General features: G+C 47.8%; 5 protein-coding genes across 5 annotated transcripts; 3 read left to right on the forward strand and 2 right to left on the reverse strand.

Annotated features, from left to right (window-relative positions):
- Positions 1-2,000: 2,000 nt before the first annotated feature.
- On the reverse strand, positions 2,001-36,009 carry UROC1 (urocanate hydratase 1; the record flags this gene model as incomplete). Its single annotated transcript, XM_081097611.1, has 20 exons — positions 2,001-2,141; positions 3,338-3,437; positions 10,284-10,365; positions 13,585-13,684; positions 15,576-15,674; positions 16,284-16,354; positions 18,404-18,525; positions 20,015-20,087; positions 20,767-20,864; positions 21,151-21,330; positions 21,692-21,754; positions 23,485-23,573; positions 24,216-24,359; positions 24,445-24,511; positions 25,320-25,381; positions 25,516-25,644; positions 25,959-26,018; positions 26,832-26,925; positions 27,920-28,050; positions 35,884-36,009. The coding sequence occupies 20 exons, from the start codon at positions 36,007-36,009 to the stop codon at positions 2,001-2,003; spliced, it is 2,031 nt and encodes a 676-aa protein (XP_080953737.1).
- Positions 36,010-50,730: 14,721 nt separating this feature from the next.
- Positions 50,731-55,292, forward strand: CHST13 (carbohydrate sulfotransferase 13; the record flags this gene model as incomplete). The annotated part of the gene is made up of 2 exons (XM_081097742.1): positions 50,731-50,832; positions 54,447-55,292. The coding sequence occupies exons 1-2, from the start codon at positions 50,812-50,814 to the stop codon at positions 55,290-55,292; spliced, it is 867 nt and encodes a 288-aa protein (XP_080953868.1). The 5' UTR covers positions 50,731-50,811.
- A 3,713-nt stretch (positions 55,293-59,005) lies between these two features.
- On the reverse strand, positions 59,006-100,813 carry TXNRD3 (thioredoxin reductase 3). Its single transcript, XM_081096921.1, has 17 exons — positions 100,397-100,813; positions 95,289-95,349; positions 93,722-93,831; positions 90,206-90,310; positions 89,894-89,966; positions 86,574-86,693; positions 85,023-85,165; positions 82,813-82,928; positions 81,585-81,810; positions 81,020-81,112; positions 76,039-76,115; positions 75,310-75,466; positions 69,383-69,490; positions 64,960-65,055; positions 62,370-62,504; positions 62,104-62,168; positions 59,006-59,249 (listed from the first exon to the last, which is right to left on the reverse strand). Exons 1-16 carry the CDS (start codon positions 100,553-100,555, stop codon positions 62,106-62,108), a joined length of 1,842 nt encoding a protein of 613 aa, XP_080953047.1. The 5' UTR covers positions 100,556-100,813; the 3' UTR covers positions 59,006-59,249; positions 62,104-62,105.
- Positions 100,814-109,755: 8,942 nt separating this feature from the next.
- On the forward strand, positions 109,756-334,270 carry CHCHD6 (coiled-coil-helix-coiled-coil-helix domain containing 6). Its single transcript, XM_081097138.1, has 8 exons — positions 109,756-109,922; positions 125,260-125,380; positions 129,929-130,001; positions 132,647-132,791; positions 219,954-220,037; positions 290,887-290,957; positions 331,646-331,781; positions 334,082-334,270. The coding sequence occupies exons 1-8, from the start codon at positions 109,836-109,838 to the stop codon at positions 334,085-334,087; spliced, it is 723 nt and encodes a 240-aa protein (XP_080953264.1). The 5' UTR covers positions 109,756-109,835; the 3' UTR covers positions 334,088-334,270.
- A 26,811-nt stretch (positions 334,271-361,081) lies between these two features.
- On the forward strand, positions 361,082-409,542 carry PLXNA1 (plexin A1). Its single transcript, XM_081097139.1, has 31 exons — positions 361,082-362,281; positions 364,119-364,301; positions 374,515-374,655; positions 376,003-376,103; positions 376,407-376,530; positions 376,625-376,778; positions 377,114-377,213; positions 378,600-378,714; positions 381,828-382,028; positions 383,871-383,967; positions 384,038-384,231; positions 384,344-384,495; positions 384,568-384,688; positions 385,047-385,183; positions 386,381-386,548; positions 386,979-387,072; positions 387,277-387,516; positions 387,601-387,744; positions 388,063-388,297; positions 390,866-391,008; positions 392,341-392,597; positions 392,928-392,994; positions 400,133-400,279; positions 400,382-400,541; positions 401,309-401,412; positions 401,900-401,996; positions 402,358-402,548; positions 402,665-402,834; positions 404,006-404,218; positions 404,294-404,444; positions 406,238-409,542. Exons 1-31 carry the CDS (start codon positions 361,097-361,099, stop codon positions 406,331-406,333), a joined length of 5,682 nt encoding a protein of 1,893 aa, XP_080953265.1. The 5' UTR covers positions 361,082-361,096; the 3' UTR covers positions 406,334-409,542.
- Positions 409,543-576,716: the final 167,174 nt, after the last annotated feature.

Raw genomic sequence — 576,716 nt, forward strand, 5'->3', positions numbered from 1 at the left:
ATTTCTATGAGAAAAAAACAGCTTTCCCAGAAGTCCTACCCGGCATCCTCCTACCTCATTTCATGGGCCAGAATGAGGCCAGAGGTCACTCACTCCCAGTTGCAAGAAAGACTGGAAAATCAACTATTTTTACTGGATATATTGCTGCCCAGACAATATTGGGATTCTGTAAAACTGAAAACTCAGAATCCAGCCAGACTGGCTCCCTCTCTGCAGACATGGAAGGGGAGGGGTGAAAAGTTTTCTGTGGCTCTTTGGAAACCCATCCCCCAATCTCTTTCTTAATTCTTGGTTTAGGATGAGCCATTTTTAAGTCTGTAATGGGCCCTATACGGGGCTAAGCTAAGGCCAGAAACTAATGAGAATAAGGTATGTGGTCAAAGCTGCTCTGCTTAGCATAGCAAGGTCACAGGGGTCTCCTAGTACAGAGAGCCAGCAAGCGCGGTGCCACCGAGGGGGCCTGCTCTGGGGCAGTGTCTCCCTGATTCCCGGCATGGCCCTGGATCAGTGGTTCTCAACCTTCTGGCCCTTTAAGTGCAGTTCCTCATGTTGTGACCCAACCATAAAATTATTTTCGTTGCTACTTCATCACTGTAATGTTGCTACTGTTATGAATCGTCATGTAAATATCTGATATGCAGGATGGTCTTAGGCGACCCCTGTGAAAGGGTCATTCGACCGCCAAAGGGGTCGCGACCCACAGGTTGAGAACCGCTGCCCTGGATGTTTACAGGAAAGGGAATAAGTCCCGATTACCAGTCTGTGGGGCAGGAAGGATGAAAGAGGAGGAGCAGGGAGCTCATCTCTCCACTTTGCTTCTTTTTTTCATTGGGGAAAGAATAAAGCAGAACCACCACCCCTTTAAAGAAAAAAAAAAAAGCACCTGCTTCAAAATGAAGGCCTGAAGAAGCACGGTCACATGATCCCCTCTGCCTGGGTCATCTTCATTGAGGCTGGGCTCTGGGGTCTGGCAGGGGTGGGGGAAGCCAGCCTCAGATCCCACACTGCTCCTACAGGGCATCTGGTCCCAAACCAGCTTCCTGAGCAGACTTCTGTCATAAGTGATCGGCCATGGGTAGTGCCCCTGCTCTCTCCTTTTTTCCCCAACAAAGTATCACTAATGTTTAGGGCAGAGCTCTGCTGGCCCCCATCCCACCACCCTGCATCCGCCCCGCCCACACCATGGTGCACAGCTCTCCAGGCAATCCTTTCTTTTCCTACCTTCCTCCCTGGACCCCTTCAAGCCCGGGGCCTGGTGAATGTTCCTTTGTGCCCAAAGCTGGGGCGTGGAGGTACAGAAAGTACCTGCACAGACAAATGAACAGGCACCGTGGTCGGCAAACTGCGGCTCGCGAGCCACATGCGGCTCTTTGGCCTCTTGAGTGTGGCTCTTCCTAAGCCTTAGGAGTACCCTAATTAAGTTAATAACAATGTACCTACCTATATAGTTTAAGTTTAAAAAATTTGGCTCTCAAAAGAAATTTCAATCGTTGTACTGTTGATATTTGGCGCTGTTGACTAATGAGTTTGCCGACCACTGGGCTAGCAGATGGAAAGAGAGCTGCATGGATGGCTGGAAGGTGGGCAAGAGACGGTGATTGATTAAAAACCTGCCCATAGGAAAGCCCGCCCCTTGGTAGGAAATGAATGACAGGAGGCTGAGAAGGGACTTAGCTGATGCCCAGCTCAGCCAGTATTCACGACACGCCTACCTCCAAAGCTCCTATAGCCCCAAACAAGACTTTCATTGCCCTCCAAGGTTCTCAGGGGAGCGACCTGGTCTTGGAGAAATGGCCCCACCTCTGTGGGCCTCAGCTGGCTCATCTGTGGAATGGGGACAGCAACAGCCCACTCTCTAGGGTGCTGAGAGGCCCCATGAGGGCATGGGTGTGGACCTGCTGACCCAGGAGAGGGAGGTGTGCAGCGAAAGATGTGGTGTGGCTGTGAGGATGAGGACAGGGGCCAAGGGGGATGAGGGGACCATGGCAGGCTCTCGGTGCTCATGGCCGCAAGGCCTGCTGGAGCATGTGCTCGTCTGCCACCTGGTGTGGCAGTGTCACCACCAAGCCCTTGTTCTCCCGCATCGTCTCACAGATGATCTCATAGGCCTTCTGGTTCCCGGACCAACAGCGGCGGGCCACCTGTCAACGGGTGCGGAGAGCTGTGCTGTCGCTGGTGCCAACATGACCGGGCTCCCAACAAGGCATTCTGGATACCCTGGGGCTGGGCTCAAACCCCCTGGTGGACGCTCTGTACTATCTGTGGAGTCAGTCTGTCCCGGCCCCACCCGAGGCTCAGACCTCCTCCTCTCTTGGCCCAGTTACTACTTACCTGCCTCTCTGATCTGAAACCAGCTAGCCTTCTGCCCAGCCTCCCCACCACCACCACCCCCCAACCCCCGCCACTCCATGTAGGGGCACAGGCCAGGAACCCAGGAGTCATCCTCAGCACCCCTCCCCTCTGGCCTCATAGATGGACACCAACCTTGGATAAGCCTTAAAATCTCTTTCCATCCACTTCCTTCTCCCATCTCCATCATCAGGGCTCCCTGGATGACTGTCATGGCACCTCTCCCCCACCCCCTCCTCGCCTCCCTGCAGCCATTCTTGCCAAGCCCCGCCCACTGGTCCTCCCACACCTCCCCCACTCATCCTCTCACTGCTTCACTGCCTTCAGGATGAAGACTCTCCTCTGCTGGGGGCTCCCAGGGAGTTGGGCCTCCAAGCACCCCTTCACCCCTACTCTCACATTTGTGCTCCAGGCCAGCCAATGTCAAACTCTCTGGGCTCTTGTGCTCCCTATTTCACTCATGACTGCACATACCCTTCCTCACCACCTGACTCCCCGTTTGTTCCCCCTTCCCGACTGCCTGTGATGTGGTCCAAGAGAGGAAGGAGCCCCCACCACACACACACACACACACACACACACCCCCATCCTGGATCACAGCAAAGCTGATCGGGTAGCCGCAGAGCCAGAGGCTGTTCTAGTGAAGGTCCTGTACTCTCTGACCCGCCTCAGAGATGGTGGAAAGATAAGGCTTTAAAAGGAGGCCTCTCCTACCAGCAGTGGGGGAGAGGGTGCTCTCACTGGGCAGGCAGGGTCAGATGCCTATGTGGGCAGAGGCTGGACTGGAGGGTAAGGCCAGAGGCCGGGAGATACAAAGAAGCCTCTGGAAACAACCCAGAAGAGATGCGGTAGGTGATGAAGAGAAACATGAAGGGCCAGGAAGGGCCATTTCTGGGATAAAAGGGACAGAACTCAGTCTCAGGTCGGCAGTCGGAAGGGGCGAAAGCACCAATGGAGAGAAGGCAGGGGAGAGACCGGGGTAACTTACTCCATTGGAGACGTCCCAACCCAGCATCATCTTGGCCCTCTGCTCAGCCTCCTGGGTCCCATCTAGCACAAGGCCAAACCCACCATTCATCACCTCACCCCTGGCAAGAGACAAAAGAGTTTCCAGGTCACCTCTGGGTCCTGACCCTCACAGAGCAGGCAGAAATGCATGGGAGTTTGGGATGTTCTGAAAGCCCTGTTTGAGGATGTGTTGTGATCAGCCCCTGGGGCCAAAGCCTGTGCCCTCTTGACAGCCTAAGATGCAGGAGCCTCACAGTGCTGTGCTGTCCACTCATGCCTCTGTGCTTCCCCCAGGGACCCGGAGCCCACCTCCAGGACCCACTCGTGTGCCCCATCGTGCTTGAAGCCTGGCCTCCCGAGTGAGACGTGACGCCCTTCTCCTGTGCTCCTCAGAGTGCTTCCTGTGCAGGGGTGCTTCCTCGGGGGTCTCTTGTATCGCTCAACTCAATTGTCATTCTTCCTGATTTCCTCTTTATCTCCTTATCTTTCTTGTCTCTTTCTACTTCCTTTAGGTCAGCGGTTCTCAACCTGTGGGTCGCGACCCCTTTGGCGGTCTAACGACCCTTTCACAGGGGTCGCCTAAGACCATCCTGCATATCAGATATTTACATGACGATTCATAACAGTAGCAACATTACAGTCATGAAGTAGCAACGAAAATAATTTTATGGTTGGGTCACAACATGAGGAACTGTATTTAAAGGGCCAGAAGGTTGAGAACCACTGCTTAGGTGTATTTTGGGGTCCTGATTACTTGATTTGAAAGCCGAGTTCCTTTATTTTTAGCATTTCTTGTTTCCTAATTAACACATTTCTCTGAATTCTGTTCTGACCACCTCTCACAGGTGTGATATGTTCGTATGTTCATTTGTTTCTTAATAGATGTCATTGGAGCTTACTTGAGTATGTTAGTGCTATTCTCCTGTCCGCATATTTGCCCTGTGGTTTTTCTCCATCAGCCATGAGGACCCCCTCCTTCCTGGCACCCCTGGACTTCTGTCCTCACCCTCGATGTCATTATCAATGGCTGCTGGGCCCAGCCGAAGTTCCCACTCAGCTCGAATCCCTATACTCACGTGCCCCCTCCAGTTACTCACTGGAAATGCCCTGGATCATGTCAGTACCTTCCAGGGCTCTTCTGCCAAACATGGACACCTGGGACCACAACATATGGCCTTTCAGGACCCAGTGCCAATGAGTTTGCTCTTTCTCCTTCCCACGCCCGGAAGGTGCCTCTAGTTACTCTAGTCTCAGATCCTTCAGGACTGTCAGGCCTTATCTGCTTCTCTGCCCAGCTGGGACCCTACTGATAATTTCAATCAGTTCCCACCAAGAAGGGGAGGAGCCCTCTGCCCCAGGAGCCACCAGTGCTCCCACTCTGGGCACAAAAGCTGCCCCTGCCTGGCCCTCAGCCTGGTGTTGATGCCAGCCCCGTGCATGTCTTGCAGCTGGGAGCCTGTTCACAGGCATGGGGCTGGCCAGGTATGGGCTGGCTGATGCTGGTTATCAGAGAAGAAGGCAGATGGCAGCAAAAGTCACTAAGTGAGGACTCACGTGTGCCCTTCAGCCCAAGAGGTCTTTTTGAGATTAGAACTACGTCTTTCATTTTTGGATCCATAAGCCCAGATGGTCAGAGACCAAAGTTGCTCAGCTCTAGGTGTCCTCCGCAAACCTCGCCCAAGGAGGAGCCCTGAGCACGCTAAGCCCAGGAAAACGGGGTGCTAAAGGCAGCATTGCTCTCAGTGCAGCATTTGGGGACAACTAGCCCTTTGAGAAAAACATAAAAGTAGAACCTAACATCACACATAAAGGAAAACAAAATGTTTAAAATTGTAAGACGAATAAATAAAATTTAGGACAGTGTTTTGTTTTTAAGTCAGGAGAGGGATAGGTGTTTTAAAGCAACATTTAAAAAAAAACAGAGCCAGAATAGAAAAGCCCCTGTGAGGAGGGGGGATCTGCCCTGGTACCCATGCCAAAAAAGCCCAGCTGTGGGGAGGGTGGTTTATTCTCAAACCCCAACAATAACTCCTTAGGTCCTGCTTGGGGCAGAGACTGAGCAATACCATGGCATGGGGCCTGCCCATTTCTGCCCGAAGCGGCTCCTATTACAGCTACCTGGGCTCTAGAGCTCCCTGCTAGCAGCAAGGCTGTCAGGCCTGCATGGGAACTGAGGGCTCCCTGACCAATCACTCTGCCTCGTATTCACCTTCCCCAACTCGTCCTTGCCCAGGTGGGCTTCCCCAATAACCCTTTTGTACACTCCCAACCCGAACTCAGCCCCTGCCTCCTGGAGAACCCAACCAGCACAGATGCTTTAAACAAAGTTCAAAGACTATTGACACAAACCCAACACATCCATCTTGTATCTAGAATAGATGAAGAATGCCTGCAAATAAGAAAAAGCACACAACTCGAAAGCAAAAACCTCGGAGTAATCCAATTCAAAATAAGAATTTGTTACTTCTTGCCTACCAGGCTGGTAAACCCCATGTTAACATCCAGTGAGTGATCACATTTAGTGTTGAGGAGGTTATATGCAAACAAGAATTTTTATATCAGGAAATTTGTTGGCAGCTATCATTTAGGTTTAAAATGCCCACCTTTTTTGAACCTGAGATTACAACTAGCATCTCGTGACAGAGGTTAACATTTACAGGAGGCATGCCATGTGTCAGACTCTGTTCTGGCACCTTTACAAGAAATTGGTGGTGGGTTGGCACAAGCATTTGCGCTAGGCCAACCCAGCGCAACCCAACTCAAAGTTATTTATCTCTGCTGGGTAGTATTTATGTCTTCGATGGGTCTGTTGTAGCAATTACATGGGCTTTCACACATTTCTTTTTTTAAAAATATATTTTTTTTTATTTCAGAGAGGAATGGAAGGGAGAAAGAGATAGAAACATCAATGATGAGAGAGAACCAGCCGAAACCGGTTTGGCTCAGTGGATAGAGCGTCGGCCTGCGGACTGAGAGGTCCCAGGTTCGATTCCGGTCAAGGGCATGTACCTGGGTTGTGGGCATATCCCCAGTAGGAGATGTGCAGGAGGCAGCTGATCGATGATTCTCTCTCATCAATGTTTCTAACTCTATCTCTCTCCCTTCCTCTCTGTAAAAAATCAATAAAATATATATATAAAAAAAAAAGAGAGAGAGAGAGAGAACCATTGATAGGCTGCCTCCTGCATGCCCCCCACTGGGGATTAAGCCTGCAACCCGGGCATGTGCCCTTGACTGGAATTGAACTCTGGGACCCTTCAGTCCACAGGCCCACGCTCTATCCACTGAGCCAAACCGGCTAGGGATAGCACACATTTCTTAAAAGGCCTTACGCCTGTTATGCACTGCATAAGCCTTAGCTATTATTAACTCATTTCATCTTCACCAGTAACTACAAAGCCGTTGCTATTATTATGACCATTTTGTCAATGAGAAACAAAGCTCAACAGCTTAACTTGTGCCATCAAACTGACTTCAGAATCCATGATGTTAATTAAGCAACAAAATTGTACATACAAAGATGCTCCCTGCTGCACTGGGGATAGGCAGGGCGAAGGAGGTGTCTGTGCACAGATGGCCGGAGCCCTTGATGCCCTGGCTACTCAGAGTCCGTGGGCAGCAGAAGCAGCATCACCAGAGCTGGTTAGAAACGCTGAATCCCAGCCCCTCCAGACCTGCCTAGTCAGAATCTCCATTTAGCAAGCTCCCCAGGGAATCCCGTGCACGTTCAAGTTTGAGTTGCCCGTTAAGTGGGGAAAATGTCAGTATCTGGATAAAGATGGTTGATCAGATACATCAATTTATTCCTCAAAGACATGGGCCCCGGGACTGGTTCTGGGTGTAAGGACAGAGGCACATTAGAAGGTGAGAGAGCGAACATGAAACACAAAGATGCAGGACAAGTCTCAACACCCAGTAGTGAGGCCCTGTCCCTACCACCCAGCTCCCAGAACTGACCGAGACTTCCCTACAAGGGCAGGAGAACCAACTAGCCCTCTCTAAACAAGCAGACAGTCCAGCCAGCGTGGCTCAGTGGTTGAGCATCGACCTGTGAACCAGGAGGTCATGGTTCGATTCCTGGCCAGGGTATATGTCCGGTTGGTGGGCTCAATCCCCAGTAAGGATATGCAGGAAGCAGACAATGATTCGCTCTCATCATTGATATTTCTATCTCTTTCTCCTTCTCCCTTCCTCTCTGAAATCAATAAAAATATATTTTAAAATAAAAAATAAACAAACAGACAGATATCAAGGACAGCTGGACAGACACCACAAGGACAGACACTAAGTGAACAATCAGAAGGAGGAGCTCCGAGGAGACAGAAGCAACAGAGAAAGCAGAAAACAACACACAGCTGATATTGCTCATCAAGAAACATAAAATGCAAAAACAAAACTAAAAGCAAATCCAGTGATAGCCGGATAAGTTTATAACTTAGAAACATGGATTTCCATACAACAACAACACAAAACAAAGCTAGAGTTGGATGTGATTTCCTCTTGGAATAGGAATGGTCATGGGACAGATTTTTTTCCTGCTGATATTTGCAGCAAGCTTTGCAGGAGTATCTGATGCATTAAATTACGTACTTACGTATGAGTGAGTCTAATGAATTCCAACATGAATTGGAGGTGTCCCAAAAGAGCCCTCAAGAACAGCCAGAATGCAGAGCTGGGGGCAGCTCAGGGGTTGGGAGCACCGTGGGAATTTACATTCGCTGTCCTGAAAACCCTAGTGCAGTGGGTTAGAGCAAGCAGTGTCCTGCCTGAATTCTGGCCCTGCTGTCCCCTGCTCAGAGGCCCTCGTGTTGTTGACCCTCAGCTGCTTTGCTCCGTCCCTTCTTGCCCTCTGTTGTCCCATTGGCAATGATGAATTGGTGGATCTGGGAGGCAACAGATCTGGGTCCAGATTCCAGCTCTCCCACCAACTCTGTGGCCTTGGGCAAGTTACTCCCCTTCAAAGTCACTCTTCGACTAGAGAACCCTCTCATTAAACCCAGCGACAACAGGCCAGGTATCCATTACCAGGCACTCTTCTCGTCCCTGTTTTCTCTAGACTTTGTATCAAAAAGGACATGCATTCCGGTTACATTCTCCATTAACTAGAGCCACCTGACTGAGCTGCAGCTGGAAATTTCAGCCAAGCCGGCCCATCGGAATGCCCTGGGAAGCACAAGTGCTGAAAGACTTGGCTCTGGAGGGCAAGGCCAAGCTTGATCCGGCCAGAGCGGGCTCAGAGGTCAGTTCAGAGGTGGCCAGGCCCAGGAAGCTGTCCTCCTCTCTGGAGCCGCAGCACCCCCTGCTGCTCTTGTCTGGGAGCGTCCCCAGGTGACCCCACAGAGACAGACCCTGCGCAGGTGCAGCTTAGCCTCTGGTGCCTCCGTTTCCTCATCTGTAAAATGTATTTTCCTTCTAAGATTAGGCGAAAGAATGGCTTCAAGCAGCCTACAAAATGCTTGCCATGAGGCCCATGTGCAATAAGTGTTAGTTATTCATTATTCTTCACAGCAGATGTGATATTATGACTTAGAATAAGAAATATATAGGGTGTCCCAAAAAATGTATACATACACTTTGAAATACATTTCATTTTCAAAACTGAGCTATCAGCTGTCAAAGTGTGTATACATTTTTTGGGACACCCTGTATCTATGGTCTTTATCCCATTTCTGGCACAGAACTGAAACCTTTGGAATACCTAAGTGTTGAGAACAATAAAGATGTCTTTATGTTAATGAGGTGACTTGTCCCTGCCCCCGCCCCCACCCCACCTACTGATAGGGGTTGGTTGCCAGGGGAACCAACCAGGAATAGAGGGTTGGAACTTACAGTCCCACCCCCAGACCTCCAGGGAAAGTGGAGAAGCTGAAGGTTGAATTGATCACCAATGGTTAGTGATTTCATCAATCATGCCTATGTAATGAAGCCTCCATGAAAAACAAAAAGGATGGGGTTCGGATAGCTTCAGGCTGGGGGGTCAGAATGCTGCCACACACCACTGTGTGGGTCCCCAAACTCCATAAAGACAGAAATTTCTTTGTTGGGACCTCATCCTACGTATCTGTTCACCTGACTGTTGATTTGTATCCTTAAATCTCCTTTGTAATAAATCGGTAATCTAGTGAGTAAAGGGGCTTCCTGAGTTCTGTGAGCCACTCTAACAAATTAATAAACTCAAGGAGAGGGTTGTAGGAACCTCCAATCGGTAGCAGTTCAGTCAGAAGTAGGCAACAACCTGGGCTTGTGATTTGAAGTGAGGTGAGGACAGTCTTGTGGGACTGGGCCCCTAACCTATGGGATCTGAGCTTTCTCCAGGTAGACAGTGTCAGAATTGAGTTGAATTGTAGGTGTTGGAGAAGACTGGTGAGTGGAGTGAGAAAACCTGTACATGTTGGTAGTAGAATTGTAGTGAACATCTTCATGACGGAGCTGTGACTGTCAGCCAGATTGAGATCCTCCCAGAAACTCCCATTTCCTACCAGTGAAGACTGGAAACAGTACTGGCCAGGGCAGAGTCCTGAGCCAGGGACCCAGGAGAGCAGAGAGCCCAGGCCTCCTGCCTCCCTGCCTGTCGCCTGGGAATCTGAGGTGGACTGAAAAGACAGCACTGTGAGAATTCCTGAGGAAATAGATCTGTGAACGCCAAGTGAAAACTGGCATCAAAGGGGCAGTCATGGTTCTTAACAGCCTTCCTGTGCCGTGTGGCAGGTGAGACCCCAAAGGAGGAGTGGTTTGTGCCAGACACTCCCCCACACTTTACCCCCAATGTTCTGTCCCTCCAACATCCGGCTCACGGGAGGAAAACATCACAGTAAAGCCTTCAGCAGAAGGAGCTTGGGAGAGGCAGGGCCCAGGACCCTCAAAGAAATCCCTGTGCCTTCCAGGGAGCCTGCACCCCCACCACCTGTTCTCCAAAACGTTCTTACCAGCCCACGCCCCCACCGTTGTGAAGAGCGACCCAGGTGGCTCCTCGAAAGGCATCGCCCACGAAGTTCTGCACGGCCATGTCTGTGGAAACAAAGCCACCACCCGTTATTCCCTGAAGGAGGTTGGCCGGGTCCAGGCCAGGCTCTGGCCAGTATACAAGTGGACATCTACAGACTCCACTGGCTGAGCCAATACCATTCAGGCCTGGAGGACAGATGGGGAACTAGGCACAGATGACCCTAGAAACAGTAACAATTTATGTTTGCAAAGCTAAGCCAAGGCAGGAGAAATGGACAAATTCCCACTGGTACCTGTCCCTATAATTATGCTCACTAGCACTGAATGCCAGATAAAGTGCCCAGAAGCAGAAAGAAAACAGAATTAACAGGGAGGTGGTAGTGGTTTTAGTTCAGAGATGTAGAAAGCCAAAGAACATACATCACTCCCACCCTTAAAACAAACAAAAGAATAGGGCGGGGGGGGGGGTCACAAATTAATGACTTTTCTCGACTCCTCCAGGGAACTGATGTCCCAGAGCAACTAATTTGAAATCTGGAGAGAGATAGGCACTTGCACAGAAAAACTGAACCCAACCTGGTCACCTTACAAACTATCTAAACTGATAAAGGACAAGCATGAGCCTTGGGACTCTGAGGTCCATGGGACATGAATATATGGGGGCTTGAACCCTTTGACAGGCTCTTATTCCAAAAACTCCACCAGGTGCTCACAGAGAAGACCAGGGAGAATCCTGAGCATGCTTTTTCTTGGTGCTGGGCGGTGAAGATTGGGAAGCGCCACGAGTTAAGAAATCCAAGAAATGCAGCTCTAGACACTGGAGAAGGCCAGGAAACATTCTCCCCTAGAGCCTCCTAAGATGTCATGGCCTGGCCAACACCTTGACTTTGGCCTTTGAAACTGACTTCAGGCTTCTGACTTCAGAACTGTGGGAGAATACATTTGTGTTGTTTTAAGCCACTAAGTTTATGGTGGTTTATTACAATGGCAACAGGATACAAATATAAACTACTAGAGGCCTGGTGCACGATATTCGTGCACTGGGGGTGCGGGTCCCCTCAGCCCGGCTTGCACCCTCTCACAGTCTGGCAGCCCTCGGGGGTTGTCTACCTGCAGCTTAGGCCCGCTCCCAGGGGAGCGGGCCTAAGCCACAGTCAGACATCCCTAGAGCTGCCGAGGAGGTGGGAGAGGCTCCTGCCACTGCCGCTGCTGTGCTCACAGCCGTGAGCCTGGCTTCTGGCTGAGTGGCACTCCCCCTGTGGGAGCGCACTGACCACCAGGGGAAAGCTCCTGTGTTGAGCGTCTGCCCCCTGGTGGTCAAGTGCACATTTTAGCGACCAGTTGTTCCTGGTAGTTCCGCCTTTAGAGTCAATTTGCATATTACCCTTTTATTATATAGGATATTAATATCAGAGAATTAATTTCAGAACCAGGAATATTATAAAAAATAAAAAGGGATGTTATATAATGATAAAGAGGTCAACTCTCAAAAAAGATATAATAAACCTAAACGAATGTGCACCTAACAACATAGCTGCAATACAAGGCAAGCCGGGCTGGAATGGCTCAGTTGGTTAGGGGTTGTCCTTACACTAGCAGTGGTTCTCAACCTTCCTAATGCTGCGATCCTTTAATACAGTTCCTCATGCTGTGGTGAACCCCAACCATAAAATTATTTTCGTTGCTACTTCATAACTATAATTTTGCTACTGTTATGAATCATAATGTAAAGATCTGATATGCAGGATGTATTTTCATTGTTCGCAACCCACAGGTTCGATTCCCAATCAGGGAGCATGCAGAGGGCAGCTCTTCCTCTCTCTAAGCATGTCCTCAGGTGAGGATTCAAGTGGGAAAAGTACCTCTATCAACACAATCTAAATTTTTTAAAAAATGAACTGAAAGAAGAAATAAACAAATTCACAAATAGATTTGGAAATGTCACCACCCCTCCCTCGGTAATTTATAGAATAGGCAGAATCAGTAAAGATAGGCGAACTGAACAGCATTATCAACCAATGTGACCTACTTGACATTTTAAGAAAAATTCACCAAATAACAGCAAAATACACATTTTCAAGTGCTCTAACATAGACCACATTCTGGACCATGAAATCCTTAACAAATTAAAAAGAAATAATACACAGTAAGTTCTCATACCATAATGGAATTAAACCAGAAGTTAGTAGCAAAAAGATATCTGAAAAATCCCCCCCAAAATTAAAAATTAAAAATCTTTTAAATAACCCATGGTTCAAAGAAGAAGTCTCAAAAAAAACTTAAAAATATTTTGAACTAGGTGAAAATAAAAATACATCATATAAAAATCTGTAGGATATAGCTAAAGCAGTGTTTAGAGAAATTTATAGCATTAAATACTTATACTAGAAAAGAAAAAGGTCTCAAATCAGTAACCTCAGCTTCTCCCTTGCAGAAAGAAGAGTAAATTAAACCCAAAGCAAGGAGGAGGATGGACATACTAAAGATTAGAGCAGAAATCAATTCATTTGGAAGCAGGGAAGCAATTGAAAGAAAATCAAATGAACTAAAATCATCTTTGAGAATATCAATAAAATTGATAAACTTCTAGCCAAACTGACCAATAAAAAAGAAAGACACAAATGACCAATATCAGGAATGACAGAAAGGATATCCAGCTGACCCCATAGACATTAAAAAGATAATAAAGGAATACAACTCTATCTCCATAAATTTGATAACTTTGATGAAATGGACCAATTCCTTGTAAAAAGAATAGTGTTCCTGATAGTCCACCTCCTTCCCTTGGGATCCTATCCATAATAGAAGGACCCCCCAGTAGCTGGGAATGAGCAAGCCACCAAGGAACAGATCTCATCAGCAGCTCACCTTCCCTGAACACTGGCTCTGGGTCCCTGATGTGATGCTGGATGTGTAGTCATTCAGCTTATTTTTCACAGCAGCCCTCTGAGGTAGATACTACTGTTATTTCCATTTTACAGATGGGGACATTAAGGTTGAGACTTTAAGTACCTTGCTGAAGATCACCCAGCAAGTGATGGGGCCAGAAGCACACCCAAGCCTAGGGCATCCAACGGTCCCAATTTGCCTAGCACTGGCCCAATTTAAGAACCTGAGGTCCCATGTCCCAGAACACCCACTGTCCAAGGTTGGTCACCCTATGTCCCGCCTCTCAAATGCCAGCACATTTTTTGTAACATTATGACAAACTAAATGAATCGATCAATTTTTAAATCAAATCCAACATTAAAAAAATTCTTTTTGATGTTTTATCTTTCTCACCTGCACAGAAGGCAGAGCCGTCATAGATGTTGGAGGTCTCCCTAAAGGGACTGTCTGTGCCACTCACATCATGGTGGTCTCGGCTCAGGACCACCGGGGCCTGCAGTGTGCAGATATGCAATGTCAGCCAACAGTGCCCACCACAGCTGCCCAGTGGAGGGCAAAGTTGGACCAGGCCATACCAGAAGCCCTTCAGATACCGCCCCCTGGAAAACAGACCGTTAGCAAGAGGAACCACAGATGTTTATGTCCTTGGGTAGCTACTAATAGATTCTGCTTATTTTGACACTTACTATGTTCTTAGAAGCCCGCATTTAATATGTCACCGAGTTTTCCCAATAACCCTCTCCAGGTAGGCACAGCTGTTATCATGCCCATTTTGTAGAAAGAAAAACTGGGGCCCAGAGAGGGTAAGAAACTTTCCCGACATCACAGAGCTGGTAAGTGGGCAGGCTGGGATTTAAACCCACACACAGTATACTAGGGTCTGGGCTCTCTCTTCAGGCAGCCTGGCCCCTGAGCGTGTGGCACCACTGGAGGTCGGCTTTCCCAGCCCTCCCCAGGGGACACGGAAGTTCACAGGCTCCCCACGTAGGAGGAGGTAGCCTGCCAAGAGGGTAACTCCCACCGCTCTGAACCAAGAGGCACTCCTCTCCTTCCCTTGAACAGGCCCAGTGTCCTTCCATCTCCCCACCTTTGTCCTGGAATCACCTGCCCCCAGGTATTCTGGCATCTTCTTGATACTCAGGCCTCAGTTCTATGCCAGCAACTCAGAAAGGCCTGTCTTGACCACCACATCTAAAGACACCGCTCATCCCCACCCCATAACCCCGACCTTGTCACCTCAACTCATTTTCTTCATACTGTTCGTCACCATCTAAAATTCTCCCTGAATGTATACCTTTAGTTGCATATTGTTAGTTTCTCTTCACTAGTAAGTAGAGCAAGGTGGGGACCCTGTTTATCTTGTTCTTTGCCACATCACACACACACACACACACACACACACACACACACACACACACACACACACCAGTGCTTAGAATAAGCCTGGCACAGAGGAAGCTGTCAATCAATTGTCAGATGAAGGAAGGAAGGAAGGAAGGAAGGAAGGAAGGGGGGAAGGAGGGAAGGAGGGAAGGAAGGAAAGAAGGAAGGAAAGAAGGAAGGAAGGGAGGGAGGGAGGGAGGGAGGGAGGAAGGAAGGGAAGCAGGAAGGGAAACATCCAGCTCTCAGAAGGAAGGAAAGAGGGAAGGAAAGAAGGAAGGAAGGGAGGAAAAACCCAGCTCTCAGTGCTGACCTCTGACCCCAACTGGGTTGAGTGTGCCCTGCGGGAAGTTTGGTGAGCTGTGCCAGCCTTCCTCGTGAGCACCCTGGGCTTCCAGGAAGCACGCAACAGTAGTGTGTTCTGGGGGTGCTCCTGAGAAAGGCCAAGGCTGCTGCCCTGCTGCCAGTGCCCCCCAGAACCGCCCACAGGGACAGCCTTCACATTCATCCATTTCAACCTCCTCTTCATGTCTGCTCATTAATATTCCTGGTGCTTCTAAACAGGTCTGTCACGTGAGCCTACAAACGGAGGGGCCAGAGGTCCCTCTGAACAGTGTGCCCAGGGCTCCATTTCCTCCAAGGTGAGTCCGGCTGATTCAGAGGAAAATAGGAAGTTTGTCATGGTTTGAAAAAGAGAAGTCGACAAAGATATATCTAATACTCATGTGGAAGCCAACTCATTTCATCCTTACTCCCATGCTTGGAGGCTAATAGGATTCTCCTTTAACAGGAGGGAAACTGAGGCTCAGAGAGGGCACTTGACTTGCCCACAGTCACACAGGGACCAGTGTCAGAGCCTGGGTGTGAGGACAGATCATCACTCCCTGCCCTCAGCTATCTGACCCTCAGCTGACACCTACACAGAGCAGGGGGCAGTGCTGGCACTGACAGGAAAGAGCCAAGGGGAGACCCTCCCCCGACCCCAGCAGCACAGGAAATGTCACCTTGATCTTCCCATGGGCGATGGCTTGGTTAAAGGCCACAGCTATGGCCACACGGCCTTTTTGGTCTGAGTACAGGATCCTTGCCTGGGAGCCCACCACCTGCAGAGAGAAAGGTGAAAGGAGGCACCTCGGTGACCTGAACTCACAAGTCAGCTCCTCAGAGATACCTTTCTGATCCATCATTATGGAGCAGTCCCCACCGGCGTAACATTTGTTTTCACACTCCCCAGAGCATAATCACAGACACGGAAATGAGGCCCAGGCAACCCTGGCCCTATCAGTGCCTCACCTATCAGGGCCCCATGAGTTGCCACCGAGAGCCCGCCCCAAGCACCCCACCACAGCCAGGGGTGTTCTCTGTACAGACGAGACGGGGGGCTCAGGGAGGCTGAGCCACTCGCCCATTCACACAGCTGAGAAACCAGGGGGCCTGCCTCTCGGGACCCAGCGGCCACCTCCCAAGAGAACTATTTGAGTGACTGGGTGAAGAGCTACTTGACCGGCCTTGGTCACTGTCCCAGGCCACCTTTGGAAAGGTCCCTGGCTTCTCTGTCCAGCAGTCCCCTGGGTGAGGTAGCTACTGGCTCTAGTGGGTCTGCTACCTAAGTAGTCTCCCAGGTATGTTGGCACCCTCTCAGCTCGCTCATCTACTGGCCAGGTGGGCAGTCCCATGGCCCGCCCCTGCCCCCCACCAGGCCAAGCCCTCACCAGCCGGTGCTTGGCAGCCTCCCGAATCCAGCGAATATTGTCCATATATTGCAGCTTCACAGCTGGGTTCACTGCAGGGAGAGGAGGGGAGGCGTGTCACATGCACCGGGAGTCCCGGGCCCTCCTTGTGGTCGAAGGCTGCTCAGCACAGGCACTTATTCTTCACCCAGCACGGGAGCCCCGACGCAGGGTCAGGGGGACTCTCCATCCGCCCCCCACTCCCACCCCCACCCCCGCAGCACCACACTAGGCCATCTGATTCTCAGAACCAGCAGTAAATAGTCCTGTGAATTAATGCACAGAAGTGTGCAGCCCACTGTCCAATATATTCATTCCTTCAACAAACATCTATTGAGTGCCAGGCCAGGCACTGGGAACCAAGACTGCTGCAGACTGTGAGAAAATGAGAGTGTGATGAGGTCGTCACTAGGTGGGTGTCAGGAGGAGATAGTTGAACTATATCCTAAATGCTAAGGAGGAACCAGCGACATAGAGATCTGAGGAAGCAGCATTCTAGGCAGAGGGAATAGCAAGTGCAAAGGCCCTGAGATGAGAGGAAGCTTGCTTATCCAAGTAAGACAGGCCATCGGCTAAGTATGAAGGGCATGCAGAGGGGGGCAGCAGCCAGGGAGCCTGGGAGCTGCTCCTCCCAGCTCCTCAAAGCAGACTGCTAAATCTGCAGGAATTCTGTGAGCCAGTGGAAACACAGACATCGTTAAATTTCAATGAAATAAACTTACACTTTAAAAAAATGTATTAAAAATTAAGATAATGGCCCAGACTGCATGGCTCAGTGGCTGAGCTTAAGCCTATGAACCAGGAGGTCACGACACATGCCCGGGTTGCAGGCTTGATCCCCAGTTGGGGGTGTGCAGGGGGCAGCCAATCAATGATTCTCTCTCATCATTGATGTTTCTCTCCCTCTCCCTTCCTCTCTGAAATCCATAAAAAATCTGTTTGGTTAAAAATTAAGATAATGTTCATAAGTCACCATTTCTTAATTTACTACCTTTTAGGAGGATCTATGTTCTCAAGGTTACCTGCCTGGTGGAAATACTACTACTGTTCCAAGTGAAGCCCCACTTGAAATAGCCACCTGGGAGTATCTAGACCAGTGAAGGCGAACCTATGACACGCCTGTCAGAGATGACACACGAACTCATTTTTTTGGTTGATTTTTCTTTGTTAAATGGCATTTAAATATATAAAATAAATATCAAAAATATAAATCTTTGTTTTACTATGGTTGCAAATATCAAAAAATTTCTATATGTGACACGGCACCAGAGTTAAGTTAGGGTTTTTTAAAATGCTGACACGCCGAGCTCAAAAGGTTCGCCATCACTGGTCTAGACCTTGGCCATCAACAGATGCAACAGTGCAGCTTCCTCCTGAAGGGCTAGTTGTTGAACACCCACCTATGAGGAGGCTCTGACATGATTCCCAAGAGAAGGCCCCCCCACTTCCTCTTCCTACCTCAGTAGACCTCCCCCTGCCTAGCTCCTCCCACATAGGTGGCCCCACCCACCCTCACCCCAGTTCTCCAGCCCTGGATCCTTGTATCCCAGGTCCCCTCCACCCCGCTGAACTCAGATGTGGACAGCAGGGTGAAAATGGTCCCTGGAGATTTAAAACCATCAACAAAGGCTGAACTGAACCCCAAAGGAACCTCACTGGAGAGAAGGCCACCCCCGGACCTTAGAAAAGCTGCAGAGAAATGAGGGCAGGAGCTCTGACAGCTGAGTATGTTTGACAACATAACTGCCTTCTCTTCTCCAGGTGACGAACAGCAGGTCAAATCAGCTACACAAGAAGGGACTGTGGTTAAACAACCTCCCCATCCATGAGAAAATGGAGAACCAAGGCTCAGGATCAGAAAAACCACAGATCCACCAGGGGCCCTGCCATGACATGAGCAGGGGCCTGTGGATGTGGAAGGCCAAAGGCTCAGAGGGGCACCGGCAGCTACAAGGAAGCAGAAGCACTGCTGACAGGCATGGGCTGGAAGCCTTGTGCCCCTTGCCCACAAGGGCCTGGAAGGGAATGAGGAGAGGGGGCTGGGGGTGGCTGCCCGGCACTGCCAGGCGGACCCTCCGGCATCTCCAACCTGACAGCCTTACCTCCGCCGGCAATGACCTTCTCCAGCACAGATGTGGCCAGCTGATCGGTGACCGCCAGGTCCTGAGGGTCCCCGGATGTGCACACCCAGCGGAAAGGCCCGAAGCCCTGGGAGAATATATCCCTGCAAGGACACAACGCCCGAAGGCCTTCCCAAACTGGCCGCACCCACTGGCTGGGCCGGGATCGCCGTGGTCCAAGGAGGGGGGCTGGCATGTGTTCCAGGACTGAGAGGGGGTGAAGGCCATGTGTGAGTTGGGGTGTGTGTTGGGGGGCATTGTGCGTGGGCATGTGTAGTAAAGTGGGGGAGGGGCTCCAACGTCCAGAATTATTGCTGGAAGCCCCTAAGTCGCTAGTTGGACAGGAGGTTTCAGAGGCCCTGCCTCCTCCAGCCCCCTCCAGCCTTTCAGTCCCCTTTCCCCTCAGTCCCCCTCCTCTCCTCTTTCCCTTTAGCGCCTCCCCCTCATTCCTTCTCCCTCCCGCTCAGTTCCTCTCCCTCCTCCTCCACCTTCCTCCCCTTCAGCCCCTCCCCTCAGCACCCTCTTTCCTCCTCTACCTGAATTCCCCCAGTACCCCCTCCGTCTCCTTTCACCCCTCCCCCTGAGTCACCCCTTCCTTCCCCTCCCCACTACTTCTTCCTCCTGCACCCCCTCCCTGCCCCTCAGCCCCCTCCCCCGCTCAGTGCTCTCCCTCCCTCTGGCTCTATCTCCCCCTCACAGCTGCACCACCTCCAGCTGCAGGAGCAGGGAGCTAGGACCCAGCCAGGCAGGAATTCCCTAGATTGCTGTGATAGACAACCTGACAACCCCTCAAGGAAAACTAAATAGTTAGGAGAAATAGTAAAGGCAGGGACTTGGCCAGATCTGCCTGAGGTGATCTGACCTTGCTGTGTGAGCTCCAGGCAGAGGGAGGCAGCGGCCTAGCCCTCCCTGGGGTCCCACACCCCACAGCCCCTCGTGGGCCACCCACTGCTCTCCTCCCCAGAGAGGCCCCCCCCCCCCATGCCCCTGCAGGGTGGCCACTCTGGCTCTGCCCCGCCCACAGGGAACCTGAGAAGGAGAGGTTTGCCTTCTTGCCTCCCTCCCTCCCTGACCCATTTTGCCACACTGAGGGCCAGGAATCTTCCAAAAGTATCCCAAGCCCTTCCTTCTCCCCCCCGTGGTGCCCCTGGCCCTGGCCTCCAAGCTCACCCTCAGCCAAGCCCACTCTCCCTCCGGGTACCTCCCACTCCTCCCTGCTTGTCCTGGGCCACTGGCCTCTCCAGACCTGCCCGCACAGCCAGATAGACACAGTGGCTCACGGGACAGCAGTCCTCGGCCTCCATGGATCAAGCCATCAGAGCCCTCTTGGGCCCACTGCCATGGCCACGGGATGGGCAGCATTTAGGGCCCTGGGTACTGGAGGTTGGAGGTTCTAGGCCCCTGCAGCCTCCTTGTCCTGTCACTGAGGCCCTGTCCACGGCCTCTCACGGTTCCAGTTTCTCTACCTGCATTTTGTGGTGGAACCCCATGACCTGGTGTGGCGGCCACTGGGGGCCACAGCAGTGGTCAGAGGAGGGGCTTTTCTGATCTGAAGGTCCAGGACCCAGACACTGAAGGGGTCTCGTCACTCACCCCATAATATGCTGGACGTAGGAGGGGTAGCGGAACTCAGTCCTTTCGGCGCCTTTTTTCTCCACGTCAGCTCCTGTGGACAGAGCATCCGCACAGTCCCCTGGAGGAGCCGAGGGCTGGCAGGCCCCACCCCAGGGTGAGGACAGACGCCACCACCAGATGACAGTTTGCACAGAGCCCGGGAAAGACTGCAAAGGCTCTGTCCTGACAGCGCAGCACCGCCAGGCCTCTCAGGAAAGAGAGAGACAGCAAGTGCCGCCCCGGCTGGAGCCCATGGGCTCATGGTGTGGGGCACATGCCAGTGTCCGCCTCACGGGTGTCCAGACAGGCACCCCGAGCCTACAGACTCCAGGGTGTGGGGGAGAGCTGGTGCCAGAGATGGGCTGGGAGGGAGACTTTCCACTGAATATCTTTTGTACCTTCTGAACTTTACAATCTATAAAGGTAAGAAGTTTCCTTTATGAAAAAATAAAGCTGATATATATATTGCAATGGAGCTCATACTGGAGCATTGTACCCACTCTCTTTATGGTGCTTTATATTTTTAAGGAAAATGGAGAAACTGAGGCCAGAGAGGTCAAGCTGGCAGGACCAACTTCCAGAAGGCCGGGCAAGGGCACAGTAAAACCTGCATGCCATGACCCCTGACTCTCCCAGGCGCCTGCCAGGCCACCCCTGGCTGGAAGGAAGGGAGTGTCCCCAGTGCAGCCCAGGAGGATGGGGCCCCCCTCACCAAGCCTCCCTTCTCTCACCTGCTCTCTGGGCCTCCAAGAGGAAGGCGTTGCCATAGTCCCAAAAGAAGAAGTTCTCCTTGGCCAGCCTGTTGATGGCTGAGACCTGCCTCCTCAGGCTGCAACAAGCCAGCAGTCAGCTGTCAGTTCTGCCCGCCCTGCCCCATCACTGTCACCCCCCAGCCTCATCCCATGGAGCTGAGCCAGCTCTGCCGATTCCACCCAGTCTGACAGAGGAGGAGACAGAGGCTCAGAGAGGTTAAGGGTCTTACCCAAGGCCACACAGCTGACCCCTGGGAGAACCAAGCAGAGGCCACAGCTACTCAGTCCAACAGCTCCTTCCAGGGTGCAGCCTCCCACCCCCACCCCTGCCCCACACCCAAGCAGCCCTGGGACCAGCATCACCTTTCCTGGACCAGTTTCTTGAATGTGGCAGGATCGGAGGCCATGAGGCTCTGCGCCTCTGCAAAGCCAAGCTGCACAGGGTAATACCCTCCATTGAATGGGTTGTGGCAGGATGTCTGGTCTGACCCCAGGTCTACCAAGAGCTCCCCTGTCTTGTCTAATTCCTGGACCAGGCGCTCCCTGGGGAAGATGTGGGATAGTCAGTGTAGGGCGGGCAGCACCTGCCCAGGGCAGCATCTGGGACCTGAGTTTAGGGCCCAGCCAGGAGGGCATTGTAGCACATTTTCCAGCCATGTGTTCAGTAATCAGGGACTGGGGCTAACCCTACACCCCCCACAACCCCACTCCCCCTAAAGAACACTCGTGGGAAGGCTGCTGTGAGCTCAGGCCAAGATCCAGGCGATGAAAGCTGGGAGCAGAGCCTCAAACCAGTGCTTGAAGCTGTGTGTTCCGGGAGTACCTGGCCGCCACTGGGACCTTGGCTGGAGGGAGAGGTTCACGTAGGGTCCCCAAGGCTGCCGACTCCCACTCCTGCACTTACCACAGGTCCACCACATTCCCATGGTAACCAAGGCTGAGCACCTCCTTTGTTTTCCTTGCTTCCCTAGAGGGCACAAGAGCAGAGCAGATGGCCCCATCACGCCTGCCCACAGCTGTCCGCCCCGACCGACACACAGGGCCACCCAGATAGCTAGAATGCAGAAGACGCAAGAGGCCACCAAAAGTATGTGTGCGTGTGCAGGGCCTGAGACACAGGGACCTGTGAGGGATGTACTTTGAGGACCCAGACCATAAGGGAAACAGCAGACTGACTACCCCAGACAGTAAAACTGAGGCAATGCTTAGAATTAGGGCTCCTGCTGTTAGAATTCTAATAAGGACCTTCCGAGAATTCACTCAAGATGATCCTCAAATAATAAAAGTCACTAACGTTGATTCCAAACATTACTTGGAAAAATAAAAGTACAAAAAAATGAAAGTATATTTTGGGGAACAGAAGATTTGAATGCATAAAAGCTCTCACAGGTATGAGAGCTATCACAGAGCACCAGTAAGTGGGACAGTGGGCAGTGTGGCACCCACTCAAAGATGTAGATCGACCGAAGGCCTTGCTTGGCAGAGAGATGCCAGCGGAGGCCAGACATGCTCCTCTCCCCCAGGTGCACAGGATAACCAAGTGGAAAAGGGCATATGGTCCCAGAGCAGTGAGGGGCGCTGGAGGAGGACTGCATCTCAGCCTCGGGGCCAGGTCGGGTACCGTGAGCCCCATCACTCCATTCCCAACTGTGCCTTCTGCAGCTCAGGGAGCAGAAATGTGATGAGACAGGCTGCTTAAGGCAGTTTGTTCAACTGATGTGAAATGGCTGTGTGTGTGGCAGTAGGAATTAAGGAATTAAGCTGGCCCAAACTTTGTGTGAGTGACAAGAGGGAGAAGGCAGATGCAAGAGGTACATTTAGAGCTGACAAGAATACCAGAGTGGTTGGAAGTGTGTGTGAGTTCTGTGTGCGTGAGTGTGTGCGCACGTGCAAGTGGGCATGTTACTAAGAAAGTAAACTAGTATTTTAGAAAGATGTATGTCAAATAGTAGCCCATCTTGAAAATGGGAATATTTCTCAAATTCTGTGTGCTCTCGGACATTTTCATTCAAGCGCCCTTGGGTCAGAATAGACTAGCCAGGGTGGAGGGCCATGGCACCCATGCGTCTTCCCCACACAGGCTCAGTGCTGCAAAGCAGTCAGTGGAGAGGGTTTTTCTAAAATGGCATCTGATCAGCAGGCCCAGGACAGTCCCCTCACACACACACACATTCCCACTAAAACACCTCTGAAGTTCTCAGGCAGGAGGAGAAATGCTGCCCGCCCCCGGACTCTGCACAGGCAGTCACAGCGCCATTGGGAAGGAATATCGAGTATTGAACCTGAAGGAGTCCCATGAGGGAAAAGCTCCATCTTTCCAAGTTCATGTTTCCCCAACAAATTCAATGAGCAGCTACTATGCGCCAGGCTCTGGGCTAAGCACTGAGGTCACAACAGTGAGAAAAACATACATTCTTTGCAAAACTATGGGAAATGAGAAGATGATTGAAAATCTTGTAGAACCAAGTGTCTGGCCACCAAAGTATGCAAACCCAGGGTTTCCTACACACCAGCAATAATGATCAGTGAGAAACAGGATTTAGAAGGTCCTACTGTGCCACCTCTGGGTGGCCACTTGATGTGGTGGCCACCTGTGGCCAGATGTCAGGCATTGAACAGGTCTATGCAGAGCAACCCAGCCCGTGGGCCCTTTCCCACGGCCCCCCACTTTCGGTGCTCACTTGTCGGGAGTTGTACCTGAGTCTTTTAATGCACTGGTCCAAGCTGTCGGTCACTTCCATCAGCCAACCCTGCTGATGGCGTTTCATGAGGGCTGTTTTATCCACCTGTGACCATGACACACAAAGCCACCCAGTCACAAGTCATCCTAGGGTATGTCCCCTTCACGAGTGGGTGTCACCCTCCCAGGAAGATCACCCACTTTTATAACACAGTGCAAGGGCAAACTGGGGCAGCTATTTTATACCCACAAGGGAAGCCCAAGAGAATCTAGAATTCTAGATACATTGGCCCTGACATCTCTGGGTTGCGGGACCAATGTCGACACTGTTGGTTACATGAGGAAAATAAAACCCTATTATGTGAGCTGGTGTAGCTCGGTTTTCTGTTACCTGCAGCCAAATGGGCTCCTAACAAGTACAGCTGTGTATGTCACGGGTTTAATATCAACTAAGTGCAAAGCACACAGGTGGATATCACCAAGGCTTTCCTTAGAGCCAGTCACCTCCTCTTCCCACTTCCCTTCCTGTCCTCGGCACTACCAACGAAAGCTGGGACAGCCACTGAGAAAAAGCGGCTGCCCCCCTCCCCCCCACTGATGGGCAACGCATTTGCTTCCCCCGCTGACTGTGAGCTGTCTGCGTTGGGGGAATCTATGTTCATGTATTCGCAGACATTTGTTATGTCCCCGCTACAGTCCAGGCCTTCAGTGGGGAAGGGGAGCTGTTCATGGGACAACTTCCGCTCACCTCTGCGATCACACCAATGCACCCCACGATGACAGAGGCTTTGGCCTGAGCCCCACTCATTCCACCCAGTCCAGAGGTGACAAAGACTTTCCCAGCCAGGTCCTCGACGCCCAGGTACCGCCGTCCAGCATTCAGTACAGTGAGCTGCAGGGAAGGGGGTGGGAGCTCACTGTCCACTCCCAGCATGTCCACCTCCCACCCCGATGCCAGGCATGACCCTGTCTCTCACCACTGTGCCGTGGACGATTCCCTGGGGACCGATGTAGCAATAACTGCCTGCTGTCATCTGGCCATACCTGACCACAGAGAGGGCAAGCAGGGCAGTGAGCCCGGTGTCAGCCACCCACTTTGGATGGTTTAAAATTCATTTTTAAATTTATTTACTTTTTAAAGAAATTCTCACTCGAGGATTTTTTTCCATTGATTTTTTTAGAGAGAGTAGAAAGAAGGGGGGGAGGGAGCGAGGGAGGGAGGGAGAGGGAGAGAGAGAGAGAGAGAGAGAGAGAGAGAGAGAGAGAGAGAGAAATGTAAGAGAGACACATCCATTGGTTGTCTCCCACACATGCCCCCACAGAGGCCAGGGATTGAACCTGCAACTCAGGTATAAGCCCTTGAACAGGAATCAAACCCACGACCTTTCAGTGTGCAGGCCAGTGCTCTAACCACTGAACCCCTCTGGCCAGGGCTTTTCTTTTTTTATAAGAGAACATTTATTTAGAAAATGACGGAAGTATAAGAAGTAATTTGTAGAAGAAATGGGCTTAGGAAGTGAGTTATAGAGTCAAAAGAAGGGCCCTTAGAGCTGGGGAGTGAGGAAGGTAATGATAAGAGTATAGGAGAAAGCCAGGGTGGGGGCTGGGGGGAGAAGGCACAGCATCAGGGAGAGCGCCTAAAATTTATTTTTTAATTACCCCAAAATGCATTAATACAGTCTCCCTTAAAAAAAAAAAAAACTACTAGGGAATATGTAAATATGAAACTGCTATAGTGCTGTGATTGTATTTTTCAAAATAGTATTTAATATTGCTATACCATTCTATAATACAAGTGGAAATGTATGATATTTACTGGAATGATACAATAGCAACTGAAATAGAGACTTACATGGTAACCCCCATGGCAAAGAGCTTCTCATACTCTTCTCTGGAGGAGTAGTTGGGAATGACCTGGAAGAGAGGGCGGAGCCAAGGCTAGGACAACACCGACCCTTGGAAGCGACGGCTAAGTGGGTGTCAGGGACACCTGGCTCTCCCTGCGGCCCCCGGCCCGGCTGGCACCGTGCGGGCTGCCCAGGACCCACCATCCCGTTGGTGATGACCAGCCTTGGGGCTCCAGGGCTGCTCGGAAAGAGGCCCAGTGGGTGTCCACTGTACATGACCAGGGTCTGCTCCTCTGTCATCTGTGACAAGTAGGACATCGTCAGCCAGAACTGCAGGAGAGAACACAGCATGGAGGGCTCTGTAAGTGGGGGTCCCACGGCGTTCCCAAGCCACCGTCCAGGCTCTGAGGGCTCCCCAGGCTCAGCGGCTCTGCCCAGCGCCCCATCCCTCCAGGCCCCCTTGGTGCCTGCAATAATGCCACTCCTGCCCTCGGACCTTCAACATCCCCACAGTGTCTCCAGCTGTGATCTCAGGCATCAGGCAGGTGGAGACCTGAGTCCTGAGCCCTGGGTTTGAAGCCTCCTTCCAACCAGAGGGTGTGGTTGGGGGCAGGCCTGGGGGCCAGGCTCATCGTCCAGCATACCTGAGCCCAGTTGCTGAACACCTGTCCGTTTCCTCCGTAGGTCACGAGCTCCTGGGGAAACTGGAGAAGACATGGTGTCACCTGAGATGGTGGCCTGGGAAGGGAGGGCCCCCACCCTGCACTGGGCTCTACGGGCAAGGTGGCTGATGGCCCTTTAAGAAAGAGTGGTGGGGGCCAGGGGAGATGCCGGAGGGGAAGCCCAGGGAACATTGGTCCATCTGTGACTGGGTGAGGGGAGAGCTGGGTCTGGGGTTGCTTTGGGAACTCATCCTGGAGTCAACGCCAGGGGTCCATCTGTGATCAGGTTTTTTAAAAAAATATTTTTTATTGATTTCAGAGAGGAAGGGAGAGGGAGAGAGAGATAGAAACATCAATGATGAGAGAGAATCATTGACCGGCTGCCTCCTGCATGCCCCCTACTAGGGACCAAGCCCACATCCCGAGCATGTGCCCTTGACCGGAATCGGCCTTCAGTCTGCAGGCCGATGCTCTATCCACTGAGCCAAACCAGCTAGGGCTCAGTAATGTTTTTACTAAGTACATGTTAAAATGATATTTCAGGTATATCAGGATAAACAAAATTCAGTCTTAAATCTGTTTCTTTTTATTTTTTCGTGTGGCTATTAGAAAACGTAAAATTACACGTTTCTATGACACCAGTATTGATGTCCCAGTGGTGGTGCTGTGGGCGGGGGTGGGGGGTGGGGGGGAAGACAGTGGGAGAAGGATACGAGGTCCTCTCAGCACTATTTTTACAACTTCTGGGAACTCCATCATTATTTCTAAATAAAGAGCTTAAATGTATTGCATGCGTGTCTCAGGTTACAGTTCGACTGGACAGCGCTGCCCCCGCTTCGGCGCCCCTGGGGTTACCTGGGCCACGGCAGGGTCCAGGTTGTTCATGATCATGTGCATGATGGCTGCTGCAGCTTTCGTCCGGCAGGGGTACTGCTGCACTGGGTAGGCCCTGCAAGGGAGTCCAGGTGCTAAGGGTGACGGTGGGAGGGCACACAGGTGTGCACAGCAAGACCCCACATCCTGCTGCAGAAGTTGGCTGGGTTCCCAACAGGAACCAAGGCCAGCTGGCTCTGGTGCCCGCCTCCTGCTTTGCACCCCCCAGCCTTCCAGGTGTGGGGAATTTGGCCCCCACCCACCCTAGGCTGCCCTTCCTCCCTTCTCGCAGGCTCCAACCGGGAGAATGCTAACTTGGAAGCAAAGCTGATGTCTACTTTCCAGAAGCCGCTCCTCTGGGTGCCGTTTATTCTTTCCTTCTTTCCTGGGCACCACCTGTGCTCCTGGGCACCAATTCAAGAGCAGGTGTCAGGCAGCGGGCCACAGCAGGAATGAAGAGGCGTGGCTCCTGCTTTTTGGGGTTCATGCCATTCCCTGGGGTGGTCCCAGACAAGTCTGGGTTTGGGGCCTATCCAAGAACAAGGATGCTCAGTGGGATACCAGGGCGGGCAGCAGCACCTGGGAGCTGTGATAGGCAGGTCCTCCCTGCTATGCAATGTGGGGTGAGGCCCAGCACCCGTGGCTTCACCAGGCCTCCAGTGCCAGGGACAATTCAGCTTGCAAGCCCTATGGGAAGCTTGAGCTGTCAGAAGACACTGGCAGAGCCACCCTCTACGCCTCTCCATGCCTCTGGCAAGACAACAAAACATGGGGCTTAAAAGAGCATTTTGTATACAGTTTGGGTCCAGACTTACCTAGGACTGACTGCCCAGGACAGTGGACCAGAGGGACCCACCTTCTGGTCAGTCTTGGGGGCTTCAGCCAGCTCTAGGCTGCAGACCCCCACAGATGCCAACACTGCCACCCCCTCTCTCTGTGTGAGGGGCATCGGCTCAGCACGCCAAGCCATGGGCCTCCTAGTGTGGACAGCCTCCATTTCCCCTTCCCTGCTGACTCTCTGGGGTTCCTGACCTCCAGCACGATCCCTCTTTCCACCCGCCAGCACTCACCTCATTTCTATGTGGGGGGAGAACCGGTACATATAGATGTGCCCATAGAGTCGCAGCTCCTGGGCAAACTCGGGGGCCAGCAGCTTCTGGACGTCTGGGGGGAAGTAGCGCAGGGCATTCCTTAGTGCCAGCTAGAGGAGGAGAGTGGTGAGGGGCATCAGGGTTAGGGGCTACGGGCCGAGCACCCTGAGGCTCCCATGATGAGCCACCCCCCCACTAACCTGGATTTGTCCCTGATCCACTCAGAAAACTAAGTGGACTTAGTTTCTTAGCCACCCCAAGACTGCCTAGGTGTCACCCTGGGCCCATCTACAATGTCACCTCCCACATGAAGCCTTTCCAAGAAGAGTCTTGCTCACTGGGGACCAGGCTGCTAATTCCATGCAAGGACCAGACAGGGTCCTGCCCTTGTGGTCACAGTGGGAGATGCAGAATCAAGGGGAGTGAGAATAGACCTGACAGGAGCACATAGGTTCCTGGTTGAGCCTCGCCAGCATGGCCAAGGGTGAGCCTGAGTGGGGGCGGTGAAGGATTGAGGAAAGACGGACAAGAGAAGAAAAGCTGGGTCTCGGTGGGACACTGTTTCTCTGATGGAGAGAGAGCGCCACGCACTAGAAGCCGTGTCTTTATTTTATAGCCAGATTCCACGAGGCAAAGGAAGGTCGTGGTCAAGATGTTTACAACATTCTCGTGGGTTTCGATCCTACTCAACTACATGCACCTGAACTCTATCAAGCCCACATCACTCAGGCATGTGTGGCCACGTGTTCGGACCATAGGTTCAAGCTCACAACTACAGCTGTTGGCTATAATTGTGCTGGGAGGGCTCTGCCCTCCAAGCTGGGACTTGCACGTGGCCATGAGAGGACTGTGCCCTCTCATTAGTCGGAGGCTTGAACCTGTCCAAACACTATAGCCGCTCTCCACACCTGGTGTGAGTGCAGAGAAGCACTCTCCACGAGTGCAGCTTCCAGGTAGCCTTAGGCTACACCTGCCCTCTGGGACGGAGATCCTGCCAGATCGGGGAGGCCCAGGACAGAGCCTAGAGCCAGAAACAGGAGAAACCTTCTCAGGGCTCCTTATCCAACAAGGGCAAGCAGCCCAAACTCCCCTGCTCCCACCAGCCCTATCACTCTTCTCCAGAGAGCCCTGCTGCTGCTGGTTCTGCCCCAGGGCCTTTGCACCTATCCTCCTCTGCCTGAACCCCGTCACCACTCTGCTTTCTCTTGGAGGGTCCCTTCCTTCATTCCGGTTTCAGTTCAGAAGCCCCTACTCAGAGGCTTCTTGATTCCCAGCCTCTCTTCCCGCCTTTGTTTCCTTCTGCAGCTTTGCACTGTCGGACACTCGACGATGTGTTTGTTTCTTTCCTTGCTTACAATCTGTCTTGCTAAGCTCACGGAGGGCCAGGGTCCTGGCAGACCCATTTCACAGCTCTCTTCCTTAGAACACCCAGACTGGAGCCTGAATGTGGAGGCAGGCGAAGTAGGGGGGGCGCTAGGTGACATCCGGTGTCTGGCTGGACACTGAGGCCATTTATTCCCCCGATTGTTACAGGGCAGTGGAACGCTGGGAAAATTCTAGGCAAGTGGAATAGGGAAACTGAGACAGGAAAGTTAAAACAAGCCCGGTGTGGGCAATTTGCAGCTGGCCTGTACTTAACAAGCCATTATCTTCCCCCAACCAAGGACGCTTGAGAGCAATGGTTAAAAGCCACCCTCAGGGCCAGCCAGGGGAGGAGAGCCGCAGGGGGCGCAGAGAATGCAGGAAAGGAGATGGGGAGAGGAAAGGGAAAGGGCAGTTTTACTCCCTAGGCAGAAAAGCCAGCAGTCTCAAGGCTTGGCAAGATCAAGTTGGCAGTTTGCTTGCCTTGCTTCGTAAATAAAGGTGCTTGCTTTAATTGCTTTAATAAAATTGGCTTCATCACACTGCAGTCACCTGGAGTTCTCTCATTTAAATCCATTTATATGAGAAGACAAGAATTGAGGTTGTGGACAGCCCTCTCCCTCCGACTCGGGGCTGGGGGGCTGTCGATAACACCTCTCTGGTGTCTGAGAGGTGCCTCTAACACAAACACTGGAGATCTAACACTTGGAGGTGAAAGGAGATGAGGAGCTGCATGTGGTAAATTTCTTTACGCATTCATTCAACACATGTCTATTGAGGGCAGCGGTGGTAGGGACTCAGAGAAGACAGGGGCTTTGACACCGGAAGGCAGAGGAGACCGGAGAAGAAGCAAGGGCCGGGAACTGGGAGGACACCGGCATTTGGGCAGGGGCAGAACTACCAGCCAGGAAGACAGGGAGCTGGGAACCCAGCCAGGAACACAGATGCCCTGGAGGCCGAGGGCAGAGGCCTGGGAAAGGAAGGACAGCATGTCCAGTGTGCCCTGGGCAGTGAATCACACGGGGCCAGAGGGGCGGGTGGGGTGGGAGGGAGAGAAGGAGAGGGCAAGAGCAGGCAGGGAAGAAAATGCCAACTTAGGGAGTCTGGGAATCTGGAAAGGGGTTGCAGAGACATTCCCTCATTTAATTTTCACATCGAATAAAAGCACGCAATCCCTTCTCTCTTGGAAAACAAAAGCTGATCAGAAATATGAGTCTCTCCCTTCAGAACCGTGGCTAAGAAGGGGCTCCCCCAGGAGTCTCTCAAGGCCTGCAGGCTTCAGGTCACTCAGTGCGCTGGGCCCATCCCCAAAGGCTCTGTTTGCACTTCTGGCAAGTTGCCAGATGCTGCTGCTGGTCAGGGGACCCCACTTTGGGAACCACTACAGGACAGCAAGGAGGATGAACAATGAACGCACAAGCACATGCAGCCGCCGGGATGAATCTCCCGCTGTGTTGATGTTGAGACACAAAAGGGATGTACAGGACTGCCTAACAGTTAGGCCCTAACTCCTCGCACACAGTTCAAGAGCAGGTGTGGCTAAGGAATGCTGCGAGGAGTCAGGACAGCGGCTACCCTTGCAGGTCAGGCCTGTGCCCTCACCTGTGCATGTGGGGCTTGGGCTACTTTCTGAGTGTTTTCCACATCGGCACAAAGGTTGTTTGTTTGCTTCTAATCATAGCTTTCCAGGGAACATGGGCATTAAGAAAAAAGTTTCAAAAGCAAGTTATATTACACACACACACACACACACACACACACACACCCAAATACTCCACATACCACACATACTCCAAACAAGACTTAACCTTACTACAAGGGTCCTACTATTCTATCCTATTCTAACTTCTTTTACTTCATTCTATAATGAATATTGGTTGCAACGCCCTTCCCTGACTTCATAACCTGCTAAGGGGCAGCTGCAGCCTGAAACCCTGTGGTCACTGTCCTCACAGAGATGCAGGCTTCATTACTGGGGCTAAATGCGGTATTTTTACTAAGGCGCTAGGTAACGAAGGCCCCGTTTCACTGCGCCACATGCTTCTGCAACGTTGTCCAGATAACCACATCACTCAAAACACAGCAAAGGTTCCTGTCAAAAGGAATGACTTTTAAATTGTGTCCGTTGACAGAAATGACTCAGCCATTCTATGATACGTATTTAAGGACGGTGCGAAATTCAATCTGTTCTGAGATGGAGTGTTCGTGCACGCGTACCACTAACACAAAGGGGATTCTGGCAGTTTCCCGAATCCTAAATGCAGCACAAAAATTACTTGCCTATTTCCCCCTTGTATAAGATTTCCATTTTATCACCATTGAATTTTTTGTTATTCTGTAATTTAGCCTAGACTTGTCTTCATGTCAACTATTCTAAATCAGTTTTTTACTTCCAAGGATAACCTATGTCTTTTTATCTGCAATTTCATGTTTGTACTTAGTTTAGGAAAGTTGTCTTCTATTCCATTTTTGTTTAATAACTTTATCCCCTGCGTCTAGAGTTACATAACAAGCAGGTGATAATTATTTGTTGAGTGAAAATTTTTAAAAAGCAGCTGTTTGCTGGTCCAGATCCAATACTCCACGTGTCTGACGGGGAGCAGTTCTCAGCATGAAGATGACAGAATGGTGTTCAGAAAGGTTGTATGAGTTGTCCGAGGTCTTGCCACAGGCCTGGGCTGCTCTCCATGCCTCAGGCGGCACCAGGGCATCTGTTATACAGCACGTGCATATGTCCCCTTTCTGACCTTCCAATCCCTCTCTGCAAAATGAGTGCAATGACCGCATACACCTCATCGGGCTCTGTTGGGGACTAACTGAACGGACACGCCTAGCACCGTGTCTGATACACATGTGTGCTGTGTGAGTCCCAGCTATCGGAATGCTCATCTCCCACACTCATGGCCCTCCATGCTGCCAATGTGTCCTCAGCCCACCTGCCCCTCTGGGCACTCTGTAGAAACGCTATACTCTCTAGAAGAGTATTGCTAAGCAGCAGGCCATTTCCCCACTCAGGAACCTTCATGGGCTCCCCATTACTCATCTGATGAGATCCACACTATTCTTGGCATTCAGGGTCCTCTGTAATCAGGCTGGGCCTGGCTCTCCAAGCTCTGCACCCAGCTCAGGCTTACACCGGCCTCCTCCGCCCCTAATATGCCCTAGGAAGGCCAGTCCTGGCATCTTCACTCACTGCCTCCCTTTGTCTCCAAACGGTCACCTCAGATTTTCCAGTCTAAGAACCTTGCCTACGTTGCCAAGACCACCTCCTCCAAGAGGTCCTACTATGTTTCTCCTGCCTGCAGGACCCGTGTATGATGTTGGTTTGGGCACTAGGTACATACTCTTATCCACACATTCAACAAGCATTTGGTGTCACCGAAGATGCAGAAATGAGTCCAACAAAGCCCCACACCCAAGAAGCTCAGGATAGTGATGGGAACCCGGATGCAAGTGTGAGGTCTTCGGAACTGGTGTCTGATTCCCAGCAGAGCCCATTCAGGGAGGGCAGAATGCGGGGATAAGGTCAGTAAGAGAAATCACATATGGCAAAGGGGGGGGGGGGCGCTGGAGACATTTCAAACGGAGGGACTGGTCCTAGTCTATGACTACCTTTGCCTCTGCGCTGAAGAAGTTGTCCTGTGCTCACGCAGAGAGTACGGTGGCTAAAGTGTCATACACAGAGCAACACTCTGTATTTAAATAGAGAAATCTACTTAAAGGGGAGCAAAGAGTAAATCATCCAAATGAAATATTACTAAACAGTTTTAAAAATGGGGACTTTAAATACACCAATAGCCAAAACCGGTTTGGCTCAGTGGAATAGAGCGTCGGCCTGCGGACTGAAAGGTCCCAGGTTCGATTCCGGTCAAGGGCATGTACCTGAGATGCGGGCACATCCCCAGTAGGAGATGTGCAGGAGGCAGCTGATCGATGTTCCTCTCTCATCGATGTTTCTAACTTTCTATCTCTCTCCCTTCCTCTCTGTAAAAAATCAATAAAATATATTTAAAAAATAAATAAATAAATACACCAATAACGAACAATCAAAAAAAAAAAAAACCCCACCACCAACAACCAGCATATATAGAATGCTTCCACTGTATTTTTAAGGGCCCACACCTCCATATATGTACATAACATGTGGCTGAAAAGATACACCAAAAAAAGGGGTGACTGAGGGAGGTGAAGTGGGGAACTTATACTTTTATAATATTTCACTTGCTTATCTCACAAAATCACCGTTCAAAGTTAATGTCAAACGTCAAAGAAACACATTTAAATAAAAATATAGAAAATAAGCCAAAGGGAAGGCATAGCGTGAGCTGCTGACGAAGCTGGTACTGGGCTTGGGAACCGGCAGAACATTGCCGGCTTCTCCCCCGCCCCCGCCCCCACGGCCCCCCTCCCCCCTCCCCGGAGTCACACAGCCTCGCTGCGACCAACCGATGGGCCGGTTTCCGCACTGACAAAGTCTCTGACACCTGCAGGTGCCCTCCGATTCAGCTCAGCTCTGACACTGTCTACCTGGAGTCCGCACAGACCCCACAGGTTGAGGACTGAAGCCCACATGACTGTCACCACCCCCCCACACCCCCCCCCGCCCCCGCCCCCCCCCCCCCCACACACACTTCAGGTGCCAATCGCACGTCCAGGCTGTCACCCTCCTTCTGAGCGACCAGCCACAGATCAGGGTTCCCACCACCCCTCCAAGGGTTTGATAATTTGCTAGAGTGGCTCACAGAACTCAGGAAAACACTGCTTACTGATTTGCTATGTAATAAAGGAGGTGATAATGGATACGGATGATGGAACCATACAAAGGATAAGGTCTGGGGAAGGGTTTCAGAGCTCCTGAGCCCTCTCCAAACCCCACCCACTCCCCACGGAGGGGGTTCTTATGGAGGCTCCAGCCTGAGTAGTGATTAATTCATTCTCCAGGCCCTCTCCTCGCTGGAGTATGTGGGGTAAGCCTGAAGTTCCAAGCCTTTCTCATCATGGATTGGTCTTTCTGGTGACCTGCCCGCATCCAGGAGCCCACCTCCTTAGAACAAAAGACGCTCCCAGCTTCTATCCCTAGGAAATCCCAACTGCGTTAGGAGCTCTGTGTCAGGAACTGGGATCTAAAATCAAACATTAGCAGTGGGGGTGAGGGACAGAGGTAAATACACATGATTTCTTATTGTTTCACAGGCACCAGCTGAAGGCTGGCTCACCCTGGCTCACCCTGGCAACCGGACCAGAGATGTAGCCCCTTCAACAGCTCAAACTGCCAGGACCAGCAAGTCGCCCCACTCCAAGGGCTTTGTGACCTTCAAGCAAATGGCAAGGGACACTGGCAAAGCTGAGTTGACCTCTGCTCCTCAGCATCCAGGTGCCCTCCTCAAGGCAGAGACCCTGGAAGCTGACTGCCAGCACATAACCACGGTGTCGCCTGAGATGCAGGTGGTGGCGCCCTCGGGCCCTCTTGGTCAAAGGTGAAGGCCCTGGCGGCCAGCAGGGAGGTGACTGAGTGGGAGAAAACATGAACCCTTGCTTTGACCTCACTGAGCTAGGCCAGATAGGCCAAGGATGAGACTGATGGGGGTGGGGTTGGGGGTGGGGGTGGAGGTGGGGAGGGGCGGAGCTCCCCACCCCCACCCTTCCCCAACACCTGTCCGCCCAGCCTGGCCCTCAGTGCCCAGCCCCAGTCCACCCCCACCTTCCTCACCGCCCTGTTTCCTCCTCTGTGGGGGCACTTGGCAGGAAGTGTAGGGGCAGCCGCCCTAAGCATAGCAGTCCTTATCCCCGATGGGGTGGTGCGATTCCTCTCTTTATCTTCGTGCTTAATATTTTCTACTTTCCCCCCAGTGTTCCTAAAGTTCTTGAGTAAAGAAAACATAGGAAAAACTATTTACACAGCCGTGTATTTGATGTCAGTTGGCCTCCTCCACCCCCTGTGGTGTAATTATTTTCACCCTCAGCTTACAGAGGAGACAAGCAGGCTCCCAGACACTCAGTGACTTGCCTGACGTGCTGGCTGGAGGGACTGTGGGAGGCCTAGCAGGGGTGCCTGGCCTCCCCACCTGCTCGCACCAGTACCCCCCCAGCCATCCCCCGACTCCCACGCGCCCTCACTAGGGTTCCAGCCAGGAAGCTGAAAACTCATCTGAAGATTTGGGGGGAGGGAGTCCCCACATGAAACAAGAGCTGACCTACTACAGAGGAGAACGTCGAAGTTCCGTGTGTGTCTGGGTCGGGAAGGTACATAGTCAGCTGCCGTGCGTTTGGGACACTGCACACTGGCCCCGTCCTCCTTGGAAGGAGGCAGGCACAGCACCATCCCTTACTGGCTGGCTGACCTTGAGCCTCGGGGTCCTTGTAAATGAGGAGCATAATCCCACACCCAAGGGTGGCCATTGGGGAGAGAATGAGGGATATAGTGTTTTGGAGCCGACCACGCATGGGTCCCCCACCCCACTGCCACCCCCACTGGAAGCTCCTGGAGACCCCAGGCAGAGAGAGGAGGAAGTAGGGGATACCCCCTCCAAACCCCCCCAGAGGGAAAAGAGTCCCAGCAGGAATGGGGCTCAACTTCTTACCTGCTCCTCGGCAGGGCTGAGGCCAGGGGTCCTGACTGGGGCATGGGGTACCCCAGCCCAACGTCCCCGGTTCTCTGGGAGGGGCCGCAGGGGCAGGCCAGAGCACAGCTCCTGGAGGCTAGACATGTCTGCTGAGACTGGGGAGGAGGCTGGCTCTGTGGAGAGGCCAGGGAGAGACTGGGCAGTCAAGGTCCAGCTGGGAGGGAACCTCCAGCCCCAGAGCCACCTCCTCCAGCCCCTCATTGGGCCCTGGGCCTATGGAAGGAGCCATGGGTAGGTAGGTCATAGAGTCACCGGCCACGAGGCTGACTTGAGGGGGGAGCGGCAGTGGTCTGGGGAGAGGCAGGCTTCATACAGGGAGATGGCTGAGGGAGGGGGGGTTCAGTCAGTGGGGCTTGAGTGGGTTGTGATTTTAGGATATGACTTTGAGGGCTGGTGGGACCCTAATGAGAGTCACACCAGGGAGGCGATGTTGGGGTTTGTGTCTTGATGATGGGGAGCCACCTGATATTGAACCTGGCACCAAGTGAGGGGTCTGTGTAGAAAGTAGTGTCCTTTTTACCCCTTCTCCCTGCCGTGTGTGTGTGTGTGGGGGGGGGGGGGGTGACAAACCTGGCAGGAGCCCTCCCAACAGCAGGTGCACCCTCCTCGGCTTCCGTTCCAGTGCACGCTGCTTCCCCCCTTCTCAAAGCTCTGTGTGAAGGGCCTGCCAGGGAATGGCCCTCATCCCCAGTCGCATTGACGACTGCGAGAAAGTGCTCCTCCTTAGCGCTGTGCTATGGGTGGGAAACGGAAGCCCGTCTCACTCACACAGCCAGGAAGTGACTGCCGTCTAATCCTGGTGGTCCTGTGAATCCAGCTCAGCGCCTGGCCAGCCCCGTGGCCTTGGGACGTGTCCCAATCTACGCAAGTGGGTGGTAATTAACCACTCAGGCCGCAGGAGTCACCGATGGTTATGCAAGCACCCAGCGCAGAGCCTACACTGGAAGGTGGAAAGAACAACAGCTCTCTGAGCACACAGGTGAGCCAGCTCACAGCCAGTTCACTTCGCACTCTCAGGGCCTGTGGGCTTCGCTGTCCCATTTAACGGATGCTGAAACTGAGGTCTAGAGAGGTGGTAGGACTTGCCCAAGGCCACCCAGCTAGTCCTGGGTGGAGCGAGGACTTAAACCCTCGGAACTCAAAGATCTGGCTCTGGCTCAGGGTGAGCAGGCTGTTGTTGGGGTCCTCAGGCTGCTTGGAAGAGCCAGCAAGCAGAAATGCGCTTTCGTTTGCTTTCCAGCATTCATCCGTTCGCTCTGTCTTTGGAGCAGCACTGACTGAGCAGGACTGACTGAGCACCAGGCACTGTTGCTGTCCTGGAAGCAGCAGTTCTTTTGTAGACACTGCCTCCCACCCCTCCACCCCTCAGGGCATGCACGGCACACAACGTGACAGCCAGCGGCCAGCGCCTGCCTCTCTCAGCTGGAGGGCTGCTTCTGGTGGCTTAGGGCATGTTCATCCAGCTCAGAGGTGGGCTGGAAGGGCTAGAGAAGCGACAGGAAAGAGGGGACATTACTGGATAAATACCCCAGCTCCCTCCGCTCTCTCTCCCCGAGGTGTGTAAGTGGGTAGAAAATAAATCTGGGGAGTGTTCTGCACTGTCCCCAGTCTCCCAGCAGGACTGGGCTGAGTTGCATCCCCCCTCCCAGTACCACACCCTTGGATGGTAGCTTTTTCTTCCCCACCCCACACCCCACTCCCTGACCAGACTAACGAGCTGTCCTGAAACCTCCCATCAGGACTTGCTTCTGGAAGAGGCTTCTTCGTCTGATGGCTCAAGAGAAGCCAAAAATCTAACCGTTTTTGTGAAATCTCCTGACTTTTAAATGTTTGCAACCAATTTTAAAAATTTAAGCATTGTATTGAATAAGATGAGTGGGTTATGTCAATGCCAATGACCTGGCTGTGACACTGCACTATATGGTCTGCAAGAGGTTATCACTGGGGGAAGAGGGCACATGGGATCTCTCTGTTTTCTTTCTAACAACTTCATGTTAAACTATGTGTCCCCAAATGAAGAGTTTATTTTTTTTTTAATTGTAGAAGCTATTTCAAAGAATGAGGATCTCACAGATGTTAAGTATGGCCAACAAGGAAGTTCAAACCCTGGCTATACCACTTCCTAGCTTGTGCGTACTTGGGTAAGTTACTTAGCCTGTCTGTGCCTCGGATTCCTCACCTGTAAACCAAAAGCAGTAACAATTCCTGCTTCATGAGATGCATCTGAGGATTAAATGAGATAATACATGTGAAGATCTTGGAATAGTGCCTGGCACAGAATAAGCACCAGATAAGAATAAAATATTGTTATTTTTCTCATTGTTGCCACTATCAAAAAAGCAAGGAACACAGTAATGTATGTAGGACTAAATGTAAAGGAAAGAAATTTTAAGGAAATTAAAATCTCTGAGGGATACACAGGAACTGGCGAGGATGGGAGGGAAAGACTCTTTGGTGTTTTCCAACATTGTCAGTGTACTAAATGCCACTGAATTGCACACTTTAAAGTGATTCATTTTGTTATGTGAATAGCCCCTCAATTTAAAAACAAAAAAGAAAACCTCTGGTGTTCTTAAAGTTTAATCCTTGGATAAACCAAATAAAAAAAAAACTTAAAACTAGTAAGGAGTAAAGAGAGGCAGGCAGGCACTGCAAGCCAGCCCCAGGCACTCGGGACCCCAGGCTACTCAGGTCCCCCGCCCACTGAGCTCCATGTGAAAGGGAGCCTCAAGGAAAGCCAGCGGGGCCAGCAGGAGACCCCTCGTGGGAAGCACCCACTGAGCCCCTTCCCCAATTCCTGACCCACAAAATTGTGAGCAAAATGTAAATGGTTTGGTTAAGCTGCTAAGTTGTAGGGCAGTTTGTTACTTAGCAACAGCAACTGGATCACTGCATCAGGATCCCCATTAGGGCCTTTACTCTGCCGGGAAAGCTTCTCCTCCCTGCCGCCATGCCTGCGCGGTCCTCCCCACCTGATTCACATCCCTGCTCAATGTCATGTCTTCCTGAGGTCTGCCACTACCACCCTTGTGGCACACACTTCCCATCCCTTTATTCTGCGTTTGTTCTTCACAGCACCATCTACCACCTGCCATAATTTATTTTTTTTAAATATATTATATTGATTTTTTACAGAGAAGAAGGGAGAGGAATAGAGAGTTTAGAAACATTGATGAGAGAGAAACATCGATCAGCTGCCTCCTGCACACCCCCTACTGGGAATGTGCCCGCAACCAGGGTACATGCCCTTGACTGGAATCGAACCTGGGACCCTTCAGTCTGCAGGCCAACGCTCCTATTCACCGAACCAAACTGGTCAGGACACCAACTGCCATAATTTAGATATTTACTCCTATTTCTATGCTCTCCCCATCTCTATTGAAAACTCCACAAGGTCAGAGAGTGTTCTTGCCACTGGTGCCTTAGCATAGAGTGGGCAATCAGTATCTGTTGAATGAATGAATGAATGAGTGAATATGAGCCCTTGTGAGAGGACAGAGGCTGCAGAGGGCGCTTTCCCAGGCAAGCTGTGGAGGGCATATTCACCCTCCCACCCAAAGACCCAACATTGGGACTCTGCCGAGTGCCTGCACAGATTTTTCTGAACAGAAATGGGCTGAGATGTTGTTCTCAGCTATGGCCACCAGGTGGCAGTTCAGGAGGCAAAGATTCGCCCTAAGGACCCAGGGGCTAGGACTCCTTACAGAGAATGCAGGTGTAGATTATTAGATCTGGGGGCTGCTGGGGGTGTGGGTGATCCAGAATCTCTGGGTTCTGGGTCCAGAGTAACAGCAGCCTTGACTTCGGGCGAGCCCAAGGGTGAGTTAGATGCTCCCTAAGGCTCTCTGTCCAAGTTGTCTGGAAAACCATAATAAAAAGCTTCTGGTTTTATCAGAGAGCTGGTTTTCCGACCCCTCTATTTGACACCTATCATCATCCTTGGGAGCTCTATCTTTAAGCTAAAATAACTATTATTTACTTGATATGCTTCCTTAAATAGATCTTTAAAACTTAAATATATGTAATAAGAAGGAATTTCTTAAAATTTCTTGGGGGGGGGGGGCGGCGGAGGCGGGGGGGAGGGAGATTTGGGAGCAAACAGGCAACTCAGGTATGTGCCCCTAACCAGGAATCGAACCTGAGACCCTTCCATGTGCGGGCCACTGAGCCATACCGGCCAGGGCTTTTTGATGTTGTCATGAGCCAAGGAATTTTTATATCATCACTGTAACTTGGTAGAAACAGGCAGTAACAGTTAATAATCGCTAAGATATTGTATTTAGATGGCAGTCACTGAGCGCCAGATGCTGTTTCAAACATGCCCTGTATCTCATTTAGTCCTCAAAAGACGATGATCTGTGTCCTAGCACTATCCCATCGTACAGGGAGTGGGACACAGAGAGGGTGGGCGACTTTCCTGATCTCACACAGCCAATAAGTGGTACCAGCAGGCTTTAGAGTCACCAGAGTTCTCAAGAGCTGTTAAAAAACTGGAGTTTACTGCAGTATCCGCCCCCCCCCCCCCCACACACACACACACAGACACACACACACAGTTACTGCTAGGTATTAGCTCAAGGGAATACACCAGTGCACATAGCTGCCTCCTCCGGTCCCCTGCTAGCCTGCCCTCTGGGCGGCAAGACCCAGGGGACAGTCCTGGGCTCCTCACTCCACAGGGCTAGCTGGATTGGTTTATTTTTCCGGACTTTACTCTCATTCCCTCACACCCAGGAGTCTTCGGCAAGTTTTTGTTTGTTTTTGTATTGATTTCTGAGAGGAAGGGAGAGGGAGAGATAGAAACATCAATGATGAGAAAAAAAATCATGGATTGGCTGCCTCCTGCACACCCCCCACCTGGGACCAAGCCCAAAACCTGCCGGGACCAGAATGGAACCGTGACCTCCTGCTTCACAGGTGGACGCTCAACCACTGAGCCTCCCCGCTGGCCTCAGCAAGTGCTGAGTGCTCGCTGGAGTCTGGAGCAGCTGTGGAGGCACAGGGGTCCTCCTGCCCCTGGGGATGTGAACCCAGACCTTCACCTCTCCTGCCTCAGTCCAGCTGGGACCTGCATGAGCCAGAACTCAGGTAGGACCTGGAGACACCCGAGGAAAGCCGGCTACAGCGTGGCCTGGGGGAAGGAAGGGACTGATCCTGGGAAGCAGGACTCCTGGAGAGTCCCGGACATCCCTGGCTTGCACAGCAAAAGGAGAAGGGGCCACAGGGCTCCCTCCACCTAGGATCCACCCTCCCGTGGACAGCGATTATGTGTCTATGTGGTGGGCGGGGTGGGGGGAAGGGGAAGGCATGGAGACTGGACGAGGCCGGCCGACCTGCCCTTGCCCACCTCTGCGGTCCTCCGGGCCAGCGCCGCGCTCCCGGTGGCCCCGCGACCCGCGCGAGAAAGCCCTCGCACCCCCGTGCCGCGCGCTTTGGTATGGGCCGCGGGGCAGCCGGGGCGGGTCCAGGGCGCGCCGCCGCCCCGCGGGACACCCGGACTGCAGCGCTGGCACAGGATGGGGAGGCGCTGCTGGCGGCGGCGCGCCCTGGCGGCCGCGTGTCTGAGCGCTGCGCTCCTGCTCCTGGGCGCCGCGACCCGCGCCCTACTCTCGGGTGAGTGCCAGCTGGGCCGGGGGCACCTGCTGTCTGTCTGCTCCTGGGCTAGGGGCTAGGGGCGAGTGGGCCCAGAAAGGTTCTAGATGCCCCGCCTGTGGCCCCAGCTCCCCGCAAGGTGTTCCTTCCTTGGAGAAGTGGTCTCCAAGCGCCCGGGATGCGGACCGCTAGGGCCTGCCAGCCTGTGCCTAGCGACCCGGGTCAGTGGCGGGTGGGGGGCTGCCTTTGGCCCACCTGGGAAGGCAGCTTCCTTTACTTCGCCCCACCCCCTTAGCGCCTGGCGTGGGAGGGAGTTTGATGCCCCTCCATCCCCAGCTGGTTCCTCTGTGTGACTGGCAGGGTGCTGCCTGGGGTGCCCTGCTCCACCTGAAGTTCACACTGACAAGGACTTGGGGCTCCTTTGCATCTGCCTCATGGTCTGGTTGGTGGAAATGAGGCAGCCAGCCAGGACCCCGCAGTGTGGAGTCCCTGCTCCAGGCCGGCTTGTGCCAGACTTCACTTGTATGAACTCCTCAAACCCTCTCACCCACCCATTCACAGGACCAACATGCCAGAGAAGTGAGTGGAGGGATGGGTGTGGATGGCTCACTTGCTGGCTGCACAGTCTGTCCTGGGCTTGAGGGGCCCAGCCATTGGCTTGTTCTCCTGACCTCTGGCTCTGATTGCCTTTCCTGACGTGAGTGTGAGTGTGTGAATGTGTGTGTGTGGGGGGGTGGATTGTGAAAATCCTTGGAGTCCCCTTTTGGAGCCTCTCAGACAGGGTCTCCACACCCCAGGGTGGGCAGGGGCCGCTGGGCAGTGGGGTTAGGGTGGCCTAAGTGATGAGGCTGAGGAGACTGTTCGGGGGGCAGCACTTACCCATGGGGGACCCCGGCTGGGTCTAGGTTGGTATAGGATAGGTCATCCACAGTCTTATCTGCTGGGCGACCTATTCCCCCCTCTGAGGGCTTCAGGGCTCCCATCTGTAATGGAGTGCCCGAGTTCTTCCTACCCGGCTTCTGCTGAGGGGAATGAGGGCACACAGGAAGTGCCTGGCCTCGGGCCTCCTTACCATGGCCCTGTCCTGGTTCGGCCTGGCATGTGCTCCTTCCCTCCCGAGGTGAGGGGCTTCTTCCCCCACCCCCACTCCCTGCCACCTCACCCTTCCCTGACTGCCTCTGGACTGGAGGCCAGGGTTTGGAGAGGCCTCCTCAGTGCTCAGCAGCTCACCCTGCCACTCACACCATTCCCTCTGTGGCTGGACACCGCTGTCCAGACCTGGGCCCCTCCACAAGCCACGCTGGGAGCTGCAGGCCTGTACACCAAAATGGTTGCGGGTTTGATTCCCGGTCAGGGCACAGCCCTAGGTTTCGGGTTCGATCCCCAGTTGGGGCTCATATGGGAGGCAGATGGATGTTTCTCTCTCACATCGATCTTTCTCTCTCTCTCTAAAAATCAATAAACATATCTTCAGGTGAGAATTTAAAAAAAAAAAAAAAAAGGAGAGACTGAAATATCCTGATGTGGGTGAGACATTTGAGTTGAGATCTGAACAGCAAGCAGTATCTCCCCTAAAATGTTCCCTGGAGGAGCTTCCCAGGTCGAAGGAAAAGTTAGTGCAAAGGTGGGGACGCACCTGCTATGTTCAGTGTGGCTGCAGCGGAGGAGAGAGCTGGGGAGGGTGGGAGACGCGCCTAGAGGGCCTTGGGAAGGAATGGAATTTACTGATAGCCATGGGAAGCCACGTAGGTTTTAAGATCACCAAGATGGAACAAGAAGAAATAGGAAGCCAGTTGAAGAGACTGGTGATTTTCCTGAGCAGAGTGGACGGGGCTTGCCCTGGGCTGATACTGTGGAGGAAGCAGAAATGGGGGGCTTCCTGATGGTTCTGGAGACAGAGCTGATGTGACTGGTGCCCAAGAATGATCTGATCAGATAGGTTTCCATTCCACGTGGTTGGTGGAGTTCAGCGTGCAGTCTGAATTTTAAATTGGAGTGGAGAGATCACTATTTCTCTCCAAAAAAAAAAAAAAAAAAAAGCAGAATTGCTTTTTACTTATGAAGGGTTTGTCAACGTGTTCATTGCTTAGCCTGATCACCAGAGGGAATGTCCCTGACCCAGGGGCACATAGGTCACCCCAGAAGGCCTAAGTCATCAGGGGGAGTGAATGGGTTAGGGGAGACTCGCAGCGAGGCCTGTGGCTCCTGCTTATCTGATCTTGCAACACTAGCCAGCTAGAACTTATTAACCAGAAGCCTTGTGTCATAATCTATGCTTACCAGACTGGGACCACCATTGTTTCCCCAAAATGGTGAAGCCTCAAGTCCCCCATGCAACAACTTGCCCCCAGTCTCCCGCCCCCCCTTCCCCTGTAAAGCGGGGGACTGAGGCTTTCCTTGGGGGTGAGCATGCATGGACAATTTGTCTGGTTTCTTGGTGTGGCATTTCAGCCATCAGCCTGTGGATGCTGTGAATCGAGTTTTGTGCAGGGTGGAGGGGGTGCCTGAGGGCAGGATGGCGTGGCTTGCTTAAGGTCACACATATGCTGTGGCCTGGGGTAAAATCCTGTTTCTGGCCCTTACTTGCTGTGAGGCCGTAGGCTTGTTTCCTTGCCTCTCTGATCCTATTTCCCCATCTGTCAGGTGGGGATATGATAGGTACCACCCAATAGGAGAAAGCTTCAATGTTCACAAATCGCTGAGCACAGCGCGTGGTGCCGGCCGGATTTCCGGAATTCTCCCAGTCTGTCTCTGTCGTTGTGTGTAGTTTCTTCTCTCTCCATCTCTGTCCTTGGCACCCAGTTCCTCTTTCTCTCCTCCCTCCTATTGCCCTCTCCCTCTTCTCTCCATAACCTCCTGCTATTTTTGTTTCCTTTTTTCAAAGCAGAACCCCGTGTGGTTTGCCTGTGGTTGCTCTGGATGGCAGAGTTCTTTGGCTTAGGTCCAGGACCCTCCCTGACCACGAGACTGGGGCCTGCCCACCTAGCTCTCCCTGGCCTGTCTGCTCCACAGTGCCCTGGGGAGGGGCCCTGGGACATGGAGCCAGTTGAAGTGCTGGGAGGAAATAAATAGGTGTGTGGGGGGAAGGGGGGTTAGGTGATGGCAGTGGAGGTTGGGGGAGGCCTCAGGGTGGCCCTGTTTGAGGCTAGTCCCTACGCTAGACCCCCAGCCTCTAGCTGTCCAGAGTGGGGGCTGGACCCTGGGATCTTCAAGCATTCCCCTCTGAGCCCCTGCCTAGACCCATCTGTTCCCCCCTCCATGGCCAGCCTGCCCTCCTGGTGGACCTGGGTTCCTCTGATCTGTGTGGTGGGCCCGGGTGGGGATGGCCCAGCCCTGTAATCACTGGCCACAGCTACTCTGGGCCTCTCTCTGGTGCCCACTTCCTCTTGCACTCCACCCACTGGCCACCAGAGTCTGGTATGGGACCCACACTCCTGCAGGCTGTGGTCTGCCTAGGAAATGACAGGTCTTTCTCAAGGGCTAGTGTTTCTGGAATGTTCTGAGTTAAGGGGCCTTAGAATAAGACAGGCCTAGGTTTCTTCTCTGTTACTTGGAGTTCCTTTTCCCACAACCCCTGGTGGGCACCAATTCCTCCTCAGTCCCAGCTGTGGTCCCAAGAGGAGCTGGTCACTGGGTGACCTCGTGCCAGAGGTAACACCTCTCTGAGCCTCCACTTTACCATCTGCAAAATGGTAAGAAAGGTGAACCATAACCTCCTGGTTCATAGGTGAAGCTCAATCACTGAGCCATACTGGCTGGGCTGTACCACAGCTTTTTTATTCACTCATCTACTAATGGACACTTGGGCTGTTTACAGACCTTGCGATCCTATATAATAAAAGCCTAATATGCTAAATGTCCGGTTGTCCAGTTGGCCGTTCAACCAATCAAAGTGTAATATGCTAATGAAATTCTAAGGCAGCTCAACAGCTCGCTATGATGTGCACTGACCACCAGGGGGCAGACGCTCCAACTGGTAGGTTAGCTTGCTGCTGGGGTCCAGCTGATTGGACTGAGTGAGACAGGTCAGACACGCCCTGGAAGCCTCCTGCGGTCCCTCTCCAGCTGCCCAACCTCCCGCATCCTTCCCCAGCCCTGATCGTGCATCAGTGGGGTCCCTCGGCCTGGCCTGTGCCCTCTGGCAATCTGGGACCCCTTGAGGGATGTTGGAGAGATGGTTTCGCCCAATCCCACAGGCCAGGCCGAAGGACCCCACTGGTGCATGAATTCATGCACCAGCCTCTAGTTGTAAATAATTCTGCTATGAACATAGGAGTGCACATATTCTTTCTGATTGGTTGGTGTTTGGGGATTCTTAGGATATACTAGTATTCCTAGAAGTGGGATTACTGAGTCAAATGGCAGTTCCATTTTTAATTTTTTGAGGAAACTCCATATTAATTTCTACAGTAGCTGTACCAGTCTGCATTCCCACCAACAGCACACTGGGGTTCCCTTTTCTCCACATCGTGCGTGACCAACACTTGTTATTTATTTATTGATGATAGCCATTCCGGCAGGTATGAGGTGATACCTCATTGTAGTTTTAATTTACTTCTCTCTGATGATTAGTGATGTTGAGCATTTTTTTTTTTTTATATGTGTACTGGCCATCTGTATGTCCTCTTTGGAGGAGTGTCTGTTTTTTTCTTTAAGTTTACTTTTTATTGTTGACAGTATGACAGATGTCCCCTATTTCCTCCACTTCCTCTTATCCACCCAGCCCCCACCTCCCTCCAGGCCTTTACCACACTATTGTCCGTGTCCACTGGACATGCTTTGGTTAATCTCTTCCCATCCCCCACACCTTCTTTCCCTCTAAGATCTCTCAGTCTGTTTCATACATCCATTTCTCTGAACATTTTTAAAATATATTTTTATTGATTTCAGAGAGAAATGAAGAGGGAGAGAGAAAAGCATCAATGATGAGAGAGAATCATTGATCAGCTGCCTCCTGCACGTCCTACACTTCCTACACTGGGGATTGAGCCCACAAACCAAGGCATGTGCCCTGACCGGGAATCGAACCCTGACCTCCTGGTTCATAGGTCAACGTTCAACCACTACGCCACAATGGCCAGGCACGTCTCTGACCTTAATGAGCCTCTGGGTGTAGTCAGAGCTGAACTCCACAAGGCTGGGCGAGAGGCATTCCAAAGGGTCGGGCTATTCCTTCCCCCCAGGCTACTGCTGCATGAATGGGAAAGGTCTGCCTGAGAAAGATGGCTTTTGCAGTATGGGGGAATAACTCAGTACAGGGATCCAGGTAGCTATCCTCTCAGCTCTCTCCCCAGTGCCACCAAGCCTGAACTCTCCTCAAACAGCTCGAGTCCACTCTGCCCTCCCTCTGCCAGAGCCCATGGTGAGTGGCTGCAAATGAAATAGTGTGCATTGGCCCTTTAAGAAGGTGCCTGCGCTTCTAGCTTCCTTATAGATAACTGCTTTTCTCTTGCAGCTTTTAAGATCCTCTTTGTCTTAACTTTGGCATTTCCATTATGATGTGTCTTGATGTCAGCCTCTTTGGATTCATATTATTTGAGATTCTCTGCGCTTCCTGCATTTGTACGTATATTTCTTTCAGTTATTATTTATTCAAATAGGTTTTCAATATTTGTTCTCTCTCTTCTCCTTCTGCTACCCCTATGATTAAATATTATTACACTTGATGTTGCCCCAGAAGTCCCTTAAACTATCCTCATTTTAAAAATTCATTTTTCTTTTGCTGTTCTGATTGGGTGTTTTCTGCTACCTTACCTTTCAAATTGCTGATTTGGTACTCTGCCTCATCTAATCTGCTGTTGTTCTTTCTAATGTCAGTTATTGTTTTCATTTCTGACTGGTTCTTTTTAGTGTTTTGTCTATCTCCATTTTTATGTTTCCTTTTTGTTGAAGCTCTCACTGAGATCATTGAGCATCCTTATAACCAGTGTTTTGAACTCTGCATCTGGTATATTGGTTGTCTCCATTTTGTTTAGTTATTTTTCTGGAGTTTTGTTCTGTTCTTTCATTTAGGACATATTTCTTTGTCTCTTCATTATGACTGCTTCCCTATGTTTGTTTCTATGTATTAGGTAGATCTGCTACATCTCCTGGTCTTTTTTATTTTTAATTCTTTTTTTTTAAAAATATATTTTATTGATTTTTTACAGAGAGGAAGGGAGAGAGATAGAGAGTTAGAAACATCGATGAGAGAGAAACATCGATCAGCTGCCTCCTGCACATCTCCTACTGGGGATGTGCCCACAACCCAGGTACATGCCCTTGACCGGAATCGAACCTGGGACCCTTCAGTCCGCAGGCCGACGCTCTATCCACTGAGCCAAACCGGTTTCGGCTATTTTTAATTCTTTATTGTTGAAAGTATTACATATGTCCCCCTTCCCCCCGCCATTGACCCCTTCCAGGCCCCCCCCCCCACTCCAGGCCTTCAGCACCCTATTGTCTATGCCCTTGGGTTATGCATATATGCTTACAAGGTCTTTGATTACCTCCCACCCACCCTTCCCTGCCTTCCCTCCGAGATTCCACACTCTGTTCCATGCTCCATGTGTCTGGATCTACTTCCTTCATTAGTTTATTTTGTTACTTGGATTCCACATATGAGTGCGATCATGTAATACTTGTCTTCCTCTGACTGGCTTATTTCACTTAGCATGATACTCTCCAGCTCCCTCCATGCTGTCTCAAAGGGTAAGAGATTCTTCTTTTTTACTGCTGCATAGTATTCCATGGTAAACATACCACAGCTTTTTTATCCACTCATCTACTGGGCTGTTTCCAGATCTTAGCTATTGTAAATTGTGCTGCTATGAACATAGGAGTGCATACATTCTTTCTGATCGGTGCTTCAATCTTCTTAGGATATATTCCTAGAAGTGGATCACTGGGTCAAATGGCAGTTCCATATTTAATTTTTTGAGGAAACTCCATACATCTCCCGTCTTGGTGGAGTGGCCTTATATAGTAGGTGTCCTGTGGGGCCGAGAGGTGCAATCTTTCTGGTCATCTGAGCCAGGTGCTCCAGTTGTGTCCCTGTGTGAGTTGTGTGTGCCTTCCTGTTGTAGTTGAGCCTGGATTGCTGTTGGCCTGTCAGTGGGAGGGATTGACCCTCAGGCTGACTGGCTGTAAGGACTGGCCTTCATTGCAGTTGAGCGGTTGTATGCTGTTTGACTGCATGGAGCAGGATTCGCTTTCGCGGGGCTCTGGTGCCTGCCGAGTGGCTCTTTGAGTGTGCCATTTATGGAGCTAACTGGGTGGTGCTCAGTGCAGTGTGGTCTGAATTCACAAGGTGTGTTGGCTCTAGAGCCTTTGGGAGGGAATCCCGCACATGCCCAGATCAGCTGCTGCCGATGCCTTGATGCAGGGCCACCTGCTAGGAGGTACAAAATAATCTTCGGTTGGGGCTGCTTAGCAAGAGGTACAGGGAATGTCAAGAACAGCCACTGCTGTTTCAGGTTTGTGGTCCTTTGAGAAAGTTTAGGAAAGTGCATAGGCCAAGGCCAGCAGCTAGTGAAGAACAGCAGCTGAAAGAGGCAGATGCCCACGTTGGGTGGGGTGGGATCTTGGGATCACCAAGTGGGGTGAGTGGCGTTAGGCAGGTTGTTGGAAACTCAGACGTGGCACCAGCCTGGTCCTGTAGACTGGTGGAGCAGGGGGCTAGGGCTCCACAGAGGGAAAGCAGCGCCTGCCAGCACTTGCCAGCTGCGGGGGTGGGAGGAGGGCTCAACAAATTAACAATGTCACCTGCCCATTGAGCTGCCCCTCCAGCCTTCACCCTGAATCTGGACAAGTCAGTTCTTTCCCATATGTCCCTGGTGCTTTTCTAGCTGTTGTCCCTTCGCTGGAGCTTAGGGCCATGTTTGTGAGTGAGTCTGTGCTCGGGCCTTTTAGGAGGACACTGGGGTCTACAGCAGCCCTCTACCCAGACAGAGGCCCCGCTGATTTTCACAGCCAGATGTTGTGGGCTGGGCCGCCTGATGTGGGGCTAGGACCCCCTTGCTCTTCACTGGGGACCTCACAGCTGAGATATCCCTCCCGAGTATTAACTTCCACACATGGTTGTGGGACCAGCCCATTGCAGGTCTCTGCCCCTCCTACCAGTCTCAACATGGCTTCCTTTTAAAAATTACTAATTCAATCTTTTCACTTGTTATAAGTCTGTTGAGGTTTTTGTATTTCTTCTTGAGTCAATTTTAGGAATTTGTGCCTTCTAGGAATTTTCTGTTTCATTTAGGTTATATAATTTACTCTTGTATAGTTGTTCATATTATACTCTAATAATCCTTTCCTATTTCTATAACGTCTAGTACTAATGTCACCTCTTCCATTCCTGCTTTTAGTAATTTGAGTCTTTATTTTTTCCTTCTTGGTCAATCCAGTTAAAGATTTGCAATTTTGGTGATGTTGTAAAGATTGTGTTATACTTTATTATTGTATTAATAAATATAATCATATTTAAGAAAAATATGATCCAGAAGGTCTTGAACCTTTCCTCACCTATATTGATTATAGTACTAAAAATATATCCATATTAATTGAATATGTTTAAGAAGATAGTCCTTAAGACACATTTTGAGTCAAGAATAAACTTAGCAAGCTGAGTTTATGGTAGTTTTAGGAAGATTGAAAAATCTGGCACTGAGACAGAAAGATAGTATCTGTCCTCAGGGGCATCCATTCTGGGAGACAGCTAAAGCTGTGTTTACCATGAAGAAGCATGCACACTGCTTGGGGAATTACAGGCTGCTGGAGGAATTCACAGTAGATTGGTGGAGAGCCTGCAGTCTGGCTGTGCCACTCCACTACTGCCCATCCCTCTCTGGACAGACAGGTAGCTTCTTGAGTCCCTGACGGCTCCTCGGTCATGGGGCTGGCTAGGGCAGGGCATGAGATGAGGGCAGATTCAGGTGGGTGAGGTTGAGTGGTCAGGCCTTTCCCAGAGGGCTATGGGCTGGGTACCATCTTTCCTCTCATCTCTTCCTGTCTGGCATCCTCCAACTCTAGAGGGCAGGGCACAGGAGTAGGAGTGACACCAAGCAACCTGCCTGTTGGATTAGGGGCCCTGTCAGTGCTTCCCCACACTTCCCCAACCTCCCTCCCCATCCCAAGGCAGGTGGGACAGGAGGGAAACTGAGTCTCAGAGATGGGTTAGTTGTGCCCTAGGTGAGTTGACCAAGCATCAAAGCCATTTCTTCTGATGCAGCAATGACACCTCTCTCTTTATGCTCCACAGAATCTGGAAACAAGGCCCTGGGCTCTGGCTGGCTTGGTGGGAAGAAGAGGAGTCCCCTGCAGATGCTCTATGACCTGGACCAGGTAAGTGGACAGACCCCCATTCTGGGACCCCTCCCTCTGCCTCCAGACATGGGAACCTGAGAGCCTCAATGTAAACCTACAGCAAGCATGTCAAACTCACGGGCCACTTGTGACCCACAACGAATATTTTTGTGGCCCAGCCAATATAACGGTAGGTAAGAAACTTTTAAATAAAAATTTCATAACTTAATTTTTACAATATCCTGTTACACATAATCTATCTATCATCTATCTATCTATCTATATATATATATAAAAGGCTAATATGCAAATTGTCCACTTGGGAGTTTGACCGGGAGAATGGGAGTTTGATCGTTCACTATGATGTGTGCTGACCACCAGGGGGCGGCGTGGAACATGTCTGGCGACTAGTGGAGGTGGGGCCCTGAGGGAGCGAGGGAAGGAGGAGGTGAGGAGGCGGGGAGGCGGGGAGGCCAGGCCTAGGGACCCTACCCTGCACGAATTTTGTACACCAGGCCTCTAGTTATTAATAACTACGTTTGCTAATGACTGATTACTATAATCATGTTGCATTCATTTCCCTTATGTGCCTTATGCGCAGGCGCACCATTTCTCTCCACTAATACTAGCAGCGAATATTTTAGCAGCCAACTGCCATGTCATTAGTCTTGTACTGACTTGTTTGGTGTGTGCAACAGGAAATATTTAGCTTTCAGACAAGAAAATAGGTTTATATGCGTTACACTCATTAATTTATGCAGTTGTCCAGTGTCTGATAAGTTAATGTTCAGGAAATAATATTAATTTTTATTAAAATGTTCTATCATTTTATGTTAACAATTACTCATTTATTTCAGCCCTTTGTATTCAGCATGTCTCTATCGAAATAAATCTACAGTTCTATGAAAATTGAAGCTTTTATTTTTTTTTTGCGGCCCACATATACTTAAACCTTGTTTATTTGGCCTGTGTTAGCCTTTGAGTTTGACATGCTTGACCTACAGTCATGGGACTGGAACCCACATTGGGCAGAGAGAGGCATCCTCTGCAAATCCAGGCTCTGGGAATGTGACGAGGGCAAATCTTGGGGGCAAGCTGAGAGAGCTGGTGTCCCCACCTACCCCCTACTGTCCATCACCTACTCAAAAATACACTGGGCCCACTCTGTGCCAGGCACTGTTGTATGTGCTGTGGATATGAAAGAGAGTGAAACAGACACTGAGTCTTCCCTCGGGGAGTTGACAGTCTAGTGGGGAGACAATAATTAAGTGAAACCCAAATCAGCTGCAATAGGGAAACACGAAGGAGCCCCTGCCTCACTTCTTCTCAGGCAATGGACCAGAGGGCTTGCTGGTCCATGAACCTCACTTCTGTTGTTGGCCCCACTAGGACCACACACACACACACACACACACACACGGTTGTACCCCACTGAGAGTCACACCCCCTGCCTCACACCCAAACAGCCACACTCAGGGGCACCCACTCAGGTAGCATGTGTTGAGCACCTACGGTATGAAGACTGTGCTCAGGAAGCTATGGATCCTGCCACAACCAGGTAGGCTGGTTCCCTGCCCTTGTGCTGCTGACAGTCTAATGGGGGGAAAGATGATCTGATCACTGCCTCCACTAACCTGTGACTGATTTGTGTCTAAAGGGGAAGTACGAGGCACATGGAGAGCTCTACCAGGAGGGTCCTAGTTTAGATGGGGGAGAGGGACCCTGTATGAGAACATTTTCATCACTCCAAAAAAACATCTAGTACCCATTAGCAGTCACTCCCCATTTTCTCCACCCCCAGCCCCTGACAACCACCAATTTACTTTCTCTATGAATCTATTCTAGACACTTTAAAAATATATTTTATTGATTTTTTACAGAGAGGAAGGGAGAGGGATAGAGAGTTAGAAACATCGATGGGAGAGAAACATCAATCAGCTGCCTCCTGCACACCCCCCACTGGGGATGTGCCCGCAACCAAGGCACATGCCCTTGACTGGAATTGAACCTGGGACCTTTCAGTCTGCAGGCCGACACTCTATCCCAGCCGTGGGCAAACTACGGCCCGTGGGCCGGATCCGACCCGTTTGAAATGAATAAAACTAAAAAAAAAAAGACCGTACCCTTTTATGTAATGATGTTTACTTTGAATTTATATTAGTTCACACAAACACTCCATCCATGCTTTTGTTCCGGCCCTCCGGTCCAGTTTAAGAACCCATTGTGGCCCTCGAGTCAAAAAGTTTGCCCACCCCTGCTCTCTCCACTGAACCAAACCAGTCAGGGCTCTAGACCAGGGGTCCTCAAACTTTTTAAACAGGGGGCCAGTTCACTGACCCTCAGACCGTTGGCTTAGATTACAAAGTACCATTATTTTTCCTGTGTCTGTCTTCCGCTGCCTGCCTCCCTTGGCAGATTTGGTTTTGCCTCAAAAAGAAATTGATTCGGGGTCTGCAAACTGGCTGACTTCTGCATTTGCTCTGTGAGACGTAGTTCTGTCCGGGTGCCGCCTGGTACGAGATCCTGATGCCACCCCACCTCCGTGGCAGCATCTCTCATCCCCTGGAGACCCCATTCAGCACACAGCACCCTCCATGCTCCCCTGCAGCTCCGATCCGCTGAGCCCGGGTGCCAGCCTGTCACTAGTCCCCCAGGTCCTGCCTGTAGCCCCAGGGTGCTCAAATCAGTCTGGGAGGGGCTGGTGGGTTGACCCCTTAGACAGAGGGGTACAGACCAAAGCTATCGTTCTTTTCTTTTTTCCATATCACATCATGAGTTTTTTGTTATTTTTCTTTTTTTTTAGTTTTATTGCTTAAAGTATTACAAAGAGTATTACATATGTCTCCTTTTTTTCCCGCCCTTGACAATCCCCTGGCCTCCCCTACCCCCCTATTTTTCTTATTAAAAATGTTAATGTTGACATTATTGCAGGTGTCCCCCTGCAAAAGGGGGGCCTTTGCCCACCTCCACCCATCCTCTCCTCCCCTCCCTTGGCCTTCATCGAAGTATTGTCTGTGTCCATGGGGTCTGCATATGTGTTCTTTAGCTAATCCCTTCATCTTCTTTATCCAGTCACCCCTCCTCAAAAAATTAAAGATGGAACTGCCTTTTACTTGACCCTAAATATTCTGGGAATATAGCCTAAGAATTCCAAAACACCAATCAGAAAGAATATATGCTCCCACTATGCTCATAGCAGCATTATTTGCAATAGCTAAGATCTGAAAACAGCCCAAGTCCCACCAGCAGATGAGCGGATAAACAAAAAAAGCTATGGTACATCTACACAATGGAATACTACAGGGCTGTAAAAAGCTACCATTGTTATACACTATGCTACTTCTATTAATTCAATTTGCTCCCATGGTGAGGATTCTGAAGCCATACTTCCTTACCAGTCTTACCCTGATCACATTCGTTACCAGGACCTCCTCAGTCCTGCGTGTCCAACAACTGACTAATCACTTCGTTCTACATGCCTCTGCAAGGTTAGATTCGGTTCCCCCAATCCAGGTCCAGGACAAATGCCTAGGCCCCCCAACTCATACAGTGATCGGTGGCAGCGCTGGGTTTCCGGTCCAGGCCCCCATCCTGCTGCCCGGCCCTGGGCGTCACTGGGCAGCTGCCCTGACACCGACCCCTGTCCTCCACAGGGTTCGAGCTCGGCCCTGGCGGAGGTGCACCGGCAGCGGCGCAATCTGCTGCGCCGCGCCTGCAGCCGCCACACCCGCCGGCAGCGCCTGCTGCAGCCCGAGGACCTGCGGCACGTGCTGGTGGACGACGCCCACGGCCTGCTCTACTGCTACGTCCCCAAGGTGGCCTGCACCAACTGGAAGCGCGTGCTGCTGGCGCTGCGCGGCCCGGGGGGCGCCGACCCGCAGGCCATCCCCGCGCACCAGGCGCACGCGCCGGGCCGCCTGCCCTCTCTGGCCGACTTCAGCCCCGCCGAGATCAACCGGCGCCTGCGCGCCTACCTGACCTTCCTCTTCGTGCGCGAGCCCTTCGAGCGCCTGGCGTCGGCCTACCGCAACAAGTTCGCGCGGCCCTACAGCGCCGCCTTCCAGCGGCTCTACGGCACGCGCATTGTGCGGCGCCTGCGCCCGCGCCCGCACCCCGACGCGCTGGCCCGCGGCCATGACGTGCGCTTCGCCGAGTTCCTGGCCTACCTGCTGGACCCGCGCACGCGCCGCGACGAGCCCTTCAATGAGCACTGGGAGCGCGCCCACGCGCTCTGCCACCCGTGCCGCCTGCGCTACGACGTCGTGGGCAAGTTCGAGACCCTGGCGGAGGACGCGGCCTTCGTGCTGAGCCTGGTGGGCGCGCCAGGCCTGCGCTTCCCCGCGCCACCGCCCCGGGCCAAGGCAGCCGCGGCCCAGGACCAGGCCAGGCGCCTCTTTCAGGACATCAGCCCCTTCTATCAGCGGCGCCTCTTTGACCTCTACAAGATGGACTTCCTGCTCTTCAACTACTCCGCCCCCGCCTACCTGCGGCTGCACTAGCCGGCAGTGGGCCCCACGGGGCCTGGTGCACTGCAGAGGCTCCGAGCCCAGGGATGGGGGCCGGAGAAAGGGAGTTTTTGACAACCACTGCACTGGGCCGACATCACACCGGGCCGGTTTGGGGTGCAGCCCGCCTCAGCTGCTGTACAACTGTGTGCCTGTCCCCTGTCGTGCCTGTCGCTTGATGTTGCTTCAGTTAGTAACTGCTCTAGCTGGCGTGGGTGAGGATTGGATAATAGCGTTTTAAGTTGCAAAGAGGCCGTTTTTGTCAGCTCTGTCCCTGACCCTGTCCATGGTGTAACAGAGCAGAACGCTGGCTCAAGGCAGCCTGTGCCATCCTAATTCCCTCCCCACTTCGCCTGCTCTGGCAAGGACCGCCCTGGCCAAGGAGAGAAGCCCTCCCCTGCAGGACTCGGGCTGGGGCCATCCTTGTCCACGGGCATGGCACAGGAGTCAGCTGTGAGCCGCCTTCACTCTGCCTGTCACAGGGCAGGGCCACCTTTCCTGTTGCTGGCCCTGCCCTCCCCCCACCCTTGGTCTTAGTCTGGCCAGATGCTAGGTTGCCTCTGTGTGCCCACAGAGTCCAGGGTGCAATATGATGGCAGGTTTTATAGGACTTTGGTGATCTGGGGAGTTCATGTTATTGAAATAAACGAGTTTTGTTACTTTCTGACAGTTTAGAGTTTCTCCACTTCATTTTGCCATTTGCTCTGCATTGTGGGGCTGATCGTGGAATCTCACTGAGTCTCTGAGCCTGTTTCCACTGCTGCCAAATGGCCTTAGAATGCCAGGTGGTTATGAATGAGAGATGGAGAGCCTGGCTTACCTTCATAGCAGCACACAGCGTGAGGGACTACATGGGGAGTAGGGTATGGAGGGAGGGCATCGTGTGGAGGGATCCTAAATTGTAGGGTTGGAGAAAACAGTCACAACTTGAAGGAAAGGTGATCTTTGCCTGGGCCAACGATTAAAGCCCAAACCAGCTCAGCGAAGCCCTGCTCGGTGGGCACCTCACACCTGTGTGAGTCTGCAGGAAGAGCACAGATCTTGCCTGGAGCCCGTGGCAGCGAAGCCTTGCCTAATCCGTCCCTACAGCGGTGGAGCTGGCTCCCTGCTGCCATCATGTGGCAGCTAGGGGGAAGAGCAGCAGCGGGCTCCCAGGAGACTTACAGGCTCCTTTTGGGATTTCACAGCCCTTGGAGGTTTTGAACATCCAGAGATGAATCCCAGCAGCCCAGGAAGCCCATGCTTTCTGGTAAGGCATGTTTGGGCTGGAGTGATGAACTGGGTATGTAGGTGCTGAAACCACATGTGCCCTCAGAGTTTGGGGAGCTTCATATTCAGCACAGGTGCAACGAGTTTCCAAATGTTTACATCTCCAGTGTGGACAAAACCCTCTGTCCTGTTCAATATTTCTTCATCCCCCTACTCCCACCCCCGACATTATGATTGTGAGCCAAGTCTTTGGGTAATGGGTTTGTTTTGACAAGAACAAATGATAACTCAACCCTCCGTCCTCTCCCCACCTAAAAGGCTGCCAGAAAGGCAGTCACACTCAGATCTTGGGACCGTGAATCCTGCCCAAAATTCTAATCTGTAGCCCAGGAGTCCATTAAAGAGTCAACTCGCACTGCATATTGTTAAACACAGAAACCCAAGCTCAGCTGTGTTTGCAGTGGAGAAGACCACACAGGCAGCAGCTGGGGCCAGTGAGAGAACCTCTCCCAAGCTGGAGACTGGCTTGTGACTGCAGGAGCAGGGACACGATATTATTGACATTTTCCTTGTTTGAAGTCCTCTTGGGGCCTCAACACTTGGGTTTGTGTTCACAGTGCTTGGTGAGGCCCTGGGCTCAGGCTGCCTCCTCTGGGGAGCATGGGGTTCCCAGACCTGCCTCCTCACAGGGTGCTGATGAGACGAGGGCCACAGCTGCAGGCAGCCAACTGTGGGAGAAGGCAGGAGTCCCACCTCTTTCCCCCACACACCAGTTAGATGGCCCTTGAAAGGGTTGGGATATGCGGCACTGTTTCCCGATGGCCCTTGAAAGGGTTGGGATATGCGGCACTGTTTCCCGATGGCCCTTGAAAGGGTTGGGATATGCGGCACTGTTTCCCGAGGCCAGCAGGAACAGGTGGGTAATCTTTTCACTTGGCCGCTCTGTCCTTGTGTGGTGGTGATCCAAGAAGCTAAGCCAGCAGGAGCGGATGCGGGGAGCCAGGGATGGCTGAACAGACGGTGGCAGCTAAGGCAATTGTTCAGCTTTTACTCCCTGTCATTTTCTGCCTTTCTAGAATTTTACTATGAAGATATGTGGCTTAGAATTCAGCACTCAGGGGATCCTGTGCAGATTTCTGGACCTCTTCTCTGCATAGCTCTCACCTATGCCTCCCTCACAATGTACAGCTGCCTCAACCTCCTCCAACTCCAATTTCTGTCTCAATTTAGCAAGTTTGTCAAGCTCTGTTTGGATTCTCCCTTGAGTTTATAGTCTGAAAATGACTTCCATGCAGAAAGTTGGGGCAACTGTAAGGAATCACCTCATTTGTTTCCTTTCTCTCAGGAATCTGTTCTGCGCTGTCTTACTGTTCCATGCCTGAAAGCAGGTCCACATTTCGTTTGTTTAGAGAGAAATGTAAAGTCTAATACTTGTTATTCCAGCATGGGTGGGAGCATATGTCTCAATAAATATTTGATTATCTCTTGCAATAAAGTCCTAATAGGTCTCCTTGTCAGATAGTTCTCCACTGGGAAATAAAACCACAATTTGAAAAACTGCACTATTACTAAAAACCTATAAAGTGTACTAAAGCTCATCATACACAAATTACCAAAGCTTGAGCTGTTTTTTGTTAATCCTCTCCCAAGGATATTTTCCCATTGATTATTAGAGAGAGTGGGGGAGAGAGGGAAAGACAGAGAGAAACACATTGATTGGTTGCCTCCTGCATGCACCCTAAACAGGGCCCAGGCTGGGGAGGAGCCTGCAGCCAAGGTACATGCTCTTGACCAGAATCAAACCCGTGACCCTTCAGTCTGCAGGCCAACACTCTAACCTCTGAGCAACCGGCCAGGGTGTTTGAGCTATTTTAACACTAGCTCATTCAGACCTGTATATTCCAAGAGAAGACTACATTAACAGGAACTCAATATGGTCTCATATGTCTCAAATTGTAAGGAACACTGACACTGCTCCAGCAGCGTTTACAAATTCTGACCAACTACTGCCCAGACCCACTCACCTACCTCTGCCATACAACCACCCCTTGACTAGCCCCAGCCCCTCCCCTCCAATACTCTTAAGTTCCCTTCCCTAACTCCTATTTCAGATGAGACTACGAAGGTATTGCTCTCCCTTGCTCATGTGAATGGCTTCCCAAGCAATCTTTCATGAGCTTTGACAATCAGGGGTGCTCCAAGGAAGTTCAGCAGGGGACCACCACAGCCAAGGTCCAAGCCCATGGACTTAGAAGGTTCTCCACTAAGGCCCCATAAGCTTCCCTGCGTAGGGTTTCCTTGTCTGCAAGTATGAAAAAAAATTCAGTGCTAAATCTGAGATCCAATCCCTTTTTGATGAAATCCCAAATCTATGTGAGGTTTATTTTGTCTGCCCTAGGAAAAGAATCTAAGACCTTTTAGGTATCTGATGACATTTGTACTAATTTTAATTTTCCATGAACTTATCTATTACTGTGTAACAAATTACTCCAAATCGTAGTGGCTAGAAAAATATTTATTATCCCAGTTTCTGATAGTCAGGAATCTGGGGGTGGCCTAACTGGATTGTTCTGGCCCACAGTCTCTGGAGATTGCAGTCAAGCTGCTGGCTAGGGGAAGGCTTGCCTGGGGAAATACTCACTTTCGAGCTCATTCACATGGATGCTGACAGACCTCAATTTCTTGTTGTTGGCAGGAGACTTCAGTTCTTCAGCATCTGGGCCTTCATGATATGGCAGCTGCCTTCTCCCAGAACAAGCGATCCAAGAGAGTGCTTGTGAGCAAAACTTAAGCTGCAGTCCTTGATGACCTAATCTTAGAAGTGACAAACCACTTCTGCCATATGTTACGTGTCACACAGGCCAGCCTTGGCACATTATAGGAGGGGATCACACAAGGAAGTGACTACCCATAGTTGGAGAATCCAATCTGAGCCCAATTCAGAGGCTGCCAAAGCACAGATTTGTCAGTAGGTCTCTTACCTATTGGGTACACTGTTGTGTGTCTGTAAGAGCTTTCCTTAAATAAGGCCCCTGCCCATCACTGTGGAAGCTAAGACACTCTACACCAATATGCTATATATTGAAAACTTTATAAATGTACTCAATTGTTATAACTCTGTGAAACATCCAATACAGTCAACACTTAATAAATCAAGAATAGGAAAAGTTAATTTATTTTTTCATGCATTTAGTAAGTAGTGGGGCTAGGCATTCGCAAGTCTACTATTCTTCAAAGTTTAGGATCTTCCCATAATTCCCTGCTTCTTGTGACTGGTTCCTGGCTCTATCCTGGCTCTTTCTAGCTTGATCTCCCATTAACCTCTTACTCACCTCCCAATACCTCCATACTCCACTTTCCATAATACTGTATGGATGTTAAGGTCTCTGGGTTCTCAATGTTAGTCTCATGGCTAAAATCTCTATATGATACCAGTCTTTTGAAATTTTTTGAGCTACTGGTACATGGCAAATTTCATAAATATTCCATGTGCACTTGAAATGAATAAGTATTCATATTAGACAGTCTTCTTCATAAGTTCATTAAACCGAGTTTGTAAATTGTGCTATTCAAAATTATCTTTGCTGGTATTTTTTGTTTGATCTAATAAATTAGTGAGGTATGTTAAAATCTCTACTATAATGGAGGATGTTCATTTCCTTGTAGATGGATCTGTAAGCACCTGTTATTAGGTGCATACAAGGTGTATCTTCCAGGAAAAATGGATTTCTCACCATTATATAGAGCCCACCTTTACTCCAGGAGAGGAGGAAAGATAAAGGATGAGAAGAGATACAGTAAGGGGGGTGGGGTGTGGAGAGACAGGTAGCATGGAAGAAGGGAATGGGAGCCAGTTACAGAGGTTTATATCCAAGCCTTCTCTCCTCCTTACTAAGGGAAGATAACTAGCCTTTCCAATGGTCTGTAACCTGCACAGTGGTTAGAGACTCTTGGGGTGGAATATTTTCTCCCACCCATGCCAGTGAGAAGACAGGCACATTTCTTTGCTGCTTCCTTCTGTGAGGAAAAGTGCATTTCAATCATCCTCCCACTGGGGTTATAGCCCACTGGGAGCCCAGCTTTACACAGAGGTCTTATTAGAAAGTCCACCTGGGGCAAGCCTGGGCTTTACGTTTACTATCCTACGCCCAGTGCAAAGCAGAACTCAAGACTTCTATGCTTCCTGGTTTCATTTCAGTTGGGGTTCTGGAAACCCGTGGCTGTGTATGTGCATGTGGCTCTAAAATACATGAACAACATTTAAAAAATGATTTTATCTAGTATTTTAGTTGAATTTATTGAAAGTGTCCTTCAGAGCCTTCTCCATGTATTTGAAATCCTATTCATCCCTCACGATTCAGTTCTCATATCGCTGCTTCCAGTAAACTCTTCAGTGATCCACCCCTGCCTCACATCGAGTAAAAATTCATCTTCCTGTTTCCCACTACGCTGTTTCTACCTCAGTTCTGGCAATTACTACACACTGCCTCACTTTTTTGACAGTTACATTTTACTCTACCCAATGAAAAAGCAACTCTGTCATGGGATCCTATGTCAGTTATCTTGGGTCCTTATTCCCACTCCACTCTCTGCTTCTGGGGAGGGTAGCAAAATGTCCTGTCTACAGAATGAGTTCCCTAATTGTTTATTGGCTTCAATTTTTTCTCTTAAAACATATTCTTAGAAATTCCGACCATAGAAGTATCCAATCCTAAGGCAAGTGCTATCTAAAAGAGCCTTGAGTTGGGCTGCTGTGTGCTATGTTCCTCAAGAAAACATGATTTTTCAAGGACCTTGGATAGGCCTCCCACTGCAAGGGCCTTCCAGATGCTGACAGGTATATACATTCAAATGGAATCTTCTCATATCACCTGGCCAATTACTGAACTTGACTATAATTAAACAGATTGTAGATGGAATCATTTTAAAGCTTTAAATAAAGTTCAAATAACACAGTGAAACTTTTTAATATTACTCTTAAGATCAACATGAAAAAGAATCACAAGCCTCTCTGTCATGAGATACTCTGCTTGGTCTAGAGACACTAAGGGAAGAATGGCTCCCAGGTGGTTGCCATCAGGGAACCAGGGAGGGGGAAGCAGCCAGCGACCTGAGGGCACTTCCACAGACACCACGCACCAGTGACCCCATGTGAATTCCACGCCCACACGATGGAAGATCACCATTTTATAGTTTCATAACTGAAAAAATATTTTCTTAGAAACAACAAAGCAAAAAGATAAAAACTTTCAACCAGAAAGGTTGACTTAGATTAGTTATGTCATTAAAAGGTCTAGAGAAGAAAGCTCAGTTCTGACTTGGAAGAGTATTGGTCTTAGCTCACTTCACATGAGTTCCGAGCTAAGACGTCAAGGAAGCAGTGCAACTGCCTCTCCCGTCAGCTGAGACCACTGAGCAGATGCCTGCTGCTGCCTGTCTCCTTGTCTACATTCTCATCTACGTGCTGTGAAGAAAGCCCTGCACTGGGCCCTGTAACAGAGCAGGTGCCCCGGTCACAGATTCGCTGGGTCTGAGAGTGTTCTTATCTTTGAAAGGAATGAGAATAGACAGGGAGACCAGATAGCAGCAGGCCTACCCTCAGCAGCCTTTCTGGGTGATGTCCAGTCCCGATGACTTTGTTATCTCCAAAGTGGTGAATACCTGTTGGAAAGGAAGAAAACAAATTTGTGTTTAGCCAACAATATTTCAGTACTGCTTTATGAAACACATTCTGAATATATCTATTCTCCTTAAAATAGGCAAAGTAGTTACTAATACAAAAACTTTCTGACAATGTGCTTTATAATAGTTTTCAAACTGCAACAACTGAAGTCAACTTAAAAAAACCTCCCGTTTCTGTACCTCACCACATGTGGGGTGAATTCCAATAGTGCCATCAAGTAGCTGTTTCGTGAGCCCACATTTCATTGCAGCTGCAAATCCTTGGGTAACCTCACCGGCATTTGGTCCAAGAATATGAAATCCTATCACCCGATTCTTTAATAGAAAAACAAAACAAAGGGAAGCCCAGTAGGTTAATGATCTGAATAGGAACCTAATCACTGCAAGGTCATAGTTCAAACTGACAGAATCTATACAGAAAAAGAACCAATGTTGAACTCAGCATAGAACATTGCCATGAAATTGAGCCACTGTAACAATCTGTTAAATGAACCAGTAAATGCACATCCAGAGTAATCTCCACTCAATTTACTAGAAACGAGCAATTTACCCTCTGCATGAAAGAGCTCATTAATATGTATGGTAGAAATTTCTGAATTATGCTGAGATAGTGCTAAATAACAACATACAAACACATTTAATTCAAATCTGAATTAAAGTCCAACACTGGAATCATTCTAAGACAGTAGGTTTCACTGGCATTGCAGAAGCCAGGAGCCAGGAAGCAAGTAGCCTGGCTCCTTAAATAACTAAGGGAAGATCAAGGAGCAGTGGGGATGGGGGCTTTTCCCCAGGACTGCATGTTATAAGCTGCAAGGCACATGTGATGAGCAGGCCACTGAGACAGAAAGCAGATTCAGTGTAGCCCTGGCAAGTGTGGCTCCGTTGTTTGGGTATCATCCCGGTTCGATGCCCAGTCAGGGCACATGCCTGGGTTGCAGGCTTGATCCCTGGAAGGGGCTGTGCAGGAGGCAGCCAAAGGATATCTCGCTCTCTCTCTAAAGTAAATTCATTAAAAATATATTTTTTAAAAAGAGTCACAGTGTATTTCCAAGGTACACTGCATTTAGGATGTCCTTTTGTCCATGTTTTTCATCAGATTCTAGTCCAGCCGTGGGCAAACTACGGCCCGCGGGCCGGATCCGGCCCGCTTGAAATGAATAAAACTATGGAAAAAAAAGACCGTACCCTTTTATGTAATGATGTTTACTTTGAATTTATATTAGTTCACACAGACACTCCATCCATGCTTTTGTTCTGGCCCTCTGGTCCAGTTTAAGAGCCCATTGTGGCCCTCGAGTCAAAAAGTTTGCCCACCCCTGTTCTAGTCTTTGTTTCGATCTTCAATAGTAAAAGTGTACAAGAGACAGAAAGAGCTTCAGAGGTTTTAAGGCTGGCAAAAAGTCTTGCCTCCTCATATTCTTCTAGAGAAAGAACAATAGCTCAAAGCAGCCAACTCATACACATCTACTGGTGTTGCTGAAATGGAGAGCTCCAGGAGCCGTGTTTCTAGAAGGGCAGTCACAGGCCACAGGGGACCTGGGTAAAAAGTGGAGTTCCCAGGGCCTCACAGAAGACTGAATTGGTATCTCTGAGGTGGTGCATTGTACACACAGAAAACTGGGAAAAGACAGGCAGCCAGACAGAGTAAAAACATCTGATGACCCCCTCCCCCACCACCACCATTTGAAAATGAAAATGAAGGCAGATTCTGTGAGAGTGAAGACCTAATTCCAAATTTTTAGCTATAGTAAAATAGTAAAATTCATAGGATGGTCCTCTAGAAACAGAAATATGGACAGTAGTAACAGAAATTAACACGCTCTCCTGACGGCGGTGAGCACGTGTGTGGGAGGGGGGCAAACAGGGATCGTGGGCACAGCTGAAGGAGAGCAGAGGAGTGGCAAAGCACAGAGACGGGGGTCAAAAAGAGCGGTAAACAGACCTGGAAATTCTGCCTCAGGTCCGACAGCCACAGTCAACAACTCTGTCAAGAGGTCAGAAATAACTGAACCCCATTCCTGCTCACCTTAGGGGGCCTCAGTGCATAGTCTCTGCCTGCTCCCTTTGGAAATGCACCCACAACTTCATGACAGCAACCTCAGATTACTCTGTAAACTTTATGTCAGCTATTGCTGTCCACATGCATCTAATTTTGTGTTTGCTCTCTCCAGATAAATTATAAACTCTTAAAAAGGGAGGAACCAAGTGCTAATGCTGCTTTCTACCCTGTGTTCTGTATACAACCAGTCCTAAATAAACCGTGCTTTAAACTCCGATAATCAGGCACCTGTTGTCAGTTTCACATTCACCTCAATAACAGGGAAGGCAGAGAGGGCTGGAACAACCGGCTCTCCACTCCACTGATTCTTCTTTAATGAATTGCTTCATTAGGAATTAGTTAATTTACTAGAGTTTTCACTTTGTGTAAGCATCTCCTTGTAAAGGCTTTGTGACACACATTCACTTCACATATACCTTACATTTTGTTAGCTGATGATCAAAATTTTCACAGATGATCTGGTTCTAAACTGCCCAGTTAGGTCTGGGAAGAGCCAACTTTCAATGATTATTTTGAGAAGGTATTGGTAAGCCTCAGTCACAATCTGTCACTTGTTCAACCAGTGCAAACACATTAACTGGGTAATAATTTGAAGGATTTATGCCTTTCCCTGAAAACTACCTTTAAAGAGATCATAAAAACCCACATACTAGAATAAAAGCTACATTTCAAAATTACAGCATTTCAGCTTCCGATCACATTACGCACATTATCGACTTTATTGCAAATTATCTTTGCATAACATGTATTGTTGTCTCTGCCGGCTACTGTCCATTCAAGAGGCCAGAACAAAGTATGATATACCTGGAAGACAAAAAAGAGAGAGAAAGAGGCCAAGATTAGCATATATAAAAATCACTCTTCGATATGCTCTTCAATTATATAAACACTAGAGGCCAGATGCACAAAATTCATGTAAGAGTAGGCCTTCCTTCCCCCGGCTGCGGGCACCAGCTTCCCTCTGGCACCCATGACCCGGGCTTCCCTCGGCCCCAGCTTCATCCAGAAGGACATCCAGTCTAATTAGCATATTACCCTTTTATTATCATAGGTAATAATCTCTATAATAGCTTTCAAAAATTTAGAGTTCTATGATTCCAACTTTATATAGCTGATTGGAGTACCTAGGCCAGAGCTCCTAAAATGCCAGCTGCACAAGTGTGTTGATCTTTGTTTTGCTCTACTGTTAGTCCATAAAATCTATTAACTAAATTCAATTCTCAAACATTTATAGAGTACTGCCATCCAAGGCAATGCACTAGGCTGTGTGTGGATTGAAAAGATAAATAAAGACTTAGATCCTGACTTTGACAAGTTTACAGCCTTCTCACAAGGTTCATTGTTAAACCAAATGTAGGAAGAGCAGAAACAATTCATTAAAAGATATTAAGAACATTACCTATGCTACTTGAAAGCCCTTACTCTAGCACCCCGAATACACTACTCAGGCTTCTCAATCTGGCTCAATCATCTAAGACCCAGAGCAAAACACAATGTGACCTCCATCCTGCTTGGGGAAGCTTTACATTTTCCCAGAATTGTTCCTCCTAATCTACCCATATAGAAAGCAATGGATTAATGTTTGGAACCAGGATTTAAAAAAAAAAAAAAAAAGGATTCTAAACTACAGATGGTCCTCGACTTACAATGGTTAACTTACGATTTCCTGACTTTACAATGGTGCATAAGTGATATGCTTTCAGTAGAAACAGTACTTCAAAATTTGAATTTTGATCTTTCCTGGGCTAGCAATAAGAGGTAAGATACTCTCTTGTGATGCTGGGAAACAGCAGCGAGATGATTTTGCTCAACTGTACAGGCATACCTAGTGTTACTGTGCTTCACTTCATTGTGCTTCGCGGATATTGCATGATTTTACTTGAAGGTTTATGGCAACCCTGGGTAGTACAAGTCTATCAGTGTCATTTTTCCAATAGCATTTGCTTTTTGTCTCTATGTTACATTTTGGTATTTCTCACAATATATCAAACTTTTTCATTATTATTATGTTTGTTATGGTGATGTGTAAACAGTGATCTCTAAAGTTACTATTATAATTGTTTTGGAGCGCCATGAACCATACCCATGTAAGATGGCAAAGTTAACCAATAAATGTGTGTGTTCTTACTGCTCCACCAAACTGGTGTTTTCCCATCTCTCTCCCTTTCCTTGGGCCTCCCTATTCCCTAAAATACAACAATATAAAGTTTTAATCAGAAATTTCCCGAGAACCAAGATGGCGGCATAGGTTAACGCCGGAGTTTGCTGCTTTGAACAACTACTTCAAAAGTAAAACTAAAAGACTGAACGGACATCACCCAGAACCACTGGAACGCTGGCTGAGTGGAAGTCCTACAACTAGGAGGACAGAGAAACGCATACGGACACTCAGAGGAGGCGCAGTGCTGAAGTCAAATTCTGAGGTGCGGAGTGCGCGCGCGGAGCGGGCTGGCGGCGGAGGACGCGGTTGGCGTTTTCAATCGGGAGGGAGTCGCAGACTCTGAGCTCCAGATCCAGGCGAGTCTTTAGGGACCCAGACTCAAACGGGAGAAGCGGGACTGTCTGGCCTCGGTCAGAGCGAGTGCAGCTTTCTCTCCGAGGTGTGCAGCGGGGCTGGGACTCAGAGAGGCAGAGCCCCTGGGGACAGGACTGAGAGCCACCATAACTGCTCTCTCCGGCCCACCCCATTGATCCTGTGCGACCCACCCCGCCCAAGCCCTGCACAGAGGCATTTGCCGGATAGCCTCAGGCAAAGGCTAGATTAGCACCTCCCTAGAGGACAGAAGTTCAGACCACTAGGGGGTGCACCAAGGAAGCATAACAAAATGCGGAGACAAAGAAACAGGACAAAATTGTCAATGGAAGATCTAGAGTTCAGAACCACACTTTTAAGGTCTCTCAAGAACTGTTTAGAAGCCGCCGATAAACTTAATGAGATCTACAAGAAAACTAATGAGACCCTCGATGTTATATTGGGGAACCAACTAGAAATTAAGCATACACTGACTGAAATAAAGAATATTATACAGACTCCCGACAGCAGAACAGAGGAGCGCAAGAATCAAGTCAATGATTTGAAATGCGAGGAATCAAAAAACACCCAACCGGAAAAGCAAAATGAAAAAAGAATCCAAAAATGCGAGGATAGTGTAAGGAGCCTCTGGGACAGCTTCAGGCGTACCAACATCAGAATTATAGGGGTGCCAGAAGATGAGAGAGAGCAAGATATTGAAAACCTATTTGAAGAAATAATGACAGAAAACTTCCCCCACCTGGTGAAAGAAATGGACTTACAGGTCCAAGAAGCGCGGAGAACCCCAAACAAAAGGAATCCAAAGAGGACCACACCAAGACACATCATAATTAAAATGCCAAGAGCAAAAGATAAAGAGAGAATCTTAAAAACAGCAAGAGAAAGAAACTCAGTTACCTACAAGGGAATACCCATACGACTGTCAGCTGATTTCTCAACAGAAACTTTGCAGGCCAGAAGGGAGTGGCAAGAAGTATTCAAAGTGATGAATACCAAGAACCTACAACCAAGATTACTTTATCCAGCAAAGCTATCGTTCAGAATTGAAGGTCAGATAAAGAGCTTCACAGATAAGGAAAAGCTAAAGGAGTTCATCACCACCAAACCAGGATTATATGAAATGCTGAAAGGTATCCTTTAAGAAGAGGAAGAGGAAGAAAAAGGTAAAGATACAAATTATGAACAACAAATATGCATCTATCAACAAGTGAATCTAAGAATCAAGTGAATAAATAATCCGATGAACAGAATGAACTGGTGATTATAATAGAATCAGGGACATAGAAAGGGAATGGACTGACTATTCTTGGGAGGGAAAGTGGTGTGGGAGATGCGGGAAGAGACTGGACAAAAATCGTGCACCTATGGATGAGGACAGTGGGTGGGGAGTGAGGGCGGAGGGTGGGGTGGGAACTGGGAGGAGGGGAGTTATGGGGGGAAAAAAGAGGAACAAATGTAATAATCTGAACAATAAAGATTTAATTAATAAAAAAAAAATTAAAAAAAAAAAAAAAAAAAAAAAAAAAAAAAGAAATTTCCCAATACCAGAAGTGTAAGTAAGAGTTTCAATAAGCCATTAGGCCATTTAACTAGGAAATATCAGTGCTATAGTTTAAGGAAATTCCCAGTAATAAATTAAAATGTCTTTAAGGGAGAGAACTGAAATTTCAACACTCTTTTGCTGAAAACCTCAAGTAGTAATAATCCTCTAACTCTTTTCTTTTCCTCTCTATACTTCCTATGTTGGGAGAGTGTGCAGAAAAAAGATACTCAAGCCACCCACCAAAATGTAGAAAAATATTTATAAGGTTGTTGTGTGTAAATGAAGCAGTGGTGAAGGAGAGATGGAAATAAATGTATGGAGGACATCTTTGTCAGAGTCTAAATGGCCCACAGCCCACGAAAACCTTGGGAACTGCCCATCGCTCCCACCTAGAGTCCACTGGTAGTGTAGGTTCCAAGAGCCATGTTTACACTCCATGAGTCTGGCTACCATCATACCAAATGGAAGTGGTTGGATGGCAGACCCGACTCGGACCAATTTTGAATTAAGACTGAGAAACAGTGAGTTGATCAGTTCCTCTTACATCCAGAATTATCAGATAAACTTGGGAGCAAAAGAATGGCCATAGTTTGGCTGCTATGTGCATTCTAGGAGCAAATAAAGTCTACCTGCAGGAAGAGAGGAATGAACTACATGCACACACACAAACATACACATAAACCCCAAGCAAGTAAAAGAAAGAGGTGAGACGGTCTTACAATTCCTGGTTCTTAGTCCTTCCTAAGGTCTTGATACATTCCCAAAAAAATCTCATAATAACTTATGCTTCCTTGTGTAAGCTTACTCAAGTAGATATTTGTTACCTGTAATTCAAAAGTCCTAATGCATACAGTATACATCTTTCTTTCCCCAACCGTATTATTAGTTTGCAAGAGAGATATGGTTTAAATTATTTAATTTTTAATTTTTCTAAAATAGGCTGGTTTCCTATAATATAGCCATTATAATCACTTGCAAAATGACAAAATAAAGTGACTGAGAAGACAGTTGATTAAAAGAGAGATTCTTAAAAAGTAAACAAAACATAATCTTACTTCTAGATTCTCTTTTTTATGTATTTCAATAGCTTTCTCTTCAGATAATCCACAGCAGCCGTATTCCAGAGGAGTAAACACCGTAGTTGGAACATTAATATAACTGCACTGAAAGATAAACAAATTACACGCTCTTATTTTGTGACACTCTTCTTAAATAACAAAAATCTCTATCACATACATTTATAAAAGGAAACTAAGTAAGTCCAGTTCAATGTAGCCGGTTCTGACACATCACCAGATCAGGAATTCTAAGTTACACTAAAGGAGATGAGGTGATCCCTGACTACAGGGCAGAGACCACAAGCTGGCCAGTGACCAATGAATAGGACTGGCTCTCCCAGTGCCCCAACCTCAGACTTCTGGTCTGAAAGCCACAGTAGAGGAGAAGATAGTGCACTTTGTTGCCCCTACAGACATTTTCTACAATTTTTCATTCCATCCCCCACAATTCTGGAGCATCTCTACCAGGTGACAGAGAATGACACTATTTCACCTGAAGCTCAGACCACCCTTGCCATTTCATTTAATGGTGTCACTGACATGATGTGCAAAAAAGCTGCTCAATAGTGTGGGACTGAGTGAACACCCTGGATCATCAAGTGGAGATGGCACGTGTGTACTTAGGGGCCAGAGTTGCATGAGTCCCATGGTTACAATGGCGCCCCTCCCAGCCCTTCTCTGACCAAGACACAGCACAAGTGGACAGCACAAGAAGAGTGCAGGCCATGAACCCTACATGCAGTCTTCCAGCAGCTTTAGGCTTCTGTCCGTGGGAAAACGGATGCGAGTGTAAGTGCCTGGAGAAGACAGTGTGTTTGTGACTGTGTGGAGGAGATTTAGAACACATTGGCAGAAGCATCATTAAGACTGTGTGTGGCGAGAAAACAGTGTGTAGGAACAGAGAAAGAAAGGAGGGTATAACCAGGATGAACGTCTCTGCACCTGCCCATCCATAGTCCTCAAGGGGTGACACTGCCCAGAGCACTACATGTCGACCAAACCCCAGCCAACAAGTTACAGTTTATTAGGTCGGGTGACATCTAACCCCAAAGAAAGGTAATCCATAAGCTGGCCAAAAACTTATGCAAAAAACGGTGAACTGCATCAAATGGTTTATTTTGCAGGAAAATGACTAGGAGCAAAGAGAGGATCCTCCAGGTGGACAGAAAAAAAAAAAAGAGTTGTGACCAAGTGAGGCTACAGAAGGGCACCCTGCGAAGCACCCCTTCATATTACTAGGGCCCCGGAGAAGCTGTGACCCCCATACTCAGCCCTGCTCCAACTGCAGTGAGGCCCTGCACTAGCACAATCCTTGTTGTAAGTCACTGTGCAATCTGACTTACTCATCATCAACTTATAAGAAACTCCCCCAATTTGCCTAGTTTGAGTGACTTCTATTTTACCCAAAAAGAAAAACACATCAAAACACCACCAGGTGCACTTGCTTCAATGAGGTGGTTTGTGTACAATATACATCAGCCTAGAGTCTTTAGCTTAAAATATGTTTTCGTCCCATTTTATGTTTGCTAACCTGTGAATCATGAAGCATTTGTGTTCTTTTTGCCAACATGGCTAGAGAAAATCACATAACCATGTGGACTGCCTGGTTTTCTGACTTCTCTTAGGCCATCAAATGCTCATCAATCCATTTATTGACCAGCAGCTGATCCCATATCCCATGGCTTACAGTGGAAGTCTCATCCTCAATGGATGCCTCTGTCTCCTGTTTCGTATCAATTGAGAAAAAGCAACAGGTAATTCCTCAACTTTCCTCCCTTTCATCTGAAACACTTTCTCCACATCTTATACTACCTCCTCCACTTGAGCTGGACTTCCTCTTACCCTATCTGTAGCCTTCCTTTTAGTCCTGTACCTTTAACCTCTCTCTTTTTACACACACACACACACACACACACACACACACAATCTTTAGAAAAGGAGAGAACAAAAAATGGCAAAACATTAATAACTGGAAAATCTAAATGAAAGGGTAATATGGGTGACGGTTACTATTCTTTCTGTGGTTTGACATCTTACCAAGTGAAAAGTTGGGGATAAATAAAATTAAGATCTTCAACAGCTGCCACTGCCTACAGAAAGCCCTACTGATTCTTTTTTTTAAAAATATATTTTTATTGATTTCAGAGAGGAAGAAAAGGGAGAGAGAGATAGAAACATCCATGATGAGAGAGAATCATGGATCGGCTGTCTCTTGCAAGTCCCCCACTGGGGATCAAGCCCACAAATGAGAATGTGCCCTTGCCCAGAATCGAACCTGGGACCTTTCAGCTCGCAGGCCGATGCTCTATCCACTGAGCCAAACCAGCTATGGCGGCCCTACTGATTCTTTACTGTGGCATCACAGAGTTCTGATGATCTGACACCAAATCAATTTTCCAGCCTCATTTCCAACTGTACTCCTCTATCACCAATCGCTCTGCCTACATGAGTGACAGAATGGTTAGCATTCCTGACGCCCAGTAATACCACTTCCCCAGTCATTCTTTATCCACCAACAGCTCTGCACATCCACAGTGCTCCTGATGGAGCAGAGCATGACCCACCCCAGCTGGGAACTCCTGAGAAACTGCTCATAGTCCTAGAAAAAACCAAGCATTGCAGAGCTCTGGGCTTTTCTACTTACCATAAGAGCCCTTTGCTTCCTCAATTTTAAATTGCTCACCCTGCTAGCCCTAGCTGGCTTGGTTCAGTGGATAGAGCATCGGCCTGTGGCCTGAAGGGTTCCGGGTTCAATTCCCACATGCTCAGGTTGCGGACTCGATCCCCAGTAGGGGGCATGCAGGAGGCGGCCAATCAACGATTCTCTCATCATTGATGTGTCTATCTCTCTCTCCCTTCTCCCTTCCTCTCTGAAATCAATGAAAATGTATTATAAATAAATAAATAAATAAATAAATAAATAAATAAATAAATAAATAGCTCATCCTTAAAACCCATCCCAAATCTTTGATCAAAGACTACGAAAGGGAAAATTTAAGTGAGGAGAGAAACCAAGATGGCAGCATAGGCAAACACCTGAAATTGCTGCCTCACACAACCACTTCAAAAATACAACTAAAAGAAAAAACGGACATCATCCAGAACCACAGGAAGGCTGGCTGAGTGGAAATACTACAACTAGAAGGAAAGAGAAAAGCACACTGACACTCAGAGGAGGTGCAAAAGTAAAGTGCAGAGGTACGGAGGCGCACGCGGAAATGGCTGGCAACTGAGGACGCGGTTGTCTTTTTCAATCGGAAGGGAGACACACGATTCCGCTCTAAACTCCAGTTCCGGGCAAGTCACTGGGGACCCAGACTCATATGGGGAGAAACTGGACTGTCTGACATCGGGCGGAACTCGAGGGCGGCTTTCTCGCAGAGGTGCTTGCAGCGATTACCGCGGGACACTGAGACCCAGGGCCTCTTAGGGCAGGGCTGAGGATCAGCCATAGCTGTTTGCTCTGCCCTATTGATTCCCTGAGACCCCGCCCCACCCAAGCTGTGCGCAGAGGCTTTTGCATATGAATGGCCTGGCCCTTTGCAATCTAAACTTACCTAACAAACTGCAGCTGGGTCAGAGAGACCCAGAACATCCAAAAGAAGGCCCAAGGCCCCACAGCAGATTGCATTGCTTCACAGCTGGGCCTCATCTGGGCATCTCCAAATCCCAAACAAAGAAGAGGAATCTGCAGATCTCTCCTTAGCTCCTGCTGGGTAGCCTCAGGCAGAGGCTAAATTAGCACCTCCTTAGAGATCCAAGTGCCAGTGTACCCAGTGGTCAGAGTGGGACCATCCAGATTACAAATCCTCAGATCCATAAGGAACACACTCAGGGGGCAGATTCAGTGAGCACCAAAGCCCCACTGAAGCAAGTCTTGCCCCATAAGGGTGTCTCCAGCAGAGAAGTTCTCCCACCATAGACACAGCTGATTCTCACAGCCAGTTGGCCTGGAGGTCAATTCCTGCCAGTGATACCAACTACAATCAAGTCTTAACTACAACAAGACTGTGCACACAGCCCACAAAGGGGTGCACGAAGAGTGTCCACCTCAGGTAATTGGGGAGGCTGAGCTACTGGGCCCTATAGGACACCCAGCACAGAAAGCCACCCTAACAACACAGGGAAGCAGCCAAAATTCGGAGACAAAGAAAAAGGTCACAAATGACAGAAATGGAGGAAAGCAAACTACTGGATATAGAGTTCAAAACCTCGGTTATAAGGTTTTTCAAGAATTTTCTAGAAACCACTGATAAATTTAGTGAGACCCTCAATAAATCTAGTGAGACCCTCGAGGATATGAAAAAGGACCAAATAGAAATTATGCATACACTGACTGAAATAAAGAATTTTATACAGAGATCCAACAGCAGACTAGAGGATCACAAGAATCAAGTCAAAGATTTGAAATACGAAGAAGTGAAAAACACCCAACTGGAAAAGCAAAAAGCAAAAAGAATCCAAAAATACGAAGATGGTGTAAGGACCCTCTGGGACAACTTCAAGCGAACCAACATCAGAATTATAGGGGTGCCAGAAGTAGAGAGAGAGCAAGATATTGAAAACCTATTTGAAGAAATAATGACAGAAAACTTCCCCTACCTGGTACAAGAATTAGACTTATAAGTCCAGGAAGCACAGAGAACCCCAAACAAAAGGCATCCAAAGAGCACCACACCAAGACACATCATAATTAAAATGCCAAGAGCAAAAGACAAAGAGAGAATATTAAAAGCAGCAAGAGAAAAACAGTCAGTTACCTACAAGGGAGTACCCATAAAATTGTCAGCTGATTTCTCAACAGAAACCATGCAGGCCAGAAGGGAGTGGCAAGACATATTCAAAGTGATGAATAGCAAGAACCTACAACCAAGATTACTTTACCCAGCACAGCTATCATTCAGAATTGAAGGTCAGATAAAGAGCTTCACAGATAAGAAAAAGCTAAAGGAGTTCATCACCACCAAACCAGTATTATATGAAATGCTGAAAGGTATTCTTTAAGAAGAGGAAGAAGAAAAAGGTAAAGATAAAAATTATGAACAACAAGTACATATCTATCAACAAGTGAATCTAAAAATCACGTGAATAAAAAATCTGATGAACAGAATAAACTGGTGAATATAATAGAATCAGGGGCATAGAAAGGGAGAGGCTAAATTAGCACCTCCTTAGAGATCCAAGTGCCAGTGTACCCAGTGGTCAGAGTGGACTGACAATTCTCAGGGGGAAAGGGGTGTGGGGGGTGCAGGAAGAGACTGGACAAAAATCGCACCCCTATGGATGAGGACAGTGGGGGGGAGGTGGGTAAGGGCAGAGGCTGGGGTGGGAATCGGGTGGAGGGGAGTTATGGGGGAAATAAAGAGGAACAATTGTAATAATCTGAACAATAAAGATTTAATTTAGAAAAAAAAAAAAGACTGTGAAAGGTAGAGGAGACTGTAGTAATCACCTAATTCAAACCATCAGCTTTGCAGATGGTGAAACTGAGGTTAAGAGAAGTGAAACAACTTGACCAGGTTCACACACTAAGCAGGCAATGAAGCCAGGGCCAGTATCCCAATCCACTCTGAGTGTCCCTCCTACTCTGTGACAGTGCAACCATCCACCTGGGAGGCCTCTTTAGATCTCTTCAGTCAGAATTAACTGCTCCTCTCTCTTCTTACTCAGGACCCCCACCTACCTATAAGCCCTTGGTATTGGAACCATACCAATCCTTTGTATATCACCCAGCACAACATCTTGCACATACAGATATTTAAAAAAATATTTTTGAAAACCATTAGTAAATAATAAGTTAACTGCAAATGATTTGTGAGGAACCCTTTACTTGCAAAACAAGCACACAAATTTTATTTGTACTGATTTTTTAAGTCAAAATTTTTATTTAGATATTATCTCAAAAACAACAATAAGAAACGTACCTTTTCTGAATGACCCCCAAAAAGTCTTCGAGCCAACAGCTTGCCTGCCTGTATAGCGACGGGAGTGAGCTCAAGTTTACCTTCCAGGACATCTCCGACAGCATAAACATAGGGCACGTTGGTCTGTTCTATGTCGTTGACTGGTATTTTGCCACTCCTATTCAATTTTGAAAGTAAATATATGACTAGCTCTATGCTGCTGGATGACTAGCACTATTCCAAGAGAACTAAGTACATAAAGAAAAGACCTCTCTCTCAGAACTCATGCACCTCAGTCATCACCTGTCTGTAAGACCAATGACTTATAATAATAAAGGTATCTGTAGTTCCAAAAGAAAACACCTTGCTGATTGATGAAACTATGCTCATTTTTTGGATGTCGAGGATATTCCCAGATTTCCCCCAGAACTTCACGCAGAGCTTTAAAATTTTTCTCCTTGCCTGACCAAGGATATAAAATTTACTTTAATTCAGATAGTAGGTGAAAAAATAATTGTTTTAATTTTATTTTTTAAAATCATGCATGAGCTCTTTAAGGCACACAATAAAGAGTTACTAATTGATTAATGAAAAAAATTGATAATAGAGCTGGGACAGTATTTACTATAAAATAACATTAAAGCATTTAAAAATGTTGCAACTTAGTAATTAAAAGAGAATTTTAAGAGGTGATCTGTAGAAGCATTTTGTTTTGTGCATTAATAGTGCAATGATCCCACAGGTACATACTTCTCACTGACTTTGACACCAATCTTCTCCAAGCCTATTTTCCTTGTAGAGGGCTCACGGCCAACTGCTAATAAAACCTATATTTAGAGAGAGATAAATTATCAATATCAGGAATGAAAGCAGGAACATCACTATAGATCAGCGGTTCTCAATCTGTGGGTCGTGACCCCTTTGAGGGTTGAACGACCATTTCACAGGGGTTGCCTAAGACCATCGGAAAACACATATATAATTACATATTGTTTTTGTGATTAAACACTATGCTTTAATTATGTTCCATTTGTAACAATGAAATTGGGGGTCACCACAACATGAGGAACTGTATTAAAGGGTCATGGCATTAGGAAGATTGAGAACCACTGCTATAGATCCTCCAGACATTAAAATACTAATAACTATTATGAATGCCCTATGCCAATAAATTTGACAAATTAAGTAGATTCCTTTATTTGAGGTCAAAGTGCAGTTTTAATTGAGGTATAATTGATATATAACATATTAGCTTCGGGTGTATAACATAATTTGATGTTTGTATATATTGTGAAATGATCACCACAGTAAGTCTAGTTAACATCCATCACCACGCAGTTATACAAATTTTTTTCTTATGATGGGAACTTTTAAGATCTCTCTTAGCAACTTTCAAATATACAATAGAGTATTATTAGCTACAGTCACCATGCTGTACATTACATCCCCCAAAGAGACTCCTTGACACAATTTATCAAACTTACACACAAATCTGAATAAGGCTTTGTTACATGCTGAATTATGCCTCCACCCAAATTTATGTGTTGAAGACCTAACTCCCAATACCTAATCCCTAATACTTATCAAAATGTGACTGATTAAAATGAGACAGTACCTTTAAAGAGGTAAGTAACATAAAATGAGGCCATTAAGGCAGGGCTTAATCCAACATGACTAGAGTCCTTATTAGAACACACACATACAGAGTCCGGAACAATCACGTAAAGACAGAGAGAAGGCAACCAACCACCTGCTAGCCAAGAAGAGAGGCCTAGAAGAAACCAATTCTACTGACACCTTGGTCTCATGCTTCTGGCCTCCAGAACTGTGAGAAATTAAATTTCCTTTGCCTAAGCCACTCTATCTGTAGTATTTTGTTCTGCTAGCCCTAGCTAATATACCCTATTTTCATTAAGGAAACTGAATGCACAATTTATAAACTTCCTATTAATTAACTCCAGACCCAAATGACTTCACTTGTAAAGTCGATTGAACACACAAGTAAACAATAACACTAGTGGTACACAAACTCTTCCAGAAAAAAGAGAAAGTAGTCTTCCCAACTCCTTTTTATGAAGCCAGCATAAACATCTGACACCAAAATCAAACAAGGATAGTTAAATAAAATTATAAGCCAATATCTCCATGAACATAAGATATAAAATCGTTAACAAAATCTTAGCAAATCAAATATAACAGTATTTAAAAAGGATAATTGATCATGACCAAATGAGGTTTGTTCCAAAAATACAAATTTGATTTAACATGCAAAAATCAATGTAATTCATCATTTTAACAGAATAAAGGAGAAAACAAATTAATCATCCCAACAGATGTGGGAAAAGCATTTGACAGAACTTTACACCCTTGAGGATTCTAATTAAATCCTCAGCACACTAAGAATAAAAGAAAACTTCCCAAACTGATAAAAGGCATCTGTAAACAAAAGAACAGCTTTATATCCTAGCAATCATAAAAGACCGAATGCTTAGGATCACCCCTAAGATTGGTGTCAGATGAGGATATGCACTCACAATGTCTACTTAGCACTATACTGGAGTTCTTAACCAGTGCAACAAAGCAAAAAAAAGAAACAAAAAGCATGTAGATTGGAAAGAAGAAACCAAACTGATTTTTATACAGAGACATAAATCCTAAGACTCTACACAACGTCAATATACAGAAATCATTTGTATTTCTATATACTATCAACTAATACTAAAGTTAAAAAATTTAAATACCATTTATAATAGCTTAAAAAACATAAAATACTAAAGATAAATTAGCAAAATATAAAAAAGACCTCTAGAGAAAAATGATGATATATTGCTGAGAGAAACTAAAGAATATGTAACTTTATACCCATATATTTGGTAACTTAGATGAAATGGACTAATTCTTAGAAAAATGTAATTAATCAAAAGTAACTCAAGAAAAAAATAGCCTTAAACAGCTTTTGATTGTTTAAAAAAAAAATGAATCAGTGGTTATAAAATATATATATTCACAGAAAATTCTACATTCAGATGGTTGCATCAGTGAATTCTAGCAAACAAAGAATGTTCTAGTATCACATAAATTCTTCCAGAGAACAGAAAAGAGGAAACATACTCCAAACTTCTTTCATGAGTTAGAATATCATAAGTTAGAAAATCTGAACATTTCAATATGTGTAAGGAAATTATAAGCCAATGATTCATGAATATAATGCAAAAATTCTAAATAAACAAATCAAACAACATATAAATAGCAGGAATAAAAGGTTGATTGAAGATTAGAAAATCAATATAATTCAACACATTAACAAATTTAAAAAAAACTTGATTATCAACAGCTACAAAAGGAACTATTACAACTGAACTCATACACTTATGATTTAAAAAAACATCAAAAATAACCAAAAACCCTTAGCATCAGGAAACAGAAAAGAATTTTTTAAAAAAATATTTTTATTTCAGAGAGGAAGGGAGAGGGGGAGAGAGAGAGAGAAACATCAATGATGAGAAAGAATCATTGATCGCTGCCTCCTGCACGCCCCCTACTGGGGATTGAGCCTGCAACCCGGGTGGGCATGTGCCCTTCACCAGAATAGAACCAGGGACCCTTCAGTCCTCAGGCTGAGGCTCTATCCACTGAGCCAAACCAGCTAGGGCCAGAAAAGAATTTCTTTAACTTGATTAAGAATCTATATCAAAACCCTACCAAAAACATTATTCTTAAATAAGGAAAAACAGAATACATTCCTTCGATATTGAGAACAAGACAAGCATGGCTGCTATGGCCATTTCTGGTTAGCACTGTACTGGAGGTCCGAGCTAGCAGGGTACTTATACAAGATAAAGAAGTAATGAGGAAGACAGTGGAAAAGAGAAATAAACTGTGGTTATTCACAAATAATATGAATAGATACAAAGAAAACTCAAAATAATCTAAGAATAAATGATCAAATAAGAGCTTTTATTTTCTAATATATTTTTTACTTTGACTCTCTACATTTCCTTTTTTAACTAAAAAAAAGTGTATAAGAGTATATAAAACATACATGTACAGTTTGTACTAAAACTATAAACTTTACACAAGAAATGTTGTCATCCAAACACCAGCAATTTAAATTAGAATTGTTGTCATCCAAAATAATCCATGGAATGTTCACCTTTTTGGATATTTCATATTATTTGTTTTTTGAAAATATATTTATTATTGTCTTTATTATAAAACTAGAGGCTCGGTGCATGATTTCATGCACTCGGGGTGGGGGTGGGGTGAACACTTAGCCTGGCCTGCACCCTCTTGCAGCCTGGAACCCCTTGCTCCTTACCGCCTGCCTGAAGCGGAGGCGGGAGAGGCTCCTGCCACCACCTCTGCGCTCACCAGCCTTGAACCTGGCTTCTGGCTGAGTGGCGCTCCTCCTGTGGGAGTGCACTGACCACCAGGGGGCAGCTCCTGCATTGAGTGTTTGTGCCGAGAGCCGGTCCATCCTTGCTGTTTCAAGGGACCTGGCATATATGGCATACTGTTCTTAATATGTTTGCTCACCTTCTTGGCACTATGTGTTTTAACCAAGGTCTCCTCTCTGAGAAAGGTTGTTTCCCCAGGTAGGGATTTTCCTCTGAAGTTAGGGAGGGAATAAAACCCCTTAACTAAGTGCCAGGCGGGTAATTAATCACTTTAACTACGAACAATCATGCTTAAGCTACATAATCTGTACTCCCTGGAATGGAGATAAGAAACTCCCTAACCTTTGGAATAGAGATTGATAGGATTGGAATCAACTGGTATAAATACAGATGTAACAAGACAACTGGACACAGAACCTACACAGAACCTAGAGACAGAAGAACTTCGTTGGAGAGAACATGGCAAAAGATCCTGGACAGAAACTGGCCACAGAACCTAGAGACAGAACCTAGCGAGAGAACATGGCAAAAGATCCTGGACAGAAACTGGCCACAGAACCTAGAGACAGAACCTAGCGAGAGAACATGGCTGAAGAACCTAGAGACAGAACCTGGTTACAGAACCTGGATAGAACATGGCAAGAGAACCTGACTAGAACCTGGTGACTGAACCTGGCTGGAGAACCTAGTGAGGGAACATGGCTACAGAACCTGGCTGGAGAACCTGGAGAACCTAGCAAGAGAACATGGACACAGAACCTGGCTGGAGATCCTAACCAGAACTTCGCTGGAGATCCTGACCAGAATTTGGCTGGAGATCCTGGCTAGGCTCCTGATCAACTGAACGCTGTCTCCATGTCATTCCTTCTTCGCCGACTCCGTCCACACCTTTGGGGACCCCTGGACCTACTGGGGTTGGACCCCAGCATGTTTGCTCCCTGGTCATAAGTGCATGTCATAGCGACTGGTCGTTCTGCTGTTTGGTCAATTTGCATATTAGGGTTTTATTATATAGGATAGATTCATTTTTTTATTGCAAAAATATTCAAATGCAGAAATGTGTAAGATATCTAATGCCCCTGAACAAAGTACTAATAACAGTCAGGTATATCTGCTTCCATATTTTGTTCTATGTACAGTTACACATACACATGTATTTTAGCATGGTATTCTTCATATACCATTATCAAATGCCAACAAACTACCTTCCATATTTATTAAACTCTAACAAAGAATCCAAAAAATGTTAAGCTGTTATAATGTTCCCATAAGCTTCTTCTGTGCTAATTTATGAGTGTGTTCAGCCACTTCCTGCTTATAAAATAAAAACTTACTGTGTTATATACTCCTTCAATAGTTTCTGGTCCTTCAGTGGATTTAGCCACTATTTTCAGCTTCCCAGGTGAACCTTTCTCCAACTGTTGAACCTAGTAAGGATAAACAATGTAATGATCCTATCTAAGGGGGACAAAAAAAAAATGGTCCTAGGGTATACATGTGAGTGTGGGTATATAGGGACCCAGCCAGAAAGGCAGAGAGGGAAGGGAAGGCTTATTTGTTTAAAGATGAGAAAAACTGCAGGCCATCATGATAGAGGAAAAAAAGAAGACAATTAGCTGAAGAGGAGATGTCCCTGAAAAGGTGAGAGAAGGTGAGGGGAACAGTGAGAGAAGAGAAATCCGAGCTGAGAGGAGGAAGGACACCACTGTATCAGAGGAGGAGGGGACTGGGACCAAAGGGGGCAGTGTTGTAGGTCCAGGGTGGGAACATTGTCTGCAAGGTTTGCTACTGAGTACAGACCAATTTATTTAATAAAGTGGAGGAGGAGTAAAATAAAAAGCTAAAGAGAGAGAGAATAAAAAGAAAATAAAAGGAATTCCAAATGTCATTCAGACTCACCATCACAGGTATAAATTTTCTTAAGAACTTAACACCATGTTGCTCCATGTAGGAACCCACTTTCTCTGCCATTTCTTGATCAAAGCCACGAAGAAGGACTGAACGCACCATAACTGTGACATCTAAGCCAATACCAGCCAGAAATCCTGCACATTCCAGAGCCACATAAGATGCACCAACTACTAATGTTTTGCCAGGGCAATAAGGCAGAGAAAAAAGGTCATCACTGAAAAATAAAAATAAGAAAAAGAACACCTAGGCAATAAAAATTACATGAGTTACTTAAGTTTCAATGTCTTTTGTTGGCTGAATTGCAATTTGGGGCTTGAATGAAGGAACACTAGAAGAATTTAGAGGTTTGTAATAGTTTCTCCTGTGGACGAGGAAGTACACCTCCATTTTTTCAAAATCAAATTAGTGGATCACAAGCAAAGTTTTTTAAAAAACAGAACAGAAAATGTTAGACTACATTATATGTGATAAGAGGAAATACTATTTTGTTAGTTTTGGATATGTGCGTGTGTTCACCCGAGTACTAACAGCACAATAAAAAATGTATTTCTTGCCCTAACCGGTTTGGCTCAGTGGATAGAGCATCAGCCTGCAGACTGAAGGGTCCCAGGTTCAATTCCGATCAAGGGCATGTACCTTGGTTGTGGGCATATCCCCAGTGGGGAGTGTGCAGGAGGCAGCTGATCGATGTTTCTCTCTCATTGATGTTTCTAACTCTCTATCCTTCTCCCTTCCTCTCTGTAAAAAATCAATAATATATATATATTTTAAATGTACTTCTTAATGTGCATCTGGTCAAAAAAGCTTTGAAAGTCATTGTACTACATTATACACTGTCCTCTGTAGAACTATCCAGGGTAGATTCCTATTAAACCGCAGTATTAGGAATAGCCACGATTCTCCTGATCAGCCAGTTCATTATTATATTAGACACTAAAACTTAAAGCTAATTGTATTCGTTGACCTCCAGGAAGTTTAGGGCAAATTCTCAGAGCAATTAAATAGAAACATATAGCATATTTTTGTAAGTAAATTCGATCTTATTATTTACCTAACCTTATTTTCTCTTTGCTCCATTATGTTAACTACATAGCTTTTTGCATTGTATATACGTACCTTTATTCATCATTTCAAATCTTTGTGAAATAAAACAGGGAATAATCTGGAAACTCATAAACATAATATAATTTAATTAAAATGGCCAATTTACTCTTACCTAGTAATACAGTATTCTTTATCTCCTTGGATTCCCAAATACCGTGGCCTTGCACCTGTTGCTATGACAAATTTTGCAGCAGTATAATAAGTCTCTTGTCCTTTTCTATTGGTTGCCTTTAAAAAAGAAAAGTAAACTTCACTTCTCAACCAATACTACAAAGTACCAGACACCATGACAAACTAGTTACCACCCTTATGGAGCTTCCCATCAACAGGAACAGACATGCAAAAATAGCAATGCAGTATGACAAGCACCACCATAGAAAATAGAAGTCTTTACAAAACATTAACCAAAAGGCCACAGTGGGAGTGGAGTAGGGGTCTGGAACGCTAGGCAAGAAAGGCTCCATAGTTAGTAACATTTTAAGTAGGGATGAGAAAAGTGAAAAGATTTTAGAGAAATTGACATCTAAAGAGAGAATAGTACATAAAAATGCACACAGGCCTGAAAGCAGCTGGCATATGGAGAACAGGGCATGTACCTTGGTTGCGTGCACATACCCAGTAGGGATTGTACAGGAGGCAGCTGATTGATGTTTCTAACTCTCTATCCCAACTCCTTCCTCTCTGTGAAAAATCAATAAAATATATTTTAAAAAAAATTCAAAAAGCAATGAAAGTTTTTAAACTAGGAGGTGGTTTCAGTGGGAGAGAGGGAGGGCAGCCTGGAGACAAGGACCTGCTACAAACAAACGGTGCAAGCTGTGAAGATGAAGTGGGAGGAACCTGAAGTTTCCTGCTGGAGTAACTGGAGAGACACTGGTATCACTAAGTGAGCAAGCATAGAAGAGGCAGTCTGGCTGAGAATGATGGGTTTATTCAACCAACAATACCAGGCAAATGACAGTGTGAATACGGATACTGACTGGAGTATACCAGGTATTTCTAGTTATGTTCCATGTGAATGATGCCATTTAAATTAGCCCATGTATAGTTCTAAAGGGGTAGCTTTAATTGGACCACCTCACACCTTTCTAGAGACAAGAAATGACTACAAAATACCCGCAAATTCTGTCAAGATCACTGCACACTGTGCTACAAAAGCAGAGTATAAAAATAAATGGGTGCTGAGGATGATATTTGGCCATCTTTCATAACTCCAATTTAAAAGTTTTTTTGTTTGTTTGTTTGTTTTTAAATATATTTTATTGATTTTTTACAGAGAGGAAGGGAGAGAGATAGAGAGCTAGAAACATCGATGAGAGAGAAACATCGATCAGCTGCCTCCTGCACATCTCCCACTGGGGATGTGCCCGCAACCCAGGTACATGCCCTTGACCGGAATCGAACCTGGGACCCTTCAGTCCGCAGGCCGACGCTCTATCCTCTGAGCCAAACCGGTTTTGGCTAAAAGTTTTGTGTTCATTAAAATGGTTTCATTTTCCTTACATATTGATCATATAACACATAAACATTACATATATAAATTTATAAAAATATACTAATTCTTATGCTACCTTTAATACTTTTATGAATATACATTAACGTTTTAATTAAGATTTCTTTTTTTAATTAACACTATTAAAATTTTGATTGTTTAAAATTGTTTAAACTTTTTCTTTTAAGATGGCAATGAGCCTGACCAGTGTGCTCAGTGGTTGAGCATGACCTATGAGCCTGCACCCCGTCAGGCACATGCTGGGGTGCAGGCTCGAGCCTCAGTAGGAGGTGTGCAGGAGGCAACCAAACCATGTATCTCTTTCATCATTTTTTTTTTTTTTTAATATATATTTTATTGATTTTTTACAGAGAGGAAGGGAGAGAGATAGAGAGTTAGAAACATCGATGAGAGAGAATCATCGATCAGCCACCTCCTGCACATCTCCCACTGGGGATGTGCCCGCAACCAACGTACATGCCCTTGACCGGAATCGAACCTGGGACCCCTCAGTCCGCAGGCCGACGCTCTATCCACTGAGCCAAACCGGTTTCGGCTATCTCTTTCATCATTGATGTTTCTATCTCTTGCCTTCTCCCTTCCTCTCTGAAATTAATTAAAATTTTTTTTAAAGATGGCAAATAAGTTTAAATCAAGAGTTTTCTTTAAAAGGCAATTTCTTTAATTTAGCCAGACTTGTGAAATGCACTGACAATGGAGGAGCATGCACTAGCTATAGTCCTTAACATAAACATGGAATCTTAGTTCAAGGCACGTACAAGCAGTAATAAAGGGAAAGCAATGAACAAGATAAAATATTCAGAGAGTACCTTTATTTTATGGCGTTCGACAAATTCTCCATAGGAATTTACATAGGCCACAGACTTCTCCCTCAAAGACAGCCCATAGCTCCAATTTAGAGAGCCAATGTGGTTTTGAATAGCTTCTGTCATGATCTCCCAATTGTGCTTTACTGGAAATAAGTAACCAGGATGAAGTTATCAAGTGGCTCTTACTATAAATGGTAAATTATATACAACTGCACAAGCTACATGACATATTGCTTTAAAAAATCAAGAAATGAACAGAAAATAAATAGCAACTTAAACCGTTTTTATACCAGTTATGGTTTATACTTCTTCCTCTTTTATATTATAAAACATGCAAAAAAGCATAATTCTGAAAAGAATAAAACAGGAAAAAATATCCATGGGGAACAGAATGGAGAAAACTAGCTCTCCCATGACTGTGCATGCAGTTATGAGGCAAGAAGATCACTACTCAGGAGCACGCAAGGACATTTTCACATGGTTGGCTTGTTGCACGTGGCCTTCTGCATGTGAAGGGAAGCAGGTCTCAGGTCAGTGAGCACTGCATATTCGCCTCCCCAGACAGGCCCAGGCTAGTCCCATCTGGTTCACCCACTGGTGGTTTTATGATAGTGCATATCCTATATTTCTTTGTGATAAATGTGGTTAGTACTCACCATTGCATAGCATTTTTATTAAAATGTACACGCACTTCCTTTTGAAGTTGCAATGGGAGTTGATGGAATCAGATTTCTCATCAACCCTGTACCTTTTAGGTGAAGTTTATTTCCAAGCATTCACCTTATCTGCTGCTGCTGGTTCCCAAAGGAGACACCGTCTCCGTGCACCACCATATTTATAAGACACAGAAGCCAGCCGGCGGCTCCCATCAAACTAGATGAGACCCATGAAGACAAACCCAACCAACTAAGGGTTCACCTCTGGTCACATTAGGAGACTCACCGCCTCTAGCACTCTCAAGAAAGGCTCCACCACTAATCATCAGGAACATGGGACATTACAGTGTAGGCAAGGGGAAGAGGTCACAGTACAGAAAGGCTTGGCCAATGTAAACATTTATAATAAAGTCAACTAAGATTTTGCAATCCAGAGAGTCATTCCGTTACTACATTACCCAACTCCCACCCCATGACCCCAGGAGGTTACGACCCAGCAGTGGCACATACCCTCATATCCTAAGATAACTGCCTCGCTTCCCCAATAGTTGGAAAAGCTATTTTTCCAACCCTTAAAGTATCATTTATCCCAAGGACCTTGTCAGTTAAATTCACACTTCATATCTTTGTTTCTGGTTATTGTTGTAAAAGACATTCTATATTAGAGGTTCCCACACATGGCTGCACATCAGGACCCCTGGGAATCATGTTAAAATATACAGATTCTAGGACCCACCTCAAACCTATGCAATCATGAGCAGGACCACAGGAGGCTCCTAAAGAATGTTAATTAAACAAATTTTAAACTAGCTATAGAAATATAAATAGCAAGTCTTTCTCTAAGAAACTCATTCTTTCTTTTCTCTCAATCTACATTTTTTATACCAGTACCCACCTTGTTGATTATACTCCCAGCCAAATTTCCTTGAGTCTTTTAATGCCTGCCCCAAAAGGGCAGCTTGATGCATCAGTTTCTTAGGAATACAACCTACATTTACACAAGTACCACCAAGACCTGAAAAAGAAAATAATTTTAATGTTTGTTTTTGGGTGTGTGTGTGTGTGTGTGTGTAGTTTTACACATGTGCGGAGTCAGTGTTATTAAAATATGGAAATGGCCTGCCCAGTGTGGTTCAGTGGTTGAGATTTGACCTATGAACCAGGAGGTCATAGTACAATTCCCGGAGAGGGCACATGCCTGGGTTGTGAGCTCGATCCCCACTGTAGGGTGTGCAGGAAGCAGCCAATCAATGATTCTCATCAGTGATGTTTCTACTTTTCTCTCCCTCTCCCATCCTCTCTGAAATCAATAAAAATATATGTATTTTTTAAATTAAAATATGGAGATGACAAATTTGAATGGTTGGGGGTCAACATCATACTCCACAATAACATGCAAATGATTACCCAGACTTTTTAAGCACAGGTCTGTGAAGGAGGCCCAAAGATGAGCAAAAATGTGGATGTGCATTTTAACAGTTTTCTGGAGATGCTGTCCAAAACTTTCATTTGAGTCTAACCTACGAAGGAATCAGAACTGTGTTAATTACCAGGTGTACCGGTTAATAACGCAGATTTTGTAATCAAAGAAAACACAGTAATTTCAAGAGAAACATCAAAAGTGCTTTATTTATAGTAATGTCCATCACTAGCTACACATTTTCCCCATCTTTCTGGTATTTTGTGGATATTGTCCCAACAGAACTTTTCTTGTTTTGAGGCAAACCATTCAGAGACCCAATTTTCCATTTCTCTGTACGTTTTGAAGTGCTGCTCAGAAAGTGCGTGTGCCATTGATTGGAACAAGTGGTAATCTGAAGGAGCAAGGTCTGGTGAATACAGTAGGTGGGTTAATACTTCCCAGGCTAGATCTTTTAACGGGTCTTTAACTGGTTTTGAAGTGTATGATGGTGCATTATCATGAAGCAAAATTACTTTGCCGTATCTTCTGGCACATTCTGGTCGTTTCATGATCAAAGCGTGGTTCAAATTGATTATTTGTTGTCGGCAGTGGTCAGTATTAACGGTTTCACCTGGTTTTAGAAACTCATAATACACCACACCTGATCCCACCAAACGCAGAGCATTGTCTTCTTTCCGAAGCGATTTGGCCTTGCAGTCGATGTTGATGGTTGACCTGGATCAACCCATGATTTTGTGCGCTTGGGATTCTCAAAATAAATGCACTTTTCATTGCCAGTCACAATTCGATGCAAAAAAGACTTTCTTTCGTGCCAGTGAAGCAACATTTTACTGATGACTTTTCAGTTTTCCATTTATTTTTCATTCAGTTGATGTGGCACCCATTTTCCTTCCTTTAAAATCTTTCCCTTTGCTTGTAAACGATCAGAAATTGTTTGCTGAGCAACGTTTAATCTTTCTGCAAGTTGTTTTTGAGTTTGACACACATCTTCACCCAGTAATGCTTGTCATTGTTGGTCTTCAAACTTTTTCAGTTGACCTGGACGTTCTTTGTCTTTCACATTGAAATCATCACTTTTAAAGTGTTTAAACCAGCGCTCATAAGGATCTTGAGATGGAGCATGTTCACCATAAGCTTCCGGAAGTATACGATAACTTTCAGCAGCACTTTTCTTCAAAATAATGAATTAAAACTTCCCACAAATGCTCTTTTTTTGGCATGAAATTCAACATTTTTAAGCATAAAAATATCTATGATGTTAACACCTTCAGAAAATTTGACATATGAAGTTTTTGTTAAATTTTTAAAAAATATATTTTATTGATTTTTTCAGAGAGGAAGGGAGAAGGATAGAGAGTTAGAAACATCAATGAGAGAGAAACATCGATCAGCTGCCTCCTGCACAGCCCCTACTGGGGATATGCCCGCAACCAAGGTATATTTCCTTGATCGGAATCGAACCTGGGACCCTTCAGGCCGCAGGCCGATGCTCTATCCACTGAGCCAAACTGGTCAGGGTTGACATATGAAGTTTTGAAGCTTATTGTCAATACAATAAAAGAGCATACATATCAAATCGCATATATATATATATATATATATATATATATATATAAAATCAACATATGTGTAATTCTATCTATTGAAAAAAATCCGCATTATTATCCAGTACACCTGGTATATACTAAACCAGTGGCCAGAACCCCAGATTCCAGACTTTTCTCTTTGTAACTCTGACTCCTCTGAGCCAATAGTAGGTCCACTGCAATGCAAATTAGCTTTACTAATATAAAATTCTTGGCTATAATTTTTTTAGTAAGGTTGAATTTTTAAAAATAATTTTCATATTTTGTCAGGGCTCTGGCAGCAAATAGATGACAACTTCAAGCTGGGTAATTAAGTTTATAGAGAAATTATTACTGGGGTATGGGCAAGAAAAGCAAGGAGGGATAGAACAATAGTAGCAACTACTAACAGTGGGCTCATCACCAACCCTACATGAGGGACTAAGCACACCGAGTAGGTGCCACAGACCAAAGAGGGGCTGTGGCTTTCCGTAGGGGATGGAGCCAGCTTGCAGCAACCTAGGGAGGGAACCAAGAAAATGAAGACCCCCACTCCATCCTCCTCCCTCCTTCTGTACTCCTCCCATTTCCCCAAATGGCCAAGCCCAACCAGAAGCCAGAGGGAAAGATACCAATTCATCAGCCTTCTGGGATATACAACAGGGTAGAGACCATAAAGAATGGAATTAAAGCATAAACAGAAAATATCCAGCACAAAATCTATGTGTTCTATTTTATAGTGGAAAGAATGTGGAAAGGCAAGCACTCTCGTCTACAGCAAAGTCAAAGGCCTTAAGCTCACTGTGCACTTCAAACTGACTTGGAACAATCACACACACACTATTCAACTGACCATCATACAGCCATGAAAGTCAGTTATTAAATCAATGCAGAAACACAAAAAAATGTTACAGCAAACTTAAGTGAGCAAGACACAGTTTACACTGCAATCACAACTATGTGAAAGTATTAAATGCATGCGTGTAAAAATTATTATGGCAAAAGTGTTGGAATACTAGGTCAAGGAATTTTTTTTTTAAATCTTCCCTAAGCACTTGTTAACGATGTGATGGTCTTAGGACAATTACTTTACCTCATTAAGACCCAGTTTCCTCACCAATGGAACAGGCTAGTCATACCTCCTGAGATTGTTGTGACGATTAAATGAGATTAAACAAAGCAAAAATGTATGTAAAGAGCAAAGAACAACAAAGAAAAACAGCTTACCCCAGGATGTACCCTGAGGTGACGGGACCACAAAATCTAGCACCATTACTTTCTTTCCCAAAATGGCAGCTTCCTAGGGAAAACAGTGACATATAAAGAACTTGTCATTTTCCTCCCCCCAATTTTTCTATTCCCTAAATAAAAAGGCTGTGTTTGTGTCATAACATAGTCTTTTCTCTTTATTAAACCAGCTATTACAATAAAAGCTTGGACTGTAACATTAAAATTGGCTTTTTTTTTTTTTAAGTAGCAGAAGAAAAGTCTTATGACAATCACCAGGGAAATTATCTTCAAGTTTGACTTTTTTCATACCTGAGCACATGCAAGGCCACCAGAACCACCGCCAATGACAATGAGGTCATAATCATATGTTGACTCTTTTTGAAGAAGCTTCTGTAATAAACCACTCTGATGTGCCTATGGTTTAATGAGAGAATATGGTATGACTTGTTTTAAAACTGTTTCTTTTTACCCTATGTTTAATCAGCATGGATTTCTCTTATAAAAATACTAGAGGACCGGTGCATGAAAATTCATACACTCAAGGGGGCCCTCTCACATTCCAGGACCCCTCAGGGGATGTCCAACTGATGGCTTAGGCCCACTCCCTGGGGAACTGGGCCTAAGCTAGCAGTCAGACATTCCTCTGGTAACCTGGGAGCCCTCGGGGGATGTCTGACTAACGGCTTAGCGCTGCCATGGAGGCTGGCTTCTGGCTGAGTGGTGCTCCCCCTGTGGAAGTGCACTGACCATCAGGGGGAAGCTCCTGCATTGAGTGTCTACCCCCTGGTGGTCAGTGAACATCATAGTGACCGGTCGTCCCCCTGTTATGGTCAATTTGCATATTACCCTTTTATTATATAGGATTAGAAACAATCTACAATTCATGTAAACTGGAATTTAAATTTATCTGAATGGTATTCAAATAAAGTCCAACTGGTTAGAGTATATGCCAAAGTACATGTTTGTTATCTCCTGATAGGTAGGCATGTGTCAAATGACCCAGAGGTCATGGCTTTATATCTGTTATATGAGGTCCTTTTCTTTGGCCTAATCATTAACACGTTAAGCACCCAGTCACCGGTGACTGACACTATACTTTCCTTCCGGAAGACAAAACAGACTGGGTGCTTAACGTATTAAAATATTATACCCAAGCACAATAAAATAGCCAAATACCACTCTCCTCTACATTTTGTTCACCTGTGCTAGGATTCCTTTTGAAAAAAATTCTTGCCCTGACCAGTTTGGCTCAGTGCATAGAGTGTCGGCCTGTGGACTCAAGGGTCCCAGGTTCGATTCTGGTTAAGGGCATGTACCTTGGTTGTGGTCACATACCCAGTAGGGAGTGTGCAGGAGGCAGCTGATCGATGTTTCTCTCTCATTGATGTTTGTAACTCTCTATCTCTCTCCCTTCCTCTCTGTAAAAAAATCAATATGTTTTTTAAAAAAATGATTATGCATCCTCAGTAGGACACGGACTTCAAATTTCTCATGGTTTCTCATAAATTGATCTAAAATTTGCAGCTTATTGATAAATTTCCTATATAAAATATACATTTTGTTTTTTCTTTCAACAATGATCATGAGCCTGGCTCTTCACTATATTCTCTTGTTCATTTGGCCCTTCTTGTGATCAGAAGTAGCTTAAATGAGCTTAGAGGATCAAATATGATTTAGCAATAGTTTTCTTTATATGAAGTTAGTTGCTCAATCCTATTATGTGGGCTTTAGAAATACCATGCTAGAACCAGCTCATCCTGGGAAGCACAACAGAAGTGCTATGAAACTACAGGACTCAATGGACGTAATGTGGCCCACTGAAGGATGGATGCCAATAGAGGCTTCCAGCACATTCTAAAAAGAACTCCTTTGGCCTCCTTACTTTTAGGTGCCATGAGAGAAATCTGTCTCCTAGGCCTTTTAATCTTGAAATAGAGTGACTATCTCTGCATCTCCAGATTCATCCTCTGTCATCATTTTCTACATTAGGATCGGCAGGACCAGCATTCCTGAAGGTGTTTATGGTCTATGATTACAGTACTTACCACCATCTGAATTGAGTTATAGTTTCTAGGACTAATACAACAGACTGTTACTAGATTAACAATACTAATCATAAGAGTAAGATACAATGTAGATCATCTTTTTCCCCCAAGAAAAATATAATTTTAATTATAATTTCAGATATAGCACAGTGTGGCTCAGCAGTTGAACATCAACCCATACACTAAGAGGTAGGTCACTGGCTCAATTCCCAGTCAGGGCACATGCCCGGGTTGCAGGCTTGATCCCCAGTAAGGGGTGTTGCAGGAGGCAGACGATCAATATTTCTCTCTTAGTAATGTTTCTATCTCTCTCTCTCCCTTCTCCCTCTCTAAAAATTAATCAAAGTATATTTTTAAAAAATTTCAGATGTAAGTAGTTAATCAATCACTGATTACTATCATTTGCATACATACATAAAGAATATAAGAGAGCAGAATTTTAATAAAAGTAAATAACTAGTTATAAAATAAGAACCTTATTTAATAAACATCAGTTTTTATCTATGAAAGGGCGAGTCGTCGCGGGGCCTGACCACGCTGCTGGCGGCCTCGGGCACCGACTCCCCAGCCCACGGCGGGAGCCCGGCGCAGGCTGCCACCCGCCCGCCGCCCCCCGGCAGCAGCAGCGGCGGCAGCGGCGGCAGCAGCGGCAGCGGCGGCAGCGGCGGCAGCAGCAGCAGCAGCAGCAGCAGCAGCAGCAGCAGCAGCGGCGGCAGGGCGGGGCGTGTGCCCTCGCCCGAGGAGATGGAGGAGGAGGCGATCGCTGGCGCCCCCGGGAACGAGATGGAGGACATGGACTTCCTGTCTGGGCTGGAACTGGTCGATCTGCTGGACCCCCAGCAACTGGACTGGCCCCTGGAGCCCGGGCTCAGCTCGCCCTGGGGGGGGGCTAGGACTGCGCCCTCCATCTTGCCCTGGGTCCTCCAGTTTTGGGGCGGCCGCCATGTGCTCAGGAGAGTGCCTTCTTCCCGGAAGCCCAGGCCCCTGCTGGCCACGCCCAGGATTTCTTTAAACTAACCAATGACAATCAAGGGACGTGCGCGCCAGAGAGATGACCACATCCTGTGTAACAAGACCCAACTCGCGCCTGGCCAATCGGCAGGGCCCACAGTCCCCTCCCCTGCCCATACTATAAAACCCACAATCCCATCAGGCCTCGCTCTCTCTCTGCCACCTGCTGCTGTGGCAGTAAGCGGGGAGGCAGGGGAGCCAAACCTAGGTTTGAAATGGAGGACTCTTTGCTTTTGCATCGGACTCGCTGGCTCCCTGATGGGCTTTTTGGGAACCTTGAAATCTGGGCACAACAATCTACTACTGTTTAACTAAATGATTCCTGCTTATTTCTGCATTCTAGGTATCAAAAATTCAAAGGCATGGACCTTTGCAAAGCTCCCAGGGTTAGCAGCCTTGACAGAAATTCTACTTACCCTAGCCAAGAACATTAGCATTGACCTCATTTTAATAAACCTTAAAAAAGAACAGACCTTGTTTTTCCCCCCATCAGGAAGAAGAGATCAAGGTCTCCAGGGTGGTCCACCTGGTTGTCTGACAACCTTACTCAAAGCCTTCTCTTTATTAGTTTCTGAAATCTGAGTTGGTAGGAAAGCTAATTTCTGTCAAAGTAATAATCAAAGTTATCTGATAAGCATCCTATACACTTTTCATCTTACAACTTCCAAAAGACTAATAGACTCCTAAAAATCATTTTATCCCCTTTTAAATATTTTTAAAAACAAAATTTGAACAAACAGCATTCAAAAACACATAATACCATTATTACCTGGAAAGTTCGGTCACATCCACCCATATGTACTTTATTCACAAAAATATTGGGCACCGTTTTCTGATTAGTGATCTCTGACAGCACTTCTTGAACACTGGCCCCATCATCTAAAGAATAAAAAATTAAATATATAAAAACACTGAAAGGGTTCCAAACCTTTGTGAGTCAAAATGAAGTGTTACAATACTTAAATGCTCCCACATACACATCCATACAGGGTCAGCGTATTATATTACTTTATGAAATAATGACTCAAAAGGGGGAAACATCCAGGTTTTCAAGAGACACCTGTGAGAATACAGATGAAGTAACTGATTCCTTTGAAAATAAACCCTTCTAAGTTAGATTCTGATATATAATTTCTTGGTTAAGAAAAGAAACCTCCAAACAGCTAATATCAAGATAAAATCCTCTTTAAATAGCAAATAGCAAATATCAACAGTAATAACTTCGAAAATCTTTCCTACATTTATATTTGAAAAATCTTTATGATCATAGTCCAAAATCTGTCCTCGATCCCTAAAAATAAGACCAGGCCACAACTACCTAAAGCTATTGGGTATGCTCTTTAGAAAAGTCTCACAGACTTAAGAACATTTCACTAATTAAGGTGCCTGTTTAAAAGGAGTGGGTGAAGTCCCATGAAGGCAGACATCAATTTTTTGTGTGTTCACCATGTCTCCCACCTATACAAAACACATGCATATGTAAAGTGCTCAATTAAGCGTCGGCCTTCGGACTGAAAGGTCCCAGGTTCGATTCCGGTCAAGGGCATGTACCTGGGTTGCGGGCACATCCCCAGTAGGAGATGTGCAGGAGGCGGCTGATCGATGTTTCTCTCTCATCGATGTTTCTAACTCTCTATCTCTCTCCCTTCCTCTCTGTAAAAAATCAATAAAGTATATTTAAAAAAAAAAAGAAAAAAAAAGTGCTCAATTAATATTAGATAATTAATGCACGTCTGACAAGAATTCAAAAGTGAAAGCTAAAAGATTAATGCGTTCTCCCTCATAGGTACTTCAATCAGGAAACAGGAGCAGATTCTTTTCATTTATTACAGCTTAATCTATTTTGCTAGAAAGTTACCAGATACATCTGAAATGCCTGAAGTGCTTCAAGGTTAGCAGCTTATAGATCTTTCTCCTCCCCTCAAATACCAAAAATCTATAATAATAAAAGCATAATATGTTAATTAGACCAGACGACCTTCTGGACGAAGCTGGGGCTATGAGGGAAGCCCGGGTCCCAGGTCCCGGATGCCAGCAGCCGGAGGGAAGCCCAGGTCCTGGGTGCTAGAGGGAAGCTGGTGCCGGCAACTGGGGGAAGGAAGGCCTAGTCTTGCACGAATTCCATGCATTGGGCCTCTAGTATATAAATGAAAAAACTACACCAAAGTATCTGTCCTCTATAGAGAGGTTCATTTTCTACATGGTTGAATGCAGATAAAAACAGATCATGTAACCCAAAGAGACAAGAATAAACTGAATTGAACAAAGCAAATGCAAAGAAGTCAATCTTGTTGACATTTACTGAAACAACAGTATGTACTAACCATTCCACTTACCAACTTGATCAAGTTCCAAGATATTATATTCAACTCCCAAAGAAGAAAAGAGTTCTTTAACCTGTAACAAAAATTTGCTTTTACTCTCAGAGTCAACAGAGTTAGAAATATGGACACAGTAATGAAGATGTCCAAAATAAATGTTCTTCAGAAATATGAGCTCTAGACTCTGGTTGTTTGTTGTTTTTAATCCTCACCTGAGAATATGTTTTTATTGATATATTTTAGAGAGAGAGGAAGGGGAAGAAAGAGAGAAACATCTATGTGAGAAACACTGATCAACTGCCTCCCATATGTGCCCCAACAAGGGATTGAACCCACACCCTAGGTACGTCCCCTGATTGGGAATTGAACCCTCCACCTTTGGTGTGTGGGATGATGCTCCAGCCAACTGTGCCACTCAACCAGGGTGGTTTATTTTTTTTTTTTATTCCCTTCCTCTATACATCTTCCCAGAATAATCTCAGCCCATCTCTTCCCTTATTTTACCATTTGAAACCTCAACTTTCAACTTTTGCCCAAATCCCTTTTCGGAACTCAAGGCTGGCAGAAAATATTTCTTCACCTGAATGTCCCCAGGCATCTCTCATGCAATATTCCCAAAATAAAACTCACCATTTCCTACATACATTTTCCTCTTTTTGTGTTTCCTTTCTATAGTCATTAAAGCAGTCAACAAAAACTCATCCATCAAATACTTATTATGTAGTCAAGCTATAACAATGAATAAGACACAATCCCTGCCCCCAGGAGGGGAAACAGACAAATAAATTGACAATTCACACTGCCACTATTCACCAGCTGCCTGAACAAGACAAAATCCTAGGGCCTTGCTATGTAAACAGGAGACAGAGGAGCAGCAGCACAGGCATCACCTAGCAGCTTATGAGACATGGAATCAGGTCCTGGATCAAAACCTGCATTTTAACAACTTTGTGAAGCACTACCTATGAGTCATTTTAATGCCTCCCTCTTTTGCAACATCTTCCTACCCTACACTAACTCCCCATCCATCCAATTAATTACTAAATCGTATCAATCCTCTGCTGAGCTACTTCACCTTTCTAGCTCCCAACAGTTGCTATCTTAATTTGAGCAGTTTCTCAGTAACATCCTTGGAGTTCTCTCTGCAACCAGCTTTGTCCCTTCCAGTTCTCTAAATTGCAACCAAAAGTAGACTCTAAAGCAGCCGTGGGCAAACTACGGGCCGCAGGCCGGATCCGGCCAGTTTGAAATGAATAAAACTATTGAAATAAAAGACCGTACCCTTTTATGTAATGATGTTAACTTTGAATTTATATTAGTTCACACAAACACTCCATCCATGCTTTTGTTCCGGCCCTCCGGTCCAGTTTAAGAACCCATTGTGGCCCTCGAGTCAAAAAGTTTGCCCACCCCTGCTCTAAAGTCTACTTTTCACCATTCCTTAAACCCTTCAAGGTCCTCTAAAGCCCAGAGAGGTTCTGATTCCAGGATGGAGACAAGGAGCCTGGCAGATTCACTCCCTAACAAAACATCCACAACTGGTGAAATTATATTAAAAATAACCACTGACCTAAGGGCACACAACAAATGAAGAAACACATATTCAAGAAAATCTACTAGATGCCAACATCAACAGGGAGAGTCTGAGGCACTTAACCCTTCCTCCTCTGTCCTGGGTCAGCTTGTTAGAAGCTCCACTGCAAGTGAGTAGCAAAGTCCCTGACATCTACTCATCAAAAGGGGTGGACCACCAGCATTTCCCAGTCTCCCCACAGCTCTGAGTGGCAAAGGCTACATTCCTGACGAGTGTGGCCAAAAACATGGGGGCCCCCTTCCTTCACCCAGCCACACTCAGGCTGAAAATACCAAGGACCTGATCACCCTGGCCTCAGCCCACTTGTAAGGTGAAGTTCCAGGCTGGGAGCAAGGTCTCAGAGGTTTTGCTCAGGGAAAGAAGTAAACCATAAGATCAGAGAGTTCAGAAGCTCTACCCAAAGGAAATTACTTTATTTTAAATAGTGTGGAAGTTCAAGTCCAAATGTGGTCTTGAAAATAATGGGAATTTTAATGATAAGCAATGAAGAGGAGGCTGGTAGTTCCAGGAGAACAATAAGCTAATCTGTAAGACAGTTAGTTTACCAGAAAGAAAATAATAATAATAATAATAATAATAATAATAATAATAAAAAGAAACAGAGAAAGAGAGAGCTAAGAATAATATATTTCTAGGATAAGAATAGTCTTAAACTTGCCATGAAAACTATCTCTGCAAAGGGGCCTAGATTTAATTAGATAAGAGTGTGGAACAATTTACCCCCCAGGACATTGTAAGAAATAATAGCACAACCAGCCTGAAATTAATGCTGCATAATATCTGGGTCTGATACCAGTAGAGAGAAAAAAAATATAACACAGACAAGAGCGCTGCTAAAATCCCTGTCATCCCAGGGTGACTGTACATACTCAAGGCTGTACTCTCTGAGGAGTGACATCAAAGGCTTCATCTCTGGATGGAAATAAACATCCCTAAATCAAACCAGCCAACTCACAATAAGGAAATAAACAAGCAAACAAAGGAGCTACAGAGAAAGAGGGGTCCAGTACCTAAACTTGCTACAATATATTACCTAAAATGTCCAGATTTCAACAAAAAATTACCAGTCATACTAAGAAACAGGTAAGTGGATCCCTTCACATGAAAAAAATCAGGCAAGAGAAACTATCTGTGAGAGGCTCAGATGTCACACCAAATAGTCAAAGTAGCCACTGTAACTATGTTCAAAGAATTGAAGAACACCATTTCAAGAGATGGAGGGAAGTATAATGATAATGCCTAATCCAACAGAAAATATCAATATACAGATAGAAATGATGAAAAAGCAACCAAAGGAACATTATAAAGTTAACAATTACAAAAATAACATGAAAAGGTGATTGGAATATCTCAACAGTTGATTCAAATTGGCAGGAGAATTAGTAAACTTGAGGACGGATCAATAGAGATTATGCAACCTGAACAGGCAGAGAAAAAAGAATGAATAAAAACAGACAGTCTCAGAGAAACACGGGACACCATTAAGCACATTAACATACACATAGTGTGCATACCAGAAAAATGAGAAAGCAGCAGAAACTGATTTCTTAAATAAGACACATAACCCACAAACCATAAAAGGAAAAAGGAGATAGATGCAACTACATTAAACTCGCAAACTTCAGTTAACCAAAAGATCTCATAAAGAGTGTAAGAGGAAAAAACAAATCTGGGAGGTTTTCCAATACATATAATCAAAGGATTATTTCCAAAACATACAAAGAACACCTACAAATCAGTACAAAGACAAAACCACCTGATAGAGGAAAAAGCAAAAGGACTGGAAGTTCCATAGAAGAGGAAACTCAAATGGCCCAGAAACACATGAAAAGACGTTCAACTTCATCCAGAAATGTATAATTAAAGCCACAGTGAAATACCATTTCATAATTGCCAGAATGGCAATAATTAAATATATCAACTTTTGTCAAGGACATGAAGCAAAGGAGAACTGTTACCCAGTGCCAGTGGGAGAATAAATTGGTATAACCACTTGGAAACACAGTTTGGCTACACCCAGTTAAGGCAGTCATGCATCCTCTATGGTTCAGCAATTCAGCTTCAAGATGTCTACTGTAAAGTAAGTCTTACATATGCACTGGGAGATATGTGCAAGAATAGGCATATTGCTTTTAATAGCAAAAAAAGTAGCAACGGCAGAATCAATAAACTGAGGTATGATTTATCCTAGGAAATGTTACAGTAATGAAAATTAACAAACTGCAGCTACAGAAACTAACATGCACCAATCTGTAAAACTTAACTGGTAGCCGAAACCGGTTTGGCTCAGTGGGTAGAGCGTCGGCTTGCGGACTGAAGGGTCCCAGGTTCGATTCCGGTCAAGGGCATAAACCTGGGTTGCGGGCACATCCCCAGTAGGAGATGTGCAGGAGGCAGCTGATCGATGTTTCTCTCTCATCGATGTTTCTGACTCTCTATCTCTCTCCCTTCCTCTCTGTGAAGAATCAATAAAATATATTTAAAAAAAAAAACTTAACTGGTGAGAGAAAAAAACAGCAAAGGAATACATATGTATGATTCTACTTACATACAGTACCAAAACAGGCCAAAGGAACAAAACATTTTCAGGATTATATGTGAGTTTGGTGAAACTGCAAAGAAAAGCAAGAAATTTTGGAGAGTGGTTCACTCTGAGGGGAGAGGAGAATGTAATCAGGGAGAGACATCCGAGGAGGCTTCCCGAGTACTAGTCTGTTTCTTTATTCTTTAAGCTGTATTTCATGATATGCATACTTTATGAAACAACATATAAGGCAATGTAAACTTGAAAACAAATGTGAAGAGACAGCGTAAAATTTCACCAACCTACCCAATAATTTGTGCTTCTGCACATTCCACTTCAACTTTCTGATAATGTGAAGCATAGTTGAAAATATTAAAAGTCCCTAACATTCGATGGGTTTACCTTCCAAAGGTTCATTTCTAAGTGAGTTATTTTAAAACCCAGAACAATTTTGCCTATAAAAATGCTGGATTCCCAGTTAGTCCCCGAAGGTAAGGTAGTGTGAAATCGGCTGAAATTACCCATCACCTCCTACCATCCTCACACCCTTCCCCGCGGAGCTCCGCAACCGGCTCAAGGTCACGCGGTGGGTTAGATGGGTCTGACTCCAGCTCTAGTCTACTCCTCCCAAGTCCTGGCCATTCCTTGCACTACTCTGATCAGGCCAAAAGGTTTCTGATACATCTTTTATTCTTTCGAATAAACACTTGATAAATAAGCCAACATCAGACTAACAACCAGGAGGGAGAGGACGAGCGTTAACCACACAGGCCACAGTCCCAGAACAAGTCCGCGATCGCCTCTCCCCCGGAGCCAAAGGGGCCGAGCAGAGGTCCCCGTCCTGGCTTCGGGTAACACCCCAGAAAGCGGGTCCCAAGCCCCGGCCCACCGGGAAGTCGTGGGGCCTCGCGGGTGTGCATCCGAGGGCGGAACAGGCAACGCTCCGCCCGAGTCCTGAGGTCCCAGGGCGCAAGAGGAAGGACAGGCCCGCCCCGCCCCGCCTACCCGCGTGCTATGCGGACAGTAGCTCTTGCTGAAGATCATCACTCGGTTGTCTTCGATGAGGCCCTGGAGACGGCGCCGTAGTTCTTCACGGGCCTCGGAGGACAAGCGGCTGGTCCCGGGGGATGACAGGCGAGCCCGGCGCCCAGGCAGCGTCGCCATGGGCTCGCTGTGGACGCCGCCCAGGCGGCGGTTGGGGACGGCGCCCACCTTAACCGGCCCCGCCGACTTCGGCGCCCGCGACGGCGGCGGTGGTGGCGGCGGATGCGCCAGAGCCTCGGTGTCGCTCCTGGCCCGGCCAGGCCAGGCCTGCTCGGAAAGACCGATCGGCGGGCGGCAGCGCCCGGCCCGAGGTTGGAAGGAGGAACCGCAAACGCCACCCACGCCCCACACCTGCCGCAAATCCCAGACACTGCCGCTCGCCCCGCCCCCGCGCCGCCCCGCCCCCGCGCCGCCCCGCCCCCGCGCCGCCCCGCCCCCGCGCCGCCCCGCCCCCGCGCCGCCCCGCCCCCGCGCCGCCCCGCCCCCGCGCCGCCCCGCCCCCGCGCCGCCCCGCCCCCGCGCCGCCCCGCCCCCGCGCCGCCCCGCCCCCGCGCCGCCCCGCCCCCGCGCCGCCCCGCCCCCGCGCATGCGCGCATGCGAATTAGGCCAATGTGAGGGCGTCACCTACACTTGGAAAGTGGGTGGGGCTATGGCCCATGGGGCTCTGAGTAGAGGTTACCCTTAGAGGGTGCCCCGGTTCGATTCCCAAGGAAAGGCACGCACCTGCCTTGTAGGTTGGGCCCAGTCCTGTAGGCCCGATCTCCCATCCGTGTTTGTGTGTGTGTGTGTGTGTGTGTGTGTGTGTGTGTGTGTGTATGTCTCCCTCTCTTCCTCTCTCCCTTCTCTCTCTCAAATCAAATTTTTTAAAATCAATAAAAATATTAAAAATGTAAAAAATGGATGGGTGCTCCGTATACCCTCATTATCCCTGTCATCATCCCAAGGCTGTCCATGGATGTCCTTTGCATCTGCCCACGGGTGCCCTCTGTGGAGGACTTTCCACGCCTTGTAATCTCCACCAGCCTTAAAAATAGTCTTCAACGAGGATGTCTGAATCTTACGTAAAATTGTGAATAATGATATTTTTAAAAGTGTATTTCTCACAAACTAAATAAAAATACTATGCTCCCTATCACAAAATTAGTTTCCTAGATTGCTATCTCTAAGTCCCTACCCAATACATAGAATTCTGGAGGCTTCTCTAAGACACGGACCCCGAAATCATCTGTGCCAGACAGGAATCCTGTATCCATTATTTGGGTGGATGGGTGGGTAGAGGATCTCAGAGTTCATCTTGGTCATGGTGATTTACAGCCCCCTGCTCTGCAATGAATGAATGAAATCCCACTACAGAGAAGGGCTCAACCACAGGACCAGCAGGAATGGCCTGGCCTGGTCCTTCTAAGGGTGTCATCTCGTGATCTGATCCCTCTGAATCATTGTTAAACCCATTACTGCCTTTTCTGCTTTTTCAGCTAAGGATGTTCCCCCTCCAGCAAGAAACCTATAAAGAGGTCCATATAATGAGGAACTACTTTTGCCTTTGCTTTTTCCTAGAGTTCATTTTTCACTTTTTCCTATTCCTTAAGTGTACATTTAATTCATTTATCTCTTCATTGTTTTTTAAAATAAATATTAATTTAGCAAAAATAAAATATGCTCACTACTTTTCTGCATAGAAATTCAAGCAACACATAAAAGTAGAAAAGATAACACTATAATAATCACCCCAAAATCTAGTAAAAATATTATTTTTAATGTATCATGACCATCATTCAAACAGCTGTCAACCTCAAGCCCAGGTGGGAGCCACTGTCTCTGCATAGCCCTTGGGGTTCTTGAATAATTTGGGCAGCAAGATTCCAAGCCTGAGGTGCAGAATCTCTGTCAACTGGAGCAAGTGGGAGACTAAAGCAGAAAGTGTTGCACTATCTGGGTGGACTGGCTGAGCTCTTGTGTTCAGACTCCAGCACTCAGTGCAGTGGGCTTTCACATGCAGACTCTCCATCACTGTCTTCCCAGTTCCCTGGGATCCCCTAGAGCTAAGGTGGCGGGGTTCTTCCGCTGCCACAAGGCCCCAGTTGCCTCTCTGCCTCTCCCACAGCAGGGCCCAGGCCTGGCATTGATAAAGGATTCTGGTGTGAATTCAGTGTGTTCCAAGCACGCCCCAGAGCCCAAACCCACTTGCGGAGGAGCAGTGGGGACAGACTGCGTTCTGCTGGTTGAGTCAGGCAGCTGCGGCCTCCCACGCAGGTGTGTCCTGGTTGCCTGAAGCCCCGCACACCTGGGTGTCTCTTGCCCACTGAGAGGCTGCACCCACAGAGCATCTGCCGACTCAGTGACTCCGACACTCTAGGCCTTATTTTCCAATTAAACTATATGGGGAGCCTGACCTGGATCCACTGAGGTAACACATACAAGCACATGGCAATGAACTGTAAAGGCCAGGCCAGGAAAGCCTGGTGTGGATACACTGATAAAAAGGAAGTGGAGAGGCACCCTTATCTAAGGAATGTCCTGGGCCAACTACTGAGAGCCCCGTCCTGGGAAGGAAGGCATATTGATAGTTGTGAAGAGCAGAAAGGGCTAAAGGCATTGTTCTACGGAGGGGAGGATAAAAGCTGCGCTGTCTGCTTTGGAGATGCCGACTCACTGAAACCTCACAGGAGGCCTCTGATCTCTCTGAGCTACTGTGATTATCCCCATTTCACAGAAAAGCTCTGACTCGCTGGATCCCACGTCTTAGTGAGTGGCCAAGGGGGATGCAGAATGGAAGTAATCAAAGGGTGGTGTGCAGGGGGAGACACTGGAGGGAGGCAAGTGAGAGGGGGCTGGGAGGCAAGGAGAAGGATGCCTTCTGGAGGTAGTTTGGGACCACTTCCACAGCCCACAAACAGAGGCCACCAGCATTGGATGGCCCCTCTTCCTGGAGGTCTGGGCAAGGAGGCATCGTGACCTCCAAGAGCCAGGTCCAGGACCTGTTGGCCTTTCCCTTTGCAGACAGCTTGGGAACATGTGCTCCTACCAGCCCAGACCGTTATACTTCCCAGAGCCTTTACACTTACCAGTTTGTAGTGCTACATTTGTGTGATTTTCTGATTAATGTCTGGCACCTTCCCCCGAAAACTGGAAGCTCTGCAAGGGCAGGGGGCACCCAGGTGTTCACCACTGTGTCATCAGTGCGGAGTGCGTGCCAGCGCATGGTTGACACTCATGAGTAGTAGGAATGAAATGAAACAGCAGAAACTCAACCATGGTAAGGGTGCGGGATGAGGGACTCTGGGGTGTGATTTGCACAGCCATCTCTTTGGTCTCAGCTCCTCCTATCTCAGGCCCTGACTCTCTCCTTGAATGCATGTGTGTCCTTCCAGCATGTAGGAGCTGCAGTGATGCTCCCTGGTTGTAGAAAGTGTTCAGAGGAAAAGAGGGAACAAAATTGATGATTTTTTTGAGGCTACACCTTTTCTGCTGCAGCTTTAGCTGTTTCCCAGCTGTGAAATATCTAAGTACAGCCATCCCATTTCACTGGAATGACTGTTTCAGGGACGTGACCAGGAGGTGACAGAGCTGGCAGTGCTCCTGGGATGGGAGGAATCACCCAGGATTCCATCTCGGAGGCTCTGATGTATCTCTTCTCCAAGGAACTGGCCTCATAAAACTGGAACCAGCACATTGGCCTCTCTGATTTGGTTGCTGTTCACTTGCAGGAATCATTTCACCTACAAGAATGTATTTATTCCTCAACCATAGAAGTGTCGTCTCTTGGTAAAAGATGTAGAGTAATAGTTATTCAAGATGCGACTGGTTTCTGCAAGTTCCAGTATCTAATTTGGGAGAATAATAATTGTTGATTATTAGAAGCTTCATGGGGTTTTATTTCTATATTTATTTATCTTGCACATTATGTGTGCTTCTTGTCCTTTAACTGTGATGAGTGAGTATTTTCTAAGGGTTCTCCTCTCCGCCTTTGCCTTTCTTCCTTTTTTAACAGCTACAAGAATTAGTGTCTAAATAAAATCAACCAACAGGAATGAGTACATACTACTGCTTTATGAATCTGACAGATGATTGTAATGGGCAACAAACCTGTAGACAGAAAACGTTTAAAACACCTCAAAGCACCTCTCTTCTGTCAAATTGTGATGAAGAATATCTATAGACTCAGGGAAGAAAGCTCAACCAGCCAGGGAATATGTGAATTGCTTAGGTCTGGCAGTCAAGATGTTTATAACACTCTCAAGACTGAAATTCTAAGTGCGAAGATATCAAGGCTGGGCTTGTAGGAAGATCTTAAGTTTCTCCATTTACAAAGTGTATAAAATTGGGATTATTCTGTATTTATCCGTCACAGAGAAACAAAAGACACAAAGCCTGTTTCTTATAAAAAGCAGCAAGGGGAAATTTGGGAGTTCAACAAGGGGGATTCCAGGAACCATCCTGTAGCAGCGTGGCTGGGGCTGGAAGTTTCATCCATCCCACAGAAACCTTTGGGTCAACAAAACCCATCCGCTCTCAGTCCCCCAATGGCCCATCAAGGGCAGACATGAACACTCAACAGCAGCCACAGGAACCACCTGTGGAAAACTTCCTTACCTCCCTGCCACATTCATGCTTACTCATCACCCACACTCTGTTTTCCCTTTTTGGCTACTTTTGCATATTGGATCGGTCAACTGATCTTATTGTCTTGGGTCAACCCTTGGCACTTTGGAAGGATTTTCACACTTCCTGGCTTTCTCCTCCACTACCGCCCCAAAATAGGAAGATACCTCAATCTACCTTTGCCTCCCAAGGATCCAACAACTAATTCCCTAGTGGGGGCTACCAAATCAACTCTAAGGGAATGACTATTTTGGAGCAACGGGGAGGTGTGCTGGGAAGGAGAAGAGAAAGGAGGAGCAAGGAAGAGCTATGTGGGGAGTTCCATTTTTAATTTTTTTAGGAAATTCCACAGTTTTCCATAGTGGCTGCGCCAGTCTGCATTCCCACCAGCAGTGTACATGTGTTCCCTTTTTTCCACATCCTCACCAGCACTTGTTGATTTATTGATGGGTTTTGTTCATTTCTGATGGGTTTTGTTGACCCAAAGGCTTTGTGTCTTTTGTTTCTCTGTAGCCATTCTGGCAGGTGTGACATGATACCCCATTGTCATTTTAATTTGCATCTCTCTGATGATTAGTGATTTTGAACATTTTTTTTCATATGTCTCTTGGCTATCTGTATGTCCTCTTTGGAGAAGTGTCTGTTCAGGTCCTCTGTCCATTTTTTAATTGTCTACCTTTTGTTGAGTTGTATGAGTTCTTTATATATTTTGGAAGTTAACCCCTTATCAGATGTATCATTAGCAAAAATGTTCTCCCATCCAGTAGGTTCCATTTTCATTTGATGCTGGTTTCTTTTGCTTTAAGGCCTCTTCTCTCTTCCCTCTTCCTCCTTCCTCTCTCCCTCAAACTATCTCTCTCCCCCGCTCTCTGTGATCGGATATGCATCTATTTTTCATCTTTTCTGGATGTCTCTTTTCTGAATATGTTTATCTGTGAGTCTCCTTTCTTTTAGAATCCGTTCTTTTTCTTTAGTTTTAGATTTTCGTTTCTTCCGCTCACCCACGCCCCATCTTCTCCCGTCTCCTCTTGGAGCTCCCAGCGGGAGAATTTCAAATCAGCTATTTTTCAGCTGGTTTTCCAAGTCAAATACTCTTTAGGTTAGCCACAAGTCCTGTGTGCAACTCAGTTTTCTTGTCTGTGAAATAGGAACACAGAACTTGTCCAGTGCTGGGAGCGAGTGGACGAAACTTCCTTAGACTGCAGCCATCTTGCATCTTCCAAAATGGCAATTTTTAAATCTCACATTGATTTGCTGGCATTCTTCTGTAAAGAACTTTCTCCCGTTTTTTCTATTTTCTCTCCCTCTCTACATGGTCCATTGAATTAAAAAACGTAATTGTTATAAACTCACATTGTCAAAGTGTTATTAAAGTTCAAAGTGTCCCAAGTTTGGCCAGTGGGAGCCTAAGAGGCCAATTTAAAAAAAAAATACATATTTTATTGATTTTTTACAGAGAGGAAGGGAGAGAGAGATAGAGAGTTAGAAACATCGATGAGAGAGAAACATCGATCAGCTGCCTCCTGCACATCTCCTAGTGGGGATGTGCCCGCAACCCAGGTACATGTCCTTGACCGGAATCGAACCTGGGACCTTTCAGTCCACAAGCCGATGCTCTATCCACTAAGCCAAACCGGTTTCGGCGAAAGAGGCCAATTTTTTAACGAAGTACCTTGTTTCACCAAAGGAAAGTTGGGTTCTGTTGTATGAAAGGAGCAAATGGTTATTGGCCAGCAACTAGTTGGCCTGCCACACTTATCTCCCCAAAGCCTCAGTTTCCTGGACTTTAGAATGGGGTGATAACTCTCTCCGGATGATTTCCAAGACTAAATGAATTGGTCATGAATTGACTGCCTGAAAAACAATGTGTGCCTGTGTCATAGAGCCTGACACAGAGAAGGTGCTAAAAAATTAATAATTTCCCTTCCCTTCCTTTCTATGCCACTACCTTTATTTAATCCTCAATCTTACTTTGTTTGCATGTATGTCACATTATCTTCGCCTGTTTGCAACTCGGTTTTCCTATCTGTGAAATAGGAACACAGAATTTGTTGTGTTTTCATGAGACTTAGCTATGCTGTTGTCATTGCAACCCCCATGCTAAGTCTTGTGGAATTCCAATTTTGTCCCAGGATTTTGCAGATGGTGGTGGTGGTGGGGCACACAGTCTCACGGCCACTATGGCTCTGATTCTTGTTTTCCTGAATTAGCTGTGTGTTAATAATTTTACCATCTGGCCCAGAAGTGAAGTCTATTTTTTCCTTCAAGTTTTACAACCCCTCATTTGTTATCAGTAGAAGTGGAGTTCTTAGAGTGTTGTGAGGAAAATAATTGCCTGAGGTCCCTATGGGAGGATGGGGTTTTGTGGAAAGCTTTATTGTAAAATTAAGGGTGTTCTCCTCCAAGGCCCCATCTTGTCTTCAGTAGGGCCAGAATAAGGCCACTGCCCAGAATTTTTGTCCATATTAAAGTATAGTACAGTCCAGCGTCTGGCAAATTTAGCTTCCGTTCCCACTTGCACTCCATTGTGTGTGCGGTCTGCATGGCCGTGGACCATGCTGCTGCTTAAGGCCACATGGCTATGGAGAGAGAATAAGTGAGCACACAGGCAAATTCGGTCACCGAGACAGAGAGATCAAGCGTGAGCAAGCAAGAACAAGAGTGAGGGAACTCTTTGTCTGGAAATTTTTAACCAGGAGCTTCTCCAAACTAATCAATTAACTCTTTAAGATTTCTCCACACTCCTAGCCAATGACCTTTTCCCAGGCTAGACTGACAGACAAGAACCTTCCCTACATCACCCTGACTTTACTGCACATGTGCCCATCTCCCCCTTTACTCAATCTTTTTCCCCAGTGATCTGCAGGGAATGGACCAGTGGTTCCCTGGGAGTGTGAAGCTGTAGCTTCCTGGTAAAGCTGCCAAGATGACGATGCTAGTAATGTCTGGCATCTCCTTTGCTCTCATTCCTTTATTAATATTAATTAGCTAATTAAGATGATAATACCTTCACAGTCATAGATGATGCTTGGGTATTCAGAAGGCCTTGAAAAATATGGGGAACATGTAGAGGGTGCCTAAAGTGCCCCACTCATAATTTTTATTGGCTGGTGAAGCCATACCCTAACTGGTATGGATGTTGGCCACTCTCTGGGCGAATTGTCCTGGGCTGCCAATGACTGACATGTGGGAGATAAGGCTGGTCCGCTTGCCTCACAGTGAGACTATTTAAGGCCATAATTTGTGCTCCTGAACACCCTGTGGGATCAAGCTAAAGCCAGTCTCTAGCTTTGACTCCATGTTTACTTAGCTTATTCTGTTCCCTCACTTTTTTCTCCTGAGGCACTCCCCCAATAAACTACTTGGTCCAGGATCCCCTACTCAGTCTCTGCTTATAGAAAAGAAATGGAGGGCAGAAGGGATGGAGGGAGATTTGCAAATCAAAGTATTTTGAATAAAACTAGCATATGTCCTTGTCCATAAAAATCCTCCCCAGCTGCACATATGGAATGTTCACTGTCTCCTTCACCCAAGCTATTCTCATGTCAGAGTGTCTCACTGGCCTCTCTCATTTATTCTCTCCTCCTCACTCCTTTCTTTCCTGGTTGCCAAACGGAGCTCCAAATTACCATTGCTATTCCACGTAGCAATCCAGTCTTCCCTAGTTCTAGATTCCAAACTTAACTCCAGGCCCACTTTGGCAAATCAAAGCTATTCAGCAATTCAGATGAACAAGAGGGGGCTTCATTCATGGTTGCTGTGGCTGTGAATAGCAATCAATTCTGTTCCTTCCTTACACATATGGCCTGTGTGAGAAGCAAACACACTGTGTTCGATGCATGGTATGTATGCTCCTTGGATAATGTCTCCTAAATGCTTACGACCATTCACTGCCCTCCTAAGAATACAACTCTGACCTTGGACCATAAGGCCCTCCTGGTCTGACCTCCTTATCTCTGGCTCTCCTCTGCTTGCTTCTCACTTTCCGCTCATGCAGTGAGACCCTCTTACTTTCTTGAATGTGGCAAGGTCTTTCCTTTGCACTAGTTGGCCCCCAGCAAAGCTCTTTCCCCATCTTCTCCTGGCTAACTCCCTACTAGACCTTAGGTCTCAATTCAAATGCTTCTTCCTCAGAGAGGTTGCTCTGGCCTCTCAAATTAAAGGAGGAGGACTCCTTTTAATTTCTTTCGTGGCATTTATTACAGTGGTTAGCAAGTTTATTTACACGCTTGTCTGTCTTTTAATTTGTTTCTTCTACTAGTATTATATGTAAAAAGCTGGAAGGCAGGACCCGTCTGTTAGTCACTGTATTCCCCGCGCCTGGGTCAATGCTGGCCTGGTGTTCAATATCAGTTTGCTGAATGAACCAAGCCGAGAACCGTAACAAATTCCTTCTCAAGTTTAGTTCAGGCCCCTCGGTGGTCTCCTGGCCTCTGAACATCACTCTCAGCTCTTCTTCAAGGGCGACCTTTCCAAAGCGAGCATTGTCCACTTACCGTGCCATTGGAGGCTCTCCTCGCGTAGGCACCCGTGGCTTCACTTTCAAAGCGTTTTCCATGCCCCACGCCTCCCCGTACACCCGGGTTACAGGACAGCACAGGCCACAGGACTACAATTCCCACAATACGGCGCGGGCCCACGCCATATGATTGGCCGAGCTTCCAGCAGCGTCCAATAAAACGCAATTTTGTTGACTTGCGCCAAAGCAGCCCGAGTCCCGGAAGCGACAGTTCGGCGTCTGACTGGTTGCTCTGGAGCCGGGTCGCGTGCCCGCCTGCCTGCCCGCCCGCCTCCTGCTATGGGGGGCACCGAGAGCAGCGAGGGCCGCAGGGTGTCCTTCGGAATGGACGAGGAGGAGCGGGTCCGGGTGCTACAGGGCATCCGGGTGAGCGGGTCGCCGGTGGGCGCGAGGAGCGAGCGCGGCCGGGGCAGGGCGGGTGGGGAGGGCGTCCGAGGGTGCGGAGGCCGGGCCGAACTAAGGGGAGGTGCGCAACGAGAGCGAGCGCGCGCGCCCCGCTTGTGGAGCACTGCCTACTCCGGTGGTGAGCATCTTTTTCTCCGCCCAGTAAACCGGGAAGGTGAGGCTAGGAAAATGCTCAGGGTCCCCGCTCAGGGAGTGGCTACCACTGCGGGAGGAAATTGGAGAGCGAGAGAGAAAGGGTGAGGCCACATTCCAGCCCAGGTGACTTAACTGTCACGGACCTGAATCTTCCACCGCACACCAAGCGTGGGCGTCCTGTGTGTACAGGAGATGCTGCTGCCAACCCTGGACAACTGCAACAGCCCCTCAGCGTTGCAGCCAAAGGCGCACTTTAGAAGTTGTGATTCAAATCATATACCCTTCCCTTGCTTAAAATTCCAAGCAAGGGTTTCCCCTCCCCCCCACTCCCATTTTTAAAAATCCTCACTGGAGGACATGCTTATTGATTTTTAAAGAGAGAGAGGTGTGTGTGCAGGGGAGACCTCGGTGTGAAGTGTGAGAAAGAAACATGATCGGCTGCCTCTTTCCTATGCGGGAACCCGCAACCTTCTGACGTACTGGACGACACTCCAACCAACTGAACCGCCAGGCCAGGCCTTAAGCAAGGGCTTTAATGAATGCCTAGCGCAGTGAAAAGGAATGACCTTACCGTATTTTACAAAGCTGTGCTGCTGATTTCAATGACCTGTCTGACCTCCCACCCCCCATCTAGTCACTAGCCTTAGGACCTCCTTGTCCCAGCAAGATGCCAGCTTGCTCCAAGCACAGGACCTCTGCATTTGCTGTTTGTCTTTTTTTTTTTTTTTTTTAACATAATTTATTAATTTGTTTTCAGGTAATAAGCATATACATATGTTTCTAAAATTATATAATGTCCTCTAATTCTGTTGTAATAATGATTGTATATTAGCAAACACCTAAATGTCTTACCAATTGAATTTATAGGCAACAATATAGGATCATAAAAACATTCATTTCTAATTTCTTCATTTGAAACCACAATGTAAAGCACTAATTTATTAATGTACCTTGCTGAGAGAACAGGTTTTAAGATTCTAAATCTAGATTTTGATGATTTTTAAATGAATCCTTGGTTTTCCCTATTTTCCCGCAAATCAGTTACAATTTTGAGTATAGTCATATAGCAACCATAATTCAGTTGACTGCTGAGGGTCTTTTTCAAATTGTGTCCTTTCCAACATTTTTCTGAAGTCGGTTTCTGGTTGGTTCCATCAATACCAAGGGTTCTTGGACGATGATTGCAGGGCAGTGTTTGCCTAATAGTTCAACTTCCACTTGTCCTACCTTACTGAGCTCCATAGGGATGTTTGCAAAAGCCAGACTCTTCTGGATGCTGTGACTGTAGCTTCCAGACATGGTGTTGTCAACCACCTTGCCATTGTACCAGATGCTTTCATTTCCCTCCAGATCTACATCGTCTGTTGCCAAGGTGAGGCAGTCCAGTCTCTGTTTCAGCCCCTTGGATTTAACGTGTTTCACTGCTTGCTTTCCTATGAAGTCTGATGGCTACATCATGGTTCTGGTTAATGCTTCCTTTATAGGTCCTATCCCAGCCCCACTCCTTCCCCCCCACCCAGCTTTTCTTATGTCCCGCTCTTATCACCCTTGTTATAGTTAAAATATCTGAGTATCCTTCCCTCACCACTTAATCTAAGTCCCTTCCCACCCACACTGTCACACATCTAGTTTTTTTCATAGTGCTTATCACCATTTGAAACTTCTATTAATAATTTACTTGTTTATTGTGTTTCCCAGTACAGGATAAGCTCTTTGAGGCTAAGGCTTTTGTCTGATTAATAAAAGTAGCTCATATTTGAATGCTTATTGGGGGCATGGGATACATAGGTGTCCTCTCATGTAATTTTCAACAGCCCTGTGAGAGATGTGGAATTCTATATGCCCATTTTATAGTCTAAAGACGATTGAGGCACTGAGAGACGAAGTAACTTATCCAGGATCACCTAGGTGACAAGCGGTAGAACTGGATTGAAGTAGGCAACTCGGGCCTGTTCATTGAATGCTATATACTTCCTCCTACACCTGTGTCTGGCAAAAAGTGGGTGCTTTGTAAATGCTGAGTGATTGAATGGATGAACTCAGTGAAACAAAGACCGGGTTTAAACGGAAGGCACAGAGCTGGGTGCAGGCGAGTTAGTTAGGGAGGTGGTTCAGAAAAAGACATCAGGAGGCCTTGCTTGCTGGGCAGATGCTCATTTGCAGTGTGACCTTGGGTGAACAACTTATCTTTTGAGTCTTAATCGCCACATTAAAAAAAAAAAACGGGCGGCTGGAGGGTGTGAAATCCTAGGTGCTGCCTATGGTGAAATGAAGATGTGTGTTGAAGCGTTTAGAGAAAGTACAGAGGTACAGAGTGTTTTTATAGGAGAGTGGGGGCCTCTACTCTGCCTGGCATAGTACTTAGCAAACACATTTGGTGCCTGCTGGTGTTATCCAACCTTAACGTGGCTCCTGCCAAAGGCAAAAGGAGGTTGGTGTTGGAAGATGGAGAGGCAGGAGCCTGAACTGAAATTTAGAAAGATACCCTTGGCCTTGGCTCTGCTGGATGCTCTCCCACCTTTGGCACCTGGTATCCTGGTTTGGGGAATGTTGGAAAGTTAGGTCAGTGGGAGTTTTCTAAGGTTCAGGGGACTCCCTTAAGAAGTGATTTCCTTTAAGTTGACAGGAACATCAACTTTTTGGGCGTCATAGCAGACAGGTACATTTTATTTCTAGTTTTCTTGACATATCTGCAAGGTATAAATTCTCTTTAAAGATGGAGAATCAGGCTTAGAGAGGTTAAGGAATTTGTCCAAGGCGTTACGTGAGTAACTTCTGGGACTTTTATTCAGATCTTTTGGGTGCAGAAAACAGCCTTTTCTCACTGCTCCAGCTCCTTCCCCACCACTGATATGCAAGACAGCAAGAAAATTCTGAGACGAAGCCTCCGCCTGTCCCCCTAGGTCAGCGTTTCTCAACCTGTGGGTCGCGACCCCTCTGGAGGTCGAACGACCCTTTCACAGGGGTCGCCAAGACCCTCGGAAAACACATATAATTACATATTGTTTTTGTGATTAATCACTATGCTTTAATTATGTTCAATTTGTAACAATGAAATTGGGGTCACCACAACATGAGGAACTGTATTAAAGGATCGCGGCATTGGGAAGGTTGAGAACCACTGCCCTAGGGGCTGGGGCCTCACTTAATTCCACCAGAGGCTAAAATGAGAGGAAGCTCTGGGGACAGGTTGCCTGCTGGGCAAACTCATTAGGGAGAATAAATGACTAGTCCTGAGTCATACTGTGGGGTGCATGCCATGACAGCCCCCTCCCCTCCTTCCTCCCTCTTCCTTATGTTCCTGGAGATCAGAGAAAAGGAGGTGACAGCAATGAAGTGTTTTTGTGTAGTGACTGTTCGCAGAGTTACTTGAGGATAGGGGAGTTCACTTTGTCTTTAGGCAGGCGAGTAAAAATCCGTAGACAAGATTGTTGGATATAAAATAAGTTAATTTAATAGAGGGTAGATGCCAAAGAAGAATATCTGATCCAGCTCCTTCAGAGAAAGTTAAATATTCATAAAGACCACTTGTATTTAATCCCCTGGGCCTGGGCCTGGAAAGTGCTCTAGTTCCCTTCAAATGAAATGCTAGGGCCTTACTAGTTTGCACACTTATTTGCATAAATTTACATAGTGAGTTCAAGCCCTATTTTTTTGGAAGGTAAAAGAAATTTAATTAATACAAAATGCCGCAATTATATGCAACTTGTTTTCAGAGCAAGCATGTGTGAAATACATAAGATTTCATTTCAACAAGTATTACTTGACCTATCCTCCAATAAGAAAAGAAGGCACACATGTGGCAATCATGTCCTATATGTGTCCTTTTCTCTGCCCAGTGTGAGCAGCCATCTTTGGTGATTCGACTGAAATTGGTTGCTCCTCAATTTCCAGACTCCTCACTGTCTTCAGCCTTTTCCCTTCCAACCACTAGGTGGCTCTCCCCTAGTCGCTTCCCCAGCCTGCGGCTTCAGGTGTGTTCCCAGGCTCATTTACACCCTTCATCATCTTGACCATCATTTACTGCTCCTGTGAGGTCAGTCTGGGCCGCTGCTGAGGGGAAGATCAAGGAGGATGTAGTAAGGTACACAAGAAACAGTTCCCGAACATGCCAACACCAGAGAAGCCACATGCTGAGCATTGTACTCATGGCTATCATTTATCCATCACCTCAGAAAAATGCTTACTGTGAATGTGTGATTGTCAGACATAGGGCCTGGGTTTGCAGAGACAAAGGGACAAAGCATAAGGTCCCTGCCTTCATGGAGACCTCAGCCCAGTAGGGAGGACAGACCAAAAGAAAGAAAGAAAAAAGGCAAAGGAATAAAAGAACTGCAGGTGCTATAAAGGAAACAGAGTAATGGGGCCACCCACTAATAGGGATAGTCAGCTTATGCTGCTCTGAGGAGGTGGCTTTGAAGATGTGCCTGAGCCAGCCAGGCAATGTGCACATATTTACTCTTTGCTGAGTGTTTTGAGAGCACTATCTCAGATATTCCCCTTGCTGACCTTGTGAGATATCATCTCCATCTCAGAGGCGAGGAAACGGGTTCAAGAGGGGAAGTATCCCAAGGTCACAGTGAGTTAGTGGTAGAGCTGGACGCTCAGACGTTCCGACTCCATAACTTGTGTGCATGGCAGCCACATGGGCTGGGATGTGGGAGAACAGTTGACCAGGTGATGAGGCCAGACCGATAACGGGACCTGAATGCCAGAGAAGGCTGTTTACATGTTACCCTGGAGGCAACACTGCAGTTCTCTAATCAGGAGTGGAGCTTTGCAAAGATTGTATCTGATAATGGTGATTTTTCTTTTCTTTTTTTTTTAAACAGCTTCATTGAGATGTATTTTATGTATAAAATTCACCCATCTCAATGATTTTTTTTTTTTTTTTTTTTTAGCAAACTTACAAAGTTGAGCAACTGTAATCACAGTCGGAATTTAGAATATTTGCAAGACCTAAAAAGATCCCTTGTGCCTATTTCCCCATTCCCACTTCCAGCCTCAGGTCATCATTGCTCCTGCTTCCATGCATTTATGTTTTCTGGACATTTTATGTAAATGCACTCATATATCTTTTACCGCTGGCTTTCACTGAGCACAATATTTTTGGTCTTGCTTCATTGATGTTGAAGCATGTATCAGTAGTTCCTTTTGGTTGCTGGCCATGTCCCCTGACATGTTGCATGGGCGCTTGTAACTCACTACTTCCAGTGGAACTCACCCACGTCCCCTCTTCTGCCACCTAGAAATCACCCTGTTTGCTAGGTTGTGAGTGGCTCCATCCAGAAAGCTGGATCCTGCATTCCTCTTTTTCTACAGTTAATGACAAATCTTGAGTTCTCCTTTCCAACTGTTTATCTCCTCCTTATCCTTTGCTTAATCCTCCTCTCTTTACCCTTCTCTTTACCTCAGTTTAGATCCATTCCATCTTCCTCTTGGCCATCTGATAAATTGTTCTTTCTCCCCGTAGGCTTGCCTCCTATAAATCTATACCTCCTGGTGCTAGCAGGGTAATTTTTTTTAAAGGTAAATTTTACTTTTTAAGATGTTTCAGCCAAATGGTAAAATTCATACAGTTGGAAACGAGGCACATAGGGAAAAGAACAACTCTCTCTTCCACCTTGTCAGGCCTGCTCTGAGGCAGTCTTGTTATCAGCTTCTTTTTTAAAAAAAATATATTTTTATTGATTTCAGAGAGGAAGAGAGGGATAGAAACATCAATGATGAGAGGGAATCATTGATTGGCTGCCTTCTGCACACCCCCTACTGGAGACCGAGCCCACAATCCAGGCATGTGCCCTTGACCGGAATTGAACGGGGAGCCCTTGAGCCCGCATACTGATGCTCTATCCACTGAGCCATATCGGCTAGGGCAACCAGCTTCTTGTTTCAGTGATGCTTCAGAGTTACTAGTATAACCCTTCCTTCCCATCCTTACAAGCTCCCCATTGCCTCTAGGTCAAAGGCAGATTCCTCCCTTCACAAAGCCCTCTGCGTATTGGCGCCACTTTCTACCTCTTACTACACATCCTGGCAGGGAAGACGCTTGCTCTTGCTGTACTCTTAACTATTTCATGCTTCTGTGCCTGTGTTCTGTTCGCAGCCTGCAGTACTTTCTCTCCCTTTGACTGGCTAAATTCCTCTTCATCCATAGGATCAATTCAGGTGTTACCTTCTGAAGGATGCCTTTCGTGATGTCACTGCCCCACCTCTCAGTGGTCACCATCCTCGGTCCTGCAGGTCCTGTGTTCACCTCCCAGTGCTTATTACTCTGGGCAGAGATGATCTCTTTCTTGCTTACTCCTTTACTACCACTGACAGACCTGACTCCTGCCAGCTTGTTTTTCTGGAAACTGCCCTGGGTACTCAGCCTGACAGGAGGAGCCCTAGGCCCTGCTAGGAGGGAGCAGTGAGCTGCAGTTTATCTCCTGGTGCCCAGTGGGTCCTTAGAAAGTGGTGCCCTGAGAGGCTATGGGTATGGCCGTGCAGACCTAGCTAACTGCTGACTCACCACAGACCTTGGGCAAGCTGCCTCTCTGCACCACACCTTCTCTATTCCTTACATGAGGAGGACGCCTCTCCTGCCCACGGGGGAGCTGATGCATTAGTTAATGCGAAGGATAATGCTTAGGAAGCTGCCTCCACATTGTTACTTCTCAGATGTGTCTAGATGAGTAACATTTTAGGACTAACAAGTGCTAATTTCATATTGACATTTTCCTAATTTAAGTAGGCTTTCTGTTTTATAAGTACATACATATTCCCCTTCCACTCCTTACCCTGGGGCTCAATAAAGCACCATAGACTGGGAAATGTGACTTTCAGAAATATATCTATATATCTCTAGCTCTATATCTATAATCTATATTTTATTATTATTTTTTAAATTTTGAATTGGCCCTTCTATGCACATGGTTACTTGTCACCTCAGAGTGGCTCTTTTACTGCCTGCCTTCACTGGTACAAGTATCACTGTTAGGTGCTCCAGCTTTGGATGGGAGTCTTGGTCCCAGCACTTAGGACTTCCTGTAATCTTGGGTGAATTGTTTCACCTCCCTGACTCCAACTTCTTCATCTGTAAAATGGGAATGCACCTAGCCTGGGGCCTGGCATGTGGGGCATGCTCAACGAATATTAAGTAATGGCTGTTTTTATCATTATCTTTAAACTAGAGACCCGATCATGAGATTTGTGCAAGGGTAGGGCTTTGCAACCCCAGCTGCCTCATGGCCCTGCCCCCCTGCCCGCACCTGCCTTAGCCTGGCGCTGCCCACGTCTGCTACCACCCCCCCATTCCCTGGTTCTGTGGAGCCCCCCAATCGATTGCCCCGCAGAGGGTGGCCTGGGCCTCTCTCTTTGGGGCGATCGTGGCCCCCCCACCCCCCCGATTGATCGCTCTGCTGGCCAGTGGCCTGGGCCTGCCTCTGTGGGGCGATCATGGGATGTGGCAGGCTGCCCAACCAATCGCATTGCACCTGCCTTGGCTGGCCTGGTGCCAGTACGTGTCATAGCGTGGTCATCCAGAAGGCCATCAGGACAGTTGTCTGGACGGTCGTTCTGCTGTTCGGTCGTTGGTCGATTTGCATATTATGCTTTTATTATTGTAGATAGGAAGCCCTGTCATCACTCTAGAGTTGAGTGCTTTTGCAGCTATGAGCTTTGTTGCCCCCTTCTGGAGTTTGGGGACATCACCTCCTCTCTGGTCTGCACCTCGGCACTTTGTTGCCAAGGATTCCCTATTTCTCTACATGCAGCCTCTTGCAGCTTCCTGTGTAGTCTGTCTATTTGCCTCTGAAACAGAGCTGCTTGGATAGACTTAGATCCCCCCGCACACACACAAGAACTGTTCTTGGCTCATTGTAGACACCCCATTTCCAGTTAGCCAAGTATGGTTTTTTCTGTCGTCTTTCCCTCATTTAGTCCTTTAAGACTTTTTCTTCTTTCAAGATGCATCTTATTTTTGAATACACCTGCTTATAATTTTTCACGAATCCTTTCAGGCTTTTTCAAGCCTCCATATAAAAGCATACTCTTTCCCTTTTTATAGTATACATGAGATCATACTGTAAAATGCTTCTTTCACTTGTCCTGTGCACCGGTCAGCTGCCAGGTCTTCAATCATTTTACTTCCTTGGTGTCTCTTGCATCCATTTCCTCCCTGTACTTCTGTGATTGCATTTCTGTCCTTTTAGTCCTGATGTGCACTGTTGGTGCCAGACTATTCTGTGCAAGGTGAAGCTCAAGTTCCTCTTCAGAAACCATTGGCAGCTCCCAGTTGACTGCAGAATAAATTGCAGCCTCCTTACCTTGTCATTCAAGGCCCTCACCAAGGGTAGCCCACCAGCCTCCCATCTGGTTTTCTTCATGGACCTGTGCTATGTCAGGCGGAACGCTGGACTTCTCTGAGTGTCGTTCCCCTTTACTCTCACCCCTTCTCTGCAGTCATGTTTTTAGCCCAAGTCAGGCCATCTGCCTTCCAGCTGGAACTTAGGGTTCCTTAATTAGAACTCTCAGGCACCTTAGTTGAGCTTCATATACCTGACAACTTAGCAGCTTGTGTCATCTGTATGAGTTTATTTTGCCCACCCTATTGGACCATAAGCTCTTTGAATGTAAAGCTCTTGGCTGTTACATCTTTACATGCTCCATTGCACTAATGTGTTATGAGCATATGCCTTTAGTAAATATTTATTTAGCTCATATCTTTAACAAATGCTGAGCATCTCCAGTGTGCTGTGCAAAACAGAATCCTGCTCCCATGGAGCTTATATTCTGGTGGGAGTAATGGCAAGCAAGTGTCAAATGTGAGTTAGGGCTCCTCAGCAATCCTGACTCCTCCTTTGCTTTAGATTTGCAGTAGTTGTCCCTTCCAGGGGCCCTTCCTGCCTGTGAGTGTTACTTTGCAAGTGCAATTCCCCTTGCTCTTGTCGTTGGGGGTCACATCCTTTTACCCCACAGCAGACTGGCTATGGAGTCAAGCAGCCTGGCTTGCACTCTGAGCTTCATGGCCTTGGCAAGTGCTTTACCCTTTCTGTGCCTTGGTTTCCTCTACTGGGAGGTGGGTGTTGCTTGTAGTTATTATGACTCTGACCTTCTCCATTATAATGGGTCAGCAGGACACTGCTCACTCCTGTCATGGTTCTTCCATTCAGTGCTAGATAAGACCCACTTGTGATTTTTCTGGCAGCACCTTTCTCCTCTAGCCTTTTAGTCGTGGGGTAGCCACATGACTTTCTGATAGACCTCTGTGGTTTAGTAAAGAAACCTCTAGTCCCCTCTTTGGGAACTTGCCTCTAAAGTAAGTGAGGAAAACGTTTGGTTGCAGTCATGTAATGGTAATCGTTAGGATGTGGGCTCTGGGTTCCCAAGCGCATTTGTTAGGACAGATGTGGTGAGGTCTTGCATGTGTGTGACTTAGATTGAGGCCTGATTTTGGCTGTTGATGGCCTGCCAACCTGTGGCCATGGAAGCCCTGGGCTAGGGCTGTGGGCTGGAGAGGGGAGGAGAGAGAGTCCCTTCTTGGGCTCTATGTTGTTGGTGGAGACCTGTGGAGCTGCCAGCCAACCGCACCATAGTGGTGGCACAGAAAGGCCCCTCTTCTTGAAATCCTGTTACTCCACACTGAGGGCAGGAGGTCGGAGCTGGAGGGTGCTTTAAAACAGTCTTCCTAATTTAATTTTGAACAGATAACGCATGAGAACACTTAGAACAGTGTTCAGTTTATAGTATACTAGAGGCTTAGTTCACAAATTCGTGCATGGGTGGGGTCCAGCTGGCCTGCCCTGATGGGTGCCCATTGGGCTGGGCTGGCAGGGGGGGGAGGGGCCATGGGTGGTTAGCTAGCTGTCCCGACCCCCGGATCAGGCTGGTTGGTTGCCTTAGTGCACGTCATAGCCACCGGTCATTCTGGTTGTCCTGGTCGTTCCTCTGTTCCTGTCGCTGGGCTTTTATATGTATATAGATGGTGAATATTACCTATTGTTATTACCATAGACCCTTTATCCACAGTTTTGTTTTCATCAGTTTGAGTTACCTGTGGCCAATCAACTGTGGTTAGAAAATATTAAATGGAAAATTCCACAAATAAAAAATTCATGTTTTAAATTGTGCCCTGTTCTGAGTAGTGTGATGAAATTTCACACTGTCCCACCCAGGATGTGAAAGATCCCTTTGTCCAGTATATCCATGCTGTATGTACAGTACAATACGCTAATTTGAGAGAGAGAGACCACATTCACATTACTTTTATGACAGTATATTATTATAATTGTTATATTTTATTTTTAGTTTTTGTTATTAATTTCTTGCTGTGCATAATTTATAAATTAAATTTTATTGTAGGTATGTATGTATAGGAAAAACCAGTATACACAGGGTTTGGTACTATCATGGTTTCAGGCACCCACTGGGAGGTCTTAGAACATATCCCCTGTGGATACAGGGGACTACTGTATTATTAATTCTGGTATTTTTACATCCAGTATGTGCCTGGTATGGATTGTAATTAGTATTTGTATAGAATTTGCAGTTCCCCATTATAGCCAATATTGGTTTTTACTTGGTGCCAACTGCTTTATGTAGATTGCTTCATTTAATCCTCACAACAACTCAACAGTCTATGCCATTAATTATTTCCATCTCACAGATGAAGAAACTGACTTAGAGATAAGAAGTCCCTTGTCCAAGGCCATGCAGCTACCAAATAGGTTAGTTGGAATTCAAACTCAGGCCCCTCTGAGCCCAAAGCACTTAATTCCTGAGATGTATCACAGGGATTCCCATTTCATAAGTGAGAGAGGTGATGCCCAGAGAAGCTAAAGAATTGGGTGAAGGCCACACAGCTCGAGTATAGGTGGCACTCCTCTTTCCTTGCACTGCTCTGGATTTGGCCTTCCATCTCCTGACCACATAGGACCGTATCTGGCCAGCTATGATGGCACAGTGACCAGTGGGCCTTTAGCACCGAGTTCCAGACCCGTCTGGCTCTGGAAGCCTCCATTCTGGTTCTGTTGGTACAGGGAGCACTGTCCAGATGGTGTTTATTCTCACATGACTACTGTGTGTATATGTATATTTGTTGATTAAAAATATTACTTGCTCTATTTTGTAGCAACATTTAAAAATATTACAAATCTCCTACTGCCAATAAGAAGTGTGCCAATGTTTTCCTTAACCCCTCACTGACCTAGTAATAAGGTTTGGATGATACCACCTGGGCTGGAACTAGGAGATCAGAGCCTGTGACTCACCTGTGTAGAACCCCACTGTAGCTGTTCTGGCCCTTGGATCAAATGTGATCTTTTGCCAGGGCGTATGGTCTTGCCTTTGCCCAACTCTTTGTGGCCTGATCATCTGGTCCTACTCTCCTTCTTACACACTGGCCTTCTGTCAGGCCTTTGGACATGCCAGCTTCAGTTCTTCTTTGAGACTTTGCACTTATCCTCTCCTCTGCTTGGAACTAGATCATTTTCTCCTGGCTCTACAGATGTAAATGTGGAGGCAGAAGTCTTGGCATTAGTGTCATCTCCTCTAAGAGGTCTCTCCCAGTGCCTGTGGCGTCCCATAACTACAATATTGTGTTTTATTTTTTTCTAGCACTTATCACTAACATGTGACTGATTTTTAAGACACATTTTAACATCTCTGAACTAGAGATGTCATAAAACATGTGGAATGGTAACTTCATTGGTGTTTTTTGTCTTCAGGTTATGTAAAAATAATGGTATGATTTATAGCTGTTTTAGATTATCTTAGGTTGGATGAAATAAGATTTATAAGATTGTTTACTTATTTATTGTCTCACCTCCCATTAGAATGTAAGCTCCATGAAAGCAGGGGTCATGTCTTTCATTGCTGTTTCTTTCACCTTCTGTTTCTAGAACATTGCTGTCACACAGTTGGTACTTAATAAACAAATACTTGCTGAGGGAAAATGGGTTGGAGTTACCTTGTCCTTGGCCAGGCTGCTTCCTCTGGTCCCCAGGCCTCCTTTCTGAGTGTGCCAGCACCTGTTCTTCCTGGTCACATGACCCTTTATAGCGTGACCATTACCAAGGTGACTGCCTGTTTCATGCACATCACACATCATTGATTACCCACACCCACATGGATTTCAGTGCTCTCCCTCCGGATACATGTCTCAGAGGACTGGTGCATCTCAGAGAGTCCACTGGGAAAATTGGGGCTTAGGGGTTGGGGGAGGAGGTACATGTTTAACAACTGACTTTTCTTCCAAGAAAGTGCCCTCAGTTGTAGCATTTGCTAATTTCTGTGGCTTTTAGGCTAAGTGTCTGATACGATATGTATATGTTTGATCCTTAATTTATGCTATGCTGTAGAACAATTGTTTTGAATTTAAAAAAATTTATCAGGTCTCAAAAAAATGTCTGTGGCCAATTTCAAGCTGGTTATGAAGTCATCCAGCTTGCAAAATTTCTGAAAATTTAAAAATTAGCCTTCGCAAGCCAATTCCAGCACACAGTTGGGACAGCAAATCTTCTTTCCATGCAAATTCACTTTGAGTACCAACTCCATGTCCCTACCTGCCTGGAAAAATATCCCATCTCAGCCTTGCTGTCACTTCACACCCAAGCAGGGGGTCCCACTCTGACCCCCTGGGTAGCTGATTTGAGCAAGAAATGGGTACTTGACTGTGTGTAGAGTTTACTCTTGACTTTCCAAAACTGACTCATTACAGGCTTTAGTTGCTATGCTGTAAAAATGAGCGAGGGAGCCAGTGGGTTGTAAGGTCTCTTTCCCTTTTATAATCTGGGATTTAATATCTACAATTAAGCTAATTTACTATTTTCCAAAAATAGTCTCTCTTTTCTGTCATTCTCACTCAGAGTCTTCCACTAACTTAAGATCAAAACTCCTTTTTCTTTACCTCTACACTCTCCTTTGTTCTTCACTACCGAGGTAACACTAGACAAAGCCTGTTATTGCACGTTACTGCTGCTGCTGCAGGCCCTTGTCACTTCATGACTGAGTGCATGCCCCATACTCCAGTATACTCCCTATGACACTCTGATTCACCTTCCAAAAACACCGCATATATTCTTTCCCGATTCAGAAACTTTCAGCAGTGCCCACAATTGTTTGGGTCCTTTGTGTAACTTTGAAGTTCCTTTTAGTACCAGCTCCATCCAGGTTTTTAACCACACCTGACTGTCGGTGTCTCTCTCCCACATGCCCAGCCCATCACTGTGCGAGATTACCTCTTCTTCCCCTCCACACTCTGTAGCTTCTCTTCTGTCCAAATTCTGCTCCTGCCCTCAGGAACACACACAGGTGTACATTCCTTAGGATATGTTTCTTCTACTGAGTGATATCCTGTCTGGACTGCTCACTTTTGTTTTGGGGTCTCTTTTTATAACTTTATTGAGAGGTGATTTACATACTGTACAATTCACACATTTGAAGTGTACAATTCTGTGGTTTAGGTCACAGATATGTGCAACCGTCATCATAATCATTCCCACCCCCAGAATAACCTTCTTACCCTTTAGGTATCAGTCCCCAGTCTTCTCAAAGTCCAAAGTAACCACTAATTTACCAGCACCATTTGTTGAAGAGACTATTCATTTTCCATTAAATTGTCATGGCACCTCTGTCAATCAGTTGACCATATATAGGTTTATTTATAGATTCTCAATTTTCTTCCACTGCTGTATGGGCTTGGTCTTCTCTTGTCCTGTATTATTAATTAGCTATTGATTTCCATCAATCTTAAATATTAGAGGGACTCAATTATCATCATCATTATTATTAATTCTTTTAGTTGTTAAAAAAGGTTCATGCTAAAAAATTAAAACTCAGAAGTATCCGAAGTGAGAATCCTACGCCAGCCGCTCCGGCCCCCACTTGCAGGACTCTGTGTTTTTTATGTGTCCTTTTAGACTTTCATATCTGAACAGATACTGGTACGTGTATTTGTGTGTCTGCATATATGTGAAAGTTCAGATGCATTTTCACATTTGTGAATATGTGTATGCATATATTGTCATATATATAATTGTATGTCTATCTTTTTTATAATTGTATATCTCTTTTTATAAAATTGAGATATACAAAGTGTTCTATGACTTCACAAAATCACCAGTATATCTCATACATCCTTTTGTGACAGTTACATGTCTTACTTCATTCTTTCCTAACGGTTCCATATTATTTCCTAGAAGGTATACACCATTATTTCTTTAATCAGTTCTCTGTTGTTGCATATTTATATTGTTTTCTTTCCTTTTTTTCTATTTCAATGCTGCTGTGTACATGTGGGAGCATTTTTCTCGGCTGGATACCTGGAAGTGGAGTTACTGATCCTGACTTTTTGTCATTTTTATATTTTTATATTTTCCCCTCAGCTGTGCTTTATGATGCTTTGCACATATTAGGCACTTAGTAAATATTTACTGAAGTGAACACTTAGGGTTTTCATTCTTGATTTATCCTTAGCTACTATTTCATTTCGGTAAGCTGTTTTATGACACCCTCATGCCTATTTCACTTCCTCTAAAATGAATGAATGTTTTGGTTATTCAGTCTTTATTACAGGGAACTAAGGTGAAATGAGTATGTGTGGCACTGGGGGGTGGGGGTGGGGTGGTACACAGAGGTGAATAATTGAAGGTATTTACAACCATTAGGATGAAGCAGGTAGGATGTGTGCTATGTACCTAAGAGGCACATATGCGCTCTAATGGGAGTGTTAAGGAAGGGGAGAATGCTACTCCACTTAAGTGCTATCAGGGAAGATCTCACAGAGGAGGGAACACTGAGCTGCCCTTAAGGGAAAGGTAAGATTTGGGCAGGTGGAGGTGTACCGGGGGTGGGGGGGGGTCCTGGTGGATCTTGGCAGAGGAGCAGTGTCATGAATTGAGAGGCGGTGAGAAAAGTGAGAACTCAGGTTCCATTGAGTGCAGGGTGCGGGCAGGGAACAGCAACAGATGAAGCTAGAGAGCCCGCAGGGACCAGACAGGATGTTGACACTCATCTAGTAGGTGCTGGGCCATTGCAAGAGGTTTTGGAATGGAATTATATTATTGGAGTTGGTCTTAAGGAAGTGGTGTCAATGGTCAGTCTGGGGTATGGCTAAAGAGTAGTCTTCATTCTAGAGGTTCTTGTGATATAACTTTTTCCCATCCCTCAATTCTTCCCTTAGCTTTCTGAAAATGTGGTTAATCGCATGAAGGATTCCAGCCAGCCTTCTCAAGTGGGCCAGCTGACTTTGCCTCCTGCTCCTCCACGTTCCACATTGGACACCTCTAAAGGCCCAGAGAAAGGTAGGGCAGGTTGTAGTGATTCTGGGAAGCTGGAGTAGAGTGTGGAAGGAATGGAAAACCATGCTCCTGTCAGAACATATGTGACAGCTACTGTGGCCCCGGGTGTTTCTGGGTGATGTCAGCAACTCCTTTCTGATAGCTGCTTTGGAGGAGAGTGTGGCTTCCGTGCATGACATGCTGTCTGGTATAATGAGAGCAGCACAAGTCAGTCCGAGCTTCTGTGAAGGGGGCCAAACTATTTCAGTTTCTCTGTATGTAAAAAGTAAGGCTGAAGGGCTTGGATTGACAACCCCTGTAAGAAGTTGCTTTTAAGGATTCGTAAGTGAAGCATAATCATTAGTGTTGGTATGGTCCAAAGAATGATAGATTTATGTGAATTGGGACCATTCGGGGAATTGAGTTGATGACTTTGGCCTCATCTTCAGCAACTCTAACCTAGCCCACAGGTCCTGGTGCTCCCAGGAGGGCCTTCCACTCTGCACCTCCTAGGAGTTCTTTTTGTACCCATGCAGGGCTCAAAGCTGATTTGTTCTCTACTCTTTTATGCCCATCACAAATGAGGAAACTTGTGCTTTTCTCTAAATAACTATTTTCAGCAAACACAAAGGAAGAAAAAGTTTAAGGAAACAAGTGTAAAGGACAAAAATATAAAGATATTAGCAACCAAAAAAGTCTTGGGGCAATTGCTGTTCTATTCAATAAATACGTGCTTATGAGAAATTGGGTCTTAGCTATCACTTATAACTTGAAGTGTATTTTTTAACTGATTGGAGGAGCCAAGGCACTGTAGAGCATAAACTCTGTCTTACAGTGGATAACTGTTCATTGCATTGTATGTGGCCTTGCATTAGAGTTGTCTTTTCTGCTAATCCTCCCTATAAGGTCATTAGTTTATAGAAGGCAGGAACGACAGCCTGTCCACTCAGCATTTATTGAAAGCTAAACAGGGATCAGGACATGTGCTTCATACTGGGACACAGTGGCAGGTGGACAGGGACACCACTCTTATGGCACCCAAAGCTCTAGTTAAGAAGCCATATATACAAATAACCCTGTAGATCACATGTACCATGTGATGTTGCAGCACTAGATGCATGGCTAAAGTCTAAGGTAGCACAGAGCAGCGAGTGACTCATAATTTAGGGCGGGGCTCCAAGGGGAGCTGACTTTTAAACTGGATTTTGAAAGAGCAGTGGTAGGTAGGCAGTTTAGGCATGGTGAGCAGCAGAGGCCCAGAGGTGGCACAGCCTGGCCTGTTTGGGGACCTAGCGATGGTTTGCTATCTCTGGAGTACAAAGTAGAAGGAAAGGGGAGGTGTCCTGGAGACCTCCGCACATTGGCCAGAAAGCTCCGGCTTCATCCTTATGGCTGTGGTGCCGGCCAGGCTGTCAACACCTCTGCCTCTGTATTGTCTGTCTCAGGGCTTCCTAAGCTTTAGAGCAAATCAGTACCTCCTTTTGGACCCATCCCAAGATCTTTTTGAATATTCTGTTAGTGAAGGGGCTGAGTGAGGTTTTCAAAACCTGCATACGATGCCCCTGTCCTTTATTAAAAGGGCTAGCTCCCATGATCTCTCTAGCTGACTGATTCGTTGAAGTGAGTCTAACTTAACCCAGGGCATTTTAATAAACTGCCTTAACTGGTGAGAGGGAGAAGTGATGAAAAAAGCAAAAATTGCTAAAATATATTATGCACACATCAATTTCAGCTTTGGATGATAAAAGAAGCACTTATTTCAGTTTTGGTAAGTTTCAGTAGTTTAAGAAGCAAGAATTGTGGCTCATTTGTCATTTGGTTTTAGTTATAACAAAGTGTTTTGCTGTTTAAATGATGAGTGTGAGTTTGGAGTTTCTGAATGCTGAAGAATAGTTAACATAAATAAACTGTCTTGAAGTTGCTAATTTTAAAATATTTTTACTTTAAAAAGTCAGTGTTTGCTTTTATTTTAGTGATAGAATAAGTTATAAAAAGAAGTTAAAATTAAATCCTTATGTTACCTCATACCTGAAAATAAATGTCAGAGGCAATACAAGATTTAAATATAAGAATTGAAGCCATAAAAATACAATGATACATAGAAGTACAATAAGTAGACTTTAGAGAAAGAAGAACAAAGTAGGTAGAATCTCAATACCAGATATCAAGCTGTATTACAAAGCCACTGTTCTTAAAACAGCATGGTACTGGCACAAGAACAGACATATAGATCAATGGAATAGAATAGAGAACCCAGAAATGGACCCAAACCACTATGCCTAATTAATATTTGACAGAGGAGGCAAGAGCATCCAATGGAGTCAAGACAGTCTCTTCAATAAATGGTGTTGGGAAAACTGGACAGATACATGCAAAAAGATGAAACTAGATCACCAACTCACACCATACACAAAAATAAACTCAAAATGGATAAAAGACTTAAACGTAAGATGGGAAACCATAAAAATACTAGAGGAATCCACAGGCAGCGAATCGCAAACATATGCCAAAGGAATTTCTTCTCTGATACTGCTCCTAGGGCAATGGAAACTAAAGAGAAAATAAACAAATGGGACTACATCAAAATAAAAAGCTTTTGCACAGCATAGGAAACCATTAACAAAACAACAAGAAGGCCCACTGCATGGGAGAACATATTTGCCAACGATATCACCGATAAGGGTTTAATCTCCAACATTTACAGGGAACTCATGCAACTTAACAATAGGAAGATAAACAATCCAATCAAAAAGGATATATGCACCCCTATGTTCATAGTAGCACAATTCACCATAGCTAAGATTTGGAAACAGCCTAAGTGCCCATCAGCAGATGAGTGGATTAAAAAACTGTGGTACATCTACACAATGGAATACTATGCTGCTGTAAAAAAGAAGGAACTCTTGCCATTTGCAACAGTATGGATGGGACTGGAGAGCATTATGCTAAGTGAAATTAGCCAGTCAGAGAAAGGTAAATACCACATGATCTCACTCATTTGTGGAATATAGAGAACTACATAGACTGATGAACAGGGCCAGATCCAAAGACAGAGAAACAGCGATCAGACTATCAATCCCCAGAGGGAAAGTAGGGGAGGGTGGGGGTAAGGGGAAGAGATCAACCAAAGGACTTGTATGCATGCGTATAAGCCAAACCAATGGACATGGACAACAGGGGGATGAGAACATGAGTGGAGGAGGGAGGTTGGGGGTTGGTGGGGGGATGAGGACACATTTGTAATACCTTAACCAATGAAGAAATTAAAAAAAAAAAGAACGGGTCAGCAGTATACTATTTTCTATTTCCATTTGAGAACCTGTTTTTTTTTTTTTTTTTTAAATATATTTTATTGATTTTTTACAGAGAGGAAGGGAGAGGGATAGAGAGTTAGAAACATCGATGAGAGAGAAACATCGATCAGCTGCCTCCTGCACATCTCCCACTGGGGATGTGCCTGCAACCCAGGTACATGCCCTTGACCAGAATCGAACCTGGGACCTTTCAGTCCGCAGGCCAACGCTCTATCCACTGAGCCAAACCGGTTTCGGCCATTTGAGAACCTGTTATGTTACTATGGAGCATTTAGGAGTGCCCCCCGGCCCCCCCCCCCCCCCCCCCAGCGCCAGCAGGCTGGAGCACCGCTGTGCCCATCCTTCTGTAGGGAGTCTGAAAGTGCAAATCATAGGATGATTACTTTTGGAAATTACTCTCTGAAGGGTTGAGTGCTTCAGTCTGTGAGTTCAGCATGCTTTAAAAGGTCTTGGGAGTGAAATAGCAAATCCTCACATATTCTTTCACAAAGCCTGATTCTTCTAAAATGCAGTCCTAGTCACTGCCGCTTCAGGAACCTATGATGGAGGTGTAGGACATTTGGCCAAGGCCACAGAAAAGTGTCAAAATTTGACTGAGAGATGGTTTGAGAAGGATAAAGGCTGGGGGAGGAGAACAAAACCTTCAGTATCACCAAGTGGTGAAGAGAGTAGAGTGAATTGGAAATGCTCAGAAATCTCCAAGTTCAAGGCCATCAAAAGAAAGACTTAATATAACAACTTAAAGAACCCAATAATTCTAGAGGTGATCCAGATTAAATGATATATAAAATACAACGAATAGGGGATGCTTGCCATTCAGGATGAGAAATTTTTAGAATGGGGTACTAAAGGAAGCAAGATTTAAGGAACCTCCTCTCCCCTCCCTTCCTCTATGTCAAACCCAGACCCTGGAGGCTGTCCTTTCAGCATTAAGTGATTCCTTATCTGTTCCTTGCCTGTGTTTAATAGATGACCTAGATTCCAAGTAATTGTAGAGTGAGTAGGGATGGATTTGAAACACTGCATTCAAATAGTTCTGCTTCCTTCCAGTCCCGTGCAGTAAGAGGTCCTGGTGTAGAAGGAGGGAGTGGAAGGCCTTTGGGCCATCGCTCTCCAGAACAGCTGGATCGAGGATGTGTCCATCCTGGGGCATGCCCTTCTATAGGAGCACATTCCTAAGCCCATTTCCTAGATGACTACTATGCTGTCATTTATGTGGGGGTGCTACTTACAGGCCTTTTCTTCTTGTCCCTTGCAGACTCCAAGCTGCCCAAGTCGGAGAATGGTGGTGCCCAGCAGCCCTTGGGGGCGGAGGAGGATCTCCTTAAGAAGTGAGTGTGAGTGCCTACTCACCGCTGGCTCTGAGCTCTGGCTGACCACTCTTTCCTGACTGGGGACCTTTCTCTGGTCTGAAGGCTCTAGGTCAGGGGTGGGCAACCTTTTTGTGAGTGCGTGCCAAAACCAGCAAAATCTCTGACTCAAAATTCTTCTGCATGCCAACCCTAATTTTTTGACAACATGTTACGCCTACTTGATATCTCTTAAGGCGTATGTATGTGAAGAGCCTTGAAGAAATAATAAAATTCATTCGAGCGACAAAAACAGTTTATGATGATGAAAAATAGATTTATTTTTTAATGTATACATGTACGCTGATAGTCCGACAGAAAACTTTATGACTCTGTTTGATATTATCAGTGGCACTTTTGCTGCTGCATCACTGATGACAGAGATTTTATATCAGGTTTATATTTTGTGACCTTCAGAGATATGCACGAGCTACTACTTTCATCCGTCAGGCTACTCCTATTACGAGACTTAACAAAATTCATCACTGAGAACAAAGATTCACAAGTGTATGTGGATGAAAACTAAACACTGGTCGGATCTAGGAAGGCAGGGAGAGTTAAGGCAGAGGCATAGAAATTGCTCTTCCCCTCTCTCGTCAATCCATGTCTATGGTCTTTAAGATAACTTGTTATGTAAAATTATTTATTTATCTAAGATGCACCTACACTGAATTTATCTTAAAAATAAAAAAGTCGATATTAAGAAAAAAATTGTAAATGGAAGATTATAAGAGAGGGTTTTGCGTGCCAGCAAAAGTTACTGGTGTGCCATGTTTGGCACGCGTGCCAGGGGTTGCCCACCCCTGCTCTAGGGTTTGTCTCACATACTTTATCTTATTTAGATTGTACGACAACCCTATGGTATAGGTGGTACTGGTCCTAGTTTAAAGGTGAAGAAACACCAAATGAGGCATGTGGACATTGATTGTTAATGTTTTCAAAAAATTCACTTGAAAAAGCCAGGACTAAATAGTTGAGTGTCTGTGCCTTCTGTGCTTGTGTGCATGTGCAGGCATATTTTTAGAGGTATGAAGGAGAAGGTGGACCCTTACAATTCTAGCTGTAATTGGTGAGATGGACTTGGCTCTAGGATGCTGGTGACACTTCCCATCAGCATAGGCCAAACCCTGGAGAGCTGGCCATACCTCTGAACTGGAACCTGCTTCTCCTCCTGCGGCTTGTAGAATAGTGGTTAAGGCACAGAGGCCCTCCTGGAGTGCAGGTTTGCATTCTGATTTTACCACTTACTTGAAATGTGACCCTGGAAAATCATTGCATCTCTCTAGGCCTCTGAGAAGGACATAATTTCAGTACCCCTTTCATGGAGTATTGTCATGATTAAATATGTTAATGTATAAAAAGTACACACAGTGCCTGGCACACAGAGTTCTCAATGAATGCTAGCTGTAGTTGTTATTGATCACCTTCTTTAACACCCTTGAGGACAGATAAAGGACCAAGTGAATTTGTTTAAGGGGTGAAGTGTCAATCACAGTTGTTTTTTTCCCTTCAGTAAGTCAGCCTTGCAGGTCTGTTCCATAGTCATGGGTTAAGATTGACAGCCTAAGAATTTTACCTCACTAATCCTAAGAGGCCTCTCCAAGAATAACTAACTTGAACCCCTTTTTGGGTACTTTTAAACAGTGAAAAAAAATGATCAAGTGATACATGCTAATGAAAGACTTAGAAAATATTTAAAATGAACAAATTGATCCATAGGTTCACCATTTCAAGACAACCACTGTTGGTATTTTGGAATGTTTCTTTCAAATGTGTTCTTTTCCTTAGTTTAGGCTTATTTTTTCAGTCATATATAATTTTATATTTTGCTGTTTTCACTTAGCATTATAATTTTTTTCCATTTGTTACACCTGCTTTTTCAACATTTTTATTGCTAAAAGTAGTTTATTGATACTCAATATTTAGATTCAACCTATAGACAAATCAAATAATGTATTTTATAATGATGATATAATATACCATTATGTGATTATAGCAGATGTCCAACAATCAAGGTCAAGTTAAAAGACATTTCAGTTGTTTGCATGTTTTACATTATAATAAATAATACAGCATCTTAGTACTAGTAACTTTTTTCTCTCTTTAGGATTATTTTACTGGGCAAAAAACCCATAAACAGTTCAAAGGTTAGGGACAGATTCAGAATGAAGAGTTTCATGTTCAAAACAGAGGGCTGCTGCTATCTAAAAACCTTCAAGCACTCAAGTGGAGGCAGGGAAGGTGGGTTTTCCACCCTTCCAATCCACTTTGAAAGAGTGGCTAGCGAGGGATTGAAATCTTGCCCCAAGAATTTATCATTTGGGGTATGACTGCCTGATTCCTCACTTGGTAGTCAGCTCTCCTTCTGTTCTTAATCCATATTGTTCTGGCTGAGAGAGTCACTGTATCCCCTTGCCTCGGGCACTGTCACTGATGCCTGACTTCTGAGGGGTCAGAGGGTATGAGCTTTCACAGTACTCTCTCTGGCTAGTGTTAGATTTAAGTTCCATTGGCCCACAGATCCCAGTTCCCTGGTCAGCTGAAGTGAGTGCACAAATTTTTTCTTGGCTACCTTCTGCCAAGTCATTATATCTGCACCTGCTTCTTTCATGTCTCTCCTGGCACAGGTATAAACAGAAGCAGGCTATAGTCCAGGATGAGCTGTTTCAGGCGGCAATGAGGGAAAAAGAGGCAGCCACGAAGTACCGGAATGCATCCCTGCACCGCGGGGAGGACAGCCTTGACCAGGAGAAGCAGAAGTCAGCCCTGCTGGTGAGTGCTGATCTTCCTGAGCTGGCCTTTTATGCTCTCACAATGCAGGGAAGCAGAGGTCAGGCCTATGACCTGATTTGTCTGAAGCCCGGGGCCCAGGCTATCCTCTGAGTCACCTTGTGGAAAGGGTGTATTTTTAGGAACCAGGAACCTGAGTTCTTATAACCCTTGCTCTGGTGCTGATACGCGTTGCTACCTCTGGTCTGTGTTTTCAGTCTCTGGGGACCTCAGGTCTATAGTTTAAGGACTGGATCATTTCATGGCTTGGTTCTGATCTGAAACTTAACAGGTGTAAGTGCTGCAGTGGTATGTGTGAAGGGAGAAGACTGGGTCTTGGGCCATGCAGTAAATGAGATGTTAAGTTTGTTGAGGTAGGCAGCCTGGGTGTGAATCCTAGCTCCTTACTTGTTAGCATGAACACATCCTCCAGTGTCCATGAGCCTTGTTTGAGGATCAGGCTGTTTGCACACAGTATCAGTGGAGGTGATAAGTAACTGTGCAGGGCTTAGTGCTCCCTGGCAGATCATGAATGTGTGCTGTTGTTATTAATACACTTAACTGATGGGAGTCTATTCTGCTGTGAGTGCACAGATGGTCAAAGTGTACAGTAATCACTTAAGAAATGTTGGCTGAACTAGACCCTCTCTGAGAAATACAAACAAGGTAGGGTCCTGTCCCTTGGGAAATGTTCAGTCTAGTGGGGAAGGCAGACTTATACAAAAACTTTGAAAAAGGCCAAATCGGTTACATTAAGTGTGTAATGAAGGTGAAGATAATATGCTTGGGAATGCAGAGGCAGTGGTGTCAACTGCAGGTGGAAGAGATGGCATTGATCTCAGCCTTGAGCAATGTGGATCCCCCAGGCTGAGGGAGCAGCTGGGCTGAGATAGGTGGATATCTCTGGAGAAGGAGTGAGTGAGGTATGAAGACAGTTTAGAGAAGGCCTTGGACATTATGAGTAGTTAACCCACGATATAGCTCACAGTGACTCTGAAACTGCGGAAGATTCCCAGAAGTTCGTAAGGATAGGGATGATGTGATTTGACTTGTGTTTTTAGAATCCCGTGGCATCCTGGTGAAGAATCAATTATGTAATGTAGAGAAACTGGGGTGAGAACACAGTTTTAGAGGCTCTTGCAGTTAGTGTCTGAGGGGCATGCAGGTTGTCACCCCTTTGCAGGCAGTTTGAAAACCAAGTCAAAAGGACCCTGGTCCTGGAGATGAAGGGTTAATCAATTGGTTGGCCACCTAGCACAGTCATCTAGCATGAAAAATTGCAGCTTCCAGGTGTGCTATCTGTTCTCACCTGGAATGTGTTAATTATAGTGAACGGGAATTCACAGCTTCCCTTCTCTACCTGCAAAGAAGAGAGCTGGGCCCTTCTTCCTGCAAGAGAACCTGTACAAGTGGGAAGCAACGTAAATGACCTCCAGTACAGGTGGGTAGTTTTTAAATGGAGGGAAACTTTACAGGATAGGAGATAACATCCTTAATTGAGTCCCACCCCAAAATCTCTGGACGGCTAATGCCCTTCTGAACCAGAGTTCCTAGGGAATAGTGAAGCAAGTGACTTCCTTTGTTTTGAAGATGTTTAGTAACTACTTTTCTTCATGCATTTAGTGGCCCTGTTTTCTTTTGGAAACTTACCTGTTTCTTGATGTTGTGTCATCTTGCAGGGATTGCAATTCTAATGTCTGACTTCCTCTATGGAAGCTAGATCTCTTCTCTCCCCCTGTCATGGGTACTGGGAGGATCAGAGCACAGGGCCCAAGGCCAGCAGTCAGATCCTCTCTTCAGGGACTTTCAGTTTTGAGTGAATGAGGAGGCCAAGGTGGGGGGCCACAGTGGGGTTATTTGTTGAATGGCTGACTAGGACTGTCATCCTGAGGCTGTCATCCTGTGAGGTGGCATATCCTCCTTGTGAGGAGGCCAGGTTGAACCCCGAGGCAAAACAGGCATGGCCTCTGGCATGAGCTGGCTGCCCACTTGTTCTCGGTGGCTACTCTGACTAGTGTCCACAAGCCCTGCACCCTTGAATCTGTAGCCTTGCCTGAGGATTTCCTGTCTGGTCCTCCTACCTTCTTGAGGATTAGATCATCTGCTGGTAACCTGCCATCAGCTCTCCTTAGCTTCAGTTAGCTGCAGTTAGTTTCTGTTGCTCAGTGTTATAGCAGATGCGGAGCCCAGTTTTAAAGGCTGACAATCACGTTCAATACTCGGTATGAACAGAGGAGAAGGGAAGTTAGTCCCAGGCCCTGTTCTACAAATCAATAGGGGCACGAGGTACTCACCTGAGCAAAGCTGTAACCATCACTTCCATTTAGGTTGGTGTGGTTAGCATGTACTTTTAGTGGAGATCATTTCAAAACTGTACTTTGAAGGATTTAAGTAAGAGGAGAAAGATGGAGAGAAGAACCTGACCAGCAGCATAGAGAATTTTCTTTCTTCATCTGTGTCTTCCAGATGCAAGGATTGAAGGAGCCCACTAGGCAGAGCACATAAGGGTGCTGGGATCACAGCACATCCTCCTTGCGAGGAGGCCAGGTTGAACCCCGAGGCAAAGCAGGCATGGCCCCTGGCATGAGCTGGCTGCCCACTTGTTCTCGGTGGCTACTCTGACTAGTGTTTGCAAGCCCTGCATTCTTGAACCTGTAGCCTTGCCTGAAGGATTTCCTTTTGAGTTGGCTGAGTGCAGTTTGACATTTAATGTGTACTTCTGCCCTGTCTTTTTGCCTCTGACTTTTACAATATTGATTTTTAAATCCCTTTCTACATAAGGAATGATTCAGCTCATTATTGGGAAAAGTTCATAAAACTAATGACAAGGAAAGGCAATCATTTGTATAACCCACTCCTGGTAACAAAAATGTTATCATTTCCCATCTAGTGCATCAGTGATGAACTGTTTTTGAGTATGTTTATGCCTGATTCTTGCCACTTGCTGACTGATAAAGCCCAGTTATAATTGGGGCAATGGCCCTGGGTATCAATTGAGCCTATGTGAGGTGTGCTTCTCTCTGAATTGGGTGGGGGAGGAAGTTGGTATCCAATCAATGTTTTGGAGTCCAGAACATTCCAGAGAGAAATAAGAAAGAACAAAGTGATTTCTTGGGCTGATTTTTCTGATGGGAAGAGCTTTAAAAATCCAGTGGATGGAACAATACAGGCTTGGCAGTGGTTTTACTTTAGGGAAGAATGAAATTTCTAACCTTGCCTGTTAGAGTCTTGATACATATGATTAGGTATACATGATTGCATTATATGTGATAGGGAATAAAAACTTTAATTTCCTTTCTTTTTTGGTGAGCAACTTATATAAAATTTTCTCTGTATCCCTGTTATATGTTAGGTATTGGGTTAATTTCTTGGTAAATGGAATTAAGTAAGATATAGCCTGATTTCCTAAAATCTAGCTGAACAGAAGTCTTACAACTAAGGATATAAAGAAGAAGCCATATTGAGACTGGTAGGAGGAGAGGAGACTTGGAGTTGGCTGGTCCCTTACCCTCATGTGATGGTTAAAATTGGGAGGGGAAAAAAATCACTTCTGGGTATTTATGCAAAGAAACTCAAACACTAAGTTGAAAAGACAGCTATACATATAAAAGCCTAAGCAACCAGCTGACCGGCCAGCAGCTATGACATGCACTGACCACCAGGGGGCAGACGCTCAACACAGGAGCTGCGGTGACTTGGGAGCTGCAGTTCTTGGGTGACACACCTGGAACCAGAGAGGAGGGAGCCCGATTCCAGGGTGCATCACCTGAGAACTGCCCTCTCGCAATCCGGGATCCCTCAGGGGATGTCAGAGAGCCAGTTTCAGCCCAATCCCCACAGGCCAGGTCAAGGGACCCCACCGGTGCACGAATCCTTGCTCCAGGCCTCTAGTATATTTATATGTTCATTACAGTATTATTTACAATAGCCAAGATATAGAAGCAACCTAAGTGTCATTACAGTATTATTTACAATTGCCAAGATATAGAAGCAACCAATAGATGGATGGGTAACAAAGAAGTGATATGTATATGCAAGGGAATATGACTCAGCCAAAAAAAAGAATGAAATCTTGCCATCTGCAACAACATGGATGGACCTAGAGGCTATTGTGTTGAGTGAAGTCAGACAGAGGAAGACAAATGCCATATGATTTTATTTATATGTGGTACCTAATAAAACAAAATAAATGAATAAGCAGAACAGAAACAGACTAATAGATACAGAGAATATTTTGACAGTTGCTAAATGGGAGGAAGGTTGGGGGGATGGATGAAAATGGTGAAGGGATTAAGTAGTACAAATTGGTAGTTACAGAATAGTCATGGGGATATAAAGTGCAGCACAGGGAATATAGTTTACCATAATCTATCTATCTATCTATCTATCTATCTATCTATCATCTATCATCTATCTATCTATTAGAGACCTGGTGCACGAAATTCATGCACGGGGGAGGGGGATGGCCCTCAGCCCAGCCTGCACCCTCTCCAATCTGGGACCCCCCAAGGGATGTCTGACTGCCAAGAGGGCAGTTGGACATCCCTCTCACAATCCGGGACTGCTGACTCCCAATCGCTCGCCTGCCTGCTTGATTGCCCCTCACTGCTTCTGCCTGCCAGCCTGATCACCCCCTAACCACTCCCCTACCAGCCTGATCGATGCCTAACTGCTCCCCTGCCAGCTTGGTTGCCCCCAACTGCCCTCCCCTGCTGGCCTGGTCACTCCTAACTGCCCTCCCTTGCTGGCTTGGTTGCCCCTAACTGCCATCCCCTGCAGGGCTGGTCCCCCCACAACTGCCCTCCCTCCCCTGCAGGCCTGGTCACTCCCAACTGCCATCTTCTGCAGGTCTGGTTTCCCCCAACTGCCCTCCCCTACCGGCCAGATTGCCCCCAACTTCCCTCTCCTGCTGGCCCAATTGCCCCCAACTGCCCTTTTCTGCTGGCCCGATTGCCCACAACTGCCCTCCCCTGTTGACCATCTTGTGGTGGCCATCTTGTGCCCAAATGGGGGCAGCAATTTTACACGAGGGCATGATGGTCAATTTGCATATTACCTCTTTATTATATAGGATAAAAGGCTAATATGCAAAATGTCCCCTTGGGAGTTCGACTGGGAGACTGGGAGTTCGCTTGCTTGCTATGATGTGTGCTGACTACCATGGCGAGGTGTAGAACAAAGAAAGGCCCCAGCTGGCAGCCAGAAGGCCCCGATTGGCCCTGATTGCCTGCCAGGCCTAGGGACCCTACCTGTGCATGAATTTTGTGCACTGGGCCTCTAGTCTTATAATAACTGTGTATGGTATCAGATGGGTACTATATTTATTGACATGATGATCACTTAGTAAGTTATATAATGTCTAATCACTATGTTGTACACCTGAAACTAATATGATATTGCATGTCAACTGTAATTGAAAAATAAAAAATTATTACAGAAAAATAAGCTACAGTCCCTCTCTTTGAGAAGATCTATTCATTAGGAGATTTACATGTTCTCAGAAGTGACCATAGAGTGTTGCAATATCCAGAGGGGGAAGGAGGCAGCAACACTAATCTCTTCCTGGTGGGGTGGGAAAGTCTTGTAAGAAGAGGTGACCTGTGAGCAGATCTTAAAGACTGAAGAGAAGTTTGCCAAGTGAAGAAGAGTAAGAAAGGGTGTTGCAGATGAAGGATACTGCAGGAGCAAAGGCCAGTGGCTGGGAGAAGACCAGGCATTTGGCTGGAGGCTAGGAGAGTGGTGGGTATGGCAGATAGGTCAGTTTAGGGCTGGGCCCGGAGTGAAATTCTGCAAGTGTGACAGGGATCTCTAGGAGAAGGTTTTCTTCATCCTCAAAAGAGACTCAAGAACAGAGAGCCTCTCTTCTACTGAATGCTGAACACAGGGCAGTAACTGAGTGCTTCTCTACCTGAATGTGCCCATCAGGACTTGCACAGGAAAAGTGGCTGTCCTGTTTTGCTTTCCAGTTTGCAGGGAGTTTTATCTATTGCATTCTTTTCATTGTTCAGACATCTGAGAAGCTGCTACCTTAACTCTATGAAGTCTATAACCAGAATTTTAAGAAAATACCAGATTCAAGAGTTTTTGAATTGCAGTTTTTTGAAATCATGAGTGAGATGAAAGATTTATTTTGGTTTTACTACAGCTATAGCCTTTTATTCTTAATTCTCCCCTCCTACATCTTTGTAAGTCTTGTTCCTCAGATTATAGGCTCCTCGAAGATAGAATCTGTGCCCTCTCTCTAGGTGAGATCACTTTGATCTTCTTTGTAATGCTCAGCAAATTGTAAATGCACAGCAGATGGTTATGGAATGGCAGATCTCAAGTGACTGAGAATGTGAGGAGGTATTTTTGATTCAGAGACTTTGCATAGAGTCCTTTGTCAGCTCCTTGAGGCCTCATTGCAGTACCCTGTTGCAAATACTAGTAGGTGGAAGCAAGTACTCATTTTAGCCTTTCCTAGAATGGATAGCAACTCATAGATCTGACCTTTTCATACAATCAAACAAAGCACAACAAAGAAACACCTTTCAGTATGATATCTTGGAGTCAGGAGAGCAGTTTATATGACTACTCATCAGAAATTTAACTTGTGTGGAACAGGCAGAGAGTAGGACTTTGGTGACTCAGGTCTGGGGACTTTGGTGGCTTTGTCCATAAGCTTCCTCCAGTTTGAGCCACAGACAGATCTTGAATCCCTATGGAGATCTACTTGTCAGCTGGTAGAGGGCTGGTAAAAGGCATAATCTAGAAAAAAAGAGAGCATGATATCAATAGCCCTTTCTTTGTTTCCTTAAGTCTTGCTGAGTTGTTGTTTTTTTCTAGATTAGGTCAGGATTGACACACTTTCTCTGTAAAGAGAGCCAGGTAGTAAATATTTCAGGTTTATGAGACACATATGGTCTCTGTCATGTGTTCTTTGTTGTTTCTATAGTACTAAAGAAATGTAAAGACCATTCTTAGCTCAGAGGCCATACTGAAAGAGGCTGTAGATTGGAGCCTGCTGGTGGGTTGTAGTTTGCTGACCCCTAGACTGGGCAGTGCAGTTCTGGAGATTTTAATTTTTTAGGTTTCTGACGAAATAGATGCTTCAAGGAGCTGGGGGGTGGGGGTGGGGCAGCGGCACTGATAGTTTTCTCAGTTCCTCTGTGGTTTCCATTACTGTGAGAAGCTTCATGGCATGGTGGTACCTGTCAGTTTCAGTCTTCTGATCTGTAAAATGAGGATTTTTTTTCCCCTCTGGAGACAGCCTGGTGGGCTCTTTGCGAAGAGTCATGAATTTCTACTTTAACTGATTATTTTTGCATTAAGCATTTTTTTTCACTTGTAGCAAGAATTACTATCAAACTCCACTCATTGGGCCAGAGACCCTTGTGGTGTTTGCCAAGTCTTGCCTCTCATGTAGCACACTACCTACACTTGGAAGTCAATGGGCCACCAGGGGCTGCAACTCCAAGCTCTAACAATGTGCAGCATTAAGCATTTTTTTATGGTTTCCATTTTTCTGCTGAAATTCCCTATTGTTTACATATGTTATCCATTTTTTCCATATTTATTATAGTTATTCTAAAATCTCTACCTGGTAATTCCAACATCTGGGTCATCTCTGGGTTTGGTTCAATAGACTGTTTTCTCTCTTGATAATGGGTCCTATTTTCCTGTAGCCTTATGTGCCTTGTAATTTTTGATTTGCACTGGACATCATGTGCAGAACAGTAGAGACTGCAGTAAATAGTGTTTATGCCCAGAAATGCCACTCTTCTTCTTTTGACAGGCTATTAGTGTGGGTAGATGAGTAAAGCTAGTCTGTAGTTGAGCAAGGTGAGGGCTTTGTAGTTGCTTTGGCTTCAGACACTTTTAGGGTAGAACCAAAACCTTCTGTTTAGCAGGCTGTGAATCTGATCACTGCAGGGTTAAGCTGTGCTCTCCTGCTTTCCAAGCAGACTTTTTGGAGACATTGCTTATCTGTCTCAGGGTGCTTCCTTGTACCTGCTGCCGCTATAGACAGTACCTGCATGGTGCTTGGTGTAGGTCCTGGACTACCATGGGGCTTCTCTCCATCTCCTGTCTGACTCTCAGGTGTCAGCAGGCCCTGTACATCTGCTACACGGGGGTGTGCATGGAGGGTGCTCATTCAGTTCTGCCTCACATCGAAGTCTTTTAAATAATACTAGTGGCTTGGTGCACAAAATTCGTGCACAGGGGTGTCCCTCAGCCTCGCCTGCACCCTCTCCAATCTGGGACCCCTTGTGCGTCCCAAAGGGATTGGGCCTAAACTGGCAGTTGGACATCCCTCTCGCAATCCGGGACCGCTGGCTCCTAACCACTCACCTGCCTGCCTGCCTGATCGCCCCTAACCATTCTGCCTGCCAGCCTGCTCACCCCCAACTACCCCCCCAACCCCGCCAGCCTTCTTTCCCCCACCTGCCACCCCCCCCACCAGCCTGCTCACCCCCAACTGCCCCCACCTGCTGGCCTGCTCGCCCCCAAGTGCCCCCCCTCACACCCCGCTGGCCTGTTTGTACCCAACTGCCCCCCCACTGCCAGCCAGCTTGCCCCCAACTGCCCTCCCCCATGCTGGTCTGCTCACCCCCAACTGCCCCCTCCCCCTGCCGGCATGGTTGCCCCCAACTGTCACCCCCCCCCCCCCCCGCCAGCCTGATCACCCCTAAGTGCTTCTGCCTCAGCCCCACCACCATGGCTTTGTCCGGAAGGATGTCTGGAAGGTCTCCCAGTCTAATTAGCATATTACTCTTTTATTAGTATAGATAAAGAAGATTCTTATAACCAGTACCAGATTTATTTCACTCTTCCCTTTAATTGACATCACTTTGAAGCACTCTTCACTACCCAAGGAAAATGAAAAGGCACAGTAATATGACTTATCTCACTCCCTTTCTGAATGTTTAGGCTCATATGACTACTAATGTATAGGGTCAGTCCTTCCACATGGCGGGTAGAGTTTCTCAGAGCCAGGTATTAAAGGGACATACCACACAGCTGACCATCTCTATGCCCCTGCAGCCACATTTGCTCAAAGAGCAATGCAGTGGTGTGTACATTTCATTATTTTAGAGGAGTGGATAATTAGTTGGAAGGAGCATAGTGAGGCCTCCTGGGTTCCTCTTTATTAAGGTCAGAGTTAAAATAGTCTGGTTTTGGAGAAAAGAAAAGTACAGATAAGCTTGCATGAAAACTGGTTCAACCGTATTTTTAGCCGATTACACACCAGAAAAAGAACTTCGATTTTATTTCTCAAATAGTTTCGACAAATTGGTGAGGAGGGAGGGCATAAAAACCAGATATGGCATCCAGGCACAGACTAAGTCTGGCACTAAGCCTAGGGATGGCTCTTAGTTTGTGAGGGCAGGATTGTGGTGCCTGCCTTGTGGGTGGTTGTGAGGATTGACCAGGAAAGCAGGTAACCCAGGTGCTCGAGGAAGTGGACATACTGTTCTGGGATAGTGAGACGGACAGCGCACAGTGTCAAACGCCTGCTACTGGGATCCTTTAGCTCTGCTACATTGTTTCCTTCCCCGTGGAATGGGGGTAGACAGGGCTCCACATTGTTGGCAATGTTATAATTTATTCTTCTTCACCTCCACTTGTGGACCCAGGGCACAGAGTTGATGTGAACTGATTCTTAGAACACAGCAGCCATGTAGGCTTCCGACCAGTTGTCTGAAAAGAGAGGCAGAGCCTCACAGAAACACATTCCTTATGAGCGTTGTTCCTGAAAAGCCTAGGGCTTCCCAGATGTGTGTTATAGGTGTAGAATGAGGCTGTGGTGGCTTTGCTGCTGCCAGCTGTCTTACCTACTTCACTTTGCTCTTTGTCCATCTCTGCCTAGCATTTCAACCGGCTATGCATCAGAATCACCTGGAAATTTGGTAGAAGTACATACAATTGGATCTCGCTCTGGAAACAACTGGATTAGATTCTTCACCCTGACCCTGGAATCTGTGTTTTTAACAGCTCCTCTGTGCTGCTGGTACAACAGGCCCAGAGCTGGCTCCTGGGCTGACAGTGGGAGCTATGGACACCAGAGGGAGGGACTCGTGGCCCGTTTTGCTGCCTGGATCACTAAGGGATATGGAGTGTTCCCACTGATGCTGTGGCTCCCCGGGCAGGGACTCTGCTATTTGAAACATTCACCAGGTAACTAATGGCCCTGTTCCTGACACAGCTTGCTGACCACCTGGATGCCTTTGTCAGACTTCTCACCCTCAAAGGAGAGCAGGAGCTCTTTTCTTTGCTGAGGATAGCTAGGGAAGAGAATCAACTGTCTGCTGGTACCATGCTCTGAGAGAGGCCTGGTTAAGCTAGACTCAGCATTTTAGAGGACTGGGCATAAGAAAATATTGCTAGAGGCCCGGGGGTTATTGCCATGGGAATTGGGGGAGGCCAGGTTGGTACCCATCAGACCCCCAGCCTAACCTGGCTTGTGTGAGAGCCCAGACTCTCTGTTCCTTGCAGCAGCAGCCCCTGTAAGGGGCATGTGGCAGAAACAGAAAGAGCCTTCACAAGGCATGTGGGACCTCTGAGCCAGCCAGAGCACAAGAGGGCTGCTGTGGCCTAGTTGCTTCTCTGGTCACGGGGATGTGGCCCCAGGTGGGCCCAACAGAACTGAGGGTTGTACTCCTGCGTTGTTCCTGAAAAGCCTGTTAAGTTCTTGTTTTTTTTCCATACCTGGTGATGATATCCTTGGGGTGAAAAAGTGCTGCCTGTCAGCTGTTTTATGCACCATTAGGAAGGTGGTCATGAGGAGGAGAAGGACTAGGGTGAGGGGATGAGTAGAGGGATGGGTTTGAGAGGGGCCCAGAGTTCGTCTGGACAGGGTCACCTGGATGGTTCCAGTGGAGCCAAAAGAAGGTGAATAGTGGCCCTAACTGGTTTGGCTCAGTGGATAGAGCGTTGGCCTGCGGACTCAGGGGTCCTAGGTTTGATTCCGGCCAAGGGCATGTACCGTGGTTGTGGGCACATCCCCAGTAGGGGGTGTGCAGGAGGCAGCTGGTCGATGTTTCTCTCTCATTGATGTTTCTAACTCTCTGTCCCTCTCCCTTCCTCTCTGTAAGAAATCAATAAAATATATTAAAAAAAAAAGAAGGTGAATAGTGGTCTCCAGCTGTTTGAATCCTAGTAGAAAATGGAAAACTTGTAGACTCCTCTTTAATCATTTGTTTGCCATAAGCGTCTATAGATGCAAGCAGCGGACCTTTTTAAATTTAAATTCAAAATATCATGGCAGTTAACTGGTTAAAGAAAGCTATTGCTCTGTGGTCTTCTCAGATTAAAATGCAGGAATTTCAGAATCTGACTGTTCCAGAATGGACCTGAGGTGGGAAGGGAGATCACAACACTTTGGTCATAGTGCTAGATGTGCTTAAGTACTCTTAAAGAAAAAAGAAATATATACACACACACACTAGTGTGTGTATATATGTGTGTGTGTGTAAAATTGATTTTGGAGAGGAAAAGAGAGGGAGAGAGAGGTAGAAACATCAATGATGAGAGAGAGAATCATTGATTGGGGGGATTGAGCCTGCAACTTGGGCATATGCCCTGACTGGGAACTGAACCGTGACCTCCTGGTTCACATGTTGACACTAAACCACTGCACAACACTGGCTGGGCGTTCCTGAGTACTCTTTTAGTTAAGCCGGAATTCCAAGGAGGTTCACAGCCTGGGCTGATTAGGATCTGTGCAGCCTCCTTCCCTTTGCCACCTCACAGATCTGCAGATGCCTTTCGGTTTCCCCTCTGATGCTAGCTCAGGTGACCTCTGCTGTGTGCTGACAGAAGCTAGAAATCCTCATTAGCTGCTAACTTTGTTAGGCAAATGGATGATTGCGGTTCCATTCCTGGCGTCATTGCTTCTAATTAGCAGATCGCATTTCTACCAAAATGTCTGTTAGCACCAGGCATGAGCTAAAGAGACAGCTAGGGCTGGGAACTGGAGAGAACTGTGAAAGAAGCTTTTTCTCTTAAGCCTCTAGGGACTCAGCTGCTGACCCCAGCCAGGCTCCTTGACCTCATGTGCCTGACAGGTTCCAAGGGATCTGAGCTGCAGACTGCCTTGCAGACACCCACCAGCAGAAGGGGTGACCTGAGCCAGCTGCCAGAGGCATCCAAGCAGCAGGTGGCACTGACTGACCTACTGAGAGTTTGGGGCTTTTGTGTTTTGAGTAGCTCTTGTGCAGCTGTGTATAAGCCCAACATTGCAGGGAAACCCAACTCAGAACTGGGGCCATCCTCATAGCTGGAGTCAGAAGGTGTGTGCTGGCTGTCCTGGCCTCGGAGAAGATGCAGGCCTTCCGAGGCAGTGCCCGCTTTGTGCCTGCTCTGCACCCATTCCATTCCTCCTCTTTGGGATAGTATTGCTCACCACCCTGCCACTCTCTTCATGCCCGTGGATCAAGTGGGGCTGATCCTCCAGCCCAAATGACCTTGGCAACAGTCTGTTCTCCTTTTCTGTCCTGCTTGAGTGAAATTAGGCTGGTGCCTGCCTTCTCCCATGTGCCTCTAGGATGTTAGCAGGACTGGGTAGAGGGGAGGGTCATGGTTTATTTTAAGTCTATTTGTGTGGTCTGTTCACATAGTCTTTGGGGAACTATCATTCTGCCTTTTAATTTTTTTTTTTTTGGTGAAAAAATGTTTTAGATTTGTCAGTTAAGCAGAATGTGTTTGCCCTCTTGGGTAGATGCCATTGTTGGCTATCAGCACAGTAAAGAATTGAAAAGGGATTATTTGTCTGGCAAACACTCATAAGTGGGACAGGAGAAAAATTTCAAATTTTTTCCTTTTGCTTGTGTGTCCACTCAAGATCTGAGCTAGGTCCCCATCTCCCCTGTCTGGGTGCCAAGATGATTCCTCTCAGAGCAAAATGTGTGCCAATCAGAAGCAGTTTGGGCTGTAATGGCAGCCCAGGTGGGTGTGGCTGAAACAGTGGGGGTTGTTCATCATCGGAAAACAGAAGTCTGGGACAGATAGCCCCAGTCTGGGAGCTCAGCCCATCAGGAGGGGTCCATTGTCGTCCTCCTTTCCTTGTGACCAGACATCCTTAATGCGGCTCTTCTCAGGGCTGCAGGATGGCTCCTGTGCCTCCAGGCAGCATGGCAGTTTTCTAGTCTGGAAGAAGGAAGGGCCAAAAGCCTTTTCCTAGTCAATTTTTGTTGCTTTCTGTGGGAGGGACACCTTTCCCAGGGACTCTCATTATCAGAACTGTGTCACAGGGTCACCTCTGGCTGAGAGAGGATAGTGAGTAATTTCAGCTGGGCACTTGACCGCCCCTGCCCCGAAACAATTAGGTTATGTTCTTAATGAAGACGGGGCTGGAGGCTGGTCAGGTGGTGAGCTGCACCTTCTGTAGCATGGCAGCGTGGAAGGAGATTCACCAATTCCATCTCTGTGACACTGGCCGTGTTACTTACCTTCTGGGGCCTCAGTGTCCTCACGTGTCAAATGGCAAGCATCTAGACATGATGTAAGCAGAAATTCCAGCGTGCTGTACGGCACGTGGAAGACTGCCAGTTCGTTATTTTCTTTGCATTGTGCCAACCCACCTCAAATGCAGGGGAAGTGAAGCTGAACAGGTGACTAATCCATGTCCAAAATACAGAAGAGGGGCTGTTGTTTTTGTTTTTGTTTTTACCACGGCAGAGAAGGGACAAGATGCGGAGGGCAGGAATGAGTCCGGCTTCCTTCACCTGAGCTGGTGTCATTCTCAGCAGCAGGTGCGGCACATCCCCCTCTGCCTTGTGCTTCTTAATCCTGAAGCAGATCACCCAGCTCCTACTGGGCATGATCTCCTGCTCCCAAGGCTCAGGTCAGCTGGGAGAAGGGGTGCTGCTGTCCTGGTGCCTGCACGGTCCTGGTTTGTTTTTTCCTCGAAGCCCAGATTGGAGTGTTTTTGTGAGGCTCAGGGGAGAGCCCACTTGCACACATTCTAGTGGAGCCAGGGCACCCCAACTCTTGGCAGCACTTCCTCGCACCTTGCCTTGCTGAGTCCAGCAGGATTTCTCTGCAGGATTCTGATGCTTTGCTCTTTGCTGGGACCGGGTGGGGGTGCGGGAGCAGCCAAGGAGGAGAGCCCAGCAGAGCAGCTCTGTGTACAAGGCCTTTGTGTGATTCAAACCTGAGCAGCAGAGCTCTGATGCCACTGGGAGGAGCCACTGGGACGGAGTCTCCAGGGAGCGAGGGAGAGGTTCTCTGGAGCTCTGTGGCTCCCCCCTACCCACCTCCACCTCCACTTCCACCCCCACATTAGCCCCAGCTGCAGGGCAGTGAGTCACCCACTCTCCTGTTACTATGCTGACTGCCCTCTCTCGTACCCTTTCCCAACACACAGCCCTACCTGGACTTTCCCCCAGCCCCAGCCCTCTGCCCTGCGTGCCTCCCACCCCTTCTCCTCTGCACCTCCACCCTTGCTGGCCACCGCAGTAGGTGTGCCAGTGAGCGCAGGGCAGGCTCTGCAGAAGAGCCTCTGTTCTCGGGGTCCCCGAGTGTCAGACAATGTGGAGCATGGGGCCCATTCTCTAGTTGACTAGTCGGACATGATGTCGGCACCTTATCTTCATGCTGACACACACTGGACATTAATAGAAATACATAGCCAGGGAACACGTGTGGAATTTCAAGCAGCCGTGCCGCCTGGCGCTTTTGATAGCCTATTGTGTGCTTAACCTCTTCTGGAGAGGTTTTTGAGGAGAAATGAGTAAGACTGTTAACTCTAGGAAGCTGGGTATGTGGCAGGTTTCCTTTCTTCCTGTTTTAAATTTCTTTCCCCTTCTTGAGTCTCTGCAATGCTTCCTTAATCTTGGCTCCTGAGCAGTGGGTTTTGCCGCCTCAGGATTTCTTATTTAAACCGTTGCTGTGTGAGCAGGGCTCTGCTGGCTCTGACAGGAGGACCTGGGGCCAAGGGGGAGTCTGTGGGGTCTCAAGGTGGCCCCGGGGGCCTAGGAGAGTCTTCATCTCAGTCCTGGTTGCCTCTCCCTGAGTGTCTCAGCCCAAGGGGAAGCCCCTTTTGACTGCGTAGGGCGTCTGGGACCACTGGCTTCTCTTCTGAGACTTTTGACGCTTTGGGGCCGTTTCCTTTCTTCCCCTTTATCTCATCTCCTTATTTCTTCAAGAGCTGCCTCAGTTTTTCTGATGGGAGTCTAAGACCCAGTAGAGCAATGACTTAGGATATTTGGGCCTTAATATGGTCGAGGATGGTTCTGTAGGTGTTGTAGAGAGGCTTGTGTTGGCCACTGATATCTTCGTGCAGCTGCAGTTTCCCAGCCGTAAACGAGAAGTAAAAATGCACACAGACCACAGGTTTAGTATGGCTTTTAAATCATACAGTAAAACAGCTAGGAAAATGTCTGCACTGTAGTAGGTCCTCAACGAAAATCATAAACATTTTCTTTGTGAAGCCTAAAGCTGATTATATTTCTATCTTCCCTCTAGTATGGCTGCTGCTCTGTTTCTGTTCAGAAGCCTCTTTTTAAAACTCTTCTCCTCCCTCCCCCTGAACCCTTATCTTCACTCTCTTTGTATCCCCTGGCCTCTGGCCCCTGCCTGCCCTGCAGGAACTGTACTGACAGCTAGTTATAGCCGGCACCCTCTTCCCTTTCCTCCATCCCTTCCTTCTCGTGTCCTTCCTCCACTCCTACTTTGTCAGATTTCAGCCATGGGTAAACCCTACCGTTTGCTTTCTCTGCACCTGGGCCTAGGCTCCTGAGGGGCACAGGAGGAAGTTACACACTAGGCTGAAGGGTCATGGGTTCTGACTTCCCTGCTTCTGGCTCATCCCTCCTGTCATTCCTCTTCAGCCAGCTTCTGTGGCATTCATTACTCACTGCATCCATCTACACCATCTCTACACAGTCTTGTTCAGCTCCAACTCGGCTTGCCTCCACCCTCTCTTCTCCATCTTCTCTAGAGGTGCCTTATCTGCTGCCGGTGTGGCTCTAGCCCTTCCTGGGCTCTTGGAGCTTGCCCTCTTTACATCCCCTCCTACACTCAGTTCCTCCCTGTCTGAAACCAGTGCACATTTTCCAGCAGCTTCTCTAGTTGCAAATTGGGTCTTTCCTTTATTGTAGTGTTTTGACACCATAATGGTGATATCATAATTTCACTTCTCAAACTTATTACTATTTGGCCTTCGCTTCCATTAATACTTTGTTTCCAGAAACCACCACCTTCTTGTTTCCAATTTTCCTTCTTCACGTTTCCTCCATGGGGTATTTGACCCTAAGGGGCTACCATGTCTTTAAACTTCCACTTTTGTCAACCTCTGCACCTCCCTTTCTGCATGCTTTAGCCATTTAACACATGTTTACCAAGGGGCACAATCACCGGTACACAGAAATGACATGTCCTGGCCCAGTTGGAAAGACAGACATTAAGCAAATAAATATTCATTGAATTATAAACTGAGATAAGTAGAATGCTATTAAAGAACAAAGTATTGAGAGAGAGAGAGAGAGAGAGAGAGAGAGAGAGAGAGAGAGACAGTAGGGACTTAATTTAGATGAAGGTTAGTAAAGGCTTCTCTGAAGAACAGATGTGAGCTAAGACCTAGAGGAAGAGTGGAATTAAAGAACTGGGAGGACGACCCTGCAGTCAGAAGGAAGAGCATGGCCACAGGAAGGAGGGAGCTCAGTGAGTTAGAGGAACTTTTAGGCATGGGGGAGGTTTGGTTCAGATTAAGGAAGGAGCCTGTGAAAGGTTTTCACAAAGGTTTTCTGGACAGGGTAGCTTAGAGTGGACGAGAGCAGAGACGGGAGGTCAACAGGAAGCCACGCAGGAGTCCTGGTGAGGTGTCACAGTGACCCAGACAAAGAACAGTGACCAAGTGGGTGGGGAGGATTGCACAGAGGAAGAATGGACAAGTGTGGGTATGTGGGATGAGGAGGAAGGAAGTGTTGTGCATGATTTGGGGACTTCTGGCTGGAGCCGGATGCTCTTTGCTGACAATGGGATTCCTAGGGGAATGAACCATCTCTGCTCTTCTGGCCTCTACCTACTCAAATGGATGTGCAGTCCACACATGGTCCTATCAGTTAGGGCAGAGACTGAGCTGGTATAACCAAGAGGCCCCCCGATATAGCTATTCCTCTTTCATGTAACAGTCTAGAGGTGGGTGGGTAGTTCAGGGCAGGTAGGGCCTTGCCAGCTTCAGCACCTATGGGTTCAAGGTGGTTGCTTCAGTTCTCTTGTTTTCCAGCCTGTGTGAAAGGGAAGAGGCCAAGTGGGCTCACACCTACTCAGTCATTTAAGGGCAAGACCTCGACACCACTTCTGGTCATAGCTTATTGCCAGAAGACAGTCAGTCACATGACCACACCTAACTATAGGTTGCTTAAGAAATGTAGTCTAGTTGGGTGCCCTGGCGAAACACTATTACATGGAGAAAGGGAAGAATGTGTGTTAGGGATAGTTGGAAACTTGCCACTATTGTCTGCCTCCTTGTTCTTGCTCAGAGACTCCCCCAACATCTACCTTTGGTCGGAGCTCCGTTCAGGGCTTTGCATTTCTAGGTGCTGCTTGGACACGTCTCTCCCGATGCCTTTATGGACCTCCAACTAAGAATGTCCAGAACAGAGCTTGTCTTCTTCCTAAACATGTGCTTCAGTCATTTATAAACTATTTTTGCTATTGTGATAACTGCTCAGTTCTATACATTTAGCAGTAAAGGGCCCTAGAGAAGATACTATGCTGTTGGCTCTACCCATTCATGAAGGTAGTTCTGAGTAGCAAAGGGGCATGTTCCTGTAGAGTTGAGTTGTTCTTGACTTTTCCTTCCTAGTGGTCAACAGGCCTTCCAGGCAGCTGACCTTGAGGCCTTTCACTGACATCTCAGATAGGTGTCTCTGTTGTTTTGAAGATGACCTATCAGGATGCTGAATGTGGCAAGGCACATGGCTCTTCCCTGCCCATCTGTCCACAGTTGGGCCCTGGCCAGACCTCACAGAGGGACGTTGTTTTCCAGCAAATCTGATGGAATGAGAGAGAAGTTCTCCAGGATTGGAGACTGATGCCCTCCTGGAAGTTGTATCAGGGGGAAGAGTTGGACTGGTGGTCCAAGCTGGCCTGGCCACTGGCTCACGGGAAGGTCTGGCCCTGTTGAACATTGCCGCCTCTGGAGTGTGAGGTCCTGGGTCAGTTTCCCCAGCTTCCTACCAAGCCCCCTCCTGAATGAGCAGACCCACCCTGCTAATTCCCTTTGCAACTTCCTGCGTTTCAGTTAAAGGCAACCCATTAGCACTGCCCCATCTGTCACCATAAACAAAACGTTCTTCTAACAGGTGGGCAGGCAATTCTCCCAGGCTGATGAAGAATCTGTGCAATTCCTCCAGGGACTGGGGGCGCTGTCAGGGGCTTAGCGTTGGCCTTCTCCCTGGGAAAAGGCATCTGACAGAGGGCAGGCGGTTGGTGCTTGTGCTGACCCCAGTACGACCCCCTTGACCTCCCGAGGCTCTGGAAGCGTGGGAGAGAGACTGTGGAGGAGGGCATTCTTACTTATCTTGCCTGCAGGTTTTCCCTAGAGTCACCACCAGGACTGGAGAAAGGGAATGTGTGTTTTATCTTTGGTGCAGCCTGACCGGTCTCTGGGGCCTGGTGTTTTCCTCTTGGTCTCTGATAGCACTTTGAACATAGTTGGTTTTTCTCCCTAAGAGGAATTTGCCTGCGTTGCCTAACTTGATTCTTGTCTCTGCTCCCCTAGAGTAAAAGAGTTCTGCTCCTTTGCGGAACCCTCTGTTCAGAACAGACCTGGGTTTTTATAATTTTAAGGTAGAGAGTTTTTTGTTATGTCCAGGAGCTGGAATTTGAGGCATTGGCATAGCCTGGCCTCAAGGGCTGGCATCAAATCTTGCTCGAGCTGTGCTCCTTCGGTAAGTCCCTTCACATCTCAGTTGTCCCTTCTGTTAAACGGGGATGGCCGTTTGCCTGTTTCCTAGATTGCCATGAGGACTTCTTGTGATAATGTGTGTAGTGCTTGACACATAGTAGGCCTCAGTAAATATCCTCATGGTTGTTCACAGTTGAAGGGGCTACACAGGCTTTCCCCCACCAAGGCTCCTTACTCTGCCCGACTCGCTCATTTGATCCCCGTGTAAAGGATTTTCTGTTCTAAGGACTGTACATCAGGTTTTGGACCAGAATGTTAGGGTTAAAGGTCAGAGCTCCGATCCTATGTTTTGGGGCCAGGGGCTTCGCATGCTGCTTTGTACTTGCCCATTGCATTATTTGTGCTCGCTAGGGGAAGACTCTGGGGCAGGTGCTGCTTGTCCAGGTTTAGGAATGGTGGGAAGGAATCAGCTGACTCCTTCCCGCTTTTCTTCCTGTGACTGGTCCCCGGGACCTGTGTGGTAATGATTTTGGTTATTGCCCAGCCAGAAAACAGTGCTTTCTGAACGAAGTCTGAGGCCCTGTTGTCCTGGAGCATCTTCCTGTACTGCGTTTTGGACCCTCTAGGTGGCAGTCCTGGGCCAGCCTTTGGCTGGGAGGATGTGAGTCCCGGGAGCTGGCCTCCAGCAAGCAGGGACGGCAGGCCCCTCCCCCTGTTGTGCTCCATTTGAGGGCTTGGATCTAGCTGAGAATGCTGGAAAGGCCCATTATTCTGGGCTGGATCTCCCACTGCCCCCTTCACCTTTTGTTGGGAGACCTAGGGTTTTGTCTTTGTCTGTCTCTTGAGGCTCCCCTTTGTTGTGGCTGCCCTGGAAACTGGTGCAGATTACTGGATGAGGCTGCCCAGTGGGGAGGCATCCTGCCCTCCAGCCCCTTCTGTGGGCTGTGTGGGGGTGTGTGTAGGGGGGGTGAAGATGGGGGGAGGGGCCCCCCTCCTCTCCTGAGGTATTCTCCTCATCCAGAAAGGTGCTGATGGCTTGGCTTGGGTGCTGAGAATGTAGAGGAGAAACAGTTGGGAGTAGATGAGGAATGAGAAATGTTGGGGTTTTAGGATGGGCTGGGCTGGGCGGACTGGGCATTCACTCTTCAACTGCAGGTTGCTTTCTTCCCAGAGCTGGTAAGTCACGTTGCTTCTCTTTGACAAATAACTGAGGTTAAGGCCAAATTAAGAGCCCAGTCTGTGGTCTTCTTCACATGGGAGGAAAGATACGAAGATTCCTGCTGGAACTGGTGCCTCCCCCATCCCGTATCCCCCATGTGCCTTTTCTTTGGCTCTCTTTTGCAAAACAAGCAGATTCTGACTTTGCTGTGGGTGGATGGACTGCCACAGTTTTGGCAGCCAAAGAGATTTTTCAAGGCCCAGAGAAGGGACATGGAGAAATCAACTAACAGTGGTGACTTGAACTTCCCCTGGCGAATAGCTGTTGAGTTTAAGGAGCCTGAAGTAAGCAATCAAACACGGACTTTCTTGCTTATTTCTGCTGAGAAGCCAAGGTCCTGCCTGTTGGAGCCTTGCTGGAGGTGGAGGAGAGGAGGGTTGTGCAGGGGCGCATGGCCTGGTGCAAATCATCCTAGAGATATTCCGGTGAGCATGCTGCAGCCTGCCCGAATGCCTGCCTTAGCTCCATGCCTGCCCTAGCTCCGCTGGCCGGGGTAGCCTGAGTAATGACTGGACAGGGAAACAGCTTCTAAGAGGGCTTGCTGAGTTTTGTCACCCTTATCAGGCCCTTGGCATTCTCTCAGATAGACACCAGCACACTCCTACCTCTCTTTTCTGTCTTCATCTTCTCCCAACCACCCCTGCCCGTCCCACCTTCTTTCTGGCCTGCAGGCACACGGCCCAGAGCCTTCGTGAGCTGCCTTTCCGCAGCAGTGGGCTAAGAGAGTGCCTACAGGCTTTGTTCTTTCTGCTCTGTGGCTGTGACACTCTAGCAGGAGTCTTTTGGTGCCATCCAAGAAGCTCACTAGGGGCCACTTTCCTGAAGGGAGGACAGGGATTGCCTGCCTGGAGCCTTTGCTGGGAAAATACTGCTTTGAAGGTGGTGTACAAATTCTATGTGTAGTGGGGGATCCTATTAGAATGATCCACATACTTCTTTAAAGAGTTCACAGCAACACAGAAATCCCTATGGCCTTTGTCTTTAATCTATTCCCTTAGTCCATAAAATAGTCTCAGCAGATAGAGTTCCAGTTCTTCCAACCATAGTCTGAACTGTCATAAGAGGGAGGTAGTGAATGGAAGAAACATCCAAACAAACAAATTTGTGTGGCCTGGGCATTAGTTTCTCCATCTGTAAAATGGGACAGTAACATCTACTTTACAGGGTTGTTGCGAGGACAGAGTATAAATATACTCAAAGTGCCTTGCTCAGTGCTTTGCATGCTGTAGGTCCTCAGTAACCATTCATTCCCTCTTGGAGGTGATGCTGGCACCTGGCTTCTGGTCAGCACATCCTTTCCACCAGCTCCTAAGCCAGGTATGCAGCCCATGGGGAGTGTTCAAACTGCCCTGTGCACATCTGTGCCAGGGCACCTAGGGGCACTCGTCTTGGGGGAGCTCTTTCTAAGGTGCTGGCTGTTGGCAGAGGAAGGAGCTGGGGCAAGGGGCTCAGCCTGTAGGAACATTCTTCCTGATGTTTCCAAAGCAGGCTGCTTCGAGCAGCTCAACTGCCAATGTGAAAATCCTGCGTGCTCATCCTAATTGGTTTTCAGGGGAGATTGATTTTTGCTTGTAACTCCTGCTAGGAACCCTGATGTCTGTCCTCCTTAGGGATCTCCAGATGAATTTTGTTTGTAGCCACTACAGAGTCCATCCTTTACCTTTTTTAGAAGGACTTGCTTAGGAGCCCTGAAGGTGAAGGTAGGTACCTCCAGTCTTTTGGCTTTGGAGGCTGTCCCTTAGAAGCATCCCCAGGTTAAGAGACAGATAAAGAGATGGCCACAAGGAGGAAATGAGGCTGCTGTCAGTCTTCCTGGGTCTGGCATCTTCCCAGTGGAGGTAATGAGTGGTCATATTCTCAAATCCTGGGGAAAGGGAAACTGCAGAGAGGGTCAGAGCTCCTCAGGTATATGAGGAATGATAGGCTGCAGAAAACCAGTGTTCTGGTTCCAGAGCAAGCAGAAGAAGGCGCGCCAGACATAAATGGTACCCAGAGAGAATGTGAGGAGGGGGAAGGGTTAACAGGAATTAGAGATGAGTAAAACGCTTCTCTCTGAGCAGGATCTGTCCTGGCTGGCATACAGCAGAACTGTCTTCAGTAGGGAAGGAGATGTATAATTATAAATGCTCAGAGCTGGGAACAGGTTCTGAGTTTGCCTCGCTCAGCTCTGTCCCTGTACAGGGGAACTGAAGGCTAGATGAACTTAGGTGACCTGTCCAAGGACCTGAACTAGTGCCCATGTCTGAAAGGCCCTGGGCATCTCTCTTAAGCTCTGGGTTGGTAATATTGGCTGGAGAGTCATCTCTGAGGCTGTGCTGCACAGCATAGCATCAGGAAGTGTCTTTCACACTATTCCTTGAAATCTTGTAGTTTCACTAAGCTCCCCAGGGATACCGCAATATATCTGTATTTGAGTCACTGTAGCTCTTTTTTTGGCAGCCCGATTATTTAGACCTGACAGGTAGGCACAACTGTCTCATTAAAGGCAGATATACTTGTGTGGCTTCGGAAAAAAAAAAAAAAAAGGAACATTCCGTTAGTCTAAAAAAAGAATACCAGTCATTCCTTTTATTTGTAAATTCAATGTATTAAAATTTGTTGTCATTAAATTTATGAAATGGGAACAGTTGTATCTTACTATTGTGAAATGCTCGAAGTTCAAGGTACTGTATACAGTGTGTGTGTGTGCCTGTGCACACCCACACCTGTGTGTGTAGACATAGCCACTCCTTATGTCTGGTCCTGGCTTAGGTGCTTTGCGTATAATTTCTCAGTTATCCTCACAATTAACCTGTTAGGTAGGGACAGTCTCAGCCTGTTTTGCAAATGACTGAGGCTCAGGAAGGTGAACCCAAGTCCCAGCACCTGGTCTCTAGGTATTGATGCTGGAGGACCAGATGAAAGTTGCAGCTGCAATGCAAGGCAGGCCTTTAGGCTTGTCTGGCTGCGGCCAGGATTCTCAGTCACCCTCTGCCTTACCCACAACCCCACTGTGCATTAGAATCTGGGGCGGAGGCAGGTGGAGAAAGGAAATAGAGATTGCAGAGGCCTCTTGGGTGATTCTGTTAAATGTGCCCACTATTGAGAATCGATAGTTTTGTAGAAGGAGAAAGATGAACATTATTAAAATTCTCCTCCTTAGTCTCCAAAAAAACTGCTAGGGGAGCCCTAGGCTGCTGGAGAATTGGCACCCTGAATGAGGCAGCATCTGCTTTAACCGCTTTCTCACTACCTGGATCGGGGAGGGGACTCCACCCTGACTTGTACACTCTAGGTAATTGGGGATATGGAATTTGTGTCTCATCAGTTTTGGTGTTTTTTGTTTTTTTGGGGGGTTAATCCTCACCCGAGGATATTTTTCCATTGATTTTTCACAGAGAGTGGAAGGGAGAGGGAGAGACAGACAGAAACATCAATGTCAGAGAGACACATCGATTGGTTGCTTCCTGCACGCACTCCTACCAGGGCCCGGGAACCTGCAACCAAGGTACGTGCCCTTGACTGGAATCGTACCTGGGACCCTTCAGTCCATGGGCCTACGCTCTATCTACTGAGCCAAACTGGCTAGGGCTTTCACCAGTTTTTTTTTGTTGTGTTTTTTTTTTCAGGATTGCATCTCCCTCCATTCTGTCATACCCACACTGCGGGCTGGAAGGGCTAGAAGGCCTCAGTTTACTCATTTGTAACAGCCAGCAGCCTCACAGAGTATGAGGACTAAATGAGAAATCATTAATTTACTTGTTCACTCAACAAATTAGAGCATGAGTACACCATGCTCCGTTCTTGGCATTGGGATACGAGGTGGGCAGAATAAATTCTTATCCCTTGTGCTTATATTTGAGTTATATGGAGGGAACATAAGTATAAGGAGAGACACAGTAAAAAAATAGATAATAGGTCAAATGGTAAGTATCATGAAGAAAAACAAGGTTTGTTTTAAGAGGGATGGAGAGTGAAGGGTAGGTTTGCTTTTTTTGCTTTTTTACTGAGGTGAAATAAATATAATATGTTAGTGTTAATCCAGTGGCATTTTGTACATTCACATTCTTATGCAACCATTACCTCTACCTAATTCCAAACATCTTTGTCATCCCCAAAGGGGGTGTCACCTTTATATAGAAAGATGACATTTGAGCAGAGATGTGAAAGAAATGAGAGGTGACCCATGAAAGTATCCACGGCAGGACCTTTACAGGTGGAGGGGACAGCAGGTGGGGAGACCTTGAGGCAAAAAGCTGCTTTGGTGAACTTGAGGACTAACAAGGAGGCCAGAAGGCTCCTCGGTGTGAGTGGGGGCAAGCTGTGAGAAGTGAGGTGGGAGGACCTTCGGAAGCCCCAGCAATCAGATCCAGGAGACCAAGGGAGCCATGAAGGGGTGGAGTGTCTCAGTGGCATATTGGGCCTGCAGCAGGCGCTCGCTAGGTGCTCAGCATCATTTCTGGCTTCCTTCCTGGTTCTCTACAAATCATAAATTCTTGGTTTCATCTTAGTCTGGTTATCTGCATGTATCTTGTTAATGAAGGTAAGAATCATGTTACATGTGTTTGGTTGGCCCACCTTGAATACCTGTGAATTGACTAGTACTATTACAGACTTCTCCCTCTTCCTCCTGTGTGTTTCTGTTTGGAAAAAAGCTTTAACAAATCAAACATTTATATTTTCCTTGATAAAATTTCAGGTTCTTGGGGATATTGCCTTCAGAAAAAAAGGTATAATCTGTCTGAGCAGGTCGAAGGAAAGATACTTTAGTAACACAGGGATGAGATGGTAGTAGAAAGGAGTAAAAGGGAAGTTGGAATGCATTACTGTGAAAAAGCGATCTAAAAAAATAAAAGGTTTCTGCCCCTTGTGAGGGCAGGGCTGCATTGTTTACCATGTGTAGATCGCTGGGAAGTAGGGAGAGTGCAGACTCCTTCACCAAATGGAAACCAGAGCCAGGAGTTATTTTTAAAAGATTAAATAGGAAATGCTACTCTTACACAGCACATATCTTGGAGTAAACAGGATGAGGTGGCACAGCCTAGAAACCCGAGCCAACTTTAAGTAATGTTTAGATCAAAAGTTATACATGTAAATGCCTTCCAGGGCCATCCAGGCCACAGGAGCAGGTGAGAATTGGCAATGGAAGACAACAGGGAGTGGTGAGGACAGGGGCATTGTGCGGCTCACACAGCCCCTCCACCGGCAGCCTGCTGTTGGCCTAGAGCAGTGGTCGGCAAACTCATTAGTCAACAGAGCCAAATATCAACAGTGCAACGATTGAAATTTTTTTTGAGAGCCAAATTTTTTAAACTTAAACTATATAGGTAGGTACATTGTTATTAACCTAATTAGGGTACTCCTAAGGCTTAGGAAGAGCCACACTCAAGGGGCCAAAGGGCCACATGTGGCTTGCGAGCCACAGTTTGCTGACCATGGGCCTAGAGTATGTTCCTATCAGTGCTCAGCTGGAGATACAAGGTCTTATGGGAATTTTTAAATGTCAGCAGATATTCAGACTTAAAAAAAAAAGAAGGAATTAGAGGAGTGCAAAGAAATTGTGTGGTACAAACAAAGCAAATCTTAAGGCTAAATATGGTCCAAACACCCACCAGGTTTCAAACTTCCATTCAGATGAAGCTACCCTCAAGTCTTTTGGAGAATGCAGGTTGTTGGTTAGTTTTTGGGCTGGGATTCGGGACTGGGTTAGCTCTCCTGCAAACCCTCTGTGGCCCTGTTGATAACCTTAAGTTTGTAATCTGTAAAACAGGCCACCACCAGCTGTTCCATGTCCATGGGGAGCTTTAAAATCTTAATTAAAAGGCCCCAGCTAAATAGAAAGGACACCCTTGGTGTCTTCCCATGGCCCTCAGTGCCCATCAGCAGGTGCTGTCCTCAGGGCCCCTCCAGCCTGTAGCTGTTTGCTATTTTTAGCTCTACTGTAACTCCATTAACCAAATCCACCTCCTCGTGTCACTAGTCTGTATTTTTAATTATGTAAATAGCTTTACAAATCATAGTGGTGTTGAACTGCATCTCATTTCCCAGAGCAAATCAAAGCCTGTTAAACTGTATCTTCTTGACCATCCATTCAGTCTGAAAGTAGGCACATAGAGGATGATTGTTTTCTTCTTGTGAGGAAATGAGTTGGGAAAATGGAGGTCTCTGTAAGAGGGTCTCATGGGATGGATGTGGGATTGCTTTAGCAGCTGACTTTTTTCTTTTAGGTTAAGATGTGGGTTTTGTGTCTCTATTAAGCCAGTTTATTGCTGAATCATTTTTAGCAATTAACTTTAATTCTCAGGCCAGTACTCGGGTTTGTATTTGAGCAAGGGGGTATGTGCAGCCTTTGAAGTGTTGGAGGAGGATGGATGGGGCCAGCAAGACTGTCCCCTAGCAGGTACCCTGTAGGAAGGGCTGCTTTGAAACTGGCCATAACCTCCCCTTCTAAGGCCAATGATGAATGTGTTCTTTCAGAAAGTCTTTCCTTCTGTCTTAACCTGCATCACATGGAATTTAAGCACCTTATTTTTTGATTGATCTTCAGTAAAGAATAAGTGGTAAGCACCCTTCCTGAGTAAACCTTCCTTTTTGTGCTTTTGATTCTAGTGTCTTCTTACATGCTCTGTTGAATTGTTCGTTCTCTGCTGCCTCTCACTCTTGGCTCTCCAACATGGTTAGATCTCCCTGTTCTCTCCAGTCCCACATTATACTGACCCTCCAGCATTCCTTCTACCAATGGCTTGAAGCTTTGATTGCCTGCTCATTTGTGGAGTTTTTGTAATCTTATGGTCAACCTTATTACAACTCTTCTGCAATGATTCTCTCAGGGATGCCATCGATTCGTCCTGCCTGCCAAATCCAGAATGTTCTTCAGGTCTGACAGTGTTATTATTGTTGAGTCATTTGAGTTGCAGGCATTGTCATTTCATCCCTAAATACTTTACCTCGTAAAAACAAGAACATTTCTATCTAACTACAATAAAATGATCATACTCTATATGTAATATAGTTGTTTGTATGGAAAAGAATACAATAATTAATACATAATAATATAAGAATAAACTCTGTTTCATAACTGTAAACCTACTTTTGCCCCACCCTGTATAGGCCATATTCAGTTTTTCTGGGTATCCCAGTCTTGTCCTTGATACCTGTCTTTTAAAAATCCAGGATTCAATTAAGGATCATGCATTGTATCCCTACAGTGTCCTTTAATCTAGTAGAAGAGTAGTCTAGGCATTGTGTAGACTTTTATGACATTGATATTATTGAAGATTCCATTGTTGAAGAGTTTTGTAAAATGTCTCTGAACTTGTATATATCGGATCATTTCATCATGATTACATTCAGATTAATCACTTCTCGGCCTTTTGGCTAAGATCAAGTGCACATTCAGGTAAAGACATTTTGGTGGAGAAGAGGAGAGGAGGTGGGGTACTGCTCAGCTACTCCACTCTTCTCCCATCCTTGGCTCTCTGTCTTTTTTAATCCGCTCTCCCCCCTAAGTTACGAACTCCTTCGGGCAGAAAAAGTCATGTCTCATTTATTCCCTTCAGCATCCAGCTCAGTGTCTAATATATACTGGACTCCTGAGTAAACCAGAGTGAGCAATAGATGCCTGATCAATAAGAGTGTGAGAAAAGATTTCTCCTGTTGATTCTCAAGTGTGTCCCAGACACTGCCAGTGTCTCCATCACTAATACTGTAATAAGCAAATCATACAGGGGCGATTGAAAAGAAGATTCCTTTTCAATTTTATTTTAACTTCTGATTGTTTAAAAACAAAGGCCAAGTATGATGCCTTTATGTTTGCAGCGGGTCCTCTCACCGGTGTCACTCCTAGTCACAGGGCATCCAGTCCTTCTTAGTGGAGTGCACATGTCAGGCTCAAAAGGTTTGGAGTTCTAGCTATCAAAAATTCAAGAATGCTTTATTTTAATTGTATCTGCTTTAACATGTAGCTTCTATTAATGGCAAGTGATATGATTTTCCATTTTTGCTAGTTAAAGTTTTAAAACCAATTTAAGTAAAAAAAGCAAAGATAGATCTTTAAAAAAAATAAAATAAGGTGATGAGCAGATATTGCAAAATTCACTAGGGAGTCCTTGAATAATGAAAGTTAAGGAAACACCTAAAGAAGAGTTTACACCTTCTTTTTCTATTTATTTTTTTCACTTATATTTTTATTTTTGAATAGATAATGCATTGACATGACTCACACTCATGGGCATCCAGTCCTCAAAGCATGCCTCTCATAGCCACCAGCATCCCTCACAGTCATGGGGTATCCAGTCCTCACACCAGCGTCCCCCTCAATCCATGGCATTTAATGCTCACACCAGTGTCTGTCACCATCATGGGACATCCAATCCTCACACTAGCGTCTTAAGCAGGAAGGGGTAGGGTCATGGAAATGTTTCTTCATTTAGGCAAGACTGTTGTCCAGCGACTTACACACTTCTTTTTCGCTGGCTAGCATGTATGGCCATTTCAGACCAATCACTACAATGGAGGCCTGGATTACCATGGTTGGTTTGGGTCTGTTACAATTTTTCCCCAAGGCTTGCAAAGGGGCTTGCCTTTCCTACAATCAGAGGCTTCCACCTCGCACAAAACTGGGGAATTAGCAGCCTTGTGGGAATGGCCATGAGTGGCTAGTGCAGTGTCTGCTGAAGGACTTTCTAGGGATGCCAGTGCAAAAGCTGAGACCGAGATCTTGCTCAGAGAAGTCTCAGGTTAGCACGGCCATTTCTGAGCTCAGAACTGGAAGCAGTAACTGATCTGGCCTGATGCATTGGTGGCAGGGAGACACAAATACTCATTCCTGCCCCAAGTTTTATACAGTGGAATTAGATCCCTGAGGTTGTCTTCTTTTAACGTCCCCGCCCCCCCAACCCCCCCCCCCCCAAACAGGACTTACATCCTTTGGGAGAACTCTTTGTTCCAGTCTTCCTGTTAGAAGAAACCCGAAATGCATCTGCTCCCTCCTAGCCTAGGCTTGGATTCTTGGAGTCTGATTGAGCACCTGGTTGTCAGCGAAGGGGTCAGAACCAGAGAGGGGGTACTGAGTAGACAGAAGTCTCTGGTCCTGAGAAGGTGCTGGCCTGCCCTGCTTTCAGAGCCTGACATTGGCGTGGTGCCCATACTGAGAACCCATCTTTCCAGTCTGCCCCCTCCATCTGCCTCTCTGTTGCTCTTTTCTCCTTCCTGTGCTTTTCTCACTCAACTCTTTTTTGTTACTTTTACCCCTTTCTAGCCCTGTAGAGCTGAGAGCTGGAGGCCCAAGGTCTTTTTCTGTCCTTGGAGTGCACAACTTTAGGAAGCCCTGTTGTTTACATCAGCCGTGAAGGGGAAGGGCACTGTTCAGAAGGTGGAGACTCGGGGAAGGTTGGAGGAATGTCACAGGAATGAGAAACAGATGTAGCGATCCAGTGTGGCTTAGCCTAGTCAAGGGAGTTGCAAGGAGAGGGGGCCAGAAAAGGCTGGAATTTGGTGGTCATACTCATTTATGTGTTTAATCCTTTTGTAGCTTTACTGGTGTTCATGGAGCAAGAGACTCCCGGCAAGGCAGTGAACAACAAGCCGATGATTAATTGCCCCTTTTAAATTGTAATTATGTCACTCACCAGAACCCGTGAACATTAATTCTCAATTTACAGAGTGAGTAATTGAATAATGAAGGGGCTGCCTGTTTGTTGTGCTCTGTTCTCGCCCTTGCATTTCTGCAATGCCAGGCCCTTCTGTCTCTTAGTCCTTGAGTAAAGCGCACTTCCCTGGTGATGTTAGTGCCTCTTCTGGCCTCTGATAGTGAGTTGTCTGGCATCACTTTCCATTGATGGTGGGTGAGGCATAGGCTGATGTCATGTTCTCTAGAGAGAAAGGAGACTTAGCCATTTCTGACTCCAATCCGATGCTGCTTTTTAAGTTCTCTTCCAGAAACAAAAGCCTGCTCTGGCTAACTCAAGCAGAAGAACACGAGCTTATTGGAAGGATGTTGGCAGGATATCGGGAAGCTAGAGGCCAAGGGAAAGCTGGACAAACAGGCCTTGAAAGGAGAGAGCTAAAACCAGGATCCAGGTGGAGGCACTTAGCCCTTGCAGGACCCTGGGACAGGACTCAGCTCAGAGTGTCTAGTGTGTCATTTCACACTGGATTGATTCAAATTCTTGAGCTGGTCCCACCCTTGGCAATGGAGGATGGGTCACCTTGACTGTGCCACTTCACTAGAAGCTGGAATGTTTGGTGGGCACCCTCCACAACCCCATCCTCAACCTTTGGATGTTCACACTCTTTTTTTTTTTTTACTCCTTTCTAGCTCTGTAGAGCTGAGAGTGTGCCCACTGTGGGAGGGAGTCCACAGGGAGGAAAAGTTAGCACCCCCTGGGGCCACAGGTCTGCATCCGCAAGGTTCTGGCCTTCTGTCCTCAAAGTTCTCGTGGACGCCGTTCTGCATTTTCCTTTTCGAATCTGCAGTCTTCTTTTCTGGCCTTGGGCTCCAGGAACCATGCTCTTCAGGTGGCTGCTCCTGGGCGTCCCAGTAACATCATGTTGTGTATGGCACTGGGAACTCCTGAGCAGACTCACTGTCATTTTGAACGAGGTATGTAAGAAAGACTTGTGTTTTTAAGAAACCCTGTGGATGTCCTTGTGCTGGATGTCCCACCCCCTGCTACTTCCTGCCTCTCAAAACAGTCACATACCCTGTTTGGTATGGTTTTTTCAGTCATGAAGATACTCGGTGTGGAGCTACACACACCTTTTTTGATCAGCAACCATCATTTGTAAGCTAGCAGGCTGTGTGAGGGGTGTAGGCTGTGGCAGTGGTCCAGTGTGCTGGCCCCCAGTGTTGGTGGGGAGCCTCTGTGGTACACACTGCAATCAAATATACCATCTTGGCCTCTTTGTTGAGGAACTGAATCAGAAAAAGTAATTCAGTGCTTTTCAGAGAGAGAGAGTAACAGGGCACTTTTAGGAGTAGGTGAGTGCTATAGACGAAATGTTTGTATCTTCCCCAAAATTCACATATGGAAACTGTATCTCCAGTGTGGTGACATTGGAGGTGGGGACTTACAGAGGTGACTCTGTCATGAGGGTGAAGCCTATGGCCCCTTGGCCCTTCTGCCATGTGAGGAGAGTGCCGTTTACGAACCAGGAAGCAGACACATCTGCAGGTGCCTCGTTGGCACTGGACTTCTAAGCCCCTGGATGTATTTTTTCTGAGACTTCGATATTTATTTATTTCAGAAATAAATATCTGTTGTTTATAAGTTACCCAGTCTATTTTTTTCATTTTTGTTTTAGTAGTCCAAACAGACTAAGAGTCTAATTGAACTTCTTCAGATCCCTATAGATTCATTTTTCTCTTGATCTTCCTTGGGAGGCACCATGCTTCGTACAAAAGAGTCTTGAAAGCTGCCTGCAGGTTTTGGAATTGCCAGTGGATGTGTTAACCACAAACAGGATGGGTAAGAATCCACTTTACAGCCCCTGGCCTCATGGTTTTCTTCTCATCAGTGATTCTTATCTTCATTTGACATAAGAAACCCTGCTCAGCTTCACCCTCGTCTCCTGGATTATTCTGCCTTTAAGTTCTTGAACAACAATCTCCCAGACCACAGATCCACCATCCGTCTTTCTCTTTTTGCTCTCTCTTTCCTCTGGAACTTTCTCATTGCTTTCATTGCATTCTCAAACTTCCCTGTTCTCCCAGTTCATCATCTCTCTGGTATCATTTGTTTTCTTACCCAGGGAGCATGTCAGGTTTCACCTCTCCTCTCTCCAGCACTCCCTGGGGGTCTGCCCGCAGCTGGAGTGCTGCTGGAGAAAACTCAGGCGCCACTGCGTCCAGTGCAGGAGCCTCTACCTGATCTTCCCTGACTCCCCACTGCAGCTTCTCACAGCCCTCCCCACCCAGGTATCCCTCATTCTCAGCAAACACCTCTGCTCTGCAGCTCACTGAGGAAGGAGGCCGTCTAATCTGAACTCTTGCCGCTTCTCCCTTTCATGTTGGCGTCTCTGATTCTTCACTCTGTATGGCACTCTTGGACCTGTCATCTTGATTGGATTCTGAGGAAAGTCTTATCTGGGACTTCCTTCTGCCATTGTTCTTCCTCTTGCTTAGTGTTTACATTTTTTCCTACCTACTTACTCGTCTTCTTAGCTTATCTATTTGCCCAAGATTCCCCAAAGCACCTTATAATTTTTTTAACCTACTTTTAATGTTGTAGAAGCTGTGCATCCTCTGTTGTTCTTTAGATTATACTTAAATGTTTTTTTTTAATCCTCATCCAGGGATATATATTTGTAATTGACTTTAAGAGAGAGAGAGACATTGATGTGAGAGAGAAACATTGATCGGCTGCTTCCCATACGTGCCCAATGGGGAATCAAATCCGCAACCTACATGGGAGCCCTGAGCGGGAATTGAACCTGCAACCTTTTGGTGTACGGAATGTTATTCCAACCAACTGAGCTCCCAGCTGAGCTTATATAGTTTTTAAAAATTTAAATTTTGGAGCGGTTGTAGGCTCACATAGAAGTTTCAAAAATAGTATAGAGATTCCCATGTGCTCTTCCCCGAGTGATGTCATCTTGCATAACCATAGTATGGGTTTCTCAATCTCAGCTCTATTGACATTTTGGGTTGGATATGTCTTTGTTGGGGGGGCGGGGTCTTCTGGATTATATGATGTTTAACAGCATCCCTGACCTCTACCCACTAAATGCCAGTGGCACTTCCCCAGGTGTGACACACAAAAGTGTCTCCAGATATTATCAAATGTCTCCAAGTCACCCAGTTGAAAACTACTCTGTATTAGTTTTTTTATTACAGCTGTAACAAATTATCACTCACTTCATACCTTGAAACAACATAAATTTACCCTCTTGTAACTCCTTAGGTCTGAAGTCTGACATGGTGTAGCTGGATTCTCTGCTCAGAGTCTCACTGGACTAACATCAACGTGTTAGCCAGGCTGCGGTTCTCCTTGGAGGCTCTTGGGGAAGAATCCGCTTCCAAACTCATACTGACTGTGGGCAGAATCCAGCTCCTTCCCATGCTTTCTCCTGGCTCTTCTTTTTTCAAACCAGCAGCAAGTGTCTAGTTCTTCTCATGCGTTGAATCTGTGATTTCTTTTTCTACCAGCTAGAAAGTTCTGTGCTTTTAAGGGCTCATGTGGTGACATGGGCCCACTGGATAATCCAGGATAATCTCACCTCATTCACAGTCTCCAGGGATTGGGGTGTAGACATCTTTGACAGGCCGTTATTATGCCTGCCATCCACTGTTATAGTACAGTGATCACAACCAGGAAATCTATGTAAATGCATGTACAGTTTTTTTGTGTAAACCTAACTTTCATTTCTACATGATAAATACACAGGAGTGGGATTGCTGGATCATTTGATAAGTGTATGCTTACCTTTATAAAATACTGTCAAATTATTTTCCAAAGTGGCTGTACCATTTTACATTCTTACCAGCAATGTAGGAGTGACCCAGTATCTATATCTTTGCCACACTTGGAACTGTCAGTATTTAAAATTATTTAAAGTATTTAAAATAAGAGTGTCAGTATATAAAACAATTATTCTAATAGATATGTAGTGGTACTTTGTGGCTTTAATTTGTATTTCTCTAATGGCTACCAATGTTGAGTATTCTTTCATGTGCTCATTTAGGATTTAGTACCCACCTATCCCCATACATAGTTATTACAGTACTAGAGGCCCGGTGCATGAATTCGTGCATGGGTGGGGTCCCTTGGCCTGGCTGGTGATCGGGGGCCTATTGAGGCCATCTCGCCCAGTCCCTATCGGGGTCGATCGGAGCCTATCGGGGGCCAGCCAGCGGGGGGGAGGGACTGCAGGAAGTTGGCTGTGGGAGCGCATTAACCACCAGGGGGCAGCTCCTGCATTGAGCGTCTTCCCCCTGGTGGTCAGTGTGCGTCATAGTGACCAGTCGTTTGGTTGACCATTCTTAACGGTTGCGTAGGCTTTTATATATATATATATATATTATTGACTATATTCCCTATTGGGGTGGTCATCCTGATCTATATGACTATTCTGTAACTATGAATTTGTACTTCTAAATCCCTTCAGCTTTTCACCAAGCCCTCCAACTCTCCTCATTTTCCTTCACCAATTACATATTTTTTTAAAAATACATTTTTATTGAGAGAGAGCTAGAAACATCAATGATGAGAGAGAATCATTGATCAACTGCATCCTGCATGCCCCCCTCCCCCCACACTGGGGATTGAGTCCACAACCCGGGCATGTGCCCTGACTAGGAATCAAATGCTCAACCACTGAACCACACTGGCAGAGCCAAGTCTTTATTCTTTATTCTGAAGAGTATTTTCCCATGATGCAGACTTTTGGGTTAACACTTTTTTTTTTTCCAGCCTTGTGCCACTTCCTCCTGTTGGCAGGTAGAACAGCACCAGGTGTTAGACCTGTGGGGTCAGACCACACCTTGGTTCAGCAACCTCAGTACTAGAGTTCTGGCTAGAAAGTAATTCAGAGGCAAGACTCAAAAGGTAAGAGAAAGTTTATTTAGAAAGTCACAGAGGAGGAAGTGAGCAGTAGAAGAAATGGGCTCAGGAAACAAGTTACAGAGGCAAAAGAAGGGCCCTTGGAGCTTGGGAGAGAGAGGTAAAGGTAAGGCACCTGGGTGGGGGAGAGAAAAGGGGAAGGGGAAAGGTTTGGGTGTGGATCTGGGAGGGCCCTTGGTCCTAAGGGCTTTAACCCTTTGAGTGCCAACCAGTATCCTAGGAACTATGCTAAAATTGCCAAGGCATTTTTGCTGATTTTACAGCAGTTTAGGAAAAAAATTATGAATCGCAAGTAAATGAAGTTACATATTCAATATCTTCCACAAAATCGTCATCTTCACAGCAAGAATTGACATATTTAGCAATATCATCACTAATAAAAGCAGACTTAGAACTGGACGCCATTTCGAAGCTTTAGGGCTACAAAATCTGAGTAAACTTCATAAAATTGTAGTACCTATAAAAAATTAGGCAGATAAATGCCAATGGTCAATTTTAGAACTACAAACATTCGTCATCATAAGTACTCTGCACTTAGGTGCCATCTGTCAATGAAGAGTGAACTACCAGCATCTAATAGTGACACTGCAGGAGGAGCGCTCCCGGCAGGGCACTTTTGGCGAAAGACAGGAGGAGTGCTCCCTGGCACTCTAGGGATTAAAGGGCGGGGATTTTTGGGGATGTCCCAGGAGAGGATCTTAATAGAATATTTATTGGCTTTCCAGGTGTATCCTTTCAGGGTCGTGGTCTCCACTGATTGGTTGGCGCCAGGGCAGAGAGTCATTAGTCAATGCAGCTGGTCCTGATGTTAGCCATGGAATTGCTTGTCTGGTTTTGCTGCTTTTCTGGGCCTGGAGCTGAAATACAACTTAGACCTAGATGTTTTCCACAGTGGCTGCACCAGTCTGCAATCCCACCAGCAGTGAAGGAGGATTCCTTTTTCTCTGCATCCTTGCCAGCACTTGTCGTTTGTTGATTTGTTGATGATAGCCATTCTGACAGGTGTGAGATGGTACCGCATTATCGTTTTGATTTGCATTTTTCGGATGATTAGTGACTTTGAGCTTGTTTTCATATGTCTCTTGGCCTTCTGTATGTCCTCTTTCGAAAAGTGTCTATGTAGTTCCTTTGCCCATTTTTTTTTATTGGGTTGTTTATCTTTTGTTAAGTTGCATGAGTTCACTGTAAATTTTGGAGATTAAACCCTTATTGGAGATAACATTGGCAAATATGTTCTCCCATGCAGTGGGCTCTCTTGTTGTTTTGTTGGTAGATTCTTTTGCTTTGCAGAAGCTTTTTATTTTGATGTAGTCCCATTTGTTTATTTTTTCCTTAGTTTCTATTGTCCTAGGAGCTGTATCGATAAAGATATTGCTATGACATATGTCTGATACTTTGTTGCCTGTGGATTCTTCTAAGATTGTTATGGTTTCCTGTCTTACATTTATGTCCTCTATCCATTTTGAGTTTATTTTTGTGTATGGTGTAAGTTGGTGGTCTAGTTTAATTTTTTTGCATGTATCTGTCCAATTTTACCAAACATTCAAAGAAGAACTAAAATCTATCCTCCCAGACTATTCCAAAAAATTAAGAGGAAGGAACACTTCAAGCTCTTTCTATGAAGCCAGCAATACCCTAATCCCAAAATCAGATAAAGACACTACAAAGAAAGAGAATTGCAGGCCAGTATCCTTGATGAACATAGATTCTAAAATCCTCAACAAAATTCTAGCAAATCAGATCCAGCATTACATTAGAAAGATCATACACCATGACCAAGTGGGATTTATTTCAGGGATGCAAGGATGGTAGAATATCCACAAATCAATAAATATGATATATCACATACACAAATTAAGAGACAAAAATCATATAGTCATATCAATTGATGTAGAAAAAGCATTTGACAAAATCCAACTCCCTTTCTTCATAAAAACTCTCAGCAAAGTGGGAATAGAGGGATCATACCTCAACGTAATAAAAGCCTTATATGACAAACCTACAGCCAACATCACACTCAATGAGCAAAAACTAAAACCATTTCCCATAAGAACAGGAACAGGGATGCCCACTTTCACCACCCCTGTTTGACAGTACTGGAAATGCTAGCCATAGCGATCAGACAAGAAGAAGAAATAAAATTGGAAAAGAAGAAGTAAAACTGTCATTCGCAGACGACATGATATTGTACATAGAAAACCCTAAAGACTCCATCAAAAAACTACTAGACTTAATAGATGAATTTGGCAATGTAGCAGAAATCGATGGCTTTTTGAATACACCAATAATGAACTCACAGAAAGAGGAACTAAAAAAACAATTCTTGACAAGGGAGGCAAGAGCATACAATGGAGTCAAGACAGTTTCTTCAATAAATGGTGTTGGGAAAATTGGTCAGATACATGAAAATATTCTTCTAGTCGTTTTTAGCAACAAGAGAGATGTGCTCAACCTGAGGGAGAGGGCTGCAGCATGGCAAGGCTGGGAGAGTAGTTTCATTCTCCTAAGTGTCTGAGCTTGCTTCTGGGCTGGTCACCACCGGGAATCCCTGCAGTGTTTCTTGCCCACCAGGAGGTCCTGATGGTAAAGACATATGAATGAATTCCTAAAGCACTGAAGGACCTGGGTGTGAATCTAGTTCTGCCCTTTATAAGGTCAGGGTATTGGTTCTGTTTTATACCCATTTTCTCTTGCATAAAATGACTTTAGCAATCCACATCTCACTGGCATTGAAAGTATTAAATAAGAAAGCATATATAAAGCTCTTGACATGTACTCAACATTCAGTGAATCTTCATTCTTTTTCAACACATATTTTAGGAAGCTGGAGAATTTTCTTTTGGCTGATTTAAGAATTGCGCATAGCACATTTGCACATCCCTTCAGAATGTTTTCCGGAGTGACATAACACAGAGGCAGAAAATCATGGTTAATCCTTGAAGATCCTACTCAATTCCAGGATTTCAGTATTTTAAGATTGGGGGTGTGTGGGGGGGGTGGCATTTTGGAAAGGAAATTTTTTTTTCAAGCAGAGATTGTAGGTTTTTTTGTTTGGTGTCATCTTATCATGTAGGTGAGGTAACTTGGGTCCTCTGAAGGTTAAATAATGGTACTCAGTTTAACATGGTGAGTACTAAAACCAGTATAAGAGCTCTCAAATTTTCAACAGTCAAGCCAGGTCTTCATCAGACCTACTGCTCCTCTCCTGACCTGTGGGTCTCTTTTCTCTTTCTTCCAGACAGAACATTCTTTAGGGGAGTCTGGATGGTTTAATTAACCTTCTGTTTCATGTCAAGAGAGGCCTTTTTGCTAAGAGAATGTGTGTGTGTGTGTGTGTGTGTGTGTGTGTAGAAGTACTGGAAGCAGAGATGAGATGAGAGCCCAGGTAGTACCTTACAGTAGACTTGAGTGGTAGCTGTGGGTTTGTGTGGGGACAGGAGAAATCCCTGCTTTATCTCCTTTCTGTCTGTTGAATGCAGGTGGCGCTCCTCACTCCCCAGTGAAGTGAATCTTTTCTTCCCCCTCAGATTGCCTGTTCACCACTTCTCTACCTCTCACCTTCTCGCAGCAGGTGCCTATGCGTCTCTAGCAGAATGTCTTGTCATCTTCTTGGGGAACCGTTATTGGGATAACACATGTGATTTTTCAGAGAGAGGTTTTACTCTTACGAGAGTCATACTCCTCTGACACAGTATGGACCAGCTCTAGTAAAGTGGGCTTGTGAGGTGGTGTGGCTGGCATCAGTATACTCCAGGGAAGGTCTTGGTCAGAATCATGCTCCAGGGGTTAGGACCTTGCCCTTATAGGAGTAATGGTACGGCAGACTCCTGCTGCCTCAGTCGCCCTGACAGAGAGCTGCTGTGTCGAGGTGACTCTACTGCACATGTACTTGGGAGCCTTTGATGTGGAACCACTCTGAGCCTTTCAGTCCAGTTGAGGTAGAATGTGGTGCCTTTTCCTCATCTCCTAGGCTCTCAGCAGCCGTGAGAACCAGGAGGTGGTGGCAGCAAGTAGAGCCAGAAGCCCTAGCAGTGATGGCGAACCTATGACACGCGTGTCAGAAGTGACACGCGAACTCATTTTTTGGGTTGATTTTTCTTTGTTAAATGGCATTTAAATATATAAAATAAATATCAAAAATATAAATATTTGTTTTACTATGGTTGCAAATATCAAAAAATTTCTATATGTGACACAGCACCAGAGTTAAGTTAGGGTTTTTCAAAATACTGACACACTGAGCTCAAAAGGTTCGCCATCACTGCCCTAGGGTGTGGCTGCCAGGGAAGTGCGAAAGCTGCCTTCCCAGGGACTTTTCTCCCCAGGCATTTTCTCTGTTCCTTGCCCAAGTCTCAGTGTTTTCCAGAGGCTCAGATGTATGAGCTGCATCTGGTCAGCTGGTAGTAGGAGAGAGACTGGGTGCCAGTGTTGCCCCTTTTCCCCAAGGCTCTGGGGGGCGCAGAAGAGAGGAGGACTCAGATCTTTGAGCTGATGGACAGAGAGATGGCTGTCCACAGGGACATGTGGAGAATTCGGTGCTGTTTCAGTGGGGAAAGCATGTTCCTGTTTCTTTAGCTATGAATACTAAGGAGAGATGATGAAGACTAGGAGGTGATGGAGATGACGGTGATGGAGATACGGAGGAGGGCTGGGCCTGTATGGGAGGGAAGGGTTGTCGGCAGCACAGGAATAAATGGACCTGTGTAAAATCTCCCACATTTGACGTTTAGTTTTCCAGGAAGTTGATGATTCCCTAAAATACTGAAAACACCGAGTTTCTGGTTTGAGCTAGAGAATCTCCCAGATTTTTCTGTTTCAGTTTGTTGTTCCCACTTATTTGTGCTAGAAAATGTGGTGTACCGTGGGACTTCAGGGACTTTTGATTGCCCACCTTAGGACCTTTTTTCTAACTGTATTATTTTATTTTAAATATATCTTTATTGATTTCAGAGAGGAAGGGAGAAGGAGAGAGATATAGAAACATCAGTGATGAGAGAGAATCCTTGATCAGCTGCCTCCTGCACACCCCACACTGGGGATTGAGCCCACAACCTGGGCATATGCCCTGCCTGGGAATCGAACTGTGACCTCCTGGTTCACAGGTCAACACTCAACCACTGAGCCACGCCAGCCGGGCTTGTAACTGTATTATTTTAAGTACAGCAGGGATCCATACTTTGAAAGGTCATACATGTTCATTAAATTTTTTTTAAAGATCCTTAGATGTTTTTAAAACAAAAAGTTAAAGCCCTTTTGCCCCATGGCACTCCCAGGCTCTCTATGGAGTAGGAACCAATGCGGATCATTGTGGGCTCTTGTGAACATTTATGTCCCACCATGCCTGGCTGGCGTGGCTCAGGGGTGTGGTGTGGTTGCCTTGGGAAGGACGAGGGAGAAAAATGACAGGGCAACTTCGTCATCTTTGTCGAGCGAGAATGTTGGGAAGAGATGAATAATCTTTCCCCAACTGTTCATTTTTCCTTCTCAAGCCTTGTGCTGTGTGCTGCTAATGTATTTGATAAAGTTTCTCTCTTTTTCTACTGTCTATATTTTTTGCTTCACAGTTTGAAGCACAGCATTTTAACGGAGGGGCAGGAGGAGGGAAAACCAAATGGCATGCTGGGAGTTCTGTAAGGAGATCAGTGCAGCGGGGACTTCACCTGGCCTCCCGTGCCAAGGCATGTGAGAGGGCACTCAGAGGGAAGACCAAGCTGTGTCTCCAAAGGTCAGTGCTACGGTCTCCAAGCAGAGGAGTCCCAGCACTTCATGGCAGATAGGACTTCGCGGTGCTGGTTCTCGAGTGGCTTTTCTTCTTCAACCACCTATGTAGCGATAACGAGGGAAAGACATAAGCCTGTTAATACCTTGTCATTCTTAAAACAACAGAAAGTAGTTCTAGTAAAGAGCTTGGGCTCTGTGTTGTCAGTCTGCTTCTCTTGCTTTCAGGATCAGCCACAAGTTGATCTGGAAAACAAATTTGTCCTCTTTAATGGATACCTTCTGTTCTTTCTTCCCAGCTGGTTTTTCCTTTGTAGCAGGCGGCAGTCACAGGGTGTGAATGAATGTTCTCTCTCTCAGCTTCCTGAAAAGTGTTAAGCTCTGCTCCTGGCCCTTTATGCCAGCGTATGTGTTCCCAAGGGCAGGGACTGGGCCTGAGTTACTTTTTTGCCCTCCTGGTGTCCAGCACACAGTCTCCTTGGCCCTATGGTCAGTGAGGACCTCTGACATTCACAGATAACAGCTACCTAGTTACTGCAAACAGACGTTTGTTTTTCGCAGGGATTCAGGCTGGGCTGTGGTCTATGTTGGTCTGCATTCAATATGGGCCTCTGCTTGATTCAGGCAAAAGCCATGCTGTTTCTGAGAATTCCAAGTTAGTTTATGCCTTGGACTGTTGTTCCCATATCCTGGAATGTTCCCGTTTCTGCTTCCCCAACTTAACAGGAACGTTTTCAGGTTCAGCCTAGATTGCCCTCCTTTAGGAAGCGTTGCTGGCCCTCCCAGGGCGCTTTCTGCCGCGCTGTGCTCTGAGTTTTGTTTACCTTGGTGCTCTCTCCCATTACCTAGAACAGCGGTCGCCAGCCTTTCGGACCTCACGGACCACCGGTTGGCGACCGCTGACCTAGAATACAAATTTCTTGAAGGTGGAATCTGTGATTAAGTCATCTCTGAGTCAATCTTTCAGCTAGGAACTTGGTAGGGACTAAAAAAGGTATGGAATGACTAAAGGAATCTTGTCTCTGGTTATGCTTAGCAGATAGTGGGTACTGTGAGCTGTAACCAAACTGATGGGATAGGGTCTTGAGATGCCTGGACAAACTACATGACCTTTGTTCTAAAAGATATTTATTTCCTTGTGGTTTGGTCACATATATTGTCATAGTATTCCTGGGATAAAACGTGGATCTGTGATACATTAGAAAATGGAAAGAAAGGAGAAATGACTGTCCACAGGGGAAAAAAGGGGGACATATGTAATACTTTGAACAATAAAGTTTAAAATACATATATGAAATTAAATAAACCTACTTTTGAAATATAAAACATAACAGTGAATTAATAACAAAAATAACCTGTTAATTTAACTATAAGAAAACTTTGGTTAAAAGCATTTTAAAATTAACAGGGTATTAATTTTCACATATGACATATGGACTGGAAATTTTGTCCATTAAATCTGAAGCCTGTTAAATCAAGGTCTGCAAAATTGTGGGTTTATTGTATTGAACACAACTATTTACCTTGGCTCCTTACCCAAGCCCAAAGCAATAGTTTGTTATTTCTTCATTCTTAAATATGGAGGTGAGGGGGGCGGCGGAATGATCCCATCAAGAAACCATCAGACATTTGATAACTTTCTCTGACATTATCAGATTAAAATGAGAATAAAAACACCATGGGAGGAGGATGATGATGGCAAGTTTGTGATAGCTGGAAAAGAAGCTTGTAATCTGTAGGTAATTGGCTCAGCCGACCAGAGAGAGCTGGAGTTCAAGCCTACAGCATAGAAGCACAGAAAAGAGTTGGGCAACATCAGGGAGCCCCAACGAGCTCCCAACTGAGAGGAACCAGGCACCTGTGCAAGTGGGTGCAGAGGGTGGGGTAGAGAAAGTCTGTGTGAGTAGTCAGATTCCTTCCCCACCTGTATAGTGTGGTCATTGCACTTCCTCACACTTGTAGAGGACCCATGGTTTATCCTCCAGGTTATCTCCTGGTGAGGTTAAAGTAGAAGGACTCTGTACTTCGTGTGGGGAAACAGGCATCACTGAGAATGGTACATCATGCTTAAGACCAGGTGAGACCCTTTATACCTGCTTGACTCCAAAAGCATAGGCATAACCCTTCCAGACAAGAGATTAAACCATTTCTTTATGCAAAGTTGAAGAGTCCAAGTGAAAAGCTGCATAAACAATGAAAGTTGGAAGTTCTTCAGTAAAATGTTCTGAGCCAGATCACCCTTCCAATTGACAAATTGCACCATACAAACAGATTTGTTACTGCTTTATTCTTAAATATGAGGGGACGATCCCATCAGGAGATCATCAGACATTGGATAACCTTTCTCTGACATTATCAAAATATAAACCAAAATAAATATAAGACCAAAACAATCAGCTTCTATAGTCCCAAACAATCAAATAGAGAAAAAAGGAACACAGGAAACAATGCAGGGGAATAGAACAGTTAAAAAAAAATCCTCAGATTAGAGGAAATATTGCATTCATAAAATAAGAAGAGGAGCTGTTAAAAAATAACAGTTAGAAAAAGAGAGCTCTTAGTAATTAAACATATGATACAGAAATGAAAAATTCAATTGAAGGACTAGAAAATAGAGTTGAGGCATTCTCCCAGAACTTAGAACAAAAAGACAAAAAGATGGAAACTATGAGAGAAACATTAGGATCATCAGATACTTTGTTTAGGAGGTCAAACATCTAAATAATACCAGTTCCAGAAAGAGAAAACTGAAGAAATTATTAATGACATGATTTTAGGAAGTTTCCCAGAACTGAGGAATAAGAGCTTCCAGATTTAGAGGTCCCATTAGTTCCAAGCCCATCAGCTTTTCAGAATAGATTTATACTTGGCTACATCTCCATGAACTTTTAGAACATAAAGCACCAAAACTGATCCCACGAGTTTCCAGAGAGAAGGACATATTATCTATTGCTGCATAACAAATCATTCCCAAACATAGTGGCTTAGAACAGGGAGTGGCACACTTTTTCTTAAAGTATTTTAGGCTTATGGGCCACACAGTGTACTCAACTCTGCTGCTGCAGCACAAAAGCAGGCATAGATTATACCTAAATAAGTGGTTATGACTGTGTTCTAATAAAACTTTATATACAAAAGCACACGGCCACTTCAGGGCTATAGTTTGCCAACCCTGGCTTAGAACAACATTATGTCTCACAGTTTCTGTGGCTTAGCTGGGTCATTCAGCTCTGGGTCTCACAAGGCTGCCACTGGGGTGTGTTGTTTAGAGCTAAGATCCGACCAGGTTTGACTGGGTGGATCTGCTTCTTCGCACATTCATATGGTTCTTTGCAGAGTTTGGTTCCTAAGGGCCATTGCATCAAGGGCCTCAGTTCTTGCCACTCGGTTCTCTCCAGAGGCAGCTTGCTTCATCAGAGTGAGCAGGCTCTAGAGAGCATGAGCAACACGGAAGCCGCCGTCTTTTGTAACCTCGGAAGTAACATCCCATCACTTTTACCATATTCTCTTTGTTAGTAGCAAGTCACTAAATCCAGGTCCTGTTCAAGGGGAAGGAGTTAGAAGGGTGCAAACACTGCAGAGGGAGATCATTAGGGCCACCTTAGAAGACTACTTAATTCAAGAGGAAAAGAGAAGAGGTTTGTACAAAAGGTTAAGAATCAGAGTTGTCTTCAGTCAACAGCAACATTGGAAGCTATAGACAGTGGAACACTGTCTTCACAATTCCTAAAAGGAATAAACATTAAATTCCAGAGAAAACAAAGTTATACTAGAAAGGAAATATAATTGCTCATCTGTGAATAATACGTACACTGTAAACACTAAACATTGAGCTATATAAATGTTATAATCAAACCCACTGGGATGATGGGGCAAGGGGGAATATGCATGGAGGTATGTATATGGGAGCTAAATCCTCTTCTTTCATAGTAGTAAGTCAGTAGATGGCAGAATTGGAATCATGGAGGCAGATACTTGAAGAAATAGCTAAAATACTCTTGGCTGTCTCTGGGGAAATGGGGAGAGTTGAGGCAAACACAGATAGGCTTTACATATATTTGATGTTAATAGAAATGAACTTTAAAAAGAGGACATCTAAATGCAGCATGGTATCTGGGATTCGATTCTGGAGAACAGAAAAAGGACAATAGTGAGAAAATGTAAAATTCAAAGTCTTGAGTTTAATTTATAGCAAAGTTAGCTTCTTCGTTGGGACAAAAGTACCATAGTAATGTAAGATATTAACATCAGGGCAAGCTGGGGGAGGAGAATGTAGGAACTCTATATTCTCTTTACAACTTTTTTTTTTGGTCAATTTAAACTTATTCCAATTTAGATTACTTAAGAAAAAAGAGAAAGGCAAGATGAAGAAGGCTCAGTGTTGAGCTCTTAGGCTACTGAGTGGATTGTGGGTGGATGGGGTGGGGGAAGAGGACAGGCTCAGCTATAGATACTTCAGAGAAGTTTGTGTATCCAGGTACATCAGTGGTCCTGTAGACGGGACCTCCAGATTAGAGACCCAGGAGTATGAGCCACCTGTCCATGCATTATTGATTGGGAGCAGTTGGAATGTGTCCATGGAAAGTGTCTGGGAGGGGAAAAGAAAAGAACTTAAGACAGAGTTCTAATGAATACCAAAAACATTAGGAGAAAAAGTGCTATTTTTGCAGTTTGAGGTTTTTTCCTAATTGTAGTTCTTTGTATTGATTCAGTTATTTTTATGAGACCAGTTACTGAGCTTCTACATTATATAGTAATTTTAATCAAGAGCTAACAAACTTCAAAGCCTGTGAAGCCAGGCCAAATTAATTGGGGGAAACTGATGTTGTATGTGGACAATGGGGAATGGTATGAACTATTGCAAACTGAAGTGTGCCTACTCTGCTTAGAGTGGGGACTCCAACTTCAGCTCCAGCTGATTCTTGCTTCATAGGAATGTGGTCTAAAAGTGACACTTTGTTTTCTAAGTCAGAAATACAGAGTTTTATGTGAAACCTCCCAATTTTAGACAAATTTAGTGTTGGCAATTAATTATTTTTAATTTTTTCTAACCAAATAGAACATATCTGTTGATACAGAGTGGTTTACAGGCCACTTGTTTGTGAACTCTATTTAAATTCTTTCCTGTGTGTGTGGCCACTTTTCTGTTCTTTCCCCTGCCCCAGATCTTTTTCTATGCATTTAATCTGATTTACCCCAGCAGACTGGCAACATAGTGTTTGCTGAGGCTGTTGACAAATTTGGACTTAGGATATTCCTACATGGTCCTGTGTATTAAATTCCCAGAAGCTCTGGCTTACTGTTATAAGTTGAATGCAGTTTGCTTAAAGGGACTTTATTTATCTCACGGTTGTCCCTTGTCATTGATGACCATGTCATAGGGGACAGGGCCTAATTTCATGTCAAAGTGAGACAATGTGGCCCTAAGACCTGTGGAGCTATTATTTTGGCCTAGAAGATTAATCTAACCTGGAAGGACTTGCTCTTCATATAGCCGTGCCAGAGCACGGCACATTTTTCCTTTCAAGTATTTGCAAATGAATTTCTGTTTTTATTTCTACCTCCATGCTGCCGGTGGCAGTCTGGGAAGAACATAGCTTTAGTGTTAGAAGGAAAAAAAGGGAACCCTCAAATGAAGTTTATAGACCTGCAGTTTTCCAGTCCTGTGTCCTGGAAGTTCTTTGTACATACAGACATCATAGTGGCTCTTTTCCAGGTTGTTCAGGCATATTTTCAGTCCTCCATGAAGTCTTAGAAATACCAGATTTCCTGGGATATATTTGGTCACTTTCCTGAGAGTCCCAAATACAAATTTGGAGATACAGATTTGGTTTCCCACCCTCCCCTTCTCTTTGTGGTCTAATCAAAAGTCTTCAGTCCATATGACTTTGACTTTGGAGGAAAAAGCATTACAAGTATTTTTTAAAACATGTTTTTGATATTTAGGGAAAGAGGAAGGGAGAGGAAGGAGGGAGAGGAAGAGAGAGATAGAATCGTCAATGATGAGATAGAATCATTGATTGGCTGCCTCCTGGCATGCCCTCTACTGGGAACTGAGCCTGCAACCGGACATGTGCCCTGACTGGGAATCAAACAGTAATCCTGGTTCATAGGTTGATGCTCAACCACTGACCCACTCTGGACAGGCACAAGTATTTTTCACATCATCAGTTACCAACCTCATATTAAAGATTGGTAAGACCATATTTTTCTGGCTTGTAGTATAGCTAAAGAATGTTTTCCCATTTATTTTATGTCTTTTGAGTTGCATCTCATTTCTTGCTTAAACTTTATGATACTACTTTTTGTGGAAGACTGTTTCTTTTGCCTATTGATTGGCATTTTGGGATTTATTTTTAATCTAAGTATAGCTGGCATACAACATGATATTAGTTTCAGGTGTACAATATAGTGATTTGACATTTATATACATTGTGATGTAATCACCACACTAAGTCTAGTAACCAACTGTGCAAAGTTATCACCTGCCATTTTATATATACCTTTGAATTATCCAATATGTTTTGCCTCCTCATCCTGGAGGTTTCCTGTTGGAGGCCCTGGTGTCTGTGGCTTCTCTTCCTCCACACAGTCTTGGAACTTATCATGATTATATGTACATAATGCCTGCTTTGTATATTATAAATCTGGTCAAGTTTGTCAAAATTAAACTTTGTAAATATGAATCTTTTTTTCTAGGAGTCAGCATGGTGTTGTAAAGGAATATGGAATTTGTAGTCAGAAATTAGATCAAGTATTTTGCGTGAAATTTCTTACCTAGAGCAAGCAGTGGGTCAATAAATCATATAATTAAAAAAATAAAGTTTTGGAATCAGATCCCTGTTTTGACTTTTACTGGTTAAGCAATCTTGATTGGGCAAGTCAGGTTGCATCTCTGAACGTTGGCTTTCTCATTTTCTTTCTCATTTTCAGCATCAACAGATGCTGTCCCTATCTGTTGACCACACTAGATTGTTATTAAGGATCAAATGAGGTTGTAAGTCAGTTCAAAATTGATGTCAATAAATTACATTGTTGCTGTTATTTTAAAATATGCTAGGGCAGTTTGCTCTTTGAAGAAAACATAGGGAATATGAACGGTCACCTTACTTTAATGAGTTTTCCTAAAGTGGCAGGTACTAATCTCTAGTGAGAGGAAGGACTGAAAGAAATATCACTCTGGCCACTACGGAGTGCTTTTACCTGCATTAGCTCCTTGAATCATCACAAGCATTTGTTGAGAAAGGCCTTAGCTTTATTTTTGTAAATGAAGACAGGAATGCCTGGCTGGAGAATCGACTCTCCTGACCTGCACAAGGCAGTCTGGATGTCCATCGATTGGCCTGGAACGTGCTGGATCCAGGGCCCACACTCACCTGCTCGTTTCCTGGCTATCCTGATTCTAGGCCCTTGAGCCAGTCTTAGAGGCCTGGAGCTGTCCAGGAGGGTTTCTGCCCAGAATGAAGCTCAAAATATCATTTCAGGACACCAGCCTCAGCTTGAGGGAGCTACCAGGAAGCTCTTAGTTCTAAATTTTTTAAGTATTCATCCAGATGGGAGAATAAATGGGAAAGAGTTCAAAATCCAACTCAGTATTTGTGGGATCTAGGGTAGAGTTCCCCCAAAGGGATTGTTTTGAATCCAGCATTAGACTTAGCTAACTTTGCTAGGCTTATTGCATCAAGAATATTGATGTGTGGCTTTTCTTGATTTTGTGCTTCTGGATTGAAGTACAGTTTTTGAGGATGGGTTATTGGCCTGAAATCATATGTAGTACAAAAGAAATATAGATAGGGAAGATTTCTCTCTATTTATATAGAGAGCAGAGGAAAAGACATGGGTTTGCTTTAAAAAGGTTGGAGGTAGCTCTTTGTGACCATCTCTCTGCCTTCTTAAGGGAATTTGTCTATCTCTGATGAATCTCAGACAGGAAGGAGTCTATGAATCTCACCCAAACTTGGGAGACCTTCAGTTTGATATTCTAAGCCCTTTTATCTCAGGGTTATGTTTTCAGCAAGGCCTTGCTTTATTTCCTGCGTAATCCTTAAATCTTGGTATTCCCCAGGGTCATATCCATTTTGATTGAATAGGGATATGATTCCCTACCTTCCCATGGCATCAGCTGTCCTCCCTAATTCTGTGGCATGTCCAGGTCAGATTTCTCTTTCTTGTCTTCCTAATCTGCTATTGTCCTGGTGTTCTCCAAGTGGGTTAACAGTAATCTAGAAACCTGGTTAGCATCCCCATTCCTCCCTTTCTCTCACCTGGTTACAGTTACAAGTCCTATTCACTTAACCTTGAGTTTTCCCTCTTAAATCAATACTCTTTTCTTCCCATGATCACTCTTGAAGCCATGTTCCTAGCTGCTGCTCTGTGGACTCCTGGCCCTACCTGATCTATCAGTAGTCCTTGCTCCCTTGGGATCCATCCTCCACCATGCCCCCCCCCCCCAGAATGATCTATCAGAAACACATGTCTGATAATGCTACTCCTTTGGTCAAAACCTTCCAAGGCTTTCCTTTATTTCTGTGACCAAGTCCCCCACCCTTAGCTTAGCAGTCAAGGTGCTTAGGCCTCGATCCAGCTTTTCCCCAAGTAAGAGACCTGAACCCCTCCTGGAGACACAGCACTTTTCTCCATTTGCAAAAGATTCTGCAATTCCATTTCTCTGTGCTCTGCTTAGAATGTACTTCCTGCTTCCAAGGTGCTTAAGTCGCCAGTCTTCTGCCCAGGGAAAAGATGTATGCTGACATCAAGCTCAAGTGTCCTCTTCTCTCCGTGGGCCCTTCTGATTCCTGCTTCTCCTCCTCCCGCCTCTGCCTCTGTCCCCTCCTCCTTTGGAGCACTAGGTTAGGATGTCCCCTCTTCCTTTGTATGTTACTAGGTTAGGATGTACTCGAGGACTGTTGTTATTTGTATTATTTCCTCCAGCAACAGTGTAAACTGTGTGCTTGAGGTAGATTTGTCAGGAGAATGACAAGAGCCCAGCACAGAGCCAAACACACAGAGACTTCGTCACGTTGGACATGCAGAAACAAACAGCCATTGCTTGGCTTTGTTGGGGCAACCACCTCCATTTCTCACAGCTCACATTTCCTTTACAGCAGATGTGCCCGGTGATGGACTTTTCGAGCCAGCCAGTTATCATTAGTAAGGGAAGTTTGTCTCCCTTCTGGAAGGATCTGGCTTTCAGAATCTTGGGATTCCTTGAGATGTTAGGTCTGGGCCTGAGAGATTAGGACAGAGGAGATTCCCATGGGCTTTTTCTTGAGCTCAATCCTTTAACCGACTTACCTACAGTGATGGGAGCAGGGAATCTTGCATAGGCATTGGGGAACTCATTATTGAAAGGAGTCCTGGCCCTAACTGGTTTTGCCCAGTGGATAGAGCATCAGCCTGCAGCCTCAAGGGTCCCAGGTTCGATTCTGGCCAAGGGCATGTACCTTGGTTTCGGGCACATCCCCAGTAGGGAGTGTGCAGGAGGCAGCTGATCGATGTTTCTCTCTCATCGATGTTTCTAACTATCCCTCTCCCTTCCTCTCTTTAAAAAAATTAATAAAATATATTTAAAAAAAAAAGAAAAGAAAGGAGTCCTGCTGGGGACCCATTTTTAAGGGTATGGAAGCTCCTATACCTACCACTCTCTCTGAGTGGATTATGGCGAGTGAGCTCAGGGATATACCACAGCAAAATGTTCTTGCCTGTCTGTTTTAATGACTGAAAGCCAGAAGGCAGCAGAGCACTATAGAAAAGAGAAATGTGGTTTTGTTTTCTCTTTACAGTCGAGTACCTTGGGGTTTTTGCCAGATAGATTTTTCTCTTGCCTATTTTTTTTCTTCTTAAAGTGAAAAGCTTTCCTGGCAGATGTCAGGAAAAAAACAAAAAAGGCCCAGGCTTCCTTTCCCTGTCAGCTGACTGTGTGTTTCCACACCTGAGGTATCATTTAGAGAAGGCCAAGTGCCTGGGACTCCCTGGTTCAGGGATACCTCTCGGTGCATCGGTGCATGATCAGCCCTGCAGGGCACCTCCACCAGGGTCGGTCAACTGCTGTCCAGCTTACTAGTTCATAGTCTTGCTGTCCTTCTCTTTGCTGAACTCCATGCAGTTCCCATTTTGTAGGTGAAATGCAAGGCTACATTTGAGCCTTCCTCTTCCCCTCCATGGACTTCCTGCCTCAGCTGGCCTGCATTCCTCTCTTCTTTGTGCCCTGTGCTGTGCTGCCTCTGGGGTCTGGGACTTTGCTGTCAGCCTGGATCCCCATACCCCTTTTCCTATTTGAAATGCAGTCTCTCCAGGTCTTGGTTGAATGCTACCAAGGGACCATAGAATGTGCTGAGGAACAGCTCCCACCACCAAGTTTTGATTTTCAGGCCATCTCATTCCATCCCAACAGGCATCAGGCCAATTATGCCACCTTCTACAGGGGAGAGGCTCTGAGGGAGGAGGTGAACTGCCCAAAGACAGAGCTGAATGACTGCCGAGTCAGGATTTCAACCAGACTGTTGTGAATGCCTTCCTTCTCTTTTTTCTTTTATGTAGCTCTCTTTCCTGATCTTCATAACTGTAAGGAATCTCTTTTTCCTCTGAGTTCTTATGCTTTTGGTAGCCCTAACGGTAGAACTTGGAACTTCCCATCTTTAATGGAATTATAATGGTTGAGCTTCTCATCTGCTCATGTGCTTTGGCAGACATTGACTTTGTCTCCCACAAAGCCCAGCCCAGCCCCTCACCAGGTTTCCTGGCTCCATACAGGCTTGCTGTGTGCATGAGCATTCCACTAAGTTCCAAGTCAGTCTCCCAGAGGTGACCAGATCCCCTTGGACAGCCAGGCTGCCTTTCATTGTGTTTATTACTTGCACTGGTTTTAACTCTATATTAAAATGTGTATTTAAAGAGGAAATAAATGAAGGCATATGAAGTGACGGCCTATCCATGTGGGCTCCAATGTTCTCTAATACAGATCACCATGGCAACATGGTAGCCTTCACATTTCACCAGTTAAGAAGATGAACTCTCCTGCCCACAGACGCGAAGCCGATTGGCCACTGTTTTACTCAGTGCTCCCTGCAGAGGTCTCTTCCTGAAAGACAGTGGACCTCATTACCAGGAACCTTTCCTTGGTAGGGGGTCAACAGATAGCAGCCCTGGCCCCTTTCATCCCCTGTGTCTCCCTGTTGTCTGATTCCATTCTCTGACAGCCTGGTTCCTCCTGCCACAGGCCTCATGGCATTGTCAGTGGGTCTAAGAAGGTCTGAGGTGAGCTGACAGGACTGTCGGCCAGGGGGGCTGTGGTCTGCATACCTGCTTTGTCTGCTCTCATTCCCATGCAGAGGCCAGGAATGTGTGAGGATGGATTTTTAAGGTTCAGTCTAGCAGGTCAGCTTGAAGCTTCTGGTACGATATGGGCAGCTCTGTTTTATCTCTCAGCTATGTCCATTTCCACTGGTTGTCCCCACCCAATGCAGTCTATGGGTAGCAGACTCCAGCTTCCCTTTCTGCAAAACCAGCCTGTCCTTGAGCCTCTTCTAGGTCATGATGAAAGGCAGGATAGTAAGCTCCTGGTTTCAGGCTTTTTTTTCCCCCCAGGGAAAAAAAGGATGTATATAATTTTAGGTAACAGAACACATTAAAACCAAGTGCAGGTACAATGGACCTGAATTTTGACAGTTGCCCAGGAAGGCATGGTAGCATTCTTTAAGCCCATCAGTCTTCGAATGCTGTGTGGCCAGTACCTATTCCTGGACAGTTTGACTTCCCTTGCCTATTATTTAATAGCAAAGGATGCCTTGCTGGCCAGATTTTTGGATGTTGCATGAAGGCATTTTCAGCTTTGGTGCAAGTTGGCAAAACTAGAAGATTCTTAGAGAAAGATTTACCCATTGGGTCCCTCTGATAAAGAGGCTATGCATGCAGTAGTATGTATGACAGGTTCATCTGCTCCTGTGGGGGCTGCGACTGTCATGGAGGCATGGAAGCCAGCAGGCTACATTTTCCCAGTCCAGAATGCTTGGTGTTTCAGAGCTCACTGAGATCATGAGTGGCCACAGGTGATTGCGGCCTCTTTTGGCAGACAGGAGTCTAAATGGACACACATATGCATGTCAGGGAGTGTTTGCTTTTGAGTGTGCATATGGGAGATGTGACCTACTACTGCACTGTTCCCACTATATTACCCTTTTCTCTAGGGAACTGCTCTTCTCCTCTGCTAGAGGCACTTTCTAATGAGTGCTCTAGCTTCTTACTTGGTCAACCTGGCTACAGTGGTTGGTCAAGGAATTTTTAAATATACACATTATTGAGTATAACAATAAATTCAAGGATTTATAAAAAATAAATCTTTATTCAGATTATTACAGTTGTTCCTCTTTCCCCCCCCCCACAGCTCCCCTCCACCCGATTCCTACCCCCCCTGCCCTTACCCTCCCCCCCCCAAGCTCCCCCACTGTCCTCATCCATAGGTGTATGATTTTTGGCCAGACTCTTCCCACACCCCCCACATTCCCTTCCCCCCGAGAATTATCAGTCCACTCCCTCTCTATGCCCCCGATTCTATTCTATTCACCAGTTTATTCTGTTCGTCAGATTTTTTATTCACTTGATTTTTAGATTCGCTTGTTGATAGATATGTATTTGTTGTCACTTTGTTGTTCATAATTTTTATCTTTCCCTTTTTCTTCTTCTTCCTCTTCTTAAAGAATACCCTTCAGCATTTCACATAATACTGGTTTGGCGGTGATGAACTCCTTTAGCTTTTTCTTTATCTGACCTTCAATTCTAAATGATAGCTTTGCTGGGTAGGATAATCTTGGTTGTAGGTTCTTGTTATTCATCACTTTGAATATTTCTTGCCACTCCCTTCTGGCCTGTATGGTTTCTGTTGAGAAATCAGCTGACAGTCCTATGGGTACCCCCTTATAGGTAACTAACTGCTTTTCTCTTGCTGCTTTTAAGATTCTCTCTTTGTCTTTTGCTCTTGGCATTTTAATTATGATGTGTCTTGGTGCGGTCCTCCTTGGATTCCTTTTGTTTGGGGTTCTCTGTGATTCTTGGACTTGTAAGTCTATTTCTTTCACCAGGTAGGGGAAGTTTTCTGTCATTATTTCTTCAAATAGGTTTTCAATATCTTGCTCTCTCTCTTCTTCTGGCACCCCTATAATTCCGATGTTGGTACGCTTGAAGTTGTCCCAGAGGCTCCTTGCACTATCTTCATATTTTTGTATTCTTTTTTCATTTTGCTTTTCCGGTTGGGTGTTTTTTGCTTCTTTGTATTTCAAGTTCTTTGACTTGATTCTTGGGATCCTCTAGTCTGCTCTTGGATCTCTGTATATTATTCTTTATTTTAGTCAGTGTATGCTTAATTTCTAATTGGTCCTTTTTCATATCCTCGAGGGTCTTACCATATTTCTCAGAGGTTTCTAGAAGATTCTTGAGTAACCTTATAACCGTGGTTTTGAACTCTATATCCAGTAGTTTGCTTTCCTCCATTTCTGTCATTTGTGACCTGTTTCTTTGTCTCCGAATTTTGGCTGCTTCCCTGTGTTGATAGAGTGGCTTTGTGTGCTAGGTGTCCTATAGAGCCCAGTGGCTCAGCCTCCCCAATTACCTGAGGTGGACACTCTTGGTGCACCCTTTTGTGGGCCGTCTGCACAGTCTTGTTGTAGTTAAGCCTTGATTGCTATTGGTATCACTGATAGGAATTGACCTCAGGTCAATTGGCTGTGAGGACCAGTTGTGTCTACAATGGGAGAACTTCTGTGCTAGAGATACCCTTATGGGGCAGGACTTGCTTCAGTGGGGCTTTGGTGCTCACTGAGTCTGCTCCCTGAGTGTGTCTCTTATGGATGTGAAGAGTTGTAACCTGGATGGTCTCACTCTGACCACTGGGTAGACTTGCTCTTGGATCTCCAAGGGAGTGCAAAGTCACCCACTGCCTGAGGTCACCCAGCAGGAGCTACAGAGAGATCTGCAGATTCCTCCTCTTTGTTTGGGGTTTGGAGGTACCCAGATGAGGCACAGCTGTAAAGTAATGCAGGCTGCTAACGAGCCTTAGGCCTTCTTTTGGAAGCTTTGGGTTTCTCTGACCTAGCTGCAGTTTGACAGGTTTTTAGGTGGAGAAAGGCCAGGCCATTAGTATGCAAAAGCCTCTGCGCACAGCTTGGGTAGGGTTGTAAATTGGGTGGGGCGTGGTCTCAGGGAGTCACGGGGTGGTGCAAACAGCAGGGGTTGCCGTTGGCCCCCCCCCCCCCCCATAGGTACCTGGGTCTCTATGTCCCTGGGCCCATGCAGGAACAATGAACGCTGCAAGCACCTCTGTGAGAAAGCTACCCTCATGTTCCGGCCCAATGCCGGACAGTCCAGTTTCTCTCCGTATGAGTTTGGGTCCCCAGATTCTCTCTCAGAACTGGATTTAAGAGCAGTCTGGAGCTTGTATCTCCCTCCCAGTTGAAAAAGATAACAGTGTACTCAGCTGCCAGTCCCTTTCTTGTGTGCCTCTGTACTTCCACACTTCCACACCTCTGCACCTCCTATCAGGCTCAATGCGCTTTTCTCTTTCCTTCTAGTTGTAGAATTTCCACTCAGCCAGCCATCCCGTGGTTCTGGATGCTATTCATTTTGTCTTTTAGTTATAGTTTTAATGTGGTTGTATGTGGCAGCAAGTTCAGGTGTTTACCTATTCCGTCATTTTGGTTGTCTCCCTCAAATTAATGGATTAAAAAAAAAAACTTTATTGTTGAGATTTTGCAGATGTCTCTCTTTTTCCTCCCCATTGCCTCCCTCTACCCAGTTCCCACCCCGCACCAGGCCTTCACCATCCTATTGTCTGTGTTCATAGTTAATGTATATATGCTTATAAGATCTTTGTTTACTCTCTTCCCGCCACCCCCCCCCCCCCCAGAATTGTCAGTCTGTTCCATTTTCATGCCTCTGATTCTATCTTATTCACCAGTTTATTCTGTTCATTAGATTTTTTATTTGTTTATTTTGATTTTTAGGTTCAATTGTTGATAGGTATGTATTTGTGGCCATTTTGTTATTCATATTTTTTATCTTTTTCTTCTTCTTCCTCTTCTTAAAGAATACCCTTCAACATTTCATATAATACTGGTTTGGTGGTGATGAACTCCTTTAGCTTTTTCTTGTCTGTGAAGCACTTTATCTGACCTTTAATTCTAAATGATAGCTTTTGTTGGGTAGAGTAATCTTGATTGTAGGTCCTTACTTTTTATCACTTTGAATATTTCTTGCCACTCCTTTCTGGCCTACATAGTTTCTGTTGAGAAATCAGCTGACAGTCCTATGGGTACCCCCTTGTAGGTAACTAACTCTTTTCTCTTGCTGCTTTTAATATTCTCTCTTTGTATTTAGCCCTTGGCATTTTAATTATGATGTGTCTTGGTGTGGTCTTCTTTGGGTTCCTCTAGTTTGGGACTCTCTGTGCTTCCTGGACTCGTAAATCTATTTCTTTCACCAGGTAGGGGAAGTTTTCTGTCATTCTTTCTTTCTTTTTTTTTTTTTTTTGAGACGGACTGCATTTTTATTTCACCGTTGCTAGAGGCCCATACTGGGCACACAGAATTATCAACTGAATTATTTCTATAAGCTTAACAAATGGTCCGGTGGAAGGGAAAGAAACCATTTTAGTTTTAATTTCTATTGAAATAGGATTTTTTTAAAAAAAAAATTCCTCCATGGCTATCAAAAAGCCAAATCAAGATTAATTTATCTACTGTTCTGATGTTTGCATAAACACAAAAAGAATGGTAACTGACTACCTTTGGTGGAATCTTAATGTGCCCCTTAGGGCCAGGAAGCCAAGCCATCCAGCTGCCATCAGGCCTGCCTGCAGTATCTGCTGAGTTAGGTGAATCCCTCACCTGTAGCAACTCCACCTGAGCCCATGCTCCAGACCACACACTCTGGGCCACAATGAGTAGAAAGGCTACTAAGATGGGCCTATCATTATTTCTTCAAATAGATTTTCAATATCTTGCTGTCTCTCTTCTTCTGGCACCCCCAATAGTTCAAATGTTGGTATGCCTGAAGTTGTCCCAGACTCTGCTCCTTACACTATCTTCATATTTTTGCTTTCTTTTTTCTTTTTCTCTTCCTGTTTGGTGTTTTTTTTGCTTCCTCATATTTTAAATCGTCGATTTGATTCTCAGAATCCTCTACTCTACTGTTGAATCCCTGTATATTATTCTTTATTTCAGTCAGTGTATGCTTAATTTCCGACTGGTCCTTTTCCATGTGTTTGGCATTCTCACTAAGATCCTTAAAAGTCTCACTAAGTCCCTTGGAGGTTTCTAGAAGATTGAGTAACCATATAACTGTTGTTTTGAACTCTATGTCTAGTAGTTTGCTTTCTTCCATTTCTTTCATTTGTGACATGTTTTTTTGTCTAAGAATTTTGGCTGCTTCCCTGTGTTTGTTTCTATGTATTGGGTAGAGCTGCTATGTCTCCTTGAGTTGGTCGAATGGCGTTGCGTAGCAGGTGTGCTATAGGGCCCAGTAGCTCAGCCTCCCCAGTCTCCTGAACTGGGAGCTCTAGGTGCACCTCTTTGTGGGCTGTGAGCAGTCATGTTGTAGTTGAGACTTGATTGCTGTTGGTGTCATTGGGAGGAATTGACCTCCAGGCCAATTGGCTGTGAGGACCAGGTGCTACTACAGTGGGAGGGTACTATGCAGGAGACACCTCTATGGAGAAGGACTTGCTTCAGTGGGCTTTGGTGCTCACTGAGTCTGCCCCTTGAGTGTGTGGCTTATGGATATGTAGAGTTACAATCTGGTATGGTCTGACACTGACCTCTGGGGACATTGGCTCTTGGGTCTCCAGGGAGGTGCAACGTCAGCCACTGCCTATGGCCACCCAGCAGGAGCTATAAAGAGATCTACAGATTCCTCCTCTTTGTAGCCGGTTTGGAAGTGTCTAGATGAGGCCCAGCTATAAAGCAAGGTAGGCTAGTGCTGGTGCTGGGTCTTGGTAGGTTTGGGGCTCCATGACCCAGTTGCAGCTTGTTGGAGATTTTCAAGGATAGGCCATTCAAATGCAAAAGCCACTGCAGGCAATTTGGGTGGGGTTGTAAATTGGATAAGGCGAGGTCTTAGGGAATCACCAGGGCAGAGCAAACAGAAATGGCTGCCAGTCAGCCCTGAGACCAGGGAGGTCCCAGCACAGGAATAATGATCCCTGTGAGTACCTCTCTCTGCCCCCAAGTTCCTGCCCCCATGTCAGACAAATGTGTCCCCCAGAGCCTCACATTTGTTGGAGCTCAGAGGAAGCAGGACCTTGTAAGTTCAGTTTGTGGTGCCAGCCTTTTAAGAGGAACAGCTGGGTCTCCAGCAGCCTCTGTGTTACTGAGCTCCAATTGCACTGGTTTTTACAGGCCGTAGTTACAGGGACTTCTTTTCCCAGCTCTGGGACTCTGGTCTGGGGGCCTGGTGTGGGGCTGGGACCCCTTGCTCCTCTGGGCGGCCTCCGCAGAGATGATCTCCCTTGCAATTAAAAAAGTGGCCCCCGTGGGTGCCGGACCAGCCCATTCTGCACCTCCGCACCTTCTACCAGTCTCAGTGTGCTTTCTTCTTTACTTCTCTAGTTGTAGGACTTCCATTCAGCCACCTTTCCGGCAGTTCTGGATGATGGTTATTCTGTATTTTAGTTGTAATTTTGATGTGGCATTTACCTACGCTGCCATCTTCAAATTCATGGACCTTAAGTCAACAATTCCTTACATGTTTACATGGGTATAATCGCTACCTGGACCAAGGTAGAAATCATTTTTTTGCATCACAGAAGGTCCCTTTGGGTTCTGTTCTAATCTGTATTCCACCTAAATAACCGCTATTTTGACCTGTACCACCACATTTGGTCTGCCTATTCTTCCACTTTGTATATGTGGAAGTGTACAGTATGGTATTCTTTTTTTTTCCAACTTCTTTGGGTCTTCATCATGTCTGTGAGATTTATCTGTATTTTTGTATTGAGCAATAGTTTTTTTTTCCATTTCTATGTAGTATTTTATTGTCTGAATAACCATCATTTATTGATCAAATCTACATGGTGGGCATTTAGGTTGTTTCTAGTTTAGGACTATTATGAATAATGATGTTATGAATATTTTTGTACATATGTTTTGGTGTACATAACTATTTGTTTCTATTGAGTATTTATCCAGAAGTAAAATTATTAAATAGCTTTCTCAAGTGGTTGTATCAATTTACATTCCCTTCAATAATGTATGAGAGTTCCAGTTACTCCACATCCTCACTATAATTTCATATTGTCAGTTGTTTTAATGGAACTATTCTCGTAGAGGTACAGTGGATTTAATTTACATTTCCTGTTGAGGGTTGTACCTTTTCAAATGTTTATTGGTCATTTAGATTCATCATTTATGAACTGTCAATTCTACTCTTTTGCTCATTTTATAAAAAATTGGATTATCTTTTTAAAAAATCAATTTGTAGGAGTTTTTGGTATATTTTGAATTGAGCCCTTTGTTGAAAATATATAATGCAAATATTTTTTTCCCAATCTGGGGCCTTTTTCTTCACTTTCTTAATAATCTCTTTTGTTAAGTCCCATTTGTCAAATTTTTCTTATACATTTAGTACTTTTTGTTTTCTGGTTAGAACATCTTTGCCCATGCTGTGGTCCTGAAGATATTTTCCACTATCTACTATTTTCTTTTAGAAGCACTTAAAAAAAATACCAGCTTTTTGTAGATATAACTCATACCATAAAATTCACAGTTTTAAGGTGTACAATTCATTGTTTTTAGTATATTCATAGAATTTTAGAATAATCACCACTATGTAATTTCAGAACATATTCATACCATCCCCTCAAATTCCATGCTCATTAGCAGCATCCCTCTATACACCCCAGCCCCTAGCTTCTGGAAACCATTAATCTGTTTTCTGTATCTATGGATTTGCCTATTTTGGACAATTCAAAGAATCATATAACATGTGGCCTTTGTACCTGGCTTCTTTCACTGAGTATAATGTTTTTAAGGTTCACCTATATTGTAGCATATATCAGTGCCTCATTCCTTTTTTATGGCCAAATAATATTTCATTATATGGATATACCATATTTTATATATCCATTCATCAGTTGATGGCATTTAGTTTGTTTCCAGTGTCTGATTATTATGAATAATGCTTATGACTCATTCATAAACAAGTTTTTATTGACATGTGTTTTTAATCACTTGTATAATTATTACTCAAATAGAGTTATTAACATATAAGGTAACTCTTAACTTTTACCTTTTTTTTAATTTTTATTTTTTAAAATATATTTTACTGATTTTCTGCAGAGAGGAAGGGAGAGAGACAGAGAGCTAGAAACATCAATGAGAGAGAAACATCGATCAGCTGCCTCCTGCACACCTCCCACTGGGGATGTGCCCGCAACCCAGGCACATGCCCTTGACCGGAATCGAACCCGGGACCCTTCAGTCCGCAGGCCGACGCTCCATCCACTGAGCCAAACCGGTTTCGGCTTAACTTTTACCTTTTGAGGAATGATCAGTCTGTTTTCCAAAGTGGCTGTACTATTTTACATTTCTACCAGCAGTGTACAGTGGGCCTTGACTTACGAGTGTCCCGACTACGAGTTTTTTGAGATACCAGCTGTCTCTCGGCTGATTTTTTGCATTGAGTTGATAGAGTAATTTGAGTTAACGAGCCCCTTAACCAGCTCCTTAACGAGCTCAGTCTAGGAACGAATTAAACTCGTAAGTCAAGGCCCCACTGTATTAAGGTTCTAATTTCTTTACATCCTTGTCAAAACTTGTTATTGTCTGTCCTTTAGAATTTACCTATTCCGGTGGGTGTGAAGTGGTACCTCTTTGTGGTTTTGATTTGTGTTTCTCTAATAATTAATAATATTGGGCACCTTTTATGTGCTTATTTGCCATTTGTATATCCTTTTTGAACAAATGTCTATTCAAATCCTTTACGTTTTTAAGTTATTAGCCTTTTTAGTTTTTGAGCTGTAAGAGTTTTTATATATTATGAATACCAGTCCCATATGAGAGAATGATTTGTAATATTTTCACCCATTTTATAGGTGTCTTTTCACTTTCTTGATGATATCCTTTGGAACACAAAAGTTTTAGTTTCGATGAAGTTCAGTTTGTCTGTTTTTTCTTTGGTTACTTGTACTTTTGGTGTCATATCTAAGAATCCATTGCCAAATTCAAAGTCACTAAGGTTTATCCTATGTTTTCTTCTAAGAGTTTTGTAGTGTTAGCTCTGAAATTTAGGTCTTTGATCCATTTTGAGTTAGTTTTATATATGTTTGAGAAGTAGGAGTCCAACTTCTTTCTTATGTATATGGGCATCCAGTTGTACTAGCACCATCTGTTGAAAAGACTGTTCTTTCTCCACTGTTTGGACTTGACATCCTTGTCAAAATCAATGGACTATAAATATAAGAATTTACTTCTGGACTCTGAATTTCATTCCATTAATTTATATGTCTATCCCTATATCAGTATCACACTGTCTTTTTATGAAATTTTATTGACTTTATTGGGGTGACATTGGTTAATAAAATTATATAGGTTTCAAGTGTACATTGTTATAATACTCATACACTGTCTTGATTACTGAACTTTGTAGTAAGTTTTGAAATTAAGAGGTATAAATCCTCCAGTTTTGTTCTTTTTCTTGACTATTTTAACTATTTGGGATCCCTTGAGATTCTATACGATTTAAGGATATATATTTCTATTTCTGCAAAAGAAAAAAGGCAGCTGAGATTTTGATAGGGATTGCACTAATACTATATCTCAAATTCTTTTTAAAAAATCTTTCTCATTGAAGTTTCTGATCTACTGTGAATTACATTTTATATACGATATAACTCAGGTATATCCATTTATTAAAAAGATAATTCTTTCCTCACTGGATTTCAGGAAGACCTTTGTCATTAATCAGTTGACTATATATGCAAAGCTGTTTCTGGACTCTATTCAGTTAAATTGGTCTGTTTTTTTCCACTCTTGTGCCAATAATATTCCTTATTAATTACTATATCTCTATAGTAGATCTGATTAGCCAACAATTTTGTTGTTTTCTTTGCATTCCTCTATCAGTTTTCGAATAAGTGTGTCAGAGTAACATCTCTTTGCAGAGTATTGACATCTTAACATTCTTGCCAATCTCTCTCTCCCTCTCTCTCTCTCTCTCTCTCTCTCTCTCTCTCTCAATGGTATTGCTTTTCATCATTTATTTATTGCTTGTATATAGAAATACAGTTAATTTTAATAAATTGTGTAGCTTCCTTATTTTTTTCTACATAGGTCTGGTTATCTCAGTATTATGGCAGTTTTATTTTTTCCTTTACATTCTAAAGATTGGAATTTTTAAAAAATTTCATTTGTTTTCTTGCCTTGTTGCACTGATAGGACCTCTAGAATAATTTAGAATAGAAATTATTATGGTACAGGGATGGGGAACATCTGGCTCATGGGCCTTAAATCATTTGGTCTGGCCCTGCCATCACATTAGGGGTGAGTTAATTGAATGTTTGACCAAATATAGCAGGCTAGTTATTAAGTTGATAAGTTTGTATGGCCCGAGACTGATGTTATAAATATCCAAATGGCCTTTGGCAGAAGAAAGTTTCCACACTCCTGTTTTAGTGGGTGCTCTTCTCTTTTTAAAAAAATATATTTTATTGATTTTTTACAGAGAGGAAGGGAGAGGAATAGAGAGTTAGAAACATCGATGAGAGAGAAACATCGATCAGCTGCCTCCTGCACACCCCCTGGATGTGCCCGCAACCAAGGTACATGCCCTTGACCAGAATCAAACCCGGGACCCTTCAGTCCTCAGGACGACGCTCCATCCACTGAGCCAAACCGGTCAGGGCAAGGGTGCTCTTCTCTTAATTGTAGACTTAGGCGGGGAATGATCAATATTTCACCATTAAGTATGATGTTTGCTGTATGTTTTCATAGATATTCTTTGTCGAATTTCTACGCCTAAGTTACTGAGTTTTTATCACGAGTGCATTTAGAATTTTGGCAAATACTTTTCTCAATCTATTGATGACCATGTGTTTTTCCTCTTTATTTCCTTAATGTGGTGAATTATAATTGAGTTTTTAAGCCAAGATTATTGAGGTGTAATTCACAAACAGTAAAATCTAACTTTGTTGTGTGCAATTCTATGAGTTTGGGCAAATGCATATCATTCTATTAGACGCTCCATGTGTATTATAAATTGCATTGTCATAATGGTGACATGAAGAAGGCATACTTACAACCTGAGTTTAAGTAGGAAAACTGAGACCCAGAGAGATAGTTTATCATTTATTCAGGGTCTTATATCTAATTAATAAAAAGTGGATACTCAGAACCTTGTCTTCTGACTCCAAAACAAATATTTGTCACCACACTTTGTTGACAACAGTAGTCTACTAGCAAGATCCCTTTGAGGGCATGGCCACAGCTTCCACTCCTACCTTGGGGCTGGTTTTTGCAAAAGAGCTAAGACTAGATCCAACCAGCAACTATAATGGTAGGGGAAGCTGAGGGTTCTTGGTGCTCCATGGGAAAGACACCTGGACTTGAGGAATCAGGGAAGGCCTCCCAGAGTCAGTGAGACCTGGGACTTGAATAAGTAGGGGTTGGAGGGGTAGGGAGAGGGAGGAATCAATCAGGAAAAGGAAACTGGGTGACTTTGTGCCAGGAGATGAGTGAATGAGACTTCAGGCATAAGCAGGAACCACATAATTTAGGTATTGAAAGTCATTTTAAGGAGACTTGGCGTTTATTCTGTGGACATTGTGAATCTGTTGAAGGCTTTTATGCAGGGAAACATAATCAGATTTGTGTTTTGGTAAGACGATTCTTGTTGCAGTATGAGGAATTTTGCAGAGTGAAGTAAGACTGAAGGAAGAAAGCAATTCCCAGTTGCTGTAGTAATCCAGGAGGCAGTTAATATGACCTGAGCCAGAATGATGGATGGGAAATAAATGGAGAATGGCTCCGGAAATATTTAGTAGGGAAAATCAGTAGCATTTGTTGAGTGATTAGAAGGGGGATGAGAGGTAAAGACAAAAGCCTTAAGTGAAATGGAGTTGCTCTAGCAGTGGAGGGCTCATCTCACCGTCTCCTCTATGCTACAGTAGCTCCTGAGGTACCTCCAAGAGAACATGGTTTGTAAAACACCAGCCTAAATCAGTAGCTTGGTGAGGGGGCTTCATCCTCTTCAACCTTCCTTGGGTGCAGACACTGAGGACCCTCCTTTCCCCTAGCTTCTAAGATGCCACTCTCATCTAGATCTCTGCCACTTCTCCCCAGCCTCATCTCTCTCCGTCTCTTCTGCTAAGTCCTCCTCTCCTTCCCACCGTAAAGGTTGGGCCCTGAGTCTCACATACTCAGCTTCTCTTTTCAGTCTTTGTGGTTTCCCAGAAAATGTCTCCTCTCTGGGTTTCAGTTGTGCTTTTAAGCTCAGAATGCCCCTCAGTTCCAGCCTGCATAACCAGTGGTCTACTTGACGTCTTCTCTCAGACTCTACCAGGTCTCTAAAACCCAGAAGTTGGCTTATTCTCTGCCATTCCTCCCACCTTCCTCCTTTGCTGGAATGGAAGGCCTACTCTTCCTTTATTGTCTAGGCTCAATGAACAGTTTTATATTATATTATATTTATTATATTATATATATATATATATATTTTTTTTTTTCTTGCTCAAAGCCCCTTCTTCCCTAACTTTGCACCAACAGTGATTGGCATACAATAGGCCCCCCAGATTTTTGTTGAATGACTGTATCTTGTGGCTTCAATGTGTAGTCCAGTTTTATACACTTCAGGAGCCCTCAGGAATGTTAATGCTATTAATAACAACTTCACCTATTGAAGGCCTGTTGTGTGCCTCTCACTGTACTTGGTGTCTCTTGGCTCAAAGATGGAGGAAAGAAAATGGAGCCTCTGCAAAGAGTGTTTAAGGTTTTGCTCTAGAACAGCGGTTCTCAACCTGTGGGTCGCGGCCCCTTTGGGGGTCGAATGACCCTTTCACAGGGGTCGCCTAAGACCATCGGAAAACACGTATTGAATATATAATTACATATTGTTTTTGTGATTAATCACTATGCTTTAATTATGTTCAATTTGTAACAATGAAAATACATCCTGCATATGAGATATTTACATTACGATTCATAACAGTAGCAAAATTACAGTTATGAAGTAGCAACGAAAATAATTTTATGGTTGGGGTTACCACAACATCAGGAACTGTATTAAAGGGTCGCGGCATTAGGAAGGTTGAGAACCACTGCTCTAGAACCTGGAAATAGAGGAAGGGAATGGAGTCATTGAGTTACTGCTGTGTGTCAGATGTCTATCATCGTCACTTCGTTGAACCCCCACAGTAACACCTTGACATAGGTGGCCCCCCCCCACCCCCCAGAAAAATGGAGGCTCAGATAGGTCACATAACTTGCCTGAGGTCATACAGCCAGTAGCCTAGGCTGGATTTGAACTTACTGTTACACTCTGCCTATCTGATGAATGAGACACTAAATGAATGAGCAATTAGCTACTTATCTACCATTCTTCTTAGCTAAACTGTGAGCAGGGAATGTGCTTTATACTTTAGGGTCTGGCATAGAGTACATACTTAAGAAATGGTGATGGAATGAACTGCAAGAAAAGGTGAGAGGCCGGCTGGTGTGGCTCAGCAGTTGAGCTTCAATCCAGGAACCAAGAGATCGCTGGTTTGATTCCCGGTCAGGGCACATGCCTGGGTTGCAGGCTCGATCCCCAGTAGGGGGCGTGCAGGAGGAAGCCGATTGATGATGTTCCTCTCTCATCAATATTTTTATCTCTATCCCCTTCCTTTCTCTCTAAAAAAAATCAATAAAAACATATAATTTTTAAAAAGATGAGTAGAATATTGAAGTAGGAATTGGTTCTACCCTCCCATTTCCTGTTCTCTTATTAGTCATTCATTAAGTCCATCCCCCCCCCCCTTCCCTTCCCTCTGTTAAGGAGGGAGAACTTCTCTTTATCTAGCCCCTGATAGAGTGGGGGTGAGTAATTAGATGGTTTGGCAAAGCTTTCTGAACACTCGGCACAGTAGTGTGTGAACTTGGGGCCTCCTGTCTAGTGTGCATGGCTAAGCCTAGAACCCTGCTTCCTATGGACAGCAATAGTAGCTACTGAGCAACTGGGATGGACAGGAGCTGTGGTATGTTACATGTCTGCTGGGTGGCCTGAAGCCACACCAGTTCCCAAGGCAGACTGGGAAGATAGGACTGCTTTTTTTGGGGGGGGGGAGAGGCCTGCTTTCTTCTCTTCTCTTGGGGCTTGAGCTCTCCTTCAGTGGAGAATACTTGCATCTCCTGGAAGGATTGCTGATTCTCCATCCCAGAACCTCCTGGTGACCCTTTGCCTCAGGAGAATTCTTATCGCTACTTCCTTTCTCTTTGTCGTTTCTTGTCCACAATAAGAGCTTAGGGCCTGACACCTCTCTGGAGGCCTCACTTCTTGGGTCCCTGTTGAGAATGAAAGGAAGCGACTGGTCTGAGGTTGGGTACAGGTTCCTACTGCATTGGCACAGCCTCTGACTGTGGTGCCAGCTTCTAGTACCATCCTCCTATAAAAGTTGCTTGTCCCTTCCCACTGGCTGCTGGCACAGTGCTATCCTCCATGTACCTCTATTTGTCCTAATATGGGATGCCTAAGCCCATGGTATCAATTGGGATTCTTTGTTTGGAAACCATAGAAACCACCTCTAGCTAACTTAAATAAAATCGTGTGTTGAAAGGGCAACTCCTAGAACTAGTGGGCAACTAGAGAATCAGGCCTGGGAAGCAGGTCTCCTGTGTAGCAGACCCATCCTGTTGGATCTGGGACAGGAAACTAGTCATTTCACCGGAATCACACCTGATCTTTGGCAAGAAGAGGAAAAGTTGTGTTTGGGAGGGGACTGGAAGTGGGCTGTCAGACTATGCAGATGTCTGTACCAGCTCTTCTGGTCCAGCCCCTGCCTGCCTGTCCACAGAGTTTCTGCACGATGCCTTCCTCAGTGACCACCCTTTGTGTCTCCTCGAACTCCCCACAGGCCTGTACTTTGTATCACTCACTGATATCCTCTCTTACACCCCAGATAGTGATCACTGTTTTCTCCTTGATTTCTTGATTAGTCTAGCTAAGAATTTATCAGTTTTTCTGGTCTTTTCAAAAAATCAATTTTTGGCCCTGGCCAGGTAGCCCAATTGGTTAGAGCAGTGGTTGGCAAACTGCGGCTTGCGAGCCACATGTGGCTCTTTGCCCCCTTGAGTGTGGCTCTTCCACAAAGTACCACGTGCGGGTGCGCATGTACAGTGTGATTGAAACTTCGTGGCCCATGCGCAGAAGTCGGTATTTTGTGGAAGAGCCAAACTCAAGGGGCCAAAGAGCTGCATGTGGCTCGCGAGCCGCAGTTTGCCGACCACTGGGTTAGAGCATTGTCCTGATACGGCAAGGTTGCAGGTTCGATCCCTGGTCAGGACCCATATAAGAATCAACCAATGAATGCATAAATAAGTGGAACAAAAAATATCTCTAAATAAATAAATACATAAATAAATAGATAAATAATTAAAAAACAACTTTTGACTTTGTTGATTTTTCTGTTTGCTATTTCATTGATTTCTGCTCATATTTTTATTATTTCTTTTACTTGCTTTTGTTTAGCTGGGTTTTGGGTTTATTTCTTTTTTCAGCTTCTTAAAGTGGAATTATAGATCATGGATTTGGCGCACCTTCTTTTCTAATATCGGTGTTTAAAGTTTTCAACTGCCCTTCAAGGACCATTTTCACTGCATACCATAAGTTTTGTCCTATGTGTGTGCAGTTCTGGGCCTAGCCAGAGACGTGGGCAGAGTTCATATGCAGGATCTGGGACTCTCCTTTCTGGGTATCCCCCCTGGCGCTCCAGATGCTGTGGTAGTCCCTAACTGTTTGATTTCTAGGCTCTCAGTGTGGTACCATATGGGATCTATTCTTAGGTAAAATCCATTAAAAACGGCAGTCTCTTTCAGTACTATTTTTTCCTTCCACATATCAACTATCCTTGAACTCCTGCCTGTGTTTGGTCGTTCTCCAAGTCCTTCAGAGAGTTGTTTTTTAAAAATACATATATTTTTATTGATTTCAGAGAGGAAGGGAGAAAGAGAGAGAGATAGAAACATCAATGATGAGAGAGAATCATTGATCAGCTGCCTCCTGCATGTCCCCCACTGGGGATCTAGCCGCAACCTGGGCGTGTGCCCTGACTGGGAATTGAACTGTGACCACCTGGTTCATTGGTCGACGCTCAACTACTGAGCCACACCGGCTTGGCTAATATGGCTTCTATCATGTGGGAAATGGATCTCTTCCTGTCTCCACTAGCATTGTACCACCTGCGTCACTAGATGCCATTGATCTCCAACTAGATGGTGAGAACTGGAAGGAGGCCTGTGGATATTGTACCTTTTTGCAGTCTCTGGGCCCCTCGGAGGGTCCAACCCAGAGAAGTGTTGCAGACATTTTTAGACAGGCTTTCCATCCCATGGCTTCAGCTGATCCCTGTATGTTGAAGACCCCTACATCCTTGTCTTTGGCTTCAGCCTCGGGCTGACCTGCAAACCCAGCTGCCTCCTGGGTAGACCACTGCATACGTATCATGTTTACAAAGGAACCTGCCATCTTTCTCACCCCGCTGCTCTCCCTGTGTCCCCACTCATTTTTTTTTGATAGAGAAACATTCTTCTCATCCTGTAATCTCTGTTCATAAAGAAACCTCATGACCACCGTTTGCATTTCTGGCCTCATCATCTCTTGTGTATTGGTCACATGATCTTAATCTTGTGTCCCTCCCCTTTGCAATCTACTTTTAACACTACCATGAGACTGACCTTAGGAAGAGGCTATTTTGAGTATTAATGTCCCTCATTAAAACTCCAAGAGTCTCTCCATTGCCCAGGCCATTTTACGATAGCATTTGGGGTCTTTGGGGCTCTGTTCCTGCCTGCCTCTTCTGGCCCCATTCCCTCTGGGCTGCAGCTGGGAGGCACCACTGCTGCTCACAGGATAGTTCTTTCCAGTGCCTGGGCCTGCTGCTGCATGCTGTGTACTTACCAATAGCATCCTTCTCTGCCACATGAATTTTCAGTCTTGAGCTGAAAGAGTGTTCCTCCTCTGTGAAACTTCTTGACCCTTCTAAAGTAGAGTTAGGTGGTTTCTCCCCTGCAGATACTTCTGTGATAATACTTTAAGTGCTATGTTGCAATTAGCTATTTGTTGGCCTCCCCACTTAAGTGGTGGACAGCGACCTTGTCTGATTGACCTCGGTGCCCCTAACATGCAGATCAGGGCCCAGCAGGACCCATTTCCCACAACAGAACTCTCCAGGACCCCGAGTCTGGTACGGTGGGAGATATGCATGGTTACTATTGCCTCAGCAGATGTGCTATGTGTCCACTGAACTGAGCAGCTGACTCATGATCAGTAGGTAGACTTCACACTCCTGCTAAATCTCCATGAGAAAGGTAAGACTCTTACCAGTTCATAGGAAAAAGTAAGCCATCTTTACTTCCTCACCCCTACCATTAAAAAGGAGAAGAATGTGTTTGGTTTAATGTTCACATGGGAAAATGCTGTTGATCTTAAGTGAGCATGTGACATGTTTGCTGCAGGCTGTGAGGGACTCCCTTTGTGCGTGTTGGAGCTTTCACTGTTTCGGCCCTTCCTGCAGAAAGGGATAGAAAGTATGATAAATGCTTTTTTTCTTCTTCTTGTTTTTAAATCCTCACCCGAGGTTATTTTGCCATTGATTTTTAGAGAGAGTGGAAGAGAGAGGGAAAGACAGAAACATCGATGTGTGTCGTTTGCACGCACTCCAGCCCAGGCCGGGGGCCAGGGAGGATCCTACAACCGAGATACATGCCCTTGACTGGAATTGAACCCGGGACCCTTCAGTCACAGACCGACGCTCTATCCACTGCGCCAAACCGGCTAGGGCGATAAATGCTTTTCAAAGGTATATAAAAACATGCGGCCAACCGGTATTAATTAAAAAGAAAGGGGTCTTGTGATTATTGAGCTCTTATGATGTGCCAGGAGCTTTTCACATATGGTTATGTTAGTCTACACCACAAAGAGAAACTGAGGCACTGAGAGGGGAGTTGACTTTCTCAGGGCCCTGCACCTGGTAAGGTTCAGAGTTGGGATTCCAAAACAGGTGTCTGGCTCAGAGTATCTCATGACACATTCAGATGTCTAATGGCCCATCATAGGCACCTGAATGAACATCTGTCTCTTCCTCTCTCCAAGCACATGCCACCTTTTCTTGCTCTGTGTTAGCCTTATCTGCCAATATGAGACCACACTTGAATGCCAGGGGAGTGTGCTGTTCCAGCAGCGGCAGAGCCCCTGTGGGCAGGCCCTCTGTGCAGGCCCTCTTGACCATGCCCGCGTCGAGCTAGTACTAGTCATCTAGTAGCTGCTTTTGAGTATTTGTGGAATCCACAGTGAAAGCTGGCAGGACTCTTCCTGCAGCGTGTGCTGCTTGTTTCCTGCTGAAACATCTAGGATGCGGAGCTGTGAACTCCTCAGTGCCTGCCTTACAAAGGAGGAACTGTAGTCTTTCTTGCCTTTGCCAAGATGAGGACACAGGATGCCCGGGGAGTCTTTTGGCTCTTGGGATTGCTGCCATCCTCATGTTTCAGTGTGCTTTATATTTTTTTTCTGCTGTGTGGCATCCTTGGGAACAGGACTCAAGTAGTACATCCTGGTGGCCTGATCAGTGAGGAGGGTGCTGGTGTGGGACTAGAATTGATCAGAGCCAGCTGAGTTAGGGCCACTACAATGCCTCTCAGGAGGGGGGAGGGTCCATGCAAGGTGAGCCTTCACCCCAAGCAAGGTCTACTGAGATTGGAAGGGTGGCAGAGAATCCTTACATTAGCATCTTGCCTTCCTAGTCATCACTTTGGGTCCAGCAGTTTATAGATCCAGCCTTCGTATTAGGCTGGGAGCTCCTCCAGAGGCTTAAAAGTTTAGTGGGGCAGACAAAGCACACAATGGCACAGTTCCCATATGAGTGCAACCAGGAGTTTAATGGGAAATAGTCGGTCCCCTCCATGTGTGCATGTACACATGCATGCATCCATCCACATGCATATGCACACATGTGCACACGTACACATACTTTGTATCTCTAAGCAGAGTCAAAATTCTGCACTCTCCTAGAACTTCCTAGTTAAGGAGCCACATGAGGGAAGTCAGTTTCCTCCTGGGGTAGGGTTGTATACTCACATTTTATGGCCGGGTCTGTCCCCCAGTAGGGCATCTGGCCTCCTTCCTTTGCCCGGGTACGGAAACCTTCTAGCTCTTTCCAGAAACTTGATACCTCTCTTAAAGATGGACGATTTGCCATTATAAAAGATATGCATGAACATATTAATTTTATTTTAGACAGCAGCAGAGTTGTTAGAATAATTTACACAGTGCCTTGCCTGTAGTATTTCTTTAGTAAAGACCTATTGAGAAGCGGAGGGGAGGTAGTAAGAATGTGGGCCTCATAATCATGCAAACCTGAGATCAAAGCCCAGTTTTGCCATCTAATAGCTGTGTGAGTTTGAGTTCAGGGTCCTCATCTGGCATCCACATCCAGCATGCACTATTATAGTGGCAATAATAATACTACATATTGTTGGAGAATAAAATGTAGCCTCCCCAAAAGATTCTTGAAGGTTACAGCATTGTTATAGGTGGCCTAAGTTCTAAGTACAAATTCACCTCAACATACTAGTACATTTAAGTGTCTACCTGCCAGGTACCTTGCCCGACAAACAGAAGTGACTCGGGGCTTCTCTCATGAAGCTTCTATATTTGCAGGGGGATCAATAACTATAGATCAATTCGTTTAACAATAATTAGAATAATTTTAAAATATATTTAAGTGCAGTGGGAGTGCAGATGGGAGAAGTAGTTCTGTTTGGATGGAGAGAGAAGGAAGAAATTTGTCAGGATTTTTATTGCAGCCATAGGAAACAGCTCTGGCTGTCATATGCAGAGGGAATTCACAGGAGGGATTGCAGGTGGACGTGAGGCTGAAGCGCCAGTTTACGGAATGGCCTGGGAGCCCAGGGTCTCTCTGGTATGTGTGAATTTTGGCGGACCTGCCTGCTGACATAGCTACAGAAGTAGGGTAGGACCTGGGCTCCAGGCTACCTGCTGCTGGGGAGTTGGTGGCTGCTTCTGTAACACCCCTTTTAACCCATTAGGGGAGGATTGTTCTGGAAGCCTTTGGGCTTGCGAGAGCTCTACACTCACCCAGGCTGTCTGTCCAGTTTGTGTCTTGCCCTCTGACTTAGATCTGGAGCTGTAGACTGACCCTCATTTTCTGCTAGGAGCCAAGTTCAGTCACAGGCCACGTTTAAGCAGCGTCTCTGAACTGAGTCTTTGTAGCCACAGTGAGAAGCAGCAGGCAGCCAGTGGAATCCTGGCTCCTTTTCCCCTCTCTCTGTCTTTTCAGCTTGCGATTTTGATACATGGGTAAGCTCACTTTGCCCCCACTCCTGCTTATTTCAAGTGGCACGTTGTTACCCTGCCCGAAAGACAGCCCCTTCCTCACTCACAGGCAGGGATTGTATTCTCCATCATTACTTTTAAAAAGGTGTTCAGCTAGAAAATTGCATATTATTTCCTCTGTAAAGGTTTCTCCTTGCTGCCTTTGTGTAGCGCACAGCTGTCATAACCACAGTTGATATTTTGTGTGCTTGCGCTTGCAAGTGCATGGTGCAGGAAGATTAAGATAATCAGGCCATCCTCCTGGGCAGCAGCCTTCCAGTTCAGCTTTTATGAACTGGATTTAAAAAATAAATAAATCAGATCATATCACTCTCCTACTTAAAACTCTCCAGTGGCTTCCCACTGCTCAGCGAAGGCAGTGCACTCTCTGTGGCGCCACCCGCCAGGCCCCACACCGGCGGCCTCTCCCTCTCTGCTGTTTGTTGTGTGGTTTGTTCTGTTCTGCCCGTGCTTTGAAACCTGTCACATTTGTTTGCAGGTAAGGGCATTCGCATTTGTGTTCTCTCTGCTGGGAACCAGCCTCCCTGCATCTTTGTGGGCCTTCCTTCCTTCCTTTGGCTGTCAGCTCAGATGTCACTTCTTCACAGGGCCCTTGTTTGGTCATTTAGTCCTCACTCTACCTCTCTGGGCTGTCACTCTGTTCTCAAAGTCCCTCATCACCGTCCAACATGTTTTTAGTTTGAGTTCATCTATCCATCCCCTCATTCATCGCAGTGCCCCTCGCTCCAAGAATAGTCTGGCTGTGTGAGCATCTAGGACATTTTTGTGCCTGACTAGCTGACTGAACGAGTGAAATGGCAGCAACAGGGACATTTTACAGGGAGAGGCAAAAGGCATAGCAGGGATTGTGCGGAGATGCTGAGAAGAGAGAGGGCGTCTTCAGGGAGGACCCACTGAGACCAGGTACTCTGCTCCAGGCAGCCCCCAACCTGCTCCCTGAGGACAGCTGTGGCAGGGTGTGGCCATGGGAGTCAACATCCTCTCCACAGGTAGCAGCTCTCATCCACTCTTGGTTATTGCCCATTTTCCATATGGAAGTAAAAATGTTTTTTATATAAAATTACGGTTTTATAAATGCTGGTAGCTGATTCAATTGAAAACCAAACCCAAACCACCTAACAGACCAAACAAAATAGGATCAAGTAGTTCATGGGCCACTAGCTTGACTTTCCTTACCTGGCTAATTCTTTAAAAAAGAGAGAAGAAGAGAAAGGAAGAGAGAGGTAGAAACATCAAGGATGAGAGAGAATCATTGATTGTCTGCCTCCTGCATGCCCCCTACTGGGGACCAAGCCCACAATCCGGCATGTGCCCTGACTGGGAATTGAACTGTGACCTCCTGGTTCATAGGTCAACACTCAACCATTGAGCCACTCTGGCCAGGCTGACTAATTCTTTTATTATCCATTCAGCAAATATTTGGTGAGCTCTTTCCCTGAGTTCAGAACTTCAGATAAGGAGATGAAAGATCCCTGTCCTCTGGGGGTTCATGGTCCATGGGAGGGACAAAAAAGCAGTCCAGTACAATGCTGAATGGTGGGACGGAGACAGAGGAGGGTTTCTGGCCAGCCTACTTTTCCAGAGGACATAGGGACATAGGGCTGTCACTTGGGGCTTTCACCTGCAGGAGGTCCCATGTGATTCATTGTTGCTCGGTGCTAATCTGGGGTTTCTTGTGCCCACCCCCTCTGGCTACCTACCTGAGTGATAAGTTTAACTTCTAATCGGAGTCACTCTGTGCCCTAGAACTCAATTAGAAATTGCAGAGGTGATATCCTGGCTTCTTAAGATGGTCTTGCTTAGAAAATGATAGCAGGTAGGACTTTATTACTCTGGGAGATGAAGTCCATTACTTAAAAATTTTAGCTCTACCATGTGTGGCTCTGGGTGACTTAATTACTCTATACCTAATTTTTCTTGCCTTTTAAGTGGGTTTAATAATAGTTTTCTAGCCCACCATGCTGTTGTGTAAATTAAAGGAGCACTTAGGTAATTATTTATTAACTGTTAATAAATGGTCACTGCTGTTTTTATCGACTTGTCCCTGATTGTTTCACAGGACTGCTGATCCTTGTTCCTGTTATAACCAAGATTATACTTTTTGCTCAGTACCTAGGTGTTGCTAAGAGGAAGGAAAGCTGCAGAGAATGTGTTATTTATTGGATCAAATGTGTGAGTTAACCAGCATTGAGCATTTGTCATTGTCTCCTTCCTTGTGATCTTATTATTTCCTACTTGGGCTACATGGACCAGCAGGCTCCGGTTGCCTCAGAGGCCATTTGTCCTGAGATCCCATGCACCTGAAGCTTCTGTTCTCTGGACATGGGCATTGTGTCTACACTATAGATGGGGATCTCAGCACTGCAGCCTGTGGGTGGAGACTGGGAAGGAAGCAGCATGAGCAGACACAGCCTTCAGAATAAGACCATTTTCATACAACTTTCCCTGGTAATAAAAGGAAATGGGGGCTTCAGAGAGAGCTTTCAATATTGCAGCAGATGGTCTTATAATACAGTGTTTTTGCAAAGCTGTCTGCGAGACATCAGTGACTCTTAGAAAATGTGCATTGAGTAATGAGGAACAAAAAAGTGGCACATTGCCCGGCCAGTGTGGCTCAGTGGTTGAGCTTTGACCTATGAACCAGGAGGTCATTCCTTGTTCCATTCCTTGTCAGGGCACATGCCCAGGTTGCGGGCTCAATCGCCAGTAGGGGGCGTGCAGGAGTCAGCCGATCAATGATTTTCTCTCATCATTGATGTTTCTATCTCTCTCTCCCTCTCCTTTCCTCTCGGAAATCAATAAAAATATATTTTTTAAAAAAGTAACACATTGAGTTGCTTTCTCTTTCCTACCACAATAGCTGGTTTTGGAAGGTTAGGAAGGTAATCCTAGAGAAGTGGCCCTTCCTGATTTCTCCATGGACTCTAAAGAGCTAGGACTTGGTCCTGGGTCAACAGTGCCCCACAGCTCTGCCCCAGACCAACTCTTCTGGACAGGACCCATTTGATAGTCAGTGAAAGACAGCAAACTCCTGTGGCAACCCTATGAGGAAACCTGGGTTCAGAGAAACCCAGCAGCCAGCATCTTGTGGTAAATAATTGTTAGAGCCAGAATTTGGACCAAGCTCTTAGACATCACAGTGTATTATCTTCTTAAAGATGAGCATTTCTTTCCCCCCAAAATCAACTTTCCAAAAACATCAATTTATTGTTTGAGCAAATATTTCCTGTGTGACCCTGGGGATAAGGCAGCACACACAACTGTACCGCTGACCTCCAGGAACTTATAGCCTAGATGGGGACAGGCTGGCAAACAGACCGGCAGATACACAATTTGTCATCTTGGAATGCATCTCTGTATACACACAAGTTTATACTCAGTGCAGGTTGGCATCTGGAAATACTCAGCAGTTTATGTTAGCAAATCCATGTGCTAAATACCGTATTAGCTGTGTGAATATATGTAGCTACGTATAGATGACACAGATAAACACAAGGTGCACTATTTCATTTGTCCTCACAATCTAGGTGGGTATAGTTTCCCACTTTCAGACCAGCAACCTGTGTTTCTCTGCCTCCTGCCTTGCATTTAATGAGGCAGTCTTCTGTGGGGCCCTCTTTCCCACCCCGCTAGCCTGTTCTAGTCCTCGCTGTCTTCTGTAATCTGAGTGATTGCATAGGCCTTCTAACTGGTCTTTCAACTTCAAGTCTTTTTTTTTCTTAACATTTTAATAACTTCATTTCAGAATAATTGGTTTCCTTTGTAATCCTATGAATTTTTAATGTATTTATTGATGTATAATGCATATATCATAAAATCACCTATTTAAAATATACAATTTAATGGTTTTTAGTATATTTACTGCATTGTGCAACTATCACCACAATCTAAGTTTAGAACATTTTCATCACCCCAGAAAGAAATCCGATACCCCTTAGAAGTCAGTCCACATTCTCCACTACACTATCTCCAGCCCTTGGAAACCACTAACTTGCTTTTTAATCTCTCTGGATGTGCCTATTCTGGATATTTTATATAAGTGGAATCATGTAATACGTGGCTTTTGTGTCTGGCTTATTTCATTTAGTATAATGTTTTCAAGGTTTATCCATGTTGTAGCATCCATCAGTACTTCAGTCATTTTTATGCCTGCATATATTCCATTGTGTGGATATATATCACTTTAAAAAAAAAAATCCAGATAGATATTTAGAGACTGGGTATAGGGGGAAAGGGGGCATGACTGCCTTCCAATGGGCAGAGAGTTTCTTTTTGGGGTGATGAAAATGTTCTGGAATTAGATAGTGGTGATGGTTGTACAATTTTGTGATATATTAAAAACCATTGAGGCTTTTAGTATATCACTAAGGTTTAAAAAGGGAGTGTTTTATGGTATGTGAATTATATGTCAATAGATAAATTCAGTAACACTTTTAAAAAAAGATATCGATAGCAATTACTGTGGATAGACATATTAAGTGGGACATATATGTGTAATGAGGGAAAGTAACATTGATATGTGCCTACGTGAGAGGGAAGTTGACAGGGCATCTCAGAGCATCTCAGTATCAGTTCAAGGGCAGAGATGATCTCAGATCATCTCAAAGTTATATTTGTTTTTGAGATTTACCTTTTTACATTAAAAATCTGCTATCCGTTATGGGTTGTGGATAGGTATATTTTCTTTTCTGTTTCAGAGTTTAATAATAACACTTTTATTATCATGATAATCATTATTGGCTGCCATTTTTTTTAAAACTACAGTGTACCAGATACTTTGTTTAATGCTTTATGTGCATAATCTTATTTAACTTCATTACAACCGTATGAAATATAGGTATTGTTAATCTCCCCATGGTGTAGATTAGGAAGCTGAGACTTAGAGAAGTTCTAACTAGACCAATGTCATTAGGGAACTGGCAGATCTAGTATTTAAATATAGCTTTTTTCTCACTCTAAAATCTGCTGTCTTGTACAATGCTCTATCATCTTTTAAAATTAGAACACATTATTACTAATTTAATGGAAGGGGTGTGTTAAACATAATTTAGACCCTGGAATGGCCTTCTGGGAACTGGCATTGAGGTCTGGGACCCGAAGGTAGATCTCAGTCCTTGATGGAGGTCTGAGCCTGGGATTGACATCTGGCACTGGAGGATGATCTTGGGCCCCAGGTGGAGGTCTGGGTCAGGGGCTTGACCTCTGAATCATGGAATGGTGCTCTGGACTACTGCGGATGTCTGGAACCTGGTAAAGGACTGGATACTGGGTACGAGGTCTGTGTCCCAGGATGGACTTCTGGGCCCTGACATGAGGTCTGCGGCCCGGATATAGGTCTCAGCACTGGATGGAGGTTGGGCCCTGTGGGGAGGTCTGGCTCGTGGGCTGGACCTCTGGGTTATGGAATGGTGGTCTGAACTAAGGATGTAAGTCTGGGCCTCAAATAGTGGACCGTATTCTTGGTTCGAGGTCTAGGCCCCTGAGTGTCCTTCTGGGAACTGGCATGAAGGTCTGGGACCCGGATGTAGGTCTGAGCCCCCGATGTAGGTATGGGTCCTGGGAAGGAGGTCTGGGTACTGGAGGGCGGCCTGGACCCGGGGTGTAGGTCTGAGTCAGGGGCTGGACCTCTGGATCATGGAATGGTAGTCTGCACTGTTGTGGATGTCTGGACCCCGATAAAGGACTGGATACTGGGTTCGAGGTCTGGGCCCCGGCATGAAGGTCAGGATCCGGAGGTGGGTCTGGGCTTCTGATGGAGGTCTGGGTCCTGGGAGGGAGGTTTGGGCACTGGAGCGAGGTCTGGGCCATGGGTGGAGGTCTGGGTAAGGGGCTGGACCTCCGGGTCATGGAATGGTGGACTTGACTACTATGGAAGTCAGACTGAGATAAGGGACTGGATCCTGGGTTTGAAGTCTGGGCCCGGGATGTACTTCTGAGCCAGGCATGAAGGTGTGGGGCCCGGATGGAGGTCTCTGTCCTGGGGGCCCGGTTATTGTCCCAGAGGTAGGTGTTGCTCGTGGGCTTGACCTCTGGGTTATGGAATGGTGGTCTGGAGTACGGATGGAGATCTGGCTCCCTTTTAGAACACTGGATTCTGCGTGTGAGGTCTGGGCCCCAGGATGGCCGTCTGGGCCCTGGCATGAAGTTCTGGGGCCGGAGGATGTAGGTCTGAGCACTGGATGGAGGTCTTTGTCCTGGGAGAACGGTTATGGCCCCAGAGGCAGTTGTGGCTTGTGGGCTGGACCTCTGGGTTATGGAATGGTCGTCTGGACTACGGATGGAGATCTGGGCCCCTGATACAACACTGGATTCTGTGTATGAGTTCTGGGTCCCAGGATGGCCTTCTGGGCCCTGGCATTAAGGTCTGGGACCCAGATGTAGGTCTGAGCCCCTGATGGAGGTATAGTTCCTGGGAGGGAGTTCTGGGTACTGGAGGGTGGGCTGGGCCCCGAGTGGAGTTTGGGTCAGGGGCTGGATCTCTGGGTCATGGAATAGTGGTCTGGACCCCGATAAAGAACTGGATACTGTGTTTGATTTGTGTGCCCTGGATGGACTTTTGGACCCCGGCACGAAGGTCTAGGGCATGGATATGTAATCTTGGGCCCTTCCCAGAGCTATAAATCAGAATCTGTATTTTATCAAAATCTCAGGTGATTCAAATGTGTGTGAAACATTTGAGAAGCACTGTTATAATACATAATTTTAGAGGCATATGGTTCAATGATCAACCAGTGAATTTACATGATCAAAACACAATTCAAAATGGGATAACATGGTCCCAAAATGTTGTGAAGTTAGTGACCTGGGAGCCAGGAAACCTGTGTTCATCACCCTACATCTGTGTGACTGGGAACAAGTTACATAATTTGAGTCTTATTTTATCCGTACATGAAATAAGGAATCTTTTTGTTTGTCTCAATTCTTAAAAATAAAGCATATAAGACCATTAACTTACCTCTCAGATACCTTATTAGCTGTGTCACATATCTTTTAAAATATATATATTTTTCCTTTCTTGTTTTTAACCTGTTTGTATCTTTATATTTAAAATGTATTTCTTATCAATGGAGTTAGGGTTTTGCTCTTTCATTGGGGGTATGATAGGCAGAATAATGCCCCCCTCCCATATCTACCTCCTAATCCCCAGAACCTGTGAATATGTTCTTTTATATGGTAAAAAGGACTTTGTAGATGTGACTAAGTTAAAGATATGTGATGGAGATACTATCCTGTATTATCCAGGTGGATCCAAACTAACTTCAAGGGTCCTTATCAGGGAAAATGGGAGATTGGAATGTCCGAGGAGAGATGATGACAGCAGTTAGAGGTCCAGGTGATGTGGGGCCATGAGCCAAGAAATGCAGGCAGCCTTTAGCAGCTGGAAAAGGCGAGTAAACAGATTCTTCTCTAGAGCAGCAGTTGCCAACTTTTCGGACCTCACGGACCACCAGTGGTCCGCAGACCACCGGTTGACCACCGCTGCTCTAGAGCATCCAGAGGATACAGCCCTGCCAATACCATGAGTTTAGCCAAATATGATCTATTATCTCTGTAACTGTAAGATTGCCAATTTGTATTGCTTTAAGTCACTACGTTTTTTGGTAATTTTTTTACAGAATAGAAAACTTAATATGGAGGGTAAGTCTGTTTATGTTTAATGTCAATATTGATGCGATTGGATTTAAATCTACTAACTTGACATTTAATTTCTGTTTATTCTGTCTGTTCTTTGTTCCTCTATTGCTAGTTTCTTGAAGGTTGTGTGTGTGTGGGGGGGGAGGGGGGCGGGTATAGTGAATCAATATACTTTAGAATTCCATTTTATTTCCTCTATTGATGTTTTATTTGTGCCCTTTTTGTTACTTTTAAAATGGTTGCTCTAGAATTACTTTAAAAACCCCCACTATGTTAAAAAAAATAACACATTATTTCAGGAATTAAGAACTTTATGAAAGCATCCTGCTTGGAATTTTTTTGAACTTCTAAGATAAATTTTTTGTTGTATTTAATTATTTTGGAAAGTTCTTGTCCTTTGTGTCTTTATTCTTTGCCCCATTTTTCTCTTCTCTATGACTCCAGTTAAGAGTATGCTATTTCGCCGAAACCGGTTTGGCTCAGTGGATAGAGCGTCGGCCTGCGGACTGAAGGGTCCCGGGTTCGATTCCGGTCAAGGGCATGTGCCTGGGTTGCGGGCACATCCCCAGTGGGAGATGTGCAGGAGGCAGCTGATCGATGTTTCTCTCTCATCAATGTTTCTAACTCTCTGTCTCTCTCCCTTCCTCTCTGTAAAAAATCAATAAAATATATTTAAAAAAAAAAAAGAGTATGCTATTTCATTTGATATTTTCATATCTTGGTTGCACTGTGCCATTTTATTTTTCGTGATCTTTGTGTGTCAATTGGAGTAATTTGTAATGACCTGCTTTCAGGTTCATTGATTCTTTGCTCTGTCCATGATTTCATGACATACTGTGCTAGAAATTTATTTCTAGTGTTTCTGTTTGGTTCTATTTTATAGTTTTGGATGGTGTCAGTGAAAATGGTGGAATAAGGATCTCTGAAGTAAGGATCACTCATGAAAATGGTCAGAATCTATTTTTTCAAAACTCTGAAAATTAGCCAAAGGCTTGCAGAAACCCAGGAATATATGTTAAAAAAAAAAAGGGGGGGGCGTGGCGTGAATCTCAATAAGGGCAATGAGCTTTGTGGCATTTTAAACTGCCTTATTCCCATCTTTTTCTCCACAATTAAGCTGTAACCTGGAAAACAGACAGCTGCACTCATCTCATCTGAGGACTCAGCTTGGGGAGGCACGCCTCCATCTTCCCTCACATGGCAGGATTTAGTTTCCCACTGACTCAGTTCCTTACCATGTGGGCATCTCCACCAGTGTGAACAAGCGAGGAAGAGTATGAGCAAGACAAAAATCACTGTCTTTGGCAATTGGAAAGTGACAGCTTATTACTTTTGCCATATTCTACCCATCAGAAGTTAGTCACACGGCGCAGCCCATACTCAAGGGGAGGGCATCACACAAGGGCATGAGTATCAGGAGAGGGTTCATGTGGTCCATCTTAGAAGGTGTTCTACCACATATTATTGTGATAACTGATTTACTTATACTTATTCCTATAATTTTTTGTTGTTGTTAATCCTCACCTGAGGGTATTTTTCCATTGATTTTTAGAGAGAGGGGAGAGACACACAGAGAGAAACATTGATGTGAGAGAGCCGGGGTCAAGCCTGCTACTGAGGTATAGGCCCTTGACCGGAATTGAATCCAGGACCCGTCAGTCTGCGGGCCAATGCTCTATCCACTGTGTCAAACCAGCTAGGGCTATTCCTATACTTTTAATTAGTATTTTCTGTTTACATCCTCTTCTTCTTCTCCCCTCATATTCTTCTGTCCTCTCCTCCCTCTCCCTTCTCTTCCTTCATCACCTTCCTCTTCCTCTGCCTCCCCTGCCATGAAATAGGAAGTCAAGACTGACAGACTCTTCTTTCATACTTGTTATCTTTGTCTTCCATTGCAACATTCTGGCTGCAATCTCTGCACTATATTTCAGTTTACTAATTTCTTCCTTACTGCCCTCAGCTTAGGGCTTGTCTTATTCATTTTATTTTTCATTTTGAAGAAATTGAAATTTATAACATTTACCCGTTATCAAATTTTCCTGGTCCAGGTCCATAATTTCTTCTTTGTATTTATTTTTTATCTTTTTTTAAAAAAATATATTTTATCGATTTTTTACAGAGAGGAAGGGAGAGAGATAGAGAGTTAGAAACATCGATGAGAGAGAAACATCGATCAGCTGCCTCCTGCACATCTCCTACTGAGGATGTGCCCGCAACCCAGGTACATGCCCTTGACCGGAATCAAACCTGGGACCCCTCAGTCCGCAGGCCGACGCTCTATCCACTGAGCCAAACCGGTTTTGGCTATTTTTTATCTTTTTACACCAGAAATTATTTCTTCCATATATTTTTTCAACACATTAATAAAACATTTAAAGTATATTATCCATTGGAAATTTGAATACTGGCTGAATATTTGATGATGTTAACATTAATTTTTTTTTACCTTTTCATTGAATTTGTTGGGGTGACATTGGTTAATCAATTATATAGATTTCAGGTGTACAATTCTATAATACATCATCTGTGCATGGTATTTTGTGTTCATCAACCAAGTCAAGTCTCTTTCCATCACCATTTATCTCCCACGCCCCTTTCTACCATCGTTAATATTTTTAAATTTGCATTGGTGCTATGGTTCTGTTTAGGAAAGTAAAAATCCTTATCTTTTAGACAAATATGTTGTAGTATGTAAAGATCTGCTGTAAGAAATTTGAAGGTTGAGGTATTGTGGTGAGTATAGGTGAAACAAGACTTCGTTTAGTTTATAATTTTGAAAGCTTAGTCTGGGGTTTTATTATATTATTCTGTCTTGTTTTTTTAAATTTTCCATAATAAAAATTTTTTTCAAATTCTGTTTGTAATGTCCCATAAAATAAATTTAATCTGGAGTGAATTCATATTCAAGCTGCTGATTTTATTAGTATTCTTTCTAAGCATTATATTTCTGCACATATTTGGGGTTGGTTTGCAGGCTTGTTTTGAGTAGAAAGTTTGATATTGGTCTTGTTTTGCTTTGTTTTGTTTTCTCTCTCATTTTTCCCTCCCTGTGTAGTATTTTTGTGGTTGCCTATATTGCACCCAAGTGCAGGGCCAGGTGTGGTGTGGCCTTTGGAGGCCTGCCTCCACTGTGGTTCTGGTGGTGCTGCGGCTCTGGGACCTATCATGGGTGCTTGGTTCATTCGTTAGGGCTGTAGCCTGGGCCTGTGGGCTAAACCTAGGTCCAAGCAAACGGAAAACCATGTCTTACATTGGGGTCTTGAGGAATTTGTTACAGCAGCTTCTTATTCTGGGGAAGCCCTAAGCTCTATGTGCAAACCTGGCCCCAGTGCTTCCCCTCTGTGGAGCAGCGTTTGCTCTGGCCATCTCTGCTGCCTTCAGCCTCACCTACTGCTTTGCATTTCTGTTTAGTTGGGGATTTTAATCTTGTTTTTTGAGGCTGGCTATGTCTCTCTGGTCTTGTGCTCTTATTTTTTATCTGCCCTGACTATGTGTTTGGAGCAAAGTAGACACATCAGAGTATGAACTCATTGTGCTCTCTTAACTGGAGGAAATCCTTGACTAAATCACTAAAGATTCCGTTCAGTTCCCTATTCAAAGACTGTGATCTGCTGAGTATATCTTCATAAAGGTGATATTTTCCCTTTGTGTTGGAGATAGCATACTTTATTCAGTATTTTTCCTCCCAGAAGACTGTTTTGGAAATCTCCTTAGAGAAAATAGCAACCCGCTACCCCATAAGTTATTCTGTCTGTGGTCTCCTCAGCACACATCCCTCTCTGAAATTACCTGATTTATCTGCTCCCACATTTGTCTGTCCTACTGGGATCTAAGCTCCCTGGGAACAGAAACTTTCTCTCTCTTCTGTTTTGTATCCGCAGCCCCTTTACGATAGTGTCTGTCACATGGTGGACACTCAATAATGTTCTGATGATTACTGAATCAGTCACTGAAACCTGTCTGTGCCGCCCTCATTTCATGGTCATGCTGAGAGATGCCTGCTGAATGTCGTCTGTGAGTGCTAGAAAGCAGGTGTTGGACTTCTACAGCTATGTAGAGTGACTAGTGTTGTCTGATGCCTGCCTTCATTCATCAAAATCGAATCATCGAGGGCCTACTCTGGGCCAGGCACTGACATCCAAGTGTTTATATCTCATTCATTTTCTACAGCCCTTTACCATGTCACCTCCTGTCCATTATCAGTCACTGGATTTCATTATAAATCTCAGATGAACAGAATGGGTTGGTAGTACTGATTAGGGGATGGAGTGAAGGCAGTGAGCTAGTCACCTGGCTGGCTTACTGCTGGAGGCCAAGGCTTTTGGGGATGTGCTGGAGTCGGCCAAGGCCCTTCCTCTCACAGAGCTTCTGTTCCAGTGGGCAAGACAGACTCATAACTCTTGAAGCAGTTCATCACTTACTTGGTAACAGCTTAGTTATGTGGCAAATTGATGTAATTACAGAAGGCCCCTGGCTCCTCAGTATACCTTCTCCTGTGTGGATAGTCTCTATGTGGCCTGAGGAAGCAGCAGTAGTTGGGGAGCTCTGCGTGGAGCCTTAGCTCTGCGTCCCATTCTTGACATCAGTGTTCATAACGGCAACATAGGCTGAGCATTTCTGGAGCCACTGCCCATCCCAATGTGTCAGTTAGGTGGTGGGTGGACATGTGGAAGTGCCCCCTAGTCTCTGCCCCACTGACCCCTAGTGAATGGCCACGGAAGAGCCTCAAAACAATTTTGCTTTCAGATGTCATCTTCCTGCTTGGCTGGGACTGTTGGCCAGAAAATGGCAGGTCCAGGGCCCAGGAGATATTTCTTGCTGGCTACTTTACTGTATCAGATTCTCTGATTGCACCAGGGATAGTTAACTGGTGAGTGCTGGCTGCTGAGGATCCAGCACAGATTAGCCATTCTCGCATTCCTGGAACCTGCCTCAGCATCATGCTTTGAAAAATCTTGCGAGAAATCCCCAGTATTCAGTCTCACTGTTTGTATTTAGTTCTTTGGTTTTTTTTTTTTTTTTAAGTGTTGGCATTCCACAGGCATTCCAGAAGCCTTCTTGGCATTTTTAGATATTTTACAGCTGCCTCGGGAGCCAAGTTATTACTCTTCTGTATTCTGCAGGTAAGAAAAGACATAAGAGAAGGCTAGCAGCTTGCTTAAGCTCACAGGCCCCTCGGTGATCTAGCTGGCATTAGAACTTGACTCTCAGGTGGTCAGCCTGTCGCCTAGCCCTGCTGGCTTGGATTTTCCTGGGAGCAGTGTGGTCCTCCAAACCCAAGCCTTTCCTCAGACACTGTCGTGGGGTCAGCTCCCCACATTACCAGCCTTCCCCCATACTCACATCCACTCCCGCTGTGGCTTCAGAAAGGCTCATGCCAAGGAGAGTAGCAATGCCAAGGAAATGAGCTTTCAGACACACCAGTTCTTGTCCTGCCTGGTGTTCCCGAGCAGTGCAGACCCACGCATTCATCGTGTGGTTTGAAGGAAGAAGCCCAGAACTCAGTGTCACACTGACTTAGGTTCATGGTCCACCTTAGTCATCGACCAGCTCTTGGGGTCATGAGAATGAAGTCACACAGGAACCTAGAATGGTGTCTGATCACACTTGACCCTTAGCAGAGAGTGGAGGCAAGCAGATGGCATTATTCCTCCTACAAGCACCAAGCCTGTCTTCCGGAGTGCTCAGACCCCGCTTTGCCATGATGTTGGTGTAGCATTGTGGTGGCCTGCAGTGGCATGCCCCTTTCTAGGGGTTTCCTTTAACCTCTATACAGTCCCGTGTTTATATGTTACTAGAGGCCCGGTGCATGAAATACGTGCATGGGTGTGGTCCCTAGGCCTGGCCGGCGATCGACGCGTGAGTGTCTGGTGTGGAAGGGCAGGTCCCAGCTGACCTCTGGGCCCTGGGCAGCACCTGGGCCCCTGGGCCCCCATGCGCCCCCCTCTGCCTGAGTCCGGCACCCAAGTCTCCACGCAGAGATGCAGTGAGCACGGCTGGATGTGTGGGCCAGGGTGCAGCGTGGGCCTCTGGGCCGCCCAGCGGCGCCACCCAGGTGGGCAGCGTGCTCTCTTCTGGCTGGCCTTGCAGACCGGCTCCTGTGTGAACCCATGGGGAGCCCAACTGGCCCCTGTGGTCCTGTGGCTGTGGCCCAGCTCAACCAGAAAAGGCTGTGCGGGTGCAGGGAAGGATCCTTGCAGGCGCCTGGCATCTGAGCGTGGGGGTAGGGGGCTGCTTACCCCGGCGCGTGAACCCTGGCATCCCAGGGGAGGGTAGGAGGGAAAGTGAGAGTGAGTTTGGACACCCTGCATTCTCTCCACACCTCCGTCCTCATCACCCCTGCCCCCAGGTAGCTAGCGAGAGGTTGCAGCCCCCCACCTGGGTGCTGCAGGAGGTTGGTTGCTGCAACCCACTCCCCAGTTCCCTGTCCGAGCCCGGGACCCAGCCCCGAACGGGAGATCAGGGCCTGCCGGCTGCTGGTTATTGTCTGTGGGGCCATCAGTCAGGGCCAGGCTCCCTGCCCGGCTCCCTCAGCATGTGGGAGCTGGGCAGCGGCCCTGCCCACTGGTTGCTGTCTGCGGGACGATCGGCGGTGTGATCAGGCCCCCCTCGCACCCGCCTTGGCCTGGTGCTGCCCGCTCACCTGCTCCACCATCCCGTCGTGGTCCCAGTCTTGTTGGGGCCCATCAGAGCCCATAGCACCTCCCCTGCCGCCAGCTGCCAACGCTGCATTGCTGATGCCCGCCATCTTCTGTGCCGCCCCCTGGTGGTCAGTGCACATCATAGTGAGTGGCCACTCCCGGGGTTGAACTCCCGGTCAAGGGGACAATTTGCATATTAGGCTTTTATTATAAAGGATACCTGAGTAAGCAGGATCTTGGTGGAGTTAGAAAATTGTTCGAGGTCACTCAGCTAGTGAAGGGCGATGTGGGTTCAGCCCAGGTTAGCTGGTTCCAGGTTGCTTGTCATGGTTAACCAAGCCCCTCCTTCTAACTGTGACCATGAGGGCGGGTCCTCGGCTGTATGCACCAGCAGTTCTGTTTGTTACCACCAGGTGGGCGAGGGAGCCACTGCAACCTCCGGCCCTACAGAGTTTGCCTCACCAAAAGAAGGACCTTTTGGCATCCCTGCCTCTTACAACTTAGAGAGTGAGTCACTGGCCTGGTGTGGTGCCAGGTGTACAGACTCATGGCCAGGTATACGGACATCTGCATCTGCCATTAGGACCTGGCCCCAGCTCTTCCCTCATAGCGATGAGCATTGGGCCACTTAGCCCCTCGGTTTTTTCATTTATAATAGGGGATCATAATAATCCTATCTACCTTTTAGAGAAATTGTAAGGCTCAAATGAAAGAATATGTGGGAAGCACTTGGTCCAATACTTGGCACATGCACTAGTAGCATTCAGTAAATGTTAGTGCTTGTCATCTGCGAAATGGTTCTTAAAATGACCTACTGTTAAGTGTTGTGGTGAAAATTAACCACAAGGTAGGCAAGCGATGTAGCATAGCACGGGTTCCAGTATCGCTCTCTTCTCATTTTTAATGCCACTGTGAGCAGAAATCGTCGTGGGTTTCTCCTTGCAGCCCTAGCCCAGCTGCTTCTGGTTAACATGGACTTTGTTCTCTTCCAACTAGGCCAGCGAACTGGAGAACCGAGAGTCGGAGCTGAGACGCCACAATGCTTTCTATAAGGAGCAGCTAGCGCGCATTGAGAAGAAGGTAAGACTGGGGCTCGGCTGCCTTTTTGGGGGGCCGGGTCCTAATGGCACTGTCAGGGAGAGAGGAAGCCACAGTTCCTCAGTGCCCATTCACCCCAATAGCCAGTCACCCCATGGACATGCCCTCCTACATGCCACAGTGAGCACCACACCCCCAAACTTTCAACAAGTGGAAGTCACAGAGATCTTTTTGTTGAATGCCTTGCTCGTTGTAGTTCAATTTTAGTAAAAAATCGTTGCACCACAGGGCAGTGCTGAGACCCAGTATACGTTTCTCACTTTAGTTAAGCTGCACTGGATAAAAATAATAATAACGTGAAGTCTTGCTATACAAATATATTAAAGTGGTCTTATTGATTTTCTCCTGGGATTTGGGGAGATCAAAGTGCACCATGGCTATACTGCTTTTCTAAGGATAAGCCTTTGAAATGAATGAGATTCAAAGACATTTCATTCCTTTTTTAAAAGCCTACAACAATTCCTGAAAATTCATTTGGTAACTTGCCTACTTTGAAGGAGGGGGGTAGGGGGGAGGAGGGACTCACTTGTTGATCATGGCAGATTATTTTTCAAAGAAATGGCTTAAAATGTGGGAGGGATGGTTGGGAGGGTAAAAAAATAGTTCTCTCTCCTGCCTGAGACAGCATGCCAAGCAACCTGAGCCATCAGCTTATTGCAGGCAAATCTTTGAGAATCGTTTGTCACGGTTTGGAGCTTTGAAATTGACAGTTTGCTTGAGGGGCTTGATTTTCATAAGGGCTTTCTCCTGTGGAATGCCACACTGGAGCCTGGCAGAAACGTGGGTTTCTGGATTTCCAGGCAGCAGGGACATGGGGGCGTTTCCTCCCTGCTCCATGGACACCCCCACCTGTCCACCCGCTTTGGGGTGTCTCAGGGACCATCAGAATTGTGATGTGGACACAAATACTGATGGTGACAGCCTGTGGTCCCAAGGGCTGGCAGGGCACCTCGAGCTGCCTACAGAGGTGGGTAGGCCTTAACAAGCACATGTTTCCCGGAACAGCCTCCTGCCCAGGTTTGACGATAACTGTAATGACAAGGATTGTGATTTGAGATCCTGGAAAAGGGTAAAAACATTCCACCAGCCATAGCTCTAATTATCACAGTTGCCCATATGTTCATAAGCACAGATTTTTTTTTGTTAAGTGTGCAATTTTACGGTCTCCTGCTGTGCTCCTCCTGCATTTTCCTCTCTGGGTTTGGCATGTGTGTGTGTGGGGTGGAAGGCAAGTAGCCTCACAGCTTATTTCCTCCCCTAAAATCTGTTTTCCTCTCGTCATGCGCCTGTCTCCTCTCGATGATAGTCCTCTGCTTTCCTGAAGGAAAGGACATTCTCTGGGATGAGCCCTTCTTTCTCATCTGCTCTCCCCACGCATCATAAAGTGAGGTCCAGACTCCGTATGCATGCACATGCAGGCTTTTATTTTGTTAATGAGGTTTTCCCACAGGATTGTGAACAGTATTGAATGCATCCAGAAGGAGGTGCAAAAACATGATCTCCTTTCGACTCTTAAACAGCAGCATTTTAAAAACATATATATGTTTTTTACTGATTTCAGAGAGGAAGGGGGAGTGAGAGAGAGATAGAAACATCAATGATGAGAGAGAATCATTGATCAGCTGCCTCCTGCACGCCCCACACTGGGGATCAAGCCCGCAACCTGGGCATGTGCCCAAGGAGTCAATCAGTGACCTCCTGGTTCATAGGTAGATGTCAACCACTGAGCCATGCCAGCTAGGCTAAAGAGCAGCATTTTGCTGTGATAATACAAAGGAGGAAAGAGCCTCAAACATCCCAGAAACTGGAGATTGGTGAGGGGGCTGGGGAACGGAGTGGGCTGGAGAGTGGGGATCAAGGAGGCATGGTCAGAAGCTTAATTGTATCCGTTTTGAAAAAGTTTTCCATTTTTCTCTCTGGATAATTTTATTCCGGTAACGGCTTGGGAGGATGGAAACAGCATCCGACAATCTCTTTTATGAACTGTTGCTTTTATTATTCTGCTTTCAGTTGTTGAATACTCTCAGACCTTGACATTTCTGTACACACAGCTTCAGGGCCTTCCAACCATTAAGCTCCTTTCCTTTTCTTTTCCCCCCAATTCCTTTTAAGTTTAGAAATTGGTGGTGGAAACCTGTTCAGGGGGAAACTTGGAACAGTTGTTGAATCATCCTTTACCACCCCAAATTGTTGGGCGTTTGGTCACAGGTGAGAGAAGGTGGGGGTGGGGGAGACGGAGGCCGGGGCTCTTGGAGGCACATTGGTGGTCCACATACCTCTTGGCTGGACCCCTGTGGTAGGGTGCCTGCCTGGAGTGCTGGTCTATTGTGCTTGTCATGTAGGAACAGCCTGCACAGAACCCAGACTCATTTTTCAAGGAGGAGACTTCTTAACCCCTTTGTACTGCAGTATTTATCCCCTAGATGATTATTCTTAAGTGCGCAAATCACATTTTGTAGGGCTCCTATGCTTTATAATCTTTCCGAGTAATTTTTCCTCACGCCCACACTGTAAGATCTAAGTGAGGAGTGTTTTCCATTTCACCACAGAGAGCAGCAAGCTGCCTTGTGAGGGTCTTAGGGCACCTGTAAGCACATCCCAGACACGGAACTCACACACACGCTGCGAAGCAGAGGGCAGTGCAGCTGAATGCTGGACCTGGGCCCATGTGCAGCTCTGTATCATCGCACTTTGCAGTCAGTTCGCCTTCTCACATCTCAGTTTCTTCATCTGTAAAATGGAAATACTAATGCTTTCTTTCAGGGAGTTGGTGGGGGCATTAGCAAGGTAAAATCTGCAAAAATGTTGGCGTTTGCCACGGCTCCACATATACCACACCTGGATTCAGCTGTCATGGGGCTAAGGGTGACTTATGCTGAGTGGCTCTGAACTCGGCCCTGATAGCTGTTGAGCTGACCACTCTTCTGCCCTCCACCATGGAGCCAAGTAGGATGGGGATGTGAGCGGGCTTTGGAGTCCAGCAGACCTCAGCCTTAGTTCTGCCTCAATAATTTAACAGCCTTATGACTCTGAGCAAGTTGTTTAAATTCTGAGCTTCTGTTCTCTTATCTTTGAAATGGGAATTTTAAGACCAGCCTGCCAGTTGTTTTGGGGATGAGTAGTCATTTCTGTAAAAGTGCCTGAGATAGAAGTTTTCATTTCTCTTTCATGTTATTTCCAGCCTCTTTCCCCTTATTTAATAAATGCATAGCCATTCAGTAATTCCACATTTCTTTAATTCTGCTAAATGCCCAGAGATTAAGACAATTGTGGTTCCTGCCTCACGAAATTCAAAATCCAGTTTGTAAGGGGAGTGGAGGTTTTGAAGATTAGGATCCCAGATGGGAAGGTGCCTGAGAGCCAGCTACATATGACCAGCGGACCTTCCAGCTGCATAAAAATAGTCTCATTTTTTTCTAAACTCAGCACCTGAGTTTAGAAAAAAAGTGGAGAGGGCATTTTGGGGGTCTGCCTTCAAAGACTGAGGCAAGGAGAAAGGAAGAAACGCAGAAATATGTCTTCTTTCTGGATTTCAGGCTCTTTCCCCCGGAATGTTGATCTAGCTTCCTTCCCGTTGGTGCACACCATCCCGGCCCTTCTCCTGTTTTTGTCTTTGCTTCTACTCTGGCCTTCTTGTGACTGTCATGTGATCCTGCCAATCCTGCAGCCTTCTTAGTGACAGCACTGAACGGCTCCCTGCCTGGTGTCTCTGGGGTGCCAGTTAGGGCCTGTCAGGAAAACAGGAGCTGCTCTAGGTTCAGGGAAAAGGAGTTTAATACAGAAAGTTCACTTCACAGGAAACGTGAAAAGGGCCCAGCCTCACAGATATTGCGGAAATGTATTCACAGCCACAGGGCTATGTGCACTCAGTAGAATGGCTGACAGGGGAACGATGGACACCTCCAAGTGCCGGTCAGGCTGTAGGTTAACCCAAGCTCTCAGGCACTGCTGATGTGCTGTCAATTGGCAACGCCACTTTGGAAAACTGTTATCCAGTGTCTGCCGAAGCTAAATGTGCACATTGGATGGGCCCATTTGTATGACGTACAAACACAGCAAAACTAATCTGTGGTGTCAGCCAGTGGGATAATAGTACCTCTTGAGGATAGTAGTGACTAAGGGAACATGCGGGGGGCAAGGTTCCTTTTCTTGACCTGGGTGCCAATTACACAGGTGCGTTCAGTGGTGAGAGTTCATGAAGCTATGCTTAGAGGATTTTACACTTTTCTGTCAGTATGTCCTACTTAATAAAAAGTTGAATGCAGCTGAGGAAGACAGGCCTGCCCTCAGGCATTAATAAATTTTTATTTTTATTTTTGTTGTTGTTGTTAGTCCTCACCTGAGGATATTTTTCCATTGATTTTTAGAGAGAGTGTAAGGGAGGAGGAGAGACACAGAGAGAGAAACATCGATGTGAGAGAGACACATTGATTGGTTGCCTCCCACACGGCCGCAATCAGGGCCGGGGATTGAGCCTCAGGCACTCATAGAATTACCCGCCATTCCTCCTTATCCGCACTCTGGGCCCTGTGACCCTGTCATGTGTTCTAGCACTCACCACACTGTCTTGTGGTTCCTGGTGTCTGCGGTTTTTTTCACTTCCAGGCTGTGAAGGTCTAGGAGCTCAAAGTTCTCATTGATCTGATTCATCAGAGTGATTCATCACCAAGGACTGGGGAGGCATAGAATAGGTGCTCAGTAAATGCAAGAATAATGAGAGGAAAGTGTGTGTGCACAAGTAGGAAACAGTGACACAGGGGGCCCCAAGAAGAAAAGGGGAGCTCTTGCCAAAAAGGCTTTTAGGTAGAAGCTGTGTGTAGAGAATGAGCAGGACATGGAGAAGGTGCGGCTTCTGGATGGATACCCCAGCCAATGTGCTCCATGTACCAGTTGGCAGTGGGCGGTAAGCTGTAAAAATAGGTTGGGGTCAGATTGTGAGGGACCTTGGATGACTGGCTGACAAGCGTGGTCTTCCTTTAGGGTAATGGTGGGAATTCTTAAAGGGCTGTAAGTGGGAGAGAGATTGGAGCTTGGATAGCCAAAAGAATAATTAAGAGAAAGAAAAAAATTCGAGCAAGCCGCTACACTTGGGTAATTCTAAACATGTACATATCAAGTGGAGGTGACCAGCAGGTGATTGAGAAGTGTCAGGCAGAGTTCTGTGTCCTGCAAGATGAGTCATTACAGTTTCTATGAGCATGTGCTGTGCCAGGCTCTTTTATATAAGTTGTCACTAATCTTTGCAGCAACCCGTGAGGTAGATTATATTACACATTTTACAAACTAAGAAATTAGGGACCAGGTGAAACGAGCTGCCAGAGGCTGTTCATCCGTTGGGTGAAGGCAGGGCTCCAGCGTGTCCGCTCTTTCCCCACATCATGCAGCTCGGGAGGGAGAGCTTCAGGAGAACTAGTGCCATGGCTGCAGGGCAGAGCGGACTAGGATTGAGAAGAGGCCTCTTAATTGCTTTGAAAGACATGAGTTACGTTAAAGGAGCCTTTTCAGGATTGCAGTGGAGACTGAAGCTGGGTTACATGTAGGGTTATTTGGGTCTACAAACAGAATGAGGACATTGTCGTTTAAGAGGGAGTCACTTGAACCCATTTGTGAGAGGAGAATTCATAACGTATCTCTGAGGGGGATCCGGTGGAAGCCAGTTCCAAAGGTGGTTGGAGGGCATGCAATGAGAAGGGCCAGTTTCTCTGGGAGAAGCATTCTCAGAGGAGTCAGCCTTTGGCCCGGGAGGTGGAGTGGGTTTCCAGCTGTGTGGTGAGTGGTGTGTGTGTGTTGCTGGAAGAACTACTGACTGCCAACTGCCCTAATGGCCAACAGACATTTATCCTGAGTGAGGGGAGGCCCAAAGTCGGTACCAGAGACTCAGAGAAGTGCTCACCATTTAGGTGCAAGACAGACAAAGCAAGTATTTCCAAGTGTGACATGCCTGCATAGAAAAGCTGCCAGAGCAGGGAATTCAGAGAAGAAAGAGATAACAGTGACCTGAAAACAGTACAGCAAGAAATCAACCCTAGTGGGAAAGAAGTCTTACCTCCCCGGATCATCCTAGGGAGCAGTTCTTTACCAGCTGAGCTGGTAAAAAGGTCTGAGCCCAAAGGACTCTTGAAGATTATTGAGTCTGAAGTTCTTCACCAGGTGAGGTGAAGAAGGATACCTGCACACCAGTTACCCCGATAATACCATTTTGTAGGTTCTCAACAGTGTATGGTAGTGATAAATGAAAGGGGTTTAGAATGGCCTTTCTCAGCAAGGGTGGACTTGTTATGCCTGTGCCAGTGGGACCCAGGGTCTTTGATAAGGGTCATCAGTGAGACAGGAGGGAACAAAGAAATTGAGAACCATTGCTCCCATTCAGTTATTTTCACAGATTAAAATAAAAAGGCCCCAATAGCAGCTAAGAGGTTTGAGACTCACTTGGTAAACTGAGTTTTTAGATCTAGAGCAGCGGTTCTCAACCTGTGGGTCACGAACAATGAAAATAAATCCTGCATATCAGATATTTACATTACGATTCATAACAGTAGCAAAATTACAGTTATGAAGTAGCAACGAAAATAATTTTATGGATGGGGGTCACCACAACATGAGAAACTGTATTAAAGGGTCGCGGCATTAGGAAGGTTGAGAACCACTGATTCTAGAGGGACCTGGGTTTGACTCATCTTCACCACCTATTGGCTTTATAGACATGATCAAGTCACTTAAGCCCTGGAGCCTTGGCTGTCTTCATTTTTACCAGGAGACAGTAATAACTACATTATCAAGGTAATAAAGGGCATAACAGAGAACCTAGTCTATTGTAATATATTATAGTATAAATGGTAGCTGCCATTACTATTACCAGCCAGCTATGCAATATAATGCCATTGCTCTCATTGTCCCCAGAGGTCATATAGCTAGCTAATAATATAACCAGAACTCTAATTCCTTGCTGTTATGTGCATTAGTCTTATAGTTAGTTTTTTACATTAGGGTGAGAATAGTTGTTAATTATAGGTATTAGAGTTAGATGCTTTTATATCTTGGCTTCCACCACCCCACCACCTCTAAAACCATCATCTCACTCCTACCACCATCTCCAACTCCTCCACTGCCACCTCCATTATCACTTCCACTTCCACCATCACCAGTACCTCTACCTCCATCACCACTGCCACCTTCACCTCCACTGGCACCATCATCTCCACTATCATCTCCATCACATCTACATCTACCTCTGTCCCCACCATCTCTACCACCCTGACCTCCACCTCCATGTCCACCATCATCATCACTGTCACCACCTTCACCTCCATTCTCACTTCACCTTCCCTGTCTCTACTTTGTATATTGCTTCTGGTATGTTTGCTAAAGATCTGTTTCTTTACCTCAGTCTCATCTCATACTTTGCAAAAATCCTTTTGTTTATCTCATACTAACCATTGAGGTGAGGAGGGAGCAGAGACTCCAGTCTCTGTTGCACATTGGGAGAGGCTGCGGTTTTCCTGGGCCTTGTGGCCAGGCTTTTCTGGGACAGATGTCTGGGATAAGAATCCAGCTGAACTGGTGGCACACCTCCTTTTTGCTACACACAGTACCTAAGTTATGTCACTTAGGGTTTATGGCAGTGGGGGTGGGAAGTAGGAGAGGAGTGTTTATATTACAAATGAAAATGAAGACACTCAGCGAGGTTAAGGGATGGTGTAAGGTTTCAGCGCCATTAAACTTCAAATCTAAGACTTCGTTCTTTCTGAATCCACATGTGTAAAATTGGAATAATAGTGGTTCCTATCTTGTAGGACAGTTTTAGTTTTGAGAATTAAATGTGTAAAATATTGCTAACAAATTGTCCCTCTGTCTCCAGAGCTGGCTTTCTTGGTGCTCAGTAGCTAACAATTGCTGAGTGCTCTCCACTTGCAAAGCCCTGGCCAAGCACCTTACTGGGAGTCCCTCCTTCGACCTTCACAAGAACCCAGTGATCTGGGTGATAAAATGACAACTGCCCTTGTTTGAATTCTTGCTGTGAAAGTGCCAGGTGTGTTCTAGCCTCATGACATGTACTAATCTATTGCATCCTCAAAACACTCCTGTAAGGTAAGAACTGTTATCATCCCCGCTTTACAGCTAAAGAAACAAGCTTTGAAATAGGCAGCAGTTTTCACATGAATAATTTGGGATTATGGGGAGCAGTCAGAGTTTGCTGCCCATAGCCCTTGGCTAGCTAATTCAGGGGATCAGTGTTTCATCAGCTACTCAGAGTTTTGTTTGAAACTGTATTAAAATGATCCACAGTATAATCTACTTTAAGTAGAATAGGACAATAGTAAAATGAATCTCTCTGTTCCTATTCCCCAGATTCAAAAAGTTTGCCACATTTTCTCATATCTATTCCAATTTCCTTCTTTGTTCTTTGCTCATGTACTTTACACCAAGTCCCAATCAATGATCATGACTTCCCCTACATACTTCAATATGTGTCTCTAAAAAGTATGGACATTTTCTTACATAGCTACAGTATTGTTTCTTGCCTCAAAGAATAACATTATTTCTCCAATTTCCAAAAAAATCTGTCTCCAGGGTTGTTGTTTTTTTTTGACTTTTTGTCTGTTTCTGGTATAAGTCAGGATCCACCAGAGCCACCATGTTGCCATTGGTTCTGAGGCTAGTAAGTCTCTCATCACCTCAAACTCTGTGCCATTTTTTTAGACCAACAACTTATTGCAGAACTCTTTAGGTTCCTATTACCTTTTTTCTCCATCATTGTATTGAACCCAGTCCAGAAAAGTAAAGTAAATGCTGTGGGAAAACCGACTGTTTCCTGTGTTAGGAGGGGACATTTTCATGCAAGGCCAGAGCCAAATCACAGTGGTGAGGTGGCTGTGCTCGGCTGCTGATTTATGTCATTTCCTCTGTTATTGGTGCTAGGGTCCTTTTAAGCAAAGGCGCAATCACTATCTCCTCTTGAAGTGGTCTCAGCACCGCTTCTGGCAGCAGCTACATTAACATGCAGCAGCTCCTGCCCCGGGGTCATTGTCTGTTGGTTTTCCTCCAGCACATTAAGTCTCCTAAATAAGTACTTAGAGGTTGAAGAACCAGAAGTGTCTGTCAGTCATGTGTGTAGTTTGCCACCTATCCCTGCTGAAAAAGACCCAGTCAAACAAATACTTTTAATTAACTAGGGACTCCATGCTCTTTCCCTTTCCTTTCCTTTCCTTCTCACCTCTTTCCTTCCCAGCCTCGATCAGCTCAGTTTGACCCAGTGAATTCCCTTGAACCTTTCCTTCACTCACTTGGCCACTGTGGTGGTGAGATGTTGAGAAGGGAACTCAAACTTACCCTTTGGCCTCTCTCTACTAGTGCTGTGCCACCCTTTTGCACTCGTGGCCAATTCAATAATTTTTCCACATTTTCTCATATCTGTTTCTCATATCTATTCACATCATTGAGCTTAAGGCTCCTGATCTTCCTTTGTCCTCCCCCCACAATGGCGGCGCCTTGCTAATCTCTCTCTTGAGTGGTTCACCATCACCTCCCCGCTGTTTATTATTCTTTGGCCAGACCCTTCTTCACCTATGATCTGGCAGCCACTTGTTGCAGAAGGACTCTTTCTGAAGCCCACTAGCCACTCCCCGCTGTATTCAGGAGAAAGCTGGGATTCCTCAGCCTGGCCTGTGTTTTCTACCCCTCCCCAGTTCTACCTGGCATGCTGCCCAGCCTTATGGCCTCTCCCCAGATGCTAGAATCACCCTGGAGGTCTTCTCTGACTAATTCCTGCTTCCCCCTCTGCACCTCGCTGCCACCTACCCTACTGGCTGTTTTGTTCCCAGAGTGAGCTCAGTGCTTGGTAGATGCCTGACATGGTGGCTCAGCAGTCAGGGCAGCTGACAGCACTGGCAGCACAGAGCCGCCAGCAGCAGAGTCGGGCTGTGGTGCCTGCAAGTAGATGGAGGTAATTCTCTGCATGTTGCTTGGTGCTACCCAAGAGCGCCAGGACCCCTCTGCCCTGAAAATGCTGCCTTGGCAATGGCATTGTGGGAATTACCCCTTGGTCTGCTTGGAGCCTAACCAGCAGCATTGCCTTTTAAAAAATTGCTTATACTTATTTCTTAAGTATCACCTGTTCATAGTAGAAAAAACAAAAATTGCAGATAAGCCCAAGGAATAAAACGAGCTTTGCCAAAGTAGCCCTCCATCTAGAAAAGTAGCCATTGTTAACATTATGGGGGATACTGCCAGACCTGTTTCTGTTGTGGTGATGTTGGTCATGGTATATATAATATTTGCAAAATGGATTATAACCATCCATGTCTTTTGGTAACCTTTTAAAAACTCAATCCATTATTTCTTTCTACATCAAATCTATTTCTATACTTAATTAGTTGTATACTATTCCTTCTTATGACAGTGTCTATAACTTACTCTACCAGTTCCCTCTCTTTGCACTAAGTTGCTTTAGGCTTTTCCTAAAAAGGGGGATAGGGGCTCCTTTGACCACATTTATTACTGCCTGAACTCAGTTATTAGGAAAAATACTTAGAATTGTGATTACTACACCAGAAGTTGTGTCCAGACTTCAGGCTTGTCACACCTTGCTAGATTGCCGTGCAGTAAGTTTGTAACAGTTCTCACTCCTGCCAGCAGTGCATGATGGTGCCGGGCTCCCTTCCTTTCATCTACATGGCCTATTTTCCTTTTCATTTTTAAAATTAATTATGAGTGTAATGCGTGTTTGCAAGAAGTTGAAGCACTATGAAAGCACATGAAGTGCGGCCCGGACTCTCCAGAAGGAACACTGATAGGCGTGCTTCCAGCCACCCCCTGCAGATATCAGCCTTATTTGTGTGAAGAACAGAAGAAGTTTCCTTTTTACAGATGGAGGTCATAGTTCATATTTCTTAACTTGCTTCCTGTATCTAACAGTATGTCTTGGACAACTTTGCATTTTCAGTTCTGCTGTTTTCCTTTTCATGATTGCAAGTTGGGGATGACCATCATTTAACCATTTTCCTACTAATGGACATTTAGGGTTATTTTCAGTCTTTCACAATTAATTTTAATAAATACATCCACATTTCTCTTTAGAAATAGGTACCAATAAAAAGGGTTAGTGAGTTCCCCTCACACATCTGTGCCATTACAGCCTTTTATCAGCCTTAAAATGATTGCATTTCTTTAACTATTAATATGGCTGAGCATCTTTTCCTAAGTTTTTTGGCATCTTGTATTTACTCTTTTGAGAATTGCCTCTTGATATTATTTACCCATTTTCCTATTAGGCAGTTGATTGTTTTATACAATCTATTTATCGGACTTCTTTATGTAATAATAGAGGCCCAGTGCACGAAATTCGTGCACTCGGGGAGTCCGCAGGGAGTGGGCCTAAGCCGTCAGTTGGACATCCTTAGTGCTGCTGTGGAGGCAGGAGAGGCTCCTGCCATCATCAGCCATGAGCCCTGCTTCTGGGGGCCCCACCCCCCACCAGTCACCCAACCGGCGGGGTGATCAGGGCCCTAGAAGCCAGGCTCATGGCTTCTGGCTGAGAGGCACTCCCACAGTGGGAGCACACTGACCACCATGGGGCAGCTCCTGCATTGAGCATCTGCCCCTTTGTGGTCAGTGTGCATCATAGCGACCGGTCATTCCACAGTTCAGTCAACTTGCATATTAGCCTTTTACTATATAGGACTAGAGGCCCGGTGCACAAAAATTTGTGCACTCGGGGGGGGGGGGGTCCCTCAGCCCGGCCTGTGCCCTCTCGCAGTCTGGGACCCCTCGGGAGATAACGACCTGCTGGCTTAGGCCTGCTCCCGGGTGGCAGAGGGCAGGCCCAATCCCTAGGTGCAGCCCCTGGTCGGGCTCAGAGCAGGGCTGATTGGGGAGTTGGGGCGCCACCCCTGTCATGCACAGAGCAGGGCGGATCGGGAGGTTGTGATGCCACCCTCAGTCACGCTCAGGGTAGGGCTGATTGGGGGGTTGGGGCACCGCCCCCGTCACACTCAAGGCAGGGTCGATGGGCAGGTTGCGGCGCCACCCCGTCACGCACAGAGCAGGGCCAATCCGGGGTTTGGGGTGCTGCCCCCTGTCACTCACAGAGCAGGGCCCATCAGGGGGTTGGGGCTCCGTACCCTGTCACACACAGAGCAGGGCCCACGGGGGGGGGGGGCAGTTGGGGCACCGCACCCTGTCACGCACAGAGCAGGGCCGATCAGGGGGTTGGGGCGCTGCCCCCTGTCACTCACAGAGCAGGGCCCATCAGGGGGGTTGGGGCTCCGTACCCTGTCACGCACAGAGCAGGGCCGATCAGGGGGTTGGGGAGCTCCCCCCTGTCACTCACAGAGCAGGGCCAATCAGGGGGTTGGGGAGCTCCCCCCATCACTCACAGAGTAGGGCAGATCAGGGGGTTGGGGCGCTGCACCCTGTCACACTCAGGGCAGGGCTGATGGGGAGGTTATGGCTCTACCCCGTCACACACAGAGCAGGACCCACGGGGGCGGGGGGGGGGGGCGGTTGGGGCACCGCACCCTGTCACGCACAGAGCAGGGCTGATCAGGGGGTTGGGGTGCCACACCCTGTCACACACACAGCCGCAGGGCCAATCAGGGGGTTGGGGAGCTCCCCCCTATCAGGCACAGAGCAGGGCTGATCAGGGGGTTGGGGCACCTTCCCCTGTCATGAACAGAGCAGGGCGGATAGGGAGGTTGTGGCCCCGCCTCCTGTCACACAGAGCCACAGGGCGATCAGGGCGTTTGGGCGCTGCTCCCTGTCATGCTGATCTCAGTGCCAGGAGGCCTCGCGGCTCTGCTGATCCCGGTGCTGGGAGGCATATTCCCTTTTACTATATAGGATAGAAGCCTGGTGCACAGGTGGTGGCCAGCTGGTTTGCCCTGAAGGGTGTCCTGGATCAGGGTGGGGGTCCCCACTGGGGTGCCTGGCCAGCCTGGATGAGGGGATGATGGCTGTTTGCAGCTGGTCACACACCCTTCAGGGTGGGGGTCCCCACTGGGGTGCCTGGCCAGTCTGGGTGAGGGGCTGAGGGCTGTTTTCAGGCTGGCGGGTGACTGAAGCTCCCAACAGCTCCTTTTTTTCTTTTTTTTTTTTTATTCTGGGCCAGCTTTAGCTCTGAGGCTCCAGCTCTTAGGCCTCCGCTGCTGAAAGCAGGTTTCTGGCCTTTGTTTACCTTCTGTGTTTGAAACAATGTTGCGATCCTGCTGGCTGAAGCCCGGCGACTAAAGCAGGTTTCTGGGGTTTTGTTTAGCTTCTATATTTGTAACATAGTTGCTTAGAGTTGCAGCTCAGAGGCTGGCAGCGGCAGGCGGGGAACGTTGGAGTCCTCCGTCACTGAAGCAAGCAAGCCTCATGTTCGCTTCCAGCTGCCTGGCTGCCGGCTGCCATCTTGGCTGGCAGTTAATTTGCATATTGCCCTGATTTAGCCAATGGGAAGGGTAGCGGTCGTACGTTAATTACCATGTTTTTCTTTTATTAGATAGGATGGGTATTAACTGCTAATTATACTTATGTCAAATGGCTTTTCCTGTTTTGCCTGTTTTAACTTGATAAGTATAGTTTTGGGCATTTTGATATTTAAAATCTATATTTTATGATAAGCTTAAAAGCTCCCCCATTTTCATTTATTTTAAGTTTGTCGACTTGATGGGCAAAAAAGTGGTCTTTTGAATTTGTACTTTTTTATTACTAATTGAGTGATCGTGCTCATTGTTTTCTGAAATCTGTTTACCCGCTCTAATCACTGTCAGAAGCTTTTATCTGAAAGGACTCTGACCTGGTGCAGGTGTTGTCCTGTTGTCTCCCCACCTGGTGATTGTTCGCCACTGACTAATTTCCCCACAGGTTGGACAAGCATGGGATTTGGATCCATACCTGGGTCTGCCTCCTTACCTGAGTTATGGCTAATTGTGTGCCCTTAGGCAAATTAGTTAACTTCCTTCAGGGAATAATAACAATGATCTCATTGGACTAATAAGGGTTGAATGATACAACATGTCAACATTCTTGTCATATGTGTACAGAGATGTATGGTCGTGTTCCTTTCTCCTGAGGTAGTTCACCGTTGTAATGGACAATTGCAGTTGTTTTCTTTTATAAATATATTTTTTATTGATTTCAGAGAAGGGAAAGATAGAAACATCAATGATGAGAGAGAATCATTGATCAGCTGCATGCCCCCTACTGGGGATTGAACCAGCAGCCCAGGCATATGCCCTGACTGGGAATTGAACCATGACCTCCTGTTTCAAAGGTCGATGCTTAACCACTGAGCCACGCCAGGTGGGCTGCAGTGTTTTCTGTATGGAGATCAGCTCAGGCATTCTGCATGTACTAGTAACTATGACTTGCTGGTTCGACTTTTACTGTGCGCAGTAGTAGCTGTTACAGAACCCTACAGGACCAGCCCGTGTGGTGCTCCAGAGAGGTGAAAATTAACTCCTCTTCCCCTTGCCACCCTTCCCCCTCCCACTTCCCTTCCTTCCCAAGTAACCTTATCTCCAGTTGTCTCAGGCGTTCCTCACAGGAGGTAATCTGAGCATTCTAATTTTGATAGATTTTAGCTTGTCCCTGTCTCCACAGGCCCTGGAACTGAAGCCAGCAGGCTGGTTTGATGGATGGGACAGGACAAGGCTGTGCTGTCGCCCTCGCTGGTCCTTCTGTGAGGACGTTTCCCTAGCAGGGCTGCTAAGCTGCCTTTGGCCATGATTAGGTCCCTTGGTTGCCTGTGTGCACACTGCTTGGACGCCATATTCCCTTCATTCTGCATGCAGTGTGGACCCACGCACATAGGACTTTGATCAGGTCCCTGTTCATTGGAATGGACTGGGCTGCTCAGCCTTTCAAGATGTTTGGATTCTGATTCTGTTATCCATCCAATGTATTTGGTCTCCCTCTGAGCTTCACGTCAACTGCACATTTGATCTCATGCTGCCTCTCCTCTTCCAGTCATCAGTAATGATCTGAGAAGGAAGGAAGATGCCACACTCTAAGGGCAAGCCCTGTAGTCTTCACTCTCTTGAGCCTTCCAAGAACGGGAGCACTACTCCAGCTCCCTTCTGCTATTGGTCCACCCAGACAGCCTGTCCCTATGCAATGTCCCCATCACTCTCAGCAGTGTCTCCCTTGCTCTAACAAGTATCCCCACCACTCTAGGAGGTGCCTCCCCCCCATTAATTTATGACAAAAGTGGGAGGTGGGTCTACCTGACTGTTTCTATCTGTCTAGGCTGGCTTCTAGGTGGCTGGCACTTCTGTTTCTAAGTACTTAGACTGTAGAATTTTGTCAGGGATCTGAGTTTGGGTTACCAACAATAGTTTGCAAAAATACCTTTTCTCTTTTGCTAAATTGGACATTGTCTTGTCTTGGGCATCTTCCCATTTTCTTTGTGTCCTTGAGATTGGCAGCACCTAGCAAGTCTTTCTGTAAGTTAATTCAGAGCTGAGATGTGATTCATCTGGATCAGGAGATTTGAATTCATTTAGTGTGACTGGATGTTCTCTCACAATCTCTCCCCCAACTTGCGTTTCAATTCCCTCGTATCAGTGTTTGATTCACCCTTTTCAGTCTGAAGATTGTTCTCCTTGATAGAAAATGGGAGTTTAGTAGTTCTTTCTCTCCATCATCTGTTAACTGAACACCTTTCACCCCAATATGGGCCTAATCCTTTCTTATTCCTGTCGTTCCTAAGCCAATTTTAAAAGCCTATTTTTTTGTCCTTCGTGTTTTCCAAACAGCTCAGCTTGCCTGACCCCCCTCCCCCCCCCCTTTTTTTTACAGGCCTAGGCCACTCCTTAGTGCCCCTGGCTGGTCTGCACCCTCTTGCCTTCTGTTAGACGTGCTTCTGTGAAAGCTCCTCCACTGCCCCCAGAAGCCCTCTACGTCAGGGACTCAGGTGTTTCACTCCCGGAAGCACAGGGGAGGAATCACCTCTGCATCTTCGAATCATAGCTCTCCTGCTCGGAAGTTCTGACCTGCACCCAGAGGAGTGAGCAGGGGGCCAATCCTGATTTTCAGGTGCATCGGGGTGGGGGGCTGAGAACAGCTCGCCATTCTTTTCCCCTTATTAAGATCTTTCGTGATTATGTTATTCAGAAATATGTTTTTAAAAGGCTCTTACTGTTCTCTAGCTGTCCTCTCATCACAGAACAGTGGTTCTTGACAAGGGGTGGTTTTGTCCTCCAAAGGACATTTCTGGCATCTGCTTGAGGCAGCATGCTGCTTACTTCTCACTCAGGCCTAACCTTGCTCCCCTTCTCCTTTGGCCTAAAGCCAGATGTGTTTTACCATGTTTGAGCTCTCAGGTTAGGCATGTATTTGTTTTGCTAGGGGGCTCCTATGCCTCTACCTTCTAGTCAGGACTGTAGGAGAAGTCCATAATCCTGGGGCAGCTTTTATTGCCGCTTACTTGGGTATAGCTGGTCATAAGTAGCCACAGTTACATGAATACTTCTGTGTGTCTCCGCTGGCTATTTCCTATCACACACATTGAGCATCAGGGGTTGCAAAGCATTTTAGGATATTCAGAGACTGGGGTGGAGGCTACACAGCTCTGTCATCTTCTCTAGAAAAGAACCTGTGCTGGAGTTGGTCCAGGGCCACAGTACTGCTTGCTCTTCCTGTGTTGCCTGAAGGACACCTGGTGATTGCTCAAGCGCATTATGTACAAGGTTTGTCTTTCCCCTCTCTCTCCTGAAGCCCTCTCCTTGCCTTGCTTCATTTGTTTGTTCTTTCAAGTCCATTATTCACTGCTTGCCTCACTGATATCACCAGTGGTGTTGGCAGAGTGAGAGCTGAGGAGGGAAGACTTCATTGTCAGCTCAGAGAGACCTTGAGCACACTCAGTGCCTGTCCTCCCCTAGTGCTATTGATTGATGGTGCAGGATGCCAGTTCAACTGAGGGCTGGTTCAGGTTGGTCAACCAAAGGTACTGATCCACAGGGCCAGGTCTGAGTGGAGCTTGATGATAAGACCTTCTGGTTGTCCACACCCCTTTGCTGGCCTCTGCTGTACCTGGCAGCCACCACCACTGAACAGAGAGCGGTGGTCTTACACTTCAGGTGACCACCCATATCTGCCATTTATCAAGTGCCTAAGAACCAGGCACTTCCCCTTAGGCTTTATCTGCCAACACACAGATCTTGTAAGGTGGATGCAGTCATTCACATCAGACAGGTGAGGACTTGGCACCTTAGGAACTACAAGAAGCTAGTGCAAGGCCACCAGACTCACAAGTGGCAGAGGTGAGATTTACACCTAGGGCTGGCCGGTTTAAGAATCTTTAGTCTGGCCTCCTTTGTTTAAGCTGTAACATGTTTATTTTTGTAAAGGGCAGGCATGCATCAGAAACGGAAATGGCCGCAGCCCTGCAGAAGCAGCCATGTTGCCTTGCCTGTGCTGCATCCAGACTATGTACTCTCCAGATTGCCTGATGCCACATCCTGTACTTGTGAAGTGCTTGTCTGGGGAGCTCCTAGCTGCTCTGGTAGTCTATGGTTTGCATGAACATTTGCGTAGTGTAAACACTAAAGGTATACTAGATATAGTGTTAACTACAGTTTTGTTCCTGTCCTTAGGATCAGTGAAAGTATTCACAGTAAAGTCTAACCCAGAAGAATCCTTAGGAAAAGAATGAGTTATTGGTTCAGTAGGAAAAGTCAGAGCCAAGGGTCAGGGGGCTTGGGCCTGGCCAGGAGCAGGGGTGCCAAGCGTTGTGTGAGGCCACATGTGGAGGCAGTTCCATTGGAGGACCCACCATCACCTCAGACCACCATCTTCCCCTGGAAATGTTATGGCCCCACTTGTCCCCACATTGGAAAACTCAAGGTCTGCTGGTCTCTTTTCTCTCCTTGTCCCTGTATTTCCTACATTCAGTTCATTATCACGCTTCCAAAATAGATAAAATCTGTTTCCTCCCCTCATCCTCACTGCCTCATTATTTGTTACCCAGAACAGAGGAGATGTCCCTAATGGTCCCCTTGCCTTTGGTGGCAGTCCCCATAGTTCAGATTCCTCATTGTCACAAACTGACTCTGCTGGTTCCATGCTCAAAAAAATGGTCCTTATCCTTATGGTTTGAACTTCAGAGTCCTGGGCACTCAGCCTCTGCCTGCCATCTACCCACAGTTCCCACAGGTCCACCTTACACTATCCTTCCAGTAGAACTGGCTTGCTTCTGTTTGGTGTACACTCAGTGTTCCTTCCTTGGACACTGTCTGAAATGTGCTTCCCCCACCCTGTCCTGTACATCACCTGGTCTGTTTTTACATCCCCTTTAAGACTCAGTTGAGCTATTTCTTGCTCCAGGTAATCATTCTGGATTCTTCCTGGCAGGGCTCAGTGTTTCCTAGGCCCCATGTTGGCCACCACATCTTTGATATTGGTCAGTCTCTTGCCTTAATTTGTGCTCCATGTCAGGAAGTGATTCTTACTCCCATCACAGCACCAGAGGTCCAGAATTCAGAGCAGGAAGAGAAGAGGAATGAGGAAGAGGAGGGGGAGGAGGAGAAGAAATGAAAAAATATGAATAATGAAAGGGCAATAAATACATATATATCAAAAATTAAATCTAAAAAACAATAAATGAACAAGCAGAACAGAAATAGACTTATAGATACAGAGAATAATTTCAAGGTTGCCAAATGGGAAGGGGTGTGGAGGATGAGTGAAAAAGGTGAAGAATTAAGAAGTACATATTGGTAGTTACAGAATGGTCATGGGGATGTAAATTAAAGCATTGGGAATATAGTCAATAATCCTATCTAATAAGAGAGAAACATGGTAATTAGCGTACGACCGCTGCCCTTCCCATTGGCTAATCAGGGTGATATGCAAATTAACTGCCAGCCAAGATGGCGGCCAGCAGCCAGGCAGCTTGAAACTAACATGAGGCTTGCTTGCTTCAGTGACGGAGGAAACCAACGTTCCCCGCCTGCCTTGCTGGCCTCTGAGCCTGCAGTTTGAAACATTGTAACAAATATAGAAGCTAAACAAAACCCCAGAAACCTGCTTTCAGCCGGCCGGGATCTCAGAGCTGGAGTTATACATTGTTTCAATTATAGAACCCAAACAAACCAGATACCTGCTTTCAGCAGCGGAGGCCTCAGAGCTGGAGCCAGAGCTAAAGCGGGCCCAGAATAAAAAAGAAAAAGAAAAAAGGAGCAGTTGGGAGCTTCAGCCCTCAGTCCCTCACCCAGACTGGCCAGGCACCCCAGTGGGGGCCCCCACCCTGAAGGGGGGGTGACCAGCTGCAAACAACCATCATCCCCTCATCCAGGCTGGCCAGGAACCCCAGTGGGGACCCCCACCCTGATCCAGGACACCCTTCAGGGCAAACCAGCCAGCCCCACCCATGCACCAGGCCTCTATCCTATATAGTAAAAGGGAATATGCCTCCCAGCACCGGGATCAGCGGAGCCGAGAGGCCTCCCGGCACGGGATCAGTGTGACAGGGGGCAGCGCCCAAACCCCCGATCTCCCTGCGGCTCTGTGTTTGACAGGGGGCGGGGCCACAACCTCCCTATCTGCCCTGCTCTGTTCGTGACAGGGGAAGGTGCCCCAACCCCCTGATCAGCCCTGCTCAGTGCCTGATATGGGGGAGCTCCCCAACCCCCTGATGGCCCTGCGGCTCTGTGTGTGACAGGGTGCGGTGCCCCAACCCCCCCTCCCCCCCACGGGCCCTGCTCTCTGTGTGTCAGGGTAGAGCCATAACCTCCCCATCGGCCCTGCCCTGAGTGTGAGAGTGGCGGCGCCCCAACCCCCTGATCGGCCCTGCTCTGTCGGTGATAGAGGGCGGCGCCCCAACACCCCCCCCCCACACACACACACGGGCCCTGCTCTGTGTGTGATGGGGTAGATCCATAACCTCCCCATCGGCCCTACCCTGAGTGTGACAGTGGCGGCGCCCCAACCCTCTGATCGGCCCTGCTCTGTGGGTGATAGAGGGCGGCACCCCAACCCCCTGATCCGCCCTGCTCTGTGTGTGACAGGGGCCAGTGCCCCAATTCCCCTATCGGCCCTACTCTGTGAGTGACAGGGGGGTACTCCCCAACCCCCTGATCGACCCTGCTCTGTGCGTGACTGGGTAAGGAGCCCCAACCCCCCTGATGGGCCCTGCTCTGTGCGTGACAGGGAGCAGCGCCCCAACCCCCGGATTGGCCCTGCTCTGTGCATGACAGTGGGTGGCGCCACAACCTGCCCATGGACCCTGCCTTGAGTGTGACAGGGGGCGGTGCCCCAACCCCCCAATCAGCCCTACCCTGAGTGTGACTGAGGGTGGCATCACAACCTCCCAATTCGCCCTGCTCTGTGCATGACAGGGGGTGGCGCCCCAACTCCCCAATCAGCCCTGCTCTGAGTCTGACCAGGGGCTGCACCTAGGGATTGGGCCTGCCCTCTGCCACCCGGGGGCAGGCCTAAGCCAGCAGGGCATTATCTCCTGAGGGGTCCCAGACTGCGAGAGGGCACAGGCCAGGCTGAGGGACCCCCCCTTTTCCCCGAGTGCACAAATTTTTGTGCACCGGGCCTCTAGTATTCTAATAATTATGTATGGTGTCAGAAGGGTATGAGATTTATTGGGATGATCACTTAGTAAGTTTCATAATGTCTAATCACTGGGGTATACACCTGGAATGAATATAATATTATATGCTGACCATCAAACCTCAGAGGGAAGGTAGGGGAGGGTGGGGATAAGGGGGACAGATCAACCAAAGGACTTATATGCAAGCATATAGCCTAACCAATGGACACAGACAACAGGGGGGTGAGGGCATGAGTGGGGGGTATAGGGGGTAACGTGGGGATAAGGACACATATGTAATAACTTAATCAATAAAAAAATTAGAAAAAATATAAATAAAAAATAAAAAAGAAACTTCCATAGAATAAAAATGTCAAAAACTTCTCTTCAAAAAAAAAAAATTATATGCTAACTGTAATTGAAAAATAAAAAATGATTTAAGGAAAAGGAAAGAAAAATATTCAAGACAGAGCTATCAGACATTCAGAACAGAAGAATAAGAATTAGGAGGAAAGTCAGTAAAAACAACTGGATCAATAAAGTTTGAAGAGTGAAAGCAGACGAATGACTCAACAGACTGAGAAATATGAGCAGAATGGAGGGAACAGGTTTAAATGAGATCAGAGAGGCATCAAAGGGGTTTTGATAATAGAAACATCCAGATTATGAAGATTTTAAGTTGCTGGGCTATGAATCATCAATTGCTGACTGCTATCCTGAGGCCAAAATAGTGCCTCTGCTGAAATAAGAAGAAAAGAAAAAAAGAAATGTGTGAATCTCCTGAAACTCAGGAAGGGTTTACCAGAAACCAATGAGATTGTTACCTACAGGGATGTGTGGAAATGGATTGGGAAGACAGGGAAGGAAATGGAACATCTCTGAGTGTACTTTTTATATATAGTTTGATGTTTGAGCATGTTAATGTTTTGCTTATTTAAAAACTAAATCAACAAAGATGGGGTTAAAATTAATACAAACAGAAATAAATGAACTCGCTATATATCAGGTAGATACTACACCACACAGATGGAACAATATTAATTTAAATGGACTTTTAGTCTCGGCAAGATGGCTAGACTCATCTCTCCCTGCTTATTCCCATAAGTACAAATATGAACCTTGGAAATAAGTTTGGAGGCAACCATAGGAGAGCTCTTAAAGGCAGGAAGAAGAAAGGAAACTGGCTAGGAACTCTGCAACTGGAAGGATAACACAGCCTGGTGCCTCATGAGTTCCCACCCAATGGCAGAAAGCATTCCAGTGCCATTATCTCTGGCCCCCAACCCTAGTGGCAAACAAGTACTCAGGTAGATTTATTCCTCCACCAGATAGAGAGGCAGTCCTGCAAGCAATACTGGGTATTTCCAGTGGCACCAAGCAAAGGAGACCAAGTGGGAACCCTATTGACAAGTGTCTTCCAGAAGCACTCTTTATCCTTGCAGGCTGTAGACTCATTTTCTTCAACAAGAGACTCCCAAGTGGCTCAACAGCACCAACAGGATCATGCCACAAGGGGCCCAAATGGGAACACTTTTTGTCTAGTCAGTCAGAGAAACTCCGCCCCCCCCCCCTCTCTTCCTAGAGACCCCACATGGTGGGAAGCATTTGCTTTGTCCTGTGAACCAGAGAGTCCTTTCTCTCCCCTAGAGACACAGCAGGGGGCATCCTGCCATAGATTGCTATGGCAGTGCTCTGTGTCCTGTGGATCAGAGACTCTCTTCCCGGACCTGGAGGCACTAGGAAGCCTGACACTGACAGGAGGGATTTCCCCACAACAAGTAGCTGGCAAGGAAGCAGTCTTTGTCTCCACAACCTCAGGAAGCACGAAGCACTTTCTGCCCCCACAAGCAACCCCAACAGATATCAGCAAGAGCCCTAGTGACCTCAGATGAATCAACAGGTCAAATATTGTAATAAAGCAGCGATTCTCAACCTGTGGGTCACAACCCCTTTGGGGGTCGCCTAAGACCATCGGAAAACACATATATAATTACATAGTGTTTTTGTGATTAATCACTATGCTTTAATTATGTTCAATTTGTAACAATGAAAATACATCCTGCATATCAGATATTTACATTACGATTCATAACAGTAGCAAAATTACAGTTATGAAGTAGCAACGAAAATAATTTTATGGTTGGGGGTCACCACGACATGAGGAACTGTATTAAAGGGTCGCGGCATTAGGAAGGTTGAGAACCACTGTAATAAAGGTTCTGATCTAAGGAGCTGAGCAAATCCTAAAGAAGATAAACCCAAGGAAATCCACACCTACACTATAATAATGAAATGTTTGCAAACAATATACAAAAATATCTTGAAAGCATCAGAGAAAAAAATCAACATATTAGTTATAAGGAACACCAATTTGAATGACAGGGAAATCTCATTTAAAACCATGGTGGAAAAAGGAAATGACATATTTTTCAGGTGCTGAAAGAAAAGATCTCTTAGCCATGAATTGTATACACAGCAAAACTATTATTTAGGAATGAAGAGGAAATAAGATATTCTCAGATTACAGAAAACTAAGAGAATTTGTTGCTAGCCAATCTACCTTTAAAGAATGGCTAAAGTAAATTCTTGAAACAAAATGATATAGGAAACAATCTTGGAACATGAAAAAGTAAGAAAGAACAATGAAAAAGTAAAAATATGGATAAATAGAATAGAATATTCTAATGAGCTTTAAAAATCATATTTGATGATTGAAACAAAAATATCACACTCTCTGATATGAGGCAAATGTATGGTCAAAAAATCCTCAAAGCAAAGGTTTTAAAAAGTGGAGAGAAGAAAAAAACGTAAATGAACAAAAGGTTTCCATACTTTAAATGATAAAACATTGATACCAGTAGATTGTAGTAAGTTTCATATATATTTTGTAATATTCAGTACAATTACTGAGGAAAATTATGAGGCAATAGACTAAAAAATAAAAAAAACCTTTATTAATAAATCAATATAGAATCCTATGAAATGTTTAAATAGCCCAGAGGAAGGCAGAAAAAATAAATGGAGAATGAGAAACAGAGGGAACAAAAAGAAAATGTATTATAAAATGGTAGACTTAAGCTCTAACATGTCAATAATTACCTTAGGAAGATGGTCAAATTTGCCAATTCAAAGGCAGAGGTTTCCAGAGTAAACACACACATACACAACTATGCTGTCTATAGGAAACCCACTTTAAATACAGTGGCATAAGTTGAAAATAAAAGGGTGAGAAAAAAGGTTATGTTAACATTTATTTAAAAAAATAGGAGTGGCTATATTAATTAATATCAGATAAAGTATTTCAGAACAAATAAAATTATCAAAGAAGGACACCATATGATGACCAAAGGGTCAATCCACCAGGAGGACATAATTATGTATGCATCGAAGAATATAATCTTAAAATACATGAACTGCCCGGCTGGTGTGGCTCAGTAGTTGAGCATTGATCTAGGAACCAAGAGGTCATGGGGTGTGCAGGAGGCAACTGATCGATGATGTTTCTCATTGATGTTTCTGTATCTCTATCCTTTTCCCTTCCTCTCTCTCTAAAAAAATCAATTAAAAACATTAAAAAAATATATGAAGTAAAAACTGATAAGGCTGAATAGAGAAATGCACAAATCTAAAATAATAGGTGGGGGGATATCAACACCTCCTTCTCAGCAACTGATAGGAGTACTAGTTGGAAAATCATCAAGGATATGGAATATCTAAATTGCACAACCAAGCAACAGGATCTAATTAACATATAAGCAGTACTCCAACAATAGCAGAATACATATTTTTCAAGTACTTCTGGAACCAAGATAGATTGTATTTTGGGCCATAAAACAAACCTTAATACATTTATAATAACTGAAATAAACATATCAAAATATGTAGGATAGAGGTCAAGCAGGGCTGAAAGGGAAATTTATAGCAGTCAATACTTACATTAGAAAAGAGAAAAAGTTTCAAATTAAATTTAAGTTTGTACCTCAGTAAACTAGAAAAAAAATAGAAAGTAAACCCAAAGTAAATAGAAGGAAGGAAATAATAAAGATAAGAACAGAAATCAAGGTAATCAAAATAGGAAAACAATAGAATTAATGAAACAAAAAGCTGGTTCTTGAAAAAATTTAATAAAATTAATAAACCTCTAGCAAGACTGACAAAGATAAATTATCAATGTCAGCCATGAAATTGGCTATATCTCTGAAGAATTCCCAGTCCATAGAATAATGTAATACTGAGGACAACTTCATGCTCATAACTATGACAGTATAGAAAAAATGGACCAATTCCTTGAAAACCACAAACTGCCAACACTCAACCAAGATGAAATTGATACCTGAATAGTCCTAAAACCACTAATGAAATTAACTTCATGATTTGAGAACTCCAGAAAAATAAATTCCAGGCCCAAATGGTTTCTCTGCAGATTTCTCCTAAATAGTTAAAGAAGGATTAAAACCAATTTTACACAATCTTTTCCAGAAAATAGAAGATCAGGGTAAACTTCTCAACTCACTTTATGAAGCCAGGATAACCTTGACAAACAAACAGTATTACTAAACCAGACAATAAAAATATATTAAAAGAAAGAAAAAAATTCCAAGGAATTCTACAACAGCAGCAACAAAAAATTCTCCTAACCTCCTAGTACTAATAAATGAGTTCAGCAGGGTCACAAGACATGAGTTCAACATACAAAATTACTTATATTACATATTGGTGTATACTAACGATATCTGGAAACTGAAACGAAAACTGCCAAAAGTATGATCCATAAAAGGAAAAACTGTTACAATGGACCTTATCAAAATTAAAAACTTTGTTCTGTGACAGACCCTGTGGACAGTATGAAAAGAGAAGCTACAGACTAGAAGAAAATATTTGTAAGCCACATACCAAACAAAGGACTAATATCTAGACTATATAGAGAACTCTTAAAATTCACCAGTGGAAAAAATAAATTAATTAAAACAACAAATTCAATTAAAAATTTAATATATAGATTGCAGATAAGCACATGAAAAGACATTTAACATCATTAGGCATGGGAGATAATCAAATTAAGTCCACAATGAGATATTACTGCATACCTATAAGATAACTAAAATAAAAAATAGTGACAAGTCCAAATGCTGGCAAGTTGGGGTTTGGGCAAGAGCGGAGAAACTGAGTCACTTATGCATTGCTAGTGGGAATGTAGAATAGTACAACTACTCTGGAAATAGTTTGGCTGTTTCTTATCAAAGTAAACATGCAATTACCATATAACCCAGGAATTACATCCTTGGCATTTATCCCAGAAAATTGAGAACTTATGTTCTCACAAAGCGAATGTTAATAGCAGTTTTATTCGTGATAGCCAAAAACCAGAAACAACCCAAATGTTCTTCAACAGGTGGATCATAAATAAAGGTGGTTGCCCATATATAGAATACTACTTGGCAATAAAAAGAGTTGTTGAGCCCTGACCGGTTTGGCTCAGTGGATAGAGCGTTGGCCTGCGGACTGAAGGGTCCCAGGTTCGATTCCGATCAAGGGCATGTACCTTGTTTGTGGGCACATCCCCAGTAGGGAGTGTGCAGGAAGCTGCTGAATCGATGTTTCTCTCTCATCGATGTTTCTAACTCTCTATCCCTCTCCTTCTCCCTTCCTCTCTGTAACAAAAACAAACAAACAAACAAAAAAAAACAAAACCTGTTGCTACAAAGATGAATCTTAGATGAATCTCCAAATTATGTTGAATAAAGAAAGTCCACTCCAAATGGTTAAATATTGTGTGACTTGACTTCTATAACATTCTTGAAATGACAGAATTACAGAGCTGGAGAACAGACTGTGGTTGCCAGAGCTCAGGGAAGTGGGGGATTGGGCAAGAGGGGAAGAAGGTGAATGGGGAAATAAAAAGGGAGCACAGAGGATATTTGAGGTGGTAGCACTGTTCCATATTTTGACAATGGTGGTAGTTACATGCATCTATACATGTGATAGAATTGCATAGAACTACATATAGAGCTAAATGTGTACAAATAGTGCATATAAAATTGGTAAAATTTGAACAATACTAGTGGACTATATCAGGGTCTATTTCCTGGTTGTGATATTGTCTTATAGTGATGCAAGATGTTAACTCGGGGAAACTGGGTGAAGAGTACACGGGATCCTCTGTATTATTTCTTACTACTGACTATAAATCTGAAATTATCTCAACATAAAAATTTAAATACAAATGAATTTAGGTAACTTTAGAACATAGTATTCTGTATATCCTCAATGGCATACATTCTAAGGAATACAATAATTTTTGAACTTCACTTAGTAGGTTGATTTTCAGTTGTAGAATTGATATGACAATTTCAAACCATTTTATTTGTATTATAGGACTGAGCAAATGAGTTCTGATGTTGTGAGGAACTAGAGTTCTCACTGGAGGAGGATGGAGGTACAAATACCAAATGGAAGAAGAGGCAGAGCCATGTGGTGATGGTTTGGAATTAGAGGGATCAGTACAGACTCATGGTTTTTAAGAAATATATTCTCCCTAGCACTGTTCACTGAAAGGACACCAAGAAATAAATGAACACAGGAACAGTGAGCACTCCTGTTACCTAGATCTTGGTTTCTAACTACTGTTCCTAATAGAAAGGAACCAGTGCTCCTTGGAAACAGGCTAGTTCCAAGAATGGAGCAGGAAATTGGCAAGGTGAACCTAGAACATCTTAGTGAAAAGATAAGGAACTGTTTTAGGAATGGTAAGGATATGTGATTCTACATGGGACAGAGGAGCCAGCCCCAAAGAGGTCACACTGGCTATATTTGGAATACCTTGTTTGAGCAACAAAACGAAAAATGACAGAAATGGATTATAATACACTGAATTTTTTAAAAGAACCTAAGTCCATACTGATATAAAAATATATAGAAACAAAAGGAGGATAAGGAAAGGAAAGCTGTCTTTACCAAAAATGATAACTATAATAAATATAGAAAGAATGATAATCACTGTTTTGCTACTATCATAATAATTAATTCAGTTAAAAACCATACATTGATTTAAAACTATTGGTTGAAAGACTGTTGGGAAATAGGATAATCATATAGTCTTACAACATCACTCCTCAGATTATTTATTAATTATGAGGGAAAGTGATATGGTTGTAGTTACTACATAACAAATCACCTCAAAATTTAGTGGCTTCAAACAACTATTTTATCACAGTTGTGGTACTGAGAGGAGTTCAGATAAGGCACAGGAACAACTTATCTCTGCTATCTGTAATGTCTTGGGCCTCATCTGGGAAGATGTGAAGGCTGGGTGACTTGATGGCCGGGGCTGGAACCATCTAGAGCTGTCTTTCACTTATACATCTGACAGTTGGAACCTAAGCTGGATTATTGGCCAAAACATTTGCATGTGGTTCTTCATATGGACTGTTTTAGACTTCTTGCAGAATGGCAGCTGTGTCTCAGAGAGCAAGGTAGAAGTAGGCATTTTATGATCTAGCCTCCAAAGGCACATAACATCACTTTCACCATATGCTGTTGGTTGGAGCGGTCACAGAGATTCACCAGAGCTGGGGGAGGGGATATCTACCTCACTGCAGTGTGGGAGAAGTGTCATGTCATATTATAAATAGCCTGTGGATGGGAGGCATTGCTGTGATTATTTCTAGAAAATATCTGCTGAACAAAGGAGAAGTCTAGTGGTCTCTACCTTAATTTTTTATGGCACACATTGACAAGGGCACTATATCCCCTATATCATTTTTCTACCAGGAATTTTAACCTGAATTTTATCATGAGGAAACAATCATTCAAATGCAAATCAAGGGACAGTCTCCAAAACAACTGTTCTGGACTCTTAAAAAATATCAGTATCCTGCCCTGGCCGGTGTAGTTCAGTTGGTTGAGCATTGCTCTATGCACTGAAAGGTTGCAGGTTCAACTCCTAGTCAGGGCTCGGTCCCCAGTGGGGGGCATGCAGGAGGCAGCCAATCGATGTTCTGTTCTCTCTCTCTCTCTCTCTCTCTCTCTCTCTCTCTCTCTCTAAAATTCAATAAAAACAGCCATGTGAACCAAACACAATGTGTGATCCTTGGTTGAGCCCTGAATTGGAGACTATTCTTGGGACAATTGGAAATATCAAGTATAGATTTTATTAGTGTTATATTGATACTAGAGGCCCGGTGCACAAAAATTTGTGCACTCGGGGGGGCGGGGTCCCTCAGCCCGGCCTGTGCCCTCTTGCAGTCTGGGACCCCTCAGAGGATGTCCACCTGCTGGCTTAGGCCCGCTCCCTGGGGGATCGGGTCCAAGCTGGCAGTCAGACATCCCTCTGGCAGCCCGGCAGCCCTCGGGGGATGTCCACTTACCAGCAGGTAGCAGACCTAAGCTGCAATCGGACATCCTTAGTGCTGCTGAGGAGGCGGGATTGGCTCCTGCCACCACCAATGTGCTGGCCGCCATTGGCCTGGCTTGTGGCTGAGCAGAGCTCCCCCTGTGGGAGTGCACTGACCACCAGGGGACAGCTCCTGCATTGGGCATCTGCCCCCTGGTGGTCAGTATGTGTCATAGTGACCAGTCATTCCCATTTTTTCTGCTGTTAGGGTCAATTTGCATATTACCCTTTTATTATATAGGATAGAGGCCTGGTGCATGGGTGTGGGCCAGCTGGTTTGCCCTGAAGGGTGTCCCGGATCAGGGTGGGGGTCCCGCTGGGGTGCCTGGCCAGCTTGGGTGAGGGGCTGATGGCTGTTTGCAGCTGGTCACACCCCCTTCAGGGTGGGGGTCCCCACTGGGGTGCCTTGCCAGTCTGGGTGAGGGGCTGAGGGCTGTTTTCAGGCTGACCAAGACCCCCGGCGACGGAAGCTCCCAGCCTCTCCTTTTATTCTTTTTTATTTTTTATTCTGGGATTTATTTACCTTCTATAATTGAAACTTTGTAGCCTTGAGTGGAGCTAAGAGCCGGCCAGGGTGGGCGGGAAGCTTGGCTTCCTCCATTGCCAGGGGCAACCCAAGCCTCCTGCTCACTCTAGCTCCGTGGTCACGACCAGCAGAAAGCAGGTATCTGGGGTTTATTTATCTTCTATAATTGAAACTTTGTTGCCTTGAGTGGAGCTCAGAGCTGGCCGCAGCAGGCGGTAAGCTTGGCTTCCTTCATCACTGAGGCAACCAAGGCTCCTGCTTGCTCCAGCTCCATGGCTGCCGGCCGCCATCTTGGTTGGGTTAATTTGCATATAGTCACTCTGATTGGCTGGTGGGCGTGGCTTAAGGCATAGCGAAGGTACAGTTAATTTGCATGTTTGTCTTTTATTAGTGTAGATAAAATGTCCTGATGTAGACATTGTTTTGTGTTTATATATGAGAATATCAGAATATCCTTATTCTGCCCTAGCTTGTTTGACTCAGTGGCTAGAGCGTTGGCCTGCAGACTGAAGGGTCCCGGGTTCAATTCCAGTCAAGGGCACATGCCTGGGTTGCAGGCTCCATCCCCAGTAGGGGGTGTGCAGGAAGCAGCCGATCGATGATTCTCATCACTGATGTTTCTATCTCTCTCCCCCTCTCCCTTCCTCTCTGAAATCAATAGAAATATCTACACTAATAAAAGAGAAAAATGGTAAGTGGCGTACGGCGATACCTTTTTCATTGGCTAATCAGGGCTATATGCAGATTAACTGCCAACTAAGATTGGCAGTTAACTGCCAACAAGATGGCGGCTAATTTGCATATGTAGGCACAATGCAGGGAGGCAAAAGGGAAAGCAGGAAGAAGCCCCCTGCCACTGGCCGCCTTTGCCCTGCCCTCCAGCCATGATCGGAGAATCAGGCGCCTTTGCCGCCCTGGCCAGTGATAGCAGGAAGTAGGGGTGGAGCCAGCGATGGGAGCTGGGCACGGTCGAAGCTGGCAGTCCCAGGAGCTAGGGGTCCCTTGCCTGGGCCTAAAGCGAAGCCCACGATCGCGGCGCCCCCCGCTGCCACTGCGGGTCCCCGCTGCCTGGGCCGGACGCCTAGGCCAGAGGCGTTAGGCCTGGGCAGAGGCGGGGCCTGCAACCACGGGGAGCTGGGGGTCCCCTGCCCAGGCCTGACACCTCTGCTGGAGGCCTCAGGCCTGGTCAAGGGGCCGATCTGGTGATTGGTGATCGGAGGGTGATGAGGGTCAGCTCCTCTGGCCGAGGCATCAGGCCTGGGTGGGGGGCGGAGCCAGGGATTGGGGGGATATGATGATCCCCTTGCCCAGGCCTGAAGCCTGGGTCAGAGGCGTCAGGCTTGGGCGGGGGGTGGAGCAAGTGATCAGAGGGAGATGGGGGTCCCCTGCCCAGGCATGATTCCTGGGCCAGAGGCCTCAGGCCTGGGCGGGGGCCAGAGCCAGTGATCAGGGGGAGATGGGGGTCCCCTGTCCAAGCCTGACACCTCTGGCGGAGGCGTCAGGCCTGGGCAAGGGGCCGATCAGGCGATCGGAGGGTGATGGGGGTCAACGCCTGAGGGCTCCCAGTATGTGAGAGGGGTCAGGCTGGGCTGAGGGACACTCTCCCCCCCCCCCCCACCCAGTGCACAAATTTCGTGCACCGGGCCCCTAGTATTTTTTATAAAAAGAAAAAAGAATACCCTTATTCTTAGAAGATGCAGCTGGAGTATTTAGGAGTGAGGTGTCATGATGACTTTAACTAACTCAGATACCTCCAGCCCAAAAGACTGTGTGTGTCTGTGTGTGCACACACACACAAATGTGTAAATGTGGCAGAACCCAAACCAGTGATGAAATCTAGGTGAAACATACATGGGCATTTATCGTACTAGTCTCCACATTGTGTAGGTTTGAAAAATTTGAAAATAGAAATACTAGGGTGGAGTAAGCCTACACCCTAACTCTCCCCCTAAGTGGCAGAAATAAGGTTTCTAAGAGGATAGGAGGAAAGGATATTAAAAACAAGAGGAAGAGCTATAGCTGGTTTGGCTTCTTGGATAGAGCATCAGCCTATGGACCAAAGGGTCCTGGGTTCAATTCCAGTGAAGGGCACGTACTTTGCTTGCAGTCTCCTCCCCAGCCCACGCCCTTGTCGGGGAGCATGCAGGAGGCAACCAATTGATGTGTTTCTCTCACATCAATATTTTTCTCAGTCTTTCCCTCTCTCTTTCTCTCTCTCTAATAATCAAGGGGGAAATGACCTTGGGTGAGGATAAAAAAAAAAGAAGAAGAAGAGGAAGAAAGAGAAAGAAAAAGCCATCAGCATTACTACTTGGTCACAAGTATACCACCTACGTGTGACAGTGTATAGCTGTGATGCACAGGGAGTCAGAAGAAAAAGCTAGTGTGGCTCCTGACAGACCTCCTTTCTAGGAAAGAAACTCATAGAAGCAGCAGCTAAGTTGCACAATACCCTGTGTTTTGTAGAGACAAAGACTAGAACGAGTGGTAGCCATGAGAGATGAGGAAGTGAAAGATGTGTGTCAAGGTCGCTGTGCAGAGCCAGGCCCCTCCTTGACCTGTACTTGCCCCAGGAGGCTGTCCACAGTCAGACCTTGGATCTGGAGTGGTGGCCAAACCAGTCAGAAAACAAAACATGAAACACAGTGATCTCACTAAGCATAGAGAAGAAAGCATATGTTTTAGTCAGCTCAGGCTGTCATAATAAAGTACCACTGACTGGGTGGCTTCAGCAATAGACATTTATTTCTCACAGCTCTGAAGGCTGGAAGTCCAAGATCTAAATTCCAGCCAATTTGGTTCCTGGTGAGAGTCTCTTTGTGGCTGTAGGCAGCCACCTTCTTGTTGTGTCCTCAAGTGGTGTGATGGTTAATTTTATGCATCTACTTACTTGGGCTAAGGCAGTGGTTGGCAAACGGCCGCCCCTTGAGTGTGGCTCTTCCACAAAATACCACGTGCGGGCGCGCATGTACAGTGCGATTGAAACTTTGTGGCCACACTCAAGGGGCCAGAGAGCCGCATGTGGCTCGTGAGCCACAGTTTGCCGACCACTGGGCTAAGAGATGCCCAGATAGCTGGATGTGTCTGTGTAAGTATTTCCAGAAGATATATAACTTGAATTGATGGAATTGATAAAGAAGATGGCCCTCAATGAGATTGGGCATCATCCAATCCTTTGAGGGCCTGAATAGAACAAAAAGGGCAAATTTGCTCTCTGCTTGAGCTGAGATATCCATCTTCTCCTGCCCTTAGACACTCGTAGTCAGTTCTTTGGCCTTCAGACTCAGACTAAATTACATTGCCCACTTTCCTTATTCTCTAGTTTGCAGATGGAAGATTATGGGATTTCTTGACCTCTATAATTATATGAGTGAATTCCTCCACACAGTCTTGCACTACCCAGTCTGTATCTGTACCTCCACCTTCACCTCTACCCTCTCATTCTCTGTCTTCTGTTTCTCTGGAGAACCCTGAATTATACATGTTTTCTGCTCGGTGTGTGTGTGTGTGTGCATGCACACACACACACACAGTGCTGAGTTCTCTGGTGTCTCTTCTTATAAGGACACCAATTCTATTATGACCTAATTTAATGTAATTACTTCCAAAGAGGCCTTATCTCCAAATGTAGCAGGGTTAGGGATTCAGCATATGAATTTGAGGGGAGGGGCTCATGGACACAAACATTCAGTCCACTGAGCCTGGGTCTCCTAGGCTCACACCTCACCTAGACAAAACTCCCCTCTGAGATTCTCAAGTCCCTACTCTAACTTATGCACTAGATTGAATCACAAAGCTTTAAAATATAAATGTGCGTTATCATCTGAGAGGATGATACTAAGGAACTAGGTGATGACAAGGATCTAACAGAAACCTATTCACACTATTTTGGGGGCAAATTCCAGGCTTAAAGAGATTATGACATAAGGATGAGTAAAAGGGAAAGCTAAAAAACCCAGGCAGAGGCATATAAACACTGAAGCAATGCTAAAGGAGAGAAACATAGTATTCCAAGGTAAAAATAGCCTTTAAAAAATTTTTTAAATTTTTACTAGAAACTATGCACTCAAGGTAGTTAAAAGAAGTTATGAACAAGAAATAAGGGGGAAAAAATGAGGGAAATGATCCCTGGTTGCTAATAGATGTGGAGGATGATAGTGTAAATGTAACATTCAGAGAATTGGGTTCTTGGGATTCCTAAAGAAACCCAGAACAAAAGGACACAACAGTAATCAAATATATCCTAGAAGGAAATCTGTCTGAGTCAGAGAGATACCTAAATTGATAGCACACATTTGTAGATTGCGACCGTGGGTAAGTTGATGGCAATTAAACATGTGCACGGGGCCTGCCCACTCTGGGTCTGTTTGCCCTCTCCAGCCATCTTGGCAGGTCTCTCAGGCTTGCTCTACACAGATGGGCATGAGACTGCAATGCCCCAGGCAAGAAACATCTGACACCCCACTGCCTACAACCCCCAGCACCCTGCCCCAGTCCCCCATATCACATGCTCCTGCCTCTCTTGGTGCCTTCATGTTACCCAACATTGGAGTAGTTTGCCTTTTTCCCTGCTCTCAGGACCCTGCAGTGGTCTCTCTTGACTGCAGCCTCTCTTGGCTGCCCACGCCCTGCCCTGCAGTAAGCTGGGCCCAGTGCACCCTGACAGACCTGAATGACACAGGCTCTTCGAGGGTCTGCATTTGCGCATCCTGCCTCCGCCATAGTGGACTTTTCAACTTATCTTCTTTCTTGTATTATTCTTTCAAAGAGCTAGTGGTCCCAAATAAGTTTTTGTTGAGTGAGAAGAGAAGAGGATATGGGCTTTGGTCACAGACTGAAAGACATGAGTACATTTGTCTCTGTGGTCAGCAGAGTAATGGCCCCCAAAGATATCCATTTTATAATCTCTGAAATCTGTGATTATGTTGTTTTATGTGGCAAAAGGGAATTAAATTTGCAGATGGAATTATCCTGGATTGTCTGGGTGAGCCCAGTCCTAAAAATAGAAGAGGGGGACACAAGGGAAGGTTGGATTGATTGTAGCAAGGACTCACCTATCACTGTGGACTTGGAAGATGGAAGAAGAGGCCACGAGCCAAGATTGCAGGCAGCCTCTGATGTTTGAAGCCAGCAAGTTTGGAGTAGTTTGTTATTGCAGCAGTAGAGATCTAATACAGCCTATGAGGAGGAGCACAGACGGATGGTGAGGAGGGAAAAGAACCAAGGGCTGCAAAGCCCTTATGCCTGGGTCTGACCCCCACTGAGTTATTGCTGAGAAAACTTCAGCCCCACTCTCACAGATGTGTGGGTGGGGAGAAGACATGTAGGCTACCCATCTGCAAGTACAAACTCCAGGCCCCGGGAGCAGACAGCTGCCCAAATAGTGGGGTTGGGCAGTGTGGGAGCCTGCCTGGGACAGACAGAACCAAGCAGTAAGAGTAAACTAATATGGTTTTGAGACTACATTCAGCAAATATTTCTTACTAATGAGCCTTACTGCTGTTAGCAGGAGCAGGATGAGTTGTCCCGGCACAGGACACTGCATAGAGGGGTGGCCAATGGGTGACATGGCTGCCTCAGCTTGGGAGAGATGGGGTGGGTGGCAAGTGGATCCTCCTTTGAAATGAGCATCATGAATTAAGAGTTGAGTGTCTCTGTACTCCAGGAGGGCTCTTCTGGCAGGTATAAGGTGGCCAACTTCTGGGGAAACAGAGGGACCATCTAGCTGCCAGTGTCCCTGTTATACCAGGCACAGTGCTAGATCAGCAGTTCAAACCTAACAAGGACTTGTTTGGTCAAAATAATGGCAAAGGGTGGCTCACTCCTTGGGGCTGGGTGATTTTAGGATAGACATGGGAATTGGGGGGAGGGGGGAGGGAAGGGAAGAGGCGAGACAGCCAGAATGAAGGAGGGAGAAAGACCTGTCAAGTCCTGACACATGAGGGGTGAAGTGGGGAGCAGGCTCAGTGGTCAGGCCTCTTCTTTGCTCATGAGAGGCCAACCTGCCATGCCAAGGAAGAGATGCTTAGGGCAGACTCCCACCCACTTCTGTCTAAGAGCCAGGAGTGTGGGCAAGAGAGCCCTTTCCCTTTGATACCCCCAGTGAGGGCTCAAAAGCACAGGAACCCATTTAGTAGCTCTTGCCAACCTGTCCCAGAGTGCTGCTCTCTCCCACCCCTTAAAAAGCCTGTTCTTTTAATTCCCCCTCAGGGTCACTCTGCCGACAGGGGAAAGTTTTGCACCTGGGAGAACTTTAGAGGTCTCTTGCAGAGAGCTGGGATTGGCAGTGTTAGGAGGTCATGTTACGAGATCAGGGGACAGGTGTGTTGGGTGAAGGTGGTGCTTGACTACCCATCTTGTTCTCTGCTCCCAGATACAGTGGGGTCTTGACTTACGAGTTTAATTTGTTCCGAGACCGAGCTCGTTAACTCAAATTACTCTATCAACTCAATGCAAAAAATCGGCCGAGAGACAGCTGGTATCTCAAAAAACTCGTTAGTCGGGACACTCGTAAGTCAAGGCCCCACTGTACTCCCTGCCGACTCCTGCTGACTGAGCAGCAAGGAGTGAGGCTGCATCAGCTGAAGTCATTGGACTCTGGCAAGCCAGGCTTATATATCTGCTGCCTAATGGCCTGAATTGTCCCTGCTGTTGGGCCCCTAGGGACTCACAGAGGTAAGGGAGACCTGGCTATTTTTGGCCTGGATTAGGAAGTAGCTCCACCTCCAGGCAGAGAGCCAGTGCCTCAGTTCATGACAAAAGTGCCTCACCTGGGTGGCAGAGTGCCTGAGAAAGTGCTAAATGGCCTGGCCAGGGCTCAACTAAGGCAGAGCTGTGTGTTGGCCATGCTAGGAATTTTTTTTTGCCCTTATCCGTACCATCTACCCTCTCTCTTATTAAATGCTGTGTGCTGGGGGCTGTAGTCACATATTGAATAAGATTCAGACCCTGCCTGCTCTGATTGGCCACTCAGAGTCTGATGAGGAACCTGGACATATCACTCAGTGACACAGCAAGGTTGGAAAGTGCTCTGAGAGGAGTCCAGGACAGAGGCACCAAATAGCCTGGGGCAACCCAGGAAGTCCTGTAGGAGACCCTTAACTTTAAAGGCAGCTCACATCTGCCAATCTGTATATTTTACCTCTCTCTCTCCTCTCTCTTTCCAAATGTGTATATATATATATATACACATATATATGTATATATGTATACATGTATATATATATAATGTATTTATTTTTAATTTTTTAATTTACTCAACTACTTTTATAGGAGCAGATGTTTTTGTTTTTTAAAAATATATTTTATTGATTTTTTACAGAGAGGAAGGGAGAGGGATAGAGAGTTAGAAACATCGATGAGAGAGGAACATTGATCAGCTGCCTCCTGCACCCCCCCCCCCCCACTGGGGATGTGCCTGTAGCCAAGGTACGTGCTCTTGACTGGAATTGAACCCGGGACCCTTCAGTCTGTAGGCCAGTGCTCTATCCACTGAGCCAAACAGGTCAGGGCAGGAGCGGATGTTTTATCATAGCATCTTTCCTTGGCAATATATAATGATGTTTCTTACTTTTTAAAAATCTGCATAGTATTTTATTCTTTAGATGTACCATAATTTATTTAACCAGTCCCCTCCTGATAGTTACTAGTTTTTTATTATTATACACAATGTAATAAAAATCGTTTAATATACATCTCTCTACACTTATCTATTTCCTTATGACAAGAGATGCTCATTAAAAATGCTGGTACACATTGTGAGATTGTCCTCCAGACAGATTCCATCGAGTCCTGCCCTCCCAGTGGTGTGCGCAAGGACCTGCATAGCAGTGCTTCTGTCTGCCAGTTCAATAGGCAGAATGGATCTCATGTTCTACTTGTATGTTTTGACTTAATGTTGAGGCTGAGAGTCTTTTTCTGAGTTCATTGGTCATTTGTATGTGAGGTAGGTTGTAAAGGCTACAAAGCTAGGATGGGGAGGCTGGTGGCGAGTACTCCAGGAGCAAGGAACAGCCCATTCAGAGGTGGAGAGGGGTGGATGGCCTGGCATCTTCTGGAAGCACTCCGTGTTTGGTGTTTCTCCTGCCTCTTATGTCCCCAGGTGCCACTCTTAGCTTCAGTGAGACTGCTAGCCCCGCCTTCAGCCTCTCTGAGCTCTAAGTCCAGGTGTGGAGATGCCTGGCACGCAGAACTGTGGTCAGGATGGAATCAGAACATGCTGCAAAGGTGCTTTGTCAGGAGCGAAGCGCCGTGGAGATTCTGGTTGTGGAGCTGACAGGTAGTCTCGGCCCTCCATCATGGACATCTCTCCAACATGAACTCTCACTCTGCCTCAACTCTTTATTTTTTTAAAAATATATTTTTTTAATTGATTTTAGAGAGGAAAGGAGAGGGAAAGAGTGAGAAACATCAATGATGAGAGGGAATCATTGATCGGCTGCCTCCTGCACGTCCCCCACTGGGGATCAAGCCTACAACCCGGGTATGTGTCCTGACTGGGAATCAAACTGTGACGTCCTGGTTCATAGGCCGATGCTTCACCACTGAGCCACACTGGCTGGGCTGTCTCAACTCTTTAATTCATTGTTATGAATTAAGTTTTTTAACAAGTCAATTTTTGGTAATAATAATTACCATGATTGCTGCAATTCCTTTAAAAATTACCGTTGTCATGTACACACATCAGAAATTGTCTTCTTTTTCCTAATGGAAATCTGTAAGGAAGTGATCTTCCCTCCATTTTGTAGAAGAGCAGTAGAATCTTTCTAAGGCAGCATTATATGCTAGGGTTTCTGGAAGACCCAGGGCTGGATCTAATCATACTGGCCACTGTCTCCTAGGAGATGGCTCCCTGACTCCCAAAGGCTTCTGCAATGTGCTGTGTGCTTTCGTGAGGACAGAAGAGCTTTTAAATACTTTAAAATTCACTTTATTTATTTACGGTTGACCTTTTAAGTCGCTCTTAGAATCTTTCAGTCCAGTGTGCTAGCCACTGCCCTTGTGCTCTTGGCTCCTTTCGTCTTTGACCAGGTTGGAGAATGTTCCCCAGCCCAGCACCACCTGTGGGCCGTGGATTTCTAAATCCGGGACTCTTCTACTTATGATGTATTGCTTATTTGCTATCTCTACATATGTTGAGCTGGCTGTGTTTACAGATATGAAAATAGAACCTTTTAAAAAATACCTTTTGAAGCCCCCAAACATTAGGCTTATATTAAAACCTGTGCAGCTTTCCTCCGTACTTGTGACATTTCCTGTTTGCATTTGCACCGCTTGGAAAGCAAATATACACTGGTGGTTACAGATTTATTTTGTCTTTTGCTCTCATTTATGGAGTTCATGTCTCAGCTCATCTAGGCATTCATTATTTTAGAGGGAGCAAAATACTTAGTTGCATCTGTTACTTTTCTTTGTATCAAGTCTTCTTTTCTTTTTAAAAAATTTGTCTTTATTGTTAAGAGTATTAAGGTGTCCCTCATTTTCCTCCCATAGCTCCCCTGCACCCGGCTCCCATCCTACCCCAGGCCTTCACTGCCTTATTGTCTGTGTGCGTGGGTTATGCATAAATGCATATAGATTTTCAAAATTATTCTTTGATGGAGAAGAGCAGGCTTGGGCGAGACACAACTGGATTTGAGTCCTAGCTGACTCACTTTCCAGATTTCAGCCTCAGGGTCTTTGTCTGTGGGATGGTGTGAATTATATAAAAGCATTTAGGGCTGGCCTATAGTAGGTGCTCATAATAGAGCGAATTCCCTCTCCAGTAGATTAGGTAGCATCCTGAAAAAAAAAGCAAATATTTTCCCAAAGGGCCTTTTACAATCTTTAGAGAACATTTAGCAAGACCTTTTATGTAGCTAATATTGAATTGAGATAACTAGTAAATTTTGCAATAAGGGAGGGAATTATTTTTTAACATAGGTAACAATTTATATACTACATATACGCTGACTTACATTATCCCCGCAAAGGCATCTACCCACCAACATTTTGAAACTATTCTAAAATTAGAAATCGGAATGCATAGGACTTGACAAACCATGAAAAAAATTCATCTGTGTGAAGGAAAAGAAAAACAAAAGCAGGGTTTCTTATTTTCACTGAGAATTGACAGTAGGAATTGAACTTGTTTCAAATTGTTTTGGGTAGCAAAGAGGATCTATGAAAGAGATGGGGTGCAAATGGATTCTTAGAAAATTTGGTCTAGCAGTTTTTCTCTTCCTTTTTTTCAACCCTATTTCCTCCTCTGATTTCTTTTTAAAAGGAAGTCTCAAACCACAAACTATCAAACAACTAGGAAACTTAATACAGAGGACCAAATTTTAGTGTCCTGCTACATTTACAAATTTTGAAATACAAAAGTCAGATTTTTCAGAAGTCAGTGTTCTTTGGTGAGCAGGAATTTGGTCCTCAGCGCCCACATGCGTATTTGGTTACAGGTGGGCTGTACACCTGCATTTCCTGACTGTCCCTCAGTTCAGTGTGTGGACGGGCTAGAGGAGTTGCTTGGTGAGCACCGCTGACTTAGGTCAGTTACTTGGCATACCTGGTATCGTGGGGCAGGTAGAAGAAAGTCACTGCTAAGACACATTCCCAGGCCCAACTCCAAGCCCCACTCCCTCATTCTTCTAGCTTCCTCCAGCTTCCTCCAGCTCTTGGCAGAAAGAACGGGTAGCCCCCTTTTGCTAAGATCCCCATGACATGCCCATTGGTCTGGACTCCTCTGAAGAATCTAGAAATAAATTTAAAGCACATGTTGCAAAAGCAGTTGAATCACAGTTTGAAAAATATTTTGCAAAAAAAAACCTGTTCAAAATGTAATTGTTTGCAGTAACAGATGTGAACTAATTTAGAGAGTAACATAATTTGTGAAATTTCAGGAAGGCAGCATATACCTGAAAAAACAAATACTCTATTTAAGCCCCAGCAGCACCTCATCTGCTGCCAGCAGCTTCTGGAGAGAAAGAGATTTTCTCTTTTCGGGGAATAGAAGGGAAAGATACTGCCTATGATTCGCACCTAAAATGGATGGGTATATTTGAATGTCCTCTGTTGCCTAGCCACTGTCATTCTCTTTGGCTGCCCCCAAATGAGGGGAAGGAGCATTGGGAGGAAGTTGGAATCTAGGAGGGCTGATGTCAGCAGGGGATGTGGCAAGAGAGTTGCAAGAATGAGAAGTAGAAGGGCCCGTCTTGTGCTGCCAGGATATGAAGTCCTGGGACTGAAACTCAGGAGAAATGGAGCGTGAGTGGAGAGAAGCCTTCTAAGTGACGCTAGAAGGAGGGTGAGGTCTCAGATGCCAGTGATGAAAGTTCGGGGTGAGAGAGGCTGCCTAATTGTATTGATATCTTTAAAAGCTTGCTCTGTGAATACTGTTTGAATGTATTTACTAAAACAGCTGAATTGAAACACCGTTACCAAGGCTCATTGTGTTTTGAAAATAGAAGCTCCTTTACTAACAAACTTCGATAGAAATAAACAAAGGTGTGTGCCCGAGTAGAAACCTGTGAGCCTTTCCCCTGGTATAAAGGCTGCTCAGCCTGTCACACTGGACTTTGACAGGGACTTCTGGGCGAGACCTATTAGGTTCTACGCTCAGGTTCAAAAACAAGGGGGATGCCCCCATCCAGTTTGGTAGACATACGGTATTATGCTCTGGGACCGCTGAGATATTTTTGCCTCTTCCAAGGTCTGCCTTTAACCGTACTTTAGTAGTTTTTTCTGGAAGAGAAATGAGCATCCTCGTCTCATCCTCATGTAGAGTGTCACTGGTCAGCCCGCAAATGATTAAGCACATCAGGTCTGTGCGGCATAAACAGATGGGCTGGATGATCCTAGGCTTAGCAACTTGCTCCTGCGTAGCATGGTCCTTTGCGGGCACGGGAAAGGCGTGTGTGGTCCTGTTTGCCTCTCAATACCCTCAACCATTCCCAAGCAGGTGCGGTTTCTCACCTCTGCTAGGAACAGTGTTTCACCTTTCATGCCCTTGACACAGGCACAGAAGCTCTAGTATCCACACTGCCTGCCCGGGCTCAAGGGGCCAGGAGGGCTCTGCAAATCACCTGCACTCAGCAGCCTTTGTAGTGCCAGGCTCGGGGCCAGGTGCTGAGGAGAGGGGGCAGGTGGGCAGCGATCAACAAGAACCAAGTCCTGCCCTCTGGTTCACCGTCTGTGGGGAGAGCATGAACTTATGCTTGCAACAGCATGTGGTGAGGACAGCCATCATCAGCAGGAGGTTGAGTAGCCCAGAGGCCATGTCTGAAACTCTTTCTGGAGGCAGCATCTGAACTTGCCTAGAAGATTCAATGAGTCAGGCACGTAGCCATTTAGAAATAAACATTTATTGGACATCTATGATATACTGAGGGAGGGGCATTTTTAAAATATATTTTTTATTGTTGATAATATTACAGATATCTCCAATTTCCCCCCTCTTTCCCCCCTCCCCCTCCCAACCTCCAACCCCCTCCCCAGGTCTTCACTACCCTATTGCCTGTGTCCATGGGCTATGCATATAAGTATATAAGTTCTTTGATTTATCTCTTCTCATCCCCCACCAACCCCACATCAAGATATGTCAGTCTGTTCCATGCCTGAGGGAGGGGTATTGGGAAGACTTTATTGGGGCTCCTACCAGGAGACTGAGTGTTCCAGGTGACATGAGGTGAGGTAGGGGATATGAAAGGAACCCAGGAGGGGCACGTGGAGGCATAGGGGCTTTTTCCTCCTCAGGAGCCACGAGAGAAGATGGTGTTTGAGGCTAATCTGGAGGCATGTGTTGGCACTGCCTAGAAAGTGGGTCTGAGGCAGAGGAGTTGGTATGGTCAGGCCCAGGGGGATGCAGGAGAAGGTGTGAGGTGGTGTGACATGTTTGAGATGGTGATCATGGGGATGGGGGGCAGAAGGCAAGCAGAGGTCATGAGAATGGGACAAGTAGGGCAAGTGGGTACACACAGCTGGGGTGGCCTTGCTAACATACCAAGAAGGGGTTTGCTGAAAGACCGCCTGGACTCCTAGGAAAGGCAGGAAGATGGGGAGCAAGTCTTGGGTGTGTTGGAGGAAGAGAAAGACCCCAAAATGGAAGCAGGCATGGGGAGGCAGGCACCATTAGAGATGGGGAGTTTAGCTGTTCTCCAGATGTGTGCTCCTTGTTCAGGGTCATGCAGGCCCCTGATTAAAACCCCCCCCGACCACATGCAATGGAAATAAGTGGTTCTTGTACAGACTTCTAGGAGTCGAGATGGAAATGGATGCTGGGCAGTCAGAGCACCGGCCTGTCCCTTCAGTGTTTACTCAGAGTCCATGGGAAGGGCCCACCTCCGGCCATCTTTTATTTTCCCCTCACTTCCCCTGCTTCCCTGACTGTCCCTAGAACCTGCATTTCTTGGTGCACTGGGAATAGAGAGCCAGCCCATCTGCTTCAGAGGGTGGTTCTCAAACTGTTTGGTTTGGAACCCATTTACACTCATAAAAACTATTGAGGACCCCAAAGAGCTTTAGTTTATATGGATGAAAACTGTCAACATTGACTACATTAAAAATTGAAAAAAACATTTAAAAAGTTTATTCATGCATTTTAAAATAACAGTAAAAAAACCTATCACGTTAATATACATAACATTTTTAATGAAAAAATAATTATATTTCAAAACCAAATATAGTTTAGTGAGGCGAGTGGCATTGTTTTAAATTTTTGCCAATCTTAATGTCTGGTTAGCTAGGAAGCCAGTTCATTCTCGTATCTCCCTCTGAATTCAGCCTGTTGTGACCTATTGTTTGGTTGAAGCACTCGAGGAGGACCCTGTGTATGCCCCAAAGGCCATCAGGGACCCCTACTCTGAGGTAACTGTGGAAAGCTTTTTTAGACCATCTGGTGCTGTTTGCTCCTAATATGGGCAGCTTCCCAGGACAGGGGTCACAGGATGCAGCTTCCCTCGGGGAGGTGCTGGCTCTTCGTGCTCCCACCCTTGTTGGAAGCCACCATTTTCTTCCCCGTCCCAGACCAGCCTCTCTTCTCAGCAACCCTGTAGTGTCCTTTGGACTTCATGGCTTGCTCTTTGGCCTAATAGGTTATCCACTAGAACTGGTCTAGGAATTGTTCTTGATTCTAATAGCATGAGGAAGATTTTTCCTCCCTAGCACATGATTAAAACCCTCCATCTGGTTGTATCTGCTATGAAGGGGCATGGTAAAAGGGAAAACCATTCATGGGAGCATCAACCAGATACACCTGCTTTAGATGTTTTAGCATAGCATCCAGCAATGCTCTTCAGGCAAGCTTTTTACCCTTCTGAGTATCACTTGTTCTTCAAGCTATAGAGAGGGGCTGTAAATAATTTCTGCCTTACAGCATTGTCATAAGGATTAACAACCCAACACATATTAAGTGCCTATAAATGGTAGTTTTCATTTTTGTTATCATTATTTTGCTTTTTTGCATTCAGGGGTTTCTTGGCTGCTTGTATGGAGTGCCATTATTTTTATCAGTCATTGCGGATGTTCTAGCAATGCTCCATTGTCAGAAGATCTAAGTTGGTTTCCATACAGCACACTCTAGCTTACTTCTGCTATCCTTCTGTGCAGACCCAAGAAAATGGCTCCCAGAAAAGTCCAGCAAGTTGCCCAGTGTCCTAGGGATGGACTGCAGCCTGGAATCCAGGCCTTGTAACACTCAGGCTCTCATTTCCCGCGGCCCTGTGTTCTGGATTTCAAGTGACTCCAGACTCTGACCAGAACACCAGTGATGTCCCTGTGGCCCTGGAAACACTGTGCATTGGGCCACTTTGGACCAGCCATAGTGCAGTCCATGGTGTCCATTCAGCCAGGCAGCCTTGGAGCTGAATGAGAACCACGGACACAGACCAGCACAAGCCTGGTGAGAAACTGCTAGTTGCCAACTCAGTATTCATTCTTACTGATGTTAGAACTAGTTTTATTTTGGGGGGCAAAGATTCCTGCTCACAGCCACTGCCTCGCCCCTCAGCAGCCAAGGATGGCCTTGTGACCTCCTTCTAGCCCAGCCCACAGGACTGAGGGATGTGTGTGGCCTGGGAGAAGGCTCCCTCAGCAGGAGTCCTCCCTTCCTGCCTCTCTCTGGATCACTGTAGTGTGGACCTGGGAGAGCTCCAGCACCCTCTCCTCAAGGAAAGGCAACTGGTGACAGAGGCTACACAGGACACAGATGCGGACAGGAAGTGGGAGTGGAGGCCCTCCTGACCGAGTTCATCGCCACACAGATTGGGAAAGGCCCTGCATGTGGTTGGAGCCGCTGTTACCAGAGACTTTCTGTCATGCGTAACCAAATCTAGCCCTAACTGATAAAGATCCCCTTGTAACATACTCTGTTATCTAACATCGAAGCTAAAGCCCAATTAAGAATTCCCCTTCTGTTGCACCTAATTGTATTGATCCATTTAACCATTCCGCATTCAGCAGATATTGAGTTACTCTTTTGTGTCAGATTCTGTACTGTACCAGTGGCTGCATTTTAATTAATATTCCTGACATTAACAGACACATTTTCATGCTGTGCCCCACCCTGCTGCATCCTGGGTTCTGCAGAACTCTGCCTCCCGTGTGGGATAGGACTTCCTGGAGGCCACGGTCCACGTGGAGGGGGCAGAGACCAGCAGAGAGAGGAGGGTGCCCCTGGGCTCCTAGGGGCTTAGTTGGAGATGTAGCTCTCCCATTCGGGCAATGCTGGGAGAGCTCACCAACACTGGCAGGGGCCAGAGATGGAGGAGTGAGGCCTGGGGGAGGTATGTGTTGCGGGTAGGAGGGTAGTCTCAGAACCCCAGTGCTCACTCTCCCTTGGGCTCCTCCATGTAACCCCATCTTAGAAGGGTCAGGACTGCTAGGCAGGATTGGGGGGAAATAGAGGCACTCTGGGAATCAGTGTGTGGGGCTGGCCCTGCCGTCCGTGTACCTAAGAGAGATGGTGTGCTAGCAGTTAGCAGGAAAGTCACGTGGGCCGCCCACAGTTTCCCAGGCACAGGAAAGCACTCTCCTTGGCTGAGGGCACTTAACCATTTATACGCCATAAGTGTCTATAGACGCAAGCGGCAGGGTTTTTTAAATTAAATTCAAAATATTGTGGCATTTACTGAACTAGATCTGCCTGCTGTGTGCATCCCACGAGCTGCGCTTACTTCATCCACCACAGGCCAGGCTGGTCTCTTCCCCCAGCCCGAGTAGTCCCTGTTTACGTGGAAGCCACCGTGTGAGTCAGCTGGGACTTCTGCTCGGGGCAGGAAACGGACACATGAGCCCTATGTCACTGCGCGTGCCAGCCGTGGGAGATCCAAGCGCAGTGCCTGTGGGGAGATGGTTAGCTCCGCTCCATGGCAGGACTCCGGGTCTGCTCGGGGCTAGGATGTGGCGACCAGGGACATAGACTGCACAGCTTGCAAGGGGCTGGCAGCCTGGTGGGAGTGAGGGATAGGGATCAGCACATTTTAGCATGGAGGGTGCACACCGTGGTGGAGGAAATAAAAGCCCGGAGTGAATGTCTGTGCCTGCCATGGAGGCTCCTTGAAGGAGGTGGTGTCAGAGGCGGCTGGGAGGAAGGCACAGTTCTAGGGGCAAAAGGGAAGAGGGGCCCAGATCAAGGCTGTGAGGGCACTGAGGGGTGCGGGCCCAGCTGAAGGTCCTTTCAGGGCAGAGCTGGGGTGTCTGAAAGGTCACTGTGCCAGCTGTTGGGGTGTCAGTAAGAAGGATGAGGTATAGCCAGGCCTTGACATTCCCCTCCCCCACCCACTGCTGTATCTGGGCTTGAAGGGGTAAACTCCTTTGGACCTTGTAGTTTAGGAACTCGTTGCCCCCTTTGTACCCACCAGAGTCATGCAGCCCCAGCCCAGATGCCGCTCCATGCAGTGGGCGCATTTGGCTGCCACGCTCACAAGCTACCTCGGGACACTGAGAGCAGGATATTCCTGCAGCACCGTCTCTGCTTTCTTTCCCTCCGCTTTCTACCCCTCCTCCCCGCAGCTTCTCCAGAGCAGAGGGACTACATGAGTGTCAGGAACATCATTTATAGAAAGGAGCCTGTTGCCACAGCAACCCCAGTGAATGGCTAGTGCCTGGTCTGCAGTCTTTGTCTAAGTCCACGGAAAGCACTACAGGGGGAGCAGCTGGCTGGACCCGGCTCTGGTTTGTGGGGGTGCTGATAACGTGGTTGGAGGGACTGCCCCGCAAAGGAGCCGGATTGGCGGCCCTGGGTTGACAGTTCACCAGGCAAGCTGACCCTGGGCAGGCTCTCTGTCGAAGCCACAAGCTTCTCACAGCTGCCGTTCCACCTGCAGCCTGCATAGCCCCTGTGGGGAGGGCCAGTCAGGGACTTTGTAGGGACCCCAGAGGTGCTTCACTCATTACTGGGGCTCCCCTGGATCATCTGCCAGCTGCTTGGAGAATGGGTGGGTTTTCTGTGTGACAGAGGGAAGCCCTGCTTCAAGCAGGGGAACAGGAGTGGTCAGCAGTTTGGAGAAATAATAAATAGCTGAGCAAGGGCTCCAGGCTAGACAGTGTCCCAGGCGGGCACTCGCCCTCCACCAGCAGGGGCAGAGTCAGCTCTAGCTCCCCTCTTGACTACCGTGGTCCTGCGGGGCTTTGAGGGGCTGCAGCGACCCCCCTACTACAGGGATGGGTGCACTGGCTCCTTGAGGACCCCAGGGACAGCAGGGGAGAAGAGGCTGCGAGCAGTCCTTACCCCACCTCACACAAAGCAGGGCCCCTACATTTGTATAATGTGCTGGGCTTCTGAGCAAGAGAGTCCATTTGAACAATATCTCTTTACTCTCAATCCACATTATAAGGTTTCGTGATTACTTATATAAGGTATTAAGTTACACTCTCTCAGTGTCTTGATTTTTCCAGGAGTATTACTGAGCAGTGGCTCTCAGCCAGCCTTTTTCTCTGTCCCTAACCCACCCAGGGCTATGACCTTTCCCCATGCGGAGACTGCTCTCACTTCCATGGGAGTCCAGAGGGCTTTGGGAGGGGATTAGGGAGATGGGAAAGCGGATACTCCAGCTCTAGGCCTTGAATTTCTTGGTGAAGGAGGAGGAGAGGACCTTGAAGGGAGGGGCTTTTGGGGATGTTATTGATGTGGTTTTAATTTGGCCAGGGGGAGGAATGGGATGGGGTTTATTTAGCAGCTCCTACTTCCCAGGCACTGTTCTGGGTGCTGGGGAGTTTGCATTAAACAAGGCAGTGCTCTGTTCTCCAGGAAACCGTATTTCAGGTGCTATGAGTGTTCTGAGGACAGAAGGAGGTGTTAGGAAGGGCTTGGGGGTGTTGAATTAGTTTGGTCTGTGGGGCCTTCCCTCAGAAAATGGCATCTGAGTTGAGAACTGAGTGAGAAGAAGGTGGCACTCACGAAAAGGTCTAGGGAACAGGTCTGGGTCCAAGTTCTGGGACAGTCTGGGGGAGAAGGTCTGGGTCTGAGTTCTGAGGAGTTCTGAAGGAGCAAATCTGGTTCCAAGCTCTGGGAAGTTTTGGGGGAGCAGGTCTGGGTCTGAGTTCTGGGAAGGTTTGGAGGAGCAGATTTGAGTCAGAGTTCTGGGAAGATCTGGGGAAGCAGATCTGATCATTGCTCTGGATGGTCTTTGAGCAGAAGGAAGAGCTCATTGTAAGGCCCTGAGGTAGAAATCACATGCATGTCCGCAGGTCAGAGAGAGTTCAATGTGGCCAGAGCCCATTGGGGTGAGGGAGGGGTGGCAGTGAGGCCAGCCTGGAAGAGACCTCTGTAGGTGATGAAAGAAGCCTGATGTCATTTGCAGGGGTGGGAAGTGAATGGAAGGCTTTAAACAGATGTGACTGTACTTTGGGGAGATGCCTGTGGCCACTGAAGCGGATAAACTAGTCGGACAAGTGTGGCAGCAGGAAGGCTCTTAATTAGTCATCCAGGTACACGATGATGTTGGCTGGGACCAGGGTTGAGGGAATAGGCTGGTGAGGGGAGGCGGACTGGAAGTTTGCTCAGGGTTGGAGTGAATAGACATACTGATGCATTTGAGGGGTTAAATTAGAGAGAAGAGCGGGTCAGGGATCCTTTAGGCCCTTGTCCTGAACAGTGTGTGTCTGGGGAGAGATGGGAGTCTCGGGGACGTGTGGTGTGGATGTTAGCATTAGCCCGATTCCATTACAGCTTTAGCCCCCAATGACTCAGAGCTCCAGGGTGGCCATGTGTCCTGGAGCAAAGAAAGGGAAGCCCTTGGGCATTTGGGAAGTGTCTGTGCTTGTCGCTGTGCTCGAGCACCCTGAGAACTTCCTGGGGCTTGCACACTGCAGGGGGCCTAGCTCCAGGCTGGCGTCAGCTGTTACATCTTACAGCCTGCATGGCTGCCTGCTTTCCTTTGCTCTGAGCCAGACAGGAGGGGCGTTCTCTGCTGTCGACACAGTTCATCCCTGCTCTGGAGGCCTGCCGTCCAGTCTTCTCAGTGTCAGCCTGAACGTCCTTGTCATGGTGAGCTGGCCCTTCTGCAGTTGAGGTGCAATGTCCTAGAGAGACTGCTAAACCTGTACAAAATCCATGAAAACTTCATTGCCACGTTGAGATTTTGATCCATGGAAGTCATTCAGCCCAGCCTCTGACTGTCCAGAACTTTCTGCTGTAGCATCCCCAGCAAATGGCCCCTGGTCTAGATCTTTCCCACCATAGGGAACCCACAACTTCATAATGTAGCTCATTTCTTTGCTCAAGAGCTCTGATAGTGTGAACTTTCTCTGTGTTGGGCATCCTTGGAATTCTGCTAAACAGTCCTGGGTCTGCCCTCCGGAGGCCCAGGTCTGTCCTGTCCATCTGTAGCCTTTAAGAGAGTGAAGGTGTCCTTCATGCCCCTTCTCCAGACTCCAGCCCCTTATTTTCATATTTATATGAGGAGAGAGTTCTAGAGACCTAATGACCCTGGTCACCACTCTCCTCAGGAGACATCATAGTTTGTTCCTCTCAGATTTGAGGCCTAAAAAGGAACCCCGTTCGTTCAGTGTCATGCAGTGTCTATTCCTCGCCCCTGGCACTTCTGTCTTCCATTTTGTCTCTCTCAGGTGAAAGTACTACTGATTGGGAGATATTTTCCCTCTCTCAAATAGCTCTTATTGCCCAAAAGTCTCTTCAGCTGATTTGTTTTTAATTGTCTGATCTCTAAGCTTTGAATCAAGCATTTCGGAATCATTTGGATTCGTGGGTAAAGGAGTGCTTTCTCTCTCCTCTCTATCATTGATATGTCTCGTTGCTCTGAGCTGCTCATGCATATTCTCTGCCTTGCCTAGCCCTATGGGAACTGGTGGCACTCTTCCAGTGCTCCGGCCCACCTTGGATGAGGGCAGGGCAGATATTGAGCATGCCTAATAGTGCTCATTTATTGCTTAGGAGCTGTTATTACGGCCATTGATCCAGTGAGCCCAAGTTCTTTGTTACTGGTACAAAATATAAAATGCCAGTGCAATGATAGCAGGGCTCCAGATGGGAGGGGTTGATTCCAAAGGGAATGCTGCCCAGGAAAGGATTGTCCAGAACCAGCTGGGGAGATCTATCTGGGAGTAGACACTGACCTCCCCTGGGGCTGCGGGCCCACCTGACTTCATTTCTGCAGGGGGAAGAGGCAGTGACTCTCTTGGGCATTCTGCAAGGCTCTGCTTCTAAGCCTGGGAGGAGGGCATCCCAAAATAGGTCCCTTAGAGCTGTGGGAAAAGGGACCAACTCCTGGTGTGTGTGTGTGTTTGTGTGTGTGTGTGTGTGCGCGCGCGCGCGCAGCTGGATATCCTGGTGCCTGCCCATACAGGGGAGATAGTGACTGGCAGAGGAGGAGGCAGTTGGCCCACAAAGGGCTCTGCCCTGGGCTCACCTTCACCACTGCTGTTGTGAACACACGTCCCCAAAGCCCTGCCCAGAAGGAACCAATGACTGTTTGGTTCCTTACTAGACTAGTGACCAGACAGGGGTTTTTGTTTGCTCTTCTGCAAAATTCACATGGTAGGGCTGCACGGACAGGCATGGAGACACTGGAGCTGTCTTTCTGGCACGAGCCAAGACCTGGAGGCGATGCTGAGACACGTGGAACAATAGGTGCCTTCTGCTCCATTATTTATTTAATTCAAAAGCCATGTGTGCACATGATTAAACATGCAAGACAATGTAAAATGGAACACCACTTTTCTGCCAACCCCTTATCCCATTTGCCAGAGAGTAGCCACTGTTAAGTCTTGTGTATCCTTTCAAAAAATTGTGATGTATATTCAAACATATATTTTACCCAAATTGAATCAAAGTATATTGCTCTACAGCTTGCTTTTTCCACTTTAATAATATGTCTTGGAGTTCTTTCTCTCTTGGCATATATACACCTTTCTCATTCTTGTTAACGATTGCATAGCTAAAATCATAGATTCTTCAAGCTGAAAAGAACCTTCCAATCAATGGGATCTAATTGCCTCATTTTGCTAGAACTTGGAGAAGTGAGGTGACTTGCTGGAGGGCAAGTGAGTTAGTGAGAGGGAAGGATTCCTCGGACAGCTTCCTTCCTGGCTGGGTATGGGGATGACAGCTAGGAATGGCGCTGCTAGCCGGCTGCGTTTCATTGCATCATTGTCTACGTCCATCATTCTGTGCTGTTGGCAGCAGGAGGAAGGGCAGAGGACAAACCCTTTAGCTGGAGATGATATGTCTTCTGCACACAGTGAAGTACAGTTCACAAGACCCTGGAGTAGATATGTCATCTGGGCCAGCAGAAATGTGTGTTCAGGCATCAGTGAGAAGCCCCCTGTCTTCATCAATAGAACAAACCACCCATCATTGGGACAGCGAAGGGGGTCCTAGACATCTTCAGATCTTGAGTGTATTCTTTGTAGTTCTTTTGATGCACTGAAGCAGAGCTGTGGCAGCAGGTAGCTGTGACCCTTAGTGACCCCAAACTTGTTCCTTTGCTGTATTTTCTGGCCCCACCCCCTTACTACCTATGGCCACTGGCATCCTACCTTATGTGGGTGAGAGATGAGTGAGAGCCTCCTTGGGGAACTGCCAGCTGCAGTTGTGTGTGCTGCATGACTGCCCACAGTGACAATGGGACCTCTTGCCTGTGAGGCGCCTGAGAGCCGTATCTGTATGTAAACGAGCTTTCTTCACAGAGTGCAGGTCAGAGCCAGGAGGGCCTCTGGGGATCTGCTGGGCCAGCTTGTCCCACCCCAGGGTATGTGCCTCCCAGGGCTGCCCACTCATGGGCCAGGGTGTGGGAAATGAAACTTCAGACTAGAAAGGGCACATCTTCCTGTAACATCAATTTTACATGAAGCTTCAGGGGAGAAATGCTATTTTTATATTAAAGCAAACACTGATATTATGGAATAGCATGGAAAGTTTAAGTTACTTTTTAAGATAAAACAGGCCATTTTAAAGCAGTTTTAGTCCTCCTTGCCTTGGGCAACTTCAAAATTAACCCTCCTGTTCCCTGGAGGGCATGTGTTCAATCTCCTCTGCTGTTTGGGACTTTGTTTAAAAGTGTTTTAGTTAGGCCCTAACCGGTTTGGCTCAGTGGATAGAGCCTGGGCCTGAGGACTTAAAGGTCCCAGGTTCAATTCCGGCTGAGGGCATGTACCTTGGTTGCGGGCACATCCCCAGTAGGAGGTGTGCAGGAAGCAGCTGATCGATGTTTCTAACTCTCTATCCCTCTCCCTTCCTCTCTGTGAAAAATCTATAAAATATATTTTTTAAAAAAGTGTTTTAGATTGTTGCATTTTCTTAAGAAAATGGCAGTTTAGCCTGGCTGGTGTGGCTCAGTGGTTAAGCATTGACCTATGAGCCAGGAGGTCATGGTTTGATTCCCAGTCAGGACACATGCCCAGGTTGTGGGCTTGATCCCCAGTGTGGGGGTCGGGGCGCGGGGGTGTGTGTGGGGGGCCCATCAGTGTTTCTCTCTCATCATTGATGTTTCTAACCCTCTCTCTTCTTCTCCCTTCCTCTCTGAAATAAATAAAAATATTTTTTAAAAATAATAATAGGAAGGAAGGAAGGAAGGAAGGAAGGAAGGAAGGAAGGAGAGAAAAAAGAAAAGAAAAGAAAAAAAAGGAAATGGCAGTTTATCATAAGGATGTGCACAGATAGAACCAGGATGTGGGCAGGGCCCTAGGCTGCTCCGGTGGGTGCCTCCCTATGTGCCGGCTCTGTTCACTCCCTCCTGACAGCTCTACAGCCGGGCTGTGTTCCTCAGAGTCTCTCCCATGGCTTTGGGTTATCTTGGTTCTGAACCACCCTAATGACTTCCTCTGTGTTACCTCCACTTGCTTCTCTGCTTATTTCCAAAAGGAAAGCTGATTTGGCCCAGTTCATCTTTCCACAGGCTGCGGATTGCCTGCCCTTTGGTCATATGAGCTGGAGTGAAGGGTTCAGGGCCATTTGGTACAAAACCTGTTTCCTTAAGCTGCTGCTTCCGGAGGGGTAGCTGGGCCCATTGAGCCTAAACAGGGCTATGAACCAGAGAGTGAGTAGAGGCCAGGTGGCAAAAGCAACAGCTATCTACTACAGTGGCTGACCACTGGATGGAGATTTTGACCTTTTGCCTCCGCAAGAATGTTAACATATTCTTGTGGTCTCTACCCCTGATCATAACCAATCATGTTATCACTCATCCAGTGCTCAGAAACAGGCCAGTGTATTTCCTTTCCTGGTGGAGTCTAGAACTACTTGTCCCTAGTGAATGCAATTACTTTGCTTAAGATAAGATTCTCTTCCTGATGCGAGCAGAGAAATGGAGACAAGCTGAGTCTAAACACACGGAGGCCTGCACCTGCCATCTAAAAGCAGAGCTCCCAACTCCACTTGCTGACAGTTTTATCTCTCAGAAGTTTTATTTTATTTATTTTGTTTGTTTGAGAGAGAGAGTAGAAAGGAGAAGGAGAGACAGAGAAGAAACATTGATGTGAGAGAGAGACATCAATTGGTTGCCTCCTACACGCACCACAACCAGGGCCAGGGATTGGACGAGCCTGCAATCAAGGTCCTGTGACTTGACCATAATCAAACCCAGGACCCTTCAGTCCACAGGCCAATGCTCCATCCACTGAGCCAAATCAATTAGAGCTCTCTCTGAAGTTTGAGGAAGAAATTAGAGAAATTGTTCTAAGCCAAAAAGGATTAGAGAAACAGAAAGAACCTGGGAACCTTGGGGAGCAGTGCCTCCACCGCTTGAGGGAGGCCGAGTGCCAAGGGAAAACACCCCAGGCTTCCAGAGAGGTTGTGAGATGTGGGTGCAGGTGTATTACAGACTGACACCAGCCAACTGAACCCTGGTTCTTCAAAGGGAAGAAGAGACTTTCTGTGTGTGCCCTTGAAACTGGCTGGCCTCCCTGGCAAGCTGTTCACTGGACTGACACAGTTGTGGTTTGGGAATGCTCTGCTCACGCCTGTGTGGGCTCCTTGACCACTGCCTTTTAAAGAGTTCCACTTTTCACTCAGCAGCCCCTCTTGGCTTCCTGTTGTAAGCACAGACCTGGTTCTCTGGAAGCTCTTGGTTTAGTAGGAGGAGAAAAACTGTGAGTACCCCTAAGACAGGTCATCGTCCCCTCCCTGAACTCTGCAGGAACCTCCCAAGTGGTCTTCATGCTTCCTTTATGTCTGCCCCCCTCCCTCCCTCCCCACCTTGTTCCCAGCAGCTTTTACTATCTATCCTCTGCTTTAGATTCTCCCATAGCTCCGGGCACAGGGAGTGAAGCCCAGTGGCTCTGCCCAGGCACCCAGTCCTCCACGGTCCTCCCTGCCTCCCCTCCCACCCCCACCTTCACTTCAGACACTTCTTCTCCCTCACTTGTGCCTTTGCACCCCCTCTTTCCTCAGCCTTCCACACCTTCTTTCTTTGTTCTCTTTCCCTTCCCTTTGTTCTTTTATTTCTTCCCTTTTCTTTCTTTCTTCCTTTCTTTCTTCCTTTCTCTTTCTTTCTCTCTTTCTCTCTTTCTTTCTTTTCTTTCTTTCTTTCTTTCTTTCCTTTCTTTCTTTTCTTTCTTTCTTTCTTTCTTTCTTTCTTTCTTTCTTTCTTTCTTTCTTTCTTTCTTTCTCTTTCTTTCCTTCCTTCCTTCCTTCCTTCCTTCCTTCCTTCCTTCTTTTCTTTCTTTCTTTCTTTCTTTCTTTCTTTCTTTCTTTCTTTCTTTCTTTCTTTCTTTCTTTCTTTTCTTTCTTTTCTTTCTTACCTTTTGTTTTCTCCCCTTCCTCTCATTTAAGTATCAACTACAGTTTAACTTCTCAGATCTGGAGTCAGACGTGCTACCGTTGCGCCACGAGGTCCTACAGTTTAACTTCTCAGAGATGATTTCTCTTGCCCTTCCCCTTTGCTCTCTCCATCACACTGTCCTGCCTGATTTCCTTCATGTGAACTGCAGCACCTCATTTATTTTCTTGTCTGTCTCCACCCTGGCCTGTAAGCTCTTCGAGAGTGAGACTGTGCCTGTCCCATTTGTTTCTTGCTCCAGTGTGACCTCATTCTAAATAATTCTATCTGCAACAACCCTATTCCCAAATAAGGTCACAGTTTGAGGTGCTAGGGGTAAGGACTTCAACATATGAATTTGGGGGGACACATTTCAGCTCAGCACATAGCATCTGTGGGGGTTCTGCATTTTGCCACTGTCATTATGAGGCCTAGAGCTATGCTCAGGCCACCCTACAGCTAGCTACCCACAGCTCAGATGTGAGAAGGTGTTGGGTAACTAAGGCCTCCAGGAACCTATTGCCCTGGTTTTGCCTTGTGACCCATTCATACTGTTTTCAATGGTGTTTTCCTGTTCCTTCCTGCTCCATTTATCCATTCTCCTCTCCCACTCAGCCCGCGTTCCCTGTGTCCTCCAAGCTATACTCCCACTGTGTGGTCCAGTCCACCCTTGGTCCAATTAGCAACAATCCTGAGTAGCCTCCTGAGTGGGCACTGTCTCCAGGAAGGGCAGCCTGGGCGTGACTGAGTGTGTTAAAAATAATGCCATGGCACCACCAGAAATCTCCAAGGAAATGAATTTGGAGTCAGAGCTGATAGGGTGAATTAGAAGAACTTTCGGAGAGGCAGAGGGGATTGTTTCTAGGGTGGGGCCAATACTGGCCAGGGCGTGACTGAGCATACAGGCATGTGCATGGCACTCAGCTTCATGGAGCTTCCGTGGAGCAGAGTTGCTGCATATGGACTCAAGATACTAGAAAGTAGGCTGAGGAGGGCTTCGCCACCAAGCCAGGATCCTCAGGCTGTCCTGGAAGATGCCAAGAGCTGAGAAATGTTAGCAGAGGAGTAACAGGATTAAGCTTACGCTATAGAAGTTAGTCATTATGTGAAAGAAATTTGGAGCTGGGGAGAAAAGATAGAGGCTATCATGATTCCTTTAGGAAAAACACAATGAGTACCTGAAGTAGGGCATTTGGGAGGGAGGGCAGAGAGGAAGAAAGGGATTTGATGCATTTCTGAGGAAGAACAACAGAAATTGGTGACTCTCAGGGTAAAGAGAGAGTGAAGATATTCTGAACGTTCTGACTAGAATAACTGAGTTAAAAGGAAGTAGGTGAAACTCTTACAACTCAACAATAGAAAGACAAACAACCCAATTTAAAAATGAGCAAAGGACTTGAATAGACATTTCTCCAAACACACACAAGTGGGCCAACAGGCACAGGAAAGGATGTTCGTGTGTCATTAGTCATTAGTGAAATACAAATCAAAACAACAATGAAATATCACTTCCCACCTATTAGGATGACTATAATTATTTTTTAAAAAGGAGAATAAGTGTTGATGATGATATGTAGAAATTGGAGCCCTCGTGCATTGTTGGTGGGAATGTAAAACAGTTCACCAGTGTGGAGAGCAGTTTGGCAGTTCCTCGAAAAGTTAAACACACTATTACCATAGGATCTGTCAGTTCCACTCGTAAGTTCATACCCAAATGAATTGAGAACAGGGACTTCATGCATATACATGTATGTTCATAGAGCTGGTTGTTTTGCAATATTGTGACTGTATTAAACACCACTTGAAAAATGGTTAATTTTATGTTATGTTAACTTCACCTCAATAAATGGTTTAAAAACAACTGGAAATGTGAAACTTAAGAAGAGGGAAAAGCACATTAAATGTGTGTCTGTTGAGGGGGCACATGGGTCCAGTGGGCAACTGGATAAGCAGAGAGGGCTTTGGGCTTCACCAGTGCTCAGGTTATGCTGTGAGAGTCTCACACGGACATCGTTTCCTGTAGGGGTGTGTATAATAGTAGACCATGAAAGTAGCTTGGATTTACTATCACTGCACTTCTGTATAACATTTGGTCTAGGGCAGTGACGGCGAACCTATGACACGCGTGTCAGAGGTGACACGCAAACTCATTTTTTTGGGTTGATTTTTCTTTGTTAAATGGCATTTAAATATATAAAATAAATATCAAAAATGTAAGTCTTTGTTTTACTATAGTTGCAAATATCAAAAAATTTCTATATGTGACACGGCACCAGAGTTAAGTTAGGGTTTTTCAAAATGCTGACACGCTGAGCTCAAAAGGTTTGCCATCACTGGTCTAGGGCTAATGACATCTTTTTTGAGTCAGGTGAATGAATTTAAGATGATCAGGTTGCTTTGTGATAGGTTTAATTATCACATTAGGAAGATGCTAAGAAATAGATAAACATCAACCCAGAGACTCCTCCTTACTCCTATCTCAGTCAACATTTTTATTAGCGATTTAAAGATGTAGAAAGTCCACTTATCGAATTTGCTAATTATCTAAATCTTGACTGGATAGTGAATGTTTTGAATGACTATCAAAGACATTTGCTGTTAGAGGCTGCCTAGAATCCACTTTTCCTTCTTTTTTGTGTCAGTGTCTGGGGTTTCATTTAGATACCTTCCTTTCCTGTCCATATAGCCCATGCGTTTCTGAGTGAAGTAAACCCAGTGCCAATTCTAAAGTGTTCTCCAGTTGGCTTAAATGAATCTTCACATTCTATCCTCCTGGCCTTAGAGGTTTATTCAGATAACATGACCCAGTATAGGCCCAAAGGAGAGAAGTTTGGGGACCCTGAAGAATGATGATGCCTTGGGCTTCAGAGAGCATACTGTCTTTTCTTCATTCATTCATCTTTTCTGTTGGCAAGAGAGCCCTTCCATCACGTATTGAAAGGGAGGCTCTATTTTCCTGCTGTATGTCAACAAAGAAGGAAGGTGCTGGCAGCCAGCCACCGTAGGATGAAGCTTACCTAGGGAAGGCAGAATGGACAGATGGAAATAATCAAGTTTCTTTTCTTTAATAATCAAGTTTTTAGTGACTTTATTCAAACACTTGATTCTTACCAAAAGTACCACTGGTCTTTGCAGTTATGTGAGTCAGTAATTCCTTTTAGTTGTTCAAACCACCTACAATCTAATTTTCCACTACTTGCAACCAACAGTGTCCTGACTATCACCATGATAAATCAGTCTCCAAAGATCTCACCAGATCGCATTCATGAAATTGAATGTTTGTTAAATTGTCACATTGAAACTTTGGGGGAATAATGTTGGACTTTTTTACTTGGGTACAGAAAATTTATTGTATAGGTACTTTGTAGTGACATGAAGAAAAAGGGTAAATCCCTCCTATTGAAGTGCTAAGGCTCAACTATAACAGAAAGGTGTACACAGCCCACATGGGGGTGCACCTGGACTGCCCAGCTTTGGTGATCAGGGAGTCTGTGCCACTGAGCCCTATAAAACACACACTACATTAGGCCACTCTGCCAAGCCCAGGAGACGTGGCAGCTCTACCTAATTCATAGAAACAAACACAGAGAGGCAGCCAAAATGAGACAAACATGTCCCAAATGAAAGAACAGAAAAACTCCAGAAAAAGAACTAAACAGAGTGGAGTCAAGCAATCTACCAGATGCAGAGTTCAAAACACTGGTTATAAGGATGCTCAATGAACTTAGTGAGAAAATCAGTAGCATACTAAAGAACAGTCAGATATAAGGGATACAGCAACTGAAATGAAGAATAATTTACAGGGAATCAACAGTAGAGTAGATGAAGCTGAGAATCAAATCAGCGACTTAGAAGATAAGAAAGCAAAACAACACCCTATCAGAACAGCAAAATTTAAAAAAGTCCAAAAAATGAGGATAGCCTACGGAGCCTCTGGAACAACTTCAAGCATCCCAACATTCACATCATGGGGGTGCCAGAAAGAGAAGAGAGAAAGCAAGAAATTGAAAACCTATTTGAAAAAATAATGACCATGTTCCTGTGGCAGTAATCTGTGTGAGGGAGGAGGCAGTCATGTTCCTAGTCAGGCTGCATCTTGAACTGATATCCTCTTCATCCTGGAACATAGATCAACTGAGGCTCTTTCCAAAGAGTGCCTGCAGGATTTGGGGAGGGTTTGAAACCATAAATTAGAGGAAGGGTTGGTGCTGGTAAGAGAAGACGGGCATTGTGATAACAGGAGGTAAGGTCTCCTGAGTGAAATGGTACCATTAATCCCTATCATTTGCGAGTGCAGTTGTACCAGTACTCTCTCCCTCCTTCTACAGCACTCCTTTTGAGGGAGCCACCAGACCTTACAGTTACTCTTACTGTCCTCACTTGGTCGATGAGGAAACCAAGGCACAGAGTGGTAAAGTAACTTGTCTAAAGAGACACAAGTAGTACGTAGCAAAGCCAGGGTTTAAGCTCAGGTTTTCCTGACCTTAGAGCAGTGATTCTCAACCTTAGCTGCACATGAGAATCCTCTGGGTGCCAACCCAGCCCAATCATGAGTCTCTTCTGGGTGGGCTCAGGCATGACTTCTGAAAGTTACCCAGTAATTCTCATGTTCCACCAGAAAGAGACTGCTGGCCTGGAGTGTAAACACCAAGCTAAGGGCCACAGCACAGCTGCCTTCAGACGCCCGGGAGGAATTTCAGGTACATGGAGTTACAGGTATAAAATCACAGGGACATATAAGAGCTATGGCGAACTAAGGAGGGCAGGACCCAATCAAGGGCATTCAAACTTTTGAAAAGTTAATGTAGTGCTATTGAAACAAAGCCCATAGGAAGCCTACCTGGGGCCTAGCTTCAGAGCAGGTCTGGGACAGAGCCTGAGTTGTTCTCGATTTCTAACAAGTTTGCAGGCGATGCTGATTCTGCTGGTGCGTGAGCCCTCCTTTGATTAGCAAGGCCTCAGATTGCCACACTGCCTCAGACTGGCCAGGTGGAGGTGTAATGGAGAGGTGAGGTGACTTTCAGCTGCATGGGAGGCCCAGGTCCTAAGCAGCAGGGTGTCCAGACTTGTAGCTGCCTGCCTGGGCGATTTTCCCTTTCTTGCAAGTCTTCTGAGAGGACCTAAAGGCATGCTTTCAGGAGTATGTGTGGCTGGCTTCCGTCACAGAGGGCTGAGTACCCTAATGCTGAGAATCGCTGAGTGCGGTGCCATGCCCAGAGCCTGCCTCTGCAGTTCATCTGGACGCAGAAGTTCACGGATCAGCACAAAGAGGCAGAACATCTGTTTAATGCCTCTGTGACCTACATGCACAGCACCTGAAGGGCTGATGTAACTAGGGCCTGAGAGGGTCTGCACCGCAAACCCCTTGCCATACCATTTCCCTGGTTCCTTAACCGTGGAGTTCCCAGCCTCGGAGCTTTCCACAGCTTTTAGGCTTGTCCTTGAGATTTTTACTCTGCTATTCTTTGTCGCAGAGAATCAGCAATTCACAGCAGCAGGACTCAGATCACCAGTGAGTTGCAGAACTGGAATTAAAATTCATGTCCATTGATTTTTTTATTTTCTATTGTGCTTTGTATTTTGTTTTCAAACTATTTAGATAGTCATTTAGCCAAATATGTTTCTGCAAATGTAAAAAAAAAAAGAACACACAACTAACCAGCAACACCAAGGCCTGGCTGGCTGCCCAGCTTTTGTGTGAGAGCAGTGATGCTACCCGTCAGACGGCCTTGCCTCCTCACACACCCGGTGGTGGAATGATTACGGTGGCAGATTACCTTGTCTGTCCTGTTTACTGCAAGCACACCGTTGAATTCTCTCACTGTCTGCCCTCACATGGCTTCTGTCCATCTAGGTTAAATGCTGCTCTGTACTTAGCAGCTGTTTAAAGCTCTTTGCCTTCCTTTCCACTTTAATGCCCACTCCCTGATCTCAGTTTGGTTCAGGGTTTCCATCCTGGTCTACAGGTCCCAGGCCTGCGTACTGTGAAATTTACCTTCCACATACCATAGATATTTTTAAAATATATATATATTTTTTGCCCACACATCACTTTAACCTTAACTGTTTATCATACTTTTTCCATGAAGTTTTCTTAAATAATCTTACTCCTCTAACTTTATTTTTTCTGCTCCCTTCCTGTGCACTCTAACACAAAGTCTTCCCTTTAGACAGGCGCTAATCTACACCTCCGACCAGCCCCTTCTATTGCAGATCGCTCACCTGTTCGTGAGGAACTGTAGGATTCCGTCAGATCACTGCAGTCTTGACAAATACATGGAACCTGGTTCTCAAACTTCATTCATTTCTGAAGGCTATTAAAAAAATCGAATCATTTTTTTCCATTAGAAATAATGTAAATTGAATTCATCTGTACCAGATCTCCAAATGATTCCCTGTTTTAACCTTTCTTACATATAGTGCATGTCTTATATACTGTTTAATCTGTAAACACTTTACAAACAAAAAGGACATGAAATGTAAATGAAAATTTAATTAAAAGGAAATGAAATGTATAGTAAAAAACAAAAATTTAGCCCTGTCCCATGTGGCTCAGTTGGTTGGACATAGTCCTGTGCACCGGAAGGTTGCTAGTTCAATTATTGGTCAGGGCACATGCCCAGGTTACCAGCTTGATCCCCAGTAGGGGGTGTACAGGAGCCAGCCAATCAATGTTTCACTTTCACACATTGATGTTTCTCTCTCTCTCTCCCCCTCTCCCTTCTTCTTTCTAAAAAAATAAAATAAAAATTATTTTAAAAAAGAAAATTGAAATTTTAATAATGATAAGCAGCAACAAAAGCCAAAAACACATGAAAATACTCAATTTCCTGAGATGTTGACAATGTGAGGTTTAGCGGTAAACTGACTCACACTCACGAATTGTCTTCTTTGTCACCTGATCATGCAGGTATCAGCATGAGAGGGTTGTTGGGTTGAGAAGTGAATTGTTTGAGATGAGAGATGTTTGAGAACCAAGGTTTGACTGTATTCCAAAGAGGCGGGTCTTCTCACCCAGACACAAACACTCAATGAAGAACAGCTTTCGGGTAAGGTCAGCACTCACCCAGAGGTCTGGCAGCTAATGGCTAGTATTCAGTGTAAATAAAAAGTTTAAAAAACCTGTATAGTTTTTACTAATTACCACAGCTTTACACTTATCTAATGCTTTGCAGTGTGCGAAGTGTGTATGTGTGCATGTGTGTATGGACATATAGGTAGATGCCCTAGGCTCTATACTTCTCACTTCCTTGTAAGGAGAGACTAGTCAACTCCCCACCCCCAATTATACACACACCCAGAAATGCTGGGAGACTCAGCCAAACCCACAGAAGAGGTGTGGTCCAGAAAACCCAGCTCTGTGCCTTCGACTCCTCATAATGGCACAGCAAAGACAGAGAGCCTGCTTTTCCTCTGACTTTTCACAAATGCAAATAATTTTATGAAGGCCTCACTTAAAGCCACTGTCACAACACTCTGTTAGCAGTTGACACCTTAGGGAATGATGTTCAGATGGCAGCCAGCCAGGTGTGTTAGGAAATAGGACATGGAGTAGATGTCCAGGGATGGAGGGGTGTCTGGAAGGGCAGGATGGGGATGACCTAGAGAAGGGGGGAAGGGGATAAGCTGGGTCTTGGCACAATTAGGTGTGTGCTTCAGGTGGAATGTTCCTGTGGCCTTGAGGGGGTGGATTCAAGGAGGCAAGGCCAGGCTCACCAGGTAGAGAGTTGTTGGCCAACTTAGGCTGGAGGTAAGGACATCAGTGCTGACGCAACACTGTGAGAATGTGGAGGAGACAGAGTCCAGAGATCAGAGTGAGTGGAGTAATAACGCCTTCATTTATTCTTCAAGTATGGACTCTGAGCTCACATGGTTCCCAGTCCATGTGAGGGAACAGGCACATTAGCTGATGATTGCAGTGCACTGTGGGAAATGCTGCCGTACAGTACATCTCAGTCAGGACACCAAGAAGGGAATCATTAATTTGCCTGGGATATGAGAGAGGAATGACTGCCCAGTAGAGGGGTGTTGTTGAGTCTCAAAGCATGAATCAGTTTCTCAGGTGGATGGGGAAGAATCGGCAGAGAAAACAGTATAGAGAACATGTTGGAGGCTTGGAAAACGATGAGTCATGGCATGAAGTACAGAGCATATCGGGCAGTGCCAAAGTCATTTATTAGAGAGGTCAATTTCAAAGGGAGAGTCTTGGATGCTGCTCTGTAGACGGGGGAGAACCAGTGTGGCATATGAATAAGATGTGTCCTCGTCATAGTCCACTCATAAGGTAATAAAGGTTGAATGAAAGCAGGGACAAGGGAGAGAAAGGAAAGGCCTCGAGAGAGAAGCAGGAGGCAGGGTTACTCACATGTGTTTGCCAGCTTGATATGGGGGCCCCAAGAGCGATGATTGACAGGTCACCCGCCATGCAGGAATTGGAGGGGGAGCGTGGTATTTACTAATGCAGGAAATGCAGGGAGCAGACACGTAATGGGAGAACCAAAAGATGAGGGTTTGAAAGAGGAGAGTTCTGGAGGCGGAGTGTCCCACAAAGGGGAAGAGGAAATTCTAAATGAGATCAGACCATCAATGGAGCTGGGATCTGCTGGGGGTCAAAGGGGATTTCAGCACTCAGCTAAGACTTACTGAGTAGATACTGCAGCAAAAGCTATAGAATTCATAGCCTGGACTTCACTACTCCCCTGAGCTCCTTACATATATCCCCACAGCCTTCCTGACTTTTCCACTGGTTTTCCTGGTCATTTCCCACTCAGCAGAGCCGAGACCGAGGTATGGGTCTGCTTCTTCCCTGCTGATGGTGCAGAGCATGTTTGGCACCCCTCGGTGAATGCCCTGCCACCTTTCTCGCAGCAGCCTCCAGGTGGCTTGGAGCCCACTCTCTCCTCCTGGTAGGCTCTCCATTACATAGCAGATGTGATCCTTCCAGAATGGAAATCCGATTGTATCACCCCCTGATCAAACCCTCCAGTGGCTTCCTGCCAACCTGAGAACGGGAACCTTGTGTGGGCAGGGAACCTTGTGTGAGCATGGAACCTGTGGAGCCTGGTGTGAGCGTGGTCGGGCCCTATCCTTCCACTGCCTCTGTTTTCTCGTCTTAATGTATTCCATCCATTCTCCTCTTGCTTTCCCAAGATCACGCCAAGTAGTCCGACCTCAGGGCCTTTCCCCAGATCGTATTTCCCTCATCACACTGTTCAGATCTCTACCCCAAGTCACCCCAGCAGAGAGGCCTTCCTGGATCAACCTATTTAAAATCGCCCCACCCTCATCTTGTTGCTCCTCAGCCCCCTGACCCCTGTGTCTTTTTATGGTGTTTTTTACAAAGTAGAATTGTTTTCTTTTCCATATCAAGACTGTTAGCTCTATGAAGGAAAGGACCATTTCTCTTCATTACTGATGTGCCCCCTGATTGTGGAGCAAGGCTTAGTAAACTCTAGGCACTCAATAAATATTTGCTGGATGAAAGGAAGAAATTATTAAACCTTGACATGCTGGGCAATGTGCTAAGAATGCTTGTACCCATTATTCATTGCATGCTCAGAGTGCCCCAGAACGACAGGCAGGTTTTCTCCCCAGGGGCCAATGAAGAAACAGGCTCAGGGAGAGGGGGTTTGTGTACCCTCATCCTGGTGAGTGCCAGAGCAAGTCAGGAAAGAGGGGTACTCTTTTCAAGTGAGAGCAGAAGTGAGTATAACCAGCTAGTTTCCTTTCGGGGCTGTTTTTAAATATATTTCTTTATAGAAACATCAGTGATGAGAGAGAATCATTGATCGGCTGCCTCCTGCACACACCCCACTGGAGATGAGCCCACAACCCAGGCACGTGCCCCTGGCCAGAATTGAACTTGGGACCCTTCTGTCCACAGGCCAACGCTCCATCCACTGAGCCAAGCCGCTTAGCCAGGGCTGCTTTTAGCAGTATCAGTGGCTTAGAGAACAGTGTAAGGGGAAGGGTGAGGGAGAAGTAGTTTTCAAACTTAGGCTAGGTGTCAGCTGAGTGTTTGGGGAAGGGGCTGGGTCAGGAGGAGGGAAACAGGGCAAAGACATAGTGGACCAACTTCATAAACAGCCAAGAACCAACTGTTTAGACACTTGACCAAATTGCATTGCTATTCATTCATTGATAGTCTGGCTGACCGCATGTCCTAAGCATTACAAAAGTTTATATTGATTATTTTTACTTTGCACAAAATACTTACATTCCTGTCTTCTTTGTGTTTTTTATTCTTTTCCAGTCAGAGATTCTCCAAATCCTGAATGCATTTTTTTCCTCCTTTTAAATTAGCTCTCCTGGGAGGGTGGGAAGCTTTGGTAATTTGGATTGGGAGATCTACATCTGTTGGATGACTGGCCCAGGGCGTATTGAGTGCACCTGGGCTTGGGGTTCTCCTGTCCTCAGATTCTGGGACTTCCTTGACCCCTCACCCCCGGCTTTCCCCAGTTTCACTAGTTTGCTAGGAATCCTCCCCAGGCAGCCAGGGTCCTGGGCTTCACAGTTTTGTACATATGTTCTTTCCACATGGCCTTTGGTTTGTGATATTTCTTCCTGGGCAACTGCTGGGCCCAGAGCAAGGGCACCAAGTGGTCCTGCCTCTTTCCCTGGAGATCTGGCCCTGGGTGACCCTTTGCCTGGCAAAGCCTGGTCTTCTCTGGCAGAGGAGTGACATTCCTACCTTGAAGCATTGCTCTGGGCATGCAGGGGCCAGGGTGCTTGCAGGTCCCTGTCACAGCACCTGGCCTGAGGGAACTGTGGAACCTTGTGAGCAACATGCTTGTGGCCACGGAAAAGGACTAGTGAGTGTTGCTCTTACTTTCTCCTAAAACATTTGTTAAAATGCTCTCACTAGTAGGGAAAGGGTCCAAGTTCTGATTCTCACTTCACCCCTGCAGCCCCCTCTCTGCCTGGCCCTGAGTCCTGGATGGGCTCCACCCAATCTGACAGCTTTCCTCACAGGGCTGTGTCCAAACCTGGCTCGGTCCTTGGTGCCCACGGAGCGGTCCGCCGGACATGGAGTGGCAGCCCAGCAAACCTTCTCAATTGTCTAAGCTAATGGCCATGAACTTATCGTGTTTTTTGATCTTTTCTGGTGGTTCTGACCCCCTACTTCCATTTACTGACCAACTCTTTATTGAGGGCCTACTATATGCCAGGTAGTGTTAGGGGCTCTGGGGATAGATCAGCAAGCAAGACAGGTGAGCCCCTCCTTTGTGGAGCTTCCATCCTGGAGGAGCCTTCCCTCATTCTCTCAGCACTGCTGGGTCTCTTCCAGATGTATTCCTTGGTTGATGTGCATCGGGGTGTTAAGTTCTTAATATATGTATTGAGCTTATCGTGTGCCGGACATGGTTCTGAGCATTTTGTATGCATTAGCTCACTGGCATCTGTATCATTTCCAACAAAACTGTATGAAGGAGGCTCTATTAATGTCCTCAGTTTACAGACAATGTCCCCAGTCTGGATGCTGGCCCACGTTTACAACTCCTGGGAGCTGGGCCCTAGTTCAGCCCATCTGACTCCAGACCCCGTGTCCATCCTCATTGACCCTGGCAGCCTCTCTTGATCCTGGCGTGCACCTTAGACCTTAATTCTGTCTTTCTTCTGGACAGCAATGCCTCCCATGACACCCAGTGCAGGCGTGTGGCTGTCAGGGCTCCCAAGTTCCCCAGTGGCTCCTCTGCAGGCCGTCAGAATGAGCCTGGTTATCTTCCTGTCCACAGTCCCCTAGACCTGCTCTAAGCATGGGCCAGTGGGTTACCCAGGCCTCCCCACTCCCGGGCCCCAGCTCCTCCGGGGGCAGCAGGACCGTTTCCCTGGCCTTCCACAACGGTTTCCCTGTCCTCCCCTTCGGAGCCTTTTCACCGCGCTTCCCCTCACCCTTGCACTCTCTTTTGATCTTGCAAATCCAGGCCCGTGGAGAAATCAGACAGTATGAAATATGAAAACTGCTTGGGAAGTAATTGAAGAAACACTGCGACTTTTGAAACCCGTAGAGATAACACACCTTCTTGCTCACGTTATTTAATTTTTAATGGCAGATTTAATTAATGGAAATCAGGTTTCTGGTTTCAGATGTGCATACGAAGCAGCTGGAGGAGGAGGAGGAGAAGGAGGGGTGGCCATTTATTGGGCAGAGGAAAAGAATCCAGAATCAGGAATCAGAAGAGTCTGATGGGAAAGAAAAATTCCCCAGAAATAATAGTTCACTACTATCAGTGGGTGTTAATTAATGTGTGTAGATTCAGTACAATGCATTTCAGAATGATTTTCAGCGACTTATGAATGGGTAACAGGGCTCCTTTTCAGGGGCAGGCGTGGGATTGTGCTGTGGGAACCCAGGCCCTCTCCCGGTAGTGCAGTTCACCATCCACACAGCTGCCAGAATGTTCTTTCTGAAATATAAATTGACCCTGCCACTCCCTTGCTTAAAAAATAAAACCTTTGGCCCTGACTGGTGTTGCTAAATGGTTAGAGCATTGGCCTGCATACAGGAGGGTCACGGTTTTGATTCCCAGTCAAGGGCATGCACCTGGGTTGCAGGCCGATCCCCACCTCTAGTCTGGGCACACGTGGGAGGCAATCCATTGATGTATCTCTCTCACATCGATGCTTCTCTCCTCCCCTCTTCCTTCTACTCTCTCTAAAATCAATTGAAAAAAATTCTCATTTCTCAGGAAAGGATTAAAAAGAAGAAAACCTTTGTTCCCCACTCACTGGGCTGGGGTCCGTCTGGGCTCTGAGCCAGTTGAGACCCCGACCTCCCCGCAACTCCCCAACCCCGCTGGTTCCCAGCTGACTTTCTTTCCAGGTCGAGGCTGTGGAGAGGCTTATTGGTCACCGAATACCTACCCTCTGTCCTTTCTGCTTTTGCCTTTTTAAACCATGTATTGTTTTTTTTTCAAAAACATGATTTAATATTAAAAAAGAAAAAAAAGATTAGGTTTCAGTCAGCTCCTTAGAAGCCAGGCTAATGGTATGGCCCAGGCTGTCCTTTCTGGTGCCTCCGTGTCACCTGGGGTGACTGGCCGAACGTCTATTGTTTTTTTTTTTAATATATATTTTATTGATTTTTTACAGAGAGGAAGGGAGAGAGATAGAGAGTTAGAAACATCGATGAGAGAGAATCATCGATCAGCTGCCTCCTGCACATCTCCTACTGGGGATATGCCCGCAACCCAGGTACATGCCCTTAACCGGAATCGAACCTGGGACCTCTCAGTCCGCAGGCCGATGCTCTATCCACTGAGCCAAACCGGTTTTGGCAGCCGAACGTCTATTGTATTCGTGATGTGGCATCATCTGGAAGCCCGGGAGGCCTGGGAGCAGGCACCCTTGTCTCAGTACTCAGTGGGTTCCCGTATGAATGCCTGTGGCCAGTCCTTCTAGAAGCCCCTTGGTGGTGGTGTGGTCCGGGAGTCTGCGGAGCGCCCTGCTCTTCCCGGTAGAGGGGTCTGGGTGCTCTTCGGAAGCCTCAGGAAGGCCTGCTGGACACAGGCCATGAGCACAGGAAGCCAGCTCAGCACTCGCAGAGTTTGACCAGGGCCTTTGTGTACCAGGGGAGCAGCCGTGGGGCACCCAACAATGCTCAGTTGGTCTGGGTCTACGCAGGCAGATTAGAAGGCAGGGTGGGTGGGTGGGTCATGGCAGGAAGGGGACTTCCTCTGAGTCATTCTGAGAGGCGATAGAGGAAGCTGCTGTGGGGTAATCACAACCACTTCTTGGCCTGTGGGCACTTCTGTGACAAATCTTACTGACCACATGTTCAGTCTGAGCTTGTGGTTGACTTAACCGCTTACTGGTTCACCCTTGCTGGTCTGTGTGCCAGGAGATACAATGAGTTTTCTGTGAACCGGCAGCACTCAGTCCATCTGGGACAGGGATACTCCCTTGTAAAGGGACATTGACGAGTGGTGGGGTCTGGAAGATGGGGACCTGATACTGTTTCAAAGAGGAGAAGGCCTGGGCTGTGAGGCTAGCTTGTGGGAAAGGAAATAGAACCAGATCGGTGGGGGTGCTTAGGTAAAGCACATGTTAGTGTTAGAAAGTTCTGTGGTGTCATGATAGTGGCAACCGTGGACAGAGAGGGAATCGTGAGCCAGGAACCACCGGGCATGGTCTCAGCCACCCTGTGAAGGAGGGAACAAGGAAGCAAGGCTCAAGGAAGTAAGTGACCCAGAAAACACTGTCAGCATGTGCCCAAGCGGAAATTAAAATGTGGGTCTCTGGACTGTGCAGCCTTCTGTGAGGACTCATGAACTGGACTACAAACTGGGTCTCAGCGGTCCCCTCCAGGGTGTCACAGAAGAGTGAGGGGAGGCCCTGAGTTCACTCGTCTCGTCCTTACTCCTCCGCTCAGAACAGTCAGTGTCGGGTGAATGTCAGTCTGGTTGAGGAAGAATCGTGATCTCTTGGCTGGAACATGCAGCTCCAGAGAGAAATGTGCTGGGCGCCTTGGAGTGAGCATGTGCCAGCGGGAGCCAGGGCAGCCTGGCCGGGAGGGAAGGAGAACCCCCATTTATTTTGTACCTGTTGTGTGGTGGGAGCTTTCTCGCGTCCCACCTGTGTGCCTGATGGCCTTTGGAGAGAGGTGTTGGCTCTCTCCTCGGGTCAGAGATGAGGACATGAGCCAGGAAGAGGCAGCATGACCTGCCCAGGCTCACTCGGTGGCTGGGGATGGAAGGCCTGGCATTGGCCTCACCCCAGCACCACCCCGAGCTGAATTTCTACACTGCTCTGCCCCAGTGTGCTCCCTCCAGCACAACCTTCCATGCTGACCTCCCGCGTGGCTCTTCCCTGAGGCTGCTGTACGGCCTTGCCGCTCTGTAGGTCCTCGGGGAGGTGCTTCCTGCCCCACCTTCCCTGCAGATGGGCAATGGGACAAGGCACTTTCTCTGCCTGACTCTGTTCTGGGCACCTTTCACCCATTTTGTTCTAAGGAGGGGGTCATTCCCCTCAGGCCAGGCTATCTGTGTGCATGGCATCTGCTGCTACCTTGTCACCCTCGCTGGGGAGGTGACTGCCGGCCTTGTCTTGGGCTGTGATCCGGGTGATTTAATTCTTGAGGTTGTTCCTGCAAGAAGTCAGTACTCACAGTTCTCTGCAGGGAGCGTGGTGGCAGGTGGGCTAGCTGTGTGTTTCTTTTGGTCTCCTCGGGAAAACAAGTGGAAAGTGCTGGATTCTGGTTCTGTGTGGCCTGAAGCAACTTGGCTTTGAGGCAAAAGGAAGTAGTGACTTACCCAGAGTCACAGTGAGGTGGCCCCTGGGATTTAATCCAACTCGACCTTGTTGCAAACATGGCTGTCTCACCACCAGCCTGGCTCTGTACATGTACACCCACGAGGTAACCTCAGAAAGGACATAAGTGCGTGCCTTTGGAACCACCCTGCAGGGCTCTGTCCAGTCACCATGCCAAGAAGCACCTTGGTGTTGGCAGGCAGCAGGGCACATGCCCGACTCACCATCAGCCTCCTGGGCTGTAGCCCTGGCACAGCCACTTGCTGTGTGACTTTAGGCTAGTGGCTTCATCTTTCTGGGCGGCAGAGTCTCCTATAAAATAAGGCTTGGACCCGATCCAGACTCAGCAGAAATTTTATTTAAAGATGGTAAATATGTTAGGCTCTGTGGACCATACATCCTCTGTCACAACAACTCAACTCGGCCATTGCAGCACAAAGCAGCCACAGAAGTGAAAACAAATCCAGACTGTGGCATATTCCAATAAAACTTTATTTACAAAAGCAGGTGGCAGGCTGGGATTTGCTCATGGGTGGCATGTTGCTGACCCATAAACTGGAAAATCCATGTCCTTCTATTCTTTGCTCGGCTAGGATTCTGTAGCTGTGGTTGGTCCAGGGTAGGAACTAGACCTAAGCTGTGGATCAGTCACTAGTCTGCTTTAATGCTAGTCGAGAAATTAGCGCCTGTCAATTTTTATTTATTTATTTATTTCAGAGAGAGAGAGAGAGAGAGAGAGAGAGAGAGAGAGAGAGAGACAGACATCGGTTGCCTATACACACTCTTCTCTGGGATCAAATCCATTACCTTTTGGTGTTCAGTATGATGCTCTAACCAACTGAGTCACCTGGCTAGGGCTAGCTAGCATCTGTCACTTTTTAATGCAGTTGCATCACGTGACAGGGCCAGAGGGAAATTTCAGTCTTTGGTAACGTGTTCTATTTTTCTCTTTGTAGAATGCTGAGATGTATAAACTATCTTCACAGCAATTCCATGAGGCAGCTTCGAAAATGGAGGGCACAATAAAGTAAGAATTTCTTTAATATTCTTTGTAAACTTAGCCTGTATTTGTAAAAATTCCCATACATGGCTTGAAACCTGCCACCACCTGCCTAATTTCAAATTTCTGTAATAACACAGAGGACCATCTGTTTCTCAGCTCTCTCACCTGGATCTGAGGCAGCTATTGGTCACCTGTAATTGACCACATGAGCACTCACTTCTCCCCTAGCAACCTGGCAAATGGAGTGGGGCTGCGGCAGACTTGGCAGGGCTATTCCAGGCCAGGTGTCCATCAGGCCCCCAGAGAAGTCAGGGAAGGGGTGCTGCTGGTCCCCCATTTGTGGAGCTGGTTTTCAGGGGATGGGTCTGTTCCCTGTGGGCACCCCATGTGCCTGGCCCTGTGCCATAAGCTCGTGTATGCTGACACTCGAGGTGGCCCCTGCTTTACTCCAGAAGGCCTGGCTCAGGGACACTGATGGCTCGCTCAGGTCGCACAGTGCTGAGGGCAGCGTTCGGTCCCCGTCTGTCCTGCTCCTGTGCTGTCGGGAGGCACCAGAGCCAGAATGTCAGGATGGGAGGTGCTGGCAGTATGTCCAATATAGACGCAGTTCTGCTTAGTTTAGCGGGCATGTCAGGGAAGGTCTGAGGATTCCTGTGGGGAAGTGAGAGCCGGGCCTTACGCTTTGGGTTCTTTTTTGAAGTTGGTCTCTGTGGACCCTGTAGACCTTCATGAGGTAACCAGGGGCTCTGACCAACTTGCTCCTCCTCCTTTATGGGTCTGTCTCCTTCAAGGGTTAGTCGGGGTGACTCCCAGGCAAACCAGTCAGAGTGCAGAGTGTTGAAGGGTTGGGTGTGGCACCAAGAGATGGAAACAGAAGGTTTGGGTGACCAGGAAGTGACACATTTCTTGTGAACACAGCTGCTGATGAAAAACATGTGTGGAGCCGGGAGGGGTGAGGGGTGGGGGAGATGCACATGCATTACAGGCCCAGTGGGTACATAGACACCTGAAGCTGGGGAAATACCACCAGATTGGGGTACAGCTGACTAAAAAGTAGGTTTGGGAAAGAGAAGCCGTTATCTTGAAGAGGTCAAGTCCTGCAGTAGTAATAGGAGACGAGGAAAAAGACCTTTCCAGCCAGCAGGTAACATGCGGAAGGGTCCTGTGCCTGCCCATTGGGATCCCACAGGGCCTGGGGTGGGGGTCTGTGAGTGCTACAGGCTGTGTGGACCCTGCGGAATGGAATGTTCCAGCTGCCCTTGCAGAGTGTGTGGGCCACCCCACAGGCAGAAGCTCCTGTCCTCACAGACCAGGGCTCCTGTGCGGCCCAAGTGAGCACTGTCCTCACCCCTGGGGCTGATTAGTGCTCATAATCACAATCAATGAGAGAAAGAGGTTGGAAAGCAGTCACACCTCAGAGGTGGGTGGGTGACGGCCACCCTAGTAATGTGATCCTGGAAAAGGCAAAATCAGGGTTGGCTCCTGGCCCTGGCCCACCCCCTGGAGTGTGTGTGGGGCAGTGATGCCGGATCCAGAGCCACCACCCCCACCCCCACCCCCCTTCACCGGATCATGGAACCAACTGCCGAAAGGAAGCAGCTCTGGAGAGAAGCCGGGCAGCTTTACAGTCGCTGGCCACGCATTTTGTCATCTGCCATGTGGTTCACCGTCCTGGGAGTTGGGACTCATGGACTCCTGGTCCCTGGCTTAGTGAATTCGACTGTATCATCATATTCTTTCTCATCATATCCTCTGAAGGCAAAGGGGAGCTGACATATGAGTATATTTTTAATCTGAGCAAAGCAAAGAGTAGTTTGTTTGCAATATCCCTTGAGAATGACTTACTAAGCACATTACTACATGATAGGTGCTTTGCAGGCACTTCAACTATATGCTTTCATTTACTATTATTGGTTCCATTTCACAGATGAAGAACTGAAGCTAGCGAGGTTGTCCACAGTCACATGTGGTTCCCTGCTGGGCTGGGGTCAAGCTTAGCTGAGACTGCTTTGTAGTCACCGTTTTTCACTCTTTGCCTTGGCTTCTTCCCTGTCCCTTGAAAGCCCCCTCTGAACATAAGATTGGCAGCAGTTGGAGCTATGAGCCTGCCTGGACCTGGATTCACACCTCAGTCTTGCTTCTGATTGGCTCTGTGCTCTTGGGCAAGTCACTTAACCTCTCTGGTTTCCTCATCTACAAAACAAAGAAGAACAACCCCTTTAAAGCTTTTAGTGAGGTACCACAGAGAAAGTAGACCTATGATGTCAACAACTGCTTGGACATAAGCTTGACTTATGTCCAAACCTGTAGAGAATTTTTATGAGTTTGAGTCAAACTGGTAACTGGTAACTGATGGGAAGCAAGCTTCCTATGGATTGAGAAAATGCTCCTGAGAATGGCAGCATTGCAGCATTTATACATTAGAATCATAGGAGGAGATGTAAGGAGCACTACATGAAACACATGGCTGGTAGAGGGAAGGGGTGGGAGAAAGCAAACCCGGGAAATCTCAGGGCCTGGATAAAAAAGTAAAAACGGAGACACTTACTTCTTTTACATTGGCGGGTGCAGGATAGTTAATAAATAACATTTACAGCACACAGAGATGGTATGTGGGAACAAGATAACAATGAGGGTTTGTGTGGGCTCCTGCTCTGGTGCGGGGGGTTGTGCCTTGATGGGTCTGGAAAAGGAGATTCCTCTGACGTTTCAAAGGTATGTTATCTGAGACCGCAAAAAAGACAATAGACAGGCTCACTTAAGATAAAGATTGACCTTTGTCAAGGAAGCTATAGGCCTAAGACAACTACTAGTATCTGCCTGGACCCGCTTTTACTTAGGAATTTTCACACCATCCTTCTGGTTTCTCAGTTTATCGGGTTTAATATGTGGCCCTTTTTTCGTCCACAGACTGTTACTAATAATGGCAGTCATTTGAATCACTTTTACAACACCTAGCTTGACATAGCATGGAACAGATGTAATATATAGAGTTTACTAAAGAAGAAAATTTTGTATTTTCCCAAACAAATTAAACAGTAAGTAATGTAGAGTTAAAATTATTGTACTTAAACATTAAGGTGGAGACAGAATCTTTGATTGAGAGATTTCCTGGATTAGCAAATGATTGTAAACTGCACTGTAAGTGCCACTGGAGTAAGTGCCAATTGCTGACAGCAATACTACTGGAGAATTTTCTTTTTTTAACAACTTTGAATAAACTGGTTACTTAGATGGATAATTAATGTTTCACGCACTTTTTTTTTGTTTTTGTTTTGTTTTTGTGTGTTAACCCTCACCCGAGGATATTTATCCATTGATTTTTAGAGAGAGTGGAAGGGAGAAGGAGAGACAGAGAAACATCGATGTGAGAGAGACACACAGATTAGTTGCCTCTTGCACGCATCCTGACCAGGGCTGGGGAACCTGCAACCAAGGTACGTGCTCTTGACTGGAATTGAACCTGGGACCCTTCAGTCCTCGGGCTGATGCTCTATCCACTGAGCCAAACCGGCTAGGGCTCACCCATTTTTTAAACACGTGTGTTTAGGCTATTTGCCAGGCACTATGCTCAAGTGCTGGAGATAAACAAGACCGCTTTGGTTGCTACCAGCAAGGAGCTTATAGCATTTGGGGAATGAAAAGCAATATTTTTAAATTAATAGCACAAAAAGCAGTTGCCCAAACAATAACTGATTACAGTAATGAGTCGTGAAAGAAAGACTGAGTTTGAATTTAAAAGCCCAGGTTTGAGTCCCCAAACCCAGACTTGGAAGTTGGTAAGGCTTCTAAGGAAATGGCATGTCAGCTGACTCCTGTAAAATGAGAAGTTGGTCAGAGGAAGGAAGGAGAAAGAACATTTCAAAAAGAAGGATTACCTGTGCAAAGGCCCCAGGGCAGGAAGTAATTTAGCACATTCAAGGAATTGCAAGGCCAGTGTGGGCAAAGAAATGAATGAAAAAAAAAAAGAGATTTAAGATGAAGCTGGGGAAAGTCAGCAGAAGCCAGCCCGGACAGAATTTTGCTTGTATTCTGTCGCCAGCCACAGGAATAGTGAAATACCATTCCAACTTTCTTTCTTTCCTAATATATGCACTTGAGGTATTAATTTATCTGAAAACATAGCTTTAGCTATACCCTGCAAGTTTTGATATATTTCATTGATAATTAAATTCAGTTTTTTTCTAATTCTTATTCTGATTTCTACTGGACTCATAGCTTATTTTAAAATGCATTGCTTAATTTCCAAACAGATGATAATTTTCTAGTTACCTTTTTATAATTGATTTCTAGTTTAATTTTGTGATTAGAGATACTCTAAATCCTCTTTAAAAGTTTGAAATTTGGTTTATGACCCAGTTTTGGTAAGCCTTCCATGTGCCCTTGAAAAGAATGTATATTCTACCCATGGATATAGTTTTCTGTTTGTCAGTTAGGTTCAGGTGGTCGTTTGTATTCAAATTTTCTGTATCATTACTGATTGATGGATTTATGGTTTCTTTCCAAGATCACTTTCCTTCTGACTGAAGAACTCATTTAGTATTTAGTTTAGTACAGCTTTGTTGCTGGTGGAAGTGGGGTTCTTGCTCTGTTGTGAGAAAAAGCATTTTTTTTCGAGGACCCACGAGGGAGGATGAGGTCTGGTAGTAAGATTTTTTTAAAAAAATTGATTTCAGCCCTGACCAGTTTGGCTCAGTGGATGGAGCGTCGGCCTGTGGACTGAAGAGTCCCAGGTTTGATTCTGGTCAAGGGCATGAACCTGGGTTGTGGGCACATCCCTAGCAGGGAGTGTTCAGGAGGCAGCTGATCGATGTTTCTCTCTCATCGATGTTTCTGACTCTCTATCCCTCTCCCTTCCTCTCTGTAAAAAATCAATAAAATATATTTTTAAAAAATTTATTTCAGAGAGAAAGGGAGAGGGAGAGATAGAAACATCAATGATGAGAGAGAATCATTGATCAGTTGCCTCCTGCAAGCCCCACACTGGGGATAAAGAAAGTGATAAAGAATTATAAATTTATTAGATCATCTGCAAACCAGATGGGCTGCCCAAAATGGTGTCACCCAGGGACAGGGAGTTCAAGATTTTAAAGGACTCTAGGTGAGTTTTTCAGCCGAGAATTCTCTGGGTTGGTCCAGATCTGGGGCAAGTCCGGAGGGGAAAGTTACTGGTCTTAGCAAATGGAATATGGTCTAAGCCCGTGGTTGGCAAACTGTGGCTTGCGAGCCACATGCAGCTCTTGGCCCCTTGAGTGTGGCTCTTCCACAAAATACCACGTGCAGGTGCGCACGTACAGTGCGATTGAAACTTCGTGGCCCATGCGCAGAAGTCGGTTTTCGGCCTGGGCAAGTCCATTTTGAAGAAGTACTGTTGATATTTGGCTCTGTTGACTAATGAGTTTGCCGACCACTGGTCTAAGCGAAAGTGAATGTCAGTTATGAAATGATCTAAAGGTTGGTTTCCCAGGGGAGGGGATATCGATTCGATTATTTCATCAGAACTAACAAAAATAGAAGGCAGCCCCTGGGTTCCCAATGTCCCATCTCTGTCTGTTCTGCCATGGAAAATCAAGGCCAGTGTCTAGAGATCCTGTGCCATATTAAAGCTTAGTCCTTTGTAGCCTCTGCTAAGCCATTTCAGTCCCCATGCAGGTAGGTTAGCACTGTTCCCAGCTCTGATCCATTGTTGTGGGCTGTATCCAGGCCTGGAGCTTGTGTTTGGAGTCCGGGTGGCTGCCGGCATTGTGGCTGCTACAGAGAGAATGTGTGAACCCATAGGGCAAGCATGTGTGTGTGTGTGTGTGTGTGTGTGTGTGTGTGTGTGTGTGAGAGAGAGAGAGAGAGAGAGAGAGAGAGAGAGAGAGAGAGAGAAAGAAAGAAGGGGGTGGGGAAGGGAGAAAGGCTTTGTTACCTGGGATTAGATTATCTCAGGTTTGGGAAGGACCAGTAGCTCATTCAAAATAACCAATCAATTTCCTAAGCTTTAGTGGGGGTGGGGGCTGTGGCTTCTGAAGGGACCATCCCCTGACCAATCCATTCTTTCCCTAGGCTAGACTGACAGACATCTGTAGTCTCCATTTTGGCTCCTATTGAGCATGTGTTTACCTCCCTCTTCATTGTTTTATCTTTTACCCCAGTGATCTGTGGGGAAGGGACCCATGGATCCCTGGGGAGTGTGTGAAGCTGTAACTTCCTAGAGAAGCAAGCAGGCTCATGCTCCCCAGTTGATTATGCTCAACAATGTCCGATTCTCTTTGCTTCTTTCCTTTATTAATATCTAGCTACCTATGCCAACAGCTTTGCTGATTACAAATTTTTAATTGTCTGGAAATATCTTTATTTTGATGAATATAGCAATCCTCTGTTTTAGCTCTCTGAAGGCATCTTCATATCCTCATTTGATACCTGTTTTTCCCTGGAGAAGTCAGCTGTTGATCTATTGATGTTATTCTTACTCCTTTGTTGTAATTTCTTTTTTTCTCTGATTTTCAGATTTTCTCTCTTTTTTGTTTTTTCGTGTGTGTGTGTGTGTGTGTGTGTGTGTGTGTGTGTTTTAGCAATTTGACTATGGTGTGCCTAGGTTCAAATTCTACCCTCCCACTCCCACCATTGGTTTCATGTCTTGTGGTTTAATTTTCTTTTATCAGTTTCAGAAATTTCTCAGCCATTATCTCTTCAGATAAAATTCTGCCCTGCCCTAGCTGGTTTGGCTCAGTGGATAGAGTATTGGCCTGCGGACAGAAGGGTCCCAGGTTCGATTCCAGTCAGGGGCACATGCCTGGTTATGGGCTTGATCCCCAATAGTGGGTGTGCAGGAGGCAGCTAATCAATTATTCTTTGTCTTCATTGATGTTTCTATCTCTCTCTCCTTCTCCTTTCCTTTCTGAAATCAATAAAAATACATTTTAAAAAATTCTGCCCTATTGTATCTTTTCTCCTCTCTGGAATTTCAGTTACATGTATTACTGTGTCTTACATGTTTTGTGGGTGTTTCACCCCCCCCCCATTTTTCATCACTTTTTTGTCATCTCTGTGCTGTAGCCTGTGTTTTTTCTATTGACCTTGCATTTTACTAATCCTCTTTTTAATGTGTCAAATCTGTCTTAAACCTATTTATTGAATTCTAAATTTCAATTATTGCATTTTATTCAATTCTAGAAGTTTTGTCTGCTTTTTAAAAAAAATTTCAGTCTCTGGTGAGATTCTGGTTTTGTCATGTTTTCTTGAACATATTAATTATAGTTATTTTGAAGTCAGCTGAGGGTCTTTTGCTGTTGCATATTTTTTCTCTTGGTCCTATTTATTTGTGTGCCTGGTAATTTTTCACTAAATGTCATATATTATACAGATAAAGTACAGTGGCTCTGGAGTATGTTATCTCTATCAGAGATGCTCTACCCTATTCCTTGTTGCCCATCTGAGTGAAGGCAGATCACCTTAAACTCATGAGGGACTGAGCTGAATGGAGGCTTGCCTGCAGTGTTGGTAAAGCTCAGGCTACTTCTGCTTTACCCCTGTTCCTAGGGAATGGTTTTCCAGGGCTCCTCTTTCTTGGTGAGTTCTAAACCCCCATTTTACCCCTTTAGCTCTGAGACTTCTGAAAATTCTACTCTGTCTTTCAATGGATTTTTACTTAGCTCCTTAGCGTCTTGCATTAAGTAACTCAAGAATCTGACAAATACTTTAAAAGAGGAAAACCACTAAGTGTTGGCTCACTTCTTTTTAGCTCCCTTCTCTCTAGATTCCTGATCCCTCAAATCCTAGCTGCCTTGGCAGCCCCAACCTCCAAAGGAATGTTGTCTCTCTACAGTCCTGTGAAATTGCCAAAAGCCATACTGGCTTGTCTGCCTTTTAGCTGAATCTGTTTGCCCTACTCTCAGCCTCCCTTCCTGCACCAAGAATTGGCACAAACTGAGGGCAAAAGTGACTTTGGGAATGAATGCTTACCTTTCAACAGTTCCTTTTTCATAACCTTGACCCTTAAGTCCTACTTTGTCTTAGTCCTTAGATGTCTTAGAACAAATTATTGTATTCCAGCTTTTAAAAAATTTTTCTCAGAGGAGAGCATAGTTTTTTTTACTAGCTACTTCACTGTAGCTGGGAGCAGAAGTCCTGACTTAGCTTTTGAGGAATGATTGGAGTTTGCCAAGCAGAAAATAGCCATGCCAGGTAGAAGAAATAGTAAGTACTGGAGTCCATCAGACACTGGTTACATTAGCAGCATTAGACACCGATGTCATGGGTGATATTTCCCAACTTTTCTTGGGCCCACCAAGCTTTCCTGAAGCCTGCCAAGCCCAACATGGGTGCAGGACAACAGAAGGTGCCTGCCCGAGTTAAGGGACGACAGGGAACTTATGACTGAAGAGTGTTGTTGGTGAGGCTGACATTAACAGTTGGAGGACTTTGTTTTTGAAAAATCCTTTTGTTGGGGTAGAAATGAATATTCAAAGTATGTAGGCACACGCAACACACACACACACACACACACATGCGCGCGCGCGCACGTACACCCTTCTACCTCACAACAGTGCAGCAGGTGTAATTATTCAGATTTTTTGAAAGAAGAGATTAAGACCCCAGGGAACATCCTGCATTTATTGTGCCGCATCTATTTTTTATGACAACCTTCAGTCCTCTTCCTGTGGGATTCATTCAGAGCCTGTCTCGGCTTCTTCCTGCCAGGAAACTTGTACAGTCCTCCCTGGCCCCACAAAGAGCCAGCCCTCAAAGAAGTTAGAACAGTTGAGTTGAAGGAAGAAGGGTATTAACTGTTTCCTGAAACTGAGTCATTGTGCTCCAAGGACTTTGATCCAAAGGGATCTGATTAACATGGACATGGCCAAGTGGAACTTGCTGGAGCTGAGCTGCTGCTCTATGCTTTCACCATCACTTGCAAGTGAGGCTTCTTAAATAAACAATGGGGGAGGGGTTGGGACCCACCTGGAAGAATAAACTATTTTCAGGGACTGAGCTTCCACAATTAAATCTATTTAGTGAATTAATGACAGATCAGTCACCTCTTAAAACAATGGCCATTTATTTGAACCCCTAATAAAATGGCATTCTAAACATTCTTTATCCCAGACAATGTTCAAATTGGTCTGAATTCAAAAGATGTTCCTATCTCTTGCTTTCCTATTTTACCTAACCTTTTAAAAGGAGTATTTTCTATTCAGAAATTTACTAAAATAAATTGGTTTAAACTGGTGTACGTGGCCCTTTGAGAGGTTAACAAATCCCACTTAATAATTTATTTAACAAATCAAAATTCAGTGAATACATTTCTTTTTGAAAAACCAGTTACTGACCATCACCATGTGCAGCTGTTAAGCGAGGTGTATACATAGAACTCGAGGTCTTCTGGTCACAAGAAGCTCATGTGGCAGATGCCATTATTGTCCCATTTTGCAGATGTGGAAACTAAGTCACTTAACCTCTCAGTCTCATTTTCCTAGTCTATAAAACAGCACCAATGATGATGCCTATTTCTGTAAGGCTCTTGTGAAGACTAAATGCAAAAATCCACAGAAGTGCCCAGGGACGGACACATAGCCAGATGGCAGCAGAGTGGGATTTGAACCACGTCAGCATGAGTCTACACTTGCTTTTTCCTGCTACACTGGGATGCATATCCTCTCTCAGAGACTTACAGGACAGAGGATTAGCTGCTTGTTGATTAGCAGGATGACTGACTTCCCCAGAGTTGTAACATTTCCTTACATTTCAGCCTACAACTGTGTGTGTGTGTGTGTGTGTGTGTGTGTGTGTGTGTGTGTGTAGGCATTTACTTGCATACCAATGCTGGCAGAGTTCTGCCTCTATTTTAGCTAGAGAGACAAAGATGCTTGGAGAGAGAATGGATGAACAGAGGTAATCTTTGTGTATCATATGGGAATGGAACGTCCAAACAGAAGATGTGGGGTGATAGCGCTCCCCAAGGCCAAAGCCTTAGGCTGGTTCTGTGGGTTAGTGAGTGTGGCCACCTACAGAAAGCCTCAGTGGCTTTGTCTGGGAGAGGAGGGAGTTGGCTCTGGCCTCTGCCCCCATCGTACACCTGACTGTGGATCCCAGCCGTCTCCTGCTGAACCTGGACATGGCCTCAGGATCCTCAGTGCAGCACTCCAGCAGGGTTTCAACCCTTCAGGGTTGGCATTCATATGCACGGATCCAATGAGTTCTAAAGATAGTTTTCAGATCTGAGACTGTGCTTGGTTCCTGATTTCAGAACGCAGAATCTACTTAGTTGTTTATTTTTATATATCCTATGTTCTGTCTGGAATATCCTCCCTCCTTTTTCCTTACACATTATGCTCACTTTTCAAAATTCAACCTAAGCATCTTTTCTGCTTACTATTTGTCTTACCCAGAGGTCAATCCAATATCTTATTTTTCTCTGTATCCCCACTGTCCAGCTCCGGACTTAACTGTGATAGATGCCCACCAAGTGTGTTCTGGACAGAGCTGATGCCTGTTGTAAGGACATTAGGGGTAGGATTTAAAAACAAATAGTTCACTGTTTAAGCACCTTCTCTGTGAGGCACGCACAGAGCCTCCTGTGGGGTGGGGACCCTGTGTGGAGCAGGGCTTGGAGGTCAAACTGGTGAGTGTGCAGGTCCCAGCAGTGCTGCCTGGTGTGTGGCCTGTGTTAGGATGTAACTGTCTGAGACACACTTCCCTTGCTTTGGAAGTTTGTTTTGAGGGCATCAGGAGGTAATTTGTTAAGCACATAACAAGTACTCAGTAAACAGTAGGTATTATATAGAAGCTCACATTTTAGTGAGAAAGAGATTGGAGGGCAGTAGTCAAAAGAGGGGATAATCCTAGGTACATAGAGCAATTCAATGACTGTGTGAATCTGGAACCATGAAGGAAAGGGAGACCCTAGAACCAACCCCGCAGCTCTCCTTTTGGGGACGTGTCCTAGAGAGACCCTCCATGTGTGCACAAGCAGCCACAGGCAAGCAGGCGTGGCGGCCCTGGTTCCAGGTGTGAGAAATTAGAAACAGCCTCACTGCCTGTGAACCTGTCAGTGGGTGAGATTATCCATGTGCCGTTAAAAAGAATGTTCTGGAGCTCTGTGTGTTGGCACAGGAAGATGCCTGAGATGTGTTGCTAGGTGAAAAAGCAAGTTGTGGTTTACTGTGTATATGTACACTGGACACACATACCTAACACACTAACTGTTCTGTAGGCGTGTGTCATGTATGTGGATAAAGAGAAGAATGTCTGAAAGAGTACACTCCAGATGAACACAGTAGTTACCTCTGGGCAGTTCCAGGATGATCAGAATTATAAAGAGTTTCCAAGTGGATTTACTTTATCTGATGTTTTTAATTTTGTCTATAATTAAATATATTATTATGTATAGCTTGTATAACAAGAATATAAAGACAATTATAAGAGAAGGAGTGGTGATGATTTGGGTCCAGGGAGAGGGAGGTTCACAGTTGGGATCGGGTCCCCAGTCTGACAGATGACAGTGCCCACACAGAGGCAAGAGCTGGCCCTGGGACTGTGTTCCTGGTGGTAAGAGTGTATGTGTGTGAGTGTTCGTATGCTCATGTCCATATGTGCACATGTGTGTACATGTGTGAGAGTGTACAAACACATAAGTGTGTAGATGGGTTGTATATGTGTGTACATGTGTGAGGACATGCATATGTGCACATGTGTGGGTACATGTGTGTGTGCGTGTATTGCTCTCTGGTCAAGGCTTGGCCTCTAACTCTCTCTGGTGCCTTTTCCTTGAACTTTTATTCCATCAAAGAACCTGTTAGACTAGATTTGTGGTTTTTTCAGTGTCCTTTAGCTATGGCTCTCATGTCAGAAGAAAGCTATGTGACGTCGGAACACACAAGGCACAGAAAAGCTATGCTTCTGTGTGAAGCCAGAATGGACACTCCGAGGTTCTTGGGTCAGAAGCCTAGCTCCTGGAAGGCTGGAGGTTTGGGTAAAGGTGGGCTCCTTTCCTTCCAGGCCCCCTGTCACAGGCAGTATCCTGTATGATGACACTATCCTGCAGGTGCTGCTGGCCAGGTGTGGGCCGATGCACATCTCATGCAGTAGTAGGGAGGTCATGAAGGATGAACCGTGAGACAGGCAGTGTAGCTTTTTGCTGGCAGATAAACCCAAAGGTCCATCCAGAATGAAGTTATTGAGCAAAGGAAACTTAGGAATTAGCCCATGGCTTTCTGTTCTGCATTCTGTATGTGTCCCCATAAATCAAGTGCTGGGTGCCTCCTGCTGTGCCACTCGGGCACACAGTCAAGAGATTGGCAGGCTGCAGAGGCAGAGAGGCCACAGTGGTTGAAGGGTTGAGTAGGTAAATGCCTCCTGGGAGGGAGAAGGTTGGCCAGAGCATGTAACTATTTCTCTGAGAAATCTGACTTATAGCAGGACTAGAGCCTTGCACTGCTGCTTGAAAATGAAAGTTAGATCCATAGAAGGACTGTGTGGTTTGCAATGGGAGGTGATAGTGTGATAACCGAGGGAATGAAGCTGCACAGCCTTTGTCTTTCTCTGGAGATGTTTAAGGAAAAGCAACAGTGCGGGTCTGGAATTGGAATGTGCTGTACCAGCCCTCTTTCCCATCTTATCACAAACAACAGAAGGCCTACTTCCTCGACGCCGGCGTCGGCATTCTGTCTGGGCTCCTCTGGCTGGCAGGCAGCTGGCCACCTGGTTTCTCCCGTGAAGTTTCCTGGTGGTTTGCCCTTGACCGCTGCTTAGGGCAGGGAGGCCACCCTTGTTCTGGTGACTCATTCCCAAAGTACCTGCTCTGGCACTGTGGGCCACCATGTACAGAAGGGGGTCGGGAGGGCCTGGCTGTATTTGTACATAACTTTATCCTCCCTTAATGTCTTTTATAACCACTGCTCTTTAAAAAGAGGATTAGATCTGGCTCCTCTCCTGAGGCTGGTGGCAGACAGGACAGGTGCGCGATGGGTAAAATGGGATCTTTGCCTCCACTGGAGAGTGCAGACCGTCCCCAGGCTGCCCTGCCTGCAGCCTGCCCACCTCCCAGGACAGCACTCTGTCTGGTCCTGTCCCAGGTGTGTCTCTCTGCCCACCCAAAGATAGAAAGCCTCCTTTGTGCCCCTTGGGCCTGGGGCCTTCTGGGACATCCCCTGGGGCACTTGTAGCACCATTATGCACTTCTGTGTTCGTGTGCCACGGCCTACTGGAGCACAGGCTTTCTGTGGGCAGTCACCGTGCTTTACTCACCTTCCTATCCCCAGGGCCATGTGCATATTTAGTGAATGGAAACCCGCCATAACATGTAATCACAGTCACAGTGTAAGAAGAAAGCGCTCCCAGAGCAGAGGCAATGGGACAGTGAGTCCTGCCCTAGTGCACTGGGGCTTGAGAGATGGTCCAGGCAGGTGCGGCCATCAGTGGTCAGTGAGAGCGGAGAGTCAGGTGGGGCCTTTCCTTGTGGGGCATTAAAGGAAGGTAGGGCACCTGCATGGGGGTGTAAGGAAGAAGCAGATATCTGAGGGGGTGGGAGAGGCTTGGATGCAGCTGAAAGGCCAGGCTGGTCCCGGAAACAGATACAAAGGGCCTTGTGAGCATACGAAAGAATTTGGAATTCATCCTACAGGCAGTGGCGAGCCATAAAAAAGCTTTTAAGGAGAAAAATTGACATGCCCAGATTTGCGTTTTAGAAAGATAACTGGCCGCATTTGGGAGATGAAACGGTAATGTGTTGGGTGGTGGCAGGAAGCCTACTTGGGACCCGCTGCAGTACTAAAGCCAGGAGGCCCCACCATCCAGCAGCCACACTCGGAGCGCCTCTGTGTGGGCATGGTCCAGGGTACAGTGGGAGTTGGGTAGAGATGGCCCCTGTGCTCAGGGCAGCGAGATGGACAAATGGTCAGCAGCTAAATAAGATCATTATACAATGTGCTGTGAGGAAGATAGAATAGGAAGACGTGGAGGGTGACTGGGACTTCTAGATGGAGGGTCAGGTCGGCCTCTGACACAGGAGCAGAACGGAGCGATGCGGACGGGTTGTGCAGATAGTGGGCATGGGTGCAGTCCATTACTGGGAGGCTAGCTCCAGGCTGGGAGGCCCAGGTCCAGTGGGAATGGAGGAGGAGTAGGGAGGCTCTTGACTGAGGCTGGGGTGAGCATGAGCTTCCCAGAGGCTTGTTCATGGCCCCTCCCCCAGTGCTGCAGGCAGACAAGGGGCTCCCAGCTGTGGATAGGACAGTGGGCTCAGCGAAAGTCCTGTGGGGTTTGAAGTGCCTGGGGCCAATGTCCCGAGCTGATGCCTCACCCCAAATCAGGATTTTTGATGGGGGTTCTGACGAGGGTAGCCACAGGCTCCATGGGGAGGGCAGCCTCCACCTAGTGCTTTCATACTGCTTAGAGATTCATGACTTGGAAACTGGGCTTAGAGATGGCATTTGTTAATCCCTCCCCTCAACAAAGGTGAAACTGGCATTTCATTCCCAGCTCTATTAACGGATCACTTTGGGAATAAAGCCAGCATCCCCAGGTTCCAGCTAGGGCTCTTTTCCTCTGTGCCACTTTTATTTTGTTACATTTAGATTAACTTCTGGGGATTAAATGTTATTACAGTAGAAGATTTTTTTTTTTTTTAATCAGTGAAGAGGCTACTGCTTAGTACCATCATCATTCGAGTGATTTTTCCCCCAAGTACTGTTGCCTCCCCTCCCTGCTTCCTAAGAGCAAGCTCTGCTCAGGTTTCTGCTGTAGGAAGTAGCAGCCTGGTCGGAGGCAGGGCCTTTCTAGTCTAACCCGCATGGGCCTTGGCATGCTAGCACTCTCTGGCCGTGGGCCCACCCTGCAATGCGGCATGTGGGTGTGTACACTTTCTTCCCAGGAAGGTAGCCTTGGCCAGGGCATCAGGAAATGGTTAGGTGGTAAAATGGTGACAGAGCTAAAGAATTCCCCTCAGATCTGATCATGGTCAACCACACTACTCGTCCCTCTGCAAGCACCAAGGGCTCTGGGCTCTGTTGACCTCCCAAGAGGCTGCCAGCAGGACCCACTGTGGCGAGGCTAGATACTGGGTCCTGGTATCCAGTTCTTCCGGGATCAGGTGGATGTTCCAGATTTATTTCCTCTGCAGCACTCTGTAAAAACATATTTATTTTAGCAGACCTTGAAGTTTAATGATAGCAGGTATCTCTGGTGGTTATGTTTCAAGATCTTGAGTCTCCAGATCATAGGAAGAAAGTCCGTGGCAGGGATGAGGCAGGGTTTGAATGTGTGGAGTCTGCACCCCTGCCCTCAGTGAGCTCTCTGTTTCTGCAAGTGCCAGCAGGAGGGCCTGCCCTGAAGGCTTTACCTTTGGCAAAATGGGTGCATAGTATGTGCTGGCCACATGTTTACCCTTGGCACTTGACTCATGCCCACCCCAAGTCTGTGGATCCAGGCCAGAGTGTACCCTGGAAGGTGCAACTTGACTTATAGCTGTTGGTTGCTGGTTCTATTGTATAGGAAATGGCTTTTTATTCCTGGTATAGTCAGATTCAAGACAATCAAGATCCACAATTCTAAAGACTTCCCCCCAAAAGTCCAGTCTCTGTGGGAAGTTGAGGGTATCTACACTAGGCCATGATTAATCATCACTACCATCATTGTTCCCCTCCCACACACATGCACAAATGAGATAAGGGTCTGAGTCTCTGCCTGGTGGCATTCCAGAAACCCCAGAGCACATGGCTGGATGGGCCCTTGGGGTCATCTAATCGAGTACCAGATGCAGACAGGGTTCTTCCTCACCAAGTTGCCCATGTCCATTCCAATTGGCTTCCAGTCTCCATCTCCTCTCCCTGTGCTCCCCGTTAGCAATGGGCTCTGGCTGACCAGCCAGAGTGCAGTGCACCATCATTTGCCATATCTAGACCCTGGGCTCTGTCAGCAGCACGCTCCCAGGCTGCAGCACCACATTAGCTTGTCTGTGCACCGTCTTGTTAGCGGGACCTTTCTGACCATTCATATAAAGCTTCTGCAAACTCATCTCCATGCACAGCTCCTGAGTGCTCTGTTTGGACTTGGGGTTCAGGACCTTGTATTTATCTCCAATACACTTCTTTGGGTAGATTCAGCCCGGCCTACAGCTGATTATTTGGATATGTGGATTCTATCATCCAGCATATGCACCATCCCTCCCAACTCAGTCTTCCATAAACTTGATAAGTGTGTCTTCTCCTCTTCAACCAAGTCATTGATGAAAACGTTAAGTTGCACAAGGCTGAAGACAGAACACTGGTAGAGACTTCCTTCAAAGCTCACCGCCTGCACGTGGTTCAGGGATACAAGGAATTCCTAAAACACTTCCTGGGTCATCCGGCTTGTGTTATTTATCCTTTTCTACCAGATTGGACTGTGAAGGCAGAGGCTGGGGCTAGCAGGATGTTGCAGGGCCCTGGCCTCCTATCCAGGATATCTGTTACAAGGAGGGGGACAGGGTGTGAAATGACATGTTTCTAGTGGGCTTGTTTGTTCCTACTGATCACCAGTTCCTCTTCTAAGCACTCTGAAACCAGCCTCTTTACTAGACCATTCTAGAAGCTTCTCTGGGCTTCGCCTACATTTTAGGGAATGCACCCTTCCATGAAGTGGAAGACTAGTCCTTTACAGTATTCCTTGCATTCAAGAGGATTCTTTAAAGCTACGGTAGCTTAGTGGTTTAGACTTCTAGTTCTCTTGGTATTCTTGGGTGCAGGCACAGAGAGGAGCTTGGTCCCTTCTGCTCACCTTCTCATCTAGGAAGACCTATACTTTTGGGCTGGTATCCATTCCACCTTCTGGGAGGTGGTCTGTTACAGTGGAAAGACGTAGGCCTTAAATCCAGGTTGTGCCTCTCCCTTGATGCAGGAAACTTAGCCAGTAAGTCCACTCTCTGAGCCACAGTCCTCTCCTCTGTAACAGGGTGATGACCCAGAGCTCCCAGGACTATTGTAAGTACTAAGGAAGCAAACCTCTGCCTATCCCCTTTCCCTCTGCAGCCCACAGCTTCATCTCCTTTGGAAGCAAAACAGAAATGAATTCAGAGTGCAACTCCTCCTGCCTCTTCCTGCCCCTATAGCCTCACAGCTTGGGGTGTCTACAATAAGAACTTCCTGTCCCACTGCACCCCTACTGCTGCCTGGTCAATCTCATCTGCCCAGGCTGGGCCGCCTTGTCCTCGGGAAACCCTGGTATGCAGGCTCCATCTTGCTGCATAGGGCAAGTCTCCATGGAACAGGCCACAGGGAAACATGAGGATTTGCGCCCAGCACTCCAGGCCCTGTATGGCCTCACTCCTATTGTACTATAACCATCCCTGTCTGCCCTTCCCACAGAGAAGTCCAAACCTTGGATCCCTCATTGAGTCACCCCGGGATTTCCTAGTTACTGGGGGCAGTAAATACCCTTTTTGCTTAAATTACTGTAATTGGGATTTTGCATATGGAAGTGAAAATTCTAGAATGTCTTTCATTTTCATTCTGGTCCCAGCTCACAGACCGTTAAGGTCTGCTTATTGAGTTGGCCTGGTTTTTCAGAGGCCGACTCCAAGCCTCATTGTCAGCCTCCCTCTGCTCTTGGTTGGTTAGGCTGGTGTGTGGAGGGAGACCTGCTTGTTGTTTGGACCCTGTTAAGAGGACTGGTCACAGGAGCACATGCGCCTGAACTTTGACCTCAGGCTCTTTCAGTGCAGGCAGCCTTTCCTCTGGCTAGACTCCCGCAGAGCATGTCAGGTAGACATGCCTAACTCTGCCCTCTCTTCTTCATGGCCATACCCCACCCCCCTAGGTCCCCTTCTCAGAGCTCTCAGAGCTCCCTTCTCAGTAGCCTGCTCCAAGTAGAAGGGAATGGAAGTCCCATGCCAGCTTACAGGTCTCTGGTGTCATCTGCACTTTAAAAGAAGGGCCAGGACAGACACCACACAGGGGGACAGGCCTCGTTGTCGCTCAGAGCACTGACACCTGCCTGAAACAGGGAGACCCTCTTACCCCATTTGTATGATGAAACCTGCCAGACGTTGTTGGTCCAAGAAATGGCAGGGCCAGAATTCAGGGCCTCGTCTCTCGTGTCCACAGCCCAGGATATTGGTGTCATCTGCAGCCACCAAGAGCTCGGAATCACTAAGGTGCATGTTTATCAGGTGCCGGGATTCTGGTGCAATGCTCTGTGTGGTCGTTTGGAGGAGAGAGTGGTTTTCAGGCCTTTGCTGTGCCCTCTGGCCCTCACGAGCCTTAATGACGCAGTTCTGTACAGATCTGCTGGTGCCCGTATGCTGTAGTCTTGGATTGCCTCAGAATCCCCTGGAATGCAGTCGAGGCCCGGCCCCAAGATGGCAGCCCTGGAATCTGCATTATTTTAAACAAACTCCCAAGTGATTGTTATGAGCCCTACAGTTCAGATCAGCTGCCAAAGTGAATGTGTTCCAGCCAACAAATTACTCACATTCACTTTCCTAGAAAAGCCCCCGGGGACTGCCAGTAAATCCATCCCAGTTTCTGAATAGCTCAAGCCCCTGGAGGCTGGAGGGGTCTGCTGCCTTCTCCCCAAGCATGGAGTCCTTTCCCGGCTCAGACTCCTCTTTAGGGTCAGGCCCAAGAGAAGGTCCTCCTCAGCCTGCAGTCACTGGCAGCCCTGTGGGAGGGGACACTGTCCCATGCACCCTGAGGCCTGTGGGCCTGGCATGCGCTCCTCAGGTGGGCTCAGACTTCCCTGCTGCCTTGCTGGACTGCAGAGCAGCCAGTACACCCCATGACCCGGCCAAACCAGGCGGCCACCAATGGGCATGCTCAGATCTGGCACAGAAAAGCCGCATAGCCACTTTGACTGTGATGAGCTGCCCATCTGGGCATTGTTTCAGTAGCCACCTGGTGCAGCCACCATCACTGAACTGCCCTCTGGTGGGCCTGGGTCCCCCTGCTTTTGAGAACTTTCCTTTCACTGCCTCTGAAAGGAGAGCCAACCTATTGGGTTGGGTTAGCATCTGGGAGACTGCTGAGGGTGCGGGGTCTCAGGCTGGGGGAACGTCAGGAAACCTGGGTGACGCCTGCAAAGCAGCCTCCTTCATGCTCCTGCTGTGGGGACCCCTAGTTCCCTTGGGCCTCTCCAGTGGCTTTTGTGGGTGGTGTGCCCTGTACCCAGCAGGACAGCGGTAGAGGGCTTAGGAAGCTTTGGGTGGCAAATTAAGTTTTATCCTGGTGGTGATAATAATTAAGGACAGTTAATTCTTCCAGATCCCATTCATGAGTTTAAAAAATTCCCTAAATCCTAGACATTGGTTTATCCCCTCCCTAAAAATTGCCCCCACCAATAACAATAATATTCTTTATTCACAATTCATGATTTTTAAAACTTATTTAAGAAGTGAATAAAATGATCTTTAGAAAACTTCACTAGTTTTATTGATCTTTAACATACAAGCCAAGTAAAACTGATTGCAACATCAAAACACCCCCTCTTTCTACACACACACTCACATATTCTCACTCATGCACTCATACGAACTCACATACATGCTAACACACTCACACACACGTGCTCACATATATACACACTCGCTCACTCATGCACTCACACACAAATTTACATATATGCTTACACACACTCATACACTCACATACTCACTAACATACATACATACACACACACTCTCTCATTCATGCCCTCACACACACTCAACCTAACGAGATTATACATTTTGTTTTGGGGGTTCGGAGCTATTCCCCTGTCAATGACATTCCCTATGCTCAAAATCTGAAAGAAACTAGACTGACTCCACAGAAATCAGGTCACTGGAATGCAAACATGTGCCTGCCTTTGTATGTATACGCATTTGCTGCTGAAGGGATCTGTTAGGAGCGAGACACAGGAAGTTCTTACCAGCAAATTCCTTTAGGAGGTTATGTTCACTTGTGTATAGTCAAAGATGATTCTGGCTTTCTGGGTTCTTCCTTTGAATTTCACAGGGATAGATAAGTTGCCTTCCAGACTCTTCTGAGTTGACAGTTGTCAGGAATGCCCTGGAGTTTTACTTAAGCTAACAAATGACTACCCTTCCCATTAGTTCTCCAAACAGTCCCCTAATTAGTGAATTGGCTAATAGCAGTCGCCTCGGGGGTTGTTAGCCTGACGTGCTGGCACAGCTCTGAGGGAGCACAGTGTCACTGTGCTGTGGTGCTGTCAGGCTTTGCTGGGAGCCCATGCAATATCACTCCCCCTTTTTATCTTTCACATGGTTTTCTTGGGTCAGGTAAATTGATGCCTACCTCAAGCGGCTGTGAGTTTCTAAATGTGGATTACAAATAATGGTTTGGTTTCTTTTTTTAAATAAAAGGGGATTTTTTAAAAAGTGGCCACATTGATCCTAGATAAGAAAAGTTTTTATGATACATAGTTCCATGTTTTAAAGACACGCCTGGTCAATTTAGAAATCATTTCGGAAAGAGCCTGTATCTCTCATGTGCTCTGGGATTCATGTGACTGCAAATCACCTGCCCTGTCTCGGGCTACACAGGATATTCAGCTGGTGCCACTGGCAGTGTTTCCACCCGGGGTCTTAGTCTCCTATGAGCAGGATGGCAGTGTTGGCATGAAGCAGACAGTCAGTGTGTCTGTGGTGTGGCACCAGTCTGTGTGCAACCTTAGTACTCCGGTGATGTTGAGCTAGGAACACTTCCAGGTCATAGCACCTTACCTGATCTCACTCAGCCTCACAATGACTAGACCGTGAGTCCCAGGCTTACATAACAACTAGTCCTTAAGTTCTAGGCTCACTCTATGACTAGCCCTCGAGTCCCAGGTTCACATAATGACTGGTCTGCGAGTCCCAGGCTCACTTGATGACTAGTCCTGGAGTCTCAGGCTCGCACCATTGTGTCTTCTCGTCCCAATCTCACAAATGACTAGTTGTTAAATTCTAGGCTCACTAGATGACTAGTCCTTGAGTCCCAGTAACTAGTCTGTGAGTCCCAGGCTCATGAAACTAGGCTATAAGTCCCAGGCCCACACAATGACTAGTCCTTAAGCTCTAGGCTGACTCGATGACTAGTCCTCGAGTTCCAGGCTCCCTCAGTGACTGATCTGTGAACCCAGGCTCACAGGATGACTAGTCTATAGGTCCCAGGCTGAAGTTCCAGAGATGAGAACAACACCATATGGGTGAAGCACAAAAGAATGAGCCTAGACTGGGTTGCCATGGTGGGAAACTTACAAATGTAACAAAAGACTCTCTGCATTCAGGGTCTGTTACTATACAGATTCTTGCTACATCAGCTCAAAACCATGTGCAGCTTAGTTTAAATGCCTATTTAAGCAAAGGCCAAAAGTCTGTTTGAAGATATAAAAGAAAAAATAGGATGTTCATAATACAAAGCTTACAGCTAGTCATGAATGTAAAATTTATGACACTTTCCACACAGTAAAAGAGAGTAGCGAAGCTGCATTTATATTTTTGAAAGTGGCAGAAATGCATCTTGAGGAATTAAAAATTATGAAAAGGTGATTATACAGCATAGCACATCTTTAACATGGATTAAACTGAATTGTTTAGGAAGTAAAATACCAGGTCAACTTGCATTTCGAAAGAGGGAAGAACAGTGCTGGGCTGGGTGGGAGAGTTTTGCTTTTGCTTTTGCTTTTGCTTTTGCTTTTGCTTGGCCTGATGTGGCAGGAAGTTGCTGGTTCATGGTCCAGAAATCCACACGGATGGAAAGCCTTGGCCACTCCTCTGCAGTGTATGTATGTACTTGACCTATGGACAGTGTATTATACAAGGCACTCCCAGACCAAGCAGGTGCCCGCATCTGGGCACCCAGATAGTGCCCCGTGGCGCCTGCAACCCTGGACCAGTCTCTCCTGTCTTCTCTGGTTGCAGAGCCCCCAGAGTGTTCTGGTGGCCCCACAGCCAGGCAAACCTGGTTCAGATCCTTCTCCCCTGTGACTCCCTAGCTCTGGGTCCTGGGACATGTGGTCCATCCGCTCTGGATCTCAGTTTGCTCATTTGTGCTGATACTGTCCTTGCAGGCTGGAGCAGGGGTAATATGAGATGATGTTTACACAACACCTAGTATAGAGGTTGGCACAAAACAAGGTCTCCAAAATAGTTAGTCCTGGACTGTTCATATACTGTCATCACTGGCCACCTGTGGCTATTACATTGGCTTTCAAAGACCTACCACAAAAAATGAATGTAAAACATCTCAACATGTTGCTTACATGTAGAGATGATAATATTTGGTTAAATAAAATGCATTATTAAAATTAATTTCTTCCATTTGTTTTTACTTTTTTATTGTGGTTCCTAGAAAATTTTAAATTCCATATATGACCCACATTCTATCTCTATTGGACATTACCATCGGTTTCTGTCTTCCCTCACCCCTTGCCTGCCTCCCTCCCTTCTTTGTGTCCCCACCACCTCACAGGTGCCCAGCATGCTAGACGCCAGCCCTGTGCCCCATGCCTCCCCACACAGCCCTCCTCCTCATCTGCAAGGTAGACTCGCAGAGACAGGTGTTATCCCATTGGACAGGTACGTAAACTGAGGAATTCAATCTGGGCCATGCAAGTAGAAAACCTGGAACCAGTTATCTTGCAGAACATCCTTTTCTTTCCCCATTTTAAACATGAGGAAGCTATAGATGAAATGAAATGCCTTTGTCAAGGTCAGAAGCCAGTTAGCAGTTGAGTAGGAACCAACCTAAGTTTTCTGGCTCCAGTCCACTGGGATTTCCCTACCCCGTACGCCCCTGTTTTATTGGCTGATGTCCAGCAGGGTTTAAGGTGCATTGGGTTCAGTGTCCACATAGAATTGGAGAGACTGAGCTTCTAAGCACCACAGAGGAGCAGCTCGGGTAGTGCAGTGGGCCGCAGGTTTGGATGAGAGATAGAACTACACCTGTTGTAACAACCTTCAGGACCAGTGCCTCTGCAGCTGGTCTAAGGGAGGCGGGGGAAGGTGGCACCTTCTACACTGGGTGCTGGGACAGAATGGGCTTTGGAGTCTGGTCTGGGCAACCTTGGCAAACATGCTCTACCTGCTGTGTAGTTCAGGGTCTTCATTGTGTGATGACTGAGTTCTGTTCTCTGCAGGTGCTCAACACATGGTAGCATCCCTCTAAAGGTTCAGAATCTCTGCAAGGGTTGTACTGTGATTCACTGGTCTCTCATCGCCGTGCTGGGCTCTGCATGCCTTGCATCCTCAGGTGACACCAGTGGGCATATATCAGTAAGAATTTGAGCAGAGTGTAAGGCAGGTAGGCTTGAAAGGGATCGGAGGGCATGTGTAGGGAGATGTTCTTGCAGGGCCCTTGCTGTCTCTTGCTAGCAGAGCTGGAATTTTGCAATAACCTCTGGGGCCCAGACCCAGATAAGGATGCAAAAGTCTAGCATCCTAAGCCATGTGACTGAGAAAAATGTGGGGTTCCCAGGCTCTACAAAGAGGCCAGGCTGCAGATTATCTTGCTCTGCAGATGGCCAGCAGCAAGTCATGACGCTGAGAACCCAGAGAAACGGCTCTTCTTATCCAGGTCGCCGTGTCCTCACTCCCCGGGTTTGTAAAAGTACAGGCTGCCACCAAATCCATTTCCATCAGGGCAAATGGGCAAGGGGGCAGTTAGCTGGTGACTTTTGGCTCGGGTGAGGAAGGTGGTGACCCTCTTCATGGCCAGCATTGCAGGGAGAGGAGTTAGGCACCAGCCTTGAGAGCAAAGACACCTGAGACTCAGTACCAGCCCCACTGCATGCTGGCGCTGCGACACTGGGCAAGGTAAACCGTGCCACCCCCCCCTCCCCGCCCCGTCTGCTCTCTCAGCTGGGAAGTGGAGGTGAGAGAACCCCTAGTACACTGGCATTTAGGTCACATGGGAGTGAAAATGTAAAGGAGGAGGCAGAGGGCTGGCACATAGTAAGGACTCGATCAATGCCGTTCGTCTTATTTATCACTGCTGTCGACTCTGCTGGAATCCAACAGCCAGTGCAGACTTCCAAGTTGCAATTTTTTGTGCCATGAACCACATTAAACGACTCATGCCAATAAGGTTCTAAATGAAATGCCTCATAATGAGAGAGAAAATCCTAGTACCCAAGATGCCCCAGTGCTTCGTCAAGAGCTCATCTTCCTGTGGGGCATCAGTGGGTAATTACAACCAGGCGCAGAAGGAAAGGTCAGCTCTGCTGGCTGGTCCCCAGCTCCGCAGGGTCCCCTTCCCTCGGGACTGCCTGCGCATTAGGCCCCGCCAGCCTCACATGGAGGGTCTCTGAAAGCTCTGCTTGTATGTCCCCGGGCACGGGGCCTCCCTGCCTCCCAGCTCAAGGTATCAAGAAGCTGCCTCACTGCCCCTGCTCTTCCTGCACCACCTTTTGTCTTACTCTTCCTTTGCTCCTTGGAGCTCCTGCAAATATTCCCGCGGATGGAAGAGGACGACAGGTTGGGAGGCATTTTTGTTGTCAGACCCTTCCAATGGACCAGCACCATAGATGGCTCCCTGTCATGCGCTTTGAATACATCACTTCATTTATTCCACTATTCTGTCAGTTTCCCAAGGTGATATGGAGCTAAGGAGCAGGGAGTCAGCCTGCAGCCCATGCCAACTGCCTCCAGAATCTGCCCCTCAGGGGAAGGTGTGGCTAGGGAACACAGCTGGGACCAAATGCTGGAGTTTTGAGTGCCAGGAGTTTGGGCTTTATTCTGATGCCGTGGGGAGCCATCAGAAGTAGCTGAGCTATGAAATGGTATGATCAGATGTGTGTTTTAGGAAGATAACTCTAGTAGTAGTGTATTAAGTCTGTTAAGCCAAACTCTCCCATCCTATCCTTGTGCAGTTATTTTTAAACCCCAGTGTAGGAAATTACATTTGTCTTTACCAATTTCATGCTCATTTCTGCCTGTTGTTTCAGCTTCTTTCTCAGTATGTGCGTGTGTGTGTGTGTGTGTGTGTGTGTGTGTGGTGGGGGGAGGGGTATGTATGCCAGGAGAATGCCTTGAGATGGCTCCCTGCCATGCAGCCACTGGCTTGTGACAACTGTGACTTGTGGCAGCGTAGAAAGCAGGAATTTTATCTCTCACATACCTGGGCAGTGATGGAAAAAGATGGGATGCCAAAATAACATGACTGATCTTTTAACAACTCTGCCAGAATTTACACTTATTCCGTTGACTCTGTCTGTAAGCAAATTGATTTGGAACTTCTATTTTAGAATTTCAGAGATAAAACAGCCTTTATTTGCTCCTTCTGGTTCAACAAATATTTAGCTCCTACAATGTGCAACCACTCCTTGACGGTGTGTCTCATGCCAATCTGTCTTCACCCTCTATAACTGTTATCTGGGTGTATATACATATACATATGATAACACGGTAAGAAATGAACTTTTTAACTCCATCCAGGGACTTTCATAGTACTTTAGATCTACAATGTGTAGATTTGGTGTTTACACACTGTTTGATTTGCTGTTTACTGTAGCATCTTAAAATGACCACTGATAAAAAAAAATCAGATGAATATATATCTTTACAGTTTTTAAAAATGAAAAATGGTTTTGTTTTCTCATTTGAAAAATGATACATGAATATTGTAAAAAAATGAAATGATGCAGAAAATATACACTTAAAAGAATCCAAAATTTCTCCACGCTTATGTTTTGGTGACATCACTCTGCTCACAAAGAACACAGATACACAGTTGCATACAAGGGGGATCATGAGCTCCTGAGAAACACAAAGTTTAGTATTTTCTGTTTCCCTTCATATGCCATGGATCTCTTTCTGTATCAGGCAAAGTAGATTCACATCTTCATTTTTGATTAGCATATTATTTTTCTGTATGATTATAGCAGAATTTATGTAACCAATCCCCTATTGATGGATCGTTGGGTGTTTTCCCATTTTCTTACCAATATCATGAACACTGACAAGCAGCTGTATCTTTCTTTGTGCACTTATTTGTTTAAATCCTTCTAGAGGGAAGAATGGGGTCAAAGGATACACACACACACACACACACACACACATACACACACACAAATATATCTGCATTTGTATTTATATACTTACATCTTACCAACTGGCCCTCTGAACGATAGAGGTTCTGTACCAATTTTCACTCCAAACATTGATGCTCTGGGGTGTCCATTTCCCCCAACTCCCCAAGCACAGGATTATAACTTTTCTAAAAAACATCTTTGCCAATCTCAAAAACAAAAACAAATAAACAAACAAGCCTCTTGTTTTTAAAACTCCTCTTTTCCTCAGTGTTAGTGAAACTAAACCCTTTTATATTATTGGCCATTTGTATTTCCTCTTTTGTGAATCCTTACTTATGGCCTTTGCCCATTTTTTCTTATTATGCCTTTTAAAAAGATCTTTGTATAATGGTGTTATTAATCTTGTATCATTTTTTTGTTGTAACTGTTTTCCTAGTTAATTTTTAAATTTTTGCCCTTTGGAAGTTGATTTGGGGGGTAGTGATAAAAATATTTCTGTTCACTTTTCTTTTCTTTTCTTTTAATATATTTTTATTGGTTCCAGAAAGGAAGGGAGAGGGAAAGAGAGATAGAAACATCAATAATGAGAAAGAATCATTGATCAGCCGCCTCCTGCATGCCCCATACTGGGGATCGAGCCCACAAACCCAGGCATGTGCCCTGACCGGGAGGGAATCAAAGCCATGACCTTCTGGTTCATAGGTTGATGCTCAACAATTGAGCCACACCGGTCAGGCTGTTGTTCACTTTTCTTTTGTGACTTACATTACCAGGGACTTGCCTCCCTCAATACTTGTATTTTTAGTGTTAGTACCACTATGGTTTTATTCTCTGCCATTAAATCATTGCTCCAAAGGACCTCACTGTGATTTATTTAGGTGTAAGATATGAAGTACAGATCCCTCTTTGTTGTTGTTTTTCTTCCAAATAAGGAGTCCTTTGTCCCACTAGCAATGATATAAAATTCCACCCAATCATATGCTGAATTCCTAAGGTCTATTTCTAGACTGTTTTTCAGCGCCTATCCTGCATGTCTTAAATATGTTTAAAACATATTATGCAGCTATGGTGGGCTCTTTTTAGGATAAGTGCATCTTTTTTTAATACATTCAGTCCTCTCAAATTGTCATCTTTATTGTATTTGTTTTGTTTTGAAATATTTTCAAACCCATAAAGAGTTTACAAGAATGATAGTGAATTTTTGCTTATCCTCCTAATTGCTTACATGTTACAGAGTTTGCATTATCACCTTTCCTTCTAGATTAAAATACTGTCTTTTGTCCTGACCGGTTTGACTCAGTGGATAGAGCGTCGGCCTGTGGACTGAAGGGTCCCGGGTTCAATTCCAGTCAAGGGCATGTACCTTGGTTGCAGGCACATCCTCAGTAGGGGGTTTTGTAGGAGGCAGCCGATTGATGTTTCTCTCTCATCAATGTTTCTAACTCTCTATCCCTCTCCCTTCCTCTCTGTAAAAAATCAATAAAATACACTTTTAAAAAAATTTCTAAAAAAATAAATAAAATAAAATACTGTCTTTTCCTGACTTGGTGACCTATCAGCCCTAACTATTCTAGTCCATCACCTACCTCCCAGGAACACATCTTCCAGCCCACACACACCTCTTCTAGTCAGGAAACCATGCTGATTCAGCCACAGACCACATGCACGGTTTGCCTGCTATCCAACTTCATCTCTTTCCTTTCTGGTCCAGAATCCTGCCCAGGAGTCTGCACTGCACTTACGTGTTATGCATCATCAGTCTTATTTGGTATGGAACAGTCGCTTAGTATTTCCCTGTCCCTCATGACTCAGTCTTAAAGAGTACAAGCCTTTCTTTTTGTGGGCGACCCCAATGTAGATTCACCCTATGTTTCTCATGGCCAGATTCAAGCTATGTGTTCTTGGCAGAAAGAACCCAAACTGGTGCTGGGCCCTTCACAGTGATATTGATCTTGACCTGGTTACTTTGGTGTCTGCCTGGTCTCTCTGGTACAAAGTCTACATTTTCCCTTTGTATTTGATTAGTATTTTGTGTGTGGATGTTCCATAGTATGCCAGCATTCTGGTCCTCATCAGACCTCCACCTGTCACCCTTTTCTCCCAGGAATGACTCTTGCCTGAGTCAGCCACCACCATAATGGTTTTAAATGGTTTATTCCCATTGCTTCTTCTACATTTGTGAATTGACATTCTATTAAAGGAGGAGTTTTCTCTTTTCACCCATTTAGTTAGGTATTTACTTATCTATACTAGTATATATAAAAGCCTAATATACAAAGTGTCCCCTCGGGAGTTCGACTGACTGGGAGTTCGATTGCTCGCTATGACATGTGCTGACCACCAGGGGGAAGCATGGAACGAAGGAAAGCCCCAGCCGTCAGCCAGGGAAGGGAGGCCCCAGCTGCCAGCCGGCAGCCACTAGGGACCCTACCCGTGCACAAATTTCGTGCACTGGGCCTCTAGTTTGTTTATGTTAATAAAGAGTCAAGAATTCACAATTACTCATTGAGTTGTAATATATATTCTAATTTATTTTGATGTTCAAAATGTGCTTGATTTGGCCCTTCAAACATACTTCTGTCCTTTGGTATGTTTCTTCATCCTCTGAGCACTTCTTTACCTTCTGGCACAAGGTATTCCTGGATTATCTTGTTCTTTCCCGGCCCCAGTCCTGGAATCGGCCACTTCTCCAGGAAGCTCTGTTCTTGTTACGGGAGAGTGGTATTTAGAAACCAGGACCTGGGCACTGGGTGTGCTCATTGCTACTAGAGTGTCAGTGTTTCTAGGTACTCTCAGGGACTAGAGCTAGGAATATGGATATGTACAAGCATAGTAGATGTTTATATGTGTGTAACATACACATGTGCATTCATCTATAAGGATGTCGTGTCTGTCTGTGTATGTAAAGCTCACACTAATACCTCTAATTCTAATGTCTTGGGTTCTTTGTAGCCTTCTCTATGTTGAGATCCCTTCTCAGAGAGCCAGAGGCCTGGCTCCCAGTATCCTCAATATATGTACTTATTTGTTCAATCACTGAACTTTTGTGCTCAGTGTAATCAACTGCCCGACTGCTCTGGCTGCCTTTCTACCCATCACCTCTGCATCTCTGCCCGCTGCTCCAGCTGTAGGCACACCATAGCCACCACTCTCCAGTGGCCCCTCACCATCTGTTTTTTTAGCTTCTGCTGGAAGGGAAAGCAAAGGGGTGGAAAAAGCATCCATTCTTTGTGTTTTGAAAAGAGCTCAAGTCCTTCAGTAACTTCAGGTGGATGGAGCTGGGAAATGGAAGCATAGCCTCCTGCCCCCACTGCATGGCTGCACGATGGAGCCATGTCCCCCCACCTTGCTTGTTGGGCTTCCTCACCTTGATTAGGTTGTGTCAGGCGTCTCATTGGACTCCATTGAACCAGAGCTGACTCTGTGATCATACCAAGTTGTGATGTTAAAGGATGAGACCAATTTTTCTGGGTGCTTTTTACACAAAGGATAATGCCACAGTTCCCTTCTTGTGACATTTGATGACATTTGCCTTTGGTGAAATTTGAGGTACAGGGACAGGTGATGCCCTTGGGGATCCCCTTTGCCTCCTGAGGTATCACTGTCGTTGTACAGGGAGTCTGGCCGTCATCGTTTTCCTTACCTACACAATGAATCAGGCCCAGTGTTCAGGAGCCCTGTGCAAAATGCCGGGGTTAGCCAAAGGAAGCCCCCCCCCCCCATGATTTTCTGTGCTGTTCAGTGTCTGAATATATGGGGAGACCATAGTTTGAGGGAAGGGACTCATGGGGAGGCTCCCTTAATCTATTTACTCATTGTGATTCTGAGTAAGATTTCAACTGATAAAACATTTCTACAACTTAGGCTGAGAGGAAACGCTCTGTGTAAGGATGGTGGAAGAAGACACGGTTCAGAGTTATCATTTATCTTGGGCTCCAATGGGGCCCTCCGGGTGGGCTCAGGGAGTGAGCAGAGCTTCAGGAGAGCCTGAGTTCATGGACAGGTGGGGGCAGATCGGAGGAGACCCGAGATGAGGCCACTCTGGTGGTGGGAGGAGAGAAGCTATGGCCTGTGCAGGCTGGACATGAGGGGCAAGCAGGAAGAGGTGTGGAGGGTGTTCCTGAGGCCCAGCCCAGGTGTCCAAGTAGAGGGTTTGGTGACAGTGAGGAGCCCAGAAGCATGTTGGGGATGTGAGGGGCTCAAGACTTCAGCTTGGGTTGCACTAGGCAAAGGGAATACAGGAAGCCAGACCTGAGGAGCATCTGTGAGGAAGGCCCCCAGAGAGGAGCGGGTGTGGCTTTGACCCAGGCCTGCTTGCACGACCAATAAGGTGTTTCTGTCCGAAGCTCACCTGGCTGGGTCCCGATTCATTTCTGGCCTTTCTGTCCCCATGTCACTTGTGGGGGGAAGCTCTCACCAGAGCACAGACACTGGGAACTCTTGCACTGAGTGACAGGCTGGCAGGGGCAGCGTCAGCATTCCTATGCCTAGGCTTTGTGTCTTAGCGCATGTGGCTGCCTGAATCCCGCTGGTGGTTGTGGACGGGTGGGAGGCCTTGGTATGTTCATTCCCGATAACTGTTGAGCACGTGGCTGCTATGACAGTGTCCTGGGCCATGTGGTTCACCTTGAGGCTGGGTGAACATAGCAGGAGCAGCAAGGGCTGGGCCCTTGGGAGCCTTCCTTCGGAGCTGGGGCATTGGGGGTAGTAAGAAGGAATCACAGGATAGCTACGTGGGGTGCCGTAGCCCAGGCTGGATTTGAGGGAGCCAGCAACAGGAGAGTGAATTGTGATAGGGCGCAGGAAAGAGGAGGAGGAGGCTGGAAAGCAGGGTGCAGTGGCTAAGGACAGACACACTCTCAGGAGGTTTGGGTGGATAGCCCAGGCCAGCCTGCCAGGTTACAAAGGCACCGAGCCAGACCAGGCAGACATCCAGCGGGTCAGGAGGATGTGGGCTGTGTCTGGAGACACTGTAAGAACCAGCCCCAGAGACTTCCTGACTGATGCCCTGACTACCGCAACTGATTTGTGGAATATCTGCTATGTTAGGTGAGGGCCTATGGGAACAGGTAATAAACTGGGATCCTGCCCTTAAGACACTCCCAGGCCAAGGGGAGATGGCTTCACACAGGTCTGGCCACAAGTGCTCGGTGCCCTAGTCAGTGATGGTCAGCACCCTTGCAGGTAAGCAGGGCAGCAGAGCAGAGGCCACACTGGATGGAAAGCAGGCTGGCAGCATGCCCACCCAGGACCACTGTCTCACAGGCGCTGTGAGAGAGCAGAATGGGCACTGTGGCCTGCCTGGGGAGGAGCAGCGTGGCTAGCATCCCTGCAGAAATGGCACTTGTACAAACCTTGCAGAGGTGGGGGAGCTGTTCCAGAGAAGAAAGGGTGGGAGCCAAGGTGTAGCCTGGAAAAACGGGGCACGTTGAGAGGTCGGCCACTGTGCATCCTCTCACCACCTATTTATTTAGCACCTGCTGTGTGCAGCCCTGACCAGTGCTGGGAATAAATGAGCAGTGGGAGGAGTATACAGGCCAGAGAACAAACAGAAGTATGGCCATGAGAGCTCTGCATACTATGAGTCACACAGGCAGGCTCCTGGCAGGCAGAGCAGCAAGCATGGCATGGACACACAGGTGGCCCTCAGCTGGCATCAGTAGCACAGAAGCACCTGGTCTTCCTTAGTGGCTGGGGACTTTGCAGGTAAAGGGGATGGGGCTGTCATGAAGGCGGCTCCATCTGCCAGGCAGCCTGGTGGCCAGAGGCATGGCAGGCAGTGGCATGGGAGCAGAGGGAGTCATGTGCTGGGCCCCTGAGGCCTGAGAGAGCATGTGTGTCCAGGAGGCAGGAGCAGGTCCCTGTGTTAGAGCAGAGATGAGGGCTAGAGGTGACAAGAACCCTGCAGGGCAGCAGAGCAGATTGAGCACAAGGTCAGGAGGGCAGAAGGGCTTTGAGCACCACAGAAATGATGGAATCCAGTAGGAGTCAAGCTGGGGCCTGACTCACAGTCTAATTGCAAGTTAGTCCTGTTGGCGGCAGAGTACAAGGTGGACTGGAGGGAACAGGGAAATGCTAGGAAACCAGTGCAGAGCCCATGACAAGTGGTGGGATGTCTGAATTAGAACAGAGAACACAGGAGAGTGAAAACAGGCACCTAAGAGATTGGGAGCCAGAGTAAGCGGGACTCCGTCCTCCACCTCTGTGGTCCCAGTGCCAGTCTTGTCTCCTTCCGGCAGCCTCCTTCTCCTCTGGTCCCTTGTCCAGGGCGACACCTAGGCTGAGTCCTGTCTGTGCTGCATGCCTCCTCTCCGGTTCAGAGCTCCACATTTATTTGTGTGGTTTCTGCTTTGCTACATCAGAGGCTCTTTGAGGCTTTGTGGGAGCAGGAGGTACAGGGCAAGGGGAGTGGAGCTGGGAGCCTTGCCTGTGGGCATGGCAGGCGCTGAAGCATGGAGCTAGCAGGGCAGGCCCAGACAGTTGGCCATCCTTCCGCAGGAAGCCCTGGGCCAGGGCACCTGCATTGTCATGCTTAGAGAGGGCCCTCCACCTGGTGTTAGCCAGGAGCTAGGCTGGGAGCAGACCAGCAGAGGGTTGTAAACTAGTCAGGAGCTGACTGAAGTTGCCCTGATGGGAGGCAATGAGGGCTCAGACGGAAAGGGGGGTGTGGGGAGGGAAGAAGTGGCTTCTCCCAGACTGGGATCCTGGAGGCCCTCCATGCAGTTACCCATGCTGGCTCCTGCCTCTACCGAGGGCCATGCTGGAGGAGGTGGTGTTCTGAAAGCCTTCAGCAGCCCAGGCAAAACACAGCTGGGGCCTTGGGACCCCCACCCTAGCGCCAAGGCCGCCTAGGGACTGCATATGGGCCTCCGATGGCAGAAACAGTGCCAGACAGCTCTTCAGCCCCAGGTGGTCTCGGAGTTGTGCTCCTCAAGCACCAGACACCACTGCGACCCTGCTGTTTCCTTCCTCATCACAGGCTCCTAGAAGGTGCCAGCCTGTGTCCATCCCACACGTCTAGTGAAGCTGGAGGGACCCCTAAGGGAAACTGTGCATCCTCTGTTGTCTTTTCAACAAAGGAACCAGGCCAGGGATGGCCCCTCCCCATTCTGTGTGTGTGTGTACCTGCATGTGTGCCTGAAGTGATAGTCCCGGGAAAGAACTCTGTCACAGGCAGCCTCTCCTTCACCGACTGAGAGCAGCCAGGGGCCACTTGGTGTTTTGTATCCTCTTGTGAGCAGAGCCCTCTCTCCGCTCTCAGCGGAAGGGCTGCCTTGCCAAGGCCTTGCCTCCTGGAATAGCTGCCTCCAGCCCGAGGGATGGGGGCAGCTGGAGGCCCGCATTCAGCAGCTGATAGTCATCCCACGTGGCACGTTGATCGATGGTGGGATCTCTGGGTTCCACTTACCCAGGCTGAATGGCACATCGTCAATAGCAGCCAGTTAACCAAGTCCTCCGTAACCAACTGGTCTCGTCAGCACCTCAGCCCTAGCTACGGGTTAAAGCCGAAACCTTTCCGGAACAGCTAGATTGGAGCTGACAAAGATGAATGTCTAATTCACTTGCGATCTCCTTAGTGCTGCCTGTAATAAAAAGCCTGCTCTATATAGTCATCCCCTGCCGATGTTTCTCTGAAATTAAATAATCAGGAGGACATATAATAGTCCAATTCCACACCAGGCCAATATTATCAGATTGATGTCAGCCGTGATAATAGAAGAAGGAGAAGTTGATGTGATTTCATTTATTAAATAAAATAAGAGAGCACACCGAGGGTTTGGGGCTGCTCACAAGAGGATGCGGTGCACACTCTGGCAGCTGACCTTCCCTGCCAGCTGAGGGGCTAGAGATGCTGTCCCCACCGCCCAGGCCAGCAGCACTGGCGGGGCCCTTCACTTCCTTTGCTGCTTCCTTCTCACCTTTCCAGTTCATGCTGCTCTTTGTTCTCAGCCTCCCTGCGTGGCCACACATTCATGACCTTCCTCCCTCACGCTCCCTCCTGTGGATCTGGGCCTGCCAGCCCTCTTCCACTTCCCACTTTGAGTCAGCAAACTTCTGTCTCCATACAGCAGCCCTGACTACTGTGTGATTTGGGGCAAGTGTCTTTGTCTCTTCTTTGTTGTTTTGTTTCTTTCTTGGTTGTTTCTTCTTTGGAATATTTTGGGAATTTCCAAAAGGCAGAATGGAGCTAAGATGGACAGAGTGTGGATAGCAAGGGCTGTGGAGCCAAACACACCAGGCTCTTATCCTCAGTGACTCCATATCACTGTTGTGTGACCTCAGGTTAAGTCACTTAACCTTCTGAGACTAGTGTCCCCATCCACAGAAAGGGACAGCGATGCCTCACTCACAGGGCTATTGTGGATATGCCTAGGACCTGGCACGCAGTAGGTCCTACAGATATTGGTGCTCAAATGACCAGGACCACACGTCCATCCAGATGTAATCTCAGATGAGGCTGGATTTTCCTTCTATACTGTTCACCAAGATAAAAGCGTGCCCCTTATCACCTCCCCTGGCCCTTCGTGGGAGCGTAGGGGGTAGCTCTGTAGACCTGGTTATGAATGACAGCTTCTTCACTTGCCAATCAGATGAAGGACTCAAGTCAGAGGAACCAGTTCTTCTCTAAATGGAGACAGTGACCTGCAGGGGTGGCAGAGACCAGACACTGTGCAGACCACCGAGCCTGGCACTCGCTGGATACTCCTTAAGGGGTAGCTGCTGTGGCCGAGGAACCTTATGTCATAGAAGCTCGCATGTTGCTCTGTTAGAAGGTGACTAGTGATGCATCAGCCTACCACCAGTTTCCACCGGTCTGACACTTCCAGCTCTGCCTCTGGAGGTCAGGTCCCATCCCTTTCCTCCGTGGCTGACCGCATGCATTTCCTAGCGCTATTGTGACAAAGAACCAAAATCAGACTGGCTCTCCCTGAAGCAGGACGGGGGTTCTGTTCCATATCTTTCTCCAAGCTCCTTGCATTCCCTGGCTTGTAGGCGTATCACTCCAGTCTCAGCCTCTGTCATCACTGTGGCCTTCTCTGTGTGTCTGTGTCTCTCCTCTTCTTATAAGGACACCAGTCATATCAGATTAAGGGCCCTCCCTACCCCAGAATGACCTCATTCTAACTAATTATATCTGTAACGACCCTGTTTCCAATTAAGGTAACATTCTGAGGTTCCAAGAAAGACATGATTTGCGGGGGAGACTCTCCAACCCACTGACCAGCATACGTACAGATAGTTCTCAGGAGCCCTTGACCCCATAACCTCACCACATTATCTTCTCTAGATAACATTTTGGCTGCAAGTGACAGACACTCAGTCCCAGCTAACATAAGCCAAAGATTGAGTGTATTAGCTTGTGCTACAGAAAAGCAAAAAATCGTTCAAGAAGTTCAAATGGCATCAAGGTGTGTTTCCTTCCTGGCCATGGCTGTTGGAGGTCTTCTTTTAATTCTTCCCTGTGGGGGCACAGTTTTAGCCCTGTACCTTTCATTGGGCCCATGAGGCTGTGGGACAGGACTGTCCTAGCCCAGTCTCGATGGTATGGACTGGGACGGGCAGAGCCCCACGGAAGCTGTAAAGGGTACATCTGCTTCATCTGGTGGCGATGCACTAGTGGATGAGCATGGTGCACAGTCGCTGCTTCATAAAGTTCCCTTCCTCCCGAGGCCTCACATGGGGTACTCCCTTCAGGGCACACCCAGTCACATGCTTTCCGCATGCAGCTCCAAGCCGTGTGTGCAGACAGATAGGCAGAAGTGGAATCCGGTGATGTGCATGCTGGTGAGGGCAAACAGAAGGCTCCTACAATCAGAAAAGGCTGTTCAGAGCTCTGTCCCATGGGTGGGGCAGTGAGAAAAGAGAGAAGGAGCAGGTACGGATGGGAGGAGCCTGGGTCCCTAGGCCATGTTCTGGGTGCTTCCCCCTGGTGCAGCTTTGCCTGGGGGACAGTGGGAGTGAGGCCAAGAGGCTAGCAGGCCACCAAAGGCCTGAAACCAATGCCTTTGCCCAGCTTGTGAGATGCTGGGGACACAGCCTGCCCTTGTGGGGCATTTGGACTAGTGGCACAGTGACTTCAACAACACAGCTAAATACAGATGTCAAGAGAGGCATCTAGAATGAAGGCAGAGGGAGGCATCTAGAATGACTCCAGGTCTCCAACTGGGGTGGGTGACTGTAGGGATAGTGATACCACTCACCAAGACAGGAACTAGGGAGGGGGAGTTGGATCCCTGGTGCTAGATGGTAAATTCCATTGAGAACATGGCAGTCAGGGTAATGGAAGCTCGGGTGGAAGGCTCCAGGGGCCTGTGTGGTACGGAGGTCTTATGCTCCAGAGGGTTAATTGTTGGAATGGTGAGAGGTTAAGTTAGGGGTTTGGCAGGAGTAGTTGATGAGCTAGCCCAGGGGCCTTCTTGGCAAAGGAAGTGAGCAAGGGATTTTTGTGCCCAAAGGGGACGGGGTGGGGAGCAGTGGTTAGGAGGTGGAATGGTGCCCAGGGAGGGGATCTTGAATGATGCTGAACGCCCAGAAGTCATCATGTCATCGATGCAGCCTTGTTAGCCTTTGGGGGGCCCTTACTCCCCCGCGTCTGCATCGTGACGCTGGTGACTGATCAGCAGAAGGGCCTTTGTCTGAGTGAACAGGGCAGTTCTTGGAATCGGGGGTCTCTGCTACCCTGTGCCCACCTGTGGCCATCAGGCCCATGCTCAGGGCTGTTGGTGAGGCAGACTATGGATGCCCCTGGTGCTGCTGGAGCAGCAGTCAGCCAGTTTCCCGAGTGCCCATGACACCAGAAGCCCACGCTGGTTCTGAGTCCCAAGCAGCTCCTCCTGGTGGGTTTCTCCTCTCCATCTGACTCCTGAACACACATGAAAGTAATGAAGGCAGAGCCTTGCCGTGGTTTGTTGGACCCCCAAACATGTGTTCTCCCCGCTGGCCCACAGGGTGCCATGCTCAGGTCTGCTGGCTCTTAGAGAAGGGATGCCATGATTAGTTCTGGGGAAAAGAGGCACCAAGGTTCCAGGGAGAGAGGCACCAGTGAGGCCTGGGCAAGCTCTGAACTGGGTCTGGAATGATATGGAAGCTTAGGTTATAGGGAGAGGGACATGTTTAGACAGGGATCCCCAAAGCCACCTTGTCTCAGCTCTGTTGCACCAAGTGCCACCAGGAACCCCAGCCTCCCGCCCTCAGCTCCTCCCAGTTCACCGGCCCCTCCATGCCTTGATATTCCACATGGACAGCCAGGTTGTTAGTGAGAGCTGTACTTCACAGCATGCTCCCCTGTTCTTCGGCAGCCTCCGGCAGGCACTGCCCCATTGTGCAGGTGAAGAAAGTAAGGGGCTAGGAGGTGAGCAGCATCCTTAGCAATGCATGCGAGGCTTCGGACTTGAGTGATGTTAAACCCCCAGAGCCAGCGGACTCCCTTAGACGGGTGAACAGGACTTATCTCAATCCCTGAAAGTTCACAGAACACAACAGATACCTTTTTTTGTGTGTGTGCATTTGAAGAGCAGCTGTTCCCAAGACTAAATGTTCTGAAAATCAGCAGTTTCTTAAGCAGGTTACCATGGACCAGGGCCGGGCAAGGCTGTGCTTGGATAGAATGCACCTACTTTCATGAATGGTTTGACCACAGGCCTAGCCCTGCCCTGCTCTGAGAAAGCCTTGTATTGTCGATCTGTGCTCTCCCTGTCAGACCTCATTCAGAGCTGTTTTGCAGGCAAATGGGTGAAATTTCTTCCAGTTGACATTTGCCTGCCATCCTGTCTCCTCATATTGTTCCTGATAAATCCCTGAGGACGGAGGCCTCTGCAGTCCCAGAGGTGGTGCTGGGGTGGAGGGGCTGGGTTTCGACATGGCCCAGTTTCTCCTGAGCTGGGAGCCCACTAAGTGTTTGGTGAGAGCTGCCCTCAGAACGCACAGTGGTCCTTGTCCAGGGACTTGCAACCAAATGAGGAGGGGACAGAGAGAGAGGGACGAGTTATGAAGAAACTGCTCTGCCTATTTATGACCCGAAACGTGAGAGCCACGCCTCTGCTGTAGGTGGAGAGGGCACGGCTCTCGGGGTCAGGGCTCTGCTTCTAGGATGACTCAGCTGCCCCACCTGGCTCAGGCCACTTGGACCCCACCTGACCTCCTCCAGGACACCTGTCCACACAGACCTGTAAGCCTTGGACACGCTTGCAGCTCAGAACAGCTGTCCCTACGGAGCCCGATGCTTCCCCAACCAAGGAGGCCTGCTGGGCCTGCCAGCAACCAGGCTGTAGCCAGGAACAGGCCCTCCTGGGAGTCACATGATGGTGGGGTGCTGCTTCAAGGCAGTACAAAGGAGGGTGCAATAAAACCTGTGCCCTCAGGCGCTTCTGCTTCAGAGGCAGTGCCCAGTGAGAAACAGCAGAGTAAGGCCGGTGTGAAGGACAGCAGAGATGCCAGCAGAGCGCCCACGGAAAGACATGGCCTCCCAGGCCGCACCCTGCATGGGCAGGTCTGTACTGGGAAAGGAGAGGCCCACGCCTCCAGAGAATGGAGAACCAGAGATTAAAACAAGGAGGGCAAGGCAGTGGGATGGAGGGCAGAAGCAAAGGTCTGACTTCATGTCATTCCTGAGAGAGAACATTGGAACAGTTGGGACTGAAGCAGCAAGCAGTCAGAGAACTGACCCGAGGCAGAATGCCCATTTAGAGCCTGGCTGTCCTCAAGTCCATTGTTTTTATTTTTAATATGTTTTTATTGATTTCAGAGAGAGGAAGGGAAAGATATAGAATCATCAATGATGAGAGAGAATCATTGATCGGCTGCCTCCTGTAAGCCCCCTACTTGGGATTGAGCCCAAAACCGGGGCATGTGCCCTGACCCGGAATTGAACCATGAACTCCTGGGCCATACCAGCTGGGCCAAAAGTCCATATTTAAAGTCCTGCAATTAGACACATTCATGTCAAAAAGTTTTCACATACAAGAATTGGAGGAATCAGGTGGTCACCCCACTGTACCCTAGTTGTTGGTTGTCCCTGTGACTCTGCCCAGTGAGAGGATCCCTGATCTGAGGAGCTCATCTGTCTCCATGTGCCGAGAAGAAACCCCATGTGTCTTCCTTCAATAAGAAATCTCTAAGACCTCGTTCGTGCTGTGTGGACATGAACAGAACCGTGTCCTCAAGGGCGAGAATGGAACCGCGTGTTGCTGGGGCAGAGCCTGGCCTCACAGCCTACCGGGCTGTCCTGCTCCCTCCTTCCTGGAAATGGAAAGGTCGCTTCTCCCGCACACCCTTTACCTTCCAAGTCACAAACCTTTGAGTTGGCATGGCATGGCTTCTGTAGTTTACAAATCGTCATTTTTATACAAGCTCTGGGCCTGAGTCTTATTAGTCTTACCTAAACACAGTCACTTCACTCCCCTCGTTAGTGATGGGTTAGGAGTGGGCTTTGACACAGTGGAGAAGGAGAAAGCTGATGTGTGTGAACAACAGACCTGAGATGACAGCTACCGTGCTGCTTTGGTGCAGGGGAAGGAGGGGCGATCTGGCTGGGGCAGCCTCATTGATGGTACAGCAGCACCGGAAGTGCCACCTCCAGATTCTTAGTGTGACCGTAAATCCTGGTGTCTTACTTCCTGAGCAGCTGAGTATTCTGTTCCTTTATGTTCGTAACTGTCTGAGTTATCTCAAAATAATAATGGTGTAGTAGATGAGTGGGTAAAAAGCTGTGGTACATTTACACAGGGGGATACTACTTAGCCATAAAAAAAAGAAGGAAATCTTGCCTTTTGTGACAGCGTGGAGGGACCTGGAGAGTATTATGCTAAGTGAAATAAGCCAGTCAGAGAAAGACAAGTACCATATGAACTCACTTATATGTGGAATCTAATGAACAAAATAAAGAAACAAACAAAATAGAAACAGACTCATAGATACAGAGAACAGACTAATGGATGTTAGAGGGCAGGGGGGGGTTTGGGGAGGTGGGTGAAACAGGTGAAGGGATTAAGCAAAAACAAACAAACAAACAAAAAACAACTTCATAGACATAGACAACAGTGAGGTGATTACCAGAGGGAAAGACGGGTGAGTGGAGGTAGGAGAGGGTAAAGGGCGGATAAATGGTGATAGAAAGAGACTTGCTTTTGGGTGGTGAACACACATTATACAGATGATGTATTATATAGACTTGTACACCTGAAACTGTATAAATTTATTAACCAATGTTACCCCTAGAAATTCAATAAAAATATTTTTTGTTTCCTATTTTAAAAAAGAAAAAATTAAGTTTGTGTAGGTTCTAAACCTCCTTTGAAAAATGAAGAAAGAAAAAAAATAAAGTATCCCAAAATACTGTAGTGGTTATCTCTAGGAAGTGAGATTCTCAACAGTTTTCTTTTTTAGACAGTTCCATAGTATTCTAGTTTTCTCCACTGTGCATGCATTAGTTTTTAAATCAGAAAAACAACTTTGTGTGAGAAAGTAGCTATAATGTGTATAATTACATGGTCATAATCGGGCCAGAATTGCCCTGGGAGGCGGTGAGAGTGTCAGCACCACAGTCCTCTAGCTGGCTGCTCCTCTCCCCTGGGGCAAGAGCCCACTTCCCACAGCCCTAGACCCCCTGCGGCCCCCTGGTTCTCTCTGAGGAGTTACTGGAAGCAGAGGTGCGGAACCTGCTGCCAAGCCATGGTGGTGAGCGAGTGAGCCCTCTCCCTCCCCTGTGCACTGGGATGGAGCCCCAGGCCTGCCTGCTCTCTGTCCCACAGGCCCCGCAGGCTGGAGCCCGTGTGCTCAGAGCTGCAGGCTCAGATCCTTCACTGCTACCGCAACCACCTGCATGAGGTGCTCCTGTGCTCGGACCTGGTCAAAGCTTACCAGCACTGTGTGAGTGCCGCCCACAAGGTAAAGCCTGGGGCTTCTGGGCTCTGGGGGCGTGGGGGTGGGCACTGCAGAGCTGACAGCTGTCTGCATCTCTGTCTGCTGCATCAGGCATTCCAACCTCAAGGTCTCTGCCTTTCACACAGGGAGGGATTCATAGGCCTTAGATGCCCTCAGGCGCCTCCTGGTTTAGATGTCCTGCCCTGCTGTTCCCACAGGCCTCTTGGAAATCTAGACTAGGAAAAGGGCCCTGTGGGCATTGGGCCAAGTCCAGGGACAGCACTGGGTAGAGTCAGGGGGGCCAGTTAAGAGCATGTGTATGCCACCCATTTCTTACCTTTGAGCACTTGGGGTTGGGAGCACGGAGGAGGGCCTATGGCATAGGGTGGAGATCATGGAAAAGGTAGGTAAGCTCTGTGGAAGGAGAAGAGCCTTGGGGTTCTGGAGGTAGAGGCGCGGGTGTGGCCTGCCTCAGAGGAGGAGCGGACTGAGAGTACCCCACTGCCCACCCCACTCCTGTGGTGGTCTGAAGGGGCATGCAGGACCCAGCCTTTGTGAGAGGGAAGGGGTAACATGGGTCCAGGTCTCAGGGATCTGTGGCTGTCCTAGACAGTTGAGGCAGGCAGCATCTCTCCTGAGACATGGTCCTAGGGCCTTGTCCTCCTGATTCTCCCAACCAGTTCCCTTCCCCTCCTCACACCTCCCCAGTTCCTGTCCCTCTTCTAGACCGTTCCATCCCCTTCCCAAGTGCACTGCTCCAGACTGGACCCGGCCCTTCCACACCCTGACATAGCTCCCCCACACACGTACCTAGGAACACTTCGGTTCAGAATCACCAGAGGGCTGGTGTGTTTGTTAAAAGAGCTGTGGGGTGGGGCCTTTTTCCTGTGGAAAAGCCTCTTTTGCCCAAGTAGGAGACAAGCTGCTGTGAGTTCTGGTGGTAGAAAGCCTAAGATCAGAAGTCAAGGGTTTCTCTGTGCTCAACAGCCTTACCTCACTAGAGCCCTTCGCACTTTTCTGTCAGCCTGTTCCAGGCTCTACCCAGCTCATACCTGCCCAGTGTAGCTTTGAGACAAAGGGAACCCATCAGCAGGTCCGCACCGATCAGGTGGGGGCAACGCCTGGAGAGGTAGTCGTTTCCTCTCCCCTGTGGAGCATGGAAAGCTGTTTGCTCATCTTCAAGTTTAGCAGAAAAGACAGCCAACCATTGCTGCAGCCCTGTTGAGGGCAGGTGCCTGGAGCTGGGCGGCTTGCTAGACCACACTGGGGCCATGGAACCGAAGGAAGGCTCTCCCGTGCCCTGTGCATCTGCCGAGGTCTTTGTGAAAGTCTGCAGAGTGCCTTTCCCCTGGCAGGCCCTTCCAAGCCCCTGCTCACCACATAACGAAGGTTATTTGTACCAAGGGAAAGACCTGGGACTGAGGCAGCTCCCCTGGCTTCCCAGCAGAGCCCTATCTCTGTCCTCCCTCTCTCATCCAGACCCTCCCCCCCTGCCCCCCACACCAAGGCCAAGGTATGATCACAAAGGAAGGCAGATTGCATTTAACCAGCGTGCTCTCTGTAGCTCCAGCCTGCCCGAGAGAGACTGGGGCACTGCAAGGACTGGCTCCCTCTTTCCCACACCTGTGCCTCCCCTCCCCCCAGAAAAGCAAGTTCAACCTGACTCCAGAAGGGCCTCAGCACCAGACCCTCCAATTGTGCCCTGCATGGGAAAGGCAGCCGGTGCCAGAGAAACTCAAACTGCCCCCTGCCAGCCTCCACCGCAGAGGAGCCTGGCAGAGCTGGCGATGGAGTTCAAGGCTCTAACAGTGATTTGCTTCCAGAAGCGGCCAGGTGGCAGTGTCTCTGGCAGAGGGAGTAGGAACAGGACAGAGGCCCTCCTTGCTGGGAGTTGTGCGGGAGGCACTTCTCAGAGCATGGGCAAGCTCCTGCCTGTGCAGCACCTGCCGAGCCCGGTGGCGGCAGCGCGCGTGGATGTGGACAGCAGGTGAAAGCCTGAGTCCGGGACATGCTCCTCGAGTGGCTTCATGTAGGCAGTTCTGAGAGAACAGAGGGGAGACCGGGCGGCGCTGAGGAGCACTGAGCTGAGGCCCATCTGTCTTCAGGGCGGGAGGTCAGGTGAGTGGAGGGTCCATGTTAGCTGGTCCTTGCAGCACGTGCTGAGTGAGAACTGTGCGTGGAGGTGAAGAGGCCAGTTCCAGGCTGCAGAACCAGCTGGGCAGGACTGGTTCTGTTAAACGCCCTCTTGGAGCCTAGGCCTGGCGTGCGCAGGGTTCCTGGGAGAAGAGGGCCATGCCTGAACTCTGACCTGTTTTCCTTTGTAGGGGTGAGAAGCAGCCATCATTCCTGGCCCTGGCAGTGACTTGGAGCCCTGAAGAGAGACCAATTATGGGACCACAGCCTCCAGACCCCCCGACCACAGCCATCTTCTGCCAGGTGCCCATGATGCTTAAGAAATGAAGGATGTGCTACTGTCCAAAAACAAATAAAGCAGCTGTCTGTGTTTTCAGTCACTTCTACAGCTGGCAGACAGTCATTGGTGTCTCCTCTGTACAGCCCTGTTCTGGGCCCAGCAATGTAGGCTGACAAGACAGGCTGCACACCTCGAGGAGCACCCAGCTTAGCAGGGGAGACAGGTGGGACCCATAATTCTGCTGTGGCCACAGGGGCAGGTAGGAGATTATATGAGGGAAATGGTTCTTTCTAGGGACAGAGCCAGGACAACAGGCCAGCTTCCCGACAGAGGCTCTGCCTGAGCTCCATTTCTGAAGCTGATGGATGACTGCAGGGCAAGCCAGAGGAGGCTTAGAGTGGGATCCCAGATGCGGGCTCAGGGGAGATCAGACTGCGCGCAGCTGGGTGTTTGCAGAGAGCAAAGTGGGGACGGGGGGTGGATGCCAGGCCAAACTGCTGGGGGGTCTCTAGCAGGGAGCAGTACCGTTCAGTTCCTCCCTTTGAGTGATGCCACCCACACTCCCAGAGTAGGGGTTGGCCCAAGTGGGGCAGGCCACCTGAAGTATGAGAAGCCAGAAAGAGGCTGGTGGGGTGAGCCAGGGGAGCTAAAATGACAGGACTCTGGTTTTGATCAAGGATGATGTCCAAGTTTCTGGCTTGGGTGCTGTTGATTCTACAGACTGAAATGAGGGACACAGGGACTGAAGGGGGCAGATGACAGCTGGGTTTGAGATGTGCTGTACTCAAGTTGATGTCCGAACACTGGCCTGCTAGTCCTTGACCTTTGGCAGGGCCCTAGGCTGAGGCGCCTTGAGCATCCAGGGCTGCACTCTGTGAGGCAGAAAGAGGAATTTGGGGCAGGGCTTCTGCTCTGCTGACCACACTGCCGGTGACCTTGGATTTCCTGCTAAAGTTTGTTTGGAGAGCCCCGGGCCATCTGGAGCTAAGAGACTGCAATCTTAACTTAGGCTTTGCAGCCCAAACATCTCTGCTCACCCTTAGATGCTCATACACAAAGCTCCAGTGGGCAGTTGAGGCTTGGCAGTGTCCTGTTATCTGAGCAAGTCGCATGAAGCAGTTTTATTCAGCCAGGCTACATAGTGGCGGCCCCTCTAGAAGTTCTGGGTTCATTTACCAAACCACACAAAAGTGAGTGGTCAGGGCCTGAGCCCCTCCCAGCCGACTGCTGGCAGCCCAGGGAGGGGCTGGCCCTCTGCAAGGTCAGCCTGCTGGAGTCACAGGTCGCCTGGCTGGTTATCTTAAGTGACATCAGAGTAGCCATTCAGCCAAAAACTGCTGAGGCCCTTCTGAGACTCCCTTTGAAGCCTCTGGTGTCCAACTTCCAAATCTCACAGGAATAATTCCAGACTCCATCCTCCTACCCAGGAGTCAGTTGAGGGCAGCTGTGTGTACACCTGGGTCTGTGTGTACCTGTCCATCGGTGTGTGTGTGTGTGTGTGTGTGTGTATGCCTTTATGTGTGTGCACATGTGTACATGTGTACACACTGGGCTATGTGCACAGTCCACACGCACCTGTTTATCTGTGCATATGTGTTTAGGTGCCTTTGTATGTGTGCACAGGCAGCCAGCCATGTTCACCACCTGCTAATGCTCCCAGCCTCTCTCTACTTGGATCTTAGCCCATTTCCTCTAGAGCAGTGGTTCTCAACCTTCTGGCCCTTTAAATACAGTTCCTCATGTTGTGACCCAACCATAAAATTATTTTCGTTGCTACTTCATAACTGTAATGTTGCCACTGTTATGAATTGTAATGTAAATACCTGATATGCAGGATGGTCTTAGGCAACCCCTGTGAAGGGGTTGTTCGACCGCCAAAGGGGTCGCGACCCACAGGTTGATAACCGCTGCTCTAGAGCTAAAACTGAGCTTCCCTTGCCTGATGTCCACCTCTCCCCTACTGGGGACTTGAGGTATGTGTGTCCAGAGCCATCTGTATCATTGTGTTGGAGTGTCTGTGTGTGTTTGTGTGTGTGGCGGGGGGAGGGGTGCATGTGCTCAGGGTGCAGGCTTTGTGTGCATACGTGTATGTACCTATACATGACTCGCTTATGTGTGGACCTATGTCTCCAGTCCCTCCACATGGCCAAACCTCACAGAAAGTCAGGCCTGAGAGAGCATTGTGTGGGGAAGGGGTGTGTTCAGCAGGGTGTGGACCTGGAGGCAGACATTCACATTCCTGGGCTCAGGTCCCAGCTGCATGACTACTGAAAGGGAGTGTTAATACCCATCCCGCCCGGTTGTGGGGGATTAAATATGATGATGCTGGCTGTGGCATATGGGATCCAACCAGGACACTAGAAAACACTGTAATTATTTAAACATAGGAAATTTAATGCAGGGAGCTGATCACAAAGGAGATAGAGGAGCTGAAACCCTAAATGGGATGGTGTTATAACCCAGGAATTAGTAACAGTGGGAAGATTCTGTCACCTCTGGTCTAGAGGGACAAAGGGAAGAGGCAGGATGCCCAGTAGAAGCTGGCACCCCAGGGGTTGGGGCCACCAAGGGGACACAGCTGCTGCAAGAGGTGCTGCCTATGGGCTCTCCCCTCCTCCCACTCTCCAGCCTCCATTTATTCGTGCCTGTCCTTGGCTGAACCTAGCAGAGATTGGAGGGCAAGGCAGCCCCGGAGCTGCCCCTTGCATGGAGGAGTGGCGCAAGGCCCAGGACCACATGCAGATCAGCAGGAAGCACATCAGCATGACCTTTGGGCTGTACTGAGCAGGCATGTGTGCCTATGCTTGGGTAGGTGTGAGTAGCGGGTGCCAGTGGCAGCATGTACACACACCTGTGTGCATTTTCAGCTTGTATTGGCACATGGTGGCCAACTATCAATCAGCCCCAGCAGACACTTATCTACGTGCCAGGCACTCTCCCACACCTGTCTCCCACGGGCCTGCAGAATAGTGACGCAGTTACTGCCACACTTTACAGATCTCAGTGCTGGTGCTGCGCCTCCTTTTGGAAGCAGGGTCCCTGGTTATGTGCTGGGCCAGGCTCCCAGGACCCAGCTGACGGGCTCCCCTCGCTGGGCTCCCCAAATGGGGAGTGTGGCCCCTGGCAGAAGAAATGGCCAGAGTTCATTCCTTCCAATGTCATTATTGAGCTGAGGAGGCCCAGCAGTGCCAGGGCAGGATCTGAGCCCTGGGGCAGGCCCTCCTTTGAGGTCCCGATTCCTTCCCATTGGGAGGAAGGGGCCCTGCCTCACACGCACGCTGCCATCTCACCTACCCATGACCGCTGCTGTTCCTCCCTAATGCGGGCACAGCCTCGGACATTTCGAGTCTTTGCAGGTGGCTGGAATGGGGGGTGAGAGCAGGGCGTGGAGGGAATGTCCGATGTGCACTGGGCACAGGAGGGAGCAGTGTCACTGCAGATATGGAGAGGGCCCTGCCCTGTGGCGCTGCCAGAGAAGGTGACTCGTGGCCTGTTAGGAGGACACATTTGGTTAAATGCAGCAAAAGCCTTTTGAAGTGCACAAACTCACACAAAAACAAAACAACACCACACACCCCCCCCCCACCACCACCACCACCAATGCTATCTGCAGTTGCTTACAAAAGACATCACCTCAATACCAAGGGCATGGGTTGGTTGAGAATAGAAAAATTGAAAAAGATACACCTGCAAACTGAGGAAGCTGGAATGGTCATGTTCCTATCACACAAGGTGGACATCAAGACAAGGAGTGCTGTGAGCAACAGAGGGCCCACACAGTCACAGGGACAGCTGGCAGGGAGACTGAAACCGACTGTGTGTCCCCCTGGTGCAAGAGTGAGATACTCGGAGCAAGACTGACAGGGCAGAAAGGAGCTTTGAGAACATGCACCCCTCCGCCTAGCCAAGGCCGGCCGCTGGCTCGTAGGAAATCAGTGCACAGGTCCTGTGTCCTGGGCTGTTGGCCCTGCCCCTGCTCCGCCTCTGCTGTGCCCGCCAGGCATCATGAGTTGGGGTGTCGGAGCGGCGCAGTTGCTGAGCCTCAGCCTGTTTCCTCATCTCTACAAGGGAGAGAGTCACAGGTGCCATCTCCTAGGGCTTTGGTCGGCAAACTGCTGCTCGGCAAACCACGGCTCGAGAGCCACATGTGGCTCTTTGGCCCCTTGAGTGTGGCTCTTCCACAAAATACCGACTTCTGCGCATGGGCCACAAAGTTTCAATCTCACTGTACGTGCGTGCCCGCACGTGGTATTTTGTGGAAGAGCCACACTCAAGGGGCCAAAGAGCCGCATGTGGCTCGTGAGCCACGGTTTGCCGACCACGGTCCTAGGGAGTGGTGAGGGCAGGTGTCCCTGGTTCAGTGCTCATTAGGGTGATGGCAGGAGGCCTGCCACTCACATCCCCTTCAGGACTGGGCTAGACAGCCCTTGACCCTGAGTTCTTTCTCTCTGGAAAGTGCCTTTGATCAGGAGCCACTTCACCAACGCCACACTCCAGGGGCAGGGGCTACATTCGATTATTGCCAGGGTGTCCAGGCCAGAAAGCTGAGCAGGGCCTCAGGGAGACTGCTTGGCAGCTCAGCTTGTCCCCTTGCTCTCTGCTCCCTCCCCTTACAAGTGAGTGTTGACCTCAAGGGCACCCGTAATACATGTCCTGCAGGCTCATCTCTGCCTCAGACTCAGCTTCTCTGTTACTGTTACGATGTCCTAGTGACTGTGAAGACCAGGGCAACACCTGATCCGCGCTCACTGGGCTTCTAGTCTAGCAGGAGAGCCGACAGTGGAGCTCAGTTGTGAGCAGGCCCCTACGGAGAGGCCCCGGGAGCTCTGGCCCAGGGCGCCCAGGCTGTGGGGTCAGGGAGGGCTTCTCTGAGTTGAGGCTTATTCTGGGATCTGAGACTGAATCAGAGTTGGCCAGGTAAAGTGACTGCTTTATTTATCACAGTGCTTATTACAAGGGCAAAGTACTAGAAACAGCCTATATGTCCAACAATAGGGGATACATTAAACAAAATGTGGTACATCCATAAGATAGCTCTGCAGCCACATGAACAGTGACATGGAGTTAGTTTTTAACATGGAACTCCATATGCTCTATTTTAAGAAAATAAGTAGTATATTCTGTCTGACCCATTCTTTGGATGAAAACATATCACCTAGACATATGCAAAAATATACATACACACAAAGAAAAAGGCCAGAAGGTTATACACCTAAACGTTATAGTGCTTTTCTCTAGAGCAGCAGTTCTCAACCTGTGGGTCACGACCCCTTTGGGGGTCGAATGACCCTTTCACAGGGGTCGCCTAAGACCACCGGAAAACACATATATAATTACATATTGTTTTTGTGATTAATCCCTATGCTTTAATTATGTTCAGTTTGTAACAATGAAATTGGGGGTCACCACAATGTGAAGAACTGTATTAAAAGGTCGCGGCACTAGGAAGGTTGAGAACCACTGCTCTAGGGACAGGATTATGGCTCTGTTTTGTTATGTGTGTGTACACACACACACACACACACACACACACACACACTTAACTATATTTTCTGTTGTTTAAAATTGACATGGACATTTTTATAAAATAGCCCCCAGGCTCAACTTTTCCTGAATGCCCTTGGTGGGTGCAGTCCTCCATGCCTGGGCCCCGGTCAAGGATGCCCAGGGTCCTGTCTTCACTAGGGCCACCTGGCCCAGCGTCTGGATCTCCTTGAATAAGGAGCTTTTCCACCCACTAAACGGTCAGTGAAGTTAGGAGAGGAACAAGGCAGGGTCCAAAGTGCGCCAGGAGAGAGGCCCCCAGGGATCACCTTAGTCATTCCTCTTTTGCACAACAGGTATTGGCATTGAATGCTTGCCATGTGCAGTCATGGTTCTAGTGCTGGAGGTGCAGCATTGAGCAGAACAGAGCTGTCCCCAGGTTCTTAGAGATCCGCAGGGGAGACAGACAAGATAAATCAACGCTCCAAGATGTTTTGCAATGGGGGAACATTGGGAGCCCAGGAGTGTCAGAGGTGGAGGTTGCCATGTCCAGTGAGGACAGGACACCTATACCCCCACTCCCTGGGGGTTCCCACTCCCAGACAAGGCAGCTGCCAGCCTCTTTGTGGCGCTGGAACCAGCACAGCCAAACCCAGGTTGCTCTTAAGGAAAAACACTTCCACTTCATACCTGATAACCTGCCTCATTAAATTTAATGGGCCAGTTATTCCCGTTAAATAAACATCAACTAATTATAAAAAACACATTTGCTGAAGTTTGACTACGGAATGAAGAAACCAATTACATGGTTATTCAGCCTCAAAACACATACAGCAATGAAGGGTGCAGACCACATCAGGGGCAGGGGGGCTGGTGGAGCACCTGGAATTCAGAGTCCCCATCTCTCCCCACTTCCTGTCCAGAGCTCAGTGGGCCTCAGGAAAGTCAGCATCTCGGAGAGCTGGGCAGACTGCAATCCAGACAGGCCTACTCCGGCCCTGCCTCAGTCAGGACCCTTTTAGCGCAGGTGACAGAACCCTACAAATGGACTTAAGCAAAAAGAGTGTGTTGGCTCATGTGATTGAAAAGTCAAGAAGGAAGCCTCAGCATGGGTGGATCTGAGAACTTAAACAGTGATTGGGACCTGGTCTTTCTCCTCCTGTCTCTTCACTCTGTCCTCTCTATGGTCTTCATTCTTGGGCTCCATGAAGTGCCCCAATGATTCATGCCTTGTAGAGTTTCTTTTTCCCTCTAGCTCCAGCTTGGGTTTAAAGGCAGGTAATAAATCGCTCTAGAGCTGACAAAGTGATATCAGGAACCTCTCAGGGGAGGCCAATAAACATACCAAAAAAAATGTTTCACATCCTTACGACTCATCAGGGAAATGCAAAATAAAGCCATAAAGAAATACTTCTACACACCCATCCACTCGCTGAACTTCCAAGGACAGACAACACCAGGTGCTGGTGAGCATGAGCAACATGCGGGCCCTCATACACTGCTGCTAGGAGTGCAGAATAATTTCACTACTTTGAAAAATGGTTTGGTAGTTTCCTATAAAGTTAAACATCCACCTACACTCCAATGCAACAAGTTTACTCCTGTGTCGATACCTAAGAGAATGAATATATGCGGTGTCCAAATGGTACATACAGAAATGTTCATATCTATATATATAAAAACCTAGGCGACCGTTTGACCATCCGACCAGTAGCTATGATGTGCACTGGCCACCAGGGGGCAGATACTCAATGAAGGAGCTGCTGAGCTGCGGTGACTTGGCAGCTGTGCTTCTTGGGTGATGCACCCAGAACCAGAAAGGAGGGAGCCTGATTCCGGGGTGTGTCACCTGAGAACCACTCTCTTGCAATCCATGTCCTGCAGGCTCACCTGAGATGGGGTGGTGGGGGGGCGGGTGTGTGTGTCAGAGAGCCGGTTTCAGCCCAATCTCAGGCCAAGCCAAGGGACCCCACCAGTGCACAAATCTGTGCACCAGGCCTCTAGTGGCTTTATACAGCCTAAGTGTCCGCAGACAGTAGAATGGGTAGGTTGTTGTTTATTCGTACAACAAAATACTACCTAGCAATGAAAAGAACAAACTAGAGCTCCCATAATGACAAAGATGACTCTCATATCTCATGGAGCAAGGAAAGCCAGATAGAGAGGAGTCCACGCTTCCCAGCTTCCTAATAAATGACCACAAACCAGCTGCTTACACCCACATGGTCCTGGGTCAGCCCTGCTCGGGGCTCACGAGGAAATAGCCGAGGCGTAGTCAGACTGGGCTCCTCTCCCAAGTTCCCCTGGCTGCAGGCAGAGCTTCTTCCCTTTGGCGGTTGCACAAAGGCTACCCCAGCCCCCCGCCACATGACTCGCAGGCCCTCTCTCAACAGGGCATGGACTACTTCAAAGCCAGTGAAGGCGTCTCTCATGTGACCATGAGAGAGAGGTCCCTGACCTTTGTCCAGGCCTATTGGTTAGAATTGAGTCACGCGCTTTTGGGGAGAGTTGCACAAAAGTGTGACACCCTGGAGGACAGGCCTGCTGGAGTCCATTTCTACCAAGTTTAAGAGTGAGAGGGCAGTATCTTGAGGTAGCTCTTGTGGGATGATCTCCAAAAATCTGTAACAGAAAAGGAAAAAAAAAATAAAAATGAAGGAGCAGGGTATGCAGTTTGTATCTTTGGAGAAAACAAAGGCAAGAATATCCATGGAATGCCCTGCGGGTGGCTCGGTTGGTTGAAGCGTCATCCTGTACACCAACAGGTTTTGGGTTTGATTCCCAGTCAGGGCACATATCCAGGTTTTGAGTTCGATCCCTGGCCAGGGCATGTATGAGAGGCAACCGACCAATGTTTCTCTCTTTCTCTGTGCTCTCTCTCTGTCTCTCCCTCTCTCTCTCTCTCTAATCAATAAGCGTACCCTTGGGTGAGGATTAGAAAACAAAAGAATATCTGTAGGTGTCTGCATTTGCATGTAGCCGAGTACCGTCTGTCTCTGAGCTGAGGGGCCAGCAGGAGACTGAGTTCTCATTGTGTACCCTTTTGTACACTACTTGGATATTTGTTTATCATGAGCATATATTTTAATAATTAAAAGGCCTGTTTTTATTGTTAATAAAAAAAAACACCTCTTGGGTGGTAAAGGGGTCTGGAGACTGCAGCAGCTGCAACACCAGTGGGGTTGCCTCCACCTAACCCCCACCTTGCCGTGGAGAGGTGAGGGCTCCATTACCTGAATTGTGGTGGTCAGACTCAAGGACTACAGCATGCTCAGCGTGACCCTGGGCTATGTCACCTTCTTCTCTTTTAAAAAATATTTTTATTGATTTCAGAGAGGAAGGGAGAGGGAAAGGGAGATAGAAACATCAATGATGAGAGAGAATCATTGATGGGCTGCCTCCTGCACGCTCCACACCAGGGATCAAGCCCGCAACCCAGGCATATGCCCTGACCAGGAATCGAACCGTGACCTCCTGGTTAATAGGTTGGTACTCAACCACTGAGCCACGCCGCCCCAGCCACCTGACTTCTTCATGCCTGATCCCAATCGGTCTAGAAAGCCACCAGGATCTTCACCAGCAGGCAGAGAGAGAACAATTGAGAATGCACACAGGGGAAGGTGGAGCCGAGAAATGGATGCCTGATGACATCATTGGGCCCTTAAGCAAGACCTCCCTGGACTTTTCAGAGAAGCAAGTCAGTGAATGTCCCTTTGGGTGAAGCAAAGTTGGGTTTTTGTTGAGCCTGGTCCTATTCATTGTTCATGTCCCGTCCACTAGGATTGGCTGTTAAGTATTTTGCATGTCACCCCTGGTGTTTGTCCTTGCCTGCACTGGAGGGGTTTCCAGTGAGTGGGACTTGAGCCAGGTGACATGTGTTCAGGTCCCAGCCTCTCACTGGCCTTGCTCTGCTGCCCCCTCTTCCTGTGGGGCCGGGGCTTGTGCCCTCAGGGCTGATGCCCAGGATGACCAGCTGCATAGCTGGCTGTGGCCTTACCCATCAAAGAAACAGGAGAGAAGGACTGGTCTCATCCACTCCCCACACATTCCTTGTCAGGGACCCCATGACACCTCTGCTTCTGACCTGCTAGAGACACAGGCCCAGAAATGGGGACATCAGGGCCCATGAGCCCAGGGCTGCTGCTGACCAGGCAAGTGAGTGGGTGCTTCGGGACAGTCTTCCCTGAAAAGGAGGGGCCTGTGCTGGGGCTGGTCAGGAGAGATCAGCAGGGTGACTTCCTGGGGACAGAGGAAAGTAACATCACATGCAAAGCTCATGGTAAAAAAGGGAAATCACAGAGATCCCTATGAGGAAGCATGGAGAAGGCATGACGAGGGAGTGGAGGGGGTCACTGGCAAAGCCAGGGCTGCTGCAGAGGCCTGGCTGGTGGTGGTCAAACTCGGGGACTTCAGCATATCCCCTGGACTCCGTCACTTACTTCTTCATGCCTCAGTTTCCTTATCGGTAAAAAGGGGACAGGCGTCGCCCCTCTCTGCCCTGTGATAATGAGCCGAATGAGGTGCCTCAGGGAGAGCTCTCTGCCTGGGGGATGCCCCGTGTTTTCTCTGGTCCTCACAGGGACCCCAGAGCAGGTGCTATTTGCCGCAGGATTCAGAAAAGGCGCCGAGGGTGGAGGTATGACTAGAGCGGAGCCCAGAGGGACTGGGCCTGTGTTTCTGCCTCGGAACCCAGGGAGGGTTTTCCCAGGAGGGGTGTCACAGAAGGGGACACAGAAATTCCAATTTCCTTTTTCATCTCCACTCCCACCCTTAAACCCACCCACATCCATATGCAGGCAACGCACAGTCAGTCACAGTGCATGGGCTGAGCACAGCCAGGAGGCTCTGCAAGCTCAGTGGGAATGGCTGGGAGAGGGCGTGTCCCAGTCCAGGCCTCAGATACTGTGGGACAGAGACAAGCTTTCCCTGCTGTACCCTCAGAATTCCCCACCAAAACCATGAGAGAATAAATGGTTGCTGGTTTTTGTTTCTTTTCTTTTTTCTTTTTTTAAAGATTTTATTGATTTCTTTTTAAGAGAGAAGAAGGGAGGAGAGAGAGAGAGAGAGAGAGAGAGAGAGAGAGAGAGAGAGAGAGAGAGAAAGAGAGAGAGAGAGAAACATCGATATGAAAGCAAAACATTGATCTATCGGCTGCCCCCTCACCCCCCTTCCCCCAGGGATAGAGCCCACAGCCCAGCATATGCCCTGACCAGGAATCAAACCATGGTCAGTGCATGGGACAACATCCAGCCAACTGAGTCACACCAGCCAGGGCTATGGTTGCTGTTTTAAGCCATTACATGTTGGGGTGATTTGTTATGCAGCAATAGGTAGCAAACACTTCCCACAACCCTTATAGACTGTCTACCTTGGACAGCTTTAGAGCAGAAGTCCATCATAATGTAGAAAGATGAGGTCACTGTCTTCATGGGGTGTGCATTCCAGGGGTTATGGATAATAAACAGCTTAGAAAGTATCAGGGGAGGGGCATGAAGGGGGCCTGATTTATGGGGAGTGGGGCGATGGGGCATCCCGGGTTTCTACTGGTGGCCTCTGCTGCTTGGATGTTTTACTGGTCTGTGAGCTCTGTGGGGGCCCCAGGCAGAACTATCCTATCCAACCAGCCCAGTCACGGAGGGCAAGGGAATAATGAGGCAAGCTCTGCTTCGAGAGGTAGTGCCAGCAACAGAGCTGGGCCTGCTGCAAAAGCAGCAACCATGATATTTTTAAACTTTTTATTTTGAAATAAGTATAATCTATACTTATTTATAATAATGATAATAGCTTCACAGGAAGTTAAAGAGACAGTACAGAGAGGTCCAACATATCTTCCTCTAACCTCCCCCAATGGTTATGTCTTATGTAACTATAGTGCATCATGGACAACAGGACACTGACATTGATACAACGTATGTGTCTAGTTTTGTGTCCTTTATCACACGTAGGTTTGGGTGACCGTCCTATGGTCAAGCTAGAATGCTCCCTCCCTCATGCTACCATTTAGCATCACACTCCCTTCCCCCACCATTCCTCACCCCTGGCAAACTCTAATCTATTCTTCATCTCTGCAATTTTTTTCATTTGGAAAAATGTTATATAGTCATACTATTTGCATTTTCTGTGATTATTGATACATTAGGGCAACCGTGGGCAAACTACGGCCTGCGGGCCGGATCCGGCCCGTTTGAAATGAATAAAACTAAAAAAAAAAAAAAGACCGTACCCTTTTATGTAATGATGTTTACTTTGAATTTATATTAGTTCACACAAACACTCCATCCATGCTTTTGTTCCGGCCCTCCGGTCCAGTTTAAGAACCGATTGTGGCCCTCGAGTCAAAAAGTTTGCCCACCCCTGCATTAGGGCCTTCTTTATTTTTTGTTTTATTGGTTCCTTTTTTTTCTTTCTGTTTCTTTTTCCTGACTTCCTGTGAGTTACTTGAGTACATTTTACAATTCCATTTTGGTTTACCTACAGTGTTTTGAGAGTATCTGTTGGCATAGATTCATAAAGTTGCTCTACGGATTCCAGTCTGCATGTGTACTTACCACAGTCTACTGTTTTTAACAGTTTCAGTGATGTGTGGAAATCTTATCTCTACATTCCTCTATCCTCCCCCATGTATGATATGATTATCTGAGATGTTGCCTCTAACTACACTGAGACACGAGGCAGTGGTATAATTTTCGCTTCAACCATCCAGGGTAAATTCAAAAGCTTTAGAGCAGAAGTTCATTGTTCTTTCTTTCTTCCTGGTGTCCCAACATCCCTTCTTTTAGCATCTATTTTTTCTGTTTAGAGAACTTTTTTTTTTAGCCATCCTGTCAGGGTAGTTCTGCTGGTGACAAATTCTCTTTTCCTTCATGTGAGAATGCCTTGACTTCCCTCATTCCCTGAGTGGAATTTTCCCTGGTTATAGAATTCATGAGTGACCATTCTTTCCTTTCAGAGTTAATATGTCATTCCCCTTCCGGCTCCCATGGTTTCTGACCAGAGGCCACATTATCCAAACTGTTTTCCTTTCCCTCACAGGTGGGAGCTGCTCCTCTGTTGCTGCTTTCAAGGTGTTTTTATCTTTAGTTTGGGGAAGTTTGATGATGATGTGCCTTAGCACAGATTTCTTTGGGCTTACACCTTTTGTGGTTCATTAGGCTCCTTGAATCTATAGATTTGTCTTTTGCCAAATTTAGGAACTTTTCAACCATTATTTCTTTGACTACCCTCTTATCTCCTTTCCTTCTCTGTCAGTGGCAGAAATGTTAGACCTTCTGTTATCTCCCACAAGCTCCTGACACTTCTTTGTTTTTTCTTCTCAGTCTGTGTTCTGTTTTTCAGACTAGGTAATGACTATTCTACCTTCACGGTTTCTTTCCTTTCTCCTCTGTTCTGCTGTGGAGCCATCCATTGAACTTATTCTGCTTCTTAATTTAAAAAATTCTAAAATATCTATTTGATTCTTCTTTATACTTTGATCTTCTTGCTAAGACTTTTTACATTTCCATTTGTTTCAAGCACATTCATAATTGCTCATCAGAGCATTTTCTAATGATGGCTACTATAAAATCCTTGTCAGAAATTTCCAACATCTTTGTCACCTTAGTGCTGGCGTCTGTTGACTGTATTTTCAAACAAGCCCAGCTTTCCCTGGTGCTTGCTGTGATGAGTGGCTTTTGATTGGGTCCTGCACATTTGAGGTGCTGTGTGCTGAGACTGTGGATTGCATTTCCATCTTTGGTTTCACAGCTTGACTCCTCAGACCCCATGTAGGTAGACAAAGTGGGCACTGCCCATAACTTTTGGGGGTGGCAGGTTCAGCTTCACCATTTCAGCCCAGGGGATTTTAACACAATGGGAAAACCTCGGCTGCTTCCCTGATTCCTGGGGGTTTGATTCTTGGGGCTGTGGGGTGCAAGGGCAGGGGGTATATTTTACAGAGGCCACAGCCCCAGAGAGGACTCCCATCCTTGGGAACATCATCTGGACCAAACCAGAGATTGCAAACTGGAGACCATGTGGCTGGGCTCTTCTCACTGGTGTGTCTTGTTTACTCATAACTTGACCAAGGGTATGTCCATGCTTTCCGCAGTTACGCTCCAGCTCACTGCCCACTCCAGCCCTCGTCAGCTCCTCAATTCAACCTGCTTTACTCTTTACATCCATCACCCATCTGGCCCCCAAAGTCATCCGAGTTTGCAGTCTAAGGGCAAGGCAGTGCTGAGCCCCTCCAATGGTCTTGGGAAGTGTCTGTGGAGTGGTGGGTGGGGAAACCTGCTACCATGTATTCTGTGCACTGTAGTGCTGACAGAAGCCTGGCTGCATCCCCAAGGCCAGGGGAGAGCTGGTGACAGACCTGAGCCCAGGCTGGTCAAAGCGGGCACAGAGAGGGACAGGAAGCCTGAGGAGGGCTCGTGGGTGGAAGGGGCTGTGGTCAGGGAGGCTTTCTAGAGGAGGGGGAGTTAGGAGCATGGACCTTGAAAGATGGAAGGTAGAGATGGGGTTACTCCTAGACAGGGCACGGCATGTGGAAAGGCCTTATGTGTGAAGGCATCTTTGGAGCAAGAATCTCAGCGTGGTGTTTTGGGGGACCCAAGATGGCACAGTAGGTATAAGTTATACTCACCTCCTCCTTGGACCAAACAGGATTTACAGCTAAAGTATATAACAAACAACCTGAATACCCAAATGAAGACTAGCTGAACTGAAGTCTCTAACCAAGGATTTACAGAAGACGCCATATCAAGATTCGTAGGAAGGATGGAGATGTGAAGTGTTGGTGTTGGGGACCGCATTTGGCAAATCCGGAGTGGCATCTCAGCTACAGTGGTCCACCTGAGGAGTGTGGGGTCTCAACGCCACCTGGGCACCAGGGCAGGGAAGAGGAGCCCACATGACATCTGGCTGTGAAAATCAGTGGGGATTCTGTCTACCAGGGAGAGACAGGAGTCTGCTAGAAACCCAGGTGCCCTCTTAAAGGGCCAGTACACAAAATCTTGTTTGTGGTCATCACCCTGGGCTCCAGTAGAGGGAAGGCAGCTTAGAGGGTTGTGTGAGTTTGGGGACAAGGTTAAAGGGACAGCTGCCCAGTTCCTGTACTGAGGCCCTCATCCATGCTGCCCATAGATGCTATTTTTCCAGTCAAGCACTCCTCTCCATATAATATCAGCCTAAGGAAATGCTAGCCCCAGGCTCCCAACTCCCTGTGGCCCTGAAGAGGTGTTTCTGGATGCCACTAGCCTGGGACCAGCAGTTCCAATTTTCCTGGAAGGCTCTTGGGGAGACCCAGGTATCAGAGAGGAACAAGAAAAGACTGAGTTCTGTGGCTCTAGGGCAAGGACCATTTTCCCCTCTTGCTGATCAGTGCCACCCCTTGGCAGGAGATCCACTGGCCCCATCCTTCCAACTTCCTAAAGCCCCACTGTGTGGTGCTCTAGTCCCATGAAGGAGTCAGCTGGCTGCTAGCAGCCTGGGCTGAGTGTAGACTTTCTTGGAAGGCTCTTGAGGAGGTCTGGGCAGACTCGGGAGAGTAGAGACTCAGTTTTCTGGCTCTAGAGCAAGGGCCATTTTTCCCTCACACACTGGCACCACCATTCCTGTGTCCTCCCTCCACATGGCCAAATCTTGGTCTGCTTTAGCCTTGGACAGCTCTCTGAGAACCAGTCCCATCACAAAGGTCCTCAGTCCCCAAGTGGGTGTTGGCTGACTTTTGCTGAATGGCCTCAGACCAATTACAACTAATTAAATTGAAGAAGTAATAAAAAAAAACTACTGTCAACGAACAAAAGCTCTAGACCAGATGGCTTCACAGGTGAGTTTTACCAAACATTCAAAGAAGAACTAACACCCATCCTTTTAAAACTATTGCAAAAAAATTCAAGAGGAATGAAGTCTCCTAAATTCATTTTATGAGGCCAGCATTTTCCTAAATCCAAAACCAGATAAAGATACTACAAAGAAAGAAAACTATAGGCCAATATCCCTGCTGAGTTTAGATGCAAAAATCTTTAACAAAATATTAGCAAACTAAATTCAATAATACATAAAAAGATCATACACCATGATCAATTTGGATTTATTCCTGGGCTGCAAGGTTGGTACAATATCCATAAATCAATTAACATATATCACATAAACAAAATGAAGGATAAAAGTCATACGATAATATCAACAGATGCAGCAAAAGCATTTGACAAAATCCAGCACCTATTTATAATAAAGACTCTCAGCAAAGTGGTACTGGAGGGAAGATACTTCAACATAATTAAGGCCATATATGACCAATGCACAGCTAGGGATATTGGGGAACATATTCAATGGGGAACATCTGAAAGCATTTCAAAAACAAGACAGGGATATCCAGATTTCACCACTCTTATTCAACACTAGAGGCCCTGTACATGAATTCATGTGTGGGTGGGGTCCCTTGGCCTGGCTGGTGATGGGGGCTAGTTGGGGGGACCAGCCAGCTGGGGGGAGGGACCGTGGGAGGTTGGCCGGCCATGTGAGGTTGGCTGCGGGAACGCACTGACCACTAGGGGACAGCTCCTGCATTGAGCGTCTGCCGCCTGGTGGTCAGTGCATGTCATAGCAACCGGTTGACCGGTCATTTGGTCATTAGGTCATTCGGTCACTTAGGCTTATAGATAGATAGATAGATAGATAGATAGATAGATAGTACTAGAAATACTAGCCGCAATCAGACAAGACAAAGAAATAAAAGGCATCCAATTAGAAAGAAGTAAAACTGTCATTATTTGCAGATGACATTATACTATATATAGAGAATACTAAATATTCCACCAAAAAACTACTAGAACTGATAAATGAATTCAGTAAAGTAGTAGGATACAAAATAAATATCTAGAAAATGTTTACAGTTTTATATACCAATGATGAACTACCAGAAAGGCAAACTAAGAAAACAATCCTACTTACAATTGCATAAAAATACCTATGAATAAATTTAACCAAGGATGTAAAAGTCTTATACTCAGAAAATTATAAGACACAGAAGAAAGAAATTGAAGAAGATAGATATAAATGGAAGCATATACTGTGTTCATGGATAGGAAGAATTAATATTATTAAAATTTCCATACTAAAATAAATCTATAGATTCAATGCAATTCCCATCAAAGTACCAATGGTGTATTTCACAGAACTAGAACAGATAATCCAAAAATTTATATGGAACCACAAGGGACCCCATATAGCCACAACTATCTTGAGAAAGAATAACAAAGTTGGAGGTATCAAGCCACCTGATAGTGACCTATTCTACAACACTGTAGTAATCAAAATAGCATTATAGAGGCCTAAAAGCAGGCATAGATCAATCCAACAGAATAGAGAGCCCAGAAATAAACCATACTATATGATCAATTAATATTTGACAAAAGAGGCAAGAACATATAGTAAAGATAGTCTATTCAATAAATGGTGTTGGGAAATTGAACAGGTACAGCAAAAAGAAAGAAAGAAAGAAAGAAAGAAAGAAAGAAAGAAAGAAAGAAAGAAAGAAACCAGACCACCTTCTTTTTTAAAATATACTAGAGGCCCAGTGCATGAAATTCTTGCACTCGTGGGGAGGGTTCCCTCAGCCTGGCCTGTGCCCTCTTGCAGTCTGGGACCCCTCGCTCCTTACCGCCCGCCTGCTCACTGCTCCTTACTGCTTGGCTCACTGCTCCTTAATGCTGCTGTGGAGGCGGGAGAGGCTCCTGCCACTGCTGCTGCACTCACCAGCCGTGAGCCCAGCTTCTGGCTGAGTGGCACTCCCCCTATAGGAGTGCACTGACCACCAGGTGGCAGCTCCTGCATTGAGCATCTGCCCCCTGGTGGTCAGTGCACATCATAGTGACCGGTCGTTCTGGTCGTTCCGCCATAACAGTCACTTAGGCTTTTATTATATAGATATTTTTATTGATTTCAGAGAGGAAGAGAAAGGAGAGATAGAAACATCAATGATGAGAAAGAATCATTGACCAGCTGCTTTCTGCATGTCCCCTACTGGGGATCGAGCCTGCAACCCAGGCATGTGCCCCGACTGAGAATGGAACTGTGACATCCTGGTTCACAGGCTGATGCTCAACCACTGAGCCACGCCGTCTGGGCTAGATCACATTCTTACATCACATAAATGAATACACTGAAAATGCATTAAAGGCTTAAATGTAAGACTGAAAACCATAAAACTCCTAAAAGAAAACATAGGCAATAAAATCTCATACATTTCTTGTAGCGATATTTTTTTCTGATATATCTCCTCAGGCAAGGGAAACAAGAGGAAAAATAAACAAAAGGGACTACACAAACTAAAAGTGTTTTGTATAGTAGAGAAGCCATCAAGAAAATGAAAAGACAACTGACTGGTTGGGAGAAGATATTTGCCAATGATACTCAACAGTGGTGGGGCCCACCATGGGGAGGATAGAAACTCTTGAGTCCACTTTTGCTCAAAGCTCTGAGTCACTAGAATGCAAAAGTGGCCCCTGGAGCTGCTCCTGTTTTGAGAACTTCCCCCCAAATCCTGACCAGAGCCATTCCTAGGAGTTGTTCCGTGCCAACCAACAACACCCATGCCCTCCTGAACTGCTTGGCCAACAGAAGCAAAACCACAGAGGAAGCCCAGAGAGGAAAAGCCCAAGCTGTCCCACTGACTCATGTACCCCCATGATGCCTGGTGTGAATCCAGCTGAGCCTCTTGCCTCTCCGTTTGCATTGGGGCGGCCTCTTTGGAGGGTGCTGTCAGGACACACACACACACACACACACACACACACACACACTCTCAGGCATGCGAAGATGAAGAGCTCCCTACTAAATTCAGGGCAGACGCCCCTGGGTTAGAGCAATGGGTACTGTTGCATTGGCCTCATTGGAGCAACCGTTATTTCCCATTTTCTTAACAAATTGCCTGTTGGGGGTCTTCTTCCCATGTTCCTATTGGATTGTTGTTTTTGCCTTATTGATTCTTGGGAGTTCCTCCTATATTCTGGGAGTTCCTTCTATATGCATCTTTTGTCAACTATATGTGTGTTGTAAATATTCTTTCCTAAATCCTGGCTTGTCTGGGCATTCCGACTTTTATAACTCTTAATGAATTATAATTTTAATGAACAAAAATAACCAATTGTAAGGTAGTTAAATTGATTCACATTTTCCTCTATTTATTTATTTTTGATGCTTTGAAGAAATCTTTTCTAGCCCACAGTCATACAGACAATCTGCTCCGTTTTCTTCTGAAAGTCTTGCAGTTTTCTTCATAGTGCTTGGGCCTATGGCTCTCCAGGAATGGATGCTTGTTGTGATGCTTGAGTGTTGTCTAATCAAACTGCCATCTTGGAAAGACCTTGCCTTTGCCATATGGGGAGTGGACAGAGCGGTGATATGAGCAGGAGCAGGGGACAGAGTGGGGATGTAGGGAAGCAGTGTAGTCTGCTATAATAAGGTTTTGAAGAGAATCCATGGGGCTCAGGGATGCAGGGGCCCTGTTGGAGGGAAGGCTATTCAGGTGAACACGGGTTCCTGGTTGGGCAACCATAGTATGTGAGGGTGCCATGTTAACCATGAGCTGGCCAGCACCCAGAGTCCAGCATCTCTCTTGAACCACGCCAGGGACAGTGGAGACAGAGGGCTGGACCCCCAAAGTGTGGCCCTGGCTCTTGGGGACTGCTCAGCACAGAGTGAGAAGGGCCTTGAGCAGTGCCTGCCTCAGTGGCTCCAAGGGGATAGGGTAGCAAGAAGCAGACAGAGAGATGGGGATGCCAACACAGGGATGGACATTTCCTCAGGCCCACTGTGGCACGGACACTCACACCTCCTCACCACACTTCTCAGGGGGATCTCCAACTCCATCTCCAGAGTGAGGAAAGCAGGGCTTGGAAATAGACGGGACTTGCTGCACAGTAATCAACCATGTCAGAATCCACACACAGGTGTGTGGCTCAGAAGTCCACAAGGAAGGGAGGTGCTTGGGTCTGATTTGCTGGTTCATGTGTGCGCAGTGTAGCAGAGTGGCTGCGTTGAGACCACAGACTATGGAGCTCGACTGCCAGGGGCAGCCTACCAGCTAGGCAACTTGGGCAAGCCACTTCATCTCTCCACCTCACTTTACCCGTCTGTAAAATGTAGCAGAGTCCTGTGTTGAGTCTGTGCTAGATTAGAGCTCATTCAACAAAATAGTACATAGGATTTTCGAAAAAGATGCTCACCCTCATTCAGGGACCTGCAACTTAAAGCCAGAGTGGAAAACCGTGCCTATCACCAGATAGGCAATGATTCTAGAGTGACAGTACCAAGCATGGGTGAGGATGGGGGCTATTGGGACCCTCCCAAAGTGCTGCCAGGACTGCAAACCTAGCTGTCACTTGGGAAACTGTTTTGGGTTATCTACCCAAACTAAACACACACTGACCTGGTGACCTAACAGTCCACCCCAGGGGCTAACTGCTGCCAAGAGCCCACAAAGATACATCCACAGCAGCTCACTGCACGGTGGCCCTAAACCAGGGCGCTGGTCCATCAGCAGAAGGGATGACCAGTACCACACGTAAGGGCACCACCAAGCGGAGCGAACAACTGCCCATCAGCAACCCACTGGGATGGGTCCTCACAGCAGGCAGATCTCCTTTCTGTGAGGTCCTACGACAAGCACAGCAAAGCAATAGACCATACTGAAATGCTCAAAGGAAACCAAGAGAAGGATTAACCCAGAAATAGGCCAGGCCGCAGTGATGGCGAACCTTTTGAGCTCAGCGTGTCAGCATTTTGAAAAACCCTAACTTAACTCTGGTGCCGTGTCACACAGAAATTTTTTGATATTTGCAACCATAGTAAAACAAAGATTTATATTTTTGATATTTATTTTATATATTTAAATGCCATTTAACAGAAAAATCAACCAAAAAAAATGAGTTCGCGTGTCACCTCTGACACGCGGGTCAGAGGTTCGCCATCACTGGCGGTAGGGGCTTCGGGAGGCGAGGGAGGGGGATGAGGCGGGAGAGGGATGAGGTGCGAGGGACCCCTTGGCCAATCTAAGCCCTTACCCCGGGCTGTCGCTGTTTTCTCTCCTGTGGAGATGACAGCGAGATTCTCGCCAAGCATGAGCATGGAGGTACTCTGCTGCTGTCGCCCACCCGCTCGCCTTCCCACCATGAGGCTCTCTGGCCGCATGGGTTCTGTTAGATTCACTCCGGGCCTCTCCTCGCCTTCCTGGGGCATTCTGCTAGGAGGCCTCCATTTCAGAACGTGCAGGGCGCAGGGTGAGCCTTGTCACCGGTTAATGCAGTCTGCCCCCCTGCTGGGCAGCCCGGGGTGGGGGGTGGGGTGAGCAGGGGGTGGGGTGCGGTCCGGGATAGCCCAGATTCCCGTCCCACCACGTCCCCACCTTGGGCCCCTGGGACTAAACTTTCCTCCAGAGTGGCAACCACATCAGTGACTGCGCAGCAGGGAGGGAGGTGGGTGGGTCTTGCGGCCTGGCCGACAGAGGGCTCGGGTTTGCTCACTGGAGAGAGTACCCATCCCACCTAAGAGTTGCGGTCGCGGACGCCAAGAGCGGAGGGCATACAGAGCCTCACGACCCTGGACAGGGCGCTTTCCCTCCTCGGGCCTTGGTTGACCCTTCCGGAAACGAAGGTTGTGCTCCCACCCCAGGCCCACGGAGGCCGGGCCCTGCCCCTGCAGACGCGGACTCGGGACAGCCCAGACCCGGGAGCTACCCCGCATGGAGCCATTTAAGGCCAGCAGCTGCATCGCGCTGGGAAAGCGCGCAGTGGGCCCAGGAGGGCGCGCGGCGCGGGGCAGAGCGCCCCCTGGAGGCCGCGGCTGGCCCCGCCCCCATGCCGGCCCCGCCCCCGCCAGCCCGGTCCCGGCCTCGGGCCGCGCAGGCGCATCGCGTGGCGCTCCGCGGGCGGCGAGATCGAGGCTGGGCTGCAGCCGCGCGGCGCTCGGCGCCCCATTCATGCTGGGCAGCGGCGACGCGGCCACGCAACGGAGCCGGGTTGCGGCGGCGGCCTGGGGCTGGGCGGCCTGCGCAGCTGGGGCGGCCCCGCGGCTGGGCGGGCGGCGGCGGCGCGGGCGGCGGGGCGCGGCGATGGCCGGCGGCGGGGCGTGCCCCGGGGCAGCCGGTGAGTAGGGGCGCAACTTTCCCCGCGGCGCGGCGCGGGGGCGCGGGGTCTCCGCGAGGGCTCCCCGGGTGGGAGACGCCCTCGGGCCCGCGGCGGCGGCCTCCGCTGGGCAGCGGCGTGCGACCGGGCGGGCAGGGGGTGTGCGTGGGGAACTGCGGCGCGCGTGTCCGCGTGTCCCTGCGGCTGCGGCCCGTCTCCCGCGTGTGTCCGGGCGCGGCCGCGGCGCCGGCGCTTAGCTCGTCGTGTCCCCGCTGGCCCGGAGTCGGACCCGGCCCAAGGCCTCGCGCCATTGGCCTCTCCCCGGCCGGGCCCGGCCCGCGGAGCTTCGGGAGGCAGCGCTCGGAGCGGGCGCCGAGGCTGGGGCCGCCGCTGCCCTCTCCTCCAAGGCAGGAAAGAAAGTTTGCGGCGGCCCCGCGGGGAGGGCGCTTGTGGGTGCCCAGGCCGCGCCCGGGGCTGGACCGCGGTCGGACCTCGGGCCGCCGGCAGGGCCGGGCTGGGCTAGGCCGGCCCCGGCAGGGCCGCGGGAGCCGGAGGAGGGCGTGCGGGGCTGCGCCCCCAGTTGGCCCTCAGGGCCCCGGGGTGGGAGCTGGAACCGCTCCCTCCGGACCCCACGACCCCCCACCCCCCTCCCCCCCGTTGCTCTCTCTGGCCTGGGGCTCCGGGAGGTGGGTGCTATGTCCGCCCAAGGCCCGCAGGGCCGCGCACCCAGGCTGGGAGGGGACGATCGCCCCGCTCGTTCGGGCCTCCTAGGACTCCCCCTCTCCGGGCCTCTCCAGGGTCAGCCTGCTTCCCTCCGAGGCTTCCGATTGCTTCCTGAAGGGTCCGGGCCTGGTGTGCGCCGTGGCCAGGGCAGCGTGGCTGATCGCGGGCTGCCTCTGGGAAGGGGAGCGGGGCTCCAGGGAGTCCCCTGCCTGCTGTGAGATCCAAAGTGCAGTCGGGGAAGGGGGGTGAGAGGGGCTCCAGTGACGGCTTAGAGCCCGGAGCTGCCATTCCTCTTTTGTGGGGTGCTGGGGCCACGCCCCTTGAAAGGAAGGGGTGTGTGTGTTGGGGGTGATATGGACAATGCCTTTGCTCCCTGAGCCTGAGCTCGGGCACCTTCTTCTCCGCTGGGGCCGGTTTTCTGGGTCTGCGCAGGAAAAGGGGGTTGGGCTCAGCCTTTGCTCCTCGCCCCTGTGGAGCACCCTCAGTACCCCGGGCTCCTTCCCTGTTGGTTTTGGGCTGGACAGGAGAGACCAGGTGTGCACCAGGCAGCCAAGACCCTGCCCAACCCTTGAGGAGCAGCACCCGATCCCAAGGCTAGAGGCAGACCATTCTGCTTCAGGGCCAGGCTGCAAGTCAGCCTGGGGGGGTGGCACCGATAGGCCCAGCAAGGGCATTTCAGGCAGGTGCCGGCATGGACAGAGGTTTCACAAGCCCCTATGTGTTGAGGTGTGTGCTTGGGAGTGGGGGACAAGTGAGATGCCGTGGACAAAGCAGATAACCCTTTTCAGGCCTCCTGTGGCCCCGAGGTCATTGCCTCGGCCTGTGGGTCTGCCAGGAGGAGAGGGTACCACCTCCAGGGAAGGCTAAGTGGTGGGCACTTTTCTGAGAAGCAGGGCTCCAGTGCCCTGTCCAGATCTCTGTAGGTCTTGGTTCCTGAGGGCTGGTCTGGTGGGAGAGCAGGCATCTTGGGACCACCTCCCGAGGTCCCTGTTTGGGGAGGTGGAGTGGCAGGCAGCTCTTTGTCCTGGTTGATATGGTGAACCACTGGGTAGGATGGCCATATCTTCTCGGTCCCCTCCCTGCTCCACACGGTCCAAGCCCCAGAAGGACCCAAAGCCAGGGATGTGGGGCTGGGGCTCTCCCTCTGTGAAGAAGGCTCTGAGTGAGTGAGGGTCTTTGTTTCTCAGGGTGAGGAAGAGTGGTGGAGGGGCCACTGGGAGAGGGACAGGGGACAGTGCTCTCTGTTGCATAGCTGGGCCTATCCTGCCCAGGAGTGGAGCATGCTGTGCCAGGCCTGTCTGCTTCTGTCCTGGCCTCTCTCTCCCTTGCTCACCCCCAGTTGACACACCCTATACCAGTTCAGCTTCCTCCTCCCGTCTGACTCTGACTGGGCCCCAGGAAGCGGCAGTCATTCTCACTGCCCCCTCCAGGAGGTTCCACCACAGGCCTTTGCTCTTGCTGTCCGACACCCAGGACACCCCCTCCCCCACCAGCTCCCACTGTGCCTGGTCCTTCTAGAACTGGTGAATAGGCTCCCTGGGGAGCTTCCCTAGACCACAGTGGCTGGTTCTGCTCCCTCCCAGCAGCAGGGCACAGCATGTGTGGTGCTCCCTTCCCCTAGCCTAGCGTGGTCCTTCCCAGCACCCAGCAGCTTCGGAATGAATGCATTTCTTCCTGGGCAGACCAGAGGTATGTGGGAGTCCCAGCAAGTCTGCTGGCTGTCCAGATCTCTGTAGGAGCGTGGGAATCAGGCCCTGTCCTGCCTGGACTAGCTGGGTGACCTTGGTCTATCTGAGCCCTGGGCACCCTATCTCTAAGATAGGAGAAGTGACCCAGACATCTTTGCTGGTCTTTATGAGATGGTGGGGATGAGGGGCCCAGCCCTGGATCCCCCTTTTCCTAGCTGGCAGCCCCATCCCATTGGCCTGTCCCTTCTCTTTTCTTCTGGGCGGTCTCTGTTGTGGGAGAAGAAGAGGGGGGGATGAGCCCATGGGGTGTGGACCCAGGGTTTGGATGGTGGCTTCTTCAGCTGGGTCTCTCCTGTTTAATATAAAAAGTAGGGCCCGTAATTGCATTAAGATGTGTATAATTATCCCAGAGGAGGGGAGAGCCCAGCCCCTGGTAATTGCACGTCTGCTTTGAACTGATAAACGGTGAGTGATTCATGTTTTCTTTGGAGTTCACATGTACTCAGCTTTCAGCCCAGGCCTTGCTGCCACTGTGAGAAGCCTTTTCTCTGGTCTGCCTTGGGCTTCTGTGCTGGGGGCAGGGTGTAGAGGGCTGGGGACTCCTCTCCTGGCTGCCAGCAGAGGTCCCTGGTGACTGTAGTTCTTGGGGCTATGTCTGGGCAGAGATCCTCAAGCAAAGGCAGCTGACATTCTGCGGGGAGGATCCTGCAAGGCAGCACAACCTGGTTTTCTTGCTGGTGGGATCCTAGCTAATGCCTCTCATTTCCTGAGCCTCAGTTTCCCTAGCTGAGCAGTGGGTGTGGGCATCACTGGGCAGAGGGTATGAGGAGAGGGAGGACAAGGTGAGGGAGCAGGTCCTGCTCTGTCCAGGACCCACTCATTTATTTATTCATTTATTCACAAGTATTGGCTCCTGGGGTCAGCTTTGGGGATACCCTGGCAAATCACAGAGCTAGGCCCTGTTCACAGGGAACTGTCATTCTAGTGGGAGAGTGTCTGGGAAGAATAAGTAACAAAGCCATTAGCAAGTCTTATGCTGCAAGTTCAAACTGGGTGACTGGTTGTGAGGGAGCAGCTGCTACCTTTAGCTAGCAGGTTAGGGGAGGCAGCTGAGCCGGAGCCGGAGTGTGGGAACAGGGGAGGGGACAGCAAGTCCAAGGGCCCAGGGGAAGGCAGACATGGAGGCCTAGAGGCCTCTGGGCCTTGTCTGGTAGTCAGCTGCCAGCTCCCAACCTGGTCTTGGCAGAGGGTCCTTTGGGCCTCAGCTTCCCAATCTGTAACATGAGGTATCAGGCTATATTAGAGGCATTCGCTGGGAGCAAAGGATGTGTGCAGCTCTCGCCAGCACCTGCCTGCAGTTGGTGCTCAGCATCTCTGCGGTCATTCTCCAGCCAGGAGTTGGGTGAGAGGCCCCAGTACATCTGGCAGAGCCAGGGTAGGGCCCTTGCTGGCATGGAGAGGGTACTCCTGCTGGTGGCACCTTGTAGGAGTGCCCTGACCTTCTCCCTTTTACCCATGAGAAAGAAAATGTTGTCATTCCCATTTTACAAATGGAGAAATGGGGCTGCATGGCTACAGCAACAGAGTCTGGGTTTAAACTAGTACCTGACTGTCAGCTTCTGGGCTGGGGGGGAGATGAGACTTTTCCAGAGTAAGAGGGGGCCATAGCAGAATTGGGGAGGGGGGCTGGTGACCTTAAATGTGGTTCAGAAAAGTGGCCTGGACTACTGTGTGGAGACTGGGCTGTAGGTGGACATGAGCAGAGGGTGCCAAGTGTGCTGTGGTCATCCAGGTGGGAGATTAGGGGAGATTTAGAGGGTGAGTGTGACTTGGGGTTGGAGGGTGAGGATCCTGGGCGTGCCTGGGCCTGTTATGAGAGTGAGTGGTGCTGGGAGCATGATGAGGTAGTGGAGGAGAGGCGGGTGGAGGTGAGCCTGGGGGCTGTCAGATTGGGCTCTGGGTGGGGGTAGAAGGGCTGGAGGTTGGGGAGAGAGAGCCACTGTTGAGAGGTAAGGTTCAGGGAGCCTCTGTTCTCTCTTATCTTTGAAGGAGTTTCTCTTTCCTTGGAGTTGGGTTAAGGGTTTTGAAGGGGAACTCAGAGGCAGTTCACTAGGTCACCTGGGAAGGGTTAGGTGGGGGCACCTGTTGGCTGGGGATGCGGATGGTAGATGAGACATGCACACAGCTTGGTTTCTGGATCAGTCTTCAGAGTACAGGGGCTTGAGGTCAGCAAGGGGCTGTCCCCAGGGCCAAGGTGACCCAGATTGCCTTCTGCCCTCACTGAGAATTGCTGCCCATATGTCTTTGTCTGCTGCGGGGGTAGGGCCTGCAAGTAGGATTATCCAGGGCCTGCAAGGGAGCACTTGTCCCCAGAGCCTTGAGTGGAGGCTGTCACCCACCCTAGGAGCTTGGAGCTTGGGGGACTTGCCCCTAGGACATGGGGAGGTTCTGAGTCAGGAGGTGATGACTCCCAGTCTAGACCCCCAAGCCCTTCTCACCTGCCTCCTTGTTCCTGGGTCCATTACTTTCTTCCACCTGGCTGGCAGTGGTAGGCCTAGGCATTCATGATGCATATCTGGTAGCCAGATAGGAGTCCTATGCTACATGTTGGGGTCACAGGCTTGGTCTTGATGACTCCTGGTGCACCCCTTGCATTTGCAGGGTTTTAGGCCAGGGAGGTGTCCTCTCTGCACCACTGGCTTCTCCAGGGTTAGATCGTGCCTGTGGAGGTGGAGGATGGGATGCCCCAGCCTAGACAGGCACACCAGAGAGCTCAGCAGGTATGTGGGTGTGTCTGCCCTCTAGGAGTAAGCTCTTGCCCATGCTCACACCTTCTTTCATTGTTCTCCCTGCAGAGCTGAGGCTCCTGGCCCCGTGATGCACATCCCTGCAGGACCTGAGCACCGAGGCCTGAGGCCCAGGCCTGCCATGCCACTGCTACGTCTGAGCCCGCGGGTGCTCCTGATGCTCTTGCTGCTGCTGGGCGTCATTCGGGCAGTGGTGGGTGCCACTAGGGCTGGCGGGGGTCGTCAGCCTGTCTTCCGCACCTTCTCAGCCAGCGACTGGGGCCTCACCCACCTGGTGGTCCACGAGCAGACCGGCGAGGTATATGTGGGCGCGGTGAACCGTATCTACAAGCTGTCGGGGAACCTGACACTGCTGCGGACCCACGAGACAGGCCCTGTGGAGGACAACGAGAAGTGCTACCCACCGCCCAGCGTGCAGTCATGCCCACACGGCCTGGGCAGCACCAACAATGTCAACAAGCTGCTGCTTTTGGACTATGCTGCTAACCGCCTGCTAGCCTGTGGCAGCGCCTCCCAGGGCATCTGCCAGTTCCTGCGGCTGGACGACCTCTTCAAGCTGGGTGAACCGCACCACCGCAAGGAGCACTACCTGTCGAGCGTGCGTGAGGCGGGCAGCATGGCAGGTGTGCTCATTGCCGGGCCGCCGGGCCAGGCCCAGGCCAAGCTCTTTGTGGGCACGCCCATCGATGGCAAGTCTGAGTACTTCCCTACACTGTCCAGCCGCCGGCTCATGGCCAACGAGGAGGACGCAGACATGTTCAGCTTTGTGTACCAGGATGAGTTCGTGTCGTCGCAGCTCAAGATCCCTTCAGACACACTGTCCAAGTTTCCAGCCTTCGACATCTACTATGTGTACAGCTTCCGCAGTGAGCAGTTTGTGTACTACCTCACTCTGCAACTGGACACACAGCTGACCTCGCCCGATGCTGCCGGCGAGCACTTCTTCACTTCCAAGATTGTGCGGCTGTGTGTGGATGACCCCAAATTCTACTCATATGTCGAGTTCCCCATCGGCTGCGAGCAGGCCGGGGTGGAGTACCGCCTGGTGCAGGATGCGTACCTGAGCCGGCCTGGCAGCGCCCTGGCCCGCCAGCTAGGCCTGGCTGACAATGAGGATGTGCTGTTCACCGTGTTTGCTCAGGGCCAGAAGAACCGTGTGAAGCCGCCCAAGGAATCGGTGCTGTGCCTGTTCACGCTCAGGGCCATCAAGGAGAAGATCAAGGAGCGCATCCAGTCCTGCTACCGTGGCGAGGGCAAGCTCTCTCTGCCCTGGCTGCTCAACAAGGAGCTGGGCTGCATCAACTCGGTGAGTGGGCACTCTGCCTCCTTAGGGTGGCTGCTCCCGCCCTGCCAGCCTCACAAACTGGACAGCCTTGGCTCTGTGTGACCCATTCTCCTCTGAATAACAATGTGCCACTTGCCCTGTGCCAGGTGCTGCCGCTTGCCCATTGTTTCCCAGAGGGTAGTGGTTGGCCTCAGAGCTTGCTTGCAGCTCTAGGCTGTCCTCTTCCTTTAGGAGGTGTGGGTGGGAGGAACAAGTCCCTGTTGGACAGAGTACTGACCACGTGCCTGGCATTGTTCTGGGTGCTTGCTGGCACCTTCTAGTCTCTATTTTTCAGATGAGATCTCTGAGGCTCTGAGATCTCTGAGGAGATGAGGCACCAGACAGCATCTCCCCCCACAGTCCCCTGTTACGAGCTGTGCTCACTCTTGTACTGGGTGCCAGGCCATGTGGGATCTGATGACACCAGCACTGACATTGATGCTGCCTGAGCACATGGATACTGGGAGCTCAGTAGCTGGCAGCCGTATCTCCTGTCTCTAGGCCCGGATGGGGCCGGCCTGGGACCAGCTGCTTTTTGGGGAGCATCTCGTGTGCCCAGGTGGTAGCAACAACTTTTTTCCAGAGGAAGACACCAGGCTTAGAGGGGAACTTGTTCAGGGTCGCAAGTGAAAGAGCCGGGAATTCACCCAGGTTGGGGACTCCAGAGCCAGGCCTCAGCCCCACTGCTTCTGCCGCCCGGGACTTGCTGGGCTGCCCAGAGAAAGCCCAACCCCACTCTGGCCCCAGTTTTCCCATATCTATAATGGGAATGACACTTGTTTGTCTCTGGGGCAGGTGGGATGGTGAGGGTCCCCTTCGCATGTCCAGTGCAGTGGGGGCCTCATGACAGGGCCAGCCTCCACATCAAGGCTCTGGGTACACTAGACAGATGCATCATTCATTCCCCTCTTGGCCTTTCAAGGAAGGCATTCTGTCTCCATTGTACAGATGGAGACACTGAGGCTTGGAGGGGCGGTGCCTGCTGAGGTCACACTGTGATTTTCATTCCTTGTGCCCATGGCCAGGTCTGCCCCTTTCCTGGGCATTGTTCCCACTTTCTCCTCGCATCCCCTCCAGGACCCCAGCCCAGCCCTGACCTTGCCTCTCCTCCTGCCCGTCCCCTCCTGGCTCCCAGCCCTGGTGGTCCTCTCCCCTGCAAACCTCAAACTCTGTGCCTGCTACCCAGGGGACCCGCTGTCCCCTTTTGCCCACCTAGAACCTGCCTCTTTCATTCTGCCCTCCTCCCTCTTGCCTTGGAACAGCCTGCACATTCCCTGTGCTCTGGTCTTCTCTGTAATTTCACACTCATCACCTCCTCAGCTGGACCCTTCCCTTGCCTTTTGGGTTGATCCTTGTCTCCTCTCTTGAATAAAACCCTACAAGACAGTTTGTGGCCCACAGCCCCCTCCAGGGCTGTCCGCTGCCTCTGTGTGGCTATCACTGGAGCAGTAGGCCTGGTCCCTGGTTGGCTGTTCCCTGACCTTCCCCCAGCTGCCTCCTCCTTCATGCCTCCTAATCCAGAATGGGTATGGGGCCTGTGTGTAGTGTGCATGTGAGAAATGGGTCCAGCCCTGGGCCTGCTGGGCCTCAAGGAGCCTTGGTTTCTCCATCTGTCAAATTGGTTCCCACTCTCAGATCTGTGTGGGCGGTACCCTGGGCCACATCCCTTCTGTATGGCCGTGTGCTTGCCTATGCGGACCCTCTGTGAGTCCCTTCAGTTAGTAGAGCTGGCTGGTCCTGGCTTCGAGACCCCACTCTCAGGGAGAAGGTCTTTGGGGCAGGCTGGGCAGCCTAAAGTCTCACCTCTCTTCTCCCACAGCCCCTGCAGATCGACGATGACTTCTGCGGGCAGGACTTCAACCAGCCACTGGGAGGCACGGTTACTATAGAGGGCATGCCCCTGTTTGTGGACAAGGAGGATGGCCTGACCGCCGTGGCTGCCTATGACTACCGGGGCCACACTGTGGTATTCACTGGCACTCGAAGTGGCCGCATTCGAAAGGTCAGGCCTGGGAGTGGAGGTGGGGGCAGGGTAATGGGGTGGATGGAGCTGGGGGTAGGAGACAGCATTGCTCCGTGACCTGGAGGCCAGATCCAATGTATGAAGAGGTGGGGTGCCGCCCCTGTGTTAGGCTCAATGACCATGGGGTCTCAGACAAGGGGTAAGCGTGGGCCAAGGTGCCTCACTGGGCCCCTACCTGCCTTCCCTTGGTCCTCCTGTGGGTCAGTGTTGCATTTGATACTGTAAAGGCTTTGGCTGGATGGTCAGGGTTTGTGAGAGGGCTGGCCATCCCACCATCCTCCTGGGGCCTGGAGATGCTGGCTCTGCTTGCTGAAGACACACGGTGACTTGGGAAGTCTATGTGTATGGGTGGTACAGGAAGGTGTGCCTGCCCCCTCCCCTCCTGGAGATCCAGTGTCTGCTAAGGTCGCCCTCTGCTGTGTGGGAGGCCCGCCCACCCCCCACCCTTTGAGGAGGCAGCAAAGCCAAGGCAGGGCAACAGTAGTGCCCCTCACCCCCACCCGCCATTGGCTGGGTGAGTGGAGTGTGGTGACTCACTGCAGAGTGACAGGGACCAGCTCCAGGACCATCCCCTGGACTTCTCAGGGTGAGAATGGGGTACTATGGGGCAGGGCCTGTCTGGTATTTCCAGGTTTCCTTCTTACCAGCAAGTGTTGGGCTGAGCGGAGCTGTTATGGAACTGGGCTTGGGAGGGCTTCCTGGACGGGCAGATGGAGTGAGCCACCTTGTGGATCAGGCTGACTTGGTGGGACCAGGGTAGGGCTGGCCTGCTGTGGAGGAAGTTCCCAGGGCATCTGTAGGATGGGGGGCCTGGGAGCCCAGAGGGTCAGTGCAGGGGTGGAGTCTGGCGAGTGAAATAATAGCTGTCCTGTGGCCGGCCTCGTGCTGACACAGCTCCCTGCTGTGCACCATGGGTGGGGGCTGGGCTAGCCTGTGCTCTCAGCTCCCATGTCGGGTATGTAGGAGAGGTCTCCCATGTCTGCATGGTGGGAATCATGTTCCACTCCTCACAGACTGTGACTTCTGAGAAGGGGCACCCCCCACCCCAGCTTTGGGCTGCTGACTGAAGACCACCCTGGGTGCTGTGGGTTTCTGCTCACAGTGACTGAGGCTGAGTGCCTGCCCAGCTAGCAAGTGGGGACAGAGGGAGGCCAGTGCAGACCCTGCCACCTTCTGCGTAAGCCCCTGTGCCCTCATGTTGAGGGTACAGCCTATGGCCTGAGTGGGGCCTTTTCCCTTCTCAGGGGTAAGGCCCCCACTCAGCATTCACTCCTTCCTGTCCCAGGGAGGACACACAGGGCTGGGGGAGCAGGGGAGAGGGCCATCAGAGCCTCTGTGGGGTGTGTTGCACAGGTTGTGCCTGGAAGGGGCCAGAGGACCTCCCCCTGAGGTGGGTGCATGGGAAGTGCTGGGGGAGCCCTTTGGAGACATTCCACATGGTGTCCCAGCAGGAGGGCAGGCTCCCCGCGGCTGGGAATGCCTCTCCCAGTCTTTTGATGGCTGATGGCTGGCAGGCAGCTGGCTGAGGTGCTGTATGTGCCCACAGACCACCCTGCAAGTCTGGGAGAACAGGTTAGTCCAACCCTATCCTGCCTGCCACCCCCCATACACACACTCCTCACTCTCTGTGCCCCAGGGCCTCTTCTGGGTGGGATCTGGGTGGGAGCTTTTGAGTCCAGTTCGTCCTGCTCTCCTGCCTCTCTGACCACTCCCACAGAGGAGCAACTGAGACCCAGCATGCGGACTGTGGCGCTGGACTTGGGCCCATTCATGAGAAGGGGCTTAATTGGGCATTGGGAAGCCACAGCCGGAAGTCCCCTTCTTCCTTTCCTCGCCCCGCCCCGCACCCCCATACCTGTTTTACAGACCCCATGGGTACCGGCTCTTTTCACCCCTGGACTCATCAGCTGGGCACCACACACTGCGCTTGAATGAACACTGCCCTTTCTGTATGTGGGGTCAGTCATGTCCAGGCTGTCCGCCCAGTGGTGGCAGTCTGCAAGTTGGGGATCCTATTGCATTGGTTTTGAGGCTCTCAGAAGTGTACCCCTGCCTTACCCCTAGACTTGCTACCTGCACCCCTTCCATCCAAATGTACCTCCCCCAGTAGAGGGTGGCTCGGTAGGCTGTTGTATTACTGTTCACACCCCAGTCTCGAACAAATGACTGAGCGTGGTGTGCTCTCGGCTCTCCCCCTCACCAGCTGTGTGACCAGGAGCTGGCCAGTTCAGCTTCTCTGAGCCATGGTTTACTGAGTGCAGCCTGAGGAAGGAGAGAGGATGTGCAGGCAGGCCAAGAGCCTGGTGTGCTCCTGCTCCCACTTGGGACATGCAGTGAGTGCTCGTGTGCTGGCGTCTCAGAGTCCTCACAGCAACCCTGTCATCCGATTGACAGATGAGGAAACTGAGGCATGTAGGTGGAAGTTGCGGGCATCCAGAGTTACTGGCTCCAGGGTCCTAGCTGTGACTTCAGCCTCTCTACCTTTTGTATGGGTCCCTGGAGGACAGGAAATGGGGGCCCCGACTTCAGTGACCCGCTCCCGCTCTGAGTAAGCCTAAGGCGGCCCCTCTCCCAGGGACACCCCATCCGCACCCCCCTCCCACCTGCTCCTGCCTCGAGCTGCCAGCCTGCAGGGCTCTTTCTTTCCACAGCCCAGGACATCAGCTTAGGACCAGGCTGAGCTCCAGCTCCTGTGGCCCAGCCTTCTTCTGTCTGCCTCCCCCTCCTAGAAACTGGCTCAAATCCCACCCCAGGGCATGTCTACAGGTAGAGGATAGGAGCAGGGTGGGCCTAGGGGGAAAGGGTGCCCCCCTTTGCTCCTCAACTCGGGTTCCAGTCCCACTCTGCCCACCCTAGCTCTGTGACCTCCCCTAGGTTCCCAAGCTAAGCCTCTAGCCTTGACCGACTGCAAAGGATGCCTGCTCCCTGGCACATGCCTCCTGGGCTAGGGACCAGCAAGCATCAGCAGAATTCACTCTCCTACCTCATCCTACCCATGGGGTGGCTGTGGTCTGAGGGCTAGGGCCCAGGCAGGGAGGGCCATCGGGTGCTCTCTGTTTAGCCTGGCTCAGTGCTGTGCCACCTTCCTGCTCAGCTGCCCAGCTATCCAGCTACCTCTCCTCTAGGCCTTAGTGAGGACTGGGCCCTTCCTGCCCTGGAGGTGGGACCCCAGGCCTGGCCCTACTGTGTGAGTGCAGTGGGCACTGCCTTCCTGCCCTCTGTTCTCACCTCATGCTGGGGTCTGGGGTCCCCACCCATTGCTGACCCAAGGGCAGTACCTTCTATGCTGGACACACCCCTGCCTTCCCCAGCCCTGGTCCTTCTTGGGCTCTTTTTAAAATTTTAATCCTCACCTAAGGATATGTTTTTATTGATTTTAGAGAGAGGAAGGGAGAGGGAAAGAGAAACATCGATTGGTTGCCTCCCATGCATGCCCCAACTGGGGATCGAACCCACAACCATTCCCAGGTATGTGCCCTGGGAATCAAATTAGCAACCTTTTGGTGCATGGGATGATGCTCCAGCCAACTGAGCCATCTGGCCAGGGCCTTCCTGGGTTTTAAGAAGTGACTGAAGAGCTCCAGGGGTGTGGTTGGCTCCTGGGATAGACTCTTCCAAATGTTGTATAAAGTTGTAGCTGATTAATTTAATACCTGCCAACTTCAGCTGGTCAGGGCTTACTGGGGGTGCCCCCTAACTCCCCTCCTTTTCCCTAGAGGCCCTGCCTGCCACCTGCTACCCCCACATAGGCAGCCCACCCTCCTGGGCTGACATGCTCCCAGAGCCCCAGCCCTGCATATAGCCCCTCCCACCCCCACCCCTCATGTGGCCTTTGGGGACCTCCTTGGCCTTATAGGAGTTCCCAAGGTAGCTCCTGGTTTGAGTCTTTCGTAGTGAGCTCAATACCTGCACTGGGTGGGGAGAAAACAGTCCTGGACTCCTGCCAGTGGATGCCCCAAGAAAGATGTTGGGCAGGACCAGGCCCCAGCGCTATTTGTGAGACTGGACCTTGCTGTGTGGATAGCCAGAGTGGTTCTGTGTTATGGTGGAGGTTTGTGCTCCGCACGTGTGTGCGTGATGTTCTACTTTGGGGCGTGGTGGTGTGTTCCTCGTGGGTCTGACAGCAGTGCTGCTTCACCAGTGTCTGTGCCCGGCTTCCATGACCGAGAGCCGTGTTTCTATCAGGCTTCTCCCTGGGAGTCGGGCTGCCGGATCTGCTGTGGTTTTTACATCCTGAACCTCCAGGTGTTTTCCAAGACTAGGTGGGGGGGGATGTGTGGCAGAGCCTGGTAGGGTGGTTGGTCAGCAGGCACTCATGCTCATGCCAAGTGACTGGTCCTGGTGGTGGTCATTCCCCTGGGGATTGTTGGCAGGGAGAGGAGCGGTCCTGGCTGCCAGCTTCCTTGTCTTAGCTGTTGTGCCTGTGGGCCCCACAGGTGTCCTGCCCCTGCCCACCAAGGACAGTAGTCACTAGAACCTTTGGGTGCATCGCATTGTGCCCTGTGTCCAGATATCTGTGTGCCCTGTGGATGTGTGTGTGTGACCTTCTGTTTGTGGCTCCCCTGGTGCAGCTGGCCACAGGGCGCTGAGCCCGAAGGGCACAGGGACCTCTCATTCATCCTACAGGTCTGTCTAATGCCGTCCCAGCTCCTTGTCCCAGAGCCCATGCCACATGAGCATTGCTTCTGCTTCCCATCAGGTGGTGGCCAGTGGAGTTGTCCACAGATGTGCATGGAGGGTCCTGCCGCTGGCCCAGCACTCCAGACCCTCCTTTTTGTGGGGTCTGGCTAATCAGGCCTCAGCCCTGGCAGGGGCACCTGGGTACCTTTGATAAGTATGACCCTTGCAGGTGCTGGCTAGCATTGGCCTCCCTGTGCTCATTCCTTAGCATGTCCAGGGCCAGCCTGGGGGCAGCTTCATGAGGGCCCAAGGTTACTGCCCACAATGTGCAGTCTCCCCCCACCCTCCCACCCATGGCAGACTGGGCCCTGCTCTCCAGGACCTGTCCTCTTGGGGGTCAGAGTGTGGGAGCCCTGGCAGCACAGTGAGATGGGTACAGAGGCTGGAACAGTCCAGGGGATTGGGAGTCTGCTGGGAAGGGTGTTTGGAGGAAGGTAACAGCATGGCCAAAACTCAAGGTGCCTTAGTGCATGCTGGGAACTGAGGGGGCCTGAGGAAAAAGAGGTGTCAGGTGATGCCTCAGGCAACTCTTATTCCACATGTGGCAGCCAATTCACTGGTGATCCTGCAGTGGTCAGCGTCATGGGGACAGGAAGATATCCCACAGGATTCTGAGACTTTGGAGTGCTGGCCTGGGTGGAGGCATGGAACCAGAGGATTGAGGTGGCTTCAAGAAAGTGGAAAGGCGTTGTGTCTACTTGCTTGTGTTGGGGACCCAGCAGGTGGGGGTAGGGTGGGTAATATCGGTCTGTAAGGGCCCCAGCTCTGTGGAGCTCTGGCGTCATAAATGGGAGGGTGGGCAACAAATGGCTTTTGAGTTTGAGATGACATTGGGCCAGTCACTGCTGCCTGCCACAGCATCCTTGGTTGCATCAGGTGCTAAATTTCGGGCTGCAGGTGGGCACCCTGGCCACATCCCAGCTGAGGACAGTCCCAGACAATGACATGTGATGGAAGGCCGTGTCACCTACACTGCCTCCTGGCCTAGCTTTGTGCAGCCTCCACAGCAGCTGCAGATTCTCTGGAAGAGCGTTGCACCTCCACCCGATGGCAGGGTTGAGCCTTAGGAGCCCAGTCTCCAGGCAGCTTCCAGCAGGCTGGCCTCCCCAACTTTTGGACCTTGACCTTTTCACTTAACCCAGTTAGAGATGGTTGTCTGTTGGCAGATGAGACTGAGGGTCTTGGAGGACCACTGCTTGTGTTGATTGGTCCCTGTTCTTCTCTGTCTGTGAATTAGGAGGCGGGAAAGATAAGATTCCTGGGATCCTCCCCCCGCCTCCCCCCCCCCCCCCCCACACACACACACACTCCTGCCAGGTGTGTCTGGCCCATTTACAGCCATCGGGTCTCTTTCAAATCATGTTTTAATTACCCAGTTACTGCCAAGAGGAAATTGCTAGTTGCTTTTCCAGTATCAAATTCTTCCTAGTCTTTCTGAGAATGTTCCCAGGAAGGGGCCTGGAACCTTACCCCAACCAGAGGAGGAGGGAATCCCGTGGCAGCCCATGAGGGGGGACGAATGGTCCAGGAGCTTGTGTCTATCAGGGCTTAGCCATTGGCGCTGATCGGGAAGGAGAGGGAAGATAAGCTCCTCCCCTTGGGGAATCCTTCCAAGAGAGGGTGGCAGAGGCTCCCGCTCCTTGAACAGGGGGGCTGGGAACAGGCTTGGCAGCTGCACCTCAGGAGGAGGAGGAGGATGCCTGTGAGGCCCCAGCCCTATGTGCTGGCTGCTGCCCCTGTCCTCTGCCTTTCCTCCCACCCATGGTCCTGTTCTTCTACCCCCAACCCCCGTCTGGAGACCAGGAATCAGCTCAGTCAGTACACCCTCACTTCACAGAGACATGAGGGCTGCATCTTGGGGTGAACATAGCAGAGAACTCTCTTCCTTCCTTTTGGGCTAAGTTGGGCAGTCCCCTGCCTCCGGGCAGCTAGGGCGCGTGCCGGTCTTGGCAAGCAGCCTGAACAGCCCAGAAATCCACCCCAGTGCCCCCGCCTGCCCTCAGCCTGGAGAATGAGCCCTTTGTTGGTTTCAGGCTGGACAGACAGCTGACCTGGTCGGGCTGTCAGCTGCCTGCCTGCAGCAGTTGGCCAGAGCCATGCAGTGATAAGTGGAGGGGAAGCCAACTGGGCCAGCCTGGGCCTGGGGCCTCCAGGGCCAGGGGCCACCCGCCTACCCCTAGCTGCCTCTCCTCGGCCCAGGACAGGGCTCCATCTGCAGGGACCTGAGGGTGAAAGGGTGAATCTGTTCCCTGGCCCATCTGTGGGGAGGGCAGACGATGCCCCAATGGTGGTGGTATTAGGTGCTCAGCCCTGGCTCCAAGAGGTGTCTGGAGGTGCTGATAGCCCTTTGCCTCAGCTCAGAATCCAGGAGACTCCCCAGTACAGAGGGACAGGGAAGACTGAGGGAGAAGTGGACAAGGCTGGAAAGCCCAGGCAGAGAGGCCAGAGCTGTGGGTGGGTGGGTAACTGAGCCAGGTGCAGCCTGGAATGTGCTCAGGGAAGCTGGACAGCGTTGCTAAAGCCATCTGGGTAGACGGAGGGCTCCTTTCTCAGCCAGGGCGGAGAAGGGCACTATGGCAGAGGGACCTCTGTGGCAGGGCTAGGTTTTGGCCCTGAGTTTTTCGTGGTGGGAGATAGAAGGGAGAGTGGTCGCAGCCAGTCCTGGAAGTTCTGGTGGTCTTTCAGGAAAGGTTTGCCAAACACAGAGGTGACAGCTAGAGGTAGGGGGGAAGTACCAGGGAACTCCAGAAGTCTCCTGTGTGCTCTTGCAGGCCCAGCTGTCCCAGGGTGGCACGGGGTGGTCCTAGAGTGGACAGCTGTGGGTGTGGTGTTGGCATGTGCACTGCTGGTGGCATGTTCCCCGATATCCTGCCAGAGGTCTGGCCCTTGCCTGCCCTGCATGCTCATTCTCCCTGGAATGCACTCCTGGTGGCATGTTGCGTCTATCCTCCCACTTTTGGGCCAGACGCTGTGTCCCCAAGTGCTATTGGCAGTTCAGGGCCTACACAAGCCCCACAACCTGCAAACCAGCCAGGACACAGCAGGCATGTCTCTAGGACTGGTCATTCCCAGCTGGACCCCTGACTGTCCCACGTATGCATATAGGGTCCCTGGTGACCCCGGACCCTAGCTACTCAGTGTGCAGTGTGGGGCTGTTACCCACTCTTTCTACCCTCTGGCCTGTGGGCTGGGCCTCCCAAAACCCTCCTTGCTCTGTGCCCTTTAGGAATGAATGCCCTGTCTCCTTGGGGCCTGCCTGTGTGTGTTTAAGGGCTGGGGGCAGTCCAGTGTCGGGCAGGTGGATGGACAGATGATGTATTTGCTCCCTGTCGCAGCTGTTGGGTGCCACCTGTCAGAGTCGGCATGCTGCCGGCCCAGGGGCGGGGGGCATTCCGGAACCCATGCCTGGCCTGCCTCCCCTCTCCCACCTTCTCCAGGACCCCTGGGAGGAGGCCCAGCTCTCCCCCTACCATGACTCAGAGCTCATGTGCCCCTGGATATGACAGCCATGCCTCAGTCCATACCCTCATCCCTGAGAGGGGAGGTGGGGTTCAAGAGTGTCCCCTGACAAGGCCCTGGGGGCAGGTGTTCCCTAGTGAGAGACTAGGCTAGGGTGTTGGAGGGAGGAGCCGTAAGCTTGGCACTGGGAGCTGGGATCAGGCTTGGGCTTCTGAGTGCTACCAGAGGCATCTTCAGGGATGGGGCAGGGAAGAACCAGGCCTTGGGGAGAAATCCAGAGTCCTGATTCTAGTCACTTGGGTTAAGACAGTCTGAGTTCAGGGTCTCCACTGGGGCCCTGCCTTACCCTCCGAGCCTTGCTCCCTGGCTGCTGTCCAGACTGGCCTTGTCAGGTCTATGTGACTGGCTGCTGGGGTTTGGGGATTGCCGTGGGGCCTACCTTGTGGCCCTGTTTGGCACACTGGCTTGTTCCTCATTTAATCCTAAGAAAAGCTTTGGTATGGGGAAGACTGGTTATCATTCCCCTTTGACAGGTAGGGAAACTGAGGCTCAGAGAGGCTCACCACCCTACCAGGGTCACACAGCTGTTGGGTATCTGAGCCAGGGCTTGGGCCCAGGCAGTGTGGGTCCAGAGACTGGACTCCTGGCTTCCTGGGCCCTCTCTTGTGGCTCATTTCTCTTCTGGGCCCAGCCAGCTCAAAGAGCTGACCTCCAGCTCCCTGTGAGTAGTGTCTGCCTGCAGGCTGCCCACCTAAGCAGGGCAGGAGGCTTGTGGGAGTAGGCTGGATGTAGGTTGGGGTCCTGTCCAGTTTCCACAAATAGGGGCTCTGAGGATGGAGGCCCCTCACTTGGTATCTTCCCCGAGAAGCCTGCCTGGAGCCATTTGGGCAGTTACAGGCCCACCCCAGGTTCATCATCCCCTGCCCAGCACTGGGCGGTGCTGTTCCTGGTCTGGTTTGACTTAAGCCTGCCTGCCTGGCTGGGAGGCAGCTGAGAGGATGTGCAGCTGAGCAGGAGTGGGGGGTGGCTCTGGGCTCTCAGGAATGCGGCCTTCCCAGTCTCTCTCAGCCAGCAGCCTCTGGCCTGGAGACACAGCGCCACACCCTGGCTGGCTACCCTTGCCCAGCCCCTGTTGGAGCTTTTCCTTGCCCTGAAGCCCATCCCACTCAGTCAGGCCCACCCTGTTCCATCAATGTGGGGGTGCAAAACAGGGACTGAGCCCTGGCCCCAGCCCTGCCCCTGAGGTGGAGGTGGCGAGGTGGGCTTGCTGCCCTTGTATAGCCAGAGCTGGGAGGGACCTGAGCAGAGCCAGCAGCCCTGTGCCCTGGGAGCCTGCCCAGACCAGCTGAGCTGGGCTGAAGCTGCCCCATGAGTCCCATCTCTGGAAAGCCCCCTGGGTTTCTCTGTTAATTAAATACATTTGTTTGGTAAAAGCAACTAAAAATACTTGTAGCATTGCAAGCTGCAGAGAAGAGCTGGCTAATTAATGCCTGGTTTGTTTGGTATCTGAAATACAGCTTCTCTGAGGGCAAGCCCCAACTCCAGGATGCCCTGGGGCACAGCCCCTCACACTCAAGCAGTCTCCTCACCCTAGAGGCTTCAGGGGTCTCACTTAGCCTTCTCACTGGACCTCCCATGCTCCCTGCAGGCCCCTCTTTTCCTCCCTCCCAAACATCCTCTCCTCGGGGAGGTCCAGCCTGCCCCAGGAAGGTGGTGTGTTTTCAGGGGGTACCTGCCACCTTTGCATTGGAAATGATTGTGTGGCTCGGTGATAAGTGAGGGGTGGGGGGCTGTGGTTCTCTCTAATCCCCAAAGACCCCCACCCCTGGGCTGTGACCTCTGTTGACTGAAGAAGGGTCTAGGCTAGGACCAGCTTACCGGTATGCAGTATGTCCTGCGCATGCCGCTTGGGTTGAGGTGGGGGCCTCAGCCTTGTTCTTGTAGGGCTTTGGGGGATGGCTAAGGGAGGGACTTGGGACCCCCACCTTATGTGGGTGTAGGACTGGGGCACAAAGACATTGGCACAGCTTCTCTCAGGCCTTCAATGCCACAGATCCTGGTGGACCTGGCCAACCCTGGCGGCCGGCCAGCCCTGGCCTACGAGAGTGTGGTGGCCCAGGAAGGTAGCCCCATCCTTCGTGACCTGGTCCTCAGCCCGGACCGCCAGTACCTCTACGCCATGACGGAAAAGCAGGTGGGTGCTACACGGATAGATGCATGTGGGTGGGCTTACCTTGGGGGGCTGCGCATGGCCGCCATGGCCCACATTGTCCATGCTGCCTCTAGGTCAGCCGTGGGCAAACTACGGCCCGCGGGCCGGATGAATAAAACTAAACAAAAAAAAGACCGTACCCTTTTATGTAATGATGTTTACTTTGAATTTATATTAGTTCACACAAACACTCCATCCATGCTTTTGTTCTGGCCCTCTGGTCCAGTTTAAGAACCCATTGTGGCCCTCGAGTCAAAAAGTTTGCCCACCCCTGCTCTAGGTTCTCTTGGGCCAGGTTTAGCATTCCCACCCCTCCCTGAATGACTTCATATCCACAGGAGCAAATATTTGAATGAGAGCATTATCAGAGTATTGGGGTCATTGCAGGGTTTGAGGCAGGCATCTGGGGCCCTGAGTTCTTAGACTGAGTTCTCAGTCCCCAGCACTGGCCTCATGTGCCTGGTGGGGACTTTGGGCAGCAGCCTCTGTGGGCCCTGTGGCTGGCCTGACCCAGCTTGTCAAGGCCATGTGCTGTGTGCCAGGCCAGGCCTGCTTGCAGCCAGCCTCTGCCTTTCTGTTCTGCCTGGTGAACCATGGCAGTTGGGGTGAGGGGGGTTGGGAGGCAGGTGGGAAAGACAAGACCTCCCTTCCTTGACCAGCTCTCGCTTCTCTGCCCCTCTCTGGCTGTCTGGTTCTTCCCTTTCTCTGGGGACCTCAGAGCCAAGCAGATGAGGTCAGGGCAAGTGGGGCCCAACCTTCTTCTGTGCTTAAGATATGGGCCAACAAGCCACGGATCCCCTGGAACCTCGGAGTCCAGGCAGATGGGAGAGTAACTCTGGCTGGAGCAGTCGGCTCTCTGGATGACTCACCTGCACCACTTGCTCCCTGGCCATCACCACCCTTGGCTTCCGGGCGAGAGGCCTGACTCAGCCAAGGCTGTGTCCCCAAGGACTGGCTTTTTTAAAAAATATATATATTTTTTTATTGATTTCAGACAGGAAGGGAGAGGGAGAGAGAGATTGAAACATCAATGATGAGAATCATCGATTGGCTGCCTCCTGCACACCTCCCACTGGGGATCGAGCCCACAACCCAGACGTGTGCCTCTGACCAGAACCGAACCTGGGACCCTTCATTCTGCAGGCCGATGTTCCATCCACCGAGCCAAATCAGGCAGGGCTGAATAGACCTAGCTGGAGGAAGTCCCAAGATGGGGGTGTCCCTGGATTATGGGATCAGGGGGGCACATGGTTGTGCTGAGGAAGTGAAGTTGGTAGGGGTCCCTGGGATGGGCTTGGTGGAGGCCTGCCACAGAGTCCCTCCTGCCAGGTGACACGAGTGCCCGTGGAGAGCTGTGTGCAGTACACGTCATGTGAGCTGTGCCTGGGCTCTCGGGATCCCCACTGCGGCTGGTGTGTCCTGCATAGCATGTGAGTCTGGAGCGGGTAGGGGTGGGCAGGGGGGCCCTGATGGTTGTCTCTGCCCTGGGAGGGCCCCAGATGGCCTTGCTGTGCACCTCGGGTGGTCACAGCTCCCCTCCGAGCTCCTCTGGGTCTTCCTGGGTTTGGCTGTTTCCTGTGACCAGCTGAATTACAGCCAGTCTAGCCACATCCCAATAAAGACGGGGTGCAGTGAAGCTGGTGGGCTTCCCCAAGCACAGGTGTCGGCTCTGCCAAGCATGGGCTAGGTGCTGGGTTGCTCCTTGGGCTAAGCCCAGGCTCCTCTGCCTGTAGCTGCTCCCGTCGGGATGCCTGTGAGCGGGCGGATGAGCCTCAGCGCTTCGCCTCAGACCTGCTGCAGTGCGTGCAGCTGACTGTGCAGCCTCGCAATGTCTCCGTCACCATGTCCCAGGTCCCGGTGAGTGTGGCCACCCAGCTTGGGCCAAGGGATTGGGGCGGGAGGGGGGTGACAGGACTCCATTCACCCACACCTCCTGCCCTGGGTGCCCTAGCTGGTGCTGCAGGCCTGGAATGTGCCTGACCTCTCTGCCGGCGTCAACTGCTCCTTCGAGGACTTCACTGAGTCTGAGAGCATTCTGGAGGACGGCCGTATCCACTGCCACTCGCCATCCTCGGGGGAGGTGGCGCCCATCACTCAGGGCCAGGGTAAGTGCACCACAGCTGGGTCTGGGCGGCATTCGAAGGGGCCTCCTGCTGGGGAGGTGGACTGTTGTTGGGGACAGAGAATGGGTGTTGCATGGTGACCAAGGAGGATGGCAAGGGAAAGAGCAGATGCCAAACGGGAGCAGTATATAGTCAGGAGACAGGTGCGAAGAAGCAGGGGCCCACCTGGTATGCTCAGGTGTCCACCAGCCGGAGGGGCTGAGGTGCAGCCAGGGGCTGTGTACTTGGTGGTTGGGATGGTCCGTGGCGAGAGCATTTCCTGTTCGGGGGTTGCCCTGCATGGGTGTCCTGTGATCTGAGCATGTGCTGCCCTACAGGAGACCAGCGTGTGGTGAAGCTCTACCTGAAGTCTAAGGAGACGGGCAAGAAGTTTGCCTCCGTGGACTTTGTCTTCTACAACTGCAGTGTCCACCAGTCGTGAGTGTTCCGGGCCTTGTGCAGTAGTCAGGGTGGGAGGCGTTCTGCCGTGAGAGCAAGCCCCTGGGCAGAGGGGCCAGATAAGCCTGAGGCGGAGGCAGCAGTCAGAGCAGGTGGGTGGTGACCTGCACTGGTTCACACTTGGAGAGTCTTGCTCTTAGCCTCAGTATGAGGAATGGCCTACGGGCACCAAAGCAAAGCGGGAGCTCTGGAGGGGGACGGAGGCTGCTAGGCTGTCTAGATGGACAATGGTGTGCCATAGGACAGGCTATTTAGTACCTGCTGTTCTGGGACAGGTAGCAGTCCAGGTCCTCTAGCTCATGCTTCCCCAGATGTGGGTTGGGGGTGGAGGATGGAGAAGCTGGGGCACAGAGAACCAGGATGGAAGCTGGTGCTGGCCTGGTGCTTGTCTGCTGCCTGTCTTGGCTGTGAGTAGCAGGAAGAATGGAAGCAGCTGAGGATCTACTATTTATCTTGCCATGGGCTGGCACACTGGGCCTAGAGGGGTGCTCTCGGCCCCATCCATGATCTGGACTCCAGATTCTGGAGGATGCTTGACCTTGGAAGGGCCAACATGGGGCGTAGGGATGGTTGGGTTCAGCCTCAGCTGTGCCTGCCTTTGATGGTATGATCTGGATATTGTTATTACCAGGGTATGACCTCTGTTCTGGGCCGGCTGGTATCTTTGGGGCAGGGGGCTGCACTCCAGAGCTGGAGGGGATTGAGGGTCTCAGGAGAAGCCCAGTGGCTGGCAGGTTGGTAGGTTCTCAGAGAGCCAGTGGTATTTGCCTGGGAGTGGTAGTGAAGGGGGCCACTGAAGCTGTAGAGACGAGGTACGAGTCATAAGAAGCTGCGGGGGCAGAGCACTGAAAGGGCCCTGTCCAGGCTCTGGGGACGTGTCAGAATGAATGGGACAAGCTCTTGCCAGGCGGAGCCTTCAGGGTGGTGGATATCTCCCATAGCTCTATCCACCAAAATTAAATCTAAGTTAAGACAAGACAGAATTTAAAATGTACTTCCTTAGTTTCAGTAACACATTTCCAGTGGTAATTGTCATGTGTGTCCTAGTGAGGACAGTGCAGACTTTAGATGTGTCCGTCATCAGGAAGGCTCTGTAGGCTGGTTCTCGGGTGGACTGTTAGGTTATTGAGGGTTTGGGGAAGAGCAGTGAAGGAGGGAGGGGAGCACCAGGCAGATCAGTGGGTAAGACCAGCCGACAGGGAAGCTCTCTCTGAGCAAGTGGAGAATCAGCCAGTGCAAAGGCCCTGGGGTGGCCCTGTGATTAACCACTGGAGGAGCAGCAGGGAGGTGCTGTGGTGGGGCCCTGTATGACAACTGGTGGAGGCAGGTGATGCCTGGCCTCATTGTCCCACTCCCTCCTTGCAGCTGCCTGTCATGTGTCAATGGCTCCTTCCCCTGCCACTGGTGCAAATACCGCCACGTGTGCACACACAATGCTGCCGACTGCGCCTTCCTGGAGGGCCGCGTCAATGTGTCTGAGGTAAGGCAATCTCAGGGGAGGGGAGGTGCAGAGTTTCAGAGTTGTAACAGGACCAGGTATCGCCTGCGGGTGTGCCTGGGAGAGCACCTATGGGTAGCTGGGATGTCAACCAAGAGGTCTGTGAGGTTGGGGACATCCTTCATGGCTGTTCTGGCCTGAGGCCAGCCAATGGCATTTGTTGGTGGTCACTGAGTCTCTTGTGACCTTTAGGGGAGCTGCAGAAGCCTCAGACCAGTGGCCCCCCTGGGGCACCCTGTGGAGAGGGGTCTGACCATGCAGGATTATGCGAGCCTGGAGTGTGAGGTGTCTGGCTAGGTGGGCCCAGTGCCCTGAGTCCATGTGGACAAAGGGACATGTCAGATTGATCTACAAGGAGCTGGTCAGTTCCTTGGAGCCATCTGAGGTCCTGGGTGGTAACTGATGGTAATTAGGTCATAATTATTTGGAGCCTGGGCAAGGTACTGACTTCATGAGCAGTAGGGTCACTACTCCTGGAACCCAGGCTCTCAGGACCAGGATGGGCAGACCTGTAACCTGCCAGGCAGGGAGGGAGTGGCCAGGGGTCTCCATATCCAGCCCGCAGATGCAGAGCCGGAACTTGAAACCAAGACTCTATTCTTCACAGTGACACCGTGCCTGTTGGTGGGACAGGGCAAGAGGGTGTGGGTCCTGCCGGCCGTGGGGCACTTGGCCTGAACTTCCGTGGACAGTCCTGGGGCAGAGGAAATGCATCACGCACAGGGTCCCTGCCATGCTGTGGGCTTCTCCTCACAGAGCCTCCCCTGGTCACCCCTTACATCACCCTCTGGACCTTTGTTGAACATCATGGGACAAGATGGCAGTGTGGGGCAGGCTGAGAGCAGGCAGGGACTGAGGGCATCTGGGCGTGACAGTGTCTGAGAGTGAGAGTGAGTAGTGTGAGGACCAGGGGTATAGAGGGTGGGCAGTGAGCTTGCTGGGAGTTTGGCCTGTGTGAGGAACTGGGCCAAGGTGTCCTGGGGGTGGGCAGGGGCCCTGAGGCAGCAGGAAGCTGGTGGGGCTGATTCCAGTGGGGTTAGTGACTGTGGGGTTTAGGGGCCTCGGTGGGCTGTTGTGGGCCTCAATGGCCAGGGGAAATAGAGCAGCAAGTGCAGACCCCTCCTGAAGAATCTGCCCATGCAGGCCAAGCGGGGAGTGATTGTGGGTCCAGGGAGGATTATTGGGGGGTGGATTTATTGCACAGATAGGCCATCATAAGCTGTAGTCCCAGGTTTTATGGGTATGTTTATAAGGAGTGTAACATCCGCAGACAACCAATCCTATTGTTTGTAAGGACTTAGGCTCCCAGCCCAGGTCTCTCTTTCCCATCTCTTGTTTGGATTTGGCTCCTCTGGGGCCACCCGCACTCAGGAGCTTGCTCACTCTGTGGTGTCTTGGTTCCCTACCCCATGGGAAGGAGTCCCCAGGAACCCCACTGCTTGCCCCGTCCCTGTACTCTCACGTGTGCTCGGGTTGTTTGAGGTGGAAGCCACCAGAGCATGTTAGGGAAGGGCGTAGAGGAGGCAGCTGGTGCAGGTCCAATGCCTGGCAGGGGTCCCATGTAGAGCACCCCGAAGCAGAGTCCACACTCACTCTGAACCCAAACCTAGAAGCTAGGGCTTTCTGCTAGGAATGCTGGGCTGGCCTCTCCAGGAATGGGAGGGGTGGCGAGCATAGGACAGTCATGTGCCTTCCCTCCTGGTGGCCTCCTTACCAGGAGGGACTTGCCCTGGTCATGGTGTCCCTGAAGTGGAATGGAAGGGAAGTTTTCTGAAGTCTTACTTACTGTGTGTAGGCAGAAGAGTTCTAGGTCAGGTGACTAAAAGTCTAACTTGAGTCATATAAACAGTTGTGGCTCCTCACTCACTTTGTAGACGAGCCAGCATACAGACCCAGAGCCCCCTGAATGGGCAGAGATGGGTCCCCTTAAGGAAGAGTCCTGGTCCACATTACTCATCTTTCTCCCAGCTCAGCCTGGTCTCAGGCCACTGGTGGTGTCTGAAAGGAATGTCAGAATCCTTTTCATGGCTGAGGTGCCAAGGCCCGGCCAGAGAGACTAGCTGGGGGTCACAGGGCCTACGCTCTGAGACTGACAGTGGCGCTGGCTCCTAAGCAGCCGAGATAGTGTCCACAGAGTGGAGGTGTGAGGCGGGGGAACAGCGAGAACAGTCCTGGTGGCCAGGACGAGCCAGGGCTGCTGAGGGGTCCAGTGGGGATGACAAGGTCTAGGGAGGCAGCAGGAAGATGCCTGGGCCTGGTGGCTGGGCTGGGCTGGGCACCCCTTCACAATGCAAGGAGAGTGCTGGCATAAGTGAGGGCCCCTGAGTGCAGGGTTGGTGGTCCTTGGTACACGTCACCATCATCTGTCTCTCCCTGGTGGAGATGGGGTCACCCTGTAGACCCAGGGGAAGTAGTCAGCCCGCCTGGCTCTGCTCCCCCAGTGTCCCTTACAGGCTCCAAAACCTCTGCAGAGCCAGGCCTGGGCCCACGCTCTGCTGGGAGATACTGCAGGCCTTGGGGATTACGGCCTGTTTTCAGCATCTCTATTTAAAGCCCAGCTCAGTAGCATGCCCCTGGGTCTGTCTCCTCCTGTGGCTGCTATCAGTGTGCTGCAAGGGAGCTGGGCTGTTGCATCAGTTATTGTTGCCAAAATGCTGGCCCTGGGGGCCCCGACTGTTTTTCTGCCTGACTATTTTTACATGCTTTCTGGGCCCCTAGCAGAGCTTACAGCCCCAGCGCTCACTCTTGGCTGCTTCTGTCTCAAGGGCCTTTTCAGCTGTGGACCAGATGGGACCTCTTGGTTGCTGAATGGTGGGGTCCTAGAACATTAGACAGCACACTGAGCCCAGAGCGGGGAGGGCCTGCCCCAGGGCACAGAGTGCAGCCACATAGCCTGGCAAGTGTAGAACCCAGGCTTCCTGCCTCTGGATCAGCTGCCTGTTCCTGAGGTCCTCAGTCTTCCAGTGTATAAAGTGGGCACAGTGGTGCTTGTCCCGGAGAAGCACGGGCTCTGCACATAGATTGCAGTCTGGGCCACAATGGGGTACCTGTTTCCTGGCCCCCTCTACGCTCAACTGAAGCCTTGTCACCCCCAGGACTGCCCGCAGATCCTGCCCTCCACCCAGATCTACGTGCCAGTGGGCGTGGTGAAGCCCATTACCCTCACTGCCCGGAACCTGCCGCAGCCACAGTCGGGCCAGCGTGGGTACGAGTGCCTCTTTCACATCCCGGGAAGCCCGGCCCGTGTCAACGCTCTGCGCTTCAACAGCTCCAGCCTGCAGTGCCAGAACTCCTCGGTGAGGCTGGGGAGACGGCAGGGGCCTGGGGAACCCCTTCTGCTGGACTGGGCTGCTGGGCTTAGGATCTGCTTTCTGCTCAGGAGCAAAAGGACAGGGCACAGTCAGGTGTTCTTCGAGCTCCCAAGGTGTCTGCCATGCCCCTAAGGCAGCCTGGGTGTGCGGGTGGGGCATTGCCAAGAGCCACCCAGATGTTTGGAGGAAGCACATCTCAGAAGTGGGAATGGGCAACTTAGATGTGGGCTTTTCATGGGGTCTTGGGAACGTGGGGAGGAGGCCAGGTTGAGGGTGTGGAAACTCCCACATGCTGTCATTACCCAATGCTTCCAGAGGGCCAAGGTCAGGGATTGTGCCCAAGTACTCGGCTCCTTTTATATCTCCTGTGGCCAGACACAGAAACTGTTCATAGCAGCCCATGCATTTGCACACTAGTAGGCAGGTGTTGCCCCAGTGCCAAGAAGCAGCCACATTTGGAGCCTTGAATCTAATAGGATGACATTTTCAAAGCTTGTTATCAAGTTCAGTGGATTCAGTAACGGTGATCTCTGTAGAGCCCAAACCTTTCCTGTGGGCTGGGGGAGGGTGGTCCCGAGAGGCCTTCTTCCAGCCCTTTCTGTGACTGCTGGCAGGCCTCAGTTTCCCCATCCGTTCAGGAAGAATGTAGTCAGGAGAGCAGGGGTTTCCTGCGGTGGCCAAGGCCCTGTTGGCTCCTGAGTTCTCTGCAAGGCCTGTGTTTGGCCCCCACCCTGTAGAATCCCAGGGGAAGGGTCCCTTGCCAGTGGTGGCAGACCCTTTCCCAACCTCTCCTTTTTCCTAGCAGGTTGGGCTGGCGTCTGGGGGTCATAACAGGCTCCTGGGGGCAGGTCAGCGAGCTGGCTGGTGCTGGAGTTCCTTGTGCCCTGCTGCCTGTCCTGTCCTTTCAGCTCTCTCTCTTCCTTACTGTATCACTGACTCTGCCAGCCGCACCTTCCACTTGCATCTCTGTGGGGCTCCCTGGCCTAGACTTGTCCACCTTCTCCTTCCTCTCCGTCTAAGGCTGTCTGTCTGTCTGTCTCTCTAGTTCTCTGTTTCTTCACCATTCCTGAGCCTCTGCCACCTTGTTCCTCGCACTCCTCATCCCGTCTGTCTCTCCCCTCTCACCAGGCCCACGTTTATCTTTTCTGTAACCTTTATCTTTTCTGTAACGTTTTTAAAGGGAAAGGGAGTATCAGGAAGTGATAGGATCCAGCTAAATTCCTGCAGATACAATGACGATGGATTGCTCATTGCACAATGGGATGGAGTAGAGGGCCTCAACTGCAGACAATGGGGCACAGCAGGGAGTGCTGGGCCTGAGCTCCTGGGAGGGGCAGGGGGCTGAGCCTCACCTGACAGTGCTTTTTGCCAGCCTATGCCCGGGGTATGGGGGCACACAGCTTGTACCTCAATTCACAGAGCATCCCTGACAGGCATCCAAGGGGTCTAGCTAGGAAGTCCTGAACTCCGGGTGGGGGAAGTAGGGAGGTCATCCTGGAGGATACACCTCATATGCTGCTGGGACAGAGGTTTGCCTGGAGAGCAGGGGCCAGGGCCACTGGGAGGGAAGACCTGGAGTTAGGGGCTTGGAGGGAGAGCTGGGTGTGGCAGGAGAGGATTAGTCCCTAGGTTGGTTGGCGGCCAGGTGTTTCTGTTGGGTACCCAGCTCTGTATTGGAAACACCAGTCTGGACAGGCAAGGCCCCCAGACCCTGCCCCACCAAGCTCACTCCCAGCATCCAGCCCCAGTGGTGACCAGGAGGGGTACACAAGCCCTGACCTGCCTCCTGGGGTTTTGGCCTGACTCCGTACTGCATACTGTCCGCAGTACTCCTACGAGGGTAATGACATCAGCGACCTGCCTGTGAACCTGTCGGTGGTGTGGAATGGCAACTTCATCATTGATAACCCTCAGAACATCCAGGGTGAGCCGGGTGGGATGGCCCTGGGGGTGGGGCCGTGGGTTGGCCCCGCTGACTGTGTTTCCCCCTACAGCCCACCTCTACAAATGCCCGGCCCTGCGGGAGAGCTGTGGCCTCTGCCTCAAAGCTGACCCTCGCTTCGAGTGCGGCTGGTGCGTGGCTGAGCGCCGCTGTTCCCTGCGTCCTCACTGCCCTGCTGACTTGCCTGCTGCCTGGATGCATGCCCACCATGGCAGCAGCCGTTGCACTGACCCCAAGATCCTCAAGGTAGGTGCACCTCTTGGGCCACTGAGGGGAATGGGGTCTCTGACTGCTCAGCTGCCTCCCTGTGCAGCTCCTCATGGCCCTTGCTGGCCTCCCACCCTCTGTTTCCCCACAGCTGTCCCCAGAGACAGGCCCACGGCAGGGAGGCACCAGGCTTACAATCATGGGTGAGAACCTGGGCCTGCGCTTCGAGGACGTGCGGCTGGGAGTGCGAGTGGGCAAGGTGCTGTGCAGCCCTGTGGAGAGCGAGTACATCAGTGCCGAGCAGTGAGTGCCGCCTGGAGAGGGTGGGAGGCCCTGTTGCCCAGCTGGTTGCTGCAGCCCTCTGGTGCCCCACAGGATCGTCTGCGAGATCGGAGATGCCAGCACAGTGCGGGCCCATGACGCCCTGGTGGAGGTGTGCGTGCGGGACTGTTCCCCCCAGTTCCGGGCCCTGTCGCCCAAACGCTTCACCTTTGTGGTAAGCCCCACCCCACCCAGCCTGGAACCCTTTCTTCCCATGAGGCCTCAGGGGACTGTGAGGCCTGTCCCTGCAGGGCCTGGCTTGGCCCAAAGGCTACCTCCAGTGTGGGGCTCCTTGTCCTCGTGTGGGCTCCCCCCACCCCCTCGTGCAGCAACACCCCTGCTCCTGGTCTCCATCTCCCCTCCTCAGCTCTGGGGTCTGACTCCAGGTTCCTCTGTACACTTTGGGCCCTGCCTGTGGGCTCTGTCTGAGAGTCCATGAGCACAGGGCCTGGGCAAGGCTGGAGATGCAAGCAAGCCTCTGGGCCAAGGGGTAGGCCTTCCCTGGAGCTCCAGCAAGTTCCTTCTTCCCATAGACTCCAACCTTCTACCGCGTGAGTCCTGCCCGGGGGCCTCTTTCAGGGGGCACCTGGATTGGCATCGAGGGCAGCCACCTCAATGCAGGCAGTGATGTGGCTGTGTCTGTTGGCGGCCGGCCCTGCTCCTTCTCCTGGTAAGGGGTGTGGATGGGGTTGGGGGTGGGGTGGTAGGTATAGCCCACCTTCTCCTGGTGGTGGTTGGTTCAGATGGCTGCATGTCCCCTCCCGTTGCCTGGGAAACAAGGGGAACCTGGAGAGCCTGGCCAGGGTGATCACTATGGAAACCAGTGGTAAGAAGGTTACCATGGAGACAGGCTACCTCAGAGTGGGAAGGGCAGGTAGGCAGGGCTGGCCGGTGGGCAGGGCCTGGGCTCAAGGGACAGGCACAACCACCCTGTCCTGGGATTGAGGGATCCCTTGGGAACATTAATAAGTATTTTTTAAAAATTTTAAGAGAGAAAAAATGCTAACAAAAGCCCTGAGGCTTGAAATAGATAATTTTAGATTAGGGATGATAATGGAGCGGCCCTTTAAATATTTTCCTGTGGTAATTACCCGTTATCAGACTAATTATTGGTGTTTGCAGTCTTGCTGCACTGGCGGGCCTGGTGGTTGCGGGCCTCCCAGCTGTGCTGAAAGAGCTGAGGCGATGGGAACCCAGGTGCAGGTAGTGACTGGCTGGCTGCCCGCCCAGTGGCAGTGACCCAGTTCCCCCGCGCCAGCCAGTTCATTTTGCCTACTCACAGTCCAGGCCCAGGCTTAGCCCCAGGTTCACATCAGGGGAGGCGTGTGCATTACCCATGTAGCAAGAGTTGGCACTGAGCTTGGCACTTTGGTTCTCATGGCAACAGAAGCCACAGGCTGAGTGGAGGTAGCCACAGCAGGTGGGAAAGCCAGGGTTCCCCAGTCTCTGTCCCACCAGCCATTCCTGGGCCTCCTGGAGTTCCCTTACCACTCAGCAGCCTGCTTGTGGGGACTGCCAGCTCGGCTCTCCAGTCTGGGCATGGGCGTGGCTGGGTCACCTGGGGAATGAGTCAGGGTTGCCCCTTAGCTAGTGGGTTGGTCAGATAGGGCCTCGAATACCAAGCAGGGCAATTTGGAAGGAGAGGGCCAGAATGGGGTCCAAGATGGGCAGACAAGCACCTGACCCCTTGGAGAAAGGAGCCGTAACAGTCCTCAGGTCCTGGTGTGGCCCCGTTTTACAACTGGGTAGGTAAGGCCTGGGGAGAAACTTGCCCACATGCCTGTTTTCGATGGAACCTAGAAACTTAGCCCACCTGAAAGGTGAGCTGTAGCACCCACATCCTCACTGTCCCATGGGGCCCCTCCAGGAGGAATTCCCGGGAGATCCGGTGTCTGACACCCCCAGGGCAGAGCCCTGGCAGCGCCCCCATTGTCATCAACATCAACCGAGCTCAGCTTACCAACCCTGAGGTGAAGTACAACTATACCGAGGACCCCACCATCCTGAAGATTGACCCAGAGTGGAGCATCAACAGGTGGGGCTGCCCCAGCCTGCCCTGAGCCCCAGCCTGGCCACTGCCCTCGTCCCGTGTGATGCTATGAGGACGGAGCTCTTGCACTGGGCTCTCCTCTTCCTCTTCCTTGTGTGGTCCTGCCACCAAATTTTTCGTCGTTGAATTTCTGGTGGTTTCCTTACAGTGGTGGTACCTTGTGCAGAGCTGGGCAGGGTGTGGCCAAACCCTTCCTGTACTGCCTGGGTCTGTCTCTGTGGGTGGGAGTAGAAATAGCAAAGTTTAAGACTTTGGTCACTCCCCTGCTGTAGATGCAGCAACCTGAGTTCTGGTGCTGAAAGATTGTATCCTGCTTATGTCTTCTGGGAAGCTGGGTGGTGTGTCGGGACCCACCTGTTTGCTGGGCTGGGGCAGAGAGCTTCACCCCATGACCCCTCATCCCCTCATCTTCTAGTGGAGGGACCCTCCTAACAGTCACAGGCACCAACCTGGCCACTGTCCGAGAACCCCGCATCCGGGCCAAGTATGGAGGTGTTGAGAGGGAGAACGTGAGTCTTTGCCCCTCCCCGTATCCCTCCCCCTCCTCGTGCAACCCAAGCTACCTTGGCAGTTGCTGTACTTGGAGGCCCCAGGGAAAGAAGCTATCCCCTGGCCTCTGGGTGTGCATATGTGGCAGCAGCCCCTTGGCCCTGCCAGGGCCGGGCTCCATGTGCAGAGCAGCTGGCCCAGTGTCCTCGCACCTGTGTCCCCAGAACTGCCTGGTGTACAACGACACTACCATGGTGTGCCAGGCCCCATCGGTGGACAACCCTTCCCGCAGCCCGCCTGAGCTGGGGGAGCGGCCTGAAGAGCTGGGCTTTGTCATGGATGACGTGCGCGCCCTGCTTGTGCTCAACTCCACCTCCTTCCTCTACTTTCCCGACCCCGTGCTGGAACCACTTAGCCCCACGGGCCTCCTGGAGCTGAAGCCTGGCTCCCCACTCATCCTCAAGGTGGGCCTCACTCAGTGGGCGGGAGTGGGGGTGCAGGTGAGGCAAGGGCCAATGGGTCTCTAGCTCATCACCCTCCACCCCCAGGGCCGGAATCTCTTACCACCTGCACCTGGTAACTCAAGGCTCAACTACACGGTGCTCATCGGCTCCACGCCTTGCATCCTCACAGTGTCAGAGACGCAGCTACTCTGCGAGTCACCCAACCTCACCGGGGAGCACAAGGTCACGGTATGTCCACAGCCCGGTGATCTGTGCCTCAGCCCTGGCTCTGGTTACTGGGTCCCTCGTGTCTTTGACCCTCTGACCTAGTCCTGCCTGTGACAACCCCAACTCTGCGACTGAGCCCAGCTCCAGGCAAGCCCTAACTTGGCCCTCATCCAATCCATGTACACCTGGTGGCCTGGTACCTACCCTGGGTCCCCAGTGTCCCCATCCCCACTGAGCAGTCCAGGCCAGGGGCAGATGCTGTGGGGATCTTGAGAGTGTGGGCCCAGGAGCTGTGAGTGGGCATGTCACCTTCTGAACAGTCTGCACCCTCCCCTCCAGGTTCAGGCTGGTGGCTTCCAGTTCTCCCCGGGCATGCTGCAGATGTACTCAGACAGCCTGCTGACCCTGCCCGCCATCGTGGGTATCGGCGGGGGTGGGGGCCTCCTGCTGCTTGTCATCGTGGGGGTGCTCATTGCCTACAAGCGCAAGTCTCGTGATGCTGACCGCACCCTCAAGCGGCTGCAGCTCCAGATGGACAACCTGGAGTCCCGCGTGGCCCTCGAATGCAAGGAAGGTCTGTTGGAGCTATGAGTAGGGAAACATGGAGGGGCCGGGGGGTTCCAGGAATGTAGGGCATGCTGGGGTGCTGCTACTTCTGAGCCAGGGGCTGCCGGCCTGCCAACTCCACTCAGTTTGCAACATTCTTGATGGCCTCACTGTGCTGGGCTTGTTCCCAGTGAGGTAGGCAGGGGCCTCCCTGGGGCCTTGGGCCTTGGAGCCTTGGCTTCTGTGGGGTGCTGCTTACAATGCAGATTCTAGCTGTCTGAGCCCCATCTTGGCTGTAGAACCTTGGGCAGACACATAATCATGGGTGTCTCGGTTCCTTATCTGTAGGATGGGCGTAGTGCCAGTGCCCACTTCACTGGGGGCTGTGAGTGCCAGATGGCCCGTACAGAGCCTACAGGGCAGTGCGGCATGCATGCTCGTGCTAGCGTGGTGGCTGCATGCCTGTGGCCAAGCATCGTGCTGAGTAGGCCTTTTCTTTATCCCTCAGTACATGCAGACCCTGGCCTGGGGTGGCTTTTGTCCTTGAGGAGCCCTTTCTCAGGGAGTCAGGCTATAGTCCTCTGAGGATGGGCATGTGTATGTCTTGACCCTGGGTGTGAATGGCAGAAATCAGCTCTGACTGGCTTCTGCAAGGGAAGTGCAGAGTACGCTGGCTTCCGGAATGTAAGCCTGTCAGGAATCTCTTCGTCTTGGGGCTCCTCACTCCCTGTGGTGACAAGATGGCCATAGTGGGTGAGCTTAGCTTCCCTGCTGTGCCCAACTTCGGCCAATTCCTGATGTCATACCTGGTCACGTGCTCCCCAAGCCTGTGACTCTGAAGCCCCTGATGGAAAGTGGGTGGACCCCAAGGGCAGGTGAAGGTGGTCCAGAGAAGCGGGTGGGAGGAGGGGGGAGTTCTGGAGGCAGAGGCCACAGATGTCGGAATTGTGTGAGCAGTGGCTAGTGGGTCAGCAAGCTGGAACAGAGGGCATCCGCATGGGCTTCCTGTCTCTTCCTGATGTTTCACAGGAAGGCCAGTGTGCTCGAGGTGCCATGGCTCATCCCTGGCAGAGTTGAGGGCAGCACTGCTGGCTGGGTGGGTAGGACCTAGTACTGGCAGCGGGGAAGTGTGGGCTGGGGCCATGGACAATGGGCTGTACAGTGGTCACTTGAGGGTTAGGTTCAGCTACCATGCATGTGCCTTGGCCCATGATGGCTGGCTTCCCTGGCTGGGTATGAGATGGTGCCTCAGGGCTAGGTCCCCAGCAACAGGCCAGCCCCTACCCACTCATGGTCTCAGGCTCTGTGCATGTCTCTGAGCAACATCTAAGGAGCTGGGGGTGTTAGGAGGGGTGAACAGCAGCGCCGGTGATAATCATGTTATTGGGTGTTTGTGAGGTGCTAGGCACAACCGTAGCATTTTGCTGATATTGGCTAGTGAATGCTCACAGTTCTAGAAGGCAGACACTAGCAGTGTTCCTAAATGTGAATGAAGAAAAGGAGCTAAGTGTTAGGGTGGGCCTAAGGGCCTCGAGGTCATAATGAGCCTGTCATCAGGTTGTTAACTTGAATGGAACCAAGGTATCCCTTTGCCAAGTACCCTGCCAGTCTTGGGAGCCTCCTCACTCCCCGACAGACCTGCCTGCCACTGATGGGACATAAGCAGGTGTGCGGGGACCAGAGGGGAGTTCTGCAGGCGGGAACCTCTACTGGAGCAAGGACGGCTGCCCACTGAGGCGGGTGTGCATGAAGCCTTAATCTGCCAGCGTGTGTAGGTGCAATAGCTGGTGGGCACCCCAGGGCAGCCAGGTAGAGATAAACAGACGCCCGGCAGCCGTGCTGAAGAGATGAAGGCCCGGCTCTTAGTTAAACTTGCCAGCTGTTGCTCAGAGCCTGCCAGGCACTCCTCTGTCTCATGATCAGATAGCTCATCCCTTGGGCTGCTGCAGGGTCAATACCTCACACCTCTGGAATGTTTCCGTCAGGGCCTGCACCTGCCTGCTTTGTTTCTGAGAGAGGCAGAGTCGCCTGGAGTGGGTGGGCAGTGTAGCAGCCTGCAGGCCTGAGCTGTGCATTTGGTGGCTGTCAGGGTGGAGGGCTGGGGAGCTTGCACAGCCCCTGGGTCCTGGCACCTCTGCTGCCCACCATCTCCCTCATCTGGACATACCCCTTCTCTTTCCAGGCAGCTGAGTCCAGGGGAACCAGGGTGGGTGGTTGGTGCTCTCTCAGGTGGCAAAAGAGCTGACACCCATTGTTACTCCACCCCCACATGCCAGTGTGCAGTATGAGGGGTGAACGCCTGACTTGGGCCCAGGCATTCCCTGGTATTGCTGCATGTTGGGAGCTCCATGTACCTGGGCCTTGTCCAGTACCTTCTCTGCTCTCATCTTGGCTAATCCTGTGATGACTCAGAGAAACGAAGGGATTTTGTCCCTGTGTTAGGACCAGGGAAACTGAGGCATAGGCAGGTGCAGTACTTTCCTAAGGTCACCCAACCAGTGAGCGGCAGAGCCAGCGTCTAAGCCTGGCCCTGAGTGGGGGTCGGGGAGCCGGGAGGCCAGTGGGGCACCTGCCTTGATTCCTGGTCTGGCCATAGCCTTTGCAGAGCTGCAGACGGACATCCACGAGCTGACCAATGACCTGGATGGTGCTGGCATCCCCTTCCTCGACTACAGGACGTACGCCATGCGGGTGCTCTTCCCCGGGATTGAGGACCACCCAGTGCTCAAGGAGATGGAGGTGGGCTGCTGGCCGGGGCTCATCCCGCATCCACCCGAGGGGCTCCTGGGGGGCTGGGGGGCAGCTGGAGGGTCCTGATGGATGGCTTGAGGCTGTAGGAGAGGAGCGGGGAAGCAAGGAGGAAGGTCAGGAAGGGGTCTGGGGTGGGAGAGTCACAATCCAGCAAACCATCCCAGTGACTGGGCTCCTTGGGGCCGCCTTGCTTTTGTGGAGCCCTCTAGTCCGTCTCATACACCCTCCAGCTCACCTGGTCTGCCTCCTGGGTGGTTCCGAATGCCAAGCTTCACTGGGCAGGAGCCCAGCCAATGTATGCTGGGAGGTGTGAGTGCCCAGCTGAAATTCTTGTGGCTTTTGGGGCAGGAACGCGTGACCAAGGAAGCATGAAGGCCGTCAGAGCTGGGCTTTTCTCTGAAGATGTTGTCAGAGTCCTGGCTGTTGGCACAACACATCTTTAGGGGCCTCTCAGGCAGGCCAGGAGCCCAGTTCCTAGCTGGGAATAGCCAGGGCTCTGCAGATCAGCTCTGTCATGTTCTCTAGCCAAGGGCATCCCTTCTCTGCACACCTTGCATGTTGGGGGCCTGCTCACCTGTGCGGTTCCATTGGTGGGATGTTTCCTCTTAGACTGAACCTGAAAGATTTCCTGTCACTCTGGCTTGGGCCCAGGCATTCCCTGGGATTGCTGCATGTTGGGAGCTCCATGTCCTCTGTCAGGTTTCTCTTCTGATGTTGCTATCTGCTGTGCTGGTCCAGCTGCTTTCATAGCTGTGACTGTGTGTTCTTCTTGGGACCTGCCATCTGTCTGACTGAGCTGGGAGCCAGGTGTCCCTGGTGGCCTCTGCCTGACAAGCCTTGGTACAGATAAGAGAACCAGCCATGCCTGCATCCCACCTCTTTTCCCACCTCCATGCCATGTGGCCCCAATAAGCCTCTTCCCCCACTGGACTTCAGGCATCTTCCATGAAGTGGGGAGGGTGGTTTCTGGGTTGATGGTTGTGGCAAGAGCAGAGTGAGTGCCCAGCAGATGGGGTGTTGGGTTGTTCTCCTTCCAAACTGCTAGATGGTGGCAGAAACAGGCCCTCATTCTACACCCCTCACTGACACTGGTATGCCTGGGTCTCTGTCTGGAGTGGGTATCTCAGGCAACTGCCAGGCTACATCCATTCTGTTGAGACCTGGACACCTGTCAGGATGTCACCTGCCTCTGAGGCCTGCTCTGTGGCCTTGCCCTGCCCTCTGGCCCTGCCCTGCCCAGAAGGCCTCTTCCCTGCCCCTCCCCTCCATGACAGTACTGGGTACCCTGCTGTGGGTCTCAGCAAGCTCCTGTCCTCCCAGGTACAGGCCAATGTGGAGAAATCACTGACGCTCTTTGGGCAGCTGCTGACCAAGAAGCACTTCCTGCTGACCTTTATCCGCACGCTGGAGGCCCAGCGCAGCTTCTCCATGCGCGACCGTGGGAACGTGGCCTCGCTCATCATGACGGCTCTGCAGGGCGAGATGGAGTATGCCACGGGCGTGCTCAAGCAGCTGCTGTCCGACCTCATTGAGAAGAACCTCGAGAGCAAGAACCACCCCAAGCTGCTGCTGCGGCGGTGAGCCCACACCTCCACCTGCAGACCCCGAGGCCTGCGGGTGCTCGGCTGGGGCGTTACTGTCGCGGCTCTGGGGGGGCTCTGGCTTCCCTGGCCAGATACTGGTCGTGGTGACCTGGTGTGTTGGGCATGGAGCTCCACTCCGGGGCCATCAGTGTCAGGCCTGAGTCATGCTCAGAGGCCTTCTCTGGGGCCGAGGGCTGGGGTCTCCACCACAGCTCCCCAGCCCATGAGTGCCTTCAGTGCTGTAGGAAGGGGTGATGGTGGGGTGGGCATATTGTGTGGGCCTGGCAGCGGAAGTTATGTCACCCTGCCTCTGTCTCTCTCCAGGACCGAGTCAGTAGCAGAGAAGATGCTGACCAACTGGTTCACCTTCCTTTTGTACAAATTCCTCAAGGTAGGTGGGCCGGGGCGGAGAGAACGACAAGAGGATGCTGGGGACAGATGTATGGGTGTGAGGAAAAAAGGAGGCCAGAGATGCACAGTCTCAGCCCAGAGTGGCTCAGAGTGGACTCCCGCAGGACATGCACCCATTGGCCCCTCTCCTGTCTCCATGAGGCTGTCCAGGCCTCACGCAGCCACCAAGGCAGGAGTGGACACCCCAGCTCTGAGGCAAGCTGTCTTGGGCCTCACAGATAGTGTGCGGCTGAGCTGGAGTTTGAATACAGGCCCAGGTCTCTGCACTGTACCCATGGCTTGGAGCTAAAGATGAGGGGGGACAACCTGGCAGGGGAGTCCATGTGTCCAGCACCCAGCGCTGGGCCAGCCTGGGGAGACACCTGGGGCCTCCTGATGGCTCTCGTTGTGGGGAGAGGCTGCACAAACAAGCCCCGGTTCAGGCTTGGGAGCGTCCTGAGGACCCAAGGCCGTCCTCAGAAGGGGTGGAGGCAGAGGGTACAGACTGCAGCCCCGGGCCAGACGTGGGTCCAGGTGGATCTGGTGTGGCTGCATGTAGAGAGAGGGAGATCGCTCAGACCCAGGTATCTGGTTTCCCTTAAAATCTGAAGGCTTGGCAGAGACTCACAAGGTGGGGACAGTGGGCCCCAGGCCAAGCCTGGGGTGTATGTTCATAATTGTTCCGCTCATTTCTCTGACCTCTGTGCCCAGGTGTATGTTCATACGTGTTCCGCTCATTTCTCTGGCCTCTGTGCCCAGGTGTATGTTCATACGTGTTCCGCTCATTTCTCTGACCTCTGTGCCCAGGTGTATGTTCATACGTGTTCCGCTCATTTCTCTGACCTCTGTGCCCAGGTGTGTGTTCATACGTGTTCCGCTCATTTCTCTGACCTCTGTGCCCAGGTGTGTGTTCATACGTGTTCCGCTCAGTTCTCTGACCTCTGTGCCCAGGTGTGTGTTCATACGTGTTCCGCTCATTTCTCTGACCTCTGTGCCCAGGTGTATGTTCATACGTGTTCCGCTCATTTCTCTGACCTCTGTGCCCAGGTGTATGTTCATACGTGTTCCGCTCATTTCTCTGACCTCTGTGCCCAGGTGTATGTTCATACGTGTTCCGCTCATTTCTCTGACCTCTGTGCCCAGGTGTATGTTCATACGTGTTCCGCTCATTTCTCTGACCTCTGTGCCCAGGTGTGTGTTCATACGTGTTCCGCTCATTTCTCTGGCCTCTGTGCCCAGGTGTGTGTTCATACGTGTTCCGCTCATTTCTCTGACCTCTGTGCCCAGGTGTATGTTCATACGTGTTCCGCTCATTTCTCTGACCTCTGTGCCCAGGTGTATGTTCATACGTGTTCCGCTCATTTCTCTGACCTCTGTGCCCAGGTGTGTGTTCATACGTGTTCCGCTCATTTCTCTGACCTCTGTGCCCAGGTGTATGTTCATACGTGTTCCGCTCATTTCTCTGACCTCTGTGCCCAGGTGTATGTTCATACGTGTTCCGCTCATTTCTCTGGCCTCTGTAGACATTCTGCAGATGGCCAGCATGATGGGCAGTGGAGCCTAGTGGCCTGAATATCCACGTGGTTGTTTCTTAGCCATGGACCTCCGTTTCCTGTGTCCTTACTGAATAAGGGACACCCAAGGGGGCCTTCAGCCCTTCACTCAGAATGCTGTTGGGCCCAGGCCCTGGTGGCTTAGAGGTGCCCAGAGCAGAGTCCTGCCTGGCTGGGGAGAGGGTAAATGGAAATCGGGACACATGAAAAGGGGGCAGATGTCAAGGGGTGGGTGAGGTTTGAGGAAGGAAGGGAAGGAGTTGCTTAGCAAGGCAGGGGGAGCGACAGCTCTGAGGTGGGGGTGAGGTATACTGTGTGGACAGGGAGACAGGCTGTGCAGGGCTCATCTGGGAAAATCCAGGCCTGTGGAGAGTGTCCAGGAAATGCTGGGGTTCTTGTTATGCTAAGCTGGGAGCCTCAGGAAAAGTTGTGCATTTCCTGTAAAATTCTGCGAGACGGTGATGTATTTACACGCTCATTGAATTGCACTCTGGAAGCCAAGAGAAGCAGGTTTAGAGGACACGAGCCACTGGGTCTGAGCTGCCTTAGCTTCATCGACCCGTCTGCTCCTGAGGCTCCTCAGGCGGAGAAAGGGGCCCAGCTTGACAAATCCAGTCCGAGGCCTGGATTGGGTGTGTGCTGTGGGATGCCAGGTGGAGGGTCAGGCTGCAGGAAGTAGGCAAGTGGGGCCGGCACAGGAGGTTGAAGGCAGAGCGGTTGAGTGGGTGCTGCTATCAGGAAGCCGTGCTGTGGGCTCGAGGGTGGGGGCTCCTTCATGGAGGGTCGGGTCAGGTATGGATAGGGGAGAGGAGGCCAGGGCTGGCCAAGGGAGTGGGAAGGCAGTGTTGGGAGCACAGGCCAAGCTGACTGGCCCACCCTTATGGGGTTCCATTGAAGAAGCTGAGCAGGGTGTGCTTCGATCTGCTCAGAGCACCCCCCTACTCCCAAATCATGTTTGCCCCCTCACGATACGGATGTGTGCGGTGCTGGGCAGGAGGAACTGGCCCAGAGCCATTTGGTTCTGCTGGAGGGATACCCAGCACTGGCTCAGGCTCTCCCTGTCTGCATTAGCTGGCCACTGTGCCACAACTGTTTTGGTTTTTTCAATGTATACGGTCACTCCTCTGTGTCTGCAGGTCCTATATCCATGGATTCAACCAACCACAGATCAAAAATATTCAGGAAAAAAGATGTTACATTGTTACTGACGTGTTACTATGTAGTTAGGCCTATGATGGTTGTATCTACACTGGATTAGGTACAGACTTTTCTTGTCGTTATTCCCTAAACAATACAGTATAAAACTATTTCCACAGCATTTACATTGTGTTAGGTATTATAAGTAATCTGGAGGTTATTTAAAGTAAATGGGAGGATGTCTGTAGATTATATGCAGATATTATGCCACTTTATATAAGGGACTTGAGCATCTGCGGAGTTTGCTATGGGGGAGGTCCTGGAACCAGTTACCGGGAGTACTGAGGGATGAGTGCACTGTATTTTTTTTTTTTTTTTTGGTTTTAGTAAGAAATAATTGACATATATCACTGTATAAGTTTAAGGTATGCAACATAAGGGTTTGATTTACATATATTGGGAAATGATTATCACAAAGGTAAGGTTAGTTAACATCTCCATTTCATATAAATAAATAAAAAATTCTCGTGATAACAGCTTTTTTCTCCATTGGCCCATACTTTGACTTGGTACACTTTTTAGAACAATTTTAGTTTCACAGCAAAATCAAGCAGAAATGACAGATTTCCCATGTATCACGTGCCCTCTTACAGCCTCCCCATTATTACATCCTCCACCAGAGTGGTGCATTGGTCACAATCGATGAACCTGAGTTAAAATAACATCCCCCAAAGGCCATAGTTCACGTGAGGGTTCACGCTGGGTGCGACACGATTGGTTTTGGACAAATGGCAGTGACCTGCACCCACCATTACAGTATTAGTAATTTCACTGCCGAGATGCCTGAGCGCCACCTCTTCACCTGGCACCCACTGATGCGTCTCTGTCTCCACAGTTTTGCCTTTGCCAGTGCGTCCTGTAGTTGGAAGCATACAGTGTGTAGCCTTTTCAGACTCCTCTTTCATGTAGTAATATGCACTTGAGGTTCCTCCATGTCTTCCCATGGCTTGAAAGTTCATTTCTTTTTAGTGTGCCATAAATTGTTTTTAAACACCCCAAATCCCTGTCTTTCTTTACTGTTTTTAAGAAACAAACAAAAATTGAGCCGAAACCGGTTTGGCTCAGTGGATAGAGCATCGGCTTGCGGACTGAGGGGTCCCAGGTTCGATTCTGGTCGAGGGCATGTGCCTGGGTTGCGGGCACATCCCCCAATGGGAGATGTGCAGGAGGCAGCTGATCGATGTTCCTCTCTCATCGATGTTTCTGACTCTCTATCTCTCTCCCTTTCTCTCTGTGATTTGAACTAGAAAAGTAACCCATGTTCACTTTAGCATACCTAGACAGCACAGAGTGAGTGTAAAGGGCTGAGCCTTTCCCCCTCCCTCTCCCGTTCTGGGGATGCGTGTCCTCCCATGCTGGGTCCTGAACTGGGAAGCAAATATCTATAAATGGCGTCTAGTAAGAAGAAACCCTGGTGTTGTACCTTTTCTTCCCTACAGGTCCTTTCCATTTTAGGACCATACACTTTGCACTGCACTGTGCTCCCCCTCCTCGGGCAGAGGCGTGATGGCCGCCTCTGCCGGTGGTTTTCCTTCTTTTTTTTAATATATTTTATTGATTCTTTACAGAGAGGAAGGGAGAGGGATAGAGAGTTAGAAACATCGATGAGAGAGGAACATCGATCAGCTGCCTCCTGCACACTCCCCACTGGGGATATGCCCGCAATCAAGGTACATGCCCTTGACTGGAATCGAACCCAGGACCCTTCAGTCCGCAGGCCAACGCTCTATCCACTGAGCCAAACTGGTCAGGGCCGGTTTTCCTTCTTGTTAACAGTTGCATAATGTTCCCAGTGTGAGTGCTGCGCTGCCGGAGGTGGTAGGAGAGCTTGCATTTTTCCTCTCCGTGCCCTGCACTGTGGCCAGCATGCTGATCAGTGATCTTTGCGTGTTCATGCTGAAGTGGATATCCAGAACGATGATTGTAGTTGATCAGGCATGTTCATTTTTTATTGGAATATATGCTGCCAAGTTGTCCTGCAAAAAAGGGTTGCACCGATTCAGTGTTTGAGAATCTTACCCAGGCCTTGGATAACACCTACTTCATCAGCTTTCTTTTTTCATATTTGCCAGCTTGTTGCTTTAATTACTGTTTCTCTAATAACTTGGGCATCCTTTTTTGATTGGCCACTTTTATTTCTTTAATGTCTTTTTTTTATCCTTAATAGCTTTTTTAGAGTTATTTCTTCCAGTATTTTATGCAGGTTTTTTTTTAATACAAAGTTTCCATTTTATATAACTCCTGTATTGTTCATAGAATTGATTTTTATTTGTGTACTCTGTGAGGTAGGCTCCCACTTGATTCCCCCTCCCCCCTCCGAAGTGGAGAAACACTTGTCCTAACATCATTTATAGAATAGACTATATTTGTATTATCTTTGTACTTGAAAATTCATTGGTAGTTTCTGCATGTTCAGAGCTGGGGCTGGGAGGCATTTGAGGACATCCTTTTCCCTCACTTTATAGGAAACTGAGGCCCAAGGAGGGTAGGACTAGATGAGGCCTTGGGTTCTGGGCCTTCTTGTCTCCTGGCCTTAGATCTTCCGTTCCTACTTTGCCCCATCTGGGCAGGTTTTGCAAGAGCGGTTAGAGCCAGCACTGGGGAGCCTGCTGGCTGGGCCGGGAATAGATAGCCGGCTTGGCCTGCGCCCTCTGAGGATACTTGGCGTTTGAGGACTAGGCACTTTGGAGGTGGATGGATCTGGGTTAGAATCCTGGCTTCCCTTATTCACTGTGTGACCCTGGGCCAATAACCTCTTCCTTCTGACTTTTAGAAATGCCCCTTTCTCCTCTGCGTGGTGCAAGCAGGGGAGGAGCCTTGGGCGGGTGCTTGGTCTGTCCCCCAGCCACTCCCTTCGGATGGGGTTTGCAGGAAGAGGCAGCTATTAATGGCATCCTAATCTGCACCCATTCTTGCCTTCTTCCCAGCTGACTTAATGAAGTCAAATTTGCAAATGAAACATAATTTAGAGGTAGGCATGTCGGAGAGTCTGGGGCTGTTTCTTTAATTATTGCAGATGCTAACAAGGTGCCCAGAGCATCTGGTATGGGGCAGAGCTGCTGCTTGTGTGACGGAGGGGGTGGAGTGTCCAGGATGCTGCCTTCTTGGAGCACACTTCTGAACTCCACCCATCGGGGGCCAAGGCAATGCTGGAGCCTGTGCCCACACTCGGGCCTTACCTGTGCAAGGGGCACAGGAAGTCAGGTCCCTTGAGGCGTGGCTCTTGCAGTCAGGGCCAGCCCGGGGCAGACAGGACGGGTGAGCTCTGATGTTGGCTTTCTTCCCTTTGCTGTAAGGACATGAGCCTCTTCCTTCGACAACTCTTTTCACTCATGGCATCTGTTGTCCAGCAGTGCCTAGAGCCCAGGCATACACAGGCTCCGTGCTAGGTGTTAGGATGGAATGTGGGTGAGCCGGCTGTGCTCTGGCCCTCAGGCAGCTTCCACTCCAGCTGGGAGAGGGCCTCACAGAGCAACAGCAGCCGGGGGTTGTAGCAGGGCCCTGATGGTGATGAGGGCCAGCAGCTTTGGCCTGGTGGTCAGCGGGAGCTGTTCTGAGAAGGCAGATTGGGTGGAGTCCAGAAGGGCCAGTAAAGACCTGAGGAGAGATGGCTGGCTGCAGGGACAGCAGTGCTCAGGCCCTGAGGTGGGACGCTAGGTGGTTGGAAGAGTAGGAGATAGCTTTCGTGGCTGTGATGTGGTAGCTGGGGGGCAATGGTCAGGGTGGGAGCAGAGCAGACCCTCACAGAATACCCAGAGGCTGCCCCACAGCACCGTGGTTCTGGACTTCTGTGCCCCTCAGTGCTGGTAAAATGCCCTGTGTCGGTGCATCCGCACCTCGCAAGTAACGGAGTGGGGTAGCCCTCTACCTGCAGTGGCAGGGTCCCAGCCAGGAGGGCCCCTGACAGCCAACAAATCAAGGTCATACCAAGTTCTCTATGGCACACGGTTGCCCATGTCGTGGTCCATGGGGGGCCAGAGTACAGTGTTGGCACCTCAGGCTCCAGCAAGTGGGGTGCTAGGGCATTGGCTAGGGATTGGGGCAGTGGACCCACTGAGGCCCGAGCTGGGGGGACTCAGGGCTTTAGTCTTCCTTGGCATGAAGCCCACGTGGCCACATCGCGTTTTCTGCTGTACTCGTGACGCTCTTTGCTAAGGTCGCGTTGGGGTTTTCACGTCAACATTCATAGGGGCAGCGGGTCTGTTTAACTTACTCTCTTGCACAGTCTTTGTTGGGCTCTGGAACCAGGGTTCTATGTGCCTTCTTAGAAGAATTTGAAAACGTTGCTGATTTCTCCAGAGGCACCGGACTGGTGGGGGCGGGTGGGCAGGGCTGGAAGCCCCTGGGGTCCTGGCTGCAGCCTGACTGCCCACTCACCTGCTGCCACAGGAGTGCGCAGGGGAGCCTCTGTTCATGCTCTACTGCGCCATCAAGCAGCAGATGGAGAAGGGCCCCATCGATGCCATCACGGGTGAGGCACGCTACTCCCTGAGTGAGGACAAGCTGATCCGGCAGCAGATCGACTACAAGATGCTGGTGAGCGCAGGCCCAGCATCCTGCCCTGCCCCCCACCCATGCTCTCCCACAGGCCTACTCCCTGAGAGGTGAGTGCTGATGCTGCCCCCCTTCTTGCCCCAGACCCTGAACTGTGTGAACCCTGAGAACGAGAACGCACCTGAGGTGCCAGTGAAGGGACTAAACTGCGACACAGTGACGCAGGTCAAGGAGAAGCTGCTGGACGCTGTGTACAAGGGTGTGCCTTACTCCCAGCGGCCCAAGACTGGGGACATGGACCTGGGTGAGTGAGGGAGGGGCTCCATGCTATTTGGCAGTGTGGCCGTGCTGAGGTTCTGAGCAATGGGCCTGCCAAGGTGGCGCCTCCCAAGGTGTGCAATGAGTTGGGTTTAGGGGCTGGAGAAGTTCAAGCAGGGCCTCTTGTTCCAGGCCAGGCACTGGCTGCTGGTGGAGGGTGCTAGAGGCTGTGGAGGGGTGTGCGGGCTTGAGGGAATGGATGTAATTCCAACAGCTCTGGATGTGGGCAGGGCAGGGTGGAGGCAGGTGGGGGTTGAGGATGGAATCAGGGAGTACACTGAGAGGGCCACCCTGTCCAGGTGAGAGTCAGGGACTGGGATTCCCACTTACTGGAGGAGGACGGTGGGCCATCAGAGTTGGGGCAGAGAGTGGCACTGTGGCTCATGAGCTGGGCATGTAGGGGTACCCACAGAGCTGAGAGGGGTGGCAGAGGAGGAGCAGCAGGCCTGGGACTAGGGAGTCCCACCATAGATGTGGCTGGAGAGGTGGGGGCACCACCGTGGAGGCCTTCAGTGCCAGGCTGAGGGGTTGGGAGAGCTTCCTAGAGCTCGAAGGCCGGTGTTATGTGGGGGTCGGCTGCCTGGGGCAGGACAGCTGCCGCTGGGGCACATGCTTCCTGCTCTGAGCCAGGCTGCGAGCTGCTGGGAGGGAGGAGGCTCTGCACTAAGTGCCGCTGGGGCTGAGAGGGAGACCGAGGAAAGGGGGAGATGAGGCACCTGCCGCGGCCCCACCTCCGCCGTTTCCTCTCCGCAGAGTGGCGCCAGGGCCGCATGGCGCGGATCATCCTGCAGGATGAGGATGTCACCACCAAGATTGACAACGACTGGAAGAGGCTGAATACTCTGGCTCATTATCAGGTGACCCTGCACCTCCCACCCTCGGGCCATGGCAGCCTCTCCTCAAGCTCCAAGGCAGTGCAGAAGCTAGTGTCCAGCCCCCAGTGGTGTATAGGCGGCAGATGTTGGCAAAAAGAGGGGCATGGGTCACATGTATTACCTTCCCAGTCCCACTGGGCTCATCTGGAGGTTACCAAAGGCTAGCCTGGGTTTGCTCTCTCCCTGCTATGATCAGTCTCTCTTCACGTGGCCCTTGGCCACTCACCCATCTGAGGGGCATCCACTGCCTCCTGTGCTCTGGGACTGGGCATGGCCTCTGATCCAGCTCAGAGGAGCCCCTTTGCGGTGGGAAAGGGCAGGGTGTGGGTGCTGGGTGCAGTGGGCCTGCTACCTGACTGGGGCTCAGAGTGGTGAGGTTACTGGCCTCCAGCACAGCACTGGGAAGGACTGGAGGTGTCACCACAGCTCCCAGCGGTGGGTCATGAGTCTCCCGGCCCTCTGCCCACAGGTGACGGATGGGTCCTCGGTGGCTCTGGTGCCCAAACAGACATCAGCCTACAACATCTCCAACTCGTCCACCTTCACTAAGTCCCTGAGCAGATATGGTGAGAGGTCGGGTGGGGCAGCGGGCAGGGCTCACTGGCCTGGAGAGCACGCCTCCCCTGGGCCCTTCTGCTGCAGGGCCATGCCGAGGTCAGAAGGGGCACATCATAGGCCATCACTTGGACACAGCCTTTCCCTCAGTTTGGAGGCTTCACCTTTCCCCTGTAGCACACACCCATACACAACATGTCATCCTCTGTCCCTCACAACCCAGGGAGCGGGGGCTGAGGACCCTAGTTTTCAGAAGTGGAAACTGAGGCTCAGACAGAGGAGCTTCTGGTCCGAGGCTGCCCAGCCAGGGCCAGGGCAGGGTGTGGGTGCTGGAGGCAGTGGGCCTGCCAGCTGACTGTGTGGTGCCTGCAGAGAGCATGCTACGCACAGCCAGCAGCCCCGACAGCCTGCGCTCACGCACACCCATGATCACACCTGACCTGGAGAGCGGCACCAAGCTGTGGCACCTGGTCAAGAACCACGACCACCTGGACCAGCGGGAGGGTGACCGTGGCAGCAAGATGGTCTCAGAGATCTACCTGACGCGGTTGCTGGCCACCAAGGTAGGCCTGGATGGGCAGGCGGTGGGGACGGCGCAGCACAGCCAGCTGCCCAGGTCACCAAGGAGCTGAGGGGCTGCCGGTGGTGCCCTGGAGCTCTGTCCCTTTCCTGCCTGCAGGGTACGCTGCAGAAGTTTGTGGATGACCTGTTTGAGACTATCTTTAGCACGGCACACCGGGGCTCGGCCCTGCCACTGGCCATCAAGTATATGTTCGACTTCCTGGATGAGCAGGCTGATCAGCACCAGATACACGACTCAGATGTGCGCCACACCTGGAAGAGCAACTGGTACCTTTGGAGTGGGATTGGCAGTTGGGCAGGTGGGGCACAGCCAGGGAGGCGGGGGCTGAGCAGCTGCGAGAGGCCTGTCCTCTGGGTGCCCTGTTCTGATGGGTGAGGGGAAAGGCTGGCCTGGGTTTGCTCTCTCCCTGCTATGGTCAGACCCTCTTCATGTGGGCCTTCCTGATTCACCCATCTGAGGGCCTTCCACTGCCCTCCGAGCTCTGGGCCTGGGCATGGCCTCTGCTTCAGCTCGGAGGAGCCCCTTTGCTGTGGGACCTGCATGTATGCACACATGGCTCTGTGCAGGGGTGAGTGTGGGCTTTGTGTGAGAAATGAAGTTGATGGACCAGGCCTGTGCCAGCCATTGGCAGTGATGAGGACAGCAGTGGTAGTGACAGCAAACACTTTGGGACTCTCACCCCTTCAGGTAGTCAGCACTCCACCCCCAGCACCCACTTCTCAGTCTGGCTTTTGTCTTCCTGAGCCTGAGCATGTGCCCTGCAGCATCTGGCCCATCTCCGAGAAGCTCCTGGGCCTCTGGCCTCTTCCCCTCTGATCCCTGGTAGCCTTTCCCCTTGCAGCACTCTGGTCTCCACATGCTGCCACTTCCCAAGCCTGGATGCAGCCCTGGGCCTCGGGCTTGGCCTGTGCTGCCCATGGGCCTTGGAGGGGCTCCATGGGGCACCAAGGAAGGAGCATCGTCTGGTTTGCACCATCCAGGAGAATTCTCTGCAATGACAGAATGTTCTAGATCCAGAGTGGTAGCTGTCGGACCCGTGTGGCTACTGAGCATTGACATGTGACTTCTGCAGCTGAGTTTCTGAATTTTTAACTTTGTTTATTTCAATTTAAACAGCCACAAGTAGCCCAGGTGATAGCTGTTTTAGGGGTGGCATTTTGGGCACAGAGGTCAAATGTCTGTGGGATGTGTCCCCTGGAGCCCCTCCGGGGCAGAAGCAGGCTTGTGATCGTGTGTGAATGCATGTGTAAGCCTGTGACCATGTGGAGGGCTGTCCTCCTGGAGTGCTGGTGGCAGGAGACAGCTCTCACCTCCTGAGAATCCTCGCCCCTCTCTAGGCCTCAATTTCCCCATCTGCATGGAAATCCATGGTCACTGAGAGTCAGAGCCAGGTCTGCTGGGAGGGGTACTGACCATGCATCTGACCTGCCCACGCAGCCTGCCCCTGCGCTTCTGGGTGAACGTGATCAAGAATCCACAGTTTGTGTTCGACATCCACAAGAGCAGCATCACGGACGCCTGCCTGTCGGTGGTGGCCCAGACCTTCATGGACTCCTGCTCCACCTCTGAGCACAAGCTGGGCAAGGATTCGCCTTCCAACAAACTGCTCTACGCCAAGGACATCCCCAACTATAAGAGCTGGGTGGAGAGGTGCGGCGAGTATGCAGGGGGTGGGCGGTAGCGGAGGGCTGGGACCCAGCTCATGCACCAGCCATCTGCCTGCAGGTACTATGCTGATATTGCCAAGATGCCTGCCATCAGCGACCAGGACATGAGTGCATACTTGGCCGAGCAGTCACGACTACACCTGAGCCAGTTCAACAGCATGAGCGCCTTGCATGAGATCTACTCCTACATCACCAAGTACAAGGATGAGGTGAGCACACCAGCCTTGCCCAAGTTTGCCTGCTTCACACCACCTGCTCAGCCCTTCACCAGGCCTTGCCAAGCAGGGCTCCCTCCCCAGGGCCCTTCTGCCAACCGCATCCAGTGCCTGCCTCCTCCAATCTGCTTTCCCATTGGCCACCTCATGTGCTGAGGCAGGAATACAGTGCTGTTTGATAGTCTTTCAGGCCTGTCAGGGTCCAGCTGGGCTGTAGCAGGCCAGGGAGCATGCTTCTGGGCACGGGGGGTTGGGGGAGCAGGGGAGCAGATTGTAGTGGCTTCCTAAAGTAGAGAAGACAGGTTGGTGAGTGACTGTTCTTTAAGGACCCATTACAACAAGCATGTCAAACTCGCGGCTGGCGGGCCACATGCCTCCTTAAATAAATGAGGCATGTGGGCTGTGAGTTTGACCTGCTTGCATTACAAGGTTGATGGGCCTGAGCAGGCATCTCCAGAGCCTTCCTCCTTTAGCATTTTCTGCTGACCTGGAGTGAGCCTGCAGCAGGTCTCCTTGTCATCTGCTACACAGAGCTGGGCTTCCTGAGGAAGGAGGACTGACTCGTGGGCTGAATTGGTTGGGGCACACAGGGCCGGAGAGGCAGGATGGGCATGGCCATTGCTAAGGCCCTGAGGCCAGAGTGGGCCTAGCTACAGGGCCATGGAGGCCAGGAGGCTGAGAGGAGGAGGGGGAGAGGTAGGCCAGGCTGAGGCAAGGGGCCTGTCGCTGGGTGTGCAGGCCTTGGTGAACTTGGGCTTTCCTGTGAGACAGGCCATCAGGGTTTGGAGACAGAGCTGTGATCTGACTGTCGGGTGCCCAGGGGGAGGGGGAGTCAGGGACCATGTAAGGGCTGGGCCATGGGAGGGAGGAATCAGGACTTGCTGATCAGACTGACTATGGGGTGTGACTCCAGACTTAAGGTGGAGTGAGCTACGGGAGGTGGCAAAGTCCAAGGAATCCGCCTTGGACTTCCATTTAAGTTGGAGGTGGAGCTGGGACTCGGGAGAGACTCAGGCTCCAGGGTTAGCGAGTGGGGGTCGGCAGCATCAAGATGGCCCTAGAGGTGAGTCCAGAGCAGGAAGAGGACGGGCTGAGACTCAGACCTGGGGCTGGGTATTCGGAAGTGAGGTTGGGCAGGTGTCCTGGGGCTGAGAAGGATAAGCAGCAGATCCTGGGTGACCTGGAGACGCCGCCTGGGGGCTGGAGACTAAAGCCTGCCCTTGGGCTCATGAGGGAGAACAAAGAAGCTGGAGGTTCTCTTCGGAGCTGCACTGTAAGGGGCCAGAGAAACGGGTGGTGGGAGGCGACGTGCTGGCAGGCTGAGGCACCAGCGGGAACCGGAGCGTGGACTTAGGGTGCTCCTGCTTCCTGGGGGCTGGGAGCAACAGGCTGAGTTGCCATGCAGGGAGGGCCTCCAGGGGGTGGCGGCATGTCCGTGTCCCCAGTGGCCAGGCGGGGAACTGCACCAAGAGGACATGAAGGACTGGCTGTGACCAGAGCCCTGTTTGGGGCTGGTGTTTTGTGGGTCGAGTGTAGGAATAGTGACCAGGGGGCAGGGGGACTCAGTCTTCATACCAGTCACCTGGGGATCCAGGTTCAAAACCCAGGTTCCTCAGCTCACAGTGGAAGGGATGGAATTAGGTATCTGCTGCAGAGCCCCGCCAGCTCCTGGCATGCCACTTGCTTAGTGAGTGTAATCCTCCAAGCTTCTATGAGGTGGTCCCATGTGAGCCTAGCCTAGCCTAGCGAGCCTGCCAGGCTCGCTAACACTCTGCCTGCCCCTGCAGATCCTGATGGCCCTGGAGAAGGACGAGCAGGCTCGCCGACAGCGGCTCCGGAGCAAGCTGGAGCAGGTGGTGGACACGATGGCCCTGAGCAGCTGAGTCACCCGCCACCACTGCCCAACGGGAGATTAGTGAGAGGGCCGCAGGGTGGCCTCCAACGACAGCCAAAGCTGGGAGGTCCCTGGAGGCAGCCTTCCCCCACGTGTGCCGAGTGCATGTGTGCTCGGGGCAGGTGTGCAGGCCGGCGTCCTCCCCGCCTCTCTCCCCCCTGGCTGGGGGTCCTGGTTCTTACTGGTGTGGGTGAGACGGTGCCTGCCGCACCCTCCGTGCCCAGAGCTGCTGGCCACAGGGCAGGGGGATTCCGGTTGCAGCTGGAGACCTTGGAGACGCTGGTGACTGTTGAAGACCTGGAGTGTAAGGCTGGGCCCTCTGGGAGGAGGGATGCCAATCTGGTTGTCTCCTCGAAGCCAGGCTGGTGAGGCCAGAAGGGCCAGGAAGAGGGGCTGGAGGGAGTCAGCCTTCTCGGCTTCCCTGGCAGAGTATAAGGGCTGAAGCCTGTCTGGCAGCCTGGGGAGGCTAAATGCCAGGCCTGGCCAAGGTGAGCTGAAGTCAGTCTGGACTATTGCCACCCGCCTGCCACCCTCACGCTAGCTGCTGCACCACACCACCATCCTCCGATTCACCGCGTGCTCTGCGGTGGAGGCAGGAGCACCTCGCCCAGAGAGAGGCCCAGCTCCCTCCTGTGGAGGGGCTGCAGGAAGGCAGCGCTCCCCGCTCCCAGGTGAATTCCAGAAGGACTCAGCGACTCCCCGTGTGTCCTCAGGGCTGTGCCTCTGGGGGCCACTGGGGCCTGGAGCTCCAGTCATGAGCACATTCCCATTATTTATTCCTCCACTGCATCCGCTCTGGGCCAGCTCTCCAGCGTGGAGCTCCTGGGAGCAGCCCGACCAACCGATTCCTTCCCTGCATCTCTGCCTCCCCCTCTCTCCACATCCACCTCCAGCGGCTTCCAGTCTGTCATCTCAGCAGCATGCTGGCCCCTCACACGCAGTGGGACGTCTGGGGCTATTTTTTGTTCTTTAGGGGGAACAGAAATCCTGCCGCACTCTGCTGGGGTAGCCGGGAGCAGGGCGGGGTCCTGGGTCACACTCTGGCCTGGCTGGGAGCAGGACACAGTGACCAGAGGGCCTGGTGGTTGGCTCTGTCCACCCTGCCTTCAGTGAGCAAGAGAGAACAAATTTTTAAAACAAAACCTGTACATTAGTATATATATGTGTGTGTGTGTATATATATATATATGTATATATATATATATGTGGCTCTAGCCTCAGTCTCCAGCCCCAGTGGGGTCCTGTATAGCTGACTGGAGGAGGAGAAATTTTACAAACAATTTAGAATAAGAAAATTAAGGCAGTGGAAAAGCAATACCAAATGGTCGTGAAGCCAGTGGCCAGATTCCCTGAGCGGAACACTCCACCCCTCGACCTGTGGTTTGTCCTGTTTTTTTTGTTTGTTTGTTTTGATGTATAAAGGAGAGAACTTCTTGGCGCCCCCCACCCCCAGCTTCCAGGGCGAGGGGCTGTGAGTTCCTGCATGACTGTGCTAGCGTTAAGTCTGACTTGATCTTTTTAAAACTGCAAGTGTTGAATACTAGAGATGTTAGACACTTTTTTAAATGTTTTTTAATTAGTCACTTGTGAAAGCAGACAAGCGGCCCCCCTCTTCAAGTTCACTTTTTTGACGGTACTAAAGATTCCCATGGACTTTAAGGGACAGCTAACTGTGGCCAGCGTCATCTTGAGGACCCCGCTAAGCTGCATGGGCCAGGCTGCACACCTTGGAGATGGGCTAAGGGCTGCCCCTTGCGTGGGGAAGCAGCAGGGAACCTGAGAACCTGACTGGAACCGGGGAAAACGGTTCCCCATCACCTGCCCCGTGGGTGATGAGCAGGGCTCTGTCTCCTGCTGCCGTGGATGAGTAGCTAGAGCCCAGGCAGCCCGTCTGACACTCGTGCAGCCCATGTGGGCTCGTCCCTGGGCCAGCATGGGGCAGAGCTGAGACCTGTCAGAGATTAAGCTTGCTTTTTGGTGGCCACTGCTCTGGCCTGGATTCCAGTCCCAGGGATTCCAGCACCCTGCTCCTCTCTGATGCTGCCTGGCTGTGCCTGGGTGTGGACCTTGTTTCCTCCAAAGTCTTCCCTGGATGCTGGCTTCCAGTGGAAGCCCTGTTCTTCCAGTTCCCTGCTCTGCCCTCTTCAGAATCCAGTTCCAACCTTGCTGAGGCCTCCCAGCCTGCAGATGGCCCCGCGCTCACCTCCCGAGGCTGCTCCCGGGGGGGGGAGGAGGGGCGGCCCACCTAATAGCGCACACCTGTCAGGCGCAAGCACTTTAGCAATATCTGTTTACATATGAGCTGATCAAGCTGATTCTAAGCCTGCTGGCTGCTCGGCGCAGCAGGTCCCGCACCTCCCTTCCCGTCAGGTCTTGGAGTTAGGTTCTGAGTTCTTGTCAGTGGCTCTCAGTCCTCCAAACTCTGTAGCTCCCCAGGCGCTGGGCCCAGGCACTGCACCACCACCTCCCAAGCATTGTTCTCCCAGGGGCTCTGACCCCGAGCTCTGGCACTGGCCTGGGGGGTGTGGGGCCCTGGCTGGAGCCTGGAGATGGAGTGCCACTCTGCAGTGAAGTCCCCTGTGCAGACCCAGACCCAGGGAGTCTGGGCCACAGCACAGAGTGCTGTGCAGGGACACCGTCCTGGCCCAGGCACTGCTGCTATGGCCTGTCCTGCCCCCGTCTGTCCCTTCCAACCTTCCCCACTCTTGTCTCAGGAGTGCCCAGGGACGGCTCATGCCTTGGTCTGGGAGCCCGGCCTCTCAATATACCTCGAGCTTGCCCTGCACTCCCTGACCCAGGGCGGAGCAGCCAGGGTCACCCCAAGATGGAGGGCCCTAGATGTTCCCACCCTCCCTGGTCTGACCTTGCTGAGAGCCTCCGCCCTGGTTCTTCTCCCAGTTCTGGTTGTGATGGCTCATGTTGGTGCTACACACGCTAGAATAGATATATTTACAGAGAGATATTTTTAAGATGAAGCCCACAATTAGCTGTCCTTTGCCGCCACAGGGCCCCCACCCAAAAGAAGAGCAATCACGGCGGCCTGAGCTGCCCGCCACTGCCTCTCCCAGGAGCAGTGTGGCTGAAGGGGCGCTCAGCCCACAGGTTGTGTAAATACACGGTCATTCCCTATTTTACTGTTCTTCAGATTTAGTACTTGTAAATACAGACATTAAGGAGAGATTAAACATTTTTGCTAAAGCTCATGGCTCTTTGTTTTTCTTGCTGAGAGGGGTTTTGGGGTGTGGGGGTGGCATGTGCCAAAGACTGCAAGCACATCTTGCTCAGAAGTTCCAGCTGTGGGGCCTTGACTTACGAGTGTCCCGACTAACGAGCTTTTTGAGATACCAGCTGTCTCTCTGCCTTTGCATTGAGTTGATAGAGTAATTTGAGTTAACGAGCTCCTTAAGGTCTCTGAACGAATTAAACTCGTAAGTCAAGGCCCCACTGTACTAGGACTAGTGGCCAAAGGTGCTGATTCTTGGGCCTCCAGGGTTTCAGCAGCCCCACAGGTGTGCTGCCCAGGCCGGGACTGCATTGCTCCTGTGTGCGAAGAACCTGCAGGTGTCTGGGCCTGGGAGGCACTTTGAAACCAGCTGAGCCTGTTGTCCATGGGACTCCCCCTTGAACAGCAAGGGACTAACGCTGCGTGTCCCTGCCTTGCTCTGTGTGGAGCCTTGCAGCCGAGAAGGCCAGTTTGGGGAATGTTGGCCTTTCCAACACAAACCCCATGAAATGATGGCCTACTTTTCTGATGGTGAAGGTGTTGGTGTAGCCTTTGCTGGCTGTGGTCCTGTTTTCTCCATCGTCCAACAGGGATGGCCCTTCCTGCCCAGGGGGTCAGATGTGATCGTTTTGGATGAAGCAAGCTGGGGTCTGGAGGACAAAAGTGTGATGTGTCCCCAAGGTCATATCTGGTTCTCTCTACCTGAACTTCAGGCTACCGCCAGGCAGTGACAGTGACAGAGGCTGATCGCTCACTGGTAGTTCAGCCACTGTCCAAGCCTGGCCGGTGAATGAACTGGTTTGGACCTCACAGAGCCTGTGAGGTCAGGGTTATCCCCAACATACAGACAGGCTGCTGAGGGACACACCGGTGTTGCCGTGGTAAGGGCAGGTCCCAGCGAATCAGGAGGGAGGTTCCCAGAGCACCCTGGCAGCACTCTGGCCTGCCTTCCCTCAGTCTCCCTTCCGTGAGCTCTGACAGCAGGCCATAAGTCACAATACTCCTGCTCCAAATTGGGCCCGTCCTGACAGCCGGCTCAGGCATCATGCTCTGCGCCAGGCTCAATCACTAAAAAGAAATCAGTATAATCACCGTGAAATTGCATCAGAAACAAATTTAGCAAATGTGGTCCAGTCTGGGTGTGACGTGGCCTGTTCCCGTGGCTCGGGCCTCTCCAGCTTTCTGGTACAATCAGCCCTGCCTCAATTACCATCGTTAGGTGCCAGGTCCCCAGCCCACCAGCCGGGAAGCGGGTGATCCTCTCAGCTGCAATCAGCGCACACTGTGCAGCGATCAAGTGTAATTATGCAGCTGGCACAGCGCAGGAAGGAGGCAGGCGCCTTCTGATTGCCGACCCCGTGGCTCACCGAGGGCATTAACACCATCAGCTATTAATACGGGGGCTGTCTGTCTACACAGGGCATGTGGATGGGGGTGTCTAGGTGGCAGAGGGTGAGGCTAGCCTGCAATCCAGCACCTTCAACTCATTGTGATGAGACGGCACACGGGCTCTGTGAGCAGGCATCAAATAGGCCAGACTGAATAAACATCAAGGTAACTGCATCTGGGTCGCAGGCGTGAAGAAAACATAATCGCATGTGACGGCAGCCAGGGCTAGGGGGACGACGGGGTTGGCCGCTGGGGAGGAGCAGTGGTGTGGAGACCTGAGGGATGAGGGGACCGGCCATGGTGGTATCAGAAGAGCGCCCCCCCGAGTCAGGAATGCACGGGGCCCCTGAGCAATGGGGACGAGGAGGCAGGTGGGCACTGTGTGAGGAGAAGAGGGCAGCAGGTGTCCAGACCCAGGGTGTCCGCATCCCGGGGCCTCACGCCCGAACAGCAGCGGACAGGCTGTTCCTAGCTCCTGGGGAAGCAAGGAGGGTGGGCTCTGTTAGCATTTGGAGGCCATGGGACTAGAGGGCCAGAGCCTGGGGGAGACCAGAGACCATTTGGGAGACTCCTGAAAACATCCCTGCGACCTTGGCCCCAGTGTACCCCTTTGGGGTTCCTGGAGACCCGACCGCCCATCAATGGTGTGACTCTGCGGGAACATGTGGACTTTCTGAAAACAGAGCTGTGGGACTTGTTCTGATCCATCATTGGGTCGTCAGTGGCAGTGGCTTGACGCTGGGCTGGGCACGTACCTGGGTTTCAGGTTCACTACCCACCCCCAGTCAGGGCAACTGTCAATGTGTCTCTCTCACATCTCTCCCTCCCTCCCTCCCTCCCTCCCTCCTCTTCACTCCACCTGAAAAGCAATGGAAAAAATATCCTCAGGTGAAGATTAAAAATAAACAGTTAAGATGTTCAATTTTACATTATGTGCATATTACCACATTTTAAAATAGTAATAAAGAAATTAAAGAGTCTGAGCTTTATTGTGTGGCCAAGAGGGCCACAGAATATTCTGCAGCAGGAGCACTCGGCTCTTCCCTTCGGCCGTGGTGGTCTCATCCACACCTCAGCTGCAAGGACTTGGTGACCCCACACCTCTGGCTGCAGTCCCCGCCTGGGTCCCGCCTCCCACAGCCTGAAGCCCCAGCGCCTGCAGGAAGAAGCTTGGGCGTCCCCACCCTGACCAGGCGCACGACTTGGAAGGGTGGAAGCTGTGACCCAGCCCCATGTGGTCCTGTGTGTTCCAGCCCCTGCTGGGCATGAGGCTCCAGCCTCTCTCAGCTGGTGGCTCCCGGGTGAAACGTCCTCAAGCCCAGCTTTCAAAAGCACCTCTCTTTCCATCAGACTTTTTATTTTTTTTATGAATAATGACATTTTTTCTTTATTTAACCCCCTTGTCATTGCACTAATAAAATTAATATTTGCATATCAAATGTTGCCTCAAAACTGCATTTTCACAGATGGGCTTGTGTGATGAGGACCTAGGAGCTGTTTTAAAAAACATTTCTTCTCCTGGCTGGTTTTGCTCAGTGGATAGAGCATCAACCTGCAGACTGAAGGGTCCCAGGTTCGATTCCAGTCAAGGGCACATGCCTGGATTGTGGGCTCGATCCCCAGTGGGGGGCATGCAGGAAGCAGCCAATTAATGATTCTCATGATGTTTCTATCTCTCTCTTCCTCTCTTAAATCAATAAAAAAATATAATTTTTTAAAAAAGCATTTCTTGTCAGAGGAGCAGGTCTTTTGTCCTCAGGGCGGATGCAATGTGTGACTTGCTCCTTTGCCCCAGGGGCTGGAGTACTGGCTCTAGAGCTTGGCTGGATTCAGGTTCCATTTTCCAGGGAGCAGGCCCTTGCTTCAGGGCCACCGCCCAGGACCAGCCTTGGCCATGCCCTCCTGTCACACCCCGAGATGTCCCACTACTTAAGCGGGCCCCTTGCCTCACCTCCTTCGCCTCCTGGGCCACTGGGGTCCTTCTAGCGGCCTGGAATGCTCCTCTCATAACACTCTCTCCTTTTTAACTTGAAGAAATTATTTAAAGGGAAACTTTCTGGCACCATCATAAGTGGACAACCAGTATCGCTTGCCATAAACAGGTGATTGAAAAAATAGTGCAGTAGAAGTAAAAATAATATAAAGTTTTAGCAACAAGTGGTTGAGCACATACAGCCCTTCTGTCTATGAAGTTACCAAGTGCCAGTCAGGCATGGAGAGCCGCCCAGAACCCAGGCGCAGCTCTCCCTGTGTTCCCAGTTGCGCCTGCAAACCTCTGCTCTTGGTTCCCTCGCTGGCAGCCCTGGCAGGAGGCTGGGGTGGGAAGAGGGAAGGGCCCTGCAGTTCCCCAGGGTGTCCCTTCCTTCACTGGCACTGTCTGGCAGCCCAGCTCTGAGCCAGCAATGCCTTTGCTGTCAGCTGCTCCTTCCCGGGGTGGCCACGGCTCCTGCCCCTGCCTCTCCCTGCTGTGAAGTGCCCTCTGGAGCACTGCTTCTTTCGTGACTGACCCCTGCCTGGGAGAGTCCCCAGCTCAGTTAAGCTCAGGTCTGTCCTGCCTAAAATACTCACTTACCACCCGGGGTGGCAGCCCACGTATCTCACATACCTGGCTTCAGTGGACCTGCAGGGTGGCCCCACCCCAGTGTGTGCCCCTGCTCCTGCCCTGTGTGGCTGAGTTGCACCTTTCCTCCCTTTTTTCCATTGGCTTCCAGCCACGTGAGGGGGGCAGGAGGGAAGCTCCCAGAGCCCTCCCCCAGACACCAGCGGTGCCCCCTTCCCCATGTGTGTGTGAGCAGGGCCGTATCTGTCTCTCTGCGGGCTTGGTCTCGCTGGCAAAGCCCCACACAGGTGTGTGACATTCCTGCCATTCTTTATATGTTTGCCTGGCCTGAGAGGACACAGGGGAGGGTGCAGCAACAGTTTTCAGTCCAAGAAAGAGAACGAGAGAGGTCTCATCTCTCTCGCTGGAACGAATTATTTAAAAGTAGTTTTCAAGATACAAATTTATCTTTAAGTCAGCAGTCTGCAAGAGGGGCAAGGGGCATTCCTGGCTCGGAAGCCTGGGTCGCGTGCTTAGTACCGTGTGATGGGGCAAGCCTTGGTCTCTTCCTCATCCTCAGTTTCTTCATCTGTAAAATGGAAGAACAACTCTACCAGCCTGTCAGGGTTGGCGGTAGAACTGTATGATAACGTTTGTGTAAAAACGAGTAACGGGGATTATGGTTGAGGTGCGTGCAGGTGCGTTTTCATGCCCTGTAAATCCTATTATCCTGGAGGGTGAATGACTATCCAGAGCAAAGGAATTCTCCCATCACTTCCTCTGTGAGCCAATGGACAGGAGCAAAGGGGGGTTTCCAGACCTCAAGAGCCAGAAGCAGTTATCAAGAGCCAGAAGCAGTTTTAAGATGCAGAGACCACGCAGGAGCCCCTGCCACAGGGGGCAGGGTTGAGGTCCAGAAAGTCTAAAGCCAGGAAGAGGAAGCTGCTGGGGTGAGGGTGCGTGAGCAGCAGCTCATGCCCCAAAGCCAAGGTGTCCAGTGAGGAACCGAGGCTGGGGCAGAGGTGTGTGGGATCAGGGCTGTTGCCCGAATGACTCCCAGGAGAAGCGTTTACCGTGGTCCACGCTGGTGGTCCTGCAGGGCACGGGCTGCCGGCCGCACAGAGTGGCCTGCGTGGTGAGATGCCCCCTTCCCTAGTGTCAGGAAGCCTGCCGACTCTTCCCCTAGACCCCAGTGTCATCTTGGGAAGAAGGAAGAAACGGGAGGGAGAGCCAGCCTGGTAGGAAGTTGAACTGTGACTTAGACACAACATTTTTTACAACAGAAATGTGTTAAACCAAAATAAATATTAAATAGCACGAGATTGGGATATTTTTTAAAGTTTAAGGTTTTGTCCCTCTTACCCAGTGGGGCTGAAGCTTAGGAGCAAGATCAGATAAATTATAGACAATTCAGAGGCTACATGACCAGAAATACCTGAGCAGAGCTGTGTGCGTTTTCAACCCTAGAGACTGTGCTGGGCTGGGGTGCAGAGTGGAGGGCTGTGGGCTCTGCCTGCCTTGGTCTTGGGGAACTGCTCCTCCTCCCAACCCTGGGCAGCTGGCCACGACCCCCCGATGGACTCACAACCCCAATCAGAGCATCCCTTCCTCCTGTCAGGCTCAGCAAGTCACCTGAAACTGTTGAAAAGAGAGAACGCTCCTTTACTTGATGAGTTTGTAAACCAATAGCTACGCCAGCCACTTTACAAGCCTGCCCAGGAGTGTAGCCAGACCAGAGGAATGTGGAGCCAAGAGGTGATAACAGAGGAAAGAGGTAGGAACGGAGAGAGAAATAAAGAGAAGGAGGGGGAGGGTGGGAGGAGATAGGGGGAGAGGGAGAAGTCAGAGGGGAGAGGAAGACTGACTCCTGGGTCCCGCTGTCCCTAAAGACAAGCTCTGTTCTGGCCTTTAATTACATGAGACAAGCCAGTTCCTTCTTCTCCTGGCTTCGCTCAAATCAATCTGTCACGTGCAGCTTCAAGAACGCAGACCTGCCCTGTTCAATGCGATGGCCACTGTCTATTGAGGACTTTAAACGTGGCCATTTTGAACTCAGCTGTGCTGCGAGTGTAAAACACACATCCGACGGAAAATATCTCATTACAGCTATTTATACTGATTACATGTTGAAATGATAATACAGTATATTGGATAGATAAGGTTAACTATGTTATTAAATTTAATTTTACTTGTTCCTTTTAACTTTTAAAAATATGGCTATTAGAAAGTTTATAATTGCATTTCTGGTCCCTGTTATGTTTCTATTTGACAGGGCAGGACCAGACCAATTTTCTAGGAATAAAAGAATATGCTTTTTTTATTGTGCATGCCTGTGTGTGTGTATCTGTGTGTGTGTGTGTGTGTGTGTGTGTGTGTGTCTGACTTAATACTAACTGCTTCTGAGGAGAGTGCTTTCTGCTCACCAGGGGTTTTTGGTTTTCGGAGGATATGGTGGGTCTGGGCCTGCGAGTTTGGGTGGAGCTGGGGAAGCGAGGAAACGCTCTGCGTCTTGTTTTCTAACAGCTTCATGGGGCTGTAATTCACCTGTGCGGAGTGTGGGTCCAGTGCTTTGTCGAGCATTCACATGGTTGTACAACCATCACTGCACCCGATTTTAGAACATTTTCATCACCGGAAAGAAAACGCCTTCACCTTTCCTCCACTGCCCCACCCCCTACCCACGTCCCCAGCACCACTCCTCTGCTCTCCATCTCCAGAGAGTTGTCTGTTCTGGGCATTTCATGTACATGGAATGACACAGTCTGTGGCCTTTTGTGCCTGGTTACTTTCCCTTCGTGAAATGTTTTCACGGTTCTTCCGTGTGTGGCATGAATCAGTACGTCATTCCTTTTTTATGCCCGAATAACATTCCATGGCATTGTTAACCTAAAAAGAAAGGGCCAAAGGGAGAGACAGCAAGCATTTACTTGTGATAAAAAGAACAGCTATTTGGAAAGCAGTGATTTGGGCAGGAACCCGAATAGTGTTCAGATTAGCCCAGGGCAGTGGGTATTGACGGGAAAAGGGAGGGGAGTCGCTGAAGGACATGGAGTTGCCTCCACTCGTTGACTGTTATGAATAGCGCTGCCGTGAACATCTGGGTACAGATGTTTATGTGGACGTATGTTTCATTTCTCTGGAGTAGATACCGAGCAGGGCAGTTGCGGGGTCATATGGGAATTTTGTTTGGCAGCTGGAGGACCTACCAACCTGTTTCCACAGCGGCTGCGCCATTTTACATTCCCACCAGACATGTATGAAGGTTCCATTCTCTCACATCCTTTTCAGGACTTACTGGTATCTGCCTTTTCAGTTATAGTCAGCCTGGTGGGCGTGAGGCAGTATCTCATTGTGGTTTTGATTTGCATTTCACTGGTGATCAATGAAGCTGAGCATCTTGTCATGTGCTTATTGGCTACTTATTGGCTATACACATTCTTTAGAGAAACATCTATTCAGATCCTTTGCCCATTTTAAAATTGGTTATATGTCTTTTTGTTATTAAATTATAAAAGTTCTCTATATATTCTAGATTCAAGTCCATTATCAAATATACAATTTGCAAAATTTTTTCTCTCATTCTATGGGTTATCTTTTCACTTTCTTGTTGTTGTCTTTCAAATGCTTAGCTTTTAGTCAAAGAATGAGAAATCTGATGTTAGGTTCCAGGGTGTGGGGTGGAACCCAGGGAAGAGAAATTGGAGCTGGCAGACAAGGTGGTGCCTGGGAAAGACAGCGAGAAAGGAACTCTGAAAACCAGAAGTATCGAGTACAAGCTCCTTGGAATCTGTTACCTGGTGATAAACTTGCTGTTTCATTTTAAAAATTGTAGTAAAATACACATAACGAAAGTTACCTTCATAATCATTCTTACGTACACAGCTCAGTGACATTTTGTACATTGACATTGTCATGCAACAATCGCCACCCTCCATCTCTAGAACTTTCTCCCCAAACTACAACTTTCCATTCTCCCCACCCCACCCCACCCCAGCCACTGCCACCCACCACTGTACTTTCTGTCTCTATGAATTTGACTACTCTAGGGACTCATATAAGTGGAATCATATAGTATTTGTCTTTTTGTGACTGGTTTACTTCACTTGATCATGATGTCCTCAAGATTCATCCAAGTTGTAGCATGTGCTAGAATTTCCTTCCTCTTTAAGTGAGAATAATATTCCAGTGGAGCCTGCCATCCAAGGGATCATGGCTATTTCTGTGGGTGATCTGCACCCACCAGGGCCTAGAATGTTGTCAAGAAATTTTACAGCCCCAGCCCCAGACTCTATGGGAGGAGCTTACAAAGGAACCCCTTGCTGGACTGGCTCAGAATCTGCGGTTCCTTCCCAGCAGTCCCCTGGCTCTGGGTTACTTCTAGGAGCCCCTCCAGCTTCTCTCTACCACCCAGGACCCAGCAGTTGGTATCAGGGACGTCTGCTCAGAGCTGCTGTGGCCACCAGCTGGTGAGAGGTCGGAAGGTTCCTCAGTTTAACTTCCCACTAGTTGAGACTGTCCCCTTCTGCCTCCACCCACAGAGGTCGCCGGACACCTGGGGATCCTGCTTGGACACCAGTGAAAAGGACATGACTCCTGGCCCATTGCTCATGGCGGGTAATCCTGGATTAGGAAGGAACTGCCAAGCGCCAGAGCCACTTCAGCCAGGGTGCATTCCCGGCACGCCTGCTGAAGGCCCATTAAACTTCCGGCGGAGGAGTGGGGTGGGGGTGGGGGGGACTCAAAAGCTGATAGGCAGTCATTCTTTTTTTTTTTTTTTAAATATATATTTTATTGATTTTTTACAGAGAGGAAAGGAGAGAGATAGAGAGTTAGAAACATCGATGAGAGAGAAACATCGACCAGCTGCCTCCTGCACACTCCCCACTGGGGATGTGCCCGCAACCAAGGTACATGCCCTTGACCGGAATCGAACCCGGGACCCTTCAGTCCGCAGGCCGACGCTCTATCCACTGAGCCAAACCGGTTTCGGCAAGGCAGTCATTCTTGACTTCTGAATTCCTGCCAGTTGAAATACTTCCCATAGCAAATGACTCTCAAAATGCCTCCCACCATGAGGCTGAGTTGAAGTCAGGAGAAGCTATGTCCCCGCACAGACCTGTGTGTGTGTGTGGGGGGGGGGGGGGGGGGGGAGGAGGGGGGGGCTGGCAGATCTGTTGGGAGAGGCCTCCTTGAGGAACGTGTGGTCTGCCATCCTGGTGTAAGGTCCCCAGGTTATGACCACTGGATTCTAGAAACTCCACATGCATCAAGGCCTAGTAATTCCAAGGTTTGCTGATCTGAATTCTCCATCTGTTTTCTCAGGGGCTGCCTTTTCTGTGAGACTTCCATAGCGTGATTTGTGATGGCCATTACCCCTGCAGGCACTGTCTCCGCTCTCCATGCTGCTGCAGTTTCTCCCATGCACCCATCACCACCATTTCAGTTGTCTTGTTTATTGCCCTGTGAGGGCAGGGCTTTTTCCCGTCTTGGTCCCTGCTGCATCTTCTGCACCCAGAGCAGTGCCGGCACACACAGGCCCTCAGGAAATATCTGTTGCATGGTAACGGCTGCCTGGTCTTTGCACATGCACGGCCCACACTTTCATGTGGCCATCCTCGCCCGCCTTCAGCCCGGCATCAGCACCATTTCTCCTGCAGATGTACAGCTGTCACCCATTCCAAGGCAGGATTAGCTGTTTCCACAGCCTGTTCCCAGGAATCTGCAGGACCCTGATATCTTCCTTCCCCCCCACCGCCACCCCCCAGAGCAGAGCCCCTTACACGGAGGACCATTTCTCCTCCATAACGATGCTCCCAACTCTGACTTGCCCACAGAACTCTGGGTCCAAACCGCACTCCCCTCCCCATGAAGAAGCCACCACGGGCTCAGCACTGGGAGTTCCAAGGCTGCCAGGTAGATTGATTGCTAAGTGTCCCTGCTCCTTACTTCTCCCTGTTACGGCCTGTGCTGCTCTTCCCAAGAGGATGCAGGGTCATTGCCCCACCCTGTGACTCACCTGGGTCCGCAAAGTGTGGCTGGAGTGCTGGTGTGCCAGTTCTGAGACTGGCCCTCAAGAGACCTCGAGGCGTGCCTTCCCTACGATTGCAGGAGCGCAGCTGGGCCAAACAGCTGGAGGGCGAGAGGCCATGTGGAGTGGAGGCCAGCTGTCCTGGCCATCCAAGACCAGCTGACCTTAAACAGATGACCTGTGGGCCTGTGAACAATGATTAATGTTTGTAATTTTAAGCTACAGAGCTTGGAGTGGTTTGTTAAGCAGAAGGTTGCTTTTAAAATGAAGGACACCCCGTTGAATTTGTATGTCAGGTGAACAATAGAAAAGTACTTATTGTGTCAACATAAGAACAGTCCAAACCTGTAAGAATTTTGTATGAGTTAATTTAAGCCAAACTGACAATAATTGCCTGGAAGAAAAATCTCAATGGATTGAGAAAATGCTCTGAAATATGGCAGTTTCACCACTTATTTTATATATACAGCACATCAGAATCAAAGGGGAAGATGTAAGGGGGTTTCATGAAATCCACTGGTGCGAGAAAGCAAAACGGGGACATCTCTGGGATTGTATAAAAAGTAAAAGGAATAGACACGTACTTCTTTTACATGGATGGGTGTAGGGTAGCTAACAGTTGATAATCAATATGATAATGATAACAATCAGGGGTTTGTGGTCTCTGCTCTGGTGCATTGGTTGTGCTTTGAAAGGTCTGGAAAAAAAAGGAAATTACTTTGATATTCCAAAGGTATGTTATCAGGTATGTTGCCATAGACGGAAAAAAAGACAACAGATAGGCTCTGGTAACATAAAGATTGACCTTTGTTGGGGAAAAACACCAGGCCGGGACATGACTACCTGCCACGAACTGCTTTTAGGTAGTAAGTGTTCATTTCAGACCATCCTATGTGGTTACTTTAGGTCATGATTTTGGCTGTGGTCCTAAGGTGGCTTTTCCTGCCTGGCTCCCCTTCCCCCTGTTCTCCTGGCCTCCTGGCGAGCCTGCCAGCCAGCCCTGGCCAGCAATTCCTGGGGTTTCTGTTGCTTTCAATCAAGAACCCTGATGGTTCCAAGGTCCTCGTGTCTGTCAGGCGCTGGAGTCAAACTGCCAAGATGCTGGCCAGCTGGTTGGGCCGTCTCCCTCGGTCACTGAGGACACGGTTCCCCGTAGTCGGATGAGCCAGGCTGCAGGAGTGGGAAGGATCTGTGTCTACTCCCAAGTGGAAAAACGATGCCCCATACACTGCCCCACTCAGTATACTGGCCCCGTGTGCTGAACTTCCCCTGCTTCCCAAGGAAGCTATCCAGCCTTTTCCTGCCCCTCCAAGGCCCCTGATGACAAGCTCATTATCCAAACATTCTGACCCTGCAGTTCCATTCACCCCCCCAACCACACTCTCCACCAGGCCTGGGGCTCCAGAGATGTCCTGAAATATTCCAACAAACGATGTCCCACCAGGCAAGAAGCCGGCCTCCTTGCCTTCCTCAGCCACTTACTGGTGATGTGCCAGCTTGGAGTCTAGTACTGAAGAGTCTGTTCCCGTGGGCAGCCGAGTGGCCCCATCAACATGGGAGGCTCAGGCCTTGCCGCTCGTACCCAGCGTGGTTCTCCCGGGCTTCTCATGTTCCCTCAGAGTGGGGCGTGTAAACTTGGAGGCTTCCGTATCACGCCATTCCTTCAGTGTTTCTGGCTTTGGTACCTTCAGTTACAGATGACGGAGTGCTGCTCCTAAGACCCTTCTGAGAGCCCTGGCTTCTGTAGCTCCAGTGGGCCCACTCCCTGTCACAGGGCCCATATCCCAGGCAGGGCTTGGCCTGTAATTTCCTCTTCTGCCTCTCAGATGCTGGGCCTCTTGGTGGCAAAGTCACCTCCACACAGTTTCCGGGGCCATCCTTTCCTAGGAGGGTGTGTCCTATGATGGGATGGGGGATAGGAGGTGGGAGAAGTGGAGGGGGGTGTTCTCCTTGTCTAGGTGATGACTTTGCATTGCAGCTTTGGTCAGAAACTGTTCCCCAGCACTGACCAGAGCCATCGGCCAGAGCTTCCAGTTGCAGGCGAGCAGAAGCAGACTCTGATTTTAAAAGAACCAGGATTTATGGAGAGGCTATGGGGCACCTCACAGGACCCCCGGGAGTCTACATGGGCCACATCTGGTGCCCAAGCACACAGCAAGAAGCAAGGGGGTAAAGAGGGCAGGTGCAGGGGGTGAAGGCCCAGGCTCCCTCCGCCGATGGTGCATTATAAGGACCAAAGTTGAGGCAAGTCAGGGGTCTGACACAGAAGGTTCCTGTGGCCAAGGACACGCACGTTCTCTGGAGGCAGACAAGAGCAAGCATGCCTGGCCATGAGCTGTCACATGCAAACTAGCCAATTAGCAGCTGGCCAGGGGATAGCTGTGGGTTTTAGCTGGAAGAGGACAAGAGGGTCCTGAAGGGGTGTCACCAGTGGGTGACCAGTTTAAGACCTCACAAAAATGAAGTGACTCATAGGCTTAATGTATCATGTATATTCAGTGTTGCATATTTAGTATCATGGATACTTAGTGCCTGATTGTTCTTCCATCCCTTTTTATCTATGGTTGCCACACTGGTGCTGTGTTCTCTGACACGTGTCACGGATCATTAACTTACTTATCTATGCTTCATCTTGAATTTCACTCATCCCATTTGTTTCTTACTCTCTCCAGCAGAGTTGAAGGTTTCCAAACAATATATCACATACACATTATAGTACTATTTCCAAATTGTTTTATAAAACTATGTAACATATAACACACATTAGAGGGTGTATAAAATGTATGTGGACATATACATTTGCAGCAAAACAAATGCCTGTGCACTTCATGGGTTACAAAAGGTGACATTGATAGTCATTAAGAAGTACCTTAATGAGAGCCAGGCTGGCGTGGCTCAGTGGTTGTGTTGACCTATGAACTAGGAGGTCATAGTTTGATTCCCGATCAGGACATATGCCTGGGTTGTGGGCTCAATCCCCAGTGTGGGGTGTGCAGGAGGCAGCCAATCAATGATTCTCTCTCATTATTGATGTTTCTATCTTTCTCTTCCTCCCCTTTCCTCTCTGAAATCAATTAAAAAAAATTTTTTAAAAAAAAGAAGTTCCTGTGTGACCCGACTGCCCAAAGTAACTCCCTGCTTAGAATGTGTGCTGAATGTGTATTTTCTTTTATTGACGATTTTATCCCTAAACAATATACGGTTTGGTTTGCCCATTTGTGAACTTACATAAATGGAATCACACTTGTGCATTTTCTGTGATTGCCTCTCCTGCTCAACACCAGGGTTGGAGGTAGGTGGTGTGGATGTGTAGTTTAGGCTCCTTTAAGGCAATGGCACGGGCAGGCCTGGAAAGGCCTCGCCCGTTTTCGTGGCTGCAGAGTGCTCGGCTGTCTGAATGGCCCACGAATCCCATATCCACAGACACCCGGCCGTGTTCTCCCGGGTTATTTTAACAGGGCTGCAGTGAAAATCCTGAACAGCCCCTGGTGCTCCTGGTTTTATTCCCAGGAGAGCAGTCGCCGGTGGTCAGTGTTCTGTGTCTGATTTTCCAGATCACAGCAGACCACTCCCCCAGGGTCGGCGGCAGTTCACGCCCCACTAGCACCAGAGCATGCCCTCTCCTCTACATCCCCACCAACATTTGATTTTTTTGTCCATTTTCTATGTTTTACTCATTTGGTGCGTGTGAAATAGATCCTACTGCAGTTTTCATTTGACTTTCCAAGGTTACTGATAAGGTGTATTAGTCATTTAGATGTTCTTTTTGTGAAATATCTAATTGATGCCTTTTTGCCCATTTTTCTATTACACTGCTTTATTGACTCAGAGTCTTTTATATATATTGAATATTAATCCTCTTACAAATACCTTCTTGTAGTTTGTGACTGGTGATTTCACTTTTTTTTAATGGGTTGTTGGTGAACAGAAATTTGTTATTTTAATATAACTGACTTTGTCTTTTCCTTTTTTTCTGTTTATTGAAGGCCTCACTATTAACCCCAAAGCCATAAAGCTATTCTCCCATAGAGTCTCCCAGTAGTTTCACATTTAAGCCTTTGACTCCCTGGGTTTTGTGTAGGATGTGAGGCAGGGACCTAGCTTTATTCATGCCTTTCATATGAATGGATCACCAATGATCACATACTGTTGTTTGATTAGTCCATCCACTTCTCTCTGACCTGCCGGGTCACCTTAGTTGTAAATCAAGCTTCCAGGACGTGTGGACCTGTTTCCAGCTCTCTTCTATTCCCACTGAACAGCTTTCTTCCTACCCTGGGGTCTGGTGGGTGGTCTTGGTGGGAGGGGTGCCTCCTCTCTCGCAGCCAAAGGCTAATAATAGCAGGTGCAGGTTTCTCTGGTCCCAGTGCAGACAGGGCCGGGAGTAGGACGTAGAGGCCATTATGAGGGTCCTGCACTTTAACCGGGGGTATGGGGAAGTGTAAGTGCATTTCATCCGGGAATGTGTGGGGTAGCCGAGCATGCACTTTACAGAGGTCACTCGAGCTGCTTTGTGGTATGCAGTGCAGACAGGGCCAGTGCGACGGCAGGGACCAGTCAGTGCTGCCTCCCAAGCTGACATGGCTGCACCTGGGCCACTGCTGACTCTGCCTGTGGCTCAGCTGCCCCAGAGGGATGTCCTGTGGCTCTTTCTACAGAAGCTCTTTTCACAATGTGCCCTGGGCGTGTCTGTGGCCCCGGCTGGCTCCTGCAGGCAAGGCACTGTGCCTCAGGGCCCTTACACTTGCTACTCCCTCCCCTGCAATGATTTCCTCAGATGCCTGCCCTGTATGCATCGCTCCCTCACCCTCTTCTGGATTTTACTCAAAGCTCTCTCTTCCCCTGAGACCTTCCTGACCACCCCATTTAAAATTATATCCCCGCGCTCCCGTCTCCCTGAGAAGGCCCTCTCCCCCTTTTCAGCTTTAATTATCGTCATTGAACTTTTACCATCTGACATACAATACAATTATTTGCTAATTTTGTTCTACACATCCCCCTCCCTAGAATGTGACAGTGCCCCAGTGCCTGACGCAGCTGGTGCTCAGTAGCGATTCATTGAATGAGAGAAGAAATAAGTGAGAGCGTGGAGGATCCCTGGGGCCTGAGGGCCCAGCAGCAGGACAGACATAAAGCAGGTGCTGACTGAGTGTTGAATGGAAGAACATTCATTGAAGCATCAAACCGTTCTCTTAATGCAACTGGGGAAAATCCTCTCAGAGCCCCTCCTCTATGCCACCAACACATCCCAGGGTTCTGGAAGTATGCATGCCCCGACCCAAGCATCTAGGGTTCCCTGCATCCTTTCAAGAAAAACAGCTCAGATGTGATCCCAGTTTGACAGACAAGACCCTGACATCCAGAGGGGTCATGTGACTTTGCTTAGTTCACGCAGCTGGTCAGTGAACCAACCCGACTTCCTGACACCCAGTCGCCTGGACAGAGGATTATCCGCATGGAGTCCTGGGTCCAGAACCCACTGACCCACATCCCCTCGTCCCTACCATGGAGTAACCACAAACATTTTTGAGTATCTCTTTCTGAAGAGTTGTTGCTTGGCAATGGTTGCTAGGCAAAATTCATAATTAATGAAGCGTTCAGGGCTCTTGATTGGAAGCCCTCAGGGATGCTGAGGCATCTGCAGACTTTGGTGGGAAGAATTCTGAGGTGGTCCCAAGGTTCCTGTCCCTGGGGCATACTGCCTGGGTAATCGTCTTCCCTGGAGGGTGGGCAGGGCCTGTGAACAGGATGGGATAGCTGCTCCCTTAAAGAGATATATGAGGTCGTCACTCCTGTGGCCACACTGCATTTTATTAAAGTCTGTCCGTCTGTCCTTCCTACCAACCTGGAGAGAGGCTCTCCTGCCAGCTGTAAAGGAGTGAACTGCCCTGTTGGTGGAGCATCGCGTGCATGGTGTAGGTCTGAGGGTGACCTCTAGAATCGTAGACTCTCCTACGGACAGCCAGCAAGAAAACGGGGACCTCACTCCACAACTGCCAGGAATGCAGTTCTGACAACCACCAGGGAGCTTAGAGAAGGGCCCAACCTCAAATAAGACCACAGCCCCAGCCAGCACCTTGATTTCAGCCTGGGAAGACCCCAAGCAGAGGACCAGCTAACTTGTGCCAGACACCTGACCCACAGACACTGTGACATAGAAAAGGGGTGTTGTTTTAAGTCACTAATTTATGGCAAGGTGTTATGCAGTACAGAAAACTAATACACCGACCTTGGGGGTGGGAAACCAGCTTTTAAGAATGACCCTAGGCCTCAAATTGGCTACTAGGACCAAGAAGGAGAAGGTGGGAAACTGCAAAGACTGTGCAAGGACCTCGGTCCTGGAAGTCCCTGCAAGGTGGAGAGCCTGCTCCCCATTCACAGATGGGAAATGAGCCGCAGAGAGGCTGGCCTTGGCCAAAGCAACACATGCAGGAATAGCGGGGCTGGGACCTGAACCAGAGAATCCCAACTGCCTGTGGGGTGCCCTTTTGGGGTATATCTGCAGATAAGGTGTTCACGGTGTGGGGCAAGGTGATAGAACTGGCATATAGGGACCTAGAGGGGCCTGTTAGGAATTGAGTGGAACAATCATTTCCAGACCCTTCCAGTCCAGTGTTCCTCAGTCGGTCCTTCCTTTAGTCACTGTTACATCTTCTTGAGTCTCATGTCAGGTATACTCTTCATGAGAGAGAAGGACTTTCAGCTCTCTTATTGGTCTCTCTGGCATTTAGGGCACCCATCTGGGCTCTAGGTGTCTTAGGATATGCTTCCTGTGCCAGGTGAGCCCTAGGCTGGGCAGTGTGGAAGCCATCTGATATGTTTGCCTAGCATCCATTTCTTCCTCTGAAGATTTACATCTGTCTTAGTGCCTCTCTTAGTGCCACCACCGTCTGTGCTTCTTGCTCTCGTGGCCCCATGTCCCTGTCTCTCCATCAGGGCCTTGGCCCTCTCACCCACTAGGGGATGCATTTCACTCAGGCTCTGCAGGAGACGGGCTCTGATTGACCCAAGCATGTTCACTATGGCGCTCCTCCCACTGCCCCCCTTTCCTCCTGGCCTCCCCCCACACTCCAGCTCACCTCAGAGGCTGTCTTGGTGCCTCTCTTTGGCCCAGACTTTATGACCTGAGCAGCAGGCTCCAGTGACCTGGGAAAGTGGCCACTTGGGAAGAAGGCATCAAAATTAGGAATTAGGAAGAAATGTGGCTGTTTCGTTCAGAAAAGAGCCGTGGGTGTGGTGGGCTCTCTGAGCCTCAAGGGTACCTTTCCCCAGACATGACTGTGAGAACTGATTGAGAGAATGAATGAACTTGCTTGTTAACTTTACCAAAGCTTTCTAGGGGCAGGGTTTTTATTGCCAAACCACAGCAGCTTTGTAAACTGTGAAGTGCTTTGTAAACTGTAGAGTGTTGCATTCAGTTGATGCAGCCACTGGTGACAGTCTACCCGCCAGCTCTTTCCTTCTTTCCTTGCCAACAGAGAAGCCTCAGTGTCCTTTAGGTGGAAACGTGCCTCATTCAAGGGCAGAGGGAAAGATGGTAGAAGCACATTCTGGTCATCCGAGCCCATTTCCTGGTACTAGACTATTTGTGGGTTCAGAGCCCTTTCTGGAGCTGGACTGGGGCACAGGGTTCTCAGTGCCCCAATGTGAGCTCCTACGAAGGGGTGGAGAGGGCCCACATAACCATGTTTCTTCCTGGCTTCTTGGTTTTACTCACCTTGGTCTGTCAGGATGTTTTATGTTGCCGTTTAATCCAGACTGGGTTGGATTTTCAGTCACTCCCACTTAAAATTCTGATCAATTCCAGAGATGGCAGGTCCCGCACGTCCCTGGGGGTTCCTGCTCCAGGTAAGCTGGGGCTGCCCACGAAGGATCTTGACAATTTCTGAGTTTCCAGACAGGGTCTTCTTGAAAACTGTTTGGGTGACCTTGATTCTAGCCATTCTCTTGGATATGCCACTGCAAACAAACTTTAATTACACAGTAATAAGTGCTCATGTAGACTATTCAAACAATGAAGAAACATGTAGAATCAAACAAGGAACTGGACCCCATTCTGCATTCCTATAGAACTGTATTCCTATAGCACTGCATTCCAGTGCTCATGGTTTGGTGTAACTCTCTTGCCTTTTTTCTATGTACTTCCTTCCCTTCACCCCCCGCCCCCCCAATTATTTTTTCCCTAATGGGTCATACCAAACAAATATTGTTGTGCAACTTGCTTTAACAATATATCGTGGGCATTTTCCTGCATTAGAACAGATGGGCTGGCCTCATTTAAGGGGCTCCTCCTCCTCCTGTGGAAGTATGCATCTAGTGATGAGATTTAGATCTCCCCCTTTTCTGTTTTATTATTCCAAATACCTTGAAAATGAAGCCTGGGTTGCTTCACTTTGAGAAAATCATGCTCTGACCCTTTGAAAGATCTTCCCAGAGGTCAGGAGAGGGGCAGAGGCTGGGCCAGGGTCCCCTGTAGGTCAGGTCCATTTCCACAAGGGTGTTCGGAGCTGGGCACACCTGCTTCCTTGCTCTATGGCCAGGTCTGAATGATGGGCTGAGCTTGGGCTTGAAGACAGCTGTTCCCAGGAGCACTTGGAGGCCTCTCAACCATGGGGACCTCTTCCTAGAGAGAGGGGTCATGGGCCTGGGGAGGGGACCTGGAATCTCAGAGAGGATCCAGCAGGTGATGCTAGTTGAGGTGAAAGAGACCCCCCGCCACACACATGTGTGGCCTCTTCCCATAGCCACCAACCCATAGTCTACACTTTCTGCCTGCTATTGTGAAAGGGCAGTATGATGCAAAATAGCATGTAAGAAAAAGGGGAGATGCAAATTAGGGTGAAATCATAAAGAGAGGCTAGTGAAGATTAAAATAAAGAATTAAGCATAACAATAAAAGAATGGATATTTTTGTAATGTATGACATAAGATTTTAAAACAAGAGATTAAAAAAACTCATAAAGATGAGAATTTTAGAATGTAAAACAATAATAATAAAATAAAAGATATGAAAATGAGATTTAGGATAAAGAGATAAAAGGCAAGAAACCACTGGCATGCCAAGCGGAAGGCTAGAACACAAAGACGCAAAGATTAAGAACAAAGATAAAGTTAACATCCACAAAATAATTTTTTTTAGTAGATAAAACTGTTGGTTGAAATTGAGAATTAAGCTGTTACTTCTTGGTTCATAGGTTGACACTCTCTGAAATCAATAAAAAGATATTTAAATTAAAAAAAAGAAATTGAGAATTAAGGACTAAGAATTATGAGTGAAAATAAATATAAAAACTGAAGAGAAAATACAATGAAAAAAATGAAACTTAACTGTTGCCTCCGCTAAGATAAAAGCAACCCAGTCAGTTTCAAAGTAAATAAAACCAGGAAGGCAAAATGAAAGATAGCAAATTAAGTAAGAATGCAAAAAGAATCAATTCAAACAATATCCATAATAAAGTGACATGAAGATAATGAACTAAAAAGCTGTGAATAAATGCCAGTCTCTTCCTTCAAAAGTCCACACTCCCAAAGGGGGAACTTTCCAGAGACAATCAAAGCCCTCCATTCCTTACCACCTACTGGATGGGTCCTGGGACAAGTGTCTCCCAGACCTCAGCCAGAGGCTGGCCCTTCCCCTGTCCCCAGGTGCTTGGCCCTGGCTTTGCTGTGCCACTGCCCTGCTGGCCTCACTAGCCATCTCATTATCTCTGCAGTCTGCATCTGCCTCCCTTCTAGTGTGGACCCTGGACAATTCCCCAAACCACAGCCACCCAGCTGTCCTGGTTATTGAACAGAAAAGCAGCAAAACCAGACAAATGACACCATGGCTGACCTCAGGATCAGCTGCATTGATTAATGACCCCTGCCCTGGTGCCAACCAACCAATCAGTGGAGACCACAATCCTGAAAGGACCCATCCTTTGTGGTTAATGTAGGTCTCCGAGTTTCCAAGGCTGCCATGCAGGCCTTCCTTGAGCTTGTCTGGCAGGTTAGTATGTGGCCCATTTTTGTCTACAACACAGAGACCAAGGCCTTCTGTGGGGAGGGAACAAATGCCCTAGGCCTTGCTCCCGAGATCTAAGGTCCAGAGATCTGTCTGGGAGGTCTGCATGACAAGGGGCCAGCTCTAGAGCAGGCAGTGAGGAAATGATGACTGCAAGTGGAGAGCTCGGTGGGGCTGGCCCAGATCTGGCAGAGAGCATGTTGAGGTGGGGTGCTCTGAAACATACCTCGCCCTTGGAGGCCAAAGGTAGCCCACCATAGCTGTATGAAGAGCTGGGCTAGCCAAGGCAGTGTGCCGGTGCAATGCTGCTGTGGATCAGGCCACATCCAAACAGCAGCTTAATAGCATTTACAGTTTGGCAGGCTGAATTGGCTGGTGTGGGCTGAGCTGGTTGGTTTGGTCTGAGCTGGGTTAGTCTTATCTGGGCTGGTGTGGGCTGGTGTTGGCTGGTGTTGGCTGGTCTGAGTTGTACTGATCTGGTCTGGGTTGATCTGGGTTGTCCTGAGTTGGTCTGGGTTGTGCTGGTCTGGTCTGAGAAGTCTGCCCTGGGCTGGTCTAGGCTGAGCTGGCTCAAGCACCAGTGGTCAGTTGTTGGATCAGCTGGGCTGTCTAAACTACTTTCTATGGGGCCTCCCATTCTCTAATGGGGTGGTCTAGGCTTGTTCTCAGGCAGAGACAGGCTCTGAGAGAGAGGCATGTAGGCTCAGCACTGGCACAATGTCATGCCTACCAAATTCTACTGGCCAGAATAAGTCACAGACCAGAGCATATTCACAAGGTGGGGAAATGGACTCCACCCCTTGATGGAGGTGCTGCAGTCATATCGCCCAGAGTGTGGACACAGCAGGACAGGAGTGCACAGGATGTCTGTGCTGAGCTGACCACCAATACTCAGCACACAGCCCCTAGGCTGGGGGCTGGGACACAGTGATAGGCAGGGATAAGATGTGGCTGCTGCCCTTGGAGTGCATGGTCTTGGAGATTGGGAGAGGACACTAACGCAGACCCAGCAGTGGGGAAATGTGACAGAAGGATTCCTGTGAGGAGGATTGGGCTGGGGTTGGAAGTGTGTGTAGGAGTACGCCTGTGGGCAGTAGGAGCAGGGCAGGTGACACCTGACTCCTGGCCCCTCCTGGGCCTGGAGGCAGAAGGTAGAGGAAACCTAGCCCAGAGTTAAAGGAAGGAAGCTGGTGCCCATGCTGCAGGCACTCTGGAGCCCACAGTCCGGCACAGGCTGCCCCACCAGGCAGCCCAAGGATTAAATAGACTTTGTTGGGATTACTGCTGCCAATCAAGTTCAAGTGCATTTTTAAGAGCTTAATTTTCGGCCCTGGGTTTTAAATAAAATCATCAAGTCCAGTCGATTAAACTCATTACGACGGATGGACTGGCTGGTATTCATGCTGCCATCAGATTTGGAGAATTAATTAGGGCCCTGTTATCCTTTGTCAGGATTAGTGAAGCCAGCCCAGAGACCCGGGGTGTCTGCTGAAAGACGGACTGATAATCTTTTTAGCAGGGCCCCCGAGACGGAGAGAGATCTGGCCACCTTCTGCAGAGCAGGAAGCACCTTGCTGGTGTCTTTGATCCAGTACACAGACCTAGGAGCCGGGCTTGGGGGGCGGGCAGGCTCCAGGGCATCGGTGATTCTGTGGGTGGTCAGGTTGGCTGGCTGGGAGGACACTTGGAGTCTCATGTGCTCAAACAGCATCCCCGATCTCTTCCTCTGTGTCTCACAAAAACCTAGGAGGAGGGTCCCATAGAGAGGACAGTTGTCCACCCATTTGTCTTTCAAAAATGCCCCCACCCCAAGTAGCGGGTGTAAGGCTCCATCTCCTTGTCACCAGGCCATGCGACCAAGATGGCCATGTGACCAAGATGGCCTTATCCCTTGGGGGGCGTTGATTGATCTTTTGAGTAGATATATGAACTGTGACAAGCCAATCAAAGCCACCTTGGGACTGCTATAGCCCAGGCTGAAATGGGGAGCCTGGAACCGCCAGGACTTTCAGGCCCTGCATGAAGTGTGAGCCACCCTGAGGAGGATGAAGGTACAGCCAAAGATGTGTTTCTAGTGACACAGGGTGAGCCTCTGGATCTAGCCACACCTAAAGCTTCTCCTTGGACTTTTCAGTTACATGTGTCAGTCTATTCCTCCTTTTCTGCTTAAGCTGATTGGAACTGGGTTTCTGCCACTTGCAACCAAAAGGGCCTGAGGAATCAGCCCAGACCGCAGGTCTCCTGCCAGCCAGGGCATTGGAGCTGGGAAGGAGGAACTGAGGCCACTGGCCTGCGGTTGGTGAGACTGTTCATGGTGTTCTCTGGCTGCCTAACGGTCTGCCTTCCTGGGAGACAACCCGCCCTCCCCCACCTTCCTGTGGGGTCTGGCTAGGCCAGTGTGGGGGTGGGTGGAGAGTGGCCACAGGGAGGGTGAAATAAGACTTCATGGGGGAGAGGAGGCCGACAGAATGCCCCAGAATGCCTCATACGCTGGCCCATGGCTCCTAATAGCACTCATGAACACAGGGCCACGGCTGGCATTTCCAAGCCTGGTGCTTGGAACCCCGACGTGGGTTCTGTTTGCAGTGTTCCTTCTCCATGCCAGAGGATGGCCCAGCGCAATGGCTAAGAGAGCAGACTCAGAATCAGAGTACCTGGTTCAAATCCCTCCCCGTTCAGTCACTGCCATGTGACCTTGGGCTACCTGTTAACTTCCCTTGTCTGTTTGATGGAGTGAGGACAGTAACACGGGGCTGCGGGAGGGTTACACGAGGTAACACAGGGCTTCGGCGTGCCATCCTCCTGGCTACACCCTCCCCGTCTCCACCTCCCAACTCTCTCGCTTCTGCTCTTGCCCCACCCACCCCAGCCAGTTCTCAGCACAGCGGTCGTATTTCACATATTATAGGTCAAGTTATGCCATTTTTATGCCGAAGAGCTTCTAAGGAGACTTCAAATGCAGCTCAGATGCCTTGCTGTGCCTTGCATTCTGGTGACTACGGCGGTAGCACACCATGCCCAGCCTAGTGGGGGAACTCCCACAGCAGCCGTTCTGTTCCTATGATGGGCTCCGTGTCAGGACTTTGGGAAGGACCGGGGGGACAGCTTGCTTCTGCTCTGCCGGGTCTGGGCTCCCTGGGACTGGTGACCAGAACACCTACATGTGGCTTCTCTGCTTCTCGGGCTCCCTCACAGCATGGCGTTGGGTGCCGAGAGGGAGCTTCTGGAGAGCAAGGCAGAAGCTCTCGGCCTTTTCCGGCCTGGCCCTGGAAGTCACGTGACGGCGTGCCTTCGCTGGGCACTCTACTGGTTGAGGAAGGCACAGGCACATTCAGGCAAGGGGAGGAGACACAGAGGGCAGAGGGGCAGCGTCGCAGTGCAGCAGCGCATATGAGCTGGGAGGCTTTGGTGTGGCTGCCTTTGGAAAATGCTAGCCTGCCTGGTGCATACACTTCTGACCCACACTACTGAGGGGGTTACCTCTTCCTCTCCCTCACTTGTTTCCACGCAACTACCTTCTTTCTATCCCTCGGACATGCGGAGCATACTCTGCTCAGGGCCTTTGCACTTTCTGTCTCGATGTGGCTTGCTCCGTCCACTCCTGAAGAACTCAGCTCAAATGTTATCCTCTCAGGCTATTCTTTGCTGACCATCAGTCTAATTCACTGCCCCTCTCCAAGAATGCTCTAGGAAAGCACCATCCAACAGGAAGATCATGCAAGCCACATAGGGAATATAACATTGTATAGTGAGCACATTAAAAAAGAAATACATTTAAATCTATTTATATACTTATATATTATTTATCATTAATGCTTTTATGTAACTTAACATGTTCAGAATATTATCACTCAATATGTGATCAATAAAGAAATATTAATGAGATAGTCTTACAGCCTTTTTATTGTACTGTCTTAGAAACCTCGTGTATATTTTATGCTTATTGCATATGTCAGTTCAGAAGCTAAATTTTCATTGGAAATACTTGATCTGCACTTAGATTCAATAAATGTACTGTTGAAAGAGTAGATTTACATACCAAGTTGTTCCAAATATCTTAACTGATTTGAGCATCAGTTTTAAAATTTTAAATTACGTAAAATTCAATAAAATGAAAACCACAGATCCTCAGTCTCACTGGCCACATCACAAGTGCTCGGTAGTGCTGTTGAGCAGATACAGGACATTCTTCCATCATCAAAGAGGGGTCTCCGGATTGTGCTGTTCTAGATCATTCCCTGCGCTTGGTCCACATGGCACTCACCACTGTCTGCATCAATCTGCCTCTGCTTGTGCATTTGCTTATCTTCTCCCACTGCCTTTGACCTGCAGGATCCAGGAGGTCTTGTTCTTGCCCAGAGCGGTGTGCCTGGCCCACACCAGCACCAGAGAATAACTTGCTAAATAAATAAGTGAAAACAGAATCTAGGCCATCGGCTACATGTACTCAGTGAACCCTCAGCACAGCTTCATGACTCTTACAGAGGAGGTAGCCCAGAGAGGCATAGCCATCTCCCCAAGGTCACACAGCTGGAAAGCACCAGGATGGACTGAGGCTGTCATGCTTGATGCAGAGCCCACCTCCATCTCTTCCCGGCCACATGGCTTCACAGATGCCCTGGCCCCTGCCCTCATGGGACTTCTGACCAATCTGGGGAGAGGAACATGAGCAGGATACAGAGATGGTGCAGTGAATGTGAAGAGTACGCTAAGAGACGAACTCCTCCTAAATAGCAGGAGAGGCTTCATCGGAGACAGGACAGTTGTCCTGAGCTATTGCATTGGCAGTGGGGACTGTGGGGACAGTAGCCTCACTCCAATTGGCCCAAGGAAAAGAAGCATTTATGGGCTCCCGTGGCTTTACTGTGGCTGAGGCAAATGTGGCAGTGGTGGCAGTAGGTCCTTCTCCGCACTGGTCTACCCTTGGGAGGCACTGCCCACACATGACAACTCACATGACATGTGGCTGTGTCCTCTCTTCAGTCGAGAGAGAGAGAGAGAGAGAGAGAGAGAGAGAGAGAGAGAGTTTGGTGACTCTGGTTGCCATATCTCCTTGGTGGTGAGGGTTCAGGACAGGATGGGCCCAGTTCTGAGGCCTAAGGAAGTTGGCTGGGGCTTTGGGGAAGGTCTCAGGGAAGTCAGCCTCCCACCCAAGAAGATGCAGCTCCTCCTCCTGCTTAGGTGGGGAGCCTGCTGCAGCCCCGACAACAAAGGCGGGAGCTGGGGTGGGGGGTGGGGTGGGGAGAGGTCCCTGAGGCTCCCCTGTTGGGGCCTGGCCTTCCTGACGGAAGCCTTGAAGCTGGGGAAATGCATGTCCTTAGGGCTCCAGCCTGTTTGAATCAGGTATCTGTTGTTTGCAGCCCTGGCCAGGCTGGACCCCAGACTCCTGACTGGCTGAGTCACCACAGGCCTCCACCTCCAGCTGCCCAGGCACTGCCTAATGCTTGCAGGCCCCGGCTGACTTCCTGGGCTCCTGTGAATGAGCCCTTTCTCCCATCTTCTCCCACCCCAGATGGCAGAAATTGATACAATCTTCCTCTCTCTCTCTCTCTCTCTCTCTCTCTCTCTCTCTCTCTCCTCCCCCTCCCCCTCCCTCTCTCTGTCTCTCAACATTAAGTGTTTCCTTCTTGCACAATAACCAGGAAACTGAGGACAGGGTGGTAAAGTACCAGGGTCACCTGGCCAGCGGCTGTGTGCAGAGTGGGGATCTGAACCCCGGCTGTGTGGCTTCGCAGGCTCTGCTCCACACACCATCCTTCAGCCCCTAAGGACCCTGTGTAGGCAGCTCTGGGTGCCCCGAGGGGCAGAGGCCAGACAGGGATCTTGGAAGGCGGCTCCATCCGGCTGTCGTCCTGTTCAGACTAATTGAGTGCAGGGGCCTGCACCGCAGCTGGTCCCAGGCTGCGGCCAGCAGCTGGAGGCTGGCTTCCTCACCACCCAAGCTTCAGGGCTGTGGTTGGGTTTGGCCTCTGGCCCGCACTGTCCTGGCATCAGCTGGTGGTGTCGCTTCCCCAGGAGCATGAGAGATTCGTGTGGGGGTTCCCGGTGGCTCCGTGCCAAGCCTTGCAGCCTTGCTCCCATTGGCTTGAACCATCCGGCAGAGGGGGCACCTGCTGCTCCGGCCTGCGAGCCCCCACTCCCTAACTTTTGGGACAGCCCTGACTCTGCTTTGGAGAGCTAGCTCCCTGTGTCAGTGCCCGGGGTCAGGCGGGCTGACTCCCGGAGCAGGGGTGTGGTTCAGGGCTGGCATCAGCACCCCTGTCTTTCTGGCTGCAGTGCTTAGTTCAGGGGTGATAACATGACCCAAGCAAGGTCCCCTTCTCTGTGACACTCTGTGACTTCTGCGGAACAAGCAGGAAGAGAAGTTCTCCCTCACTGGCTGAGCCTGCTGTGTAGCCCGGAGCGCGACAGCGTCTTGTCCCTCGAGGGAAGAGGCGCCCAGCCTGCCCGCAGGGAGGACACACGCAAGAAGGGAGAGCAGCCTGCCTGGTGCCATGCGCTCCCTGGGCTGGCCATGCCTGGACTCAGCTGGATCTGTTCTCTTGTTGCCCTAAGCAGGCCTGAGCTGGGATCCTGTCACTGGCAACCAGGAAGCCCACTGCGGCACAGGTAAGAGGCATCCCTGAGACTGTGCCTGCCTCCTGACTTTTCTGTGCTGCTCTGGGCTAGAGCAGGTGCAACTCACCCACAGGACACCTGTGCCAGTGCCCCCAGGAGCCCCTGAGTGAGACGGCTCCCTGTACCTGGTGCCCTTCCCCCTCACACACTCAAGGCCACATCTGGAAGATGGGGCATCTGGGGCTTGAACTCTGACATGTCCAGTCCTGAGCCTGGGAGAGCAAACTCATAAGGCACAATGTTTAGGGGCAAAGGCCCCAGAGTTTGGAGTGTGGAGTTTGAATCCTGGCTTCATTCTGCCGCACTGCGTGACCGCGGCAGGACATCTAGCCTGTGTGCCTCGGGGCCCTCATCTACAATCTGGATGACAGCAGCGCTCTCGGGACTCTCACGGTGCCTGGCACACGGACAGCACCTCCAAGTGCTGGCTGAATAGTGTGGAGTGGCTCCTGGGGCCACTTGAGCTCTGGACTGCATCGTATCCCAGCAGCTTGGCAGACCTGGGCCTGGGTCGGTGCCCAGCACTCACACGCTGTGTAGCAGGTGGAAGCCTGTAAACTGGGGACACCGGGCAAAGATGATTCCTGCTGCCTCCCTGTGCCCCCTGCAAACACACCCGCACCAATGTGCTTCCCTCTGGGGTGGTCGGGGACCTGGCCTGGCGTGTCCAGGGCAAGTAGGCCAGGCAATTGGGAGGTTCATCAGCAACCCTGAGAAGGCCCTTATTTTCCTGTTTGCCCCTCAAGCCTGACTGTCAATGTTGTTTGAACCCTGGTCCCCAGTCTTTGCTGAGCCTGCCCCACTGCCTCTTCTAGTAGTGGGGTGCAGGACTGAAGCCCCCATTCATCCCTGCAGTCGGGTCTCCTTGGCTGCCACTGCCAAATTAAAGCCCCAAGAAACACGGACACTTCCCATCCAATTAGCACCTTCCCATCCAAGACTAACACCCGAGGCTACCGACGAGTGCAGGTATGCACAAGCGCACTCGCCACCACGTCAGTAGGCACTCAGATCGGCTCACCTTTCTGGGTGTTCATTTAGGAAATGGATGAACCCCTTAAAATGTTCAGATCTTTGGATCCAGAAATTCCACATCTGGGTAGCAGTCATAAGGAAATAATTTCCCAATACAAAAAAAAAAAAAAAAGGCTGTAAGTCCATTGTGTCAGTGCTGGCCCATTAGAGGATAGTTAGGCATCCAGCTGTTCCATTGTTAGTAGTTTGACACTGTGGCTGTGGTGTGAGTATTTACACCACAAAAATCGGCAAGTGCTACAAGTCAGACCTGTTACCTTTTCTGGAGAGCCAGTTTAGCAGCGTCCCCTGGCTCACTGGCTGTAGTATCCCACAGCCCTATGGCAAATGGGGCGCATCTTTAGGTAGTGGTAGGGAACACTCTCCGGTCGGTGTATGTGGTTAAGTGAACAAAGCAAGCTGCGTGCTGTCGTCTGTGGGGGAAAGGGAGGGAGTCTGGTCACGGGTGTGTTTGTGTGTGGAAACATACATCTTGGGTCCCAGCAGTATCTTGGAGGCTAAGAAGCAGAGATCAAGGACGGGAGAGACGCTCTTCTGTCTATTCCGTTGTGGTCTTTGAAGTGCTTACCATGTTCAAATGTTTTAAACTCAAAAGACAATAAAAATTTTGAAAATTATGTTTATCTCAGTGCTGTTAGTGAGTGTGAAAAACAGGAAACAGTATAGCTGCCCAACCAAAGGGGACTGTTGAGGTCAAGCAGTCTTCCCAAAGGGTTGCTCACAAATTATGTATGATGAGAGGGAGACTTGCTAATGAGTGTTTACCTGGGAAAAAAAGCAGCTTCCATAATTACATATCCAATGTTATCTTGACTTTAAAAATAAACAAAACAAAAAAGCAGGTGGGAAATATGCCAAACCATGGACAGTGTGTTTCTGTGTTTCTGGTTGGTGTTATTTTGGGCAATTAAATGCTTGTTGTTTATTTTTTCCCCCTACATTTTTCAAATTTGCTATGTTGACAGGAATTACTTCTATGATACCCTACCTCCAATTTCTGTATTTTATCAGAGGAGCGTAAGCCAGGCAAGTTTGATGCCCCAGAATCTGGTCAGTCACACCATCCTTGCTGCTGGACTGGGGTCTTTCCAAGCCCTGCTGATACAGGGTCTATGGTTTCTATGTCCTTCCAACCACTCTGTCCCTGCAGGCCCAGTTGATGCCCTGGCCCCACCTCTCTCCTCTCAGCTTGCATCCAAAGCATGGGCTGCTTCTCTCCAGCCCTGCTCAGCCCACCCACCGCTGCACCCTGGGGCCTGGAGCTACCCAGAGGAGACAAGAACAGACCCCTCACCCTGTGAAGCTGCTGTGAAGGTTAAACACAATGATGTGTGTGCCAGGAACTTGAGAGACAAACGTGACATTTTAAAAAGTCAAATTGAATCTGGCTTGGGAGAGGTGGACGGGAAATCCCACTTCAGTCATTCTGGGGGCTCCCCCCCCCCCGATGTCATAAGAGTCCCAGAAGAAGAGCGGAGGGTCTCACAGGGGTCCCAGGCTCTGCAGTGGGATCTCTGCTGCTTCTCTGTTCCCACGCCCATGGGCTCCTTTCAGACAGCCTCTCTGAGGGGTGCTGGGAAGGCAGTCCTTCCCCAGGTGCACTCACATGCACTCTACACACAAGAGGCTGTCAGTCTGTGTGCTGACCGCTCCTCTGGCTTCTGAGAGCTGCTTGCTAAATATTTAAGAAAAGTTGCCAGGAACGAAGTCCTTGGGAGCTGGGTTCAAACACGGCTTCACCCAAGTCGCTGTGTGCCTCTGAGCAAACGACTTAACCTCTGTGCGCCCTAGTTTCCTCATCTGTGAAATGGGGTTCTTGACAGCACTTACCCATTAAGTGAGGCTCTGAGCTCAGATCCAGGCCAATCCCCACCTGTGAGCACCGATGCTCATTACAGCTGTGTGCGAGGCTGCAACACAGCACCTGGGCCTGACCTCTGACCTTTGATGTGCCCCCCTCCCTCCACTAGGGACCCTCCTTCTGCTAGTGGTCATTTCCCCTGAGCCCCAGCTGTGGCCTGATGCCCGGATGCCACTGTTCTCCCTGCTTCGTGACATTGTGTTTGTCTCTGATTTTGAGCTAACATTTCAACATCTGTCTACTGTACATCACATGATGCCTCAGGAGGTCCTGCAATCTACACCTGTAATGAGGCCTGGCTTCTGCCAAAGCCCATAGGTAGTGTCTGATCCCAGTGTCTGGCCGGTGGTCTACTGAGGCCTCTGATTCATTCTCCCTGATGCCAACTCTGTGCCAAATTCCAGGCTGGTCTAGGAGCACAGAGGTGGACACAAGGTGCCATCCCTGTCCTCAGGAACTCCCAGGTTGGTGAGGTGGGGTGGGGAGACACAAGTGTACACAGACTATTAGAACCCAGAGTGAGAGGAGGTTCTGCTGTGCCCTGACTGAGCTTGCAAGCCGAGAAGGCTCCCTGGAGGAGGAGATGTGTGGACTGGGTCTTGAAAAATGTGGGAGAGGTCTAAGCAGCAGGAATAGCAGCTGTGGGGGTGAGGAAGCAGGAGCAAGGAGGAAGGGGCTGGCGTGATGAGGGCATGAAGAGGGCCACAACTGGGCAAGGCCACACCCATAGGCAGCTCCTCTTTCAGTCACTCTGATGTCACCAGAGGCCAACGCCGGAGGGCTGGGACCAGGGCTATGATCTCAGCCCCAGTGTCATGTCACATCCCTCTCTGAGCCTCAGCATCCTCATCTGGGAAGAGGGCCTGAGAGAGCTTCGTGGGGACTGTCCTTCCCGGGACCCCTCCAGGAGCTCCCAGCCCAGCTCCCAGAAGACTTCTGTTAAATGCCACTGCAGACTGAGTTTGTTCCTCCCCAGGCAGGTGGGGAGCTCAGGGAGTTCGGTGTATTGCCTGCAGGGATGCTTGGCAGGTCTGCCCACCTTGGACCCCTCAGGGAGGAAGAAGAAAATGCAAATAGCTTCCCTCTCCTCTGTCCCCAGCCAAAGGTCAGCCCAGTTCTGTGTCCTCCCCAGGAAGTGTCTCAACCACAGGGACAAGGTCATAGGGTCAGGGTGGGGGAGGGGGCTAGGGGAAGGGGTCCATGTCATCTCTTCCTAAGCAGCTTTAGTGTCTGCTTGAGGACAATAACGCGTTTAACTATTCCTGTTTCTGCATAACGAACACCCATCTTATCCTGCCCCTGGGTGCAGTGGATCTGGAATTCAGGCAAATATATGGGCACAGCTTATCTTGTCTGGCCTCCGCTGGGAAGTATGAACCAGGGTGACTCATCTGAAAGCTTCTTAGCTCAAGTACCCAAGATGGGGCTGCCTCCAGGGCCTTGAAGATGGGGCTGCCTTCAGGGCCTCTTCATGTGGCCCAGGGTCCCTCACAGCATGGTGCATGGTGGCCTCAAGGCAGTCAGATTCTTATGACGAGCCTCAAGTCCCCAAAAGCAAGTGCTCCAAGCCTTTTCTGACCCGGAGTCAGAGAGGTGCAGCGCCACCTTTCTTGTTCTCTGTCGGCTGAGTCCGTCCCGAGCCCATCCGGAGCCCACTCATTTGGGAGCAGTGCTAAGGGTCCTTCAGAGAGGTCTGAGAGGCACTTTATGCAGCCCAGACATTGCGTGGTTCCTGATTGTTGGCAGAACTCCCTGCCAGCCGCTCCTCAAGTGGATGTCTGACATTCCACCATTAGTGCTTCTTCTTTTATTTGAATGACCCCTGTTAGAAATCTCAAGAAAAGTCTCACCGTCAGCCTTCTTAGGCCTGACCCCTGCATACCCACCCTGGGATAGATCTAGCTTTCACCATCCTCAGGATGAAAACCCAGCTTTCAGCCTGGATTCAAGCCCATTCACCTCCCCTTCACCTTCTTCCTTCTTCTCCACTCCTTAGACCAGCCGTGGGCAAACTGCGGCCCGCGGGCCGGATCCCGCCCGTTTGAAATGAATAAAACTAAAAAAAAAAAAAAAAAGACCGTACCCTTTTATGTAATGATGTTTACTTTGAATTTATATTAGTTCACACAGACACTCCATCCATGCTTTTGTTCCGGCCTCCGGTCCGGTGTAAGAACCCACTGTGGCCCTCGAGTCAGAAAGCTTGCCCACCGCTGCCCTAGGCGGTGCCCTCTCCACCCCTCATGCCTTTTCCTCGCTGGTTCTTTCTCCCGATGACACTGTCCCTTTCTCTGTCTGGGAACCTCTCCTGAGACCCATACCCTTAGGCACAGCGCATCACCCCCTTCTAACCACCCTCCTCCTTCTGCTCAGACCTCTGCCTTGGTCCCAGTCAACCACGGTCCCCCAAGGTGAGTGCTCCCTGGAGACAGAGCGCCTGGTGCCTGAGCCAAAATAATTTGTAAGCAACTACTTGGCCTTTGGGTACTTGGTCCCGGGTACTTGGTACTGTGCCAGGCACAGGGGCCGTACAGTGAGCAAGGCCAACAAAACCCCTGTCCTCACAGCTCACATCAGGTCGGGGTGACAGAGTGGAAATCAGAAAACCCATGTGTATGGCTTTGCAGTTCAGAGATTGGCTCCGAGGCCAGTTGTTCCTGGTTCAAGTTCCAGCTCCAGCATTAACAGTGGCAGCAGTTGGCTAATGCTGCGTAAAAAGGCTCCCCAAACTCAGCACCTACAAGTACGCATTTCCTCCCAATTGTGCATTGGCTGGGGAGGCTTTGTGAGCTGAGTTCACCTTTGCTCCACCAAGCGCTCCTTCTCCTGGTCCAGCATATCTTTGGAGCACATCCTTGGGTAAAAGAGGGGCAGGCAAAAGCATCCTGACTCAAGTCCCGTACTTTTACCTCTGTCCATGTTCCACTGGTGGATGCAGGTCACGTGGGCAAGTTCAGTCTCACTGGAGAGGGAAATAGACTGCACTCAAGGAGATGGGGAAGGGTTGGAACTTGGATGAACAAAATCTAATCCACCCACCAGTTGTGTGGTCTCCGGTACTTGCTAACCTGTCTGTGTCCCAGTTTCCTGGCGCAGAAAGTGGGGGCATTAATTAAAGAAGTATGCCGTTGCTTAACATTTACTCCAAAACTTGGCGCTTAGAACAATAACCATCTATTACCTTCCATGTTTTCTGTTGTTGGGAATTCAGACAGGACAAAGCAAGGATGCCATGTCTCTGCTCCTGATGTCTGGGGCCTCCGCTGGGAGACTGATGGGCTTGAGGGCTGATGGTTGGGGGTGGGCTGCAACCATTTGAAGGCCCTCCACTGGTTGGCGCTGGCCTAACTGAGCCTTCAGCTGGAATACCTACATGCCACCTTTCCATGTGTCCTCGCCTTCCTATGACTCAGTGGCTGGGTTCCAAGGATGAGTGGAGGGAGGGAGGGAGGGAGGGAGGGAGGGAGGGAGGGAGGAAGGGAGAGAGAGAGAGAGAGAGAGAGAGAGAGACAGGTGGAAACACCATATAAGCCATAGTGTTATCATTGTAACTAGCTAGTTAATACTAATAAATGAAAGTAGGTGAAGGGAAGACAGGCATTAGAAGCATGGCCATGTGGGAAGTTCACCAGGAAGCTACAGCTTCACACAGCCATGTTCCCTTTCCCCATCTGGCGCTGGATTGCTGGGGTGGGGGGGTGGGGGATGGGAGGAGGAGAAGGGGTGCCACAATCAAGTCGGGGTGGCACAGGGAGGTGCTTGCCTGGCACTCTAGCCTGGGGAACAATGGGCTGGCTAGCGGTGGACCCCATCTGAAGCACGTGCAATCTGAGAAAGTTAATTAGTTTGAAGAAGCTCCTGGTTAAAAAGCCACAGACAGAGTTTGTTCTCCCTCTTGCTCTGTGGCCCCGCTCGCCTGTGTGTTGGCAGTTCTCTCTCCGTAGCCATGTGGCCTTAGCAGCCTTCCTTGCACTGAATTAGCAGTGGCGCGAGGGGAGGAAGACTGCCTCCTGGCATGCTGTGTAGCTCTTTTCTTGTTTCAAAGAGCCTCAAGAGACAGCAGGAGGGAGGTTTAATTGCAGCCTGCTCGGCAGCCTCCAGGGCACTGACCCTTCCCTGGCCACACCCCAGGCTTGACACGCTTTAATTAAAAACAAAGACTGCTCAGAGGCGCTCGCTCGCTCTGCCTATCTGCCTCCTGCTGGTGAGCGGGATGGCCAGGCCAGCTGATCCTTCGCTGCAGGCCCAGGGCCCGAGACTTGGCGGCAGTGGACAGAGGGCAGCAGTCGGCACTCAGGGGCTGGTTTGGATGGTTATTTTCTGATCATTGACTGCAAAGACAGCCAAAGGGGAGTCCTGAAATTGCCCTTGAAAACCTACCTACTTTTCATTGTTGGCACACCCATGAGTCATGCCAGTCAGGCTTGGCCAAGATGATGCCAGAGCCAGCACCAGCGGGGGCATCCCTGGTCCTTCTCCCTAAAGCTAGATTCTTTATCCTCTGGGGCACCAAGTGAGGAGCTTAAGACCAGACTCTGAGCCTATGACTTCCTAACTGTGTGAGCTCAGGCAAGCTACCCCACCTCCTCAGCTACGGGGAGAACCACAGTAGCCTCGCGTGAGAACTGACAGAGAGAGCACGGTGCGAGGTGTGGTGACCCAGCAGATGCCCTCATGCTATCTCTGCATGGAGCCAGGGCTGGGGTGCACTGTCCTTTACACGTGCACACTGACTACCCCCTCAAATGCTTGAGGTTCATCTCCTGTGCCAGAGGGGCTTGGACAGGGCAACCTGGAAGTCCATGGATTAGGGACTCCAGGAATAGCCCTCAATCAATGAAGGACAAGAGCTGATAGATGGATATTCCAGCTTTCGCACCCTGCAGCCCAACGGTGGGTAATTATTATTTTGGGGATAAACTTGTTTATATTATTTTTTTTTATCTTGTATAGTTCTTGTTGTCCTTAGGTTTATCTCAATAAAGATACACTGTCTAATTACTAATTGTGGTAAAATATATGTAACATAAAATTCCCATGTAACCATTTTTACGTTCAGTAGTGTTAAGTACACTCAGATTCTATGTAATCATCACCACCATCCATCTCCAGAGCTCTCTTCATTTTGCAAAACTGAAACTCTGCACCCATTATACACAAAGGCCCATTCCCCTCCCCCAATCCTGGTACCGCCCCCCCCCCCCCCCCCCCCCGTTCTCCTTTCTGTCTCTATGAGTGTAACTGCTCTAGGTTCTTCATCGAAGTGGAATCATACAGTATTTGGCTTTATTTCATTTAGCAAATGTCTCCAAGATTCATCCACGTTGTAGCAGGTGTCAGAATTTCCTTCCTTTAAAAGGCTGAATAATATACCATTGCATTAATAGACCACATTTTGTTTTTTTATCCATCCCTTTATGGACACTTGGCTTTGGGGGAATAATGCTGCTTTGGGCAATTGTGAATAATGTTGCTATGAACGTAGTGTACAGATATATCTGAGTCCCAGTTTTCAGTTCTTTTGGGTATATACTCAGAAGTATATTTTCCGGATCATATGGTAATTCTACCTGCACCATTTATGTAAAATATGGAATGTATCCTATCAATAGTGTACAAGTGTTCCAACTTCTTCACATCCTGGCTAACATTTCTCCCTCCTTCTTTCCCTCCCTCGCTGCCTCCCTTCCTCCCTCCTTTCCTTTCTCTCTGACAGTGGCCATGTTAATGGGTGTGAAGTCATAGATTATAGTTTTGATTTGCATTTCCCTAATGGTTACTAAAGCTGAGTGCGCTTTCCTTTGCCTGTGGCCATTTGTATATTGTCTTTGAAAAAAAATGTCTAACTTAAGTCCTTTGTCCATTTTTATATCAGAGTGTTTTGTTGCTGCTGTTGTTGTTGAGGTTGGAATTCTTTACATACTCTGGGAATTATCAGATATGCAACTTGTAAATATTCCCCCACTTCATAGGTGGCCTTTCACTCTGTTATGACCTTGGATGCACAGATGTTTCTAATTTTGATGTAGTGAAATTGATACATTTTTGCTTTTGTTCCTGTGCTTTTGGTGTCATCTAAAAATCCACTGATAAATCCAATGTCTAGAAGCTTTCCCTCCATGTTTTCTTCTAAGAGTTTTATTGTTTTCATTCTTATGTTTAGGTCTTTGATCCATTTGAATTAATTTTTAATATTATAAGGTAAGGGTCCCACTTAATTTTTTTTTTTTTTTGCACATGGATATCCAGTGTTCCCAGCACCATTTGTTGAAAAGACTGTACTTTCCACATTGAATGGCCTTCGTATCTTTGTGGAGATCATTTGATTGCATACATGAGGGGTTACCCCACGGCAGGCGATTCTGAAGCATGCTCTCCACAAGCTGCCAACAGTGTACCCTGCCCACTGTCACACCCTGTATGACTTGTTCAGCCTTACTTGTCTCATTGCCCCTTCCCACTTGTGTTTTCTGAGTCATTTCCCAACATAACTGCCTACACTTAAGCCTTTGTCCAGGGTCTGCTTTGGGGTGAACCATAGTACGTGCTCAGTAAGTATTTCCTTTATTATTGGTCTTTCTGTCATAGTGATCGCTGCCAATTTTTGAAATCTGGTATTCCCAACGCCTCTACAGAGCTGCTTTAGACAGTTCACATGCTATAGTCACCACAACAACCCTAAAAGGCACATGCTATAATCCCTGCCGGACCAAAGAGGAGATAGTGGCTTAGTGCTTTGTCCAAGGTTACAGCTATAAGAGGCTCAACTGGGATGGAACCCTGGACTGCCTGAGACCAAGTCTGGGCTTTGTCTCTACCTTGTCCCAGGACCTAAGAAGCACATACGGAGGCTGCTCAGAGCCATGCCCTGTGCTGGACAATGTTCCTGCCCTCAGGGCACTTCTGCATCTGGTGAGAGTGCCCATCTTTCTGAGCTGGGGACATTCAGGGCGAGCCAGGTCAAGAATGCCAGGTGTGTCCTCTCTGCAGGTGAGCAGGTCTGAGCATGCACACTCCCGGCTGGGACCAGCAGCTTCATAACCCACCCCAAACACACGGTCATTCTTGCCTTTCTGTCATCCCCTGTTCCTGCCCCCACACCCCTTACAATGACCCACTGTGGTCTGGGCTGGGGGTTCTTACATTCTGGAATTTGGGGGTTTGAGCCATGAGCTACTCTGGAGAGATGTGGCACACTTGCTGCTACTGTGTTCCCTGCTTTCCTGACCTGGGTTCCTTCCACAGGTTGGCCAGGCAAGGACCCAGGCAACCCAGATGGATTCAGTTTGTTACTTGACCTGGCAGCAAAGGCAAGGCCAGCCTGGGCTCCCTGCATCCTCTGTACCCTGGCACGCTGCTGAGCTAGAGGGTCCAGATAACAGAAGCCACAGAAGGGAATGGCATAAAGTATTTAAAGTAATGAAAAGCAAGCTTCTAAAACAAAGATTACCCTATCCAGCAAGGCTATTATTAAAAATTGAAGATGAAATAAAGAGCTTCCCAGACTGCCCAGCTGGTGTGGCTCAGAGGTTGAGCATCAACTTGTGAACCAGGAGGTCACTATTTGATTCCTGGAAATCAACAAAAAGGAAGATACAACAACCCCAAATATGTGGGACACAGTGAAAGCAGTCTCCTGAGAGGGAAGTTCATAGCATTATAGGCCTACCCCAAGAAACGAGAAAAATCTCTAATAAACTATCTAACCCTACAACTAATCCTATATAATAAAAGCCTAATATGCTAAGTATCCAGCCGACTGGTTGGCCATTCAACCAATCAAAGTGTAATATGCTAATGATATACTAAGGCCACTCAACCACTCTCTATGACGTGCACTGATCACCAGGGGGCAAATGCTCTGACAAATAGGTTAGCTTGCTGCTGGGGTCTGGCTGATCAGGACTGAGCAAGAGGGGTGGGAAATGTCCTGGAGCCCTCTGTGGTCCTTCCCCAGCTGGCCAACCTCCTGTGTCCTTTCCCGGCCTCCATCATTCACCAGTGGGGTCCCTCAGCCTGGCCTGTGCCATGTCATAATCAGGGGATGTTGGAGAGCTGGTTTTGGCCCAATCCTGCAGGCCAGCTGAGGGACCCCACTGGTGCACGAATTCGTGCACCAGGCCTCTAGTAAAATTATAAAGAGAACAAGAAAAGCCCAGAGTAAGTAGAAGGAAGTAAATAATAAAGTTCAGATGCAATTAAGTGCTACAGAGACTAAAGAAAAAAATTGCCCCCCCATACAAAAGATCAATGAGACCAAGAGCTGATTCTTCAAAAAGATAAAACAAATTGATAAACCTTTAGCCAAACTTATCAAGAAACAAAGATAGAGGAGCAAAATAAATAAAATCAGAAATGAAAGAGGTGAAGTAACAACTGACACCACAGAAATACAAAGGACTGTATTTCCAAATACTATGGGCAACTACTAGTATATGCTAACAAATTGGACAACCTGGAAGAAATGGACAAATTTCTAGAAACATACAATCTTCCAGAACTGAATCAGGAAGAATCAGAAAACCTGAATAGACCAATAACAACTAATGAAATTGAAGCAGTAAAAAAAACTCCCAGCAAACAAAAGCCCTGGACCTGATGACTTCATAGGTGAGTTTAACAAACAGTCAAAGAAGAACTAACATCTCTTCTCAAACTATTCTAAAAAAATTGAAGAGGAAGAAAGACTTCCAAGCTCTTTTTATGAGGCCAGCATTATTCTAATTCCAAAATCAGAGAAAGACAGTACAAAGAAAGAAAATAAAGGCCAATATCCCTGATGAGCATAGATGCTGAAGTCCTCAACACAATCTATAATAATAAAAGCATAGTATGCTAATTAGACCAGATGTCCTTCCAGACGACCTTCCAGATGAAGCTGTGGCGGGCAGGGGCCAAGGCAGCCGCGGCAGTGTTGGGGGCCGAACCCCTTGCATGAATTTCATGCACCGGGCCTCTAGTATTAGCAAATAAGATCCAGCAATACATTAAAAAGATCTTACACCATGACCAAATAGGATTTATTCTGGGGATGCTAGGCTGGTATAATATTTGCGTATCAACAAATGTGATGCATCACATTAACAAAATGAAGGATAATAACCACATGATCATATCAATAGATGCAGCAAAGGCATTTAACAAAATTCAGCACCCAATTTTGATAAAAACTCTCAGCAAAGTGGGAATAGAGGGATCATACCTCAACATAATAAAGGCCAGATATGACAAACCTAAAGTCAACATAATACTCAATGGGAAAAACTGAAAGTGTTTCCCTTAAGAATAGGAATAACACAGGGATGTCAGCTTTCACCACTCATATTTAACATTGTACTGGAAGTCCTAGTCACAGTCATCAGGCAAGTAGTAAAGATAAAAGGCATCCAAAGTAGAAAGGAGGAAGTAAAACTGTCATTATTCACCGATGACATGATATTGAACATAGAAAACCCTACAGAATCCACCAGAAAACTACTAGGTTTAATAAATGAATTTGGCAAAGTAGCAGGATACAAAATTAACATCCAGAAATCAATGCCGTTTTTATACACCAATAATAATCTCTCTGAAAGAGAAACTGAAAAAAACCAACTCCCTTAACCATTGCAATCATAACAGAAAAGATGGAATACACTTAACCAAGGAGGTAAAAGACCTGTCCTTGGAAAACTATATAGGACATTGAAAAAAGAAATAGAGGAAGATACAGCAAGTGGAAGCATACATCTCCTAGGACAGGTAAACAAAGGAAAAAAATAAACAAATGGACTACACCAAAATAAAAAGCTTCTGCACAGCTAAAGAAACCATCTCAAAATTAAAAGGAGACTCGTTATATGGGAGAACATTTTTGCAATCTGATAAGCAGTTAATTTCCAAAACATATAAAGAACTCATGCAATTCAACAAAAGGAAGACAACCCATTTTTAAAAAAAGGGGGAAAGGACCTGAATAGACACTTCTCCAAAGAGGACATACAGATGGCTAAGAGACATAAGAAAAAATGCTCAAAGTCACTAATCATCAGAGACATGCAAATTAAAACAATGAGGTATCACCTCATACCTGTCAGAATGGCTACCAACAAATCAACAAATGACAAGCACTGGCGAGGATGTGGAGAAAAGGGAACGATGGTGCACTGCTGGTGGGAATGCAGACTGGTGCAGCCACTGTGGAAGACAGTATGGAGTTTCCTCAAAAAGTTAAAAATGAAACTGCCATTTGACCCAGTGATCCCACTTCTAGGAATATATCCTAAGAAACCCAAAACACTAGTCAAAATGAATATATGCTCCCCTATGTTCATAGCAGCACGATTTACAATGACTAGGATCTGGAAACAGCTCGAGTGCCCATCAGTAGATGAGTGGCTAAAAAAGCTGTGGTACATTTACATCATGGAATGCTATTTGGCTGTAAAAATGAAGGATCTCTTACCCTCTGAGACAGTATGGAAGAACCCGGAAAATATTATGCTGAGAGAAATAAGCCAGTTAGAGAAAGACAAATATCACATGATCTCACTTATATGTGGAATCTAATGTACAAAATAAACAGACAAACAAAATAGGCCCAGAACATGGAAGCCTGACACAGACTGCTGGATCTCAGAGGGCAGGAGGGAGGGGGTGCAGGCAGAGAATAACCGAAGAACTTGTATGTCTATATGCATAATCCATGGACACAGACAATGGTATGGTGAGGGCCTGGGGTGGAGCAGGAATCAGATGGAAGGGCCAATAGGGGAAATTGGGGGCCATCTGTAATACTCTCAACAATAAAGATAAATAAAAAAAATCAAGTGAATTAAAAATAATATTGCACCGGGAATTTTTCTCTTCCAATTTTGCAAGCTCTCTTCTGATAATTGGAGGCCCCCTGGTGTGTCAGAACACTGGGCTGAGGATCCTGGAGTGGGGCGGGGCCAGGAATTACTGAAATGGGTACCATCTGGTTCTGTTTAAGGGCTCTCTGGCACACAGCAGATTTTAATGTGCTTATTTAATTGTTTCTCCCCAAAGTTATCTCATTTCTAGCGAAGTGTTTGAGATAAATGGCTCACCCCAGAGTCAGCTAGGCCGCGCCTATCGTTCTATAGATGGGGAAACTAAGGGCCGGAGAGGGGAAATGACTTGATCAGAACCGGGCTCTCAGGAGGCAGAGAGGCAGAAAGGAAGATGGCAGCTGCAGAATGAAGAATGGCCCCGCAGGGGATGGAATCAGGGGCCTTTGTCACTTAGGAGAGCGAGAGGCCCATACTGGAAGCTGGGGGTGAGGGGAGCAGTCAAGGGTAAAGATTCTATACTTTCTTTCAAAACAAGCCTCTAAGCCCTGCCCACCCCTCCTGCCCTTCACACACCTACACACCCTCTCTCCTCCTGGTGAGCGCCAGCTTGCCAAATGAAATCATAAATTCAGTTACATAGGGACTCAGTGGGGAAAATAGCTTAATGTATGAGTGCTTCACCCATCCACCAACACACACACACACACACACACACACACACACACACACAGTGTTTAGTTCAGGACTTACCAACTCAAATGCCTGCAGAGGCCAGTAGGTAGCACTGATGAGGGAAGTGGGCGGGAGGACACTGAGAATGGGGGAGACTGGGGGAGTCTGGGGGAGACTGGGGGAGACTGGGGCAATGAGAATGGGGAGGACCCTGACTGACTGAAGGGGAGACCAGTGCTATTGCCAGGCAATTGTTGCCATGCAGGGACGCTACCCCAGGGGAAATAAATCTTTAGATTAAAAAAAAAAAAGAAATTGGTAGTTTCAAGTTTTAAGGTACTTCATATTTTTAAATGTTTTCAGCTCATTCAAATTCTTACGACACTAAGTGGGTCACGCAAAAATAAGTCATAGGCTGGATTTGTCCTGTGGGCTCCCGTCATCTGGGGAAGGGATCTTGTGACAGTGATAAAAATACTGAGTGAAGGGGCAAGGGGGAATAAACATTGAGCACTTGTCAGTTATTTATTAAGCTCATAAAGGCACTGGGATACAGAAATAAACTAGAGAAATGCAGGGCTCATGTTCTCATGGGGAGATTGCTGTGGTACAAATAATCTCACCGATTATTATTTGACAATGGTGCAGGTATAACCCTTCATGGAGCCGGGTAATGCCACACCCCGATTTCATTAACACTCGCAGCCACCCTCTACGGCCCTTGGGAAAGATGAGGGGACATTACACGCTGGTTGACTTTCTTGGTGACTCTGGAGGAGAGAGACTGGGTGGAAGAGCCCGTGGTGCTCTGTAACCCGCCCCACTTGGAGCCGTCTCCGTGCACAGACCCAGGGTGGGCTGGACTTCCCATCGCCACAGAGGCTGAAGCTCCGCCCTGAGGCACAGGTCAGCAGCTCCTGCAGCCCGAGTGTCATGGAACGTGCACTCCTATGGCCTTCACCCTGAAAGCGTAAGCTGACTGACACTGAGGAGTAAGACTGAAAAGCATGCGAACCCCATGGACTGGCTGTTTGCCTGTCTTCATGAGACTGCATTGGTTTTGTCACTGTCATCTTTAGCTTTGCTTGTCACTTCCCTTTCTCTGTGGCTATAAAGGGACCCCAGCACACTGGCCGCGGTTGGTGCCGTGATGGGTCATCAGCCTGGGCCTGGCCAATGAGAGAGCTTCGTGAGAAGCAGGCTGGACTCTCCACACAGGGAGCACAGGCAGGCGATGCGCTGTATAGGGAATGGCCTTGCTCTCCAAGGCCACTCGGCCACACCTCACCATCCCGTTCTGGCTGGATGGTCCTGTAGTCAGGACCCCTCTGGCTGTGAAGGAAAGAAGTCTGACTTGACTTAAGCCAGTGGTTCTCAACCTTCTGGCCCTTTAAATACAGTTCATGTTGTGACCCCCAACCATAAAATTATTTTCGTTGCTACTTCATAACTGTAATGTGGCTACTGTTATGAATCGTAATGTAAATATCTGATATGCAGGATGGTCTTAGGAGACCCCTGTGAAAGGGTCGTTTGACCCCAAGGGGTCGCGACCCACAGGTTGAGAACTGCTGATTAAGCAAAGGGCAGACTTAATTGGCACATGTGGCTGTCTCCAGGGTCTGGTAAGTGTGCTCAGTCCAGGCTGGCACCACCAGGAATGGACTTTCTCCCTCCCTCTGCGTTGGCTTCCATCTCAAGCAGGTCACTTCTCTTTTGGCCACAGCCTCCATGTTGCCAGCTCACCAAGCCCAGGGGAAAGTGGGTCCCTCAAATCTCAGCCTCACCTCATTGGGTGACACAGGGGCCTTTCCCATCATGGAACTGGTGGTCTGACTCTGAGCGTTTGGGCCTAGCCCTAGACCATGTGCCTCTCTCTCCTTGGACAGGGAGTAAGGACAGGGCTGGGGGGAGTCTCGGCTTCCTTTTTGCCACATGAAGTGAAAGCAGGGGGATGGCCAGAGTGCTGTTACTAGAAGGCAAAGCCACGAGGTAATCTCTGAGCTTGGGCTGCCATAACAAAATACTGTAAACTGGGTGGCTTAATAGACATTTATTTCTCACAGTTCTGGAGGCTGGGAAATTCGAGATCCGGGTGTTGGGAAATTCAGTTTCTGGTGAGGGCTCTCTGCCCAGCTCAGAAGGCTGCCTTCTCACTATATTCTCACATGGGGGGAGCGGGAGGGTTAGAGGAGACAGAGAGAAAGCTCTAGTGTCTTTTCTTACAAGGACACTAATTCCATCATTAGGACCCCACCCTCATGACATCACCTCAACTAATCACCTCCCAAATGCCCCGCCTCCAAACACCATCACGTTGTGGTAGGATTTCAACATATGAATTTTGAGGGGACAAAAAGGTGCTGACCACCAAGATCCCACCACCAAGGGCTAATTCCGGTCACGGCTTTGCATCCTTGTCTGTAGGCCTGGCTCTTGGTTGTGTTTGGGGTCTGTCTGCGGCTGTCCTCCTCACTCATTGCTGCCTGCCCAGCAGACCCTCAGTCTACTATGAACGGCTGTTCTCCAGGGCAGCTGTCAGCCCTGCACCCCCACCCTCAACATGATGCTATCTAGGCCCAAAGTGGACCCTTAGCTGAGAGCTGCTCTGTTATTTTTTGTTCAGGTCTTGGCTACTCTATTTGTCTATTTATTCATTTATTCCTTTGTTTATCCATTCATTACTCAACAACTATTCACGGAGTCACTAAGATGAGTAAGGGACCATCTTAGAAAATGAGTTTAGTCAAATTGGTCTCCCATGGGCCCAAGTCAAAAGGACTCATTTCTCCCTGCCAGGCCTTAAGTGAACTGATCTATTTAAAAACACAGTTAAGTCCTCACTTAACATCGCTGATAGGTTCTGCGACTTTAAGTGAAATGTTATATAACAAAACCAATTTTTACCATAGCCTAATTGATATAAACAAATGTTAAGTTCCTATACCATCTCATCAATGTTATAACAAAATGATGTGGAATGAAACAATATTATTCAAGGACTTGCTGTAGTTTTATTGAAGTATAATGGCTACACAATGAACTGTGCATAATTAAAGTGTACAATATGATAAGTTTGACATAATACACACCTATGAACTATCGCCCCCATCGAGGTAATAAGCATATCCATCACCCTTGGAGTTTTCCCATGTTCCTTTGTTATTTTGTCATCCTTCCCTCCTGCCCCCCACCCCACCTCCCACCCACAGGCAACCCTTGATCTGCTTTTGGCCACTGCAGCATAGTTTAAATTTTTTTAAATTTGTAAATAGAACAAGACAGTCTGCACTCCTGTTTCTCCTGGTTCTTTTACCTAGCTTATTTTGAGATTCCCTCTTGTTCCTGCAGATTGGCAGGCATTGCACTTGGTTGTGGAGTGGTCCTCCACTGTATAGATGTTCCACGGTTTCTTTACCCATTTACCTGGTGGTAGATTTTGGAATTGCTGGGAGTAATCATATGCAGATAAGGACGGAAACCTGACAGCTTTACGGTCTGTGAATGTAGGGTTCTGGATCCCAGTACACGGAAGGCCCGAGGGCTGGGTGTTTGAAAAGTGGCCATAGACTGGCTTTTCCCACACTGTGTTCTGCAGGGTGTGGGTTTTGTGTTAAAAGGTTTGAAAAATGTGCCTCCTTTTTGGAGATTCCCCATCCATATTAGCTTGTGAAGCGCTCGGAGAAGGCCTGCAGTAAGGAAAACCCAGGGTCTCTGAACTAATTTGGTCATACAACCGCCTGTCCCCTTGTGGTCTAGCAATGACTACAGATCTCTCCTGGGGGCAGTTCGAGGAGCACAGCCCTTGGCAGCGATGCTGCCAGCACACGAGGGACAGTGTCCACTCTCAGTCACGTCACCTCCGTTTCCTGACACGTCACTCATCAGGGCTCATGTACTTTCACAATTGACTGACAATGTTTTAAATGACAAATGTTGCAAACACAGAAAAAATGCTAAGAATAAGAGGATAAACACTCATAAACAACACGTGGCTTGTCAGCATTCTGCCCCTTTGTGTTTCACAGTGTGTGTGTGATTTAAAGAAGTAAAACTTCATCCGTATAGGGAAGCTCCCCGAGCATCTCTCCCGTCCTGCTCCCTCTCCCTGCTTCTTTGCAGAAACCACTCTCCTGAAGTCAGTGCTTTTCATTTCCGATCATATATTTATTTATTTATTTTTTTACCTTCTTGAATCTCTTAATAATATTTAGTATTGTCTTACCTGTTTTAAAATTTTATAAATAATATACTATATGTAAAAGTCTGCATTTTGCTTTCTTTTGCTAAGCATGTGTTTTAGATTTAACTATGACTCCTTAATTTTAAGTCCTGCATAGTATTCTGTTGCCTGACTAGGTAATTCATGCTCCATTATCTGGTTGGTGATGTTTAGGTTGAACTTTTTTTTCTCTATAACAAGCAAAGCTACGATGACAATTGCTGTGCAAGTCTGCTTTTTGCATGTGTCAAAGTGAGGGGTGGAATTGCTGGGTCATGGGATAGAGCTATCAGTAACTCAGATATTGCCAAAAGGGCAGCACCAATTTATACTTTATCTGCAGGTAAGAAAGTTTAATTTTCTCTACATTATCACCAATACTTTGATATTTCCAGACTCTTCTCCTTCCTTCTCTTTTCTTCTTCTCCTTCTCCTTCCTCTTCTTTCTCCTCCCCCCCCCTCCTCCTCCCTCCTCCTCCTCCTTCCTCTTCCTCTCTCTCTCTCTCTCTCTCTCTCTCTCTCTCTCTCTCTCTCTCTCTCTCTTCCCTCTAATGGGGTAGGACTCCCAGGGGCCTTTAGCTAGTGGTACTCCCACTAAATGAGTGATTTGGTAGAGAGCCTGTGCTGCCCAGCTGGGTGCAAGGGTAGCCTTCCCGCTTTCCAGGCGGGAGGCTCTGGAGCCTTAAATGGGTCACTCCAGGAGAGCAGCATTCCAGGCAGGATCGGCTAATGCCCCCGCCCCAGGACTGTGATCAGCACCATAGTGTGGTCCCACCTCCTGATGCCCAAGGCTTTCCCAGAAGCCATAGCAGCTCCTACCTGAACTCAACAGTTTCAGTTACTGATGTCTGGCTTAATGCAAAGGGTTGCCAAGATCCTAGCACCACCTGCCTGATGCCTTCCCTCAAAGAAGCCCCAATCTCAGACTCAAAGACTCAGCTTTGGGGTGAGGTATCAGTCACCTGCCCCTGATCTAAAAGGATTGCAGAGTCTCCTTTGTACTTACATATGGGCGGCAGATCTTTGATCTAGAATCTTACACATCCAGTAATTTTATTCTACTACTAGAGGCCCGGTGGGGGGAGGGGGGGGTGTCCTTCGGCCGGGCCTGCACCCCCTCACAATCCAGGACCTTTCAGGGGATGTCCGACTGCTGGTTTAGGCCCCATCCCGCGAATCTGGCCTAAACTGGCAGTTGGACATGTCTCTCGCAATCTGGGACTGCTGGCTCCTAACTGCTCACCTGCCTGCCTGATTTCACCCCTAAAACTCAAACTTTTTCTTTATTTTTAATATTTATATTTCTTCTTTATTTTTTATTTTAAAAGTCAAGCTTCTTGAGAACATGAGGTGTTTAACATTATTCCATATTCCTTACAGAGAGCTAAGCATGGTAAACACAGCAAATACTTAGTACTTACGGGCTTCTATACAAACACTCTCCAACCAGGAATGTTTTAATAGGCAGCCTCCAAAAACTTGCACTGGAAAAACCTAAGAGTAGAGAGCTCAGACTTCAGGCATCAGGTGCTGTTCGCAGGATTTCTATGCCAATTACACTCTAATTCTGAGCTCTCAACAGTCTGGACAAACTGCCCTTCACTATCTATCTCCAACGTTTCTTATTCGTCACTCTCCCATTTTCCTCCGCTTCAAACCAAGGTAACGAACGAAACCTTTCATCTGATCTTCCTGCCGCAAAGGAACAGCAAACCTCAATCCAATAACTTCCCACCAGAGGTCACGTCCAAATACTGGAGACTGAGGACTCCAGGCTGACTCTGTGCATGCGCAGTAACAGCTCACGGTCTGGCCTAGGCGCCCAGGTGGCCTCCATGATCCCACAATCCTCTGGTCGCCCGGGCGGCCTCCACAATCCCACAATCCTCTGGTCACGTACTTCCGGCTTTTCTAGGCCTCCTTAAGTGTGTTTCCTTCGTCCAGGCGCAGGGGTGGGCAAACTTTTTGACTCGGGGGCCACAATGGGTTCTTAAACTGGACCAGAGGGCCGGAACAAAATCATGGATGGAGTGTTTGTGTGAACTAATATAAATTCAAAGTAAACATCATTACATAAAAGGGTACAGTCTTTTTTTCTTTTTAGTTTTATTCATTTCAAACAGGCCGGATCCGGCCCGCGGGCCGTAGTTTGCCCACGGCTGGTCCAGAGCCTCTGGCTGGAGAGGATTTTCCCGTTTTGGCGTTGGTAGCTGTTTACTAGTTGGAGCCAGGGAAGTGTCGGGAGTCCTGCCGCTCCCGTGACCATATGGGTCCCAAGCGCACTCGTGAAACAACCGCCATTCAGCCCACGTCCCGGTTCGCAAGGAGAAAGGTACTGTGCTGGGCCGTTTCCAATCGGGTTTTCCTCTTCCTTCCCCAGCACACCTCACACCTCCCCCAGGCCGAGCACCCCAACCCCGCAGCCCCTTCAGACCTCCTCCCTATTTCTTCCACTTTCCCCATCAAACTCGCACCCTATCGCGTTGCCCAGGGGCGCCCCTAACCTCTGGGGGGGGGGGGGAGGGCCGGGGGTGGGGGCAGCCTGGGCGAGGGTCCGTGGTGTTCTGGTCTCTGGTTCTGGTCCTTATGGCATTACGGTTGCTGGCGTTTAATATAGATAGATTTGGTCTAAGTTTACATAGAAGACAGACCTGTCTGGGAATCCCACACTTTAAAATGTCAGAACAGTACCTGGTCCACGGTAGGTGCTCGGGAAATATGAGTGGAATGAAATGAAATGAAATGAAATGAATGCTGTTTCCTTTCCATCTTGTTAGTTACTGCCGACATCCAGCAGCTCTCCATGTTAACCGGCCGTCCCACCTCCCTCTTCCCTGCACTACCTGTTTATGGCTTTTGCCCCGTCTTTTGCTAGGTTGTTTGGTCTTTTCCCTCCTGATTTGTCGCAGTTCTGAACAATAGTGCTTTGGCAGTTATGCACATAGCAAATATCTTTCCCAGTTTGTAGCTTTTAGAAATTTTTGCTTATTGTGTCTTACTGCAGCTTTACATTTTAATGTATGCAAAGTTCTCAATCTTTTTCCTTGTAGTTTGTGATTTTGTCTTATTCAATAAAATTTTCTCCACCAGAAGTCATAAACATAGTTTTCTATTTTTTTTAATGTATTTTTATTGATTTCAGAGAGGAAGGGAGAAGGATAGAAACATCAATGATGAGAGAGAATCATTGATCAGCCCCCTACTGGGGTTTGAGACCACAATCCAGGCACATGCCCTTGGCCAGAATTGAACCTGGGACCCTTCAGTCCCCAGGCTGACGCTCTACCACTGAGCCAAATCGGCTAGGGCTAGTTTTCTATTTTTATAGGCCTTTCAGTTTTTCTTCATCATTTAATTCATATTTTCTAATTGTATGATTTTAATGAAAGCTTTTATTTATTTTTTTTTCTGCACGGATAATATTTGCATTCTGTCACTTTCCCCTGTTGATCTGTAGGACTACTTCTTTCCTTCTGTGTCTGAGTCTGTGTCTGGGTTCTCTACTCTCTTCACCATGTACTTCTCTTATGGTGCTGATATCTCACTCTTTTAGTTACTAAAGCTTTCTGGTTGATCATAATAACTATCTTGGGGGTCCTCCCATCTTTTTGCTCAGGAGAATCATAGTTATTCTTCGTTCTTTGTTCATCCACATAAATTTTAGGATTAGTTTGTCAAGTTCTATAAAATTCCCTATTGGGATTTAATTGTGATTAAATTAAATTTAGTGATCAATTTGGGAGAATTGTCATTTTTATGATAAATTGAGTTTTTTCATGCATGCACATGGCATATCAGTCTAACTTGGTCTTCTTTTATGGTTTTAAATAAAGTCTTATAATTGCCTCCACAAAGATTATGCACATCTTTTTTTTTAAATCCTCACCTAAGAACATGTTTTTGTTTGTTTTTAATTGAATTTTTAGAGAGAAAAGAAGAGAGAGAGAAACATGGATCAGTTGCCTTCTGTATGTGCCCTGTTTGGGAATTGAAACCACAATCTTTTGGTCTACAGGATGATGCTCCAACCAACTGAACCACCCTGCCAGGGCCATGCACATATTTTGTTAGATTTCCCTCCTAATCTTATAAATGTATTGTTCTTGTTATTGGTGTCTTTTTAAGATTAAGTTTCTGACTGTTAATCAGAAATTTGCTGTGGTCTAGAGATACAATATGTTTCTGTATTTTGACCTTGTATCCAGCAACTTTGCTCAACTCTTTTATTAATTAGTTGCAGTAGGTTGTTTGCAGGTTCTCTAGGACTTTTAGTGTAGAGCAGTGGTTCTCAACCTTGGCTGCACATTAGAATCACCTGGGAATCTTTTTAAAATCCTGATTTCTGGGCCTCATACTCCAGAAATTCTGTTTCTTTGTTATGGGATGGGGCCACAACACTAGTAACAAAGAAACAGAATTTCCAGAGGATGAGGCCCAGAAATCAGGATTTTAAAAAGATTCCCAGGTGATTCTAATGTGCAGCCAAGGTTGAGAACCACTGATGTAGATGATCTTATAATTTGTGCATAATGGAAGTTTTGTTTCTTCCTTTCCAATCTTTATATATTTAATTTATTTTTCTCGTCTTACTGTACAAGTTAAGACTTTTAATACACGTTGTAGGTGCCTCCAGTTTCTAGGCTTTTCTGAATGTGACCCTCTGCAGAGATGTGGGCAGAGTTGGGGGAATGACTTGTCCTTTACATAGTAAAAGAAGAAAGGATGGTTTAAGGCAGGTCTCTCAACCGCAGCGCTATTGACATTTGAGGCCAGAATCAGTCTTGGCTGTGTGGACCATCCTGTGCATTATTGGATCTTTAGCAGCATCCCTGGCCTTTATTCACTAAATGCCAGCAGCACTCCCATCCCCCAGTGTGACAACAAGAAATGCCCCAGCATTGCCAGCTCCCCTGGGAGACACTGTCCTCCTGAGTGAGAACTGCTAGTTTAAGGAGACAAGTACAAGGGTAGGCTTTTTCTCCAGTACAAGAATTTTAGAAATAAAATTATGGGATGCAAGGGTATAAATATTTTCTTTAAAATAAATGTAATTTCTAATTATAAAATTAATACATTATAACTGCAGGAAACTTAAAAAATGCAGAAATGCACAAAAAAAAAAAAAAGATTTCCCCCTTGCATGCTCCAGAGATAACTATTCTAAATATTTCATTTTATAATCTTTTGTTATTTTTCTATGCATATAGACATATTTCTATTTATAAACAAAAAGAGTTTATAGTACACATTCTGTTTTGTAATGCACAATTTTCATTTAACGATGTATAATTATCTTTCATAGCAATGAATATAATTCTACTACAAAAATTTTACTGGCTGTTGATTACGACTGTATAATTGTATTATAACTTACTCAATCCCCTCTTATTCCTTAAAACATTTATTTTTATTACACAATTAATGTATGTTTACTGTAGGAAATTTTAAAGATAAAATAACCATATAATAAGTAAAAATGACCCATGACCCCACCAGCCATGGTTAATCCATTTAATATTTTAGTTTGCAGCCTTTCTTACTTTTTCAAAAAAAAATGAATTTTTTGTTATGTACTGTTTTATCACTTGCTCTTTTTAATTAACGATACAGTGCTGATGAACATACTTATATAACACCATTATTGATGGCTGCATAGAATTCCATTGTGCACAAATAATTGATTTTATATAACCAATAATTGACTATTAGATGACTTTTAGGTTTCTTATTTTGCCATTCAAAACATACTACAATAAACAATCCTGTAGCTAATTATTTTTTAGGACAAATTTCTACCAAAAGAATGGATGGGTCAAAAGGTATGCAAAATGGACATGGATATGGAAAATAAAACTGCCCTCTAGAAAGCTTTCTTGTTTCCACCAAGAAAGTATAAATGCCTATATTCCCATACTTTTGCTAACATTCAATGCAATTATATAATCCTATATAAAAAAACATAGTATGCAAATGGACTGGACGGGCTTCCCTCTGCAAGGGAAGCCCGGGTGCAGGAGGGAAGTCGGGGCCAGCAGCTGGGGGAAGGGAGGCCTACTCTTGCATGAATTTCGTGTATCGGGCCTTTACTAGTAATAATAAAGTGCTAATTTTATAAGTGAAAAATGATAGCTTGTTTTAATATGCATGGACTTGAATATTAATGAGACTGAACATGTTTCAAATGCCTTTTAGTATTTGTATTTCTTCTATCACAAATTGTTCATGTTTTTTATTTTTTGATTTGTATGTTAATATTTCCTTAGTTACTTATATGTTAAGGATATTAACCTTTTACCTAGATACAGATATTGCAGTGCTTTTCCCAAATTCATCATCTCTTTTTTATTTTGGTTTATTTTTTATTTTGTTTATTTTATCTGTTTTAACATACAGAGGTTTCAGATATTTATATAGTCAAAAATCTGTGATTCTTTTCTTTTGTGATTTTGGCTTTTGATGTTATGCTGAGGAAAGCATTCTGTTCCTCAAGGTTTCTATACACTCATCTATATTCCATGGTTTATTTTTTTAACTTTATTTTTATTATTGACACTATTATAGATGTCTCCCCCCAATTGCCCACCTCTACCCAGCCCCTGCCCCTCCCTCCCCACTTCCCATTGGCCATCACCACACTGTTGTATGCGTTCATGGGCTATATGCATATATGTTCTTTGGCTAATCTCTTCACCTTCTTTCTGAAAGTACCCCCTCCCAGTACCCCCTCCCCCCTCCCTCTGAAAGCTGTCAGTGTGTTCCATGCATCCATACCTCTGGTTCTATTTTCATCAGTTTATTTTGTTCATTAGATTCCACATATTAGTGAGATTATATGGTATTTGTCTTTATCTGACTGGCTTCTTTCACTTAGTATAATACTCTCCAGGTCCATCCATGTTGTTGCAAAAGGTAAGAGTTCCACCTTTTTTTTATGGCTGATTAGTATTCCATTGTGTAAATGTACCACTTCTTTTTTATACATTCATCTACTGATGGGCACTTGGGCTGTTTCCAAGTGCCCGTCTTGGCTATTGTAAATAACACTGCTATGAAAATAGGGGTGCATATATTCTTTAGAATTGATGTTTTGAGATTCTTAGGATATATTCCCCACAGTGGGATCACTGGTCAAAAGGCAGTTCCATTGTTAATTTTTTGAGGAACCTCCATACTGTTTTCTACAGTGGCGACACCAGACTGCATTCCCACCCTCAGTGCACTAGGGTTCCCTTTTATTCACTTCCTCACCAGCACTTGTTGTTTGTTGCCTTATTAATGGTAGCCATTCTGGCAGGTATGAGTTGATATCTCATTGTGGTTTTAATTTGCATCTCTCTGATGATTAGTGACATTGAGCATTTCTTCATATGTCTATTGACCATCTGTATGTCCTCTTTGTTGAAGTGTCTAATCAGGTCATTTCCCCATTTTTTAATTGGATAGTTTGTCTTCCTGGTGTTGAGTTGTATAAATTTGTCATATGTTTTGAAAATTAACCTCTTATCAGATGTATCATTGACAAATATGTTCTCCCATACAGTGGGTTCCCTTTTTATTTTGTTGATGGTTTCTTTTGCTGTGCAGACGCTTTTTAGTTTGATGTAGTACCATTTGTTTATATTTTTTCTCTCTGCTTCCCTTGCCCGAGGGGATATATAGGCAAAAGTATTGCTCCAGGAGATGTCTGAGATTTTACTGCCTAGGTTTTTTCTAGGATTTCGTGACTTACACTTAATCCTTTTATCCATTGTGAGTTTATCCTTGTATATGGTGTAAGTTGTTGGTCTAGTTTCTTTTCTTTCTTTTTTTTTTGCATGTACCTCTCCAATTTTCTTAACACCATTTATTGAAGAGACTGTCTTTACTCCATTGTATCCTCTTGCTTCCTTTGTCAAATATTAATTGACCAGAAAGGCACAGGTTTACTTCTGAGCTTTCTGTTCTGTTCCATTGATCTATATTCCTGTTCTTATGCCAATACCAGGTTGTTTTGATTACAATGACCTTATAGTTTAATATCAAGTATTATAATACCTACAACTTTGTTCTTCTTAAGATTCCTGAGGCTATTTGGGGGATTTTTTGTTTTGTTTCCATATAAATTTTTGGAGTATTTGCTCTAGATCTGTGAAATATGCCATTGGTATTTTAATAGGAATTGCATTGAATCTATAGATTGTTTTGGGTAGTATGGACATTTTACTTATGCTAAGTCTTCTAATCCATGAACACGGTATGTGCTTCCACTTATTTGTATCTTCCTCAATTTTTTTTCAATGTCCTATGGTTTTCCGAGTACAGGTCTTTTACCTCCTTGGTTAAATTTATTCCTAGGTACTTTTTTTTTTCAATAGTAGATAGGATTACTTTTTAATTTCTCTTTCTGATAGTTCATTATTATGTATAAAAACCCACCAATTTCTTAATAATAATTTTGTATCCTGCTACTTTTCAGAATTCATTTATTAAATCTAGTATTTTTTGGTGAGTCTTTAGTTTCTTTATGTACAATATCATGTCATCTATGAATAATGACAATTTTACTTCCTCCTTTTCAATTTGGATGCCTTTTATTTCTTCTTGTCTGATCACTGTGGTTAGAACTTCCAGTACTATGTGGAATAAGAATGGTGAAAGCACCCTAGCCAGTTTGGCTCAGTGATTAGAGCATCGGCCTGTGGATCAAAAGGTGCCTAGTTTGATTCCCATCAAGGTCACGTACTTTGTTGCAGGCTCCTCCCAGGCCTAGACCCTGGTCAGGGCACGTGCAGGAGACAACCAATCAATGCATTTCTCTCACATCGATGTTTCTCTCTGTCTTTTCCTCTCTTCTACTCTCTGTAAAAGATAAAAGTAAAAATATCCTCGGGTGAGGATTAATGAACAAACAAAAGAATGGTGAGAGCAATCTGGCTGGTGTGGCTCAGTAGTTGAGCACCAACCCATGAGCCAGGAGTTCAGGGTTCGATTCCCAGTCAGGGCACATGTGTAGGTTGTGGGCTGTATTCTCAGTGGGGGGCATATATCAAGGAGGCAGCTGATTAATAATTCTACCTCATCATTAATGTTTCTATCTTTCTCTCCCTCTCCCTTCCTCTCTCTGCAATCAATAAAAGAAACTATTAAAATGTATTAAAAGATAAAAACAAAGGCCTGTCTTATTCCTGATCATAAGGGAAACGTTTTTAGTTTTGACCATTGAGCATGATGTTGGCTGTAGGTTCTTCATATATTGCCTTTATTATGTTGAGGTATGATTCCTCTATTCTCTCTTTGCTGAGAGTTTATGGTTTAATTTTAATTAAATTAATTTTTTTCCTGGAAATCTTTTTTGTTAGATGATGTTATCGAACAGAACCACATTTCTCATGGTCCAGAATGGTGCCCACTGTCTCCCGTGTACTCCCTTCCACTCCACGGCTCTTTCAGTTGTTCTGTATACTATCCTATATAATAAAAACCTAATATGCTAAGTAACCGGTCATCCAATTGGCCATTCAACCAATCAAAGTGTAATATGCTAATGATATACTAAAGCTGCTCAACCATTCGCTATGACGTGCACTGACCACCGGGGACAGATGCTCTGACCAGTAGGTTAGCTTGCTGCTGGGGTCCGGCCGATCGGGACTGAGTGAGGTGGGCGGGACACGCCCTGGAGCCCTCCCGCTGGCTGGCCAACCTCCTGCATCCCACCCTGACCTTGATCCTGCACCCGTGGGGTCCCTCAGCCTGGCCTGTGCCCTCTCACAATCCAGGCTGAAGGACCCCCCCCCCCCACGAGTGCACAAATTTTGTGCACCAGGCCTCTATTGGTTTTATAATAAGTTTTCATATCTTGGAGAGCAACTGTCTTCTTTAGTTGACTACTTTTCAACAGCTCCCTGTTTATTCATGAACTAAGTCTTCCAGGTCCATTTTTGCAACGATTTTTTCAAAGTCAAATGAATAAAAATCTCATTTGAATTTTGAATTGTATCCCATTGACAGGTCAGTGTGTGTCGAATTTACATAAATGCCATATTAAAATCAGATCTTCCCAACAAAGATAGGGCACAGGTCTCTATTCAAGTCTTTCTTATACTTTTCTGAAGATCTTTCTGGAAACTTTTAAAGTTAAAAAAAATTGTTTTTATATTGCCCTGAGGCCAGAGAACGTGGTCTGGACAGTTCCTCTATTTTCGTTCTTTTGTTGGCAGACTTTATTTAGGTATTTTAATAGTTGAATATATGACCCGTTTATTCCAGGGGTGTTGCAAAGGAAGATGTGTTTTCTGTTGGCAAGGTTCAAAGGTTTATACCTCACCCTTCATTCCCACACACGTGCACTCACATGCACACATACACACAATGTTATTAATTATATTATTCAGCATCTTTATTGCCTCCCTTTTGTTTGCCTACTTGGTCTATGGAGATTGTGAGAAATGAGTTATAGTCTTTAATTAGTAGAGTATTTTCACAAATCTCCCTCATATTTCTAAGAGTGTTTATTTCCTATATTTAAAAGCAGTGCAATTTGGTGCATAACATTTCACGTCAGCGTGGTGCTCCTTGTCCATGTAATGCTTCTTGCTTTTGGCCTTACATGCTACACATCGAAGATGAATACCTGAGCCGTGCATTCCTCCTGGTTTTGTATCCTGTTATATTGCTATCTTTTGTAACTTTGCCTTAGAAGTGTCCCTCAGGAACAGCATTTGGTTTGATTTGTTTTACTCAATATGAAAAGGTGGACTCTTTAGTCAGGTTTGCTTTATACTTATTATGAAGCAGTAAGGTAAGCATGTAATGTTGTAATTAATAATTTCAGGCTTATTTCTGCCTGAAAATTTTCCAGAACATCTTCTGGTTCCTGCCTTTTCCCCCTTAAGATTCTGTTGCCATTTCATTTGCTTTTGATATATTTCAAGGTTTTGGAAAGTTCATGCATTGTGTTTTTAGCTTAACTAACTTCAGCTTTTCAAACACATGCTTTAGCCCTTGTTTTTCCAGTTGTCAGATTCAAGAGTCAAACACAGTATCTTTTGGGGGTCCTCCCTTTAAGACAAGTATTAGGATTTTTTTGGTGGCAAGAGACAAGAGCCCAAGTCAAAGTGCTTTCACTCCATGGGAGTTGGCTCCCTTCACTGTCAGGGCAGTGGCACGGCAGCTTCTGCTGCGGCTAGATCCAGGCTTTGGGATCGACTGACACCTTTGGTCCTGTGCAGAGTATTTCGTAATTATGGGCTTGAAGGTCTGTCTCCCACTGGCTGTACAGCTAACTGGGTGGTTCTGTTAGAACGGCTTCTGGCTGACGTGAAATGCTTTAAGACATACGTATATTTGATGATCTTACATAACAGTAAGAAGGGGATAGCCAGTTGTGTGGACTGGAAATAAAGGACTATTTTCATAGACATGGGCAGGCTCAAAGGGAATCACAGGGTTGCGGAGAAATTAGCACAGGCTGGGAGCTGTTGGCACCTCCAGGCCTGAAGGGCAAGGGAAAGACATTGTGTTGCCAGAACCCAGGGGCAGGGGAGGTGGTTAACAGATGTGGTCTGGGAAGAAGGGATGCAGCCACTGTAGATAAGGGAGCCCACAGAAGGGAGGGAGGGGAAGAAACATACTGATATCTATTCATGACTCTGATCTCTTTCCGTACCTCCCACTGGCCAGTGTCACTGGAAGAGAGCTGAGCTAACTGGGGTATGTTGGGCCGGCCTCTTGGGCACAGAGTGGGTGGGGTGGGGTGGCAGAATGGAGAGGAACCCGTTCAGGGTTGTTTCTGAGACCCTACAAGACCAGAGTGTGTGTCATCTCTGAAATTCTCCTGTCCTCTCATTGTGGTTGGAGGGCACCTGCTGCAGCAACAGCACCTCATGCTCATGTGGCAGCATCTCCTCCTGGACCGGGGAAGGTGGGGGCAAAAGTCCTTCCTTTGTCCCTGGCAGATTTCCCCCACAGCACTGGCCATTGCTGGGCCACATGGCCGGCCCTCTGCCAACTGCAGGTCAAGGTGACTGGATTGTCCTGGTGGCCTGAGACAATCACTTTCACCCTGCTCTGGCTTGTGGCCACCAAAGCACATCCCAGTATCAATGAATCTTGGGCCTTATCCTGCTTCATCTTCCAATAGAAGTTGAAGTTTATCATACCCTCTGCCGATTTTTTTTTAAATCACCTTCATTGTGGTGTGATTTACATAAAATTAGTTGTACCCACTTGTTGTGTGCAATTCAATGAGTGTTCACAGTGGTGTTTACCCACGTGATCACCACCGAAATCTAGTTTGTATCAGCCTTGAAGTCTCCTCACAGCACCCCCGCCCCCTGCCATAGCCTCAGGCAACTGCCAGCCAGCTTTCTGTCACAGGATAGTTTGCATTTCCTAGAATTGTATGAAAGTAGAATTTTCTTTACTACGTGTGTTCTTTTGCATAAGGCTTCTTTCGCTCATGTGATGGTTTTGAGATTCCCCCACCTGTGGCATGTATCAGTGGCTCGTTCCTTTTTATTCCTGAGTGCTCTCCCTGCACGGAAGCTACGCACTGTTGATCCACTCTTTCCTTCCGGAAGCAACTTCTTCCCTCGGCTTACAGGAGAAACCCTTCTTCTCAGCCGCCTTCCCTGATTCTTTAGTCTCTCTGACCCTGACCTTGGGGCTCCCAGGACTTGGATGGGTCCTCTTCTTGTATCTATTACCCAGATTGCCAGGGTGGCCTCACTCTGCGTCAGGGTTTCTAACGCCCAGAGCCCACTGACTCTCCTGGGGAGCCCCGCACTGTGCATACAGTTGCCTTCTTACCATCTCCCTCTGGGCATGACTCTTTTCTCTTGCTGCTGTAACAGTCACAGACGTAGGAGCTGAAGGAATACAAATTCCTTCTCTTGTAGATGTGGGAAACCCGGTGTCAGCAGGACGCCGTTCCTTCTGGAGGCTCTAGGACGGAACCTGCAGATAGCTTTTAGAGGTCGCCTGCATTCCTTGGTTTGTGTTCTCCTCCCCACTCTTCAAAGCCAATGGATAGCAACTTCCTCCCCCCCCCCCCCTCTCTCTCTCTCTCTCTCTCTCTCTCTCTCTCTCTCTCCTTCTTTCCTTCTCTGACTCTGACCCTCCTGCCTCCTTATAAAGACCCACATGATGGCAGTGGGCCCACGTGGGACAATCAGGATAACCTCCCCATCTCAAGACCCTAACGATCACATTTGCCGTCTCTTTTGTCGTATGAGGTGATACACTCTGGGGACTGGGACATGGAGAGTACATGTGTGTGTGTGAGGGTATTTTCCACCTACCACAGTGTCCAAGCGACTCTGTTGACTTTCCTCCCCAGCCAGCTCCTCCTCAACCTCCCCCCCCCCCCGCCCACTCCCACAGCAACCTGTCTGCAAAATCTCTTGGCTCTCCCTTCGAAGTACACCCAGAACCCGCCACCTCTCTCACCTGCTCTGGTCAGAGCCACACACAGCTTCCGCCTGGGTTACTGCGGTAGCCTCCAGCTGGCCTCCTCCTGTCAGACCCAGAGGGGCTTGTCAGCCTCGCGTGGTGTGCTGTCTGCTCCTTTCTGGCCTTATTTCTTGCTGCTCCCTCTCTATGCTTCCCTGCATTCAGGCACTCTGCGCCCCCCCCCCCCCATCTTTTTGCACCAGCATTCCCTCTGCCTAGAGCCCCTTGCTGCCTTCTCAATGAGGCCTTTCATGACCACCTCTTAAACACGCCCTCTGCCAGCTGGCCCCTCCCCCACCCTGTTCTGTCCTGCTTTTCCATTGCATTTAGCTCCTCTCACATACCGTATACCGTGTGCTCTGCTCACTTACCATGACGCTTGTCTTCCCTGTTAGAATACATATCTCCCTGGGGGTGGGGGGGGGGGGCGCGGAGGCGGGGAGGATCCTAAGTGGAATGCAGTCCTGGAACGTGATAGATGCTAGGACACGTTTGCAGGAGGGGGAATGAAGAATGGGGTCAGCGTGAGCTCCGGGAGGATGCCAGGTGCAGGCTGCCCCGGGCTGCTGTTCTGTGAGGGGGTCGCAGCCTGCCAGAGCTGTGCTGAGAAATTCTCTCCTTTCGCCTGGGTGGGCTCTGGACTGGGGTGTCAGATGAGGTGGGGATGCAAGTTCTCCCTGGCAGGGCCACTGTGGGGATCTCCCAGGAGAGCGGTGCTGGGCCAACAGCGGGGAGACGTGAGCAGGGCGTGAACTCTGTGGCTGCATGGACGTGCCCATGAGTAGGACAGTCTGGTCACTGTGTCCACATGTGTGGGAACTTTTAGGAGTGTGTGCCTGAGATGTGATTTGTGTGTGGGGGTGTGTGTCATTGTTTATTTATACGTGAGTGTAGACGTGCGTGTGTGTTTATGTCTGTGTTTGAGAGTATGAATGCGCCCGTGGGCACATGTGGGTCTAGATCTGAGCACGTCTGGATGCGTTTGTGGAGCGTGTGTGTGAGTGCCTAGTGTCAGGGTGTGCTGAGTGAGCACCTGGGAGTGAGTGTGTGAGTGTCCCTGGATCTGGGTGCCCACCTTCTCTGCAAACCCGGTATCCACGGGTCTGTGTGGTGTGTCCATGACAGCGTGTGTGAGTGAACGTGGGTCTGTGTGGCCAGCTCTGGGCCCATGTGTGTCTCTGGGTTGGGGTGTTTGTGTGTGTGAGCTGGAGCACGTGTGACTTGTATGTAAGTCATGTCTGTGTGGTCCTGGGTGCGCGCTCACGTCGGCACCACCCAGGAGCACCAGTTGGTGGAGAGACCGTGTGCCCTGACCATCTGGCAGCCCCCTCTTGCCAAGCCCTCGGGCAGGTCTGCTGAATAGTAGAGCCCTTTGTCCTGCTGCTGTCCCCAAATCCTCGTCACCAGACATGGGACTGGAAAACAGCTAGCACAAAGGGGCCCTTGAGCGCGGTCCTCTCCCGCCTTCCCCTGTGCCTCACCCCGTTCTGTCACCAGGGCCACTGGCTTGGGTTAACTGATTGCAGGGAAAAAGCCATTAAGTGCCTGCCTCTCCCAGTCATCTGTTATCAGCGCTGTCCTTGCTGTCCCTGGGCTGACGCACACTCGCTCTTCTTCACGTAATTGAAGAAAGTTCTCCTATTACCTGCCGTCTCTGATGTGCTGGCCCTGCCCGCCATCGCCTCCTGCCCCTGTGCAGTCACACGGCTTCTGGTTTCTTTTCCTTCTTCAGAAGCTGACCTAATTTCCACGCTTGGTCATTTTCTCCCGAACTTGGAGTCTGCTTGCTCCGAGCCTCGGCCTCACCAAGCCATTTGGAAAGGCGGTCCTGGGAAGGGCTGCTTCCCCTTTGGGGCAGAGTCTGGGCTTGTTGGCCAGCTGTCCTGAGGAAGGGCCACTTTCTGGGCACGAGCCTGGATGATTGTGCAGCCTCGGAACCCCTGAGTCCCTGCCTGAGCTTGACAGGCTGTCCTGAGGTGACAAGTGGAGAGCTCCAGGCACGGTGCTGCCACCGAGGGGGCTCCCGTTGGGAGCTCTGGTGCTGACCTTGGCTTCCCAATGAACATGTTGCAAACAAAAGCACCTGGTCTTTCTCCCCACAGCTGGCTCCTCTCAGGGGCACTTGGGCCCTTACTGGCCCCAGGGGATGGTGCGTCAGAGGCTTTCTCTTCCTGCTATGGGCCTGCAGTTGGCAGGCTGGTCTCCCTGGCACTCTCCTGCACCCCCTGGCTCTCCCACCCCTCACATTGGCCTCTCAGCCTTTTCCTTCCCTTTGATGATCCTCTCCCCTGTCCAGGACCCACTGTATCCTGCAACGTGGGCAATGCCCAGTCAGCCTCAGCTCACCTCCTTGCAAGAAGCATGGGCCAGGGCTTGTCCTGGCTGGGGCTGGGCTCTGCTGAGCACTGGAGAACCTGTGGGGGCCATGAGAGGGGCAGCTCCTGCACAATGCCTTGTACCCTGAAACCAGGTGGAGCCCCAGTGTGCATGGCCTCACCCACTGCAGGAGAAACGCAGGGGTGCCCTTAGACACCCTGATTCCTGATTCAGGCCACCGTGCTGTAAACAGAACTGGAGAGAACTCAGGCCACACCCTGATGCTGGTCTCCCAGGAGGTGCTGGTGGGCGAGACCCAGCGTGCAGGTTGCCAGTGATTTGGCGGACTTTCCAAGAATTTAACACAGCCTCTCCCTACCTCGATGACTCCCTGGACCTTCTGCCTTCTGGACCTCAGGTAGCCGCTGTGACAGAGCCTGCCCTGAGGGCCTCTCCCCCCACCTCCTCCCATCCCTGTGCACCTCACACTATCAGAGTAATGCTTCCACCCTCTGGAGGGCATCAAATGAGAGGACAGCAACTCTGGCCAAGTTCACTACCACTCATATCCCTCTGATACCCCTCGGCTTGGTCACTCTGGGAGGGGCTTTCTGGCTGTCTACTCCTGCTTTCTGTGCTCTAGGATGTAGGGCAGCTGGAGCCAGTGTGGAACCAACCTGAACCCAGGCAGGTTCAGCTTTCTCAGAGCAGTGACGTCTGCATCCCACTGATCCCTCCAGTCCAGACACCTCGCCTGGGTAACCAGGGCCAGGCGTGGGAGGAACCCATGTGCCTGCCACCTGCCCCTGGCTTCCTCATGGTGCTGGCATAGAGAAGTCCTCGAGAACTCAATGGACAGGCTGGAGTGGGCAGAGCCAGCGCACCCTCTGTTGCCATCACCAGGTCACTCTGATGCCACTGCAACCCACCACACACCTGAACCAGGCTACGGGGGTCTTGTGCCAGCCTCACAAGGTCTTCCAGCCCCTACACCAGGGACATCTGTGCCCCCAACTGCCCTTCACCCCACCCACAATGGGCTTCCATTGGGATTTGCTCCATTCTGGCCATGTCAGCCCATAAGATGGCATATGTCAGCCTCTGATTAGAGAGGGGGTCAAATGACCAGCTGGCTCACTTGGCACATGATTCACCTTGCTGTTCTTCAGTTCCCTCATCTGTAAAATGGGATGATAATAATTGTTTCTACCTCATCAGGCTGTTGTGAAATCTGAATAAACGAGTTAATAATTATAAGCCACTTGCAAGAAGAGTGCCAGCACGTGGTGAACCTTCAGTCATGGTTCCCTGCCCCAAACCTCATCCTCACCAGGGACCACCACATGTCACTACCCTCCACGACCTCCAGCAACCCTTACTTCCTGCCCTAAAGTTAGAGCAGAGGGGCAGCTGCTGCCCTGGGTCATGGTCAGTCTGCAGGTTCGCTTCGTCTCCTGTGCAGAGTGAGTTTTGTGTTTTAAGTTTTGTTGAGGTATAAGTTTCATAGAGTCAAGTCACTGATCCTCCATATACATATCCATTTGGGAAGCCCACCCAGATGGCCTGCACCTCAGGAGGGTCCTGGGAAATGCCTGCCACTAGCCTCTCTGCTCTGACCATTCTGTGCAGGAACTCTGGCTGCTTTTACTAAACATGGAAGTGAGCTCTACTTCCAGGGTTGGCATATCAGTCCTTTGTTCTGTGTTGTTGTTATACAGCATTGCAATGTATGAGGACACTCTGTCACATATTGAACATTTTAAATTAGTTGACAACAAGTCAACAAATTTCACATAAAAATACAGATATCTAACTTCTATTGAAACAACAGTTCAGGCAGCACTGGGCCCGTGTTCCCCAGTGATAGTGCACAGTGATGCTCAGTAGGGTCACCACCCAACTGAGCCACAGTCCCCACTGTTCCCTACTGTGGGCCACACCTGGGACGTTTCCCCTAGGTGCACACCAGCCTGGCCCATCTGGGCTGTGATCTCTGGAAGGTCTGGAAGGGGCTATCTCATCTCCACATCTGTCTGCTCCAGAGTGGCCCATTGATCCACTTACTGATTGCAAAAAGGCCCCAGTCCCTCCCTTTCTTGTACACATGTCCCTTCTCAGTAGGACTCTAGTTTCTCCAATCCTGCCAGGGTCTGCTTCTCCACCTCTGGAATGAGGGCTTGGCCACATGACTCGTTTGGCCAATGAAATGTTAGCAAATATGATGCTGGCAGAGGCTGGAAAACACCGTGTGCTGGAGCTTGCTATCTCTTGCTACGCTTGATCCTGAGACTGCCATGGAGACAAGTCTGGGCTAACCTGTAGCTGGACAGGAAAAAGCCACATGGAGAACCAAGGCACCAAGGCCAGCAGAGCTGCCACTGTCCAGGCATGGCTGGGAGCCACTCTGGAACTTTATGCCAACCCCAGATACTGGGGAAAGCCTGGCAGATCTGGGTAAGACCAGCACCTGCTGACTCAGAATGGGATGCTAAATGAGAAATAGTTATTATTTTAAACCATCAAGTTTTGGAATGGCTTGTTATGCAGCAAAAGCTAGCTGATGCATTGTATTTGTGCCCTGCAAGCAGGCAGTTCCCCGAGGACCTGGAGAAGTCTCTGCTCCTTCTGACAAGGCAAGTGGTTCCCCCTGTTTCTGAGCACTGCTCTCATGGGACTGTCCAGCAGCCCTGCCCCATGCCTGGCTGAAGTCCAGTCTGTTCCAGGGGCCCTGGGCCCCCTGGTTCTGCAGAAAGGGCTCTGCTGACCAACACTGGGCACTCAGGAGGGTACCTGGGAAATGCACATTGGTTCTCTGTGCCACACCTCTCAGACCCGCTATTAGCGCTCAGAAGCCCAGCAAGGGATCTTCCCAGGAAGCCCCCCACCTCCCTACACATGGGCCCTGCTGGGCTTGTCCTGCACTGGCATTAAACACAGCAGCTCACGCACACTCCATTCCGCCTGGCCTGCTGTGGTGCACTGCTCCATCCCCAGCTGGCCTGGCTATCAGATGCCCTGGGGCAGTGGTTCTCAACCTTGGCTGCATATTAGAATCACCTGGGAATCTTTTTAAAATCCTGATTTCTGAGCCCCATCCTCCGGAAATTCTGTTTCTTTGTTACTAATGTTGTGGCCCCACCCCATAACAAAGAAACAGAATTTCCCGAGGATGAGGCCCAGAAATCAGGATTTTAAAAAGATTCCCAGGTGATTCTAATGTGCAGCCAAGGTTGAGTACTACTGCCCTGGGGGATGGGCTATCCAGACTCTCATCAGGGCCTTCTGTATGACCTGAGACCGGGTCACGTCGCTAAATGAACACACCTGTGGTTTGAGCGCTGCCAAATCAGAACAGACACTGTGGATGTCCAACACCAGCTTGCTCATGTCCCTCGCTCCACCATGTCACAGCACATGCACACACACGTGCATATAGATGCACACACATGCTCACCTACACCCACACTCATGTCCTGCTGGGACCCCTTCAGTTCAATGGGGCCATAGCAGCCAATCTAACTCTCACCCCGCTGCCCACCTGCCCTCCAGGTAGGGAGGGTATACAAGGAAGAGACTGCACCAGCCGCTCTATGAGGCACTCTGGCTACTGGCTATGTTGTCTGTGGCACTTCCTTCCTTTACCACGACCGGGTGCCTTGGTGTTGGTTTCTGGGCCTCGGTTCCCACAGCTCTGCAATGAATCTCCCAGCTCAAATTCTCCATCTCAGTTCATGGAGCTGATCGCAGCATCCTGGACTGCAAAGGACCAGAACTATGTGCCTGAGTGGCAAGCGCCCTAGAGAGCAGGGACAGTAATGGATAGTGCCTGCCCTGCCTGCAGCTCTGAGAAGCACCAAGGAGACTAAGGTGTGGCCAAGTGTTCTCTGGACCAGTTTGAGGTCTTTGCACCCACCCTAACCCTTTCAGCATCCTATTCTCCAGCCTCACCCAGATGGTGCCTTAGATTAAGAGGCTTCAGAGGTAGAGAAAGCTCCACTGGCCAGGTCCCAGTGGAGGTCAGATGCTGTCCTGGGGCTCTCATAGGACTATGTCCCCCATCAGGCTGTGCTCAGAGAGTTGCAGTCTGACCATTACTTTTGTAATGGTTTGATGAGTGTGTTTATTTTGCACTAGACCATGAGCTCTGAGGGCTGGGCTGTTTGCCTCTGCTCACCATTGCCTCTCCAGAGCCTGGCAAGTGCTTGTCACCAGTAGGCGCCCAGCAAATATCTGCTGGATGGATGGACTGTTGCCAAGGGCATTGGCTGGGGAAGAGCTGGGAGGGGCTCCTGCAGTGAGCAATTCCACCTCCTCTTTTCGAGGATGCTCTGGTCCTTCTGTAATTGCTGGACTGAGCCGGGGGCAGGAGATGTCAGCGAGCTGAGAGGGAGCCTCTAAGTGACAGGTGCTTCTTAGCTTCAGGCGCACCCCGGGCCCAGGCTGAACTGGCTGTTCCAGCAGCCCTGTTTCCTGAGTTAATTGGGGAAGTGGAGGTGGGGGGAGTCAGAGTGGAGGAAGCTCTATTTGGAGCTCAGGCCAAAGGTACTCACTGGTGACAGTAGTGAGCCAGTCGTGTGTGTGTGTGTAGTATGTGAGTGAGAGAGAGAGAAGTTTGGGGGCACTCAGGCAGACAGAGAGATGGAGAAGATTGTATATGTGTATATATATTGCATGTGGTATAGGTGTGTGTGTAGGTCTGGGTCTGCCTAGGCTTGTGACTGAGTTTTATATGTGCACTTGCACATGACTGTATGCTCTTGTGTTTTTGTAGAAATGCAGACATGTGCTTGTATCTGTATTTATTTCTGTTTGTGAGCACATGAGTACATTTATGCCATGTGTGTGCCTATGTGTGTTTGTGTCTGAATCTGTGTATCTCTGAGTATAGGCTTTTATGACATGTATACTTGTTCAAACTTGTCTATATTTATTTCTGTGGGTGGTGTTTGTGCCTTGTGAGTGTGTATCTCTATGTGTATGTGTTTAGGTCTAAATGTGTGTCTAAATGTGTGTGTGTGTGTGCGTGTGTGTGTGTGCTCCTGTGTAACACTATGGATTTACCCTTGGTGCAGGGCTCTCTAGAAGTGGTGGGTGGGAGGGCCCAGTGACAACTCTCACCTCTGTAGCTCCATCAGCTCCCTGACATGCAATAGGCACTCAACAAATATCTGCTAACTGAATTAATGGATGGAAGGATGCTTATATGTATGACAGGTGGGTGAATGGATGAATGAATGAATGATGGATGGATAGACAGAAGGATAATGGATGGATGGATGATGGATGCATAAATAATGGATGAATGAATAATGGATCAATGGATGGGTGGATGATAGATAAGGGATAGATGGGTGAATGATGATATGATGATGATGAATGGATGGACAATGGATGGATAGATGGATGATGGTTGATGAATAGATGGATGGATGGCTTCCAGGTCCCAATCATCCTAACCTCCCTAACCTGCTCACTGTGTAATCCCGGCCCAGTTGGCCAACCTGTCTATGTGTCCCTTGTAACACGGGATGGTGGAGACATGCTTTAAGATGGCAACCTGGCAGTCAAGACATGATTTTTGTTTGGACCACACAGTGTTTTAAAAAGTCTCAGTGACGCCCTAACCGGTTTGGCTCAGTGGATAGAGCATTGGCCTGCAGACTCAAGGGTCCCAGGTTCGATTCTGGTCAAGGGCATGTACCTTGGTTGCAGGCACATCCCCAGTAGGGGGTGTGCAGGAGGCAGCTGATCGATTTTCTCTCTCATCGATGTTTCTAACTCTCTATCCCTCTCCCTTCCTCTCTCTAAAAAATAATATATATATGAATCTCAGTGACTTGCCAAAATTCTAAAATAAGGAGATTTCACATAAAGATGCAGATTCCAGCTATATGTGACAGAAGATTTTTATTTTGCTTTTGGGGCTGCTTTCTGTCACCTTGGCAATATCTGGCTGCAGCAGTGGGGCATGTCTCTGCTGGTGGAGCTTGCGCCCCCAGCTCGCCACATTTCCTGCTAGCTCTCTGCCTGGTCATGCCTAGCCCAGGGAGGTAAATGAGACCCTGCTCTATTTAAGTATGTGGATCTGAGAAAGCCATTTCTGGAAAAGAAAATATCAGATCTTTATTAAGTGCTTCATGTGAACCTGAGGCTTTGTGTGTCTTAATGCCTTTGGTCTGGCCATGAACTGTTTCCCTGTGGTTAGGCAGGGCTGCTGGTGACACAGAGGGTCAGGAAACAATGAGGGGGCATGGCCTTCCATGGATAATTATCACAGTTTAAGAAGGAATCCCCAGCCACATCTTGCTTCCTTGGAGGAGTGGCACTAGCCTATTTTGTGGATGGGGATGTTGGGGCTCTAGGGGTTATGCAGCCTAGATCACACCTGTGACTGGCAAAACTGGGACTGGGGTCCATATTGGCCTAACTTCTCAGTCTGACTCTGGTTCTGCTGTCTTTGACCTTTGAGATTCCAGGCAATCTTTGGTTCTGGCACCCAAGAATCTCTTGGTCTATTTTCTCCTGGGAATCTCAGTTGACTTGTCTTCCCCATTACTGGCCCGTGTGTGTTTGTGTGTGTGTGTGTGTGTGTGTGTGTGTTTGTGTGTTCGTGTTCTGCTGCGGGGGGCGGGGGGTTAAAACTTCTTTTATTGAGCTATTATACACATGTAGCAAAATTACACATTTTCAGTGTACAGCTCAGAGACTGTTTCCTTATATAGACTCCTATCCATGCCTAGGAAAGATGGGAAACACAACTTGCAATTATACTTTTTGTGTCTGTTACTTTTAAACATTGTCTGTCTCCCCGTTAATGGCCAAGCTAGCTCTGGCCTCCTCCAAGATGGGTACTTAGTAAGTCCCATTTGAGTGAAGGTGTAAGGAGCTGCCATGGGGCAGGGCCAGTCCCTGGCCTCAGCTGGGCCCTCAAGGGCAGGGGATGGACAGGGTCTGTGGTCTGTGGTGGGGCAGCTCAAGGTCATTTACTCCTTCAACTAAAAACATTGTTTTCCTTTATCTGGGCTTCAGGGACCTATGGGATCGCTTAACATCGGAAAATTGTCAGTTATCCTCCAGTCTGTCAGTACAAAGCCATCTAGTTGAGCATCTTTGTAACGGGGGGCCAGGAGAGGACTTCTTAAACCTAATTCCAAAAGCATACGCTGTAAGATGAAAAGAGTGGGTGACTATGTTGTCATCAGCATTTAGGATTTACGTTCAATGAGGGACATTGAAGAAAGTTCCCAGATAGGTGGCTGACTAGTAGAAGATATTTACAATGTCTAAACTGAGACAACTCTAGAATCTATACTGTTCTGTGTATGTATTGACTGTTTAGTATCTACCACTACCACAGAAAAGTAGATAAAAATGACATGACCTGCTAAACTGGCAAAAAGGGGACCACTGTATGATGCCAAGTGTGAGGAGCAATGGGCCGTAGGGACGTCGGGTGGGAATGCAGGTAGCTGTGGTGCTTGGGAAGGACTTGCCCTAGTTGAATACCTGCATATGACCTGAGCCGGCAAGCCGCTCTGGTACATACCCTGGGAGGCCTCATCCCATGCGGATGGGGCCTATGCGAGAAGGGGTGTGCTGGGTCCGTTATGGGGTGAGCAGTGGGGGTCGGGCAGTGGGTAAAGTCACAACAGACAACATGGAACAACCTTTAAAAGAGTTCTGGGTGGGGAAAAGGACACAGCATGAAGTTCAAACATAATATTATTTATGTAATAAAAAATATACAAGAAAGAACAATGCTCATGTTGAAAGCACATATACAAAGCACATGCATTGAACACAGGCTGGTCACATTTGGGTAGTGAGGTGAGAAAGGGGAAAAGGGACTAACAATTAATAACCAAAAAGAGGGGAATCTTTTAGCTGTAAGTTGAGGAGTGTGGTTAATGCATCTCTCCAAACATGAGGTCCAGCTGTCAAAAACACACAACAAAAACAAAATCCATTAAAAACACACAATCAAAATTGCAGCAGGATTTTTTAAATGAATATAATAAACTTATTCTAAAATTTACATATAAGAATAAAATTATTTAAGTAGTGCAGCCTATTTTTAAAAAGCCAAGCTAAAAAGGCCAACTTGCCCTAACAGATTTTAACACACCCTGCGAATCCACGGTGATACGAGAGAGAGACAGTCTTCAGAATAGGATGTGAATCTAACATGCTTGCAGGTCTAGCCTGGGGCAGGAGTCAGGATGCTCTGCTGAATGAAGCTGCTCTTCCGTGTGCTCAGCAGGCCTGGTCTGCATTCGTGCAGTGAGCAGTGATTGAGCGTCATCTCTGCGCAGCCCTGGGATTGGTGCTGGGGTGCAGTAGTGAGCACAACTCCATTTGTGCTCATGTTGCTTCTAGTGCAAGGGACAGGGCAGAAATAGTCACACAGTCACTTTCACACAGTGATAATGAGCTGTGATGAGAAAGTTGGGAGGCTGTGGGTACAGGAAGGGGGTGGTGGGGTGAGGTGGTCTAGGAAGGCTTCCTGGAAGAGGTGGCATTTTCTTGAGATCTGAGAGATGAGTCTGTATACTCTAGGTGAGGTGTGTGGTGGGGTGAAGTGAGAGGTGCTCCCAGGGAGGAGAAGTATGCATAGAGTCTTGCCCAGAGGCAGGAAGGTGGGATGAATTTGGGAAAGTGGGGTGGAACCCTATCTAGGGATGGAGTTTGGAAAGACCCTGAAGACCTAAAGCTCCTATGTCCTCATTTAACCCCCATCACCATTCCATGGGGGTGGCCTTTATTTCGCACAGTTGTCTCTCAGAACCATAATAAACTCATAGGGTTTTAGAGCTGAAAGGTCCATATTCCAGATGAGGAAACTGAGATTCAGAGAGATGAGATGGTTCTGAAGGGGGTAAGGGAAAAGGGTCTTATAGAGCTGTGCACAGCTTCCCCAGATGATCTGGCCGCCAGATAATCCCTGCCCTTAGCCTGGCCTCCCCAGCCCACAGCAGGTGGTCCCCCCATTCCCTCCCCCCACTTCCTCTCAGGAGCCCAGGGCCTCCAGTTTAAGCAAAGCTGGTCGGGTGTTTAAACACTATCATTGATTATTGTAAGTGGGCTTATGAGCCTTATTGACTTAGATTTGTATCTGCAGGAGAGCTATTCATCTTAAGTAAATATGTTTTTAATAATCTCCAAATATTTATGGAGCATAAAGCTGTCAGAATGGAGACAGGGATTCCTGGAGTTGCTTCCTCAATGCTGCTCCCCGAGAGTCATTATTAAAGACGATCCCAGCAGGACTGCTTGCTCCTTGCTGTCGGGGACAAATGGAAGACTTGGGTGATTATCATCTTCACGTATTCTTAATAAGCCAGTGTTGGTTATTTAACCTCTAATAACCACTTAATAAACATAGTAAATTACTTTCAGGTTTAGAGATATTCTCTGTTTCCCCCTACCCCGCCCAGGACCACCTGTGTCCTCTATGGGAAGTCCTAGAGAGAAGGTTCTGCCCAGGTTCCTGCTTCAGTGGCCCTGACATCCGGGGGCACAGGGTCGGGGAGGGGGCCATGATGGACCAGGAGCCAGCTGCGGAGCCTTTGCCCTGTTTTGTGCCGCAGGCCAGGGTAGGTGTGCCCCCTTCCCAGTGCCAGTAGGAAGGCTAGGAGGCAGCCAGGAGGACAGAGCAGAGTGTCCTGGGCCCAGACTGGCCTGAAGGACTCCCCCACCTCCCTGGGCCAGGCTGGGCCCCCTAGCCTCCTCTCTGAGCTGAGGCTCCTGCCCAACAAGCCTGCCTCCTTCCACCTCCCTTCTCTATGGTGAGCTGCTCACCTCCTCATTTATGCTCAGTCCCCACAGCACTGCAGACTCCCACCAATTTCAAAGACCTTTGACATACCTTTTCACCCACCCTCTTTATCACCTGCCGTCATGAGCTAACATTTACTGAACATTTACTCTGTGCCTGGTGCCATTCTAAGCACTTGGCACATATTCACTCACTTTATCCTCCTCGCCAAGCTGTGAGGTAGGAACTGTTATTGTCTGCCTTTACAGATGAAGAAGCGGGCTCAGTCTCTTGCCCAGCTGGTGTTTGCCAGCGGTACAGCTAAGGTTGTAAGCCCTGGCCACTAACCATACTCCAATATTCCAATATCTAGTCCATAATGTTCTGGTTATCTGTGAACTACCCAATGTTTAATGGCTTATGTCTTAACTCAGGCTGTTATAATAAAATACCATAGGATGCATGACTTAACCAACATACCTTTACTTCTCACAGTCTGGAGGTTAGGAAATTCAAGATGAAGATTTGGTTCCTGGTGAGGGGCCTCATCCTGGTGTGCAGATGGCCGCCTTCTTGATGTGCCCTCACATGTTCTCTTTCTTTTCTTATAAGGACACTAATCACATATGGGGTCCCCACCCTCACGACATCATCCAACCCTAATCACCTCCTAAAGCCTCACCTCAAATACCATCACTTTGTGAATTAGGGCTTTAACATATGAATTGGCGGGGGGGGGGGGGGGCGGGGTACAAACATTCAGCCCATAATGACCTAAAATAACAAAATCTTTTATCATCATCCCTCCTGGTTCCTGATGGATGGGCTCAGCTGAGTGGGTCTTGCTCAGGGTCTCTCATGTGCTTACAGCCAGGTGGGGTGGAGGACAGAAGTCATCTTGAAGCTGGCTCCCTCCTGTGTTGGTGGTCAACCCTGACCATAAGCGAGGACTGACATCATCTCTTGTGGTCTCTGCTTCCTGTTGGCACCTTTGTTGAAAATCAGTTAGTCATAGATAAAAGAATGATTTCAACAAAGGTGCCAAGTCCGTCTTTTCAACAGTCCATCCTGGGACAACTGGTTATCAACGTGCAAAACAATGAAGTTGGACCCCTACCTCACAACATATATAAAAATTATATATATATACACACACACACACACACACACACATACATATATATACACACACACACAAGATCTGAATGTAAGAGCTATTAAAAGAAATCACAGGTGTACATTTTTGTGACCAGTGGTTTGGCAATAGATTTGGCAATGGTTTCTTACATGTGATACCGAAAGTAACCAATGAAAAATAGATAAATTGGACTTCATCAAAATTTAAAATTTTTGTGCTTCAAAGGACACTATGGAGAAGGTAGGATGATGACCTACATAATGGGAGAAAACGTTTGCAAATCATATGTCTGGTAAGGGATATGTCTCTAGAATATATTTTAAAACTTCTAACTCAACAATTAAAAAAGACAAATAACTCAATTTAAAAATGGGCAAAGGACTTGGATAAACATTTCTTCAAAGAAGATGTACGAATGGCAAATAAGCACATGAAGAGATGCTTAACATCATTAGTCATCAGAGAACTGCAAACCAGAACCACAGTGAAATACCTCTTCATACCCACTCGGATGACTGTAATTCATAAGACAGACATTAACAGGTGGTGAAGATGTGGAGAAATTGGAACCCTCATATAATGCTGGTGGGAATTAAATGGTGCAGCTGCTGTGGAAAACAGTTTGGTAATTCCTCAAAAAGTTAAAAATGGAGTTACCCTATGACCAAGAATTTCCACTCCTTAGTATATACTGGGGAGAATTGAAAACAGATGCCCACACAAAGACTTGTACATGAATGTTCATAGCAGCATTATTTACCATAGCCAAAAAGTGGAAACAAATGCCCATCAATTTATACATGGATAAACAAAATGTGATACAGTTCAGTATGATACCATAAAAAGAAATGAAGTACTGATACATGCTAAAATATGGATGAACCTCAAAAACATTAAGTGAAAGGAGTGAGTCAAAAAGGCCACATATTATATGACTCTATTTATGTAAAATATCTGGAATTGAGGCAGAAGGGAGATTTCTGGTTGGTAAGGGCTAGGGAAGGGGACAATAGGGTGAATGAGGTGTGACTGCTGATGGGTACAAGGTTTCTTTTTGGGGTGATAAAAATCTTCCCCAATTAGATGGTGGTGATATTCACAACTTTGTGACTATTCAAAAACCCCCACTGAACTGTATAATTCAAAAGGGTGAATTATATGGTATGTGAATTATATCTCAATTTAAAAAAAAGAAATGACAATACCAACTGTTGGCAAAAATGTGGAGCCACTGGAACACCTTCATTGTTGCTGAGAGTGTAAAATGCTACTGCCACTTTGGAAAGTTATCTGGCAGTTCCTTCTAAAATTAAATATATGGAATATCCTTGAATAACATAATTTGGTTCAACATCATTTCATTATAATGCTGATGAGGTATAGTAGGAATTTAACTCTTGTTTATATCAACTAGCCTGTGGTAAAATTGGTTTTGTTATACTTAGTTTCACTTAAAGTCACAGAACCTATTGACAACATTAAGGGAGGACTTACTGTATTGTTATCATATGACCTACCAAATCCACCCATGAGAATATGTCCCAAAGATGTGAATGAATAAATGCATTTTTTCACCAAAAATAACATGGGCAAACATATTGTTAGTAGCATTATTCATAAAAGCCCCCAAATGGAAACAACCCGAATGTTCACAAACAGCAAAATGGGAAAGTTGATCAAATAATGCAACTGTAGACGACACAGCAGTGAGAAAGAATGAACTGCTATATGCGACATGGAGAAACCTCAGACAAAATGAGTGATGAGCAACAATAACCCAGAGGCAAAGAGCACACAGCATGAATCTATTCACATCTTGTTAAAGGACAAGTAAGATAATAATGGAAAGGGATGCACAGAAGTGTTCTAAATATTGATAAAGGTGGTAGTTATGCAAGTGTACAGACATGTAAGTTTATATTTGAGCAAAGCCTGCCTAAAGATTTGTGCACTTATGCATATTGTACTTGATAAATTGTCAAGTGCTAGGGTCACTGGGGTGCTGGGCAGTTCCTTGCAGAAACCTGAAAATGAGGAGAAGGCCCCAGACTTCCTCTGCAGCCTGCAGCCACCTGCCTTGGAGAGTGGGGTGGGGTGAGGTAGACCCAGTCAGGAGAGCTGCCAGCTGTCTCTCAGAAGAGAGGGGCTCTGTTGCATTCAGTTGAGTCCAGTTTGACACCAAGTGCCCTGAACAGTGGGTGAAGGTTGTCCTGGGCACCACCTGAGCCAATCAATGATGGTCCCAGGCCAGGGCTTTGAGCTGAACTCTGTCAGCATCCTGGGGACCTGCTTGTGTGGGTCCTCTTGAAAAGAGCTTTCAGCCACAGGGGGAACAACTGGAAGCTGAGTGAAGTGGGCTAAGGGTGGCTGGGTCAGACTGTGAAGTCATATGTCACCACAATGATCCAGGCTCTTCCGTGGCATGGAGGTGGTGGACAGGCACTGGAACTGGGAAGGCAGTAGCGGGAGTGACCCCAGGTCCCAGGTGCTGGGTGACTGGCTGAGCTTGTATGGGGGCAGGAAGAGAGTTTTGGGCCTCCCATCCTTTAGCCAGACCCTCTGAAGACCATGAAGTTTCCTCTCCTTGCTGGGTTGTGACACTACAGAGGACACAGTGGGAGGCCCTACCCATCCAGGTGCATGGTCCACAGAGCATGTGGCTTCAGGAGTGCTGCCTGGACCTTGACACGTCTCTTCCCTAGTGGCACCCCATCAGAGGAGGGCTGCATGGAAGGCATTTTTTGAATGTTGTTAAGTGTATTGTATTGGGGTGCTGACAGGCGTGAGGGGAGTGCTGGACTGCCTAGGGTGAGCTTCATGCAAACAGAGATGCAGGGCACAGCAGGAGTCCTCAGACAAAGCCCATGGGAAGGGGCAATGGTGATTGTGGTGCTGAGGGCCAACAGGATCTGAGACAGGGCATCATTGCTGGGGTTGGTGGGGAGGCCCAGCTGCCGCCCACACTGGAGATCAACTTGGGAGATGGGGGGCCATGGTGGCAGCTCTTGACACACTGATCAGGTGGGGGCAGGCACTAGAGAGGAGGGGCCAGTTGTATTCAGCCATTGGTGCCACCTGCCTTTATCTCCCTGTGTGTTTGTTGTTCTTGGGCCCTCTCTCTCTCAGCATTTCCTCTCTTCCTTTCACTATTGAGTCTCTTCTTCAAACCACCCCCAGCTTTCACATTTTTTTCTTATTAAAAATATTTATTGCCTGGCCAGCGTGGCTCAGTGATTGAGCATTGACCTGTAAGCCAGGAGGTCATGGTTCGATTCCCAATCAAGGCACATATCCGGGTTTTGGGCTTGATCCCTGTGTGGGGTATGCAGGAAGCAACTGATCAAAGATTCTCTTTCATCATTAATGTTTCTATCTCTCCCTTTCCCTTCCTCTCTGAAAGCAATAAAAAAATATTTATTGTGGACTATATTACACATTCAAAAGTGTGTACAGAAGTAAAAGACCTGAACTCAGAAAACTATCTCTTAAAGAAAGAGATAGAGGAAGATATAAACAAGTGGAAGAATGTACCATGTTCATGAATTGGTAGAATCAGCATCATGAAAATGTCCATACTACCCAAAGCAATCTATAGATTCAATGCAATCCCCATTGAAATATCCCCAAAGGCATATTTCACAGACCTAGAGCAAACTCTCCAAAAATTTATATAGAATAAAAAAAAGACCCCGAATAGCCACAGCAATTTTGAGAAAGAAGAACAAAGTTGGAGGGGTCACAATACCAGGTATCAAACTATATTACAAAGACACTGTTCTCAAAACTGCCTGGTACTGGCACAAGAACAGGCATAAGAACTGGCACAATGGAACAGAATAGAGAATCCAGAAATCGACCCAAGCCATTATGCTTAATTAATATTTGACAAAGGAGGCAAGAGCATACAATGGAGTTAACACAGTCTCTTCAATAAATGGTGTTGGGGAAATTGGACAGATACATGCAAAAACATGAAACTATACCACCAACTTACACCATACACAAAAATAAACTCAAAATGGATAAAGGACTTAAACCTAAGACAGGAAACCATAAAAATCTTAGAGGAATCCATAGGCAACAAAATATCAGACATATTTCATAGCAATATCTTTACTGATACATCTCCTAGGGCAATGGAAACTAAGGAGAAAATAAACAAATGGGATTACATCAAAATAAAAAGCTTCTGTACAGCAGAAGAAACGATCAATAAAAAAACGAGAGCCCACTGCATGGGAGAACATATTCGCCAATGTTACATCCGAAAAAGGTTTAATCTCCAAAATGTATAGGGAACTCATACAACTTAACAAAAGGAAGATAAACAATCCAATCAAAAAATGGGCAAAGGACCTAAATAGATAGTTTTTTGAAAGTGGATATACAGAAGGCCAACAGACATTTGAAAAAATCCTCAAAGTCACTAATCATCCGAGAGATGCAAATCAAAACGACAATGAGGTACCATCTCACACCTTCAGAATGGCTATCATCAACAAACAACAAGTGCTGGAGAGGATGTAGAGAAAAAGGAACCTTCGCACACTGCTGGTGGGAATGCAGACTGGCGCAGCGACTGTGGAGGACAGTATGGAGTTTCCTTAAAAAAAAAATTTATATATATATATATATATATATATATATATATATATATATCCATCCCCCAAGTAATCAGAAACACCAATCAGAAAGAATATATACACCCCTGTTTCATAGCAGCACAATTTACAATAGCTAAGATTTGGAAACAGCCTAAGTGCCCATCAACAGATGAATGGATTAAAAAACTGTGGTATATCTACACAATGGAATACTACACTGCTGTAAAAAAGAAAGAACTCTTACCATTTGCAACAGCATGGATGGACCTGTAGAGCATTAAGCTAAGCAAAATAAGCCAGTCAGAGAAAGATAAATATCACATGATCTCACTCAGTTGTGGACTTAATGAACAACATAAACTGATGAACAAAAATAGAGACAGAGACACAGAAGCATTGAACAGACCGTCAAACATCAGAGGGAAGGCAGGGGGATGGTGGTAAGAGATCAACCAGAGGACTGGCATGCATGCATATAAGCATAACCAATGGGCACAGACACTAGGGGTGTGAGGACATGTGCTGGGGGGTGGGAGTGGCCAGGGAGAGGTCAATGGGGGAAAGAAAAAAAAGAAATGAGGAATAGACACAAAAATATAATCCCACAGAATGACTGGGAGGTCCAAAGGCTGAGTAATAAGTAACAGGAGCACAGGAAAGGGAACAAAGATGGCCAGGGTGCCAAGCTCTTAACCACTGTCTCTGCCCCCGCTTGTCTCTCAGCCACACGCTGCTGCTCCCTCACAGCTGCACCATTGTCCAAAATGCAGCCCCAGGTTCAGAAAATCAAGATGCTCTTGTCCTCAAGGCAGCCTCTGTTCCTCTTGGGGTTCAGCCCTCTTTGGAGCAGAAAGCCTCCCCAGCCCCGCATTAGCTCTGGGCTCCATCTGTCCTCAGTGCTTGGTTCTGACTTCTGTGGGAAGCTGGGGAGTGTGGGGAGTTGGCTCCCTGTCACTGGTTTTCCAGGTGGTTTGTAAGCACTCCCAAGGAAATGATTTCAGTAATAAGGAAATGAGACCCCTGTGCAAGCTGAAATTGTATGAGCAATTAACCCCACTGGCCTGATGCCAACAGGAGCGCCCCAGCTGCTTCCCTGGGAGAAAGTCCAGAATCAAAGGATATGCTCCCTCCTCGGCTCTCTCTCACTTGGGGGATGTCAGGCAGAAGTGGGTGGGGAGTAGGGGGGTCCAGGCAGCCAAAGTTGCAAAGGTAGGGCCCTGCTTCTGACAACACGTCCACCTTCCATGGCTCTACATTCCTGGTGGTTTCTGAGGTTGTGGGGACTCAGAAGGTTATCCTTTGAGGTCCTGTGCAGCCCCCACTGATGTAGATGTTCATGGTGATGAATGAATGGGGGCGCGGGGAAGAGGGGGAGGCTACTCAGGCTGTGTGTGTGTGTCAAAAAAATGATTATCACAGTCATTTTCAGCATAACATCCAGACACTTCTGTGCCCAGCAAAGTCACAGGGAACACTTTCCTCTCATGAGACTCTTTTTATAAGGCGAGAAGACCCTTGCCAGGACTGGCCCATGCCCGGGTTAGCTGCAAGGGAGGCTGGGAAAATGAACATCCAGCATTTTCCCATCCTCAATAGGGGAAGGTAGACTCTGCCTTCAGGAGAGAAGGAAAGGGATGATTGTGGGTAGGCAGAGTTGGGCTTTGGGTTGCAGTTCACTAGTACAGAAAGCTGAGGGACCATTACTCCCACCCAACAGTCTCCACTCACTACCACCCTCCTATGTCTGTGAAGGTCTGAGATGAGCGGGGAGAGAAGAGGGGTTGAGGTGCAAGTTCTGGGTGGCTCACAGCTGGGGCCTAACTGGCTTCATGGCTTTGGGGACATCAAAACCCTTGCTGAGCCCTCATTCCTTTGTTCCATAGAGTGGGTGACAGGACCTCTCCCCTAAGGCTGTGTGTGGATTCAGTGGGTTAAATGCCTCTAGAGTTTGGCACGTGGAAGGTGCTCAGATCCATGCACTTGACATTCAAGATGTGGTTACTAAACACCTACTGTGCAGTGGGTCTTCGGCACACACCCAAGAACAGGGCAGAGATGGCTCTGTCTTCCTGGAGCTGCCATTGGGGAGAGAGAGAGAGAGAGAGAGAGAGCGAAAGAGAGAGAGAGATGGAGAGAGAGAGAGATGGAGAGAGACGGAGAGAGACGAAGAAAGTTAGCAGGACAGAGGCCAGGGCAGGCTGCATATCTTATGTTTGGCCATCATGGAGGGCTTCTCTGAGTTGGTGACTAAGGACTGAGACCTTAGTGACAAGGAGAAGCCAGCAGGGCAAAGATCTGGAGCAAAGTAGATGTTCATGGTGAAGAATGGGCTGGGGCGTGGAGGGCAGGCAACTCAGGCTGGTGTGTGTGTGTGTGTGTGTGTCACAAAAATGACAATCACAGTCATTTTCAGCCTAGCATTCAGGCACTTCTGTGGCCAGAAAAGAATGACAGGGGACACTTTTCCTCTTTTGAGACTCTTTATAAGGAGGGATCAGAAGAATGAAAGCTCTGAGGCAGAAATAAGGTGGCACATTCCTGGGAAGCAAGGAGGTGAATGTGACTGGAGGAGAGGGGAGTGGGGCGGAGGGAAGAAAGAGAGGGAGTGGGAGGAGGGAGAGAACTGAGTGAGGGGAGCGGGAAGAGCTGTCATGGAAAGGCAAGTTCCTCTTGAGCTTGGGGGTTTCTCAGCCCTGAGGGGAAGCTGAGCTCTGACCAGGGTGCTGAAAGGGTAGCACAGGGCGGTGGCTCAGAGCAGGAACCTGGACTGGCTCCACCTCCTCCTGCTCAGCCTTGGGCAAGTCCCCAAGCTTCTCTGTGAGCAGCTTTCTCCCCCGGAGCATGGGCCAACTCTTAGCACCCACAACCCAGGGCTGTCATGGAGGAGGAGGGCCTGACCCACTGCAGGCCCACATCACACGTCAGGCGACAGTCAGTCTGTCCTTTCTCACTGTGCCACCTGGACAAGTCTCTCCCCTCTCTGAGCCCCAGATCTGTTGCCTGTCATAGAGATCGGGACATCAATGCTTCCTGGGCATAGTGCTGGGAAGATGAGGTGAGGGGGTGGGTGCCAAAGCTGTGCCTCCCACCCCCAGGGCAGGGAGTGCTGGATCCCTGGGCTCCAGGGTCTTTGTTGCATTAGTTGGGATGGGTGCCAAAAACTCTGGCTTTGTGGTGGGGCCTCCCTCCTCTTGGAATTAGCATGTCCCTCGCTTATTGGGGCCGGCACACCTCTCTGCCGTGCAGCCCATGGTTGAGCTTAAGGGCGCAAGTGGTGCTCTCCTGGGACCTGGCCTCCCTGAGCGGGTATCTGGGAGTGCCTGGCAGTAGCGGGAGAAAGGCATTATAAGAAAGCCAGTGAGCAAAGTGTGAGGCCTGCTCTCTCCTGTTAATAGCTCGCACAAGAGCCTCTTTGCCATCAGATTCAATTTATTCCCATCTGGGCCCTGCTGTCTCCATCAATTCAGCTAATAAAGAGAGGTGGACGGCCATGACCTGGGCCACCACAGAGGCCTCTTCTAAGCTAATTAATGGGTCTGACAATCCCTTTAATACGTCTGTGCTTAATACCCTAAAAGGGAAAAAAATGAACTGAGGACGGGGGTGGGAGGGATGAGGTGGGAGGCTGCAGTTGGCTGGTGGGGGGAGGTGGAGTGGAGGGGGCTGGCCACTCCGGAGCGGTGGGGGAGGTCAAGAGCACAGCTCCAGGAGCCCAGCCCCCGCCCCCGCTCTGTGACCCTGAGTGGCTAGGCACCCTGTTGGAACCTCAGTCTTCTCACCTACAAAGCAGAGTGCGTGATGGTAGGAGGAACAAGAGGCGAGCTGGCGTTGGCGCTGAGCTCCCTTTGTGTGTGACAAATCCCAGAAAAAAGGCATCCAAGCAGCTGTAATTGTATAGGGCAGTTCTAGAAGAATACATGGGAATCTGCAGCCTGGTGGTCTCTGTGAGAGAGACTCACCTTTTATAATAAGCACCTGAGAGTGGATCACGGCTCAGTACTTCTTAGGTGAGGGGCCCAGAGGAAGGACCTTCCCCTCTCTCGCCCCAGCGTCCTCTCCTGTAAAATTCAGATAAGAGTAGTGCCTTGCTCCAAGGGCTATTGCATGGATCAGTGCTGGTAAGGACTAAGCTGCTTCCTCAATAAACATTAGCTGTAACACTTGTTGTTAGTGTGATCTCAATTCCTACCCAGTGTGTGTATTAGCTGGTCAGCCACAGTCACTCCAGAATTTCCTGATGGGTGAGCTGTGGCTTTGCGAGGCCCTCTCTCTCTGTTGTGGGACTGCTGTTCCACGGGAGGTTCTCATAACAGCCACGTAGAATATACCAGAGCAAACCTCAGGGCTCAGTGCACCTCTAACCTGGTGACTCGTATGTGCACTTCTCCAGCTCTCGGTTCTCCACTGACCTCCAGAGTTATGTGTCCTGTCAACCCAGGCAGGGGGCCATGGGCAAGAATGTGCTGTATTCAAGGAACTGAAGGAGCCCAGAGGGGATGGGAGAGAGGAGTGGGAACTGGGCTTGGAGAGGTGGGCAGGGGCTTGACTACTCAGTTTTGTGGGCCATGGTGAGAAGTTCTATATAAAGTGATTGGAGAACTTGAAGTTGGGCAGTGGCACCAGCTAGTTTCCATTTTTAGAAGGTCTTGCTGGATGTCAGGTCACATTCTGGTGACCTACTGCTGTATAACAAAGTACCCCCAAAAGGGCTTTAGAACAGCCTTTCTGTTTGCTCACAGTTCTGTGGGTCAGACTCTAGGCCCCCCATGGTGTTGGTGGGAGCCGGCTTCTTCACCTCACGCTGGCACCTTGGTGTTCCTCGGCTTTTCTCTATCCTCCAGGTGGTGTCCCGCCATCCAGGCCTCTCCAGTGTGGCTTGCCTGAGCTTCTCACACATGGTTGGCTCAGGGGGGAAGGGAGTCAAACTTCATACACAGCAGAACTGGAAACCATCAGGCCAGGTAAGAGCCATGTCCAGAACCAGCGCATCAGCACTTCCGCTGTATTCCATCAGCCAGAGGAGTCACAGGGCCCTCCTGGGCTCAAGGGGTGGGGAAGCAGAGTTCACACTGCACAGAGAGTGGGTTGCAAAGCCACACTGTGGAAGAGTGCCAGGATGGGGGACAGTGGCGGCAGCCTGGCATTAATAGATGTTGGGTGAGAGTGAAGGACACCCAGTGGCTGTTAGTTGAGGGAGAGCTGAGGATTCTGGGCATGGGCTGGTGGCCATGGGAAGAGAAGTGGATGAATTAGAGAGACGAGGGAGGCACTACCCCTAGAATTTAGGAACTGAGTAGATGGGATGAGGGTGAGAAAGAAGTTAAGAGAGACTCCCAAGTTTTTGACTCAAATTATCATACTAACTATGCCTTTTATTTTCTGATGCTTTGACATCCTGGGGCTGTGCTGACCCTGGAGGGACTGCCCCTCCCAGGGCCAATTCCTAGAGACAGTAAAGAGCTTATTTTTTTGAACATGATTTTCTAATGCAAACTAACCAATCCAGAGCCAACATATCCTCACCTCCTCTATGGGGCTCTCACACTCAGAGCCATGGTTTAGCTCCTAATGACCCAGAAGCAGGTACCAAACAGCTTGGGAGTCCTGAAGTTATTCAAATCAGCCAATCCCAAGCTTGGTTACCCTGCCTCTCTTGTTCCTTCCCACAGAAACCACAATGAAGGTTCTTGCCCACCCCCAGCCTCCTGACTGACCCTGGGGCTTCCCTATGTGCCCTCCCCGGACCCCCATGGTGTGGCATGCCTCCTCCTCATGGGATCTTGGAATATAACAACCTACCTTTTCAATGGCAATTGTTTCTCGATCAGTTAAGCCTTCCCATATGTGAATAATAAAGCTTGAATTTTACAACAGCCACGAGACCAGGACACCCTGGGTGTGTGCACTGGGGGAGGGCTGTCTTCTTTGACTTTCCAGACTGGAGAGAAAGGGCAGAGAAAGCCCATGCTCCTGGGGTTGATCTGCCCAACCCCTCCCACCCACACCTGTCCCTTTCTCTAGCATGTGTGTGTTCCCATGGCAACCAAGTGACACTGGCCAATCCCCTTCTCCAAGGGGTGGGTTCCATTAGGAATGGAAGAATGGAGAGAGGATGCGTGGCTTGTTTCTCTTAATTAAAAAGAATTTATATAACCTTAGTTTCATCTACATTGAAAGACATTCCAGAGAGATTGTAGCTATCCCATTTTCCCTCTCTAACACAATGACTACTTTCTTTTCTTCAGGACCCATGTTTACTTATTGGTTCAATGGACATTTCCATTTTCCTCCACTACAGTCACAGTGTGCACAGTTGTATGTGTTGGCCATGCAGAGAGTGGGTGGTGACCATGCAGTGAGCACCCCATTGAGATCTTTCCCTTGGATCTCCCTGGTCTCCTGGCTGGTGGTTTTTGATGGCTTAGTTATTGTCGTCATGGAGGGGAGCAGCGTGGGTGCTTCTTACCTACAGCTGTTGAGTACAATGGGGCAGCCACAGCAAGGAGGGATGTCCAGAAACAGGACCAGGTCCAAACATGACATAGTTGAGCATGATCTGAGGGAGAGGGCTGAGTCTAGGAGCCAAGTCACTGTGGGTGGCAGAGGTGCTGCCAGGCTGGGCAGGAGCCCATGACCAGCTGATTCTGGATTATATTTGGCTGCTGCTGCCCAGGACAGCAAGGGCACTGGGACATCCCGGGCAGATGCACCATACGCTGCCTAAGTGGTCCTGGCGTTGGGCATGTTGATGGTTTCTCATTTTGGAGGCATTATCTAAAGATGTCTCAATAAAGAACAAAGAGGGGAGGGGAAGCTGGTATAGAGTAAGAGACTTCGGAGACACAGGGACCAAACACAATGCATCACCCGTTTTGGCATCCCACTCCAACACACCAACTCTAAAAGCTTAAACATTAAAGTTATCTAAAGACATTTAGGAAAATTTGAACATGAGCTATGAAATAAAAGACTTAAAAATTGTTTATTTGGGGAGTATGATGATATTATGATTGGATTTTTAAAAAGTCCTTATCTGCTGGAGACACAAACTGAAGTATTTATGAACAAAATGAAATAGTCTGGGATTTGCTTTACTAAAAAAAGCATTTGTGTGTGTGTGTGTGTGTGTGTGTGTGTGTGTGTGTACCCGAGTGTGTTTGGAGGTGGGGTGAGGAGAGGAGATGAAACAATATTGACTGTGAGCTGATAACTGTTGAAGCTGGGGATGACACATGGGCTCATTATCCTATTCTTTTTATGTACCTTTGTGTAGGTTTGACATTTTCTATAACAAAATGGTAAAAAGTGCTCCAACCAATATATTCTTGTTCATGGCTTTTTTCACTCCCTTTGCATTGCTTTCTGAGGATGAATTCCCACGAGCAGCATTACCGGATCTAGGGCTTTGACATGTGCAGTCAAAATCGCTCTTCAATAAGACAGTGCTGGTTTATGTGTCTGTGAGCGGGGGAGGGGTTGGGGTGTTCGCACTCTTGCCGGGCAGCCTTGCCAGCACTTATTTTGATTTTTTTAAATCCTCACCTGAGAATATGTTTATTGATTTTGAGAGAGAGAGAGAGAGAGATCAACTAGGATCGAACCCTAAACCTAGGTATGTGCCCCATGCGAGAATCAAACCTACAACCTTCTGATGCTCCAAATCAACGGAGCTCCAATCAACAGAGCCACCTGGCCAGGGCAGCTTTTTTCGATTTTTAACTTTTAGTAATTCAGTAAGTGTAAAGCTTTATTATTTTAATTATTTCGTTTTCAGCTCTTTGATTACAAGGAAGGTGAGACATTTGATCCTGGTTAGCTACTAACTGCATTTCTTTCTGCCCCGGTCCTTTGCAAACTTACCTGTAGGATCTTTGATGTTAATATTTTCAATATCTGCCAAACTTCAACTACATTTCCACTGGATTTCCTATGATAGGATTGCATATAGTCAGATCTTTAATTTGTCTAAAGTTTAACTGAGTCTATGATATAAAGAAAGTATAGATTCTTTTTTCTTTTTTCAAAATTGGTCTCCCAATAACCCAACATAATTTTGTAAATTACTTTTCCTTCACCATCATTTGATCTTGATTATTGTGTGAATGATGAACTCCTCCTGTATCTGATGGGAGTTTGTTGCAAGGCTCTGTCTGAATTCTTACTCCAGCCTCATCTCTATTTGGGGGCCAGCACCACACACTATGTCAGTAACTTTTACAGGAGAGTATGCCCTGGCTTTATACTCAGGCCTGTCAGACCCTCTTCTGTCTCCTTCATCTCCTCATGATCCCCAATATCCTGGGCCTGTAGTCAGGAAACTCGGTCTGAATTCCAGTTTTGTTGCCAGCTGTGTGTCTTTAGACAGGTAAGAAAGCACAGTGTGTGACTTGACACCTAGATGAAATGCCTGCACTTATAGGTGCTCAGCACATGCTTGCACGTCAGGATTTAAAACTAGTCCCTCGGGGTAAGTGAACCTGCAACTTGGGTGAGGTTGGGAGAGTTGAGGGTATCTCCTCCATCTCCCTTGGCAATGCTTAGCCAGCCTGCAGAGCCAGGGCTTGGTACTGCTGTGGCTGCTGGGCACCAAGGCACCTCATACCTATGTGAGACACAGCTGATCTTGGCCTTGTTTCCATGGTTACTACCTCGGGATGGTGAGTACTGAAGCACTCTGCCAAGGAGGCTCTCCCCACATGGGGCATCAGTTTGTCCCACCATGAGGGACTGTGTATGTTCCTCTTGGATTGCTGGGGTGGGCAAAAGGGCACAGGTAGAGAGTGTCACTGAGAGGGACCAGAGAACCAAGCTTGTCTGGCCAGGGTCAGGGAGTGTGTCAATTCTGGTCTCCAAGAAGCAGGCACTGAGATGGTAGCAGGGGCAATGGGAGAGCCTTGGTCCGGGTGCAGGGCTGACACCTGGGAAAGGAGAGGGAAGGAGGGAGGATGGGGAGGAAGAACCTCAGACTGTAGTGCAGCCTGGAGACACCCTGACCATGCTCATGGGGAGCCCCAGAGCTTAGACTGCCTATGGGCCCTGAGTTGGCTGGAGCAGCAACTTCAGCACCCTCCATACCTCCACATGGAGCCACATTGGATCCTGCAGGCACAGGAGCTGCAGGCTGTCAGCCAACCACATTCCTCCTAACAGGCCCTCTGCTGGAGGGAGCATGAGCTGCCTCTTGCCCACCACGTGGCCTTCGAGGATTCTGCCCCTCCCCATGCATCCTGACATGGTGGGAGTTGGCATCAGAGTGTCATCCCATCCAGGCAGAGAAGCAGCATCACATCAAGCCCAGGGAGGACACCCCTCCTGACACTCTCATTCCCATTCATGGAGAAGCTGGTGGCCACATTGATGGCTCCCAGGACACTGTTAGATGGAGGGCCCTCTGGCTGTGCTGGGAGGCTGGGCACGAGAAGAAGAGGCTGCACCCTTCCAGTGTCTGCCCAGAGGGCAGGGGGCGGGGGAAGGGACATGAGACATGCAAGTGTGTGGACAGCGAGGTGCTGTGTGCCCACATGGAGAGGCTTTTATGGGAGGTGCAGGTGAAGGGAGGTCTCCTGGGGTGAGAGCTGGGCTGTGAATGGTGGTAGAATTCATAGGGGAGGAGGCAGAGGAATGTGAAGCAGGATGCTCGAGAAAGGAACTGTGTGTTCCATGGTAGGAGATGGCTGGGTAGGAAGGGCAGAGCCAAAGAATGGAGAGTAGGGCATTCAGGAGGTGGGAAGGTGCCATGGAGAATTGTTCCAGAGGAATTCGTGTGCCTACTGCCAGCTGGTCATGAAGAATAAAAACATCTTTTCTTGTGTGACTCCCTCTACTGGCCTCTGACTCACCTCGGATGGGTCCTGGTCCACTTTGCTCCAGCTGCATGGGCCTCTCTCTTCTGAGTGCTCAGAGCCTTTGCATTTTGTGTTCCCTCTGCCCCAAACCCTTTCCCCATGTGATTCCCTGTTCATCCTTTAGGTTTTAGCTCCAAAATCTCCTCTCTGATCACCCCTCTAAGGAACCCCACCCAATAGCCTCTATTATTACATCACCTTTCTGGCTGTCTTCATTACATGTGTCACAACCTGTAATTATCCCCATAATTTTTTTTGGTTTACTTGTTTCTTGTCTGGCCCCCGCCCCTCCCCCCCCCCCCCCCCCCACACACACACACACACAGGTTTATCAGCTCTAAGAGGCCAGGACTGTCTGGTCAGTGACTTTGTCCCAGCTCCTAAGCCATGCCTGACATAGTAGGTGCTCCTCAAATCTTTGTGGAGAGAGTGAATCCATGGTGTCCTTAGATCCTTCCCCGTGAAAATAGAGTACTCCCCACTTAATTTTCCGCGAGGAAGCAGGGAGTCCCTGCTCCATGGCACAGTGGCGAGGGAATGTGGATTTCCACAGGACTGTGCAGTGAGGACCCCTGGGTAGACACTTTCTGACCAAGTAGCCTTGCACATGTCAACTGCTCTCTCTGGGCCCCCATTTGCTCATTAAATGAAGCAGAGTAGAGAACAGCCCCTACTGGGGGGATGGGGCATGTAAGAATGGGAAAGACAGCACCACTAAAAACATCTTACACACAGCCCTAGCAGTGTGTTCAGTGGTTAGAGCATCGCCCTCATGCACTGAAGGGTTACAGATTCAATTCCGGGTCAAGAGCACATACCTGGGTTGCAGATTTGATCCTGGGCTGGTCGGGGCATGTGCAATCGATGTGTTTCTCTCAACACACGGATGTTTCTCTCCTTTTCTCCCTGTCTCTCCCCCTTTCCCTCCCTTCCTTCTCTCTAAAAATCAATGGAAAAAAATATCCTCAGTGAGGATTAAAAAACATGCTACACAGGGCCAGCCCCCCTGTAAGCTTCTCCCTCCCCCATGCCACATCCAGGCCACAGATGTCCCAGTCATCCTGGCCCACAGTAGCTGCCCCTCTTACAAAACGCTGCAGGCCTCTGCCCTGCGCTGGGAGGAGGCCTGAGCATGGCGCTCTTCCGCAGGGTGGGAGATGTGTGAGGGATTGATGGGACAACACTCAAAATGAAAAGCAATTCAGTCCAATTCCAGGATGGCAAGAGGCTTCCTGCAGCCTGGCTAAGTGGGTCTGGAGCAGTGAGCAGCCTTGCAAATCTTCTAGCGTGTTTTCTGCATCTGGGACCTCTGCGCATGAGTCATTGGGGTAGGGAGCCAGGAAGCTGGGCAGCCAGCCGGCTGCTCATCAATTAAACTCCTCTCCATTTAATTAAGACATAAAACATCACCCTGTGTGTCTGTGAGAGGGGCTAGACACGCTACTAAAGACATGGCAGCCACTGCAGCCGCCCCCTGCTGCCCATATCAGACACCTGCCGGGCTGAGAGGCAACCACGGAGTCACACTGCCTGTTCCCTGCACAGGATGCAGCATCGCTGATGTGGGCTGTTTACATGCTGGCAGTGACATGCAGTTCACTACCTACAGCCCTCTGCTGACTGTGGCAGGCCAGGCAGGCAGAACCGTTAGGGCATGGCCTCTGGGGCTTGCTGCCTGGGGTTAGGCTACCTGGCTGTGTAGTCTTGCCAATTCTAGCTGCTCTGACCCTCAGTTTCTCCATCTATAGGTGGAAGGACAAGTATCTGTGGATTATCTGGAGGACTGACTTAATGTTCACAGGGCATTTGGCTAGAGCCCAGACTGTAAACACCCTCTCTGCACTGGCAGCTGCAATGCCCTCCTGCCTCTCACACCTGTCTGCTGCCCCGCCTCCCCCCAGACACTCCACTCCACCCAGCCTTCAGCCTGTGGACACTGTGCCTGGGCCTCAAGTCACCTCTGGGCCACACATGAGATGTCAGGTCCAGCTGGACTGGGCAGTCTGAGGACAAAGCTCAGTCCAATTCACCTCCATGTCTCCAGGGACCAGCATAAGCCCTGGCACCTGGGGGCAGCCACAGGACTGTGACCTGCCAGTGAAATGTTGGCAGGGTCTTCTGGGGGCCCCAGGAAGTCAAGCCTGGCACCGAACCCTCGTTTTCCACTTTCTGTCTTGAACTGGAACGTGATGTCGGAGACCACAGGCATCGGGACCAAAGCCAGGCTCCTGAGAGAACAGTGAACCGGAGGTGGAACCTGCCTCTGGACTCCTCTTGCATGACAACACACCTCTTTAGGTTAAAGCCTCTGCAGGTTGGTGTCTTCTGTTTCTTAGAGCTGAGTGCATTCCTTATGAGTGCTGTGACGTCACCACACATGGAGCACACAGCAACCACGCCCTGCACAGAGCAAGTGCTCCATCAACGTGTGTTGGTTCACATCCAGCCAGGCTCGCGGTTATCTGACCTGCATGGCAAAGCCTCACTCTATCAGAACTGGCCACAGAATTTACCTCAGCCACAGCCTGCCCTCCTGGACCAGGCCAGAACCATCTGTGTGTACCACTGGTCTCAGGAGAGGGAGAGCAAAGCCTGCTGCAGCAACAAGCAACCTTGGCCTATGAGCTGACCCTGGCAGATGGGCATGGCTTTGCCACAAGGAAATGAGAGGGATACCCATCCAAGTGGAGGGGCCCTCAGTGGGGAAGCTCATGGCAGCAGCACCTCTGACTGGCATGTGGTGCCTGAAGGGAAAGGGGAGGCTGTGTGGGAGAGTCAGGTTGGGGTGGGAGCAACCTTAATGTCAGGCTTCATTCTGTAAACTGGCATCCCCCAACCGCCTGTCGCTGCATTTTTGGTCATGGTATTGGACCACATATGCTTTTATTTACTTCATATGTTTTCTTCAATTCTGTTCATTTTTAAAAACTGAAACAACTGTGCCTGTAAATCCCCACAAAAAAACTGGGAAGCCAGTTCCACTTGCCATCACAGAAAGGTGAGTGTAAAGCAAACACAATGAACTACAATAGCAGCCAATGCTGGCTGCATTTTCAACCTGCCAAGGCCCTGGGCCTCATGCCTGCACTCTTTCTCTGTCAAAAAGCGAGATTAACACATGTTAGAAAGGTGGGAAAGACAGTTTAGAAGCAAACTGAGACTTTCTGAGGGATGCAATAAGTAGGATTCAGGAAAAGAAAAGATTTGACGTCATCATGACACGAGGCCTGACTATGCCAATTGTCAAGCATGGCCAAGGGTAGAGCTTCTGAGGACTGTAAGACCTAGTAGGGTCCTGAGCAAAAAGAAAATATAATCAGTGCGTTGACATGATTTGATTCATGTAGGGCAGTGAATTTCAACCAGTGTGCTGAAAGAATTTTTAAGACATTCAATACCTGACTATTCAGTCAGGGGCACTGACCTCTTTTCCCTTAGATTGTCAAATTAAAAAATGACAACAGCCAACACAACAATTGCTGTCCGGTATAAATGAATAAAAATTATACCTATTTTTTTGTCAGATCAGCAAAAAATATGTAACATATTTTTTAGTGTGCCGCAGAATTTTAGTAATTAGTTTATGGCTGCCACGAGATGAAAAAGTTTGAAAATTGCTGATGTTGGGCAAATGGAGATACAAGGTCCTTCCAAAAGGGGGAGGATTCCATAGGGGAGTAGAAGCTGGGGTGGAGGACTTACAAAGTAGTTTTCTGTCTCCTCCTGCCATCTGATGGCAGCCTCTGCCTGGCCTGCTGGGTGTAAGGGTCTGTTCCACTTTGACTCCCCTTCTCCCTGGATGGGAATTATCCTCAGATGGGCAGGAGGGGCCTACACATGGGTCACGGAAATGGAGAATGTGATGGGGAGAGAGCACTGGACAGATCCCAGAACTTTCGATCCTAGATTGCGTCTTCAGGAACAACCTCTTCCGGAACCAATGTTCTTCCAGCCTTCCCAACAGCAGGGCCACAGAGGAGCCACCAGGATGGAGATGGACAAATGTGCTTCCACTTTTCAAAGGGTAGACTGGAGGGCTGGAGCCTGTGAGCTGGAGGAGATCCACCCGGGGAGAATTCTAGGATGCACCATTACATGGAGAACACATAAAAGCAAAAGGCTGGTCACCAGGAGTTCATGGGCTCAATGGAAAACCAGTATCATTTGCCACAAGTAGACGATACTCATCAAATACCGTGCCATTCACTAGGTACTAGCTCTAGTTGCTATCAATCTCTGTTTACTGAACTTTTATGTCTTAAAAAGAGCTTTCTTTACTAAGAAGAAAAGAGACATTTTAAAATAACAGCTAATATCATTAAGATTCTCGTGGGCAATCAAGAATAAAACAGGGCTCTCGGTTTATGACCATTTATTTTATTTACTTTTTATTGAGGTATAATTGACATATATTATATTCATTTTGACATAATGATTCAATATTTGTATACATTGTAGAATGATCACCACAATAAGTCTAGTTACCATCTGTCACCTATCACACTGACAAAAATTTTTTTCATACATGAGATCTTTTAAGATTTACTCTTTTAACAACTTTCAAATATACAATGCAGTATTATTAATAGTAGCCACTATGCTATACATTATCTCCCCATGACTTATTTTATTTTATAACTGGAGGTTTGTAACTTTTGAGTCTCTTCACCCATATTCCCACTCCCATTCCTGCTTCTTGATAAGCATTTTATCAACATTTATTTTGGGGTAAATTCTAGCTAATGCAATAGCACAAGAAACTGAAATAGGAGGTATAACTTCGTAAACAAACAGACAAAAATGATCATTAATTAATGTGTGCACAATTAAGTTCCTCTGAATAAACAGAAATTTTATTGCAGTTTAAAGAGCTTCTGTACATAGCTGAATGAAAGATAATTATACCCAAGTAAAAAGCTTTCCTATAAATAGAAGTTGCCAGTTTAAAAAAATTGTGATAGACACAGATTGTGCCACCCAAAGGCCCCCTCCCACTCCTCCCCATAGACACACTGCTAAATCACTGTAAAATAAATCAGAAATACTGGGATACTCCAGGAGGCATCTCCAACAAATAAGAATATTCCCTCACATTCACATATACCATCATCTTACCTACAAAAACATCAATTTCATGATATTATTCAATATTTACTTGAGTCCATATTTAAGTTTGCATAAATGTCCTTCGAATATATTTTATAGCTTAAAATCTAGGATCAATCAATAATGATGCATTTGAGTTGATTGCTGTATCTGTGGAGTAAGATGCAATTTTTTTATTCTCTTTTAGATCAATCTAAATGTGTCCCCCTTCTCACCCTCTACTGCAGAGTGGCAACCGTACAGTAAAATGCATTCATCTTAAATGTACAGATTAATGACGTTTTTATTGAGTTATAATTCACCTCTTTAGAGTATGCAATTCAAAGTTTTTAAGTGGAATCGCCACTAATCCCATAACATTTTCATCACCCACCCCAAAAAGAAACCCCATTTCCATTAATAGTTCTTCTCCATTCCCACTCCCCTCCCATCCCCCAGTCTCTACCAATCGCTAATCTGATTCTCGTCTCTATGAATTTGCCTATTCTGGACATTTCATATAAACGCATGACTTCTGTCACTTAAGATAATATTTTCAAGGATCATGTCATGTCATAGCATGTATTCAACTTTATTCCTTTGATATAATATTTTATTGTATAGATATACCATATTTTGTTATCTATTCATGAGTTGATAGACATTTGGCTTGTTTGGTTTTCTGGCCACTGCGAATAATGCTGCTATGAACATTCATGTACAAGTCTTTGTGTGGTCATGTTTTTATTTCTCTTAGGCATAGACTACTAGGAGTGAAATTGTTAGGCCATATGGCAACTCTATACTCTTTGTGGAAGCTGTCTTCCACAGCAGCTACACCATTTTATATTCCAGCCAGCATTGTCTGAGGCCCCACTTTCTCCATGTCCTTAGCAGATCGAGTTAGTTATTGTCTTTTTCATTATAGCCTTCCTAAGTTGGTATGAAGTGGTATCTCGTTGTGTTTTCAGATATAAAATCTTTCCAAATTTTATCATGTACAGGTTCTTATAGAATGAATTACAGAATTAAAATTATGGAAAGATGTGAATTATATATTATGTTGTAGAATTTATAGAATAAAAATGTAAAAGGAAATGAATCCAAAAATAAATTGTGCATGTCATAAAGCAGCAGTGAAATTGTGCATGTCATAAAGCATTAGTGAAAGTGGTTAAATGTAAATAAGTGTTGATTTAGAAAAGTATATATCAAGATCAAGCTAAGCCTCCAAAAATCAGTAGGATATTAGGGATATATGAGGGGATAATACAAAAAATGGTGCTAAGAATCTTGTTTTCCTGAGAGTATAACTATTAATTTATTAATTTAAAGTAAACAAACATAAATGCATAAAATTATTTATTGAAAGATAAATATTGACAGTTAATAAAGAAAACGGTTTCTCAGAGGAAAATCTTAGAATATTTCCCTTAGCTTAATTTAGATTAAATATGGTGGACAAAAGGGCTTCAGACAGGTGTGACACACCTGCCTCCAGGGAAGCCACTCCTCCATCCTAATTGGGGACACTGTAAATTAATCTTTCCTTTTATCACATGGGTTTTTACTTCTCACTAGACCTTTAGCTGTTTTAAGTTTCCCCACTTTTGAATTGTGCCTTTTAACCTTCTTGTCAAATTTGTCATTTCTAGAATACAACAAGAGTGCCAGCTTGTCTAATGCATCTTCCTCCTAGACAGTGCAAAAATAGCCCTGAACCTGTATGGGAAAACGGTTATACCACAGAGATGCCATAATAAATTGCTGGTGAAATAATAGACAATTACATAAATGGTGCTGAGAAATTTATTTTTTAACATGGACATTTTAAAATGAATTCTCTATATCATACCATGTACAAAAATAAATTCCAAATGGATTAAATGTCTAAATTTGAAAAGCACATGCTTAATATTAGGTAAAAGAAATGAGAAAATACCTTTAATGATATTGGGGTAGGGCAGGACTTCTTGAACAGCACTTAAAGGATAAGATTAATTAAAGTAACTGCATTGAAATTAAAGTAAGGTTTCAAACTGAAAAAATAATAAAGCTTTTAGATGATAAAAGACAACATTAACAAAGCAAATAGACATATGGGAGATGATGTTTGCAGTGTTCATAACGAATGAAGAATTTGTATCTAGTTTATAAAAAGAACTTCTACAAAACAGTAAGAATAAGTAGGGAAATTTTTAGCTTTTATTTCTTCAATAAGTTTTCTATCCATTTGTTTCTTCTTTTCCTGGTATGCCTATAATGTGAACATTAGTCCACTTGATGTTGTCTCATACGTCCTTTAAACTATCTTCACTTTTTTTTCATTCTTTTTACTTTTTTGCTGCTCTATTTGTGAGAGTTCCATTGCTCTGTCTTAGAGTTCACTGATACTTTCTTCTGCTTCATCTAGTCTGTTATTGAACGCCTCAGGTGTATTTTTCAATTTAGTTATTGTATCCTTCAGTTCTGTGTCTTCTACTTGGTACTTTCTTATATTTTCTCTCTTTCTTGAATTCTCACTGTGTCATACATTATCCTCCCCAGTTTGTGACCTTTACTTTAAACCCTTTATCATGTAGATTATTTATCTCCATTTATTGAGGTGGGTGCCATCTTCATGCTCTTCCTCTAGCATGCTCACAGCACCAGTATCTTACAGAAAGGAACTTTTTACGTATCTGGTGCCCTGTTTTTGCATCTGCAGTCCAGGGAATTCCTCTTGATCACCTGGCTCTGTAGGCCAGGGGGCTTGCATTCATTGGTCTCATGGGACTGTAGCAAGTGGAGGGACAGTTCTTGGCAGACTACCTCCTCAAGGTACTGCACAGAGATCAGACTGAAACACACTCCATCTTTCTGAAAAGGAGGCCTATTTGCTTATTCAGGAATGTTGACCTGAGAGGCAGGCTTCTGGCCTGGAACACTCCTAGAGACCTACAGAGGTGCTCTCAGAGAACAGAGGCAGGTGAATTACACTTTGTGTGCTCTCTCTCTCTGCCTCACTCCAGCTTGCCAGTATCTCCCAGGAAAGAGCTTATACCCTTGTCTGATGCCCCGATTTTTGCAGCTGCTGCCAGAGGACACCTCTATCACACTGGGCTCTGGTGGCCAGCAGGGCTTACATGCACAGGTCCCACAGGACTGTAACACAGAAGGAGATCTTAAACAGCTACCACCCCAGAGCACAGCAAGAGCAAGATCCAGGAACTCAGTCTTTCTGTAAAAGAGTCCTATAGTGTTATCACAGCTGTAGCCTGAGAAGCAGACTTCTAATCAAACACACACTTAAGGGCTGGCTGTAAATCTTCCCAGAGACCTGGGCAGGTAGGCACTATTTCCACACTCTCCCTCTGTTGAGCTCCAGAGCATAGGCATCTCTTGGAGGGGAGCTCCTACATGTGCCTGTTGTCCTGGTTTGGGGGCAACTGCTGCCCAGGGTCCACCCCTTGACCACCTGGCTCTGGAGACCAGAGAGGCTGGTGTTCCTAGGCCCCATGTATGGTAACAAACAGAGAGACAGTTTAGAGGAACAGACTAGAGCACTGCACAGACAGCAGACAGACACACCTCCAGTGCTTCTGTAAAAGAGGCCTCTTTGCTTGTCCTGGAGCTTCAGCCTGAGAGCAGGCTTCATCTAGAAGCCTATGGAGGAGCTTTCAGGAAACAGCGGACATGGAATGTCATCTTCGTGCTTTCTCCCTCACCACAGCTTGCATATATCTCCCAGAAAGGAGCTTATACATCCTCTGGAGCCCCAATTTTTGTAACCGTTCTCCATCAGATGCTTCCAGATCACCTGGTCTGATAGCCAACAGGGCTTACACTTGTAGTCCCACAGGCTATAGATATTTACCTACTTTGAAAGCTGCTGTCTGGGATCTGCCTTCCAATCAGCCTGAATTTAAGTGTTGACTAAGGTCCCCCATTTTGAGTCACTCACAAGTCTTTGCACACCGTCAATAACTAGAAGCTATTAAAAATAAAATAGGCTGCTTGGGCAATCAAAAGTTTGACAGATAACCAAGAGCTACAGCAGGGTTGAACAATAAGGTTCATCTCTGACATGAGGCCATTCCTTCAAGACTGTTCTATCTGATTCATAGAAACAATCACAGAGAGTCAAGCAAAGTGAAGCAGCATAACATACATTCTTCTCAAGTGTCCATTCTTCTCAAGTGTACATGGAACATTCTCCAGGACTGATTGTATGTTAGGCCACAAAACAAGTTTTAATGAATTTAAGACACTGAAATCATACTATGTATATTTTCCAATCACAATGGTATGAAACTAGAAATTATAAGGAGATTATGTTATTAAAAAAACGGAAAATTTACAAATATATGGAGATTAAGCAACATGCTACTAATGAATGGGTCAACAAAGAAATCAAAAGAGAACTCAAACACCTCAAGGCAAATAAAAATGGAAGTACAGAATTTATGGGGCATAGCAAGAGCAGTTCTATGAGGGAAGTTTATAGTAATAAATGCCTACCTCAAGACACAAGAAAAATCTCAAATAAGCAACCTAACTTTATACCTCAAGCAACTAGAAAAGAAAAAATGAAGCCCAAAGTTAGTAGAAGAAAGGAAATACCAAAGATCAGAGCCAAAATAAATGAAAGAAAGACTAAAAAGACATTAGAAAAGATCAATTAAATCATGAGCTGTTATTTTTTAAGAGATAAATCAAATTGACCAAGTCACCAAGAAGGAGCGAGAACTCAAAATCAGAGTTAAAAGAGGAGACATTACAACTGATACCACAGAAATACAATGGATCATAAGAGACTACTATGAAAAATTATACACAAATTGGATAACCTAGAAGAAAATGGGTAAATTTCTAGAAACATACAACTTTCCGAGACTAAATCATGAAGAAATAGAAAATCTGAATAGACCAATTACTAGTAAGGAGATAAAATCTGGAATTAAAAACCTCCCAAAAAAACAAAAGTCCAGGGCCAGGCACTTCACCGGTAATTCTAGCAAAAATGGTTAAGATAGTAAACTTTGTTATGTGTATTTTAACTCAACAAAAAAGGATTTTTAAAAATTGGCAATTGAAACTGTGAAGTTGACAGAGAAGAAAGGGATTCAAAGGAGCAAAAGAAAGATTAAGTGTATTATATTTTCAAAATCCTTAATAAACTGGCATAATATTAAATTTGCCAAATTATAGTGGTAAGTATATAGATATTTATCTTTTCCTCATCAGTTTTCAGTGTTTTGAGATACTTCATAATAGTAAAGAAAATAAGTGAACTGTGGTAGGTAGGTCCCCAGGTACAGAAGGTCACCAGGGAGGAAAGCCCTTGGTGCCTAGCAGAGCACAACTGTCAGGTGGGGCCTCGCCCTCAGGGTGACTTTTCCTCCCCTAGCATATCACTGGTTATGCATTTGGGATCTCCTGACCTTCCACATCGCTGGCCATACAGTTTGAACGTCCAGAACTTTCCTCCCTAGAGATAACATCTAGGCCTTAGTTGTGTGTCAGCTCCAGGCCCAGAAAAGCAGCAAAACCAGACAAGTGACACCATGGCTGACCCCAGGACCAGTGGCATTGATTAATGGCCCCTCTGGTGCTGACCAGTCAGTGGAGACCATGACCCTGAAAGATCACACCTGGAAAGCTAATAGTATTTTATTGGGATCCATCCCTTAAATCCCTTCCCTCAAAAGCCCTTAGGATGGAGGACCCAGTGCACTCTCCCTCCAAGGAGTGCGTGCTCCCCTCCCCCTTCTCCTCCCTGTTTTCATCCCCACCTCCTCACTCCCTCACCCCATACCCACCCCCCAACCCTGAATTTCCTTGCCTCTCTCTTTCTCCTAAGCTCCAAGAGCCCTTTTTTCACTTCTGTAACTTGTTTCCTAAAGCCCTCTTCTTCCTCCTCTGTGACTTCCTAAATAAATTTTATCTTATATTTTGTATCTTGACTCTGAATTCTTTCCTAGCCAGAACTCAAGTACTGAGGTTGCTGAATCCAGGTCTGGTCTGACCCCACAGGTCTAACACCAACAGAACTAAGTCATCAACCACAAACTCTAAAAAAAACAAAACAAAACAGAACAAAAACAACACAGAAAAACAAATAGAGAAAGAAATTTTAAAGCAGAAATTACTTTTGTATTTTTTAGAGAAGCAGGCCAAAGTATTAAAATAGGCAAAACAAAACTGCAAAGTCTAACAAGTATGTGAGGAGAACGTCTCATGTATAGGAAAAATGCAAAATAAAACTGTAGTGAATCACTTTAGGCCATCAGATTGGCGACATTTATAAGCTGAGTAATGCGCAGTGGTGGCAGGGACTCTCGGCTGCCATGGTGCAGCCGTGACTGACCAAGGGGGGTTTGTGCAACTGAAGCAGGATTTCCTGCCTGCTGCGATCTCTTTTCAGAGATGCCGGTGTCAGACACTGTCCACGCCTGGCTCTCAGCAACCTGTCTGAAGCTACCATTGATCCAGTTTGTGGCTGCCTCTGCTGGACTTGGCTGCACACAGGAAGGACCAAGCCCTGCTCCAAGGTGGGCTTTTACCAGCACAGGGCCCAGGGGCAGGTCAGCAAATGTCCCAAGGCACCCTGGGTTCTGCCTCCTCCTGCCTCCATCTGCCAGTCTAGTCACTGAAAAGGCTCAGTTTCTACAAGGGCCTCTGGCAGAATTGGGAGGATGGGGCCCCTGAATCTCCCTTGAGGCAGAGGTGCCGTTAGACCTCAGGGAAGCTGGTGGGTGTATTCCCCTGTCCTAGAGCCACACATCTGAGTCCGTCTGGATTATTTCCCCTGCCCTCAGCAGGGTGGGGCCCCTAGTAGGCAGGTTGGTGGGGCCTCTGGAGCCCGGAGGATGGGTCAGCTGGATGCTAGGAGGGTGTTGCTATTAGCTCTGCCATGAGGAAGAAGCACCTGTCAGGTTGCCAGCGCTGCCCCTTAGCCAGTCACTGACAACCCCTGAGTCTGCCCAGACTTGCATGCCCCAGCCTTTGCCAGGGCCTCCTCAGCAGGGATTCACATGCAGACTGGAGCAAGCGGGGATTCCAGACAGTGGGGTTATTGCTTTTGCCCAGGCTGATGTTGCTGGGAGGGGCTTGCTGCTCTCAAGAAAAATGGCTGCTGTGGTATCAGAAGATGACCCAGCACAGGCAGCCTGGTAGCTGCTCCCGTGTGTCTCTCCCAAAGCCACCCACTTCAGGCTCTCCTCCAGCAACACCAGCCTGCACCACCTCCCTCTGCCAGAGCCCAGGGTGCATTGGCTGTGAATGAAAATCTGGTGTGTTGACCATTTTAAAAGTGGCTTGTACTCTAGCTGCTCCACTTCTCCTTGGTGGACAGAAAACTTGCTGCCTTACAAAGCTGGATGCTATGTAGGTGCTTCGGGCTAGTGAGCTCGGCCTGGGGTCTAGACTTCTTGCCTCTCAGTGGGAACCTCCTGCAGCTGAGATACTCCTCTGTATCCTTGGCCTGCCACCTTCATGTGGCACCTTCACATCTCTCCCCTTCCTACCAATCTCGAGGTGGCTTCCTCTGCCTTGGTTATGAGTCTCCTCTTCAGATCATCTTTAGTTGATAACTCGTGATTGTTCCTCAATTTAGTTTTATTTCCAGTTTGATTCTGGGAGGAGGCATGAGAAAGATTCCCCTCTTCTGCCACCATCTTGAAACTCTCTCATTCAGAGTTTTAATTACAAAAGTAGTACATGCTTATTATAAAAATACTAGAGTCCTGGTGCATGAAAATTCATGCACTGAGGGGGCAGGGGTGTCCCTCAGCCTGGCCTGTGCCATTTCGCTATCTAGGAGCCCTCGGGGGATGTCTGACTGACAGCTTAGGCCTGCTCCCCCCGGACATCCCTGTGGGAGCGCACTGACCACCAGGGGGCAGCTCCGGCCCCACTGCTGCTGCCAGTCATCACCACCCCCTGATCACTGTCCCCTCCCTCTGCCCGCTGGCACCTGCCTTGGCTGGCCTGGTGCTGCCCACTCGCTAGCCCCGACCCCCACCGACCAGTTGTTCTGCCGGTTGGTCAATTTGCATATTAGGCTTTTATTATATAGGATACAGGAGCATATGAATTAAGAATGAAAAATGTCCATCTCCATCCCCAGGCATAGCCCTTGGATGTGTACCCTCCAGGCTTTTCCAAACAGCTGCATGGAGGCAGGATTTACAGGTCACAAAGTTGCCCCACTTAAATGGCACCTCACTTGTCACTAGTGAGCTCATAGAGGTATGCAAACATAACAGGCCCGTTTTCAGTGTTCAGTCAGCTCACCTTGTCCTTAACAAATGCGAAAACCAGAATTACATCAAGTGGCGAAACCAGGCTTCCCACCGCAGCCCCTCATCCTGGATGCCTGAACCTGGCCTGTGGTGTCACGACCAACCATAAGCATGACCTACTTGATTCATGGCAGGGCCACCTGAGACACAAATCCTTCCAGAGGGAAGCCGCTACCAGTCTGACCCATCCAGAGATGCACAGGCATGTGGAGGGCCTCTGGGAGCCTGGGCCTGCTCTTACCTCCTGGGACCTGCCAGGGGACTTGCCCATGGGTCTTGACAACCACTTTGACAGGCATTGGGCCTCAGCCTTCTGAGAAACTTTCTTCTGCTACCCCTGAAGTCTTCTGAGAGCTCTGAAGACCAGGAACAATGGCTCTATGGCTGGGATGGTCCTTCTGCCTTGGGCATAGAGCCACAGGGCTATTGACTGATGTCAGCTCCACCTCAACTCAGCTTCCTCTAGCCCTTCTGTCCCTCCTCTCTCCTCCTTGGTTACTGGAGAAGGGCTAGACTTCCTCTGAGGAAGCCTATGCAGCTGCCTCATCCAGGATGAGCTAGCATCTCTTCTGCTTCATCCAGTCCCCTCTGCCTGCCCCACCCACCCACCACCATTAGCTCTCTTTGGGTGAAATTGTATCATCGCATTCGCCACCCCCTGTGTCCTCCCTGCCCTGCTCCTTCAGTGCTGGCCCAGAACTCCCCTCTTCACAGCCAAACGCCTGGCAAACACAGAGTCTGCTCCAGGCCTCAGTGGTCCCACCAGGCAGGCATGGAGTTTGGGGGGCACTGGGGGCTGGTTTGCATCCCACCCACCTGCTCTGTTCTCCCCAAATAGATCTCCATGGACCAATTTCCACCACAACAAATACCTCCCACTGGAGTCAAAATTGCCTTTTTCAGCTAATAATTCATTCTTATACATAGAAGCAGAATAGCTGGGCCAAAGGGAATAGACATCTTAAATTTGAGAGCAATTTCCAAATTGCTCTCCCTAACAGTTATATCAATTGAGTTCTTCCAATCATGCATGCAATTGTGTTTTTCTCCACAGCATCGGGGCCCCACTTATTAAACCCTTTAATCTGCCGATTGGAGAGGTGAAAAATAATATCACTTCTCACATTTTTTAAGTTTCTCTGGGTATTCTTAAAGTTAACAGAATTCTCAAGTGTTTATTGGCAGTCACGAGTCTTCCCTGGACTTGGTTGTACATAATCTTTGTATTTCTTTTGCTTTTCTGTTTTTTGGTTTTTCTTTAAAAAAAAATTTGTCTTTTTGGCATAGAGATATTTAACTTTTTTTTGGTCATTCCATCATTTACATTCAGTGGTTTCTTTGGTGACATTGCCAGGAAAGCCTTCCCATCCTGCACACACCTTTTCTTTTCCAGATTGTGGTTCCTGCATAGTTTTGCACACAGACCAGCCCGCTGGGCCTGCATCTGTAGCGGCCGCTTTTACAGGCACTCAGGGCAAAGGGCAGTTCTGCCTCCTGGCTCCCGAACTCCATTTCCATACTCAGCCCTGTGCTGACAGAAGCAGAGGCCTGCAGAGCGTGGCCATTTCAGGGTTCTCACAGCTCATGACCTGCCTACAGCCTTCTGATACTCGTCCTCCCAGCCCTGGGCCTGCCCCTCCTCCTGCAGTGCCTGCCCTACCAGCTGCTCCTGTCCCCTCATTTCAGCCACCTGCCCCCACTGCCTAAAGCCTCTGTCTTTCCAGATCACTTTCTCACCCCTGGATTCCAAGTCTTCTAGTCAACAGGGTCTTCCCCTGTCAACCCAGCAGCTCTTTTCTGCCCCGTCCATCTCAGTGCTCCCCTCTCTCCTTCCCTGCACCCATGCACTGCTCCATCATAGTAGCCACCCACTTTGCAACAGCTTCAGTCCCCTTGCTCTCCCTCCTCATACTTACCTGGCCATCTCCCCTCCCCCTGCATGCCTGCACCTGAGCAGTTTAATGTGGCGAAAGAGACACCATATGCTTGTGGATCACTGTGCCATCTCACTGTGACATTGTAGTCACGGACCTTGGAGGCCCTGCATGTGCCTGGGCTGTGCATGCCCTTGGTCTCTCTCCTCCAGTACTCTCCTCCCTTCTACACACCCAGCACCTTCTCACTCTCCGGCAGTGATCTCACTGGTGAAACACCAATCCCATTCCCCCAATACCCTCACCAAAGCTGTCCACCTACCTGTGCCTGTGCTCCTCGATCCTACCATGGTGCACCCTCTAGCTGGGGTAGCACAGCCCCTACCCCTGCTACTTCTGCCGTAGCCTCATCTGCTCCCCTTGAATTTCTCCTGTTCTCCTGGATCACCCCAAGGAGCACGCAAGCGTTGTATTATCCCCATTTCTAAACAACACGTCTTATATCCCTAATGCCCTCCATCTGCCACCGCAGGTCCTGCTCCCAACTTCCCACACGTCTACCTCGCTCTCATCTCTGCCGCCGTGACCTCCTGGATACTAAGCTCTCTGTAGCCTTGCCCCTGCCCATTCTGGACCTGTTCACAGTGTGGGACACTGTTTCCTGCCATTAGCTACTTTCTCAGTCTTGCTGTGTCCTCCCAAACTCTCAATATTCCTCCTGACTCCCCCTGCCCTCATCTCTTCCTCCACCTGACCCTCCCTACTTCACCATCTCCTTCCCCCCACTCCTCTTTGCCCTCCTCCCCTCCTCTATCCCCACTCTGCAATGTGCTCAGGACACACACAGGGGAGTGGGCTCCAGGCTCAGGGCCTTTGGAGCATCTTCCTCGAGACCTCCAGGACTTCCTTCTACAGCTCTTCCAGACTTCCACAGGGAATGTCCTCCTCAGCCCTCTCAGACAGCACTCTGGTCCCTGCTATCACTCTGTCCCCACCCCTCAGGGCACTTAGGAGCACCTGCTCCATTTGGCTTTTGTTTGAGGTCGCTGTCTGTTCAGTTCTTGGGGCTTGAGGCTCTTCTGTTTACAGCTTTATACTCAGCCCTTGGGACAGTGAGCAGTACATGCTGGGTGGTCAATAAACAGGTCATTTCCTACGCATGACCCTCCTGTAAACATGCTTATGACTTGAGGACCTGCAGTGGCCCCCACTGTCCTTGGCCAGCCCCACTTTGCAGCTTTGTCCCTCAATAGTTCTGCCTTCTCAACCCCAGTGAGCTACTTCCAGTTCTTGTGCAACATGCTCATTCCCCAGGGACTTTGCACAAGAAGTTCCCTTTGACTGGAATGTTTCTTAACCTACCTCTGCCATCAAGACCTCATTTAAGAGTCCACCTTCTCCAGAGAGACTTCTCTGACCCCTGGAGCCACTGCCACTTAGGAGGAGGGAAAAGGGACATGCAGGGTTCAGAGGAAATTTGCTCCCTTGCTTCCATGCCTCTGCACATGCTGTTCCCTCTGCTTGGAATGCCTTTCCCATCCCTACCACATCTGGCCTGCCCAGCCTTCCAGAGTCCACTTAGGAATCTCCTCCAGGAAGTCTTCCCTCATCTCCCCTGGTCATCCGTCTCTCATTGGTCACATGGAGCCTCCTATGAGCACCCCCCGCCCCCGAACCAGGGTTAAGTGAGACCCAAATAAGAGAAAGTTTATATTGTTTACTAGCTTGGCAGTTATCTTACCTAAAAATGGAGTGATAAGTTTCCACCAAGTTCAGAGGGCGTATTTAGAAAACTCTGAGATAAAAATAGAGGCTATGAGACTCAGGAAAGACTCATTCAAACTCGAAATGGCCCTGCCTCTCCAGCCAGCATGCTTCACCCTGAGCCCTCCACCCTACTCTGATAGCGGGCTCCCAGATAAAGCTGTGTGCCGCGGGGACTTGGCCTCTCAAAGCCTCCCTCGCTCCACCAGGAAAACGGGGAGCAGCTGCATCAGCACCACAGAACTGTGCCGAGTGTTCTGAGCTTGTGCCTGCAGAGTGCTCAGGGCAGTGAGCACAGCCCTTCCCCTCATTATCCCGCGGGCTCTGATCTCTGGCCTCACCTCTCCACAGGATGAAGGGTCCCCAGGGCCCGGCAGCCTGGGCCTGCTGAGTAATGGGGCTCTGCCAGGGGATGTTAATGACTCCAGCCAGGCAATTATTTTTAATGAGTTCACCTTTCCCGCAGGCTATGTGGGGGGTCTCACCCACAGGAAAGGGGGACCAACAGACATTCCTGTGAACGAGCCAGCACCCATTGGGTGGCACCCACTCCTGCCTCTCCTGGCATTTCCATAGGAAACATATGCCTGTTTGTTAATGGAAGAACAATAACCACCGTCACAGGTAAAACAACAAACCTGAGCTCTGGGCTGAGCCAGGCAGCAGGCTGATGTCCGCCCTCTTCCAAACCCCTGGACCTCAGAGCTGGGCGACTTCCCAGCGGTACCTTATCAGATTTGCTCTGAATCCGAGATTTACTCTCTCTCTCCCTTAAAAAGGGTGACTCACAAGGGTTATGAAGGTGGTAGACATGCCCTGAACTTCGTAACTTTGTCTCATGTCCCCAGTGGCTCCGATATCCACTAGGATTAGACAAGGCAATGTGTGTGTCCAGGGGCCCAGGAAATGCTCGTTCTGGCAGGGAGGTGGACTAGCATTTAGAAGGTGTCAGATGGGGGTGGGTCCCAGGTCCGGAGAGGGCTGTGGGGTGGGGTGTGAAAGGGCTCCCAGGAAGTGCAGCCGCATTCGGAAGGCCCTGCTGATGGACCTGAGCAGAGTGAATTGGTCGGGCTTCACCCTGGAGAGGGCACTGTGGCTGCTGTGAGTGGGGAGCAGGGGCCAGGCACCAGAGACGAAGGTAGGGTGGAGCTGCTTGAGGAGACTCCTTCCTTTCTCTTTACCACAGCTCCCACCTGGCTCAGCTGCCAATCCTCCCCAAGGCTCCTGGGCAGCCCTGCGCATGCCAGCCTGCCCTGCCGCCTCCCTCCCACCACTGATCTCTCTCCCTTCATCTTGTGCTTCTTCCAGGATCTCTCTTCACATTGGAGACCAGGGGAGAGTCTGGGTCTCTCTAGGAGTGGTTCTTGAGGTTGGCCACCCACTCATCCCTGACCCCCTTCCTACCCAGCCGCACAGTGACTCCTGACCCTTAACCCCAGTCACACCCTGACTTTGACCCCAGCCATACATTGGCACCTGGCAGCCACACTCTGATGACCCTTGACCCCAGCCCACATTGACTGTTTAACCGACCACACCAAGCCCTGACACTAGACAGGCCCTGATGGCCAACCCTGGCCCCAGACTGACCACACCCTGGTTCAGCAGTGAGCGTCCTGCTCAAGGGGACTGGGGTGCGGTGTGGGTGCTGGTGGAAGGCACCATGACAGTGAGAAGGAGGTCCAGGCCACTGCTCTTTGTGCACCAGACTCCAGAGGTGACAGAACCATTCTCACCACCCAGTTGCTAGGTGACCTTGGGAAGGCAGCATTCCTGGCTCTGGAGCTCAATTTGCTCAAGTGTAAAAACCGGAGTCCTATGAATTCTAAAGACTTTTACAAGAAAACAAGTGCTAAGGGACCTGCCCAGTGCAGATCAATTGAGATAATGCATTTAAAATGCTCAGCACAGTGCCAAGTACATCGTGAGCATTCAATAAATGCTGGTTATTAATGTTACTATTAATAACCCCCTGCCCACTTTACCAGGCAGAAGGAGGATCAGTCAAGCGGCAGAGTGCAGGAAGGCGCTGCCCGCGGGGTAGGAGGACATTTTAATGAGAGGAAGTGGGAGGGCAGGGGAGGATGGGGAGAAGAGGTAATGTCTGAGTCTAGAAATCCATGCAGGGAGAAGGCAGCCTAGGACCGTGGGTGGGGAAGAGGGTTAACACTTACCTCCTGAGTGCCAGAGCCAGGTTCTTCTGGAAGGAGATGGTATAGTCATCTGCCCTCCCCCAGCACTGGCTACCATCAGCCCACAGTGGTCCTCTGTGTGGATGAGGATATGGGATTGCTGGATTCAGTGGTGTGCTCACAGGTGCACAGCTTGCCCAGGTCTACAGGATCCCGAATACCTGCCTGCTCCACCACAATGTTAGCAACTAGGGAGGCAGGTCAGAAAGTCAGGAAGGGGAGCAGGAGCCCCCATGCTGGGAGAGGAAGAGGGAACAGGTTCTCCTGACCCCCAGCCCTCTATGGGCAGAGGTAATGCCATTCCTGCTTTTCCACATTTGGATTTCACCTGCCAGAGTAGAAACCATCTCCCCTTCCCATCCCTACTTCTCCAAAGTCACCTCTGCATCCTGCCAGCCCCAGTGTGGGCACCTGAAAAAATAGCCTCGCTCAGCATCCCTATGAGGACTGGAAGTAGCCGATATTTATGGATGCCAGCCAGTATGCTAAACCCTCCACGCAGCTTCTTGCTTCATTTGTGCCTTCTGTCAATCTTTTCCAAAGGGTTGTAGAGCTTCCACTTATGGTACAGGTGATATCTCAGCGGCACAAGTCAGGAGTTAAGTAACAGGCCAGGCCTGTCAGGTCTGGGTGAGTATGTCAGAGCCAGTGTGCCTCACGGAGGGGGACAAAATACACCCTGATTCCAGGTTATATTAAAGATATCGGTCAGTGAAATAAGACAAGAAGGAGCCAGAGGAAGCCAGCTCACATAGTCCCTTTACACACACTTCAAAAGGGGCAATGGGAAACATTAAAGGCTTTTGGGAGGGTGGCAATTTGATAGTCTATATATTTTAGAAAGTATACTTTGCCTAAAAGGTAAAAAAGATTGGGAGAGGGCAGGGTGATGATAAAGAAGATAAGTTAGAGCTGCAATTGGGAGAGAAAAGATGGTGACCTGCCATGGTCGGTTTGGCTTAGTGGATAGAGCGTTGGCCTGCAGACTGAAGGGTCCCAGGTTCGATTCCAGTCAAGGGCATGTACCTTGGTTGCAGGCACATTCCCAGTAGGGAGTGTGCAGGAGGCAGCTGATCAATGTTTCTCTTTCATCGATGTTTCTAACTCTCTATCCCTCTCCCTTCCTCTCTGTAAAAAATCAATAAAATATATTTTTTTAAAAAAAGATGGTAACCTGAGTTAGGAAGCCTTTGCTGAATGAACAATAGGAAGGGAAAGAAGTGGAAGATCTAAGATTTTTTTTGGAGGTAGAATGTGTTGGGTGATGGTGACTAGAGAGAGGGGGAAGGTATGGGGGGGATATTGTTACGGTTCCTGGGTGGATAGCAGAGACATTGATGTACACAGAGAGTGCTGTGCAAGAATCAGCTCTGCAGGAACAATGGTGTGTTCATCTTTGAACACAGTGAGCAAAGGGCTTCTGTGGGATCCAAGGGAGATCTTGAATGGGTAGTTGAATACATGCTCTGGGGTCAGTGGGTGAGCAGAGATGAAAGTAGCTTCAGGAATTGTCGTCCTCAATGAGACCCACATAAATAAGATCACCAATGGAAAATATATAGACAGTGAAGAGAATTCTATTTAGGCATTGTCTTTAAAATCAGTCAAAATACACCCTGATTCCATATTATATTGAAGATCTTAGGTAGTGAAATAAGACAAGAAAAAGAAACTTAAGGCATATGGATTATATGGGCACTTATTATTTTTTGTAGATAATGTGACTTTCTATATAGAAAATTAAAAAAAGAATCTGGAGACAAATTACTAGCAATAATAGTAGAGTTTAGCCATGTAGCTGAATGCAAGATCCATATCCAAACTGTATATACAAATGTCAATTGCATTTTTATATATTATCAAGAAATTTTAAAATGTTGTAAACCATTTATGTAGCAACAAAAATCTACAAATATAACTGGAAATAAATCTAACAAAAGTTGTAAAGACCTTTGTGCAGAAATTTATAAAATTTTCCTGAAGGATATGAAAAAAAGCACTAAATAAATGAAGACACAGCCCACGTTTAGAGTTGGTAGATTTAATATAAAGTAATCTCCCTCGCCCTAGCTCGTTTTGCTCAGTGGCTAGAGCATTGACCTGTGGATTGAAGGGTCCCAGGTTCGATTCCGGTCAAGGGCACATGCCCGGGTTGCAGGCTCGATCCCCAGTAGGGGGGCAGGAGGCAGCCGATCAATGATTCTCATCATTGATGTTTCTATCTTTCTCTCCCTCTCCCTTCCTCTCTGAAATCAATAAAAGTATATTTTAAAAAATAATAATAAAACAACAAATAAAATAATCTCCCTCAATTTATCTAATGATTTAAAACAACTCCAATAAAAATTCAACATAATCCTTTGTAGAATTTGACAGTTGGCTTCTAAAATTAAAATGGAATAATAAAACACCAAGAATATCCAAGACAGTTCTAAAGGAGGAAGGTAAACCTGCTCTGCCAGATATCAAGACTTACTATAAAGCTTTAGTAGGGAATGCCATGTAGTATTAGTGTCAGGGTGAATAAGTTGACCAGAGGGACAGATAAAGGGTCCCCAAAAAGACCCAAGCACATATGGAACTTCTATGTATGATATAGGTCACATGGCAAGCCAGTAAGGAAAGAAGTGACTTCAAATATGTACCTGGAATAAGTGATTATCCATATGGGGAAAATTAAATTACTACTAAAATCCACTCCAGATGGATTAAGAACTTGTGTCAATGAAAATGCCTAAAGCAAAATTTTAAAATTTTAGAAAAAAAAAATAGGTGAGAATTTCTCATTTCAAGGTAGGGAAGGGTTTCTTAAATAAAGTACAAAAAGTGCTAGTGTAAAAGAAAAAAAATATATATTTGACTACATTATGATTAAGAACTTTTATAAATCAAAAGGCAATGAAAATAAATTAAAAATATAAGTTGAAGTGTAAGACTATATTTGCAAAACATATTTCTGACCAAGAATTTGTATCAAGATGAAATAAAGAACACCTCAAATAGCCCTGGCCGGTTTGGCTCAATGGATAGAGCTTCGACCTGCAGACTGAAGGGTCCCAGTTTCGATTCCAGTCGAGGACATGTACCTCAGTTGCAGGCTCCTCCCTGATCAGTGCAGGAGACAACCAATTGATGCATTTCTCTCACATTGATATTTCTCTCTGTCTTTCTCTCTCTACCACTCTCTCTAAAAAAATCAATGGAAAAATATCCTCGGGTGAGGATTAAAACAAACAGACAAACAAAAAAGAACACCTGAAATCAGTAAGTAAAAGGAGATAAATGGTCAAGAAATAAAAATAGCTGTTGCACAGAACATAAAACACTTGCAGAGGAACTGAGTAATACTAGTGGTTCAGACATGCAAATGCAAACTACAACAAGACTGTTTTATTGGCCAAATATAAAAAGTCTGACAAAAACTGAGTATTGGCGGGACTATGTATTAACTTACACATGGCTGAAGAAAGTGTAATTTAGAACCATCACTTTGGTGTAATCTTTTAAAATTGAGCATCTGCATGCCCTATGAATCAGCAATTCCACTCCTTGATATGTCCCCAAGACAAAAACTTGCACATGTCTACTAGAAGGTAAGTACAAAAGTGTTCATGGTAGCACTGTTCATAATGTATAAGAAACTGGAAGCAACTCAAAAGCCCACCTACATGAAAATAGATTAATAAATGGAGAAATATTAACATATTGGATATTACAAAGTAATGAAAAAATTGATACTCTATAGCTACACCGGTAATTGAGCACAGAAGCCATGTTGGAAGTGGATCAGCAGTCATAGACACCCCAACTGATGTCACAGGGTAAGAGCCTTTCCAGAATTCCTGGCCTAATACATTATGAGTGAAATAAAACATTGGTCCTAAGACACCAAGTTTCTGGGCAGCTTGTTACACTAAATAACCAGACCTTCGCGTTGTTTTTACCCTTTCCATAACCTGCACAGAACACCCACTTATTTTTCCTTCCTACATTCATATGCCATTCCTTCCAATAAAGCTATTTGACACCCCACCCCCTAAAATAAAGCCAGAACCCTGAAAAACTTGAAGCACACAGTTAGTTTATGCCATAGACAATAACCGTGAAAGATTAAATGGTGGATACATGGAAGCACTCAGTAGCTGTTAGGGTGCTGGATAAAACCGAACCATTCCTGCCCCATTTTTGAAGTAATGGTAGGTAATATCCCCTGGGTGCTCATCATGGTCGAGTTTCAATTCCAAGCACCTAATGGATGGGATTCCATGAGACTGGTGGTACTCTCTGTGTCCATGTTATCCCTGGGAAAGCTGAGACTCAAAGAAGGTAAGAAACTTGCCTGTGGTTACATAGCTTGTAAATGGAGATGCCAGGATTGGAACCCAAGCAATCTGGCCCAGAGGCTGTGCCTTTAGCTTTTCTTCTGCGCTGCCCTTGCAGACCCATGCATGGCATAGATGGCAAGAAAGAAGGGCACATGCCCAGGTGCCAGAGCAAAGAGGGAAATGATTGGCGGGCATGTTGGCTCATGCACCGGTGACTCTGGCCAGTTATGGACCCCACAGATTAGAGGCTTGAGGGTTGTGTACGTACAAGAAAAGGAGGCATTTGGCCCATTGGAGGTGAAGAATTAGAGCTGAAATGCCTTCAACAAGCAGGACTCCTACAACCCCAGTGGTGGTGGTGGAGGGAATGAATAAACATCTCACACCTGCCCAGGAGAAGAATGTATGTATGACACGTTGGGATGTGAAGGAGTTTGTGTATCACAGGAAAGATGGTTCTAAATCCAGAATGCCTAGAATTTTAACTTACCTGGTCCTCAATTTCCTTTTCCACGAGTGGATAGAAGTTCTGGTCAAGATGGTAGAGCAGGTGGAAGCTGCACTCACCTCCTCCCATGACCACATCAAAATTACAACTAAATTAGAGAACAATCAACCTGGATAATCATCTGACAACTAGCTAAACAGAAGTCCCATAACTAAGGAATAGAGGAAGCCACCTCAAGACTGGCTGGCCCCACACCCGTGTTTGGGGATGGAGAACCCGGAGGGATATCTCAGCTGCAGAGGTCCCTCCTGAGGAGCAAGGGGTCTCGGCTGCTTTCAGTTACCAACTAAATCATAACCTCTGGGCGGGGGGGACCCAGAAAACAGAATCCTTAATTATTTCTTGGGTGATACAATGTGCAGCTGGGTTTAAAAACCAGTCCTCTGAGCTGGCCCTGGTTCTCAACCTTGGCTGTCCTTGAAATCACCTGAAAACTTTTAAAAACACAGATGACTGGGTCGCACCGCCAGAGCATCAGATGGAGCATGGCCCTGGGAGACCCTCACAAGGAAGGCACCAGCCTCGCTTCCTGCGGTGGATTTCCTCACAAAAATAATGAGCCACAGAACAAATAAGACATGGGAAACAGAGTTGCAGTTAATCCTTTACTATTCAGATTTAAATCTATCACTTCCACAGCCCCTGGTGCAAAAGCAAATGAGTTGTTGCTGTGACACTGGGTTCTGTTTAATGTTACAGGCATCACACAAGGGCTGCTGAGTAGTAATTTGGTTGGCCACCAACCAAGAAAATGATAAGGACTTGGAGAAAACAAGAAGAGCAGCTTTCAGCTGCTAGACGTGGCAAACACAGTAATTATATGTTTTCCCTAAGAAAACACTTTAATACACTTTCAATACACATATATAAAGAGTACTTAAATGTTTTTCTCCCGAACAGTTTTCCCTGTAGAATTGGCGTGGAAAAAAGTGGCCCACTGTCTTCTGGGTTTAGAAAAAAGATGTCAAATTAGCCTGGGTCCACTCCCTAAAATAGCCTTAGAGATGGCACCAAAGGCAAAGGGGTGTTAATAGACTTTTCAACCAAATGCTGAAAACAGTGACCCCTTATCCCTAAGAGCAACTGATCCCAGTGAGTGGGTGGGGAGATGGGCAATGGCAGCCCTGAGTGAAAGGGGGCTATGCCCCTTGCATGGAGAAAAGTGTGAAGGGGGTACTTTGGGGCTAACTCTGGTCTACCTACACCACCTTGAATAAACCATAGCCTGCTGATCCCCACAGTAAGGCAGAAATAGAGCACTCAGCCAAATGAGCTAATCTGGAATATACATAGCATGCTTGCAAATCAGTGAGAAATAGGCAGGAAATCCAACAGAACAATGAGCAAAAAATAGAAGGGGCCCTCCATTGAAAGGGAAGCTGGAGCAGAGAACAAGAGGAAGTGATGCTCAACCTTTCCAGTTATTAAATTAAAGCATCACCTCAATGAGATGTGACTGCATCCCCATCAGATCGCAAAAATGAGAAAATTAGTTCATATGAATGTTGGAGAGAATGTAGACAATGGAACCCCTCATGCCCTGCTAGCTGGAATGTGAGCCGGTTTGGTTATTCTGGAGAGCAAGCTGGTAGTGCTCAGTAAGATTCAGCCTGAGGAGGCCTGTGACTCTGCAACCCACCCTCCTGAGTATCAATCCCGGTGAAAGTCACACATGAATGAGAAACATGAACAAAGCTTTCTCATCACAGTATTCATGGGGCTGTGAAGACTGAGGGATTCTACACACGCGGTGCCAGGGAAATGGATAAATGTATGTGTCGGGTGTGTTCTATGGACCATGATGCAACAGTCCTAAGCACTAGGGGAAGTATACACAGCAATATGGACACATACTGTTGGGTGAAAAGGAGAAATACAATTAGACCTATCAGACATTATCACTTATGTAAGTTGAAACACATGCACAAAACAAAACAACCTATTTTTCAAAAGTGCTTGTTTTTCTAAACACATACTGGAGGAGGGAAGGTAGGAGAAGCAATCATGGAGGAAGGAGAAACAGATTAACACCAGACAGGGCCTTGCGTGGAGTGCTGAAGAGAGGAGGTCACGATCTGAAGAATGTAACCAACTTAACCTTCCACGCTTGAGGTCAAATTTAAAAAATTAAATAAAACAGGGTACTTTTTGTATAACTGTATGCCAGGTACAAATATGCAACTATGGCAACCCTTCCCTTTTTCAGTCCATCAGAGTGGCCACCATTATAGAGGTTAAATTTTCATGAGTTCCTGCTTTTGGATCAAACATTCTACTTCATCGATCTGTTTTCGAATCAGAACCACATTGCTTTAAGGTTGCGGCTTTATTTATTTTAATATCAGTTATAGAAATCCACACCCTTGCTTATATTTCCCAAAATTTACTGTGCTACTCCTCTTCTTGTGATCAATTTTTTTATTTTAGAATAACATTTTACTAGGGATTTTGAATTATCTTAAAATTAGTAAATTGGCTAAGGAACTTAACATATTTTAAAATAAACTTGAATTTCAGAACAGTTTTGGATTTACAGAAAAATTACAAATAGAGTACAGTTCCCCGGTACCCTACGCTCAGTTCTCCCACACCTCACACCCAGTTCCCCGCTTACTAGTCTCTTACCGTAGTTACAATTAATGTACATTTATTATAACAAACCAATATTGACACCTTAGTATTGTTCGTCTTGACTTGGGTTTCCTTAGTTTTTATATGAGGACCTTTTTCTGTCCCAGGATCCCACATTACATTAGCTGACACCTCTCCTCAGGCGTCTCTGGGCTGGACCCCTCGCCCCGATTTCTCTTGGTTTTGATGACTGGGACAGTTTTAAGGAGTACTGGTCAGGGATTGTATAGAATGCACCTCAGTTGAGATTAGTTTGGTGTTTTTCTCATGATTAGACTGAAGTTGTGTGTGTGTGTGAAGAGGACCACACAGGTAAAGGCCATTTTTATCACCTACCGTCAACATGACAGATCACTATGGGTGATGAGCTCAGTCCTCTGGCTGAGGTCATGTTTGTGAGGTTTCTCCACTTTCCTTCCTTCCCACGCTGACCTCTTTGCAAGGAGTCGCTAAGCACAGCCCAAACGTAAGGGGTGGGGAATTTTGCCTTTTGCAGAATGTCATATAGTTAGAATTATACCGTATGTAGCATTCCAGACTGGCTTCTTTCCCTTGGCAAATGTGGGTGTAAGCATTTAAGACATTCCTCCAGGTCTTTCCACAGGGTGATAACTTTTCTCTTTATTGCTGACTAATGTCCCATTTTATGAAGGTAACCACAGTTTATCCCCTGCCCTCCTGAAGGACATCTCGGTTGCTCCCACAATTGGTCAATTCTGGATAAGCTGCTTAAATATCCACGAACAAAGCCTTGTGCAGACACCAGTTCTCAAATGATTTGGGTAAGTACTTCTGAGTGGGTTTGCTGGACCACGTAGTAACCACTATGCTTAGCTTTGTCCGAAATGGCTGAACTGTCTTCAGAAGTGGCTGCACCATTTTGCATTCAGCTTTGGATGAGAGTTCCTGGGGCTCCACATCTTCACCAATATTTGGTGTTGTCAGTGTTCCAGATTTTAACAGGTAGCTATTCTAATAAGTGAATAGTGGTATCTCATTGTTCTTATAATTTTAAATTCCCTAATGACGAATGATGTACATCTTATCATATGCTCAGTTGTTATAACATTTTAAAAGGTATGTATTCTGATCCAGAAATAAAGTTATCCACTGTTGTTGTTTTTTCAGAAAAAGATAGGTCTTCAAATTTTTTGGTAAAAGTTATTTTCAAACATATGAATATTTTCTGTTCTTATTGTGAATGGGGTCTCTTTTGAAGGTACTATCTAACTGGTTATTTATTTTATATAGAAAATCCATCCACTTGAGTAGTTATCATGTGTTTATCCTGAAACCTCTTACAAATTTCCAGTCATTTTTATACTCTTGGGAAACATAAGTATATAAACATATAATTGGCAAATAATTTATAATTTTTCTTCATGTATAAGAATCATACCTCTTATTTACAGTTCATAAGTAATTGAATTGCTAGAAACTACAGGAAAATGTTCAATTAAAATTATGGAAACCAATATTCACATTTTATTCCTAATTTCTATTAGACTTTAGTGTGATGACTGCTGATTTGAAATTGAGTTTCTAAGATTAGATTTTAAAAAATAATCTTTCTGAATATTCAATTTTTCATAGGGAATTAAATGAATTACTCAGTTAGGCATTGACAATGAAGTTGTAGAAGTTTTTTATGAAAAACTGTTCACAATATATTAAGTCAAATAGGTTCAAAGCACTATAAGGTATGATTTGATTGTGTAAGGAATGTGTAATCCATGCCTGGTGTATTGTGCATCTGCACCCAACCAGCTACAGTCGAGAAATAGCTTTATTACTCTCCCACCACTGCCTGGTCACATGACACTCAGGTCCCCCTCCCACACCCTCTGGCCATATCTGGCACTTTCAGGAATGAGAAAAGCTTCATTTTCAAGTGGTTCCCTGCCCTGCCCACAATTGGGAGAATCACCAGCTGCCTCCTATTGAGAGTTGGATGCCCAAGAACCGTTTGATACTTCAGACCAATAGCAGCTTCCACGGCCAGGCTAGCATATAGCCACAGAGGAAGACCCTGGCCCCCTATTGCACCCTACCCCAATTTTTATAGTTACTCTTGCATATCTCATGCCTGGCCTGAAGGAGGGAGTGGAGGGACAAACAATGTCACACCCTCTATGTCTGAGCACTTCCTGCAAATCGCCTTTTACTCTCCTGAGCCACTGATACAAGCTGGAGGTGGTAGATGACGGTGCTGGGTCCAATTTGGCTGTTACTGAGTTTTGCATGGGTGTGTCTCACACCAGTTTGTCAAATATGGGAGCACTTCTCCGAGACAACAAGTGTCATCACAGTCCTGTAATCAAGTTGGAAAGACCACACACAAAATGGTCTCTCTGAGAAGCAGGATACAGGTGACTTTGATTTCATTCTTTATGCTTATCTCTTCTCTGGGGGTCTGCCCTGATGGGGAATGCCTTCCTCTTGACAGCAAAGTACTCTGACTCTTCCACCTGCAAAGAAGCAGAAATCACAGGACACCAAGAGACAGAGGCCATGGACAACAGGGGGATGAGAGCATGAGGGGGGCGGGTAGGATGGGGGATAATGGGGGGGGGGGAATGAGGACACATTTGTAATTCCTTAACTAATAAAGAATTTAAAGATTTTTTTAAAAAAATCTACCTAGACAGAACCTTAAAAAAAAAAAAAGAAATGAAAAAAGGAAAAAAAGAGAAAAAGAGATAACAAAATAATAATTAAATAAAATAAAAATGAAAAAAAAAAAAGAGAGAGCCGGAGGCCAGCCAGCGGAGTGCACTCGGTTGCCTCCTTTTCCATTTCAGATCCTGTCACTAGCCAGCGAGCTCGACTCGACAGGCATTCTCTCACACCACTGCCCCTGTCTCCGCTGAATGAACTCGTGGGCCGGTTTCACCGTCTTTTTGGTTTCTAGCAAAGAAGGAAATGTCTGGTCTGGTCTGATAGCAAGCTCCAGACTCTAATTTAAAACCCGTGTGCCATCAGCCCAGCGAGGCCTTCGGTGGAGGAAGGGATGCTGGTTACTCTTCTCTTTCTCCTCTCCGCAGGCAGATCCCGTGGCTCCCGAGGTCCCTGTGGCTCGGAAGGCCGCAGGGCAGACAGTGTCAGGGCTCTCGGTGTGTTGCCTGCCCTCAGCTGGCTCTTTGGGGAGAGATGCTGCAGCCTCCTTAGACATCGTCCCCAAGGGCCTGGTCTACAACTTCCTGTGTAAGCAAGCCCTTGTGAGGGCTCCCCATCCTCCCCCTGCATCTCCTTGCTCCTGGCCATTCCCCCCACCCCCACCCCCAACCCCCATCCCCAGACTGCCTGGCCGCCTCCCTCTGCAGGTGGTCCTTTTGGGTGGGATCGCTCTGCAGGTGCTGCCGTCTGACTTATCCCTCCTGGAGCCTACAGGTCCCACGGTGATGGGAGAACGCTCAGTTCTGCCTCCGGGGCAGCCAGCCCTCCCTGCTTCTCTCCCAGAGATGGCTTAGGTGTGACTACTCCATTAGGGGAAGGGGGCTTGCCAATCTTTCAGATTTGTCCTCTTGAAGCCCTTCACTGGGTGAGGGGGAGAGGGCAGCAGAGTCCCAGCAGCCTCTGCTCTCAGCCCATGGTCAGTTCCAAGCTCTCCCTTCGTGGCCTGTGCAAGTCCAGTGAGGATCTTGTATTCTTAGGAATTGTGCTTAGCTGTATTTCGTAGAGCTCCCCAAACAGTGGCCTTCGTAAATTACAAAGTTATTTTGCTCTCACCTAAAAGAAGCCTGAGGATAGGAATCCCGGGCTGGCCTGGTGCCTCCACGACTTTCCCTCTCTGCCTCTCTTAAGTTCTGACCCACATCCTCATGTTGTCGGGGTGGTAGCCCGAGCCCTAGCTTTTGTGTCTGCATTCCAAGCAGGAAGAGCAGAAAAGAGACAGGCTAGCGGAATCAGCCCCCTTTCTCTCCCCTCTGCTTTGTTGTGTCACATGACTGCACCACTGCAGGGAACCCTGGAAAATGTTCTAGAACCGGTCATGGCACCGCTCCAGATAAAGTGGGGAGACAGGAGAATGGACGTCAGGGAGAGCTGATGCATCGTCTCCACAGACAGCCTAACACCAGCCTCAGGATGTCCTCACGGCATGGTGGCCTGGCGTGGGACCTCAGCCCAAATTGAGACTTAGGGAAAGTCCCGTTTTTACCTTCTGTTATAATACCTGCCAGATATTTCCTATACTTACTGCACTGACCCCAGCCCACTCTCAGAAAGGTGGGATTCCTCAAAGACCTGAGCACATGTAACTTACTGGGGGGTGGGGGGAGAGCTGAGGCTTTTTTCTAGAATGGTTATAAAAATTTCATAAGTTCCATCAGGGGCTGAGGGATGGAAGGCTCAGGGCAAGAGGAGTGTTGTGGATATGTTCTATTCCTTTCTGTGTTTTCTTTTGAGGCATAAAATTAGGACCCAAATTAACATCCAATTAAATTACATGTTGCCTGGCCAGTGTGGCTCAGTGGAGCTTTGACCCCTGAACCAAGAGGTCTCAGGTTCGAATCCTGGTCAGGGCACCTGCCCTGGTTGCGGACTCTATCCCTGGTGGAGTGTTGCAGGAGGCGGCTGGTTGGTGTTTCTCTCTCATCGATGTTTCTATCTCTCCCTCCCTCTCTCTTCCCCTCTCTCTATCAATAAATAAAAAATACTTTTTACCTTTGTCAGGATACCAATAAACAAAATTTTTCGTCACTTGTTATATATATCAAAAAGAAAAGCAGCCCTAGTCAGTTTGGCTCAGTGGATAGAGCGTCAGACTGTGGACCAAAGGGTCCTGGTTCGATTCCGGTCAAGGGCATGTACCTTGGTTGCAGGCTCAATCCCTGGCCCTGGTTGGGGCCTGTGCAGGAGGCACCAAGGTGTGTCTCTCACATCGATGTTTCCCTCTCTCTGTCTCTTCCACTCTCTCTAAAAATCAATGGAAAAATATCCTCGGGTGAGGATTAACCAAAAAAAAAAAAAAAAAAGGAAAAGCGGATAAAACTCTTGAACAAAGAAATAAACTCATTGCACAAAGGACTGTGGGTCTCTGCAGACCCCTGTGTTTCAACATAGAAAGCTGCGTGGATGTGGCTGACCTTGACAATGAACATGGTTCCGTCTATTAATTCCACCACCTCTCAGGAGAAGGGAAGCTCCTTGGAAGGAGAAAGATCATCTCTAGGAATTCTGACATTCTCTCTTTACATTTTTTTTAAAATCAAGGTTTATTTTTAATTTTAGGCACCTTTGTTTCCTAGAGGTAAAAACATTTTCTCAAAGTTTTTCCTGGAGTATATGAATTTAATAAAGGTTTTAAATTTTTGAGTGCTTTCACACACTTCAATTATTTTTGTTATGGTGGTGAGAACACTTAAAATGAGATGTACCCTCTTAACAAAATTTTAAGCCCATCATCTTGTTACTGAGTCAATATGTACAGCAGAGTTTTAGATCAGGGGACTTTCCTAATATGTTTTTCCCCTATTTCCTTATAATGATAGCGCATTCCTTGTGTGTTTATACATTTTTAAAAGAAATTGGTTTGTAAGGATTCTGGTATGAAATGCTGGCGCTCTGAGCTGGTGTGGGGCACTTCCAATCCCCTCCTCGGGGAAGGAGGCTCAGCAGGGAAGCCGTGGCCACCACAACAGCCTTGCCTGGGGCAGAAAAGGAAATCAGTATCCTGGACAACGAAAGATGATAAATTCAGACTAAACAAGGAAAGAAATAATTCCTGTAGCTAATCTCGGTGAGAGATTTCACTGGATGTTTATACCAACTGAAAATTTACCCACTCTCTCAAAGTTTGGGGGGAAAAAACCCTACCCATCAAAACGTTAGAGCTGGTGGTGGACCAAGTGGAAGCTACACTGACACTCTCCCAGGACTAAACTGGAATGGCAACTGAAATACAGGAAAGCCCTCCTGAATAATCAACTGGTGAGCAGCAGGAGAGAACCCTGACCACCAAGGACGGAGCGTGGACACCGAATAGAGACTAGTAGGAAGCGCAGTGGTGCAAGAGAACTGCTGGGCTCCACAGGCAGCAGCTGACGTAGGGGCGGGATATCTCAGCTGGGGGCGGGTTCCCACTGAGAACTCTGGGGTCTAAACCCCACGCTGGGATCCGCAGCCAGAGCAGCAGAACTGAGAACGCTACCCACATAACATCGGGCTATGAAAAGCAGCAGGTTTGCTATCTGCCAGGGAGAGAGGGCTGGAAATGCAGGCACCCTCTTAAAGGGACAACACACAAAGTTTCATGAGCAGCCACTCACCTTGGGCTCTGGCAGAGGGAGGGTAGAGTGGACTAGAACCCAGGTTTGGGGGCATGTAAATTCTTTGTTTAATCTCTTCCCGCCTTCCCTCTGAGATTCCTCAGTCTTTTCCATGCCTCCATGCCTCTGGATCTATTTCGTTTGTCAATTTATTTTGTTCATTCGATTCCACGTGTAAGTGAGATCATGTTATATTTGTCATTCTATATCTGACTTATTTTGCTTAGCATAATAATCACCAGGTCCCTCCATGCTGTCTCAAAGGGTAAGAGATCCTCCTTTTTTAAAGCTGCATAGTATTCCATTGTGCAAATGAACTATAGCTTTTTTATCCACTCGTCTACTGATGGGCACTTAGGTTGGTTCCAGATCTTAGCTATAGTAAATAATGCTGCTATGGACATAGGGGTGCATATAGTCTTATTGATTCGTGTTTTGGGATTCTTCGGATATATTCTCAGAAGTGGGATTGCTGGGTCAAAAGGCAGTTCCATTTTTAAATTTTCTGAGGAAACTCCATACTGTTTTCCATAGTGGTCTAGTCTTAAATTTGAATATAAAGTAATTGAATTTCTCTGGAAATGACTAGATCAAAATTCTGCCACCTGAAGAAGAGAGCATGGGTGGAGTTAGGTAAATGCAAAGTACTACAATTGTTTGTCTACCTGGATACTAGACTCAAAAATAGCACATCTCTTAAACTTACATCACTAGAATTCTGAAACACATCACACCCATAAAGTAAAATATCAGGTAAGCATTCCAATGTGCTTTACAAAAAAAAGAATACGTGGTAATGCATTGGGGAAATGTTGAGTAAAATTTTATATTGAAACCCTCATAAATAATGTAATTTGAATATATATATATATATATATATATATATATATATATATATATGTATATATAGTAAGGAAATGCTCCAAAATATTAACAGCAGTGACAGGCTTATGAATGATGTTAATTTTATTCTTTACACTTTTCTGCAAGTTCAGGGATTTTTGTCTTTCTTCTTTTCTTTCTTTTGCCATAAACAAATATTAATTCTGCCATCAGAAAATAATATGCATGGAAAAACAAAATAAGCAAAAGAGATACAGGAAGCACCAGGTGCTGGGCCTGCCTCTGAAGCGGAGGTCTGGGACTCGGCATTTGCAGGAGCGAGACTTCCCTAACGAAGCAGGTGGAAAGGGGGCACAGACAGGGTCAAGGAAAAACAACCACCACCGTGACCTTAATGACCTACAAGACTTGTTGGGAAAGCAGTCATGCTCAGCGTGCTGGAACCTTGCGAGGTGGCATAAGGTTGTGCCTGGGACCTGGACCATTGCCTTCCGTGTGAAGAAGGAGCCGTCCTAACCTGTGCTGGCCACAGCTCTTTCCTTGTCCCAGCATGATGTGTACTTCTTTGTTCTGCTTAAGCATGTGTGCCATGTGGCACCTGGCCACCCCACCCCTGTATCTGCTCCCCAAGTGGAGGGAGCTTGGTCCTTTGCCTGCAGCACAGGAGAGGTGCATGTAGACCAGCACCCTCAGCAAGACCTGCTGGACATGGGGGACAGACGCCCACTGTTGAACTTGATCTTGTCCTGTCTCTTCTCTGAGTAAAGCATTGTTCCACCCGTTGCCTATGAGAGTTGTGTCTCTGTTGGCAGCTCAGACACCTGCAAATTGCTGCTCCCAGTGGGAGGCAACAAGTGGTATTTATTCAGCACTACTAATGGCTGTTAGCGCCTTCCCCATGCCACATGCAGTGCAAAATGTCTAATCGTCTTTGTGCTGTGATGAGGCTGCATTCTTCATGATCCCGATTTCACAGTTGAGGAAGCTGAGACTATAATGGCTGAGTCACACACACCCACACCCCCCCCCCCCACCCCCCGGGCCCATAGCTGAGCCTCAAACTCAAATTTGTCTAATTTTACATCCCCAAACTGGAGAGGATCTGGGCTATTGGGCTGCCCCTCCTTTCCTCAGGAACAACGGAGACCCCCAAGGTCAATGCCACATCATCCAGATTTGTGCCAAGTTGTGTGTTAGGCAGCCTCTGAGGCCAGGTGAGGCTGCACAAGGTTTTGATTAAATAATTTCCCAACACATCGCGTTCCATCTACCCTTCGATGCTAATGATTCGCCACCTGATTTCAGACACTGCTTTCCTAGAAAGCCAAAAGTCCAAACGTACTGCTCTTTCATTTTGTTTTTACATTCTAATTCATTCATTCATTTATTCATTCAATCATTTATCTATTTGTTCACCAATTCATCAAACAACTAGTAAGTTCTGTTTTGTGCTGGGCATTGTGAAGTAATTAACCAATCTGGAATTTAAAATGGGACTTGTAGGTCAAGGTCAAATAGCAGACACCCCACATGCATCCCCAAAGTGTGGATGTACTCAAATACTTTGTTAAATTTTAATGACCTAGATAAGTTTTGAAGCAAAACTGACATTTCAGGTGGAAGGCACAGAGACAATTCAGTACAATACAAGTAAGATAAAAACTGCATCCTAGCCTAGGTGGTTCAATTGGTTGGAGCATCATCCCATACACCAAAAAAAAAAAAAAAAAAAAAAAAAGGTTATGGGTTATATTCCTGGTTGGGGCTGCCTATAGGAGGCAACTGATCAATGTTTCTCAAATCTCTCTCTCTCTCTCTCTCTCTCTCTCTCTCTCTCTCTCTCTCCTCTCTCTCTCCTCTCTCTCCTCTCTCTCCCTCTCTCTCTAAAATCAATAAACATATCCTCAGGTGAGGATTAAAAAACCACCAATTGCATGGCCCATGGGAGGCCAGGGCTCCAGGGATGGGGTATCAATGCCTGAGCAGGGTCACAGAGACCGCAGCCTCTCTCTGGGGCAGGATCAAACGTGCGGTCCCTGAGCCTGGAGCAGGCACACATGCCTCTCCATAAATAAAGATTGTGCTTTGGTTTAAAAAGTTAATAAGTTAGCACATTTTTGCTATACTTGCAAATACATTGTAATGGAAATATGCATCTTACTATGTTCCCAGGAGCAAGAAATTTGGCACTGTCTTGTGTATCTTGAGTTGGCTACAGTTTGCTGGATTAGTGAGAGAAATAGTGAATTAATTGTCATCAAGGTAAATACATACCTTTGCATGAATGCTTTCTTTGTACAAACAATTTAATGAATGTAGTTTATTCTAATAAACATTTTTTTTCTTAATGTTACAAGTCAACACTTTTTTTAACCATTATGACAAAATGTTCAATATTATAGGAAAATTGATCTTAGCAAACAGATGTAGACAGAAATTCAACTTCCTGAAGACATAAAATAAGTAGAGAGTGAACTTAAATTTTATGGTAATTGGTATGCAAATATTTCCCATCATTCTCCTAATCCGTCTAATGAGATGTGATGGCTAGCTTATTGCTCATCTTTTTAAAGCATCCCTTTTAACAGATTCTCATTTTTTTTTAAGGTTCTTCATTAACTGCTAGGCAAATCCCATAGCTTCTACTTCAGTTACATTTTTTAGTCAAGGCTAAAGTAAAGAAAAGGGGCTTATACATTTCTGCCCGAATAACTGGGATTGAATATTTATGCCCACTGGCTGCGGAAGCTCCCTGCACCAGCATCTACTGAAGGTCTCCATGGCGTTGGCCAAGGCACTGGTGATGGCCCATGTTGATCCTCCCTCTAGCCTTGCTCTTATAATTGACCCCCTTTATGCCTCAGATGCTGGCAATGATAGTGGCTCTGGTGCTGGTTTAATCATCATGGCCTTGACCCCAGCTGTGGTCTTTGCCCTGGCCTGACTACCCCTTTAAAGCACACTGAGTGACTTTGTGCCCTTCTGCACCCCTTCACCCAGGCCATCCCAACCCTTTCCAGTCTTGCAGCCTCTCTGAAGTTTCATAGAAGCTTCTGAGCTCCTCCATAGTAGGTCCCCTCCAAAGGTCATTTCTCTTCCTTTTTCAGGTTGCCTCACTCTTCACATCCTATCAGAAGTTGGGTCTATTCTCTCATGTCCTGGACTAGAGCCAAGCATGCATCAATTTTGTCCTGTGCCATTTCTGAATGACCTGTCTAAGTCTCACCTCCCCAAATAAACTGAGTTATTTGAAGACATGGATCACAGTCCCTCCTCTGATGGGCACAGAGCTGGGCATAGGAGCTCTGCCTGTGCAGACTATTGGATGATTAATGACTAATAGCTAATGGCTAATTCTAACCAGGTATGCAGTGCTGAGCAGATGCTGCCATCCCCTCTTCTGCCTTCCTTCACCTTGCAAGGGATTCTTTTATCTGTCTTGGGCATGGATCTTGTGCTGCCTGGGTGTGTAAATTAAGGAATAATAGAGCTGCCGAAGCATAAGCCCTCAATGATGGGAGAATGTGTTTGTCTGCTAAGAAGTAATTTCAGAGAAAATTAACTCCATTTCAACGGAAAGAGTGAGGCTTGGCATAAGCTGGCCAATCCCAGAAGACAATAAAATTAGTTCATCAAAGCGCTGCTTGCTTAAATTAACCAAGCGAGCACACCGGGATCCTGGCTAGACACAACGAGTAACTAGGTTTTAATGAATAAAAATAGCTTCTTGGATAAATAAGAAAAATAAATCACAGCCTACCTCTAGCACAAGTACATGTGGTACCTATGTTAAGGACAATCTTTCCCAAGCACACAATGGCAGTGAGCATCCTGTACAGCTGTCTACACCATTGGCGTTGGCTGTGTGTCCCTAAGACTTACTCTTGGCCAACAATGACCAGTTTTCACTAGCTATGCCCTCAAGTACTAATCATGGTGTCTTGGACAGCAAATCCCCTCTGCCTTTGTACTCATGTTTATGGACTGGCGCCTAAATCCTGGGAAACTATGGACACTGATCATTTCCTCTGTGACTGTCTTCTTGACCAGGACAGTTGTTCATCTTCATCTTATCCTCTACATTGTGTGCTGTTCAACTATGTTCTGAGCAACTGTTATACTGATTGTGTCATCTAGACCTATGACCTTGGCCATCTTTGTTCAACCTACAGGTATCTAGATAGCTAGGTCTCTCTTGATCAGGCCGTTGGTGATTATATCTTGACCTAGAAAAGTACTTGAATAACTCAAACACAGCTAGTATCTCCCTTCCATTGATGAAGGTGGGTTCCCTACAGCTGTCTTCTGTTCATTGGATAAGGTAAGAATCTTCTTAGGTTTCACCAGCAGTGGCATTAAAGAGGGCCCTGGGTGTATAGTCCACCCCATCTCCCTCCCTCACCATGCCAGCTGAACAACTTTATCTGTATGTTGTTTTATGTATTCTTGCTATAGCTGTCATCCTGAATCTGGCATCCAAGTGTAATATTTTAGTTTGTCTGAACTTTTACTCTAGGTCAGTGGTTCTCAACCTTCCTAATGCCGTGACCCTTTAATACAGTTCCTCATGTTGTGGTGACCCCCAACTTCATTGTTACAAATTGAAAATAATTAAAGCATAGTGATTAATCACAAAAACTATGTAATTATATATGCGTTTTCCCGTGGTCTTGGGCAACCCCTGTGAAAGGGTTGTTCAACCCCCAAAGGGGTCGTGACCCACAGGTTGAGAAACGCTGCTCTAGGTGTACCACATTGCTGTGTCTGCCCACCATTACGTGAGCAATACTGCAGGGACATGGCTGTGTCCTTAGTGAATCCTTGTCACAGAAAGCCCTTCCTGCCTTAAGAGCATGGCTACATTTGCACTGGGGGTTCCTGGTGCAGCAAATTCATTGGCTACTGAAGAATCATGTTTACTGTTTGCTGTCCACTCCATTTGTTCATTCATCAGCCAGGCCATGTTCTAGGCCCCTGGGACTCAGCAGTGAACAGGGAGACAAAGATGCCTGCCTTCCTCAAACTTTTATTCTCCTGAGGAGAAAAGATCTGCAAAATGATGACATAGGACTGGTGGTGATAAATGCTGTAGACAATCACAAAGTAGGGTTTGGAGGACAGGGATAATTGGAGAATGATTTCCATTTCAATAGGGTGGTTAGGACACATCTCCTTGAGAAGATAATATTCTAACATGAAGTCATGGGAGAGGTGAGGGATGAATCCATGTCCTTCTGGGATAAGTGGGAGAACATCTGGTCAGAGCTCAAAGCAGGAAAATGTTGGGCACTGTCTAGGAATGGCGGGCAGCAGTCCCGAGTAAGTGACTCGGGAAAGAAAGGAAAGCAGGAGGAGCAGAGCCAGAGAGGGAGCAATGGCTCAACCAGAAAGCCTGTAAGACCCAGGCTCTGCAAATGGAGGCCACTGGAGCACGTCCCCCTTTGGGGCCCAGGCTCTTAGTCCCCAGCCATTGGAAGAGCTGAATGCTGAGGGCTGGCAGCTGAGCCATCTCCAGGAGCTGCCTTTGCCAAGACCCAACCTTCCCTGGCAATGTAGGGGTGGAAAGACCCAGCCCTCCAGTCTCAGCTTGGAATGTCTGATGCCCATCCCAGCCCCAGAGCTCTGGGGGTTTAGTGAGGCTGCACTGCAGCCCAATCACTCCCTCTGCCGAAATCATCCTCCCTCCTTCCTTCCTTCCAAGATACTGTCCAGAGAGGAGACTGCTCCCCGGCAAACAACCTGCAAGCACATTTCTGTCTTTGAGTCTGGCTCCCAAGAGGAAGAGTTATGAGCAGAAGAGACTAAATCACCTGAAAGATTGCACAGCCTTCCCCCATGCAAATCAGAGGCTCCTTCATCACAGGGAAGCCGCACGTCTGGTTTTCAGAAAGAACCTTGTGACGGGGTCTTCAGGGCCCCTCCCTCCGCAACACCTCCATTCAGCACACATTTCTGAGTGGGAGGCTGTGGATGCCCCTTCTCCCAGGATGAAGACTGGGACTGTGCCCCCGATCTGCTTTTGTGAATGTTTGTGCTGCCTTCCCAACTCAGGGTAGCAGCTGCCTACCTGACACTGCCTGATAATCGATGTTTTACCCCAACAGGAACTCCATTTACAGGTGAGAGTCAAACCGGATTGACTGTTTCCTCCGTAAGGACTTACCACAGCCCCACCTCAATCACCACCATTGCCCCGTGCCCATTTCTCGGTGAAGAATGTGCAGCTGTCAATCAAAATGACCACCGATATTCCAGTTATAAGATAGACCATAGTTAACACTCTCATATGTATACAGGAAAGTTGTTGAAAGAATAGATCCTAAGAGTTCTCATCTCAAGGAAAAAATAGTTTTTCCTTTCTCTTTTGTATCTATATGAGATTATGGATGTTGACTAAACTTATTGTGGTAATCATTTCACACAATATTTAAGCCAAGTCATTATGCTGTGACCTTAAACTTATACAATGCTGTATGTCAGTTATCTTATATAATAAAAGCTAGTATGCAAATCAACCAAAGGGCGGAACGACCAGTGGAATGACCGGTCACTATGACACGCACTGACCACCAGGGGGCAGACGCTTAACACAGGCCAAGGTGGGTGCCAGCAGAGGCCCCCAGATCGCCCTGCCGGTCTCCCCAAAGATTGGCCCTGATCACCGGCCAGGCCTAGGGACCCTACCCATGCATGAATTTCATGCACTGGGCCTCTAGTATCTCAATAAAACGGAAAGAAAAAAATCACAGAGGTTCTGATTAGAGACAGCCTTCAGTTCCACAGAGCACTCCTGTTAACTAGTCCAATAAGCCTCAGGGGCTCTCTGCAGAGAAATCTATCCTAGAGGTTGGAGAATATATAAACAACATATCACACTAATGAGAAGAGATAAGCAACCAAATAGGAAAATGGCCAAAGGATATGAATCCACTGAAGAGGAGATAGATAGGCCAACTGATGCAAGAGACGCTAAACCTTACCAGTAATCAGGGAAATGCTAATTAAATCAGCCATGAGATACTGTCTCATTCACCCACTCAACTGACAGAAATTGGTTTGATAGTATCCTGTGACTTTAATGCTGAAGGAAATGGGTTGCTCTCATGCCCTGTGGAAATGAATGTGCCACTTCTGAGTGTGAGTGTGGGCCCTGGGGAAGCCCCAGCAGGCATGTAGCCAGGATGCTGCATGCAGACATTGCACACAATCATATATCCCTCACCTGGGGAGCAGCTAAAATGTTCCATAATCAGGCAATAAAATACTGTGCAACAACTGGAAAACTGAGCCCAGATCTGCATGGGTCACCAGCAGTCTGGAAGGAAACCCATCAACTTCACAAGAATAATTCCTCTGGGAGCGCACAAGGGTAAGAGGTTGGGTTTATCTGGAATTTCTTTTCTTGTTTTTAAAGAGACTGTATAGATGTATCTCTGTGTAATTATGAAATCATGCTTTGAGTCTGTCTTGGGGCAGGGGGACTTTTCTTCCATCTGTTCTAGTCCCTGTTCTCTGCCAGTGAGCTCTTGTGCATCCATCCCCAGCCAGAGGACAGTTTTCTCCCAGCCCCAGTGATCTCCCATTGCAACAGGAACCCATGGTCCTTCAGAGCAATCCTTTTTGCCCCCACAGACCTACTGGCAAAGTCACGGGCAAAAGGGCCCTGGAAGAAGCAGCCCTTGGCTTGTTTCAGCCCACGTACCTGGTCTATGTCCCTTGCCACCCCTCCAGGCACACAACTCGTGGGACTGGGACACTCTTGGGTCTGGGCATGTCCTCTGAAGGTCTCTGGCTTCCACCTCTTTAATCTCCTCTCACCCTTCTTGCTCCCTTGCCACTGACATTCCCATGGGCTGACGAGACCCGAAGGAGCTACAGACCACGGAGAAAGACCCACCAGGCAGAACTCACATAAGCTACCTCGTAGCAGATGTTTGCTCACCCCACACACATACACAAACCCTTCCACTGCCTGGCAAGACACTAAGCTTAAGGCCACTCCCTTCTTGTTAAATGAAGAGACATTAGCAAGTATTACAAAGGTATTAAAACATTCTAGTAGGAAATCAAGATGCTCTCCTCTAAGCCATTAGAAGACTTGGAAGATAATGTGTAGGGAAATAACTTCCTCACTCTGGAGTTTGATAGTATTTGAAGCTGGCTCATGGCTCTCTTCAGTGTGTCTCTTGAGTGCCAACACACTTGGGAGGACACCAGTAATATGCAAGAGCTTCATCTCAGATTCAGAGGGAGTTGTACTCAGCTGATGAGCTGAGGACTGGGCAGTTCACATGGCCTCAGTTTCCTTATCTGTCAGAGAGACTCCTCACACCCTTGACAGAGTGGTGGGAGGGTGCAGGGAGATGCGGTGGGGAAGACTTCTTTTTTTTTCTTTTTTCTTTTTTTTAATTTATTGCTTAAAGTATTACAAAGGTTATTACATATGTGTCCATTTTATCCCCCCGCCCTAGACAGTCCCCTAGCCTCCCCTATCCCCCAATGTCTTATGTCCACTGGTTATGCTTATATGCATGCATACAAGTCCTTTAGTTGATCTCTTACCCCCCTACCTCCTGCCCCCCAACCCTCCCCGGCCTTCCCGCTGCAGTTTGACAATCTGTTTGAGGCAGCTCTGCCTCTGTATCTATTATTGTTCAAAAGTTTACAGTGGTCTCTATTATCCATGAATGAGTGAGATCATGTGGTATTTTTCCTTCATTGACTGGCTTATTTCACTTAGCATAATGCTCTCCAGTTCCATCCATGCCGTTGCAAATGGTAAGAGTTCCTTCCCTTTTAGAGCAGCATAGTATTCCATCGTGTAGATGTACCACAGTTTTCTAATCCATTCATCTACTGATGGGCACTTAGGCTGTTTCCAAATCTTAGCTATGGTGAATTGTGCTGCTATGAACATAGGGGTGCATATATCCTTTCTGATTGGTGTTTCTGGTTTCTTGGGATATATTCCTAGAAGTGGGATCACAGGGTCAAATGGGAGTTCCATTTTCAGTTTTTTAAGGAAACTCCATACTATCTTCCATAGTGGCTGCACCAGTCTGCATTCACGGTGGGGAAGACTTCTGACATAGCTCTTTCCCATATGAGCAGGGTAGTCAAGGTAGTAGAGGAAGGGCCTCTTCAGTGGAAGATGTAGCCAACAGCATCCCCTCCCAGCCAACCTCCAGTTTAGCATCGTCCAGCCCTGCTCTCACTCTGCAGCTGCATGGCAGGAGGCCCCGGTGTGCCCACCCAGCCAGGGCAGGAGAGAGGACCACCTGAAGCCAACTGGAAGGGTCAGAAGTGATAACCCTTGAGGAACCAGGTGGAACCACCAACTCCAAATACTTCCCAGTGCTCCCTCACATGGGGATAGGCAGTGACTTCATCAGAGAGTTCCTGGGTAGCTCACTGATCAAAATGCCGGTATTTAGTTCTTCTTTTGGAGCCAATCAGTCAGTTAACACATTTTATTGGCTGTCTATGGGCACAGTAACAAAGAAGACAGACTCCCTCATGTCAGGTTCTGATGGGACAGACAATAGATGCACAGCCAGAGGTCTGATTTCAGGGACTCACCCAACCTTGGTCGGAGAGGGTTTCTAGTTTTGCCAAAGGGAACCAGACTCTCTGGTCAGCAGCCTAGGTCATGTTCCCTACAGCCATGGTGGGAAAGGCAGTCCCAGGAGATGAGATGTGGAAGTTCTCCCTGCCCACAATGTAGACCTCAGCTCATTGATTAGTTATGAAATCAACAAAGAAGTTGTGTGAGAGGCAAGGGGTTCTGGGGAGGTAGCAACAGCAGCAAACCCTACAAAAGAATCTAGTGGAACAGTGTGGAGTCACTTCAAATATGGACACACTAGAGGCCTGGTGCACAAAATTAGTGCATGGGGGTGGAGGAGAAAGGGGGCCCCTCAGTCTGGCCTGCACCCTCTCCAATCCGGGACCCCTCGGGGAATGTCCAACTGTTTGTGCCCACGCTTTTAACAGATGACAGCTCCATTGTTGTTTCTTTCTTTTCATGCTTAAACCCATTGGAATTAGTAGGTATTCAAAGTGTGTATACATTTTGGGGGACACCCTGTATATCTCTAGTCAGCAGTGAAAGGAACCAACAGTGGATTTGGAATGCCCAGACAGGGAACCTCGCTCACTCCCCACATCTCTCCCCACTTCACTTTCCACCTTTGCAGGCAGCGGGAGAATCAATGTTTTCTCTCATTAACTCGGAAAAGCACGTCCTGTCACCTGCTGCCCAGCAGGAGTGCGCTAGGCCCCACGCGAGCAAGCTCAGTCAGGGCAGCCTTCGCTCATGGGTGCTGGCACCCAAAGTGCACATTCCTCCTCTGCAGTCGCCACGACTATCCCGCCATTTCACTGAGAGGACGGAGCTCCTTGCCTCCTCTGGGTTCCTGATCTTGAACACTGACCGAAGGCACCTCAGCGAGGGCCATTCACACCCACCAGGTGTGTCTGTCTGCACCTGCTCCTGCTGAGGCACCTGCATTAGCCCCATGGAGGTGATCTCGTCGCTGCACTGGCCTCCACGGGAACAGGGCGTCACTGCTCCGCCCTCTCATTGTCATCTCACAGGTGCCCATCCTCAGCACCCAGAACACCCAGACGCTCTCCAAAGGACATGAGCATGCTGGAGGGGATGTACGCACGTACTGTGGGGGATGAAGGCATGCTGGAGTTGATGGAAGTGTGGCGGAGGGGCGGGGGGCACTTGCAGGTGCCTTGGTCTGGGACTATTGCAGGCACGCGAGGGTGACAGCGGCGCTGGGGGACGTTCGCACACCACGGAGGGGAAAAGAGGATGTGTGCACCAGAGGCCTGTGGCTTCGCAGATTCACAGCCCCCCATGGTGCGGCCAGAAGGACATCAATTTGGCCTGCCACAGTGGCTGTCCCTGCGATCGCTCACCTTCTCGGCCAGGAGGCAGGATTTGCGCAGCCACTCCTCGGCGCCAATGGCCTGCCGGTGCTACTTCAGCTCAGCCCGCAGGCTCTGCTTGGCACGCTCACAGCTGCCACCACTACCATGTGGGGAGTACAGGCCACCCTCCACCGACCCACCTCCCCTGCCCAGAGGCTCTCCGCCTGTGCTGCCCACAGGCCCAGAGCAGCCTGGGTGGGGCGGGATGCTGGCGCACGCTGCTCACCTGCCCGGAGCGGCCGGGGCAGGGCAGTAGCCAGGCGTCCCACCCTGCCCCGGCCGCTCCTTGCCTCCACGCACTGCCCACTGGCCCAGAGAGGCCAGGGTGGGGCGTGGTGGGATGCCTGCCCCCAACCGCTCAGCGCCTGTGCATGTGCGCGCTGCCCACAGGCCCGCCATCTTTGTTAGGTTAATTTGCATGCTCCTGATTGGCTGGTGAGCGTAGCGGAGGGACAGTCAATTTACATGTTTCTCTTTTATTATATAGGGTGGGAAGGTCTGGTAATAAAGAAAACAGTTCCCCATTGTCCATCCTTTATACACAGACATTCCAGGTACATGGTGGACCATCTTTCCAATTATTTCCTCCTGGCCCTCTGACATTCCTTTTCACAAATACTACACACAGAGACACACACACAAAATGCTAGCTAACTATACTGTTAAATATTAAGAGATCAACACACACATATATATCCTGAATCTGAATGTATATATTTTATTTCTGTGGGTCAGAAAGACATGGGAAAACATTGCTCCAAACCATTCACACTTCTAATATAGTAAAATGAGCACCGGTTTTAGATTCCAGACTGGACCCTGAACCTCACCAGCCATAGGATCCCAGGCAGGGGACTGTCCTCTCTGACTCCTTCTGTGAAATGGTTAAAAATCCATCCACCCTCAGTCCCAGTTAATGTAGAATGAGAATGAAACAGCATATCTACAAAAGCAATTTCTAAACAGTTAAATCCTGCACAAGTGCATGATATTAAGATGGCTAATATTAGGCCTTAGCCAAGAACCCATCTTCAGCCACGGTCCAGAAAACCAAATCTTATTCTTTGATTGCATCTACTTAGCCAGCTGTTCAATTCCCATATGTTCCTCTCTCTTCCAAAGCCTTAGTTGCCAATTGGAATGAGAGATAAAAAACACCATCTGGGCATTGAGTCCTTCGGTTCCCAGCCCAGGACATCTCAAGGCCAGGCGATCATTTTCCAGTTTCTCCTGGCATCCTCCTTTCCCCCTGGCTGCCTGTGCTGGCCTGGGCCTGAGAGTCTAGGCAGGCTCTCCGCCACATTATGGATGGTTCTTTACCTCTCATCAGAAGGCCCCGTGGCTACTGGGCTCTGCCCACAGCTGTCCTGTCGGAAGTGGCTGCCCACGGGGCTGCTGCACCATGACCCCTTCTCTCTGTGGCTCCTGCATGTCAGTCACGTCAGCTCTGCCCTTCACCTGGAGCGAAATGTGCCTCCCACCTGGAGACTGCATTGATAGAGGGCCCACAGATGGCGAGGAAGCAATGGCTTTTGGCCCTGGCCAGTGGCAGCTGGGGGTTTTTACAGACACTTCTGTTTATGGGTTGCAAGATGTGATAGATGGATGCAAACCTGGCCAAAATTTTTCATCCTTTCCTGTGTCCATGCCCTTTGCAATGTGGCTTTGTAGCTCTTCCCATCAAGGTGTGGAGTCCATTTCCCTCACTAGACTGGCCTGTGACTTGCTTTTGCCACTAGAATGAGGTTGGAAGTGACATTCTATCAGTTCTGAATTTAGGGATAAAGAAAATGTGCAGCTTCCACCAGCTCTTTTGGAACATGACACCTGCTGTGTGGATAAGCTCATGCTAACCTGCTGGAAGATGCAGGCATCCTACACTAGCCCGCATTCAGCCAACCCTCCAATGTGAGAGACCCACACCTAAGGCAACTGAGCTGCCTCCCTGACCATCACTGACCCCAGATGCTTGAGTGAGCCCACCTGAGATCAGCAGAATTGCCCAGTCAACCCATAGTCTCATAAGAAATAACGTTTGTTATTTCAAACAACTAGGTTACAGTGTAATTTGTTACACAGCAATAGCTAGCTGATACATAAGATTATGCCTACCTCTCCTTAGAGGAACTAAAAGAGAAGGTAAGGACTCTGTTAGGTTGTTCCAGTGATGTATATGCCTTGTCCCAACCAGACAATCTGGAGAGAGCCTGAGAACCCTGGGGTGAGTCAGGATTTAGCCTCCCTATCCTGAAGCCTGGGTGACAAGAAATGAAGGAGAAAGGGTACACAGCATTATAGCTAATAGGTTAACACTAAATATTAGACACGCCTGTCCCTCTCTCCCACCTCCTGTCACTATCTCAGCTTCTCTCTATTCCGGGTGCCCCCTCACTCACACTCCTCCCTGGTCTGTGAGAGAAGTCCAGCAATCTTCTTGCTTAGTTATGCTGAGCAAGGGAGCCTTCTCTGTCCTAGCCAACCAGGTTGTGCCCTGGGGTGTATTTTCACACAAAGGCTTACCTTTGTGTGAAACCAGTCATTCCCAAAGGATGGCGCGGTCACCATTGGCAACACCGCCAATGATGTTGGTAGTATAGGGCAGTGGTCGACAAACTAGTCAACAGAGCCAATATCAACAGTACAACGACTGAAATTTCTTTTGAGAGCCAAATTTTTTAAACTTAAACTATATAGGTAGGTACATTGTTACTAACATAATTAGGGTACTCCTAAGCTGGCCTTTGCTAAAAACATCCTCAATCTGATTGAGGTACATTCACTGAGGTTGACCCCTTCCAACTCTCCCATCCGCACTCGTCTTGTATACTTGTTTCGTCTGTCTCCTTTCCGAAAACCGACTTCTGCACATGGGCCACGAAGTTTCAATCGCACTGTACGTGGGCGCCCACACGTGGTATTTTGTGGAAGAGCCACACTCAAGGGGCCAAAGAGCCGCATGTGGCCGCGAGCCGCAGTTTGCCAACCACTGGTATAGGGACAAGCATCTTAAATAAAAAGCATTTTATTTTCCATTGTAACATTCTAATGTATTTATTTTCAGATATATTCCAATAAAATACATTTAACCCAAGCAATCTATGATGTAATGTTTTAACTTAAAATAAATGTAAGTGCAGCTGGAAGCTAAATCGGAAATGTCAGTGTAGGTGTCCAAATCAATAGATGAAGCTCCTTGAAAGTGATGCAAAGCCAGAGGCAGAATTCACAAAGTTGGGGACCCAGAACAGGAGTCACGGTCAAGGTAAAGGGTCCATTGTGGAGGGAGATGTTTTCTAAAGGGAGACGTTGGGAGCGAGTGGTGAAGGTGCTGGCAGGTGACCAGGGGGTGGACAGGGCGTGAGTGCGCTCTTCCCTCTGACTCGGCGAATGGGGGCTTCCAGGAGAACCTTCAGGAGAGTGTGGCACCTGCCTCTGCTTTTGGGGGGCAGCGGGAGTGGCCGGTGATACCTGTCTGAGGAGTGTGAAGGCAGGCTATTGTGGACATGTGCCCCAGGGAAGAGAGAGAAAGGGCCACTTTGAGTGCACGGGCAGCCTGGGTGCTGGAGAGCCCGCAGGTTGCACGCTATGGGAGACCTTCCCTGAGGAAGGGTAGTCAGATTCCCATGGAGCACCTTGCTGGGCCCCTCCCGGCTCTCAGCAGGGCCTGTGCAAGTGACAGTTTCGCCACTGAGGCCTCACTAACGCCACACACATCTGCCTCTGATTGCACGGTGGCCACACTGGCAACGCAGAGGGAGCAAGAGTGAGAGCGTTTCTCAACGGCCAGGTGTGGGTCACATGGGAAAGAGAAACAGCCAGAAGCTGTTTAAATCCTACCCAGCAGGGGTGACAAGGTCCACCCTGAGGGGGAAAGGCCCACCAAGGGACAGGGCCTGCAAATAATGCATAAAAGTCTCCATGGGGAGAGAGCTAGCATCCAACAGTGACCAGCCAGACAATGATGCCACCTTACAGCACCAGCACCAGCACCTGTCACCCTGCATCTCTTCCACCCAAAAGGGGAAAGAAGACAAACATGTTATCCAAAGGAGGACTGTGCTGCCCCTCCTGTGCTGCCACAGGCCATCAGCCCCCAGAGGGGTTTCCTAAAGAGGGGAAAGCTCTTTATTAATACCTGGACCTGCACACTCTTGCTGAAATGTGACGTAAAGTAATCCTAGGACAACCAGCTCAGGCCGATCAGAGAAAGGCACAGCACTGCCACACGTTTTCATCATCATAGCCTTTGAATTATGCTTTTCAGTGTCCCAATGACATAGAAGTCAAATTTAAAAAATACAGTGTACAGGCATACCTAAGAGATATTGTAGCTTCTGCTCCAGACCATCACAATAAAGTGAGCCACACAATTTTTTTGTTTGTTTTTTTCAGAGCATATTACCCACAGTAGAACTCCTTTCAAAATTGGAGTCATTATCAACTAAGTGTATATAATATTCTAAACCCTTTTTTGTCAATTCAACACTCTCCACGGCATCTTCACCAGGAGTACATTCTATCTCAAGAAACCACTTTCCTTGCTGATCCATAAGAAGCAACTCCTCATCCATTCAAGTTTTATCATGAGGTTGCAGAATTCAGTCCCATCTTCAGGCTCCAATGTAATTCTAGCTCTCTCGGTTGCAGTTACTTCTTCCCCCACTGGAGTCTTGAACCCCACAAAGTCATCCATGAGGGTTGGAATCAACTACTTTCAAACTCCTTCTACCTCTTCCCATGAATCACAAATGTTCCTAATGGAATCTAGAATGGTGACTCCTTTCCAGAAGGTTTTTAATTTACTTTGCCCATGTCCATCAGAGGAATCTCTCTCTATGGCCATAGCCTTATGCAATGCATTTCTTAAATAATAAGATTTGAAAGTTAAAATTACTCCTTGATTGATGTGCTGCAGAATGGGTGCTGTGCTAGGGGACATGAAAACAATATTATTCTCATTGTTAATCTGCATCAGATAAGTCAAACAGAGAAAGACAAATACTATATGATCTCACATGTGGATCCTTTAACAGCTGAACTCAGAAAGAGAGAGTAGAGTGGTGGTGACCAGAGGGTGAGGGTATAGGGAGATGTTGCTTAAACTTCCAGCTATAAGAATAACAAAGGTCTCGGGATCTGATTAACACATAGCATGGTGATTATAGCTAGAGGCCCAGTGCATAAAATTCGTGCGGGGGGGAGGGGGGTGTCCCTCAGCCTGGCCTGCACTCTCTCCAATCTGGGACCCCTTGGGGGATGTCCAACTGCCGGTTTAGGCCCAATCCTACAGGACATCCCTCTCACAATCCAGGACTGCTGGCTCCTAACCACTCGCCTGCCTGCCTGATTGCCCCTTAACTGCTCCCCTGCTGGCCTGATTGATGTCTAACTGATCACCAACAACTGCCCTCCCCTGCTGGCCTATTCGCCTGCAACTGCCCTCCCCTGCTGGCCTGTTCGCCTGCAACTGTCCTCCCCTGTTGGCCTGTTCGCCCACAACTGCCCTCCCTTCTGGCCTGTTCGCCCACAACTGCCCTCCCCTGCCAGCCATCTTGTGGCAGCCATCTTGTGATGACGTTGCACAAGGGCGTGATGCCACCTAGGCTTTTATTAGATAGGATAATACTGTATTCCATACTTTATACTTGAAAATTGTTAAAAGAGTAAACATTAAATGTTCTCACCACACACACAAAAAGAAATGGTAATTGTGTGACAGGATGCAGGTGTTCCTTTGGTGGTAATCATATTGCAATATATACTAGTAAGTGTATCAAACTAGCACATTGCACACCTTAAACTTGTACAATGTTTGCTTCCTACCTTTCACCTCAGGAGACTCCCGAAGCCTTTCTGTCCCATAACTGGGGATGCTAAGTGTCATCACTTTGTTAAGGTGGTATCCATCAACTCTCTTCATCCTAAGTCACCTTTTCCCATTTTTAAAATTAACAAGTAGTCTGTAGGTGACACTTTGAGACTCTGTGACTCTCCAGCTCCCTGTTCTTTGATGATCCTCACCTGAGTCATTCATTAGGCTGGTGGTTGCAAAATGAGCTATATAATGTGGAGGTAATAGGTGCAATAGAAGCATCAGTGGAGGGTGTTACCAAAGGAGATGAACAAATTAAGATGTGAAAAAGATGCAACCAAAGGCAAGACCTGGAACTGCAGATTAGATAACCCGTAGACTTGCTACCACAAATATTTGGGGCACACATTTGCCTCCGAACTTCTAGCGGCTAACAGGAAGGGAGAAATGTTATCAGCTCCATCATTCTCCTGGGCTCTACCCTGAGCAGAGGGCTGGCAGTAGTGGGGGCGTGGCAGGATGTCACCGGGAAAGGGCAGGTGTCCCCTTACCTATTGAGTGACTCAGATTCCAATGCTGACTCCTGGTTAATGTGGCTGATTGAAAATGGGTATTAATTTCAGCTGCCTCCTGAATTCCCACTAAAATGCTGTGAAAGGATTTTAGAGGATGGCGATGGGGCATCAGCTCATAAGGACAAAGAGAACAGAAGAGAACAGCAACCAGTGTTAGAGGAAGGAAAGAAGACTGGGCGGGTGACAGCTTAATTAGCAGACGAAGAATGCTGACTCCTAAGCCTGCTGGCGGTGGGAAGCCTGATACTCCACCTCTGAAAGTCTCGAGCATTGAAAGCACTGAAGCCATAGAAAGAGGATCGGCTGAAAGCTTTTTCATAAGCAGTCAGATCCCCAGGTCCCCTCCGCGTGACTGTACAGCCTCGTCCAGCAGAAGGCCGAAGGCTGCTTCTCCAGAAACTGTAACAGTGGTCTCTAAACTGGGCAGTCGCAGGCACAACTGGAATAGAGAAAGGAAGAGAGGCAATAAGTGAGCTAACACACTGAATGCCCAGACTCCAGCCCTCTCCCGGACAATACCCTGGACGCCAGTGCATGGCTGCTCTCTCCAGGCAGAAACCTGAGATGCTCTGGAATCTGATCAGGGCAGGAAGGAACCTTGAGGGATGTCCCAGGCTGATCATCCTGCAATGAAACCCACAGACAATAGCCATCCTCCCCTGCCACACACACACACGCACACACACACATGCACACATGCATAAGCACACACGTTCACACATGTACAAGTACACACGTGCACCAGCACGCACAGAAATTACCATTAATATTTTAGTGCCCTAGGTTAAATTGTAAACAGACAATAAAGGATCAGCAGACATCTGAGGAAACCTTTGATATGAGAGGAAGAAGTCAGAACAAACAAATAAATGGGGGAAAAAACAACTTAAAGGAAACAAAGATTATGCAGGGAGAAGAAAACTTCAAAATAATTATCATTAGCATACGCAGAGGAATAAGAGACAACATCCTGACCAAGAACAGAGTGTTACTAAACAAAAGGAGCACAGAGAGAAAGAGCTCTTGGAAGTTAAACTGTGATAGTAGAAATGAAACTCTTAAAGGAAAACTTCGGGGAAAGCTGTGAAGAGGAAATAAAGAGAAAAGGGAATAAAAGGACCAGAGGGTTAGAGGACCAATTCAGGAAACCAAGCATCTGGATAAAAAAGTTCCAGAGGAAGAGAACAGACAACAGAGAGAAAACAATCCACAGAATAGCGCCGAGTGTAGGGCCTGGAGGGTCCAGCTCCAAAGGCCCGCACAAGGAATATGGACCTTTGTCAAGACACAATGTGAAACTTCAGATCCCTAAAGACAAAGAGAAGGCCCAAAAAACTTCCAGAAAGAGAATAAAACAAATCTAAAAATTGTACAAATTGTTAAGGATCGCATTGCCACTGATTCCCAAACCAAAGCAGCCCGGGGTTTGGAAGCCAAGGCAGCTATCTCTCCAATATTCCTGAGAATCTCATTTTCATCTTCAAATTCTATATCTGGCCAAGTAAGAGCAAGAGGAGAGTAAAATTACGCTCCCACGTCCAATGCCTTGAAACTGGGGAGTAAAACCAAGAGGTAAACGAAGCGCTCACCACGAGGAGAGGAGGGTGGAGGTCACAGTGGCTACTCAGAGATCTGAGAAAACATTTTAGGGGTTTGTGGTAGAATAGGGGACGGTTTGGAGATACAGAGAGGAAACTGGCTCAACTGGAGACCGTTTAAACATGAATGCAACACAAATGAATAGAAAATTAATAGAATAGATTATAAAAAAATAAGCAAACGTTTTTAAAAAATTATACTTCAATAAAGTTGGGGCAAAAATGCAAAGATCATTATTAATGCCAGTGAACAGAAATGTTTTGCAGGAAAGGAAAATAACGGTAGTTATGACTTAGCACCAAAAAGTGTGGAGTATAAATATGGACCTGACCCACTCTGCAAGGACAGTGACAGAACATGCATGTCTGCAGGGGAGGGTGAGAGAGCCAGGCTACAGCCTCGTTTTCCAGAGTCAACACACGTTGCCTGGGATGGAACATAAAATTAAAAAAATAACATTAAAAGCATGTTTACATAGGTAAGGAGATGAATTCCAAAAGGATCCATGAAAAGGGTTGAAAGTGTTTTCCTCTGAAAAGAAATGAGGAGAGATGGTAGAAGACTGCTATTTTTACAGCAAACCTTGTAAAAACGTGATTTTTTAAATATGTACACTTACAACTTAGATTTAAGCAACTGAAAGTAAATTTTTAAAAATAAGTCAATGTCCAGCCCTGATAGGGTGGCTCAGTTGATTGAAGCATTGTCCCATACACTAGAAGGTTGAGGGTTCGATCCCCAGTCGGGGTGGGTACAGGAGGCAACTGATCCATGTTTCTCTCTCACATTGATGTTTCTCTCTCTCTTTCCCTCTCTCTAAAATAAATAAATTAATAGATAAATAATGTCAATATCCAGCCAAATCATTATTCATATGCATGAGAGCAACAGAGAGATCACCCAGACTTATGAGTTCACAAGTTACAACCTTCCTGAAAACTCAGTAGGAAAAAATATTCTACCTCATCAAGTTTCAAGAATAGGAAAGTTAACTTAGAAGAGAAAGGATTCCAAATAGGGACAATTATCCTTGAAAGAGAAGATGCATAATCTATATACATAAAAGGCTAAAATGCTAAGGGTCCAACCTCCTGACCGGTCGCTATGACGCTCACTGACCACCAGGGGGCAGACACTCAACACAGGAGCTGCTGTGACACGTGCTGGCCATTTACAGAGAAACAGCACCTCGGACCTGGTGCCCACAAAGCAACACTCCACTTCCCCCAAGTGGGACACCACCACCACCCCGGAGCAACACCCCACCAAATTGCAGCCGACGCTTCCAAAACCCCATGGCACAAAATGCGGCCCACAGCCCAGCCCAGCCTGGAAACAGCTGCTATGGGTTCCAGATAATGACATCATGTAGCAACACCTGGCTTCCTCTCCCTCGTGACTAGCCTCCTTGGAGTTTCTTCAGCCCAGGAACACGACTTGCTTTATAGCCAGTTGGAAACATTTTACACTTTAACCAAATGTCTGTGAAGTGTTTTCCTGTGCCTCATCTCATTTGATCCTCACAGAAGTTCTGGAGCAGGTAGACAGGAGACTCGGTGGAATCCTATTTTCTTTTCATTAGCTGGAAAACAAAATTAGAAAGCATAGAATCTTGACACAACTGAAAAAAAGTAAGAATGGTGGACCTTGAAAATGACTTCAGGTTTTTTCACTGCGCAGAATATAGTCAAATGCTGCTGCAGTTAAATATTTTACCCTTTGTTCTCCCTGCATGATCTACAATAATAATTTGCTTTGTGTTGATATTTACTGCTGTGTTGCTGACAATTACCTGAAAGAGAAGTTGGGGTGCTTCACTGGGCTGGAAAAAGTTTAGCTAAATCAGAAAGCAGGTTTAATTTAGCAAATATATATATCTCTTGCTGGCGCCAATCACATACGTGTGTTTCAGTCTGTCATTGTTGATTGTGAATTTGGTTGACACTTCTATTATAGAGAAAGGGCAAATAGCAATAGTAAAATATTTCTTCTAATTAATTTCCTTTCAATATGCACAAATTCATGCACCAGGCCTCTAGTGATAATATAAATGAACAAATTAAAAACGAAGATTTGGATCTAACATCTTAGATTATAACTATAAAAATTGTGGAGAGGAATAGGCTAATTTCTTTCTACATAGGGGAAATCAATAGTTATCAATTTATTCTTATGTTTATTTTTACAGGACATGTCCATTTAAGAATAAAGGCAAACCAGCAAAATTGAACATAAGAAGTATACCTTCTCAATCACTCCAGGGAAAACCAAAGAAACTAGAGTTAAAATGGCACAAAGACAGAAAGCAAACAAACTAAGACAGAATGCATAAAACAGCAGCCGAAATAAGACCAAGCAGTTGTGACTATTTAACATAAATAAATTTAGCCCCTCATTAAAAGGTAAGGGTCAAAAATTTTAAAATAATGCTGTTGATTGATTAATTGATTGTTTTTAGAGAAAGAGAAAAAGGGAAGGAGGGTGGGGGAGAGAGAGAAAGAGAAAGAGAGAGAGATCAATCTGTTGCTCCACTTATCTGTGCATTCATTGGTTGATTCTTGTATGTGCCCTGACCAGAGATTGAACTCACAACCTTGACATATTGGGACAATGCTCTAACCAACTGAGCTAACACATCATTTTTTTAAGCAAAATATCTAAAATAAAATGACATGAAAAGTTTAAAAATGAATGGATGATAGTGCAGTCTGGATAAACCAAAGAGAGAATATGGAGTAAAGTATAAAGATCAACTAATGCAAGTGGAGAGGCAAGTGTAATATCGGCCCAGGAGTCAGGCTGCGCTCCGAGCTCCTGCTATAAGCTGCGAGGAGAGGAGGACCCTGGGGCAGGCTACCATCATCTCCACCTTGGTGCTAGTTTAGCCCAGACAGGTGCTAAACTTGGCCTGACCAGGCAGTGGCCAGACTGGGAGAGAAACCTTGGTCTGGCCAACCTCAGAGCTGTGCTGTTTCCTTTCTCCCTGCCAGTGCACAGCTCTCATGATGGAAGTACCCAACAAAAGCAACTTCATTTGTCGGGGGGCCTGGGCCCCTACTCCTCATTCACACTGTGAAGCCCAGGGGGCTTCAGGTGGTGGGGTGGGTCTGAGCCAGTGTCTGGGCAGGTAATCCTACCAGAGCGGGAGAGTGCACGTCTGTCCCACTCATCTCTGGGCAAAGGCTATGGGCAGCGGCCCCCTTTCCCAGCAGAGGGTACCATGTGTCTTCACCCACACTCCTAGTCGTCTCTCCCCTCCTCGCGGCCTTCGCAGGTGATGTTAGCTCTCCTGTGCTTGCTCAGCCTCCTCGCTGCAGGGGAGGCTGGGAGAGGTCTTTGTGGGGAGCTGGCCGCAGTGGACAAGAAGATATTGTCGCTGTAAAGGTGAAGCTGCTGCATGTGGCTTGTCCCCTATCAGACTGAAGAGTGTGTGGGCTCTTCCCGTTCTGATCCACAGGCCCTGGGTTGCCCTGGTCTGGGAAAGTCCATGGAAAACTGCATCCTACTCCTTGTACTGACAGCCAACTTGGAGAAAACAGACAGGCATAAAGAAAGGAAGGCAGCCATCATAGCCAGCAGTTCTGCAAGAAACACAAGCTGTCCTCTCATGGCCCTCAGTTATTCTCTCTCTCTCTCTCATCTCTGTCTCTTTCCATGTCTCTGTCTCTCTACCCCATGTCTCCTGCCAAACACCAAGGGCTATCTATAGTTGCTGCACGTCTGTCCAGATGTGCTTACGAAGGGATGTAGTGGCTTGGCACCCACCCCGTGTAAAGATCCCTCCTGTTAGGATCCCCATGACAATGCTCACCGGGGCTTTCTCTACACAGCTTTTTGGCATAAAAGAGAGCTCATCTGCCAGGTGGCTGGTCAGCAAGGAGCACAGATCAGTAGACTCTGCAAACACAGGCTCCCGAGAGCTCTCTCCAGCAAACACCGGAGGCATTATCAAAAGAGGAGGGGACCAAGGCCCACCAAATGGAATCTCCTGCCCCTCGCACTGCTCTCCTGGCCCCCACCGTCTCTCTCCCGGTAAAAGCCCAAGTCTGGTCCCAACAGCTCTCACCTTCCCACCTGCTACTTTTCTCTGCCTCCCTCATTGCCTCCCCGCCTGCTGTTTCTCGAAGAAGCCTGGCATGCCCCAAACTCAGGACCTTTGCATATGCCACTCTCTTCATCTTGCATGCATGTTCTTCCTGATACCTACAGGGCTCTGTCATCTGCTCTGCGTCATCAGGCATCACCTTCATGGTGAGGCCCACCATGACCGCCTTATTTAAATTGCAACTCCCACCCAGCACTTTCTCTTCTATATGTCAGTTTTGTTTATTGCCTCACCAGACTCTAAGTTACACCAGAACAGGGGTTCTGTTTGCCATCTTCCAGCACCTAGAACCTTTGCTCAATAAATAATCTATAATAATAAAAAGGTAATGTGCTAATTAGACCAGACGTCTTCCAGGCATCATTCCAGACATCCTTCCTGACTAAGCTGGGGCCGGAAGGAAGCCAGCCCGGATCCCGGGTGCCTGCCAGCAGCTGGGGGAAGGAAGGCCTACTCTTGCATGAATTTTCATGCATCGAGCCTCTAGTTGTTGCATACTAGTAAATGAACATGTGTGATTGGTCAATTGATCAGTTGATCAACAGATGATTGGACAGATGAGTTGTCCTTGCCCCTAGATGGTATGCCTTCCTTCTTGCTCCCCTCGCCCACCTTCTCCATGGCACATGCTTAGTTTCTGTCTACCGATTTTCTTCTTCTTTTTTTTTAATGCATCACTCATTTCCCTCACCTGCCACCCACCTCCCCACCTTTGGCAACCACCAATCTGTTCTCTCTTTCTATGAGTTCAAGTTTTTGTTTTTGTTTTAATTCCACATATAAGTGAGATCATACAGTATTTGTCTTTGTCTGACTTATTTCATTTAGCATAATGCCCTCAAGGTCCACTCATGTTGTCACAAATGGCAGAATTTCCTCCTTTTCTGTGGCTGAATTATATGTACACTTTTTTATCCAGTTATTTGTTGACGGGCACAGATTGTTTCCATATCTTGGCTGCTGTACATAAGGCTGTGACAAACAGGGGGGGTGCTGATATCTTTTCAAAATTGTGGTTTTGTTTCTTTCAGATAAATACCCAAAAGTAGGATTGCTGGATCATATGGTAGTTTTATTTTTAGTTTTTTGAGGCACCTACACACTATTTTCCACAGTGGCTACACCAATTTATATTCACATGTCTGACCTATTTCCAATCACGGCTTCTCTGTTGTCTTCCTATCCTTTTCAGAATCCTGCCAGAAATGCTTTCCTCTTCTGCCTCCACATCCACCCCTGCCAGAGTCCCTGTCAGGGGCACACCCATGCCATGTGACAGGAAACTGAGAGCCTCGCCCCAAAGGTGAGGGTGCTTTTTCTCCCTGTCTTCTCTGAAAAGCCCCTTCTATGGCTGAGAGGGAGAGACTAAGATACAAACTTTAACTGTGCTTCTGTAGGAAGCTGCAGAGGAAGGATATTAGCCTGAACAAACTTAGAGCCTTGGCAGCTATATTCAAAGCAAATGTAATTTTGATATTAATTCAAATAGTCTTGGCAAAAGAGCTAAGAAATTTTCTTCTGGAAATCATAGAAGGAATGGAGAAGACCTATGAATTCTAACAGCTAAGAATTAGAGAGATGAGTAGAGATTTAGGGAATCAGAAGAATCTACTCAGAGCGGGCCTCAGTTCTTAGATGGCAAAGGTAGTACCAACCACTGCTGTCATGGTGACAGGGAGATGTTGAATGCCAGGCACAGAGAGGAGCCTTCATATAAAAGTACCAGGAGCAGGATCAAAATCATGTTACCAAGAGTGGAAAAATAAGAAAAGAAGCCCAGTATTGCACCACAACATCCAAAAATGCTCTCCTGAGGTAGGACAGTTGAAAGCTTTGGGAATTGACATTCAGCTCCCCCAACACACACACACACAAGCCAACCCCCATTTTCCTTCTGCTCCAGTTCCCCAAATTTAGTGGCTTAAAGCAACAACCATCATCTTATTATTTCTCCCACTTTCATGGGTCAGGAATTCAGGAGGTGCTTGGCCAAGAGGTTCTGGTTTGGGACCTTTGCTGTGTTGCAGCAGTGGCTGGCTGGGCACTTCTATTTGTGTAGCCTGGGGGCCTGCCCATGCAGTCTTCCTGGGTGGACTAGCTTGGGCTTCCTCCCAATATGGCTGCCTCGCAGCAGTCCCACCACTGACCATGCCTGGGGCTCCAGGGTAAGTGCTCCTGCATGGCCTCCAGTCATGCATCATCACTTCTGCCATATTCTACTGGCTACAAGTGAGTCACAAGAGGAGGTAGATTAGACCCTACCACTTGATGCAGCAGTGGCAAGCTTCTAAAGGAGCACTTGAGATAGGACATGCTGTTGTGGTCACACTGCCTGTATTCTAGGAGAAGAGAGTAGAACTGGGAAAATTCTGATGGAACAAATGCTGAAAAACAAACAAACAAACCACTAACATTTTCTAGTTTGACTAGAGGCCCAGTGCATGAAATTCATGCATGGGGGGTGTGTCCCTCAGCTCAGCCTGCACCCTCTCCAATCTGGGACCCCTCAAGGAATGTCTGACTGCCTGTTTAAACCGGCAGTTGGACATCCCTCTCACAATCCAGGACTGCTGGCTCCCAACCGCTCACCTGCCTGCCTGCCTGATCACCCCCTAACTACTTCCCTGCCAGCCTGATTGATGCCTAACTACTCCCCTGCTGACCTGGTCACTCCCAACTGCCCTCCCCTGCAGGCCTGGTTGCCCCTAACTTCCCTCCCCTGCTGGCCCAGTCCCTCCTAACTGCCCTCCCCTGCTTGCCTGGTCACCCCTGACTGTCCTCCCCTGCAGGCCTTGTCCCTCCCAACTGCCCTGCCCTGCTGGCCTGATCACCCACAACTGCCCTCCCCTGCTGGCCATCTTGTGGCGGCCATCTTTGACCACATGGGGGTGGCAATCTTGTGTGTTGGAGTGATGGTCAATTTGCATATTACCTCTTTATTATATAGGATGGTTGAAGGTGAAAGCAATTCTGGGGGATGTGGGGGGAACAATGGAATATATTCTTAAGAGTCCCTCTCCCCTGAGCCCAGATAAATAATATGGAAACCCTGGAGGCATTTTGAGTTCTCCTCATGGCAGGAGTTTGTTGTCTGGGAGTTGGAAATAAATGTCTGCAGCTGTGCTTCCCAGAAAAACATCTGCAAGATAGAAATGCCCCACATCTGCCTTGTCCAGTGCAGGAGTCACAAGCCACATGTGACTACTGAGCCCTTGGAACGTGGTAAATGCAAATGAGGAACTGAATTCTAACTTTCATTTCACTGCAATTAACTTTAATTTAAATTTAGATACCCGTGTGTGGCTGAGAGCTACCAAATCACATAGTGCAGATCTGGAACCAGGTAACTCAGGCAATAAACCAAAACTGTGGCTAGAAGGAGAGAGGAGAAAAGTGCAGAGAACAGCTTGCCTGAAACCTCTTCCCCGCTGCTGAGCTAGCCCTCAGGCTTGCCTCCCTCCCATGGCCCCTCAGGAGGAAGGAGAGAGTACAATACCAAGGTCTGGTTTAAGCTCTCATCCTCTTAGAGTAAACAGTGGTGACTATTCTTCTGAGGAATTAGTCAGTGCAATTAAATAAATGACAAAATAAGGTGCATACAGATTGGAAAGGAAGAGAAAAATGTATCGTTGAAAATGGTAGTACGGTATCATTGGCTAAAATGCAAAAATATTAGAAATAGTAAATGAATTCACTAAGGTTGTTGTTATAAAAATTAACACATCAAAATTAATACCTTTTATATAAAACATAAATAGCTAAAATATGCTAAAGAAAAGAGCCCCCTTTTAATAACAACTGAAAATATGAAATGCCTTAAAAATTAAAAAATGTGAAGGACTTACTGAAGAAAACTATATAAAGCTCAACTGAAAGACAAATTAAGATAAAATAATTGGAGATTCATACATTTTTATTAACTAGGAAGGCTCATGTAAAAACATTAATTCTCTCTAAATCAAAATTCTAATTGAATTTTTTTTTTTTACCAAAAACCTCATTGAATTTGACAAAAGTATTCAAATTTTGAACCCATACACCAATGGAAGAGAATGGAGAATCCAGAAAGAGACCCATGAATACATGAGTGTTCAGTGGCTGATAAAAATGCCCTAGATGGAGCAGCTTTAGAAGTAATGTGAGAGTATAATCCAGCTGAAATGTGTTGAAGTGAATTGTACAGCGAATGTAGAGACTCTTTCTGGAAGTTTGCCTTGGTGGCTCCAAGGTTTGCAAGTGCTAAACTCTCCCTCCCATAATCTCCAACGTCCCCACAACAGTCTCCTCAAAGAAACACACAAGTTACTAAGAAAGGTGAGCTGCATAAGCCCGCCCCCCCCCCCCCCCCCACCTCACCTAGAGTCACTACTAAGCTCCTCTGAAGAGACAGACATTCCTGAGACACTCCAGGCTATGAAGGATGAAAAAAAGCAAACAGGAGCTACAGGAGGAAACAGGATAAGGAAACAGGACCTGGTTGGAGGTGAGGAGTGTTCAGTGAGTGTGGAAGCAGCAGTCCCAGGACCCTGCCTGCCCCTTCTTTCCCCAACATGCTCCCTAGGTGTGCCCCCCTCCAGAGTTCAAGGTGTGAACTTACAGCGGTGTGGCTGCCCCTGGGATGCTTCAGTAGCTGTGTCCAGCCTGGCCCCAGGAGTCTCCTCAACGGAAGCCTCATATCTGCCCCCACGGTTATCACCACATGAGTGTGACAGTCCAATTCACACAATTGGAAGACGCACACAAACTTTTTCTCTGTGCCTGGCTGTGCTTCAGACTAGAGACAAGGAGAGGGGTCAGACACCATCAGACATTTGGACCCAAGGGTGGACAGGCCAGTTCATGACCATGTAAGGAGCTGTGTGAGTACTGAGTGGCCTGGGAGACCAGGAAAGGGTGGCAGGAAAGCTTTACAGAGATGATGGCTTTTTTCTTTATTGAGTTACTAGAGGCCTGATGCACAAAATTCGTTTAAGGGGCTCGGCCCTCGCAGCCCTGACTTCGTCCGGAAGGTCGTCCAGATGGTTGTTCTGCTGTTTGGTCTAATTAGCATATTAGCTCTTTATTATATAGGATAATTGACATACAACATTATATTAGCTTCAAGTTTACAACATAATGATTCAATACTTGTTTATACAGTAGTCCCCACTTATCCACCCTTTTGCTTTCCACAATTTCAGTGATCCACAGTCAACCAAGGTCCAAAAACATTAAATGGAAAACTCCAGGAATGAATAATTCATAATTTTAAATTGCATGCTGTTCCGAGTAGTGCGATGGAATCCTGTGCCGTCCCACTCCACCCTCCCAGACATGAATCCTTCCTTTGTTCAGACTATTCACACTGTATGTAATACCTGCCTGTTAGTCACTTAGGAGCTGTCTTGGTTATCAGATCAACTGCTATGATATCATAGTGCTTGTGTTCAAGTCATCTTTAATTTACTTAATAATGGCCTCAAAGTGCAAAAGTAGTGACGTTGGCAATTTGGATATGCCAAAGAGGAGTTGTGAAGTGCTTCCTTTAAATGAGAAGGTAAAAGTCCTCAAATTAATAAGGAGAGAAAAAAAAATACTGTATGCTGAGGATGCCAAGATTCACGGTAAGAATGAATCTTCTATCCATGAAATTGTGAGGAAGGAAAAAGAAATCTGTGCTAGCGCTGAGAGACAGAGAGAGAGAGAGACCTCATTCACGTCACTTTTATTGCAGTATATTGTTATAATCACTCTATTTTATTATTAGTTATTGTTTTAATATCTTACTATGCCTAATTTAGAAATTAAACTTTATCACAGGTGTGTGTATATGTAGGAAAATAACAGTATATATGGGGCTCAGTACTACCCATGGTTTCAGGCATCTATTGGGGGTCTTGGAATGCATCCCCCACAGGTAAGAAGGAACTACTGTATTGCAAATGATCACCACAATGTCTAGTTAACATTTGTCACCATACATAATTACAGAATTTTTTTCTTGTAATGAGAACTTTTATGACTTGCTCTCTTAGCAATTTTCAAATAAGCAATACAGTGTTATTAACTATAGTTGTCATACTGTGCATTATATCCCCATGACTTATCTATTTTATAACTGAAAATTTGTACCTTTTGACCATTTTGCCTTCTACCTCCACTCCTCACCCCTGCCTGTAGCAGCCATGAATCTGTTCTCTGTATCTATGAACTTGTCCTTTTTTGTGTGTGTTTCCACATTATAAGTGACATTATACAATATTACTGTATTTGTCTTTCTCTATCTGATTTATTTCATTTGCATAATTTCCTCTGCTGAGACCTGCACAACGGGGTTCAGGATCTACAGGAGGGGCCAAAGCACAAATGAAAATGCTATACAAGAAATATAAATTTTGAAAGGCATGGGGGGCCAGGTGGGAACCTCTTTCATGAAGAGGCACACTGAGACCGGTTCGTCTGTTTTTATTTACTTTAAATACACATTTGCCTTTTAGCAATGCATACAGACAGATCAAAGGTAAGGTTTGGTAAACAATGTAAGGATTATCAGGTCAGGAAATTGCCTCAAGCCATTGCAATCACAGTGGGGCAGACTTGTGCTGATATTCAGCCCTGCTGAATATCAAAGTCCATTGGCCTTCCAATATCCCTTTTGCACTTTTATTCTAATTACTGTTTGCTTTAGCCTCCTGCATCCCTCAAGTTCCATCTGTATTGTTGCAAATGTCAGGATTTTCTTCTTTTTATGGCTGAATAATATTTCATTGTGTATACATATATGTATATCACATTTTCTTTATCCATTCATTCATCTATTGACACTTAGGTTGTTTCCATATCTTGACTATCCTATATAATAAAGAGCTAATATGCAAATAGTCGTCATGCCCTCACATCATCACACCCTCATGCCATAACTGCTCAGACCCTCAACACTGGGGAGAGAGGAATGGGGACCAGCCAGGCACAAATGAGCTCGCAGGAGAGGAAAGGGGACCATCCAGGCTGCACCCCAGGAAAGGGACAAAATGGACGCCCCATGGTCCTGGGTGCCAGCAGCTGGGGTTTCAGCCCAGGAGAGGGGCAAGCTGCACACCCTGCAGTCCCAGGCGCCAGTGCCTATAGCTGTGGCCTGGGCGAAGCCACCCACCCATGGTCCCCTGCAGCTGCAGCAAGCCCAAGCGAAGCCAGCCTGGGTCCTGGGTGCCTGTGGCTGGCCAGGTGGAGGGAAGCCTGGGTCTGGTGTGCCTGCAACTGGCTGGAAGAGGGAATTCTGGGTCCCGAGTGCGGGGCGAGGCAGAGGTGGTTGGGGGCAATCAAGCCAGCAGGGGAGCAGTTAGGGGCAATCAGGCTGGTAGGGGATCAGTTAGGGGTGATCAGGCCGGCAGGCAGAGGTGGTTAGGGGCAATCAGGCAGGCAGGCAGAGGGGTTAGGGGCAATCAGGCAGGCAGGCAGGTGAGTGGTTAGGAGCCAGCGGTCCCGGATTGCAAGAGTCAGTCGGACATCCCCCAAGGGGTCCTGGATTGGAGAGGGTGCAGGCCGGGCTGAGGGACCACCAGCCCCCGCCCCCCATGCACAAATTTCATGCACTGGGCCTGTAGTTATAAATAATGCTGCAATGAACATGGAGGTGCAGATATCTTTTTGAGTTAGTGTTTTCATTTTCTTTAGATAAATACCCAGAAGTAGAATTGCTAGATCATCTGGTAATTCTATTTGTAATTTTTTGAGGAGCCTCCATATGGTTTCCAAGTTACATTCCCACTAACAATGCACAAGTGCTCCCTTTCCTCCACATCCTCACCAACACTTGTCATTTATTGTCTTTTTTATGACAGTCACTCTAACAGGTGTGGGGTGATATTCATTTCAGTTTTTTTATTTGCATTTTCCTGATGATTAGTGGTGCTGAGCACCTTTTCATGGACATGTTGGCAATCTGTATATCTTCTTTAGAAAAATGTCTATTTAGATCCTCTACCCACTTCTTTAAATGAGATTGCTTGTGGGTTTGCTATTAGGTTGTATCAGTTCTTTATATATTTTAGACATTAAACCCTTATCAGATATATAATTTGCAAATATTTTTTCCCATTCAGTAGGTTGTCTTTTCATTTCTGTTGATGAAAAGTTTTCAGTTTTGTTGATGAAAGATTTTCTTTGCTCTACAGAAGCTTTTTAGTTTGATATAGGACCATTTTTTGTTTGTTTGTTTGTTTGTTTTCCTTTGGATGTCAAATCCAAACAAAAAAAAATCACCAAGACTGATGTCAAAGTTTTATGGTTTCAGGTCTTACATTCAAGTCTTTAATCTATTTTGAGCTAATTTTGTGTATGGTGTAATATAGTGGTCCAGTTTAATGGATATTGAATTTTGTCAAATGCTTTTTCTGCATCTATTCAGATGGTTATATGAATTTTATTCTTCATTTGTTAATGTGGCATATGATGTTGATTGGTTTGGGAATGCTGAATCATTCTTAGTGTCCCTGAAATAAATTCTACTGGATCATGGTGTAGGATCTTTTAACATGCTGTTGAATTCAGTTTGCTAATATTTTGTAGAGGATTTTTGCATTTATGGTCATCAGGAATATTGACCTGTAATTATTATTTTCTTATGGTATCCTTGCTTGCTATTGATATAAGGGTAGGTAATGCTGGCCTCATAAAATGATTTGGAAGCATTCCCTTCTATTCCATTTTTTCAAAGAGTTTGAAAAGGATTGGTATTAATTATTCTTTGAATGTTTGGTAGAATTCTCTAGTGAAGCCATCTGGTCCTGGACTTTTGTTTCTAGGGAGTTTTTAAATTACTGATTTAATCTCCTTACTAGTAATCAATTTCTATTTCTTCATGATTCAGTCTTGAAAGGTTGTATATTTCTAAAAATGTATTAACTTCTTCTAGGTTGTCCAATTTGTTGACATATAAATTTTTGTAGTAGTGTATTATGATCCTTTATATTTCTTTGGCAACAGTTGTAACATCTCCTTTATTTAAGATTTTATTTATTTGAGTCTTATCTCTTTTCTTGATTGGTCCAGCTAAATGTCAGTTTTGCTTTTCAAAGAACCAGCTCTCTTGGTTTCATTCTTTTTTTTTTTAATTCTCACCTGAGGATATGTTTTTGTTGATTTGAGAGAGAGAGGAAGAGAGAGGGAGAGAGAGAGGCAGCAATCAGTTGCCTCCTGTATGCACCCCAACCAGGGATCAAACCTGAACCCACAACCTGGGTACACGCCTGGACCGGGAATCGAGCCTGCAACCCTTCAATGCATGGGCCGACTCTATAACCAACTGAGCCACAGCAGCCAGGGCGGTTCTGCTGATTTTTGTATTGTCTTTTTAGTTTCTATTGTACTCACATTTGCTCTGACCTTTATTGCTTTATTTCTTCCACTAACTTTGGGCTTTGTTCTTCTTTTTCTAGTTCTTTAACGTGTGATATGTTGTATTTTCTTTTTTTGTTTGTCTCAATATACTTTTGTACTTTGCTTTTTATTTCTTTATTGACCTATTGGTTGTTCAGTAGCATGTTGTGTAGTCTCCACATGCTCGTACCTTTTAAAATTTTGTAAATTTTTAGAACTGGTTTCTAATTTCATATTACTGCAGTTGGAAAGATGCTTGGCATGATTTTAGCCTTCTTAAATTTGTTAAGACTTTCTCTGTGGCCTAATATCTATTTTGGAGAATGTTCCATGTGCCCTTGAGTAGAATGTGTATTCTGTTTCTTTTGGATGGGAATATATATATATATATATATATATATATATATATATATATATTCTGTTAACTTCATCTGGCCTAATGTGTTCTTTAAAGCCCATGTTTCCTTATTGATTTTCTGTCTGGATGATCTACTCATTGATGTAAGTGGGTATTAAAGTACCCAACTTTGTAATCCTGTCTATTTCTCCCTTTAGGTTTATTAATATTTGCTTTATATATTTAGGTGCTTCCAGAGATGGTGGCTTTTAAGCTGGCCCAGGAGTCACAAGAATTCAACTGGATTAAGGTGTGTGTGATAGCATCTATTTTGAAAGTACCGATATGTTTTTTGCCCATGCTTTTCATTCTTCCCTTGACTTAAAAACGAACCAACACTTTTCTTCTGGCAACCACCCGTTCCCAGGCCATCTGGTCCAATAAGAGCCAAGACTGTACTGGACTTCCGGGGGGAAATGGGTTCCTCTTCCTGTGCTGACGGCAGTGGTGTGGGGATATGAGCACGGAGCTGCGGCAGGAGGAGCGCCCAGGCAGGCCCCAAGGACCCCAAGGATCATAGGCCAGGCTCTTGGAGCTACTGTTTGAGAGTCAGGATCCAGTCTCGACAGAGGCGCCCTCTAGACTTTTCATTTACCTCCACCTCGCCCCTTTGTGCGAGCTTGTGCTGGGTTTGCTGCCACTGATGTCATAGAGACCTGATGGCAAGTGTGGCACCAGGTCCCGTTGTCCAAGATGCACAGAGCACATGGGGCAAGCGCAGGGGTTTCCTGAGAAAGGGAATGGCATTTTAATTGGGTCAAAATGTGGGGAATATACATAATAACATTTTCATGAATACATTTTGAACTATCAATTTCTATTAAGACAAATATTTTAGTCATTGAATTTATAAGAAAATACAATCTAATTTTTTTTAAGACAGACAAATATTGGACCTGGAACACACTGATGTCTTAGGGTATCTGGAAGAAGGAAGTTAATGCTGAGGATTACATGACAATGATGGATGCAGTCACTGAACATAAGAGTGAAGAAATGCTGAGGACCAATGCCCATTCTTGCTTCCAACTAACAGATTTTGAGTGCCCGCTCCATGCCAGGCAAACCTCATGCTGGAGACTAGGGACACAGGCAAATTGGACCTGGGGACCTCTTTCCCACCTGCAAATTATTTCAGATGCGGCCAGCAGGGATGACAAAGTCCCTGGGGTGACTGAGAACATGGGCAAAGGCTTTGCACGAGGCCTGCAAACAATATCCCTGCAGAATGAGCTGGCTCACTGCCTCTCCCTGACTCCTCACCCCAATAACAGCCATCTTACCCAAGCAGTTTATTTGAAATGCATGCCTCCTTTAGCTCCACCCCAGGGCCTTCTGAACTTGATACCTGATTTTAGAGATCAGAGTGATGGGCACCATGACACACTGCCCAGATCCCCCTTCTGGAATAAAAGGCAAACTCCCCCAGCTCCCAGGAGTGCTGCGGGCAGAAAGGCTTGGCAGCCAGTCTCCTCAGTGCCCCCACCCCAGGAGGATCACTCATGCAGGTGGGAGGCCTGGACCACCTCCCTGATTCAGCACAGCTCTGGAGGCCACTCCAGCTCTGGGCCCCATGGAGTCACTCAAGTTGTCATGGTGTCTGCTGCTGCTTCCTCTCGCCCTTGCATTGATTCCCAGGGACCTTCCTCAATGGGCATCCTGCTCATGGAGCTTTGTTTCAACCTCCCCTTTGCAGGGATAGGTTAAGTGCTTTGCCAAAATCACTTGCAGGGTTCAGAAATCCAGGGTCCTCTGACTCCAAACTGGTGGGGGACGGTTTGAGGGGCCACCACCAGTCAGACCGGCATGTGTTTACCACAAACAAATGGGCCAATATTATCTTCTTTTCTGTAACCCCAGCCAGTCATGCTCTAGCCCAGGATGTGAGGGAGCCCACAGCCATGGAGAAAGAGCTCTCCATGCTGGCAGGCATGCTAGGGTAGCTCTCCCTACCCCCTCCCCAGAAGGTGCAAGCAGATTTCTCACCGTCTGCCACTGCTCATTGTTGAAGGAAAACTCCACATCCCAAACATTTGTTTAGAGGGAATTAGATCATCACCTCCTCACTAATGAAGCCAGCCTGTGCAAACAGAGAAGGGAGGGCAGCAGGTTGTCTGTCTCTAGAGGTTGGGGCCCAGAAGTTGGCACCCCAGGTGTCTCCAAGGCTCTGTGCACGTTTTGAAAGCAGCCTACGCCAAGCTAGCTTGGCACCTCCCCAGGTGATGTTTGTCTTGGTGGCTGGGGATCCTGGCCCTGAGCCGGGGACTCCGCAGCAGCTTTCTGAGGCCAGAGCAGGCCTCTGCCACATTCTGAAGGCAGCACATTCCTGCTTTTCCAGGCTAAGGAACCTGCCTCTGTCTGTTTTCCTTACAGGCCCTGTGCCACCACAGGCTTCTCTGCCAAAGAAGGAGATGCTGCCCTCTGAGGTGGAACAGCCATCCTGCTTTCCTTTCTAATGGAGCCTCTGCAGGTGAATGGTCTTTTCTTTTACTATTATTTTAAACTAAGATGTAATTCATATAACATAAAACTCACTGTTCATCAACGGACACTTCAGTGGTTCTTATATATTCACTTAGTATATTCACATTGTGCAACCATAACAATGGTCTAATTCCAAACATTTTCATCACTCTGTAAAGAAAACCCTATCTATTAGCAATTAGTCCCAGTTTCCCCTCTCCTTCATCCCTTGGTCACCTCTATTCTACTTTTGTTTCTGTGAGGTTGCCTATTTTGGACATTTCAGATAAATGGAATCAAACAATACTTGGCCTTTAGTTTCTGCCTCTTTTCACTGAACATAATGTTGTCAAGGTTCATCCATATTGTAGCATGAACTTGTACTTCATTTTTTTATGGTTGAATAATATTCCTTTGTGTTGATACGCCACATTTATTTATCCATTCAGCATCTGATGGATATTTGAATTGTTTTCAACTTTATGGCTATTATAGGTGATGCTACTATAAAGTCTTTGTGTGGACATATATTTTCAATTCTCTTGGGTATATACCCAGGAATTGAATTGCTGGGTCAAGTGATATGTCTGTGTTTAACTTTTTGAGAAAGTACCAAACTATTTTCCATAGTGTTTGCATCATTCACCTTTCCTTCAATAATGTACCAGGTTTTAATTTCTCCATATCTTTGCCAACATTTATTATTTCCCCTTTTTTTCTTATAGGTATGAAGTCATGTCTCCTTGTGGTTTTGATTTGCATTTCCTTACTGACTAATGCTAACTATCTATTCATGTGCTTTTTAGCCATTTGTATAACTTCTTTAGGAAATGTCTATTCAAACCCTTTGTCCACTTTTAAATTGGATTATTTATTTTTTATTGTTGAGTTGTAAGAGTTCTTTATATATTCTTAGGACTAAACTCTTATCATATGTATAATTTTAAAATATTTTCTCCAGCCCTAGCTGGTTTCTCTCAGTGGATAAAGCATCGGCCTGCAGACTGAAGCGTCCCTGGTTCAATTCTGGCCAAGGGCACATGCCTGGGTTGCAGGCTCAATCTCCAGTAAAAGACGAGCAGCAAATCAATGATTCTCTCTCATCATTGATGTTTCTCTCTCTCTCTTTCCCTCTCCCTTCCTCTCTGAAATCAATAAAAATATATTATAAAATAATAAAATATTTTCTCCTCTCTGTGAAATGCCTTTTACTTTTTTGATAGTGTCCTTTGATACATGTAATATTTTACTTTTATGGAGTCTAATTTATCTGTTTTTTCTTTGATTGCTTGTGCTTTTGGTGTCATATCTAAGGAATCATCGACTAATCTATGATCATGCAGATTTTCTCCTATGCTTCCTTTTAAGAGTTTTGTAGTTTTAGCTCTTACATTAAGGTCTTTGATCCATTTAGAGTTTAGTTTTGTTATGTGGTGTGAGGTAGGGATCCAAATTCATTCTATTCAGTTGCCCAGCACAATTATTTGGAAAGACTATCCTTTCTGTATTGAGTAGTCTTGGCACACTTGTCAAAAATCAATTGACCATAAGTTATTTCTGAACTTTCAATTCTAGTCCATTAATCTATGTATCTACTTCTATGCCAGTATCATACAGTCTTGATTACTGTGGCTTTACAGTCCTCCAACTTTGTTCTTTTCCAAGATTGTTTTGGCTGTTCTGTGACCTTTGTAATTCCACAATGCACACAGCTTTTAATAAAGTTTACAAACGTTATACACCTGGAGCCAAACAGATATGGTAAGTAAGCAAAAGCAGATGGTTTCAAAACGGCACCCCCGTCACATCTTTTTGACACAGAATTTGTTTGCATCCTAAACACATGGTAATGTTCTTCACTTTCACATAGAAGCTTGCTTTCTTCACTTTTCCTTGACATATGCAAGGATACCCCTCTCCCAGCTCCCTTTGCCATCAGGAATGACATTGAGACAGGCCTGAGCTCCAACCATGAGACATAAGCCAACATCTGCTGGGGGAGCATCTGGGACAGGGATTATGTCATATGATAAAAGAAGGGCAGGAGAATTTCCAGCTTTATTTATAGTAGGCCCATTGGAAAAAACCCAATTGCCCGTTAACTGGTGACTGGTTAAAGAAACATTGGCACATCCATGCAGTAGAATATTACTCAGCAATAAAGAGAAACCAAATATTAATACATCCAACACTATGAATGAGCCACAAACACATGTTCAGTGAAAAATACCAAAATCAAAAGGTTACATTGTATGAGTTTATTCATACGAAATTCTGGAAAAGACAAAGCTATGTGACACAGGTCAGTTTTGGTGGCTGCAGAGGTTGAGGGTGGGGGAAGTGATCAACTAGAAAGGGGAAGTTTCGGGGTGAGAGCACTGTTCTGTTTCGTTTATTTATTTACTTATTTTAAATTTTGAATTAGAGTTGACATTCAATATATTTGTTTCAGGTGTACATCACTGTGGTTATGTGGCAGGATAGTAAGAAGCTAGGGCAGGTGAAATGGGGAAACTGAGACAAGAAAATTAAACAAGGCCACACAGTTTGGGCAACTTACAGCCAGCTGTGGATCGCAACACCGTATCTTCCCTAACCAAGGACACTGAGAGCAAATGGTTTATACCCTCCTCCCTAACAAGGGGGTACACAGCTTACATCACCCTGGCCTGGGAAATAGAGAACAAAGACCCAACTAATGCCATCTGTGCCAGCTAAACCCTAGGACAGATGAGGTTGGGGAACAAGTAACAAAAACCCCATTAATGCCAGGCAGACCTAAGATAACAGTAAAATAGACCAAAGAATAATCCAAAACTCCCCTATCCACTCATCTTGATGCATCAGCACATTAAAAATGCATCTGGAAGCTGATGACTATTCTATTGAAACCCTCCCCTTAAGATTCTCCCCTACAGGAAAAAATCCCTCAGGACAAAGACTCAATCCAGGCTCAACCTAGAGCATGCCCATGTTCATGCATTCCCTTCCTATGCATGAACTTTTTATTTCTAAGGGTCCCCACAGGACTTGCATCCAGGGGAGGGAGCAGTGGGCAGCAGCGCTCACCCCCTGATCCTGTCTCCAAGGCCCCCCTTTTTCTGTGCTTGCCAGTGAGCTAAGCAGCCCAGCCTCGACTCGCCTCCATCACTGTGACCTTCACTTCCCAGTGAGCTAAGCAGCCCTGCCCTGGCTCACTTCTTCTCTGGAACATTTCTAGAGACAAAGCAGAGCCCCGCCTAGGCTCTCCCCTGCTGTTTCTTCTACCCTGTTTTTTTCCTTTGTCTCACTGTCCCCAGCATTAATGAACACACTCTCAAACCCATCTGGACTCGTAATGTGAAATCTTTCCTACACGAAGTCAAGGACCTACACAGTACAGGCCACCTGATGCAGACCTGCTCCAGGCCAGCCCCTGTCTGGTAACAGTTAGATACAATTTATTAAAACTCAATAAGTCTAGCACCCACCCACCTGTCACCATATATAGTTGTTAAAATATTATTGACTATATTCCCTGTGCTGTAATTTACATCCCTGTGACTATTTGGAAACTGCCAATTTGTACTTCACTCAACCCTTAATAACCCTCTATCTGGCAACTGTCAGTTTGTTTTCTATATCTATGGCTTTGTTTCTGTTTTTGTTTGACATTTATTTTTGTTTTTTAGATCCCACATATAAGTGAAAGTACATGATATTTGTTTTTCTCTGTCTGACTTAGTTCACTTAGCATAACATATTCTAGGTCCATCCATGTTGTCACAAGTGGCAAGATTTCATTTTTTCTCATGGCCGAGTCATATCCCATTGTGTATATATGTACCACATCTTTTTCACTTAATTGACCCTATAGCTGTGTCCCTATCTTGGCTAGTATGATAATGCTGCAATGAACCTAGAGATGCATATATCATTTCTCATTAGTGTTTTGGGTTAGGCCAAATAAATACCCAGAAGTGGGATTGCTGGGTCATATAGAAGTTCTATTTTTAACTGTTTGAAAGACCTCCATACTGTTTTCCATATAGAGGCTGCACCAATTTGCAATCCCATCAACAGTGCATGAGCATTTTATTTTTCCACATGCTTAGCAACAGGTGTTTGTTGATTTATTGATGATAGCCATTCTGAAGGTATGAGGTGATTTTAATTTGCATCTCTCTGATGATTAGTGATGTTTAGCATCTTTTCATATCTATTGGCCATGTGTATGTCCTCTTTGGAGAAATGTCTATACATCCTCTGTCCATTTTTTAATTAGATTGTTTGTCTTTGATGTTGAGTTGGACGAGTTCTTTATTTATTTTTAATATTAACCCCTATTAGATGTAGCATTGGCAAATATCTTCTCTATTCAGTAGGTTGTCTTTTCATTTTGCACAGCAAGGTGCAAAAATTTTAGTTTGATTCAATCCTATTTATTTATATATTTATTTATTTATTTATTTATTTATTCATTCATTCATTCATTCTATCATTTCCCTTGCCTGAGAAGACATATCCAAAACAATATTACAAAGAACAATGTCAACGAATATACTACCAATATTTTGTTGAGGTTTTAGCATCTATGTTGGCCTATTATTTTCTTTCTTTGTAGTTTCTTCATCTAGTTTTGGAATTAGGATAATGCTGGCCTTGTAAAAAGAGTTTGGAAGTCTTCCCTCTTCTTGAATTTTTTGAAATAATTTGAGAAGGATCGGTATTAGTTCTTTGAATGTTTGGTAAAATTTGCCTGTAAAGGCATCAAGTCTAGCAGTACATTAAAGAAATAATACACCATGAACAAGTGGGATTTATTCTGCAGATGCAATAAACATGGTACATAAAATAAAGGATAAAAATCATATGATCATATCAATAGATGCAAAAAAAGCACTTGACAAAAATCCAGCAACCATTTATGATACAAACTCTCAACAAGAGGGAATAAAGGAATCATAATTCAACATAATGAAGGCCATAAATGAAAAACCACAGCCATCATCATACTCAATGGGCAAAAACTAAACATGTTTTCTTTAAGATCAGGAAGAAGACACTTTCCCCACTCTTATTCAACTTAGTAGTGGAGATTCTAGCCATGACAATCAGATAAGAAGAAGAAATAAAAGGCATCAAATTTTAAGAAAAGAAAGTTAGAATGTCATTATTTGCAGATGACATGATATTGTACATAGAAAACCCTAAAGAATCCACCAAGCCCTGCCGGTGTGGCTCAGTGGTTAAGCATCAACCTATGAACCAGGAGGTCACAGTTTGATTCCCGGTTGGGGCACATGCCTGGGTTGCGGGCTCAATCCCCAGTGTGGGGCATGCAGGAGGCAGCTGATCAATGACTCTCTCTCATCATTGATGTATCAATTGCTCTCTCCTTCCTCTTTGAAGTGAATAAAAACGCATATATTTTTTTAAAAGAATCCACCAAAAATAAAACTACTCATCTAAATTAATTTGGCACAGTATCAGGATACAAAATTCATATTCAGAAATTGGTGGCATCTTTAGACACCAATAATGAACTATCAGAAAAAAAAAATTAAGAAAGCAATCCCATCTAATATTGCAATGAAAGAAGGTACCTAGGAATAAATTTAACCAAGGAGGTAAAGGCCTGTACTCAGAAAATTATAGGATATCGAAGAAAGAAATTGAGGAAGATCTAAATAAGTGAAAGCATATACTGTGTTCATGGATTTTCTGGTTTCTGTATCTGAAGCTCTGATGGTCCTTCCTGGGGTAGCCAATTTCTAGAGAGAGTTAATGACTCCCCTGCCAGCACACATTTTGTACACAAACCAATCCATCCAGATGCTGCTTTTGCTTCCTCTAGGGGACTCTCATGCTCAGGACCACTCTCCACCTGCCCTAATCACCGAGGGCCAGGAACCAGACAATTCAGTGAACAGCTCCTACACCCCAAAGCCTACTGACATTCCTCAAGCTGCCAATCCTGAGCCTGCTTACCCTGCCTCACCAGGTCCTTCCTGCAGAAGCCACAGTAAAGGCTCTTGTCCACAGTTCTCCCTGCTCATGACTGATGCTGGTGCTTTCCCGTGTAGCCCGGCATGGTGAACCATGGCTCCTGTTTCTAGGGATCTGGGAGTATAACCAACTATCTTCCCAACAGCAGTTATCTCATGACCTGTTGGCCTTACCAGAACTGAAAGATAATAAAACTTACAGGTTAAAACACAGCCCCATGAGGTGGTATGCTGGACCTTCTCCAGGTGCCCCAGCATGCCCACCACTGTCCTTCACCTGCTTTGTGCCTGGGAGCCTGTGTTCAGGTGGCATCTGCAGGCTGGAGACTAAAGGAGAGTGAGGTGGGGATGTTTCTTCTCTCTCTCCCCGACTGGGCCAAAGGTTCTCTGAGCTCCCCTGCAGAGGCCACAGCTCTCATGGGGTGCCCTCTGCCACACAGGTTGTTTGTTTGGATTCTGGAGTTTGCTTTCTTAGTTTGCTCCTCAGGTCTAGGCATGTAAGGGCTTCGCCATTATTCTCTGGTTGACCCTGCCTACACATTGTCAATGGTCCCTGTGAAACACTCCTCAATTGCCCTGTCAGAATGAGTGAATGAATGACATGGGTGACAATGGCAGAGTCTGGGGGTGAGGACAAACAGAAGTGAACTGTCTCTGACTTTTTCATTGATATTCTAATTGTTATCCTAGGTTAAACTATAAAAACGTTAAATTATACAGATTATAATTTACACAACCTACTACCTTCTTCAGCTAGTTATTTTTCTAGATAGAGATATAAATGGGACTAAGTTTCCTCAAAATGTATTTATTTTTACCCTACCTCCACAATTTTTGCCATATCTGCACACCACCTAAAGGGTTATATCTCTAATCATTTTCTTTCACCCAGCCTACTTTCTGAAAAAGGCAGGTGTATATAATTTACATAATTGGAGACAGCATTTACGTCCGGTAAAAGTTACCCCTTTCAACGTGTCGTTCAGTGGCTTTGACAAGTACAAACAGTCATGAAATTACCAACACAATCAAGATGCAAAACAGTGTCATCACCCCTAGTATGTCCCTGTGCCCCTTGTTGTCAATCCTGTTTGCCACCCACAGCCTGTGGCAGCCACCAGTCTGGCTCCCATGCCTATGATTTTGCCTTTTCCAGAATGTCATGTAAATGAATCATATAGTCTGTGGCCTTTTGTGTTTGGCTTCTTCTACTTCGCATAATGTTATGTTTTTTCCAAATCAAGCTTAAACCAAAATCCATAATTTATTCATTTTACTGCCAACATTCAGTTTTTACATATTGTGTTTGTGTGTAGTAATTCACCAAACCATTGGCCACAGTCTTATTTTAGAGTGTTGTTTTTTTTTTTAAAGTCATGTTTATTAAGGTCTTATTTCCATACAGTAAACTCACCCTTTTTAGAATGTGGTTCTAGGAGTTTTGACAAATCCATGCCTTTGTGTAAACAGCATCACGACCAAGATACAAAACAGAGGGGGACATCTAGTCAAGAGGGCAAAGCAGGTAAATGTGTGCTTGCCTCCTCCTGTGAACACATCATGAAAAGGGCTGGTCCCACACCCACTGTGGCAGTTGTGCCAGATGCTAGGAGAGGCCCCTGGCCCCTGGCACATGGCTGAAGCAGGGCCTCAACCTCCAACGTGGTGAGCTCTATGATTGGTGGGGGACGGGAGAGGGCTCAAGGCCCGCCCTGCTTATACCTCGCAGGAGCTCCTCTGCCCTCATCCGCCCTAGGCCTGCCTCACTCCAGCCTCTACACCACTTCGCAACCTGGCATGCCCTCCTCTCCAAGCCCCTGACTCACCATCCAGCCCAAAAAAGCCTGCCCAGCTCAGAGGTCATCGGGGAGGCCTTCCCTGCTCCCCTTTGCAATCCCAGACTCCTGGGAGGAGGCTGCTGTTTCTGTGTCCCTGGCTTCCGGTGTTGAATTTTCATTTTTGTATTGTAGTGGCGGAAGTCCTCAATGTGCTCATCTGTAAAAACATTTGCTGTGCTGACTAAATGGATAAAGGCACATCAGAGTGTAGAATATAGGAAGCCTAGCTAATAATGCCTACTTGTTACGATGGCTAAGTAATCACTATTATAAATGATCGCTCATCCGTGTCCTGCACAAGCCTGACTCTTGCTCATAGAATAAGTAAACGCTCACACAACAATGACAACCCCAGAAGCAGATGGTCAAGTCCAGTCCAAACTCACAGGATTCTTGGCTTGGCTACTGGGTAACAGAGGCTAGTGTGCTGGGAGCTGTGCAGGCATCATCTCTGTTAAGCCCCATGACAACCAAATCTGGGCTGGGCCAAGGAGAGCAGAGGGATGCTTTTGGAAAACTGCCTGGGGAGAGCTGGGCTCTGCTGATTCTTGAGTGGCCAGGACTTGGCCTCTTCTGTTCATCTCTTGTCCCTGGCCCCTAGCCCCTGGCTTCAGACAAAAGACCTGCAGGCAGCCCAATGTCCAATGTCCTGAGCGTGGCCTTGTGCCCTACTGGGATGCTCTAGGCTGAGAGGGGTCTGGAATTCCTCAAGGGCTGAGCAGCAAGAGCCGGCCATAGGTGATGCCAGCCCCAATGCTTGGCAAATGGCTCCCGAACCTCTAATCACCCTCTCCTAGTATCTGGCCATTACATCCCTCCAGACACAGGAGGAGCAGCTGCACCCTCCCCGCCTGCCTTTTAGTCCAACACAGTTAGGACCCATTATTTCTGTCATGTGGATTCTTGAAAAATCATTTTAAATTGTTGCCCTTTTTTTCTGCTTTGGAAAAGGAAAGTGCCAAAGAATAGGAAAACAGAAAAGGGTACCCACACACCATGGTCTCCCCCCGCCTTGATCCCTCCATTTCTTCTGACCTGTTCCCTTGGTAACCGTCAACCTGCTCCTGCAATATTCAAAGGGAATCTCAAAACTGCACATCAAATAGGACATGGGGGTGTGTCCGGTTGTCTGAGACTGATGGACAAACAGACATTCAGACATCCAGGGAAGACATAGACACAGAGACAGGTGGACAGAGATGGAGACAGAGAGGCAAGGAGAAAGACCTAGCACGCAGTGACAAAGATGCCCACGGAGACAGGGGTGTAGGACCAGAGATGCCAGAATGATGCAGGGACAGACAGACACTCAAAGTGACAGACGGAGAGAAACAGATGTGGGAGAGACCGATCCAGAGAGACAGAGAAAAGACCGACAAACACAGTGAGATGAAAAGGAAGCAGAACAGAGACGGAGATGTGAGACCAGGCAGGGTGGGAGGATGGAAGGAGAGAGAAAAGGGCACAGAGACAGGAGCCCAGAAGAGGCAGAGGGAGAGCCTGAAGCACCTGGTCCTGAGTGCGGGGAGGGGGGGGGGGGGGCCTGGCTGCCCCGGGCCCCTCCTAGTCCAGTGTGTCCTTCCTCCTCCAGCCTCTCTCCCTGTCCTCCTGTTCTCACTTCTCCTCCTGTCAGGCTGCTCACCTCACCAGACAGTTCCCTACTTCCCACACACCTGCTGCCCCTCTGGCCTTTCTGAACACTTCTTCCCAACCCGCCTGAGGGCATGTCCCTTTTGTTGCTACCAGTCCCTCCCTGGCCTCATTATGCCTTCCTGAAAGAGAGAATAATTTCTGCAGCAGATGCTAATGGTGGAATTCTAGATATCTTAAAAGATAATAGGAAAGAAAGTCCCCAAGGTACCCCTCAAAGCACACTGTGGGGGCCCCTGTCCTCATAGGGAACTCTGAGGAGGGCCTCAGGGAATTCCCCCTTAGGGCTATGGAATGGGGTCAGTGTGTGGACTGACCGGGCAACCATTTGGGGATGGGGGAGGGGTCTCAGACAGCAGTCCTGCCCCCCTGTGTGTGAATGCCGCATCCATTTGCAGGTAGGGTTCAGGATCTGAAGAAGGGGTGGCGCACAAATGAATACACTAGAAAAGAAATATGAATTTAGCCCTAGCCGGTTTGGCTCAGTGGATAGAGCGTCGGCCTGCAGACTGAAGGGTCCCAGGTTCGATTCCGGTCAAGGGCATGTACCTTGGTTGTGGGCACATCCCCAGTAGGGGGTGTGCAGGAGGCAGCTGATCAATGTTTCTCTCTCATCGATATTTCTGACTCTCTATCCCTCTCCCTTCCTCTCTGTAAAAAATCAATAAAATATATTTTTTTAAAAAAGAAATATGAATTTAGAAGGCATGGGGGGGCCATGCGGAAAACTTCCCTCTAGTGGAGAAGCTCCACGAAAACTTGGTCCCATCAGCTTTTATTCACTTGAATACACATTTGCCCTTTAGGAATGCATACAGGCATATCAAAGGTAAAGTTTGGTAAACAATAAAAGGATTATCAGGTTAGGGAATTGCCTTCAGCCATTTGGCCAACAGCAGGGCAATACTATGCTGATTTTCTGCCCTGCTGAATAGCGCATTAATATTCTAACCAAGGAACTGTTGGTCTTAGCCTCTGGCACCTGTGCCCTTGACCCAGCACCTAACCCAGGGGTGGGCAAACTTTTTGACTCGAGGGCCACAATGGGTTCTTAAACTGGACCGGAGGGCCGGAACAAAAGCATGGATGGAGTGTAACCCCTAGTTTTGCTCAGCCCCCTGCACCTGACCTCGCCCAGGCCTAAGAGCCCCGTGGCTGTCAACATCTGACCCAAGTCTAACCACAGGAGCCTGAAGGCTGGGAGAATGGACTAGAGAAGTAAAGATGCTGAGCTCAGAGGTCAGGGGGCAGAGTGCAAAGGCAAAGTAAGGGTTCCCCTTGAAGGGAGACAAACCCAGATATAAACCCAGCTCTGCCACTGAGCAGCTGGCCCATGGGCACGTTGTTTAGCCGCTCTGGGCCTCAGTTTACTCACCTATAAAATGGGTAAACACTCCGGAGTGATGCTCAGTGAGGCACCGAGAGTGTATGTGTGTAGTGAACTGTGATTGGAAAAAAATAGTGACAATAATGACAATAATTCATAACTTTTTGGCAAAGACATAGCTGGATGCCCAGCTGGGGACCTCAAATTCAGATGACTGCCGGGGCCAGCAGCAGGGAGCCCGAGGAGGAAGGTGGGACTCAGGGGAGGTGGCCCAGTAGAGCTCCCGGACCCATCCACCATGTGGGCCCAGAGCGACAAACTGCCACACTTTCCAAAGGAGCTAGAAATACATCAGATCTTTGAGTTGCACATATTGGTCACCAGCGCCATCTATAAAGCACTCTGCAGGCCAAATAAGTAGGTTGTGGCCCCAGTTTGCACCCTGAGTCACAAGGAACTGCAGGCACAGGAGCCCAATCCACTAGCAGGGTACCCTGTTGGGGTTGCTGGCAGCTCCTCAAAGAATAGGAGCGGGCAGAATCTACACACTATATGCCCTAGGGGCAGGGGCGGATGGGTTGCAGACTGGATGCCATTCCCCAGGCCAGCGGGTCAGGCTGGACCCCACTCCCCAGGCCAGCGGGTCAAGCTGGACCCCACTCCCCAGGCCAGCGGGTCAGGCTGGACCCCACTCCCCAGGCCAGCGGGTCAGGCTGGACCCCACTCCCCAGGCCAGCGGGTCAGGCTGGACCCCACTCCCCAGGCCAGTGGGTCAGACTGGACCCCATTTCCCAGGCCAGCGGGTCCTGACCTGCACAGGGCCCAGGACCTCAGGGGGGTACCTGCAGTTCTGCTGCAGCCCCACACCCACCTGCCCTGACAGCAGGGCCTCAGAGACAAGGCCCCCAAGATTCTGACTCTGAATGGTCTCTGTGAAGGGGAGGGTCAAAGACCATGGTTCTGACTGTGTGTGTGTGTGTGTGTGTGTGTGTGTCTGTGCATGTATATGTATGCATGTGGGGAGATGGGAGGGTGTTGTTGTTCTGAGGAACTTGATTTAAGCGCAGCCTCCTG

Source organism: Myotis nattereri, assembly GCF_964212035.1.
Source record: "Myotis nattereri genome assembly, chromosome: 8".
In the NCBI taxonomy this organism is placed as follows: domain Eukaryota; kingdom Metazoa; phylum Chordata; class Mammalia; order Chiroptera; family Vespertilionidae; genus Myotis; species Myotis nattereri.

Excerpts from the sequence above, each read along its gene's own strand:
- TXNRD3 (XM_081096921.1), bottom strand. The coding sequence starts at position 100,555 with ATGGCGACGCTGCCTGGGCGCCGGGCTCGCCTGTCATCCCCCGGGACC. Across the intron at positions 90,311-93,721 it reads GATGTGACCGAACTTTCCAG|GCACATCAGAGTGGTTTATT; the intron begins GTAATAATGGTA and ends ATTAAACCATAG. Across the intron at positions 85,166-86,573 it reads CTGGGAGTATAATCAACAAG|TAAAGCACAATTGGGAGATC; the intron begins GTGGGTACTGGT and ends ACTTATTTCCAG.
- CHCHD6 (XM_081097138.1), top strand. The coding sequence starts at position 109,836 with ATGGGGGGCACCGAGAGCAGCGAGGGCCGCAGGGTGTCCTTCGGAATG. Across the intron at positions 109,923-125,259 it reads GGGTGCTACAGGGCATCCGG|CTTTCTGAAAATGTGGTTAA; the intron begins GTGAGCGGGTCG and ends TTCTTCCCTTAG. Across the intron at positions 220,038-290,886 it reads TAGCGCGCATTGAGAAGAAG|AATGCTGAGATGTATAAACT; the intron begins GTAAGACTGGGG and ends TTCTCTTTGTAG.
- PLXNA1 (XM_081097139.1), top strand. The coding sequence starts at position 361,097 with ATGCCACTGCTACGTCTGAGCCCGCGGGTGCTCCTGATGCTCTTGCTG. Across the intron at positions 386,549-386,978 it reads CCAGAGTGGAGCATCAACAG|TGGAGGGACCCTCCTAACAG; the intron begins GTGGGGCTGCCC and ends CTCATCTTCTAG. Across the intron at positions 401,997-402,357 it reads TAAGTCCCTGAGCAGATATG|AGAGCATGCTACGCACAGCC; the intron begins GTGAGAGGTCGG and ends TGGTGCCTGCAG.